Source organism: Ochotona curzoniae, unplaced genomic scaffold (genome assembly GCF_017591425.1).
Source record: "Ochotona curzoniae isolate NIBS_2020 unplaced genomic scaffold, NIBS_Ocur_1.0 contig_43, whole genome shotgun sequence".
Lineage (NCBI taxonomy): Eukaryota > Metazoa > Chordata > Mammalia > Lagomorpha > Ochotonidae > Ochotona > Ochotona curzoniae.
The window spans coordinates 25,929,268-26,505,983 of record NW_024466218.1 but is presented as its reverse complement, the minus strand read 5'-3'; the positions used below and the strand labels follow the sequence as shown (position 1 = coordinate 26,505,983).

Sequence of the window (576,716 nt, the reverse complement as noted above, 5' to 3'; positions counted from 1 at the left end):
TTGAGGGAGGCTGAACGATCCATATCAAACTCCATGCATCACCTGGGAGCACGCTGATTAAACAGATGGCTCTCACAATCTCTCTACAACTCCACCAGCCCAGCGGTTGGTGCAGGGAGCCCTGAGCTGCAGCCCCAAGTCTCAGAAGCCCTCCTTGCGGGCTGCTTCTGACTGGTCTTCCGGGATCCCTGGTGCTCTGGGCCTCCTGCAAATGACCTACCCATGCAAGGTTATTTCCTGTTCTCTCTGCTCCTTCTGTTTAAGGGGAAAAAATCAAATCAAAAGCAAAAACTAAACCCCACCGTGTAGCCCTCTCCCTGGAACCCTCTTTTCCCCCTCTGCCTATCTAGGAAATAGTGAGATAGGTGTATCTTGTGATACTACACTTGTATTTATTTGAACATATTTAAACTTGTAGTCTGATAGAAGTGTTGTGATAAAGGGCTTGGAAAGCCCAGGCATTTAAAAAAATTGTTTTTCCTTTCCCTCATCTTTCCTTTCTCCCTGTCTCCCTTTCTTCCTCCCCCCTCCTCCCTCTCTCCTCTTCCCTTTCTTATTCCTTCCCTCCTCCTTTCTTCCCCTCCTTCTCTCCCTCACTTTTCCTTTCTCCCTTCCTTTCTCTATCCCCCTCTCCCCACCCCACCCCCAAAGCAAACAGAGAGAGAGATCTCCATTTCATCTGCCGATTCATGGCCAAAGTGCCTACAACAGCCAGAGGCTAAATGAGATTGAAGCCAGGAGTAAAGAACTCAGCCCATGTCTCCCACATGGATGACAGAGGCCCAACTACTTCAACCTGTGTTTGCTGCCTCTCCAAGGAAACTGGAATTGGGAGTGGAGCCAGGATTGACCTCAGACACTCCAATACAGAATTCTTGCATCTTAACTCCTAGATAGAATGCCTGTCCTGACACTAAGGGGTCTCGAAGATGGGCTAACTGTGCACGTTGGGTCTTTCTGTTCAGACATCTTTGGCCCTCATGCTGCAGCTGCCATTAGGTAGCGAGAAATGAGGCCATCTGTGTAGCTGGCATCATCTGAGCAAAAATGCTTCGGAGTCACTACATGCTGTTTCATTCCTTTGTTTGAATATTTTCTTACCTTTGTAGTATCAGTAATATTATTTTTAAAGGTCTATTTATTTTTATTTGAAATCTAAATTTTTACAGAGAGAGAAGGAGAGTTAGAGAAAGAGGTCTTTCATCCACTGGTTCACAACCCGAATGGCCGCAGTGACCAGAGCTGAGCCGTGTGGAAGCCAGGAGCTTCTTCTGGGACTCCCACCTGGGTGCAGGGGCCCAAGGACTTGGGCCTTCCACCTCTGTCTTGCCAGGCCATAAGCAGGGAGCTGGATCAGAAGTAGAACATCTGTGATTCAAACTGGCATCCATATGAGATGTTAGCATTTCAGACAGAGGGTTAGCTTGAGGTACCAGATAATTTGCCCTAGTAATATCTCAGTAATATATTTTTTATGAAACACTGTTAGAGAATATGGATTAATAAACCAAAAGTTAATATCATAAGAATTTCCATAAGTCAAAGATAATGCACTATGAATACTTCAGTGTATAACGGTCATATTTTTTTCTAATGTCAACATGTGCTTTTATGATATGCTTCTATGTGCTGATTTATCAATTGGCTTTTACTCAACACTTTTTTATATTAAATATAGGCAGCTTCAATTTCAATGACTTCATATTTGTTTCCATTTCATAGGAATGTACCGCAGATTGGGCACTGTTTGTTTTCTATTCTAAGGTATTTAGGTGTTACTCTTTTCATGTTGCTGTGTTGTTTATAAATTCTTTGATGGACATTCTTGCATATAAATGTTAGAAATTCCATGTGTTTCTTTTCTTAGGATAAACTCAAAGTGGGATTTTCAGGTCAAAAAGAAAGTGGATTTGCGAGTTACATGGCCATCATGCCCAGAGAGGTCATGCTGATTGTCCCTCCCAACACTACAACTGGTTTTACATTCATTCATTCAAGTTGGTTTGTGTAAGTGGCTACAAATAATGGAGAAATAGGACAGGACAAAAGAATTTCAATATTTAATGTATTTTTAAATCTGTCTTAATTCAGTTTACTCTAGCTGAAAACCTGCTGTTCCTTAAAACAGACTTGTGAGTTTAGATCTGGTTTTTATCTAATGCAAGGTGGCAAAACATCTTAATTGGTACCCTAGGATGATTATAAAGGAGATGGATTTGTTTTCAACATAATTTAATTGGCAAAAGCAGAGTGTTCTGGAAAACTATTATGTGTGTTACAGTGTGCAATGGTGTGTGTGTGTGTGTGTGTGTGTGTGTGTGTGTTTCATCCTGTAGTTTATAGCCCTGAGCCAAGGTCTGGCTATTTCAATAGGAAAAGAGAAGAAGAAATCTGCTTGGAAATTCTCTGGGGGAAAGAAAGAGCAAGGTGAAGTGTGGGCTGGTAATGTTGCCAGGAAGAAAATTGGAGTGGGGAAGAGCTGCAGAGGAAAACTGCTTTTGGTGTGTGTACATGTATTAAAATTCTTTTACTTAATGCATCAAAAAATCTCTTCTCATAGTAAAAAATAGAAACTGTTAATATCTTCTCGTTCCTTTCCACACTCCATTTTCTTGTCTGCCTCCTGCCTCCCACGCTACCAGGCTTGCTGTTGAATGGCAAGGGGCTCAGTTAGCACCTGCTGTGGGCAGATGCTCTGCCACAGAGAACATCTTTGCCCTGGATACCAGACCCTTAAACCACCCCAGTTCTCAGGTCCTGGTTGAACCCTCTTTAGCCAATCTCATCTGTTCTCTAGATTCTAGATTTGAGACGATGCAGCACAGGGGAAAGGGAACTCTGGCTCTGCCCATGACCAATAGGAAGACACTGCCCAAATCTTTTAACCTTCTTGAACCTTCAAGTCCTAACATGTCCAATGATGGCCACAGGACTGCTTGGGAAGGTCTGCTAGGTACAAGCTCTGGGCCACTGACTCTGTGACCCATCTGGCCTGATTTCTCAGTAGAAATCACTTCTCCCATCATTCCCTCCATGGTACCCTTACTGCAGATTGTTCATGTGGTACTCACTCCACTGAGTGATGACCGTCACATGCTCTATGTTATTCATTATATTCTTGTTCCAGTTGGGGTAACACTAGCAGCCCAGGTTATAGAGGATCAGCTTCATGGATGTGTGTTTTCCAATCACTTAGTTGTTGAGCAAACCCCTGGATGAGTTCAGAGACCCTGATTTCTTCTGTGTTGTGGCTCTGTCATCTAGGTGTAGGGAGCACACTGCCCATGAAAGCATGTGGTCTGATCCTGCCAAGGCAACCACAGGCAGGACTGAGCATTCAGTGAACCTGTAGCAGGATAATTTTTAAGTTGATGATACAGGCCTGTGACCGATGGCATAAATATCCATGTGGCTCTTGCCAGAAAAGTGTTCTCCCATCCCTGGTAGACCTAGACCCTCAGGATCATATGTATTTAGCCAGACAGTGTGTGGAGAGGGCACACTCACTTTTTAGACATCTTGGATTACAAGAGATGCCCATTCCTTTTCCTTACTTTCACCGCTGTGGACCTTGAGTGGGCAGCTGCACCTGACACAGTTCTGTGTGAGACAAGGAGAACTATAAATCTAAAACTAGCACTAACGCAGTGCCTTTGATGTAGATGTTAGATATTGTCCTGCCTAGTCTCCCACAGTCTCGCAGGCTCCCTCCCTTAGCTTCATAGTTTCCTTGCCTTGCTTTTCCTAAAGTTCACTCACTGACTTGAGGGTGTGACACAGCCAGTTCCACAGGGCTGCTGATCATACAACCTAGGAGGCCATCGAATGTACCCTGTAGAAAACATCTTAATGGTTGGTCTTATTTCAAAGGAGATTTTTTTTTTCAAGGAACCCCAGACCTTACTAAGCGAGAAGAACTAGCAGCTATCTGACTGGAGCCCATTTTGCCATTATCAGCATCCCTCAAAGAGTATGATATCGTGGGCCAATCACAGAAGGGTTCACAAGAACCAAAGACCAGCCAGGAACTGGGACACAGGCTGAGCAGTGCCTCTCAATCCCAACTTTAATATATTAGAATCTTTACCCCTAATCCCTCCAGGACTCCAGGAATTAAGTGATCGCTGCCTATCTCCTTGCTCTTCACTTTGCAAAAAGAAATGCATACTTTGTTTTCCTACCCTAGTGATTATTTTTAGTGATTGGCTTGTGGTGTGGAGAATGAATTGACCTAGGTGTGTGTGTGTGGGGGGGGAGCTACTAAAATGTATCCAATGAGTTTTGGGGTTATTCTATAACAAATCTAGTTCGATTATTAATAAATGTACTTTTCTTCTGGGATGGTGATAGTGGCGAAGGCTGTGTGTCTGTGTGGATAGGCAGGAGATATCTCGAAATATTCTGTGCCTTTCACTTAATTTCACGTGTGAACCTGAAACTAAAAAGGTTTATTTATTTTTAAACAGTAAAATCTACTTAAAGAGTGTAACATACATACTGAAAGGTAGTGAATTATGAGTGTCTAAGTGGATGCAATCTCACAAATAGAACACGCCTGATAACCAGCTTCCAGATCAAAAAACCAAGCCACCACTTCTACCCGGAAAGATCCTGGAATACCCACTTGCATTCACTGATGATTATTACAGGTGTAGTGACTGTGCTGACTACTAATAGAATTCATTTTCCCAGCTTCTAAAATTTTTATGCAGAGAATCATATTGCATATACTTCTGAGTGAGGCTTTTGTTGCAATACAATACAATTGTGAGATGCGTGTCAAAGTTGAACAGGCTTCAAGTGGAGTTCATTCATTCTCTTTGCTTGATAGAGTGGGACAATGATAACCCTGATAGGGCAGACTTTTTCCAAGGGGAGTTATGGATATGATTTAAGCAACTGTTAACAGCTGCTTTCATAAGGTGAAGCAAAACTCTGAGAAATAGATGTCCTTCCACTTTCATTTAAAAGGCCATCTGAATTTACTCCAAGTGATATCCCATGTTCTGAGGCTCTCTGGTGAAGCTTGCAATTTATCCTGTTCCTTCCAAAAAGCCATGACTTGTTCTTGTCATGGTGAGCCACCATTCACATTTCTGACCTCTGCTCAAAACTGGAGAGAGAACCCAGCTCAAACTATTTCTTCTACAATAGTAATAACAAATCTACTAAGTGGGGATGGCTTTGAGATCTCCTGCCCCTTTTGCAGTTTATTTTTCCTCTCTTTGTCTCACTATTTCAACGTGAACATGGAGGCATCAATATTCTTTGTTTTGTAAGGAAACTAGGGAAAAAAGATGAGCTAAATGTGATGGAAGATTTTTGAGAGATTTTTAAAGAAGTTTGAAAGTGCTATTTTTGCTGCTAGAAGTTATGTAAAAACTGTAACCTAAAAAGGCAGCAAATTCTCTGGAAAGCTGCGAGCTTGGCATTGGGAATGTGTGGGACACAGCCTGTTTTACAGCCCGTTGTGCCACCCTGATCACCCATTCTTCCAGTCTCACAGATGGACACAACTGTGATCAGATTTTTTCTCAGGAAACAATAATTTTGAACCAGAAAATATGAAAGTCAAAGCATGAATGCCACAAAACACCCCGAGTATTACTTGTGTTACATTTTAAGCCTTTTCATTGAAAAAGTACCTATATTATAATTTTTATGAAGAGATTTCTAAAGACCAAAATGTCTGAATACCAAGTAACCTCGAATAGAAGGGAGTTGTGAAGAATTTCTGGAACACTTTGGCCACCTCTTCCTTGATACTGAAGCTGCGGGTCCAATGTGGGCGTTGGGTTGACCCTTGTTGGCTTTTTAAGCAGACACCATCAATGCCCACCCTGGTCTCCTAAGTGCCAGCACTTTCTACTGCAAGCAAACTGCCAAAGAATCTCTCTCAACTCAGACTGAGTCGGGGGGCACCTTCAGAGTCCTCAAGGTCCTGAACTCCAACACGCCTTGGTGGCAACCCAGCCATGAATATGTCTTATTGGCTTCCATCCCTCCTATTCTTCAATTTCCTACTCTCCTACAGATGTTTTCTGAGACCACTTCCTGGATAAATTATGTGCACAAAAATCTTTGTGTTGGCAGTAGAACCCAAACTAAGGGAGAGAATTTCTTTGAATAATTTAATTGGTTTTGTTGCTCAAATTAGCCATTGAACATAGAATAGCTCATAAAAAATAAATCCTTATTTTGCAGCAGAACCCAAACTAAGGCAGGTAATTTTTTGGAATGATTTAATTAATTTTGATGCTCAGGCTAGCCGTTGAATATGGAATAGCTCATAAAAAATAATAAGAGAGACAAGACAAGCAGTTGAAAATTTTCCAGTGACAAACATTCCCAGCTTCAAGGTTTGTGTAGGAAGAGATCTGATAAAGAACATCTAGGAAATAAAAGATTTCTAAGTTTCGGAGCACTCAGGATGCACCACTGGTTATTGCAGACAGGATAATGATAAAAATTAAGTCTCTGATGAGGCTATTGAATTTCCTGCAACAGTAAGTGAGTCAGCAAGAATTTTTAAAATCACCACACGTAATCCTGATGCAAAATCAGAATTGAGACTCGCTGCTCTAATTGTTTAAGTCCGTGACATCGAAATGACATTTTGATGGCAACTGTTTATTGTCTGTTTCTGTGAGTGAGAGCCGGGGTTGCATCTTTTGCAGTGCTATCTCCTCTAATCCTGACAGCGGCTTGTCAGGCAGGAGTTTTTGTTATCTGCGTTTTGCAGATGGTGGTCCTGCACGGAGATGGTGAGGCATCTGCGTGTCATGTCATAGTTCCTTGCTGTGTAACTGAAGCTTGGCCTCTTCTTTCACAGGTACTGGTATTTGTGTGCATTCTCCCTTCCATTCACTAGGGATAGATCTCATCAAAAGACCAGTTTGTTTGAGAAATGATCAATTTGTAGTTTTTTCCTAAACAGAGTTTTTAGATTTATTTGAAAGACAGTATAACATAGAGAGGGGAGAGAGAAAGAGAGAACATCCAGGGGTGGCCAGGCTGAAGCCAGGAACCAGGAGCTCCATGTAGATTTCCTACATGGCTGACAGGGGCTCAAGCACTTGTACCATTTTCTGCTGCCTTCCCATGTACATTAGCAAGGAGCTTGATTGGAAATGCAGCAACTACAACTCAAACAAGAACTCCAAGATGGGATGCCAGCATTGCAAGCTGAGGTTTGGCCCTCTGTTCCACAACATGGGTCCCAATTTATAATTTCTTTACAAATTCTTCTTTTAAAATTTCCCTTCCTCTATTTTCCTCCTATTAATTTGTTAATTCCATTTTTTGATTTGAAAGTTGAATTCATTCAATTCCAATCTTTTTGTGTTAAGAAATTCTGTGTGGGGCCCGGCACTGTGGCCTAGCGGCTAAAGCCCTTGTGTTGAACGCACCAGGATCCCATATGGGCACCAGTCCTAATCCCTGCAGCTCTGCTACCAGGATTAGCTCCCTACTTGTGGCTTGGGAAGGCAGTTGAGGATAGCCCAATGCCTTGGGACCCTGCACCCATGTGGGAGACCTGGAGGAGGTTCCTGGCTCCTGGCTTCAGATCAGCACAGCACTGGCCATTGTGGCCACTTTTAGAGTGAGCCATCGGATGGAAGATCTTCCTCTCTGTCTCTCTTCCTCTTTATATCTGCCTTTCCAATAAAAATGAATAAATCTTAAAAAAAAAAAAAAGAAACTCTATGTTGCTCTCTATTGGTTTCTGGAAGTCTCTTCGGAGGTTCCATAAGTTATCTCATGTAGTGCTTTTTTGGGTTATAGACACTTGTAGTTTTCTTGTATTTCTCCTCAAGCTTGCTAGTTATTTGAAATTCTTGAAGTTTCAAATGTAGATTTTTTTGTGATTATGTTTTCACTGTAGATTTTTAACTGTGTTACACTGTAGTTAGGGACTGTACTCTACATGAAAACAACTTTTGCTTTTTAGTTGATTAATAGAGTAAAAGAGACCCCTAGTTTCCATCTGGGTGTAAGGAAGTGCTGTATCGCTGTTAGCTCCAGATCTTTTAGCTCGGTTGGAAAAAGGCATGAATTATTCATGTTGAAGAGTGGAAAGGGTAACTGAGGGGAGTTTTGAGAAATGAAAACTTTCTACCACCATGCCTGCTACTAATTCATATCATTAAAAATAATCATTATAGCCATGTGTCCTCATATTCCCAGTTTGGTGATTTTGTCAAAATGAATCTTCAGTAAATATTGAATGGCATAGTTATGCCCATCATAAAGTAACTAGCTCTATGTACTGATACTAGAAGCATCAGCAATGAGAGCAGGGAGAATTAGAGATGAGGCTGGGGTGACCAGGTGCCAGCAAATGCAATGAGGGAGGATGTGAGGCTTGGAAAGGGCCCTGCAGGAAGAAAAAGATGCGGCAAAGTGGAACGACAGCGAGCTTCCAAAACAGATAGAAGCACCTGTCAATCTACCAATGATGGGTGTGGACAAATTGCATCCATTTGCATAGGGTAGAATACATTTCTGCAAGTAGGGTTTGCTAATAGCTCGTGCTATAAATAGGAACTCCAGATGATGGTGCAGCAGAGGGTCAATATGGTTAGCGGTGTTAAATTTGTAGCAGGGACTGTAGGTTCATATGGGCGATAGGAGTCACTGCTGCTGAGGTCCAGTGGGTGTGTTAAGGAGTGTATTCTGTCAGGTAGAGGCAAGTTGGGCTAGAAAGGAGAGAATAGAGTGACGATAAAGAGAAAGGTGCAAGTTAGGGGATATTTTGAAGGAAGGAGCAGTTGGAGTTGAGATGGAATGTGCAGGCTGAGAAAAGAGAGCAGTGAAGGAGACAACTACCGAGCAACTGCAACTAGCATTGTGTGTGTGGGCCGATTTGGGTGATGGACTGTGCCAGATCCTGTATTGGCATGCACACACAAGAATCAGGTCTGGGATCACCTCAGAGAAGTTTCCTTGGGAATCCCCCCAACTGAACCACTGGATTCAGAACTCCAAATTGGAGGAAATTGTAGGTTCTATGGTCTGTGACCATGAAATGCAGGTGTCAGAGCTGGGCCTCCTCAGTGGCTTAAACGAACAGTGGACAGCATATCCACATGCACATGGAGGATATGGCAGTGCTCTGGAGCCTGCAGAGGATATTTGGTAGCACAACACAAGATGGAGGACAGAACAAATCAATCAACTACCCCAGCAAAAAGTTTGCGGTCAACACCTGGGCAAACAGACTCTAAAGTGGACTATATCAGCCAGTGGAGTCCAGAGAAGTTTCATTGCGATTGGAGTGGCAAGACTGGCAGCAATACAGAACTGTTGACCTGTCAAAACCACTTGAGCAAGACCCTCGGAGCATGCTCCACTTCGGGGACCAGGGGATGGTTGGGAGGCTGGGTGTGGCTTCTCCCCTTATCTCTTCCCTCCCTGCCCAGATACAGGAAGGAAAAAAGAGAATGTCAAACCAGTGGTTTCACCCACTTTCCTCTAGTCCTTGACCATTTGCATGCTAATGAAATATGTAAAAATTGTCAAAAATAAAATGTATACAATTAAAAAAAGAAGGAAGATTGGCAGGCTTTGGAATGGCGGGATACAGCTGGGTGGGACTGATAGAAGTTCTTTCTCCCTCTCTCTGTCTTTCTGTCAAATTGATAAAGAAAAATTAAGTCAAAGATTAGGGCAAGAAAAACATCTCTTCATTCTGATAGACCCGAGAATTCAAATTCTTTCCTTTCAGGTCGAGTGCAGCACCAAAGTGAGACTGTATTAGCTGTGCCTCAGTTTTGGGAAGAAATCTCACAGGACTCAGTATTTATAGCTCAGAAAACATAGGGAACTTCCCAGAGGGAAAAATTAGGTAATGTCAAGTCCCTAGAGTGGTCTGAGGTTTCTAAGAAAAGGAGGTCTTTGCTCTTTTCTGCCAAACCACTCAGGTGTACCCAGGCCTGTTTGTTACACATCTCAACACCTGTCATAGACAAAATCATGTTGGTCTTAGATGGCAGAACTTGGATTCCAGATTTACTAGGTCCACTTAGCTAAGTTGTTAACTCTTTCTGGGCCTCAGTTTCTTCATCTGCGAATGACGGGTAAGGCAGTGATGTGGAACAGTCATCCACCAGAGCTTCTCAAGCTAAAGTTTTCTGAGTTAAGGCTGAAGTCAAGGTCATCAAGAGAGGGAGAAGGTGAGGCAGATCACCTGCTTGAAGGCGGGTCCTGGTTTGCCCCAGAAGACCTGAGGACCAGGCCAAATCCTGCCATTGTCTATGGATTGTGAGATTGAAACCTAGGTAGTGTCAGCCACTGCTTACAAATGTACAGCTTTTTTTTTTTTTTCTTGTGAGAGATTAAAAGTAGAGGGTTTGAGACCTGGTGGCTTTACCACTATGAGCTTTGTAAGCACAAGGGAACGCTTGCTGGGAGGAGGAGGGGCAGTGGGGAATTGGGTCCAACATCCTCTGTGGAAAGAGGCCTGTGACTGTCAACATGTGATTGGTCCCCAGCCACATGGAGGATGTTGATGCCAGAGCAATAGCCTTGATTTTACTTTAAAAAATTTTTTAGAAGTTTTCATCTTTTATTTTTTTTAAGATTTATTTATTTTTATTGGAAAGGCAGATTTACAAAGAGAAGGAGAGACAGAGAGAAAGATCTTTTGTCCACTGGTTCACTCCTCAAGTGGCCGCAGCACCTAGAGCTGATGATCTGATACCAGGAGTTAGGAGCTTCTTTCAGGTCTCTCACATGGGTGCAGGGTTCTCAAGGCTTTGGGCCGTCTTCTAGTGCCTTCCCAGGCCACAAGCAGGGAGCTGGATGGGAAGTAAGGTATCTGGGACATGAACCTGTGCCCATATTGGATCCCGGTACATGCAAGGTGAGGCTTTAGCTACTAGGCTATTGCACTGGGCCCGATTTTACTTTTTTAATTGAGACAATATTCCTTTTAGAAATGCCAAGTACAGACGTGCTCCTAGTCTGGTTGTGCATGTGGGGACGGGGTGATGAGGCACCCTTGTATGTGAAGAGGATACCTCCATCACTGTGACTCTAACGCGTCTATTTCCATAGGAGATCATTCCAAACTGGGAGAGAAGCCTCACTAGAGCCCACCCCTCTTTCATCTATCACCCTGTTCTTTCTTCCCATGTGGGACAAACTTCTTGGCAACCTCGTCTGCATTTGCTGCCTCTGGTTCTTTATTTTGCACCCAACCTCACCTGCTTCTGCCTTCCCCCCAACACTTCCTACTAAATTTCAACAGACTCCTTCCTGTCTACTTAGCACCGCAGCAGCAGCCAGCACAGAGTGGAGTCACACACATCAACCTATTGTGTTCTAACTTGGCCTTGGCGAGTCTCCTCTGTCCTTTCCCAGGTTCATTCTCTTCTACCTAAATGCTCAGTGATATTGTTCAGGATATACCTCAGGCTTCCATCCCTAAGCCATTTCATTATATCCTTGCTTTACTAACACAGTAACTGCCAGTGGCACCTGCATATGAACCCAAGTCAGATCCCGAATGCCCATTCCTTGCAGTTAGAATGGCCTTGTTATCTGTTTAAAAAGGAGATGTGTTTATTTATTTGAAAGAGAGAGTGCAAGAAAGAGAGATAAAGATGGAAAACTCCTTTCTCTGCTGGTTCACTCCTTAGGGGTGGTCCAGGCTTAAATCAGGAGGGGCCCAGAGCTCCTTCTGGCTTTCCCACATGGGTGGCAGGACTCAGATGGTTGGGCTATCTCTGGCTGTTTCCTTAGGCATATTAGCAAGGATCTGGATCAGAAGCAGAGAAGCCAGGACCTTTCTTAGCACATTTCAGATGGCAGCTTAGCTTGCTGTGTCCCAATACCAACCTTGTTTCCATTCCTACTGTCAGTCTCCCACAAAGGCCATGAAACAGGTAAAATTCTTTATAAAATTAAATAATCTTCTTTTTAATTCCAGCTAGCATAAATTAGATGATGTTTTTAATCACGACAATTCAGTCTGCTATGTTAGCGAAAATCAGCCCATCCTTGAAGATCACAATCTGGTTGAAAAAGAATATATGCAAGTGAAAGGAATATATCTCAAGGCAGCCTGAGAGTTTGCAAAATTGTGGCAAATCCACCTGAATCTCACCAAATGAGGCCAAATCTCACCAAATTGGGGCAATTGGGATCCTTCCCTTTGCATAAAGGTAGCTGAATCAGAAAGGGAACTCAGCAGTGTCTGGGAGTCTATCAGAAATTAACACCAGCACAGTGCTCATCCAAATAACACATGAGCAGCACATCTAAAAGCTATTTAACAGAACCACTCAATATTACATGTGAGGTTTGAAGAGGCCCACTTTGAAATTGCTCCTTTTAATCACAGGCTGGAAGCAGCAAGATGTAGGAAAAATTATTCTTGCCTCAAATTAATTAGGATCCTCTCTGGTTGAAAGCTTTTTCAATGAAAGAAAAGAAAAAATAATTAATGCCATTTATGCCACATAAAAGATGATGGCAGGAGAGGGTTACGCATGAATGCAATGACTATTTAAACCACTGAATGCTTAAGGCTTTCCTTGGGAACACTGGTCATGGGGACCTATGTGGGCAAATCATTTTTTATCCCTGAGCTGATGGATATGAGATCTTGTTAGCAAGAGAAGATGCAATATGGTGGCCACAGATTTTAATCTGCCCAAATATTAATTCTGGGAAAGTAGGCTGGCCTGGGGAAGCTTGGACCAGTAGAATTGTTCACGTATGCTTCTCTGGACTGAATTTGTGCTGTCTCCTGTTTTCAGATACCTTCCTGGTAGACCTGGAGTCCTGGTCTTAGGAAATCTTATTCAAGTCTTGCCTAAATCATGTCTTCCATTACACTTCTCCCTCCCCCATCGCATGCCTGTCCAGTATCCATCCCTTTCATTTCTTCCTTTCCCTGAGTTGTCTGTGTGTGAAATGTGTCACCTCTAGCTGTTTTTATTTGCAGGTAATATCTCAAAGAGGCAACACAAATGAATGTGCTGAGAGGTCCAAATGATGTTGAAACGCTTCCAAGTTTATGAAACACTTAGGAAGCAGAGGGGTGTGCGTGTCACGTGGGTTGTCTGAGGAGATATGAGACCCTGTTTTAATGTAGCTTTTCAGAGATTTTTGTTTAGATCTGTGTTATGTGATGATAGTTCTACTTCTTGAAGATACCTCAGTTCTTCTGAGGAAGTTTCTAGAAGCTGCCTCCTTTGGATCACTTCCTCTATGGGTACTATAGAAAGGAAGCCCCTCCCCAGATTGAGCTTCTTCTGGATTAATCCCCTTTTTATAGTGACTGGAAGTGACAGAGCTGGTTTTTAAATTGGTGCATCTCGGCCCTGGATGACAGATTCCAACTGCTGGGGTTTTTCCTGTGTAAGAATCTTGGTCATTTTTGCATTTTTTTTTCTTGGCATCAGATCTTCAGTAGAATTTTGGGACAACAGGAGAATTCGCCAGTGAGGAGGCCTGTGATCATCTTCACGTTGGTTTATGATGTATGTATCACAAAACAACCGGCTCAATGCCAGATAGCCGCCAAGGTGTGGGCAAGCTGATGGGCAGTTTTTTTTTTTGTTAGCTTTTGGTGTTTTAACCAAGTAAATGTGATCTACCTCTTTTACACACAGTTCTGTGCTGGGCAGTGAACAGGGAGTCAAGGTCTAAAGAACCATGATCCTCTACAGAAGACTAAAATCCACTGGAGAAAGCAGACATGTAACAAGAATACTTCTGGATCTAAGATGTGCAAAGCCTGTTTAACAACTCAGTGCTGTTGAAGTACAGAGAAAGAGCAATTACCTCTAATGGGCAATCAGGGGTGGATCCAGGCAGAGGAGACTTTTAGCTGGCCTTGAAAGGCAAGGCAGGTGAAAGAATCAGCAGGTAGGAAATGTTAAATATCTATGTAGGTGGGACAGTCTGATCCAGACTGACAGTATAACATGGGATGGCACAGAGACTGGTGTAGGAATGAGGTTCCTGTGGCTGGAGCTGGATGCTGAGGGGTTGGAGAGGAACATGAGACTGCAGCCATATGCAATAGGCAGGGCTCAGGAGGATGTCCTGAGTAGAAACAAGTGTCCTTTAAGAAGGACCGTATCTCTTTCCTCATAGCTGTTTTCAAGACCTAACCTGTACCTGGCATTTAGTGGGTCTTCAATAAATATTTACTCAATGTAAGAACTACTGTGGAGATGAGGTACCATGAGGTTGTATTCATGCTTTAGAATAATGAGTTTGTTGTGCAAAAGATAATGGTAAGTTCTCTGGGAGTGGTAGACATTTGCTGTGTTGCCCAGCACATGCTTGCCTGGCCACCGCATTCCTTCCTTTTGAGCAAAATCACTCTATTTCATCCAAATTCCCATCACTCCGTCCCACTGATGAGGGCAGAATTTGGAGCATGTCCTAGGCTAAGCCAACAGAAACTCTGCCCCCAGGACTGGACTGTAAGGTCCGTATCAACCCTCTCTTTGTCCCTTGGGATTGTCCAGCAAGAGGACTGTGAGTTTGGAGCCTACAGCAACTGTCGTGCACAGCACAACAGGCAGACTGCAGTCAGGCACCAAAATGCAGAACAGAGACAGAGAAATTGAGCCCTGGGAGCGTCTTTTGAGGGCCCAGACCCAACTGTGCCTGAAACCACCACAAATCTCCTTTATGCAAGTCAATAAGTCCTCCCTTTAGCTTAAGTCACTTGGAGGTAGATCTCGGTCTCATGTAACTATGGCGTCCTGACAAGTGCAATCAATTAGGAGACTTTCAAGTTCGGATGACTGCTGCAATCTGACAGCAAGGTAAGAAAGACTTTGAAATTTGCTGCAGAAGCACTCAACGGGCTATTTAACTAAGGGATTCTGTCTTAACCAAAAGCCATATAAAACTTAACAGCATTTTTATTTGCACTGTGTGTACACTTTCACTTTGCACTCTTAGGAAAACACTAGGAGCCTGGTGCATAGGTGGTGTGATGCGATGGAAAGGGTCACCATTGGGAGGAGCTACAGTTGTTTCTGCAGTCTGCCCACCTGCCCCTCACTTGTTTCCACCCCTGTTATCCTCTATACCTAAAGTTCTAGGGCTCAAGTTCACATATGAGCCCTCTGTCTCCCCAGTGGAGACCTGGACAAGGAGGCGGGAACTTCTAGATTTGATGAAGAAGAAATTTCTAGGATAGAAGACAGAGTGTTAGGTCCAGGGTAGGGAGTCTGATTATTCTTTCTTCTTGAAACTCTTTTTAAAAATGTGGAACTCTGTGAGTAAAGAGGATTCATGTGGTTTCATTGTAGGAAAAAACTCAGGGACCTCACAGGGCTTGTAGCTAAGTCTTCCAAACTATGAGGTTGGGTGGTTGTGAGGAGAAATGTGAGTTTGAGTGAAGTGTGTAGAAAGGATTATGTTAGGTCAAATTCTGGATTTCCTGTTGATCAGTATGCAAGGGATTTCCTTGAGGCCAGAAGCTGGAAGGGCAAGTGAAATCCCCTCTCCCCAACCCATGAAGGCCACAGATGGACAGAGAAGCGTACAGATCAAGAAGCGAATGGGGTTGCCCCTTCCAGCTCCACCAGGGCCTCGCCTCTGCCACACTGCACAAATTCCACCTGCTCCTTCCCTGGAGCCCAAGATCAGCTCCAGGAAGGCAAAAAGGGAGGGCAGGCAATGCTGAGTGTGTGAGAGAATTTTAAACCTGGCATGATTAAGACATCACTGAATTTGACAGCGTTTTCTCGGACTTTATACGGTTATATTCTTGGCTATAGGGTAGAAATTGAGTATTGGGAGAAAAATTAAATCCTATTAGAGGAAAAATGCTATGAGTTTGTGACTTAAGGAATGTGTTCCACTACATATACTTTGGGGTACTAATCTTTAGTGATAAGGTGAAGACTTTTAGTTAAAGGAAAGAAGGGAAGGAAGGATGCGCAACATAATCTAAAGAACCAGAATAAATACTTCTGAGAGGAATAAATATCCATGCCCAACAAATACATGGAAAAAATGTTCAGTATCACCAACTGTTAAGGAAATGCAAGAGAAAACCAAAATCAGGTATCCTCTAACTGCAACTTGAGTGGCTATTATAAAAAATACACAAATAAAATCTCAAAGAAATGCTTTAGAAAAATTTTTTGTGCCAGATGTGTCCAGGGGGCAGCCCACCACCATTTACAGTGGACATGTACTGGAGCAGTGTTCTTGTGGGATCTGGAGGTGCAGGCTTGCAAGGGTCCTGGGGGATGGTACAGGAGGGACTAATGTAAGGACCTGGGGGCTCATGTCCAGGCAGACAGAGTGAGCCTGGGGATTTCCCCACGGACTTTGTCTCAAGGTAGGTGGGGAGAGGGGATGAAGAGCCCCATATGAACATGCTGGCCTGGTGTGCTGCTGGACTGGGTTTGGGGAACTTTGAATGGCCCTGGATCTTGAGTGTGTGGAGGGGTAAGGTCTCAGGCCGGCACATATGCCAGGAGCTTGGGACCTTAGAGGACAGTAGGGGAATGGTGGGCACTTCCCTGATGGGCTGCAACTCCCATTGGTGAAAATGAAAATCAGGACTGGGGGAGGCCTGGCTAGATCTATGAGGTGGTGGCACTGCTGGCATGTGTGTGTGGCCTGGATAGTGGGGTCAGCTGGGGTGAACTAGGCTTCAATGCCCATTGATGTGTATGAGAACTAAATGGGATGTGAGACAGAGTGGACTAGTCTGCTGCACTTACTGGCAAGCTGGGAGTGGGCCTAGTGGGGTTTTGGAAGTCTCTCCTACTAGGCTGTAGTTCCTGCTGTTGTATATGAGAGCCAAGCATGTGGTGGGCAGGGTTGGGCAGGACCACAGCATCCATTAGTTTATGTAACAGACAGGGTTGGAGACATAACCAAGCCAGCAATTGCAATTACAGGTGTGTATGTAGGCTGATGTAGGTGATGACTGAGCTGGACTCCATACTGGCAAGAGTTAGGTCTGGGATCATTTCATATGAGGTTTCTTTGAGTAGTCCCCCAACTGAACCACTGAACTCAAAACTCCAACCATGAGAGAACTGCAGGATCTGTGGTCTGACCCATGCAGTGTATGTGTTAGAACTGGGCTTCCTTAGTGGCTTAGATGGAACAGTGGAGGGCATACCCAGATACACATGGAGATATGAAAGTCCACCAGGGCTTGCAGAGCACATCTGGTACCATAGCAGAGGAAGGAGGACAGAACGAACTACCCCAGCCAACCATTGATAGCAAATGTGGGTGAATGAAGACGCTAAGGTTACTGTGTCAGTCAATGGACCTTGGAAGGATATCCTCATCCTTGGATTGGTGAGATCAACAGCTTTTCAGAACTATTGAAACCACTTGAGAAGGACCCTTGGAGCATGCTTCACATCAGGGACTGTGGGATGTGGGTGGCTATTTCCCATCCCTGGGTACTGAAGTGGTTGGGAGGCTGGGTGTGGCTTCTCTCCTATCTCCCCCACTTCCCCAGATACAGGAAGAAGAAAAAGAAAATTTGGAAGCAATGGTCTCATCAACTTTTCACTAATCCTCAACACTTCCCACCCTAATCAACTATGTAGACATGATCAAAAATAAGAAGAAACAGCAGAATAAGAAATGCTGTAGAAGATGTGAAGAAAGGGAGCCCTTAGACATTTTTGGTGGGAATGCAAATTGTATAGTCTTTATGGAGAACAGTATGGAAGCTATCTGGAAAAATGAAAAGTAGACCTACCTGGGGACAATGTTTGCCACAATGGTTAAGCTGCACCTGTGTCTCATATTGGCCTGTCTAGCTGGAGTCCTGTTTAACCTACTTCCAGTCCAGCTTCCTGATTATGCATACTCTAGGAGGCAGCACATTATGGCTCAAGTGCTTGGGTCCCTCCCGTTGAGTTTAGGGCTCCTGAACTCTGGCTCAGCTCTGGCTGCTCTGGGCCTTTGGGGAGTGAATGAACAGATTAGTAGTCACTCACCATTAGTCTCGCTCTCTCTCTGCCTATCAAATTTAAAAGAAAAAGATCTACTATATAAACTATCTATCCCATGTCTGTGTACATATAAATTCAATATATGAGTGAGATGCTTATATTCCCATATTCACTGCAGCACTACTCACAGTTGCCAAGATATGAAATTGACCTAGCTGGCCACTGATGGATAAATGGATAATGGAAAATGGTATATATATACAATGAAATATTACCCTACCATAAAAAATGAAATCTTGGTATTTAGAGCACAATGGAAGGAATTGGAAATCGTATGTTAAGAAAAATAGAGGCACAGAAAGACAAATATTGCATGTTTTCTTTTACATGTGAAAGTTAAAAATTATATATATATGTATATATATATATTCAAACACACATATGTGTATATATATAAATACACATATGTGCATATATATAGAAATACAATCCAAATGTAAAATAGTGAATAGAGTGTGAGTAGGATAGGGAAAGCAGTTGGGGTAAGTTGTATAACTATTAATTGTATAACCTAGTAATTTCTGGTGCTTTGCAGTGCAATGGGTGACTGTGGTTCATGATGTTGTGTAACACTAGAACTGGTACAGAGGAGTTGGTAGGCTCAAAACACAAAGAAAAGGATGACCGGGCATGGTAGCCTGGTGGCTGTGGTCCTCACATTGCATGCGCCATGATCCCATATAGGCACCGGTTCTAATCCCGGCAGCGCCGCTTCCCATATGACTTCCTGCTTGTGGCCTAGAAAGGCAGTCAAGGACGGCCCAAGGCCTTGGGACCCTGCACCTGCGTGGGAGACCCAGAAAAAGCTCCTTGCTCTGGCTATTGTGGCCACTTGGGAAGTGAATTGGCAGATGGAGGATCTTCCTCTCTGTCTCTTCTCCTCTCTCTGTATCTGGCTTTTCCAATAAAAATAAATAAATCTTTTTTTTTTTAAAGTTAAAAAAAACACAAAGAAAAGGGAATGGAATGACTAGTTGCCTGGAAGGACTAGTTTAAGTTGTGTCTATTGTTGAAAATTTGCATTGTATCCCTTAAAAATGTGCAAATATTACATTCTAATTCAAAATATAGCAATGGACAAACAACACCAACAGCACAATCCCTCACCAAGCCTCCCTCATCCTTGCTAGTGACCTGTAGCTGGTCCCAGCAATAGTGGCCATCTTCTCAATTAAAGATTTACATCATAGACTGTAAATGGCACTACCTGTCATGGTGTAAGGTGGCCAGCGGGCATGCCAGTGTCCACAACTGTTAGTTATGGGAAGTAGGTATTTCTAAGGATAACTGAAGCCTTGGTTCAAGGAGAACCCTCTCATCTCCCTTGGTAAGATGCAGGCTTGCCCAGAACTGATTGATGCAAAGAAACCATTCAGGTTCTTCCCATCAGGGGATGCTCAACACAGAGTTGGCATCAACATTATCCAGTTGGGAGGAGGCATGATGGTCAGCATAATGCAAATCCCCAGGCTAAGTCCCTGGATTTTGATTTTGACATGAGTGACCCTTGACCTGTTCTTTGAGAAACATGGGAAGATTCTTGTATACCATTTGGAGTTCCCTACAGGCTCCAGTACGGACAGATCATCCATTTCAATTCTCCCCGCAGTTTAGTTCTAAAGATAAACCAAAGTGTTTTTTTTTTTTTTCCAAGAGGAGAAATTCACGTGAAAGGCAGTTTCTCTAGAAAGTTGACAGCAACTAGAAGAAAAAACGTGCTTGGAATAGACATGACATCTTAATCATTGGTACTAAGGAGCTGTAATGCCAGACTACAGAAAGCTTAAATAAAACTGTAGCTCTTTCTCTTTTATTAAAGAAAGAAAACCCAGGAGTACAATATCAGAACATGAACCAATTCGGAAAGCTTGCTGGCATGATATTGTCAGTCATACTAGTGACGAGGATAAAAGCTTTTAAGCACATGAATAATTTCAGTGAAAGGGTTTTATCGCTTTTTATTTGCTGGGCATTTACAGGAGAATAAACATGCTGGTATATATTATATATGGAGTATAAGTCAGCAGCCAATGAATGCAAAGACCATGGACTCAGTTACCAGAGCAGACATGGTTGCTTAGCAACAGGCAACTGGAGAATTCTCTCTCCCTTTCTTTCTTTTGTTTTTAGATTGCAGTAACCTTTGATCAATTTTGGCTCCACAACAGAAGCCTTGGATATTTTGAGAGAAGAGTACCTGCTAATTTGTAGGTGCCAGGACGTAGACCATGACACTGGTTTCTCTCTGATTTCATGTTAAACAGCAAGACAGTCTTAAGATTCCCTCTCAGAGTCTGACTGCTGTCGGGCCAGATCCCTGAGGAATCAGAAGTTACACGATAATTGCTTCACATTGTTCAAAAAGGTATTTACTGCCCGTCTAGTCCCTTGGCATCTTCTGCCCATTGGTCAGCTTTGGAAAACCCAGTTCTGGGTCTGCATCCAGTTCCAAAAAGGATGCACCTGAACCCCCCAAATCCTAAATCTGCAGGAGACTCTAAATGGCCACTGCTTTTGCAAACATCATGGAATCAGGGAATGCTAAGTGGCAAGGAGTTTTAGACATCAGTTTTTTCCTTTCTCACGGGCCCAATCTAAATTCTGAGAAGACAACTTGCTAATGCCCATAGGTCTTGCTGCCAACCCAGAAAACCTTCAGCCTGTTCTTCCTCTCAGGAAGCTTTATAGCTGCAAAGATCTAGGAAGAGTAGAGACAGTGACCCAACCTGATCTGAGTGCTAAATATAGCGGTAAAATACCCAAAAACGTGTAAGCTGTGTCTCAGTGGACATTGTTTGGGCAGCACCTCCAGGCATCGAGTTTCTAACAGTTTGGGTCACTGGGACTGAGTTATTTTAATGAACTTAACTTTCCTTAATATATCACACAAGGACTCCTAACAGGCTAATAGCACAGTTTCCTTGAAAGAGAATGTGTGGGATGATAATGTGGAGGTAGAAGGAGAGAAAGAGAAGCCAGGACAGGTGGGGACCATTGCCTTTCTGAACTCTGATTCTTCTTCAAGTTCATCTGTGAACCTAAGATGAGTGGGGATGATCGAGCAGTTCCATTCCTCCTCTTTTAAAAGGAGGATGAAGAGTAACTTTGTAGTCGGTATGCCTCTTAGCCTTAGGTCAGTTTAGATGTGTGTGTTTGCTTGAGTGAGCATAAGCTAAAATCATGGCACATGGTCTTCCATGGCTCAGCTAAAATGACAAGCATGATTCTCACCAGGCAATTCCTGTGCAGATTGGGTTCTAAGTTTAGTGTGACACTTGCAAGCTTGTGTAAATATTTGGGTACAGTATGATCCTTTGCTGTCCAAGGATTTCAGGGACAGAGTAAGGCCAATCATTTTCCAGACTAACCTGTTGGGTATTATTTAGCATCTGGGAAGAGTTGAAGGGGGGGTCTGGTCTGCACCCCATTCTCTGCTCTTCACTCCCACATCCAAGTGTGTATCACAAGCATACAACTGCTCCTTGCTCTTTACTGAAAAGAGGAGGATAATGCTATAGTCCCACAGATGGGCCAAGGCAGAACCTGACTTTGTTGGACTGCTCTCCCTGTCACTTTCCTTCCATCCTCCATTCCTGCCATTTGAGCAACTTCCTGGGTTGGGAAGCACTTTGAACTTCAACTGTGTTTGCATGTGCTTTTAAAGTTGAGCCACCACTGCGGTTCTTTACCTGCTTCTGCATTTCAGGAGAGCTTTGGGAACTCTCCTTTTAGAGCCTGGGGAATCCTAGGGAAGCCAGTCAATAACTCAGGATCTGGGGAAAAAGAAGAATCTGCTGCTCCTTCTGTGGATTTCCCTGACTCCAGAATGAGCTGATTTCTGTATTCATGAATAGATTAACAAGTAAGAGATTTTATTTTAATGATGACTTCTTTTCTCAGAGGAAGAATTTAGGACTATGAGGCTACTGTTGCTACAACCACCTTTGTTCCCTAACTGCAAAAGCAGAACATCAGAAATAAGTACGCCTGTGAAAGAGTGAGCCATTGAAAGGTTCCCAGAGCAGCCACCAAGCAACATGGCTTTGAGTCGTCAGGTATAACAGTATGCAGCTGACACTGTTGTGTTCCAAAGCCTTAGAATGTGTAGGCGAACCTAACCTCTTTACCAATGAAAACGACTCCTAATACACCCTTCATGCCCTGGTTCATGCTAGGGCTGGGCAATTCAGTGTGAAACAATTTAATTTAGCAAATAGTATCAACCAAATTGGTAATTCCATGGTGTAGTAACAAATCAAAGGACTGCCTGACTTGATTCTTTACTTTTCTCCAAGTTGAGTTAGACTCATGTAGGGGCCAGCTGGAAGCCTGTGTGTGTTTATCCCATTATTGGCTGTACGCTTGGAGAAGAAAAGGTCAGAGAATTGGCATAATGAGGGAAAATAGCAAGAGAAGAGTGTAGTGTGTGGGATTCACAGACTTAGAAATCTCTACTGAAAATCTTTGACTTGGTTGTGTCACCAGGATATACATTTGTGGTCATCTTATGCTCTTTTAGTTGTTGGAGATGATGCTTTCTTAGAGAATCTTTGAAATATTAGCCATCTTGTAGGCCAATCTTTAATGCATCTAGTATCTTGTGGTTTTGACCATTTGTGCCAATTTTCAGTTTGGGAGATAGACATTTTATCTAAAATACCTACTCCAGAAGTTTAGCTCACTATTGAAATGGAGGAAAGAAGGAGATGGCAGCACAAGGAAGTTTCCATCACCGAGTTTTCCTGCAGTGTTCAAAAAGCATGTATGATGAGAAGTCATGCAGAGAAACACCATGTCTGGGACCATACAGTCTCTAGATACCTCTGGGTTCACCTGCCCCTCTGCTCTCAGAGCTGTGCACGTGCAGGATGTGACTGCTGATTCCAGAGTGTGAAACACCAGCAGTTGGCACACAAGGTGCCATGGGAGAAAAGTGCATTTCAGAAGAGTGTAGGACAGCCTGGAGACATCTCAAGATTTGCAGATGAGAACGCCTGGTCCCTTGTGCATATTAGCCACAATAGTGTTACAATTGAATTTACCTGTTGACCTTAAGTAGTGTATGGCAGTGAGAGTGTTTCTGTGTTTTTCACATTTCTGTCCTGTCGCCTACAGAATAAAATGTGAGGTGGGATTAGGCCATGTCCAGGTCTCCAAATAAGATGTAATCAGTGTGATAAGCGGGCCTCTGCCAACCCTCAAGGGCATTGTCAGAGAACTAATGGTCTTTCCTCAGGCTAGAGGCCTTCCAGGCACCTGTCTCTGCCATGATGTGTGAGCTCAGCTGGGACCCCAGGATACCTGTGAAGACTTGAAACAAGTATCATCCCAGCTGCCTGCTGTTCCCTGACTACAAGTGTTTGCTTGTTTTCATTTCCCTACACGTCCCCCAGAAGAGATTGTCCTCACCTTTCTATAAAATGAATACTCTGGCCTTATTGGAGAGCTAACCAAAGGTTTGTCTCATATGGATTGATTTGCTTAATGTCTTAACTCAGTGCCATCCATAGAGATGGCTTGTCAACAGCAGAAATATACTTTGTACAGTTCTTCAGGCTGGAAGATGACTATGCAACATGGCTGGGCTCTGGGTTGCAGATGTCTTCTCACTGTACCTTCAAATGGTAGAAAAGGGGCAGGACAGAACTCCTAGGGCATTTTCATGACTCTCCTTCTATTCATGAGCTTTCAATCTCATGAACCAACCTCCAAGCTAACACCATTGCATCAAAGTTTATGATTTGATATATGAAGAAGTGGTGGGGGTGGCATGGATACAAACATTATATCACATAATGACTAAACATGACAGTCTCCCAGTTAATCAAATTTATAAACATTTATTGAGCACTGAATTCATTCTAGCTTCTGGAGTCAACCTGCTCAAGACTGGATCCTCTGTCACTGTCTGTAGTTGAGTTACTTTATTTCTTTAATGGCAGAATAGGGTAAGGACACATTTAAACAGATGGAGAATCATCAGCCAGGGTGAAGCAAAAAGGTCATGATCCAGGGAAATAAGAGAGGATAAGCTGATGGCAGAGAGACACCTGGAGACCCATGGACATGGGGAAGCAGCAGAGACAGTGGAGTGGGGCTGCAGTGACCAGATACCCCAGTAGTGGTCAGCGGTTGGCAATCAGATCTCCACCAGCAGCCAGGTGGGAAGGGGAGTTCACTGGAGCTCAGTAAACACAGGTGCAAAACTGCCCATCCTGCTAATTTGCTTGATTTGACCATGAACAGAAGTAGAATGGCAGAGCCCAAGCAGGCCGGTGCAGGAATAGGGTGTGTTTCATGGCTTGAACTACCACTGCTGCCATATCAGGCATCATTTTGCGTAGTGAAGAAAAGGCTATGGGGCTGGGGGAACAACAGTGAGCTGTTCATATGCTGACCCAGGAGTGAATTCATTTCTGGCTTAACACATTGTGCTGGTCCCACAAGGAAAATACTACTGACTTGGCATCCTATAAGTTCAACCCGAGATAGATCCAGGTGGCCCCCAGACCTAATGATCAGCAGGCCCCGACTCCCACCAATGCCACATCCGGCAACATTTTGTGTATCGAGGACAAGACTGAGGGGAGGGGACTGTGCTGGAGGAACAAAAGGTACTAAGCTGGGAGGGAACTCACATCTGCCTCACCACATTGCACTGGTCTCACAGGGAAAACAGTATCAACATGTCATCCAGTAAGTTCCACTCAGAATAGGTCCAGGTGGCACCAGATCTAATGGCCAGCAGGCCCAGACCTCCACCAGTGCTACATTGGGTGCCATTTTGTGTACTGAGGAAAAAACTGTAGGACTGGAGGAACAACAGCGAGCTGCACACAGATGCTGAGCTGGGAGAGAACTCATTTCCAGCTCAACTCATTGCACTGGTCTCACAGGGAAAATAGTATCAACGTGGCTTTCTCTGGGTTTCACCCAAAATACATCCAGATGGCCTTCAGACCTAATGGCCAGCAGGTTCTGGCGAGACCTGCACTGCTGACAACTCAGTAATTTAGGGCATCTGGTTTCTCCCTAATTCCAAGCACTGCACAGGCAACGATACAGCCACAGCATAGGATCACCGGTGGTGGAAAGTGGTGAGCCAGGGGCTGGGGCTGTGGAGACCACCGTAGAAACCTAGCACAAGAGCCCAGGACTAAAAGTCGCTGGAGAGAGTGGTACAAGTGACTGCAAATGAAAAACTGGGGCAAACGCAATCAGTAAAATTGACCTGTAGACAGTTGGGCAACACAGCTTAAAAACAGATCCTAAGAGAAGAATTGGTTACCCATATCAGCAATGACCAAGAGCAAAAGAAGAGGCACAATGAATATTCCTGATGCCTCCCCTGCAAAGAAAAAAAGCCTCTGTCAACCTTAAAGTTAATTGAGGAAGACATTAAGGAAATGGGGGATAAAGAATTTTTAAAAATGTTACAAAGCTTCTTAACAAGAAGAAGAAGCACATACAGGGGTCCAAAGAATTTAAGGAATATAGCACATAGAAAAGAAAAACACTGAAACAAAATCAAGCTTAATTATTATAAATTAAGGACAGAATGGAACAAATTAAAAATCCAGTGGAAAGCCCCAATAATAGAATGAATATGGCAGAAGAAAGAATCTCAGAATTGGAAGACATTTTCTTCAACAATGGTAGGGAAATGAAAGGAAATGAAAGAGCTGGAAAAAGAACTGAGTCAAGCTAAGAAAAGTATTCAAGAATTAAGGGGCACTATTAAAAGGCCAAATATAAGAGTTTTGGGAGTTTCAGAAGGCACAGAAAGAGAAGCTGAGTTTCAAAATGTATTCAATAAAGTAATGAAGCAGAAGTTCCCTCATTTGGAGAAAGAATTGGGAAACAAAATACAGGAGAGGCACAGAACTCCCAAAAGCATTGAGCAAAAGCGATCTTTGCCTTGACACATGCTAATCAAGCTCTCTTCAGTTAACACAGGGAAAAGATTCTTGAATATGTACATGAAAAAAAATCAATGAACATATAGAAGAACCCTAAACAGACTCACTGTTGACCTCGCAGAGGAAACTACAGGCCAGAAGAGAATGGAGTGACATATTCAGATTATAAAAGATAAAAAAATGTCAGCCCAGAATAACATCCAGCAAAGCTTTCCTGTGTCTTTGAAATGAAGGAAAATTCTTCCACAGTGAAGAAAAAGCCCAAAGAATTCACCTCTTCCAGACCTGCCCTACAAATGATACTTAAAGTTTAGTTACATAATCTCTCTTGCGCTATTTTATTCCTTTTGCCCAGGATTTAAGTCATCCTCTCTAGAGTATGCATGTTGTACATTGCTAATTTCTTGTTTAGTTACTAAGTAGCCATCACATTTATCAGATCAGCTGTTGCTGTACTACAGTGTGTGTGTGTGTGTGTGTGTGTGTGTGTGTGTGTGTGCGCGTTCAAGCAACCTTTACACCTCCTTACAGATACCTGTGTCATTCACCTCACTTCACCTCATGATGTAGGCACTGTGTCACCTCCCATCATCATAGGAAGTATAAGTACAATCAGGAGATACTTTGAGACAGCAGCTACTGTCACATCACTTTTATTACAGTATATTTTCCAAATTATTTTATGTTATGATTAGTTACTGTTGCACTCTTACTGTGCCTAACTAATATATAACACTTTATCATAACTGCATTTGTATGGGGAAAAACAGTACCTATGGTATTTATTGCTCTCTGTGGCTTCAGGCATCAACTGGGGCACTTACTTGGAAGTACCTCCAGTGGATAAAGCACCCTACTGTAGTGTGGCAACTGGAGCCATTCTTAATTACTTCGGAATTATGTTTTAAAGACTTACTTATTGGGCCCAGCGCGATGGCGCAGTGGTTAAAGGTCCTCGCCTTGCACGCTCTGGGATCCCATATGGGCGCCAGTTCTAATCCTGGCAGCCCTGCTTCCCATCCAGCTCCCTGCCTGTGGCCCGGGAAAGCAGTCAAGGATGGCCCAAGGCTTTGGGACCCTGCACCCGCATGGGAGACCCGGAAGAGGCTCCTGGCTTTGGATTGGCTCAGCTCCAGCCGTTGCGGCCGCCTGGGGAGTGAATCATCGTATGGAAGATCCTCTCTCTGTCTCTCCTCTGTGTATATCTGCCTTTCCAATAAAAATAAAATAACTCTTAAAAAAAGGCTTACTTATTTATCCAAAAGGCAGTATTATATAGAGAGAAAGAGAGAGCGGGGGGCGGGGGGACATATCTTTTATCAACTGGTTCACTCCAAAAATGGTTGCAGTAGCTGCAGTGATTGGAGTGGACCAAACCAAAGTCAGAAGGAGCTTCTTCCAAGTCTCCCGTGTCAGTGACAGGGACACAAGCACTTAGGTCATGCTTCATCCTCATCTGCCTTCTCAGGTGCATTGGCAGGAAGCTGGATCAGAACTGGAGCAACTGAAACTTGAACTGGTGCCCATAGTGGGTTATGGTGCTGCAGGTGGTGACTTAACCCATCCCACCACAGTACCAGCATCAGAGAATTCCTTTTAAACCATCCTGGCATCAGTGTGATGCTCACATACTTCTGAGGACTAGATCGGGAGTCGAGTGTGTTGTATGTTAAATTTTGCTTCCCAAATCTACTACTGACTGAAGCTAGGAGTGTTTCTGCTGGAAGTCAGTTTGGATGTAGGAGGTACTTTGCTTCTCGGCCTTGTGGCTAAGATCAAGTGTGGAGGTACTTGACTCTTCATATAGGTAAATCACAGGGCTAGGGAGATTGGGTAGTGAGGGTGCTCTGAATCAGATAATGAATGAAGTACACTGTTGATTTCCGGAACAACTAAAGTTTTGTCATTCATTTTGTCTTAATAGACCATGTTCTCAGATCTTTTCCCCTGCACCTCCCCTGGCTTCATGAAATACCATCATCACTAACTGAGGACATGCTGGGTTTAAAAAGCCTTGTTCTGACACCAGTGCTCATGCTCATTCCATGGTCCTGCAGACACCGTGTTTTGACCACTCTGAGCCTTTACTAAAGTTGGGACAGTCATAGAACCTGCCTCAAATAGTTACAACATAGCTTAAATGTAAATGTACTCAACACAATATCTTTTACGCTATAAGTTTGCAGATACTTGCTATTATAATTATCAGCATTTTTATTAAAGAAATGAATATTTAGTTGACCAAAGATTCTCCTTAAGTTTGATAATTAAAAAATTTTTAAATAATATTAGAAGCACAGACAATAAACACACAAAAATAGACAAATGTGATTATCTCAAACTAAGAAAACTTATGTACTGCAAAGGAAATACTCAATAAAGAGAAGTGACGATCAGCAGAATGGAAGGAAATATTTACAAATTATGCAACTGAAAAAGGACTGATATCCAAGATCTGTAAAGAGCTTAAGAAACTCAATAACAACAAAACAAACAATCCAGTTAAGAAATGGGCAAAGAGCATGAACAGGCATTTTTTAAATGATGAAGTTCAAAATGGCTAATAAATAGACACATGAAAAAAATGTTCAGGATCACTAGCCATCAGGAAAATGCAAATAAAAACCACAATGAAGTTTCATCTCACCCCAGTTCAAATGGCTATTGTCCAAAAACTGAAAAACAATAAATTCTGGTGAGGAAAAAGATGCACTAGTCCATTGTTGGTGGCAATGTAAATTAGTACAAGTATTATGGAAGATAGCGTGAAGGTTCCTTGGAAACCTAACAATAGATCTGCCATAAGACCTAGCCATCCTACTCATGGGAATTTTTTCACATGAAATGAGTTAGCATATGAAAGAGTTATTTGTAGATCTGTTATGTGCATATGTACAGCATATGTGGAGTTATCTGTTATCTGTTTATTACAGCTCTGTTTACACTAGCTGAGATAAAAAAATCCATATGTCCACCAACTTATGACAGGATAAGAAAAATGTTATATATATATATGATTTATATATATATATACACACACACATATATATATTCAGCCATAAAAAGAACAAAATGTCATCATTTGCAATAAAATGGAAGCAACTGGAAATCATGATGCTCAGTGAAATGAGTCAGTCCCCAAAAAACAAATATTATATATTTTCTTTGAAATAAGGCAGCAAATATAGAGTACAAAAATATAGGAATGAAATGGGCATCTTGTAACCTGTTTTTCTTTTCAGGCCTTCTTTATACTGCTAGAAAACTGTGATCTTCCCAACTTGTTTTTGTTGAGAGTTATGGTTTGTGATGAATTAAGTCTGAGATTATAGAGTGGATTGAGTATGTGTCCTTGCAATAACTAAAGAAAAAGTGTCAAGAAAGAAAGGAAAGAGACTGAAGGAGGGCTAGGGGATGGCAGGAAGGTATGGTTGTCTTCTCAGGATGATACCTGTGTGAAATACATGAAATCTGTTCTCTTTATATTAATAAGAACAAAAGGTAAAAAAATGATAGTGCCATTAGATCCACCAGTCTCATTGCTAAGGATAAACTAAAGGAATAAAGTTAGCATGCTAGAAATGTCCACTACCGTGCTCATTGCGGAATGATTTTCAGTAACCAAGATACAGAATTGAACTTAGTGTTTATTGACAGGTGAATGGGTAAAGATTTTGTATTATACATACACAATGGAATGCTGTTTAACTTTAAAAACAGCAAAAGCAATAAGAATGCAGCCTATCACTTGGTACAACATGGGTGAAGTCTGGCAACAGGGTGTTAAGTGAAATGAGCCAGGCACAGGATGGCAGTCACCAGCTGACCTCACTCTTGTGTGAAATCTGAAGCAGTTGAACTCATAGAGTAGGAGTGATAATGATGGGCAGGACAGAGAAGTGGGTGGGTGGAATTGGGAAGATGCTGGTCAAAGGGCACAAAACCTCAGACAAGAAGGGAATGTTCAGGTATCTGCTGCCCAGCACGGTGGGTGTAGTTAGTGACAATATGTTAAAAATGGCTAGAGGCACTGATTGTAAGAGTTTTTGCCACAAATAAGTGATAAGCATATGGAAAATTTGTTTATTCAAAGCAAGAATATCTGGTTAACTGAATATTTTTATTTAGCTAACACTATATGTCCTTTTGACATATTTATTTCTATAGGCTGTATGCTCTATAAACAGTCAAATCTTAAAACTTAAGGTTTTGTTTCTTCCTGTACCCATTCAAATATTTAACTGTTAAGAAGTAAGATTTTCAGATTTTTGGAGAATTAGATTCTATCATATGACACAGCAATATAAATCCTAGAAATATATCCAAAAAAAATGGAATCAGCATATGAGCTTTCTGTACTCTCAAGTTTGTAGCAACTGGATTAATAATAGCTAAAATATGAAATCAATCTATATGTCCAGAACTTATTAGATAGGGAAAATTATATGTGTCCATGTATAGCTCATATTTTATCACATATATAACATGATGGAATACTACTCACCCATGTAAACAGACAAAATTTTGTCTTCTATATACAAATGGATTCAGCTGCAGTCCATTATGTTTAGAGAAATAAGCCAGCCTCAAAAAGACAGATATGTTTTCTCTTATTTGTGGTAGCTAATATACAGAGTACGCATGAAGAAATCCCTAAAAGTATAAGAATGAAATTGATATGAATCTATTTTCAATTATATCCCTTAGCCATACTCTTGTGGAACAGTGACCTTTTTACTTTTTATTTTGTTGAATATTATATTTAGTGGTATTAAGCCTGTGATTATAAAGTAAATGGAATACATCTTATCACAAAAGCAAAAAGAAGAAGGAAGGAGAGGAGGGTGGTATCTTCATGTTCTTAGAATCATATCTCTTAATACATGAAGTCTGTTCTCTTTGTATTAATAAAAGTATTTTTGAAAATAAGTAAGATTTTAACTAAAAATTTGAACTTTTTTTGAAGGAACCAAAAGCAGATCAAATTCTCCAGGGAAATCCATAGACTCGCAGCTATGTTGTAGACTGCAGTGAATCATGAGATGGCAAGCTTTAGAGATACTTTCCTTCATTTTTCCTGCTGTGCGGCAAAGGAGGTCAAAGTGTATCAGTGTCCTGATGAGAACCACAGTTTCGTCTTTCAATGTGTCGCAGTAGGTGGAAGCAAGGGAATTTTAGAACACGTGTAAATAGCTATCTATTCTTTGGTGAGGACTCAGGTTACTGGTTTTCATCATTCCTTTGCTCCATTTCTCATCAAGTAGATGAAGAAGGAAATCATATAGGATAGAGAATCTTGAGTAATTAGTAAGGCATGGCCTTCTGCCCCCTCCCCCATAAACTCATTTATCAGATATGCTCCTATTTTAACCAGTTACTTTAAAAAGCAAATACTCTTTATCAGACTTATCTCTATTTTAACCAATTACTTTATTGCATTTTTATTACAAGCCAAAGGTTGGGCTAAGTCAGTGCCTGCCTTCTACAAGGCCTTAGTCACAGCAAACACTACTGATCAAGGAAGTTTGGAACCAAGCTCCTTATTGTCCAAACTGTCATTAGTGCTGAAGTAATTATTATAAATGTCTTTTATATGTCAACCATTAATGTTGAAAGTCTTCCCAAGTTCAAGCACCCGAGGGAGAAATTACCTCCACCTTGAATTCTTCTGATAATCTTGGAAAGATTATTTTCTCAACTCTAAATGGATGAGTATAAAATGGCCTTTTGTGAGTAAGCTTGGGGCTCTACCTAGTCATAAAGCGAGGTTGGTGGAGGCTTATGCATACTTTCACCACATTTAATTTGTGTTAGCATTCCAATGTCTACCTGAATTTGAATTTTGAAATTCATATAGCTGTTTAACTACTTATCTTGCGCCAGCTTCTTGTTCATGCTAGCAAACACACACACACACACACACACACACACACACACACACACACACACAACCTATTTCAGTCTCACAAGACCTCTGGAGAAAGGACAAGAGACCAAAAGAGAATGGGACAGAGAAGGCAAAGGAACAGATATTTCAAGTGTTTAAAGCACCCGTAATACTGATTCCTTGCCTCACTTATAATCTGCTTCTCACTTTGCTCCTTTTGATCAGGAAGATACTGGAAGGTAGAGGGAAGTCCCGGGCCATGGGGAAGTGGGTAGGGCCTTGTGGACCATGGACTTGCTTGTCTTGCGTTGATGGGATTGACACTTTCCGTCGAAACAATGGAATTCTCTTGGTTTTTGCCACCAGCAGCTCTGTGATCCTCACTAAGTTATTAGATCTCTCGTAGTCTTCATTTTCTTATCTCTGTTTCAGAGGATGAGTGTTTCTCCAAGAAGTATTTTCTATTTAGCACTTGTTTAAAATAGAACAAGTAGCTTCTAGTCCCTACTGTGGATTTCTGATGAATTTATATGTTTATAAGAATTTACACGAGTGCTGCTCATACACCTGAGAGCCTGAGGACTACCTGCTAGGAGAACCCCGAGGCTCCATGTGTCTTCAGAATCCAGCCTGCTGGTGAAGATAGGGAATGCATGTGGCTCATGTGGATAGATATGCTGATGGCAGAGTCTGGGCCTAGCTGGCATTAGGAAAGTTGATGGGGTATTATTTCAGGAGACAGGAATCTTCTGCATCTTGGTGGGAAGGGATAGAATTAGTAGCTGCCTACGTCTATTTCTGCTTCCATGCCTCCTGAGTCTGGGGAAGACCAGCTGTCCAGGGGTGCAGGCCTCCAGATGTGTGGTTGTTTCTGGACGAAATATTCCAAAAATTGACTTTGCCTACATGATGTTTCAGCATTCTGTGGACAAAGCCATTATCTTCAGAGCTGTGTGAAATTTGGACAGAGCTTGCTTCCTGCCTCCCTTCTCTTCAGTTGCTGTCTACACAGACATTTCTGATCTCCAGCAATACGTCATCTGGAATGACAGCTGACTTAACCCCTCACCAGGCCACTGGGCAGAATTATGAAACTCGGAATTCCTTGCGGTCTCATGAATTTAATGTGTCATTACTGCCAAAAGGGACAAGCCCAGTAAGTAAATAACCTACCTGATTCACCAAGAGACATGATTCACTAATTAAAGATTGGTCAGCATAAAACTGGGACTGAGCACTGAGCCAGGTCATGTTGCTATTTCAGGTCTGAATCATCTGAGCCCAAGTCCTCCGTGCCATCCCTGTCTCCCTGCAGCTCAGACAGTGGGGCTCTTTGCTCGCTGCCAGGCCTCTAGCACGCAACAGCCCCACGGTGTTGGTAAGCATTTCCTTCCCTCGCTAGATGATGAGTTCTCTGAGGTGGGTGTAGTGTGTTTTCTTTTCTTGTAGCCCCAATGCCTCGCACATGGCAATCTTGTATTTTGGTCAGCTGGGCTGCCATTGTGCAGTACCATTCCCTGGGGGACTTAAGCAATAGCAATGTATTCTCACACAGTTCCGGAGCTCAGAAGTGCAAGGGCCTGGAGCGTGATCAAGGGGTCGGCTTGGTTAGTTTCTTCTGCAGGATCTGTCCTTGGCTTGGAGTTGACTATTTCCTCATGTCTTCACAGTTTTCTTTCTTGATACATGTTGGTTTAAACCTCCTCTTCTTATGGGGGCATCAGTCATTTCAGATGGCCTCATTTAAGTGTAATTATCTCTGCTTGCAAATTCAGTCACTTCCTCAGGCACTAGGGTGTAGGATTTGAGTGTAGTGATTTCACAATATACAACTCAGCCCTATTACCCATTCCATTAATGTTAATTAGGGATTAAGTGGACAAAGTAATAAGATCATCATCTGTGTCCTAATTTCATCTCCTTCCTTATCCTGTCCAAACTCAGAGATTTTATTACATTATATTCAGATAGGAGAATGTATTTGTTATGAAATTGAGACTATGGGTGATCAAACTTGTGATTCTAGTCGGAGTCATCCCCAGGCCGCTGCATTCAAGGTCCTTGGGTTCCTTCTTTGCCTGTGTTCTTGTGCTCTAATCACAGTTGTTCTAATGGCAGGAAAGCCCCAGTGAGAGATAAATGTTTATTCTGTGCTACTCTTCTCATGTAAGCTTCCAGTGTCCCATTTATAAGTGTGTTTGCGTTTGACAAGGTTTTGGTTGAAAGCTTATACTCCAGGCAAGTCGGGAATTTGAAATCAAAAGACAATTCCCAACCCTCGGGTGATATTGTCTGAAATGGCAGCACCTGGAAGCTGCTCTTGGTTTTCCTAAACTCCCAGTTTATAAGGTTTCTGAGGATTTGTCTCACCTTTACCAATGTCATTGTCCCAATGGCCAGCTTATGCTCACTGGTGTTTTAGAGCCTGTTGCCTTTCCCAACTCTTATTGATGTCTGTTATTTGCTAAGGGCCTCAATCCAACTCCATGAGATAAGGAGAGAGTTATGATTCCCTTCAGCATGTGGGAGGTGAATACATAAAGTGATTTACACAACTTTCTTGGCTTGAAGTTCTCTTTCCTTATCTTCCCAACCCTAGAGAATTGGTCCAGATGTTACTCCCCGCTCCTGGATCTTACCTCATCTCACCTGTGGTTATCTGCTTCCCTGCTCAGTTCCTTAAAAGCGTGGTCTGTTTATTTAACCTCCCTATGATTTTGTGCCTGCATGCAAAAGGTGCTCAATATTTGCTTATTGAGGAGGGACTGTATAATACTCATAGGGGCATTTAATGAACAGTTGCTTGGTGCTGGCCACTGTAAGCTGCACCTTAATGTACTTGATCTCAGGTAACTCTGTCCTTCGCAGTAAGTCTAGTTTTCAGTTCTGTTTAACAGATACAAAGCTGAGGCTTAGCAAGGTTAAGCTGATTTATCCAAGGTCATGGTAAGGGTGCGGGGAGAACCAACCGTAGGCTTGACTAGTCCCTTTACTGGCCAGTTTCATCATCATTCTGCACAGACTAGAAAATGCACAAGGAACTAAAGAATGACCACACTGGAAGCCAGGTTTGCCTCCAGAGTAGTGCCAAAGGCCATGGCACAGCTGAAAAAGGTCCCTGAAAATAATTCATTATTTTCTATTTTCACAAACATCTCAGATTTCCTATTTCTGACTTTGGCATATTCCAGTTATTTTGAAAAATATATTTAAAAATCTGTCTATTTGAAAAGCAGAGAGCAAGACGGAGAGAGTGAGAGCTCTTATCTACTAATTCACTCCCCAAATGCCTACAACATCCAGAGCTGGTGCTGGGGCCAAAATCAGGAGCCAGAAATTTAAATCACGTCTGCCACATGGGCAGGGATGGACCACTTGGATCATCCCAGGGAGGCTGCTTCCCAAGGTATACGTTAGCACGAAGGTATAAATGGGGACAGAACCAAATCTCGAACCCAAGCACTCTGACATGGGATGTGAGCTTCCCAACTGAATTCTTAATCACAACTGCATACACCTGCCCCTTGTTCTAATGATTTTGATGTGTATGCCTCCTTTGGGCTACACACAGACATGTTCACACCTGTTCGGTTTGGAGAGCTTGTGGCCAATCTTAAAAATGCTTGATGTCTTGGTTTAGGTGCCTTCCCCCATGTTTCCCCCTACTCCTTCTTATCCCTTCTACTACCCCCCCACACCCCGGCGCAAGCCATCAGGGTAATAAGAATTCAGGACTTGTCTGTTGCATCCTTTTGCAAGAGCATAAAAGTATTTCCTAATGTGGCTCTGGAAGATTCCATCTGCAAAGCAGGCTATGAGAGGTACAAAGTGTCATTTTTTCCCTTGTACTTGGCACAAAAGATATTGCTGACAGTATTACCATGGAAAAATATCTATGGATAATAAGATTCTCCAAGTGTGTTTCAGATACCAGAGGTGTAAGAATAGTCCTCCCCCCCCCACCCAAATTCCCCTCTGCGACAGTGAGCTCCAATCAGCACAGGGAGTGGACTTTAGCTCCTCTCGAGTGGCCCAGTGGAATCCTGCCCTTGGGTGTGTTTCCATGGCTCTCGCTGCAGGGAGCCAGGTGTGAGCTTTTTCAGGCTGATTTTGGCTGTAAATTATGTTTTGTTTTTCTGGCAGCTGCCTGACAGCTAAAATCATATTTGCTGTCAGAGGTGACAGGGGTCACAATGGTGATGTATTGAAGTGCCTCAGAGTCTTGGGGAGTAGAACAGACCTAGCAGGGTCCTCTCGCATCCCTCCTCTGTCCTCTGTGTATAAGCTGAGCTCCTGTGCCCAGGGCTCCTGAAGCCTAAACCGGGCCAGAAAGGTCAAGGCCTGCTTTACATGACAGCACCACCAATGAGATTTAGTCTCATCCAAGTCCCTGGACCCACAGGCAACTCCCATGCAGACCTCTTAATCCGCTTAAGGCGTTGGCTCAGTCCTACCCCTTAATTGCATTGTGAGACAAAAATGCAAAATTCATCGCTGTAATTACTTCCAAATAGTGAATTCCAAAGCATTTTGACTATATCCAAAGAGATATTTCAACTCACAGCATGCTTAATCTTCCCCCAATTGCCTGATTATTTCTTGTCATCATTTCTACCCCCTGTCCCACCTGCACCCCTCTTAGGGTGTCTATTTTTTCATTTGTATAGACCAAAGTGAAGTGTCTTCACGTTTGATGAAATCTGCAGCTTTGAGACTTCACTGCTCATGAAATAGAAGCCTGATGTTCTCCTGCTCTGCCCCAGCCCTTTCTAGCTGCTCTCTGTGCAATCTTTCCTCTGTGTCTGTGTTCACTCCTCTACCTTCCTCTTCCTAGCTGCTCCTCAGATTTGTAACAGGACTTTGTGGGAGGAGCTCTGGAGCTTCTGAAACCCTGTGCTTGGAAACCTGTCCATCTACCAGTGACAGCTGCCACTAAGCCTGGACTGCGGTCCAGCTGTAATGCGCTGCCTTTAATCTCCATCCTCATGTCAGCTAGAGTGTAAGTGGGAGAAACGCACTCTGATCACTAATCTGGACCACCTCCAGAGCCCATGCCACCTGCTCTCTTCCACAACTCCAAAGCTCCTAAGAGATGCTTTTGGAACATCAATGCTTTGAAAATGAGTCTATTCAGATAGTCAGCTGCTTGTCTCATGAATCCTTTACACTGGCTTTGGGTTTGGGGATTGGGGATCATTTGCTATAGTCTAGAATTTCTTCATCCACCTAGATTTTGAGTCTGTGGGACAATGGTTACCTGCCCTGGTTAAGTTCTCAGCTGTCCTTTTCCCAGTCCCCTGTCATGCCATGTTCTGCCCAGAATCTTCCATCCACCCCCTCTCCCTGCTCTCCTCTTGACTACAGTCACCCTCTGCCTGGCTAATGACAAAGAATTCTGTGGCCTGCAGGTTCCTCTGTCAAGGCCTGATGGTGGCTCAGAGAGGGCAGAGTAGTGTCACCCCGAAGCTTCTGAGGTTGGTGGCAGCTGTGCCCATCCCAGCTGGCAGGGCCACAGCATATTTGACAAGTGATTCATCTGGGGCCTGTCATTCACCCCATCCAGATGGTGAGCACACATGCACAGAATGTGTTAGAGATTGCCTATCTATGGTGGATTAGGGGTCCAGGCCTATGGGAAACAGAAAAGAGTGATTTACCTGCCTCTGTCCAGAGCACAGCATTTTCACGTTGCCCAGAGCCCAGCTAATGGTGAAGCTGGCTTTCCTTTGGTCCTTAGATTTATGGGAACCCCAGCAATAGCAAACAGAACATGGTGATGCCTGGGGGCTCTGGGATATGGTCATCTTAAGGGAAGGGTTTCCAATGCCCCAGACTCGCCCTGCTGAATACCCTTCAGAGTGCAGTAGACTGTGCATTTCCCACTTGGAAAAAGAACAAATCAGTAGGAAAAGCAACTTTCCCCGCCTGTCTGACAAACCAGAGTTGCAAGGCAGTTGTAGATTAAAAACATGAGAGCAAGAGATACCAGGCTTCAAGATCAAGACCCAGAATTTTGTCTTTTTAAATTTATTTTCATTTCTGTACACCACACCTCAGGAGTTCAATGTTTGTTCCCCTCTACTCCAGCTCAGAATGGCCTTGAGGTAATTGTGGGGTGATGGCCCTGGTGTCCTGTTCAATTCAAGCAGACTCTTATTTTTCACTTTGCTGCTACTGCACAAACCCTGTCTCCATGGAAGCTCATATCCATAGGCTCCAGGGATCAGGACTGTGATGTAAAAGGGAATTTCAAGAAGTTTATGGGAAATGGGCACGATCCTTTGTTTCCATAAAGATCTTGAACACCCTCATATTTTTCTGTGGGACAGGAAGACACAATATAACCTGTTATCAAGGAGAGAGAGAGAGAGAGAGAGAGAGAATGAATTAGGCAGTACAGGTTATTTTATCAACATCCATTGGAGGATCACCCGCATAAGGAATGGGTGAGTCAGACAGTGAATGCAAACTTCCTTTTCTCCCTCCATTAGCTTTGATCCCCACTGTGTCCATAATGAGAGCATCTTGCTGTGTGCAGTGTGATTGTAACATTTTACAGGAGCCTGGCCCAAAGATGAAGTAGCCATCTCTTGTCTTGATGAATGCAGGAAACCCCATCTGTTGGGTGATAGGCTCTGTGGGTCTCTGTGAAAAGGGAGGCTCTTTTTACTCAACTGCCACTGATATAAGAAGCTTTCAAGAATAGCTTTGACCAATGTTGATTCTTTCCCGAGGCACTCACTTTAGAATTCAACCCCACTGAAGTTGCCAACTTCATAAATGCATAAACATCACCACCTTGTTCCTATTGTAGAGCTCTTGCCTTAAGGCAGTGGAGCCAGGACCCGAGCCACTGAGGCAGGGCCTGACTGAGTAAAAACTGTGCCTTCTCATGTTCCAGGCACAGAGTCTCTGGCCACTGGGCCAAGAGGAGATTGTGTCCTCTCAAATCACTAGGGCTCAGCCACTGGAGTCTGGAGAGAGTCTGGTTTGGGTTTGTAGGAATCTGTTCACCCTGGAAGAGAAAATATTTATTCTTTCCTCCAACTCCCTCTATTTCCATGGAATATAAAGCTTCAGATGCCTAACCTGGACTGAATCCTGTATTCCTCCTGTCAGGTAAGGAGGACCATCCTGGTCTGTAGCCTGGAGGAGCACCGTTGAGAAGCACTCTGAAGGACAGTATCTTCTTCACAGCTCAGCCCCAGAAAGAAGTCCCTGGGAACATTTCTCATCTTGGGTTAATGTTTGGATAGATACCATGCAGGCAAAGCCAACCAACCAGGAGGAGAGGAGAAGGAATGATGGTGGGACTAAACACAGGAGAATTCAGCCAGGAGGTAGAAGATTGAAAACTCTGTGATGTCAGTTAGGAGTGATTTGAATGCTGATGTCAGGGTCCACTTGACTTTCTTGGTCCCCATATAAGGTTTCCCTAAGAAATAAATGAGATTAAGAAAAAAGCATTGATTGAGCTTCTGATTTTTTCCCCTTATTCCTACTTTGTTTCATGTTCATGAAAGATGAAAGTTAGCAGGTATGGGCACTCACACATGTCTCCAAATGGACACAGATGACAAATCAACCCCTCCTGCTCAGACGGTACTCACTGTCTGAGCTCTGCCACCTACTCTGAGCCTACCGGAGTCCACTCTGCCTATTCTGCTTTCATAATTCCATGTGACACTTGTCCCGGAGCTCAAAGGAAACAGCTTGCAGCAAGTGAGGTGGAGAGGTTGAGTTCTTACTGTTTGCAAACTGGAGAAGAGACCTAGGAATGTCTGTCAGAGGGCCTAGACCCCACAGACACCAGCCACCAAGAACAGCCCCTGCTTTCAGGACTGCCCCAGTGTCCCTGTACCTGGGCTTGGGAGGGTGAAGGGGCTGAAGCTGGCACCCAGAGGGTTGCCTCACTGCCACATTCCCCTTCCTCCCATCCAAGGGTGAGGTGCCAGCCAAAAGCCTGAGGAACAGCAGAATAAGGCACTGGCTTTAACATCCGAGGGAAACAATAATACCTCCCTCTAAGGATGGTTATGAGCATGAGAAGAAATGATGCCCAGGAAGTGTTTGGTGCACAGTGAGAGCTCCGTGTATCACTTTGAATCAGTTGACTGAGGACAAGAATGGCCTCTTTGAAGCAGACATTGAGAATAGTGTTTGAAGTTGGGTTTGGTTCTGAAGCTAATCCTGGACAACAAGGCAATGGGAGTCTTCTGGGTGGTGCAGGAGACTGGGATATCTCTGTGCCCAGTCTGGCTGTCACCCATCCTTGAAGGACTTGGGGGAAGAATTGGCCATTGCACAACAGCACTTTCAACTAAAGAAGATGCAGAAGAGAGAGCCTGTGGCCAGGGTCATTTGCCAAGGTCTGTCCTGGGGATGCTGAGGATGTGGCATTGAGGCAACTAGAACACTGCATCTGTCAGAGTGGATAAAAAGGCAAATTCCTGCCAGTTGGCATCAAGACAACAGTGATCACATGGCAGCCTGTGCCTACAGACAGACTGGAGCTTGGACTCAAACATGCCCAAGGACTGTCCCTTGGAGAATCCTAGTATAGGAGGCACAGTGGTAGTTTTCTGTGGCCAGAATCAGCAGCTCAGACCCATAGGGAAGGACAAAGATTTTAAAGAAAGTTGCAAACAATGAGGTACACCCAGTAAATGGCCTGCTGAAAGATGGCCAGTGGCTCTGTCACCCTTTTCCCCATGCCAGGAGCTGGGTCTCACAATCCCTAACTCTCAGCAAAGGCATAAGTGGAGGAAAAATAACCAGGAGAGTTGAGTCATTGGCCCCCAGGAGACTCCTGTCATTTGCTCCTCCCCACAGGTGACAGCAAAGGGCTGGGGCTTTTGAGAGTCTCATAGGTCAGGAGTGTAGGGGTGGAGAACTTGCCACTCTACTGCTCCTGGCTCACTCATGTATTTCCCTAAGTAAAACCAGGAGAGTAGCAGCACAACAGTCTAAATGTCCATGGGTTGGTGGTAAAGAACCTGGGCTGCCTTGGGAGAAGTAGGCATGACCAGGCATTGCCAGGCTCAAGTTGTCTATACCTTCCAAGAGGAGGGAACTCATTGGGTGATGACCAAGCCAGGGACCCACTTCTCATACTCCAGAGCTCCATCTGTGACTCCTGGGTGTGCCTAGCCAGAGACCCTGCATTGCAAGTCTTGATGATGAGTCAGTGTCAGCAGAAACCAAGACCAAGATAGCCCAGTGTAAGGGAGAGATGCTCTCCTTGCCTCAGTGCCCACAAGGAGGAAGGACCCAGAAGGCCAGGGTCAAGAACAGGAAAAGAGCACCAAGGGCAGAAATGGGAGAAGATGAGACAGGAACCATTATACCTTCTGTCAAAATCCAAAGTATTGGGGAGGGGGAGGGAAGGATGCAAACTTGGATATGAGGTTGGAACTTTAGCACAAGTTATCTCAGAAGAGATGATTCTTTTGAAATGGTTATGCTGAGTTTGACTTCCTGTAAGGGTGTGTTGCAGAAAAGTCAAAGCCGGGCAGAAGCAGAGCATGGGGTGTGGGTCAGTGCTATTGATTTTGTGACCCTGAAATTTATTTGTTGAAGTTCTATTTCCCAAGACCATAGAATGAAGCCTTTTCTGGGAATGGGGTTGTTGCAGATGTGCAGTGTTGAGATGAGGTTGCAGGAGACTAGAGCAAGGACCATAGAGAAAGGAATATCAAGGAACCATTGGCATGGTACTGCCAAAAACTGAGAAGCAACAAGATGGTGGGATCCAGGAACCAGCAATGAGGTCTGGAGGAAACCATGCCAGAGCATCTTCACGGGGAGGACAACATCTCTGATACTTTGATTTCAGCCTTTCGGTGTCCATAGCTAGATGACAGTAGATTTCTATGGTTCTTTGTCACCAAACTGGTGGGACTGTGTTAATCCCAGGATACCAACACAGGAATCTCATGGGAATTCTGGGAAGGGCTTGATCTTGAGGCTTGTCCCACTTGAGTTTCAGGGCTAGGAATCAGTCTGGGAATCAGTAATCATCTATTGGATAAATGTGGAATGGGTGTGGATTCACACTCTAAAGGCTTAAAATGGGGTGAGGCAGCCCCTTCTGCTCTGGGGCCTTTCTGGCAGGTGCCTACCTGTGAGCCCTGAGAAGCCCATACACCTCTGCAGGGATGAGACCAGCCTGACGGTAGGCAGGTGCAACAATTCAGGGGATATTGAATCTCACCTCAGAATAATATTTGAATGTAAAATTATACAATATGGAAATTAATACAACCAACCAGAATGGGAGAGAAACACTTGTCACTTTTCAGTAAAACAGGGGAAGTAATGTTATGTCTGTTTGTCCTGGGCTGCAGGACAAACGTGCTTGCTTGTCCCCCCTCTCTGCCATCGATCCAGCCTTTTGAGTGATGTGGGGTGCCTGTCTAGCTATGTGTCCAGCTGCTTCAAAGGCAAATCTGGTTGGTTTTGTGTTGTTGGTGCTGAATCTTTGAACTTGAGGCTATGATAGGCTGGGATGTATAGATAGATGAATGGTTTCTCTCCATTGTCTATACCCTTTATCCCAAAGACAGCCTTCCCAAGGCCACCTGATAATTCACTCCTCTCCTTCCAGGCTGATTCCAGTGTCTCCCCAAATGTGCTAGCAGAGCCTAACACAGGAGACAACCTTGCTTTGTCTCACTGTTGTAAATTCCCAGCTTAGCAGGTTCCAGGCTGATTGCCTGGTCAAGTTGTCTCTGTAGATGAGAATTGTCACGCATGAGAGATGCCTCGTGCTCTGGGTGTACATCTTACCCCATGGAAGCGCTGAGAACTACTTAACAATACTGTTTCCTGGCCAACTCCTTTGGATGGCACTGTGGCTGGCCTGATAATTTGTAATCAATAAAAATTGCCAGCAGGAGCTGGTAACTCCTCCTCTCCCATGAGTGACAGGGAGTGTGCCTGGCTTTGAATCTGGAACCCCAGCCTTCTGAATAAACTTAATGTGAAAGGTGATTTTCTGTTCTCTATGTCAAGCCTGAATTTAGCAAAATTAGGGTATGGATTTTTCTTTTATTCTCTGTGATCACAGATGTAGTGTCGGAGCTTTCTCCTGCAGATTTTTCCTTCCCACCTCTCCTCCATGTCAAGGTTGTCAGAACTATAAATTTATTCATATTTTTGACCTCTAGAAAGGACAATATTGGAAGGGTCAGGGAGTGTTATTGGATGTCAGGATGAAAGTTCACTGCTCTGCCTCCCTCTAACCTCACATTTAATCAGGCCTGCACCGATGTAGCTGAGCGGCTGCTTGCTGTAATTACCCCTGAAGGGTTACCCACCCCCTTATTAGTAACTATGTAATATTTATGCATTTCACATGGTCATCAATGCACAAGTCACCTGGCTCCTGCTTGGTTTTCCCCGATTTCTGCCCCTCCACTTGGATCTCCACAGGACCTCCTGGGAGCTGCTGGGAGGTCAGGGCAGGGCAGAGGGGTCCTGAAGCCTCGTGCTGTGGGCCTGGGCTGTCTCATTTGTGTGGTCCCCTGGCTGTGCCACTCTCAGATCTAGCTTATCCTCTGAGGGCTATCGGTATAGCTCCTTTGCCATAATGTCAAGGCAACCTCCCAAAGTTTAATGATTTCCTGAGAACTGTGTGGCAGGGCCTGGGCCGGGTGGATGGAGGGAAGAGGACAGGCCAGGGAACAATTAATCAATGCTAAATAAAAACAATAGTTATGCTCTGATTCGTGGCATTGAATAAATCCCTCGTTTCTGGCCTGCAACAGAGACAGTTCAGATGTCTCAGCAGAGGCCGTGGGCTCATTAGAATTCCTGGCAAGTGGCACCTTGCAGTCATTCAAAGGGTCTTCTTTGCTCAGGCATTTTAATCAGCTTGCACAGAGCTTTCTCAAATCCTGCTGTATTTTGATTGTCTCCATCTCCATTCCCCTTTCCACAGCTTAGGGCTAAGGCCCTGATCAATCCTGGCAGTGAGCAGGTAGGAGTCAGTCTCAGGGCTTCATAAGTGGCCAGAGCTCTGTTTATGGTCCTTCTATACAAGCTTCATGGCATCACTTAACCTCCTTGAGTCTCAGTTTCCTCCTTTGCAACACCAGAGGACAGTGCCTATGCATGGGGCAGATGAGAAAGTTTGGGAGCTAGCAAATATGGATTGAGATGGAGAACACTTGATTTCTTAGGCACTGGTCCAAAAAAAGAATGATGTGCAAAGAATGGCTTGATTTTCCCAGTGTCTGGGTAGCAACAGCCTCCAGGCATTGGAGAGGGGCAGAAGTTGCCTTGCAGAGGAGAGAAGGGTGCAGGTGGGGATTTCATGGTTAGGAGTGGGAGAGGAAAAGGACAAATAAGATGGGGGAATGAGCTGCAAAACATCCTTCCCAGCAGCCATCCCTCAAATCCTCTGGCGAATGAAACATCCAGGAGATGCTTGGTGCAGCTGGATCCTTCATGGGTGCCAGTGAAGGGTTAGGGGTCTTGGACCTAAGGGGCCCAGAACCCACAGGCAGCAGGGGACAATGAAGGAAGGGGATTCAGTAGTTCCCACAGGAAGTCGTAGAAATCTTTTCAGAAGGGATTTGGGCTTCGAAAGGGCAGGGTGGGTGGTGTTCAGAGACATGTAACCTTTAGTACAAAGTCCCGTGGCAAATGTTTTAGCACAGTGAGTGCCTTCTAGTACTGCACAGTGCACAGTAAATGCTTGCACTGATGAATGTTGGAAAGATCCTCTTTGGATGAGCAGGTGCATGACAGTGGCTTCTGAAGGGAACCATGTCTGAGGCAGCAGTGTCTCCCTGTAATCCCTATGGCCTTTGGAAAATACCTCAGTAACTGAAGGCTGTTCACATGGTCTGATATGCAAGCCACTGAGAAACGATCCAACAAGGCTTTTGTAACCTTGTTTTGAGTCTGTAGGCCTCGTGTACCTTCTGTTTATCAGCACAGGTCATCTGTATCATGCATTTAATTTTGAAACCAAAAGTACCAGCTTATATCCACTGCAAAGAGGAAGAAAGAAAAACCCCACTCTCCTTCTGACCTTACAACCAGGAAACACAGCAAGGTTTCTCCCAGGTCCCTCTCTGCACAACGCCCTCCTCGGCTCCTCTTGGTAGGTCTGAACACCTGCTCACCTTCCACTTCCATCTCAGATGCTACTTTTCCACAGTGATTTTCCTGATCAGGATGGCTGTTTGACCTAGTTTTGCTCATTAGGACAACTGCATCCCTATCAGGGGTGCCTGGGTTTGATATCCAGCTTCAGCTGCTGATGTCAGATTCCTGTTAGTGCAGACCCCTTGGGTTCCTGCCATCCATCTGGAAGGCCTGGATTGAATTCCTGGCTGCTGACTCTGGCCACACCCATGCACAAACATCACTGGCATTGGTGGGTGGGAACTCTTCTGTTTATCTGTCTCATTCTCTCCCTGCTTCTGAGATGCAAAAGAACACAAATATTTTCCTGACCCTACAACGGAAAGCTGTGTCTTAGCTCTGCATTTTCACTGCAGCTGGAGAGACTCTGTTTGTGGTCCCTCATTCCTCTATAGAGCACAACAGTGACACAGTAGACCTGTGGCCATCACAAGATTTGTGCCCAGGACTCTCTCAAATGCCCACACTCCCCATCATTAATTACTATAGGCAGTTGCTTCCGTGCAACTTGGGTATTCTGCTGGAGAACTACATGGGCTTCTTTTTTTCCTTTTCAGTTCAAGCCTTCACTTTATTTGAAGAACCGTTTTGTTTTTATAAAGAAATTATACTTTTACACCCTTCACAGGAGTGACTGCATCGACTAATGGTGTCTGATAGAACTTTCTGTGGTGATGGAAATAATCTATTTCTCTGCTGCCACGTGGGGTGCTGGTATCTATAACGGAGCAACTGACAGGTGCTAGTGCAGCTGGAAAATGGAATGTATCATTTTATTTAGCTTTCATTCGTGTAGAATCAATTTAAATTACCATGTTTGGCTCATGACTACCATTTTGGACAGTGGTGTACTCACTGGCAAAAGAACTTGGTTTGCACCAATGCACCTTGAAGGGTGCATGATTCAAATAGTTCCCATGTTGAAGTTTCTACCTTTCAGGAAAAAAAGGAGAAGTTAAAAGGAATGAGAAAAGTCAACTGTTTCTTATCTCTGGCATCATTACTTCAGGTCACACATTTTAAAATATCCAGTAGCATCCATATTGTTTGTCAAACAGAATATGTCCAGTACGTACTGACAGAAGTGAATGGAGAGTAAACTGCACTACCAAGAGATTCGGCTGCCATTATGGCTTTAAAACATGTGTAGTGATGTGTCTGAGAATATCAGGAGATTTAAAGAATCACTCAATTGGCACTGATTGAAGGTATCTTGCACTACATAGTGGCCTTGGTGGAGGTGAGTTATGAAGCCTGTCTCTTTTCTCCTATAGCACAATAATTCTGAAAACTTCCTCAAGGGACTCTGATGATCTTATCCACTTGACCTGGTGTTCTGAGGTTGAACTGTAATCACTGTGTTGATGCCCTAACCCCTCACACCTTAGAACGTGACTCATTCTGTTGCTGCAGATGCAATTAGTGGAGATGAGATCCTCCCAGAGTACCATGACCTCTTCCTCCAAGGTGAATGGTGTCCTTGTAAGAAGAAGAAAATAAATCTGGACCAGAGACTGAAATGTTCAGGATGAAGGTCTCATGATGATTGAGGCAAGGCATTGGAATGACGCAGCTGAAAGCCAAGGAGTGCCAAGGATCAGTGGTCATCACAAGACATGACACAGGGACAAGGAGGTCTGTTAGGGTCTCAGATGTGCATGGCTTCGCAGACACTTTGAGTTTTGACTGCTGGTCTTTGATCTGGGAGATACTGCCTTTCTGCTATTGCAAGCCACCTGGACTGCAGCCCTTGGATATAGTAGCTCTGGGAAATAAGACATCTGGTATATGTTGAAATGGTGTGGTGACTGCCGGACTGAGCAGTGAGAATTCTTTGGGCTGCTCTAGGTCAGGGAGAGCATAGAGAAGGTGAAAGCCATAATGGAAACATTGTTGTAGCCAGAGTCCCCTGAAGAGGCCATATAGACTATGCTGTGTCAAGTGCAGCCATGGAGCTGGAAGACTGAGACCATGGCCCCACCTCAATCACTTCGCTTGTCAAGGCCTCCCGCTCTCCTCTGTAAACCAGAGGTGTGCTGCCTTGGACATAATATCTTGCAGCTGATGGAGGCCTACAGTACTTGTTTCCTCCTACCTGTCCCAGGTGCTCAGCAGGGATCAGGAATTTATCGCACAAAGCCCTATGAGGACATCAGCCTCCCCTGTCCCACTTACTACTTTGGACCAAATGTCTGGCATATCGTGGTGCTCAGTAAAGGCTTAGTGAATGAACGAGTCATCTATTAATAAACAAGACCAGGTATTGCACTGTGAGCACAGGACTGGACTGCACTGGGCTGTAGCTCTGTCCCTTACATGCACTGAGTACTCACTTTGAGGGAGTCAGAATTTGTCATAGAAGTGGTTTCAGTACCAGATCATGGTTACTGTTTATGTCTTAGGCCGAGGGCTTGGGAGCAGCTGAGTTCTGCACAGGTAAGGTACTAGTGCCATTGACCTACCAGCTCTGAGGTGCCCATTTTCCATCTGCTGATGGGAAAGGGAGTGGGGTGGGCAGAGAGAAGTCCAGGCCAGGTTCAGAGCAGGGGCTGGCTGGGTAAAGCTGTCTTAAACATAGGGTGATATTTGCTGAGAGTTAGTTTCTGTGGTTGGTACAGCCTATAGAAGATGCAACTATTGTCAATGAATTTTGAGTTGAAAATGAACAATCAAATGAAATTAACTCAGAAAATCATCAATGGAGACAAATAATTAGCAATAGGACAATCTCTTCCTTATAATATGGCTCTTCTACCTTCCCCTCTCCATTCTGGCCTTGCTGGAGCAGAATAAACTGGACAGCTTCTGGTGGCCCTGTGCACACTTAGAAATATGTTTCGATTGAAATCCAGTAGGTTTGCCTCATTATGTTTTTCTGTTCATCCTGGTCAAGATTTCCCACTTGACCACTGAGGCATTATTTTCATGGTCGGCCATCTCCAGGGACAGGGGACCGTAGTGAGAAAGGACATGTTTAACGAGGATTTGCTGCCTTGAGTTGCCATCAGCTGCTGAAGCCTGCTTGGAAACAGTGTGTTCAATTTAACGAGGACACGTCAGACTGCAAAACCCACTGATGCTTCCTCTCTCCCGCCCTGTACTTCCCTGTTCCTGAGCACTGATTCTTTGAGGGGAGTGGCTGACTGCCCTTCCTCAACTAAACCAGATGGAAAAGCAGCCCCTCATGAGCTCTGCTCTCTCTGAACAAAGCTGTTGGCTCCCTCTTCTTCCATCAGAAAATCTATGGTTCCAATTTTTACAATTTACATCTTTAATTTAATATTCCAGTCTTCTTTCCCCCAAGGCTTTCAGCACTGTTCATGTCAAAAGGGACTGCTTATTTCCCAAATGCTTTTTGCATTATTAGTTTCATTTATTATTTTTATGCTTTCTGTTGGGTCCATGTACATATCATTTTCTCTGAGCTCCCCCAAACAACAGACAACAAGCTGGTAGCCTACATCTCAGCGGTTGGAAGCTGGGATATGGTCACAGGTTCTCTGGGTGAGAGGTTTCTAGTTTGCATTTAAGATTAAGTCCAATCAACCCCTCATCCACTGGCTCCAACATGTCCACACAGGTGTTGTCAAATCATCTACTCCCCATTTTTTACTCTCCTGGACAGGGTGCAAATATGTGTGAAGGTTTAGCTCCTCAGAGAACTAAAATGTTCTCCTTCATGCCCATTTGTTTTTTGGAAATAGTTGAGGTGTGAGAGGACAAGATTATAAAAGCTCCATAGTTGTTGTATATTATAAAAGTAAACTGATTTTGCTGTAGCTTGGAAAACCATGAAATTTCCATGAAACGGATGTGTAACAGTATCAGCAGCTATAGACTGTGCAAGACTGGGTCATCACACATAAGCCTTGTTTCAAGGTCAAGCTAGGCAGCAATAATCATTAGTAGCTGCCACAGGTCATTAGCAGTTCCAGAAAAACCACTGGCAAAAGTTGCTTTTCTACACTAGTATTAAGCAGACCAACTTTGAGTTAATATAATTATAAATCAATTCTCACTCAGCTTGTAAGTGATGGCAGTGCACCTTAGAAGGGTTCATGTTTGTGCACCAAAACATTGCTGGGAGCATATGGTCTAACACCAGGAGCTAGGAAGAAGCTTCTATGTGGCCAGAAAGACCCAGAAGAATCAGAATGGGCCTGTTGATAATCACCAGATTGTAGCCTAATTGCTTGGAAGATCTAATCTCTTTGACGCTCCCCTCCTAGGCTTGGAATACAGAAAGGGGTGCATTTATATCATTACTTCATCTCACTTTTGTAAACATCAACAGAGTGTTGGCCAGGAGAGGTGCAGAAGCATGGTGGGCCTGGCTCCTTCTGAGCTGGGGATGATTTTTGAAGAGCCTACTCTATGTCTGCTCCACTACTCACCTTTGCATTGCCTGGACAGCTCACCAAGTTCCTCCTCTGACCAGGGTTGTCATATGCACAATTGGGAGGTACTGGGGAAGCCATGCATGAAAGCCCCAAATTTCAATGACAACTCCTTATGCGCTTTGTGTTGAGTCATTCCCTTCCTCATGGACTCAGCCTTACAAACCATGTAATTTAGGAGTCTACCGATTCTAAGGAATCTTGAGAGTCTGAAAATTCCAATTAGAACAAATACACTTTATAGAACTAAGTTCATATTTTTGTAATTATACTTCCTAAGTACTTATTCACTTTTCTCCAGTTTGTGCCTCTTTAACTGGTCAAAGATGACATAGAGAGAACCCTTTTTAAAGTTGAATGTTTACTTTGTTGCCCAAATGAGAAAAACAAAACAAAACTTGCGCACAACAAGGAAGTGTTCTAAAGGAAAATGTTGTATTCTTTTCTTGGCAGTAATAGTAAATTTAAAGTAACAAGACAGGTGTATTTTCATGAAATACATACCTTTCTTTGGAAACTGCATACCTTGCTTGTTTAAACTCTTTGGGAATGGGCTCTCAATCTTGTTGAGATGTGGTAACGTGGGATGCTGTCCACTACTCAGCCCCCCAAGTGAATAGTCAGTCTCTGAGCAGGAACTCAGAACCTGTTACACTATTACCTCTTGGTCCACTGGCAGGGGCCCTCAGCCAGTTTTTCAATTAAAAAAGACCGGGAGCTCTATTAACCTTTTGTCTGCTGTTCCATCCTTCACACTGCTGTTGCCCTGAGATGACGGGCCATGTATTTAAAAAAGGCATATATTATTGCAAGCCACCTCTGATTCTTGCCATTAGAAAGATGAAGTATTATTTTCTCATTAAAAATACGAGACAGTTTGTCATGTGCACAACTACTGGACTGACCTGCAATCTCTTTGTTATAAGGAGATGAGAGGTGACTTTCTCCTTTCAGCATCCTTCAGCTGGCACCCTCACCTGCGCCCTCTACATGGAAGATGTGCTAGAGAGGAATTTTGTCCTAAGGAAGCAAAGCTGTAGCCTATTCACATATTTTCCTGCAGCAACTCTTAAGTGAAACACTGGTCTTGGTTTATCAAATGCCTGAGCAAGTGAATAAACTTGCCCAGACCACGCCAACTACAGCTGCCTAGAAATCAATTGGTTTTCTTGGTCTCTTTCATATTTCTCATTTAGGAAATAGAGAGCTTCTCATGGAAACAAGAACTCAAGGCCATACATCTCTGTCCTAGATCTTTCTGGATTTCAAGTCCAACAAAGAACTGCATAGTGTGACCAAGTAATCAGTCATGTTACCAAGGTTCATGTCCACCTAGGAAATAAGCAGAGCCAGGTACCTGGCATCCAGCACCATTATTCGTTCTGAGGATCAGTGTCCTGCTTTCAATGCCAGAGTGCTTAAGAATGGCTTTTCTGTTTCATTTCCACATGAACAAAGAGGACAAGGTACCAGGACCATCAGTTCTTTGGAAATACATCATGGTAATGTTGACTTGAGAGTGGGGATGGGTTTGGTCGTCTCCATGAAGGTGCACCTGCTAGATTGACAGGTAACTCTGCTTTGTTGTTCCAGCTGAACTAGAAAAAAAAGGCGTTTCATTTGGTGGAGGGAGGTATGAGGCTCCAGCTCCCAGCTCTCTGCCCTCTGCCTTCCTGAGTCCCGGACCCTCCTAATCCCAACAGCCACTTCAATCGTAAGTGAAGATAACACCTCTTTCAGCCCCGCAAGCATTTATGATAAGCATTAGGGCTTATTTCTGACTGATCATCTCACTCATGAATACTGTGAAGCAACTATTTCATTTATCTCTAACTAAATACATTTTTCTGTGCAATTTGTTATGTCTCCCAAAGTCTGCTATCTCTCCCCATAGAAGGGACATTTGACTTTTGCCTATCAAATGTGGTGGGACACAGATTTGTACAATAGTTAATATAGTTGGCAGACTGCTGAAGTTAAAATTCAAGCTCTATTCGATACAAGTAAATATGAGCTCTATACACTTTGAACAATTGGCCGGCCTCTCTGAGGTCATCTTCTCACATTTTAAAGGAGGATTCATGGGATTATTGTGATGGTTAAATGAGACTATGGTGTAAGAATTTAGTTTAAGCTTTTTCTTCAAATGTTCAACAAATACCACCTTCAATTACTCTCAGCTGCCACGATCACATTCGTATCTCTTCAATTCTTATGAAGCTCCTTTGAAGTATTTTATCCAACTTTCATTGATGAGGAAATTAAGGCTCCGTAGGAAGTTACAGCTGGTGCTCACAGCACAGGTCTGTGGTTTCCCAAATGCAGATGCGTAACTCCTGGCTGAGGTTCTGTGTGTTTCAACACGCGTTTCCTGCCTGGACTCCGGCTGGAAAATGTGAAGAGACCTGTTGGAAATACACCCCAGCAGTTCCTCAGCGCCTCTCCACTCTACCTCTAAACTTCAGGGCTTTCAACTCGGTCTCTAGTCCAAAGCAGTCATTGTGCTTCTTATTCCAGCCCCTCAGGCTTCTTCTGAGGATTTAGTTGCAAGAATTTCCTTATCTCTTTGCTATATCTTCCATCCTCCTTCTCAGTTGACTCGGTTCCCTCAATTTTCAAATTCCCCTATTAACAAAGCAGCAGCAACAGCACTCTTCAATTATTAAAAGCTCAGGAATTTTACAATATGCTTGACATCATATTGGTATCTTTAAGTCAGCCATAGCAAAAGTATCTTTGTTGTAGACATCAGCAAATTCTGCAAATTAGGATGTTTTGTTTTTGTCTGAGAGATGAAGAAGCACACACACACACACACACACAATGTACAGAAAGAGAATTTTTTGCTGATTCAGTCCTCAAATGCTCAAATACCTATCGTGACTAAGGGCAGCCAGGTCAGTTCCTGAGGTCAGAAACTCGATCCAGGTCCCAGGTTCCCCAGGTGGGTTGCAGGAGCCCACTCGGCCCTGCTGCCTGTTGGGTCCGCATTGGCAGGATCAGGTCTGCAGACGTGTAAATTTTTATGCATGTCTTTATCACTAGACTCCACTACCTTTCTCCACTCAGGGCATCATTTTTTGTCTCTGGACAAATCATTAGCTTTTGCTAACAAACCCTGGCTCCCATCCTCACTGACTTCTGGCCTGTTATCTCCCTCTCTTAAAAACCAAAGTTCTTTTTAAAATGGCTAAAATTTCTCTACATTCTCTTCCAAAAGAAATCATCAACTTGTCTTCCAATGACATTTTCGCCTCTACTGTGGGTGACCTCGGTCCAGTTGTACTCACACCCATTGTGCTGCTGATGTCTCCTGGATGCATCTGCCTCCTCCAGCTGATGGGACCCCCTTCCTTGTCACCATGCTTCTCTGACCACTCTCTGCACTTTCCACTGGATCTTGAGGTTCTTTCCTTCTGCCTCTTCTTTTCTTTCCAGGCTCCTCATGTTACCCGCTCTGTGATGTCTAATATGATCCAAATTCTCTTGGTTCCTGTTGTGATGGCTTTCCATTCACATCTCCTCAATGCTGCTGTGCCAAGCAGCTCTGGAATGCAGAAGGACTCTCAGGATGCGCTTCCTTGTGGTTTCCGACTTTCGGTGCAGGAACAGGAAGTGTGGGAGGAGCTAACACTCCTGGATGCAGCCGTCTGTAAGCGGGAAGACTGAGGCAGTGGCAAAATTCTCCAGCTCAGCTCAGATGTGCTGTCCACATAGTTTCTCAGAGATGCCAGGGAGAATGAGCTCCAGATGTACACTGAGGCAAGAAACTGGACTATGCACTCTCTTGGATTTTCTTTTCTCTCCCTGTTTCTCCCCTCTTTATTCTGCTTCCAGACCTTACTTCCTGACAAAGCTATGTGCATCCATATCTGTGTCTCAGATGTTCCCTTTGGAAGAACCCAGCCTAGAATACCCCAACACTGAAATCTCAGCGCCACATTGCCGTGCAGTCTCCGGATCTGTTGCATCTATAGACCTATAGCATCTCAAGATCAATGTGACCCCGAATCCGTTATATCGGTTTCTGCCTCGATCGTTTTCAATCCATGTTAGCACGGCCCACTGAAGTTCCCAGACTAGAAATCCCTTGAGCAGATTTCTTTCTTTGACTTCACCCACTGCACCAAGTTATTTAAGTCTTCCAGCTTTGAAATGACTCTGCAATCTGTCTCCTTGGCTTAGGCAAAATTGATGGGAATGCTTCAACTCAACTCGCCAGAGGCCTCTTCTCCTCCAACAAAGAAATTATGCAAACCTTTGCCTTACAATTCGCTAGGGAAAAGCAATAGCACAGAAAGCTGGCAGATGCAAAATTCTGTGAAGGCATCAGAAAAATTCTCTTTCTTTGCAATGATACGTACCATTGCTAAGATGTCTTGTTTTCCTCTTAAGAAGCTACTGATCCCACCACTAAAATCACAGGAATTGTAGGTTGTTTAATAAGTCTTATTTATGACATGCCAATGAATTGAAGAAGTTATTATAAACTGATAAACTTCCCATCAGACAAGTCTTGTTTTGCTAAACTTTGGGGATCTAGAATCTTCTTGCCAGCTCTGGGGTCCTGGTTAGTGCTTGAGTGCAAGCAATAAACAGATGCCTGCCTCTGACACTTCACAGTTCAAACTGCTTGCTTGATTTTTAGGACATAAAAGTATCTCTTCTTCAAATATCATCATGGAAGCCTGGAACCACTTCACCCTAAGAACTATGCTGTTTTTGTCTCTCTCTCTCTCTTTTTTATTTTTTAAAGATCAACAGTGGACTCCAGACAATGATAGTTGTTTTCCTGGAAATTTGAGATTGGGATTCAGACAGACTAACTGAGTTATCAGTATCAGCTCTGATGTGAAGCTGTTGGTCTGTGCAGATTGTCCTGACTACTGAGGTTGCCCTGATGAGACAGTAATCAGTGACTGACATTGACAGGCATCAGAACAACTAGTGTAAAAAGAAAAAAAGAGGCAGAAGAAGGGTGCAGAGAGAAATAAAGAACGGAATAATAAAGCTCTAGAGAAATGCAAATTGTAGTTTCCTGACTTAATAAACAATGCTTTGATGAACATAGACCCATCTTTCTACATCCATGATTATTTTTTATGAATTTCTGCAAATGGAGCTTCTAAGTCAAGGTATATCCACATTTTTGCAAATAAAATGACCCAGCCATAAAGTTTCGTCAATTTTTATTCCTCCACACAGTTTGTGTCTGAGTCCTTGAGCTCTTAAGTTCTTTAGACATTATCCCTTAAAGGGAAAAAAAATCAGGGCCAATTTAAATAACACAGGCATACATTCTTGAGATAAATTGCTGTTCAATATTCAAAAAGGTGTCCAGATTCACTTATGATAGGAGAAATGCAAATTAAAACCATCTTGAGATGCGACTTTCTTATCCATGCATTTCATAAATTCTAGAAGCCGTGGACAAACAGGCACACTAAGACATTTAGAGTGAGTGTGTAAACTGATAAAACTCTTGTAGAAGGCAATTTGGCAACAGCCTTTTGAATTAAAAATGCATAGATCTTTGGTCCCAGTAATTTCACTTCTGGGAATTTATTCTACAGATACCCTGCTATAATTGAAAAATGATGTATGTTCAAGGTTATTGATTGCAGCATTGTCTATAAAGTACTGGAAACCATCTAAGTAAATTATTATACATCTATATAGTGAGGAATTATTTAGAGATAAATAAGGAAGAAATATAGTGAATGTATTTATGTAAAATACTTATATATACTTATGTGTATATATATTTACACATGAATACATACATATACACTTATGTATAGTCTTAATATACTAGTATGAGAAGTTCTTCAGTATATCTGGTTAAGAGGAAAAAGCAAGGAATAAAGTTGTGTATTACATAATGTGCCACGTTTTGTTTAAAAGGGAGGGAAATAATGAATAATAGTACATATGGTATTTTCTTGAATGAAGGGGAGACTTCAAAAAGTTTGTGGAAAATATCACTAACATAAACTATGCATGGGTTTCACAGTTTTTACACCCTACAAACCTTATTTTCCAAAATTTTCTATGTATTTGAGGTGTGAGGAGAGAAGCCAAGAGTTTGTGTAGTCCCATTGGCTGATGGAATGTCTGAAGCCTGGGCCTGGCCAAAGGCTCAATCCAGCTCTCCCGTGTGAGCAACCACAACCGCCCTGCGGAGTGTGCATTAGCAGAAAGCTAGAATGCCGAGTACAGCCGGGGCTTAAACCCAGACAGATGGACCTGGGTGAAGGTGTGACAGCTGGCATCTTTCCTGCTATGGCAACCCTCCTTCAGGCTTATCTTTTATTCCTCTATTTCTAGGAATGCTTTGAAGTATCCTCATATATATATAAAGAAACTCTTGAGAATTACATGAGGCATTTGTAAGAGTGGTAACTGTGGTCTGACGGGTCCTAGGACATGTAGGATGGGCAGGGGGAGATCACTCTGTATTATATTCTTTTTTTATTTTGACTTTGGGACTACAGGAATATATTTACCATCCCCAAATAGGATGAATATGTAAATGGAGAAAACACTCATTCTTTCCATTTAAAATTTTGATTTGCCTTTAAAATATTTAGTAAGATTGAGAACAACTTTTCCTTCTTAGGAGTTCTATCATTTGCATCTTTTACTACATTTTTTTAAATGGCCATTTCTGATTGATTGCATACATCTTGTATATTAAAAATACTAACCTCTTTCTCTTGCATCAAATTTCTGTGCTTCAAACTTCCCCCAACTTTATTGCTAGCTGCTTAAATTTTAGTACTATTTTATTTAATATATAATATTTAAAATTGTGTGGAGTTGAATCTGTCCTTCTATTGGTAAAGTTTCCTTTGCAAATGTGGTTTGACAATGATTAGCCTTTCAAATATTCACTGCATTTCCTTCTATTTCTTTTAGAATTTTTCTCTTTAAAAACCCATAAGCATTTTGAAATTTATTTTCTTGTGCTACTTGAGGTTAGATTACAGTTTTGTTTTTTTTTTTTTGGTTGTTGTTGCTGTACAGACAATAGCCAGTTGTTTCCAAGCAGTCCATGGAATCATCCTGTGTGCACTAACCTAAAATGTGTAGATTGTGTTATTACTTTTACACTTACTGCATGATGCTTACAGGTTATTCTTACACTGGGGTTTATTTATGGGCTTCATATTTTGCTCCTCTTTGGTCTTCTGCTTGGACTAGCACCAGACCAGCCTGCAAAGCGCTGTTGAAAAGCTCATGTTCCCTCGAGCTTCTGCAGAGCCTGTGTGGAGGTGCTGGGCTGGACGCGGGCCCCCCCTCTGAGTCCCTGTGATGTCCATCATAAATGGGCTGGGCTGTGAACGGAAGGCATGCTGTCTCTACCAGTTTGTGAGCTCCTCATGGAAAGGGTATGCCTTCTGTTTTTCACTGATCTGCCCAGTGGAATACGTGGTTCCAGGAATCAGCTGAGGAACAATGGACAATCTTCCCAGCTCCAGTGGGGCCAGGTGCTATCATTTTGTGTTTATCTTTGAAAGTCATATATCCACCCTTTGCCATTGAAATGAAGGTACTAGTCCTTGCCTCATAAAGTGAGTGTGAAGATTAAAATAAGCGACACCCTAGACATCTTGGCACATCTCCAGAACACAAGAGGGCATCCTTAAAGGTTCATTTACTCATCCATTCAAGACTTTGATTCATCAAATATATATTTATGCATGTCTTGATTGATTCATTCTCTCCTCTATCAGCAAGAGCTTGGCTCTGTTGAATTAACTTTCCTATAATGGCTTCTTAGGCAAGAGATGGGGCAAGCTTGTTGATGGGTTCCAGATGGCGTAAAGCCAGATATGAACCTATACCACCTTGAGATGGAATTTGATCCATTTTAGAGGTTGTAAATAGTGAGAAGGACAAGATAAAGGGATGGAGTTTGGTGGGCAAGTGTAAGTCCCTGATATGTCTATGTATGTCTACACGTGACTATGCAAGAAGATCCTTGAAAATATTCAAGGAAAGAATGAAATTAACAAGTTTATTTTGACACAAAGATCAAAATCTATGCATATTTTAATAATACCCATTTCCATGAACACTCTGAAGACTCCCTAGCAGACACATGCATCTGTGTGAATGTCTGTACATGTGTGTGTGTGTCTGTGTATACATATGTAAGAGTACTTCTACAGGTTCATGGAAAAATAGGATAAAAAGACTAGTTTCTTTTGGTCCAGTATATTTTTAAAAATTCATGCATACAAGTGATCTTCAAAAAGACCCTAGAAACACAAATGTATATTATGACTAAAATGAAGCATGAATTTCAATATTTCTTAACACCAAAATAAACCTCTATTTTAATTCAATATTTTCTACAACCTTTTAGAAGAACCCTCACATGCATATACCTTCTGTGTTTCCAGAAGTAGCCTGGGAATGTATATTCAGAGAGAAAGAGAAGACTGTAGGTCTGCCTGGGTTAGTGGCTCACTGCCTGCTGTCTCCCCCTCTGCACGGTTTCTTCCTACCTGTCTTGTCTCCCTCCCTCCCACACCTGCTAATCTCTCTTGAAGATTCAGCACTTCTATCACATCTCTGTGGCAGCTCCCAGAGCTTCTAAGCAGAGCTGTCAGTCAAATTTCCCTTCGCCTCCAAAGTGCATGGAGGCACCTGTCAGCATGATGGAAGAGGGGTGGAGAAGCAGGAATAGGCAACTGGGTGTCAAATATAAATGTGCGTGAAAAACCGCAAGGACAAAGAGAATGTAACCTGCATTTTCCCAAGAATCTTTGAAGCTTCCATCTATGTTCTGTTGGCTAACGGTGGGTTTTCCACTGCACCCCATGTTATATCATTCATGCTTTACAGTGTGGCTTGCGCATGGCTCCACTGTGCCTGCTAAATGAGCTGATTGACTTGTTTTTGGGTGCAGACGGGGTAACTGTAGTTTCCCTCTCTTCTCTGGAAGAACCACTCTGAGGCTTTGGATCTGGAATCCCAGAATCGATGAAGAAGTTTCAGGTCCTTGCAGTCGGGTCCATCCTTATCATGCCTCTAGATGAAGAATCTAGCTTGTAAATAACCAGTGGGTCTTAAGTAGGGAACTTCAGTGTAACACCAACGGTGTTTAGTAACATGGAGTTAGGCTTCTGCTGGCTACCTTGCTCTTGGCACTGCTATCTTCAGTACCTTTTCATATTGTTTAGAACCCATTTCAATGGTTTGATACAATGGCAAGTGCTAAGAGCAATGCTGAACATACATCAGCCCTTCAGTGGAGGTTCAAATTACTAAGCAAATCAAATTGTGATTGAACAGCTGTGTTGCAGTTAGATGAAAGGGAAGCGAGTAGGGACCAAGACTGGCTACGGGGCTCTGGCTTTTTGATTTTATAAAATATATTATGTTAATAGTAAGGCATCATGTTGAGTCATTTTGGACATTGCAGGAAGAGGTTACAACTGAGGCACAGGGTTCCTTTCCCAGCCTGTCATCACAGCACGCAAGAGTTCTTTGCAAAGTCAAGGATTGGAGTTGGTTTGCTCTCTTTATGATTTTCGGGCCTTAATGATGTTCTGTAGAGAGAATGGTTTTCATATTGATCACTCGGGACACATTGACCGAACACCTGCTGTTGGCCAGAGGATACAAAGATGAATGAGACACACATCCTGCTCCCTGAGGAGTTCCTAACCTACCTGCAAAAAACAGAGAATAACTCAAAAAAAGTTTTTTCTTGCTCTGTAAGTTGAGTAACACGTGATGCATCCTAACATGGAGGCAGAATATGGTGTTTATTTTCAGAGTGGTGCTGGTACGTGCCTTCCTGCAGGTGGCTGGGCAAGTGACAAAAGTCATCATGGACAAAGAGAAGCAGGAGATTCCAAGAAGAGAAATGGGAAAAGGATGTGATGTCCAGCAATAACAAGAGAAAGGCAGTGGGTTTCTCACAATACCACATGTCATTTTATTCGCTGTACATGATGTGGCCCAGGCAAGACTGAACTGTGTGTATCTTAAATGAGTTGACTGACTTGTTCCTGTGTGCTATTGCACTAAGAGAAAGCCTGGCTGGCTGCACTTGAGTCCCGTGATGCAGAGCTAGAATGCTGAACCAGGGAGATTGGAATAGCTCACACCCTGGGTCACTTTTGAAAAAAAGATTTCAACTGGTAGTAGTCACACCTCGGGTAAAGCTCATTGGCTATGGTAGTGTTACTGTGCAAGGCCAGGATCACTTTGAACCAAGGAAGGAGCACAGTGGGTGCAGCTTTTCCAGAACCGCCAGTGAAGCTCTTCCTGTGGCTGTGAGACCCATCCTCAGGAAGAAGCTGGCTGTCCCTCCTGAGTGGCCAAGGTGTCAGCTGCTGCTTACTTCACTCCCAATCAGGTTTTCTCAAGATTTGCCCTCTAAAATCTATGGCTGAGAAGTCGTGTGTGGTCCTCACAACAGCGTATTTAGAATGAGGAGTGTGAACACCTTGCTCAATTTGGACATGCAGTTAGCGATGGATCTGGGCCAGCTCTGGGCTCAGAGCATACCCACTTTCTGGATCCCAAGTGCAGAGCACGGACCCATGTGTCTCAGATGTCCCAGGCATTCCTGTTCCCGAATGAGGACACACAAAACTGAGTGGAGCCAGTCTTCGCCTACTGGGGTATTTTCTATCACCCGAATAGAGGCCGTTTTCCTGATGTTTGATTTCAAAATGGTTGATAGACATGCAGGAAATGACTCCAGTAAGACATGATACATCAAGACATCAAACAGAAAAGTTGTCTTTCATCTCTTCTTCATGCCAAATAGGCTGGTGGTTGGCCATTAACCTAGTGGGAGACTGGTGAGTGGTGGGTGGGAGCCAGTCATGCAGCTGGCCTTGTGAGCCACCAAAAGGCAAGGCCCTGTCCACAGCCTGAGGGTTGAGACAGAAATTTATTGCTGGAAGCAAATGGTTTCCATGGACACAGTTGGCTAAATCCTGGAGATCCCTGAATAAGGCCCAGGAAAAATCTCATTTCAGCTTCTTTAGTGGCCCCTTTTCAGTATGGCCTGGAGACTATCCAAGAGGCTAAATAAGAAGGAAGGCTAGGAGACAGCAACCCAATTTGGCAATCAGCCCACATCGGCCCGGCAAGATGGATTTTCAACTTCAAGGAAATTGGCACAAAGAGCAGAGGGAAGCCTTACATTTTTCTTTCTCCATTCTGGGTTGCTTTCCAGTGAGTTGAAAAATCTATTTTGCAAAATATATGGACCCGGAAAGAACCCAAACCCAAGGAGAGTTTTTGCCATTTGATGTATCGTCCCCTTTATTTAAAATGATGGAAGAGAGAAAATGTTTTTCAAAGTGACATCATTTATCTTACGATAATCAATGAAACCTTCATACACTAATACATTAAAGAAAACATTTAAGCTCAAACCAAGCAAAAATGCAAGAGAGGTTTTAGAAATAACACTGAGGCTTTGAGGATAGATACAGTTATCTACTTGCTTCTCTCATTTTGGGTTAGCTGTGTTTGGTCTTGTGAATTTTCTGGAACGTCTTTCCTGCCTGCCAAGGTAGCTGAGTGCTAATAAAACCACAAGACGACCTGCTCTTATCCAGCTTGTACTGTAATAAATATAATGAGACCCACTTGACACTTTGCTACCTGGTTTTGACCTTGATTACTGTCAAGTGGCCACAGAGCCTCTGTCCTCCTCTTTCCTGGGGAAGCTGGCCAAGCACATTTGATTTTCTGACAGATCCTTGCTCAATAGAACATGGGGCTCTGGCAAAAGTGGGATCACCTCTTCGCTTAGCTGCTACTCCTTGCTGTTTATTCTTGTTATCCCCATATATCTGGCAAAGAGGAGGTGTTTGGAACAGATTCTCCCTTCTCTCTCCCACCTGCACCCCCTCCCCTCAGTGTGTGTGGGAGGCAACCCAGGAGGCTGTCAAGGCAAGCATTACTGCTGAATACTTGCCTGTTGTCAATAGATTCTAGCTCACTTGAGCATACAGTGTCCCAAGAGCAAGGGAGATGCTGTAGCCAAGCGGATTTTCCCTGGCAGGTGGGCGATTCAGAGGGAGATCTAAACCTCCTTGAGGGTGGAACATTGCCTCATCTTCTTTTTGGAAGGCTTGGTTGGAGTAGCCTTCCTTGGAGGCAGAGAGAATCAGACCTTTATGGTTGAGGGAACTACTGGGGCTTTCTTTCCCAAGTGCCTCTGTGCCTGTGATGCCCCTGTCAGTGTGTTGTGCTCATGTGCAAAACTTTGCTTTCATTCATTCATCTGTTCCCTCTTTAAATGCATTTGCATTGGGGTCTCTACTCTTGAGCAACTTCTAGACTCACTTTGGAATATACCAGTCCCCTTGGGTGTGACCTGTTGAATCAGTGGAGTCTAAGAGACTTGGAGAGGATGCTTTCCCTACAATACCTTGGACCTCAGCACTATCTCCCTGGCTTCTTTCCTGGACCATGCACAGTGTTCATCACTGTAGGGCCACATTTGGAGTGTCTGTCAGCTTCTGTTATAACATTATCTCCCTCACATTTCAGGCCCAAATTTGTCTGTTGCCTGTTGCATTATTTGCCCTGTAGCATTTAAGCTGCATGGGTGGGAAGTACTGCTGTGTTCCTAAATCGCTATTATGAAATATATGAAACTTTTTCACTTCCTATAATTAATTTTTTACAGAAAAAGAATATTAAGTTGCATAAAAGCACGAACTTGTGATAGATTTGATCAGCTTTGGAACACAGTCCCTAGAATATCATAGGAGCTCAAAACATACTGCTAGGGTGAATGAGTGGCCGTTCCCAACAATCTCCCGATGTTGTTCTCTTTTTAAAGAGATGCCAGCTGTGCTTTGGGAATATTCTTTCAGGTCTCCAAAGCCTTTCAGCCTTTCCTTTATGGGAAGCTGAGACCCGAACTCGGATCTGTGTGATTCAGAATAGGAACTGAATAGTAGAGAATTCACGAGAATCTTAGGGCAGGTAAAGGTTGGGTGAGACCAGAGAGGTATGCCTGTTTCCTTTTCACCAGGTCCCTGTCCCAGGAATCAAGGAGTAGTAATTGATCCTTTAAAAAAAATGCCTTTTCCCTATCTCTGGGTTAAATAATGTTAGTTCTGAAAGGCCACTAAAAAGAAAGACTACATTTCCCAGATTCCCTTGCAACGAAAAGTTTCCATGTGACTAAATTATGGTCAATCGAAGTAATGGAACTCATTATGCACATTCTCAGGTTTTGCTCTTAAAATCAGGAGTCTGCCCTCACCTTCACTCCTCCCTTATTCGTTTTGGGAAGTGTAGAGTCAAGTTGGTGGCTACTTTGGAGTATACGGAGAAACAATAAATGAACAAAGAATGGCAGGTGGACACAGTAGCAGCCTTGGTCCTTTGTGTTGTGTGGAGAGGAGGGTGGGATGACACATCAGCCTAGATTTGAAATGAAACAGAAATACATTTCTGTCTTGTTTAGAATTTGTTGGTTTGTTACTCTAGAACAACCTTAAAACTGTCTGGTATACAGTCATCTTTCAGTGCCCTGGGCAGTTCCAGGACTCCCCATAAATGTTAAAATCTGCAGGTACTCAAGTTCCTTAAATGAAAGCACATCGTATTTATATATAACTCATACACATCCTCTTACATACCTTACATCATCTATAGATTACCTGTAATACCTAATATAATGTAAATGTGCTGGAAATAGTTACTACACTGTATTTTTTGGGAATTGATTTAAAGAAAAGCAACTCCATGTGTTTAGTGTAGATACAAATTGTTTTCACATATTTTCTACTACAATTGTTGAATCCAAGGATATGGAACCACATGATACAGGAGTCTGACTGTAGTCACTCATGCCACTGTTGAAATGCCCTGTGGGTCTGTCCAAATCCAGTGATACGATGACGTTGATTCTGCCCTGGCCCTCTCCCCTGGGAGAATTTTGTGGATTGGTGATTTGCAGAGAAGGATCAGTATTCACAACTTTATTTTTTAAAGAGTTTTAAATACCCAGTGCAGTAACCTAGCAGCTAAAGTCCTCACTGTGCTCGTGCTGGGATCCTATATGGGCGCTGGTTCTAATCCCGGCAGCCCTGCTTCCCATTCAGTATTCACAACTTTTAAGAATTGGCATTTTCTCAGAAGAATTTTGAAGAGAGGAGGAGAGTTGGTCTCTCTTTGATTCTGCTGCCTCGTTCTCAGAGAGATTTGGTTCGTGTGGCCAGTAGCCAAGAGACTTGACACATTGGCAATGTGTAATTGGGCTCTTCTAAATCAGCATCAGGCAATTTGGGTGACCTTTCTGCTCATAGGTCTGCTCCCCTTCTTTATCCTTTTCTCTTTTATCTCCTTTGTCCTCCTCTTTTGTTTATTTATTTTTTGAGCATCCAGATTGCCTGAAAGGGTCTACATTCTGAGCATCTGGCTGTGGGATGGGGTGGGAGACCACAGGAGCTGCAGCCTGCGGGGGCTTCCTTGGGGGAAGAGTGTGAAGAATATGCTGGCCAGAACACAAGATTCTCCTCCAGAAGCAGAGGAGGCTGACTCCTCACTCTGCTGGGCAGGAGAATCATGGAGTAGGACCAGGACAGAGCTCAGGGCAAGTAAGGCAGGAAACAGGGGCAGACCACATAGAGCGCAGGTGTCATGGCGGCTATCAGAGGCCACTGACAAGGAGTCCAGTGGAGGGGCCAGATGGAAATGGCAGAGGACATGTGCTGAGTCTCTGGAGATCTCCTGGGAATGTGGTCTATGCTTAGGAAGTATCCACGGGCATTAGATAGATCTGTCGGTCAGAAGCAGCATCCCTCCCCTTGACTATGTCCAGGCCATCATCAATTTGTGCCTTCAGTCGCTTCTAACTTACAGAGCATCCTCTGAGTTACAGGTACCAGGTAAGGCACAGAACCACTCACCTGCCTTCTTGTGCTGCTCTGGAAACTGACCTGGCAGGGCTGGGATGCATTTCTTCATTCTCTGGCTTCCAATGGGGTTGGACCAAGGCACGTATCTGCCAGGTAATCATCAGGAGAGAGGAGCATGGGGGCCAGGGTATTCACCACCACTTCCTCCTGGCAAGGTCAGGCTCTCCCAACAAGGCGAGCTTTTCTGGGGCAGCTGCAGGTGCCCCGAAGCTCTGGCACCTGCTTCCTTCTTTGGCTTTCCAGCCCCCCAGCTGGGACCACACTCTGCTGTGCTGATCCAGGCGCTTTCTCATCCTTTACTATTTCTGTCCCCACATCCACACTCTGGAAGTGTCCCTGCATCAGACCCAATGGAGCAAGCTGCTTGTCTCCCCTGGGGCCTGCCCAAGCTCTTCCTGACATCTGGATGCTGGGTGTATCTCTGAAACCTGTCTGGACACTTTTCTGTCTCCTCCTAACAATCCTCGCAAGAACTCTGCCATGAAAGCAAGAGGGAAACTGAGGACCCTGGGACCAGTGACCCTGAAGGTCCTAGCCTAGCTAGTGTTGAGGCTGACACCTTTTACTAATGCTAGGCTGTAGCTTCTCCTCTGTCCTAGAGCTCTTACTGACGTAGGAGCTTGTCAGCACAGCCTCCTGTGCCGCCCTTGCACCTGTTGCCCTCAGTCCCACACCCTATAATGCTGCAGAATGTGCAATGCTGTGCGCAGCCAGCAACAGCCCTTTGTTCCACACTAACGAAGCATGTTCTGCAGGGATCTGGGGGTTCCACTTCGATTTTCAGGACCTACAAACAACACTCTACAGCTCATTGTTTGCTAGAAATTACTCCAAGCTCAGCTCTTCCGTGCTCGTCTGCCATCCGGAAAAAAGCTGCAGTCACAATCGATGGGTTTGCCATGGTCTCTCGCTGTCCACCAGCTCCTATTCTGCTGGTTTTATTTTGCTTATGCAGTCCCAGCTGTGATTATCAATACGTGCATTCAAACTGCTCCCGGCTCTGATTGTAGCCACGATAATAAGATTGGGGATGGGGGAGGTGGTGATCTACCACTCTCTGGCAAGGTTACAATCTCTGGATTGAGGGAGAGTAAGTGAGGGAGAGAGAGAGAGAGAGAGCTTCAGGAAGAGGGAGGAGGGGAGGGGAGAAGAGAAAGAGAAAGGAGGGGTGAGCTTCACACCAGCAGTGCAGCCATTTCCTTGCTTCAAGCAAGCTTGAGCCCTAACACGTCCATTTCTGAGTGGAGATTCCACATGCACAGACCAAACACCTCTCTCTAGCTGTCCCCTGTCATCTCTTAAATCCCTTAAATTCAGTCAGATAAAACCAATGAGTTGCAGGATAAATTAACATGCTCAAGCAATTACGGAGGCTTTATGATAATTCAAGTACGAGGGGCTTAAGCACTGGGTCTGGAGGAAAAAGAATGAACTTCTGAATCCTTCACAGTGTTTTTCCAGGTCTCCAAATCAAAATGAAAATGAAATGCTGTCTGGGCTCAGTCGGGAGAGAGGTGCACATTGTACTGCTGATGAATTCACATTTGCAAGCTGATCTGAAATCCCATCTCAAATCGCATTGGGCACCTCCATGTTTAAATCTGCAAGTGTTCTTTATTGCTGTCATAACTCCCCCAACACATGTTCAGATTTACATTCTCTTGAATGTTCAAAGTTGGCCAATAGCTTGTGTGTGACACTTGGTAGGACTAAAAATACTTTAGGATGTATGACTGAGTGGAGCGTGTGTGTGTGTGTGAACATTGCTTGCAAAAGTTGCAATTCAAGTCAGACAAGTCCACAGGAGATATGCAGAGTTCAACCAGTTATTATGTAATATTCACATTAGTTGCTCAGTCCAAATAGAATGAATTAAACATCAAATGGAACAGAGTGACCAGGGATTACTGAGCCTAATCAAGAATGCAGCAACCTGAGGAGAGGCTGAAAACCTTATATGACTGTGAATTATCTAAACTCATCATTGGGATGGGGCAGCGGATCCCTCAGAACTCTGTGGGTTTTGAAAATGATGATGTGGTGTCCACGGGCCTGGCATCGTGGCAGAGTGGATTAAGATGCTGCCTGCCGTGCTGGTGTCCCATATCTGAGCACCAGTTTGATCCCTGACCCTGGTCTGCTTCCGACCCAGCTCCCTGATAACGAACCGGGAAAAGTATGGGAAATGGTCTGGGTGTTGGGCCCCTGCTACCTGCCTGGGAGACCCGACTGGAATTCTTGGCTCCTGGCATCTACCTGGCCTCGAGAGGGCTGTTGTGACCATTTGGAATAGACCATTTGGTTCATTTGAGAAATGAGCCAGTGAATGAAGAATCTCTCACACTCTCTGTCTTTCCTGTGTCTGTCTCCATTCATCTCTGTCAGTCTGTCTTTCCCTCTGTAACTCTCTATTTCAAATAATGAAATTCTCTTTTAAAAAGGCTAATATTCACATTATGATTAATATCCTCTTATCATTCAAGACACATCAACTAGTAGAGGAAACAGCACCTGAGAAATTACCTCCAAGTTTGTTTAGGATGACAGAATTATTTCCTTACATTCCTAACATCTTAGCTTCAGGAATTTTTAAATTAAAAATATAAAAGTTTAGGGGCAGGGTTGTGGTGTAGCAGCTTAAGCCAGCGTTTAGGATGCTCCCACTCTGCTTCAGAGTGCCTGGGGTCGAGTCCCACCTCTGCCTCTGATCCAACTTCCTGTGATTGTGCTTGGTAAACAGCAGTGATGGCCCAAGTACTGGGGCTCCTGTCACTCAAGTGGGAGACCAAGAAGGAGTTCTTAGCTTCTGGCTTCCAAACTGACCAGCCCCATGATTGTAAAGTTAGCATTTTTCTCTCTCTCTGTCTATACCGAATCTCCGTTGTGTGTGTGTGTGCGTGTCTTTCAAATAAATAGAAATAAAAATTAGTCCTCAATTACTCAAGCACTAATTTAGGTGCTACTGGGAAAGCATTTACAAACTCAAGTGGGTGACACCGATATTTCTGTATGAGGGGACTCTGTGCATTGTTGGTGTCTATCTCAGGTTTATGATGTGTAGCAGAACTTGCCCTATTGAGTTAATGGCTCAGTAACCTGATATTAGCTTTAGGATGTGACCTGAGTGATTCACTAGCTTGAGAGCTACGGTGGAAATCTTGCAAAATTAACATCACAATTAACATTAAGAAGAAAGTAAGCTTCACTCTATTCATTAAGTTTAACTTATTCGGTTTTTAAGATGGTAAATATTTGGGAGGATTTTGCTTATTAATCAGCCAGGAAAAAATGATCAAAAAGGGGGTTGACCTTGTCGTATTTATAACCACACTTTAAAATGTTTAAAGGAGTTTAATTAGCCAAATTTATAAATGGGACTGAACGTGAATCAAAGTCTCCCTTGAAGTAGCTGTGAAAAGTTGCCAGACTTACACATGGAATGAGCTAAATACAAAAACTTAAGGAAGAAATAGGCTTTTCAACTTGTGCCTTCAAGGATAAACTGGAACATGGTGGGTTAAGAGCTTGGTGTCCGGAGCCTTTGTGCCAGGGTTTAAAAACCTAACATTGATGTCAAATAGCTGCATGAGCGTGGTGTGCCTCAGCATCCCCACCTGTGAAATGAGAATGCTGACATTGACAGAGAATTAACAAGGATAACGGAGATGCATGGCTGCTAAGGATGCCTCCTGCCTCCTCACCTGAAGGTATGAAATGTTACCATTCATTCCTGCCAGCCCTCCAGCACTCTGAACTCTGTGTCTGTGGATTCAGCCAGTTGCAGAGAATATTTGAAAGAAAAGCGTGTGCGTACTGAACAAGCACAGATGTTCTCCTTCCGATTGTTCCCAAACAATACTGCATAACAACTGTTACATAGCATTTGCATTGCACTGGATATTATCAGTGGTCAAGAGAGGATTTAAAGTATGAGGGAAAATTATGTAGGTTTATGGAAACACTACAGCATTTACATAAGAACCTGAGTGTCCCTGGATTTTAGCAGCTAAGGGGTATCTTGGAACCAAAACTTCCATGGATATTAAAGGACAAGTGTGCAAAGAAATTGGAAATCCCATTTCTAAACCAAACCAAAATGGTCTGCATACAAAAGCCTGATCATGAGAACAAAAGCCCTCAAGTGACAAACTGGTCCAGGTAGGGTGCTTCTGCCACAGCTCAAACAGGTGCCTGAGGAGGGAGCAGCTCAGGCAGGTAAGCGTTCTGTGTTTCCTTCCTTCTAGATCCTGGCATTCCATTGCTGCTGTGGTGGAAGGCTGGAAGAGCAGGTGCAGGAAGCTCTGCCTCCTACCTGGGTTTCAACAGCCTCTCTTTCTTCTGTGAGCCTCTCCTGTCTGCAGAGGGAACTCCAGCCAGCAGCAAGACACCTGGCATCCACCTCATTGGAAAGCTCATGTCATCACCCAAAGTTGTGTGGATTGTAGTGTGCTTTCCTGTTTACATTTTTAAAAAACGTGTTTTACATGAGCATTTTAAAATATGGTGAATTGTTAAGGAAGAAAAGGAATTCTGCCCTTTGGAAGTGGGTGACTAGAAAGTCAGACTAACCGTATCTCTGAGAACTAGAAAATCTGGCTGTGACCTAACATCTGTCAGTCTGAACATGGCATTGAAGCTCTATGATGCCAAGATACAGCAGCAGGAAGCCGGCAGACACAGGCCTGACTCGAGGGTCTGGTTTCCCCAGAGGAGTACATGCTAAGCAGAAGCTAAGAAGTTAAAATCAGGGCATGCCAAGGAAGTAGAGACTCTTAAGTCCTGCCCATACCTAAACTTGGGATCAAACTCTCAAAGTAAGGGTGAACCAAGTATATACCATCCTTTGCAGCAACTGAATCAATGGAAGAAGAAAGAATGAAGTGGAAAGCATTTATTGCTAGACAATAAGACTGATGGAGTCACAGTAGCTAAGACAGTGTGACACCTGCAATAGGACAGGAAGATGCAAGCCAAAGCAATGATACATGAAGCTCAGTCAGCAGCTCACAGACCACAGGGTCTACAAAATCTGCAGGTGAGTGGAAAGGGTGCCGAGTGAAGAATATCCACATGGGGGTAAATGTGATCCTTGTCGCTCAGCCAGGAAAGCAGAGGCAGGAAAGATGTATACCTAAATGACAAACCAGAAAATTTCCCGGTGACGTGGAAAAACAGGTTCATGACTTCAGGTAGACAAAGGATACGAAGAGCACTAGAGAGAAGACAAGGCAGAAACTGGACCACACTGCGACAGGAAACTTCCATCCATAGGTAGAATGGATGTATTTATAATTCTCATAAAAGAGAAAGTTATATCGTGTTTAGATATGGATAGAGATACAGAGATGAAACATAGTTAATAGATAACTTGACAAATGTGTGTGTGCACATATACAGGTATATGTAAAGAGAGGGGCAGGAGAGTGAGAGAGATTTCCATGTAACAAGGAGAAAAAGGCAGATAGCCCAGTGAAAAAATGGACAAGATACGTGAACAGAGATCTCATGCAAGATGAATCCAAATGGCTGCTACGTGTGTAAAAAAATATGTTCAAATTCACTAGTAAACAGAGAAAACAGGGGAATGCAAATATAAAACACAGTACAATACCACTGTATACCAACTAGGAAAGCAAAAATTTAAAACTGACCATTCCAAACATTGGCAAGGATGTAGAGAAATGAGATTCCTCATAGGCTACTGCCTGGCGTATAGATTAGGGTAACCATTGTGGGAAATTTTTGACATTATTTTCTGCCTTTGAATCACAAGAATACCTAATTCGACCAAAATTATTTTCCAAGTTATTTACTCTGTTGAGGCAGAGTCCTAAAACATACCCCAAAATTTCCTGTCCTAAACCATAGGACCACGACTTTGATGAGATTTCATGATTATGTCACATTGCATGAGCAAAGGAATTTTGCAGGGGCAGCTCAGGAGACCAACCAGTTGACCTTGAGGAAGAGACTAGGCAGTCACACGAGCAGAGGGTTTTCTCTGATGGTGGTAGAGGGAGAGTCAGAGAGACACAGAGCAGGGCAGGGATTCAGTTCCTGTTACCAGCTTCAAGACAGAAAGGGTTGACGCAAGGTGGTGAGGGAGGCTCTCTGAGCTGAGAGCAGCAGCAGATCAGCAAGGAAGCCCTCCATCTGCTCACCACAAAGAATTCTGCCAACACTAAGTTGAGAAGCAAAATTCTCCCCAAACACTGCAAGGGAGAACTCATTCCAAATGACACTCGTTAACCCCGGGATACCCTAAGAGAAGAACCACATCACACCAAACCAGCCAGTCTTCTATGCCACCAGACCAGGAACCAAGAAATGGGTGCTGTTTAAGTTGCTAAGCTTTTGCTGATTTATTATATATCAATACAAAACGAATGCAACCCCAACAGATGTGAATGTGCACAGACAGCAAAATGTGAGTGCAAGAATGTTCACAGCAGCATGATTTGCAATCATTTGGAAGTCGGTAGAATAGAAGAATAAATGAAGGGAGGAGCCCATTGTCCTTCATTGCGTACTACAAAATGATGAGATGACACCTACAGGCAACCGCTGAAAGACTGTCACAGACATGGTGAAGGGGAGAAGCCAGATACAAGATACACATTGCATGATTCCATTTATGTAAAGTGCAAAGCAGGCACAATCCATCTGTGGTGATTATGCTTGGCCAAGAGTTACAAAGAGGCCTCCCAAAGGTGTTAGTAAATTTTATTTCTTGACCTGAAGTTCTGCACATGAACGGGTTCATTTTTCAATAGTTCATGCACTCAGCACTTTTGCGCTGCTTTTTCTCAGAATGTTCTATTTTAAAACTAGAGGCATTGGTACAGTGAGCTCTGTATACCCATTGTATAGATTAAGTGGTGACCAGCACCTACTTCCTCTGTTTTCCTCTTTTGTGTATCCACGTGTCAGAGCATTACACTCCTACACATATCAGCAGGAACTTCTAAGAATGACAACTGCTTACATAATCACAGTGCCATTATTGAATCTAACAAAATCTACAATGATGACTCAGTATGATATAATACTCATGACTTTTTAAATTGACTTTGTATTACTTTTTGAGAAAATCGTAACAATTTCCATAAACATTTGAGTACTAGTAATACTCACAAGAGAAGAAATAGACACACAGCCAGTGTGTCTGTCAAAATGTCGTCTTGGTCTGGTATCAAAGGCATGTAAATTAAAGAAACAATTGTATGCCATTTGCTGCCCTCAATTTTCAGACAGGAAAAAAGTGTTTTTTAAAAAAAAAACGATTGTACTTGGTGAGAGCTGTCCTGCTGTTGAGATTTATAAAATAGATCATTCCTGGAGCGTGTTTTTGCAATCCATATGGAAAATCTTAGAAAGGTGTTTACCTAGTAATCCCACGTCTCAGTTTAACCTGAGGAAAAGACTAAGTATAGTACTTGGGTGAGGATGAATATGGTGTGATTGCTATCCAGAGTGAGCATTGGAAGCAGTAGAAAAGGCGTGCAGTTTCTGCTTACAACTTTGGAATCTCTTACAGCAGCTCTTGTGGATCTCAGGCCCAAAGTTTTAGACCCAGGTAGAAACAAGCCTACCCCGGGACCGTCTCCAGGGTCTGCAGCTTCACATTTGGCAGGCATATTTGTCAGTGTTCTCCTGAGAAACAGAACCAATCAGATATTTATAGATCGACAGAAGAGGAGATTTATTATAGGAACTGGTTTGGTTATGGAGACCAAGAAGTCCCACAATCTGCCGTCTGCAAGCTGGAGCACCCAGGAAGCTGACGGCGTAATTCACTGAGTCTGAAGGCGGAGAAGCGTGAGCTCCCATTTCCCCAGAGACAGGAGAATTCCAAGGCCCTGCTCAAAAAGAGGGAGGGAATGTGCCCTGCTCTCACCTCTTTGTTCTAATCAAGTCCCCAGTGAGTTGGGTGATGTCCACTCACTTTGGTCGGAGCAGTCCCCTTTTCTCAGTATTGAGTCAATTGCCAGTCTCTTCTACAAGCAGCCTCAGACACGTCCAGAAATGTTGCCATTCCAGCTCTACGGACTTCCCTCAGCTAAGTGGACACACTGAGCCAGGCCAAGCAAGGCACTCAGTCTCAGAGGACTTCCGTGGACCCAGGACTCGTTCTATTAATTTTGAGATTATGCACATTTTATTGGGCTCTATGCAAGTTTGGCTTCTATACAGGTTTGAAGTCATTTGGAGAACAGGGGATATGTGTGTTCCATGAAGGGTGCAAGGAGAAGTTGATAAACAGAACTGGTAATTAAAGATTTGGGGGACAGGAAAAAGGGAAAGTGCTTTCAGCTTTGGGATTATGTATGAAACTACAGTTGGCCCCCCCTGTTTGTGGAATCAAGTGATTGGGAAAAATCAAGAGGATTGCTTTGGTAATGAACAGATAAATTTTTTTTTTTTACTTTTTTCCTAGCAATAAAATATATCAAATATGTACAGAGTACATTCATTGTAGTATATAGTATAAATAATCTAGAGGTTATTGACAGCACATGGGAAGATACACATAGGTTTTATGAAAATACTGCACCGTTTTATGGAAGCGACCTGACACTCAAAGATCTAGCTATTCCCAGGAGGTCTGGAACTAAGCCCTCCTACATACCAAGGGAAAGTGTATTCAGGATGCAAACACAGCTCATTGGTCAATTCTAATGCAGTTCTAGAACAAGCCCTTCTAATAACTGAATTCAGGAAGAGTCCAAGCAGGAACTAAACACTGAAATGCATAATTGAGTAACAACAAAAAGACAAAGCCAGCTAGATAATCCCCCTCACCATCACTCTCTTTCTGAACTCATTATTCTGGCTCCATCTTAACATCAGCTATCTGCCTTTCCTGTCCATTTATGCTCTGTCTCTCTCTCTGTTTCTTTCTCTCTCTCTCTCTCTCTCTCTCTCTCACACACACACACACGCACACACGCATACACACTCACTGTAATTTTTTGTACATTGTCATCAATCAATAAATCTATTCCTAATGCTAATTGTCTTCCAAAGTAGGTTAAAAAAAAACCAGCTGCTTAGAATTACAGTGTTGTCAGGTTTGAAAATACCTTGGATAACACCTTAATCAAGCTCTCTCATTTTGTGAATGATAAAACAGAGATTCAGAAATCACTGGGGACTTGCCCAGCAATCACTTGGGACCACTTGCACCTGGACCAGCAGATAGGCACTCAGGTCCACTCTGCAGGGAATCTTGTCAGCCCACAGGATTCAATCAAGGCCACAATGAGCTGCACTTTCTTTGGGGATGAGGCAATTGCTTTGGAGCTTAATGTGGTGACCGCAAATAATGTAAATATACTAAATGCCACTGACTTGTAAACTCTAAAATGGCTAATTTCATTTCAACAAAAAGCCTTTAAGAAAAGAATACACTAAGCATTAATTATGTTAAAAACTCCTCTCCTAATTGCACAACAATAAGTCCACTTGCACAATGCTGACCCCTGAGGCCAGTGCTATTAATTCAGCTCTCTTCCTCCCCCCACCCCCATAGCATGGTGGTCTGCTGTACCACGGTGAGTAAGTGGGGCTTGATGTGCCGACTTTCATCCTCTGCGTGTTAAGACCAGTACTGTAATGTCAGGGAATTATATTTAAGCCATCCTTAACTCCTCAGCCGCATTGATCGTTCCCGCCTAAAACTCCAGCACTTACAGCCTGAACCGGATGATTTAGAACTTAATTGTATTCTATCTGTGGTGTTCCTTAATTGTTTGATGTAGGATAATCTCGTTTTGCAGTAAGAATGTAAGAGCTTCGAAGTTAGAGCCTCTGTCTTAGATTCATTTATTAATTCATCCATGCACGCAAGCATTTAATAAACACTTTTCATCACCTATTATGTGACAGGTACTGGAGACATCAACATAGAGCCAGTAGCATCCCTGTGACAAGGAGTTCAGCATCTGGCCTGGCACAGGACCCCGGGACACCAGTACCCAGTCTTAACAGTTGAGACTTCATCCCACTTTTTGGATCTCCTATTTGGATCTTGAAGACATTATCAGCTGTGTCTCCCAGTTGCTTTTTTGGAGACCCTTTTTTTACCTCTCCTCACTCTTGCTCCTGGGTGCATTTCTTGCCTGGGCTCTGTGGGGATGTTCACCCAGATCTGCCCACCCTTTTACCCTCTGCAACCCTCTCTCCTGGTTGCAGCCAGAAGAGCAGCTCCCCATTGCAGATGTGAGCCCAGCACATCCCTGTTTTCTTTTTCACATTAACTTTTATCATGGCAACGTTTCTCAACAAAACTGCGGCATCCAGTTATTATTATTTTTGCTAACAGATGATTCACAGATTTCTGAACTGCAGCACAGCATTTCAATACATGTATTAAGGTGTGCAAATACAATTAGGACACTCTTTCCTTTGACATTACCTTATGGAGAGTGAAAGGTCAGTAGAACATTTAAAAATATGAGACTGCCTTGGAGGAAACATCTGCCTGGTCTTTGAGAGCAAGGCCGTCCCTCAGCCCAGTCTGGGAAGCACTTGGTGACCGGCCTCCACACCATTTCTCCCGTATTGGATTTAGCTCCAGCCACCCTGCACTTCTTACAGCTCTGCACACTGGACCCGGCTTTTTGTCTGTAATCCTCTGCCCACATTCTTCTTCCTGCAGTCCTGCTCCTTTCTTTCCCACCTGCTTGGCCTACTAACTCTAGCTCAGACTCTAGGTTTTAGCTGAAACCTCACTTCTTGCTCTGCGACCTCCATTGGAGCACCTGCTATCTTCCTGCAGCCTCTGCTTCCCGCGTGCCAATGTCCACATCACATTCTACCAGAATGATCTGTTTCCCCAGCTGTCTCTCCTTACACCGTCTTCTACACTCACTCTTCCATGAGGGTGGAGTCTATGTCAGTTCATTTATAACAATCATGCTGGAGTCTGGCATAGAATAAATGCCCTTTGAGTATCTGTGGAAATCATTGAATTGGGTTAAGCTGAAGATATGATTAGGTTGCAAAACAAAAATACCACTTGGGTGGCTACTCATCACTCAGAAACAGGAACTGTCTCCTTCCCGGGTGAATGAGCTGGAGACACCAGTATCTTGAGGTTCTTAACTCACACCAGAGAGGACTTCCTTCAGTGCATCGAGGATACTTAGCCCTGAATGGGCCAGCCTGCAGCAAACTTCGGGGTCCTGTGCACCCAGAAGCGCCAGACTCAGAGGAGAGCCCTGCATTGGAGCGGGGGCAAAAAGCTGAGTGGAAACACTTGAAGTCTAATCTACTGAACAGAGTTACATATGGGAGCTCTTGCACCTAGCACAAGTTTGGGCACCTGGAATGGGGTCTCCTGTAGTGGGGGCTGGCCCTGTTCGGAATTTGCTAATCATGTGGCACAGTGGAAACAAGGAACAGGGCCTCCGCAGGTTTCAACTCAGCAATCTCTGGCACCATGAGGACTCTAAGGCCCCCCACACAAGCGATCATCTCTGTGCTCTGTGGGTAAAACTTCCTCCCTCCACAGAACATGGGTTGTATTTAGAACATTGACATTCCCTTGGACAGATGCCTGGTGAGAGTTTCTTTGAGATCCAAGATCACATTCCAGGAAGGTGGAGGGGCAACCATGGGAAGCAGCTGGAAGCCCCCACAGGGCCAGAGAGAAGAAAAGCCGGGTAAAAGTCCTTGCCTGTGCTCTGGGTGGACCCATCACTCACAGACGCTTCAGGGAGCTCAGCGACACTTTGGCCGAGCTTTCTCTGATCTCAGGTAGTTATGAACACCCCTGAAATTCTCTGCACTTGCGTCCATTTTGCAATGCAGTTATGTGGAGGCATTTTCTACTGTGATGGAGGCAGGGCAGGAGGGGAGCATAGCTCCTGGTCAAAATGGCAATAAAATTCGAAGTGGGGAGTGGTACCTGAGACAGCACCCCAGTATCACTCACTCCTCCCAGTGCAAGGCCTGGAGCCATAGAATAAGATACAGGCCTTGCTCTGAGCTCTCTTTCTGTAGCAAGAAACCATACTTTACGGAGTGCAGAGATACAGCAAGGAAAACCTCTCCAGGGTGCCTCCCGGTGCTTGCCAGGAGGAATCTGAGTCCTTTCCCTGCTATCAGGCTGACAGGAGAGGCTGGCTGTGGAGTCTCAGCCGCCCTGCCTGCTCACAGAAGGGAAAGCTGTACAGAGAACCTGGACTTAATCCTCTTAATCGTCTTCCTTTCGGATATTTTAAAGTCTGGCTTGTTAATGCCTGCTCTTTGCTATTGCAAATTCCTTCTCCCACATCCCTTTTCTCTATTTCAGGGCCTCAGTGTGTGCATGTGTGCTGGGGGTGTCACCAAGGGACTGACAGCAGGGAGTGTGGCTTCAGCGTGTGGCAGATTGACTTAGGAATGCCCTACTCCTCTGAAGTGAGTTAAAAAGCAGCATGTCAGCGCCTCTCCCCACCGCTTGCCCCTGTTCCTGACTATTGAATTGTTCAGAGGGGAGATCAATGGGTTCCAGGGAAATTTTCTTTCTCTGCCAGCCTCCATGGGGTGCCTTTGTGGCCACATCCTCCCAGCTGTGGTTATAATTCAGAACCTGGCAGCAGTGGGTGAGGGGGTGAGAGGAGGGAGGTGCCCACGGGCCAGGCAGGGCTGGCTTTTTACCTTTGTCTGCATCACCCTGAGGGACATCACCACATGACCACACGTGGTTTGACATCCTGGCGTGTCAGAAATCAATAGACCACATGGGAGGCTGGCAGGTGGGAAACAGTGTCCCAAAGAGATGGCGTCCTGACAAGCTGGGCGATGAACACTTGGACTTGGCTTTGCCGTTGGCCAAAACCTGTGCTTTAAATCTCCCTTATCATCGCTGCACAGTACAGGGAGAAATGCTGTCTGTAACACTTGCTATCCCCATGAAGTGTCGAGATTCTGAGTGAGTGAATGAGTGAGTGGGAGAGTGGAGGAGTGAGTTGGTGAGTGAGTTAGTGGATGAGCGAGTGGGTGAATGGGTGAGTGGAGGAGTGGAAGAGTGAGTTGGTGAGTGAGTTAGTGGATGAGCGAGTGGGTGAGTGGGTGAGTGGAGGAGTGGAAGAGTGAGTTGGTGAGTGAGTTAGTGGATGAGCGAGTGGGTGAGTGGGTGAGTGGAGGAGTGGAAGAGTGAGTTGGTGAGTGAGTTAGTGGATGAGCGAGTGGGTGAGTGGGTGAGTGGAGGAGTGGAAGAGTGAGTTGGTGAGTGAGTTAGTGGATGAGCGAGTGGGTGAATGGGTGAGTGGAGGAGTGGTTGAATGGGTGAGTGGGTGAGTGAATGAGTGAGTGAGTGGAGGAGTCAATAAGTGATTGAGACAGCAGCTGGAAAAGATGCAGGTCAGAGAGATATACTCACTGCATAAAACCAGAACAGTGGGACCAGTGCAATGGTCAGTGGCTAACTCCTCGCCTTGCAGGTGCAAGGATTCCATGTGGGCACCACTCATGCCCCAGCTGCTCCACTCCCATCCAACTCCCTGCTTGGGGCCTGGGAAAGCAGTTGACGATGGCCCGAAGCCTTGAGACTCTGCACTCACTTGGGAGATCTGGAGGAAACTCCTGCCTCCTGGTTTCAGACCAGCTCAGCTCTGGCTGTTGCAGCCATTTGGTGAGTGAACCAGCAGGTGGAAGATTTTTCTATCTGTAAATCTGCCTTTCCAATAAAAATAAGGAAATCTTTAAACAAAAACCACTGAAATAGTGATATTAAATTTCAAAATGTGTAAGAAACACTCCCTCTCCACCCCTCATGGAAGACTGATGCAGAAAACATGAATGACTAGGTCCATTAATAACGTCATCTGTCTGGAGATGGTATGTCTGAGCATTGAAAAATTGGGTGATCTGCCCTAATGCCCATATGGACTGGAAGGATAGGATTGTGTGAGCTCAGTTCCACCAGTGCCTAGGAGCAGTCATAGAGGTTTGATGCTGACCCACACTGGATCACAAATATGTAAGCCCGCGAGGACGCAGTTGCTCTCTATGAGGGCATGGCACTCAGATCCCAGCTCTTCTGCTCCTTTTGCTCTCTGCTCCTAAGTTGAGTTGCTTGTTGAGCCCATGCTCAGGCCCCATCATGAGTCCTTTTCAGAAGTGGAAATACCACTTTTTTTTTCATGATGATTAAGCATTTTTCCATAGGATATTTTGATGAGTTCACAAAACTCCTTTTATCTGCTGTCTTTCTCTGTGTAGGAAATGAACACTAAAGCTGTTGTGTGGCTACTGTCACAGCTTTCATTGATTCCTTCTCTTTCTATACGAGCTAGGCCTGTAGAAGCCTGTGGAGGCCTTTGGAGAAAGAAGGGACAAGGTACTGCAAAGAAGAGGAAGGGTAGCTGCAGGTGTGCCTTCTTCCTTCCAAGAGGGCAGAGCATGCCTAGAGGTAGGCCACCCAAGCATCCTTCATATTGTCCGGAGATTGACATTGCCGGAGTCAGTCGGTTGATTTCAAGTTCAAGTGGTCATCTCTTACCAAACAGCTGAGAAGTCCCTGCCACCTGAATTGTCCCACCTCTTATCAAGTACTCTTGAGCTCACTCCAGGATGACACAGACACACCTCTGCACAGCCCCTCTTTACTTCCTCTTCCTACTCAGCTGCTTTAGCGTTTCCTCACTGAGATTTATTATTCTACAGCAATTGTGTAGGATTGCATTTGAAATCAATTAGCACAGGTACTCAAAGAAGAGCGCCGAGACTACGAAGAAAGGTGATGAAAACATACTGCTTAAATAGAAATCAATTTTCCTTTCATGTATTGCTTCCTTACCACTTCCCCAAATTAGTAGTTTTTAGATATTTGTGTGTAAAAGGGAGACTTCTTGTACACAAACCATTTCCATCACTGCCTCCTTGGTTTTCGCTGGAAGCCATAACATCCAGTTGGCAAGAGCCCGGTGTAACTGTCCCCGGGGTGATGCTTTAGGCTGTGGTCCTGTGAATGCAAGCACTGTGATCTGAGGTCTGGGGTCTGCAGGGGGAAGTGCCTTTGAATTCCCTGGTTTATCAAGTATTGGTAGATGGTTTGTGTGGGGAGGGGGGCAGGAATTCCATTCCCACCACATACAATGTCAGGCTTCAAATGATAATGCTCCCGGAACCTTCCCAGCCCCCTGTCTGCCTTGGTCTTGGCCAGAAATTTTGAGTGGAACAATCAGATTCTCCATAAAGAGACACTGCGAGAAAGGAGAGGTGAAGGTGAAAGTGCTCAGTGAGTCAGAACTTTTTAAAATGTGGGTATCTGAACTGCTGCCCAGGAAGGAAGAATGACAGGGAGTGAGGGGCACAGAATCAAGGGTAGAGAAAGAAGTGAGAGCTCATGTAACTCAGGGAGTCATTCTGTACCACCTTGCTGCTCTTTGCCTACCTCTCCTCTCCCTGGAAGCTGGAACCTGACCACGTCCTAAGCCTTCTATGAAGTATTGTGTATGGGTGGTCTCGCTATACTTCTCACCAACTAAATAAGAAATGTGCTGGAATCATACCAATCTTATGGATGAAGAACCTCAGTCACAGAGAGAAGGACTTAATTCATTTGAGATTTCAGTAGCTAACTCTTGGACTGGAGGAGACAGGATGTCTGGCTAAACCTTGTCTGGGTGTTTCTGGATGGGATTAATCTTGGATCAGATGCCCTCATCCACGGAGGCAGGCCTCATGTGAGTCCTGAACAGAAGAAAGGGCTGAGCAACAGAGAATTCATGTGCAAGACAGTTCATGTTTTAAATTTTGTAAAATTGGTGGGTAGAGTCTGGGTAAGTCTGAGCAGTGGTGTGGGTAACTGGATCCCCCAGCCATGTGGCTGTAGCTGGGGGTACCCATGCTAGCCCAGACTTCCTGCTGTGGATCCTAGCTTCCCATGCAACGCTGCTAGGCAGGGGGAGAGTCCTGGGCTTGTGGGCAGCTAGAGTGCCAACCAGTGTCGGGCTCCACCAACTGGCTGCCCAGTGGTCATCTCTGGGGTTTTGAGGGTATGGAATTACTACCTAGGGACATCCATGGATAAGACCACTGCATGTGTAGTTGAGGAATGAATCCTGAGGGACACCCAATGACAGGGCCTCTGTACTTGCAGGTGAGTGAGGGGACAGAGACCTGGTGGTTTGGAAGGGAGAGACCTGAAGATTTTCACGGGTCAGACTGATACACCAACACACACAGGAGTCCTGGGTTTGGCTTGTTAGCATGGAACATGGCTGACCACCACACGCCAGTACACTTGCAAGTTATGGCTTGGAGTCTGTCTGGCAGGGCTAGATCCCAGGACCTGACAGTGAGTGTCAGATCAGAGGATGGGTCACATTAGAACGGGCTGTGACATCAATCAGCACACAAGAGAACCAGGTCCAGGGTTGAATCCTGTGGAGGATATGTGGGCCCAATCCTATGGAACTACATGTCCCACTGGTTAGCTTGAGGGTTGGGATGGTGATGGGCTCAGCTAGGAGTGACCATGGAACTCGCAGATGCTCATCAATACTGGGGCTAGGAGCAAGCAGGGCAGGTCCAAGCTGCAGCACCTACAAGAGCACCTTAAAATAAGGTGTGGGACGGGCCAGAGCTGGAAGTGAAAAACAGGCACTCCCAAGGTCGGAGGCTGGCATCTTCATTGGCATTTTGACCTCTGAATCAAACCCCACTCCTGCCTGAGAACTTAAGTAGGGACATCAGGCTTCTGCCTGCACCGCCTGCTGGAACTCACACCATTAGCTTTTGGAGCTCTCAGGCGTTGGGCTGTAATTCCTGGATCTTGTCCATCCCTTTAATTCTCTTTTCTGTCTTTTGTGAAGGCATAGTATACTTGGAATTTCCTTAGAGGTCTTAGGGGATTTGGTGGTGACTATTTCCATGTCACTCCATGGAAGCGCTAGGAACTGGGAACAAAACAGCTCTGAGTATGCAGAGTTCTGAGGAGATTCTAAACAAGATTCTATTTGAACACAGAGATAAGGCTATGGGGGGCAGGGAGGGAGCACAGGGCAGCAACTAGAAGCACATGGACTCAGACTCATGCTGCCATGGCCCCCTACCACTTGGAAGAGTGCAAAGAAACTATTAGGCCTTGAAAGCAGAGGGCACACCTTGTCTCAAGGCATCTGGACACTCAAACGTGTCAGGCCTCCCTTGAAATGTCTATGTCACTGTTCCTCTTGGTGTTCATGTTCCAAGGCAAGAGATGTGGCTTATATCCAGCCCCAGCTGTTCGCCTTTTGTCACAGAGAAGCAGTGGCTATGGTTGGCTGAAGGAGCTGCCAATTGAAATGCTCCCATCTCTAGATTCTGGGGTGAGTTCTGACCAAGACACACCCAACTAAATCCTTCCTGCACCCAAGGCTGGGGAGGTCACGTGGACCCCACGGTCTTCCCCTATTGTCCAGAATCCATTGAGGTGGAAGTCATCGCAAAGCCAGACTGATGGCTCACACTGTCTACTTAGCTGCAGCTGATTATTATTGTTATTATTTATTTTTGGAAAGTGCAAGGGGTATAGCTAAATTTGAGCTTTCTTCAGGTGTTTCTGAATGTCTTGTCATGCCAAAGCTTTAAGCTGGGCTCCTTGATTTTGTTTTCAGGAACACCCCGCTCTCCCTCCAGCCCTTTCAAAAGCAAATTGAGCAATAGCATTTCTGTAATTTTGCAGCAGAGTGTAATCATTGTTCAGACCAATTCCACGTACATCTGGAATTCATTTTCTCTCCTCATCTTCCCTCATTAAAACATGTTAGGAAACTAAATGGATGGCATGCGTAGGAAGAAAAACACCTTAGTATCCAAAGGCAGCATCTCCCGTTAGCAATGTGTTGGCAGCCCTGGATGAGAGCCCTGGGAGGCATTGGCTGGGGCCATTGGTCTGTGAAGTCAGGCCACAGCAAAGTTAAAGCTTCCCCCAATTATAGATAGTGATGATGGAATCAAGTCTTCAGCCTCACACTGCTTCTAGCCTTTACTGAAACGGACCAGGTATTTGGACTTGGAAGAGCATGGAGAAGCCTGTCCTTTACAGAGCTGAATCAATCCTAGAGCCAAGCAGCATAATACAAGGTCAGGGGTCCTGCTAAAATTCTCAGAGTCCCTTCCACCCATGCCCAAAGGCATACTGAAGAATCTAAGGTTAAAACAGAGCATGTATGGCTAATGTTAAAAAAAAAAAAAACTGACCATAGGGAGTGTTGTTGATGGAATACAGAAAATAGATCATTCATTTATTAATGGCAGGAATGCAAAATGGTATATTCACTTTGGAATGCAGTTTGACAATTTCGTAGGAACTTAAATACTTACCATGTCACCTTACAACTTATTCCCTTCTTAGATAGTTGCCAAAGAGAAATGAAAATACATCTTCATATGCAGTGTTGTATCTGGAAAGGCCTGGTCCCCGACTGGAAGTAATCCAAAATGTCTATTGACAGATGAGTTTATAAACAAGTTGTGGTATAGCCATTCAAGGAAGCAGAGTGGAGGAAAGACATGATAAGCAAGCACAGAGAGGGACCTCAGGATGATGGAAATGTCTTCTGTCGTGATCATGGTGGTCATGGCATAAATATGTGTCAAAACTGCACAAAAAAACACATTTAGTTGTATTTTACTGTATATCAATTAGGCCTCAATAAAGATTATTTTTTAAAGGGAGTCTGTCTCATGGCTTAGAGACTCAAAAGAATCTCAGATGGAAAGGGACCCTTAAGATTTTCTTAGACCACAAGGAATGATGACTTGTCTGTCCTCGTCTGATCTCCTAACTCACCAGGAAGTCTGCTTTCCAAGAAGCCCTCTGGATTCCCAAGTAGGAACTGAAAATCAGATGCCTTCATAGCCCAGCATGGGTCTACACCACAAAGCCAGGCATGAAGACCTGACAGTGGGGCTCTCTGAAACGGATATTATCTCCAGGCCTTCTCTCCTCCCCCTGGAACTCCTCTACCTCCAAAACTTCTCTGATGCACAAGACTCACTGACACAGAGCCACAGGGAGAGCCCCAGAAACTTGTCTCCCCAAACTGATTCAGACAGTTGACATGTGGTGGCAGCAAAAGGAGTTGCTCTTTAATTTTTGTCATTATTGTAATTTTCACCTTGACATATCTTGTTTCCCCAACTACACTGCGAATTTCTGCACAGCCAGTGCTGTGTATGAGTGATTTTATATCCCTCAACCAGATACAGGTCTAATGAATACATCTAGAATAAATGAAGTGTTGGCTGAGGATGGCACCTACATCCAGTGGTACTGGTTGCTAAAGGAACTACAAGCGAAGAGGAATAGCAGGGGTACAGCTGTCTCAAAGGATTTCAAGGGGAGAGGCAGTGATGATACATTAAGGGTGGATGTGAACTGTGCCCACGTGTGGTACACAGCTTGGATCCCACCTGCAATGATACTGACTGAATCAGGAGCCTGGGCAATCAGGTGTGCATTTCCCCAGGTACCTTGAAAAATAGAAAACGTTCAGGACCATTGAAAAAGGTAGAATCTGCTTTCTAAGTCCCACTCATAGGAGTTGGTGCTGTGGTTAGACTATCACTTGAGACATAAACATTACCCATTGGAAGGCTTAGGTTCCAGTCTTGGCATTGCTCCTGATTCTGGCTTCTTACTACTGTGCACCTTCAGTGGCAGCAGATGAAGGCTTACCCATTAGGGTTCCTGCCACTCACATGGCAGTCAGCTCCCAGCTTTGGCCTGGCCCAACCCCGTCTCTTGTGGGCATTTGGCAAGTGGATACTATTTGGGAGATATGTCTGTCTCTCTGCTTTTCAGATAAGCAAATTTTAAAAATAGTGAAATAAAGCTTACAGATTAGCAAAAAATGGGACTGGGTTAGAGCTTTCTCCTGCTGAGTAGTGGTATATCAGAAAGTTTTATAAGAAAATTTGGAGAATCCACCCCCAACATGTGTCCCACCAGCTGCTCTATTAGAGCTTCCAAGAGAATTTGGAGAACTCCAGAATGTTCATTAAAGGCTTTGGCAGGCATCTGAGGACAGGATTAGAATCAGAGAAGAACTCTTTCCTTTGTCTGGCAAAAAGAAAAGCAGTGAATGTTTACCAACTAGCCAAGCTGCTCCTTTACAAGGAGTGTGGATCCCAGTACTTGTTTGAGAGTTAACTGTGCAGTTCAGCTCATGACCCTCGGGAACAGTGGCCCTGGTGATTCAAATGCTGTCCCTTGCATGGCATTCCAGGATCTGTGGTTACAGTTACCCTTGGTCAACCACTTTCCAAAACTGTCAATAGTAGCCTAGATTCTTTTAAGTGAGACATAAAAGTTTCACATAACTTTTATTAAAGTGGAGTTGTATTTCTTCTGTTACCTGGTATTGTTGTTTGTTTCTCACAATGGTTAATTTATAAATTAAACTTTATCGTGGATATGTATAGGAAAACATGTGGTATATATAGAATTATGTGCTTTACATAGTTTCTGGCATCTCCTGGGGGGTCTTGGAACATATTTCCCATGGATAAAGGAGTATGTTGTATAACACTACTCATTTAGCTCCTACAGAGTGGGGTAGAAATCAAACTAAGATTGTATTCCTCATTCCAAGGCCTGTAGGGGGAACCAAGAATTAGCGGAATTATCTCTTGGCCTTCTGGTCTTCTCAATGAAGATGTCTTTTGGGGGAAAGCTATCCCACGTAAGGCCATTTCCTGAGGTCATGGTGAACATGAAATGTAGAAGGGGGGCAAGCAGTTTGCCGAGGGATGGTATCAGGGAGACCAAGCAAAGACCTGACCACTGTCCAGTCTAATAATAGTTTACCCAACATAAGGGCCCCAGAAGACTAAGGAAATGGGGTAACAACACAGGGAGAGGGGAAACCTACAAAGGTAGACCAGAAGGCCCCGAGATAGCCTGCACAGACAACCTCCTAAGTTATATGCACTACTCTTTCATATGTATCTCCATTTTTCAAGAAAGGAAACTGAGGCATAGAGCTAAGCCATATGTCCATGCTACCAGATCACATGCTGCAAAATGAATCCAGGAAGTCTAATCCAACAGCTGTTCCCTCCTAGAAATTAGGGATTTATCCATTTGCTCTGGGGATGGCTGATCTTGCTCAACCATTTAAAATTTCTCAACAGAGAACTCATCCTTTACAAATAAAAAACAAGTTTGCTAAGGTCAAGCATGAGCCCTCCGAAAATTGAAGCAGAGGTCTCAAAGGCCTTAAGCTGGGGCATCTCAGAAGACAGGTGCCTATGGGCCAGGTTTGGACCACCCAACAGCATGGAGAAGATTCCCATTCCCATCATCTCCCCTTACTTGACCCTCATTATCACACACCAAAGGTTAAAAAGCAAAGAGAGCTGAGGGTAAGCCTGTAGTAGTTTTTTTTTTGTTTTTTTGTTTTTTTTTTTTGAGGAATAGAAATTATACACAACAAAGGAAAGGAAGAAAGACAAGAAGCAAGCACAGTAGCACAGTATTAGACTCAAGGTCTACTACTGTGCAGAGTGTAAGAAAGACATGACTGGGAAGTGGGCACCAGCCATGGGGCCTCTGATCCTTGTGCCCTTGGGAGCAATGGATGCTTGCAACTGTGCAAGTGAGAATGTGATCATGGAGGCTGCCGTGTGGGTGTATGGTGAGTGATGGCAGAACAAATCCTAAAGATCATTGATTCTCTCCCTTGGAAGGCTGACCATTAAAGGGGGAAGAAAGAGAAAAATGGAGGGGCTGGCCCAGACAAGACAGGCCGAAGATGTGTTGTGCAGGCACATCATGGGGCCACGTAGGCCTAGAGGTGATAGATATGGTGGCAGGGGATGGAGGACATTCCTAAGAATTCCTTAGGAATAGAGGTGCCCAAGGTACCCAACCAAAGGAGAAGAGAGCATTGAGCAGGCACATCCACACACTGGCATCTTTGGTAGCCCTGGGAGGAAAAAGAATATGATATGGTAGCATTCCAGCTTCCATGCAAATGTGTCATGTGCGTTGGCAGGAAATATGCCAGAATACACATGACTTTTAGAAATTATTTTCTATGTGTTCCAAATCCTCTAACACAAACATGTGCTGCTTTTATAATGATTAAAGATGGTGCAGATGGCAGGAGACTTGGACAAATTCTGAGTATTACTGTGTCTTTTATTCATATTCTGATCTCAGGGATCTGGGAGGAAAGGGCTTTCCCCTGAGCTTGTGCCCACCAGGTGATGGTACATGGGTGGACCATGCTCTGAAATTCCATACTCAGGCTGGGCAGTGAAAATGGAGAAAACACAAAGGGACTTTAAAGCTTCACAGGAAGTAGCACACACAGCCATAGTGTTGCGGCTTTTGCCCTTACAGAGAAGGGGTCAGTGGGTGAGGGTTGGGACATGGGGAAGTGGGACTTGATCTAGACCTCAGCAGGTGGAAACATTTCAGTGATCAGTTAATCTTTGGGCTGTAGCCATTGGCTGCAGATTTGAATGAGGAAGCCAGAGGGATGCTGGGCTTAAGGTGGGACAAGATGACTCCATCTGGCTAGTGTTAGGGAAGCCACTTGGAGCCATACGCCTGCTAGAATAACCACTCAGGATTGTCTGTTCCTTGGGGTTCACACACAGGCCCCCAGTGTCACGGACGATGTTCTGCCAGAGCATGGGACCTGGGAAGGTAACTGCTTCAGTCCTTGCTTTCACTTGTGCCCCTTGTCAGTTCTGGAGGAGGGACAACAGAAAAGGAAGTAATCACAGTTCACACGGTATCCAAGCTGGGCATGGGGAAAGATATTTGTGGACAGGTAGCCTGGCAGCCCTAATCAATGGTGAGATGGCAGAGGAGGTGTGTCCCAGTCATCTGTGAAGTTTGGGAGGCAAGCAGTGCTCCTTGTGTCTGACTTCCATATTCCCTGTTATTAAAACTACCCTTCTTGAAACCTTTAGGGATGCAACTAGATGAATCCTCAGCATTTTACCATCAAGACAGTTTGATTCCTCAGGGTCCTGCCATAAGAGACCACATGGCTGCAGCAGAGCGCTGGTTGGGGTGGTTGGGCAGAATGGCACAAAAGAATGGCCATAACCCACACTCTGATTTACCCTGAAACCATATCCTTGGGTCAAAAAGGCCAATGGTGTGTGGGCGCATTTGATTCCCATTGAGCCTTTTTTGGGAGCCAAGCACAACAGGACGCAGTGGAAAGAAAGCAACGAGGCAAGAGACTAAACCTGCCTGTCTTCAGCTTGCATCCCTGAGCATGGAGGACAGCAAATGAGAACCCCAGAAATGCAGCTGGAAGAGCTTGCAAAATACAACAGAGGAAACTTCGGCAGGGAAAGGGGATGGAGTCTGCAGGAGGCAGGCTGGGTCCTCAGCTCCCCAACTGTTATTGCTTGGAGGCCCACTGTCCTCCATGAGAAGCTTGCAACAGCTGCTGGCTGCTTGTGCCTGGTCTGTTCAGAGGAGGACTTCAGAGGTTATGCCACATGCGGAGGCTTTCAGATTGGAGATGACAACTTTATTGGCACCAACACACATTTCTCTTTCTTCTCTAACTCCCAGATGCTTGTTCAGCAAGTGTCACCAGCATTTTGTAAGCACTTTCTATGCACCAGGTCCTATTCTAAGTACTTAACAGATGCAACTATAAGCTCATTTTACCCCCTGGACTATCCAACGATGATGGCTACTGTGCAGATACAGAAATTGAGAGGTGAAGGGCTGAGTGTGAGAATTCGCATGCGCTAGAGCACACAGCAGTTAGTGGCAAGCTGGGGCCAGGCTCCAAGTCTCCTGGCTTCCCCATGTCAGACCTAGAAGTGATGTACTTAGAAGATCATTCACCTGCCAATGGATAGTTGGTCCCAAGTTTAAATTTAGGGTCTGCTAAGTAACCATCTTTGTAATAATGAGCACATCCATGTATGGTGCTCAGTTGCACTTATTCATCTGTAAAATGGGACATTAGCATCGAGAGGCTCCCATGAAGCTGTATCCACCAAAGTGCTGTACAACTCACTGAGTGGGACATAACCCACAGCACTCCCTTCCCCACCCCCCAGTCATAGCTTTTCTCTTCCATGCAGAAGTGTTCCTCCACACCCCTCTCATCCCACTTCCCCATACTTGGCTCCCATTGTCATTTTCCAATGCCCAGTCCATCCCAACAGATTCTGCCTATTCTGACTCCCAAATAAAACACAGCAGTAGGCAGTGTCTTAGACATGTCGCCATCCCCCAGTCCAAGGGCAGGAAGGAAATGGTGTGTGATTTATTGTCTGGTGCCCACACAGCACAAAGTGCTGGCTGGGGGCTTCTCAGAGCAAGACTGTGGCATTTTCCAGAAGCACTGAATTTACTTCCAGCCGATTCCTACCGACTCCTTTCATTGAAAACAGGGTTTATCTTTACCTCCTCCTAGCCCTGAAAACCTGTGTTCACAGCTAGCTGCTTTTTTGCACACAGTGCATGGGGCAAGCCATAAAACACGGCCTTTTGGTTTCTTTTCTCTAAGTATTGATCACCGTGGTGAATTTTCCATTCTGGCTTTTTCCTGCTATGATTTATTTTTAAAGGAGGAGGCAGGTCATTCCTCGTCAAGCTTCTCTCCCTTTGCTTTGCTGTTTCTCATTTTTACCTACCCACCTAAAAGAGAAAAATAGTCACAGGATCCCAGAGTACTAGAGAAATAACGCAGGGCTGTGCAGAAATTCCTTGGACACACACACCTGGCTATGGGGGCAGGGCCTGGGACCTCAAATTTCACTGGCTGGGAGTGTGTGGGGGGGGGGGGGGGGGGGGGGGAGTGGTAATTTTGCAATGGAAAGTAAACCTGGAATATCTTTCTGGAACATTCACTCATGCCAAGGTCCTACAAAAAATATTTCTTCCATGTAGGGACATTAAGATTTCTTAAGGAGTTGATTGCAGAATTCGCATTGATTTTTAGGTTAATTGTGGAGGCTTTTCGTTCAAGGCCTTCAGCTAGATGGAAGGGGAAGCCACGCTGCAACGGCCAAGACTGACCCTTTATCTCCCCGAGTATGGGTCTCCAGTTTCTAAACTCTGGCTATAGAGTGATTTTTTTTTTTAAGAGACCCTGGAAAGTACAGAGACAAGCCCATCTTCAATGACATCTGGAAAACTTCCTGTCAAATAACAAGGCAGGTGTCCCACCTTCTCTGTTAGTTCAGACACCCTTTTGATGAGAGAGAATGTCATCCACTGCTTCGCTCTCCAAGTACTTGTGATGACCATTACAGTAGCCGTGGCCCAGGAACTCAACCAGGTCCCCCCACAGGGATAGGAAGAGCCCAGTGACTTGAACCACCACCACTGGCTCCCAGAGTTCATGCTAGTAGGGAGCTGGAGTTAGTATCAGGGCTGGGGTATGGAAGCCAGGACCTCTTAAACACAACCACCCCACAGGCTTGGTGCTTAGCCTCACTCCTGCCTCTATACAGTCTGTCTCTCTCAGACTCGATAATCGAGAGTGCCGAAAATCCACTTCTCAGACTGCCTTGGAGTGAGGGTGTGTGAGAAGAGGAGCTGGTCTACCTGGTAAAATGCATTTGACAATTTGGTTTAGTGGAATGAGGTTAGGGTCAACTCCCTGGGCTTTGGGTAGTTTCTCTGGGAGGCAAACCAGGCAGCCAGTGTTCTCTGTGTCAGCAGCCTCCTCCAATTTCACGTCTTTGGCTCTGCCCATGACGGTGGGGACAGAAGAGAGCTGGGACAATCCTTGATGCATAGCTCTCATCCCTGGCAAGGCGCTCTTGTGGTCCACGCTCCCTGGCATCCTGATGGAGGCAAAAGAATGGTTACCTCAGCTCAGCAGATCATCCTCTGAAGTTGCTGGAAACCCAGTGTAGGATCCTAGAGCCAGATCTTTCCATTCATGCATGGGTTTTGAAAGTACCCAGAACCTGTATTACACACATCCCTTTCTTCTTTAAGGTCCCAAATGACCCCTGTTTTATGATCTGCTCCCAAGTACTAAGCATTGAGCATTGTCAAGTTAAGTGGATTGTACAAAGAGTGCTAGCTTTTTTTTTTTTTTTTACTAATATCTGTTCTATTGAATTCTGTAATTCCTGACTTTCAGCCAAAAATATGGTCACCTTGGAATAAGCATATTTTCCAATTTCCCTTGTAGCTAGTGTGACCGTGTCACTTAGACAGGCCTGGGGTGTGTGGTGTGTTCAGAAGTCATGTGTAGTACTTCCTGATCATGTTTGGAAAATAGCAGGAACGTATCTCTGTGCTCTCTTCCCTTTTCCCTGTGGATGGGACACAACTGGGATGGTGAGAGCTGGGACTCGGACATGAAAGTTGTATGTTGAAGATGGCAGAGTCAGAAAACCAGGACAAATACAATTCTAGGACAATACAGTTCTATCCTCAGGTCAGGCCTCAGGTAGACTCTGTTACAGTAGCTTATGACAAAGTTCACATTGGGAAAATAGCCAAGCAGAAAAGTAAACAGGGGAAAAGAAACCCAGAAAGTAAAATTAACATGCAGAACAGGAGAGAACTTCCAAAGAGGTCCTCTGGTTGCTGTTCTCAGGGGAAGAAAAGAGCTCTAACCATGGAGAAAGGATCATATGATTGCATTTAAAGGGTGCTATGGTTTGGATGCAGTGTGCCCCTGGGGTTCTGGGGTCAGGGGGCTGAGGTGGTATGGGACCTGTGAGGAGCAGAGCCTAATGGAAGGTTAAGAAGCCTTGCGGGGTGGGGGGACACCATGCTCTGGAGAGGTTCACACAGGTCTCAGGGAGCCTGGTCCCTCCCCCCAATCCCTCTTGCACATGCACTGCTGGGCTCTCCCTCTACCTCCCCGGGTGTTGCCATCTGCCATGATGCCCTCGCAAATGCCAGTGCCACGTCCTGGACTTGGCAGCACAAAGCTCATGAGGACAAAGTGTCTTCAGAAAATAGCAAGCTGCTCTTGAAATGAACTGCCCCCAGAAACCAAGAAAATCTTCCAGAAGGACCAAAACTCAGAGAAGAAAATGGGAATAAAATGATCAAAAAATTAGGAAATAGTTTCAGTCATTACTAAATGAAGATCCCACTAATAGGGGTTAATTCATAGATGTTAATATCAAGGATGAAAGAGGTGAAGTTATTTTTTCAACCAGCAATGTCACAAACATATAAGATATTCGATAAACAAAGTGTCACATTTGACAAAACAGCAAGCAAGCCAGCAAGATTCCAATCTGTTGATAAGCAGTTAATTATGTATGAACAAATATTCACAAATTGGAAACACCACCAAAAAATCTGTTTATCTTCATTAAACTTCTTAGAATTATGCCTATGAAATACATAAAATCTGTTCCCTTTATATTCATAAAGATGTAAAAGGAAAAGCACAAAAATTGAAAAATAAATGCAATGTCTTACTTTCAAGAGTATGATGAGAATAGCAAGAGAATAGTAGTAGCAAGGGAGCAATTAACCAGACATGGATATTTGTATAATTTGGAAATGGATGCTGGTCTTTCTCAGAAGTTATACAGCATTAAGTACCAGGAATGTTAAAAAGTGCTCATATCTCCAACCGAGTAATACTACTTTTGAGAAATCATCCATAAATTTAAAAAAAACCATCTTTATGTAAAAAAAAAATGAAAAACCTAATTACTCTACACTAGGAAAATGGCTAAATTGTGCTATAAGATGAAAAGGTATTTTTCTGTTTAAGTAAATGCTATCCAAAATCTTCCACCATATCCTTTCTCCTCTCCCAAGGACACATGGGACTCACTCACTTCTGCCTCACTTGGCACCAGCAGTGGCTGTCGGACCCTTTAGTTCTCCCCACCTTCGTGACTTCTCTGATGTCTCTGATTCCCTGGCTGTGAAATCATTTCAGTCATTTTCCCCCTGCAATCCCTTCTGCTTCTCTCTTCCAAAGAAATGCGTCTGGACACCTCATGTGGTGAGCACCCTGGGCACTCCCCTGGGCCATTCCCGGAGGCCAGGTGGCTTCCTCCGCAAGCCGGGGGTCTCATCCGAGCTGCACTGTGGATAAAGACCTATCTGGTTCCAGGGTAGTGTGGTGCAATACGTGAGTCTTATTTCTTGTGACCCCCACTGCACCTATTTCCTGTGCTGCAGTCAACTTCATCCACTGTTTTGACCTGTGAAGTCTGCATTATTAACATTCTGGTAAGTCAGTTCCTAAGAGAAATACAGGTAACATGAATTCTCTGTCTCTCTCTTCTGAGAAGATGACAAACATTGGGAGGCAGACCCCCTCCTATTTCTGTAGACACTCCGTCTTCATATCATATAAATATAAAACCTGATTCTGTCCTTTTCAATGAGTAGGGAATGAAATTGCTGGGTATGTGTCTGCAGGGGAGGGTGTTGATTGGGGTTTTGTCTCCTAGCCCTACTACTCATCAGCTTACACATACATTCATTCAACAAACATTTAGCAAGTGCCATCGGTACATGCCCCCAGGGAGCCACCCAGCAGATGGTTGGTACACAACATTGTGTGATGCTGAACATCAACTCATTGCAGTCACGGGGTGAAGAGGAGGGGCGCAGGCAGGCACAGAACCCCCTGCCAGTTTGTGTACGAGCTCTGGAGCCAGTGACCCTGGGACTGAACCATCACAAGCAGTCTTGTCACCAAGCTCGTCACGTGGGGCAGAAGCAAATGCCTTGCTGAGGCCTCAGGCCGATTGCATCTATTGCTTCCACCTTATCTCCATAGCCTGTCACTCTATCATAGAAGGAAATTAAATTGGTCCAACTTGATTGACTCCTTACGGAGCTGCAACCATAACCTCCCCAGGCTTTGCCCCCTTCTGGCTGACTGCACATTGATTGCTTGATGATTTGTTCTAGCACCTTCCCTAGCAGCTAGGTTAAGCTTACCGTGCTAGGAAGAATGTGATCATCTTTGCCTGGGCATCATGCTTGGTCTTTATGAAGCTCTTTGTGGATGCTCAGGTTAACTGCTGCTCCCTTGCCAACGGCTCCTGCTAATTTCCCATGTTTGTTCAACTGGATGTTGGGAAGTCCCTGTGGGTTTTTATTTTAGACTACTTTTTGCAAAGATACTGTTTTATTTCAGGTATTCTGGCCCTGACTGGCTGGAGCCCAGACCCCTCTTCTGGTAGAGAAACCCAAGGGTTAAACACAGGGGCAGGCCCAAAGGAGACACAGCCTGCCGAATGCATTAGCCAGGAGAGGGCACTGAGGGGTATCAGGAACCTCTGGAGTAACTGGGAAGTAGTTCCTCACCAGACAAGATGTCTGCCTGTGGTTGCTTTCTGTGAGTAACCCATAGACCTTACATTAAAACGTGGCAACTTTTGGTGCAGACAGAAGTAAAAATTTTGCATTAAAACCTCAGCTATTTTGAATGCTTCTGGTACCTGCTTGCCCTGGCGTCCACTGGGATTTGTGTTTTCCTGGCTTTTCTGTTATGTGATGTAAATGAAGAACACTTCTGATAAATTTTGTCAAAACATGTCTGGCCTTTCTGGCCTCATGTCTACACAATCAGGTACTTGGGGGCTCCCCTGAGATGGCTTTCCTTCTCCCTTCACCTCTTTCTTCCCCCCAGCCCACCTGCTCTTACCTGAACTAACTGCTGTATTTCTTGATCAATTTGATGTTTTCCCCAACATTAAGTCATAATGCATTTTTTAGAAAATCCTTTACTTTACAGAAACCTCCCTTTTAAAAGTTCTGTCTGGGTCTCTTGGTACTTCTCCATTACCAACTTCTTGTTAAGAGCATAGAGTTCCCTTCAAGGAAATGATTCAAGGTAAACAGCCTGGCACGATGGCTTAATGGCTAAGTCCTCACCTTGCAAGTGCCAGGGTCCAATATGGGTCCCAGTTTATGTTCTGGCTGCTCTACTTCTGCTCCAGTTCCTTGCTTATGGCCTGGGGAGACAATGGAGGATGATCCAAAGATTTGGGACCCTGCACCATGTGGGAGACCCAGAAGAAATTCCTGGCTCCTGGCTTTGAATCAGCTCAGCTCCGGCCTTGCAGAAAAATCTTTCTCTGTCTCTCCTCTCTCCATAAATCTTATCTTCCTTCCAAATAAAAATAAATAAATCTTTTTTAGTAAAGGAAAGATAAACTAAATAGTTCCTAACATATCATTAGAATTCAGTAATTTCAGTGGTAATTTATTCTGCAGTTGTTTTAGTATAAAAGACATGTGTGTCCTAGTCCAACACACACTCATCCTCTCCAGATCCAAAGCTCCACTTATTCAGGACTCTCATTCCCATATAGCAATGAGGAAAATCCTGGATTTGTATATTAATGGCGTGCTTTACACTGACTAAAGGAAGTGGTTGAACTCTCTTGCAGCACTAAAGAAACCAAGAAACTCCTATCACAGATTAAAATCTTATGGCTTTATTTCTTTCCATCATTTACCCCTCCCCATCCCAACCCCTGACACATCCCATGTCCTCCCATTTCTCCTTCTTCAGTTCCTTCCTGGTGAGAAAACCACTTGCGAGTTGCAGGGCAAATCAGATGCCTTGCTCCTCTCTTATTAGCCTCTACACAGTAGTGTCCCACCATCTGGCAATTGCCTGGGAAACACCTGGCTCCTGGAAGACCTCTCTAAGCCGCTGCCATACCCCAGATAATGGCAAATCATGTCAGGATTCTGATGACTTGAAACATGGGACAAGTAAATTCTGATGGCTTAATTTGAAAATTGCTACTTTCTATGCCACTTTCTAATTGGGGTTGAGTGATTTTAAGTCAGGGACACTTAAGAGTTTCTTCATTAAAAATGGTAAAGAACTACAGATGATTTCACTTACGCCATGCCCCTAATGCTTTGCAAGGGTGCCAACTGAATTTCAGGTGTCCCCAGTGTGATGGTGTTCAGTGCTGGCGTCTTTAAGAGCTAATGAGGCCTTGAAACGCCTGTGCTGGGAACAGGGCTGAGATCCTTCTGAGGCTTCCACTGAGAGGCTTCCTGCAGTGTGGGGTTAGCTGGTTCTTCTGCCAGGGATAACACAGCACTCCTCCCTCTGGAGGATGCAGCATCAAGGCACCATCTTGGAAGCAGACATCAGTTGCCCCTCCCCACAGGCCTTCTGAACTCTGAGACATAAATCTCCATTCCTGCGAATTGCCCAGCCCCCAGTCTTTTGTTACAGCAGCAACAGAGGATACAGTGGTGCACACCTTCCTGGTAAAACTTAAAGTTTAGCCTTAAATGGTTGAATGGGAGAGATGTCTGCCTATTAATGGAGAAGCTAGAGAGTGTTTCCAAAGGCACCAACAGGGGAATCTCTTCTTTCACTCAGTAGAAATCTCCTGCTTGTCCCCTGCCAACTGTCACAGTCAGTAACTGTTCCTCCCCAAAGCAGCAAGGTTCTCAGGGAGCTTCCCCAGCTGGGCAGGCTGTGAAGGGAAGCTACAGCAAGCCTGAGTTCTGTTCACCTTCCTTCCTCCCACCTATTTCACCCCAATTAAACCAATGGCTTGCAGTTGGCTCGGTGACTCTCAACCTTGGCTGCACATTATTGCTGTCTGGAGAGCTTTGAAAACTTCCACTCAAGACCAACTAGATCAAAATTCCAAGTGAAAAACAGTGGCTACTTGACTGTCATGTGCAGCTGATGTTGAGGGCTGTGGAGTTGACTGATCTTTAGACACCTCAACTCTGGTAGCCTACGTGTCATCTCCCTGCTCTGTGTCCTGCAGAGTAGCCACTTCTGCTTGTCTTCCATTCTCCTCCACAGGCTAAATCTTCCTGGTTTCTGGTAGAGAAGATCAATGAAGGCACAAAAAAATCATTGGAATGTTGACATTGGAATGGGTCTCCTAATCTCTAAGTTCCAAATTCAGAAACCCACCGAGTTTTCAAAGTTTAGAAGTTTCTCTTGAGAACATCACCCAAGATTAGAGTATTTCAGGTAGTGGCTGATCCGCAAGGCAGGTGTGCGATTGTTATTTACTTGTTAGATACTGCAGCCAATGGGATCACTGGTGTCCAGTCCATATTCCCTTGAGCTTTGCCATTTCTATGCCTGCCAGCCAGACTGCAGCGAGCACCTGTACATCTTCGCCTGTGATCTCTCTCTGGCTACCAGAGGCCATCCTGTTCACAGTCACAAGTGTCAGCACATGAACACTCTCTTCAACCAGTGGCAACTGGGAGCTGCATTATAGATGTCACAGCTCTCTCACCCTTCAGCAGCTGGGGCGACCCTGAAATCCATGTACTTGCCCCACCTCAGGCAGTGCCAAGGCCTGACATCCCTCATTGTTACGGGCTTGATAGTGAGACTTGGTTGCTTCCTTCCTTCTCCCACATTGCTTAACCCATACAGGAAGTTGCTTCCTGGGAGTTATACCCCAAATCGATCCTTTACACCAGAATTCTTATCTTTGGTTCCTCTTCTAAGAATATGCAAACTCACACAGCCTAATACTACATCTGCTTTTTTAGCAGTTGCATTATGCTATTTCATTTCCTGATTTTATGGTTAGAGAAAACACCAACTTTTTTTTTTGTCAACTATGACCAAACCATATTTTCCCAATGCTGTGCCTTGGCTATTGATTTTTTTTTTAAAACCTAAACTCAGACTTTATGTCTGTTCCTGTTATACTCTTGGCTTGTTTCCATATTCCAACCTAACAGAGTAACTTTGACTATTGATTTGTTCTTTTGTTATGTGTTCCTGCCAGACATGAGTCATATTTGGAAATCTGATAAGCCTGTCTTCTGTGCCTTCATTTGCTTCTTACAGAAAAATGGTCAACAAGGTAGAAGTAGGAATGAAGTTCTGTACTAAATTCCTTCTTTATTCAATAATCGAAGTGCTTTCAGTCAGAAGCACGGCTGATCCTGAGCCAAGCTTCCTACACAACTCTGCCCAACGTTTTACAACGTTGCCCATTGCAATAGCAGGCAGGATTAGTTGCCTTGCTAGACTCAAAGCGGCCCATGGCTATGCCATGCTGATGGTATACACACCTCTACCGCTATCAACAGATGATGTGGTTAGGTTGGGTTGTTATCAGCAACTTCAGGATTAGCTTCTAAAATCTTCCTTTTCTGAGGGCTAGCGTCGTGGCACACTGGGTTAAGCCACCACCCACAACAACGCCATCATCCAGTGTGAGAGGACGCTCCCGTCTTGGCTGCTCCACTTGTGGTTCAGCTTCCTGGAACTGCACCTGGAGACCTAGAACAAGCTGGGAGATGCGGATGGGGTTCTGGGTGCCTGGCTTTGGCTTGCTCTAGCCCTGGCCATTGCTGTCCTTCGGCAAGTGAAGCAGTAGAAGGAAGAGCTTTCCCCCATCTGTTCCCCTTTCTCTATAACTGTCTTTTAAATATGTAAGTAAGTACATAAATGATACCTTTAAAAACTTAGTATCTGTGTCTGTTTACCAGGGAGCTTTGTTGCATGTTAGCAGGGGTTCCAATGTAATGCTTCAGAACCTCTCTCTTCCTTTCATTTGAGAATGGCGACTTTCACCAACACCTATTTTCCTACCCTTGTTCCTTAATTTCTTTTTTTTTCCCCTTGGAAATTCAGATTTACAGAGAGCAGGAGGGACAGAGAGGAAGATCTTTTTACTCTCCAAGTGGCCACCATGGCCTGAACCAATCCAAAGCCAGGAGCCAAAAGCTTCTTTCTGATCTCCCACATGGGTGCAGGGTCCCAAGGCTTTGGGCTGTCCTCGGCTGCTTTCCCAGACCACAAGCAGGGAGCTGGATGGGAAGTAGAGCAGCTGGGACACAAAGCAGTGCCCATAAGGGATCCTGGTGCATGCAAGGCAAAGACAGAGCCACTAGGCTATTGTGCTAGGTCCATTCCTTAATTTCTGAACAGCAAAAAAAGGATCACTTAGGTTGCATTCCTAAGTTATTTTAGGAGCCTAGAATGTATTTTTTTCCTAAAGACATCAGTGCATTCCACGTGGTCACCTGATCCCATGTCCCTGAAAATTACCTTCTGCTAAAGAGTCTCCATCCCAGGGAACACTGGTTCTTGCTAGAAATCCCAGACAGGTTCTGTGGCGCTGTAATCCCCTGCCAGCCTTCCCAAGTCTGGACCTCTCCCTGCTTCATGTGTACTTAGCCAAAGACATGGCTTAAAGCCCTGGACACTCCGTTTAGCACTTCAGTATCCCCGGACCTCCTGCCCCCACGGCAAGCAATCCCCATCCACTCTCTGACAACTTCAACCCTGCCTCTGGCTCCCTGCGTAGCCAGCATGGTCTGGGGTCCAGTTTGATTTTACTCTGCTTATTTTCACTGGCATCGTTCACATTCCATCATCCAAGTTTTCTTTCTTTCTTTTTTTTTGTTTTGGAGATTTATTTATTTTTATTGCAAAGTCAAATACATAAAGAAGGAGAGGCAGAGATGAAGATCTTCTGTCTGATGATTCACTCCCCAAGAGACCGCAACGGCCAGAGCTGTACTGACCCGAAACCAGGAGCCAGGAGCTCTTCCAGGTCTCCCACACGGGTGCAGGTTGTCAGGGCTTTAGGCCATCCTCAATTGCTTCTTGGTCTGGGTTTCCTCTTCCCAGCAGCCCCGAGGTGGGACTCCAGCTGGTGAGGCTGTCAGCTGCCAGCAGCTCAGGAGGAGGAGGAAGCCAGCCTGCAGCTTACAGCGCATGCGCACTGCCCAGGGAGCTTCACCTGCAGCCGCCTCAGTGCGCAGGGAGCAGAACAGAGGAAGAGGGGGGCGGGGAGAAAAAGCAGAGAGGAGGGAAGCGGGAGATGGCCAAGATTTCCTGACTCAACTCCCAAATCCCTTTGCAAAGCCATTACCAAAATTGATTTTAATAAATGAGAGATTTACTTGGGTCGAACACTGTTTTTAACTGGCAGCAATTAATTAATTAACCATCACTTGCCTGGACATCACAATGGGATGATATTTTGATGCTAACACATTATTGAAAAGGACAAGTCATGGTATTTTTTCCCCCAAGTAATCAATTAATCAGCCCCAAATGAAGGTTCAGGTTGCTGCCTATGCTCATACAAACTCCGTAGCTTCCTCAGCCAGAATTCCAAACCCCTGCTTCAGGACCCTGCGCCCTATTAAGCAGTTGTTTGAGTCCAAGCAGTCAATGTTAACTCAGTATTTGTTAAAAAAAAACACATAGTTAACTTTGGAAAAATCCCTGAAACATCCTCTTCATAATTAATAAATGAAAAATGTTGCTGCAGTTAATCAATAAAGTTGTTAGAGAGAATTGATTGGATGGGGAACTCTTTTTGTGGGTACAATTTTTCACCTATTCAGAACAAAAGACTCCCCAGAGTGCTATCAACATGATAGACACTTAGGAAGCTGACCAAAAAGGGGGAAAAACAGGAAGATGATTAATTAAAATCTCTGAGAGTGACATCTACTTCCAACCTGCAGGTGCAAGCTAGGCTGGGGTGCAGGTAGTGGGCAGGAAACTTCCAGGGAAGGCAGAGAAGCTGAAGCATCCACGCCTGTCCTCACTCTGGGGTAGAGTCCTGGACAGATGGGTCATGGCCTCTTTGGAACCTGGACATAGGACAGGACCAACCCACAGGGTTCAAGTTGACTGATGGCATGGGAGTCTGGATTTGGGAGGCGGGGTGCACGAAAGGCATGGAATCTGCTGGGAGGGAAGAGTAGCTTTATATCATGTTGAGTTTTTAGAACTTCAGCTTGAATGGGAACACGGCACTCCAAGTGCTTTCCCCAGGCCACGCCTGACAGCCTTGCAGAATGATTTGCAGATCCCCCAGCTCATGCCCAGCTCCTGAATCAGAATCAAGGAGCCTGGGTCCCAGAAATCTGGGAATCTGCATTGCTAAAAAAAAATTATTTTTTTATTTTTATTTGGAAAATCAAATATACAGAGAAGGAGAGACAGAGAGGAAGATCTTCCATTCACTGATTCATTCCCAAGCAGCCACCATGGCCAGAGCTGCACTGATCCGAAGCCAGGAGCCTGGAGCTTCTTCCAGGTATTCCACACTGGTGTGGGGCTCCAAGGCTTTGGGCTGTCCTCAACTACTTTCCCAGGCCACAAGCAAGGAGTTCGATGAGAAGTGGGGCCGCCGGGATTAGGACCAGCTCCCACCACGTGCAATCCTGGAGTGTGTAAGGCGAGCACTTTAGCCACTAGGCCACTGAGTTGGACCCGGAATTTGCATTTTTAAAAATGTCCTCCAGAGATTTGATCCTGACTCCCATCACCCTGTGATCACTACTGAATTTGTCCATTTCTGCCCTTCCTCTAGTCCTAGTGTAGCAGTGATTGATTGATGTGTATCCTCTCCCTTCTGCTTTTGTTGGACAAGCCATAACCTAGAATACTGAGCCTGTAGCTAGTGCAAGGTATTATACAGAGCACCCGATGTGTCTTAGTCACGTTATCTGAAACAATCCTGCAAGATGGCTAGTGATAGTCAATTAGCTAACAGATGAGTAAATGGATTCTTGAAAACATGAGGCCTCTTGCTAAAAGTCACACGCGTTCAATGAGAGGCTCTTTAAGTTTGGAGCCCAGGTTTGTCCTCTTTGGAAGCATGTATCCTACCACTGTGGCAGACGCTCCCAGAAGTGGGAGGACACACAACCCAGCTGTGTGCTGGTAGCTGTGGACATGCAGAATTTGCATGAAGGGTCGACAAGGTAGGCAACCTCTCGCTGCCATATCTGTGGCACATTAGCTCGTATCATTGAGGGGATGAAGCACTATGTTGTCCCTCTTCATAGAAGGCTGACTGTCAGTGTTTTCCATGCCACAAAGTAATGGAGATAGGAGAGAAGGCAAGCAGAGGAGGTGCACTTTTTCCAAGACCACGGAGAGATAAGTGTTTTATTCAAGTAGCTATAATTTAGGTAACTGATGATAATACAGTGTTTTGGGGAAACCAGGTTGTTCACTAGAAATACAGCTATTAGGGCCTCTTGCCATGACTCAGCGGCTAAATCCTCTCCTTGAACGTGCCAGGATCCCATATGGGCACAGCTTCAAGTCCCAGATGCTCCACTTCCCATCCAGCTTCCTGCTTGTGGCTTGGGAAAGCAATAGAGAATGGCCTAAAGCCTTGGGACCCTGCACCCATGTGGGAGATGGGGAAGAAGCTCCTGGCTTCTGATTGGCTTTGGATTGGCTCAGCTCTGGCCGTTACAGGAACTTGGGGAGTGAACCAGTAGATGAAAAATCTTTTTTTCTGTCTTTCCTTCTCTCTGTAAATTTATCTTTCCAATAAACAAAAAAAATGGTAAAAAGAAAGGAAGGAAGGAAGGAAGGAAGAAAGAAAGAAAAAGAAAGAAAGAGAAAGAGAAAGAAAGAAAGAAAAGAAAGAAAGAAAGAAAGAAAGAAAGAAAGAGAAAGAAAGAAAGAAAGAAAGAAAGAAAGAAAGAAAGAAAGAAAGAAAGAAAGAAAGAAAGAAAGAAAGAAAGAAAGAAAGAAAGAAATACAACTTGTAGGACTTATCCCATTTCCAGTTAAATATGATTTTCGTTTTTCACAAGTTTCCCAGGTCAAGTATAAAGACCACTGACCTCATCTCCTATCCCCAAAGAGATGCTGGTTGGCAGTATAATTGAGGCTACATTAGATAGTCAATAATCATTTATTGCTAACAAGGCACCCCAAAACCTAGCAGCTTAAAATCACTAGATGTCTAAAAAAACAAACATTTTGTTAGCACAGCAACCTGCAATTTAAGCTGAGCTGAGTAGGAGCTGGGTGGAGTGGAGCTGCAACCTGCACTCCCCAGTTTGGCTCATTCAATGTGGCTGGCAAGTTGTTCCAGCTGTTGGCCAGGAACCCACTGAGACTGGAGCCAGAGACCTCGTTTCCTTTGTATCTGGGCTTCTGTACCAGCTGCTTGGGCTTCCTCACAGCGTGGTGGCCGGGCTCCAACAAACAGAAAATGACAGCTGTCAGTTTCTTAAAGACCTGGGTTGGAAAACCTCCAGGGCGTTACTTGTGCCATGTTCTACTGGGCAGTGGATTGTTGAGATCATCTTCAAAGAGAGGAGATATAGATTTCTTCTAGGGTGGGAGTACCAAAGACCAGGAGAAGGAGCATGTTCTAAAACTGCAGCAGGCAGAACACCTGACTCAGCCCCCTTCTGCAGTTCTTCATGCTGTCTTGGAGGAAGTGGCTTTACTTTGTCAGTTGTGGGTATTTCACAGACAGGATGAGCTACTTGGGTCACGCCACTGCCTAAGAATCTGATTTGGTACCCACATGTCCCTGATAGGAGAGCGAGCACATTGGAGGGCAAGGCAACTCCTCTCTGAGGGGTTTTAGTTCTTCAGCAACTGGCATTGCATTTGAAACTATTTTACATGTGCCTGCAATCCACGTCCTTATGAAGCTCAGTGGACTTGGCTGTAATTTCAGGCATTCCAAAAGGGAGCTGTGGATGTTATCTTAGCCAGAAGGATGCGGATTTAGTTACACTGGCAGCCCCTCCCTCAGGCTGCCCAGCACCACAACATAGTCAGGCAGCAGAATAAGGATCCAAAGACCATTCTTTAGATGAATGTGGAAGGAAAAGGGTGGCTGTTTCAGTGCTGTTTCAGTCTCTTCCCTGACATCTACTCAAGGGAGCACAGACTACCTCCCATGTTAATGAGGAGTTGAGAAGCACTGGAGGGATTTGGCCAGTGCCTCTCATTTCCCCTTGACAGCAAGTGAGAGAGGTGCTGCTTCTTACACCTTGCAATGCTTTGGCAATCATCTTACCTGGTCATGCTCATGGGTGGCTCTCACTGTGGCCTCAAGTAGATGTGCCATGTGAGGCCTGAAAATAAAGTACAATCACATAAGCTACAGCGCCACGAACAAGAGAATCAACTTGGAGATGCAATTCTCAAATGTACATCCTGTGTTCCTTGAATAACTGTGACATAGAGCCAAGCATGGTTATTTTCATGTTTTCCAATGGATGTTTTCAAAGTAACCATACAAAAAAGGGTATCAGCAGACAGGAAGTGCAATCGATGGAAAGGATTGACCTTAATATTGAACAATTTCTGAGTACATTGGAGGAATTACAAATCAGAGAGAAGTGAGGCACACATCTCAGGAAGGGTATTTTGATGCAAACCTGCAGGTTTGTTATATTTTTTCTTCAATTCCTATTTGAAGACATTATTGTATCATTTACAAACTTGTCTTTCTTTACACAACCAATGAGTTTCAAAGATTTACTACATGGAAATATTTTTCTAAATAGGTTTTATTTTAGATATGCAGAGAAAAGTGCTTAAAGAACACTCGAGATAAATTTCTAATGATCTAGGTCATTAATGTATATTTTTTCCTCCACATTTTTGTCTATGATAAAAAGAAATCGAGATAATCCTTGACATTATTTTCAGTTCTATCATTCTGTGATCCTAGGAACTTGATAAAGTTTTAAAAATCCCAAATTCATTCAGCCAAAGAGACCCTATTCCTGATTTGGAGAATGTCCTAATATTTATTAACAGTAAATATGATCATTTACTGTTCTTTTTAAGCCCAGAACCAAATGCCTTTTTGGAAATAATATTAAAGCTTAGTCATTCCTGAACATTTTGGGGATCACTCTCTTTATTATAATTTCAGTAAAAACTAAGGACTTCATCAGAATCCTTTTAGTTGGTTTCAAGTAACAGAATTCCAATTCATCAGGGTTTATGTAAATCAGCAATCTTCCATGCCTCCCAGAAAAGATTGACAGAGACTTAGTGGTTCTGTGGTGCGGGAAGGTTGGAGAGATGGCTCTTCATCAACAGACTCAACCAGTTTCAAATAGCAGCATCAGGATGCTCTCTTGTCCTTGCTGTCTCATCTGTGCTTTGATCTCTCCTGTTTCCTGGAATGTGTCCTCTCTGCTTCATCCTGATTAAATGTTTCTCCATCCGTTCAAACGTGTCCTTACCCTATTCCACCATCTTGATTCCCTGGATTGATCTGCATTGACTTTAAATAGTTTTCTCCGCAAGTTTTCTCCACCTAGTAGCAAAGACAACTAGCAGTACAGACCGTCTCACATACCAACATGGCTACGTTAGCTGCACTGATTCCATGAAAAGTCATCTTGAACAGTGGCTTGGGTGACTGATTTGGGCCTGATTCATGTACCTGGGGATAGAGTAACTTCCACGATTAACAACCTAAACTACACTTGAACTGAACAAACAGCAAAGAAATTTGGATTCTGTTATTTAAAAGCACTATAAAAGAATGTTGGGCAAAAAAAATTAATAATAATAACCCTTTCACCTAATAAAAACAAATGTGCCTTGTATTTACTTCTGAGTGTCATAATAAAAATTTTCCACAAATTGAATGGTTTAAAACAACAGAAGTTTACTCTTGTAAAGTTCTGGAGGAGATGCTAGCAGGGGCCTACCTTCCTGGAGGCTCTGGAGGAGAATCCATCCTTGCTTATTTCAGCTCTGCTTGGCTTCTAGCCCTCCTTAGCTCATGGTAGCCTCACTCCAACCTCAATCTGCATTTCACATGACTTGCTTTTCTGTGTATCCGTCTGTGCTCTCTTCTTAAAAGAACATTGGTCACCATATTTAGGATCACCCTCGTCTTAAGCTCTTCAGCTTAAGGGCTTAAGGGATCATCCTGAGCTCTGTGGTGATCCCTTCTACAAACATCCTATTTTCAAATCAGATAACATTCTGAGATTCTGATTGGGCATGAATTTTGGTTAAAGCCTATTCAACCTACTACATACTGAAATCAAACAAAACTCTCCATATACTCTGAGGAGGATCTTGGAATCTTTCAAGTTCCACATTAAATCATGATGACAGTAGTACATGATGGAGTAGTACATAGGTTGCCTAACCAGAGTTCCTCAACCTCATCACATTGACATCTTGGGCCAGGTGCCCATAGTGAGGACTGCCCTGTGTACTGTAGGATGCTTATCCGCATCCTATCTGCTCTCCCGCTAGAAACCATCCCAACAATGCCCATCAAAACGGCCCCAACATTCACAAATGTTCCCTGGAGGGAAAACTGCCCCCCAAAAACTGTTCACCAACGTTAGACCTGACAGACTGCGAGACAGACATAGCTATTCCAGTATTGGACCAACTCTGGGTGCAAACACCAGAGAAGTTGCCCAAGGCCACAGGGAAAAGGATGCTCATTGTACTGTTGCTTGTGGGAGCTGGCAATTTAGGTCTACTCCAGCTGCCCATCAGTCAAGAAATCAACAAGAAAACTGTGATCTTAAAGTAGTCTTTTCTCTCATATCCTTTTAAAATTTTCAACCCACAGGCCTCTCTCCCTTTGCTGTGTCACTTGGCCAAAACGTCAGAGGGCCTCAAAGCTTCAGCTTGGTATTTTGAACCACAAGTTTCAGAGTTAGCCCCGCTCAGCCCTTCCTCAAGCTTGTGTCCTTGAGGAAAGACCTATACTCAACCCATCTGTTGCCCTCCAGGACCCAGCCCAGCACTTTGAGCTCCAACATCAATCAATACATGCTAAATCTATTAAATATATAATACTGTTACTTGGAATTTATTTGTTAACTACACATAAGATATATTGAGATTATTTGAGATCAAAATAAATGCTTGATTCTGAAGAAAATAATCTATTTTTAGAAAGTAAATATGATTTAACTCAGTTGCCCTCCATAAATAGGAAATCTGATTATTCCTTGATCTTACTTTTCCTTTTTAAAATTTAATTCACAGAGAGATGACCAATTATGGATGATTCCACAGCTTAATAATATATCTGTTAATGCTGTAGAGGTGGGGGCAGGCAGGGATTCAATTAAGTACTAACGGGGTTTGAATTGATTTGAGGAACTAAAATAAATAGATAGTGCATGCTATTGTGATCTAGTTACTGTGAAGACTGACTTTGAATTTGGAAATGAAGGGAAACTCTGTCCTTGCATCTTCAGAATTCATTTCTCCTGGGTCCTATTATGGTAGTAGATATTTATTTATGTGTAATTCATAATATTTAGAGCAACCTAAGCATTAAGTATGATTGGTGCATGTGTTCTATTAAGTCATTCATCCCTTCAGCCATTCAGTAGCACCCGTGGTCACCAACTGTGTCATGCATTGTTCTAAATCCTAGGGAATTAGAGAAAAATTATAAATAGTCCTTGTCCCCAAGGAGCCGTGAAAGTGATGAAGAAAGGCAGCCAGAAGAACAAATGGAGAATCGCAATATAACTGGGGGGTGTGGTGGGCACAGGGCAATGAGGAAACAAGGGGAGCAGATCTGTCTGGGAGGGATCAGCGGGGGTTTCATAGAAATGGTAACCTTAACCCCAGAACAGACAGGCAGGAGAAGCATTCAGAAGAAAGTGTCCAGTGAGTAGGTGGATGTGGAGCTTTGAAGAGCCAAAGAGCAGTTGATGCTGGAGACACCAACCTGTTACTTGTCACCTTAGAGGCCACTCGTGATGTTGAGCAGTCGGTAAGGACAAGAGCAATCAGGCCCAGGGCACCTTGAGGCCAGGGTTGGCAGAAGGGAACCTGGGGCTCTGTCTCCTGCACTCATGCATTGCAGCACTTGGCCATGTGGGAGCACAAAGTGCACACAAAGCCAATGAGACAGTCAAGAAATGCATTCACCTTGCACATGGCATCCCTCATGATTCTCACAAGGAGAAAGTCAGTGGAAGCAGAAGTTAAGAGCTACTCTTCATCCAGCCCTGGAGTCCCTGCTCCAGAGGGTGCAAGTGGCAGCCTTGCAGGCACAAAGCAAACCCGGAATTTGTTGGGACCCAAAATATAGTCTCTTCCCTGATGCATGATTTGATAAAACCTGGCACCCCCTCCTCTGCAATGATTGTACCCTCACTTCACAATCCTAGCTGCCAGAGTCCATGGAGACACACTCACCAGTGAGCCAGCAGCAAGGTCATCCTGTCACCAAGGCTATTAAGACCTTATCATATTCCAGGTGTATTGCTAAGAGCTTGAGTCATCTAAGTGTCACCACAAATATCTTCTGAGTAGAGAACATTATGATTCTCACTTTGCAAACGGAAACAGACTAAATAGCAAATCCTGTCCACAGAGATGGCCAGCAGCTGAGCAGGAAGTGGACTCCAGGAAACCTGATCCCACAGGCTCCACAGTCTTCCTCTTGCCCAGGACACTGAACTGCCAATAGGTAGTGGCCATGTCAGACTACCCAGGGAACCTCAGAACAAGGCCAATATATCAGTAGCTACAAAAGAGAGACTAATATTGCACTCTGATCTTATATAGCAGCTGATGTAACCACAGAAACCAGAATTGCAGTTCAGTGGAAAAGATTGCAAATAGCAAGAGATAGAGGTTCCCAACTGGACAATGGCAGGCCTGAGCAAAGTTTGCTGATACTGTGAAGCTTGCTTTGTGAGGTTCTAGAATGCAGACGCCGGCACCTCCCTTTCTTTTACATGCACAAGGGTGAAGTTTTAGCCTGCGTAGCACTCTCCTTCAGCCTATGGTGGGTTGGGGGTGTGGGAGTGAGAAATCATGGCAGACAGGCAGGGCTCTGCAGTTGCCTGTTCAGCTAGTCTGCTGTGGACTCTAGAACTGACCTGCGTTGCTGGGACGCTGCATGGGGAATGGAATCTATGCGGCCATCAGCAACCACTCAAGGCACTCTTGCTCAGGTGGAGTGTCCCAGTTACTCTTGAGGGGAGGAAGTATTTGATTTGGCAGTCAAGGTCTTCCTTTTTACCACAGTCCTAAATAACAACAGTTCTATGGCAAGAGGGCAAAGGAATTGTCCAGGGTTATGCAAACTAGGGGGAGGAAGGGCTGCCTTTAAGTCCCAGAACAACTAGTCTCTGATCTGCAATATCTCTGGTACTGGTAGGGCTGATTTTCCTGGGCATGGTGACGAATGCCACGTGTTCCTCCAGGTTCAGAAGCAGCAGTGTGGAGCAGCTCAGAAGAGGAGGTAGAGGAAGAAGAAGCTTTGGCGTATCCCAAGGCTGTTAGGGAGAGTGAGCCGGCACCTCAAAGCTGCATGAGAAGAGTTGGGAGGTGGCAGCGTTCTCCCTGGCACTGAGGAGAAGAAGCCCTCAGAAGGCTGAGGATGGGCCCCACCTGCCTTCTCCTGAAGCTGCAGGCTTTTCTGGAAAAGCACAGAAGTTTTGGTCCTCCAAGCCACCAATTTCACAGTTGTCAAGTGCTCTTTCCATAAAAGAGAGAGACAACCACAATCCCCTTGTCACTCCCACTAACCCAGTTCTGATCCAATTTTCCCAATGGTCTAACAAAAATGTAGCTCCACAGCTGGTTTGTTCAAAGAAAGATGTGAACCAGACTTCTGTATTGACTACAGCTGTTTCTTTTACACCTGTTTCACTTTTTTTTTATGATACAGTTCCATGGGCTCTGGGATTTCCTATTCCCTCCCTCCGAGGACTCTGCCCCCTCATTGCTAATTTTCCCTCTAGTATTACAATGGATAATCCTTCATAAACTGTCATTAGTCCTTTAACTTCTATAAAAGAAAAGCAACCAGGAAACCCCACATCTCTGGTGAGGAGAGTCTGGCTCCGGCCCTGGTCTGAGCCCTTCAAGGGCCCTTGCCCTAAGGCCCACAGAGCTCTCTGTGCTTGCTGGAGGTCTGTGGGCCCAAAACTGCACTCGTACAAGAAGCTCATGTGGCTGGTACCTGCGTTAGAAATCTTGCTCATTTTGGTATGGGCTGCACTTAACACCATGCAGTGGATACTCATCAAACCCTTACCAGAGAACACAGTGCCGGCAAATCCTCTCCCAAGAGTGGATTTTTTTGTTTGTTTCTAAAGATTTATTTTTATTGGAAAGGTGGATATACAGAGAGAAGGACAGACAGAAAGATTTTTTATCTGTTGGTTTACTCCCTAAGCAGCCACAACAGCCAGAGCTGCGCTGATCTGAAACCAGGAGCTTGGAGCCTCTTCCAAGTCTCCCATACAGGTGCAGGGTCCCAAGGCCTTGGGCCATCTTTGACTGCTTTCCCAGGCCTCAAGCAGGGATCTAGACTGGAAGTGGAGTCACAGGTATTAGAACTGATGCCCGTATGGAAACCTGGCACATGCAAGGCAAGGACTTTAGCCACTAGGCTACCATGCTGGGCCCCCAAGAGTGGATTTTTAGGGACATGCGAGCCACCTTGGGTAGCTAGCCAGAGTGCAAAGATTTCACTAGAAAATGAGTAAGATATGAACAAAAGATTACCCTTTCGGATTCACCTAGTGCCAGGCCCTGCTTTTAGGTGACCCCATGCCTGCCATTTGACCGCTGAGGAAGGTTGGCTACAGATAAGTAAAGAGAGCTGCCAGCTGCAAGATGGCAGAGACAGGGCTGAAACTCACACAGGGCAGCTCTAAGCCCCCACACTGTCTACCTGGAATCCTGGACTCAAGTTCTGTGGGTTTAGCTGTGAGCCAAGTATCTGCTCTGAACACACACCAGGAACAAAGTGGCAAGAGTGACATCAGAAATTAATTGACTTTGAGGACCCTGACATCCCAAATGAGCACCTGTTTGAGTTTTGGCTACTATGCTTCTGATCCAACTTCCTGCTAATATGTCTGGGAAGTCAGCAAACAATTGCCCAAGTGTCTGGACTCCTGCCATCCACATGGAAGACCAAGATGAAGTTCCTGGCTCCTAGTTTTGACTGGACCTACCCTGGCCATGGTAACCATTTGGGGAGCCACTCAGAAGATGAAAGATAGTAGGGGTTAATGCAAGAAAGCGACAAAGCCAAAAGAGGCCTGAGGCTGAGCTGGGTGCCCCCTCGGCAGTCACTCTTCCTGCGGCTATGCCCTTGGCCACAACTGCCCCCTGAAAAGTTCAGGGTTCTTTAGGCATGGCTGTAGATGAGCTTTCCCCAGGCTGAGCATGTCTATAAAAACAAGGCTCTAACAGCTGGGATCAGAAAGATGCTGAAGATGGGATTTGCAATGGCAAATCCAAGACCACACTTGTCATTTCTTAGCTCCCAGCCTCGAGCAGCCCAGAGCTTCCACAGCAGAGGTGAAGGGCACCCCATGGTCTTCGAGAGTCAAGGCCCAGTCTCTGGAGAAGGCTGCCTCCTGTCAGCAGTGGGCACCATGGGTCAGAAGCATAAGCTTAATAAAGTCTTTCCGGTGGCATTTGCAGGATAGCAGGCCTTGGGCAGGCCTCGGAGCTGCTCGGAAGCGCCCAGGGGCCGGCTGACACTTCACTGCCCTTTCTTCAGTCTGCTCCTGATGGCTGCTACCTGGGAGCTGTGAGCCCAAGCAACTGTCTGTGCAAGGTGGTGACCTTCTGTGTGTGCATCAGTTAATAGACCTGGCTGGCCCCAAAGCCCCCAAGGCGTACCCTCCTCAGCGGCTTCGGCCAAATTATTGTTGTTTTGATTCCTAGCTCACTCCTCCTCCCCTTCCCATTATGTCTGACATTTCTAAGGCCAAGTTTTGCTACAAGCAATTAGCCTGTGACAGGGATCCAGGGAGGAGGGGCACTCCTGGATGCTGGGTGCAAAGGGCTCCCTGCATTGTGGCACCACATAGACCACCACTCCCTGCATTCACAGTGGGGGCAAGAAGAGCCAAGATATGAGCCAGGGCACGGGAGCCACCCCTCTCCTGGAACATGCACACATCGTACAGGCCCACTGAGCATGCTCTGTTCTTCACACTGAGCCCTCCTTCCATTTCTCATCAACAAATGCATCCTCCTGACCTGAGTTCCCTGGCCCTCAGAGGCCAGAGTCCATCACCTGCTTCTAATCTTTGAAAACAAAGGGCAGGGGAGGGGGTGGAATCATACTTTCATCTACATAAGCTAGAGAGGCTAGCCCAAAATCGTTTTTTTAAAAGAATTTCACCCTGCTGTATCTACCCATTCAGTGTGATTGTCTAAGCATTCAAGTTGTCAGCGTTTGTGAGCTGACTGATAAAAACCAGATACATAAAGCATTTCTGAATCAATGCTTGCAGACAGCATCTCCCCCACTGGGGGAGCGATCCATAGTGGGAGTCACATGGGCAGGTGCAAAGTCCTTCATTCATTCAGCATTTACTTCAGACCAGCCTCGGAGCCTCCTGACCCCCTCAGCCACCCCCAGGCCCGCTCCCTTGGGTTTGCCCAGGAGGATGTGCAGCCAGGAAAACCAAATTGTTGGTTTCAATGACTTCGGCTCTTCAGTGTTGTGATACAGCTAATTGGTGGAAGAAACCAATGCATTCCCCAAGAGCTAGGTCTGAGGACTTGGCCAGCCATCACAACAGGGGGTGTCAGTGATAGACACTGGGGACAGTCTTCATTGTCACTTCAGAGCCACAGTGAACATTTCAAGAAGAGGAAGACACTGAGGCTCAAGGCAGCCAGATGAGCCACCCACAGCCATGCTTGGGGTTGTGTGGATGGTCATGACCTCAAGGCAGCTCTTCAGGCTCCCAGCACAGGGCTCTGTCCATTTTAAGAAGGACGGGGACTCCCTGCCATTTGTATTCAGTAAATGCTCCACCTAACTCCCATAGAGGGAATACAAAAGGAGGGTCTGTGCTATAGCCACCAGACAGGAAAAACCTAGCAGTAGCCTGTTGAGGCCTGAAAGCAAACAGCGCCCTCACTCAACCATTTCAGCCCTGTGTGCTACTCACATCACCAGGCTGCTTTCCCCTGAAAGATCAAGGGCAACAGTGAAGAAGAGGGCGCTAAGGAGAGGGCAAAACAAGCAAAGCCACAAACCCATGATGTATCGTGCATATGAAATGACTGCGCCTACACAGGCCAGGGAGTTCTTTCTCCCCGATTGGACGGGGCGACTTTTCAGGGACAGGAAGCCAACTTGCATGTGCTCCCCTGAGGTAGCTGTTAGACTAGCCTGAGAGAAGGGAGCAGTAGGTAAACTGACTTTGTGCCCAGACCCCACAGGTGTGCCAATCCCTTCCAGCTCTAGCCCACAGCCCTGCTGATGCTCTGCTGGTCTTCTGGTACCACTTCGAGCAGTGTTGCTTCCCTGTCCTGTAGGCCAGGTCAGCTGTGGCCATTTTTAGTCCCAGCAGGTGCGGTTTTGAATTTTACTTTGAATGGCAAGGAAGATCCCTCCTCCGTGTTGATTGCAGAGGGAATGTGAGCTTTCCACAGTATCTCCCCTGCTTTTGACATCTGTTCAGTATTTTTGAGGTAAAATATTGACATAATGGTTTTTTATAACCATGATTCAAAAAATTAGGGGAAGCAGCAAGGTATATGCAATTAAAGCATCAGTGAGGGGCAGGTCCTTTGCCCAGCATTTACATGAAGCCTCGTAAGACACCTGCAGCCCATTGCAGTTTGATGTGTCAGCTCTGTGTGGGGTCCAGGTTCCTTCTCATGGATATCCTTGGAGACAGCAGATGAGGCCAAAGCGCTTGGGTTGCTGCCATCTATGTGGGACGTGGTTGGGTTCCTGGCTTCCTGGTTTCAACTTGGCCCAGAACTGGCATTTGGAAAATGAATCAATTGATGAACTCTCTCCTCTTTTAATCTCTTTTCAAATGAAATGAATGCTTTTTAAAAAATCAGGGAGTAGGTACACCTTCTTCAAGGAGGTTCAGTGGTCAATAACAGAAGTTCCTCCCATGCTGGATCCCACTCCTTCAGCTCTCTTGAATGACTTTTGTCTTTTTCTAAAGATTTACTTATTTTTTATTGGAAAATCAGATCTTCAGAGAGAAGGGGAGACAAAAAGATCTTCCATCTGCTGGTTGACTCACAAACTGGCTGCAACAGCTGGAGCTGAGCCTATCTGAAGCCAGGAGCCAAAAGCTTCTTCTGGGTCTCCCACGCGGGTGCAGGGTCCCAAGGCCCATGCCCTGCTTTCCCTGGTCACAGGCAGGGAGCTGAAAAGGAAGTGGAGCAGCCAGGATATGAATCAGCGCTCATATGGGATCTTGGTGCATGCAAGGAGAGGACTTTACTCACAAGGCTACCATATCTGGCCCAAATTTTGTCTTCTTGGTCCTTCAGCCTGCCCATTGTATGCACTACCACCCACAACTAATGACAACACACCACAGATGGGCAACCATTAAAACTCAAGTAATTAGGGCTGGATATCTAAAGCTCTCATCTGATTGCATTTCCATTCTTGCTCTTTCTATCTGTATTTTAGTGATTTTGAGTCCTTCCAAGAGGTGGAGAATAGGAATCCTGTGTGTGGAAGACTCAGATTTCCCTGTGAACATCGCTGGCATCGAGATGTACCACCCATCAGTGCTCACTCAGTGTGAGGAATTGAGACCTAATGAATATTCACTCTTCCCTGCAGGCTGGGGAGTGGCCTGGGAATAGCACCCAAGGAGTGATAGCTGAAGTTCCAAATAGGGAGTAGATGGAAAAAGGACATCAGAAAAGTTCTCTCTCTCTTCTTCTTGCCTTGCAAACACACACACACACACACACACACACACACACACACACACACACACACCATATTTAGGTAACTAATCTGAGTCATCTCCGATGTTTACCAATGGTCTGGAGAACAGCCAATTCTAGGAAGTGGAGAGTGAATGGAAAAGGGGAAAACAGCTCTGCTACTCCCAGAAGTGCCATCACTCAGTGGTTCCCAATGTACATCCTTTGGATCAGAAGCACCAGCCCCCCGGGAACTTGATAGAAATACTCATTCTCGGGCCCCACCTAGACCCACTGCATCAGGAACTTGAGGGGTGGACCCAGTGATGTGTATTTAACCAACACCATCTTCCAGGTGACTCTGAGAAGCTCTCACTTGCAGATGCACCCTGTCTTCTGCACTGGGGACCATGTAGATTGAAGTGAGGCCTTCTCTGCTGCCTACTCTTTGCCCTTGCTACTCTTGCCCAGGCCTAGCCCTTCCCATCATTCCTTTAGGCCTGCCTCACTGAGACATCTTCCCTGTCTGTCTTATTGCCTTCCAGCTTTCCTCCAAAGTCTTCCTCAAGTCTCCCTGGTAAGTGCTCCATGCTATGACCTCACATGGGCCAGCATTGGAGACTCTTGCTCTACGTGGGCTTATTAACTTTACATACTCATTTCTGAGAAGGTTAGAAAGGGCTGTAAATACAGTAACCCTGTCCTCATAGGCGCTGCATCACCCACAACATGATTCTTTGCACATTCCAGCATAATGCCTAGATGGTGGCTCTTCCTAACTATAAAACAAAAAGGGAAGAGAGAGAGGTATGACCCAGTGGAGACCTTCCCATTTCCTCCTGGGATTGTCCCCTTTGATACACCGACCACAGACAGGCTCTCTCTGGTAGGTCCCTTCATGCCATTCCCCATGTGAACTGGAGGCCAAGCACGAACAGAATACAAAGGACAGGGAGCCAGTGTTGCTGTCAGAGCCTATAAAAGTCTTGGGCATGACAGCTAAGCTCTCGCCTGCTGCTGCTGCCCTGAAACCCAGAAAGAATCAATTTCAGACCCACAGCCACATGGTACCCTAGGGAGAACCCAGGACCCACACAGGCATAAGAACTAAGGGGGGAGGGAAGAGGGAGTGGGGATAATGAAAGGGGAGGGAGGAAGGGGAAGAGGCATCCTGCAGTGTAAAGAGGCAATACACACACATACACACACATACACACACACACACACACACACACCCCCTTCTGTCTCTGGCTGTCTCCCTCTCTTTCTGTATTTTTCTCTGTTTCTCCCTCTCAATCTTTTCTTCTCTTTGTCTCTTTGTGTCTCTCTCATCTTTCTCTTGTCTTTATCTGTGTGTGTCTTGCTTCCTTTCTCTTTGCCTTTGTTTCTGTTCTCTATCATCTATCTATTTATCATCTATAAATCTGTCCTATATATCCATCTCATCAGCTTCTACTATTCTATCCATTCTCTGAAACCTCCTCATTCATCACTTACAGCTAAAAAAAAAATAATAATTTCTTTCTTGCTTCAGAAAAGCCAGACTGTGACCCCAGGGATAGGAACTGTGCTGTAAACGCATGTACACTGATAAGAAGGTAGAGGATTCTAGCAATTACATTCATTGAGCATTCCAGATTGCAAGAAAGGAACAATTAGGCACCATGAGTGTTGAAGCGTGTGTGTGTGTCTAAGTCCCAGCATCATCCTTGTTTATTTGTTCATTTTCAGACTATGGTTCATTTTACTGGGGTTAGAATTTTCTGTTGCCAAACTCATGTAATGGAAACAGGAAGAACCCAGGCTAGGATTTCCAGATTTAGGGGGAAAATGAAAGCAGAGGGCACCAATAAGTTCAAATTTCAAATAGACTACAAATAACTTTTAATGAAAGTATGTTCTCAGAATATCCAAGAATATACCAAGAGAATGTTTTATAGTTCTCTGAAATACACATTTATTGGATGATCTAAATTTTATCCAGCATTCCCTTCCTAGTGTCATTTAAATTGTGAAGGCCATAGGGACACTGGTAGAGGAAAAAGATAGAAAATTCTTTACATATTTATTCCACTTTTTTCAATTTTTTTTTAAAGGAAAAAGAACAAACCCAAACTAAAAATCACTTCTGCAATACATTTCTTTACAGCAGAAATTTAGCTTCTCTTTTGTTGTTGTTGTTAGGACAAAGGTAGGCGCCAATCTAGAGTCTCAGATGGAGCGATTTTCAATCTCAGAAAGAGCTTAGCTGTTTTTGCAAAAAGGAAAGTTGGCAAGTGACAAGGGCCCCTGTGGCCCAGTAGCTCTTTGGGACTTTGCAAGAAACAATTAAAATGGCTGGGACATTAAACTTTAAAGAGCTGAATTGTTCATAATCAGAAGCTAATTTTACAACGAGGCTGCTATCTGCAGGGGAAGGGACTTCTGCAGTGGGGACATGCTCTCTGGCCAGCCCTTCCCTTCAGAGCCCCAGAGGTTGGGTCACCCTGTTCCATCGCCACAAGTAACTGCTTCACAAAACTCCCCATCACAATGCTCTTTGTTCCTTGCACATGTAGATAGTTTACATTCTCTGCCCCGACCCCACCCCCTTTTTAGGTTATAAAAGCCACAATTTGAGAGAAATTAAATACAATTTGGAGTAGACAGCTTCAGAACTAGTTGCTTTTCACAAATGCCTGAGCCCCTCTATCAATCCCTGTCCTGGAGGAAACTGGCCTGGAAGCCGGGCCAGCAGATCTCTAAGCAAAGACAGCTCACTGTAACAAGGAAGTTAGCTGAAAGTATACTGAAAAGGATGGATAGTCTGCGCAGTGTCTGAGCCTTAGTTTCCACATCTATAAAATGAGAACAGAGGTAGGATTCTGGCATTAGATCTAGGGTTGACTCCAGTAAGCAAAAACAAGTATTCAGTCTTTTGCCTACTCAGCTTCCTAAGACTTAGGTAATATCGTAAGTGCAAACCTTTGAGATCTCTGGGCATCCAGAGCAAGGAGGCTGTCGTCTTGCCTGGTACTGGACATGGGGAAGGTGTGGTAGGTGGCTCACCAGGTCTAAGTCCTAAAATTTGGTCCCTTGTCTCTTCCCTCAGGGTAAGTACACCATTAGGGAAGCTTGGGGACTGGATTAAGACCCAGGCTCTGCCCTGCTGCTACCATCTTGCGGGAGGAAGAGCCAGGGCAGTGTTCAGCCATGGGGCTGGGACGAAGGGAGCCTCCTACAGCTTGCTGCTGCAGGGGGTGCCCCAGCCAGGCTGGACCCAATGCTGGGAACTCAGGCCATGGTCACGGCTGCCAATTGGTGACCAAATCCTAGGCTTTGGGCAGCCAGTACACCTATTTGGAACCAGGCTCTGCCTGCTGGCCACCCAGAGGCGAGTTCTGGGGTTTTTAGGGTACGTAACTGCTGCCTAGATACATCCTTGGATAAGCCCAGTGTGAGTGTAGGAAAGGGATGAATCCTGGGTGATTCCTAGCAACGGGGTCATGGAACTTTCTGGCAAGTGTGGGGATTGATACCTGCTGGTTTGGAGGGGAGAGTCCATAAGATCTACATGGGCCAGACTGATTCACCAGCCCACATGGGAATCCTGAGATGGGATGTTAGCGTAGCCACACACCAGTCCACACAAAAACTATGGCTGGGGACCTGTCTGGCAGGGCTAGGTACTAGTACCTGACTGAGTGGTGGAACAGGGGACGGGTCACACTTGGCAGGGTCAAGACACTAACCAGCATGTGAGAGAACCAGGTCCTGAGGTAGATTCTGTGGGGGAAGTGTGGGCCCAACCCTGTGGACATACAAGTCCTGCTGATTGGCCCTTGAGTTAGGATGGCGATGGGCTGAGCTAGGTGTGACCATGGCAGCTGCCATCACTTATTGGTAAAGGAACCAATAACAGTCTAGGCAGGTCAAGGCAACAGCACCCAAATGTGAATTCTAAAACAGGATGTAGGGTGAGCTGAGCTGCAACTGGAAGGCGGCTGACCGGGCAGGGCCAAGCAAACCTTAACTCACAAGGAAGAACAGAAATCAGGATGAAGCACAAGTAATGCCTAACTAGGTTCTTATACCGACTGGTCTGCATGAGCCAGGGATACTCGGCCACAGCATTGAAAGCAAAGGCTGACAGGTGAAGGGTTAAGCCAACTGGGTCAGAGCAACCACTGGCACATGAGCAATTTAGAGCTGGGAATAGACCCAGTTGGGCAGCTGTGAAAGTAAACCCTTGCCAGGTTTGGGTTCCACTGGTGAGTGCAGGGGGCCGGAGTGGGGAGCTGCAATCTCCCTTGGTACAAGTGTGAACTGGGGCTGGGCGCACATAACTGGGCTAGATGCCAGCACCATCTGGTGATCTAGAGAACCTGGGTTGGTGTAGGACAGACTAGGCTAGGTCTCTGCCCCTACTGAGCCATGTGTGAGCTGTGTCTGGGTATGGATGAGCCTTGGCTGGGCTGAAACATCCAACAGTAAGAACTGGAATGGTTGGAAGGCCTGTAAGGAAAGGCTACCATTCCTGCCAGGACAGGAGGTGGATCAAGCAGGGCTGGTCCATGGACCCACTGGTATACACAAGATCTGGCATAGGGAGAGGCTCATAGGACTGGTCACCCAAAAATCATGGATCCTGTGAACAGGGAAAGATGTTTGACTTTCTGGAGGTCTTGGAAAATCCTGACATAGTGTAAAGAGAAGAGGGATCTGAGTAAAGTCCTCTAAGGATGGAGAAGGAAATGAACAAGGATTAGACAACAGGAAAGGCTGAGATGCAACTGCAGCAGCCATTGCAACGGGCTTCACTGGGTAGTAGGAGGCAGGAACTGTGTGAGGCCTGGCAGGTGAAGAGGGGGATAGAGATGCACAAATCACTCAGGAGACAGGTTCACCCTAGGGCCTGGAGACCAACTGGGAGTGAGGATGCGGGGAAGAGCGGATCAAAGGTTCCTTAGGTGGTCAGCATGAGTGAAGATGACACTTACTGAAGCATCATATCAGGTTTAGAGATGAAGCAGGGGGGCAGAGCAACAGGAGAATGCATTCCTTCTCTAATTAGAGTTTAAGTTACATGTAAGGCATTCAGGAGGAGGAGATGTCTGTCTATGATACACAATGAGAGGGACATTTTCTTAGTGGGGATGGAGAATTAACTGGCAACTGCAATAAAGTGCCTTAGGGAGATGGGGGAGCACCTGGAGAGCCCGGAAAGGGTCCTGAGAACAGTAGCTGAGCGAGTAAGAGACACATCACAGTCACCTTGGATCGCAGCCTGCACCAGGGGACATTTCAGGAAGGCCACGGGGTCCACTGCCACATCCTGTTCCAGGAGAGGTCCTTGAGATTTAGTGGTCTCTGATGATGCCACTGTGCGGCAGCTAGGAACCACTAGAGGCAACCACATTCAGCTCATCCCAGAGAGAAGGGCAGGTGCTCAGAGAGAATATTTATCAGCAGTTCAAAACAGAAAAAAAAGAGCAGACCCATGATTTCATTACAATACCTTGTAGCCCAGGTTAAAATGGGTATGCCCCTGGAATGTTGGCGCCCGGACGTTTTATGAACTCTAGCATGACTGAGATAGGATATGTTGTGAAGAAAATTCACATGACCATAGACACCATCAATCACATCACCCCATAGATTCTAATACACAAGTATAGGTCCTGGGAGGAAGCAGTAATGTCACCAAGGCTTAACTGCAGCAGCCCCCACCCACCATGCCCACATCAGCACAATGGTTAGATGCCATGGTGTTTCAACAAATTGAGATTTGTTGAGGGACTAGTCCACAGGGGACTCTGTGCTGATCTTTAAAAGTGTCATATAGGCCCAGCTCAATATAATACTCAATATTTGCAGTGGGTGTTTTTAAGCTACTCAACATGGCAGGATTGGAAGAAACAATGATCTGACTAGGTATGGGAGACCGAAACAGGAAAAATGACTCAGAATGCGGTCATGTTCCCAGAGACATTAGTGTCAGGGGGCATCCAGCACAATGCCAGCACCATCCCTGTCTGCCGAATGAAGAGTCTACAAGGAGGAAGGCTGGTGTCTGTGCTGCGTGTTGGAACAGCTTGGAGGATGGATGCTGTGGCGGATGAGAAGTGCTCAGCCTGAATGGAGGAGCCCACTTTTACCCACCTGCTAGGTATGTCTCCTTCAGCTTATGGAAAAACTCTGTCATAGTTGCAAGCACCTGTATGGACCAGCAATGAGAACCATGGGAATCGGCCTCATGTCCACTTGGGTGCTGACCTAAGCTTTTCATAGTGGTGACAATAACAGTCACATTGCAACGTTCATTCTGTGCTGAAAAATGTCCGCTGTGAAACACACCTCCTCCTCTTTCTCCTCCTCTTCCTCCTCCTCCCAGGTCTTAAGCAGTGCGTTGTTGTGGTTTTTCTGAATAGCCCTCTTGTATATTACCTGTAATAATGGAAATTAAGGTTACCATAATTATCCCTTCACCTTGCGTCAGGGTTTAGGGCACAGCACAGTTCCCACTGAGGGTTCAAACCACTGTTCCCGCTGTCTGGCAGCTTAGCTGGCCGCCAGAGTAACTTCACTGACCTCTAGCTGACCTGCAGGATCAATGAACAATTAATTACTATCATCCCGCTTTGGGAGAGATAGCACACTGCCATTTCTCAATTACAACTGCAAGTGTTCCTAGGCTGACACCTGCCGATTCTCCCCGGCACCTCCCACCCCCAACTACAGGCTTGCACACAAAGCCTGACTCAGACCATGCTGGTTCCCTCGTTGGGACCACCCACAGTTACACAGCTCCTGCCACCTGCTTAGGCCCACACCTGCAATCACAGAAGTGCCTGGCCCAGATGAAACCAGCAATCTTTATTAATATCCATTTTCCTCACATATCACATGGGCACCCATACCAGTCTCGTCAAGGAATAGGGTGACCTGTGTCAAAGGCGTGACCCAGAAAGACTTGGTCTTCACAACACCTGCTATGACACCTTAGGATCCTACCCCTTTTACTTCTTACTCGCTATGCCCAGAAGAAAGCAGTATCAGAGTAAAACTGCTAGTTGTGCAGCTCACCTCCATCCCATGCTGCTCCAGCCCGAGGAAGGAGGATTCACCTGCTTGCTGAGCTCAAAGGGAAACAGGCAAATCCACCAGGCCACATTCTCCTGGATCCTAGTCTCTCAGTGTTAGCACCCTAACGTGTCTCACTGGTCATTACTTAGACCGGTTTGGCTTCCTGTGGAACTCGCTGTCCACCTTCTGATCCTGCTCCCATCTCAAAGGGCTTCTCCTTAGGGGGCACATGCCTGAATGTGTGATTTCAAAACAGGGAACCAAGGAGAGATCTTGGCGTTCAGTTTGACCAAAGAGGTTCCCTGCTACAGACTACATGGTGACTCTTTGATCCATGTAGCTCCTTCATCGATTAGAACCATGAGGGGAGAAAGTTAATGTGATTAGCATCTCCACCTCTTCGAACACTAGGAAAGCAGTTAGTATGGAATTATATGGACTCTCTCCCCAAACTCAGGAGCAGCAGGGAGCTGAGCCAGTAACGCTCACGGCCTCTCATTTTCCTTCTCTAGGAGAATCAAACAGCCTTGAATGTCCCAGTGCTGCAGACTGAACCTTGTCCTTGGCAAAGACACAAAAATAATTGGGAAGCCCTGTCTCCATCCTGCAGAAACACACTGGTCCCTTGGGTTTGGGCACTAAATCACACCCCAGGACCATGTACCTGCCCGCCAAGACAGGCTGCAATTGAAACTCAGTATTTAAAGGCGGCCTCAGATTTATCCTCCATCTAGACAGCCTACAGAATGTTGGAGAATAGTCCCTGCCTCTCTTTGGACAATAAAACAGGATCCATTGTTCAGAAATTGGTCCTGAGAAAGTCCATTGCTCTTTCTCATTCTGTTTTTCTCTGAAAACAGAAACTGTGGGCCCAAATGCTCAATGTTAACATCCTTCTACTATTTTGCCATGCAAGTATTGTTTTCCTAGGTCCTCCAGCTCATTTGTTTGTTTCTTTGTCTTTCTTTCTCTCTCTTTCTTTCTTTTTTTCTTTCTTTCTTTATTTCTTTCTTCCTTTCTTTCCTTTCTTAACTAAAATCACTTTTTAAATTTTATTTGAAGGTTAGAGAGAGGTTGATAAACATCTCCTGTCTGCTGGTTCATTCCCTAAGTGCCCACAGCAGATGGGACTGGGCCTGGCTGAAGCTCAGAATCTGGGAATCAGACAAGGTCTCCTCTACAGGTACAGAGGTCCAACTACCTGAGTCATTGCCTGCTGCCTCTTGGGGTGCACTTTTGCAGGAAATTTTAAGTGGGAACAGCTTGAAGACCTTAACCCAGGCCCTCCAATATGAGGTGCAGTCATCCCAAGAGACGTCTTAACAACCAGGCCAAATGGCTGCCCACGTGGTGTGCATTTCGATGGAGATACGTTTCACCCACCAGATTTGTTTAGCTAATGTCCCATTCTGAAAGGATCATGAAAGCCAAATATTTCGGCTTGTTTCCATTCAGAGAGCTTTCCTATCGTTTGGACATTAATGAACTAAAAATCCAAAGTCCTCTGCCAATTACCTGACTCCCTAATCTGACTTTGGAAGTTTGCTGGCTCTGCATCAAGTCGATTACTGATTACTGATGACAGGCAATCAGTCATCGTGCCTCCCCTGTGGGCAGGTGAGCCCAACCGCCCTGCAGGGCCAGACACAAGTCAACACATGATGGCGTCATCCCAGCACTCCGTCTGAAGACGTGTAGGTAGCACAGTGAGCTGATAACCCCATACCCCACCTTGCAGTAGGCGGACACATTACCATTGACCATTAACCAATTCAAGAGCCCCCACATAAATCAATCATGATGAAAAGAAAATACTGTTCTTTATCTACAGTGTTTAAGTGTGTATAGACAGGTCAGTGGTCTGCACTTACTTCTTGGCTATCTGAGGTGAGAATTTGGGGAGGAAGTTGTCAGAAAAAGATCAGGGTTGTTTCTGACAATATAATCTCCAGAGTCCAGGCTGGGCTGTCTGCCTTCCATGGGCTACTCCTGCTCTGTTGGCTGAGTAGCCGATGCCTGCCTTCACATTACTGGCCCAGCTGAATGGACCCAGCCCTTCAGACTTCTCATTCCAGTTGGGTTTGAGGCTTTAGGGCCAGTGGACAGGCTGTGCCTCTACCCGGGAGCTTCTTCCTGCTTCCTCACTTCATCAGCCCTGCACTGTCTCCGCTCAAGTGGGTGCCACCTCTTGGTTAATGTCTTGTTCTCCAGTGGAGCCTAGGTTGATTTCCTCGGGTGATTGTGACAAAGTGCTGCAGAGGGTCAGGTGATGGATGGGTCTCTTGTTGTTTTGGAGGCGAGAGTTTGAGGTCAGAATTGCAAGAGTTGGTTCCTGCTGAGGTTTGTGAAGAAGGAGGTCTTTGCTCCATGCCTGTCACCCTGAGTGGATGTTTGCCCCCTCCTTGTGTCTCTTCACATGGTGTCTTCCCTTCATGCATATGCCTACGCCCGAATTTCCTCTATTGGTCACACTGGGCCACACCCATCCTGCTGACCTCACTTGAACCTGATTAGCTCTGCAAGGGCCTGTCTCCTAGCAAGCTCCCACTCTGACACAGTGACAGTTAGGATGTCAGCAGACAGATCTGAGCAAGAGAAAAAGCAATCGTACCAGGGCCCTTTTCACACCACACCCACCTTAAGATTTTAACTGGCATATTCCCTCTGCCAAAGCCCTTCACTGACAGTAGCAGCAGTGCCCTACTCTCCATTCCAGCCCAAAGGCCTGGCGAGGGATGATTCACAGCTTTGTTCATGAATTTAGGTGCTTGTTCCTTCTCCCCCTTTTCTCTATTTGCTGATACCGCTTGTGACCGACTGGGTGGGCCCTAGTGACCACGGAGATGCCTGGACAGCCCAGAGTCAGGCTGGCATGGAACAATGGGAGCCAAACTGCTGCTGGCAGCGTAACTCACAGCCCAGTTGTGCCTGCTCCTCTGCCCCACCCCCAAGGGAGCCACCACCGCAGGGGACCTGTGTCCCTCCTTGGCAGAGCGTGCATCAAGCTAATTCTCTGGCTCCATTTCTTCATCTGCCAGTGGTTCCAGGAATCCAGCCATGTACTCTAATGGCCCCTGTCATTAGAGGCTTGGCAAACACTCACACTCCAGGGCTCCTCAAAGCCCAGGAGAGCTGGCCAAGGGCTGAGAGGCACCAAGGCCAATTTCAAAAGCAAAAGGGCAGCAGGATTGTAGTCCGACATTTTTTTAAAACCTGCATTTATTTAGTAAATAATGTATGTTAATGCAACATATGCTATATTATGCAATAATTATGGAAACAACCTGATCCCCTATCCCAGTCTTCACTTGTCTTTGGCGACTGCTCAGCAAGATTCCTGCTTCTCCTTTAGCCGGGAACTTCTGCTCAGGTTCACGGTGAAGGCTGGAGGTCAGCCCTGGCCAGCTGGCCCCTGCTAGGCTGCCTGCCTCCTCTGCACACCGCCCTTCCAACAACAAGCCACCCACATCATCTCTGCTCCCTAGACCTCTCTCTGTGCTGCAAGGCCTCCTGGATACGTAATGGCTTGCAGACATGATGACTCATTGCCATCCCTTGTCATTTTGGTGCCACACAAAGGAGGGGTATCACAGCTCATCTGACATCACCCTCTCCCCACCCTCCACGCCACAACCTCTGTGTCTCTGTAGTGGTTCACAGTTACAGAGGCCACTCACTACTCAGGACACCAAGGGGATGGGAAGGCCAAGTTAGATGGATCCAACTCACTTGGCTGAAACCGGTAGTGACATAAAAGCAATTTCTGGGGCTGCATGTCTGGGGGAGTGGTACGTGACTACCAAGACTCCTAAGAGAACATTCTGGGTTATGGACATATTCTACTTCCTGACAGCTGCTGGTTACTGGGAAATATACATTTTTCTGAACTCATCAACTACACAATTAAAACATGCATTTTGGCGTTGTGGCCCAGAGGGTGAAGCTGCCACTTGCTTTGCATCCCAGTTCCTGGCTCAGGTCTTGGTTGCTCTGAGCTTCAGATCCAGCCTCCTGTTGTCTCACTTTTAAGGCTACCGATGATGATAGCTCAAGGATTGGGGCTTCTGCCACCCCCTGTGCAGAGATCCAGGTGGAATTCCTGGCTTCTGGCTTCAGCTTGGGCCAGGTAGGTAGTCAGGAGCATTTGGGGAGTAAACTAGTTGAAAAAAAATTTATCTTTTGTTCTCTCTTCTTCTGACTCTACTTTTCAAAATAAATATTTAGAATTATAAAAGTACTCATCTTATTGTCTGTAAATTATGACTCAATGAAGTTGATTTAAGGGAGAAAAAACCGAATGTTATAATAGCATATTAGAAAGGTTCTGGAACCAGTGTTATGTAGCAAATTGTGTCACTGCCTTGATGCCAGTTCAAGTTCCAACTGCTCTACTTCTGATCCAGTTCTGTGCTAATGGACTGGGAAAAGCAGTAGAGGATGGCTCAGGTTGCTTGGCACCATGCTAGCCATGTGGAAGACATGGTGGAACCTTCTGAATCCAGCTGCTTGGCCCAGCCCTCGTAGTTCTGGGCAACTGGGGAGTGAACCAGCAGTTGCAAGCTCTCTATATTTCTCTCTCTCTCTCTCTCTCTCTCTCTCTCTCTCTCTCTCTGATTTCAAATATATAAATAAATCTTTGAAAAATGGAATAAGGTTTCCTTCTGTTAGGGCAACTTTGAGGCACTACCACATCCTCAGTAAATATCTCTATTCCTGTAGCATAAACAACCTAAGATCCTGTCAGATGATGAGTTGTTCAGGTATGATGCAGAACATCAGTTCAAGCAAAGGTTTTGGGTCCTGTGTTACCAGGAATATCTTCAGAATGTGTTTTTAAATTTGTTTGTGTGAAATGACTCAAGACCTGACACCAAGCATCTGGTTTCAGGTATGACGTTCCCTGGGATTAGGGTAGTTCCCTCTGGTTCCCTCCTCCTTTAACTAGCAAATGAGACTTCAGTCTGACTAATCCTTGATGTTTGTTTCAACTCTTCAATTCAGTAAATCAGGCTGCACCATTACTCTCTTGAGGAAATCACCCCATCAGTGGAAACCTGGGCACCTGTGACACACGTCTCACCTGTGTGTCCTTTCACTGCCCTCTTCCTGTCTCCTGAATCCTGTTTGTGTTTTTCAGTTCTCCACTGGATTCTTCTCTGATCAGGATTCTCTCTTGCCTGTTTGCCTTTTGTTCTGGCCATTCAGAGACATAATGATTTTTCTAGAATTATAGAACCACCCACTTGCCAAGCAATCCCTTGCTTCCAATGGAGCTCTTATTTATCAAAGGTTCTCCAAGTTGTTAGGCAGTGGGCTTTCCAAGCTTCCTGTCTTTGACTCTATAACTCTGCAGGTCACATTGGGGTACTGTGTTCAAGATGGAAGGTGGAATGACTCTCAGCTCTCCTTTGGATGGCCTTGCTTAAAGTATCAGGTCTAAGAGGTATTAATGTCAACACCAATCATCAGGCGGAGAAAACCAGATGACATCCAAGACAGGCTTTCCCACTCACCCCACTGGACCCCATAAACACTCCAGAACCCAAGAAACCTCCTTCAGAGTGGACCCCCAACCTTGGAGACCATTGAGCCCTAATTTGAAACAACAGAAAGACATTTCTTGAATTATGGCCTTTTGAATGTACTGCATTGGGAGACTTCACTACGTCATCCTTGATGAGAGACCAATATTAAGTGAACTTGGGGAGATACTGGCTGCAAGCTAAGCACTTCTCTCAGAGTGTACTGCAGAGCTTTGATCATGTCAAGTGCACAGTTGAGTCTCCAGATGTAGTTTATGTGGTTTCCTTTGGCTAAAGAATGCAGTTGTTGGCAGTGCTAGAGTATGTGTAGTGAAGGAGATGTGGGCAGAAGGTGAGTTTTGTTAAATACCTGTGACATCTTGAAGAGAGCCACAGAACAACATTTGGAAGAAACACTGCTACAGCGGGTAGAAAATGGGTGAAAACTCAAGATGTGTTGATACTTTACCCAGACTCCAAGATGGTCCCAGTGAGCTCACTTCTTGGTGTTCCCACCTTTGTGTAGTCTCTCCCACATACAGCTAAACTACCTGATTAATAGGAAGGTCAAGATGTAATGGAGATGGACTTTCAAGGCTAGGTCACAAAAGATATGTCAGATTCTTCCTTGGCTTTTCTGGGCTCACAAGTTCTAGGAGAAGTTGGCTGAGTGTCCCAGAGAGCTCAAACAGCCCACTGGGAGGTCCCAGTGAGAAAGAGCCGAGGTGTCTCACTAGCAGCTTGCATGGGCTTGGCAGCCATGACAGCATGTTCTGAAGGAAGCAAGTCCTCTAGCTCTTCACCGTATCTTCCAGGGACAACAACTTGCAACTGTCGTCCAACCTCATGAAAGACTATCAGTCAGAGCTTCTGGCTAAACCATGCTAAGCTGCTAACCCAGAGAAACAGTGTGAGATAGTAAATGCTCATGATTGCTTCCAGACACTGAGTTTAGGGTTTGTTTGCTATGGAGCAGCAGTCAACCAATACAGTTAAGCAAGAACTCCATGATGCTTCAGTGAAATGACCCTTTGGGAAACTTTTCACAGTTTTCAACGGAAATCTAGATGGTATGTATCAGTCTTTCCGCCCATGTCCGCCCCCTGAGTTATTGGACAATGGTCTGAAAGACCTAGAACCATCCCTTCCCCAACCTTGAAAACCTTGTCATCCAGCAAAACAAAGGCTACAGAGAACAAAATCATCCCATTTTGGACATTTGCCCAACAAGAAGACAATGGTGATTGGTACTAATAGGTGGGTCCCTAATTAAAATTTTTCTTAAGATTTATTTATTTTACTTGAAAAACAAAATGAAAGAGAGAGAAAGATCTTCCCTCTGCTGGTTTTCTCCCCAAACGGTAACAATGTCCAAAGCTGGGTCAGTCAGAAGCTGGGAGTCAGGAGCTTCCTCCAGGTCTCCCACGTGAGTGCAGGTGCCTGAGGTCGTGGACCACACCCTGATGCTTCCCAGCCATAAAAAGTGAGCTGGATGAGAAGTGGAGCAGCTGAGGCCCGAGTGGGAGCCCATCTGGGATGCTGGCACCATTGGCTCCTCTAATGTCATTCTGGATGTAGGTACATGATTTCCTTTACCAAAATGCATTCTACTGATTCAGCTCCATCAAAAGAACAACCTAAAGTCATTTGCCACAATCATTCACTGTTGGCAGCCGTGATGCCCCATGGCTATTAGGACACTTGAGCAGGAGTGTTCACTGGTTTTTGCTGCGAGAAAGGTGAGAGTGGTGCCAGAGTGTCACTGTGTGCCTTTGCCAGTGAACAACTTTAAATCCCACCAAGAAGGAAACCTTGCCATCTCAGAAAGAGATCACATTCTACTGATGTTTTAACATTTGCTTTACAACAATAGATTTTGAGCTATTGCCTGGAAGAGAAGAATATAATGAGCTGGTTAAAGTTTTAGCACTGAACGCTGCTAAGAACACTGATAAAATGCCTGGTTTGAATTTTCGTGAAAAATAATAATTAAGGAACAAGTGGGACACATAGATAAATCTATCTGTTTCACAAACTCCCGAGTTGAATAAGGGAGCTGCATTTCCTGAGCCTTGGGACAAGAATCATAAAATCTTGTTTGGGTGAAGCCTCTTCTTGGAAGGAAAGCTCGTAAAACTTTATCATACATATTTGCTCCACTAATGTAATCATTTAATCTCTCTCCTGCTGTTTATGAAGGCATCTTTACTACCATGTGGCGGGGACCCTAGGCTAATTGTATTTGCCCATAGCGTCAAGCCATCTTGTGCAAAGGCCTAATTTTCTGCGGGAACTCAACAGGGAAAACCACCACCTGATTTTTCCCTTTATCAAAAAGCATTCTTGGGGTTGAATGAGATTGTAACCAGTGTCCTGGGAGGCAATGAGCATGCTGTGCTGATTAATCTTATCTGCTGCCTCCCAGTCCCTCTCTTGGTCACACAGGCTGCCGTGGGAGAGCAAACATTTCCTCCCGGTCTTACCTTTTCACCTCTTCCTAATCTTCCTGAAGGTGGTTCCTAGCAACTTGGCCTGCCCCTAAGAACTCAGGTCAAAAACTGGAGAGGAGTGCACTCAGACACAACAAGTAGGCACAGTTAATCAAGAAAAGGGAAACTGGAGAGCTACATTCTAGAACCTTCCTGAAGGAAGTTAAGCTGAATCTGAGGGGCACTGGACACACCTGCCCTAGGCTGATACATCATCAAGGCAGAGTGTCCACCTGTCCATGCTGCTTTGTTCTTCCTGGAGATGTGGGAGGCACCCCATCTTCTTATCCAGAGTATAAGAAGCTGTGTAAGAAGAAGAGGTAGCAGAGCACACCACCACCTTACAAATGAGCAGTGCCCTGGGAATGGTCTCAGCACTTAATTCCAGAGGCCAGTTTGGAGAGTTGACTTCTGCTTTCAGCTCTTGCCCCCAAGAGCTGCCTCTCTGTCAGCACCAAGATTTTATTCTTTTAACAGTCATTGAAAAGAGAGAAAAGATACAATTACCTGCAGTGATGAGCCAAGAGCATTTCCACAGCTGGTGCTCCAGCACCGTGAGTCTTTACTCTAGTTTTTCTCTCCTGACACAGATGCTTAGAGCTCTTGTTTCGGTGGGAATCCCACATCCACACAGTCACCCTCCATTCTGAATGGAACCCCAAGGACTCAGGATAGATGACTCAAATGAATGGGTGGATGAATGTTTTTTTCTTTTTTTCTTATGGCAAGTGTCAGTCCTTCCTCTGGAAAACCTGGTGAGAAACACAAGTCATGGAGCCTTGCCCTTTTTGGAAGAGGTGAAACTGAGATGCGAAGGGCAGATGTCGTCTTTGGGCTGCATGGAAAACAAGCAGCAGGTGTTGGAATTCATAACACTCTTTCCACACTGGAAGGAAAGTCATACAGGGTGAGTGGATGGTCCACAAAGCATGACTTGACTTTGTATGTTTTTAGCTGACTCATTTAATGGGGAAATAACTTGTATTGTTCCTTGGCTGAGCATGGACCCACTTCCTTGCCCATGCTGCTCCATACAAACATTCCCAGTGGTCCCAGGCTATCCCAGCCCAGTGGAGACAATGTTTCCTTCTTGGTGCTTCCCCGAAGCCCATCCATGGGAGTCACCTATCCCCCCTTCCCTGAGTGCTTCCCCAAGGCTGCTCATCAGATTTTTATCCTGCCTCATAACTTCAGATAGCCAATCAGCTGCATGTCCAAGTCAGCTTTGTAAAATCCAAAGCTCTGGCTCAGGGTCACACTGCCAAATAACCACTCCCACTGCCCCCTGTGAAAAGCCGAGGTGCAGGATACATTTGCATGAATTATCTTGGGGGTGAAACCAAGGCTCTTCCTCTTCCTGCTAAGAAGTGGAGAAACTCAAGACTCCAGTCATGTGGGAGAATGATTGGCAGGTAAGCCACTTTGGGTCTTATTATTTCTGGAAACTGCATTGTTATTTCTTCAGCTGTCTCCTTCCATCCCTCTATTTCCTGAGGCAGAAGCTAATTTTAAGCCTTCATTTAAATGAAAAAAAAAAAAAACTCTCCCTCAAATTTCTTTCCTTTCACAATGATATCTCTATTGTTCAAAATACATTATCTCTTGGTTCACTGCTTGTAGAATATTCTTGGCTAATTTTTATGGACAATTTTCAATGGTGTCATCTTTGAGGGTGGGTTTGACTATGGCTATTTGGCCAGATAACAACATTGCAAATGTGTGGAACATATTATAGGTTCAAGGAAATAGGCTGAGTAGAAAATTCTACACGGTAATAGGAGAGAAACAGGTTTGGGAGCATGGGTTGAGAATGATCCAAAGGCAAGACTCAGAAGCAAGTGTCAGGCCAGCCTTGAGTGTCCCTGATGAACTGTCAAGGGGCTGCTTTGACAGGAAGCACATGTTTATAGGTATTTCTTCCACATGCTGCTCAGGAGCAATCATGGCAACCACAGTAGGAGCTTTCAGGAAACTTTCAAAAAAGCCCACTAAGTGTTAAAAAAAAAAAAACAAAAGCACAGATCTCTGATGCCTTAATTTGCAATCTAATGGGAGCAAAACACAATTGTGAAATGCATATAGGCCTAGGTCTACAGAGTTACATGATACAAAACTAGGAATTGTCACATTTTGGGGGGGGAAATGAAGGCAGAAAATGCTGGTGAGAAGGCATGGGACATAGGAAAGACTCCACAGGATTCACACGTATCCTAACATCTCAAAGCCAGGGTAACTATCAATATTTCCACTGTACAGATGACACCACCAAAGGTCAGAGACATTGATCAATCAAGGGGAAAAATGAGAACCAAGGAGGTTCCATCTCTGCTTGGCTCTCTGCTATACTGAAGGGGCTTAAAAAGTTCATGAGCAACAGAAGTAAAAGATGAAAATAAAAATAGAGGAGTCCAGGTAAGTCTGTCCAGAGGTGCGGGTGTCTGAATCTCCCAGCCACGGCCACGTGTCAAGTCAGGCTTCCTGCTGGGGATCCTTGCTTCCCACCCATCACTGCCATACGATGGATGAATCTTGGGCTTGTGGAACAACAATGGAGCCAGGCTTTATCCACTGGCCTTCCAGCGGCAAGCTCTGGGGTGTTGGAATTGCCACCTAGGGACATCCACAGTTAAGACCACAGTACGTGTACATCAGGAATGAATCCTGAGGGATACTCAACAAAAGGCACCATAGTTTTGATGCACATCAAATGGAGAATTTTGCTCAGCTATAATCTTTCAGTTAGAATGATATAAACTGAACAATTGAAACGTCGGTGGTGTTGGTGTTGATTTTGTTTTTAACTATAAGTCCTCTCCAATTAGGATATGAACATGTCGATGCCCCATAAGGGGATGCTGCAGAACCTAGGAATGCAAAGTGGAGCCATGTCTCACTTGTTCGCATTCAGAAATGGAATCTGATGTTTCTCAAGATATTTTTATTATCAAACTTTGTTTTATTTGAAGCTTCCTAATATTTAATATCATCAAGGAATTCAGCTTAGATCAAAGCAAAAATGAAATGGAAACAAAATGGAGTATGGATCAAAACAGACATTGCTGTGAGAGCTGGAATTTGATCTTAGTCATCCACATCTCACTTTTGAGTAGATGCAATGCCTGAGATGGGATCCTGACTTCAGCTTCCTGTCAGCGGATGCCCTGGGAAGCAGCAGATGGTGGCTCAGTTAATCAGATGTCTGCTATCCACATGGGAAATATATACTGAGTTCCTATCTCTTGACTTCAGCCCCAGCCATAATGAACAACTGAAGGGTGAGCAGTAGTGGATGGGGGTACCCATATATGAGCATTCTCTCTTCAAGAAGTAAAACAATAATAAAAAGAAATAAAAGACATGTCCATCATGAGACACACCTGACCACCAGTTCACAATAACTAAATCATATGCTCTCTTTATGTTTTAAAAGTTTTATATATTGTCATCTATTTGAAAGGAAGAGCAACAGGGAGAGAGAAAAGAGAGCTTCCATAGACTGATTCACTCCTCAAATGACCATAAGAGCCAAGAGCAGAACTGGGTCAGGCCAAAATCAAGATCCTGAAACTCCCTCTGGGCCCTCCCTTCCTGGGTGGCAGGGACCCAAATACTTTATCCAATCTCTGCTGCTCCCCCCGCCCCCACAAATGCATCAGTAAGAGACTGAACAAGAAACACAGCATCTCAATACAGAATGGAGGCCTTTGGTTCCCAAGGTCCTTCCTGCGTAGCCTTTGAAGTCCCTTCTAGCTCTGGACATTTGTCTTGGAATAGGGAGTTTTTTCCTCCTCCGTGATGTGACAGCTACAACAAGAGGGGTCAAACCCAGGTACTTGCTGTATCTGATGCAACACTGCCGGAAGATGGGACCAACAACTGGTGACTGACATGCTTAACCAGCTAGATTTTTCTCTATCTCTGGATCCAGCCTGCAGCTGAACTGCTGCTGTGTAATGTGGTTGGCCTACTTCATGCCCCATTTCACTGAAGGCTCCCCATCAGCCCATGACCTTTGTCCTACCCCAGTGCCCTCGGCTATGCAAATGAAGAGCATCCTTTCAAACCATATGGATACAATGGTTGATACTTACATGCCATAGAATGCCATGGGCATGTCACACAACAGACGTGTGCAGAGAGGAAGGTGAGGTTCTGGAAATATTTTTTGTGGGGAAAAATGTGTAAGCATGAGAAGGGTCATCAGATAATATCAGCTTTTACAGATAGGAGCAGCTCAGAAGGGAGTCTATAAAACACTCTTCAGAAAGGCTCAAAAGCAGTATTGATTTTTTAGGAGCAGAGGGGGTCAAAATTACATGCCTTTCACAACAGCAGCCACTGTTCTGCCACTCTGGACCTTTAGAACAAAGAACAACGTCAGGAAAAGGCAGTGACATGGGAGGACAAAGAAGAAGACATTGTCCGGATCCTGCCAACCTCCCCATTGCTATAGCCTTGATGCAGGCTGAATCTCTTCAGTAAAAACCAGAGTCAAGTTTTGCAAGGTGGCTGCTGTGGTTGACAGCTGTCTCTGGAGACACACACTTGGCATCTACAGGAAAGCAGTGAAAAAAAGGTCATCACAGGGCGGGTTGTGACCTGCTAGCACTGGCAGCCAGACATTTCTCAGGTCAGCTCACCTGCTCCTGTAACTGCACAAAATGCCACGGGGCCCAGCAATTGTCATCGTCCAGCAGGATCCTGATGGCAGGTGCCTTGGGACTGGCACTTGCTGGTCCCTTGTGCTCTGGAGGGACAGGCAAACAGAAAGGAAGAAGGGGTCATGCTTATGCTGCTGCAAATGACAAGCCAGCACTAGCATCTACTACATATGGACCTAGGAGAGTATAAGGCTTTCCCAGGAAGAGTGCTGAATTTATAAATCAAAAGCTCATTCCCCTTGGAAGCTGCAGTCAGAAAAACATCAGAATGAGTTAAGCAAAGAAAGCCCTGAGGTTAGCAGCACAACAGCCAAGCGAGCAATGGCATCTCAAGTTTGGCTGACAACAGGAAGTGAGCAGCTCCTGTTCTTTAACATTACCTCTTTTCCAGGTCCCACCCAATTGATTGGTAGACTCAGATTGCCTAAGAGGTTGTTTTTCCTTTACATAAAGTACAAAGCCCTTAGACATCTGGCTCAAGAGTCCTGCAGGGCAGCATGTCCACCACCTAAACTTGATTGACATTCTCAGGTGAGGAGACCCAGAGCACCAGAAGAAGCTTGATGTCGTGGAGAATGGGAAGGACTAGGAGAGAAAGCATGAAAAGGAGTCCATGACATCTGGGTTTGCACGGAGTGATCCTGACTTAGGAAATTGGCCTAACAGGGCTTGGGATGCAGTTGACCTGATGGAATAGCCATGAGAAGGTGGTACCCAGGCCAGGAGTTCACTCTAACACTGCTCCACCAAAGGGAAACATGAAGGAGATGGAGATAAAACTTGCCCCATTGTCATGACACGTGATAAAGCAGTGCTGGGCCATTGAGAGGTCAGAGATGGGTCAAGCTGAACAGCAAAGACGTCAAATTTAACAGAGTAGGTCAGCAGAGTGGGGCTACAGCTCACCCAAGATCCAAGGCAAGTGAAACTAACCAGCAGGTGACACTAACAAGCAAGGAGAGTCACAAGAAGGAAGAAGGGCAAGGCTACTAAGAACTGAAGAAGCCGCAAGGAGAGGAAGGCTACGAAGCCAGGTAGAGGATGGCTAGAGTTGTACAAAAGAACCTTCATCTTCAATAGAAGCTCCCTTCAAAAGTCAACACTTGACTGTGCATGCCAAGGACTCCATCTCCAAGCCTTGATTAGCAGGAGAAAGGTCAGAATTGGCACCACTGGAAGGCCAGCCCATGGGCCCAGGGCCAGAGTAGCTGTACACACAGCATGTCCTCAACGTGGCCTGGAGGCAGAAGGAGCCCTCACCAGGAGGAGCCAGCTGAAAGCCTTTCTCATCCTGTGAGGTTGACCTGACCTGACTATTAAGGAAAACAGAACTGGCCGTGGAAACCCGTCAGTTCAGAGATGGATTAAGATTTGGGTAAAAGGAAGGCCTTTTCCTAAGCGAAACCGACTGTTTCTTACCACCTTAAAAGCTGATCATCCACGTTTCTCCACTATGTACAATCTCAGGTTGGCAGACCCACATCCCAAGAGCCTGCCTCTTTTCCTGTGGCTGCTATGTCTTTACCCCCAGTAGTAGTCTTTTATTAACTAAGTTCTTTCCCACTAGTCATGAAGGCTAAACAAAGAAAGATGAAGAACTTCAGGCCTGGTAGGTGGGAGTAGGGGGCTCCAGGTTGCTCAGGCCTTGCTCTGATGTCTATGTGCTGTCTGTCTTCTCTGAACAGCCCAAGCCTCTCAGGAAGCCCAGGGCTTACTTTGGGAAGTACATGGTGATTTCTCCCAACAGAGCTAGAAAACAGGTCCTTCCAAACAGCTTTTCCTGTGGCCCTGTGGCAGACAGGGATTAGCCTAATTCCTCCCACTAGCAATTCTCTCTGCTCGGTCTACCTGGGGATCCCCCAGCTCACTGCCCTCCAGAGCGAACACTGGCCACAGCAGGGAGGGAAGTCAGCAGTGTTCAGCCAAGTTTGAAAATTACACTAGCAAGGTCAGGTTAATGTTGCAGAAGGTCTCCCATGCAAGTGATGGAAAATGGAGCTTGACCTGTAATAGGGTCTCCACAACCTCACTCCGGGCGTATCCACCCAAAATCAGATGTTCCACAGATGCCACGGAAGCCCAGACTGGACTACTCAACTCTTCCGGCTGCTTTATCCTGCACTGTGTGTCTTTACAAAATGCAAGCTGCCCACGGCATGTGCCAACCCCTCGGAAATGAATCAAAGTCAAGGAGAGTGGAGAACACACCAAGTGCTGAAGTCCATGAACACATCTACCCACCTGCCCCCAGCTGCCTCCACCTGCTCCCACCTGTCCCCACTGCCCTCACCTGCCCCCAGCTGCCCTCACCTGCCCTCACCTGCCCCCACCTGCCCCCACCTGCCCCCACCTGCCCCCACCTGCCTCCACCTGCCCCCACCTGCCCCCACCTGCCCCCACCTGCCCCCACCTGCCTCCCCCTGCCTCCACCTGCCCCCACCTGCTCCCACCTGCCCCACTGCCCCCAGCTGCCCCCAGCTGCCCCCACCTGCCCTCACCTGCCCCCACCTGCCCCCACCTGCCCCCACCTGCTTAGAACGGCCAAATGAGGCATTTCACGAAGGAAGAGACCATGATTCAGAGAAGTTTAAAAAGGCTTGCCCGAGGCCACCCAGCTCGTGAGATGATCAGAGCCTTCCCTGCCTCACTGTACTCTCCCACCCCACACAGTTAGTGAAGAGCGTTTATTTCTGCTCCTTGCCACCTTCACAACAGACACGTATGGACTGTTTTAAAAAGAGAAGCTCCAGTAGTTCTATTTCTAGAATGCTGTCATGCTTGCACCAGGCAGTGTGTACAAGTGGATACACACTGCAACATTATTATTTATTTTCACACTAGTTGATGGTGGGAAGCAACATAAACACCCATCAGCAGATTGCTGACTTCAATTACAGTGTATTCATGTCTTACACTACTACATCATTTATTAAGAAAAATAAATAAATAAAAGAGCCAGGGCCGGTGCTGTGGCATGGCAAACTAACGCTCAACCTGTGGTGCCAGTATCCCATATGAATGCCAGTTCATTTCCTGGGATACTTGCTTATGGCCTGGGAAATAGAAGAGGATGGTCCAAGAGTTTGGGTTCCTTTACCCACATAGGACACCTTCTGCAATAAATAAATAAGTAAGTAAGTAAATAAATAAATAATGAAACAATGTGATTTGGTGTAGTGGCATAGCATGATAATCCTCCAACTGTGGTACTGACAATCCACATGGGTGCCAGTTCAAGTCCTGGCTGCTCCACTTCTGATGCAGCCCTCTGCTAATGGCCTAGGAAAGCAACGGAGACTCCATCTGGCTCCCAGCTTTGAATCAGCTCATCTCTGGTTGTTGCAGCCATTGGTGAGTGAACCACAGATAGAAAATCTCTCTGTGTGTCTTTTACTCTCTACTTTTCTTTAACTCTGTTAAATAAATAAGTCTTATTTTTTTAAGAACATAAAAGAATGTATGTATAACTGCTAATATATAATGTGGGTATAACTGCTAATTTTGCAAAGAGTATGTGTTTGGCTACACAGAATAATTCTAGTCTAGGGGACTAGATGTAGCACTTGCCTTATGGGTCGCTGTATTTTGCACGTAGTAGGTGTTCAATTAATACCCACTATTGAAGCAACAAAATCCTCTGCAGCCAGTGCTGGTTTTCCAGCAGTGTGAAGCAGAAGTCCATGTGTCCAATTGTTCTAATTACCCAGAGTCCAGGCGAAGAGTCCCTGGCTTTATGGAGTGGAGGCCAATCTGGGGCAAGCATTTGAGCATGCATACATCCCAGGGCCACGTGACACAAGAACAGCTCTGAGGGCTCACCTAAACCCAGGGCCCTGGAAAAAGGAAGTCTCTCTCTGAGAACCATCCTGGAGACACGAAGTCCTCATATGAACCAAGCACCGTTTGGCTGAATTCTAAGATAAGGAATGCATGGAAAATCACTCCCAAGCCCAGGAGGCCCCAGCATGCAGTGACAGAGAACACCACACTTTCTGCTCTACCACATCCACCCCCAGGGGCCAGGAAAGCCAGTCTCCACTGAGGAGGAGTCCAGAGCCCATGGGAGCACTGGCCGACAGGAGCCCAGATATCTCCTCTCGCCTGTATATTTCTTCTGCTTGTCTTTCCTTTCCTTCCTTCTCTAGCATTCATGCTTGAGTGTTGGGATTCTATTTTGCCATCACTCTGCCTTCAATGCCCACTCAGCAGTCCCTCTCTATTGGGCATCCACTGGACCTTTACTGGACATATTGTTCATGTGTAAAACTGGGTAGGGAAAGAATCCAGTGTCATGAGGAGAGAGGCGGGCTCTGGGAGGAGCCAGGAGACAAAGCATCGAGTTTGGTGATGATGCCTCCGTCCACTGCCTACTGGTCACACTTTTCCACATGAATAGGGGCTGGGGGCTTCTGCCTGGGTCCTGTAATGGAGTGCTGGGACCAGTCTCAAATATGTCTTCAATTCCAACCTTTGGTTCGTGTGTTCCTTGGGAGGCCGCAGGTGACGGTCAAGTGCCGGCCTCTGCCACCAATGTGGGAGATGCAGATGGAGTTTCGGGCTCTGGATTTGGACCTGGCCCAGTTCCAACTGTGATGAGCATTTGAATGGTAAATCGATGGACAGAAGGTAAGTCCATTGGTTTGTCTTTCATTCTTTGTAGAGGTGTCTCTGCCTTTACAACAAGGAGAGGGATTTTAAAAACAGTGATGAAAACCCCTATGCAAGACAGGATGCTTTTCCCATCCGATTGGTGTCTCTGTATCCTTTTGTATGCTTGGAGTATTTTACAGTTCAAAAGAAAATTAGACAAAGGCAAATATTTGCAGAAGCAAGGGACCTGGGTTCAACACCTTGTGATCCTCCACCTGATGTCCCACCACTGTCCTGATGGAGAGCCAGTCCCAAAGGGGGTCACGGGCCACAGCGAGGCGGCCCAGTGTGAATTCAGACCTGCCTGAGGCAGTAGAAGGCTCCTGATTCTCTAGGAAGTGCTCCCGCAGGGGGCAACTGACTCAACAGGGGACTGAGCCCTAAGGTGTCCCTGGGAGCCAAAGAGGCCGTGTCAACTCTGTCTGGGAGGGTTCTTCTCTGTGCCCTCCCACCCTTCATCAGACACCTGCTAGTCATGCTGAGACGTGCCTGCTGGGGCCCGGGTCTCCGCCAGTGCCCAGGATCCGCTCACGGAGTGGATCCTCCCAAGGAGCCCGGGGAAAGCACACCCCCTACCGGCCGCCTCCTTTCCAAAGGCTCCCCCTACCCACCCGCCCGCCCGCTGGCCGCTCTGCGATAAGGCTGGTGGCAAATTGCCTGGGGCCGGAAAGGTGAGAGCAGGTTAGGGAGCTGCTCCACCTGGCCGGCTCCCTGGGCCTGGCTCGGGATTACAGCCCTGCGGGGTTACGTGAGGGTGTGGTGGGGGGCAGGGAGGCAGCAGACAACCCTTTGCCAGGCAATTGTGAAGGTCCGCCGGTCAGTCAGAGGTGGGGATGAGACTAAGCGCTCCTATCCTCGGGGAACTGCAAGCTCAAGCCTCCAGCAGCCATAGACGATTCAGATTTTCTTTTCTAGTAGCCTTAATTATAACAGTACAAGTAAACAGCTGAGATGAGTTCTTAATAGAGTTTAAACGCTTTCCTCTTTTGATTTTTCTTTTTGGTTAGCAGTTCCAGTTTTGCAGAAGAGTTTAGTGTGAAAAGTAAAGGCAGGGTCCCCCTATGCCCTTCCCCCCACCATCCTGCACCCAAGTTCCCTATTAGCATCTTGCTTTAGCGTGGGAGCTCTGTTGCCATTGATAATTTGTTGACCTAGGGTCACACATGGCCTTGGGGTTCAGGCTGTGTTGTCCCGGTGCGGTGCGTGGATCTGACACGTTTGCAAATGACTCCTGCCTCCCTCACAGTGCCACTGCCCTACAGATGTTTTGTATTCCATCTGTCCACATCTCTCCCCTCCCCCATCACCGACCTTTCCTCTGTCCCCATCATTTTTGCTTTTTCTAGATGAGATTGTAGATGAGGTCCAGTGCTGCGGGGTGCCGCCGGTTCGGACCACCTGCTTTTGCCGTGGAAGGTGCGGTTAAGGTCCAGGTCTCTTCGTGGCTGGAGAACTCATTTCTTTTTTGTGCCCAAGAACATCCTGTCGTCTGGGTGTAGCCCCCCTGCCCTTTCTCCAGTCCATTTCCTTACTGAAGGACATTCTGATTGTGAAATTAATTTCTTACCAACATATTTTCTCTAACCTTGCATGTTTAAATCATGACTTCAACTTGCACTCAGTGCTTAGCCATCACTGAGATATTTCAAAGTCTTTTTTTACAACAAGGCTTCAACACGCAGCGTGTGCAACTCAGCTAGGCCTGCTGCCTTCCCAGTGCTCGGAAGCCCCCAGGCGATTACTGTATTGGATCCCACAGACCTGAAGAAAATAAACAGCTCCAACCAACCTGGGGGAGTCTAAAATATTCTTTTCATACCCCACTGATTGGAGAGTTGCATTGCGTTCCTTTTACACAAACATAAAGGTATTCAAAATTGTGCTAGATTTCACTTTTCCATGGAAAATATTTTATTTGTGAAAATTTCTTTTGTAATCCCCACCAGGTCAACCCCAGTTGACCTGAACCGCAGTCTGACATCTAAGATGGCTACTTTCACAGGGACCATCCATAGTGTCAGGAGCTTCTCCCATGATCCTCTTGCCTTTTCTTCCATGGTAAAGTGCATTGTAGTCAACGAGTGCTAACTGAATGCCTGGGGCAGCAATTTCCAAAGTGTGATCTGTGGACCCCTGGGATCTGGTACCCGTTACTGGGTGTTCTCTTTCTCCTCTTCTCTGGAGTGCCCAGGGCCGCTCTGCAGAGTCCAGACAAAGGAAGCTGTGCAGGAAGAAACATAGAAATGGTTATGGGAATCTGGCTCATAGATACTCAGCCAGACAGGAAAGAGATTTACAAAAATGTAAATCAATGCCACTCTTCTCATTACTTTAAACCAAGTTGCTCTCTTTACTGAGTTCTTCGTAACAGAGAATATTTTCCCCTAAAATACTAGCGATGTTAACACTGAATTTGTTTTTCGTACTGTTTTACATAAACTAAAACATGCTTTTGAAACTTCTTAGTGTCCATCTCCGTTGTATAAGCAGGATAGGTATGGACACTTCAAAAAGTTCGTGAAAAATGTGAAAGTTTATTTTGATGTAATTTGTTTGGAATTCATGCATAGCTTTTTATATAATACACATTTTTTTTCATGAGTTTTAAGTGACCTCTTATGTAATCTGCATAAACAAATGCTCCCAAGAATCTTCCATTATTTAAGAAGGTAAAAATGTTCTGAGATCAGGAAGTGAGCTTAAAAACACCAAGAGAAGGGAGCTTGTCCCTCCCAAGTTCCAAGAGAGCCCTGTGAGGTCCTCTCACACCCCTCCCCCATCTCATGTGGCTCACCCCACCTCCCTGAGAGTCTGTCCGTGTTATCTAGCACGGTGGCAGGTGTCCTACCTCAAAAGCTCAATCATCAGGAGACCATAAAATTTGTATGTACACGAGGATACTTTGTGCGCAGAAACATCTGCTCTTGGAGATGCTGGGAGGACAAGCATCGACAGAGAACTTTGGGCTCTTGAAAGTGCCTGGAGACAAAGGTTGGAAACATCCTCTTTGGACAAAAGAAAGCGTTTGGTGAGGATCCTAAGTTCCACAGCAGGTGTGTGGACCCCAGGGATGGATGGCTGGGGTCTGGGTGGAGAGCTGGGAGAAACTAGAGAGGGGAGTTCCAACCAACAGGCATTAGTGGGGATAAAAAAGAAGTAGGATCCCTTCTCCTCTTGGGGCCTGCAGTCTTTGGGACCTGACGCTCCTGAAACCTAAGTTAGCCCAGCTCTATCGGTTGATTAGCCTTTACTAAGATTATTTTTACCCCTCCCCCCCCCAAAGTTTCTGGATCACAAGGTAGAGGAATATTAAATCAGAAGGGTTTCCATTCTATCAGGTTTCAAGTAGATGAGAATTCTGATTCTATGGACTAGATCCCATCATCACCCTCCAAGGGAAGAAGCTACGCCCTCCACCCCACCTGGACGAACGTTTATTTTCCTACAGGAATATAAGTTAATTTCTACATGAGTGGAGTTCGAGTAAGCTGACAAACATTTGTGTGTGTGTGTGTGTGTGTGTGTGTGTGTGTGTGTCCTTAGAATGAAGAGGAGCAAGGGACTTTGGAAGGGAAAACAAGTGCTTATTTCCAGGTTAGCTGGAGAAGTGACAAGCTTTGATGAATTACCCAGATGATGTCATGTTCCCTCATGAGCATCATCCGCTTCAGCCTCCACAGCATCTGAACGAGGCATGAAAATGAGCTCAAACGCCCCAGCTGCCTGCAGCTTCCTGAATTTATTCACCGTGTCCCCAGGGCCATGGTGTCTCAGGAGCCCATGTGGGATTAGATGTCCTGTGCTAAGCCCTGGCCAGCTCCGGGAACCACTGAGGTTCTTGCCTCTTAATGTCTGTGTTTTGTGTCGGACAATGGGAAGCAATCGGGTCTGCCTGCAATGAGATGATGACAGGTGAAGTGATCCAAGTACTCTGAAGCTCTTGGTCATATAGGGATATAGTATGCAAATTAAAACCCTCAGCAGAGATTTCTGCTGCAATGAAAGGTCTTGCCTTAATAAAATAATGAGTGGACCACAATTTAGGAAATGATCTTTTTTTTTAAACAGCTGTGTGTTATCAAAAAGAGAGAGAGAGAGAGGAGAAGAAGAAGAGAGAAAGGGTGAGTGAAGATAAAATTAGAAAGACAAGATTGGTTCCCTTAACTCGGAATCCAATCCTGTCATCTCCTTGACAACTGGCCCTGCCGAGGGACAAGGGGGCAGAGGTCAGGTCCCAGGGGTTCACCTGCCTCAGCAGAAATCCCGCCTGGGGCCTGGCTGCTCGGCAAACTGGAAAACCTGAAATGGGAGCTCCTGGCTGTCCTCCTGTGTATTCGTCTTGCCCTGGTCAGACAGGAAAAAGGACAGCCAGTACTGAGGGCTGTGCCCTGTTGGGAGGCAGGTGGGACCAGAGACAGCAGCCAGGATTTCAGGAAGTTCTGTTTTGGACTTGGAGTCTTGAGAAGCTTTTCGAACGCTACCCTTTGGAAGGCAGTGGGGTCTGGGCCCTCACCTCTCCTTTCTCCAACAGAAAGGAACAAAGCCACATGGCCCCTGCAAGTGCTGGCATGAACAGTAGCAGCTTTTGTCACCAACTCCTACTGGAGGTTGACTTGGGGACACCAGAATCAGACCAGTCGTGGTGAGCAAGGTTGAGGGCAAGGTTGGAGTGCAGGTGCCTTGCGGTGCTTGAAGCAATGTGCACCTTCAGGCTTCAGATTTCTAGGAAACCAAAGACTTGGCTCACACTAGACAACAGTGCAGGCATGTCTGAATATTTGTCCCAAATCCACGTGTTCTTGTCCTTTGTGCAAGGGCACAGTGACTCAGAGACACTGTGGGAGCTGGGGGAGCCCTCACTACCCACGGGGCCTCTCGGCACCTCTACCCAGGCTTCTGGGGCTCCGGAACTGTGAACAAGGAGTTGCTGTTGTTAATAAATGACCCAGGTTAAGGTGTTTTGCTATAGCAGCCCAGCAGGCCCAGCACAGATCATCCCAAGACAAAACACCCGGACATAGAGACCTCGCCTTCCACAGGCCCATCAGTGATCACCCAGTGCCAGCCCGTCCTCATGTGACTGAACTGGAGCCTTTCTCACCTGCCGGCTGAGTTCTCCAGGTGGTCCCTGCTCACCCTATCCCTTCCCAAGCCTCCTATTGGAGCAAAACAGAGAGGGCTCCGACATCTGTCAGCACATGCCTCTCCCTGCAGATCAGGGAGTATTTCAGTTGATGTCAAATTTGGCTTCAACTTGGAATCACTTCAGGACACTTCCTAATGCCTGAATTCTCAGGCAGGCCCAGAGCTGCAATGGTTAGAACCTCAGGGATCCTGTCAAGGTTCCCACAATGACTCTGTTGCTGTTGGTCTTAGGGGCAGTATTGGGAGCCCTTCCTCTCAACCACCTTCTTGCAGCACCAAGAATAATAATAATAATAAATGATCTCAAGTGTGCTTATGTTACAGAGTAGACTGTAGAGCTGCATGAACGTGTGAGAAAAAGATCAAAGACAGTTCGTACCTGTTGTGCTCTGTGGTCCCATCCACACACCTAACCCTATGTCCGCATTCGCACCCCACCACCGCCAGAGTACCTTTTTGGGAACTGTAAAGCAGCAGGCTTGATGCGCTGTTGCCTCAGCCATGAAGACGTGTCCTTTAAGGAGCCCTCCGGGACCAGAGCCCAAGAACCTGCTCACTGGAATTAGATGAGAGAAATGAGCAAAGTCCATGCTGGCTCTGTGGCTGTGTGGTTCAGGCAATGGCGGGGACTCAGGGCCCATAACTCATACCATGCAGGTGAACAACAGCAGTCCCCACCTCTGCCTTATCTATCATGAAACTGGCCTGCAGAGCACTGAGTGAACCCTACTCTCCCCAGTAGGTGATGTTAGCCTTCCCCTCTTCAGTCCCCCATTTCTCCTTTACCATTGAAGGGAACAGGGTCCCTCATCGGGACGTGAATGTTGACTGCAAGCAGAAGATAGCTCCGGAAAAGACAACAACAAAACCGCAGAGCCTCTGTCCTCCAAACCCCTTGGTGAGAAATGGCCTGTTGGAGCCAGAAATGGCAGGATCAGTGAGGAAGGTAAGGAACATGGACCTCAGAGGAGCTAATCCTAGCTCCAGTATGGATTAGGTGTCATACGTGGATCGTGTTAGGGTTCATTGTCTGAGGTGGGGTAAATTCCTCCCTTTCTAACAGACCCCTTGCCTTCTGAAGGCTGAACCCCCCTAGAAAGTTGGACTTGGCCCAGGGGAGGTGAAGAACGGTGGGGGTATCTCCAGCTACCTTTCAGAGTGCCTGTGGGAACCAAGGGCACAATTGGAAGAGGAGTCTGGACATTGCCCCTTCCTCACAGATACCTGAGCAAGTGGCAGGGACAATAAAGCATGGAATGTTTTACTAGGACCATCTCCCAGGGTTGGGGGGAGGGAGATCCATGAGCCAGGCTTGCCTGATATGACCAGGTCAGATGTTGGTCCCGCCCTGGGGGGCTTTGCTGGGAGCCAGTTACAGACCTTCCAATTCTCCTCCTGGCCTCATTACTATGCAGACCAATTTTTCATTCATCTAGAATCCACTGTAGCATTTTAATGTAGAAAGCCTGCTATTCCATTTTTCTCCCCTGAAGAAAAATGGCTTAATTTCTCCAGCTGATAGATTTTTTTTTTCTGATCCTTCAGACAGTAGAAAAAGACCCTGGAAAATCCGCTGTCGGACTAGCCACGGGCGTTTTATGATAGCCGTAAACAGGGTTGTGGCAGTGACACACTGGGCAGCATCTCGATCGGTCGCATTGTTATTATCAACCTCCTGAAAAAATACATCTACAGATAGGCAATTTGTAGATGATAGATAGGTAAGTGGATGGATAAATGGTTGGATGGATGGATAGATAGATAAAAAGACAGATAGATACTTGGAGAACATACCCCTCATATTCTTCCCTACAGACATGTAAGACTTTGTGATACCAAATCAGTCCAGACTCCCCTACCTACCCACTCACCACCGAATTGAGACAGATTTCATCAGCAAGGGAAAAATCTATTTAGGAAGGAAATTAGAGTCGAAATTGGGGTTAATCCTTTTAGCTGTGTTTTCTATCGTTCCATCCACAAGGCTCAGATGCAATTGCCCCATCCTGTCTGTGGCTCTTCCTCTGAGGCTGAGGGTGGCCTTTGCTGGCCTAGGGCAGGAAGGCACAGAGGGAGACTAGGCCTCCCTAGCTTTAGATGGTTCTGGGATTTCACGGGAGAGTGCGACATAGACCCTGGAACTGAACCACTTGGGGTGGGATCCTAAATCTGCCACGCACTGTCATGTGACCTCTCTGTGTGTCATTCCCAGCTATGAAGCGGGGATCAGTAGAGTGCAGATGATTGTAATTGCTGGAAGAATGAATGAGTCGATCTGTTTAAGATGCTTAGCAGAAGAGGAAGTTACCTTCTGTGCTCTATTGTGGTGGGTTAAACCTTCCTTCCAGAACCCTCACATGAGCAAGTGCAGGACACAAAGCAGGAGACTTTCAACTGGACAAGAAGATAATGAAATTCAACTCACCTTAAGTTCCAAGCCAATGGTTGTACATAATGGCAACCTCTTTCCCTTATGCTCTGTATTGATCTTTCCTGGAAACCAAAGCAATATGTGTTCACATCAATAACCAACCTGGGGGCCCAGCAGCGTGGCCTAGTGGCTAAAGTCCTCGCCTTGAACATGCCGGGGTCACATATGGACACCGGTTCTAATCCTGGCAGCTCCTCTTCCCATCCAGCTCCCTGCTTGTGGCCTGGGAAAGCAGTTGAGGACGGCCCAGAGCCTTGGGACCCTGCACCCGTGTGGGATACCGGGAAGAAGTTCCTGGCTCCTGGCTTTGGATCAGCTCAGGTCTGGCTGTTGTGGCCACTTGGGGAGTGAATCATCAGACAGAAGATCTTCCTCTCTGTCTCTCCTCCTCTCTGTATATCTGACTTTCCAATAAATAAACAAATATTTATATAAAAAAAAAATAACCAACCTGGCCTGGACTCTGGGTGAAGGGGAGACCAACAACAAGTCGGAGGCCCAGCCCACACACTGAGAGCTCACCGCCCTCAGCAGAGTCCTGCACCTTCAGCTCCTGTGGCCTTGGAGGAAGCAGCAAGGCCACTGGACAACCCTGAGAAACCACAAAGACTCACCAGTAGTGCATAATTAAATGCTTGCCTTCTTCCTGGGCATTGCTCAGAAGTCATCCAACATCTACACTAACGTTGTGGTAGCTCCTTTCTTAAATGTGCTCATTGACGTGTGACTCACGTTGTTGTCTGGGAACCTTAGAAGAGCTGACATAACAAAGAAGGCTTGGAGATGGGGAGGGGTTGACGTTGAACTTTGATATTGTCTCTATATCAGCACGTTACAGTAACCAATATAACTTGCAACACTGAAAGCAACAGTTACTGACAAACCTGATTGTCACTACGGGACTCTGTGCCTCCAGAAAGGGGAGCCAGCCAGAGCTCTCCCTGTCATCCCGCACCGATGGCAGCCCCTTTGCAGGAAGCCATACCATTCTGCCTTAGGAGAGCAAGCTGTAAAACCAAAGCCTGTCAACATGATGGAGTTCTAAATTGGCATAAAAATGATAATTGTGTGGACTGCATCAATAAATGGAAACAAGTAGTGAAATCATGCTAAATGGGAACAATCACAACACACAATAGTTTGCACACACTGATTTCAACTCCCTCCATAATGATCTCTACATTTTCATCAGCAAGAGCTATAAGCAAGTTCACAGTGGGGCAAATAGGGTATTATTCACCACATTATTTTTCTTTAAGTTTTATTTTTTTTATTGGAAAGTCAGATATACATAGAGGAGGAGAGACAGAGAGGAAGATCTTCTGTCTGATGATTCACTCCCCAAGTGAGTGCAATGGCCAGTGCTACGCTGACCCAAAGTCAGGAGCCAGGAACCTCCTCCAGGTCTCCCACGCGGGTGCAGGGTCCCAAGGCTTTGGGCCGTCCTTGACTGCTTTCCCAGGCCACAAGCAGGGAGCTGGATGGGAAGAGGAGCTGCCAGGATTAGAACCGGTGTCCATATGGGACCCCGGTGCATTCAAGGCAAGGATTTTAGCCACTGCCCCATGCCACCAGGCCCTAGGGTGTTTTATTATTATTATTATTATTATTATTATTATTATTATTATTATTATTTATGAGCACAACAGGAAATTTGGACTGAGACCGATCAAAGAAGCATTTAGCTGCTGACCCAGAAAAGGACATCTACCATGGTTGAAAATCTGGATCAGGGAAAGCTATAATCCTGAAAGCACATTTCACTTTATGAGTAATACAGGCCCTGCCACTCCCAGACCCCTGCAGCCACAGGCTGGGCGGTGACTTCAGCACCCTTCCCAAAGGGCGGAGAACCAAACACAGGGTACAGAGTGCAGAAAAGGGTTCAAGTGGACATAGGGTTTGCTCCCTACTGTGTTCACACCTCACCATGTTGTCCCAACCTCGGTTGTCCTAGAATGATACTTAATGTATCTCACAAGTGTCCCTGTGTTCGTGAGGGTTTCCCAGAGAGGCAGAGCCTGTAGGACATCCGTAGATGGAGGGGAGGATTTACTCAGGGAGTTGGCTCACACGATGATGGAGCTTCAAAATCTCAGCAGATTGTATGCAAGCTGGAGGCCCCGGAATAACAGTCTCAGAAGCCCAAAGGCTTCAGAACTGGGAAAGCCAGAGATAGAACACTCAGGCCAAGGTCAAGAGCCAGAGGGCCCTGGGGATGCCTGATGTCCTGCAGCTCTGCATCCTGAGTGTATTCAGCCCCAGAGCTGGACAGACACATCCTCTTTCCCTCTGGTTTTGTTCTCTCTAGACTCTCAATTGAGTGGGTGGTGCTGCCCACACAGGCTATGACTGGGTCCTCCTACCCCACCCGCTCCCATACTAACCTCCTCCAGAAACGCAGACATACTCCAAGTAAGGCTTTACCAAATTTATAGATGGCTCTTCATCCTAGTCGTATTGATGTCTAAAATTAATTATGACATGGCACAATAAAGTATATGAAGATACTTCAAAAAAAGTCCTGGAAGTACAATCCTTTCTTTAAAAACACACTCTATCTGCTCATGTCACTGTCTTACTACCAGTTGGGGTAGACACTCTTTCTAGGTTCCTTAAACTTTATGAATCTAAAGGGAATATTTTTAAGAATGACCTTTCTTTATCCGTGTAACTGCTAAAGTCTTAAATTTTTATATTCACCCAAAATAACCAAAAAGACAGAGCTGGTTTCCATAGAGGAATGAGCATTGGGGAGTGCGCTAAAATCACAACATGACTCAGCTTCGGTTTGTTTGCTGATTCAGTTGTCAGAGTCACCAAAAATTAGGACTTCGAGTCTGCGTGGGATGTTGGTGGATTTTTTCTCTCCCTAAATCTTATCTTAGTTTATTGTTTCAACAAAATCCAAAAAATTATATATCAATGGACCTCATCCCAATTTATTCCACAGTCAAAGGTTCCATGAACTGACTTCTACTCCAGCTTCTCTGAAGGCTTGTAAGGAATTTCTTGCCTGAGATGAAATACTCCATGGAGTCACAGAATTATTGGGAACTTAGTGAACACAGGATGATAGAGATGGAGGTGAACTGATCAAGCTCATTCGAAAGTTAGCAGTAGACACAGGGCAAGATGCACCTGCGGTTCTCTTAACCACACTGCACTCTATTCAAGATATAGACCATCTGGTTGTAATGGTCCCCTAATTTTCTAATCTCACATACTCATCCTACCACTTGCTATAATTCAGCTATTTCCTGAACATTTGTTTTATTATTTTGCCATCCACATTACCACGAAATATTGAATTGCTTTATAAAGCCAGTTTTACTTAGGTTTATGTGGTGTGGTGTCTGTTTTTACCCTGAAGGGTTAATCTGCAATGTATTGCCTCCCAATGTTCCTGGATGCTAGTAGATCTTAGTGTAAGTATTCTCTTATCCCTCACTGTCCTTTAATATGCAGCTCATTGCTAAACCCAAGTCCTTAACTTTACGATATTTTCGGTTCCTCTCCTTTCAACAACTTTATGGATTTACTGTTACTGTCCATGGTTCTGATATTAGCAACAGCAATGGTGGAACAGGAAAGCAGTTTAACGATTCTTTCTGACACTTCTGGCTGCTCTCATGGACAAACAAAATAATAATAATAATAGTTATTATTATTATTAGAAAGTATATATCTTAACATATGACTAACATTACATATAAAAATTGGTACTTCCACCTGGTGAGTAAAAGATCTGGAAATGGGAGTGGGCCCAGTAGGGAAATTTTGGGTAACTCTCTGATGGACTGCAAATCCCACTGATGGGCATGAGAACCAGAGCTGGTGACAGGCCTGGCTAAACAGGTAGTGGCGTTTGCTGGAATGAGCATGGGCTGGATAGTGAAGTCATTTGGGTGGAACTAGGTTCAAATGCCCATTGATGTGTATGAGAGCTGAACAGGATGTGGGACAGACAGGTCCAGTGTGCTGCACATACTGGCAAGCACAAGAATCAGAGCTGGGGGCGGGCCTTTCAGAGTGCTTGGGGATCGCTTCGACTAAGCTACAGTTCCTGCTGGTGTATGTGAGGGCCAGGTGTGTGGTGGACTGAGTTGGGCTGGGCAGCAGCAAAAATTGATTTGAATATGGGGCTGGAGGCACAACTGACCCAGCAATTGCAACAGATAGTGTGGGGGGGAGCTGATATGAGTGACAGACTGAGCCAGACCCCATACTGGCAAACACACACAACAGTCAGGTTCACCTCAGTCAGATCACCTCAAACGGCGTCCCTTTGGGAATCCCCCCAACTGAACCACCAGACTCAGAACTCCAACCATGGGGAGAATTGCAGGATCTATGAACTGATCATGGAGTGCATGTGTCAGAACTGGGCCTCCTCAGTGGAAAAGATGGAGCAGTGGACGGCATGCCCACACTGGGACCTGCCACAAACATCTGGTATCATAGCAGAGGAAGGAGGACAGAACAAATTGGACTCCAGACAAGTGTTGGCAGTGAATAACTAAACAAACAGAGACTCTAAGGTGGACTATGTCAGCCAATGGACCTTGGAAGGATTTCTGCATCTTTGGATTCGTGAAATCAACAGCATTTCCAAAGTATTGAAACCACTTAAGCATAATCCTTGCAGCAATGCTCCACATCATAGACCCTGGGATGATATCGAGTGGCTGTTCCCCAGCCCTGGGTTCTGAGGCAGTTGGAAGCTGGGTGTGGCTTCTCCCCGTATCTTCCTCTTCCCTCAGATATAGTATGAAGAAAAAGAAACTTTGGAAGCAATGATCTTATCCACTTTCCCCTGACCCTCAATCCTTCCCACCTTGATCAATTATGTAAACATCATCAAAACTAAGATAAACTAATAAAAAAATCTGGCACTTTTTGACATTAAGTCAACTGGGCAATAGTTTGTGATGTACTGACAAACATTTAGCAAATACAATTTATAGTATTTTCCAATTTTGAGAATATAAGCTTGACTTCTGCAATTGCTGATTTCAAGTTACTTACAAGATGTTCCTGAAGAGAACGGCGTTGTGGAGTGGGAGGACAAGCTACTGCCTGCAACGCCAAAATTCCATATACAAAATTCCATCATACAGTTTCTTGATGATGACTTGGGGAGAGCAGAAGAGGATGGCTCAAGTGTGTAGGCTCTTCCCACCCACACAGGAGACCAGAAGAAGCTCCTGGATCCTGACTTTAGCTTGTCCCAGCACTATTGTGGTCATCTGGGGAGTGAACCAGAAGTTGGAAGATCTGTGTGTGTGTGTGTGTGTGTGTGTGTGTGTGTGACTCTTTTTTTCTGTAGCTCTGACTTTCAAAACTGAGTTAAAATGCTTTTAATACAGTTAGGAACACCTATAAGCTAGTACAAGCTGGCTTCATCATATCCTTGGCCATAGCCCAATATGTCTCAGGTCACTCAAACTATGCTCTATCCAAGATGTTACACACCAGGATTGTTCAGAGTAAATACATCTGAAAGAAACTGTTTCTGAGGTAGACATAAGGGGCTACAACACATTGTGAGCCTAGCAAGACAGACACGGTTAATTCAGAATCTAGTAGGATCATAGCCTTGGAAAGACCATGTGGGACAGCTAGAAAATGCTTTTCTGTCATCCACAAGGAAAGTTCTCACCAGAAACTGGATTTACCAACATTTTGACCTTGAACTTGCAAGTTTCTGGAACTGTGTGAAATAAATTCTTGTTACTAAGACCACTAAATTTATAGTCTTTTGTTATAGCAGCTGAGTAGGCTAACACATTCTCAAATCCAAAAATCTTAAAGATGAATTAATTATCCCAGAGGAAGTAACCCTTCTCTCTTTGAACTAGTAAGCCATGTTGCATGGTGATTGGATATATGGGAATCATGTAAAGTGTGGGGATCCTCCAAGCAAGATTTGCTGTTATGCAGGAAATACAATCTCATATATGCTCTGCATCTACCTAGCCCACCCCAAGAGCCAAGGATAGCACACAGCCATCAAACTCCAGTATTTCTGCAGCAACCATGTGTCTATGCAGATGCAGTTGGGTCAACAAAGTGGTGTGCACTAAATACTGGATTCACTTCATATTTATCCATAAACTGGCTCCAGCTGAGGTCACTGGCATCGTATAATTTATTTTTTTAAAAATGCAGGGTGTTTGGTGCCACGGCTGACGCATGTTCAAGTGCCTGGGCTTCAGTATTGGCTGTACCCTTATTCAAGCTTGCTACTAACCTATGCCCTGGGAGGCAGCGCCCATGTGGAAGACCAGGATTCAGCCTCTCACGTATTGTGTGGACATTTGGCAAGTGACCCAGTAGATGAGAATTCTTTCTCTCTGCCTCTCAAATCAAATCAAGTTTTTAGAAAATTATCAGAGGTTTCATATGATCAAACTGTAAAGATTGGGGCACTTATTTTCAACTCAATGAAACTACATTGCAAAGGGATTTGGGGGCAGTTCAGTCCTCCATAGCCAAGGGAAGCTGGGCTCCTACCCATCCTCCACTGTGCCACCAGCCCGGATTCACCCATGCCTCATCATCCCCAAAACATGTCTACTCTCCTTGGCATGGTCTCCTTGCTGGGCCCTTCCATTGGAATCTGCTCAGTTCTTGTCTCTCTTTTCCTTTCACTTCCCACCCTGGCACACTGCCCTCCCGTCTCACACTAATATGACATTACAGGCACTCCCCGACCCTGGGACACCCCCTTCCCATGGTGTTTACCTGGCAAGCTCTCAGCTGCCTCTCAAAGCCCTCTGTAGGGGTTACCTCCTCGATGCAGCCTTCATCAACCCTTCCACCCCACCAGCACAAGTGCCTCCCTCTGCTTCCTCGTTTTTCTGCCTTGTTATAGCTTGAATACTTTCCTGAGAAAATGGTACTTTGTGCTAGTTTTCTTGCCTGCTGATCTGCTCTTTGAGGAACACATAGCAAAAACCCCCAAAATGCCTCCAAGATTGGTGTGAGATCTCCTTTGAGATTGAAATCATAAAGAATAAAGAGAAACAATGGATTCCTAACAATCAGAGCCATCAAAGCTACAGCCAGGCTTCCCTATAAACCACCTCAAGTCCAGGGAAGCATAGGAGCAAATATTTATTGGGCACTTACTTTGTGCCAGACATGACCTCGCTCCCACAATTGCTCCAGGAGAAACATGCCATTTTTTTTCAAACTTATTCCTTTTTATTTGAAAAGCTGTTTTACACACACACACACACACACACACACACACACACACTGAAAGAGAGAGAGAGAGAGAGAGAGAGAGAGAGAGAAAGAAAGAATCTTCCATCTGCTAGTTGATTTCCCAAATGGCCGCAGTAGTGAAAGCTTGGCTGACTGAACCCAGGAGTCAGAAGCTTCATCTAGGTCTCTCATGTGGGTGCAGGGGCCCAAGCATGTGAGTTAGTTTTCTTGCCAATGCTTTCTTGGCCACTAGCAGGGAGCTGGATTGGAAGTAAAGCAGCCAATATTTAGATTTGTGCCCAAATGGGATGCTGGTGCTACAGGCAGAGACTTAACGTAATATACCACTGTGCCAGCTCCGGAGATGTGTCATTCTTATCTGTGTATTTTAGATAGAGAAACTGAGACTTTAAAGGTCTGTAAAACTAGGGTGAGGTCTCAAGAAATGAGCAGCAGGTCACAGAACTGCAGAGGAGCCATGCTGGGGCTGAAGCCACTGCATGAGGCCACCTCCCAAAGAAGTCCCTTTGATCTCAATCAGAGGCCTGAAAACTTGAGTTTAGTCACAGTGGGTACCAGCGGGCCTTGCTCATGGGTGCGGGGAAGGTTTGCTCTGTGGTAGAGTAAAGGGCCTAGGGGAGGAAGGGCTTTCTAACCAATTGTTTTCCAATTGGTGTCAAAAACATGGCTCCAGGTGTTTTAATGCATTGGGGGGAGTAGAACACTAAGACGTTACAGTGCAAATAATTCTGCCGAACACATACACAATCATTGCGAAAGGATTATAGTCCTGGGGGGCTTAAGGAAGAAGAAAGATAGCAAAAGTCAAGACAGAGGAACTATTGCTGAATCTCAGAAGAGAGGTGACAAGCGAAGACCACTGAGTTTACAGTTGGCGTCTGAACTGCACAGATCTGCTCAGTTCCTGCAGGAACTTGTTCTGGCTCCTAGGACTAGTGGGGCACATGCTGGAAACCTCTTATTGAGAATAAAAATGCAGTGGAAAGATCTGCTCCTCCAAAATGCATTTAAAGCACGTTTAGTTCTTGCGAAGGAATTTTTCCACACTGTAGGATTTTACCACTGGGAGCCAGGGCCTTCCTCAAACACCCTGACCTCAGATCTACCCATGAGGACTTAGGCAGAGGCCAAAGCAGTGGCTGCCTTCTCCTCAGATCCGCCAGGGTCATGTTTCTGGGACTTTACAAGCCCGTGCGTCTGCTCTGGTTCCTTCTCTCATGGCAGCTCCCATGCCTTGCTCCCTCCTGCTTGCCAGCCCCTGCCTTCTGAGCCTCACCAGCTCTGCCTTCTGCTTTGCCCGCAGCAGGAGTCTCACATTCCATCTCTTCCTGAAGCCTGACGTTCTTTCAGCGCAGAGCAGAGCTTTCCAAAAGCCCTAGCCTACAGCCTCCTCCAGCACATGTGCCTGTCAGCAACCACACTGCAGGCATCCCAGGCCTGGGCAGTGCTGAAAAGCTACCCAGCGCAGCAAACATCAGCGTGGAAGTGAGGGCAAGCAGGGAGCCGCCTGCACGGGCTACACAGCTCCAGGGACACAGTTGGGAGTGTGCTGCGGGGGATGTGTTTCCATCCCAATGTGTTATCTTCATCTAGTTCGGTGGGAGGCACCATGTAGCCATGTTGCTGGGAGCCGGGAAAAACTGTGTGATCAGACACACATAAGTGTGACCCACATGGTAAACCCTGAGGTCTACAGGGGAGTCAAGAAGCTCCTGGCGCACTTGCGTAGTTTGAAGCAAATCTCCACTTTTGTAAAAGACCGTATTCAGCAAATTCTGCAGCTCCAATATGATTATAAAATGCCCACTCTGGAAGCCTAGCTGTTGGGCATAGACTTCAAAGATTGGTAGTCGAGGCAAGGCCCCAGCAGCCTAACACACATGGGTTTGCAGTTTTACAATATGGTCAATATTCCATCTTTCTAGCTCCCTCTGCTTTGTTCTCACAGCTGTCAACAGCCCTATTACAGCATTCATCACAGCCCATCTGTTGGCATCGTTACTTGGACACCTCTCTTCCGCCCCGACAGTAAGGAGCAGCAGGGACTCTGACCCGGCTGAATGGCAAATGCTGTCACTCTACCAGCTTTGTACCAGGAACAGTCCTGGGCCCTTTACACAGATCGATCTAATTCTCAAGGTACTTTTACTGTGTGACCCCTAAAGGTTTAAATAACTAGACTGAGCGTTTTTTTTTCATGGTTGGGAAGTGACAGCGAGATAATCTCAAACAGGTGATCAATGGAGTTTTTAGTTCCTTCACTTAATCACAGTGAGATTGTATCTATTTTTTTTTAAGATTTACATATTTTATTTTTAGTGGAAAGGCAGATTTACAGAAAGAGAGAAATATCTTCCATCTGCTGGTTCACTCCCCAAGTGGCCAAAAGTCTGGAGCTGAGCTGAAATGAAGCCAGGAGTTTCTTCCTCATCTTCCATACGGATGCAGGTCCCAAGGCTTTGGGCCATCCTCCACTGCTTTCCCAGGCCACATGCAGGGAGTAGGGTGGAAAGTGGAGCAGCCAGGACACAAACCGGTGCTCATATGGGATCTTGGCACTTGAAACAGGGAGAATTAGCCAATTGAGCTGTTGCACTGGGCCCAATTCTATTTATAAGCCATCAATACAGGTGTGTGGGATGAAACTGAAATGAGCAAAGGAAACCCCAACACAACTCCATGATCCCTCAAGGCCCTTTTAACTCTTCGGTCAGTTCTAAATGCCAGAAAAAGAGACAGCGCAGCATAGGACATTGGAAGATTTTCAGAAGACAGCATTTGTGTTGGACCTTTAGATTGATTGTCATGGAGGGCCACATCACTCCGAATCCATCAAGGCTACATTCCTATCCGCACTGCCCACTCTGACATCTTCAGATACCAATTTTCTCCAACATAGTTGATGGCTTTACATCATGGTGGGAGGAGGGAACTCATGACCGCTTTGACCAAAACCTCAAGATAGAAAGAAGACAATGTGACTTTGGAGACGAAGTCACCAAGGCACCCAGACTTCCCCTGGATGGCTAGGAGCACTGGTTCTTAGAGCCCCCAACTCCCATGCAAGAAGCTTGAGTATGTGAAGACCACCATGCTGCAGAGGCTGCAGATCAGCTCTCTGGTCAACAGTCCCAAGGAAGATGGTCCCACTAGGCTGCCATCTTGTAAGCAGTTTCTCCAGCCCCAGCTCCCTTGGAGCTGTCATTTCGGTCAACCCAGCTGAAGCCTGGACATCCTGGTCAAGGAGGAGCCCTCCTCACACCCTCTTGCCCCCAACAAATGCTTGTGGTTGAATGTAGTTAATTTGAAGGGGTTTGACTGTGCAATCACAGAAATGTGCGAGAAGCACCACCTTCCTCTGTTTTTTGGGAGGATTGGATTAGACCATGGGAACACAATTTATTTGGGGCCTGACTATATTGTAACATTTTAAAAAGTATTTGAAAGACAGAGAAAAAGAAACAAAACACATGGCAGGAGGGAGCCGGGGCTGGGCCTGGGGCTGATGCTCAGAGCCATGAATTCAATCCAGGTATTCTACATCAGCATTAGGAATTCAGTTACTGGAAGCATTACTACTGTCTCACAGTGTCTGTATTAATAGGAAGCTGCAATCAGAAGGCCTTGAACCCAATCAGTCTGATGTAGGACGAAGGTATGTTAACATGTCTGCTCCCTCTACTATAATTTATGAGCACTTTGCCTTCACCTCTAGACTCTGTCTGGAGGCAGGCCAGTTCTTTCTGAACAGCTGCTAGCATCTACCCTCCCAAAGCACCTTCCTCATGAAGCTGTCACACCAGAGGCCACTGTAACCCTGCTCTGATAAGTCCATGTGGGCCATCAGGGGCAGTCCTAAATGTGTTGACCCCGTCCCACCCTTTCCTTCCCCACAAGGAAGGCACTTGCCCACCATCATGCTCCCTCCACCTGGGGCACAGCCAACGCGTTACTTCCCTGCACTGCCCCAGCTTTGGAGAGGCAGAGCTTTGCTGAACTTGCTCCAGAAAGTTAGAATAACATGGCTGTACAAACTCTGGTTTCCTTCTCTTGGTCTGCACCTCCACAACTCCACAACCAACCCTTAAGATCATGCCATTGAACCTCAGCAAATAAAGTGTCATGAACCCAGGTGACCTGCTGACCTCTGCCCCTTCCTTCCATTTCCTGGTTTTGTATCATTAAGAAACAGCTGGATTTTCAGGAAGGCAAAAAATAATCAACTCAATGAAGAGAAGAACTGGGAGGAGAGTGGGGTGGTTGAGCAGGAGCTCACAGAAAATGCAGTGATGTGTTAGGCCGGGCAACAAACTCCCAGGCACATGCTCTCAGCACCCAAGGGAATGAGAGACCCCAACCTGCCAGCTGCAGTGTGGGGCAGGCTATCTGTGAAGCTGTGCCTCCTTCACCTTGCAGATGTCAGTCCTTGAGTCCTCTACCAGATAAAACAGCATCCTGGCTCTGGACACACTTGTACACACTCATGATGTATGTGTGCACACACCCAGGACATATAAACATCCTGTGGTTTGAATCTGAAGAGCTCTGTGTGTTTCTCCATCGGAAACCACAGAGCTGTCCGCAGAAGCACTGCTCAGACTCCTGAGCCCAGGCCTGGCCACTGGGCAGAGAGGCACATCCACAGTCAGCAGCCCTGGGTTGTGTCTGATCAGGGTCTGCCCTGCTCTCCAACTCCTGGGTAAGGAGATGCTGCCAGCTTGACGCATACTTGAGCAGGGGCAAGAACTTGCAAAGAACTTTCAGAGCCCTCTGCAGTGCTCTTCTGAAGCAGGATAGTCCCATCCACCACCCCCCTGCCCCCAGAACTCCTTCCTCCTCGCACAACTCCATGAACATGGACAGGATCCGAGGAAATGGGCTGGGGGAGACTTTGGCTGTTGGGCCCTTGTCCTGTGAGACCCTACATCAGCAGCCTCAGGATCGGAGTCTCCACCTGTGCCTACTCATGGCTTCCCTCCTAGTCTCTCTGCTCCTGGGACTTCTTCCTCCCCCTTTTCAGCTTTGCTTCAGCTATACTCTGTGAGGGGAAGGCCAGTCTCCTTGTGTGGCTCACTCCACCCATCATTATCATCATCCCCAGGAAGTCCAATCTCTCTCTCTGCTTCTACTGAGGTGATCTCTAGTAAGGAAGGAAGAAAGGAGAAAAAACATCTTTGCTTTTAAAACCCAAGTAAGCAACACATTAGAAACACAAAGGACTGCACATGAGGGCAGTGAGAACTCCAAATTCTCTCCTGAACAGTTCTGAATTTTTATAACTCCATTGATGATTAAGAATTCGTTACTGCTAGGCAAGTGTGAAGTGCACCTGCTGACCTGTAGGAAAGGTTATGACTGGATGCTAAGGGAAGTAGGTTTGATTGACAGCTCAGCTGGCAGGCTCATCAACAAATCAAGAGACTAGTTGCAACAAATTCTACTGGTTCAGAAAGGAGGGTGTGGCTAACGAGGGTTGCAGAAACTCTCCAAGAGAGAAGGGACCTCCAAAGAAACCCGGTTGAGTCAGCTCTGTTTCATGATGGATGAGCACTTCTTACACAATTCTCTCCTGTAGGAGGGCAATGCTTCTGGCCTCTGGATTTGACCTTGCACTTGCTTATAGTTCCTACTGTGGTTGTTCTCAAGCTTCAGTATGAGGGAGAGTGGCTCATGCTGTTGTCCATTTACTAACATTAACACTATTTGGGAACCGATTCAGATCTCCAACCACCTAAGCTTAAAGGGTCACCCGCTTATTTCCCTATTTTAATTCTCCACAAAGAACTTTAACTAGTAGATCTTTTTTCTGGCTTATGCCTTTGCCTACTTCTTTTCTCTTTTATCAGCAAACAGGCTTTCCTCCTAACTTTGTATATATTAGCTTCTTTTTTTTTTCTTTGATTTTCCATGACACAATTCACACGACCTCCTCTCTACCCCCTCAAGGTGCAGCTGGTGGGAGCATGTATTGCTTTGCCTCCACTTACTCTTGACATCCTGTGAGTTTACTTGTAGGATCATCATCAGGTTAGCACCTTACTACCTGGGTATCCTGGGTGTGGTACCAGGACAGTGGAGCCTCTGGCCAAATTCTAACTGTGCTTGGCCCAACTCTAATCGTGTGCTTAGTCCTCCTGAAGTTCTCCAGTTGGGTGAATGCAAAACAGTCTGTGGTTCAGTCTTTCCCATCTGTGCTTATGTTAGCTTGCATCATTTTTCCTGCAGTGCCTGGACTCATACTGTTGTCACTAATTTACTGATATTTTTCTTCCTTTAACCACAGTTGATCCCACATCTGAATAATGCTACCCACTCACCAAGCAGTTAGCACTGGGGAGAGGGGTGTCTCAGCGAACCAAACTCCAAAATTGCAGCAGATAAAAAGAAACAAGACGAAGAGTAAAACAGACAACAAGGCTATGCACTCTGTTCCTTTTGTCCTCAGTGAAATCTTTGGAGACAGTTGTGACAACTTGTCCTCCTAAACATGGAGTATGGGGGATAACTACAAGGATATAGATGTCTTTTTGAATGCAGCCATGGTTTTCTCTGAGGTGCCAGAACCCAGTACAGGAATGAAGGCAGAAGCTTTGGAACATAGACACTCTTCCCGTGACATTCATTCCCCTGCCCCTTTCCTTCTTCCAGTTGCCTCAGCTTCCATGCATGGCTTGGGGAGACAAGCAAGTTCACAGCTCTAACTATCACATGTGTACATGGTACAGAGTCTAGCAGAGACTTCTGAAACCCCATCAAAAATATCTAGGAACAAGAACTCCACTTCCATGGCTCCCACCAACCATATCCAAGGCCAAGTATCTCACGGAAGGCCCCGAAACACCCTGATCCATCAGTGACCATGCACCTCTTTTTCCCAGAGACTGCACAGCAGCTCCTTTTCACACATCCTTCATAGCCATCACCTCCCGGGCTTCCATTTCCTGGCTGTTGCATTCAGTCTCTTGTTTGTGTCCCTTTTCTCAGATCACAGGGCAGAAAGTTGTCCTGAAACAGTTGATCTCACATGAGACAGCCCTCACCACTTGGAGATACTCTTGGCATTCCCAAAGGGATCCTCAGCGTTAATGTTTGGCCCTTGGCCATCTGTAGGGGGACGCCTCCCCTTCCCCTTCTCCTTCTTTGCTGCTGCATGCCATGCACTAGCCCGCACAACTCATAGTGAAACCCTTTCATGAAAGCAATCACTAAGAAGTTCTTCTGGTGTAGTTAAGATGGGTTAATGATTGTTGCAATGTGAAGCCATTCTATGATGAACATGGAGCAGATGAAAATGTAAAGCAATCAATGTTTTCCATTTTCTAGTTCATTCATTCATCCCATATCTCAATCTTCCAGCTGAACAGTCAATTCACTGAAGTTCTATTTTTTCTTTTTTCTTGCTGTCTTATTCACATTGTATAATGAAGGAATGAGAGATTGGGAGAGAAAAATTAGTATAAATACCCATTGGCACATAAAGCCATAGAAAACAGCAGGGAAGAAGACAGGAGGAAACATCATGGAGGAACTAGAACATTAGATGAGAAATGCCCATGAAAATCAGAAGCCCAGGGCAGAGTGCACTAAACATTAGACTTCCTAATAAAAGCAGGCATTGCTTTGGGACTTCAAGAATGACTCTGGGAGCCTGGGCACCGCGGCATAGTAGGCTAAGCCTCTACCTATGGCTCCATTATTTCATATGGGTGCCCTTTTGAGTCCCTGCTTCTTCACTTTCAATCCCGCTCCCTGCTACTGTAACAGGCAGAGCAGTAGATGATGTCCCAACTGCTTGAACCCTTATGCCCATATGGGAGACCTGGATGAAGCTCCTGGTTTCTGGCTTTCAATTGACCCATTTTTAGCCATTGTAGCCATTTGGGGAGTAAACCAGTAGATTGAAGATCTTTCTTTCTCTGTCTCTCCTCTCTCTATAACTCTGTCTTTCAAATAAAAAGTAAAATAAATCTTTTTTTTTAAAAAAGCAATGATTTTGTGAAAGTCCTGTTTGTTGCAATCACCTATCATCTTAGGTTCCTATAAAAGATAATGCCAGGTTTCAATGGCATCCAACAACAGGCACTTGCTCCTGCCCATGTGTCTGCAGTCCACAAAAGACCAATGTGGTTCTGCTGAACTTCGACCTGCTCACAGAGCAGGAACAACCTATTGTCACATGATGCTAGCCGGGCTTATGGAGGCATTGCAGCTTAGCTTGCTTATTCAGCATCCACTGACATCTGTTAGTCTATTTTCTATTGCCATCATGAAATGCCCAAGGTTGGGTATTAACAAAGAAGAGAGGAGTGTTTAGCTATCAGTTTTGGAAACTAAAATTCCAACACCATGCAAACCTGTTGGCTCAGTCTCATGGCAGATGACATCACAATGCCAGAATCAGGTGAAGAAGGAGAATCAAGTGATAATACAAGAAGCCAGGGCACTGGGAGGGTTAGTCCTCTTTTCTATAATAATTTTCTTGAGAATTAAGCCAGGTCCCATGAGACCTACATTAACCCCTTCTGGAGGAAATTCTCTCAGTGACCTAAGCACCTCTTGAGTTGGCCTGACTTCTTTGTTTTTTTTCAAAGATTCATTTAATTTTGTTTGAAAGATTTACAGAGAAGGAGAGACAGGGAGAAAGAGCTTCTATCTGCTGGTTCACTCTCCAAGTGGCCACAACAACTGGGGCTGAGCCAACCTGAAGCCAGGAGCTTCTTCTGGGTCTCCCACATACACATAGGGGCCCAAGTTCTTTGAGCCATTGTCTACTGCTTTTTCAGGTCTTACAAGCAGAAAGCTGGATTGGAAGTGGAACAAGACAGCACCCGCCAAGGCATGTTTATAAAGCACCCTGAGTTGTGTGTCCCAGTTTCACTTCATTCATTGAAAGGTTGCAGAGAGCTGGAGACAGCATGGAGCCAAAATAAGACACCCATTCAGATGAGCTTCAATGCCCAGCTCCAGCTCCTGCTTGTGCAGAGACTGGGAGCCACAGCCTTGTCTCAATGGAGTTGGTTTCTCTCAGGCACGTGGGAGACTCAGATGATAGTCATGGCTCCCTGCTTCGGCCTGGCCTTGGCCCAGCTGTTGCAGACATTCACCAAGTGAACCAGCAGATGTCTGGTTCAGGTGTCTATCCTCTCTGCGTGTCTCTCACTCCCAAAAAGAAAACTTGAAAGAAACTCGACATTCTCATTTTTTTTTCCTTTTCCTGACTTTAGAAAACCTTGATGATTCACTTGGGTTATAGCTGTAGTTAGTGAGCTCGTTAATATGTCACATGTCAAGGGCTAAATATAGTTTTATGTAGGAGTGACCCAAGACCTGAACATTGTTTCAGAATGTGCTCTGGAATAAAAATTGGGAAAGGCAATGTCAAGAGTGAGGGGCGGGGTCACAACAGAGAAGCGTGAATGTAGGAAGGGAGTGGTAAGGTCCTAACTAGCAATTTTGGAGAATGGAAGAATGAGAGAGGGTTGAGAGCCAGAGTGGGAATGCTAGGCACTCAGGAAGACTCACTGGAGATCATGGACACAAGCCACCCCTTTAGAGGCTTCCCCCAAAGCCCGCAGCCAGTGGGATGCTAGTGGATAACTGGGCCCGAGGTCAGCATGCACACAGAACTGGATAAACCTGAGAGGTTGGCCTACTGAAAAGGATGCAACACAATAATATTTCTTCCTTAATAAAAACAAAGCCAGGTTTGACGTGTGAATGGCACTCAGCACTCTGGGGCTGGTGCCATGACTGGGTCATCAGAATTAGTTCTTTCCAGTCTGGGGACCAGAACAGGTAGATGGGACCTCTGTAGCCCCACCCCTTGCTCTGTCCTTTAAGGTACAGGTACCCTGGCCCTCGAAGCTGGGATCAGGGCTGTTTCTGAGGTTTCTACTGTTGCTGGAGGGCAAGTTCACACTTTCAGTGTAGTTGCACTGGGGCTTGCTGGTAGGTGGGGGATGCAGGGAGGAAGCCAAGTCTCCTTTGCCTAACTCGTGGACCTTGGAGGGAGGGGGAACGTGTCGGGGTTGTGCCCAGAAGTATGGGAACGGGGCAAGTCTGGGTGCCAGCGTCAAGAAGGAAACAGCAGAGCAGGAGGTTCTGGCAGGCTTGGGCCACCTAACCAGGGACTAACAGAAGGAGATGCTGTCCCTCTTGAGGGTGAAACAGAGCACTGGATGTCCGATTAATCATTTATTCACTCAACAATATTTATTACTCATCTGTTACCTGCCAAGCACTTCCCTAAGTGCTTGCAAAAGCAAAACAAAAACAAAACACAGCAAGGATCCCTGTCCTTCAAGGATGATGTGCTGGGAGGGAGAAATGAACATCAAACTGTGATGCTTTCCCAGCGTGGCCACTGCTGCGGGGACAACAGGCCAGGAATGGGGCTGTGGTTGATGGAGTTTCCAGAAAAGGACTCACTGTGAAGGTGAGTGACTTATGATTACAGCACAAGAGTAAGAGCACTTGCAAGCCCCAAGAGTGATGTGCTCGGCACATATAGAAGACAGGGACCACAAGGGCCCCAGTGGCTGAATGCCGCTTCCCACTCAACTGCAGTCAAGTGTATGGGCATAGTTGTGGAGCTGTGGCTGTGTGGTGTTGGTCCCTAATGGCCACTTGGTTGCAGTCCCAGTCAACCTATGAGGCCCTCATGCTTCCTCCAAAGCCATGGCCACCTCTTCATGCCAGCACCTTCCTAAGAGCCTGAATGCAGAGCCAGCACCTGGCTTGTTTGCCAAACTCTAGGTCAGGGGCAGCTAAAAGAATAGGCTCTGGCCAGGATCTGAAGCATGGACCACATGCCTGTTAATACTTCCAGACCCATTTTCTAGCTGTGTATTCTCAATTCATAAAGGTTTAAAAGCTTTGGATTTTCACTTTGCTTTTTGAACCTGTAGCCTCTGCAGGCATTGCCCCTATGTGCCAGATGTCAGTGGCCATATGGCACTTGAGGAGAAGGGACATTAAACACATTAGCCCCTGACAATCCACTGGGGTCTGCCTTGCCTTTCAGGGACTGTGGTTGGGTCAAGAAGGAGTCGAACATTTTGGAAAGTGCTAGAGCTTCCAAACCCTGGGTCAAACCTTCACTGCCATAGGATCAAATAAATAAAAAGACCAGTCCTTCCATTGCCCCCAGCTCAGCTCACTGTCCACTGCTGACATGCACCCCAACTCCCCCCATGTCTCCCTTATGCACCAACTACACAGAGTCAGGTGTATACATTCTGGATCCAGGAACATACCACGCTGGGCTTATTCTGCTTGGAGGGGTGGCCATGTTGGTAACAGAGGAGGCATCCTCAGCAGGTGCCCAGGAGGAGACATGGAGGAATGACCACCCCACGACTGGGCCCTGTCCCTTCCTCGTGGACATCAACATGACGTCAGCCCAGACAGGGGCAGCTGTCTGCTCCTGCAAGCACAGCCTGCCCCTCTCCTGCTGTCTCTTCCCTGCCTACCCGACCCACCAAGCACCAACACGCATGTCACTATACCAGCCAGTGAGTGATGCTGGAGGGGGTGGGGAAAAGGCGAGGGTAATGATTTATAGAATTTCAGAGAACTGGATTCCTCGTGTGTGCTTCCCAGTGGGGCGGACACACTCAAAGGCGGAGTCCAGATTGATTCTTTCAGGAGAGAAGAAAGGGAGGCCTGAGAACCTTTAAGCTTCGTTTCTCGATTTCTAGAGTGCTTGATGACCTTCTGGACCCACGCTCCCCTCCCTGGCACCTCCCTCGGCCAAGGCGTCACAGCAGAGACTGCTGGGGCCTTCCCGTGTACCTGAGCCAGGCCCTCTTGCCCCGCCACCTGCCCAAGGACAGCTGCAGCCCCACTGGATATAGCCTGCAGCTGGCCCTGCAGTCCCCCTCTGCACCATCTCTTCTGCAGGTCACAGCCTAGCCAGGCTCCACCCTCAGCAGGGTGGAGAAGCTGCCCGTGCAGGGGTCTCCCTCCTTCCCCAGAGAGGGACAGCTGTGCAGTCAGGTCTCTGGGCTTCCTGCTGTGCTCCTCAAAACCTCTATCTTCCTGTCTGTGAAATGGGAGCATCCAGCTGGGCTGTGAACACCCCTGTGAGTGGGATGCATCATACTCAGGCTCGTCTGTAAATGTCAGAGAGTGGAGGCATTGGACAGAAAGTTTGAACGACTTCAAGGAACAAGTCTCTCGCGTGTGGGCACATTGCTGGAGACCATCGATACTCCCTCCCTTCACACTAGCGTCCAAGGCTCTGGTGCTCACTCATGGAGGAGCAGGCCATGCCAGTTTAACCCCAGAGAAGCTGTGACTGAGGTTATCGCTTACTGCTCCTCAGGCAGGACAACCAATGACCAGGGAATCATTGGATCCAGCTGCCAACCTGGACTCTCCTTGCCCTGGGAGATGGAGGACTCTGGGGCACCATGAGGAGAGCCCCAGCTCAGGCTTCCCTGATGCCCAGCCCAGGGTCCTCACCCTCAGCTGGCCTGGCTGCAGCCCAGGTAGCACCCAGTGCACCTGTCCGTGAAGGAAGAAGCAGGAAGACAAGGGCCAAGGGGCTGCTGACCACAGCCATCTTGAACACTTTCGTGTTTGGGAACCAATTAATTATCTGAACCTCCCGATTTGAAAAGGAGGGTGTTTAATCTGCCAGTTTCCCCCAGGGACTCAGCCCTTTGACCCCTGCTCCTTGACCCCTGCCCTTCCCTTTGCTCAGGCCCCAGAGACCATGACTGCGCAGCAACCATTTACTTCAGGGCACAGGCTCCCAAGTTGGGGGAGGGGAGGGCTAAAGGTAGGATGCCGGCCGGCTGGCACCTACAGGTACATGCATGCTACTGGGTAGGATGTTACCAAGCACCGTCCTTCTTTGTTCTCAGCACGTTTACGCAGGGTGCAGGCCAAAAGTGTCCTTTAGCAAACACAGCTGCAAAATAACACAACCCACAGCCTCCCCAGGGAGTAGCAGGGTCACGTGCCTGCACGCACGCACTAGAGTTTCTCAAGCTGCAGGCTTCTTTAGGTGCTTAAACAACCTGTGAAGAATCAGGGGTCCAAATCCATTACAAGCTCTACTTCTAGTGGGTCTGGTGATCTTGGGAAGGTTACTTCTCTTGGCTGCGGCTTCTTCAGTTGTAGAATGGTAAGAATGAGCTCACTGGGGTGGGTTTCAGGTGGGGTTGGGTGTGCTAAGATGGTGAGGCTTAATCACCTCGCCTTGTCCTGGGGTGTCAGGAACCCTCAATGCTAGCTGCCCCAACACTGTATGCAGCAGGTCTGGTTATTCTCTGGTTATCCCATACTAACACCCACACCAACAGTTCTCAACCAGGGATGATTTTTGCCTACAGGGGACATTTGAGGGTTCCTGGAGACAGTGTTGATTGTCCAAAGTGGGTAAGGCATTGCTGTTGGCATCAACTGGGTAGAGCCTAGAGAGCTCCCATAACACAGCTCCCATAACGAGGAAGTGCTGGCTCTCCCTGGTACTGGGGAGGTGGAGAATACACACCCTCAGCAGAAGGCAGAGGACATGGAAGTGCCTCTGCCACTTGCCTCCTGCCATGCACTACCCACACCACTGAGCATGCTGCCCCAGTGCAAGTGAGGGGAGAACGCATGCTCCTGTGTGGCACGTTCGTTGTGCCTTCCCTCAAGAGTTCCCAGGAACAAAAGCCACCCCTCCACAGCACAAATCATGTGTCCTGAGAAACCAGCTACAATATGCATTCATGTAAATCAATGAACAAAAGCCAATGGCTGAGGCACCAATTGCTACACAAAGGCTCAGAACTAATGCCTGTAATTGGAAGTATTCACGGAAGTGATAAAAATCTATCCTGAGTCCCTGCTCGTCCTCCGTCTCCCGGTGACATTCCCAGCCTTTCAGCTGTCACTCAGCCAAAGCTGCCGAAGCAGGGGACAGATACTCTGCGCTCGGGGTCATTGGGGTCCCCCCTGGGTTTAACCCTGCATCCTCTCACTGGGGACAGGGACCAAGGAACATCCTATCTGCCTGGGCCTTGGTTACCTTGGTTACAGTCAGGGGCAAACCAAACAGCCTAATTAAAAAGGGCAGGGGCCAAGGCAGAGAAGAGGAGGGTGTATGAGAAATTACCCTTGAAATTTCTAGTGGTGCCATCATTCTTCTCCCCGTATGGCATCCAGATTAAAGGTTGTTTCTGAGCTCTGTTCTGCCTCCCACTTTGACTCTCTGGGCTTCTTTCGCATGCAGCCCAATGACCTGACTCCTGAAGGTGCTGGCAGCACATACAGCATCAAGCCAAGCCTTGTATGTGGTTTTTTTTTTAACCACTGATGGCCATGATTTCTCAAAGTTGACCAGCCCAGTACAGATTCCATCCCCAGAGAAGAGTTTAATGATCATCAAGAGGCTGTGTGTAAGGCAGGTGACAAAAACTTCAAAAACTGGAGAAGAACAACGCTGCCACGTCCTCTTGCCCTCATCTTTCAGGAGATGTGGGGGATGAATTCCCACAAACCGCAGAGTCCCCAGTAATTCTACATTCTGTGCAAATCTAGACCATAGTATTAATTACAGCTCCTCCCCTACATGCCCAGGATGTTGGACAAGATGCTGCCAACCTTTAATGAAAGAAGGCTTGTCACGAGATGTGTATCAGTCTAACACCCAGCCTGTGCTTTATCATGGGGACCCAGCACACACTTTGTCTGCCTTAGCTCAGAAACAGTCTGTGCTTTTAGCAGTAAACAAGCTCTAGCTGGTCCTTGGGAACCATAGAAACTAATTCAACTTACCATGCTGAATTTTTGACACTTGATCCTGGAGCTTATATACAACTGTGGGTGCTGGCATCACCATCAGAAGTGACATCACTTCCTTTGAGCCTTAGTGACCTCAAGTGCAAACCATCTTAATAATAGCATTCACTTCATAATGCTATTCTGAGAATTGGATGACTATCGAGCCCTCAGAAAAGACTCCAGGGTTCAGTTATTGCAGGATAAAGTTAGTTGTGCAGTCATCATAATTGCATCCCAGTTTACCCATCTCCTTGCTCTGTTTGAACCAGAAGAATATTCCAAGATCATGTTTTCTGGGCTTCCAAGAACCCATGAATGGTTATCCTGGCCACCCAATAGCAGAGAGAGCCATAAGGTGCATGGGTCAGCTTACACTTGAGAGCAGAGCCCATGACACTGTGGAGGAGAGGCAGAGCCATCACAGACTGTAATCCAGGAGGTTGAGGTGAGTCTGCTCAACTCCCTGATGCCCAGCCTTCCACAAGGCGGGAGGGACTACTAAGCCCTGTCCACCCCTGAAGGTCTGTAATTTCAAGCTCCACTGCCCCAGGACCTGGCAGAAAGTGGCGACTGTTCTACACATTGCCATAACTCCGGTTGGCCTGTGCCTTTAAATCCTCTGAGTGCCCAGTGCAGTGCTTTCCTGTGCTCAGTAAATATCTACTAATCGATCCATTGGTTGGATCCTAGGTCTTGTGACTTACAGCTCCTTGCTCTTTTAATTTCAAAAAGGTCAATCAATCCATCGATATATTGTCTACAGTGCCGAAGTGCCACGGTGCAGTTCCAAAGAAAACCAGTGTCAACCAAACAGCATTCCCGTACCAATTCCAGCAGAAGAGGAAGACCCTCACACACACACACACACACACACACACACACACACACACACACACACACACACACACACAGTCAGGAGGACTTGGTGGCTGAGTCCCAGAACAGAGTTCTTACTTCAAGAGGCCACCTTATGATTACAGGCTCATTAGTGAACCCATAGAGAATTTTCCTGAAGGGTTTTGCTTAGGGTCAAAGATGTGGAGACAGGTGAACATCACAGCGCAGCAGTTTGGAACGCCCATACTCCACCCCAGATGGCCTGGGGTATCCTCCACATCTACTTTCCAACCAGTTCCCGACTGACACATCCCCTGAGAAGCAGCAGGTGTTTGGGACTCCCAGCCGGAGTGCTGGGTTCCTGGCTCAGCTCCCAGAGCTGTGTCCATTAAAGGGACAATGGATGGGCGATCCCTCTCTCTTTCAAGATTGACCTTTATAAGATTTGGAGAAAATGCAGCCCTATCAGAGCTCACATTTGCACATGACTCCAAGAGCCCACAGCTCCAGGCAAGAGGCTGGAAGTACAGATGCCTCCACAGATGTGTTCCTGAGCGTGCCAGGATTGAAAGCCCAGCTGTTGAGAGCTGAAGGAGGCAGGAAGATGAACAACAAGAAATCAGCTTCCGAGTAGGTAAGAGGGTGGGTGATGGGGGCCTCCTCCTCCATCTGTCCTTCTCCCCCGCAGAGCTTAACCACCTGACCTGGAACTTTGTCCATTTTCCAAGTCAGTGCATTCGGTGAGGGTCCTTGGGACGGTCCCTGCTGTTTGGTCACACCACTGTCCTTGGTCATACCGGGGAATTGTCATCAGTTTAGAGCAGCTCAAATCCACGTCTTCGCATCCACACCCGCTCTTGTCTGAGGGGCCATGACAGCAGGGGGAGGAGCTGCCAGCTTGGGCCTTTGGCTGCCTCTCTTTCCCTCCCTCCCTCAGCTGCCCTGTCCCCTCCCCGGTGGGCCCCAAGCTGGATTCGGAGATTTGCTCCTCTCTGAAGTTAATGGCTGTAAGAAGATTTCGTTTTATTCTCTCTGCAGCAGCCCTGATATTTTAAATTTGCCTTTGACAAACTCGGAGCCCTGGAATCATCATTTAGGAAACAAAGCTTAACCGGGAGCTTTTAAGAAGGGTTTTTTCCTTTCAGTGTTAGCAGGCTAGTAAAAATCAATAATGCCGTGTTCCCATCTGTGGGCCACCTGACATCTCATGAATGGTCAATGGAGCCTGCTCCTGGCTGCTGACGCTACTGAGCCAGGCAGTGGCCAGCCCGGCTGGCGGCCTGCAGCATTCATGCCTTTTCATTTCTACTGCTTTACAGGTCAGTCTCTCTCTCTTTCTCTCTTTCCCTCCCTCTATCTCTGAGGCGTCCCTGGTGAGCAAGCTAGTGTCTTTGCAGACAGAGGCCAGGGCAGCCCAGGACAGGACAGGGAGATCGTGGGGCGGGCTGGGTAGATGCTATCTGAGCACAGAGATGATCAAACCCTTTGTCGCTCAGAGGATTCGTTAAGTCGGACAGGCCTGGGATGGGGATTTGGGAGGTATTATTCCAGGGCAATTAGCCATGAGCTCTGAGATTCAAACAGCTGTCAGTGGTACAGGCCGCTGCCGAGAGCTTTGCTACCCAAACCTCTGCCCAGAAACTGTGACGTGGGTTGAAGTAGGGGCAGTGGCTAAACAGCCCTGGGCACAGAACAAAGCAGCCTGTGGACATGGGCCTGGCCTGTGGCCCCAAGAGCATGTTGCCATACAAGAGCACTGCCATACAGCACAGGCAAAGGAAGAGCGTGGAAACACCCTCTGACCCCCAACAGGGAAGCAGGAACTCAGGAGCCTGGCACAGGATATAACAGAGATGGAGCTTGGTGAACAAGAGCCCCTCGGGGGCTGCCAGGAGACATGAACCAGCGCCCCCCTCACCCCGCCCTGAGGCCTTTTCAAAGCCACAGACGGAACCATATTGTCACTCTTCAGGCCAAGTTGAACTTCTAAAGAAACCTTTTCAAGATGTTCAAAACAGCTGAGTGTAGTTTAGCGCTAAGCGCTACCATCTGCTGCTGCAGGCAGGTCTAGGGTCACCTGCTGTGCCCACTGGAGAATGCACACTGGGCAGAGGGTGACGGCGGCTGCAGCGGTGATGGGGCTGAGAATAGCCAGGTGGGGGCCACATTTGTGTGACATACTGCACACTTGGGCCCAAGACCGACTGAGGGCACACCTGGGCCCAAGGCTGTCTGAAAAGGCTCTGTGCACTCCCAAGCTTCCACAGCCACTGGGAGCAGGAAGGGAGTTCCCAGTGCCCACCTGTGAACCTGACCGTCTTGTGACTTGTGAATTTCAGGTAGAAATAAGCAGAGGTATTTGATTCCAAATGAAACCTCATCTTAGGTCAGTTGCTATTTCTTTTCCTAAGACTTATTTTCACTTGAAAAGCAGAGTGGCAGAGGAGAGAGAGAGTGTCCACTCCAAACCCAGTTTATTTGCTAAATGGCTGCAGCAACCGGGGCCAGAGGCAGGAGCCTGGACCTTGACTTGGGTTTCCCTGGTGAGTACGAAGGGCCCAAGCACCTGAGCCATCTTCCATTGCTTCCTCAGGAGTCTTAGTAGGGAAAGAGAACAGCAGGGACATGGAGTAGCACTCTGCTATGGGACGCCGATGTCTTGGGGGAGACTTCACCCACGGCACCACAACACTGGCCCCATTGTGGGGGGTTTTCTTCTCCTTTCCTCCTGCTTGCTTTTTCCTGTTCTAGAAAATGCCATGGTGGGTTGACACGAGTGAAATACCTGCTCATTTTCGTAGGGGAACCAGTGTCCTCATTAGCGGTATGTCACCTGTCACCTCACCTGCAACTTCATGTACCTGTGACCTGGAAAGTCAAGACAGACCAGAAGGCAGAGACTCAGCACAGACAAAGGAAGGGAGCAGGGGACTGGTGCCAGGGCCTCTCTAGAGCAGGGGAAGGGCCCAAGTCTGAGCTCAGGGCTGACGAAGCTCCGGGATGCTGGGAGAGCCAGAGTACAGTGGGAGGAGCAGAGTGAGCCAGGGCCGAGGTGGGGATGGAAACCCAGAAGTACTCTCACAGCCTCTGGAATCCCCTGCGACTCAGAAGCCCATGGTGGCAAGACAACCCAGAGCTGTGGTCGCCTGCTCCCGGCCTAGGAGGTGGGAAAGGCAGCGGGGGCATCACACGTCTCCTCAGGCTGCCCACCTCTCAAGGGCGGGTGCTCACCAAGCCTGGGCAGTGGCTGCCCAATCTGGCATCCTCTGCTCAGGATGGAAATGGGAGTAGCACAAGAGAGGAACATGGGTAACAGGGAAAGAGGAGGACATGCCCTCAGGAGCCACGTACTGCACAATAGGACTGCAGGTTAATAGCTTCAAATCACTGGGTCTGAGCTTTCCAGTCTGTGGAATGGGTGTAGCTGATGACAGCTGCACATATCTGAAAGAGTTGTTGAAGAGCTAATGGACACATGTAAAGTGTCAGAACAACAGAGCAGAGGAGCCATCTTCTTACTTCCCTGCTGCTTCATCCCAGGAAAGAAAACAAATGTCTCCTCCATCTGGCCAGGTGGAGGAAGCAGAAGGTGGCACTACCCCGCAGCAAAGCTGGACCCCTGGACGTCAGAGCTTACTCAGAGGCTGCCCTTATGCCCTGTACCTGCCAGGCCTGGAAGATCCAAGCCCACCTGACTTGGGGGCACCAGATTGCCCAGTCACTGCCTGTCAGCTCCTGCAAAGCCACCATTGCCAGGCATGGCCTGGTCTGGCCTGACAGCCCATGTGCTTGGCTGTGAATGTTCAGATTGGATCCAAGTGACACTCAAGCCATCCTAGGGGGCCTGCTCACAGCCCAGCTGGCCCTGGCTAGTGAGGGCAATGGGAGAGCGGGTTGGTCTTAGACTTGAGGCTTCTCTCTCTCTCTCTCTCTTTTTTTTCTGGTGAGCAATGACCATTAAAATTCCTGAACATCTATGGCTGCAGCCAAACATCCCAATCAAGCCCACACTCTGAAGGGACAATAAGATGGCTGCTGAACACATTAGTCAGGGGCCAAGGTCAGGTTCCCCTTCCCTTTCCCCACCTGTTTCCCCTAGGAGCCAATGCACCTCACCCCACTTTGACCCTGCCAGGAGGTTAGCAAACCTGCAGCTCAAAGCAGCTGAGTGCCCAGAAGTCGTGACCGCCCACCACAGAGACAGCAAGCAGGGACCTCGGGTGCTGTGGTTTGCTTGTGGTTATCCCTCTGGCTTCATGTGCTAGAGGCTTGGTTCCAGTGTGGCAGTGTTGAGTGCAGTCTCATGGGAAGTCACCAGGTCCTGTGGTCCCTTCTGAAGGGACTAAGGGAACCTGCAGCAGAGGTGATGGGTGGGTGGGGGGGATTCCTAGGAGAGGATCCCTTCCCTGGAAAAGCAGGTTATTATATATACATATATATTTTTAATGAGATCACTCCAGCAGCATTCTCTCTCTCTCTTTCTCTCTCTCTCTCTCTCTCAGATTTACTTATTTCAAAGGCATAGTGACAGAGAAAGAGGGAGGGAGAGAGAGATCTGGTTCATTCCTCAAATGGCTACAACCATCCAGGCTGGGCCACACCTGCGGTAGGAGCCCCTGTGGGTGCTAGGGCTGAAGCACTTGGGCCATCCTTGGCTGCTTCCCCAGGTACTCCTGATACGCTGGATGATCCAGCGAGGCATATGCGTGAAGGAGCCTCAACACAGCTGGTTCCTGTTTGTCTTGCCCCTAGAGAGCCTCAAGCCCCACAGAGAGAGACCAGGGACAGTGGTGTGATCAGTAAGACTTCTGAGAACACCCAGATGGGGCCTGGCTGGGACAGGCAAAGAGAGAGAGAGGGACAGGAGCAGGGAGGCTGGGGAGAGATGGTGCAGAGCCACACGGTACATTAGATTCAGTGTGTCAACCAGATTCAGGGGCTCAGGGAGAGGGCCTGCCTGGTTCTCCCTCCGTCCTATTTCCCCAGTCTTGGAGTCTTAGAGTGAGACTCCTTCCATGCAAGCTTGTATCAGTGACCTCAGCCACTCTGTACCCTGCACACACAATGGGAATGATTTTCTATGGTAGCTGAGCTGAGCTAGTAAGACCAAGAAAGCTTAGCAGGCAACCTTGGCCATTCATGGTTAGCACTGGATCTTCTTGCCTTGCACAAAACTGTGGCAGGTGGCTAAGTGTTTGCCAATCCAGAGCCACTGAGGGCAACCTCCAGGGTGTGCTGTCGTAGGGAACCTGCCCTTCCCTCATCCTCACCCTGAGCTCTAAGTGTGGATTTGCTGAGGGCTGTGTTGGATGGGGGAGGGGAGGGGGAAGGAACGAGAGAGAGAGAGAGAGAGAGAGAGAGAGAGAGAGAGAGAGCAGAGCCACCCAGAGCAGGATCTGCCTTCCTCTGAGTTCTTACTCAAGGAAGAAATACTCACACAGGCGAAGTGAAAGCTCCAACCGAAGCCAAGATCTCATTTTCTACCCTCAGTGTTTGATGGTGTTTGGTGAAGTTCCAGAAATCCCTGGGAAGGTCAGTACTGAGTAACAAAAATGATCAGGACAAAAGGCCAACATCTCTGTAACTGGCCTGCGTTCATGCCCCAGGGTGTGTCAGTTCAGGAGGAAAACTGTTTGGGGACTTGGAAAACTGAGTCTTCAACCTGGACCTCCAGCCTTGTCCCTCCAGGGGTTTCAATCCTTCAGCAGGAGATTGCTTGCCTGGGCCCTGCCTCTCTGGGTCCAGTGGAACTTCCTGCCCATCCTTCACCTCCAGCAGGTGCAGGGAGCAGCTTTGATGTGCTCCTGGGGATGGGAAATGGGTCCTCCTGTGGCTGCTGTTCTTGAACCCGGAGTCAGTCTTAGGGCTAAGCAGTTGAAAGTGAGACTGGAGAAGGCTGAATCCCTCCACTAGGCTTTCAATAGCCCTCTCCACAACCCCACACCCTCCCCCCAAAAAATCCTCAAAACAAACAAAAAGCCCAGCAGGGGTCTGGAGCTGGCATCTTCACAGCCCCGTTCTGCTGGAGCTGGGGTTCCCACCAAAGAGGCAGAACTGAAGAAAGAGGCTGGCTTTGTTCTAGCAGAACCCCATTTGCAGGGAGCAGGCAGTGACAATGAAGCCCTCAGGGCCACCCCTTTGTCCCTCAGGATCTCAAACTCAGGAGCTTTCTTTGTGACCTCCAAGCCGCATTCCAGGTCCCCAGTTGCTGGGGCCCAGACTGTTCCAAAACAACAAATAAAGCAACTCTAAAACCCTAGGTACCAGCTAAGCCCACAACCACCATGCTTGGCCTGGATCAAAATTCAGGGCATAGGACATCAGGGCACCCTCTCTCAGGGGCTGAGAGTTCAAAGGAATAAGGCGGCTGAGTCGGAGCCTGCCAGGTTGGAGGGGGCACCCCCGCCCCGCAGCCATCATCCTTGGAGCATCCTTTCCCAGGAAGTTGCAGACACCCCTGGTCACACAGGATAGCAGAGCAGCTGAGTCAGTTCACCAGGGAGGACTCATAGCATATGCAGATTCTGTCTCCGCCCACTCAGTACCAGGAGCTGGGTTCTTGCTGAGCTCTGGAGGAGTCATGCAACCTCCAGTGTGAGCACATCTCTCGTGACAGCCTTGCTGTGGACCTCAGAGGAACACATTGTGTTGACTTTGGAGCTGAGAGAGCTCAGCAGGTGCAGTGGTCATTGCAGTGAGGGGATGTCGTTTCCCTCCATGAAGCCAGCTGCATGCCGTGGCTCAGGATAAGCCTCTGTCCTTGCAGTCCACCCCATAGCATCTTGCTGGGTCACCTCTCCAGGGGCCAGTGGTTTTTAACCAGGGTGCTTTTTATTCCCCCAAGGGACACTTGGCAATACCTGGAGACAGTTCTGACTGTTACAGTCTGGAGGTGCTGCTGGCATCTAGTGGGTACAGGCTGGCCATGCAGTTTCACTTCCTGAAAGCTACATCATAAAGAGCTCTCTGCCCAGAGCAGCAACAGTGCCCCCTGAGCACATGGCAGAGCCAGGACGGGGTTCACCCAGGGACTGCCTGCCACAGCTTAGCTGTTTCCTCCTAACATCACGGGAGACAAATAATGCTATGACTCCGCAGAAGGCCAAATCAGCAGGAACAGGTCACTGATGCCCACAGGTCCCTGCAAGCAGGAACACATGGAGCGGGGTTTGAATCACATCTATCCAACTCCCAGAGACCATATCATGTCTCTCCCCTGAGCCAGTTGGCAGTCTCAGAGCTGGTTGATGGAGGTGAGGATCACCAGGAAGGGACCTGGGTTCACTGCAGCTTGGAGAAGCTCGGCACTCTCCCCCAGCCCAATGGCGGGCGGCCCAGCCTTCCAGCTGCCAAGGTGCTTCATTTTCCACTAAGAGAGTTTACTTGCAATTTTCCCCACTTGTCTCTCATTTTTTTTTCCTCTAGCAGCAGCAGTTGATCCTTAGGAGTCTGTTTAGATCAAAAGCTGAAACTGAAAACTTCGCTCCTTGCTGTGGATGGGTGGGTGGGTGTCTCCAGAAGCACCCTGGCTGTGTCCCATAGGTCCACGGAGCCTCCCAGACACTCAAGCCACTCGGTCTCCTTAAGGAGCTTCTCTGACCATATCCACACAGGCTCACTGCACCCTGAAGGCAGGAGCAGGGGCAGGGGCATGGCCCTCCCTTTCCTCAGGGGAAGGGGGGGCTGGGACAGGAGGAAGGGAGAGAAGCGGAGAGCAGAGATTTCTTCCTTCCTGATCAGGAATAATGGGATCCTAGGGGCTACTTGCAGGGTCCCTGCAGAAGCACCAGCCGCTGGCACCCATCAGTGAGTTTGTCTGCAGGTGCATGCTGCTGAGCCTGCTGTTGCTGTGTGCTTGCCTTGCCCCTCCGCCAAGACTCCCCGGAGGATGTTTCTGGAAAGGGTGTCTCTGAACTCCCAAGACAATGCAGACCTGAACACGACGAGGCCCACAGCAGGTGACGACATTAGAGGACAGAAGGAGGAGGGCAGGAAGAGGGTCCAGCGACCTGCACACTTACCTGCTTCTCCCTAGAGGCCTCAGCTCCGCTTGCCACCCCCTTCCAGTTCTCAGACTTGCCACTGCACTTGTGCTTTGCATGAGAAAACAGAAGTCGCCTTGCCTAAGACTCACCCACCAACTCCCAAGGGAAACATTGCAGAAGGGGAGTGGACATCAAAGTGGTCCAATGGACAGAAAGGAGGTCAGAGGTGAGACCCAGCCCATTGCTCCAGTGTGTACATCAGGCCAGCTGGCCATGACCTCTGCACCTCAGCCTGAAGTCTGCAAGGTCACAGTGGCCAATGTATCTGAGGTGTGAAATGTCATGGCCGGCAGTGACTTCCTGCTTAATTCTCTCTTTGTGAGAGCTCTTGGTCAGGCCCAGTCAAACAGGCGGAACCCTAGGGGTGGGTGTAGGGTGAGCATTTAACACCACCCTGCTGTGGGAGCTGGCCAGAGTCCCACCTCTGTTCTGGGTTGTGCTTGTGATCAAAGTTGTAGGACTAGGGTTAGGATTGAGGACAGACGTGAGACCTGGGAGCGCCGACCCCGGGGGAACATGGGGGTGGCTAGGCTGGACTCTGACTTGATTTCTCTGGCCACGTCCCCAGCCTCACTTCCCAGAGGCCTTCCTGCAGGAGGAGGAGGCAGGCTCTTGCCTGGGAGCTACATCCCCTGGGAGCTACAGTTAACTGTGGTAGGAGGAAAGGCTGCTGGGGCACAGAGAAGTTGAGAGGAGGAGGGAGAAGAGGGAAAAGGGAGAGAAGGGGCAGGTGGGGAGGCTGGGGGAGGCGGGAGCAGTAGCAGGTGTTAGGGGAGCTACAGGGAAACTAAGGAGAGATGGGAGTCTCAGGAAGGTGGGAGGAGGGCTTGGAGTGGAGCGTCAGGAACGCTACGCCCCTGGGCTCCCCTCTCTTTCCCAACACGCTGGGAAGAGGTGGGTTGTTGCAGGCTCCATGTGTGTTTACAGATGTGTGTGTGTGTATGTGTGCCCTGGAAATGGACAAATTCTTGCTTTTCTCAGCTGAATTCCTTTCAGCGTACCTGAAAATTATGGCAGGAAAGTGGACATCATAGCCAGAAATTTGCTGAGGAAGAACTTGGGATGGGGTGGGAAGGCGAGATGTGTGTGTGTGGTCTGTGTATATAGTTTATATATGTGTGGTGGCATATTTGTGTGGTATGTGGTGTGTGAGTGTATGTGTGTGGCTTGTATAGTAGGTGGTATGTGTGTATGTGTGGAATATTTGGTGTGTGTATGTATGTACAGTTGTGTGATATGTGGTGTATGCCACTATGCATGATGTGTGTAGCATGTATGTGTGTGATATGTGTGTATGCTGTGTATGTTGGTATGCAGTGTGTGCATCCATGTGTGTGGTGTCTGTGGCTGGTGTGTATGCATGACGTGTGTGTGGGTATGGGATGTGTGTTCAGTGTGGGTCAGTGTGCAGTGTGCGTGTAGCACATATGTACCATGTGTAGGTAAGGTGTGTGTGTGTGGTTGTGTCAATACACACAGCATGATGTAGCATGTGTGTGCAGTGTGTATATCTGAGGTGTGCTTGTGAATGTGTGTTATGTGTGTGAGGTGTGTATGTGTGTGTCAGTATACACAGTGTGATGCAGCATGTGTGTGCAGTGTGTATGTGTGAGATATGTGCGTGGTGTGATGTGTATAATATGCATGAGGTGTGTGAGTGGTGTGTATGTGTGTGTGCAGTGTGTATATGCGTGTGTCAGTGTGCATGGTGTGTGCCTCCCTGCGTGTCTGCTTTCACACAAGCTTCTTGCTGGGGGAGGAGCTGAGGCTGCCTGGACAACAGGGAGCTGTGCGTCCTGGACACTGAGGCTGTGTCCTTTCCCCACCAACCAGATGCAGATCTCAATCAATTCAATCAATGGGAAATGTTTGCAGGCCATAAAAATGGCCCAGAGGTTGCTGGTCAGCGGCTCTAAGATGGATGACCAGTGGCCTGGGGGTCTCAGAGGTCAGAGATGACGATCACCTTAAAGTGCAATCTGCAGGGCAGCAAAAGCTCTCCGCCTCTGTCCGCCTGCAGCCCTGGCCTGGAGCTGCTGTCCTGCCTGGGGAGAAATGCAGCTGCGGCTGCCCCAGTGACATCAAACTCAGGGGTTGCAGAAGAGCAAAGCTGCTGTGGCGTGAGCAACCCAAGCCTCCATCAGTGCAAACCTGCCCTGCTCCTGCACCGGGCCATGGCTCCTTGTTGTTTGTGTGTATCAGGGAGAGAGACAATGGCTGCCACCCAGTTCTCCTGGCCAGTGAGGAGCGAGAGCTCCTGCAGCTCTCCCTTCCTCCCCTCGTGGCCACACACTCCACCCTCCTCCCCAGGGGAAATCACCTCTTCCTTCCCCATCTGCATGCTTTCTCGACTGTCCCTCTCCTTTCTGCGGTAGCCATTGGAGCAGCACCTATTGCATCTTTCCAAAGAAAAAAATGTTTTATTTATTTAATTTATTTGAGAGACACAAAGAGAAGGAGAGGCAGAAAGACAGAGATATCTCCCACATACTTGGCTCACCAGGCAACTGCCTGCAAGAGGCTGGACCAGATGGAAACCAGGAGCCTGAACTCTCACATGGGTGCTAGGGACTCAAGTCCTCGGGTTATACCTTGCTGCCTGCCAGGATATGCATGAGTAGGAAGGTGGACTCAGAGCAGAGCCAGGACCTGGGAAGCTGATCTGATGTGGACATCCCAAGCAGCAGGCTAACTTCAGCACCAATTTCTTATTAAATACAGTGGAAATAATCAAATACTCAAACTGACCGTGGGCATGTTGTGAGGCATCCACAGTGAAGCAATTCTTGGAAAGAGCCTAGCCCTAGGCCTGGCACATAGTAGGTCTTCAAGTAATGAAGCTCATGGTCCTACCCAGTGACCAATCTGGGGCTGCTAGCAGCAACCGCATGGGTCTTGCAGATGGACCCCTGTGAATCTGCCTCCATGACTGGGTCCCTGCAGAACAGGAAGCCTTTGAGAAATGGTGGATGATTTGGCTTTATCTGTTTTCCGGCTATAATTTTTTGCGTTTGGAGATTCGTTTTGAATTCATTTTGATGAATCCCAAATGCATGCACCATGAAAAACAATTAGCATTAATAGTGTAAAAGAAGGAGATCAATAAATAGATTCATTTTTAAACTGTAATAATTTATCTGCTTCCTGACTTTTGGGAAATACTGCATCTTCGGGTGACACGTGGTCCATTAAACAGCCCGACGGCGGTGATTTGTGAGAGGAGGTTGGTATCCAGGAGGCAGACCCTGCTGTGGAGGCAGCAAACCCAGCAAGCAGCTGTAGCCGTGGGCAGGATGAGACAGTGAAGCTTGCCCAAGTGTCCCAGCGGGCATTTCTTGCCTTCACGCAGTGGTCAAATGCAACACAGCCCAGCAAGGACATCTTGTTCACCCGGCAGGGGTAGCAGAACCATGCGCGCATGAGCTGCAAGGCTCTGAGATTGCACTGCATGGGGTGAGCATTTAGCCCAGCACATGAGACATAGGGCGTGTCCACATTCCATATCGGGGTGCGTGCACCTAGGTTCCGACCCTGCCCCGACTCTGCACCCTGGGCAGCAGCAGTGATGCCTCACGTGGGTCCTGCCAGTGAATTCCAAGCTCCCAGCTCAGGCTGGCCTACCACTGGCCGTCATAGACACTTGTGGAGTGAGCTGTAGATAAGAACTATCTCTGTTACTGGAAGACCCATCACTGTTAGTCTGTCTCTATATCTGTCTGCCTTTTGAATAAACAATAGTCTTTAAAAAAGATTTATTTGTTTGAAAGGCAGAATTAAAAGAGAAAGAGTTCCCATATGATGGTTCATTTCCCCACATGGCTGCAGCAACTGGAGCTGGGCTAATCTGAAGCCAGAAGCCAGGAGCTTCTTGTAGGTCTCCCACATGGCTGCAGGAGTCATCTTGGGGCAGCAGGTACACTTGGGCCACCTTTCCTTGTTTTCCCAGTCACATTAGCAGGGAGCTAGGTCAGAAGTGAAGCAACCAGTACTCGATCTGGCATCCATATAGGATGCCAGTGCCATGGGCAGAAGCTTTGCCTACTATGCCACAGCACCAGCCCTGATTTAAAAAAAAAATTAAGAGTGGAGCAGATCCAAAGAGGTTCACACATCTGTGAAGGGAAGATCCCAAATACGAGTCCAAGTTCACATGGCCCTAAGGTGCACATGCTTTCTAATTGCTTCCTATCCATGCTGAACTGCAAACCTGAGTCCCAGCACTCACCTCACACCTGGGATTGACCTGTGCCCTCTTGTCTCTTGCACAAGAAGAGGATGCTGTTGTGCTCCACTTAGTCACGTGGCTGTACCCTGCTGCAAGGAACTCTGGTAACTGTAGTCTTGAGCTGAAGCTGAATAGAGCCAAATGGAGGATATGAGTACTGGATATAGGTTTTGCCTTGAAAGGATGGCAAGCCCTTCTTTCCATCTTCTTTCCACCTACCTGCTGTCTGGAATTCAGACATGATAGTGAGAGTTGAAACAGCCACTTGCAACCAAAGGACAGAATTGCACCATGAAGAAAGAAAAAGTCTTCCAATGGAATGACTTCAATCCTGCATTGTGTGCCTGGACTTGATGCACTTGTCTATGATACTTTGCTTATATTTAAGTCACTCTAGTTTTCATGTTACAATGGCAAGTTTGTATGGTAACCAACATGGCTGCCCAGGACAGTAAGGATAAACTCCCACAGAGGCCTTCATCCCAACATCTGGAAACTGGATATGTTAGCTTTTGTGGTAAAAGGGATTGTGCAGATGCGACTGAATTTAGGGCCTTGACACATTAGAGTACCTTGGGTTGTACCAGTGGACACAATGTCATCACAAGGGCTCTTCTAAAAGGGCAACAGGTGGATCGGATCTTTGGGAGTTAGGGAGGGGTGGGAATGCATCATGGAAAAGAGAAGCAGAGAAGGTGCTGCCCCCTAGCTTTGAAGATGAGAATGGAGGTATGAGCCAAAGAACTCTGGGCAGCCTCTAGGAGCTGGGGAGGGCAAGCAAAGTGCTTTGAGGAAAGCAGCTCTGATTGCCCAGGGGGAAGGGTTTCTCAACCCCGGAACAATAATGTGAGAAATGCATGGGCCTGGGGCCAACGCTGTGGCATGGTGGGTTAAGCTAAGCCTCTGCCTACAGCACCGGCATCCCATGTGGGTGCCTGCTATAGTCCTGCTTGCTCCACTTCTGATCCAGCTCCCTACTAATGCACCTGGGAAAGCAATGGAAGATGGCCCAGGTGCTTGGGCTGTTGCACCCATGTGAGAGACCCTGAAGAAGCCCTTGTCTCCTGACTTTGGCCTGGCCCAGTCCTGTTCATTGTGGCCAGAGGAGTGAACCCTAAGATGGAAGACCCACTTCCCTCCTTCACCCTCACCTCATAATGTTGCCTTTGAAAGAAATAAAAGCTAAATCTTAAAATATGTGGCCCTAAGCCACTAGGTTGGGATAACTTGTTCGAGCAGCACTAGGAAATCACTGCAAAGAGGGATCCAGAAGGAAGAATGCAGTCCTGGGACGAAAGGGCATGCCCAAGTGCGTGCCAGCGCCCTCTGCCTGCCCGCAAGTCCCAGCAGTGACCTTCTGCCCACCCTTTGTGGGACAGCTGCAACCTCCTCTGAAAAGGACCACACCTACCTAGTTCCTGCCTCCCCTGCTGATGGGACAGGGGGATGGGGGCGGGGCCCTGGGAAGGAAGAAAGTGCAGCTACAGCCCTGCTAACCAAAAGCCTTGCATGAGTGGCTCTTTTCTGTGGAAATACCCAATTTTGCAGTTACCACATGTGCAGACCATACCCCTGCAGTGTCAGCCAGCCTTAGGAATGGAGCAGGCCCCGAGGTGGGAAGGGGGCTACTCGGGCTGCACTGGGCTGGTGTCAGCCTGGGAACCCAGCAGGCAACAGCTCTATGCCCAAAGAAAAGGAGACTGCTAAAATTGCCAGTGCTGTGCTGCTGGGTTTCTCCATGCCTCCCCGACTAGGCACTTGCACTATTCTAGCACCTTGACCTCTGCACCTGCTGGAACCTGCTATGCCTGCCCCAGACCTTAAGAATCAGAGGAGCAGGGGCTGATGCCATGACTCAACGGGTTAATCCCTCACCTGTAAGTGCCCACATCCCCCGCCCATTCTGCTCCCTGCTTATGGCCTGGGAAAGCAATGGAGGATGGCCCAAAGCCTTGGGATCTTGCACCCATGTGGGAGACTCGGAGGAAGCTCCTGAACCCTAGCTTCAGATCAGCTCTGGCCATTGTTGCCATTTAGGAAGTGAATCAACATATGGAAGATCTTTTTCTGTGTGTCTCCTTCTCTCTCTGAAATCTGCCTTTCCAAAATAAATAAATCTTAAAAAAAGAAAGAAAGAAAGAACAGTCATCAGTCATTCTAGAACCTTTACAGAAAACTACCACTTGCAAAGCAATCACTGTGATCATTACAAGCAAGAATCCTTAGCAGCTGCACTCCCAAGTATGGGCAATTACAATTTAAAACACACACACACACACACACACACACACACACACACATCTGGGCATGTACTTTTCCTGCCCAGTGCCCCAGGCATGACTGTTAATGTGCTTGACTTGTTCCTAGCAGCTTGGTATGACTCCTACTCTACTCCTCCCAAACAACCCCTGATTCCACCTCTTTCCCACCCAGCCACCTTTGCTCCCCACCATGCTGCTTTCCACTGGTTGCCATCCTTTTTCAGTCCAACCATGCTCCCTCCTGGCTCCAGGTTGGCCCAGGCTTCCCCTTGGCCCGGGACATTGCTGCACCTGCCCGCCCCTCTTTGCTGTAACCCCAGTGACGGCTGAGTCGGTGCCCACTGGGCGGTGAGCTTTGCGAGAGGCAGGAGCTGCTCCTGCCTTGGTTCACACTCACATCCCGGGTGCCTCCTGGGGGCTGAGCACTGAATCAATACAGGTGATCAATAGAGATGAGCCGACCTGGAGCATTCCTCCTGGTATATCAGAAATCCACTCCACCCACCTGCCCCCGTGATACACAGCTGGCCCCGGATCTGCTTCCTGAAGAATTTCTCTGTTGAGGTGAGGAACCACAGTGCTGCTGAGAGAATCCATGTGGAACGTGTTCTACACACAGGACAGCACCGCAGCCTGGCAGTGCTGCAGGCCCACCTCTGCCCAGAGATGCTGCCTTCCCGTCTTTGTCCTTACAACTTGGCATGTTAACAGAATCCCCCACATTGCCAGCCGCCTCTCAAAAACAAACCAACCTGCAGAACAGGCTGTGTGGCAAGGCCATGCTGGACTCACACATCAGCCTGTCTTCAAGTCTCTTAGTCTCACCCTTGGGGAATGCAGCAAGGCTGTCCCACACCCCAGTGCATCCAGACACATGAGACCCTGGCTTCCTCCTGGGGAGAGCTTTGTGGGCTGCTGCTAAATCTGGCAACACCTGTGCAATTCCACAGGGTCCCCAGCCAAGAACTTTTCCACCTGCAGGTGTACACGAATCACCCAGGCTGCTTCTCAATACTCAGATTTTGCCCTTGAAGTCTGGGTGGAGCCCTGGATTGTGCCAACCAGCTTCCCAGGCACATGGTGCAGCTGGCTCCCCAAACACAGTGAATGCAATGGTGCCAGCTCCTTGGTGTGGTGTCACCAAGGTCCGGTCCTTGTGCTCACGTATTGACATCCAGTCCAGCATAATGGCATTAGGCGGGGAGGCCAGTAGGAGATGAGCAGGTCACCAGGACAGTTTCCCCACCACAACGACTAGCGCCCTTATACAAGAGGCCCTAGACAGTTGCTGGCCTTTTCCATGTTGGTGGACACAGCTGAAAGAGGCTTTCTAGATACCGAATTAGCTGGTTCCCGAGCCTGGATCTCTCAGCCTCTAAATCCATCACAGGCAAATCTCGAGGATTTATAACCCCACCCCACCAGTCTGTGAGATCCTGTAAGGTCCCTTCATGTCTGTGCATACCCATGCCTGCTGATGCACAAATCACATACATAAAACAGCATGGTGTTATCATATACCAGACAGATCCTCCCATAAATGTCATTTTCATTGTTATTATTTCCCATGATGTAGTTTTACAGATACAAGTATTCCCCCTTTCTATTCCCTCTTCTCCTGCCCCATTTCCCCTCCCACCATCTTCCCCATATTATTACAGTTATATAGACTTTTAGTAGCAGTTACTAGGTAAATATTCTGCTATTTAAGTGGATTTCGGTGCTGAAAATATAGACAAAGGTAGACAATCTAGTATCATATCGTCAAGGTATATTATGCTTTATAAAATGTCTAAATTACTCTCAAACTCCTAATATAATCTAAATGCTATGTAAATATTTCTGATAGTACATTACTATTTTCTGGATGCATCACTTTTTAAAAAATATTTTTATTGGAAAGTTGGATATACATAGAGGAGGCGAGACAGAGAAGAAGATCTTCCATCTGATGAGTTACTCCACAAGTGGCCGCAACAGCTGGAGCTGAGTCAATTTGATGCCAGGAGCCCTGAGCCTCTTCTGAGTCTCTCACATGGGTGTAGAGTACCAAGACTTTGGGCCATCCTTGACTTCTTTCCCAGGCCACTAGCAGGGAGCTGGATGGGAATTAGACTTCCAGGATTAGAACCAGCTCCCATATGAGATTCTGGCACGTGCAAGGCAGACTTTAGCCTCTAAGTTACTGTGCCGGGCCCTGCGTCACTTTTTATTACTGTATTATAATTTCCTATTGTCTTCTTAAATAATATTTTCAAGCCATGGGTGGTTAGATCTAGGCATGTACAGCAGTTAGCTGGAGGACCACTGGTATATTAGGTGTGCTGGGTCAAGAGGCAAAATCAAGACTATCACATAGCTTCTCACTGCATGAAAGAGAAAAACCTCCTGCACATTTTTAGTGATAAATTTAATGTATAATGATAATGGATACTTTGCCATCATTGTTGAATGGCAGCTCCATAGAGAGGAGAGAGAGAGAGAGAGAAAGATCTTGCATCCACTGGTTCACTCCCCAAATGGCTGCAACAGCCAGAGCTGAGCCAATCTGAAGCCAGGAGCCAGGAACCCCTCCAGATCTCCCTCACAGGTACAGAGTCCCAAGGCTTTTGGCCATCCTCTGCTGCTTTCCCAGGACACAAACAATGACCTAGATCAGCAGTGGAGCAGTCAGGGCACAAACGGACGCCCATATGGGATAGCAGTGCTTGAAAAGTGGAGGATTAGCCTCTTGAGCCATGGCACCAGTCCTGATAATGGGCAGTTTTTTTATAATGTAGGGCTTGCAACAAAATGGTCCCAACTAGAGACAGTTATGCTCAGTGAAATAAGCCAGCCCCAAAAGGACAAATATCATATGTTCTCTCTGATACAAGACAACCTTCATGCAAAATACAAGATCAATAGATATATAGGTAAGCATGTATATACATACAGTAATCTAGAGGAACAATATGGAGAGACTATCATATTGAGATGTGAAGATACAATGCAGGATGCGTCTCTACTTCGGAGTCAAAGATGGACTCCCAATGAGACTGTTAAATGTACCTTTACACTGGAATTCTGAACTTTATACTATTCTTCTTGCCTACAGTGTCAGGATACAGCTAAATAGTGGAATGATGGACTTTTGACTGTTTTTGAAGGGCTGTACTATTATAATAATATAGGGGAAATCAGTGGAAGGAGGGAGTTTAAAGAGGGGGTAAGGGGAAATCCCAGAGCCTATGGAACTGTATCATAGAATTAATTATTTTAAAAGAAGTCCAATAGATAGACAGATAAACATGCAAGCCTGTTAATGAAAAGACTGGAATTCCTGTACCGTGGTGAGAAGAACAGCATTTACTATGGTAAGAAGGAATCCTTCTAAGCAGGTTTTCAGCAGAAGAAATGTGGATCATCCCCCTTTAAATCAACTGGCCATATCCTCTAACACCATGTTTATAAGAAACAGGAAATAAAAGCCCTGGCAAGTGACCTACCATGGAATTATCTTAAGTACATTTCTAAGCAACAAAGCTTAGCTTTTGTCATCACGAAATAGGCTCAATGTGTAACATCTGGGCCAATTTTTTCCCTTCTAATTTTAATTTTGATTTATTTGAGAGAGAGACAGAGAGCCTCCGCCTGCTAGTTCCCTTCATGAATGCCCACGACAGCCTTAGGCTGGGGTCCAAGTTGGAAACTGAGGGTTCAACCCAGGTCTCCCACACTGGCAGCAGTAACTCCAGTCCTGGAGCCATCCTGGCTGCTTCCCAGAGTCCACACTGGGAGGAAGCTGAGATCAGCTGGGGCTGGAAATCAAACACAGGTTCTCTGATGTGGAACACAGGTGTCTTAACTAAGTTAGGCACCCCACCTCCAGCTGAGTCTATAGCCAATCCATTTTAAGTAATGCAGCGTACCACTTGCCATGTGGTTTACAATCTGGGTTGGTAATCAGTATGGGTGGTTCTCCCTCTGGAGTTATATTCCCAAGCTAGGTACCGCACATCCAAATGGTGTCAACGGAATCTAATTTCCTCATCACAGCCATGCTGGGGAATCACGTGAATGGAAATTGACTGGGCAAGGATCCCACAGTGAAGGGAACAGTAGGAAGAGAATCAAGTTGTGTTTCTAAATGGAGTTCTTGGGTGGGGGGGCGGTGCTGAGAAGGCACCTAGATTTGGCTACCCAGCTCTTCCCCTCATTGCTAACATTCAAGCTCATTGACTCTTTCCAATCCCTATTAAATCTTGAAGTCCTCCCTCAGCTCTGCCTCTGGGTGGCTGTTGTACCTGCTAGTGTTTGAGTGCCCAGAATCTCTGATGAGACTCACAGCCATCTCCTATTGGTCTCCCTGCCTTCATTCACCCCATTTTCTAAATTATTCTTCCATATGCTGCCAGAATTAGTCAATATACTTCCCCCATCCTTTCCTTAACATCACTGCAGGCTCCCCAGACCTTGCAGGGAAAAACTCAACTCCTTGGCACTGACTGTGAGATTTTCCCATCGACCTACTCTTGCAAGCTTGGCTCATTTCCTGCTGGTCATTGTGCACTATCTGGTCTGTTTTCAGCACTGGCTGAATTAGAAGGGAAGTTGATTGTATCCTGTAGCAAGAAGTTAGATATGGAAACCTTCAGGGCCACTTCCTTGGATACCCAGTTGTCACCAGAGATGCTGGCTGGCTCTGGCCATGTTACTCATCTGCAGTCCCCAAGAGGCTGGCTTGGGGTTAGGTGGGATTCATCAAGAACCCCAAACAGCTGCTGGGCCCCCAGAAATTGCAGACTCCTGAGCCATGTCTGCAGGCAGAAACTCCTGAGCCATGTATGCAGAACGACATTGAAGATCTTACTTCCCCATCACTGGCAACTGAACTCCTGTTGTGGGTTTACATCATGCAAGCTTCAATCCCCAAAGCCGCTAACAGACTCCACTTTGGGTACATTGTCATGTGGTGCAAAGGAAAAAAGCAAAATTAAGGTTAATATTAGGAATTACAGGAGGAAGTGGCTCTGAGTAAGGGCAGGCTGTCATTGTTGTTCCTTGAAGATTATGTCCATTTTCACCCCCCTCCCCCAATCTTCAGTCACAGTTTCCCTTTGGGATGTTCTCTCCCAGGCAGGTCCACTCATCTTTCACCATCTAGCCACATTACCACCATCACTGGGATGTGGCCATGTTGGGAAACAGTACATAGTCATGAACTGGGAAACCATTCTAGGAGCTCCCAGTGGGCTCCAGTCAACAGCTCACAAGTGCCTCCAAGGAAAGCCAGGGACAACATGAGACCTTCAATCCTATACCCCAAAGGAACCAAATCCTGCAATGGCTGCCTGAGCTTAGAAACCTGTTCCCTGCTACAGCAGCCTTGAATGAACCCACAGCCCTAATCAGCATATCCACAGCAGCCTTCAAGACTGAGGCTCCTAGACAATCTAAACCTGGACTGTTGACCCATAGAAGCTAATTTGTGATACACCTGTATTATTTTAAACCATCAATATGATAATGTTGCTACACAAAATAGGTAATTAATGTAGCCTGATTCCAGGTTTGCTGCTTCCCAGACCTACTCCTAATGCACTGAGTGTATGTTTGAGCGCAATCATGTAACCTCTATTCCTCCTACAATTTCTGAATGGCTTCAAGGGTGTTCTTTGACCACTGCCCGTGAGTTCCTGCATGAAGCACACATTTGCTCAGAAGGCAAGGCCTGGGTAAGCTCTTGTGTGGTCCCACTTCCTCTGCCTTGGGGATCCCCCACGTACCATTGGATTATCCATAGACCCTTCCTCCTCCTAGCGCTTGATTTCTAGACACTTACCTTCCTCCAGAGACATTTGGCTGGTTTCATCTGTCCCCGTCTCTCGGTCTTTGGGTCTTGGGTCTCTGTTTGTGCATATTACAAGGTGTAGTTGGTTTATCCCCTTCCACACACATCCCAGTGTGCACCCCACAAGGGCAGCTGTCACAAGAAGTATCTCCCCCCCCCCCACTGCAATTATAGCACCTAGTTCATGGCCTGACACCTAGTAGATGTTCCTGCGTATTTAGCAAATGAGTGGATGAGTTTAATTTTCCATGGAACCTTCTAGAGTGAGCATGCTCAAAGGAAAACTTGTTTTCATGTCTCATTACTCTTCTGTCAGTGGAGGCTGGCTGTATATTCATGTCCTTTCTCTGTCCCTAACTCTCTAGTGCTCCAGTTGTATCCTTCAGGTTGTGGGCACGTATCCTAGGAATGAAGGCTTGGAGACAAAGGCTGAAAGAGTGGGGGAAAAAGAAAGAAACGAAGCCAGGGAACTATGGGGCTAGAAAGGGTGGGATTTCTGAGGCAGTTGGAAAGTAGACAGTCTACTTGGATGCCAGGGCAGGTCACCCAACACCCAGTACCTGTGAGCACAGTCACGAAGAATTGCCCTAAGTGAGACCACCCAAAGGAGGTGCTGCTTGGGTCTGTGTGTATGCACACCACATCAGATAGATGGCTTTTGAGATGTGTAAGTCATGTGAGTGGCTCAGCTGCATTAATTTAGTCCTCTCTAGAAATGCCTGGCAAATAATAGGTATTCAATAAGTCATTGTGGAATAAATAAATGAAAATTGAATTCTGAGGTCCTTGGTTTTTTATTGAGGTCAATATGAGAATAAAGCATGTCTCTTCAGCCACTATAAAACTGGCCTTGGAGACACTGCCCATCAATGGAGAGGAAAGAGAACTCTGGAATTTAATCTCTGCTCTACCACTTAACTGGCTGTGTGACCTTTGGCCAGTCACTTAACCTGTCATTGTGTCACTTTTCTAACTTGTAGCAAGTGGGCTCACACACAGAATGAGAGATGGAGATGAAGTGACATATATCAAGTGCCCAACTTGGTCTCAAAGCTCAGTTAGAGCCTCACAGAGGGGCCCTTGGCTTGTTAGAAGAGATCTGAGCATTGTCCATCATGGAGCTGCAACCTGACACCTGCTGCAGGATTAGCGGTATGGTATTGTGTTCTAGAAAATTCTGATACATTCCAGCAAAGGCCATGCAAATTCACTGTGTAACAATTGAACTTGGAGTGGCCCTGGCCATGGGAAGTAAACCCAGCTCTTCGGCTGGCCATGTGACATAAACAAGTTTTATAATACTCTATCTAGAAAGAGTTCAAGTCATCTGGTTTCTGTTTCCATTTGTAAAATCATGTCTTTCTGGAATGCACTTCATCTGAGTCAGTGACAACTTCTAAGCAGAAATACCCCCCTGGAAAGGCATATCCAGAGGAAGAGGAGGAGCCAGTGAGAATAGGCAGGTCAGAGGTCAGAATGATGTGGTGCCCCATAAAGGAAAGGCGAGAGTACAGCCCAGGGACACAGCCACAGCACCCCCTGCTCCTGACGAATCAATGAAAACGAGAGCCAATGGCTATTAATCAAATCCCATTTTCCCCGAATATATCCATTTCATAAGAGAAGATAGCTCCTTAGTTACAATAGGGTCACCCCATGAAATGTAGCACATGCTAAAACTCACATTTTAAGTCGACTATTTCATGGTGAAATAGGTCATGATTCACATCTGAGAATCAACATAATTCTAGTTCATTCACAATTGGCTGCGATCGCCATAAATCCAAAGGCCAAGAATGCATGGCTTGAAGGAAGCAGCACCCTACCCTATCATAGCACCATTCCTTCCATGGCCAAGGAACACGCAGGCGCCAGCCCCGGGATCCCACGCCCCTCTGCTGGGGTGAGGGACACAGGGAGGTTAGGGAGGGCTGGGCCATGGCCACAGTGTGGGAGACAGGCACACACTTCCTGGAATGAGCTCTGGGGTCTCGGCCCTTTTTCTCTGTGACTTCCACTGTTGCTCCACCTAGTGAGGGCTGGTCCTAACTCTGATGGCTTGTGAGATGAAGAATGAAGCAGAATAACGAAAGCATCTAGTAGAGTGGCTGGCGTAACACTCCCTGCCAGCTCTCCTTCTTGCTTTTTAAAAGAGTGTGTTTTGATCTGGTGGTTGAACTAAAAGACACAGGAACATAATGAGTGAAACAGCATTTTCCCCCTATAACACCGAAGCAGGAAAGGAAACCTGAAAATAATCTCATAATTATACTTTAGGAGTACAAGAAGTATTAGCACGATTAGCACTTACCACTGTTTACTGTATGCTAACATGTTCTAATTGCTGTTCATTTGTCAACTCCCGGTCCTTATAATAAGACCAGGAGGCAGCTATGGCAATTATGCCCAGGTAACAGATGAGCCAAGATCACAACACAAGGAGAACCATTTAGTTAATGACAGCCTGAGCCATACTTGAACTTAGGCAGGTCCACAGCCTAGGAGGAGACTGGAAAATCTGCTGGAAGTGTGCTGGGAAGTGTACCTGGGACCAAGACAGGTGTAAAGCAGCCAAGAAGAGGTAAAGGAGAGGTCAGGCTGTGACATGGTTTGCTGTGGCTGAACCCACCAGGAGTGATGAAGCCAGCTTGGTCTACTGGAGATGCCCCCAGCAAGGCAAGGCAAGGAGGGCCATGAGCAGTAACTGGATGCAGGGGCTTGCAGAAAGAGCCTTTCCAAGCTCCAAGTGACTCATGGAGAAGGACTCAGTGGAAAGATAGCTGCCACCAACCTAATCCACCTACTTGGAGCAATGCCTGGGGCAGCTACTGCAGGGTGCTGGGACGGGGGACCTAAGAGAACTGTGACCGGACAAGCCACATCTCTTGCGGGGGCAGCTGGTCCTGAACTGCCACTAACACTCATTGTCCCCCTCCTTTACAATCATTCCCATTCCCCTTCTGCTTGGCCAACGTTTCTGTTCCATCCATGGCTCACCAACACCCTAAGCAGAGTAGCTTCTGAGCGCCAGTGACAGGGTGACCTACTGGAATGGCGTCCTTCAGTCTCTGTCGGTTGCACAGATTGAATGAAACCCTTGATGCTGCCCTCCAGTCTTGTTCTTAACGATAGTGTGCTGCATGAATCCTCTCCAAAGATCTCTGCCTCTTCCACTGCCTCTTCAAACTTGGTGCTCACTGTGATCATTGCACCCACTGGGTCACTACTATTTCAATACTTCGTCATCCTCACTGTGACCAGAGGGCACAGGTCTGTAATGGCCTTTTCCACCCTCCTGGGCCAACTGGTATCCTTCCAACATGTTGTTTATTGCTTGCTGACCACATGTCCTCCAAGCCCTCTGCCAAAGCAAAGGCATCTGCTGCATTTCCAGCTGTGTACCTAACAATCTATTCCAGTAGTTCTAACTCAGTTTTCTGGCTCTTTGCTCTACCACCTGCCATCAGTGTCCTGGTAGTTCCTCTGGATGTAGCCTGATCCACCATTCTCCCAGTGGAGCAGCTTCCTAGCAGCAGGTACCTTGTGCCTGAGTGTCCAGGCTTGGGTGTCAAATTCTCTGACAGTGGATTTGCCCTTGTCTCTATCTTGACCCATGCCTCAGTTTCCATAAGGTCCTCTGGACAAGGTCCCAGGCTCCCTTGGAATATATTTCTTTTCCTCTTGGCAGGCTCAGACCACAGTGTGGCTATGGTTTATGGGTCTGAAGGCTGGCAGAGGAGGCAGGGCACTCGGGGAAGCATCATTATGAGTCACCTGCTTTTAAGAGGAGCAGCTACTCAGGCAGGGCCGGGAAGGGTTCACCAGAGTGTTCACCCAGGGGTTGCTTGAGTCACCCCAGGGAGCCTCATCATGTGCCATGACAGCCTCAGCCCTCGGGGCAGTCAACAGACTCCCAAGAGCTAAGAAGTCACCCATCTGGTGCTTGGTGGATCCCTTTCTCCTGCTCCCCAGCCTGTCTTTGATTTTAGGTGAGGCTTTCCGAAGAGGATGCCAAGAAGTCTTTCCTGTCTTACCTTTAACTCATGACGCATCAACCTCCATTTCTCATTCTTCTTTCCAGTGCTTTCAGCATCCTGAGTCTATTGTGCTGATCACTTCCATCTGCTTTGACTTCTTAGATATTTGCACACTGTGCCCGCCAGGAAGCCCGCTGCTATCCATATGTCACCCCAAGTCTCATGATGAGAGCTTGCTCGAGTACACAGCCTGCACTGTGCCATGGGCTACTCCTGAGAGTGCCACCAGTGATAGACCCTTGACGGCCAGGGTCAGTGGGTATCCCAGTTCCCAAACCCCATTTTAAATTCTGTTTTCTTGGACCAACCCTGCATCAACTATCCTGGGTTGGATTTTCTAGAATGAAAGCTGAAAAACAGGAAGGGAAAGAGATCTGCATATTGGGACTTCCTGGAGCAATTCTCTCAGATAAATAGTTCTAAGGGCAGAAAAAGCTGGGCAGTAATGCAGTTGCAGGAAGATCTAAAGGGAGTTCTAGAACAAGGATGGCCCTTCCAAGAGGTTGTGGAATGGAGCTCTGTGCCTTTGCTCTTGCCTGCCCTTGGGATGTGCCCACTCATCCTCAGAAAAGGGAGCATGACTTTGGGGAAAGCAGCTCTCTGGGCTGGGCAGCAGTCTCTAGAAGACGATTCAGGAGGGAACTTGGCTGTGCACGCCCCCAGCCTCTGGAGGAATGCATCCTTCAATCCTGGGGTGGGAAGTGAGGGACTGGAAGCGGGATGGGGCGGGGAGCAGGCAGCACAGTCTGTCCAACATCCAGCTTTTGTGCTGGCCATACGCAGTGCAAGGAGTGGGCAAGGCATGCTTTAAGGAAAAAAGTGTGCTTCTTTGTAAAAGATGGTGGAACACGGGGAAGAATTAAGAGACAGAAATCTTTACTTAGGCTTTCCGCATGGCGGATCTCAACAGTATGGTTTTCAATAGCTGCCAGTGAAGAGCTGTCAGGATTTTTGGGAGCGCCTTTCAGCATGTAGGTCTGAAGGAGTCCATGCCCTCCCTGGTCCCAGGAAGATCTCTTGTGTCCCTCCGCAGTCATCCTAATTATTCTCTATTCTTCCACACCCACCCCTGAGGCTTCCTCCCAGCCAAGGCTGAGTTGACACGCCCCCAAGCAGAGTGATCACTCCTCACCTCATTGACCTCAGCACTTACTCCTTTGTGTTAAGGTCCTTTGTTAGAGAGTGAGTGCACCAGCAAGGGGAAATGAGAACACAGAACATATGACAAATAGGAAGTTTCAGTACGCGTTCTAGGATTGGATAGCGATGTTTCATTACTGTATCTTTTTCATATATTTTCAGGACGAGTGTCATTGGATGGATCAAGTTTTAGAGAACACATTTTTGCATTTGGGCAAGTGGAAGTGTCAAGTCATTCTGACATTGGTCCAAACAAGATATTGACAACAGAACCCATATACCCAGTGTGCTTTGCTTTGGTGATGCCATGCAATCGATCCATGACACTTCAGCTTTGTGCAACCTTCATAGTTATGTATTTGGAAGACATGAAATAACTCAAAGTCATCCTTTGTGTGAAAGAGAGTCTTAAAATGGATGTGATGATCTGCTTTTGAAAAGGTTTCATTATTTACAACTACTTGAAAGTTGGGGAAGGGGAGGAGAGTGAGAGTAAAGAGAGAGATTCTCCTCCAGTCCCTGGTTCATGCCCCAAATGCCTGCAACAGCTGTGAAACTGTTCAGTGTGCTGGAAGTCATCCTGCGTCTCCCACGTGGGTGTGACAAGCCCAGGCACTGGAGCCGCCTGTCACCTCCCAGGTGTAGCTGGGTAGCTGGATCAGGAGTAGCCAGGGCTTGAGCCGACACTCTGACAGGAGAGTGTAGTTGATAAGGGAACGTGAGCTTCACAAGCAGCAGCAGAATTCTCTGCACCACAAATCACACACTTTCTTCTTCCGAAAGAAAACCAGCCTTGACTTCAGCCATCACCAGCCAGGCTACACACCGGGATGTATCTGAGATTTCTTCATGCCTACAAACTTTGCTAAGAACCAAAATGGCAACACACAGCAACATGACAAAGACGCTGAGGTTCTCCTTTGGATAGGATACTTCAAGCTATGATGGAAACCCAGAGATGAAAAACCAACACGAAACAAAAAATCTGACGATGTTCCCCCAAGAAAGGTCACCTTTCTCTCCATGCTCACGAAGGGCTCCTAGAAGTCATCCATCTATTGACTAATGACTGTGTCCTGTTTCTGCAAGCACCTTGCAGATGCAATCTCCTGAGTTTAACAAATGCTGCACATTTTCCTCCCGAGAGGAACATACTACACGTCAGGCACATACTGGTGCTAGATCCTTGGTCCTCTAAGAATCTCAGACCTCTGAAGTCTTGGCTGGCTTTGTTCACCTTTGGAAACAAAATTTAAAACAATCCAGGCCGATATTTATCCTCAGAGTGAAGTTTATTAATTAGAAAGAGAAGACTATGTTGTGGACTTGATTGTAGTTTTAATAACCATGATTAGCGTCTACTTACCCTAGGCTTAATGAGGCTTGTTCATGAGGGTTAATTTAAATATTGAGGATTCTTTTGTCCTCGTGAGCTTGTCTGAAAGTTATACGGGCACTGGTCACCTTTTTCCCACTGCCTTATCCGCAGGGGAAAAAAAAAAGAATATATCCACTTGATGGAGGTGTGTGTCCACAGAAACAATGAATCCATCGTTGCTGGGGAGAATGATTTGCTATCTCTTTCCTAGAGGTATATAAGCTCCTCCCTTAGAGGGGAACTAATTAGAATACCTTTACAAATAATTTGCTTGAAAAGACCACAAAAACCAGTAAGCACTGAAGTGCTAAAGGGAGCCGAGACTCTTTTCTGCAAATGATTGAAGCAAATGAGTTAGAGGGCCAGAGATTTACGACGCCAGCTTGGTGGGATCAACGGGGATTGCAGCCCGAGATTCTGAGACATTAGCGCAAAATGATGTAACCACTCACAAAATAATTCACGTCCCCCAAAGCGCATGGCAGCAAGACGTCTGCTCACCTCTAGGCACGCCACACTCACAGTGCTTGCTTGTCAAAATTTAAGGTTTGATTACAGAGGGGAAGATCATCCAGAAGCCCACAACTGTGAACTTGAGTATTTAAATAACTACAAGTATAAACCTCTCGGTGAGCTTTCTTCTTCTTCTCCTTTTTTATTTGTAAACAGCAGGAAGAAGTAAACATCTAATTTTTGAAATTCTTCTGGCTTTTTCTCTTTGACCTTTGGTATTTGAGAGCGTATTGACGAGCTCTAAACCATTGCACAAAAACACCTTCAAGTGTCAAGCTTTAAAAATGAGTCTTCTTTTCTCTGCCTCCTGTGCAGCTTGGATTATCTCGGCCTTGTCAAAATACATTCTCTAGTTAGAGGGTGGAAATATTTCCCTCCTGGCTCCAAAGTATTGATTTTCCCCAATACTCGGCACTGTCAGTCAGCCCCAGAGGTGAGAGGTCAAAGTTCAGCCGGCACTGCCTGGCTTTACCTTCCTATTAATGTCATGCCCTTTCCACATCTGATCAGTTTATGTGATCACCAATCATACAGGGCAGTGACTGCCCCTACTTTCCCTATAAGGATACACTGGAGTCATTGGGAAATGTTATAACAATTCCCAGACCTGACACTGGGCGTTTGATGGGTTCACTCCCGGATGTTAGCATGTCTGTCTCATTCTTACAGAGAACCAAGCTGTTACCTGATGGTCGACTCAACTCAAACCGTTCTATGTCTATCTGAAAGAATTAAAAGAAGAACAGCAACATGTGTGAATCAGGAGGACTTCTTTTGCCTATTCTTACTTTTCCTGAAAAACAATTACATCCTTTACCTTAGGGACTCCAGTGCCACTTCAAACTGAGTATCAAATGAAATGAATGTTAATGAGCTCAACCTTGTTCCCATGTGAGGCAGCCAACTCATGTCATCCCATCTGACAATTAACAGTCTGTGTAACAGCAACTTGTGCAGTTCTGCTGCCCAAGCCGCAGGGGGTGCTGCTGAGTTTCCGGTGGGGACATGCTCTCCACCTGCAGATCTCAGGCTTCTGCCACGTGAAGGGTTTCTTCCCCATGTTCTGCCGTGCCTTTCCTGGGGCTGGTTCCCACGGGAATGAGGGATAGGAAACAGAAGGGTAGGCAGAGCCTATGGATGCTCACTGAGACTGCTTGAGCGTGAACCCAGGAAAAAGTAACCACGGAGGAACACCATCTCTTCAGTACAATTCCATTTTAATGATCACATGTATGTACGTGGGGACATTCAGTACACATAGAATGTATTAAGTGGACTCCTCCAGAAATGCCTTGAGAGGCCGACATTTTAATTCGGTTGCTGTACACAGTGGGTTCAACCATTGCAACATTTTCATACAGGTGTCACGTCATGTCATCTTTTGCTTGTAAATTTACCACTGAAGCCACATGTGTCTCTGTTTACAAGGACAGGTCCAAACACAGTGCCAATGAAATCAATAAAACACTAACCATGTACGCTAGGATGACAATACCAAGTTTGCATCAGTGTTGAGAAATCTGAGCTGGGAGGAGGTCTGGGACGGCAGCCGTGAAGGAAGCCATGGAGATGCCGCTCCTAACAAGGATGCAACTGTGCGCTTTGGAGTCAGGGCTGCCTGTCTAGCCATCAGGTGCCAGCCTCTGTGCAGGCAGCATGTTCGCCCGGCCGAGCAGACAGGACCCCGGTGTGTGTCCAGCATCCAGAGTTTCACTCCCGAGGTCTTCACAGCTCTTCGTTGCCACAGGGGTTCCACCAATGCATCTCTGGTTACCTACCCACCCCACACCTTCCTCCTCCCCTGTAGGACATTTTGATTAAAAAAAAACAACTCTACAATATTCCAGGTAGTTTGTGATCTAGAATAAATTAACTTCCACAAAGTAAAGACATGCTGAGTGCAGACAGGATAGATCAAGTGCAGCTTTCGGCTCACGCCCTGTGGCTCTAACTATCCACACAGCACAGCAGGGTCACGGAGCACACACGGTCCATGCTGGAGAGTTGTTTGTGTCTTCCTTGGAAACTACACACTTCACCATTACAAACACAACAGACATGCATGTGGCATACATTCACTTTGAGGGAATACCCAATGTCTAAAACCAAGGGCTTAGTACAGATTTGCCGTCACAGGAAAGAACACATTTCATGTTCAAATGGGAGGGACAACCTATTGATACTAACTTCTTAAATATGTTCCTTAAAAATCTATTTCTGTAAAATAACTGAATGTATTTGCTCCTGGACTCTGATATTACTTTTCTGCTTATTACATACATTTTGACAAGCTATGCTTTTCAGATTAAATGCTTCCATTATCGTTTTGCTTCCTCTATAAACTTTGTAATTTTTCCTCTCAATTTCATATCACTCTTTCCAACTACTGAAACAACCAACAGCCACCCAATCTACAAAACCCACAACCATGTACAGCTCAAGGTCTGATAGGAGTACTTCATGCAAAATATTAGCTTGTGCATTTTTTCCCATCGCTACATTCGTGGATTTTTCCCCATCGCTATAAGCAGGAATCAGCATAATTTGATATAACAAGAAGAAAGTGATCTAGCTGAAGAACACATTCATTGCAACGACTGTACAAACGAATCGAGAACCGCGCGTTTTTATATACACTCCTGTATTTAAATAAACTGTGCATACAAGATGCTGTGCCAGAGTTGCTAAACTTCTAGGTTACTTGTTTTTGGAGATATGCCTTCTTTGCTTCACTTTAATTCATCAGTAGGGCTTTGAAAGCTGAGCTGTCTATCACACGATCATGGACATGGGTCATACACTCAGGAGGCACGGCTTTGTCAGGCTTCTGTAGGGAAGGGAAAAGCTGTCCGAACGAAAACTATCTCAGCAAAGAATTACAAGGTCTTCATTTTAGAGCTCGGCCATGCTTCCATCAGAGCAGCTCTAAGAGATTAGTGATAGCGCCTCGATAATTATATCAATTGATTGGAGGTGATGATGAGCCTTATTTTAAGCCTACTAAATAAACTGTCATTTAATCAGGATACGAATACTTTAAAAGGCTAAGAGACTAGAAAATCGTATTTTCTACGAGGGAAAAAAATTGTTAGCGTGCATTTTCTCATTAACTTAAATTGGCTGGGTATTAACCGAGAAGGTAGTGGCTAAACCCTAGCAAACTAGATCGAGGGATTTCCCAGCAATCACCAGAAGGAAACAGCCCGTAAACACACAATCTTTTTGGTAAACAATGGTATGCTTCAGGAAAATCAGAGGGGAATAATCGCAATAACGAGGGCCGCCACATCACCTCGACGCCCATGTCAGATCCGGATACGAGCAGTGCCTCAGAGCAGCGGCTTCGTGGCTGCAACACTGACTGGGGCTGGGAGTGCGATCACAGTGGTTATTGATTTTTGGGCTTCTGTTGCGCCAAGCGACAAGAGCGTTCCCAGGAACCGCCGACTCTCCCTCCCCTCGCTGGCAGGGAAAACCTACCGAGTGACAGAGCGGCCGCATCCTCTAGAACAGTGTGCGCGCCTCGGAATCGATAGGTGGCCTGTGTGAGGGTCTGCCCCTGAGGGGCATGCGCAAGTGACACACACCTGGCCGCACCCTCGCACAACACCAGGGTCAGAAGGCCCAGTGCAGGGACAGGGTGATGGCAGCCTAGAGAATGTAGAGAACTAAAACGCAGTTAGGGCGCCAGATGCCGGCTCTACACCATGAAGCGGTGCTCCTTGCCGTCGTGCGCCATGAGGATGACGTTGCGGTTGGAAGTCCAGATGAGCCGTGCCAGTCTGAGGGCGTTGTGGGAGCCAGGTGAGGCCGGCTGCACGGGGGGCACCTGGTAGGTTTTAATGCAGCGCAGCTGAGGTGCCGAGTTCAGCATGCCAATGCTTCCCAGCAGTGATGTGTTCATCTGGAGGAACGGGGGACAAGAGAGCACGCACGTCACTAAACAGAACCCTTTAGCTGCACATTTGCTCACTTCCTCCCCCTTAAGGGCTCTTCGTGGTCACCTGAGGGTTCCACTGGACCTCAGAAGCATTTCTTTCAGCATATTTGGAATTGTTCTGATGTTAACGGTCGTGCATAGGTCTAGAGAAATTTTACTCTATAGGCGCACTCGGCAGTTAGGAAGAATCCATCAACTTTTAGCAAAGGAGCTAAACTGCAGCTATTAATACATGATTCGATTACATGGCATTTGGAAATCAGAGCTATTTAAACCATAGACTTTTTTCATTCACTGACGGCAACGCCAACTGCATCATTGCAAGGATGAAGACTAAGCCCAGAGTTCATGATGAGTTTGAAAATTTGAAACGGAATTCAGACTACTGAGTCAAAGCGCCGACCCCCTCATATACTGGCACTTTCACTCTCCGCTTGCTTGGCACAAACGCCATCTCTTGAAAGCTCTGGCTTATTTTGAAAGAAAAAAAAAAGCAAGCAATGACATCATCTCAACACTATCTCTGGGACTCACTCTTTGGTTACCAGGTCAAAGACAGTATATTCTTAATACCTCACTGACTTTTACTAGTTGGTGATTTCTGGGTTTTGGCAGTTTCTCTGGAGTCGACTCAAATTTTAATTTCTCTTAGTCTGCTCACATGAATGAAAACTACCATGGAAATTATGACTCATGAACAATCAGGTTCAAACGTCAAAGAGGTTAATAGTGAATGGCAACCACCTCAATGAACTATTTTCTGAGTGACTGTGACTGAAGGCGCCTTTTAAGTTCTCAGGGTTGCTTCAAATGTTCTTAAGACATGTCATTTGTGCCATTACAGATCACAGCACGGGCAAAGTAGAAAGAAGAAAAGTGGCTTCTGAAGTCCTACTTATTTCCTTTGCACTAACTGTCCACTTTCAGTTCTCTCCAGAAAGGCTGCCCGTCTACCTGCCTGTGATGCTGGGCTCTGGCAGGGAGCATACAGAAGATGATCCAGCATAGACAGGTGGTGGCTACGCGAACCTCCAGCAAATCCTAGGACACTGAAGAAGTGTTGCCGCTGATATCACGCCTTGCATGTGGATCAGCACAAACTACAAGCCATTCCATTTTCAACTCTTCTCGGCAGCAGGATGGTGTCAGAGGGTGTAAATCATGGCATCTCTAGCCGAGTGTGTGCAGGCTCCACTGACATTTTCACAATTTAAATCATCTTGAGTAATAACCCTTTTAAGATGACTAATGTTACTGATTTTCCTGCATTAATAATAGTGCCGAACACAACACAGAGGTGAAAAAAAATCACTAGTGTGCGAGGTCACATCTTAAAGCCAAATGCAGGATTATCGTTAACTCCTTCTGCTCATGCTCGGTCCGCAGCGCGAGCCAACGAGGTCCTTACTGTCACCTCAACTGTCATTTCTTGTTTCCTTCCTTCATCTTCCCACAAATTTCACAAAAGGTAAAAATCAATGCCCTATTGTTTTCTGGAGGTTCCCTAGTGGCTTGCCAGGCCTGACTTGATAGTCCGCACATCTACAAAAAGTAACAGTAAATAATAATGTAGTTCTCTTGCAGAACACACTCAGTTGGCCCAGAAAATTGCTGCTTCATATTAACTGGTGTCAACAGGCAAGCCAGGAGTGATTTTTAAAAGATCTAGTTTCTAAGTTGAAAAATGACATAAAATGTTTTTATTCTTCATGTACTTTTCACAAAAATATAAAAGCTGCTGGGGTACAACAATCAATCATTTTTTTTTCTTCAATATTAGTGTTTCCTTGATTTCATGCAAATTATGCCAAAGAAAGAGCAACTTAAGTCTTGCATGAATGGAAACCACACAGAATTATAAGACTCGACCATATTGTTTTTCTTCTTGATCCAAAAGACAATAATCATGCATGGGGGGTGGGGAGAGAATTAAAAAAATAAAGAGAAACATAAAAATGAAAAAGCAGAAAACTCTTAGCATCTTATTTCCCAGAGACAATCTGTGATGTTGGTTAAAAAAACCAAACATTCATGGAGCCTGGCACCATAGCATAGTGAGTTAAAGGCTCTGCCTGTGATGCCAGCATCCTATATGGGCACTGGTTTGAGTCCTGGTGGCTCCACTTCCTGCTGCACTCCCTGCTAATGCTCCTGGGAGAGCAGCAGAGGGTAGCCCAAGTCCTTGGACCCCTGCACTTCTTCTGTGAGACACAGAGGAAGTTCCAGGTCCTTGGCTTATGGATGGTCTATATCGGGCCATTCTGGCCGTTTGAGGAGTGAACCAGTGGGTGAAGATTACTCTGTGTCTCCTCCTCTCTCTGAACTGCCTTTCAAATAATAAACATACATACATATAAATAAATAAATATTTTTGAAAAGCCACAAACATCCAGACCTGTGTATACATCTGTATGAAGAGAAGTAGTTTTAAGGTTCTTTTTTTTTTCTCACATAAATAGGTCTATTATTAAATGATATCATAACAATCTGAGTTTTCATTGAAGAAAATGTTGGGGGCAATATTTTCACATTAATAATTTCAGATCTATATAATTCTTTTAAAAAGACTAAGTAATATTCCATTGAGTAGATGTACCACAGTTTCTTTAATCACTCTTCTTTGATGCACATCTGGATCGTTCCCATGTCTTTGCTCTTGTGGATCGTGCTGCTGTAAATATGGGATTGCAGATCCCCTTCTCATATGCAGATTTCATTTCTTTTGGGTATATTCCTAGGAGTGGGATAGCTGGGTCATATGGCAGGTTTACTTGCAATTCTCCAGGCACTCTCCATACTGATTTCCACAGTGGTTGTACTAGCCTACACTCCCACCAACAGTGAAGGAGGGTGCCTTTCTCCCCACATCCACGCCAGCAGGTGTTGTTAGTTGAGTTCTGAATGTAGGTCAGTCTCACTGGAGTTAGGTGGTACCTCAAAGTGGTTTTCATTTGTCTCTCTGATGGCTAGGGAGCCTGAGCATCTTTTCATATGTCTGTTAGCCATTTGAATCTGTTCTTTTGAAAAATGCCTGTTCATTTGCTTTGCCCATTTTTCACAGTTTTTTTTGTTGTTGTTGCTTTTACTGTCCCAGGGTTTCTGAAGCTCTTTATATATCCTGGATATTAGTCCCCTATCACTTGTGTAGTGTGCAATGCAAGAATTTTCTCCCATTCTGTTGGTTGCCTCTTCACTTTGTTAACTGTTCCCTTTGCTGTACAGAAGCTTTTGAGTTTAATATAATCCCATTTGTTCCCTTGGGCTTTGACGGCCTGTGCTTTTGGTATTTTCTAGTAAGTCTTTCCCTGTTCCTATATCTTGGAGAGTGCTTCCCATGTTTTCCTTTAGGGGTTTGATGATTTCTGGGTGTAGATTTAGGGCCTTGATCTACTCCATGGAATATTACTCAGCTATTAAGAAGAATGAAATTATACCATTTGCAATTAGATGGTCCTAACTAGAGACCATTTTGCTCAGTGAAATAAGTCAATTCCAAAAGAACAAACACCATATGTTCTCTCTAATATAAGGAGACCATCATGCAAAGTGTAACTTCAATAACCCGTACCATACTGTTTTTTTGTGGCTGCATCCCATGTGTTTTGATGTTTTTGATTTCAGTTTCATTTCTTCCAAATATTTTCTTTTCTCTTGTCGAATTCATCGCTGGCTCATAGATTACACAGTTGCATCATTTTACCCAAGAGACTTTTGTGTTTTCTTTTGGTCATCCATGCATTGGTTACTCAATGGCACTTTTTTTTCATGGTGTTATAACTTTGCTGTTGTTCTGATTCATATCAGTTGTTGACCTTAGTTCATGACTTCTCATTTATGGGAATTTATAGTGATGGAGTAATAGAGACTACCATATCCAGATGTGGGGATACAGTGCAATCTGCATCCCTGCTTCCAAATCAAACATGGAGTCCCAATGGAACTGTGGGACATGTGTAGACAATGGGATGCTGGACTGTCTGACATTGTACCAGCAATGACAGGGTACACTTCAATAACAGACTGATGGAATCATGACTCCTTATGAAGGACTATACTACTGTAGCAACGTGGGAAATTCTGTCGGGGGGTAGGGATTAGGAGGAGAATCCCAGTCTCTACAAAATTGTGCCATAAATTCAAAAATTCAAAATAAAAATTTAACAACAAAAAAGACTGAGTAGTATTCTCTCATACGCCAAAATAAATAAAACTACAATGTATCTAACTTATCAATAGCATTTCTGAGAGAGGATACTTATTTATTTCACAGATGGTGGCGATAAATTTCATAGGAGACAATCATGAATGTCTTTCACAACCAAGCTTTCACCTTGCCCAAATAACAATGGGTGCACCAAAGTGAAAGCCTTTAACAGTAAGAGTCTGAGAGCACCACAGGACTAGACAGATTGCCAAATTATATGATCCAATACTGGGCATGCAAATGAACTAAAATGCAGTTTGATTTTTCTCTTCTCTTCAAAGATACAGATTCACAAAACCAGTTTTGTTGGAGACCGGGTTTTGAACCTATAGAAACCCATGCTGATATAATACGTCAAAGGAGGAAATTCTTCATGCTATCCTCAACGTAACTGATGCTGCAGTACTTTTACTCTTACTTGAATAATTATCCACCCAACAGCTCTCATTAGCGCTCATTTCTCAGCAAAGATTTTAATAGCTGATAGCTTTAGCCAGACTCTGTATTAATAAGACTTCATTAAGTTTTCAAGATATATTACAGCACACTTACCGGAATAATATAAAAGTATTCTCATACATCATTAGAACTAAATAACATGTATCTAAATAAATCAGCAAAGCCCATTGGGGAAAACAGCAGTAGACCCAATACTGCTTTCTGCACACTCTTTGAACAGATAAAACACTTCTGGAAGTGGTTTCATTGTATCTTCTTGATAATCTGAAATGACCTGTTTCTGTGCCTTCTTTCTAAATTTCAAGACTGAACTGGGTATAATTTGAGCAGCCAAGAAATGGGTGCGTTGTAAATTCTAACAGTGGTTTTATGGTCAAGTGAGACAGGCTGCTGTCTGAGCTGCTCTGGTCTGCTGGCACCAGAAGATACAAGGCAGTCCTTGGGGTGGATGAGCTAAAGACGAAGGTACTGTGCCGGGATCTCATCATGCACAGCTAGAAAGACACCATCTGATGGTGGCCGTGACCTCTAAGTACAACGCCATCCGTGAGCAGAGACAGCAGTATCCCATGGAGGGATGCCTGACAGCAGGATTCCACGGAGGGATGCTTGTCTCCATAGAGAGCCACACAGAGCCAGGCAAGGGGAGAGGAAATAAATGCACTATTTAGAAAATTTCATGTAAAAAAATCCAGAAAAATTCTGGGCAAATTTTCAGCTCTGAGTTCTTTTATACCAAAAAAAAAAAAAAAAAAAAAAAAGACTCAGTGACAGAGAGAGGGAGAGAAAAAGAGAGGCAGAGAGTTCAATTCTTCCATGGAAGAGAAGGAGGCAGGGAGAAGGGGCAAGCCGCTCCGAGGCACTGACGCCCATGTGTCCCCTAGCTGCAGATCCCCAAGGCACAGCGACTGGGTCCTCTATGGGTCCACGAGAAGAGGGAACAAGCTTGTGTCCGAGTGCAGTTGGCACTGCAGGGATTGCTGTGTGAGATACGAGTGGCAGCAGGTGGTAAGGACCCACGGTCTCCCACAGTGTGCGGAGGGGTACCCCATTAGACTCACAGTTCAATTTCCCTAGAAAAGACTAGTCATGAAGTTACACACTGGGAGGGAGTTTAAGATGAGCTCATTAAGATGCTGGGGATTCATTCTGGAAGAAAGGATAATGAGAAAAGAAACTGGAAAACCGAGATTAAATGAAAGCAGAAAAAGTCTGACAGATTTGGAAGTTGTCATGCTTTAATAGCATGTTGTTAATTAAGCAATTTATGGTATCCGTTTTACATTTTATTAGCTATTGATTTTTTTAAAGCTATCATCAAGTTGTGCTGAAGCTCTGCTTAAACTTTTATTTTTACTTTTCAAAGTAATAAACTGAACCTCATAAAACACATTTGCAGCACAGGAAAATAAAGGTAATAACAAAATTTACAATTTTGAACTTTGTTGGGAGGATTGGCAATACTTGGTTTTCTATGCTTATCAGGACTAAAAGATCCAGCAACTGAAGAGAATAATGAATGGAAACAAAGTGTTGAAGATAAAATAAATTCTATGGCAGATATTGGTTGTTCGAAAGTAATATTTGTTTTAATCAGAATTAAACAGACATCGACATAGACTGACAGCCAAAGATAATGCAGGCGTTTAAAAGTGAAAGGTTTGAGAATTCAGAACATTATGTGGGAAAATCAGAGTGGAGAGAGAAAGAGAGAGAGAGAGAGAGATGATGATGATGTGAAAGGAATATAGCAAGAATATCTAATTGTCATTTTCCTCTGCATGCCACCGCGACAGACCCAGGGACCTGGCTGGAAAGCCTTGTAGACACTGCAGGCCTGAACAAGGCTTCTCATATCCAGTTCATCTTGGGCAGATGCTGCCCCTGCTGATGGCTGGATCACTGCACCTGTGCTCTGAACCCCCGTCCGTCCGCGGGGTCAGGTCTATCTCAGCTTAGACGTCACTTCCATTGGAAGGCCTTCCCCAAACTTCATTATTGGGTTCCCCTCTGCACTGACTGCTAATTTCTTGGTGTCTGCATTAGACTGAAAGCTCCGTGACAGCAGAGGGCCCTCTGACCAGGTAGCTAGCTGTGTTTTCAGCACCTTGCATGCTGGCGCCTGGCACACTATCAGCAGGAATTGGTGCTTGTCGGAAGCAGGCAGGACGGCAGGTTGGAAGGCAGGTTCAACTAGCAGCCTTTCCACCTAAAGCACATCATTATGCAATATCCACATCAAGATCCTATCGCATCTACTCTTACCTGCCAGAAGGAGATGTGGCTGTCAGTGTTGGAGTAGGTGGCAAGGTAGCGTCCATCAGGAGCAAAGGCCACTGCCGTGATGGGTCCTTTGTGTCCATGGATGGTCTAAAAAACATTTCAGACATGATTAAGGGATCGCATTTCACAGAACTATTAGAAGTATGCATGCAAATGTGTCCAATGATGAGCAAGTGATGGTATGAATATTAGATGCAAAAATTCTTTGTATAAAGATCAGGTTCAAAACATCTGGAAACAAAGTTTTCTCACAGACATTCTCAGGGCTTCAATCTCTCAGGCAGGAGCTGACCTGTACACTAGTTGGGAGGTCAGTATGACCTCAAAGAAAAAGCGTGCCACTGGGCCAGTGAGTGCAGTGGTGTGGCAGGCTAGTCCTCCAGCTATGGCACCAACATCTCACAGGAGTGCCAGTTTGGGTCCTTGCTCCTCCACTCTGGTCTAGTTCCCTGCCTTTTGGCCTGGGAAAGCAGCAGAGGATGGCTAAAGGAAAGCGGCTACGCCCATGTAGGAGACCTGGAAGTCGTTCCTGGCTCCTGGCTTTGGCCGGGTAAGCTCTGACCATCATGACCAATTGAGGATGGAGCATTTCTCTTGTGTGTGTCTCCTATAGCTTCTCTCTGCAATTCTGGCAAGTAAAATAAATAAATGTTACCCCCAAAAGAGAGAAAAAAACATGTAGCTGTAAAAAAAAACTGCCATGGATTGATGCAAGTATGCCCATAGAGGAAGAATTGGACAATAATTAGAATGGTAAGGAACTGATAATCATAATTGTCCAGAAAACTTGCTCAGCTGAAATGAAAACCATCAGAGACTCATGGTAACAGCTCTGGAAAGAGTTAAATACGGCAACTTCAACTCCTTAATAAGTACACATTTTTCATGTTTTATGCTTCATTTCCTACCAATAACAAAATGTCTCAATGCATACGGCTGCAATTAGTAAGCATACATACATGCGGGCACTGGACGTTTGGGTGCACTTATAAATCAAGTATTACTAACACCAAGTTACAGAGAGTTTTGAACCCTTGCCAAATAGCTCTCATTGATTTAACCATGAATAATAAAAAGGAAGTTATATTTTAGACTAGGTCTTTGCCAAAAGGTCTTTACTAATAAAAAATATACACACAAGTCTGATGATAGTAATAATTACAGAAAACACTGGATATTAAGTGTATTAGCCTAATATTTCTCTCTCTACGTTCAACTACAAACAAGCACACTCTTAGTATACTAGTCAATTTCCACTCTCCTCCATTTGAAAGGAATGGGGAAATGGTGCCTTTGAACTGAGACAATGCCAACAGGGTTTGCTCCCATTTGCTATTGTGAACCATGGGTCTCAGTGGAAGAAATAACAGTTTTTCTGTGTGATTTGGCCCACACATTCTATAAATTTCAGCAAGACTTTTTCATGCCTTGTATTTGAGTGACTGTAACAGGGAAGAGAAGGGAGATGGCGTGGATGAGACCCAAAGCACAATCCTTAGTGCCTCTGGCAATCCATTCTTTTCTGCCATTAGCTCTTCAAGACACTGTGGGACTCAAAACAAGGCCTGCTCTTCAACACTCACAGAAAAACAGGAGATTGGCAACATGTACAGCGTTGGGCAGAAGGCGCTGACTTGATTCAAATGTGTGGGTTTGCATCTGAGATCCATACTTTACTGTTGGAACCCAAGGTCAAGTGAGTCAATGTACTTAGCTTACTTAGCTCAGAGTTCCCATGCATATATAATGTAGGGAAGATGATGATGATAATAATTATATGGACTTCCAAGAGCTTTGTGAAAGTTAAATGAGACAATACATTCACGGCATTCTGGAAAATGCTTGGTGTACAATCTGGATTCAACAGACACCCTTAATATGTTTGTTACTCCTGCTTGTCCAGAGCTGCCCAGGCAAAAGGAAGCTATCACATAACCCAATTACCTTAGTACGCTGCTTAGTGACCGTCTACCCCCAGAAAGGCCTGAACCATGCAGTCCAAAACCAGCATCCCCAAGCCAAACAGGTTACCCAGAAACATAAACTTCAGACTGTGATATTTTTGTTAAATTTGTAAGGCAACTATCCGTAGTTCTGGCTCACAAATATGCTGAAATTAAACACTATAGCTGCTTATTGTGAGAAACCAGCAGAACATTCAGGCATACCAGAAGGAAAATGGTTCCAGTCAGGAGAAACAAAATCCCAAGCAATGCAGTGACCAGCACTGGCCATTTCTACTTCCTACATTAGTTGAATGAATTCATTGGGAAAATGTTTTAGTTAAAATCAATATCCAGTTTGGCTAAAAAACTGAAATTCTGTGGGGTCATCCTGAGGCTATGTTACAGCTATGACAATTGGAAGCTCACTGTCCGGAACGGTTTGGAATACTTGGGGAGCTCCTGACCATCCCAGGCTCAGAGGTGTGTCTGCCTGTGCTGCACTGGAAACACTGCCGCTGTCTCTTGTTCAGATTCCCTGAATTTCCCGGGATCTGTGTAGGTGCCATGTGAACTGAGCTTAACCCTCACTCTGGCATTAGCGATGTAGCTGTGGGAGGCTCTTGGCGAACCTGTGAGTGCTCTGTGCTGGGGTAGTCCCAGGGGCGTAGGTCTCACACGACAGACTCTGAAGGACATTTTCCAAAACTGCAGTCTTCAAGATAAAAAAGGAATTTGGCCCCACTTCACATGCACCTGATTATCACGTCTTGTTATAATTTTAGTCAAAGAAATTGCTGTCTTGAAAAGACAAATGAAACTGAAAGAAATGAATCTAGTTCAGGAAGTGCTATGAACAATAATAGAAATCAAGCAATTATTCCTAGCAGGAGAGAGAGCAGTGAACTGTGAAACACCCTCCCCCGCCTTTCCTTAGGAAAGACAAAGAACTGATGGGGCAGGATGAAGACACAGGCCATGTTCAAGGAAATATAACTAGCCCAGTTCTAAAGAGAAGAAGAAGCAAGAGTTTCCAAGATGGTCTGGTCGGTGTTAACAGGAGCCTCATGCTCTTAAAAGGGCTCTCTGATTGGCCTGCATCTTTCTGGAGTCTTGGGAATATGCTTCTAAAGACAAAGTTTGAAACTGGAACCCCAAAAGCAAGACACCCACATTAGAGGCTGGCCAAGATTAAAGAGAATGTTTTATCTCATTTTTACATTTATTTGCAGGTTTCATCACTACGTTTTATTGGGAAAAAAAAGAAACAAAAAACCCTAACAAAATGAAATATTTTCTTAATTTTGTTTTCATTTTTATTGGAAAGTCAGATTTACAGAGAGAAGAGGCAGAGAGAAAGATCTTCCATCCACTGGTTCACTCCCCAAATGGCTGAAATGGCCTGAGCTTGAGCCAATCTGAAGCCAGGGGCCAGGAGCTTCTTCTAGGTCTCCTGTGCAGGCACAGGTTCCCAAGGCTTTGGGCCATTGTCGACTGCTTTCCCAAACCACAAGAAGGGAGCTGGATGGGAAGTGGAGCAGCTGGATACGAATCCCTGTGCATGCAAGGAGTGGACTCTAACTACGAGGCTACCACACCAGGCCTCTATTTTGTTAATTTTAACAGAGGTTAAAAAGAAAAGATTCCTCCAAGTGGGTAAAATTCTGCCATCATCAATGTCCTCACAAGGAACAGATGTGCAAAGTGCCCATCCACGTGCTCTGGACAACACACACTCCAAGCAACCAAGAAAAGCAAGGAGCACAGACTGAAGCCCTTACAGGTGCATGGTCCGCAGGGCCAAGCAGGAACAGACACCTGGGCTGTGGGGCTTCCAGCGGGAACGACACGGGTGACTCCAGCCGAGCAGCTGCAACTGGAGCAGTGCCTGAGAGACTCGGCCGTGCCTTCAGTGAAGGCCTCGCCCTGGACTGTGCTTTTGCAGACAGCAAGGAGGGCGAACACGGTGGGCACCCTTACATCAGTGTCGGTTTGTATGTGGGAGGTGGGCCAACTACAGGAAGTGAGGATGGGATCCTGAGAAGGAGGTGACAGCACAGACCTACAGTCACCTACATTCTTGTGCTTATCCCATCAAATAGTCACCAACAGCACCAAGGGAGGGGCAGCACTGAGCCACACCTGGCACCTGTGGCCTAGGAACAGCTTCCAAGAGCAGACAGGGCAGTGAAGGAAGGTGGGCTAGGCTTAGCTCTTCATGGTCTTTTGACATTCACACTTACAGGGCCACGCATTTTATGGCTGCTTGGCAGGCTGGCAAAGAGAAGATAAAGACATCCCTCTGACTGGCAGCTTCATTTGGCAGGCAAGGGAAAGGCTTGTCAGAAAAAAGCGTATTCTAAAGAATGCAATAAGTTACGAATTAATTACCTTCAAGGGGGAAATTAAAAAAAAAAAAACTCTGAGCAACCAATAGGGGAAATTTTTAGCAGACATTTAGGGCTTATCTGTTTAAGGAAACCAAATGTAAGATTCAAGAAATAATTTAGGCAGATATTACCACCACTGGAAAAAATAGATAATCCCACCTGTGGCCAATGAGAAGGCTCGAGTGACGTTTAATTATCATGAACTAAGCCTCCTCAAGCTCTTCAGAGCGCACGATGCTGCCAAGGACACTGAGGCCAGTGTCCATTCCGGTTCCTGGACAGAACTGCTTCGAGCAGGTCAGATGGATGGAAGCCCATTCTGCTTTCCAGCATCTCTAGAGAAGACTTCAACACTGCCCAAGTCCTCTGATCAGTGTGGAACACTGTGTGCTGTCAGGAAGTTGTTCCTTCTATCCAATCTACATCTCAAAGGGCACAGTGGCAGTTGCTTCCGAATGTCCGAATGTCCGTGCAGAGATGCGGGAACTCCTGGTGGCCACGCTCAGGGTGACAACCTTCTATGGACCTGGGCACCACAAGTCCCCCCCCCTTTTTTTTTACTTCTTATGTTAATCATCAAGATTTGTATTTTTTTTTTTTTAATCTGGTGACCTTTCATTTCAGGTCTAACGTTCCATGTTTTTACTAGGCTAGGTGGCTGTTCCCTAAAATCCAAGTTTTCCAATCACACATTTTAGAATGGGATGGGATCTGAGAAGTCACCTTCTTCAAGCACTTCTCACAAGGTGGGATTTCTAGAAGGACTGAGCACTGGATTAGGTGGGACACAGGTGTTTTGACAGTTTCTTATTACACCCTCCTGGCAGAGCAACACTATGCTTATTTTATCAGACAAAGGCAAACGAGGCTATTGTATGCCGCTAGAAGAGAACTTACTGGAAAGGAAGAACTCTTGAAGTGGCTGACATTCCAGGTGCTTCTAGTTACCTCTAGGAGAGCTGGAGGTGACAGCTGAGTTTAACAGACACAGCTAGGACAGACTACCAGCCCCAGCACCCTTCCAGTAAGTACACCTCCCGAAAGACACCAGGACACGATTTACAATATGTTGCTTCTTCTCATTCGGCACGCCCTCCCCTGCACCTCTGGCTTGCAAAGCCTCTTCCATCGCTCTGTCAACTTCTCCAATTTACCAATTCTCTACACTTCCACCTAACACTTGGGTGATGAAAGAAAGGAGTTTCTGCTTTCACACTGTGGACCCTGATAAAAAAAACACACCAAATAACTCGATACTGTTGAGCAAAAATGGATTTGGCAAAGGTCAACTACGAAGCAGCTTTTTTCCCCACTCTTCAAATACATCTTGAAATTGTAATGGCGGAGAGCAGACCCAAGTGCATGTGTGCACTGGGCACTGTAGCGAATCGGTCAGGTGCTGTTCCAAGGTCTTCTCCCACCAATCTCCTAAAGCTTCACGGTATAGCTCATGAACAAAGAAGGCTATTAGCCTTCACCTGGCAGATGACAACACTGAGGTGCGGGAAGACAGAGTGACTGGTTTTTGAAAGAATCTGAGTAGTGCTGCCACATGGGAATATGAGGTGAAAATGAAAAGCAAGTTGCTAGTGCTTAGCTTCCCGAACTTGACTATGGTGGGATCAGCACTCAGGCCCAGTACACACCCACACCGGAGAGCCCCTTCTCTCCTGCTGATAAAGATCCGACTGGCCGTCTTCGCACAGTGGGCACAGTCTTAGCCATGGCCACTGTAGCAGGGCTGTCTGAGAGCAAGGGTTTGCAGGAACAGGATGGGGGTGTCTGCCTTAATGTCCCAGACACGGTCAGTTGGTCTTTCTCTGTAATCCCAATGCATGCCCAGGAAATGTCACAGGCGCTGGTGGTGGCTCCCACATCCAGGGATGGTCCCCAGATTGGCTCAGCCTCCTGTCACAGTCTGGCAGTGTCCTGGTCCACTGTAACTTCCTTGCTCTGCCTTTGCTGTTAGGACGGGAAGAGTGGCAGTCAGCAATGCCCAGGTAAGAAAGCACAGTCTCCTAGCAGAGAGAGAACCTGCCTGGCACCAGCTTTCTCTAGCCTGGCCTCCTGTGCCAGAGGGCTGCTATCCTCCCATCAGCTTGCCTGGGCACCAAAGAGGCACCACTGAGTATGCAGCGGTACCATAGAAAAGCTCTTCTTAGGATAAGGATAATTATTAAATCAGGACCCTGGCTCTTTTGAGACACCAAACAGAGGAACTGAGAATACCAAGTAAGATGAAAGCGTACGGCAGATGCACCTCTACAACTCCCTGGCACAGAAGAGCTGGTTTGTGCCCTGCTTGTACTGCCTCCAGTAGGCTCGGCACATACCCCTGGGGCCAGCAGCTGTCCTGGCGGCTCAGCAGGGCTGCTGCGTGGACACCGAGCTGTTTATCTCCTCATTTCTTTCCCTGATAGAAGGTTGAGATGAGGCTTTTTATTCACATTCTGTCAATGCTAGGCTTCAAAGTCAACACCTTAGAACACTTTCCAATCTGAGACACAATAAAACTACTCAATGAATTGAGTTGTTTTCTGTCACCTCTTAATTGAAAAGAATATACATTCAGAGGAAAAACAAGTAGATTTTGTATCACTTTAACATCTTAATGGAAAATAGATTTAAGGATAAATAACATAAAGTAAGATATCATAGGCTTCATTTCAAGATTTAACACCTCAAGTAAACAAACTCCATTCCTTTAACATAGCTACAGTGTTTATTGCTCATTTTCTGTTACTAAAGGGTCCTTATATGATATTTGGGGAATGAACTCATTGACACTGAAGAATTAAAAGAGCTTCCAACATCTACATATTGATAATTATTACGACATAGGAAACGTTAACACTTTTCTTCTGGGCCAGCACAGTGATACATCAGGTTAAGATGCTAATGTGGTATCAGTACCCCACATGAACGCCTGCTGCACCTGCTCCACCTGCAGCTATCTCCTAACGCAGCCTGGGAAAGGAGCCAAACTGCAGATTTGAAATCTGTTCCTAGTTGATTATTATTATTATTTTTAAAAGTTTTTTGCTAAAATGTGAATTTATTTGTTCTCATTTCATTTAAAAAGGAGAAAGAGAGCAAGATGGATCTCTAATCCATTAGCTCCTTCCTCAAATGTCCATTAAGCCAGGGCTGGACCAAGTGACCCCTGAACTGGGCACTCAGTCCAGATCACCTTTGTGGATAACAGGGACGCAAGCTCTTTAAACACTTGGTGCCCCCAGGGTGGGTATTAGCAGGAAGCTGGAATGGGAAGTCAAGCAAGGACCCGGACCCAGGCACTCACGTTGACACGTGATGCTCCAGCCCAAAGCCAGGAGCCTAGAGCTTCTGGGTCTCCCACAGTCAGGGTCCTAAACACTCTGGCCACCTTCCACTGCTTTCCCAGGAGCATCAGCAGGGAGCTGGATCTGAATGGAATGCTGGTGCTGTAGGTGGCAGCTTAACCTGTTAATGCCACAAAAGCTGGCCCCATGCAAATTACTTTTTGGGTACAGGATTTTATGATGCTATGTAAATATGTACATATGTATTTTGTTACTAAGTACAGTAACAAGGTCACTTTAAAGTTTGATAATATTGTAACTTATAAATACACATCCACATAAGTTCTTTCTATGCTATGCAGATCTTTCTCCAAAATAAAAAATATTTAATAGCATTAACGATTTATAAAAAAAAACCCACACTCACAGTCATAGTCCCCAAAGAAGCAATGGTACAAATTTCAGTGGTTCACCGGGCTCATGAACCAGAATCAAAGCGAAATACACTGACACTTTACTACGAATTACAGCTATACTACTCATCCTGAACCAAGCATTCCTCATGGCTTGAGTCAAAGAGTATTCACTGGAATTCACCTTCCAGTGCATTAAATATCTTATCACTGAGATTAAGCTCAGTGGGAGATACACTGGCTTAAGTCTTTATATCTTTAATGCAATCATATTGCTTAATGATAAGCAAATCTAAAATGCCAATGCATTATAAAATTCAATATTTGGAACATCAAACTCTTTAGCACTTAATAAGCAATTAATATTTGTCAATGAAAAGTGTTTTGGTAACCCAAGGTGAAATCAATAAGATACTAGACTCACTTGTTGCCCTCTCTTCTGCTAACCAGCTGTCCAAATGATTACAATATTTCAGAGAACAGACTGCTCTGTCATTGGACTTTGGTTCTTTGCAAGCTGCCATAAATGTCCTGGGAGTTTTGGATATGAAACGGAATGCACATTGTTAGTAATCTTTACATTCACCATCATATGTTTGTAAGCCACACATTGGATGGGTCTCAATAGAACATTCCGTGCTTTTCTGTAAGAGACTGTTGGAGGCATACTTCAATTCTATGCAGATTAATTTGATTTTCTTTTGAGATAACTCAGTCAAAAGCTTTCATTTTAATATGTTTTCCCTTTATGAATCAGTATATAAAGGTGGCAGATTGCACATATTGAAGGCTTTAATACACTGTATATGTGAAGATGATGTGAGCAAAAACCAAGGGTGATTTTTATTTTGAATCTTTCTTTGAAAACTACAGGGAAAAACACATGTGAGAACAGAAATTGACATTTTCCAAAAATCCCAACATTTTTTAAGGTACTCATGCTAATGCATCTCCCAGCAATTCTGCTTCATTGTATCCCATCCTTTGAATAAGCACCACGAGTCACTGATACATATCCTTCCAGATTTCCCATTATCTTGTCTCAGAAAAGGAAATGGTGATGTATTTACTTTGATTACTTCAAAAAGTAAAAAAAAAAAATCTTACTATTGGCAGCTTGGTGTATTCAAGTTTCATTTTATGTCATTCAACATGCAACTTTAAAACCATCCTTAGCAGCAATGCTGCACATGCAGTCTGCTGCAGTTTCTACATAGACAGGCGTCATAGAGTCAGTTTGCAATTCATTTGTTTGCAACTCTGAACACATTTATTCATAGGAACAATGCCATAAATAGTAGATTTCTAGGCCAGTTTCCAAAATCCTATACAATTTGAGAATTTATAGAGCCAGTTCAATCTCCTAAGCACTATTTGTAATAGTTTCTTTGGGGAAAAAGCATGTCCAAGGTCCATGTCAGACACCAGGAACCTGATTATCTACTGCACAAACCAGATAAACGAGGGCACCTTTCTGGGTACTGGGAGTCTGTGGAGGCATGTCAGAGAAGCATGAGATCACCTGTCTTGAACCCCAAGACACCCTACATTCTCCTGAAGTCCTGACCTAACATCAGGGAGACACCAAACTTCCTTAGAAAAAACAATCTGTGGGTCAGAAGGGCCATGTGAGGTGGGTTGGGGTGACCTGTCTGTGCACTGGGGTAAGACGGGGGAGGGCAAGGCTGAAAAAGCATTTTAGGCAGAGGGTTCGTATATGCAAAGGAAAACAGAGTATTTCATATCTGAGAAGCTAAAACACCTCCAGAATGGTGCGGAGCCGTGGTGTGAGGGATGGAGTGCAGAGAAGTAACTGTAGATGGCAAGTTAAGCCGAGACAGCCCACGAGGGGCTCGGGGTTCCCAGTGAGTCTGTACTGTGAGCGTACAAAATGAGAAGCAGCCTTAAACTTCACAATGGGAACATCATAAAAAAAAAAAAAGATAGAAATTATTTGGGTCTGGCGTGGTGGCCTAGTGGCTAAAGCCGGGATCCCATGGGGCCGCCGGAATGGCGGCCCCACTTCCCATCCAGCTCCCTGCTTGTGGCCTGGGAAAGCAGTCGAGGACGGCCCAAAGCTTTGGGACCCTGCACCCACGTGGGAGACCCAGAAGAGCTCCTGGCTCCTGGCTTTGGATCAGCGTTGTACCGGCCACTGTGCTCACTTGGGGAGTGAATCATCGGATGGAAGATCTTTCTCTCTGTCTCTTCTTCTCTCTGTATATCTGACTTTGCAATTAAAATAAATAAATCTTTATAACAAAGGGAGAAATAATTAGTGTGATCCAAACCATCCCATTTTATATCTAATTTACTTTTTTCTTTTACTTTTCATTTCAATTCTGGAATTTTTATTTTAATTTTTAAACTAGTTTTTAACAGATTGTCATTTGAAATACAATTCTAAGGACCTAATCATATTCCTTCCCCTCCTTCCTCCTACTCTCCTTCCTTTTCCTTTTTTCTCTTTTTTTTTAAGTTTTTGAGCTATTATATTTAAAATTTGCATTTCAGAAAAAGGTTTAATATTTCACTGAATGAGAAGTTTAGCAAGTAAAAAGCAAAAAGACCTTAATCTAGTGGACCCATAGACAGGGAGTAGGAGCAATTACTGAAGGAAAAATGACCATTTAACCCATACACATACAGTACATCTTACAGTAATCACACATAATTTAAACTGTCACAGCATAACATTCTTAATCATTGGTTATTTAAGTTGTATGGAACTACATTTACATCAATACTGATACAGATGGACATCTTCCCTTTAATCCCGATGCCTACAAAATTGTATCATGAAAAATAATAATAATTATAAGCAAATGCAGAGGAAATACTCCAAGATATTGGTGTTGGGAATGACTTTGTAGATAAGACCTCTAAAGAACAAGCAAGAAAACAAAACCAAATAAATGGGATTTATCAAACTCAGGAGCTTTTGTACGGCAAAGGAAATGATCAACACAGTGAAGAGACAGCTGAGAGACTGGAGAAAACATACTTGCAGATCATCTAACAAAGGGTCACATACCCCAGAGAAAGCAGCAAAGCTCTACAACAGCAACAGCAAAACAACAAATCCAGTATGAAATGGGTGAAGGACACCAACAGAGAGCTCTCAAAAATTTTTAAAAAAGAAATAGTAACAGCTCTCAAATTTATATAAATGATGCTGAACTTCTCTAGCCATCAGGAAAATGTACATCAAAAAGCAAAATGAGATATTACCTCCCCGCTGTCAGGATGGCTAAAACCCAAACCCATAGAAAGTAGCCAATGTTGGCAAGGATGTGCAGAGGGGATGCTTCCGTACCGTTGCTAGTAATGCGAATCAGTGCAGCCCATGTGGGAAAGCTCGGGATTTCTCTAGAAACCAGAAATAAACCTGCCATATGACCCAGCAATGCCGTTTTATACCTAATTCCATTTAAAAAATACAATTTCTTAATATTAGAGAACACTTAAACATTTTGTTACTTATGGAGACTGGAAACAACAGAATTTTGGTTATTTAATACAGAAGTGTATTTCAGCCTTGAACTAAAAATGGTAACTAAATTGAACACATGCTCTCAAAAAATTATTAATACTTGTTAACTAATGTATTAATAATGTTAATGAAAACATTATCTGCCAGCTCCACTTTCAGACCAGGATGGTCTCCCAATGACACTATTGGATTTATTTGGATAATAAGATGCTGGACTCTCCGCATGGTCCATGCCTGCAATGAAGGAATCATGACTGCTTATGAACTATACTACAATAGAGAGGAATTCAATCAGGGGGGAGGGTTTGGGGAGGGACTGGGGGATCCCAGAGGCTAAGAAACTGTGTCATAAAATGATATAAAATAAATAAATAAGTAAATTTTTAAAAATAAAAAAAATCACACTAAAAAGAAAAAGAAAGCATTATCTTTGTATTTGGGCAACACTAAAAATAAACATCCTTGTCAATTTTTTTCAGTATAAACTCCACTCTAAACCTATAGTACAAATCTTAAAATGAAATAGAAATTTTTAGGTTACAAAGGTCCTTTACAATTTTTAAACACCTAAGAACCACTGGTCACAGTAACTGAAGTTTGTCCATGTCCAAGTTCAGCTCCTGTGGACCTTAGAGCAAATCTGCACCAATGTCTCCTCAATTTTCTTTCTGAGATGTCTCATCAGGTTTCAATAATAGCAAGAGAAAAGGCTCAGAAATAAAACAACTGACATAAATAATACATACATAAAACGTGTGGCCGACTTGTTTCGGAAGGCATCTCTGTGCTGATTGCATTAGAAGGGCGTGACTCTCAAGGGCAGCACTCAATGACCTTGACTAGCAGTCTATGAAAACACCTGAAGCACTGAGCCTGAGCCAGCCAACCGAGGCCTCTCATTGGTCAGGAGGCTCTCCTGCTGTGACCCACTCATCACAATCCTGGGCAAATGACAACTAGAAAATAAGGCAGTTTCTTTTTTGACCAAACTTAATCCAGTAAAAAAAAAAAAAAGAGAGATGGCAGCTGCAGCCATTCAAGTGCTACAGAAGCATTTCACAGGTGTTTGTAAAAGGCAGGATTACATATTCTAATTAGTGTGTGACAATGCAATAGTCAGCCAGTTGTCACACCTTAGTGTACCTAACTGGCTCCTTCAGAAACATTTGGCTTATGATGTAAACACTGCCCAACATCTCCAGCCATCAGGGAAACGCAAGTGAAGAAGCACAATGAGGGAAAAGCCTGGCTGGCTATTTACATCTTACTGAATCTCGTGGGATGCGCATAAGCCATCCATTCAGAGCCTGTGCAGGAGGCTTTCTCGGGTGCTTTAACCAACAAGAACTTGGTCCAGTCCTGCTCTTTGTATGACAATCTCAGTGCACAGCTGACATTTTTCTAGGATGCAATGACAGGTACACCCACCTGGATAATTTAATTCCAGTACAGGAATGTTTTTCTCTAGAAGGAAAACGACAATGCACACTGATACAGGTTTCAGTTACACCTAATTTTTTCATATAAGAACTTCCTAACCCGGTAATTACTGGTTTCAGACACTTCAGGGAACAGTACACTACTACAAGAACTGGAAATCATCCCAAAATGTTGAAAACAAAAAAAAAATTTTTTTTTTTTACTTTTTATTTTAAAAGTATAGACACTAAAAAGCATCTTAGGAGGGGAAAGAGGAAGGGAGTGAGAACCTCAAAGAACAGTAATGGGGTACAGAAACAAGCACCCGACATAACGTGAGTGTGGGTGCTACTTTGGCTTTTGCTCTTTTCCCCTTTATTTAACAGGGCTGAAGACTTTGTATTACAGTGCATCATTTCCTAGTTAGGGTTCACATCTGGATTCATGCTAGTTACTAGTTACAAACTGAACTGAAGTACAAGGGGTGGGGAACAACTGGTCCACAGGCCACAGAAAGCTGGAGACATCATGTGATTTGGCCTGGCCAGGCACGACTCGAAATTTAATAAATCGACAGCAAGCTAAATTTTAAGTTGAAAATTTCGCATGGTCTGTGATTGATGTTATAAACATCCAAAGGCCTCTTAGCAGAAAAAAAGGTTCCCCGCCCCCTGGTTAGCAGGATGAACATAAATATGATGTTAAGTGAAATAAGCCAGGCACCAAAACCCCATCCTGTGTGATGGCACATAAAACCCCAAGTAAGGGAAGAGCACTGCGCCGTAAGATGAGTGATGGTCAGCGGGAGACGGCTGGCTGCAAAGGGGCAGAGGGACATCTCTGGGATGGGCAGTGGCGACATGCCTACATACTTGCTGTTGCAGCCAATTGTGTGTTTACTGCCACTGAGCTGACTACACGTACTGAGTACCTCAGACGTACAACTGTTCATGTACAAAGCAGACCTGTTCGAAAGGGCACGTTACCAGATGTTCTTGCCGCTGTGGACTGGAGGTGCAGAGAAACCGATGTGCGAAGGCTCGTGATTCAGAGCACGGGGTGGAGGTGGTCCCCCCCCAGCCTCTTCCAGCTTTCCCCCAGGTCTCAGTGCAGAGTGCTCCCACGGCATCCCCCGGGGAGCTGTAACCACAGTCTGCTGATTCTCAGCAAGGGTACCTTTCCCGGAATCAGCACAAAGTGTGCTTTTCCTTGAAGTCCTCTTCATCACTCTTTAATAGATTTGCATATGCCAGCAGTGACATGTCTTCCTTTTGAATATGGGCTCAATATCTTCTGCCCAGTTTATGAGTACTGGCTAATAATTCATGATGGTTTGTCTAAACCATGATCACCTTTTAAAAAGTTTTGAGTCTTAAACCTAAATGTGTGTCTTTCATTTTCTGCTACCAATTTATATTCAATCCAAGGGGATTAGAATATTAGAAAAGTGTTTTTGAAATTTCAGAATCTCCAAAGATAGACTTCAACATAACATTATAAAATCTATATTTAGTAAACAGCACAGGGCAGGAACAGACAAGCATTTACATGAAGAAAATTCTGGAACATTTTTCAGACGATCTGTCAAGCTGCAAGCAAATAATAAAATCACACGCAGCCCACGTGTGTCACTGAATGGTTCTTTCAGGGCTTTTCGTTCATCGCTGACTTGTGAACAGACTGTGAGAAACTCAGGCAAGTGCTGTCTGAGCTCACCTACTTCTGAACACTATTCCTCTTCCAAAAGGTAAGATTACAAAACTACTGAAACACAAAGTGGTTAGGGCCCAGAAGAAAAGAATCAATCTGTTTATACATCACGGTATCCTCCATTAAAACAGCATCCAGCAAAGTGGCATGGAAACCAAAACATTCCATGCAGAAAGAAAAAATTTCATCCTTAATTGCCACCTCCTTCATTAAGAAAAATAGGAAATTAAATGACACAGGATCAGTGAAGTCAGATTTGAAAAATGGCTGAAGTACTATTCATTAAGCTTTCTCCTAACCTTAGCCACTGGAATTAATTCTGGCTTATGACAGGCTTCTAAATATATAAATATAATTCTAGTTAATGAAATGCAAATACTAATAAATCTCTCTTAAACTAGTTTATAAAGGGAAGAATGATATTGTCAGAATCTGAGCGCACTGCCATTACCAAATCTCCTAATACAGGACTTTGTAAATATTTCGCCAATCCCATCTCTCCACGTCCAGACTTCTCCCTGGCACGGGAAATGTCGACAGAATTGCTGTTTTCAGCCATCCGTGGCACTATTCCAAGTCCAAAGCAGAAGAGTCTGCTGAGGGATTTCTGCCCCAAATGTAACTTAAGGGACAATGCTGTCAGGGGGACAGAGAGAGGCTTGTGGCCGGAGGATGGAGTAGTCCCTTCCGTTGGAACGGTTTCTGGTGGTCTTCCTCGGACCCCGACAGGGCTTGACATGGCTCCTGCAGGCCTGCTGATGTCCAACTTGTCGTGTGAGACCACAGTGCAAGGCACGCAGTCGCCTCGTTCATCTGGGTTATCTGTTCTTGGCTGTTTTCTCTACCATCATGTAGCTATCTCTTCTCAGCTGTCAGCATGCGGAAAATCTGGCTGTGATGTTTTTCTTTCTCTGGTCCACAGCATTTTTCTGAGTGCTATTTCTTTTTCTGAAACCTTTTTTGTTAGACATCTTTCAAGGACGTAGCTGGCCCTAACTAATACAGGTGCTGACCCCAGGAAGAACTTCAGAACAAGTGGCTTAAAAGAGTTCTATGGATTTTTCTTTCTGAACAACTGCATATAACACAGCCTGCTATCGTCACTTTATATATATAACTTCCTAATATCTACTTATTCTTTTTTAGAAAAGATTTATTTATTTTATTGGAAAGGCAGATGTTCAGAGAGGAGGAGAGACAGAGAGGAAGATCTTCCGTCCGATGATTCACTCCCCAAGTGAGCACAACGGCGGGTACTGCGCTGATCCCAAGCCAGGAGCCAGGAGCTCTTCTGGGTTTCCCACGCGGGTGCAGTATCCCAAGGCTTTGGGCCATCCTCGACTGCCTTCCCAGGTCACAAACAGGGAGCTAGATGGGAAGTGGAGCTGCCGGGATTAGAACCGGCGCCCATATGGGATCCTGGTGCGTTCAAGGTGAGGACCTTAACCATTACGTTATTGCGCCAGGCCCCTAATACCTAATTATTCTTAAGATATTTGCCTCCACTACTTGTATCTCTACCCATCCAATAATTTCAACTTTTCTCTATTTCTGTACCTTCACCAAGTTTCTTCCAAAATACAATACAGAGAAAGAGTTGCATTACATAGAATATGGAAGGACACACTGTTGCAATTGGCTGTGAAACGTTATGCCAAAGGAAAGCATTATTATTATCAGGATTTTGTTCCACTAACATTTTACGTAAGCATCTTCAAATCATATTTTAGAATACAAGACCCTATAGAGTCGATGTGATGGCTCAACTGACTAATTCTCTACCTGCAAGCTCCAGCATCCCATATGGGTGCCTGCTCATATCTCAGCTGCTTCCTTTCCCATCCAGCTCTCTGCCTGTGGCCTGAGAAAGCAGAAAAGTCAGCCCGAAGCCTTGGGATCCTATACCTGCACAGGAGACCCACAAGAAGCTCCTAGCTTTTGGCTCCAGGCTCCTGGCTTCAGATTGGCTCAGCTCTCGCCTTTGTGGCCATTTGGGGAGTGAATCGGCAATTATAAGATCCCTCTGTCTCTCCTCTATGTAAATCTGACTTTATAATACAATAAATGTTAAATATAAGACCATACGTATAGCCTCATAACTCTGAGGTACCTCATTCAAGAACATCCTTCGACAATGGAAGCCATGTGATAAATTACACTTTTTGTATGACATAGTATTCACGTTCAACTGTTGCTAAAAAGTTTATTTTTCTCAGTTATTCTTATTAAGACTTTGGAATAAAGTCTACAGTTTCTCAAATTTTGAGTATTTCCAAACTTGTAAAAAATTTCTTTCTTTTTTTAACACAATACTCTCATTTATGCCTTTTATGTAAATGGTTATTTGAAATCACATTAAACCCATCAAAAGTACTATTTCTTAGAAAAGAAAGATGATTTTCCAAATGTACAGTTTGGTATATTTTGTTTTCTAGTGACTGGCCTTTGTATAATCAACATTTACAAAAATTTTCAATGACTGCCTGATTTGAGGATAAAGTCTCTAAATAAACCAGATCGTTTCAATTCATCATTCCTCAACAGACTTCTAGCCACAAAGCACACACAGTCAAGAAATACTGCAGTTGGATGAGTTCATTAAAAAAAATTTCAAATCTGTTGATAGAATTCTACTCTTAACCCACAGACCCTTTTTATCCCACAGGTTACTCCAGCCCAATTTCATTAACCAGAAGCAACCTAAACCTCTCCATGATGTCCACGACGGCTGCCATAAGCAGATGCGGACAGATGACAACAGGGGGTCACTGTTGTCCCAATGTCCAGCGGAGTCCCGAGGAACAAGCACGGTTCCCAAGAGACCTGCATTTTAAACTCCTTTTCTGACAGGTGCATGAGACTGGGAGCCACACACACACACACACACACACACAATCCAAGAAGATTCAGTCTTCACTGCTAACACTTGGAAGCTTTTTGATTCCATTCTCCTTTAAGGAATGACCCGGCCACTTTGCTCCCAGACTTACAAAGATTCCTAATGTTCCGATGTACACCCGCTTGCCTTCTCTCCTCTGTCTTCCACAGAAGGCAGGGACAGCATTCCATGAAAGCAGAAAGGGAGGTGTGGATGAGTAGGGGAGAACCTCTTTCCCGCTCTCTTTCCTTCCTGTAAAGCTTATCAGGAAAAACAGCTTCTCTAACACTGGAATTGGGAGGAAGGTAAGTTTTAAAACACAGACAAACATACATTTATTATTTAATTAGGGGCTCCATGATCAAATAAAAGAACAAAGAAATTGAAGATGAGGAAGGCCGATTGGCTTAACATTTCACCTGCTAGCAGCTGGGTGTTCCTCCGCTTAGAATCTGAGTAATGTACTCATTTTTCTTCTGAATCTGGAGATAAATCCAAGTGCCAATTTTTCTTGAGATAAAGTAAGAAATGTTTTTAGAAGGAATAGGATGAGTTTTGAAGGCATGGTTAAGTTATTATTTATTATTCTTAGGAAATTCCAGGGGTCAGTGTTTTGGTATAGCAGGTAAAGCTGCTCCCTTGGCGTTGGTATCCCATATGGGTGCCCGTTGGAATCCTGCCTCCTGCACTGCTCATCCAGCTCCCTATTGATTCACCTTAGAAAACAGCAGAAGATGGCCCAAGTCTTTGGGCCCCTGAACCCACACGAGAAACCTGGAGGGAGCTCCTGGCTTTGGCCTGGCTCAACCTGTACTGTTACAGTCATTTAGCATGAAACAGTGATGGAAGATCTCTCTCTGTCCCCCAATCCTTTCCTTTCTGTAACTCTAACCTTTTACATAAATTTTTAAAAAATTATTTAGAAAAAAACAAAAACCAGCTCCAAAAGCAATCTTTCGCTACCTCCCCTTGGCTGTCAAGATCTGTGTCCTATCCACCTGCTTAACAAATGCATTTTGGACATGTCAGCATAATTCCTTATTTTACTTTACCCAGAAATAACACACATATTCATAATACAAATGTACTATATCAGCTTCCAGTTTGGGCCATTAATACCCATTATTACAAATCTTACTGTAAGTGCCCCCCAGATCTGACTCACGAGGGAAATTCAAGAACGGATGTTTTCTTTTCAGCAAACACTTCGGCTTTGCCTCAGATGTTTACAAGTGTGATAAACATTTATTCTTTTCCTATATCTGCTGCTACTGTGAGGTTATTGATCAAATCATACTTGAAAACACTCTGCCAGGGACCACGGAGAAGGAGCTATGCTGTTTCTGAAAAGTAACTGCTTCCTTTCCGCTCAACAATTCATTGTTTATCTAGGTTTGTTTCAAATCTCATTTTTTTAAAGGTTTCTGATGCCATGTTCACAGCATCTTACAAAAAGCCCAGGAAATTAAGGATTCAAAGTCTGTAAGTTTAATTAACAGTAAGCTCACATGACCGACCCCGTTTCTGCTCAAGAGAGGGTATTCTTTCTGCATTAAGTTTGGAAAAGTGCCTTTTTTCCTTTTAGAATATTTGCAGGATAATTTCACAGAATGTCAGATGCGCTTCTCTAGCTTTCTGGTGGAACATTACAGGGAATTTTACATTACAATGTTTACCTGACCATGACAGGCTAAAAAGGAAAAGGAATATCCACAGTCAGCAAGCTCGAGAAGGCCTTGCTGCTGGCTGAAATCGGACTGCGAGACACATAGAACACTGGGGAGAAGATACGGGCAGTGTCCGCTCCTTGCTAACAGTTCCGGGCATTTCCAACTCCAGCACGGTTCTCTCCACCAGCGCACTGAGAGTCTCAAAACGTGGGGGAAGATATGATTCTGACCACAGCATTATCTAATGTTATGTGATTTCTGAATCTGCCGAGAAGCCTGATTTTATTTGTCTCCTGCTTTATACCTTCTTGTTGCATTTAATTACCGAAACAACTACAAATTAAGGAATTTGTGGTCAAATTAAGGAATTTAATGAATATGGTTTATCCGATCATGATAGTTTTTTTCACTTTCTCCCTGAACATTTCATTCATTTTTCAATATTTTGAAATTTGTGATCTACCAAAAACATAATAATAATAAAAATAAATTCTTGGAAGGATCCAGAATCTGAAGATAAGCCCTTCTTTCTCATCTCTATAACTACATATGTAAATCAGCGGATAATACATAAGCTGGCTTTTATTTGCATTCAACTGAAAAAGAAAAATCAGAACTTATCCTTGGAAACCTTTGTGCAAAGATGACTGGATGACTGGTTACCAGCTACTTAAGGATGGAGACAGAATTTCAATGAATTTGTGCTACAGGAAGTATTTCTCCACAGGTGATGAATGTCAGTGTGGAAGGCTCATAGCCAGCATCTTAATACAGACTTCTAACTTTAAAAAGTGGGCCATGTTGATGTGCCAGTTCCTTTGGCAGTGCTCTCACACTGTTGCTTTATTCTTTAATTTGAAATTATTGTCTCAAAAGCAGCAAGTGGTCCAGCTACCAAACGTGCAGTAAATCCACCTGCCCACTCTGTGCAGCTGTGTCTCCAAATGTATGGCGCAGGAACAAAGCATCCTTTCTCCCGTGGACTCAGCTCTATTTCCATGACAATGCTTTGGGGAGAGCAGTATGTTGGACCTACAGCAAGCTCAAGGAGCCGGCAGCACAACTCAGTTTAGGAAGTGGTAAGACAGCAAGTAGGGGTAGGTGGGGGGGGATCAGAAACTGGGAGCTTAGAGTTGGGTTCTAGTAGTTGTGATGAAGGATCAAGTAAAAGGAGTTATGTGACACTTTCTAACATAAACATACCTGTATTTTAAGAGTTTGGGTTGAAAGAGGAAGAGGATGAGAAAAGCACAGCTCTGCAAATTAAGGAATGGTTCAGACACAAATAGGTATCACCATGACTTACAAACAAGCTGTGATGTCAGATCCCAGTGCTGTTAGCTGTGGACAGAGCACACTATGCATGGAATACACTTTTTAGTACACAGGAAATCTAGTTCCAGTAGTACACACCTTTCTGGCTTAGAGCCAGATGTTTCTCCTTAAAGAATAGATGCTACACATTTTGTAATCATTTGCAACATGCTTCAAACATGCAGATTTTATATCCTTAAACATTTTCAGCAGTGAACTACTTGGAGCAGGAACCTATATTCAGGGTCTAGGTAAAACGATTTTTTTAAAGAATAGTTTTCTCTAGGACCATGTCTGTCTGCATCTATCTTGTAATGGCAGTAGGTAATAAACGCACTGATATGCCTGCATCCAATACCAGTGTCGGTGTTTGATTCTGGACTCTGGCATCTGTCTCCAGGTTCTTGTTAAGGTGAACTCGAGGAGGTAGCAGGCTCAAGTACTCAGGTCACTGCCAAGCATGTGGGAGACTAAAACCAAGTTCATGGCAAACAGCTGCCCCAGTCCTGGCTGTTGTGGGCACTCGAGGAGGATAAGTCATGGGATGGAGCTTTCTGTCTCTCAAAGTAAACAAAGAAATGAATACATAAGCAAAAATTTTAAAATAACAAGGCAGTTGATAAACAAGATGCTCGGACATGCTCTGAGCGACAACGATGTGAAACAAGTGAGAATGTGATGGCAAGGCAAAGTTGGTCTCAACAAGCACCTGCCTTGCTACACTTGACTGACAGTAGTTTATATGCCTGATTCCTGCCAAATATGTATCCAGTTATCCGAAGATTACCCCAGGAGATGACTGATCACTTTACAGGAAAATAACATTCCTGTGAAAGGGTTTCCAATAAATTAGGGTGAACAGGAAAAACACACAGCCCCCACACCCTGTCTTCTCCAGACATCAGCGCCTCTGACAGCTGAACAAAAGTGCTTTGCTAACACACTTAAAATGGAGCATTCACAGAGTTAAAAGCTGAAAAGGCCTACCCAGGGAGACAGAGGTGAATTAGATACATTTCTGCATTTCTTTTGATACAAATTCAATTTTTTAAGAGCCTTTACCCTAGACACGACGTCACGCTTTTTACGATAATAAAAATTTAAAATCACAGCACTGGATGATGTGGCTTCAGAGTGGTCAGCAACTTTACTGTTTTTCCAGGCACTCATTATAGCAAATGGCTTTATTCCAAAAGAAAACAAAAGAAAAAAAATTAAATTGATTGCTTTGTCAATCTCGGGACCCATATGCCAAATTGTTTTGTGGTAAGACCTAAGTATTGGGTAGAAACTTGAGAAAAACTTCTATCTCTTGAGTTCCAAATTATTCTTGCTATCAGGTATAATTTCTTAAGGTATTGGGTAGCTATTAATAGGATTTTCAACATACTTCCCCTTATTGAGAGTCAGTTTATTAGTCCAGTGCTTCTTTTTTGTCCTCTGAGTGACAGTACTGCATTCAATCATTTGTCACACATGTAAAAAAAAAGTTATATAATCATCAACTGACAACATAACTACAGATATAGATTTGGAGTTATATAATTTCAGAAAATAATAGACTTACAGTAGTGATTTAGCAGTTTTAAAAGTATTTGAAAAGCAGAGTGATATAGAGACAGGGAGACACACACACACACACACACACACACACACACACACACAGCCCATTTCCCAGTTCATTTCAGTGGCTGCAGCAGCCAAGTCTGGGCCAGGCCAGGCCAGTAGACAAGAACTCCAGCCTGGTCTTGACCTGATTGACAGAGGTCCAATTACAGGGGGGTGGGATGGAAACAGAATAGCCAAGACTCAAACTGGCACTCTGATGGGGAATGCCGATGTTACCAAAACAGCAGTTTACCCTGTATGCCATGTCAGACTCCAGCTTACACTTTGAGCCTGTAGTCTGAAGTGTAGAAAGAGGATCACAGCTGCCATCACACTAAACTATGGCTTACCTACTTCAAAATGTCAAAAGAGCTGACAACCATCCAGAGCTAGGACATGTCTCTTGATGACAATGTTACCAAGGGTACATGACACCTTCTCTTCACCATTCAATCCAGAATCACCACTGAATCCACTAGGCTTACAACAATGGCTGCATCATATGAGATGGTTCTTGCAAGTAACTGCTACCTGTTTCTTGGAAGAGTTCTCCATTATCATCATGTCTGGGTCCAAATAAATGAATCTAACCTGTAATTTGTTATTGTTGTTGAAGACTTATTTATGGGGCAAAGAGTTGTAGCAAAGAGAGTAAGCTGCCACCTACAGTGTCAGCATTCTATATGGGTGCCGGTTCCAGTCCTGGTTGTTCTACTTCTGATCCAGCTACCTGCTAATGCCCCTGCAAAAGCAGCAGAGAATGGCTCAAAAGCTTGGGTTCCTTCACCCACACTAGAAAAGTGGAAGAAGGTCCTGGTTTCAGCTTGGCCCAGTCCCAGCTATTATTGCATTTGGGGTGTGAACCAGTATATTAAAGACACCGTTCTTTCTGTATCTCAATCTGCCTTTCAAACAAATAAAAGTCTTTCCAAAAAAGATTCACTTATTATTTGAAGGCAAGAGCTACAGATCGAGAAGGAAAGAGAGAGAAAGCTTTCATCTGCTGAATCACTCGCCAGATGACCATAATGGCCAGTGGTAGGCCAGACCAAAGCCATGATCTTCCAGGTTGCCCACTTGGGTGCCAGGGGTCCAAACTCTCAGACCATTGTCCGCCGCCTTTCCCAGGCCATTAGCAGGAAGCTGAGTCAAAAGGGGAGCTGTTGGGCAGGAACCAGTGCTCATGTGGGACGCTGGTGTTCCAGGCAGCAGCTTTACCTGCCATGTCAAAACATGAGCCCCTAACCTAAAACTTCTAATTTATACTCCTGATTAACACCCAAGGGATCCTTAGGGTCAACTACAAGTGTGCTTGGGGCCAGCTTTGTGGTGTAGCCGGTTAAGCTACAGCCTGTACTTCTGGCGTCCCATATAGCACAGGCTCATTATTGATGCCACCTGAGGAGTGAAACATAGCTAGATCCCGCTCCCTCTTTTTCTGTCTTCCCCTACCTCATTACTCTTTCAAAATAAACAAATCCTTGAAAAAAAGTATGCACAACCAGAGCAGTAGCCTAGTGGCTAAATTCCTTGCCTTGCTTGCACTGGGATCCCATATGGCTGCTGGTTCTAATCCCAGCTGCCTCACTTCCCATCCAGCTCTCTACCTGTGGCCTGGGAAAGCAGTGGTGGACGGCCCAAAGCCTTGGGACCCTGCACCTGCGTGGCAGACCTGGAATAGGCTCTGGCCTCCTGGCTTCGGATCAACTCAGCTCCAGCCGTTGCGGCCACTTGGGGAGTGAACCAACGGATAGAAGATCTTTCTCTGTGTCTCCTTCTCTTTGTATATCTGAATTTCCAATAAAAATAAATAAATCTTTAAAAAAAGTATGCACAACATTTTTGAAATGTATTATCGTCTATTTCTAGATAAAATTTAAGTTTAACTTCAATTTTAGCATTGCATAAGAAAATTAACTCTTTGGGACTAGTCTCTGGGTAAAGACCTTAAACAATTCATACTTGATTAAAGCCAGTTTTATTGTTTTCAAAACACTTATGTTTGTTAAGAAATATTCTACATAGACAGCTAAATCATTTTAAAGATACTTTAACATTCCTTTCCATGAGCAGATTTTAATTCTCAAAATCTGTGTAGCTGAGTACTGCTGCTTGTTCCAAAAGTGGCAGGCACCTACCCTTTCCTGGTTCTAAACCATTCACATGGATCCATTTGGCTTCTGACACACGTAACCTAGAATGGATTCTTAGGCTAAAGGAGCAATTACAAAACACCAGCTGTCTTAATCAACATAGGTAAGGAAAAAGGAAGTTGTTATTTCATTAGCTGAATTATTCTTTTTCATTATGAGTGCTTTATCAAATTAAACAGCATGGACTTGAGGTTACTTTACACTGAGCAGGCCTCACATTTTCAGTTTTAATTGATAAATGTGATTAATTAAGAGAAGGATGGGAAAATATTAAAAATGGAGAAAATATGCTTACAATAAAAACATGAATATATCTGGAGAGGCATGAAGCACCTGAACATTTTATTAGATTATACATGAGTTCATGATGAGAAAGTTGAGGCAAAGAACTGGTTCCTATCTCTCTGCTAATAGCTTGTGTCTTTCACAGCTTGCTGGAATAACATTTTAAAGCAGAGTACTGTATTCACACTTTAAATAACATCCTAGCCTGCCAGAAAGCCACATGTCAAACAAGGGTCCTGGATACTGAGATTACGGAAGACAGCTGCTTCCTCCTTTCCTGCCCGGTCATCACACTCGTGTTTCTCAACACATCCAGAGTGCTTTGCAAGCCAAAGGTATTTCACCAAGCTGTTGTTTCCCCCAACCTCAGTGGGGTAGGCACTCTTTGGTTTACAAAGGTCTTTCACCTCCCTCAAAGTGAATTCAAATCTCATTTAACCAGTTTCTCTTCCATGGTGTGAAAAATGAAGGAGGGCTAAGACAGCAAGGGAGAGGTGGTGTGATTGTCTTCTGTGTTGCCCACAGCTGAGAACAGTTCTCCTGATTTTAATCTCCGGAGAACAGGAGCTGAGCAGCCAGGTCTGAATGAGTAGCGAACAGGATGGGGATCTGTCTAGCAGCAAATGTAGCAGACTAGTGACCGTTGGGTTTAGGAATGAGTGAGGACAGCATGGAGTGTTGAAGCTCATACAGAGTGCAGAATGTTGAATGTAGAGAGAGAAAGCGGAAGAAATAGGTGCGGAGTAAATGTAGAGTAATTAGGTCATAAGTAAATTTCCTTCCTCAGAATAATTAACAGTGATAATAACATATCCATTAATGTGACATCTATACCAATATTTTAATATCATTAGGGAAACATTGAAAAAGCATAAAAGACAGAAGAGTAAAATGAAGCTCTATCCCCTTCATCCAACCTTAACAATGACTGAGCTACAACTAATTTTGCTATATCCAGACCCACTGTCTCCTCACACCACCCACTGCCCATACTATGTTGAAGAAAACCTTACAAAACACATTTATCTAATTAAATGTCAAGGTGGTGGAGTGGGGCAGTTTTTGAGAGGGATCTAGCAAAGCATCAAGGCTTCTCAATGGGCTTTCTTCCGCAGGTCAGCCTGTCCAGCTCTTTTGCTGCCAGACAATGGGAGGAAAGGACTGTTCCCTTCTAGGACACTGGTGGAAGCTTCTACTCTACTCAACCAAGAACTGTTTCAACTACAGGTTTGCTCGCCATGAACAGGGTTGTAGTTCGCACAACAGAAGGGCAAGGCCTGTGCCTTCAGTTCATGTACCCTTGGCTTCCAGCAGTTTAACACAAGTGGATGCTGTTATGAAGAGTACTTTAAAAAGTACTGCCTTTCAAACATATAAATATTTCTAAAAAGAGATTTATGCATTATTTGAAGGTGAGAGCTACAGAGCAAGAAAGAGAGAAAGAGCTTTCATCTGCTGGTTCACTCCCCAGAAGGCCATCATGGCCAGTGCTGGGCCAGGCCAAAGCCATGAACTTCTTCCATGAGTAGTCCGTCCTTCCTTCCTTGCTTCTTCCTTCTTTTTTCCTTCCTTCCTTGCTTCCTTCCTTCTTTCCTTCCTTCCTTTCTTCTCTTTCTTTCCTTTCTTTCTCTTTCTTCTTCATTTTTTTTTACAATATATGATTTTTATGAAGTTGTTTCTTTTCCTTTAAAAAAAAGATTTATTGACTTATTTGAAAATCAGAGTTACAGAGAAAAGGAGAGACACTGATCAGATGAGTGCAATGGCCAGGAGGCTGAGCTAAAAGCAGGGAGCAGGGCCACCTTCTGATGCTCTGTGCAGGCTACTAGCAGGGAAGTAGAGCAACCAGGACATAAACAAGTGCTCATATGGGATGCCATTGTCACAAGAAGCAACATAACCAGCTATGCCACAATGCTGGCTCCCATGAATTTCTTGAAGATATCTTTCATACATGGATTTCACTACTTTTTTGCCACAAAAAGAAATTCATGTTTTAATTCCATTTTCTTTTTTTTTTTCTTTAAAGATTTATTTATTTTTATTGGAAAGTCAGATCTACAGAGAGAAGGACATACAGGGAGAAAGATCTTCCATCCACTGGTTCACTCTCCAAGTGCCGCAATGGCCACAGCTGAGCCGATCGAAAGCCAGAAGCTAGGAGTTTCTTCTGGGTCTCCAATGTAGGTACAGGGTCCCACGGCTTTGGGTCATGCTCTACTGCTTTCCCAGGCCAGAATCAGGGTGCTGGATGGGAAGTGGAGCAGTTGAGACACGAACTGATGCTCATACGGGATTCCAGGACATGCAAGGTGAGGATTTAGCCACTCAGCCATTGTAGCAGCCCCCTTAATCCTGTTTTCTAAGGACATTTTGTAATAACATCAGATTTTGGTAATTTTGTTTAGCTTTCTGCCCAAGGTCATCTTGTCTTGTTAAAAAAGCAAGACTGATATAAATGCAAGATAGCCACAAAATAATAATGGGGCAGCCTATGCTTGAAGAAATATTTGCCTTCACTCAAATAAATGCATTTGTTTTCTATATAGTGTGCTTGGTAAATACTTTAGCTTGAAATTAAAAAAAAAAAAAACTAGACCATACACAATGATGATTGTGTGTATCAACATATTTTCAAAGTTTAAAATAATATTCTAGGACACAGCGCAATGGCCCAGCGGCTGAAGTCCTTCCCTTGAACATGCTGGGATCCCATATGGGTACCGGTTTTAACCCCAGCAGCCCTGGTTCTCATCCAGCTCCCTGCTTGTGGCCTGGAAAAGCAGTCAAGGAAGGCTCAAAGTCTTGGGACCCTGCACCCACATGGAAAACTTGGAACAGGCTCTGGGCTCCTGGCTTCATATCAGCTCAGCTCCTGCCTTTGCAGACACTTGGGGAGTGAATCAGTAGATAGAAGATTTTCCACTCTGTCTTTCCTCCTCTTTATGTACCTGAATTTGCAGTAAAAATCTTTAAAATAATAATAATATTCTAGGCCTTTTCAAAGCAGGCAACTGTACCTATAAGAATAAAGGTCAGGTCTGGTGCTATAATTTTCATTAAGAAATATTTTTGGGCATAGCATGGTAACCTAGTAGCTAAAGTCCTTGCTTTGCATGCTCCAGGATCCCATACAGGCACCAGTTCATGTCCAGGCTGCTCCATTTTCCATCCAGATCTTTGCTTCTGGCTTGGGAAAGTAATAGGGGTCAGCCCAAAACCTTGGGCACCTGTGTGGGAGACGAAGTGGAAGCTCCTGGCCCCTCGCCTTGGATCAGCTCAGCTGCAGCCACTGTGGCACTTGAGGAGTGACCCAGGGGATGGGATAGCTTTCTCCCTGTATGTCCTCCTCTCTGTAGATCTGACTTTCCAAAAAAAACAAATTACCTTAAAAAATATATATTTTCTCACTGAGACAAATCAAGCTACTCATTATGATCAAGTAATAATTGATTTAATAGCCACCAAAATGATTCCTTAAATGTGTCTAATTTTGCCAGAAAATTATTTTAATTTCATAACTAGATTAATGTCTTAACATAGCTCAAACTCTTAACTGCTTGACAGAAACTTCTGAAAGAATGAATATGAATTAGAGACAGAGTAGGGGTCCTGCTGGGGATAACTTGAAATTTCTATCACAGTAACAGGCATTTTCCATTCTAGCTTGAATAACAAGTTTAAAAAATAGGCTAATTCCTTGGGAAATGCCACTGTTATCTGTAAAATCACTAATTTCTCAGTAATCTTGCAGAAGAGTCTGAGACCAGCTAACCTGCAAGGATTTCTTTTTTGACTAGATCGATGCTGCCCAATAAGTTAGCTATTAGTACTGGATAGCTGCTAAATTTCAACTCATTAAAATGAAATAAAAGAAAAACTTCAGTTCTTCTGGTTCACTATGTGGCCAGTGGCCACTTCATTGGATATTAAAAGTTACAAAACATTTTCAAGTGTTGCTTTAGAAGATGGCTGACTTAAATTTATGCTGGGAACATCTGAGAGCTAGTCATGTTGTTCTCGCTTCATTCATGACGAAGCATCACCTAAAAGTTGACTCCTTTTTCCCCATAATAGGCTGAAATGACTGCAGCCAACTCAATTTTAATTTTAAACATCAAGCCAGAATCCATATAAAAAAATGCCAATCATTTCTCTCGGAAATACTGATTCACAAGAAATTTGATTTAAAAAAAAGTCAGAAAGGTTAGTAATTTCTCTTCTCCTCCTACCATCATTGATGTATTTTACAATTGTGATAGGTCTAAACGATAAGATAAAAAGGACTTTGCAGACCAAACATATAATTCCTATTACCAAAAGGACTTTAACATCTTCATTTGCATGAAAGCACACGGATGTTTCTTCGCTTGAACAAGCACCTAATTCGGTATTATTCATTGGGAAGGAGCTATCAACTGTTGCAAAATTGTGTCAACAAAATACACATTTGACTTCTGTAAGACCTTTCCTCCTACAACAGATAACTTTTTTTTTTTAAGTAAATATCTATATGTTTCCAAGTTTCTCTGCTGCTGTGTAAACAAACAAACACATAAATAAAATCTTGTGAGCTCAGACTTCTGAGATCTGAGCCAATAAGTTTATGAAACCACCAATTTGGATTGGGTGAGAAGGAGGGTAAGAAAATGTGAATTTCAGCTCAACTGGAGCCGTGCGTGCATGCAGCAATGGTAACACTGAGCAGCCACGTGGCATGTTTATCACGAGATAATCACACCCCCAGAGGTTTGGAAGCACTGAGCTGAACCTTGTGCCTCACAACACACTTGGGGTGTCATTATCTCATGATAACCATACTCCCTGTCAAGCCTTATTGCTTAATTAGGGGTTACGGAGGTGATAAGACTAAAAGAAATCGGATGAACAGTACCAAAGATGAATGATACCTTAATCAACTTAAATGTGGTGGCCGACGGAAGCAAGAACGAACAAGCAAATGCAGTGAAGTTACATGCTATTCTGGAGAAATTTGTTCATAACAAATGAGGAGAAACCCAATCTGCATTCACAGATTACTTGAATTGCTTCTACCAGGAGACACAGTGTTTATAATCAATCATTTAAATCTTATTTTCACATAGTATGTAAAATGTGCAAGACGGTAAGGACAAGATGAAGTTTAACTTGGACCTAAGACACCTGACTTGTGCGTGGCAGTGATTCATCATAATCCAAACACAGGATTTAGGTACTAAATCTGCAAGGGGCTGATCAATAACGCCCACGCCCTGTAAGTCTCTGACAAAGCAACCAGAAACCGACTCTGAAAAATAATGTGATAGACCTCTCTCTGTTTTTGTCCTGTAGATCACCAAATAATCACACAGGACAAAGAAGAAAAATCATAGCACCAAATGCTCTAAATATTTGACTTTTGTCCTTTTGTTTCATTTTTACAAAACAACTGCCATAATTGTAGACAGACTGTAGCTCCAGATGCACTGCACTTGAAGCTGCTTTCCAATTCACTGTGAAACATCAATTATCTTTATCAAATAACAGTATCTCATCTCAGTCCATTATCAAGATGGAGTCTTATTTTAGCTGGACTCCAGCCCTATCTGTATATCAGGGCTGGCCACAGTGGCAGAGCGTGAGTGAAAGGCTGTGAAATAATCAATAATCATCATCAAATTGTGGTCGAAAGGTTGTGAGGATGGAAGTTTTTGATGAAACCTCACCTTTTTACTTTTTTATTTTTTTGGTGCAGATGATGAGGCTTAACCTTTGCAACACCTGATAACTAGAAGGTTAGAAGAAGGCTTGGGAACACTTCCAAGTGGTTCTGAATGTGCAAGATACATCGAAATAGCCAGGCTTCGGTGAAACACAAGCCCTGCACTATCAAAAGCCATCAGGTGGGAGGGCTCAACACAGTAGTGAACATTGGTTGTTGTAAACTTGACACTTGACTCAGACCCAGAATTCAAACTCCATTCCCAGAGGTTACCAAACTGTTCCCCAGCCAGCGCACGCAGATTTGAAAAGGGGTCTGAGCTTGAGAGTTAGTGGGGTGGAATGGCACCTGCCCTCGACACGCTTGTCTCAACACTTCCTGGGCATGGTGTGACGACTGATGGGAGATTTCATTTTCATATTAAAAGAACCCTAGTAATTTGGAGGGATGAGAGAACTGGAATGCCTTTCCTCTCATTTTTCTGTCCCTGGGCTCTTTGTACAGCAGTGAGTGAACACACACAGAAGGAAACTGGCTGAGAAAAAAACTATATTCAAACTAGAGACAGCTGTAGCACTTGAGGGTTGGTATCAATCTGTCACATGGCACCAGCCCTTCAGGAGTAAAAGCTCTATTAATTTAAATCTTTTATAACAGTTTGACACTTGACAATGTTTGGAATTAGAAAATTATGTACCCCTTAAATGTAAAACTACTTAGTAAAACTTGGTGATATAAGAAAATATAAAAACTAAACCTACAAACCCACATGTTATTACTTCAAAAGGTTAAAAATATTGGTAGCTTAATAATAATATGAGACAGTTTAAAACCAAGGTCCTGTTTTCCTGTATTTCGTTTTTCTGTGGCAAAGCTTGCTGAGACAAATTGTCAGGTGTTAAACAATTTCCAAGTAGTGAGCCACTGAACAGTTGAACACACTGCGATCAGCTTTGCAGCAGACACCTTGGAAGTAGTCCCTAGCTCGGGGAACCTGTGAGTCTGAAACACACATCCACAGACAGAAATTAGCTCTGTTATAAACCCCAAAGCTGAGTGCAGGGAGAACAGGTATGTTCGATTCTTGTTTGTTCTGAGTAATGAGAATACTACATTAAACAACTTCGATAAAAGAAACCCAATAAAACTAACTTTCCAACGCTCGCTCTGACCCGTGTGCTCCGAAACAGCCGCGGATTGTTCTCTTCCATCTACATTCTCCTTAGTACACACGTGGTAGGTACAGCGTATTGAAGCATTTAAAGGACCTTGAAGAAACCTGAACACTTTAGTCTCTCCGTAGCAACCGAATAAAGCCTGTTTTTCTGGATTTCTGAGCTGCTTCTGAAATACTACAATACCAGCCAGTTCTCATGGTACACAGGAATTATTAATGTTAGTTATTGAGTAGTAAATAAAAGTTGAAATAATCCGACACTGGTAAATGAAATCTCCATATAAAGCAAAAACATATGTGTTCACGAAATCCATTTTCTATTATTTTAGTTTGAGCAGGAATAAAAAACAAAGTAACTACAAAAGGTTTTACATTTCATGTAATATGATGCAGAAATAAAATGTATCTTGGTGGACATCTTAACTATGTCAAACCAGCAGCATGTTAGATAATCAGAAACTGCAGTAATAATCATTATTTACCATAACAAACATATAACGCTGTGACAAATCATTGCTAGTGCTTGTGACATATTTTAAAATTTAGTTTTGCAAGGGATCATGTTAACAACATGTCAAGCCTAACGGGGACACAGAATATTTCTCTTCACTAGCCTGGCATCTGGAAATTGATTTTCCACTAACATGCAAAATTTCATGTTGACAATATGTGCAATAGTAACACTGGCCTTTCAAAGACAGCAAGAATGTGATCGTATTTAAGTATGCATGGAAGGTAGCTATTAAAATGGCGTAAGGCAGAATCCTCAAATTGCTACAGCACTTCACCCCAAATACAACAATGCTCTCCAGGAGCATCACAGTGTTCTACGGCTGTATCCGTTGGCTCCCAGAGCTGAGGAGCAATAAGATAGTATGTTTTATTATGAGTGTCATGGAGACGCTGTGAAAAATCAAGAGCCACAGGCAGTCAGCAGCAATGGGTCAATAATGCTCCCAGAGCCGTTGTGCAGATAATCAACACCGAGGCCGCGGTGCTCTCGGCACTGCACACAGCTGAAGGGCAAATCAATACAGCCCGGGGGAGGACACGGCCCTGCTCCGCTTCCCACAATCCACCATGGTGGCTCCAGGAAAAACACCCCCAAAACGAAAATAAAGCGAACTTGCTGGGCAACTGACAATCAATGTAATCTCCAATTCACCCTCAAACAGGTTTTACCCAAAATACAAACAGAATGTGATATAAAGCCAGCTTGAAAATGAAACCAGAGTAGGGGAAAGGATGGTATATAAACAGGAACTGAGACAGAATGACTTAAATATATAAAAAGGGCAAAAGTGGGTCTCTTGCAATATGTCACTTTAGAATCCCCAAATTAAACTTTAACCAACATTGTGGTGAGTGCATTTTACTAATTTGGGAACCCTTACTCCAACTTTGGGTTTTCATGTTTGCTCATTCTCCTGGTATGCATATCATTAAAAGAACAAATAAGAAGTAAGACTATAATACATTTTGGAAAATTCAAATTACATTTGTGCTACTTCTATTTTTTCCAGAAAAGGAGCAATAACATTTTAAGGTAGTCTACTGGTTCTGGGGGTAACATTTTGCCAGCAGTCTTTGTTTCTGACACCTTGTTAAATATATGATGGTAATATTTCAAAATTTTCAGTAAAAATGTATGGGCAGGAATATGTTGATTTATTATTTCTGCAGAAGTGGGTTATTCATCACATCCATCATTCTGTTAATCAGTAGGTGTTATGTCTAAGTTTCCATGCAAGGCCCTCTCTCTCGAACGTGGGAAAAACGTTTTGCAAGAAAACACTTTAAGGTTCATTTTTTTATTTTTATAACTGAAGTCTTATTTTCAAACAGGAAAAAATCATTAAGTAATAAAATATTCCGTAACTCAAGTTTAAAATAACTGTAAATGCCTGTTCAACTAGCATTATAGAAGGACTGCAATATGTTTCCATCAGAAAAATATTTAAAAGGAAAAAATTGCAGCTGCAAATGGCACGTGGGTGGATTCGGGAAACAGAGTATTCATCCCTTAAGTATCTGCTAAAGAATTTTATTTGCTTGTTTGGCACTGGAATAAAAGTCTGTCCTGTTTCTATTTTCTTGTATGGACTGACAATTACTCATAGCTACTGAGGAAGGCAGCCATTTATTATTTAGTATGGTGCTATATAAAAATGTTTCAAAAGTATAATTTCACCCAGAAAAACATGTAAGTTTAAAAATCACCTTTGTTGAGTTTTATTATTATTTTACTATTAGAAAACTGACAGTTTACCCTCTGTGTGTGTGTTTAATAATTAAAATCCCATGTCTATAAGATAAACTTATTAGGCCAGGGAGAAACGGAGTATAAACTGCCCACTCTAAAATCTACCTTTATGACTGGTAGCTTGGCAGGTTGGTGTAAGCTACTTAAACACAAGATTCTGTTTCTGACAAGTTACATTATCTAGTCACCATGACAACAAAGAAAAATCACTGTATTAAAAACGTAGTCAGCTTCCTAAAGTAGTTGGTAACTTCATAAATATTTACTTCAATAAAGCACCACCTGCATAGGAATAATTCAAAGACATAATGGAAAACCCAAACTGTTTTCTTATCAAATAAAAGGGTTAGACTTAGACTCTACTCATAACAGAAAAGCCTAAAATGCAAAGTGATCACACGCACGGCTTTAACAAGTGGTTTTTCCATGGACTCCCTTCTTGTCCCTTCACATCCACCTACTATTACAGAATCCTTGTCGACTTCTTTAATTTTAATCTTTCCAGGTCTTTGTCAAATCTGGTTGAGATCAGTTCTGTTGCTGGCCTGCAACAGAGGAGTGTGTGCCGGGGCCGTTGGCTGATTTGCATATTCTCCTCTTATTGGCTGAGGACTCTGCCTGGGCAGTGGAACACCAGCAGGCAGACACAGATCTTAGACGATTCCTCATTTTGAAAACCAGGAACACTACCACCCGTTTAGAGAGCATCTGCAGATGCTCTCTGGACACGATATATTAGCCAGGTGATTTTTTATCACTTAAAAGAAGCAGAAGTTAAGGATAATTTAGAATGCACTCCTATAGACATAATGTTAGCAGATTAAAACCCCCTCAATTCTAATTGTGCGTAGAGGCTTTGGTGTTGGTGGGATTTTTTAAGGTCCCATAACCACACGATCAATCCAGGTGATTTAAAATCAATGCCAAAGCCAGACAAAGGCGGTTGTAAACAGCTCTCTATTTGCTTCGCAGAAAAGGTGAAAAATCATACTGAGGCTCTTCTTTTGGTGAGATGCCTAACCATATGAAAACAGATTAAGCCCAAGAATCCACCTGCAATTCCTTGTTTGGAAGTTGCAAATGCAAACTGCACACAGGTCTCTTGGGCACAAGCCTCTAAAACGTGGGCTCATCCATACCAACGCTCATTTTGCTAATAGAAAAATAATGCCTGTGTGATGAAGGAACTGATGCTGCGTTTGGTTAAAGAAAAAAAAAATTCCTTCTTTAATCCTGTAAGCACAGGACCACTGAGTAATTTTCTTTAAGAATACGCAGAAGTGAAATGCTTTTGAAATTCACCACCTTTTAAAGTAATGTGTGTCTTTAAAAACCCTGGCTGAACAGGGTTTCGTAGAGCCCTGTGTGGGCTTCTGACAAGCTGGAGATATTTCTCTTTGTCTTCTCTTTATAATTTCAGAAGTCTGTGGCTGTGGCCCCCGTTCCTTGGTCTCGCTTGCACAGACCATTACGCCTCTTGGTTTGAGTTCACATTAACTTGAAATCTGAATGGCTCAGCATCATACTGCTAGGGCATGGCGATACACAGACCACACAGAGAAGCAATCTTCCCACGGCAATTTCACAACAGTGTCCTTCATGTCTCTTCCAACGCCCTTCCTGATCCTGCTGGCCGTAGTGGGTGCTCCCCAGCAACACGCACTCTAGAGCACATCTGAAAATCCACATCCTTGGCAGCACAGCAAGTCTCCTCTCAAGCCCTGATCTCCCTTGGGCTCCACTGCTGCTGGGCTCCCCAATTCTCCCACTCCCCACTGCTGAACTGAGACGGCTTTTAGAGTCACCCATGACCATCTGACGGACTTCCCTCTCTCTTTCATGAAGGGCAGGTGTGTCTCACTCTATTTCTTTCCCACCTTCATCTGGTGCCACGGCTCCAGGTACATCCACAGCAGGCCCATGAGAGCTACGTTTCTCTGACAGCACAACTGTGTCACCTGTGCTCCAGGGATCTCACAGCTAATGTCACACACTGAGCTTTCTACTACTCCTTAGTTCACAGATCTGCTCCTCACCCAGTGTTTCCCACCCGATCAGGTGCTCCTGTTAGAACCTGGGGATTAACCTTGACACCATGCTCTTCACTACCAGACTAAATTCATCCCAGGTTCACTCAGTTTCATCCAGTTGGGCTTTGTCTCCAACTGGTCCACCTCTCTCTGCTTTCACTGTCTCATGCCTGTCTGTACTTTACCCTTTCTAGCCTAAGTGCTGAGCGCTGTTCTTCCCATTCCACTTGTGTCCTCCTCCAACTCATTCATCACACAGCAGCAAGGCTGTTTTTAAAACTGACCACGGTAAAAAGGCCATTGCCTGGAATGCTTATTGGCATGCCACTATACTGAGGAGAATGTCACAACTCCCCGTCCTGACTAGCAAAGCCTCTGCCAGCTGGCTCGGGCCAATTCTCCTGTCCTCTTCTCCCCACTTACTCCCCACTCAGTTCCTCAGATATCTTTCTTACCCCTATGCTCTTTTGCTGAGACACATCTTGCCACATTAACTTATACTGACTACACTCAATTTTGAGTTAAAATTTCAGTTCCTCAGAAAGAGCTGAAGTGATCCTTTTCATTCTCTTGGTTTTATATTCTTTGACCATATTCTTTAGCTTTCTTCATGACCTTAATCACAAAATGCAGTAATACAATCATGTGGGCCATTGTTTGCCTGACTTCCTGTGAGAGCTTCTAGCACACTACAGCAGTCTGGGGTGCTAGCTTCTACTTGTAGATGGAGAGGATGAATCTGGAAGGGCATCTGAGGACAGGCTCAGATGGGAGTGCCAGGTAACACAGCCTCATCTCCTTGTGCCTCATCATGACTTGAAGCCACAAGCCAGTGTGGCTTGTGTTTGTTCTGGAACCCAAACAGGGGACAGCGGAAAGAACAGAAGGCCACACAGACTCAGCAGCAATGGCTTCAGCCTGTGGCTCGGTGGGTTGTGGACATCCACGGAAACCACGGGGTGCTTTGGGACTTCTGCAGAGAAAGCTCTGGCTGCCGGCAAGGAAAGTCTTCTTTTGCCTTATCATCAAGGACACAGTAACAGTCTACAGGCTTGATCATTTACCAAAATATGGCAGTGGCTCAGATTCTGAGAAATGCATGGGATTAGCAACTAACTTGGCAAAGCAATGTGGCTAAAAAACATTCTTTCAGTTTTGTTCTCAGGGGAATCATGAGTTTCCACACAATGAAACAAAGGAGCATTTGGCACAGTGGTGAGGATGCTGACTCCTGCATCCCCTGTCAGAGTGCCAGCTGTGAATTGTGGCTCCTCCACTTCCAGTCCCAGCTCTTGCCGAGATGCACCCTGGGAGGTAGGAAATGCTGGCTGACGTATGCAGATCCCTGACATCCGCACAGGAGAGAAGCTTGGAATGAATTGTGGGCTCATGAATAAACAGAAGGAATAAATACCTCCATGTTGCTCTCTATCTGCCTTTTAAATAAAATGAAAAACAATCTTTATGATATGATTTATTTATTTTTCTTTGAAAGGCAGACTTACAGAGAAAAAAAGAAAAGAAACACAGAGAGATACTCTCCATTGGATGGTTCACTCCCCAAATGACCACATCAGCTGGAGCCAGGCCAGTCTGAAGCCAGGAGCCCGGAACTTCTTCTAGGTCTCCCACTAGCGATGCAGAGTCCCAAGGCTTTGGACCATCCTTGACTGCTTTCCCAGGCCACAAGCAGGGAGCTAGATGGGAAAAGAGCTGCTGGGATCAGAACCGGCCCCCATATGGGATCCTAGCATATACAAGGCGATGACTTTAGCTGTTAGGCAACTGCAGCAGGCTCCCAAAATAATTAAAAAAACAAAACAAAACAAAACAAAAAAACAAATGGAAGCACATCTGAAAAATAGTGTGTAGCTCTAGCAAGTTGCTAGTACACAGTATTTATCAGAGTAATATTTTATTTGAATGGATGCTACAGCCATAGAAAAGATCCTACCAAAAGGCGAGAGACTGCTAGTAGAAATTCTTAATTCTCACTGTATCTGAGCAGTTGCAGAGAATGTTTCAGTTAGGGACAAAGCTTACAAGGAGTTAACAAGATACTAGTGCCTTCCGTAAACACATGTTCTGTTCATAGTTTTTCTCTGACAGAGGATCCCTCATGTTGCACTTTGAAAGAATAGAAAAGGAACCAAAAAGGGGATTGTGGCGCAGAAGAGAAGGCTGAATATACGTAGCAGTATTGGTTGGATGGGTTAGCATTTCCTAACAGGGATAGTCCCAGACACAATAAAAAGCCTGCACTGTAGACTCCAGTCAGCTGGGGGCAGCGGAAATAATGTCAAGACAGAAAGATCTCCGTTTTAGGTAATATTTCAAAGGGCTAGCTAAGACCATGACCGGACAGGTGGGTGTTTGGCACAGTGGTTAAAATGCTATTTGCGACACCTGCACCCCGCATCAGCACGCCTGGGTTTGAGTGGCAGCTCCACTGCTGATCCTGCTTCCTGATTATGTGTGCTCCAGGTGGTGGTGGATGATGGCTCAGTCGCTTGACCCCCTACGAGCCAAATGTAAGACTTGGAAACAATACTGGAGCCCGCTCAGTCTGGCCCAGCCTTGGCTGTGGTAAGCATCCTGGGGAGTGTACCGATGGATAGAAGAGGCATCCCTCCCCCTGCCCCCTTTCCTTTTTTGCTGTTTCTCTTTAAAAAAGGGTAGTTAATAGCATGTTTTAGTAGTTAATGCAATTTTTTAAAGGTTTGACTGCAAATATCTATAAATATCTAGGTGAATATGTATAAACAGCAAATTATGGAATCATGAAGATTTTTTTCACCTCAAGCTTACATTTACATCATTGTCACATTGTATTTTCAGTAAGAATATTTTAAAAGCATCAAATTCCACTAATCTTGAGGCTCCATTTTAGTCTTTATAATTCTAGATCTAATGCAAGTTATTCTTCCTTACTTTTCAGTTATTTGATTCTGTAGGCCCTGCGGGCTTTGATATTACTGCATGATAATTCATGAGTTATTTGTGCCTCATGCAGTCTGTTATTTGATTCAGGAAACTCAGAGTTTCTGAACTTACAGTTACCAAGGGGTGCTCCATAAAAATGCAGGTGCTTGGGTCTGTGGCCCAGACAGTCAAATGCAGAATTTATTTTGAAATTTCCTATGTCATTTTGGCATTTCACCTAGTTTAGAGAGAACAATGTTAAGCCAAAAATGCTCAGTGAATTTATGTAAAAGAACCTTGAAAACTGAAAGAAGCATTCATGGGCAATGAATACACACATCACCACCCTTTATAGGAGGTGCTGGTTTGGGACCACAACCAGGCATTGTGCCTGTCGAGTGGACTTTGCAATTTTCAAAAAATGATTTCATATTTTTTGGTAAAGCACCTTATCATCCTCACTTTATTTACCTTTCTGTAAAATAAGGGTGTTGCAAAAATTATCTCTTCCAATGTTAAAACATAATTTTGTGTCTGATGCACAGTGGGTATCCCATAAATGTTAAATACCTACACCGCCAAAAAATCTATGGAGAGTGTATTGAGGTAAGATGAACAGGTGTCTAAAAAACTGTCTTAGACCTGATTAACAGGCTCAAGGAGGGGCAAAGGTTAAATTGTTTGCCTCCCCATTTGCTGCTCTTTCTTTAAGAATACTGCAGGGCATTCTTGTTTAAATGTACAGATTAGACCATCGGGTGAGTGTCATTCCATCTGCTTGTTTTTTGTATTCATACTACTACCAATGAATGACAAACTGCTGGATATGTATAATGGCCTGTAAGTTGTTACCTTTAACCTCTGTCAACACTGGAAGCAGTAATTCCAGGGGCTTGATATACATGTCTCCCAGTAATAAATCCCTATGAGTTACAGATGTGTCCTTGTAGATTTACAACTATAAGTTTTAATTCATCTGTGACAACACATTTACATAAATTACAGCCAACATAGAAACAATGTCATTTGCTGGGACATTCACCCAGTGAATCTCCAGAGGCTTGGAGGAACTGCTTTAGCATGGCTACAAAGGGCCACTGTCAGCATATACAGGGCAGAAGTTTTGAATTGGATCTGGTAGCTGCTCACAACAGATGTCTTCTTGAGCCTGTCATTCCAATGAAAGTAAACTCAGCTTTCAATATGTTTCTCTACTTTACTGAATATTCTAGATTAAAGAGTCAAAGAATTGCTTAAATAAACATTCAGGGGAATGAATACAAACTTTGTCTAAGCAGGTACTTGGTTGGCAAGCGTGGGTGCTTACTAGCTGACTGCGGAGCCAAAACCCAGATGAGCTGGGTGGGAGGGTCGTGGGCCATGGAAGGTTTGCAAAAGCAACCTTCGGCTCTGAGTGCGTTGATGTGCTGGAGTGGGAGCTGGCCTTTGAGAGCGACCAGGCATGGACCACAGCTCCTGAACCTGTAGACTTCTGCCCTTGCCCTTCCTGGCTCACTGTTTCAGAAAGAATAAGTGAAATGCTGAGACTGTGAATAATTTTCCTATGGGTGTCTGCTTAGTTAGAAAATGCTTCCTGTTGACAAAGAACTTTGCTTGTAGACCAAATATTCTCTTTCATAATCAGAAACTCCCCTTTAAAGAAGACTATTAATCAACCCACCACCACATAGCAAGCACTTAAAGTCTAACAGCCATGAACTTAAACATCTTATATTTATTAACTCAATCTTCAAGAAGACCTCAAATTATTGCTACCCTGCAGAGAAGAAGCTGGCTTAAAGAGGGGTATCAACTTGTCCTTGGTTGTCAAAGACAGTGAGAGCAAAGGCAAGTCCCCAAGCCCAGATCTCCTCGAAAGCCTCTGCATCAAGCCCATTATCCCTTTCACCTGTTTGGAAACCAAAATGAGCAACCTTTTTTTGATGCCCCTTATGCCCAACCAGGGAGCTTGATTGCACTCCCCTATCTCAGGAGTGAATCTCAATTAGTTACCAGTGGTCCCTTCTCTCTTCCAGCAATAGATTCAAAAATGCCTAGGAGAGCCAATTTTGGTCACTGGTGCCAGGGAACAGGTTTCTGCAAATTTCATCTTTGTTGTTGATCCTTTGCCTTTCGGCCTGAGGGCAGTGATCTCTGCACAGGCTCAGCCACCTTCTCTTCCGAGGCAATCCAGTCTCAGAGGACTCCGGGGCACCCCAGGAAGACTGGGGTCACTGAGAACACTGGCTGCTTGTTTCCCTAGCTGCTGGATGTTTTGTTATAGGAACTAATGTTAATTTAAAGTCTTTTTTGTGACTTCTATTGCAGATGAAATAGCCTATAATTATCAAATCTTTTCAAATAATTTTATAATTTTTAATTTGAGAAATTCCTTCTTAAACTATATCTTTTTGTGTATGCCTGTTTTTCCTACGAGAGAATAGGGAAAAGTGTGTGTGTATGTGTGTGTCCCAAACACTCTATATCCAGTAATGCTTACAATTTCCTGCTGTAAGTCATGCTTCTCACATCTCTTCCTTAACCAGCCACCACGGATGCCAATCACGCACTCCAAGATCGAACCTTCTTTAGTTTAGCCCCAATAATTCTGGTGGTGACTTTCAAAACTAAGTGTCTGATCATGTGCCTCCTCTGCTCAAACTTCTTCCAGTGGCTTCTCTGATTTTAGTGCTACACAGCCAGCACAGTACTGATATGCCCTAAAAACTCGTGCAATTTGTCACTAGCAGTTCAAAATTGAGAGATATTTAAATAAAAAATCCAGATTTTAAACTTATCCTCGGGGGAGAGGGGAAGAAGTTGAGGCAACACTACGTCATGACTTCACATGGCAGAAGCATGGCGCAGAAGCATGGCTCACCTGCATAGCACGCGTGATCTTCAATGTCTTGCACTCTCCTCCTCTCCCAATTCTCTCTCTAATGCTAGGGAAGAGTTGGCCTTGCATTACAGGTTTCAACTACTGTTTCACGGACAAAATTGGAAAGAGAAGTGCTTCTTGGATGGTGCTATCAAAAATAGCAAAAATGAACCAAGAGGGCTTATTGCTTATTAATTTATATCACCTACTTGGGCTCTGTGGGCATGCTGGCTCATGAAGCATGTGTCCAGGGCAGCCAACTCTGATTTCAAACTATCCCTGAGCCTTCTGCACCTCACCTCTTCATGAATCTTGTCCTTCTCCTGTCCCTTCCCTCCATAGAACAGGAGCCACCACACCTCAACAAGACCCTTTAAGTCACCATCAGCATCTCTTGACAATCTTTCATAAACTAGACATTCATGTCCTCATTATATGTGTTTTCAGACTGCTTACAAGTCAGATTTGTTAAATAACTGCTGTTAGGCCAGGCCTTGATCTAAGTACCTTACATACTGACAATGGGGAAAAAAATAGATCGCAGTGGAATCCAGAATAAATCCAATGTTCCATGACTCTCCTACCTAATATTTGTTAAATATGGGGTACTACAAAAATGTATAACAAATATACATTTGAACTACAAATGGCCTTTTATACTCTTTAACTCCATCTACGTCTCTCATGGAGGTGGCGAGAATCCAAGCACTTGTGTCATCACCCTCTTCTTAGGCCACACCTTACGGGAACCTGGAATTGGAAACAGGGCCTATACTATAAGGCACTTCAATAAGTTTTAACCACTGTGTTTAACACCCATTGTATTCTTTTCTTCTCCCTTTTATTCATTTGCTGGAGGGAAAAAGAGGACAGTCAGGTGGAAAAGAAAATGGCATTTGGAAAAGCAGACGAAGTAAGTTTTGAAAATCAAAATAAATCTTAGCCTAGTTAAAGATATCGAAAACTTGTAATAACCGCTGGGTTGCTAAACAACTCCCTGCTCTATGTATTTCAAATGACAGATGATTAGTAAGGATTTAATTCATCATAGATTATTACTAAGGATTTAGTTTTCTTTTGTGGTGCAGATTTCTTGAATCCTGCCACCAACTCTTAATGCAGACATCAGGTGTGCCCAAGGAGCAAAGGGACACATGCACAGTGGCAAAGCACTCTTCCATATGACTAGCTACCAATATTTTAAAATATTTTAAATGTTCAGGATGAGGGTGGTCTAATTTCTATCACTGTTCCAGATATCTGCTTCCCAGTTTCTTCTCTAAACACCGCTTCACTTTTAAAACAGGAAGCATGTTAGGTAATTCTTCAACCCAGTGGCAGGAAGCCATTGTCTTCTCCAACCATTCATCTTATTATCACCCCTGATGCCATATTTCTGGCTGTTGCTCCAGAATGTCATGGGAAGTGCCTGCCATAAAGCCAGCTGCTGCAGAGAGCAGGAAGAAAATACCTAAAATGTCACTGTCTGACTAAGCACTGTAGTCAATTCTCACCGCAATTTTTGCAATCACCACATAAGTGCCCTTGATGTATAAGCGTTATAGACTTCTGCTTGGTGAAAACTGCGCCTGAGGCTCAAAACTCGGCCTTAAAGAAACATCAATCTTCCTGTCCATAAAATCCCCAAGGCCCGTTGCTCCTCCTAACGAGAAGCAAGATCTTTGTTCTTTTTAGAGAACACACTGCTTTCCAAACTTTTGATAATATAAATGTGTGTGCTTATATTTCTGTTGAATCTTGAACTTGAGCTTGCTTTGGATATTTTTAAGTACTGTAAGAATGTCTGTGAGAGTTAAATGTATCACAGAAATTTCAGAAGATGCTTTAAATCCCATACTGAAAATATGTTCATATCTTTGCCAAGTCATTCCATTTCCTAAAAGTACTATTTTAGCTAACTAAAGCCTTACTGTTGGCTGAAACTTGTCTTATGTGTATTTATTCTTTTTAATTTTTATAAAAATGCTATAAGCATTGCAATATCTCTTCTACAGATGAAGACATTCAAGTATAGAGAATTTCACGTGTATTTCTTGAAGCCACAAAGCTAATGTATGAAGCTGAGCAAGAATGAATCCCAGCAGTAAGAGGAAATAAATAACTTGTAATTAAATTTGGACATAATATTAAATTTGGCCTATTATAAACACCAGCATAGAAACAGTTATGCTTTTTCAGAGGAAGGAAATGGATATCAACTATCATTAAACACATCATTAAAAGTCATGGAACTGGAGGTTAGGCCCTGGCTACAGTTTTGACTTGCTTTACCAGCTTTCAGGGAATGATCAGAATCCACTGTGTGGAATCATAGCAGGCAGGACAAAGTACAGATGAAAGAAATGTGTCCAGATAGCTGGAATGATAAGAATCAACAATAAAATGCTCTGAGAAATTAAGAAATCCAGCTAAGAGGTAATAGCAAAATGGAAACCAAGACGGATGACAGTGGTATGTAAAGTCAAGTCTCATGAAACAAGGCACAAGGAATAAAGTAGAAATAGACAAACGCTACAAGTCGGTACCAACCATCCTCAAAAAGCCTTTGCATTTGGGAAAAAAAGCAGACAGAAGGCAGAAGAGCCAAACAGAACAAGGGGGTGATCTTCTTTAGCTTCCATATATGAGGGACTATAGAAAGTTCATGGAAAGTGGAATTAAAAGATAATCTTATCTTGTATAAAAACTTTAAAACCCATGGGTAGTATTTTTGTAATATACATTTCCCACAAACTTTTCACAGTGCCTTAACATGCGCTAAGGTGGATATGACTATTCTAGTCTTCTCCTGAGTGTAGGCAGATGCTCAGCACAAGCTTCTATAACAATATTGTTGGACTGGTTGGTGAGTTCCTGCAGCCTGAGGAACACAGGGAAGCACCGTAAGGGAATAAGTCAGGGTTTAAAGATTGGCAAAAACAGATTTGGACAGAGTTCAAGGATGCTTTCTCATCCTACAAGATTTCCACAGGCTGTTTGGGAGAAAAGGGAGAAAGAACGGATGCACGGTTCTGCTGCTTGCCTCTTCTCACAAAGGCACAACTGAAGCTTAGAGGTCAATGTACCCACCCCACATGGAGTTAGTTATCTGTAAGGCCAGAGGAGCTGACACTGCAGGCTCAAGCTGTGTGAAGAGGCAGAGGCCAGCAGTACAGAATTTACTCCCTGCTCTGCAAGGGACTGTAGCTAGACCATGGTTGCCATGCATGCAAATCCATCTTAGCATGTCCTTTCTTCCCTTCATCATCTGACCAGTAGCGGGCCTGATCCTGGTTCACTACAGAAACATGTCTTTCTTAACTCATAAGTTTTCTATGCTGTTCCTAAAATGATACCCTATTTTTCCTTGAGAGAGACAAGATTTAGATGATGTGATTCTGACATAATAAAATTCAACTATGCCCAAATTAAAAATTTGATAACTTAAGACAGCTGTTTTCATTTATTAGGCCATCATGTTTCTTAGTGCACTTTGCACTTCAAGGACTCAGCACCCCGCTTACGAATCTACTACGTGCCACATACTACACACTATGGGACACGAGAGTGGGGCCTAAGGAACTTAAACTATTGGTTAATAAGGTTTTTACCAAACATCATTTTTTGTTGCTGCTGTTGTTGTCTTAGCCTTTTGCCACAGCACAGTAAGGAAGTAAATGCCTTGATCGTGTCTAAGTGACACAGTGCAAACTTCATAAGGAAAACGAGCCCACCTGAGCGCAGCAGAATCTGGCAAAGAACGCAGCAGTTACGACAAATAGTGCAGTCAAAGCAACTCAGGGACAAGTGCTGCCTGCCTAACCAAAAGCAAACATTGCCAGAGAGAGCACCTTCCTCCCTGCTTCAGCCAAACACACACTCGTTGCTCTGGAACATTGCGAACACCAGCTCACCTGCTTAGTAGGAGCACTGCCTAGCAACGAGAGATAAGCAATTCATGGGGAGTTCGTTACTTTTCCACTTTTTTTGGTTAAGGCCAATTCGATCAGGTATATTCTTAAGTCACTAGTGGCTGCCAAACAGAAGCAAAGTCAAGAGCCCTGACCTTAACACCGGGACCTTAACTATTGTCCTACAAGTGCGTTTGTGATCTCCACACTCGGTCAAGCAGAGTGGACATTAGGAAGGAAGGCAGCAATACTTCTGTTTTTCCACCAAGGTGCTCCCAACTGCGCAGTGCGAACCCCCGGCCTCAGGTCTACAAGCACTCCCAGCTCCTCAGTTTTTTCTTTGATAATTCCCCAACATGAGTGTAAGCTCGCTGGCATGTAGTACATTTCCATGCTTATTTTAATATAGTAATCGGCTATATTTACTGAGCACCAACTGTTAGACAGATGTGATGCCGTCAAAATTTCCCGCCCTTAACATCTGGCCATTCTGCTTGGCCTTCAGCAATAGACCTATCTAATCAGATTAACTAGAGATTTCTTAGTCCTGATGTTTCCTTTCAGTAATTTTCCATCTACTGACCCTACCCTGTTCCTAGACTGCCACTTTCCACCTGTCCTTATGAAGTGGAAAGTGAGCCAGTCTCACCCATGGCCAATGTCAACACAGAGACTCCTGTGCTTAATGCATGGCCTCCTGGAAGAGTCTGCCTCAGTATCAACAGGCATTTGAATAAATTCTACGTGAATACATCTCATTGAAATAACAGGCACTGTTTCTGTTATCCCTTTACAACGAAGAAACTTCAGCTCAGAGAAGGTCCCAAGACATAAAGCTAATTGGTGGAGACGGGATTCAAAACTGTACAACTTCGTGCTCATTCTTACCCACCACATCCCACTTCAATGTTTTTGATCCTTTTTAATTAAATTAGCTAACTCTTCTCAATTATCTCAGTCAGGGGCAAGCAAACCTTTTCTTTAATGGGATTGCTAAGTAAATACCTCAGTCTTGCAGACCGCAAATGGCCTTTGCCAACCCTAACTGTTCAATGGTACCATAGCAAGTGAGTGTGACTGTTCCAATACAACTTAGCATGAGACAGGCCTGATTTGGGCTGCAGTGTGCTGATCTTTAATGTAAGGAAAATGCATATTCCAGACAGGTATGCCACCTTTACTCGTGGTTTTGTTCAGGATGGGAAGGACAGTTCTAAAGAAAACTGAGTTTTTACAGAAGAAGTCAATGCCAAAAGGTAAGGGAAAGGAAGTCGAGTTCACTCTTTCAGTCTTCACCAGCAAGCCTAATAATGACAACAGGAAACAGTCATTGTTCATCGAGTTGGTTCTCTGCCTCTAATGAGGCTCCGGGCCTTCTTGGGGTTCCTTTCTATTTCTTGCATTTTTCTTCCCTTCAGTTGTGATTCCTCTGCTTAGCTGCTTATGCCTCATCTTTCTACATAATTGTGATCCTCTTATTGCCAAATGAACTTATGATTAGATATATACTGTTTACATTGTTTTATAGATTATATAATTGTGACGTAGTACATTCTACTATTATTTAATATAGACCATATATATGTATATATATATTATTATTTTTTTTCATTTGAAAAAGAGGAAGACAGAAAACTGAGGAGGAGGGAGAATTCCAAATGCCTGCAGTGGCTGCTGGGTGCTGGGAACTCAGTCCAGAAGTGGCGAACACCCTGTGACCTGAGTGATCACCACTGTCTCCCACAGTCTGCAGCAGCAGGGAGCCGGACTCAGGTGCCAGAACCAGTCATCACTACCACCACTTTGATGTGAGACACGCACACATCTTAACCACTGTCCTAACTACAAGGTTAAACACCCAGCCCACCGACTTTAATGGTTTTTTTTTTTCTGTCATATCTCTGTCGTTTCTCATTAATAAAAATGTCTCTATAAGTTGATTCTAATAGATTCTTCAAGAAGTATTTACTGTATTCCTAATTCAAAATAATCTTTTAATTCATTCTCTAAAACATCATTTTGAAAGATGCTACCAATAATTGTGTAAATTGTTGATTCACTTATTTCAAACACTACAGCACTAAGGAAAGAATTTAGAACATCTCTCAAGAGTTCAATGTCATTGGATACCAACAGTGACTGGCAGAAGCAGTTAAACAATGCTGTCAGTCATTCAGTGTTGTTTTCTTGTTCTCATTGGTGAAAAGAAAGCATAACTTTGCTTGCCATAGAGAACTGGAAAGTCAATTTGGGAAACTAAAATCAAGTCTCTCTCTCTCTCTCTTTCTTTCCCTCTCTCCTTCTCTCTGCAAATCTGCTTTTCAAATAAAAATAAATAAATCTTGACACTTCCTAATAGAAAGAAGGAAATGAACATGTAAGTTCAGTGTGGTGTTTTCTCACTAGCCAGTGATCTCACTATTTTCCCAGCCCCCTTCATGTGTGGCAGCACATGCTGGTGGCAGCAGTGTGGTATGCAGCAACAGCGCTCCTTCTCATTTCCTCATTTCTGTTTTTAAGAGAAGCTTGACATGTTCCTTCGCTTTGTGTACCTTCGTCTTTACCTTGTCATAGTTGCAGTGATTTTTGTCTCAAGTTTGCTAGTAGCACTCTCCTCCAATTTTTTTGAACAATTTCATAACACAGAGATTCTGAAACTGCCATTTGCAGAATCTGGCAATTTCAGGAAAGCATATTAAAAGCGAGGCATGACTTAATTTTTAAACAAGCATTCAGAGTGGCTTCATTACTTTCTCTTATCCCAGAACAAAAGAAAATGGTCACCAGGAGGGGGTTAATGACTTGAGAAATATCATTCACACAAACAAAATTTGATAGTTAAATCAATGTGGCAAGTGGTGCATAATCGATGCACTCTTAGGAAACGCACAGTCACACTCACACACTCGAGCTGCTAGGAAGGCCTGCATAAAGACACGTGTTTAACTTTTAAACCATATCCCCTAAACTTGTCCGATCTCTTGAGACTTTTAATACCTGTTACCAGCTCTTGGAATTATTTCAGGAGAGGCTGCCTGGGAAGCTCTACAGAAATAATTAATAGTCCTTTAAATTCAAGAAACAGTCTAAATTTTCACCCACATCCTTATGAATTTCTTCATCGTACCTTTCAATTCCTGATATGATAGTGAGGTTGGCTATATAAATATATATCAGTATTAGAAGAAGCCAGTATTGAAACATGAGAAGGAAGGACTTGGAAATCCCCATCACAAACCTGATAACTTTACCATACTCGCCATGGACCTCAGTTTTATCATTAACAGTGTGACTCTGGGATAAAGGGATCTAAAATGGTGAGCATCGATACCTTTATTTCTAAATTGGAGCTAGACTTGCCCTATCTACCCAACTGGTATAATTTTTAAATTCAAGTGATCAATATCCATGAAAATCAAGAGGAATTTTTTAAAAGCTGTAAAGCATTATGAAAGTATAAAAAATGTTAAAAGTATAATAATGTTACTTTTTGCAATTCATTATTTCAAATATAGCATTAACTTTGCTTTTATAGTATGATATTAAATGCTACTGTGATTTCTTTTTATGAATTCTGTCTGGGATACTGTCTTATAATTATCAAGTATCTCATTTGCTCTACACAGAAAAATAATTTTTTTGTCATTTGTGTCACCAAAAAGCCATCATCAAACTTTTTTTCATGAGACACACAGCAGAGAATGATAAATTGAGAAAACTTGGTGTAAGAAGGAAAAGCCTTTTTGAAAAAATAGCTCCTGAGTGGTGGCACTTTAGCCTGGGCCCTGTTCTGAAGCAGCTGGGGCAGCCCTTCAGCCCCAGTGAATAGAGACAGTAGGGCTCTATATTCTTTGAGTCCTTCATTAAACTATTGATCCCCTTAGCATTATCCATAATGTTCCAGCAGCTCAGCACGTCAACTGGTGAAGTGCCAGGCTCTCTCGCCTTTCAATAACTTCCACACTTTATGGAGAGGAAGTCACAATGATTTATTTACCTGACATTTTCCAGTCCGGATGTCGTACAGGGCCACTGAACCATGCCGCGCCCCCACCGCTATTCTGTGATTCCGCTCGTAATAGCTGACCATGTAGAACCTGAATTGAACATTTCAAGAACAACAAAAACAAAAACCAGGTGAGATGACCTGCACATGGAAGCAGACAGCAAGCAGCAGACCTCAGAGACTGAAGCCGGCTCCGACAGCATGCTAGACGAACATTATGAAGGGTTTCCAAAAATGTTTGATTGTTAATGTCTTATTTTCAATAATTCTTAAAAATCAATGGAAAGCAAAATGTCGCTTGGCATTGCAAGAATCTGTTAATTTTTATTTTCAGCAGAAACAACTTTAATAACCACAAACACCCTTAAATTTTTGAAGCCAAACACAAAAATGATTACATGCAAACATTCAGTTCAGCAGTGGTGGCTATCACATGTATGCTTCTGTTTGAAGAAAAATGGAAAGATAAAAAGGCTTATGTGTTCAGTTTAATTATCTTTTCATAATTTACTATATTATTAAGGAATAAAATATTTTGTTCTGCCAGAAAAATCAGAAAGACTACATGGATTTTATGCTTAAATTCATATCAGTGAATTTAGAATAAATTAGGAAGCCATTCACCAGGAAAAAAAAAAGTTATCCTGCAACTCTCCAAGATTTTCCATATTTACCAGTTTATCTACATGACAGCTATGGCTGAAGCCAATCGGATTAAGTGTGTTTGACAGGTATTTTGAACTGCATAAAGATAGGACTTAGAGAGGATGGTTTGAAGGTCAGTTGATTTATTATTCACATTTTTCTAGATCTGTTTTCATAACTGGATTAAGAATTTGAATTCCTAATTTATACTTTGCCAAGCTGATTTCTTGTCTACGAGACTAAGCTCTGAAAATAAGAATACAAAGCTGCTGAAGTTAAGAGACACACCAAGGTATGGTTTTGTATATTTCACATACTTTTCCCATTCTCTAGTGCTACAGCTGCAGTGTGAGCAGTGCAGACGAATGCGCAGTCTATCAAGAATAGAGAGGAGGGTTTTACATCTCCCACTCATTTCTTGCCTCTTTCCCTTTGATTCCATATGATCAATTTTTCTTACTATTTTTGAAAAGGGAAGATGGAGAGGTGCAACATGACAGAAAAAAGGTACCATTCTTTTAATACTTTCTTGGGGGTACTCAGAATAAAAAACCACCGGGGCATGGGAGAGCATTTGTGGCACTGCATGAAGAGAGGCTGAGTGACAGAAGATGCGTCAATGTGTGAGCAATTTGCAACCAGGGAAGTCGTGAGCAAGCCACGTCAGCATGAACAGAAATCAGGACACTGATACACCCACCACACATCTGGAAAACCGATCTTCTGGTTCCAAACTTCCATTTTTTACTTATTGCCAAGTAATGGGGTAAGCAATACTTCATCCTTAAGCTTCGATCATTAAACTTCCCCTTTGTCAAACGATTCATGCTTTACATAGGAGACACTATTTTATGGGGCCCTACTAGGTTTTGATGTGCTCGGGAAGGGCATAGTACTCTTTGCATACTAGTTTGAGGAATGAAGAAAGTACAAAGCTGCTGAAGTTATTGGCTGGTTAGTAAACAGTTAGTTGTTCAAGCTTTTTTTCTAAGCAAAGCAGCAGGACTCATCTCAGTGCAGAAGAACACAGTGGAGTCAGCCATCAAATTCTAATGTTCTAGATGAAAATGAAAACGGCTTAGTAGAACTTTAAAATGCTTATTGTCTTAATATTCAGTTCAAAGACTGGCATAAGTATTTGTAACACTGTATCTGTATCTATGCCTACATCTATTTCTACACACAAAGTCAGGTAACAGCATCATCCTAGCAGAGCAACACAGAATGTAATTTTTAGCAAATGCCTTATATATTTATTCTGTACAAGTTAATGAACACAGAAAAACAAAATCTGCAGTGGCATTTTATCTTTTATTTACAAAAATATAACAGCTGTATCACTAAGATCCTTCCGTAAAACTAAATATGATTACCCCCAAAATAATCCTTTTCAAAACACAGCATTGGTAAAATATGTTTGTTTTGACAAAATTGTAGTTAAAATATAATCTAAAGGCTTTTTGTTATGCTGCCCGTTTTCCACCCTCTAGACAAGCCCCTCATCTTTCTATATCTCCAAACACCATTATTTATGGGAGGGAAAAAAAGATGAAAGCTATTCTTGGTATCGAATCTTTATTCTGCCTGAGAGGACTATATATTACAGACTGCATTTTTCATTCTTTGCAATTTACTACTAGAGTAGTGATTCTAAAAACTACCTTAAAGAATCTTAGAGAGTGAATGTCTTACGGCACGCTTGCATCTAGGTTTTCTTGCTAAGCTTCTTGTTCCTCTGACAGTGGTCCTTTGAACAGAAGGTATCTGGGGTGTACCTAAAGTCATTTGGCAGGGCTCCACTGTGGGGGCTGCAGGCAGCACATCTATACTTCTGCTTGAACAAGTTCTCCATCTGGGGTTGTTTATATTAAGGGTGATGACACAGCATTACCTGCCCCAGCTCTAGAAGGAATCAGTGGAGGGCTCATTATCACTTTTAACATTGTTCTTGTCTAGACTTGCTTCCACATGGAAGCCTTGAATTATTTCTAAAACGTGAGAGTCACATAAGATGATGTGTGCTGAGCCTTCTGGAAAGGCATCTTGGTCTTTACCATGTAGGTGCATTCTTGGTCAATAACCCAGAGAGACTTTTTCAGTTACATTCAACTTGAACAATAGTTCTCCTTTATTAGGAGGACTCAGGAAACTCTTTTCTGCCAGAGAGAACATTACCCCTTCAGCAGATGAAAGAACAAGGTGGAGTGGTGTCAGTGTGTAAAGCACACTTCTTTCCAAGGTGGCCAGTCCCTGAGCTCCGCGCATGCACTGCTGCCAGTGTGCAATCACAGGGCCTCACTCTTGGATCCACAGCTGTCCTCCAAGGTCCTGCTCTGGCATCCCCCCTCCCTTTCCTTGCTCTACTCACATCAGTGCTTCTCTGTTCCTCAATGGAAAAGTCTCACAGGGATGCCCCGTGGAGGTCTGGACACCTGCTGATCCCTCCACTTGAGAGAGGACACTCCCATTCGCTGCTTCATTGGCTGGAGATTGGGACAGACTGAAACTAAGTCTCAAATTGGGCATCAAGCCACGTGAGCATCAAGGACCCAATCAGTTGAGCCATCACTGCAGCCTCCCAGGGTTTGTACTAGCAGGAAGATGTACTCAAACATTATGGCTGAGAATTGTACCTTAGGTACACTGCTGTGGGACGTGGCGTCTTAACCAGAGCCTTAAGTGGGCCAAGCACCTCCTTCTCAATGAATATTTAACAGAGTCTAAAATCACAACTGAGAGCACCAACAAAGGAACAAAACCTGCCCAAGAAGTGAGGCAGACATGAATGACTAGAATGCTGCTGCAGGATCCTTCAAAAACCATATTTTCAAGTGAGACAAACCATTGTAAATTTATAAGAAGTTACCTATAAGGGCTCCTGGAGCCTGGCTACATGAGTGTTGAGGCTGACAATGACAAAATATAAAAATTTATTTATAACTTAGGAACTAGAAAAGATGATATGAGTTAATGTTCAAGAGGTAACTATGTGATTAAAAAATTGGTACAAATGTCCCGGAAGTCAAAATAATTCTTAGAATTTGCCCAATATTTGTATCATTGCACATAACTCAATAAATATGGCATTATCACATAAAACACAGTTAAAGAAATAATCATTTCTTAATCATTGCTAATTATGAAGTCAGAGTGACTTAAAGGAGTGACACACTTCATTTTTCCAAAGCTACATTTGTGACTTCACTGACAAAGGAGTGACTAACGGTGGCTTCTGATTTGAAACTTAATGTGAACTGGGTCCATTCTGCCCCAGAAAATTACTTGGGAGCAAATCACTTTGCTTGGGAGTTTGCCAAGCCCCCAGGACTCGAGTCTCTAAATAACTCTGGCATTCTCCATTTGCGGTTCCTCTTGAGCTGACAAATTTTTCCTCTTTACTAAAAATGGCCCTCAAATGAGAGAAAATGTGTGAAATTTAAAAGTCAACTTGAAAAGACAGTAAAAAAGGAAAACTTGCAACCCTCAGCAGAAGTATGATTTGGAACAGCCAGAAACCTGTACCATTATCCAATGACTCTGGTGACATTGCAAAGGTCTCAACAGGTTAAAGGGCTCCTGTAAACTGTACCTGGAACATTAAAATGAGGCGAGAAACACGTGTCCACTCATGTCAAATTAACTTCCAGCTTAATATGAAAGCACTTCAAATCTAAGGTATGTAGGAAATATAACCAAAATAACACAGTTCTCTACAATTACTACTGCTTGTAGCTAACATTTACTGAGCATTGCATGCAATCACACAATATTTGTATATGATTTTTTTGTATTTGTGTATGAATTTTCAAAAGTAACTGAGCTATTATGCCTAATTCATACCAAGGTATTTTTAGAAATTCTTTAAATACTAACTTAAAAAATTCTAAACACAAATGACTCACTCTCTTTGAACAGTATCAGGGCAGGTGCTCATGTTGTGGTGCAGTGGGTTAACGCTGCTTCCTGGATGTCTATTGGAGTGCTGGTTCAAGCCCTGACCATTCCACTGTTGATCCAGTCCCCTGTTAATGTGCCTTGGAACGTAGCAGAAAATGGTCTGTGGACTTCAGTCCCTGATTCCACATGGCAGACCCAGATGGTGCTCCTGGCTCCTAGTCTATCTGTCTCTGTTGCTCTGCCTCTCAAATACTTTTCTTTAAATATTAAAGCAATATACACTTGTGAAATACGGAAAACTTCAATTGCCCCTCCTTTGCCTGCTGTTAGCAATTTAGGGAACCTTCTGAGAATTTTTTCTCACTTTTAATGCAAAAAATAGTTATCAGATTGTGCATATTATCCTGTAATTTAGTTTTTCCTCCTAGTTGACACCCCATCATGTGTGTACACATGGATGGCATCTTTCTCATACTTGCAGTGCTCCCATTATTTAAGCTGAAGGATATTCAAATTACATGGACCATTCTATCCGTGAGTGTCTTTACAGGACAGATTTATAAGAGTTGATCCAAGCACACATATTTTTTATATTTTAGTAAGCAATGCCAAACTGCTTTCAACTCTCATTAGAAGGATGCTCCTATTTTATATTATCAAACTTCCTGCTTTTTTGACAAAAAAAAAAAATGGTAGCACATTTTTGCTTCATTTATTTGAGAGGAAGATAGAGTGAGAGGGGGAGATAATGAAAGGGATGGAAGGAGGGGAGGGGAAAGGAGGGAAGGGAGAGGAGGAGAGAAGAGTCCTATCTGTTGTTGTACTCCCCAAATGGATTGCAATAACCAAGCTGGATCGGGTCAAAGCCTGGAGCCAGGAACTCCATCCAGGTGTTCCACATGGTGCCAGAAAACAAAGAAACTGAACCATCACACCTGCCACCTGGGGTGCATGTTAGCAGGAAGGCACAATGGAGAGTGGACCCAGGACCCAAACCTGGGTGCCGCAACCGGTGATGCAGATGTCCTAAGGGGCATCTTGGCCACTATTACAAATGTCAGCTCACATTGCTTGTTTGTCTGTTTTCATTTGCATGAAATGACTTTAATGAGTCAATTCCCTTGATAGCACTTCACAGATACATATGCCGATTATTGCTAATAAAAAGAAAAACTTCAAATCAAATCAACAACACATGGCATCCCTTTATTCATCCTGCATATTGGATAGGGAGGCAAGTATCCATGATGGGCTCCTAAGAACTGAGCCCCAGACACAGGTGCATTGGGTTGCTAGGAATCCTTCTGCAGCTGGCAGGTCACCCTGATCCCCCAGAATACGTCGGTGACAGTCACCTATTGCCATGGCCTAGGTTAATCTCTGAGGGATGCCAAACAGTTTGGAGGGCCACTTCGTGAGGAGTTAGCCTAAAAGATTTAGGAGCAGGTCAACAGCCCACTGAGGCACCACAGCTACAGCAAAGGGGGAGAAATTTGCAAAGGAGGAATCATTTTCTGCAACATGTTTCCAAACACACCCCAGAATTCCATGCCTCCACGCTGCTAATAAATCGGAAAGATTTACAGACATGAAAGTGGCACTGGCAGAGGTCTCAGCGCAGAGGGTCTGGGTTACTCATTGTATGGGTGGAGGAGGTGATGGAGAATTGTTTCCAGGAAGTGCTCTGTTCCAACAGAGGGCACCCTTTGGGTGAGATGCTGATGGACGCCTGGAAGAGTCCATATATTTTTCTGGATGCTAGGAAAGTTAGGAAATACTTTTTGCTTCCAGAAAACACTTTCCAAAAGCATCTTGTTGCTCAGGTGGTAAAAGCAGCATTGGAAATGCTTCCTGAGCTGTCTGAGCATGAGCATTTCTGCAGACGGAGCACACACGTCTAGGCTGTACTGAGAAGCAAGCCTCCTGTCACCTGGTCTTGCACCTTTTAACTGTGCAGCCATGGCTAAGTTACTTGTCTGTGTTCCTGGGGTCCCCATTTGTCATATGGAAACAATAACAGTTGTTGGGAAGTCAGGGAGAAACTGAGGGAGGTAAGCTTTTAGAACACTGCCAGAGGCACATAAGCAATTAATATAGTAAACATATGCCAACCTTATTGGCTATCATCATCATCACCTTTGAACGTCTACTAGAGAACAAATAAATGGGATGCAGTTAATTTGCTGTTTTCCTATGGCAAATTGGTACTAATAACATTCTAATAAATAGAAGTAAACACTCCAAGGAATTTACTTGCATATTTTAAGATAACTTATAATTTGCAAGTATAAGCTAAAATAATTGCAGATTATTTTCTTCTAGTCAAAACTTCCAAAGACAAGGTAAACAATGTGGATTTAGGCTTTCTCTGCCAATTTGAATATGCAGATTTTCAGTAATAAAGAGAATTAGGGAGTTATTAGAAGTAGGAAAATAAATGCACTAGAATGATTTTAGGGAGATTTCTACTTGTGAGGACAGAGTGACATCTCTAATTGTTTATTATCTAAAGGATACTGTTAATGGTTATTATCTTAAGACTTTCACTGGAAGTTAGGATAAGAAGCTGTTTTACATCCCATTACTGGGATCACCATACCGGACAGGAACAAACCACAGTTTTCGAGGCATTTCTTTAAAAATGAGCTCATGCAATGTTCTAAAGTAGACAGTGTTCATTTCCTTATTGGATTTTAAATGCCCCTTTAGGGTGAACACAGCTGATTCAGCTTTTCACTCAAAAAGCAAAATCAATCAGTCTGTCTACATCACAACAAACTTTAAGAAAAGGTAAAAAAAAAAAAAAGAAATAAAGTAAACCATCTCTGAAAATGCAGACTGTTAACTCTCCCATCTAGTGCAGATATTCCAACTTACTTTGAATTATTTTGTGTTTCATCTGAATCATCGCTCCAAGGGTTTCTCAATGATTATTTATTATTTTTTCCAGTTATTTTCATATCCAAATTTAAGGGAATTCACAAATGTTAGAGAAATGTTAGTTTACCAGTGAAAGTGAACCTTTTGCCATAGTTCCCTCCTGCTCTTCTTGGGAACACCGGAAATGGCCTGGAGTGTGTCTTTCCGGTTTGGTTTTCTCTTCTTATGTACATTTGTACATGCATCAATATCAGTGCTCACATTGACTTTACTCTTTCAAATGATTTCATTTTGTACACTGCCCTGAAGCTTTTATGGTTTCCCCATTGTCTCTTCTGCTAACATCTTCCCATGACAAGAGCAATGGGTCAACCTGGATCTTCATAATACCTACATGACATTCCACTAGTCTAGCATATTTTAAGGAGAAGACTGTTAGTAAACAGTGTTTCATTTACAAATACATACAAATGGAAGTAATTCAATACAGAGCACATTTGGGAAAACATGTTATGAAGAAAACATATTAAGATGTCTTCCAATACAGGTCAACTAGCAGATCCCTAGTCAAATGAAGCAAAATAGTATTAAACACTGTTTCCATGTCAAAATTCTTAAGACTCGGGGGATACAGACATTAAACAAATAAAACATTTTTACCCAGAGTTCTTCAAACTTAGTTCTGTCCTTGTCATCACTGTCTTTGCTACCTACTTGCAAGTCAGAGTAGTCGAGTCAGTAAACAAATTACCCAGATGCATGTCCAGATTGCTTGAGACTGGCTTCATTCTTGGCAATGAGTTATGCAATACCAAAGCATACGCTGTAACGCCTTTTGCAAAGTGATCAATGACTCATGGGTCAGAAATTCACAATAGTCCTGAAATCTGTATCTCATTCAACGAGAGCCAATTTTACAGTTGGGAATAGGCATAGGTCTTGGAGTCAGAAGGATTTGTTTGCCTGATACACACCTATGGTACTTTAGATCTCAGCTGAGACCTCACTGATTCTCTCCCCTCTATGCACCCACACCAGCTCCCTCCTGTCATAACTGCTGGACTCTTTCGTGTGTCCTGGACACACTTGAGGACAGTGCCTGCAGCAAATCAGTAATCACCCCCTGTCTCTGCCAAGAAGACAATAAGACCTCCAATGGCAGGTACTGACTGGCCAGCCAGGTATAACAGGGTAGCCTGCCCTGGACCAGAAACATAGGTATGTACTGAATAAAAGAATGGCTTCTGAAACATTTTCAGGAATTTTCACACATATTTAATTTAATTGTGAGGTAGAGTAGTCAAACAGCGACAGAGACAGGTTTTTATCCAATGGTTCACTCCCCTTGTGCCACCAAGAGCCATGACAGGGCCAAGTTAAAGCCAGCAGCCTAAAGTCCATCTGGGTCTTCCTTATAGGTAGTAGGAACCCAGTTCTTGGTGTGCATCAGGGGTTTGAACCAGGATGGATGCACGGGTCCCACATGGTACCTTACACACTGAGTCAAGTACCTTCCTCCCTCTTTCTAGAATTCTTAACAGAAGTTACGCAAGTACTCAAAAATTACTCTGTTAATCATTTGAGCTTCATTAAAAATTCCCATTTCTCTGGGGCCAGCATTGTGGCATAGTGGATAAAGCCTAAGGTGCTAGGATCTCATATGGGTGCTGGTTTGTGTTCTAAACACTCTACCTCCAATCCAACTCCCTCAAAAAAAAAAAAAAAAAAAGGTAGCAGAAGATGGCCCACCTGTTTGGGGCCCTGCCACTCACACAGGAAACCTGGATCCTAGTTTCTGTCTTGGGCTGGTCCAGGACCAGCTGCTGTAGCCATCTGGGAAGTGAAACAGCAGGCGCAAGGTTCTCTGTCTCTCCCTCTCTGGCCTAATTTTGACTTTTAAAAATAAATAAATCTTTAAAAATATTTCTAATTTTGGGAGCTGATGTGGTGGTATAATGAACTAATCCTGTGCCTATACTTGAATCCCATGTGCTGTTCACTTCCAATCCAGCTCCTTGCTTATGGCCTGGGAGAACAGTTAGAGGATGGCCCAGGTCCTTGGGCTCTTGCACCCATGTGTGAGCTAGGGACTGGCTCCCAGCTTTGGACTGACCCAGTTCTGGTTGCAGCAGCCATCTGAGTGAACCAGTGGATGGAAGATCTCTCTCTGTCTCTCTCCTCATTCTCCTCTGCAATTCTGACCTTCAACTAACAACAAATAAAAAATATTTTCCCAAAGTTCCTGTTTCTCATATGGCTTATTTTCCCCTCAGTTTGGAAGTAGATTCTGAGATTGGCCATCTATCCATTAAACTAAGTGAATGAATTAAAATATTGTTACATTAATTTTCTATTCAAAATAAACACCGTTAAATGTTATATTTCAAATAAGTGGATGGTATCCATAATTGCTGATTAAGTAACATTTCTTATCAATTAGTGACTGAGAATGATACGCCAATTCATCAAAAGTAAACGCCTAATGATGATCCACATGAATGATCACTGAAGCTCATACTGTTTCTTTGACTTTTTAGGGGGTACACTGAGTAGATGACATGCTTTCAGAAAACACACTTTATTTCTTAGGGCAGGTCTGTGTTATCAGCACAACTGAGCAGGAAGTGTAGAGTTTCAGTATTAGCACACCGCCGCAATGGACAGTCTACATGGAGCAATACAGGTTACAGTGACATCGTTGCCCCCACCATCCACAGATGACAGACATCAGGCTGGATTCTTGGTGTTGCCCATTCCAAGTATTCTGAGTAAAAACCATACAGAATAGGTTCACTGCCCCAGAAGCTCTCTCCCCTTTGCTTCTAGCAACTGTCACTTTCCTGCCAACTTTGTAGTTTTGCCTTTTGGCAGAGAGCTTTTCCAGATTGGCTTTCTTCACTTGGTAACAGGATTTTAAAGTTTTTAAATGTTTTTTCATGACTTGATAGCTAATTAATTTGTCAAGGATCTGGATGTAACATAGGTGACATATTTCTACAACACAATCTTGCTTTTGGTTTCCACTTACAAACTACAAATTATAAAAATATTTTGCAATAAACTAAAAAATATAGTCAGCTTTAAGTAGAAAGCTGTCTGTGAAGAGTCAAGCCTGGATTTTTGTGTCTATGAAGAAGCAGGGAAAGAAATATAAGAAGGTAACATGTAAGACTGAATTCTTGCAGATGCTTTGCAATCTCCTTGGCCTTTACCTTCAGCTTTAGCCATTATCTTCATTCTAGATCTCTCTTCTGAGTGATCTAAGTCATTGCTGCTAATGACAGATAGAAGATTCTGAGTAATTTACACATAGTTGCCGGGTATATAAATAATACACCATCATCAATTAAAGCTGCCCTAGTCACTAAGAAAACAGAATTCACTTCTTTCCAGGCTTGGGAGGAGAAGCCTCACTGAACTGTCTCCAGAATTTGATTTTAAAATTTGGGGTTACAAGCTGCTATCTTACTGAACTTGAATCCCCTTATGAAATCCCACTCCCAGCAAACCAACCCACACTGACTATGCTATACGGCACTCAGTTTGATTTTTTCAATTCTTCATCCAGTCATCCTATCAACACTGACACTATGTCCCTCTGCTTGATGCCCAAGCATAAAATAGGACAGTGCAGAGCCCTTTGGGGATATCATGTTCATATATTTACTGAACTATATAGCAAGTGGTAGATAAAAATATTCATTAGTGATACATATATGTTCCAAAAGGAAGCAATGGCTGTTTGCTTTGTAAAAATGATTGTTACTGATATCAGAGATATTTAAGCTCCTATAAACTACAGTCCACTCAGTCCATTTGGGGAGTAAATCAACAGGTGGAAGATCTCTATGTGTCTCTGTCTTTCAAATGAAAAATAAACAGCTCTTTTAAAAAACCGATAAGCCCAAACTGATGAATGCTCAAAGAAAGATAAAGTACTTCTTAAAATATAGTAATTAGAATATTTAAGGCTAAAACTACTATGTTCTTAAAAACTGGCAATAGCATAATACACAACAAATAAAGAGTGAAATATATTTTAAATTAATTGAATTTGATGAGAAAATATGATATTTGAAGAGTCAGAAGATTTTAGTATTTTCAAAATTTATTTATTTTTATTTGCAAGGCATTTTTACAGAGACAGATATATATATATCTGTGCTGCACCTGGAGAATGAGCGCTGCCTCCAGATTGCAGTGTTTTTAACAGCACAGATACAGAGGCTGCTGGGTATGACTTCGGGCTTCTGGAAAGTACACAGTCATATATTATGCTTAGCCAGAATGAGGGGGATTCTTTTCTTCTTTTCTTTCAAATATCCTCTATCAAGAAATAGCCCCAATTGGCCAAAAATCACATGCTCCTGGCTTCTTAAGATTCTTCAGCATGTGCTAGTTTAATTTAAACTGAGGTAATTTATTTGATATATAACTAAGAGTGACTTAATTTTTATGTTTTTTTAAGACCTGTCAAGTACATGCACAGATTCCAAAGAAATCCTTTGTTGGACTTCCCATTTTTAGCTTAAAAAATATGAACACTCAGTGTGGGCACTCAATAACTGTGGTTGAGTAATGATACCAGCTGTGCCGTTTCATGTGTTTAGTCCTTAATTTCAACATAATAAATGGCACCAGCTATTTCACATAGCCATGACCTTGCTGTATTGTTCTTGTAGAATTACAGACTGTGGAATTCTAAATCTGAAAGGGACCTTCTGTTAGGAATCCCCACTCCAGTCCTTCGCTTCACAGAGGGGCAACCCAAAGAGCCCTTTCTTCATCTCTTGCAGCTGAGTGCCCTGCTCCCTGAGGTGGGCAGCACTGCGCAGGCTGGTGTCCTTGGGACATACAGACAGAGGGGATGGTCACTCAGGCTCTCTAGGCCTCTTGCTCTTGATGCTGATCTGATATCAGCAAATGAGGTTCGGTCAGTGACAATCAAAGGAATATAGACTGAACTGCACTGGCATGTGTTCCACTCCACTTCTATGCACAACAAAAGGTATCACAGGAAGTTTCAACAAGTGCGAGAAAAAACGTATTACGGGAATAAAAATCTTTAAAAGTAAGTTTTTGTATCAATGTTGTTCAATGATTTTATAATGTACATCCCACATTTTTAATATGCTTTGAATAAAATTATAACAGAACCAAGAAATTCAGATAACAATATGTACAGCATCTTCAAAATAGTGCACAGAAAAGTACACATCGCATTTGAATCCCAATTTCCACCAACTGTTTAGAACTACCCTCCTGCCTTGGTGAATAAACCATTAATCAGATAATATATTACGCCATTATATAATTCTTGATAAACCAAAGATGTTTAAAAACATGTACTTATTTATATATTTGAGAGACAGAGTTATAGGAAGACAGAGAGAGAATATTTTTTTTCTACTGGCTCACTTCCCAGACAGCAACAAGCCAACAGTGAGCAGGCAAGAATTAGGTGCCAGACCAAAGCTAGGGGCCAGAGCCTCATGTGGGACTCCCACACAGGGAGCAGGGGCTCAGGCACTAGGCATTGCCTTTCCCAGGCCATTAGCATGGAGCAGAATCCAGAGTGGAGCTGCCAGGACACAAACCGTTGCCTATATGGGGTGCCTATAAAGTGGCTATAGTTACTATGTCACAATGCAGATTTCCAATAAATCAATGATTTTCATGATGATAAAATGGAAGTTTTATTTTAATCTGTAATCGAAAAGACAACTGTCAAAACAAAGAAAACTAGAGAAATCACTACATTCACATTTTAAAATCCTGAACTTCAAATGAAAGCCCTGAAGCCAGGTTCCTCCTATGAAACATTTTATAGATATTACTTTTATTCATCTGCCTTCCCTCACTTTTTTTTTTTAAGATTCATTTTCTTTTTATTGGAAAGTCAGATATACAGACAGGAGGAGAGACAGGGAAGATCCTCTGTCTGGTGATTCACTCCTCAAGTGGCCGCAAAGCCTGGAGCTGGGCCAATCTGAAGCCAGGACCCTCTTCCAGGTCTCCCAGAGCAGGTGCAGGCTCCCAAGGCTTTGGGACATCCTCTCCTGTTTCCCCAAGCCACAAACGAATGGGAAGTGGGCTGCAGGGATTGGTGCTGGTACCCATATGGGATCCTGGCACATGCAAGGCGAGGACTTTAGCCACCAGGCTATCATGCCAGGCCCCTGCCTTCCCCTTTGTGAAGCTTTCTCAGACCCCCATATGGCAAGTGTGCCCTCCTTTCATTGCCCCACTTGGTCCCTGGTATGTAACCCACCCCAGCATATAACAGGACCAAGTCTAGGCCTGCACAATTACTTCCCCTCTTAGACTCAGGGATCTTTGAGATTATCGCCTTGGGCCGACCTGAGGCAGAGAAAGGATGCAGAGAATGTTAGCTGCAGAGAATGTTAGCAATTTAGTAAAAAAAACAACAACAACAACAAAAAACATTGCTTTCTGCCAAATCAGAAAGCATGCATACTGAGGATTCACCCAGGTAAAACAAAGACCTCCTTAACATTCACTGGAACGCTGGTCCTCAGTGATCAAACAGGAGCGGATGGCAGCGACTTATTCTGGGCATCCGCCTGTGGGGAAGGCAGGTTTCCAGCAAAGCGGGCAAGTGGGCCTTTCAACACTGAGCAATTTACACACATTAACTCCAGGCAGCTTATTTGCACAGCAGTGCCTGGTGCTATAAAGGACACTGTTAGCACTCAGGATGGTAAGCTCCAGTAAAAGTACTCGCTCACCACCTCCACCTGCCAGACACTGTGTGTTTAAACATTTCCTTAGAGAAAGCTCAATGGGAAAGTAATCGCTACCTGTGTTCTGAAAATCAGTTAATTGCATCAGCGATTGAATATGTATTCTTTTCATTAAGGATATACAGCAGAATGGATGTGCCACAATACTAAAACCTACAGTATTATGATCCATCTAATATATATTACAAGAAAGAATGCATCTGTAAACATGTGATGCAACACATATTTTTCCATAGTCTATGTTCACATTTTTTGATAGTGTAAATTAGACACTGCAAAAGAGAGAGGCTAGATTAAAAAAGCCTATTGTAAGTGCAGAGATGGGAAGGCTCCACTGGGGACACTCCACTTAGCTAACACTCGCCAAAACAACAGCAAACACAGAAGACAGAAAAATGCACAATGTAACATCACGGAGTTCAAGAAAGTTATGGTCATCAACCAAGCTTTACACTACAACAGACTCATGAAAGGGAGCGGAACTAAGTAAGGATATCACTGAACTTGTCCTAAACAGGAAAAATGTTACATACCCTTGCGTCATTGGTTGTTCTGGCTTCTACCAATTAAAAAAAAAAAATCTTGACATTATTACTTCATATCATTCTACACGAAAAATATTCCAGAAATGCAAATACTAAAATATAAAGGCATAGGAAGCTAATTTCAGGAACTTGATACTGGCTTCAAATCTTCAAATTGGAAAGCCAATAGTAGCACTTTTTTGGGGGTGTTGAAATCATAAGGGTAAGAAATACATGATGACATACATAAGTAAAATCAAAAACATAGTGTTAGTTGTTACTCTAGAAGGGCAACAGCAGCTAAGAATAGAGATTGCTTCAGCCTTTCATGAGCCACCGAGAGGTGGATTAGAACACTGGAGATCTGTTTTCTCACAGCGGACTTGGGATCCCGAAGCCTGGCATTCCCATATGTGCAGAGCTAGATTTCTGGTGAAAATTTCAGCGACAGATCTGCTGAGGCCTCTCATGGAGCCTCCTCGATTTCTGATTTATGACAGATAAACTCCAGCCTTCCTGCGCTCTGGCCAGCAGAGCCAGTAACGTAGACAGGGAGAGGGTCTGGAGATGAAGCCCCCACAGGAGACCAGCTTTCCCGGAAGTCGAGTAGCCCTCCACCTTGCCTTATATATTTCTCCCACAAAGTCCTTTAGCCAAGCAATTGCATACAGGTGAGCCCAATTGCACACGACTGAGCCTAGTTCTGCTTAGTCCATACAGCTGAATCCAATTCTTCTTACTCCGGGTATTTTACAGGGTGGAAAGTTCAGCCTGTGCTTCTGCTGTAACCGCAAGCCCAGTTCCTGTTACTGCTCTGCTTAACAAGCGCTATTAGCTCCTTAGCCCCCAACATTCCTGTGATACTCTTGTGTGCACATGCCTTTTCTGTTTTTCATAAAGACATCTGTAATATTTTTTAAAAAATCTTCAACAAACTTTGATATTTCTACTTACAACATGGAGGTTACACATTTTTAAACAAAATGTGGATAAGCGATAAACATTCTGAGAATCAAATTTAAAAAACAAACATAACGTTCTTGTACTTTGACACTTAACGTACACGCAGAAGACTTTGGTGATCAGGCTTACAACATGGGCCTTTAGGAAGACATTCAAACTACTCTCTAAACCGTGGTAACTATGTCACGTCTAACTAGAAGAATAGTACATGTTTTGGATAGATTTTTTTTTTTGTAAATATTCATTTACTTGAAAGAGTTACAAACAGGGATGGAGAAAAGGATTAAGGGAGAGAGGGAGAAGAGTGAGAGAGTGAGAGATCCTCCATCTGCTAGTTCACTCCCACATGGCCCCCTAGTCCGGGGTGAGCCTCACTGAAGCCAGGGGCCAGGGTGTTGGGAGCCCAAGCACCTGAGCCACCATGCACTACTTTCCCAGGCACGTTAGCAGGGAGGTAGATCAGAACTGGAATAGCTGGGACTCAAACTGGCTCCCACATGGGGTGCTGGCATTGCAGGCTGTGACTTAATGTGCTGCTTTACAACATCAACTCCTGCGATATGAGTCTTCTGCCAGAGGCTCTAACAAGGCAGATGCTTAAGCTAATTACGGTTAGGGGAAGGGCTTTGGGAAGCGACGAGACTGGATTAAGGGTAGTGATCTGGAAGGAGACCCTACATCCAGTTACCATAGTTTGACAAGGACAGACAGAGGCATACGTGCCCCCTCTTACCACAGAATGTTCTCCATGGCCTGGGGATCAACCAGTAACAACAATAACAACAGAAGCCAAACCAGTCTGGGACTGTGATCCTCCACAAATGTACCTCTTTGCTTAATGAGTAACCTTTGTCAAGTAGTTAGCTACAGTGACTAAAAAGAAATTAATATAATTCTTTCTGAGATGCAATTCTTTTTGGCTCTTTTTTCTGCCTTCTTATATGGAAAACATATATACTTACTACAAAAAAACCCTTTATGTTAAATATAAAATGTATTAGTGAAAATGTGGTATAAAAATTTCTATTGACCGTAAAGCATATGTTTTTCCTTTAGTCAGAAGTTTCCCAATGGTATTTTATGATGTAAATAATAATTTGACTAACAGAGAAAAAACATACAGATACATTCAATGAATACTATCTAAAATGCTTCTTTAAGTCTTGAGCAAAATGTCTTTATGACTCAATTTCAGATGGCTGGTTTCATTATACTCTAAAAATAATTAGACACTAACTGATTAATAACTAGATTTCTGAAAGAGATTTCCAACCACACCTCCCCAAGTTTTTAAAAATAAAAGTGACTGGCAATTATTCCGCATGCTGCTGAAGGCTGTTTACCTGCAGATGGCTGGAAAACACTCCTGAAGTCCTTTCTTCTTCACCAAAGACCCTTCAAGGCAGTACATAATGATGTCCATTACCTTTGACAAAAAGACACAAAGTTAAAATTAATCTCAAGCAGTTAATTTTTCCAAAATTTTCAAAATGTAGCGTTCACATTGACCCAGGAAAAGTCCAAATAGTTTGACATTAGTCATTAAAACAAGACAAAAGAGAAAGGCTACTGCAGGGTGTCCTTTGTCTTATCTATGAGAAAAAATAATAAAAGGCAATGTAATACAATAAAGAGCAAAGACTTGTTTACTGTGAGGTAAATGCAGACTTATATGTGGTGTAACTAGCTTTTATTTAAGAACAGTATATATTGTGTTTAATTTATAATGAAAGATCTTTATGATCTTTAAAAATGACTCTAATACAGAGCAGTTCTATGTGAACGGTGCATGGACACAGCAATGATTTTTATTTTTGAGGAAATTTAATTAAGGTCTCCAGAAATGGCACAAAAGTTAATTTATTTTAGCGCGCTCTCTCTCTCTCACACACACACACTCCACTTTGTATTGCTACATATCTTTTAGGGATACCACAAAAAAATATACTGATTAGTATTATTGCAATAGCATATTTAGCTCAGTGTCGCTGCATCATTTGCAGCAGGTGCCCTTACCTCCACAAGGAGATCCACAACATCCGTGGGCATCTTTTCAATGAGAATTTCAATGACTCTAAGAATCTCCCCTTTAGCTCGAGCAAGAGTCGTGGTGTGTATATTCTGCTGCGATTGGGTGTTTGCTGCAAGAGCTGTATGTCTGTGCACCTATAAAAACATTTCCATGTTGTAAGTATGACTGACTCTTGACACTGTTTAAAACAGCTAGCCACTGATTTATTTTTCACTAGCTAAAACAACTGGAAAAATCAAGAGTTAACAAAGACAAACCGATTTAGGTAGGGAAAGAAAAAAAAATCTGATTGCAAACAGAGCAACTAGGAAAACCAAAACTCAGTAAAATACTGCCTAACAAAAATTTCTAAGTTCTTGGGCACTTTGAGAAACATTACGATTACTGTGACATTTTAGAAGAAGCAAGCTGAAGATCTGTGAGTTGGGGCATCTGGGGCCTGAGGTGTGCAGTAATTAGGAGAGGCTGAGGGGTTTAAGATACAATCCCTGCCCCCAAGTAGTAACAGTAAACGACACCAACGTGAGGATTCCTCAGAAAGTTCATGGAAAGTGGAATTAAAAATAAATTTACTTTGGTGAGAAACAAATTTTCTGAAAGCCATACATATGACTATAGCACTTGCTGTCACTATTATTCTAAGCAATTTACAACCAAATTTAGAAAATCAAATGAAATTAGATTTTTTCCCCATAAAACATGTAAGCTTTATAGTTCAGAGAAAGAGCTAGCCGTGACTGATCACGGAATAGTGGACAGATGGGTTTCATACAGGATAACTCAGACAGACACAAATATCTTAGTATTTTACTTGAAGGCTGTACAATTAAAAAGTGGAAAACTTGTTTTTAAAAGGTAATAAATATGGACTTTGTTATATTAAAATATTTTGAAATTGTTTCAGCCAGCAGCTGGCACAGAATTACTCCAAAACACAAATATTTTGAGAGTTCATTTAAAGATACATGTATATACACATATGCCCACAAATACAAAACATACATACCTATGTATATTTTTAACATAGTGGAACCTCAGTGTAACGTTGGGCACTATTAGGGAAACACATACCCTCAGCTTATAGATTTACATTAGATAGGAACCTGAAGTTTCGGGGTCTCACAGAAGCTACACAAACCACCATCAGGACCCTCCATTCACCCTCCCAGTAACCTCTGCATCACAAGTGTTATTACAGCATGCCCGCTAGGGATGGCCCAGGGGCACATCCAAGCACTAAACACAGAGGTACTTGCTTGGTATTTAATAACTTCATCACACTTACAGGAAAAACAACTGAGTCCAATCAATGTGGACATGGAGCCACATATTATTCATGTGAAAACGGAATATACGTTTTAAAAAATAGGAGCTTATCATCCTTCTCTTTTTCTCCCCTAGTGAGTTCTAAGGCAAAGACCCTGTAATTGGTCCATTGTTCTTTACTAGCTTTTCAGTTAGATGTGGGCAATTAGTTAGAACACTAAGACTGTGGGAATCAATTGACATTCAAGCCTTTATCTGTGACATGTAATAGGAAAAACAATTAGCAAGTTTATGACTTACATTTTTTGTTTACAGTTGGAGAGCCAGTTTGGTTTTGATTACAACTAGGTACTTACCCTTGAGAAAAAAAGTAAATGGCTTTAATGTAATATCTTAATTGACATAAGCCTGCTAGGATTCAGATGGAAAACCTATTGTCAAATATGTACAAGTGAAATATAAATGGATACAAAAGTAAGTCGTGAATGTACTGGTGTGGATGCAGGTAAACTTATAAATGTTCATATTAGTACTGAGTTATTAACCAGCGATGTTCTAACCGAGAGTAAACTTAGCAGGATTATTTGTGGATAATGGACCTTAGGTTCAGGCATCGGACAATGTCTCTGGATGGGAAGATAGAGTGCACCGGGAAACCCCACTCACCTCCTTGGCTATGGTGGTGATGAAGGCCGGTGGTCTGGCAGTGGCAATGAGTGAGAGGGCATGCCTTGCAGAGCGGGCGGAGTCAGCTGCCGGGCTCAGGGGCAGCCCCATTGTGATGCTAAACAGGGATCAGAAAAAAAAAGGAAAAGAAAAAAGAAGCATTGGAAATATAGACTGAAAAGATTAGACACAGCTTATAATGTCGGTTCAAGGTCAATGGGAGCACTCCAACAGTTAGAATATAATGGACTTGCAACAATGAGCAGTGATTAGGAGTCAGCGTGTTTTGGCATCAAATACAAAATCGAATAATTAACCGTGAAGATTGAAAACAGTATGTGCATCTGTCCAAAGTGTTAAAAACACCTTGTTAACAAATTATCAAGAACTAGCACTGAATACATATCGCAAAGCTCAGAGAAAGACAAGATTGAACACCATGCAGGATATCTTCAAAATTCTCCTGAAACAAAGAGTTAGAGGTTTTAATTTGTTTAAAGATCATGCTTATTTTCAGTAGTAAAGCTCATTTAGTTTTAGAACTGATCCACCAATCAGCCAACAGCTACTTAATATTGATGTGAAAATTATATTAACTGATATCATCCTCTTTATATAAAGGAGAAGCAACATGACATTGTCCAGCCTGTTTATAAGACTACGCACACAGCGGAATAAATCTTTCCACCCTGTGAAGCTCTGGAAAGTGATGCTACAGTTACTCCTGCCTCGAATGCAGAAAGATATAGGTTTGCTTCCCAGAGTCCTTTTTATTATATTTATACAAGGCACTATTAAAGTATTAATATGTTCAATTAAAATGTGCCATGTGATCTGTATATTAGCTAAGTACAAGGAATACTCTATTACTTAGAATGGGATCTGATTAAGCTTCTCTAGCTAGATAACATATTAAAACATAAAACACACTCATATTTATCCTAGTCCAATCAAATAAATCTATGCACTGCATGTTAAAGTGGATTGCATTTAGTAAAATTTTTCAAAAGTTTATAGGTATCTCAGTAGTGGAGAGAATCACTACTTTAAATTTTAGTTGAAAACAAAGATGTATAACACGGGTGCTCATCGTTACCTCCTGGTTCTAGAAAATTCTGCTTACAATTGCTGTAACTGTTTAACTGCTTCAGTCATTGACTGATACTATGACTTTTCTTTTTTCACATCGAGGGTAGAGGCCAAACCGGATGTCAGAATAAAGGAGTACAGAGACTCTTTCTTTGATGCTTACTACTGAAAGGGAAGATGTGAGCTGAGAGAACACGCACACATATTGAACCATCAACACACAGAATGCCCTGGTGAGCACTTCTCCCAGGGAAGGCTTCTGGCCCTGGAGTCCCACCAGATGCAAGCAGGAAGGGCAGTGGGCAGTTAACCAGCTGCTTTTCTGGATTACACTTCACCTTGCAAACTCAGCAAAAGAAATGTTTATCATGTGAGCCGTGCTGTGGCTGCAATGCTTAATAATTACAGCAAAAACTCAAATGCTCAGGAAACTTTTTAGATGCCCTGCGCTGTTTCCTTTCTTTTATTGATGTGGAGGTACAGGGGTTGATGATATTGAGAGACTGAAACAAACCAAGATGGTACGTTAATTGAATAATTCTGCACGCACCTGAATCAAATTTCACAAGATCAATAAAATCACAGAATGTTGGATTGGAAGATTCCCAATGTGTCTGACAAGCAATCAGCCGGGGAAAGGGTGTGTCTATCTACTGGGCAGCCCATCGGACATCTTGAAGGTGTGTGTCACAGGAACGAGAGCTGGACAGAGAGTCCAAGGCTTCAGGTTGAAGCCAGACTCCCCCAGGCTGGTTCCTGTCCTCTAGGACATGCCTATGAATCAGCTGATAGCTACACTTCCCAAATGAGAAATGAGGCCCAAGGGGTTTGGAGGAGCTAAGAGAGTACTGTACTGCACAAATACCCCAACACACAAACATACAGAGTACTGCACTGCAGACACACCCTTACACACACACGCACCATTACACACACACACAGTACTGTATTGCAGAAACACCCCCAAACACACAGAGTACTGCACTGCAGGAACACCCATACACACAGAGTACTGCACTGCAGACACACCCTTACACACACACACACACACACATACAGAGTATTGTATTGCAGAAACCCCTTATGCAAACACAGAGTACTGCACTGCAGACACATCCTTACACACACACATACATACAAAGACAGTACTGTACTGCAGAAACACCCCTACACACATACACACACACGCTAACATAGTATTGTACTGCAGAAACACTCGTATACACACACACAAAGACAGTACTGTATTCAGAAACACCCCTACACACATACACACACACGCTAACATAGTATTGTATTGCAGAAACACTCGCATACACACACACAGACAGTACTGTATTCAGAAACACCCCTACACACACACAAAGACAGTACTGTATTCAGAAACACCCCTACACACACACAAAGACAGTACTGTATTCAGAAACACCCCTACACACACACAAAGACAGTACTGTATTCAGAAACACCCCTACACACATACACACACACACACACTCTTTTGCTTTCTGGAATTGGTTCCGTGGTCAACTGTGGTCCAAAATCACTTACTCTAAAGTTTCGGGAATCAACAGAGCTTCTTCCTCACTTCGCAGGCCTTCCTGAAGAGCACGGTGGAAATCTCACACCCCCGGCTCCATCCCACACACCACTGATTATCTCTTTGTCCAGCCTTGGCTATCAGTTGAATATCAGATTGAATGTCACAGCTTCACAGTGCTTACATTCAAGCAAACTTAAGCAACAGCCGAACGCTACACCACAAGGCCTGCATCACTCACTCCACTTCATCTCATCTGACAGGCCGCCAGATAACCTCACAGTGCAGGAGGAGTACAGGAGGAAGAGATGTTTGAAAAGACAGCATACCTATGCAGGTTTTACTATGTTTGTTATCTACTATTGTTGTTAATCTCTTCACTGTGCCTCATTTAAAATTAAACTTTATCATCAGAAAAAACATAGCACATCACCGTATAGAGTTTGGTACTAGCCAGGATTTCAGGCATTCCCTGGGCATTTCGGAACACATCCCTTACAGAGGATGAGAATGGTACGATAATATCCTTCATGATAGCTACCCTGTAGGGAAAATAAGACGGAAACTGCATAATCATATTGCAATTAACAGGTCCGGCATGATGACTCAATTGGCTAATCCTCCCCTTGCAAGTGCCATAATTTCATGTGGGTCCTGGTTCATGTCTCAGCAGCTCCACTCCCAGCTCCCTGCTTGTGGCCTGAGAAAGCAGTCAAGGATGGTCCAAGGCCTTGGGACCCTACACCTATGTGAGAGACCCACAAGAAGCTCCTGGCTTCTGGCTTTGGATCAGCTCAGTTCTGGGCTTTGCAGCCACTTGGGGAGTGAACCAGCAGCCAGAAAATCTTTCTCTCTGCATGTCCATCTCTTTGTAAAACTGCCTTTCCAATAAAAATAAATAAATCTTTAAAACAATATATAAATATTGCAGCTAACTGCATTAATGAATTAATATCATGTGGAACCCAGTGGCTCCAGATAAACAGCTAGAGGCATCCATGAGAGAGATGCCTACTGACGTGTTGCAGTACTTGGACTTGAACTGTTCTATTCAGTATTATTTTTGATATGAAGGAAGACGGAGGATGCTTATCTGAGGAACTGACAGAACCGTATCAGTTGGTGTGAGTATGATGTTGTAAAATCAATTAAATTAAGTCAGAATTAGCTAAGTATGAAGCTTTACACGTGGGTACACAAATGGCCACCTTTACAAGGCAGAAGTGGGTGTGAGACTGTAGAAGCAAGCTTGTGATCTGCTGAAAGCTGTCTCTCAGACACCAGAAAGGAGGGTGGGGATGCAGCCTGGACCCAGAGAGCGGGGCTGGATGCAAGAGAACACAGTGACAAGGAAGGTGCCAATCTGCTGTCCTCCGTGGCTGGGGTGCCTGCCCAACCTCCTCGAGGAGGCGCTGCTCCCCTGGTGTTGAGACAGCACCTGGCTCCTGCAGAACAAGACTCCCAGCACCCTGCAGGAGTCCTGAGAAGTCCAGATCACCACCAGCTGTGTGCTGCTGGGGCCTCCAGCAAATGGCAACCCAAGATCTATTCACACAAACAGTATGCACACAGACCCGCACCACCAAACCCCTGTTTTGTCCCTGTCTCTTCTTTCTCCAAAGAACTTTGGCGAATGCTAGGGGTGGGAGTAATAATGAGATGGACATGAACGAGTGTGTGTGTGCACCTGAGGGTGCAGTGGGGGCTGACACACTTTCAAGGCTCAGTCCCTGGGGATAAGTGGATACCTCTCCTTACCCTTACCCTAGACTGAAAAAGCACAATGTCTTTGAAATGGCGTACTAAAATACCTACTCCATTGTGGTGATGGGAAGAGTAAATGCAGTCATAGTTGCAAAGTTATCTAATCCTGGCCCTGGCTTATACAACCTGTATAACGGATGCTTCTCCTGGTCAGAGATGTCTTTCACAAACAGAAACAAAGTGAAAGGAAAACGAGATCAATAAACAGCAGGTCACTGGCTTCAACTTAGAGACCATAGACCACTTCCTCCCATCTCAGCACATAGCCTTCTCAATTTGGGGGAAATCAGCAAACTTTGAACAGCAAAAAAAGAAAAAGAAGGAAGGCTGCAGGTAGAGGAGTCTGGAAGAGAAGCTGTGGGTCAAGGGAGAAGGCAGTAAACCAAAAATGTGTAGACATACTGTACCTTGCATGCAGTGGAAGCTGGAAAAACCCGGCAGCTGGCAGGGGCATCCCTGTGGACCCCCCGAGAGCTCCCTCCATCAGTAGCTGGCAGTCTGGTAGGACATGGACAGACGGGCTCCCTGTGTCATGGCTCCCCAGTGACCTGGAGGCACCCACATTGCCAAACTGGGAGGGAAAACGTGAGTAAGGGCAGAAAGCCTGCCAAGGCCTGGGGCAAGCAGAAGAACCCATGTCTCCTTGAGTCTACTTAAGGTAACACCATCTGAATAATTTTCCAAAATCTTCAACTTTATTTCATTGTTACTCTGCTAGGAAACTTCTCTCCATTGGCTCCCTAACACTTTGTTCTTTTCCCCTCCCACAAAGGTAGTGCAATATATTATTAACAGTTCTCTTCCCCCTTCCCCACTGCCATGCTTCCCCAGCTGCTGTAGCATCCATTTGTCTCCTATCAAAACAAAAACCTCCAGCACCCAAACCCATTTATTTGGAGCCCTTAGTGCTGGATCACATTCCGTGAAGCTTTAGGAATAGCTTTATATTGTGAATTCAAGACAGATTGGGGACATGCCTTCCGGTCCCACGAATTCCATCTAAGTGCCTAGCACAGCTACTGGACATGGTGGTAGCTCAATCATTATAATATGGACTGAAGTTGGGCTGGCAAATTCAGCAGGAAATTTTAAAAAATTACTTAAGCCAGTTGACTACACTGAACTGATCAGACAGTGAAGTCAAAGCAATTGATCTGGTAGTCCTAAACAACAGAGTATAATTGTATGTGCAGTTATCTTTAAAGTCAAGAATGCATAGTGTGTATAAAATATATTTTTGTGTAGTAATCCACCTGAATAAAGCAGGACCAGACTACCTAAGGTTTGAAAGTCAAGAGTGTCTCTCTGATTCTGAAGCCATATGTGACCAGGGAACACACACGTTGCTTCTGAACCTGCTCCCCTGGGTGTTGCCAGGATGGGCTTCTGGTTTCCATCTTACTGAAGAAACATGGGACATGACAGGTTCAGCAGCTTACCTGGTATTTCAGTACACACTTTTAGTGTGAAATGCTAGAAACATAAACAACGAGCATAAATAGAAAAATGGCACACTTCTGCTGAGCTCGTTTTCTAGGTGGCTGCTCTCCTCAGTCCTACTCCGTGGTGACTCTATCGTGGTAAAATTACTTTTAAAATTATATGTATGAGCACTCCCATTAAATGCGGCCATCTGAAATAGTCAGATGTCACCATTTATCACATTGAGGATCCTGTAAAGACATGTTTGGGAGCAAGGTGCTTAAACTGACATCAAAGAGCCTGCAAATCTTGGCCAGTGGTCACATGGTCCTGAAAGCAGTCCCTCTCAAAAATAAAGATGACCAGAATTTTCTTGAAAAGGAACACTTAATTTTATGGCATTTGGGATTTCCATGTTACTCCTTCCTGGGGAACCAAGTGTGATAGTATTTGTTTTCACCTTAATAAGTATTTTCAATTTCTCTCCATTATACTAGACCTTAATTTTGTTTTCTCAAAGGGACATTCATTATTTCTCAAGTCCAGATTTATTTCCTATACAGGAATATATGTTGTATATATTCACATTGAATAAAACTATTCTAACACAATTTACACATATGGTTTTCTCAGGCCATAAATTTTCTATTAAAAGTAAATTTCACGGGAATAGAAAACAGTTTACAATAAGGGATCTTAAAATATCTCAGTATTAGTATGATACGCTCCTTTTTCCACTCCAAAAGATGTGATTGAGATTTGAGATCTGATGGTCGAACAGGGAAGGCATTGTGGTAGAGTGAATGAAGCCACAACATGGGACTCCTGCTGGCTCCAGTTCCATTTTCAGTGCAGTTTCTATTTTTCACACACTGAGGTGGGGATGGCTCAATCTACCCTGAATTCATGTACAAAAGACATAAGATTCTGCTCCAGGGTCCCTGCCACAGGAAGGGTGGGATAGCCATTTGATCTGAGAGCTGTCTAGGAGCTGGGAAACCTGGGTGAGGTCTCAGTGTGACCTCAGAACAGATGCTTAATCTCTCTAAATGTTATTTTTACATAATAGCATTTTAGGGTTTTGGACAAATGCTATGGAAAGACATTTTCATTTCAAAATTCTATCAATGCATTCAACATTCATCCATGTAAATGACTTACCTTGTGCTATGAATAACTAAGAATAAGCACATGGTACATGGCCCAAATACTCAAGACATATGCTGGTGTTTAAATAAGGCTTTTAATTTCTAGAAATTGCTAAATTCTTGATTAAGATGATATCACTAAATACATCAAATTGTCCGAAAGCAAACTGAAAATTCTGAGTTAGCCAAGTTCATGGACTTTCAATAAGATGGTTTAATTGTGTGGGTATTATTAAGATGTGAATGCCAGATGGCATAAATGTTAGGAGGTTGGTTTTGGGAGTTGGCTATATCTGGGTTTAGATGCTATTTTATTCTCCGATTACAATGGTACTGTAGATGGAGGACAGCATCTCTTTTAGATTTTTTTCCCATTAATTCAAAATGGAGGTGATCAGACCTAGTTGTTAAGATTCTGTTACTAAATGAGCTCGTTTGTGGGGTGTACAGCACAAAGGATCACGCATAGCCAACCTTCATCAGGAAGGCCACAAGGATCCTACACCTCTGGATCTCTGAGCTCTGCCAGGTGGGTGGCAAGCGCTAAAAGTAAAACCAAACGGGGAGCTTCCTGAGACCTCAGACCAAGCCATTTTCTTCAATCCTAATTCTATTCTCCAGAAATAACTGGAAGAAGATGATGTTAGTTTTAAATGGAGGCATGCTAGTTTGAGTTCTACAAGGAATTCAAGTTATGAAAGGGCAACATGCACTTTCATTCGTTCTTGTTGTTAGGGCACCATTCAACACCTTCCGGGCAAGCTTCCCTGCTTTGTTCCTTGAATGTCTGTCTTCCCTTTCCACCCCTGGTAATCACACAAAGGAAAGATTGAAATGAGACCCCTTCCCACCCATCTCCCAGGTACCCAACTGGCTCACTAGCTGTTTTCCCACCAGGTCCTGGTCCCCCAGCCCCATCACTCTCCCCAGCACTTTGGGTAGTGTTTACTTTTGGGTAAATCTCCTTTCTGTTAAGCTGTAAATGTCTGGCAGACATAGTGTTTGTTTGATTCAACTTCAGAACCACAGATAATTATTTCAGATTGTCCCATCTCATATTAATTACTCAATGAATGCTTACTTAATTAACAAACACAGCTTAAAATTTGGCAAAATATCGGAAAACAATAGAAAACAACAGTGGAATTTTGATTGCAAAGATATAAAAATTATAAATCCTTTCTCTGAAATAAAGCTGTAATCAATTTGGGAAAAATGCTCTATTGATCTTCAGGCACCTGCACGTTTCTCGGAGCTCTCTTAGGAGTCAGCCAAGAGAGGAGATGCTGTAACAAAGAGAGGCGAAGTGATCTATGCCATGATGCCTGTTTCCCACCGGTACTGGGTACCAGGCTTGAGCCAGCTGCTCCTCCCCCAGATCCCCACTTCAAGAGCTCACAAGGATGGGAATGAAGGAGGAAACACTGCTCTTTTTCAATGAATGTGTCCTGAAATGTTAAAAAGCACAAGCGTGACATGGAAGCTTCTTCACAGAGCAAGGTTAGCCTCACGCACAGAATCAGGTGGGTGAGCGCAGTTCTTGTGAACACAGTCATTCAGGCACAAGAAGGGGCAGATCAGCAGGCACCACGAGGCTGAGATGCCCATTTAGCCCCCACATGCACTGGGGTTTGGCTTCCCCTCCTCTCAGTCCTCTTCACCAGGTACCAAGTCTGCCAGGGATGGAACGGGCCATTTTCAATCTAAACCTTATTACAGATTAATAAGCAAACTCTTTTTTGCTTATTATGTGATTTATCATAATAGAAATGCCATCGGACTCCTCCAGGCTCCATGTTGATACATTCATTTATTCATAGCCATGTACAGAAAGTCTGACAAATCTTCACAAAAGATGTTAACAGCAAGATATAAAGTGTCCACTGAAAAGTACATGTCCATGTCTGTGGACACAGTAGATGAAGATAAAGTAGTAAGTGGATCTTTATGTCTGCTGATATAAGTTTAACGTAAATTTATTTTCAAACAAAATATTAAATACTAAACCTAAAATAAAAACCCATTACACTTCCATCAGGTAGCCCAACAGAGGACAAACTGTTGAAATTGTGCTTAGATCCTATCAGTAAACAAGCCACAAGGTTAAGTCAAAGTCAAAGTTTAGACAAACAACATCAGAAGCTTCTCAAAAGCATCTGGGAAAGCCAGGCTAGCAGCAGACAGCACTGCAGACTGCGTGGAGGCCGGACACAGCAGCTGCAGCGACAGGGAGGACAAAAGATACGAAATGCTTTTGCAGCTTTGCGCTGTGGCACTGGGCTCACATTCCCTCCTAATCCTCCAAGTCCATCAAGAACTTCTAGTCTCCTGTATTCACAAGCTATGCCAAACTGACCACTCCCTAAATAAGCCATTCTTGATCTGTCACACACTAGCACCATAACAATGGCATCGCCACCCATTCTACCACATAATTACAAACATTTACCTCTTTAGTATGTGCTAAGAACCACGCACTTACAAACTCACTTAATCTCAACCTCACAAGGCAGGTACTTCAGCCCCAACTTGTAAGTGCAGAGAGATGAGGTTGTTTGCTGAAGGGCATGTGGCTAGGGGAGATGGAGATGAAGTTTATGAAACATGGCTGTATGACAGGAGGGATGTGCAAGGGCAGCACCCTGGGTTTGAAAAGAACACCCCTAAACCCCACTACCAGTCAGCCTTGGGACTTTGGCCTAGAGATGCTGAACTGTGGATAAAGCCACAGCATTCCACTTCAGTCTGCACTGTTTTCTCTGGTCTTCACTCACTCAGCACTCAGCAGAAAGACCAGGAGGACCAAAGCATGCTGGAACCTGTGGGGATTGTGGGGTAGGGGATAGGCAATCACGATGCAACGGGCAGAGAACTCTAGCTTTTGAAAAGGTTAACAATGACAATAATTAAATGTTTTTTATTGAGAAAAATCAAAGAGATGATAATGTTTTCATCAAGGGAGGTATTACGGGGCCCTTCAAAAATTCCTATTACTTTAGACTCACTAAGATAACTATAATTTAAAAAGTCACTGGTGGGGATGCAGACAGAACAGGATTCTCTGATAATACCTGGGATAAGAAATGGTACAGCTACTGTTAAAAAGAGTTGCTGGTACCTTAAGAACTTCAACATGGAATTCTTAAGAGAGCTACACTAATGAAAATATGTTCAAAGGAATATTTACATTAGTGTTTATAACTGTTTCTATTCACAACAGCCAAAAGGTAGAAACACAATACAGTAATGGATAACCAACTTGTTGCACAATTATAGGATGGAATGTTATTCAGCTATAAAAACGGATGAAGCAACGATACATGCTCCAGCACGGATAAACCTTAAAGAGATTATACTACTGAAAGAAGTCAGTCCCAAAAAACCACAGACTATGTGATTCCACAGATAACGAACATCCAGAATCGCTGGGCTCAGAGACAGAAACAGAAGAGCGGCTGTTAGAGTCTGATGAGAGAGGAAATACCTAATGGATTGGGATCTCTTCGAGGTGACCACTATTGGGAACCAGATGGTGGCAATGCTTGCAAAACACTGCGACCGTACTTAATACCAGTGAATTCGACATTGTAAAATGATCACAATGACAAATGTTCATACTACTACATGTAGCACACACACACACACACACTCAAACAAAAACTCATTCCTGAACCAGCACGCTGCGACACAAAACCAACACTAATGTTTACCACCGCAACCACTACCATCACCCTGTTACTCCGTACAGGTTGGTGAGCACGTATGTTTATCGCACTTTCTCCATCTCAGTTGGCCTCATCATTTTTATTCTTTGATCACCCCTTTCCTGGGTGATTGCCACCTCCTCCCCACTGTGTGCCAGATGCCCCAGGGAGCTGATCAACAATTCACACGAATGTGCAGGACTAAACCTCTACACTACCGGCCATGTAGCCCAACAAGAAGACAGCTCTGAGTGTCAAGCATATGTATCATTTTCCAAATAAATGATATGTTTATGTTATTAGTAATATTTCACAGTACAATAAACAATGTGAAAAACAATTTCATGGATCATTCACTGGTTCAGTGCTATATCAAAAGCATGTTAATACCAGAAAAACAGGCCTTTTTCACTCAAAATTTCACATGCTCAGATGTTTGCCTTTTTTCTATTACACATACACGATTTATAAATGATAACGTATAGTATCAATCTGAAAAACAACAAAAAAATTCAAACAATATCCAATTCCCTGGGATTGAGTACGTACTTGGCCAGCTGCTTTTCAGCATCAGCACAGAGTTCGAGAAGACCCATCAAAACAGCCGACACGTCCATGTACGGCTCCCACACCGTGAAGCCTCGTCCGATCAGGTCGATGGCTGTCCTCCGGATGGTGCTGTGTGCGGGCAGCTTGGGGCTTGGGGGCTGCAGCAGGAGAAACGTCAGCGCCTTGCCTAAAATGACAAAATGAAGTGTAGAAGAGCCACTTGATTTTTAAAAATTTTTTTCTAAAAAGCATACTTACCAATTAGCAATCATAATTTGGAGTTTTCACTGAAAGGAATTTTCACAAACAAAACTATGAAATATCTCAAATTTATGACTGGCTTGGCCATAGATTTTCAAGAGAAATAATTACAGTATTTTATATCATATTCTAAAGTAGCTTAAGTATATAAGAATTATAAATAAATAAGTAGTATAGTATTTCTTCTTATAAGAGTTTTACAAAGCAGAAATGGTTTGAAAACATGTGCTCTTGTACTTTTTGAACTCCCTCACCCTTACCATGGGTACCAGTGAAATACCCCCTGCAGCATCACCTCTCATCACACACAATGTTGGGGTGGCCGGCGGAGAAAGCAGAACGTACAGTTCAGAAAACCCCCCTTCTGAAGGCTCTATTTTCCTGTAGGATGTGTGATAGAACACACTTATATTAACTATGTGACAACTTCATACATGTTTCTTAAATATATTGAAAATAACACAATATGGCATCTAAACTCAATGAAGTAACCTAGATTTTAATGAAAATGTATTCCTGTTTGTGGAAAAAGAAATGGATTGCATAACTAAGGTGCAGGGGTCCATTTATTTCAAAAGACTTTTGGACATTCTAAAGAGAAATCTCCAGAGACTGTGGCTGGAAGAAGTGGGGTATGTGTGTTTCTTTTTTTTTTTTTAATTTAAGATTTATCTCCTTTTATTGGAAAGGCAGATATACAAAGAGGGGGAAAGACAGAGAGGAAGGTCTTCTGTACAATGATTTACTCCCCAAGTGGCTGCAACAGCTGAGTCAATCTGAAGCCAGGAGCCAGGTGTTTCTTCCGGGTCTCCTACACAGGTACAGGCTCCCAATGGGCCAAACTCAATGCTTTCCCAGGCCACAAGCAGGGAGCTGGATGGGAAGTGGGTCACTGGGATTAGAACCAGCACCCATATGGGATCCCGGCACATGAAAGGTGAGAATTTCAGCCACTAGGCTACCGTACCAGGCCCGTGTGTCTGTGTTTTTAAGAGGCAGATACAGCATAGCTATAGAACAAACAGTACAGTGCAGGCTACTAAGAAGAGTCCAGGCTTCAGGTGTGAGGCAGGGAACCAACCACAGCCCAGCTCAGGAAGGAATTCAGGGAGCCCCAGTGTCCTTATCTGTGAAATAGCTTTCACTCCCAGAGACTCCGAGTGTAAATTGATTCATGTCTATCAAGTGCAACTTTGCCAAGTGTCCAAAAAGTGTTCAAAAAGCTGTAGGCAGGGCTGGTGATGAATAATATATTGAACTTGTAGGTTTCCCAAATGAAGGCACACGATGAACTCTATGAAAGCATTCAGTCCATCTTACAGTAGAGCCCTGTTACTAAACAAGGATGCACAGAAATGGCAGTGAGGACGAGACAAGAAGGCCCCGTCAAGCCCAGATCAGGGTTTGTGGTGTCCTCTGGAAATGAGCATTCTGAGTTCCAGCACAGAACGTTCAAGAACCTGCCGAAAGCCCTCAGTCCCTGCCCCAGGAGACCACGTACAAATTTTGCCAGAGAACTCAAAGGCCCAGGCCTTGTGTTAACAAGTCCTTCGGTAAACTGGAAGGGTACATATAAAGAAAGGCTTCTCAAGCAAGCACCCCCAAATCCACACTCCACTTACTTCCATACTTAACTAAGTAAACACAGTAAGTCAGGTTTATTTATCTTGCTTTTGAACCAGAAAACTTAATTTAAAAAATTGATCAGCTGTTTCCTACATTCTGCCGGCACTTACGTGTCCCTTGTCACATGATATTTAAAAACAAGAGCATTTCTATCTATGTCGCCCTTTTCGTCGGCAACTTGGCCAGCGCTCTGGGAGTAGAAGATAGGTTTCGTGTAACTGCACCTTCCAAGCCAGCAAGCACTGCCTTGCACACAACCTAAGAGGCAAAACAGACATGCCTTTACTGCAAGCACAGTTCCGACACAGCTCCCTGCCCACTTTGCTGCACTGATGACACTGCAGCATGTGAGAAATGGACCACGCTGCTGCTGGGTCTTTACCTTGAGGGAGTAGTAGAAGCTGAAGAGAAATTCGCATTGCTTCTCTCTGCAGACATCCTGAGCCAGCAGCAATGAAGGCCACCAGTCTAAATGGTGGGGCTTCTGGACAAGTGTTCATTTTAGTAAGTAATACAGCAAAAGGAAAACAGTACTTACCAAGTACAATGCTTCGTAGCATTCCCAGTATCACCTTTCCCCACTAGCATTTCTCTGCTTAGCATGGGTTGGGGCAGTGCCAGGGCCTCAGTGGCCTCTCGGGGTCTGTGTGGTAGGCATGCCAGAGGCACTTTGCCTAGCACTCTCAAAACCATGCCCGAACATGAAGATACGCAGGGCTGACTTCTCAGTACTTCCCCCACTGTTTAGATGAAGGACGAAGGCGAGCACAGGGATGTGATCCCTTACCCTTTGATGAAATGACAACAAATCAGGACGGTGTGTCCAGAAGCCCTGTCCCACTGGCCTGCTCGGGGTCTGCTGCTGCTCCCAGCACCATGCCTCGCCGGGAAGAGGTCCAGCTTGGCAGGAAGTGCAGGGTCCCTGCAGCACCACCGCACTCTCCTTACACCACCTTCTACTTCATTCAACGATCTCATAAGTACAATTCTCCTGCAGCACCTCCACTTGTTTAGTTGGAATTACAGTCTCCAGGCAACATAAAGCAAGGATTCCTGCCGTCCTGGCAGGGCAGACGTTACTGCTCTCACAGTCCGTGTAGAGGGGATCAGAAGGAGAAGAAAGAAAAACTGCCAGCTCCCCACACAGGTTTCAATGTCCTAGTACTTTAAAATGCACTAGTAAGGGTATTGTCCCTCCCACATTCATCTCTGACAACCTCTTGTAACCAAACAGGCAAATTACAGAAGTTTAAAAAGATTCTTGATGTATGCTTTTGGACTCCCAGCCCTATTGATGAATAGGATGTTTATAATTTAACTGCTAACAACTCCAATGACACTGATGTTCTGAAAGAATAATCTAGACCACCCAACCTTCTACACTTCTTCAGCATACATTCCTTTGGGGTAAGAGGGAAGCCAGTGTTTAACAAGCAGCTGTGTGAAAATACAGGAGTGGGAATTTTGGCCTAGACTGGTTAAAAGGCCACACAGACATCAAAGACTTATCTAGGTTCAATTTTCAGTTCTGACTCCAGCTTCCTGCAAGTGGAGACCTTGGAAAGAACCAGTGATGCCTTAAGTAACTGCATCCCTGACACCCATGGAAAACATCTGGATTCAAATCCTGGCTCCTGGCCCCACTCAGGCCAGTCCCAGCCACCGAAGGCTTTTAAGGAATGAACCATCAATCAGGAATAATCCTTCTCTCTCTCTCTCAAAATAAAACAAAATAGATAGATACCCCTTCTAATTTCATATTCTCTTACTTAGAATTTTTCTAACACATAATTCCATATAATATATGTCACTTCCAGGACCGACCCAATTAATGAAAAAGCCAAAATATACCAGTGATAGTTCTCCTATTAGTACATTCTCATGACAAATTTGACAAATTTTGTAACTTTTAAAATATCTCTAATAATTTTTTTAAGTCTTTTCCATCCAGCAAAAATTATATTTTTAAAATAATAATTTATTTGTTTATTTGAAAGTCAGAGTCACAAAGACAGAGAGGGAAGAGATTATCAATTCCCAAATGACACAGTGGCTGGGGGCGGGCTAGGCTGAAGCCAGGCGCCAGGAGCCAGGAACTCTGTCCTTGGACGATGGGAAGATATCGTGGGACATCTTCCACTGCATTTCTACACAGATCGGAGTGGACCAGCGGGCACTCACACTGGCACCCCTGCAGATGAAAGGTGGCTTAATCGGCTATGCTAAAATGCCAGCCTCAAGATCGTATTTTAAATCTGTATCGGGCCCATTGCGATAGTGTAGTGGTTAAAATCCTCGCCTTACATGCACCGGGATCCCATATGAGCGCTGGTTCTTATCCTGGCAGCCCCGCTTCCCATCCACCTCCCTGCTTGTGGCCTGGGAAAGCAGTTGAGGATGGCTCAAAGCCTTGGGACCCTACAACTGTGTGGCCGGAAGAGCTCCTGGCTTCAGATTGGCTCAGCTCCAGCCATTGCAGCCGCTTGGGGAGGGAACCATCAGATGGAAGATCTTCCTCTCTGTCTCTCCTCTCTGTGTATCTGCCTTTCCAATAAAAATAAACAAATCTTTAAAAAAAATCTGTATGAGAGGGACTCTAATTTCATACAAAAATACATCTTTATTCCATGTAAGTGAACCCGTATTCTGTAGTACCTCATGAAGCAAGGACAAAGACTGCTGCTGTCATCTGCCATTATGATTGACGCCTCCATCAAAATCTCTCCAGAATGAGCTCAACTGGCCTGACATGCATCCACAGCCCTCCATAATCACGTTCCAATGTATTCATGCAAAGATTCATGGAACAGCTATTCACTGAGTATTGCTCTCCCTATCGCAAGTGCTGATGAAGCCAGAGAAGAACCAATTCTGCCCTTTAAGAAAATTCATTTGAATTCCAGAGTTGACCAAGAAAAATATTTCATTTTACTAAGCTATGAAGTGTATTGTAGTATAAGAACCAAGTATAAGGACAGAATTTAGTAGAGACATTTAACTTCACCCTGTTGATACAAGACAGCTTGAAAGCATAATTCTCTGTAGGAATTAACCATTAAACCAGGAGGAAAATGGAAAGAAAATAATTGAAGCAGAGAGAACAGCAGGAAATGAGACAAGACGGCATGATCAAGGAGCCACATCAAGTTCAATAAGGCTGCAAGTCTGGAGTGGAAGTGGTAGTAATGGAAAGGAAGAGGGCCAGGGCATGACGTACAACAGTGAGGCCTGAGGTAGGACAAGATATTAGCACCGGATCATGGTGCTGATCAAGGGCCTGAGGCTTAGCGGTTTATTTTGAAAACAGAGAAAATTTTAGGTAAAGACATGATCAAATTTTTACAAAGGGGCAAGACCTCATGCCTTTTAATCCTAATCCACCCCCACACGGTCAGATGGATTCAACAGCATCCTAGAATTTCTGAAGTTAGAGGACTTCGGACAGCTTTTGTTGGTGTCTATATTTGGGGGAAGATGGATGGGAAGCAACAGGTTACCTGCAGCCCTTGGAAAGCAGTCCAGATCTCAATGGCCTGTCCATGTGTTAACAACCAGTGCCAATCTTGGACACAACTTGCACATCTGCCACCATGCTGTATTCCTGGCTTGTCACCCAACTCCAGATTCAAAACTAGACCCTCCATGAGCCATCTTAAGCCCACATCCTCCTTCTCTGTATTAATTCCAGCTGCAGGTGCCAATCTCTCCCCCGAACAAAATGAAATAAATTATAAACTTCACGGACAAGACTCTTGTCACTGACGCAACAGCTAAAGACGACCATCATGGGGTAACTGAGTGGATCTAACTTAGCCCCATCGAGTGCAGCAGGCACACTGCGCGCAAGGCAGAGGGGGAGGGGTGAAAGACAAAAAGCGTGTGACTGTTAGGTCTCACTGCATCTCACTGGCCAGGAATGTATCAGACAATTTTTTCCTCTAGTTTCAAGAAAAGATTGGAAATGGGCATATTTTCCCATTTTCAATAAAACTGAGGTTTTGTTTACATGGAAGGGAAAAATGTTATGGGGTAAAGAAGTAGAAATAGCTGCACATCTTTCAAGTTTAAGTTCATCCCTTCTTTTAACACAACAGTCATTGTCTACACACTTCATAAAAATGATATATTAGTGGGCCTGGCATGATAGCTCAATGGTTAAATCCTCACTTTGCAAGCGCTTAGATTCCATAGGGAAGCTGGTTTATATCCCAGCTGCTCTACTTTCCACCAGCTCCCTGCCTGTCGCCTGGGAAAGCAGTCGAGGATGGCTGAAAGCCTTGGGACCCTGCATCCACATGTGAGACTCAGAAGAAGCTCCTGGCTTCTGGCTTAAGATCAGCTCAACTCTGGTTGTTGCAGCATTTGGAGAGTGAACCAGCATTTGGAAGATCTTTCTGTCTCTTTTTCTCTCCATAATATTGATCTGCCTTTCCAACAAAAATAAATCTGAAAAAAAAGATACATTAGTCTGCTGTATTTATTGTTGTGTTCAAATTCAATTTTTACTTACTTAATTATCTTTTCAATTTGTTGAAGTTTCCTGGATCATATAAATTTTAAAAAATGGATTTGTTTATCATAGGGCTTAGCACAGTACCTGAATTTCTATAAGTACCAGATACATAATTGCTGCTTTGACAAATACTTAAACTTCACCATATAAGCCCAGAACAATCATCAAAATTATGCACAGATCAGAATTTTCTATCACCATGCAACAAACCCATGTTGCCATATAGCAAATTATCCACAGTAAAATAGGGAAAATATAAATAATGGAGTAAGTCTTTTGCATAAAGCTAAATGTATTCCATCTGGAGGAATGCTTATTTTGGGTTAGGGTCTTATTACCTTTTTGGTGAGGTTATGTTTCACTACTATGGTAGTGAGTTAATTTTTTGAAGACAAAATTATATATTTTAACATACTGAATATATTTGGTATATAGTGGTATCTTACAATGTTTATATGAAGCAAAACAAACGATTTTAAAATCTACTAAGTGCCTCTAACTTTATTTTTAGGTGTTTTACTGATGTATGATAGCATCACCACAGGTAAGAAACGTCTTGTCCCAGGATTCCACAACCTTCCGTCTCTCTCTAAAAATCATGACCAGTAACCCCCTTAGTAGCTCCTGGCCTAACAGTGGCAAAAGGCTCTGAACTCCAACATTACGGGGTGGACTTTGGCACCACTTAACCTAGGGCCATCCTCAAAGCTAAATTTGCAAATCAGCATCCTAACATCCTCAAAGGCGAGCATACAGACACCATGGCAGCTCTAATTTATAGCGAAGATTTGGTGTATAGTACCTGTCCCCCTGCAACGTCCCCCGCACCTGAGTGTGTCCAGCCAAATGAACAAACAAGTGACCAAAACATACACCAATGCAGAAACTGGAAAACCAATCCAAACAGAGCAAAACCCTTTTAAAAAATAGAAAGCACTAAAATCCAGCACTAGATAAATCACAATTAACTTGAACCCTCTGGCTGTTGGAAAACTAATTCTGTTGTCATGCAGTCAAGAGTAATAACCATAGCTCATATTTTAGTGCTATTTTATCTCAAGCTTTTTTTTTTTAAATCTCAATTCCTCTATTTTTGTTATCAACCCTCATCTTATGTTTTTTAAAAGGTGTTACAAAAAAAGAAGCAAGAAAAAAATTTATACGTTGCTGTAGCAGCAAAATCCTAAAAATGAGAAAAGGATTAAAACAAAGATAGCCTCCATAGGCTGCAGTTATTACACTGACAGGATTATACTTAGCTAATGTGTTGCTTTGGAAAGATGAAACTGCGTCCCAATCATGAACTGACTAATAAAAAGCCAACGTTTAAAATTTTTAGTCATGATGGCTAGGCCACACACACACACACACACACACACACACACACACACACACACACACACACCTTTCTTTACTAATGCCATCACTTAGTATCACAAACAAAGTTGTTCTGATTTTCACAAATCACTGAGTCAATTTACTAACGCAGTCTACATTAACTGAAGGCCAGCTAGAGGAGGACTCTCGACTACGAAGAAATTTTGTTACACACTTATAAACATCACTTGTTTGGTAATGAAAAATAATTTATACTGCTATTTCACTGTTCCTCCTTCTCATATTTTCTAGTACTAATATTGGGATTTAACCTAATGTTGATGCCTTCAGTTCCCCCCACAGCACATTGAGGACACAATAGACACACAACAATACACCACTTTTCTTACACACACACAGACACACACACACACACACACACACACACACACACACACACACACACACAGAGTCAATTACGGCCAGGTACAGCCACCAACAGATCATTAGCTGCTCGTACTTTTATTTTCTGACTAGCACAATTTTTTTATTTAAAATTCAGATAAACAGAGATGAGGAGAGATGGAAGGAAGATCTTCTGTCCACTGCTTCATTCCCTAAGCGGCTGAAATGGCCGGAGCTGAGCCAATCTGAAGCCAGGAGTCAGGAGCCAGGAGCCTCCTCCAGGTCTGTCACACGTGTGCAGGGATGCAAGGTTTAGGGCCGTCCTCGACTGCTTTCCCAGGGCATAGGCAGGGAGCTGGATGGGAAGCAGGACTGCTGGGATTAGAATCAGTGCCCATATGGGATCCCAGCGCATTCAAGGTGAGGAGTTTAACTGGTAGGCTGTCACACTGGCCCTGACTAGCACAACTGTAAGGCATGAACATTAATTAGTTATATACTATGTTTTTATCCAGTTTCTATTTATGCAGAAATGGCACATAATCAGAAAGGCTCATGTTAAAAGGTTTAAAGTCAGGTACATTTTACCCAGACGTCCACTACTTAATTTTTACTTCCTTGATTAATTTTTTCCTATGTTTTCCTACCATGCTTCACTGAAAGCCTAAAGACCTCTCAGGAACCCAGCACTGGCTGTGTGTCTGGAGCCAGAACACCTTGCCCACTTTCTCAGAAGTCCACAACAAGCAGTGGCATCTGACAGTCACCAGTGAAGCACGGAACACCTGCTGGGGAAGGCCAGGTCACCTCCCTGGTAAAGTGCCAACACGGCCCAGTGCAAGCTAACAGCTTCTATGGCATCAATCCTGATGAGAAGCTAGTGATTCAAGGGAAGAGTTTTAAGAATTAGACATTAGGGCAAGGTGAGCATGACTTAACAGGCCAATCCTCAACCTGTGACCTCAGTACTTCATTTGGGTGCTAGTTCATGTCCCAGCTGCTCCACTTCTGATTCAGCTCCCTGTTTATGACCTGGGAAGCCAGCAGAGGATGGCTCAAGCCTTAGGACCCTGCACACACATGGGAGACCTGGCTCCTAGCTTCAGCTCAGCTCAGCTCAGCTCTGCCCCTTGCAGCCATTTGGGAAGGGAACCAGCAGACAGAGAGCTTTCTGTCTCTCTTTTCTCTGCAAATGTCCCTTTCAAATGAAAATAAGTGAATGAATCTTTACACACACAAAACGAGAGAGAGGAAGGAAGGAAGGAAGGAAGGAAGGAAGGAAGGAAGGAAGGAAGGAAGGAAGGAAGGAAGGAAGGAAGGAAGGAAGGAAAGAAAACAAAATAGGCCAGACTGACCCTCTCTCCTCTAACAGCCTAGGAAAAGCACCCGCGTGGCGTAAGTGCTTGAGCCCCTGCCAGCCACGGGTGAGACCCGAAGGCAGCTTCAGGCTTCCACTCGGCACAATCCTGGCCATGTTACGGTCGCCATCTGGAAAGTTAACCAAGGGACAGAAGACCTCTAACTCCCTTTGTAACCCTTACTCCCCAAAATAAAAATAATGATAACAATGATTCTTTTTTATTAAAAAAACAGAAGCTGGAGTCAACCATGTTTATCAAGGGAGAATAGAGTTTTCTTACTGAAATTATTTTATAAAATTTCAGAGAATTTCTCTAACATTCTTGAGGTGTATGACTACTCTTACTCTCGAGTGGGTAGAAAATGTATGTAACCATTTTCTTGGCTTTTGGTCACTCCTAGGCCAGACCTGCTTAACGCAAATTCTTTCCTCATGCCTGAAAGAAAATCACAAATGGAGAAACAGCCACTAATCACTGTTGGCTCTGAAAAGTAGGGAAGGGAAAAAAGGTCATATTAGAAAAAATACTTTAATTAATAGCTCAATTACAAGAAAATTCCTGTGGGAGAACATATTATATGCACTTTAAGCCAAATGAATTTATGATGATTTATGCCATTACAATGAGTGCAAAATGAATTAATAATGATTGGCCACTTATTTCGAAGTGTAACCAAGTGAATGAAGCTTTTTTCCACTTGCTAATGTCCATCAAAGAACAAGGATGGCAGAGTGCCATCTAGAATTCTATTCCTTTGCTTTATACACTTGATTTGATTAAAAACAACTCCAATGTAGTCTGCGTTATTCAGGGATGTGGAATAATTAAGAAGCATCTCTATAACTAATGTCTTGTAGTAACACAATTATTAAAGACTGCTTTGTAACATTTTACATCTGTACTGCATGAAAACTAAGTCATCACTTATTCTGACAAAAAGCATACAGAACTTTGTTAAATCATGCAATTTATTTTTTTTAAAGATTTTAAAAGATATGAAAGGTAGAGAAAGAGGAAAAGGGAGGGCTGAAGGAAGGGAGGGAGGCAGGGTATCTTAAATTCACTGGTTAATTCCCCAAACGGCCACCATGGCCAGGACTGGAAAAGACAGAATCCAGGAGCCTAGAACTCCATCCAGGTCCAGACTACACGGGCGGCAGGAGTCTAAGCACCTGAGCCATCTCTGTGCCTTTACCAGGAGCAATATCAGGGAATTGGATTGGAAGGAGAACAGTTGGGATTTGAACCAGCACTCTTAAAGATGCTAGTGTTATAGGTGGCAGCCTAACCAGCTGCATAACACTGGTCCCAGGAAACTGATTTACCAAAGATAATGAAAAGCTCATTAATGTAGTGTCAGTTTAATCAAGATAGTCCTAATTCAAAGAATAGGTGATATGCTGTTTCCTGTCCTATAATGAGAAGTGAGGTCAGAACTGTGTTCTAGTGCTGGACAGTTCCAGTCCTGGCTTCTCGGCTACTGATCCAGCTCCCATTACTGTGCCTGGGGAGGCGGCAGAGGATGGTCTAACTCTCGGGTCTGTACTGATGTAGGAGATCCAGATGAAGCTCCTGGCTCCTGGCTTCTGCCTGACCCAGTACCAGCTGTTGTGGCCATCTGGGGAGTGAACAAGTGGATGGAAGATCTCCCTAATTCTGCCTTTCAAATAAACAAGTAAATCTCTTTTTAAAAGAATATAAAATCCAAATTACTTTGGATTCAAAATACATTGTTTTTTGTGTTTTATTGAATTTCAAACTAAGTATGCCATGCCATCCATATATAGGGAAATTTTCTTGCTTTTGGTATAATGTATAATGTACTTTGGATGGTGGACTAAATACAAGAAAATCTTTCCTTCCTATAAATAAAGAGTATTACTTAATGTAACAGCCTTGTTGTTCCTCGGGGAAGTTAAAGAACGCTGTTTGTTAGTCTAGGGATCAAGAATAAATAAATAACAAAAGCAGATGTTAATAAGGTCAAACAGACATTTAAAATAAAGATCTCTAATGTGTCTAGTATTGAATAATCCAAATATGTCTGTCCTCCACCCTAAAGGCAGAAGACAGCTGAACCACATGGCTCAAAGCGAATGAGGACGGGAGACAGACAACAGCAGAGCAGGGTTCGTGTTCTAGCTGACAGATCCTTTCATTCACTCAGCATTCAGATCGCCTGCTTGGTGCTAGGCACCATTTTCAGCCCAGGTCAAAAAGGTCTGTGCTCCAAGGAAGCCTATGTTCCAGCTGGGACATAACCCCGAAATGAAGAAGCAGGTACATGAGGCAGGGCAAAGCAGAGGACGGCTCTGGAGAGCAAGCACAGGACAAGGAACCTATAGAAGGTGACACCTGAACAGCAGAGACAAAGGAAACCAGAGAAGGGCCTGTGGGTGTCTTCCGGAGGAAGCGTAGAACACTCCTGAACAGGACATCTTGGGGACAGCAGGAAGTTCAGCGTGGCTGTGGGTAGGGAACAAGGGGCAGAAATGGGACACGAAGTCACAGAGGTGGCTGCAGGGTGGATGGGGCAGGATCCTTTAGAAGTGGGGATTTATTCTAAGCTGTGGAAGGTTATTTAGAGGACAGTGTTGTGGTCTGATTTCTGTGCAGCGGGTGCTCTGCACAGAACAGCCTGTGGAGGGGACAGGGTCAGTTGGGGTGGTTTTTTTGATGGTTCAGGCTTGGACCATGGAAGATGGGAAGTAGGAAGTGTCTGAATTAAGGATTTAACACAATTTTTTAAAGATGAAGCAGATAGGATTTGTCTAGGGAGCGGATATGATCAACACAGAAAGAGAAACATGAGAATTTCACTTCAACAACAAGGAGAACTGTACCGGTGTTTACTGAAATGAGAGAGACAACTGAAGAGACAGACTTTTTTCTTTTAGAGGAAGAGATAAGTTCAAAGTTTAGTTTGGATATTTCAAATGTTAAGTGTTTTACCCCAGCATGTCTCGTCATCAGAACATCTAGGTTCAAGTGCCAGCCAGATGCCAGTTCCTGCTAACGTGCACCTGCAGGGCAGCAAGTGATGGCTCGGGTAATGGGGTTCCTGACACATGGAGAAACCTTGATTAAGTCCACATGAATTTTCATAAGGTGGAAAAAATAAGTATCAAGGCTCAATGCAAGTGGCTGGTGAGGTAGAATAAAAGTAGGAGAGAACATCGCCACAGAGACAAAACGAAGGAGACTTCCAGCATCAGCACTGCTAGACTGAACACACACGATTCTGTGACCCAGACAAGACCTGAGAACTGCGCTATTACACTCAGTAATGCGTAATTCATGACACCCTGACTGAAGAGGTTCCAGTAGACAACAGCTGGAAACACCTGATGACTGTAGCTTCAGGAATGCAGGTGCCTAAGAGACAGGGGCGGTAACAAAGAATATTTAGCTTGGAATGTATGCCATCATACAAGTTATTTTTGTTTACTGTGATTACTGGTAATGATTTGGTGTCTGTGTAAATGGAATGATGAAAAAAGCAGATATGAGCACCTCTAGTTCACATGACAAGTATTTCACAATTAAAGCATAGTAACATCTCCTGTTCTATTCACAGCCCCCATTAATCTTCTCGGAACCTGATCACCCCTTGGAACCAACCAAGCAGAAGCCCGCAGAGGCTAGCCTTTCCGTGGACCAAACACCCTTTAACACAGCAGCTTCATTCCTATCTGATTTCTACAAGTCTGTACTTTACTCCCTTTATTCATCCACACATCATCATACATCCTGTTGGAGAGGAATTGCCAGGTGGGTCCCAGGGCTCTAAGACACTGACGGGTCTCCCCCAATCAATCACCTTATTAATTCAACTGCAGGTGCATCTCAGTTATTTTTATCCATTTGCATCACTACAGAGTGCTAGGAACAAAAGGGGCAATAATATTTTCCAAGTAACACCATCAATGTTAACCAAAAAAACTGATTAGAAATAATGCATTTTCTGTAACTTCACATTTTTTTTTTAAACAGACAGACTTATTTTTATTTGAAAGGCAGAATTAACAGAGAGAATCTTCCATCTGCTAGTTTCACTCCTCAAATGGCCACAATGGCTGTAGCTGGAGATGTAGGAGTTCCTTCTGGGTCTTTCGTGAAGCTTCAGGAGCCCAAGGTCGAGGGCCAATCTCTGCTGCTTTCCCAGGCCATGAGCTAGTCAGAAGTAGAGCAGCTGGCACTCAAGCCAACACCCACCTAGAATGCCGGACACTGCAGACAGATGCTTAACATGCTATAATGCCATGGAAAGGCTTGCATAATTGCTTATTAAGAAAGAATTCACACAAGCTAATTAAGAAAGCTATTGTTGATAAATCTCAAAGTAATTTTATGGGTAGTCAAGAGGAGATTAAAATCATATGAAAAATTACTTGCTGCTCTAATAATTATAGTAAAGCATTAACTAGAACCAAGAATTGCTGGAGGTTGTTAACCCTTTGCAAATATAAAATATCAGAAATGGTATGTCCCTCACAGACAGTAAAGATCAAGTAAGCTGTGATAGGGCAAATGAAGTAAGTCTAGGAGCAATGAACTCAGAATTGCCTTACATGCTGTAAATGGACAAATAACCAACATTCTCAGTGCAAGCACTTTAAATGTTTCAGTTCTACACATTTATTTTATTGAAGTTGAGTAAGGGAGGGAAAAAGATGAGCAAACAAAAGTCACTCTGCTGCCCGTTTCTCAGTCTGGACATCTTTGTTTAAGCTTTGACTTGGCTTAAATGAACGAATTAATATTGACAAAAACATCAACTAAGCTAATGAGTTGTTAGTTAAGGCAATAAACATGTCACATTAGAGTCAGCGCAGTAAAGAGGTAATTAGCCCTGGAAAAGCCCTGCTGATTGGAGCTGCTGAGATCCTCTGCTCTTAACCTGGGAGTCCATTATCTAACCCAGAGGTGGTGGCTATGTTAATGGGCGCTCGCCAGTCAACAGTAGCCTTGCTCCAGCAGCAAGCCTGCACATGGAATTCGGGAACTAGAGGGATACTGCTGTGTTCACAGGACAGCCATCAGCAAAATGCCATGAAGATATGAAGCTGGGCTCCTTCAGGAATAGAAGCTCGTGTTAAACAAAGAGAGTGAGCAAATCTTTGACCAGGGAAACAGCACGGGTATAGTGTATTCTTTAAACAAAAGGATTTGCAGCAATACATTAAGAGACATAGAATATGACAAAGAAAAAGTGATTTACATCACAAGATGCTTTTGCCCTTGCAAGACAGGATGCTGTGATGCCTTCATGATCAAGCTATAACACGACAAATTCTCAACTTCCAAAGATCAGATCACTAAAAGTGTTATACAGGAAACGTATTTGGTTAAAACAGAAAAGAAACAGACATGTGTTACTGTACTTCTAAAGCCTGTATATTTATATGAGATTACCCCTCATAGCAGATTGCTCTATAAAATCTGTGTCTTTTGGAATCTCTTGCTAATTTTACTGATTTGGCTTCAGGACAACTACATTTAGCATCTTGAGGTATATATGCTTAGAAACAAAACCACAGATGGCTGTAGGAAAATCACAAAGAACAGGGTAAAATTCTATACAGCAGTTGAGTTGAAATATGTATGAATAAAACTCTCATAAGCTATTATATTACTGAAATCAAACAAAAGAGCAAATAGGAAACTACAACTTCAATTTGCATAATCTTCATGTTAACTTCCAAAAAAGCATCAAATATATGCTAAGTTGGTTTTGCTTCTAATGTCATAATATGCACATCTCTTAAAAAGATGCAGATATTAAATATGCATAAAACAGACTGGAACATCACAAGAAAATATTTCTCTTTCCCTTGGAAACTTGTTTTTTTCTTTGGAGCTGAAAATGGCATGCATACAAGAACTGCTAATTCATTTTGTGTGTTAAGATAATTTTATGCAAGTTGCTTTTATAAAAGAAGAAAACATTCCATCTTAACCAAGTCACTGCACATGTTTGATAAAAGAAATGGCTAGCTATGGAGCTTTCTGTCATCCTTACGCCCATGAAGGGTGGGACGTGTTCGTCTGGGTGTGCAGGAGGAGAGACAATGGGACATTCACCATACAGTAAGTCAATACAGGCTATCTTTTTTCAGGCTGAGTAATTTCAAAAAGGACAGGAAGCAATTAGCTACCTCATACCTTTTGGCTAGTGTATGGTTTAATATATATATTTTTAGCTTTAAATACTTACTTTACCTCCTTTTTACTGAATTTGTAAAATGGCTGCATATGTCTTAATTTTTATGTTAATTTTATATAATAAAATTCTGATAGAAAAGCTCTATAAGAGTCTTCATTTTTCAAGAGATGTAAAAATTAACGCAAGAAAGCAAAATAAGAAATTTATTTTTCTGTGAATCTGCCAATGACAGCTAAGCAAGCTTGAAATATTACAGTATTTACTTTTTGTAGTATATGTAAGCTCTATAAATACGTGTGGATGCTTAAAAACTCTCCAGAAGCAAATAAATAAGGTTGCCATAATATTTTTATGACCCTGAACTCATGTATAGATTTGATTTGTAGAATTATTTGTATAGAAATTTAATGTTTAGACAGTATATAACAGAACAGGCCCAACCTTTCTACCCATTTAAACATATTTGCAGAAGCTGACATTTATCAAATCATGATTCACAATAAGAGGGAATATCATGATTATAAGGGAGCATGAAGCCTTAACTGCAACTTTTTAAAAACCAGTTAGACTCTTTTACTTTTATTATTAAGTTAGCTTACAAATTCTTGGGGTACGGTGTGATCATTCAACACACATATATAATGAGTGATGATATATCCGCTTAGCTAGCATCTCCATGTTCTACACTGCTGGGATCCGTGCAGTGGCGTGGATGACACGAAGGTGTGAAGGGAACAGCTCCCCTGTTGGCAATGCCACAAGGAGCTTCCAGCTGTTCGGCAAGGTCTAGCAGATGTCTCTCCAACCACCTCAATGCAGTTTTCACCACCTATTGGATGGACACTCAATCACCCCACTAAGAATTCTGTAATCTACTAAGGCACTGTTATTTGCCCCTGTGAGATGGTTTTTGCAACCGATGAGAGCTTGGGAGTTAATGTTGCTGATATTGTCATGGCAAGTGTGCTTTTAACTGCACACAGGAGTGCAATTAAGCCCATGCTGTTTCTGGACACCTTATTGTGCGCCTACCCATTGCCATGAAATCTGGCCGAGACATTTAAGCATGCCTTCTGGGAAACAGCTTGATAAGAATTTTACAAACTAATGGAAGTGATGGGAGCATGAGTTGGAACTGCTACGGCAAAAAACATAGTTACTATGACCCTAAAGGTTAGCTGTCCGTGCAATTCTTTGGAGCATAGAAAATGTAGCTGCTTTAACCGACTTTATAATTTTTTGGCTAGAGGAATTATATGGTGCTTTTATTAATATTATAGAGATATGCTTTTGATTATTGACTGTTTATGGGGTTGTAGAGCCTGCAGCTGTAGGGGGATTTAGTGTTTGAAACTTTTTGTTTTGGATCTTTATGTTTTTTCCCTTTTGATGTATTTCTCCCATTAACTGATAGATAAGTTGTAGAAACAGAAATGTGGGAACATATTACGAATTAGTAGGTAATCGCATCTACCTTGGCTTTGGAGTCCTGGCTGCTACTGCTGAAGAATGACTAATGGCTTGCTTTGAAGAAACTGATCATAGTAACTTACAGAAGTATCTTTAAGAGCACCTGGTTGACCATGAAGTAAAAAATTAATTAATCGAACATTTGTGCATGCTCATCTAGTTCTGAAGTTAAAGATAGTAAAATCAAACGTTTGTGTGGAGATGTGTGATGTGTCTAAGTAAATAAAAAGGACAGCTTCTTCTTGAGCTGTAGCAAGAAAGCACCAAGTGACAAGTGTCTGTGCCTTTCCTTTTTGCTGACTCCACACACCCTTCTTGAGCTCCAGACTCGGCTGGAGCTGGCCTCTGGCACTACAGCACTCAAACTTTCAGACTGATAATAATTACATGGTATCTGCAATACAGTGGGATATTTCACATTGTGTAACAGGTATGGGACAGAAATCTGGCAAAGCAATGAAGCCTCTCTTGAGATACCCATACTCCGCGTTGGAGTGCCCAATAGTGGGTCAGCTTGTGGTCCTGATTCTACCTAAATGCTAATGTATACCCTGGAAGGCTCAAGTATTTGGGCCCACGTGAGAGACCTAGATACAGTTCCCAGTTCACACTTGGCTATCTTGGGCATTTAGGGAGTAAACCAGTGGATGAAAAATCTCTGTTTCTCTGCCTTTCAAATGAAAAAAAAAATAATAAGTGAAAATGTCCCAAGGGATTGTTTGCTTGGGGGTTCTTGTCTTCACATAAGAAAAGGTTTCAGATGCAGGAAAGAAAGTAGTGAGATAGCAAAATTAAACAACAACAACAAAAACAAAACAAAAAGCACATTTGGCATGTGAAGCGGCTGCCTGTGACACCAGCATCCCAGAAGGGCACTGGTTCAAATCCAGGATGCTCCTCTTCTGATGCAGCCACCTGTTAATTGGGCTGGAAAAGCAGCAGAGACAGCCCAAGTGCTTGAGCTCATGCCCCATGTGGAGAGCCAGGAAGAAGCTCCTGACTCCTAGCTTGGCCTTCCAAGCCCTGCCATTAGGGCTACTAGGGGAGTGAACCAGTAGATAGAAGATATCCCTCTCTGTTTCTCCCTCCTTCTCTGTAATTCTGGTTTTCAAGTAAATAAAATAAATCTTAGAAAAAAAAAGATGCCACCTCTGACACCAGATCTTCCTCTCTGTCTCTCCTCCTTTCTGCATATCTGCTTTTCCAATAAAAATAAATCTTTAAAAAAATAAGTATAAATAAAATCTCAAGTAGAAACCATTACCAGTAAATATGAGACAGATTGTATTTCTTCAATTGTAACTTGTAAAGACACTAATCTCCAAATCCAATATAATAAAATCAGTAGGAAACTAAACAGAAACCTTAAATTTATCTTAGAATTGTCATAATTAAAAAGAGAACTGGCATAAGGTACAAGTCGTTCCACTCATCCGGGTAACACAGTCCTTAGAGCTTGGGTTTAATTTTTACTTTCAGTCTTTTTTTCACCAGTTATGCCTTCTACATCTGTCCAAACCTTTTTTATCTTGTGTTACTATTAAGTTTAGAAGTAATTAGATTAGGAGCAAAGCTTTTCTAATTAATAGCTATTAAAAAAAGCTACAACTTGGGCCCTGTAGCATGGCCTAGCAGCTGAAGTCCTCGCCTTGAACGCACCAGGATCCCATATGGGCGCTGGTTCTAATCCCGGCAGCTCCACTTCCCATCCAGCTCCCTGCTTGTGGCCTGGGAAAGCAGTCGAGGACGGCCCAGAGCCTTGGGACCCTGCACCCATGTAGGATACCCGGAAGAAGTTCCTGGATCCTGGCTTCGGATTGGCATAGCATCGGCCGTTGCGCTTACTTGGGGAGTGAATCATCGGACGGAAGATCTTCCTCTCTGTCTCTCCTCCTCTCTGTATATCTGACTTTGCAATAAAATAAATAAATCCTTTTTTAAAAAGCTACAACTCTGAAAAATACATGACACTAAAATTAGGTTCTCCATCTTCACATTCAAGATAAACACATTGGGGTCAGCACTGTGGCCGTACTGGTTAATCTTCCACCTGTAAGCACTGGCATTCTAACTGGGCACCAGTTCATGTCCCGGCTGCTGCACTTCAGGTCCAGATCTCTGCTTATGGCCTGGGAAGGCAGAAGAGGACGGTTCAAGACCAGCGAACTCTGTGCCCCTGGGGAAGGCCTGGAAGGGGCTTCTGGCTCCTGGCTTTAGAATGGCTCAGCTCCAGCCATTTGGGAAGTGAACCAGCGGATGGATGATTTTTCTGTCTCTCCTTCTTTCTGTAAATATGCCTTTCAATAAATAAATAAATAAATAAATAAATGAATAAACCTCTTTAAAAAGAAGATAAACATTTGTAAATTTACCAAGTCATTAGCTATAATGTATTGACTAAACTTTACATGTAAAGGTAGGAATCAGTAAATAAAGAATTCTCATGATGATATATTATAAATTAGATGCATTGTCTACCACAATAAAGTGGAATCAGACTAATCCCAAACAAAATTCTTAAATAATTTAATTTCTCCCTAATAGAACAAAATGTATGCTCTTGGCTAGTGTGAAGTCTTTGGGAACTACGTGCTATCTATAGAACTTGAAGTTGACCAAACAGCTCCAAATTCAACAGCAGAGTATGCAAAGTTCAACTCTTCAAAGAACAACAACAACAACATTCACCACAAAAATGAAAATAATTAAAAATATCAAACTTATTACAGTTTTAGTGACAGAAAGACCTCAGCGGCCTATCAGTTCTAGAAAATATCAAAACATAAAGCCAATTATGAGAGTTACTACCTTAATGATGGATGAAGTACTTTAAACAGCCTTATAGACAAAGACGTCATTAAGCACAAAACAAAGGCAACTAACTAGCACCAAACCACCAGCACACATGGGCATTACTGTACGTGTCAAGACACCTGCCTTGTTAGTTAAAAGCAAGACAGGCAGCAGAATTCGAACTAAGAATCTGCTGTGCGGGGTGCCATGAAGGCAGCCACATACACAAATGTGAAAGAACCAAGTTGCAAGGATTGATATTATCCTAGACACAAAAACACACTGTTCGGTGAGGGAATCATCTGTTGACCAAAACATGTTGTCAGCGCAGAGACAAGAATCATGCCTCCGCCCCAGCACTGAAGGCTTGTGTCATGCATCACTCACTGCCCTTCACTTTCCTTAACGGCATCCCCATCTGCTTCTCGTCCAGTTGTTGTCCATTGGAGCTCTGCCTTATATGATTTGCTTTAATGACCTGGTGCATTTCCAAATCTTAGCACAGCTGACATGTTACTATCAGGTTGAATTACGTGAAAGTGTCAATATTTGGCCATCTTTTTCTCTTTTTTTTTTTCCTCCATTTCTGTCTTTCAGAAATGACTCATGTGGCACAAGTTAATAATGGATACTGCATAGTAATTATAACCCCTACACCTGCAACCTATAATCCCAGGGAGTATGCAACTGTCTGCACTACAGATATACAACTTAAGGAACAAAGCGCTAATATTCCCATCCTTGTGGGGCATTTAAAAACTATTATATTTGCTTGAATAAGCTGTGTGCGTGTGTGTGTGTATCTCCATAAGGCAAATTCAACTTTGTAGTGACACGAATTCAACATGATTGACAACCAATAGCTTCAGCATGATGATTTCTGGGCAATGGAAAGTGCTTGAATGACATACTACATACCGCTGCTGTGCTTTGGGAGTGGCCACATCAATATTTTACGACTTGTGCTACTGCCCAGAACTCTTTTCTTCCCAGAAGCGCCAGGGCCTGCTCCACTCAAACCAGCTGCTGGGTGAAGCCCTGAGAGGTCCTAAGGGCTGACTCCAGAGACATTCCCAGCTGACTGCTCTGAGAAGTGATGGCCAGTCAAAGTAGAATTCTAAATGAGCCCGGCCTTAATACATTACCTCCTTTTAGCACGAAACTCCCTTCTCATGTTTAGAAGTACAAAGAACTCTTCACCTGCCAATAGTATTTCTCCTTTAAACCATTCAACACAAGAACACTGGTAAATCCCCTGCTTACAGTTTTTATTCTTTCTCAACTCTCAGAAAGCTGTCCCAGCAAACTGACAACCACAGCTAAAATGGATGGCACTGCAGCATTTTACAACACATAATGGAATGGACTGCATTTTCTATTTTGGAAAAAAACACATTGTAATGTCCACTGGGACTGAGGATAAGAGATGATAGGAACCATTTCTTCAGTCTGATAAAGTACCTAGTAGAAGGGCCAGAAATCCATAGCAATTAAAAGACAAATAAAGTTAAATATAGAATTTGTATATCTATTGTACATTATAATCAAAGATCTGATCTTACTAACAAACCATTAATTATTCTTTATCAGCAGCATCCCTACAAAGTCCTTTGTAAGTGATGGGACATTATGAGGCTGCTGGAATGCAAATTCATGGGCAACAGTTGGCAACAACCATTTATATATCTGAAAATGCAAAATGGGATTAGCTGGACTTACTACACAAAGGACAGGCAAAACATATTTTTTGAAGCCCAGCCCTCTTTTTCAAACCTACCCTTTCCAGTAGCTACAAATCTTATTGTCTAGAAACCTGCACAGCCACCAAAAGGGTACTTCCCAGAAAGAAAATAGAGAACAGTTTCTTGGTTGACATCCCAAAACATAACAACATTACAATAACTCAACTAAAAAAAACTACTTATGAAGAAATTATTAGCATTGTAAAGAACCAAACGGAAAATCAAATTTGAGTCTTCTAAAAGTTCTGGCTCATGACACTGTATTTGAGAATTATCATGATAAATTACTCCTTCAGGCCATTTAACAATTTGCAATGTGCCGGCTCCAAATCCACTCTCTCTGGCTCTCTGTTCCCCTCTTGTAATACTGGACTGGACTCTGTAGTTCCTGCCAGCTGGCAGAAAGCTCCACTTTGTCAACAGAGGTCAATGCAGGGATCTTGCAAGGACAAAGATGCTTCTCTCCCAGGCAGCTCTGGCTGCCACAGGCCCTGGAACATGGAAGACTGCTTCTACACAGGAGCTGGGACCAGTCCACTCCTTCCAACACAAGTAGACTGGCTGTCGTGAGCAACTCTGACTGCCACCCCGCTAGGAACCTCTGGACCAGCCAAGTGGCCTTCCTTCGAAACAGTGAGTTACGCCCACCCCCATCCTCTAGCAAGTTCCTTCTTCAAACACAGGCCGAGTACCTCCCTGCCAGGCCCCACTTCTGAAGACGTAGTCAGAGCCTTGGGGCAGAGCCTCTCCTCTCCTCCGCCCCACCTTGGACCAGGCAGGAGCTGTCATTTTGCATCTATTTCTAGACAAGTAGGCGTTTCTTACTTCTTTCAGTAGTTAACAACTTACTGCTAGGATGAAAATTTTTACCTTAAAATGGCTCTACTTTGGTAGCAGAGGTGTTTTCTGTCTCCTGACTGGGTACCCTTTCCTTCCTCCAAATTTCCCTTCAAGAATTATTAGGCACCAATCATACATTATCCTAAAGAAACTGTTCTTACTGTATGGCTTTACAGTGTTCTACAAGACTGTACTTCCTTTTTTCATTAAATCATGAAAGAATTCATTTCAAGCCCTGTGAGAGATCAAAATGCCTAGTCCAATTAAACACACCCATGTAAATAACATTTTGAAGCACGCAGTAAGCTCCCAGAGTTATTTCTAAAATTATATGTTTAACAGTATGCCAACACTTTAAAAAAAGAAATGAAAAAAACTCGCTTATTCTTGAGATTTACATGAAATTGCTAACAGCAAAAGCATCTATTTCTTAGACCATTAGAGATGGTCAAGGTCGGTTTCAGGCTTGTACAATTCTCAAGTGATTTTACCAGTAAAATATGAAAGGAAAGCCAACAAATGAAAACTATGTTGTATTGGAAACTAATTTCCATGCGTGGGTCCCTTTAGCTTAAGGAATATAACAGCAATAGCATAGCAATAAGCACATGCAGAAGTAGCACAAAAATGCCTTAAAAATTTCAAAAATGTACAGCGGTTCCTTAGAAGCACAGTATTATAATTGAAATAAGAGTTTTTAAAACTTTACTGAAGATGAAATGAAAGCTTATTTTTCCCCCAATAATGAGCAAAAATATCTGTGTATGAAAATATTTATTCTTTCATTTTGTTTCAATCTATTCCATGAAATTACCCCAGAGAAAAACAAACCTATTTAAAAATTGGATTACAGGTAAGAAGCACTGTGGCTTAACAGACATACACTAAAGCTGACAAACGACTTTCTGTTTGAAAAGGTACCCAACAATTCAATGATATATGTTAATAGTTACGCATCTATTTTAAAATATGTAAACAGGACTATTAAATTTTCTACCCACAGGTTATATAGCATGCTTGGATATTGAGATAGCCAGTGGGGAAGAAAAGCAGAGAAAAATCAAATTGTTATTTCCAAAAATCAAATTGTTATTACTTAAAAATGTATTATAATAACATAAAACATTAATCTGTCTTTATCTCTAAGAAGAATGCTTGTCTCTATCTAGGTCTCCTACACTCTTCCTATTTTTGTGTAAGTTTTATAGACACTTGGTTAGATTGCTGTCTTGATATTTTATGTACTGATACTAGAGCACAGGTTGACTTTCTTATTATTACTTAGCTCTATGGACTATAATGAGAATTAAATTAGCTACTATTGTAAAGTGTCTAAAGTCTATGTATGGTTCACTGTTACAGCTACATTTTCCATTAAACAAAACTTAGCATGTATTTGATTTATCTGTGAATTTAATCAGTCTAATTTTAGAATAATTTCTGCCTAGTTATTAAAAGAAGGCTGCTGAGATTTTGATTATGCTTGTGTCTGATTTACATATGAATTGAGAACTGAAATCACCTTATTATCCAAGCACTTTTTAGACACAGACTGAGAGAGGGAAAGATCTTCTATCACAGGTTACTCTTCAGTGGCCACAATGACCAAGGCGAATTCTGAGGGAAGTAAGGAGCCTGGGACTCCATCGGGTCTCCCACACAAGTGACAAGCACTTGAGCCATCATGTGCTGCTTCCCAGGCAAGTTAGAAGGGAATGGGAAGTAAACAGAGCAAAGAGGATTTGAACCAGAGCTCCAATATGGGATGCCAGTCCTGCAGGCAGTGGTTTAACCCCACTGTGGACAATGCCAGTCCCTGCATCTCTATTCCTAGTTAGGGGATTTTATTTGGTAACTATATTTACTGAGATCTTTTTAATTATTTTATTTTTAAATTTAAGCATTTATCATTTTGCTTTATTTCAATTACACAAAGTGTACATTTAATACCTAATATAAATAAAAATATTTACATAACAGTATTTATATATTACATATTATAATATACAGAGTAATAAAATTTTCTTAGAAAATATACAAGTGTAGCTAGTAAACATTTCTTACTCCCTAATTCTTTTGATTATTGGGTAAGCTGAAAATGTTTTGTCACATTGCCTGTATTTTTCATCTTGGATTTTAGGATATTTAATTAAATTGAAAGGCAGCTCCACTTCCCATCCAGCTCCCTGCTTGTGGCCTGGGAAAGCAGTCGAGGACGGCCCAAAGACTTGGGACCCTGCCACCACATGGGAAACCTGGAAGAAACTCCTGGCTCCTGGCTTCAGATTGGCACAGCACCGGCTGTTGCTCTCACTTGGGGAATGAATCATCAGACGGAAGATCTTCCTGTCTGTCTCTCCTCCTCTCTTTATAACTAACTTTGCAATAAAAATAAATACATCTTAAAAAAAAGAAATGGATTGCTTATAAACACTTGAGATTGTAAATGTCCATTTCAACATTGTTTTGCTACATATCATGAATAATGAAGTTCTAGTTTTTAATTGTAATTCCTCCAGCGCCACAAGAGTCATGCACTAGCGTCTATTCATACAAGAATGATTTTGATTCCTGTTTTCATCACTCTTGTGATGCACTTTTATTTTTGTAGCATGTTTGGTAACTTCATGTTGATGAAAAATTATTTTCACCCTGTTGAGGACTGTGCTCACTGGTTCTGTCTTTTAGGAGATATGTAATGGAAGTGTAGCAAGGACTGATATGTTCAGATATGGAGACAAAGTACTCTATGTCTCTAGGCATACAGACCAAAGATGGACTTCCAGTGAAAGAACTGAATACATCTTAATTGTAGTAAGATGATGGACTCTCTGACAACGTCCATGCCCACGTTGTCAGGAAATATCTCAATAAAAGCATGATGGACTTGTGACTGTTCGTGAAGGACATTCATTGTAAAACTAGAGGGGACATCAATGGGGGAGGGAAGGGACCTCGGGGAAGGGCACGGGCAACCCTAGAGCTTATGGAACTATATCATAAAACAAAACAAAATGTTTTAAAAAATTAAAAGGTGTTTCCAAAAGCATCACTTTTTGTACATTTTAATTTTGTTAATTAAAAGAGAGAAAAGCAATTATTTTCAAACATGTCTCTTACTGACTGGGTACCATACATCTTCGAGTTTTATATGAGATCTAAATCTATGCGTCCATTTGCTAAGGCACCAGCATCCCATACGGGTGCTGGTTTGAGTCCCAGTAACTCCACTTCTGCCCCAGCTCTCTGCTAATGCATGTGGGAAAGCAGCAAGTAAGTGCCCTTGCACTCATGTGGAAATCTCCGAAGTTGTTCCTGGCTCCTAGCTTCAGACGGGCTCAGCTCCAGCTGTTCCCGCCATTTGGGGCATGAAGCAACAGAAAGAAGATCTCTTTGTCTCTGCAATTCTGACTTTCAAACAGATTTATAAGTCTCTCATTTTGCCACATTGACTAAAAAGTTTATGCTCAATATTAGTAGTAAGAATTTCTATATCAGAAAGTGTTTAATGGGGCATGATGAAAGATGATATGGCTTTTAGTTTTGGATGTAATATGCTACATTATGCTAAGGAAGTTTTTTTCTACTCGCTGTTTATTAAACCTTTATCAGGAAAATATTCTGAATTTTACAAATATCATTCTGATTTTATGTTGAAATAACCATAATCTTTTTCTTTGACCACTTTTATACTCTTCATATTGGATAGTGTATCATATCATAAACATCGGGCCAACAGACACTGCACCTTCACAAAGATTAGCAGAGTTATTTCAAAAGCTAGACAAAAAAGAAAAACATCCATTATGATATAAAATATCAGCCTGGCTAGTACTTGTTCATTATTGCAATTATTCCTTAGTCATTACTCATTACTTCAGTCAATGACATAAACTTCTAAGTGGGTAGAGTATAAGTTTTAAAAATAAATTGTTCAGAACACTGGGAGGGAACAGTTTTTCTGGAGAACAACATCAAAGGAATTGGGTGTTGGAGAGGAAGGGAATGGGGGGCAGGATTATAAGGAGTGGGCTGGACAGTCCTCCTGGAGAAGCTGATCATTTGAGCAAAGTGTTGAGGGAAGTGAAGCAGACAGACCAGGGAGTACCTGGGGGGGAAGACTTCTCAGCACCACCTGCTGGATCTCTGTGACAAACAGCCAACACAGATGAGTCAGCGAGGTGGAAAGCTGGAGGAGCTAGCTCACCACAAGCCTGACACAGCATGGCAAGTACACAGGAGCCAAGGAGTACTAAGATCGAGCATGGCTCGATTGTTAGAAACACTCCAAATGGACTAAGTGTTGAGCAAGAAGGCTTGGTGGTAACCAATTAGAAAGGAATCGGGCAGTTACAACAGTGGAAGTGGTTAAGGAATAGTTCGATTTAGGATATATTTTCAAGATAAATTGAGGAAGATTCCTCATGGGCTCGATGTGAGAAGTCAAAGACAGAAATTAGAAACAAAGCTAAGGAATTGGAAAGACTGAGTGATCACCAATGGCTATCATTCACAAGTAGAAAGCAAGTTTTGATGGGACAATCAAGAATCTCATTTTTGCTGAATTTTGGAAGTGTGCATAATTTCTAATTTTCCAAATTCTTAAGAATCTTGCTAGCCTTTTCTTTTTGAAGATGCAATATGATGTCAAATTCTAACTTCAACACACACACACACACACACACACACACACACACACACACACACACAATCACTTCTGCCATGCTTAACATAGTGACAAAGGCCCAGGTAGGCACCAAGTTATCTCCACAGAACCACAGGGCTCTGTCAAATACAATTTTTAAACTAAAGGGATAAGGAAAGAACTCCACTTTCATTGATTTCATTTAGAATTCCACTCTCTGGGTAGAGTTGGGTCCCAGCAGTGTCCAGTCAAACCGGGGAGAACCAAGAAGTCCACCAGCACTCACTTTTTTGATGCAAGCCAAAGTGTTGAGAAATGAAATAGACTTGGTCCCCCACCTGTCACTCACCTGAGTCCTAGAAATTGAGTTTTCTAGGGACATGGCAGGGAATCTACCAACAAGTTCACAAAGTGCTTCTGTTTATTTCTTACTAAAATGCTTTCTAAGAGAACCATCAGCATTTCTACAGCTCTTGAAGGGGTCACAAGAGTTATTCTCCAATGTTCTAGCCCCTTCCTTATATGAAGTTGTCAGGACTTGAAATAACTGAAATACATTAATAACAGAGATCTTATAGCACCTACAGATGTGAAGGAATTGTTTTGTGGAGCTTTTAGAAAGCTTCTCATCAAGGTTATTTAAAAACCAGAAGCACAGGACGGTATTTGCCCTAGTGGTTCCCATGCCGGTTGGCAAGGCCTGGCTTCCATATGTGCCTCCAGCTTCCTGCCTCCGGCTTCCTGCTAATGCATACCTTTGATGGCACCAATGATGGCTTAGGTAATTGAGTTCCTGCCACCTACACGGGAAACCTGGATTGAGTTTCTTCCTCCAAGGTTCCAGTCATTGTGGGCAGTTGATAGTGGTATGAGAGCTCTTTGTCCCTGACTCTCTTTTTGCCACTCAGATAAAATGACCAAATTTGCATCCTTTTTCAAAAAGTGACGGAAATAGGAATGTTCTGTGTGGTTAAAAAACTGTCACTGGCACTAATAGTGCTGAAGGCTGTCATTAAATCCGCTACTCATGCAGTTTAGAGTGACACAGAACCAAAGAAACTGGAAATTAAACTAAAACTCAAAATAAAATAAGTGGACAGTCCATAAGCCAGAAGGTTGACCAAGAGGGTCTTATGCCAGCATGTCAGATTTTAGACCGAAAAATTATTAAGCCTTTGTAGTACTCAGATTTATAGAAGGATATGGTTTTCAAAACTACCAAAGATAATATATTTAGATACTAAAATATTTTCATCAAAGTCACTTGAAAGCCCTTCTGCAATTGAAACAGCAAGAAAGGACAACTAACAAAAATGCCAAATGATACACAGTAGGGGTCAGTAGTTTTTTTCTGTAAATACTCAGATAGTAAATATTTTTGGCTTTTTTAAGCAACTAACTCTTTCCGTCAGTGTGAAACAGCCACTGACAATTTGTAATCATGTTAGCATGGCTATGTTCCAATAAAACTTTATTTGCCAAAATAGGCAGGAATGGAGACCAGATAGCCCACAGGACAATTAATTCAAAATAATACATTTCATGAAGCTGAAAATGTGTGGAGAATAAGTAATGTAGAAATAGCTCTTAAAGAAAAAAAAAAACCTTTTATAGGCAGCACCCATAAGAAGAGGCAGTCAAAGACCATTTTAAAGATACTCAGCTTCAAAGACACAGCACAACATTTGTAGCAGAACCTACAAATATACAGCACTTGGAACAAAGAGCAATCCAACCAGACAGGTGGGTCAGGGAAGAACTATTGTGGGAATGATAACCATCACATTCTTCATTTCCTAGAACTTGGCAATTTCGGATGGAAGTGGCCTTAGGCATAACCTTGTCGAACTTTCTTGTTTAATGGAAGAGAAACTCAAAGCCCAAAGTGCAGTGAATTAACCAAAATTAAAGTTATTTTTGGAGAAGGGTGGGATCACATCAGAAGACTGAGTTTATATGCTGGTGTCAGAATGCAGTTAAAAATGATAAATGAGTTCTACAATATAAATTATAAGTAAAAACAAAATGAATTTAAAAAATCCATTTGAGCTTACTATGGTTAATGTGGTTCAAATTTGACACCATGCAATAAACATACAGAAATTCACCACAATACAAATAAACACATATACTTAGTGTTTTATTGAAATGTAAGTGTAATAACAGAATCATCAAAAAGTGCATTTTCACATAAACTCTCTGAAAACTAATATACTTTACTACAAACAGTGGAAATTAGGTTGTTGGAGAAAAAAGCCTAGGCTTCGGAGGAAAAAAATGCATCTGGAATTAAAACCCTCGTCAAACAAAAAACCTTAAGGAAGTTAGTTCTTGTCTAATAATGGCAGATAAAATGTTGCTAATAATTCCTCCCTCATGTGGTCCTTAGTAAGACTGCACAGGAGGCATGGACACATTGTGCAGGAGCCACTCCCCGTCCTATTCTACTGTACACGCGTGTACATGCAGGCTTCCCACACCTTAGCCCTCCCACTAACTCCAAAAGGTGGGTGCTCTTATTATTCTTATTTACTTATCAGGGAAACTGAACCACAGTTTAATCAAAGCCACAAGGTAGCCACATGGTGTTCTAAAGCCATGCAGCCCAGTTCCAGAAAAGTGAAAAGGCAGTAAAAAGCTGAATTATCTAAACTGTTGTGAGAGTATGAGTGTCATATAGTCTGTCTGAAGAGTTGGCATTAGCTCTTCCATCTGAAACTACAACAGAAATGTGCAATTTGTAGAGTAAGATAGCTTAATGATCATGTGATAAAATAATTTTAAAATAACTATAAACATTTCCATATTATCTTGATTTTCTCTATTCTGCCTGCAGATCAAAACCACAAATGAGTAGCTACTGTTCCGGCATAGTAGAGGCGTAGCAGATAAAGCCCGTGACAACGCCAAGACACACAGAAGTCAGTTCAAGTCCCAGCTGTTACACTTCCCACCCTGCCCCCTGGAAAAGCATCACAGGATACCCAAGGGCTTGGGCCCTGCACTCACAGGGACAGCCAGGTGACCCAGATGAAGCTCCTGACTTGGATCAGCCAGGGCCATTGTGCCGATCTGAAGACAGAACCACCGGTGGATGAAAGGTTTCTCTTTCTCTCTCTCCCTCCTCCCACACTTCCTCTGTAATTTTGACTTTTGAAATAAATAAACTTTAAGAGATAAAAATAAAAGACTTAGAAAAAGCACACAAATAAAACTTTAAACACCAAAAGGTGAAGGAGAGTGGATTAAGGTCGGATGACTTCTGAACACCAGGAAGGTCAAGCGTAAGTACAATGAAAAAAAAAAAAAGTGACGTGGGGCTAGCACAGTGGCTCAACGGGCTGAGCCTCAAGCTGCCAGGGCTGACATCCCATAGGCGTGCCAGCCTGTGTCCCAGCTGCTCCATTTCTGATCCAGCTCCCTGCTTGTGGCCTAGGAAAGCAAGGGAGGATGGCCCATGCCCTTAGGACCTGCACTAACCTGGGAGACCCAGAAGAGGCTCTAGGCTCTTGGCTTTAGCTCTGGCCAGTGCAGCCATTTGGAAAGTGAACCAGTAGAAGGAAGATCTTTCTCTCCACTAAGTCTGTCTTTACAATAGAAATTAATAATTCTTTGAGAAGAAGAAAAAAAAGCTATCTGGCCCCATCTCTCAATACAGTCTGACTATTGGTGAAGGGTGAAAATATTTTACATTTTCTTTTACTTATCTCTGCAAAGGGAGCAGGGCTGTGCTGTCACTACTGTTTCTTTCCCCATAAGTTACAACAACCATCAGTTTTATTAACTGCAATTTGGCAGCTTCTGCTGATAAAATATAGGGGGATCTGGACTAACTTTCTCATAATTAAAATTTCTATAAAATTTAGAAAACAAATTCATAAGAATATATAAGTATGCATGATTAGTAAGTACAAGGATGTGTTCAGGGGGCTCATTTTCACAAACTAGGCTACAACAAAATAAACCAAACATAGCACCAGAAGAATATGAAAAACAAAAACAGCTCCTTAGAAATAAAATAGTCTTCAGACAGCACCCAGTTGCCATTTACATTTGGTGACAACGTAGCTGAACTAATCAAGAACAATTTAATTCCACATTGCTTTAAAAATCATAATAGGAAATAAGCTTTTATGCCAAAAAACTTGCAACAGTTCTTCATTTTTATGTTAATGACTTTCGTTGGAGAACTTAACGAAATCTGTGGATCCTTCCCTCAAACAAAAACAGAAGAGCAAAGAAATGCAGCATTTCCCACGCATTATCAGTGAGACCACGTTCCGTAGGCAGCTGGAGAATTCTAGAATCACATTATTTCTAAAGACCTACTGTGGGGAAAAATTCATATTCTGTGATCTAAGCATTTCATGCCATCAATGACAGCTGTTTGCCACACATAGAGATGTGGGCTTTCTAAACATTTATTTTCCCTCTTTAGCAGGGCCACAAAAGAAAGACTCAGCAAGTGTCCCTGTGTTGCAACACAAGTTAAGGAACACAAGTTAACAAACTGTGACCAATGGGCTCTGGAGTGAGGGACACGTGTTGAAGCCCATGCTTGCTACTTTTTAGCAGTATGATCTTAAAATATATTTATATTCAACATAACCCACAATGTATTGTCTGCTTAAACAAAGGGTTATAATACAATTTCATAAATCTTTAGCAAGTATGTTTGATAGCACTGGGGAGAGCTTTAGTTCCCTCATCTGACTGACTGAAATGATATGATTAGAAGATTATGTAATACATGCAAGGCTCACAGCAAAAGGCCTGGTAAAGGCTAAATGCTCAAGGCCTGAACCATGGCATAGGCGGTAAAGCCACCACTTGTGATGGAAGAATATGGAACACCTCCCCTCTATTTCTCCCTTTATCTGGGTAGTTCTTGCACATAAACAAATCTTTAAAAAAGAGTAAATGCTCAGCAATCAGTTATAATTAATATAATTGTTGTGCTGGGTGTTGGATAGACGCCTCTAACATCTGGGGGCCAGTGAAGAGGTGTAGTGGGTAGCCAGCATCCCAAATGGGCATCTGTTCAAGTCCCTGATGCTCTACTTATTCACTTCCCTGCTAACATTCCAGGGAAAATAGTGGCCTACGAGCTAAGTGTTTAGCCTCAACTATTCACGCAGGAAACCCAAAAGAAGCTCTGGCTCCAGGCTTCCAAGCAGCCCAGCTCTAGCCAATGTGGCAAGTAGGGAAGTGATCCAGCAGACAGTAAATGTCTCTATCTAACTCTTTCAAATTAATAAAGAAATCTTTTTTAAAAAAATCTATCTGTAAGGGTAACAATATATGTGCTTGGGACGGGAGTATAAAGGTATTGAATGAGTGAGTGTCTCTCCTTGTCTCCATCTCTGTAGTGCTGGGAGGAAGAGGTGGCATAGTATGGGACAATCTTGGCGGCTGTCCCCTCCTTGAATACAGTATTCAACCCCCTGAATTCTTGGGGGTTGCTACCAAGTGTCAGCGGAGGCCCCCCTTGGGTTGTACCCTGGGATAAAAGCTGCCTCGTCTATAGTCACTTACTGTCCCTTCCCAACACGCCTGGCCCAGTGACTGACGGTTCTGGGGATACCAGGGCTGAGCCCCAAGCTTCGGTTCAGGACAAGTCTGACAGGTCATGCCAGCCCCAGACGTCCCGGAGCAGCTGAGGCCTCCTGTGTCAGTGAGACACAATTCAACTTGGCCCTCACCAGTCCCACTTCTCCCACTCCTCAAGCTACTGATCCTTGGAGCGCTCTTGCACACACATCTCTGAGTCTGCTGCCTGGGGAACTGACTAGCAACCCTTGGCCAGAAGTCCACAAGCTAACAGGAGATCAAAACGGAATTTACTACAGGGAAGTCAGCATAATTCCTCAATTATAAAATGAGAAGAGAACAACTGGAAGAATAAATGAAAATACCTGTAAGGCAATAGAAACTGTACCCAACAATATGCCAGTAATGCTTTCACTATAGATCAGAATAAAAGTGAAGGAGGAGGTACTGAGGCGAGATGCTATGAAGCCAGACAGAGTCCAGCCACACACACGCAGAGATGCAGGTGCAGCAGAAGCTGAACTCCCAGAGAGGCTTCCTCTATTCAGGAGCAGACTAATTGCACCAAAAAAAGGTTTTTACAGTAAGACTAGGCCCCCCTCTCTTCTTTCATATGAGAGGGAGACTTAGTTAATCCTGGGATCCAGATTGGCCTAGGTTACTAGTGTAGACCCACTATTATCAATTGCCTTCAATATGTGATATCACATACGTAAAGGGCAAGCCCTACAAAATGTTTATCCACATACACACAGAAGTACAAGATGTAGTATATAAAAGTGACTTTAATGTTGGAGTTCTGCATCAGGATAATTCTTCCTTCCATCGATGTGAACCGCTGGGTTTTGAACACACTGGGATTTTTCACAGAATGGTTTTCCAAGGAAGGTTAGAACTCATTATCCACATCTCTAACTACCATTGGCAATTAAAGTTCATCAAATATTGTATCTTAATTGCCTTATCTCAAAATGAGCATGATAATTACTATCTCATTCAGCAGGATCCCATAGAGAATAAATATTTAATAGTAACAATACAGTCTAAATACCACATAAATAAAGAAAATCATACAGATAATGGATGAAATACGCCTTAAGCATCTCATAGGTAGACAAATCTACAACCTCTGAATAAACTTTGAGGGAAAAAACAGTAATGAGATGTAAGTTAAACACAATAGGATAAGTATAAGAATGAGGGAAAAGGGCCCAGTGCGATAGCCTAATAGCCAAAATCCTCGCCTAGCATGCGTCGGGATCATATACGGGTGCTGGTTCATGTCCTTCCTGCTCCACTGCACATTCAGCTCATGCTTGTGGCTTGGGAAACAGTCAAGGACGGCCCCAAAAGCCCAGGCACCCTACACCTGCATGGGAGACCCAGAAGACTTCTCTGTCTCTCTTCCTCCCTTTGCAATAAAAATAAATAAATCTTTACCCAAAAAAAGTATCCCAAGACATTGTAACCATTTAACAATGTGCCAACATTACTGTACTGCCTCCCAACTGGGTTGTATTCAACATTCTGAGACTTCCCTAACGAACTGGAAAGGAACAGATTAGTATCTGTAATGAAAGAGCCACTCACAAGTGTGTCTGGCCAGAGAGTAGTTGGATCCACCGCTGGTCAAACCAAAACCTTCAGGAATCTGACTCGAGCTTCGAGGTCTCGTCAACAGTTTCGGCGGCTCAATTTCAGCACCAAACTCGGCTCCTATGACTCCCAGCAAAACGATAGCAGTGGCTTGCTTGCGTCTTTCTTCGTAAGACGTGGAAATTTTTTTCATTTGCGGGACACTTGATAAGCAACCTACCAATCAAAACATAGGAATACAAGTTAAAAAAGATCAATACAAAAATTAGAAAAGCATTCCACACTATGTATTCAACAGAGAACAGTCATTTCAATGTGCTGCACTGGACAGCCAGCCATTCTCATGTAAAACAATGAGTGTGCATCACTCTGCTACCATTCTGAAGGTCAGCCCAAAACGGATTACAGCTGTGATGGTTTTCTGGCCGTCAACTTGACTGGGCTGAGGGATATGCAGAGAATGAGCACATCATCTACAAGGCTGGCTGCAGAGACCGGAATTTGTATCAGCCACTTGAGTGCAGAAGACCCCCCCTTGATATGGGTTGTTGTAAACCTAGATACAACAGGAAAATAGAGAAAACATTGTTCTCTTGTTCTCTGTCTCTTCACGATCCCTCTCTATCTCCATCCCTCCTAAGGTGGGTCCATTTTCCATTATAACTGCTCGGACAGCAGATTTGAAGTGCTAAGGGCTCTGCCACCTGGGGGCTCTGCTCCCGGGGCAGTGTCACTGGCCTCTTTCATCTTGGGGCTTCCGGTTCTTTGACAGAGTCTCTACTGCAGCTCTCCAGGCTGCAGACAGCCGTCATGGATCGTCGAAGCCTCTGTGATCATGTGAGTCGATCAAATCAATCACACTATACATACGAATATACTCTCTCTAGCTCTCCCTCTCTCTTTCACACACGCGCACACGCACACATACACACTTATACATTGTCAGAGTGTTCTCAAAGAATGTTTAGGTTTTGATCTTACTGTTTCATAGCGTTCTATTTCATTCACCTCTACTCTTAGTTTTTTTGTTATTCTTCCACTTTTTTTCCTCCTCTCTTCTGTTTTATTTCTAGGCTGTTAGGTAGAACAAATTTACTTTCCATTTAGACAGTACAAAACCAGTATTCACTAAAATCAAGCCCTTTCCAGACCGGACATGCATCCATTGCCCAGGTCTAAACCAATCAGGACAAGGAGCATGCAAGCCCTAACTGGAAAAGACACCTGACTGCTACCCAGGGACTTCTCTAACCTGCACAGATTCCCAAAATAGTCCAACATGACAAGTCTGTGACCTTCTTGGAGTGACAGTAGTGAGCAACACTGCCATTTTGAACATACCAAGAGCTAAAAGAAGAAACCATGCTTGTACAGAACATGGGAGCTGGATTCATGCCCAGTGCTAGTACCAAGGTACAGGACAGAATTTCCAAGTTAGGTGCACAAACGCTAAAAACCTCAACCAGCTTCCTTCATTGCACCAGCAGGCTGACCCTCTTCCCACTGTGCTGCCTCCCTTATGCTTGAGCATAAGCCCCCAGCAGAACTCATCTCAACTGCATATTGGCCTCTTGTCAATTGCTACTAGCAAGTGATCGAAAAACAAAATTCAGGAGTTGGTGACACAATTATGGTATACTTCCAGTCAACATGAGGGTACTTCAAAAAGCTCATAAAATCGAAATTACAAGACAAGGTTAGGGGCAGATACTGTGGTACAGCATGATAACCTGTCACCAGGGGCTCCTGGGTATTCCGCTTCTAACCCAGCTTCCTGTCAATGCACCTTGAGGGCAGCAGATGAAGGCTCTTCCTCCCATCCATGAGCAAGACCAAAACAGAGTTCCAGGTTCCTGGACTTTAGCCTGGCCAGCCATCTGGGGAGTGAACCAGCAGATGCAAGATACTTACCTTTCTCTGTCACAATGTCTTTTAAGTAAATAAATGTCTATTAGGGTGCAATAAATTTTGAAATTCATGCATATGAGAGATCTTCAAAACGTTAGTGAAAAATATATATTATGAGAAAACTATATGGATTTCAAATTTTTTGCACCAAAAAAATAACCTTTCTAACTATTTTTTGGTGTTAATGTTTCAAAGTATCCTTGTATTTAATATCTATTTTCCTCTACTACTTTAATAACACACTTAGTTTTATTTGGAATAGCAAGGTACTAGGATCCTTTTAAAGTACTTTAAAGGAACTGAAAATGTCAGAGCCTAATTCTTGATTTAAACCATTATTCATGTTGTAACTTTTTAGCTCACAGGACAGCTAATGTGGCTAATGGTTTCCTCCCATATCACTGCGTTTCTGCTTTACTGCAGTCTACAGATGTAACCTTCTTTAGCCCAGTTGTGTCTCTGGTTTTCTATTCTACCCGTCATACCTAAACCCTGGCACCGAGTTCACAACAGTGCACTCCTGGAGCTGTCTGGACTGGCGCTGCCAGCTTTCTGCTCTTCTCACCTGTGCTGGTTGCTTTCAATCCTTTACTCCTTACACTGACTAATACAACAAACTGCATTAGGAGCTAAGTGTGCCAACAAAGAAATTAACAATAGGATCTCTGAATAATTTCTGCTTTTTTTTTAATTTGATCTCTCTGGCATTCTAAATTGCTGAAGGTGAGTCAAGCTAACGAAATTAGCAAGGCATGAGAGGCCTTATATGGCCAGTTGCATTTTAAACTGCTGGTTAATGGGAAGTATTTGAATGATTCTGTATAAAGAAAGTGTGACAGTAGTGTCCAGTGGCAGAATGGGTGATGGACTGGGATGTGGAACAAGAATAATGGCAAGCAGAAGCAAAACACAGGTTCACACAATGACCAGGTGGAGAACACCAAGTACCAGTGGCAGGGGGATTGCTTTAACACGCCAGTTATCCAGCATATAAGTACTGGACATCTAGTGGATACGCGACCCTACAGTGAGATACGTTGTAGAAATGACAACAGTAAAGTCCTGCTGACAGTAAGCTTAATAGCTGTTAAATTGGCAGATGGAAATGTGTACAATACAGAATTAATGAGAACCTTCAGGGCTGAGAAGTTGAAGGAGGATTTAAAGCATAAAGAACTTGTTGGTTTCTAGCTCAAGGATAGGGAGGTTGGCTAGTACTGATGGATCCAGGAGGAGAATGGTGATAAATGAAACAAATCAGAAAGCTAAGGCCAGATCATTAAACTCTGTACAGGTCGGACTCCCACTTTAATTTTTGTCCCATTAACAATAGGAAGATAATAGGGTTTTAAGGTACAGAACCATCTAATTCAATGTAGGTTTTCAGAAAATTACTCTGAGCAGTTAAGTTGCCTAGTTCTAGTCCTTTCTCTGCTTTCCAATGCCTGCTGACCATCCAGCTCACGGCAGGCAGCAGAGAACTCCTGAACCACCTGGGTCCCCCGCACCGACATGGAAACCCTGAAGGAAGCCAGACTCCAGGAGGCTTCAGCCTGGACTGCGCTTGGATGATGGCAACAACCAGGTAGAGCCAGTTAACACATCATCTTTCTCCCTCGGTCCCTCATCCGTAATGCTGCTGCCCCCTCTTTCTTTATGATGAAACAGAAAATACATAATTAATTTTTTAAATTTTAAAGAAATAACTAAGAAGTGTCAGTACTAAAAGAAATATGGGATTATTTTAAAAAATAAAAAGGGTGATATCAGAGCAGTCGCTGCTTACTTGGACTCCAAGAAAAGTTTAGACCAACTGTAAACACGAAAAGCTCTATTGTCAATGCTGTTATGGTTTCTTCAGAATATATTTTACCATGCTTTTGTTTTTTAATTAGCTCTGAAACTCTGTAATTAGTCTTTAAGTAGGGCATAAAAAAACACAATCTAAAATGAGTCCTCAAAGAAGAGAGCCTTTCTAAAAACATTCTATTTTTGTAACATTTTACCTATTCTCCATTTTTCTGATTTGTCTAATTTTATAGAGTATATTTCAAATTACATGCAGATTGCTTTATAACAATGCTACTCCAATGTTAGGAAAGTATCTTGTAATTTACACTGACAAAATAAATCATATTTTGTAAATTATATTTTATATAAAGGCATTTGGTTTAAAGGTTGAAAAATATTTAACATTAAAGAAGATCTAATCTAATGCCGTAGTACATATTTCTCCCTCTTTGCAGAAATTGACTAGGTTTTTAAACAGAGAGGAAATGTTGGCCAGAACGCATTAGCAAGTACACACTATCCCAGATTCAAACTGTGGCACTGATCTGTGGTAGTTATGGTGATGAAAGTGGGAGAAACAACTTGTGCACGGTTAACTGTACCAAGGGCAGGGAACACCAAGCATCACTGCATCCTGATTCTAAACAAAATGATCGTGGAGATTGCCGTTCACGCATTTAAAACCAACTTTGTTTATGCACAACAACTGGCACGAGGACTGAGAGCGCTGTGCCATTGCAAGCTGGGTTCGCCCACCAGATATTTCCCCCCTTACGCAGGAAGCCAGCCCAGCCCCTCCCCCACGGCTCAGCACGAGCGCGCTCCATAACAATAGTTCAAAGGAAAGCTCTCTTCTGCAGTCGCACTGATTGTTCTGTCAGCTGACCTCTGCAGAAGGGAATTGCTAACCGCTGCCTTGCTCCTTAGCTGACAAATGAATGATCGCAGCTCCATCTATTTTCACTATGGCTGCCTCTAGCCCAGGTGCTCAGACGGAGAGCCCGGTGTGACATCTTAGATCAAGATGAATTGGCACAAACTCCTGATCCAAGATTGTTTTATACCATTTAATTTAGTTTCTTCCCCTGCTTGGATGAGCACAGCTCTGGTTATGGATTTCTATTCTAATGTACTGAAGCAGGCCCTGAAAGGAGCCAATGAAGCAGCTGCTGGAGCAAGGGACTGCGGGGATACTGATCAATAGGCAAGGCATTGACCCCAGCCGTTCAGCCTCTGCAACGGCTGCCGCTCCCAGGGGGCGGGGGCGCACGAGCACACATGTGCAGCTTCCAGTAGGAAATTAAACAACAGGGGCATCTGGAGAACTCCGCCTCCATCCTCGGCCCCCCTCGGCCCCCGCCCTTCTCTGTGCTCCTTTTGTTTAATTACCTCAATCTTCTATGAACTCCCACTCCTCAGGAAGAAATTAAGACTCGAGGGAAGTTTTAATTATGTCTTTGCAAATCGCCATTTGTAAATTCTACCCCTAAGCCAACAGAAAGAATTGTAACAGGTGCCCTCTGCTAACTGGCCAAAATATGAAATCTTAATTAGCTGTCAAGTACATCACTCGATGTAATTTAAAGTTTGGCACGTGCATGGGGTTCTAAGGACAGTATCCGACTGGCAATGAACACACCCGGGGCCGAGGGTCTGCAGTAGGTAATTTTTATCAGCACTCCGATCTGAGAAGATGATAGCTCTTTGTTAACAAGGGACCAGGTTAAAAAGCACAAGAGGAAAAGCCCCTAAAAGAGGCACTGATTGATCAAAGATTGTGTCATCTAAAGGCGCTCATCCTTACTGTTTCCCAAAAATAACGCAGCAATTTTGCAGATTTGGAAACATCTTAGTTACCGGTTCTGCCCTGCGTTTTCTGTCAAATAATAAAAGAAAGGTGCGATTAGCTGCAAGGCTTTCCTGCGCGGAAGCTGACAATCAAATGAGATTCTGTGATGCTAACAATAATTCGGTAAAAGTAAACCTTGCTACAGTTTCATCTGTCTCGTGAAAATTTGGTATTTTTTTTTTTTCTCAGAGACATGCCTCCATTTAATCATGCGAAAGGGTGACACGGAGATCCATTTTCTTGACACGACGCTTGATCACCCTATCACAGAAAGAAAATTAATACCTTCAACTAGCCCTGCGTGGAGAACAGCGGCTGAGAGTAGGGCGAAAGGACGGAAATGAGCGACATTCTAAGTTACAAACAGAATCAGAATAGATTTTCGGTGTGAAAACGAGAGGTTTCTTCCTTACTGCGTTACTCTCAGCAAAATAAGCTGCTTGGATTTTTGTTTTTCTAAACAGCGATTTCATTCATACGGTGTTCCTCCAAAGCACATAATTGTCTTTAGATCTAGCATAATTGACTCTAGATTTACAGGAACAGGAGTAAACATTTTACTTACAGTTTAACTAGAACACAGGTAAAATATTTGAGAAGTTTAAGCTATTTAAAGGGCTACGAGATATTGATTACTTCATTTAAAAAGCAGTCAGAGAGTGCAACCAAGAGGTCAAGATAAATTTAGCAGTTTGAAGCACTTTACTAAATAACTCTAAAGATCATGTTAATTGGCTTTGTGCAGTTCTAGGGTAAAATTAATTTTATCCTAGCTTACAATAAAAGGATTAAAAGACATATTAAGTTCTTCAGTTTAACTGGAATAAGAATCAATGGATTTGAATTAAGGCTAAACGCAGTTTTATGAGAGATGGACAGACGATCAGCAGATACTTTAATATCTGCTATTAGCCACATATTGATGTAGCTCTGAAATTGTATTAGTTATTAAAACCGTAGGTAAGTATATTCCAACAATTTGCTACTCTAAAAATACACTTTAAAAACTATGTGGTTTGACCTGGAAAAGCTGTTTTTTTTATAAAATGTACTTCTTTGCTTATGGCTGAATATCAGAATGCTTTTTATACTTGAATTATATATGTGATGATTAAACTTCTACTAAAAATTGAAATCTGTAATGTGTTGAAATCAATCTGAATTCCCTCCAAGATTATAATTATATTAAGCAGATATCCCAAATTCTAACATAGTAAGCTTTGTTCCCCTTATATTAAAAGTTGGTATTAGCACAATTTCATGCTAGAAATTTGTAGTACATGAGTAAATCCCACTGATGGTTATGGTGGTATATTTTTTCAAACTATTATAATTTTCAGTATACCCTAAAACTTTGGAAACTTTGAAATGCTTAGTTGCTCTTATGTGAAACCAAATTGTTAAATATTCTTTGAACTTTTAACATGCAATAATGTTAAAAATCATATCTAGTGACAAACTGTTTTTGATTTCTTACCTAGCAAAATAAAATACTCAATTTATAATTAATATGATATACATATATTTCATGAATTGTTAAATTACCAAGACATCGTAAGTCTTCGAAAAGTGGAAAAAATGAGTAGTAAAGATCTTAAATAAAACCAAAGGGCGGTATGTAGGAACCACTTAATCTGAATTAAGCTTGAAATTACTTCCTTATTTTGATTGAAGTGTATCTGCTAGCATTAAGGTTTTGATAAACTGCTGAGAACAGGAGTAGATGCAGCAAAGTGAACGTCATGATGAGTGGCAGTCCTGAAGACAAGCAAACTTACAACACAGAGATGGCCTGACCGTTTACAACACCTGCGTACAATCAGCAGAGCTTCAGTTTATGGTCCAAAGCTCTACAAATGTTAGTCAACAAAGCTATAAGAAATTTCTATTTTAAGACTACCAAAATATTCTCATAAAATTTTCACGTTTTTCTATTTCTTTTTTTTCAACCCTATAGATATTTTAAATGTGATACACCATTGTCATTAGTTACTGATTAGGAAAAGCATATATAAAATTGTATGCCAAGTAAAGATGAGTTTAAAACCATATATGGTAGTGAAATGCATCTTAAACTAGATCTCTATAAACAAGTTGAATCCAAAAAGTATTTTAGATGCTGATGTAATTTAATCAAAATAAACTTCCTTCTGACTACTATCTAAATTCATGCACCTGGCTGGTAAATGGCTACTCACATATTTATTTTTGGGATATGCCTGTGAAATAATAGTATGCAACTAATCAAATATATATTAGTTTTATATATACATATGCTTACATGTATTACATTCATGCGATTACACACTATTAGCATATAACATTTTTAGTAAAGGCACCACAACATTATATCTAAGTAAGCTACAACACATTTTTGAAATTCTAAAATGTGCTGCCTTTGTGTTAGAATCATAATGAAAAAAGTATTGGTACACAGTGCAGTTTTCACAGTGTAAACAGTTTCCACATCTGTCTGGCCTAGGATTTTCTATAGGATGGCTTATGGTGCATAAAGAACAACGTCAAACAAATGTCAATTTTTCCCAGAGGTACAACAGGAGACATTCGAGTAACTTGTTAGTAGGGTGGGAGGATATGTGTGGGAGGAGGGAGACTTCAAAACAACCTCACTGACTGTCAATTCTTTTGCTTTTAAATTATTTTTAAAGAGTTTGAAATGCACAGTGTTATTAAACTGTAGACATCCATTTTGCTTCAATTCATAGAGATGAATTTGTGAAATGGGAACATGGAAAGCATAGGTAGACGACAATCTAGGAAGGACTGGAAGACCTCAAGTGTCCCATGTGGGGGAGACTCTGAGTTTCACAGGCTCAGATGCCAACTGTACGGATTTCACCTTATTTCTAACTGTAGGTAACGAGAGTCCCTTCTGTAAACAAGTGCTGTCACATGACTGCAACACCTCATTTTCACTCATTGGCCTATTTAATTTAGAACACAGCAATTTTTATAAATAAAGCAAATAAATTTTAATGACATGAGATAATAAAATACAATTACAAATGGTTACATGGCCAGCATGTAAATTTCTATCTATACATTTAAAGTGAAGCTAAAATAGAGTATATTTCTTGAATCTTTCTCTTTACTTCCTAAAGCAAAAAGGTGAGGTGACTCAAAGTGAGTGTCATGTGGAACTTAACACACTTCTTTTCCAACTTCTACATCATTGCCAAGCGGGGGAGAGGCAGAATGTTAGTGGCATGTGAGTTTCTCTCACTGTATTGGACACATCTGGATTGCTAGGTCACACATCTGCCAGCAGCTTCCTCACACCTACTGTCTGGGATGTGAAAAGTACTAGACATTATGCTTTTTTACATGTTTTCTTGTTGGTGGTGTTGTTTTTCCCCTGCACTATGCCCGCCCTCCTGAAAACTCCAGCAAATAACCCTGTTATTAATTTGTATGTATGCACAATAGCCCCCTGCTGGCATGCAACAGGCCCTGCAAATGCCTACGGGTCTCTGCCAGTGGGGCTGCTGATAAAGCTGTTTTGAAATAATGCCTCCCCATGTGACAGTGTATGGTAGCTGCTATAGATGTGACAAAATATGCACAAGCATTTCCTGCTCAAGCAACACTAAAACAAAAATTTAAGAATGCTGAATGCCATCACGATCCTATGTCGATAATCAGAAACTTCCAGGAAACTTCCATATTTTTCCAGCATTTCATGTATACATCTCTTCTCAGAAGCACTATTCAATAGTTGTTTTTTCACAGCCCAAATTATTTTATTTTTCTCTTTGTTCTCCACCTAAACATCAGAAGGTCTAAAAAAATTTTTTTTCTTTTACCTTTACTTTCAGTGCAAATATTCTAAGCTTGGGAAAAAATTACAATTTTTAAAGAACCAAAAACCTAAGACAGCAACATAATCAGAAGTCTTTTAGGTAATAATTCTCTCAGAAAACATCTAATTTTTGGTTCAATGTGCCTTTCAAAGGTGGTTTTGAGACATATGGCAAATTTTTAAAGCTGTACAGACGCTAACATTTACAAGACCACTGTTAGATTGCAAGGAAAAGATTATTTCAGAAATTCAGGGGTTAGCAACTTGTAAAATTACACGAATCTGAAAACACAGACAAGCATTGTCACAGGCAGTTTCTCCTCCTGCAGTTTTTGTTCATAGGACAAAAGATCTGCAATCAGGTTTCCTTATGAAAATACTGAAGCAGATGAAACCGCACCCGTCACGCCGCGCTGGGCTGTCAGAACGCCCCCGATGAAGGTGGGGTAACTGTCCATTAGAGTTAGATCTGCAGTCATTTCTATTCATAATTTGACAAATCATTTATTGTGTTTGCTTAAAAATATTCTCACCTAAATAAACTATCTCTATGAACTCAGTGATGGACCTAGTGCCGCGTCCCAAGGGGCTAGCTGGCACACCCACTCGTGCAGAAGGCCGGTGTGAATCTGAGTTGCCAACCTTGCATACAGCAGGCCTTGGATTTTTTTGGACAACTTTCAACATGTACTTAGTACACAAGCCTAAAAATACTGGAGATTCAACTCAGTGATTTCTTACAATTATGGGTTTAAAAAAATTACTACTCCTGAAATGAAGGCTACCATAGAGTGTTAATGTTTAATCTACACATGCATGAAGTCAGACACCCAGGTTTGTAAGATGCCGTGCTGTTTAATAAGAGTAGCTTAAAAACAACTCGTTGTTGCTCCATGGTAGAAGAATGATTTCCTTAACATTATGTTTCAGTGGCTCAAATCATGAAACTATTTCAGAGTTGTGAGTAGAAAGCTATTTTATTTTGCGTTTAATTCATCCGATAGTCAACAGTCTCCCACGCACCAAGCTGCACGTTTCACATGTACTGACGCTGGATAAAGACACATGCCCGACAAGGCTTACTTCACCACTATGGGAAGAATGTTATCAAGAGAAAATGCAATTTATTGAGAGTTTTTACCACCACCACTGCACAAAACCGCTGGTGTCAGAACCCTAAACTGCCATGTCAGAACTGACACAGGCAGAGGAAAAGAACCCACAGCAACACGTGCTTAGCATTTGCTAACTTGTAACTTGTTTCTCCTACCAGCAAAAGAAACTTAAATAATCTCTGTAACACCTAGTGTTTCTGAGCCCTACAAAATGTCCAAACCCACAGCATTTGTTATGAGCAGGAGGGAAGAGAAACCTTCCAACATGGTGAAGTTAAAAACTTCACCATTTAAAACAACAGCAACAGAAAGCCCTTTCAAATAATTAGAAAAACATTAGGCCCATATAAATACAATCTACTTACCGAGGGTGCCTCACACAATTGAAGGGCCCTTACTATAATGATGTAATTACATGCTTAATACAGTCACTTTCCAAATTACAAAAGCAATTAATATTTTAAAAGAATTATTGGCAGGGGGAAGTCTAGGGTTCAGAAGTATTGCGAGGAGGAACTGAAGATCACAGGGTGATCTAACAAAACAAACAGCCATGTTTCACAGACAAGGAAGGGTAAATGTTTGAATCCAATGGTGAAGGAGAGGAGTGAGTGGTCACTATGGGTATATGCCATTGCAGAACAATCTCTACTCTTCCCTGGCCGATACGTCAGTGGTTATTGGGTTGGAGCCAGCTAATACTTGACACCTGCATGTAACATTACAAAACCTTAATTCTTCATGTAATATTTGTATATAGCAGTAACACGTATATAAGTGTAAGTGAACACAATTTGACATCTGCTCCAAAATGTATCTCTAATAAACTAATTTGAGCTACCTTCAAATCCTCTATAATTTAAAATGCTTCTTAAAAATGAGCAAAAAAATTATAAATAAGGATAATACAGAATTAGTTGACAGTGTCTAATGATGTTATATATTTTTTTTCTATTGGGATACAAAAATACAGAACACTTGGGGGTAGTGTTCTATCAAGAGATAGAAAGTAACTATTAAATAAATTGGTTTTACATGGAGCATACACATGGGATACCAAAATATATAGCTACAATCCAAAGCACTGCACATACATATCATTATCATGTGGAGACCAAACAGTTAACTACTTCAGCAGGAAGACAAAATCTGCATGTCATCCACAGACACATTAATAACTTTCCACACAAGTTCCTTCAAATACATAAATATGGTATAAAAAAGCACTCATTAATTCAAGAGATAAATTCAAGTTTTTAGCCACTTCTGCTTAAACCTTCTCCAAAATTAATTTTGACCATGAGTGTCAGCATACAGACACAATATTTTCCAATCTCACATGCTGAACTCAAAATATTGCAATGAAATTCATGATCATGTCCGAAGTTCACATGATGCTATGGGAGCATAGCTGAGAGTCACCATAAGGGTTAAGACAATCATTTTCTACTGCATACTGGTGCTATTCTAAGCCAATAGTGTGTTTAAATCCACACCAATGAAATCAATACAGCACTGTTCTATTCAAGGTGAGACCAAATAAACCTGTCTGAAGCTTTGAGGAATAGGCTTTGCAGTATACTTTGAGTGCTAAATGCCTTTCAGTCCAGAGATCTGTCATGAAATAATCATTAGACATCATTCACTCTTCCTAAAAAGCTTAACATCTAAACTTGTTCAGCATCCACTAGAGCATCAGTATAGACTACCAAGTGAGTACTCATTAGCACTTAGAGATGTTTCAGTCCCTCTGTTTAATCATGGGTTCTTTTAGCAGCAGTGCTCCAAGATATTAATGTATATTTACCATTTGATTAGCACAATGATACAAATGATCAGACAATAAGACATCAATATTTGGGTCAATCTTGTTTGGACAACATGGCATAACCTCACCAAGTCAACTCCATAAGGGTTATTATTCCAAAATAAAACCCAATGTTTTCCTGCCACTCAGCATCATATATCATTCTGTGTCACATATAAGGAAAATAAAATTAAGTAAACTGCTGCTTAGAATTAATCAAGAGTTGGTCTTGGTGCTAATTCCAAACGCATTTTAAAAGAAAGCTTGCTTTATTAATGCTGTTCATATCTCAAATTCAGTCACATGATCAGCTGAACTGCTGCGTATCTATTATCAAGGACCTTGTACGTGGATACCATGTTGAGAAAGCAAATCAAAGCATTTATCTCCTTTCTATTAGCTGAAAGATTAAATAATAGAGAATGTTCTTTGGTAATGTTACTAGATCAGATGCATAATTTGATAGCTGAGGTAATCTCTGTACTTACAAGAAGTTAACCCTTTTACGCCATTATATTAATCTTCTCAATTTCAACCTAATATTAATGAAAATTTCATTTCTGCAAGATAATAAATTGTCCTTCATCTTAAGACTCAAATGAAAATATATGGCCAGGTATTTATGACCTCATTTATGGTTTTACAACCTATTTTCAATCTATTTAATACATATTGAATTCAACCTAAATTAGAGTCATGGTATTATATGAACATTTTACTTAACTGGATGACACAGAATATTTTCCCAGAACTACTTGTATAACTAATTTTAAATAAAAATATTATTTTTACTATCAATATTTTAATTTTCCAAATATACATTAAGCTATAATATTTTAAAACTTCCTAGTATTCTAACTGCCAGCCAATTTGATACATGATGTTTTCATTTCTTTTTTAGAAATTCCAACATGAAGATTCATGAAAGATGAATTTCACTGATCAAGTGGCCACTTTTACGAAGCATTACATTTTTTTCTTTAAGATTTATTTTTATTATTTTTTTATTGGAAAGGCGGATATACAGAGAGGAGAGACAGAGAGGAAGATCTTCCATCCGATGATTCACTCCCCAAGTGAGCGCAACGGCCGATGCTATGCCAATCTGAAGCCAGGAGCCTCTTCCGGGTCTCCCACGCGGGTGCACGGTCCCAAAGCTTTGGGCTGTCCTTGACTGCTTTCCCAGGCCACAGGCAGGGAGCTGGAAGGGAAGTGGGGCTGCCGGGATTAGAACCGGCGCCCATATGGGATCCCGGGCGTGCAAGGCGAGGACCTTTAACCACTTGCACCACCGCGCCGGGCCCAAAGCATTACATTTTTAAATGACCATTTCTTCTCCCTGGTTAAGGCATATCAATAGGTTCTCTGAAATAGTCAAATAGCTAACAAAAAAAAAAAAATCAGTCTAGTAATTATGAAAAGAAATTTCATTGGGAAAAATTCAAGAAAAAAAGGAAGACTTCTACTTATGTAAAAAAACATAATATACAAATAACACTGGGGAACTATGTACAGCATGACTTTTGTGAATCTAAATCAGTCACCTTTTCCCCATAGTTGTAGATCTCAAAAGTTTACAACAAATAAAAATACAAACTTTTCCAGTTATAACCATTGCCATAAAATGCACTTTTCAAAAACATACAATCTATAAAATTAGCATCACAGACACGGGCTCTGGTCTTAACTGCTCCCTGAGAGGAGTCTCAGTATATTCTCATTTTTTAATCCAGAGTTTGATCAAAGTCAACCAAGCCAAAGCAAGTGCCACGATCCCTTTCAACTTCTACTCCAAGAAGAGCTTACTGCTTCTCCCTACTGTCTGTGCAACCAATATCTATACCACTTTCCCTAAATTGTCACATGGTCTGTTTCTTTATCATGGTGATTGTTTAATTAATTAGGTACTAAGTATATTTATTATATCTACAATTAAATTTAACCTCCTTTGTAAAAATAAAAATAACAGATTGATTTGCTCTAACAATACAACTGTTTTGGATATACTAAGCAAGCACATTATGAAAAAGAAGCAAAATGTTGTTTTCAAATAATTTGTGCCTTTAAAGATATGTTAGATTAACTGTTAATACAAAAACATGATCAATAAAAGCAATTCATTCTTGACTCTCAAATCTCACTTGGTATAGGTGAAACTTCAATAAAACTGGTGCTCCTCTGGATTTTACATTTTGAAGCATGATTACAATTTTATTGAAAAGTATGTAAGAATAACACACTATTTTAAATTACAGTCATTTTGAAACTAAGTTGCAACTTATCCTGATTTTTTATAAATAGAGTAGGTTTCTATTGGAAATCAATGGGAAGACAGGTAAAATTAGATAGCCATGGTTACCAGAATATCAATAAGAGATATAACCATATTCAATTCCAAGTCTTAAGCTGAAAAAAGAAGAAAATAAAAATGCTTTTTTGCGCATACAAATGGTTAGGACATAGACCATCCTTTTACTGCCATTATGAATATGAAATAAATAAATAATTTTCATAATTGTTTCATCTTAAAAATCACTTTTTATACTTTTAATCTGCATATTCTAAAACTAAAACAATAATATTACAAAGTACAAAATAAGCAGCTTAAGTTTCATCAAATTTCATATTTATTTAACAGAAAGCATGAGAAAACTTCAAAAATGAATCAGTCTTCTATGCTGAATACTAGTTCACTATATAAAATTAAGAAAAATAAAATGGAGAGTTCACCATAAATATATTCAAATATCATTCACCGACAGTTATTCCAAAAAGTAGAAATTACAACATAAACATTACTTATGAAATATCTTCCAGATGCATTAAATAATGAATTTACATTTTTTGTTACTAAATACCAAATAAAAAGCTTGACACTAAAAAAAAATGTATTCAGACTTCTGAAACACATAATTACCAGCTGGCAATAGCAGAGTACTTCTGAGTGTTATTTTAGCTTTACTTATAAATTTCTTTTCTTGATTCATGTACATTTATATACAAATCTTTAACTTTCTATTCAGCTGTGTATATTTAAACTTGTAAAAAGGGTATGGCTAGGAAATTTTGTAGAATCTATTCACATATATTAATAATTCATCTCATTTCACAGCTATGCCTCAATTTAAAAAAAGAAATGTGCATCTGTATAAGACACAATAGTCACTGGCATATTTTGTGTGTGAAAAAAGTATTGAAACAGACCAATAATTTAATTGCTATTGGAAAATAATAGTTACATTACTCTCAAGGCTATTAAGCATGCATTCCTTAACATAATTAAGTACTCAAAATGGCTAGATTTACAAATCAATTTATTTATTTTTCTTGAAATATTTTTTTCAAAACCTCTAAACCTAAAATCCCTGCTTGCTCCCAAAGTGAAAAATACAGAAAATCAGTAAGCTCTTGAAATACGCTACCAACCATCCTGTTCAGAAATGAAAGACCGATACTATATTAAAGGAAAAAAATGAAACCACAAATAAGTAACAGAATTGTAGCAGGCCCCACAGTGTTGTAGAAACTCAATACTTGACTGCTCTGCTGCTGGAGCAACTCCAGAGAGAGTTAACCCGGTGTGATAAAAGACTTGACAAAGCAATTCTGACTGTGCAGCAATGCTAAGTTGTGGACTAATACAAGAACAGGAGGCCCAATCGCTGTCTTTCACCACGCACAATTTACACATGGCTTTATCAATAGCCTTAGTGCTGAATACAGAACACACTCTATTTGGCTTTCAGTCAATTAAGCTTTAAGCTGTCAGCAAACAAGACTTTTAAGTTAATTTTGAATCACCACGAATCAAGTTGAAGGTTGTGAAAGGGCGGCTCACATGCAGGCATGAAAAAAGGCAGTTTAATTGCCTCTGAATAGCTATTATATGCTGCAATTGGCCTATTGAATCTTAGATGATCTATTTATTTATTAAAGTGCAGCCATCAAAGATCAGTAAGAGAGTGAATAATGGGAATGGTACTTCCACCATTTGGCATAAGAATTTGATATATTTGCAAAATGCAAGAAATTTTGCATTTCATTTTTAATGTAAAAATTTGTGCAATACACAGTCTATGGCCATAGCACCCTGAGCGCACCGGATCATGGCTGATCTAGGCAGCTAAGCAGGGCCGGGTCAGGTTAGTACTTGGGTGGGAGAAAATTACCAAAACAGAGTAGACTACCCAGAAATTAGAGAACTGTGTTTTTTAAGGGAGTAGAGTTGTTTGTTTGTTTTAATGATACACTTTTTGGCATACAGTATTATCTGATAGGAAATCTATTTAGAATGCATATGCTCTGTTATAAGTGTTTTATTAAATACAGTCAGAAAAATAGTAACATTGAATTACATCAAAGACTTAAAGATACCTTAATTTAGAATCCCTTAGACTGACCACACTATTACTTGTTTGACGGGAAGGACTATCCAGCACATTGTTTCAACAGACTTCAAATATGACTAAAGATGACTCAAGAAAAAGGTATCAGAAAATTTTTAAAAAACAGCCACATAACATCTAGTTTGAAGAAAGACTGTGGTTGGCCAGAGTCCTAATTGTTTTTTTTTTTCTGAAAAAAAATTTTTTTCAATTGCATGTAGTCCGGTTTATTATGATAGAGCTAGTTGTGAGTGCTGCATGCGTAGATTGATTTTATTAGGAGAGAGCACCGAAGCGTTAGGTTGGTGGTAGCGAGGGAATGCTCGGATTTTGTAAACAGATGTAAACATAGATCAAATTTAGGGATGGTAACACAGAACCATTTGGCTTTGGCCAGGATGAGTTACGCGCCTTCAGACATTTTCACACACGTTCACATGTTAGTCCTTGAGCAATAAGTGCATTGAATGAGCCACTTCCGGTTACATGGTGAAAACATATGCAGATGAATAACTGTAAAGGATGCATGATTATAGGAACTTGGAGAGAATGCAGATTAATTTTAGTGTTCCCTCAAGAACAGTCACTTATTCTGGGAAGCTGGGAGCCGTCACTCTGCACTTGCACAACGGAATGGCAAGCTGAGAAGTGGGATTGACCATCTGCCATTCCAGGAACTCCCACATATTCAAGGGCAGAAATCCACTGAAAGGGCATGGAGAACTTCCATCTCCTCCTGTCCATTACTATAAAAATAGTTCTCTGCTTTACACTGACAAAGTACCTTACAATTGTTTATTAATTTTTCCTTACCAAACAATAAATAAATGCTTTTAAATTCACAAATGTAGAGATACTAGAGTAGAAAATTTCTGCTGGATTTCATAGGGAAACAAGGGAAGGCGCAGACTAAGGATAAGAATCAGACTACACAGGATAAAACAAAGTACTGACTATGTCAAGAAGGAATAGTCTGTGTGGCTGGGGACATTACTAGAAACACTAGCAGAAAATGATTCAGTGGTTACAAATACCCATTTCACATCTCCTCCTATGTTGGTACAGTTTATATATTCAGTTAAGACACAAAACACCTTTAATTTACAGATAAGCATCCACTCATCCAAATGGGAGGGAGGACACAATAGGGAATAATGGCCTTGCCTCCTTCCACCTCATACTCAAAGAGGGAAGAAAATACACAAATACAAATGATCAAGGATGGCACAGTAAGAAACAAGCAAAAAATAACATAGAAAATAAGGCAAAAAATCAAGTTTAAAAGAACCAAAGGGACTGGCATTATGGCAAAACAGGGGTTCTGTATGAGCCCCAGTAGAAGAAGTCAAGTTCTGGCTACTCTGCTTCAGATCCAGCTCCCTGAACTGAGGATGGATGGGGTTCCACGCAAGCAGCTTTCAGGCTCCTGGCTTTGGCTTGGCCCAGTCCTAGCTCCTGCAGATATTTCAGAAGTGAATGAGTGGATGTAGTTCTCTCTCTGTGTCTGTAATTTCTCTGTTTGAAAGTGCCTTTCAAATAATTAATATTTTAAAAAATATATCAAAAGAAAGCAAAGATTTTTAAAACACACACATACACCCACACACCTGAGGCACGGCAATGAAATTACCCAAGGCTCACTCATAGCCAGGAGAAAAAACTGAAGCACACTAACTGTAAATACAGTGTCGTTAACTATTATCTTAAAGTAAAAATAAAAATCAGGTATAATAAGCCTTCTCTTCAAGGCCCTCAAAGCTTAATAGGAAAACAAAGACACAATGAACAAACAATTGAAACTGAAGGAAGAACACAATACTTTCTGTCAAGTGCAGGCAATGAGAAAGAGATGGATAGTTAGAGGAAGTTCAGCTCAGCATGTTACAAGAGAGGCATCATGTCAGACAGGTCCCCAGTCCATTCACATGGGACAAGATGGGGTGAGAGTATAACTAAACAACAAGAACCAACAGCAGGGGTAGACCTCACCCAACCAACAGCATCCCATTTTTTTCTAGCTCCCCATTTGTCTCCCCTTTTACTTTCTTTTATTTTTTCCCCATGGCAATACCACCTTCTAACATACTATTAAAATTTATACATTTATAATGCTAATTCCTCCTCCATAACTGTTCCCATCTGCTAGAATGGAACTCCCTGAAGACCTAGATTGAGATTTCTACCACTCTATTCAGTCATTGTTCAAGAGCACATAGATGTTCACCCAACATTTGTTGCAGATATTATTTGTAGTAAATAAGGCAGAGGCAGAGCAGCTCCCATTGCCCATGGGGAGCAGGATCCACTTCACTTTGACACAACAGAGAAAAGATAGAAGCAGTCAGAGGGCACGAAAGCTGGAATGTGTAGTTGTAGAAAATATAGGTCTCAAATGTCAGGTGATATTAAGTTACATCTTAAAGGCAGTAAAAGCCAGACACCAATTTTGAATCATATGGTGACTATTGGGAAGATCAATCTGATATCTGCATTGAAGAGATTTCAGAAATGAGAGACAATAGGTACTAAAAGCCTCAAACGTGGGGAGCAGCAGTGAGAAATAAAGAGGGGATGCCACACAGCAACAAAATTTTTGTGCAGTGTCCTCATGTTTAATTTTTAGAGCTAAGAGGCGCAAAAAGAGTGAAGAATGAAGATATAATTTTAAGGTTTCCAATCTGGGTGAATGGTGCCATTAAGAAAAACAAGTTCAGTTAAGGTGGGTGTCCAAGTTGGTATGTTAAGATTTTGTGCTGCCACCATGTGAATACATATTTGCATGTGTCTGAGTGCCTAGGGTGTCAAGCAGCCAAGGCTCACGGTCCACTAAGAGGTTCATGCCCAGGCGAAACTGGCTAGAGATCTTTGTTCGTATTTGGGACATTCCTTCCACTCTAGTATTAAAAGCAAAGCAAAACGAGAAGTCCTATATCCTGCCTCAAAGGAAGGTAATTCCTCTGGAACATTATATAGTCTTTGGTATGATGAGGCTATTTTCCACTGCAGAATCTATGTCTCATTCCCAGTGAGGAACTGTCATATTCTCACAGGACACTCAGGTGAAGCGCAAGCTCACAGAGAACGATTGGAAGGAATAAAGCAGATCTCTCTCTCTTATTACACAACTTACTCCTTCTGGGTTACAAAAATCACACAAAGGGGAAAGCTGGCCATCAGCGAAACTTGTTGAATAGCTGTGGTCTCAGCTAATAATCACAGATGTTCAAGTGTGTTGCCAGTTCGAGGCAAGGCAGAACAACAAAAGACCATCAAACTCTTGCTTCAAGGATTGCTATTTTCTTAAAACAATTTTAGAAAGTAAAGAAAGCTATTCATATTTTTTATACAAGGCATCACTAAGCAGAAGCTTTAATAATTCTAGGAAAACACCTAAAATATGGATAAATATCTGAGCCAAGTACAATGGGCATTGTTCTGAATTTAAAAGGTTAGAAGCTATATGATCTTCAAAATAAAGGCAGTTGACTTCTGTGTAAATATACGTAAAACACCACCTGCTTCTAGTCTAGAAAGTCCCAGAAGCACAGGCTGCTCTGCAGAGTCAATCTTAGAAATTCTAGAAAATTGCCGGAAGTCAAGGAGGTCTTATTCACTATCCCTCCATTTTCCTTGATTTATTTTTTCTCTGAGCTCTCCTGTCCCACCGCTCAGTGCTTCCCAGAAATACTCCGGTGGCTGTTCTGATGGATGAGCCTTCCCCACTCTTGGGAATACATTTACTTGCAAAGAGCAGATATCCTACTCTCCCTCTTAAAGTCACGAGTTTCACAGAAGCAGGTGCACAAAGGGAAAGGCAGTAGTGTTTCAGCACAGTCTGTGATGAATAATTAATTCAACTGTAAAATGTATTATGGAAGAACAAAGAGACAAGAATAACCATAGACACTTCAGGAGAAGAAATAAAGGAAAAAGTAGGCTCTAATGGATAGAAAGACTAATTATAAAACTATAGCAATTAAAACAGCATGGCATTGTATAGTGACAAATTCCCAAATAGAATATGGGAGAAAAACAGTCAGATAGGCAGATATTAGAGATTATAAGAATGGTTATGAGTACAGAAGAAATAGGATGAATCCATTAACATGTTGTAATGTCGTAATGTTATTGGATTCATCCTATTTGTTCTGTACTCATAACCATTCTTCCAGGTCTCCCACATGGGTGCAGGGTCCCAAGGCTGTGGGCCATCCTCCATTGCTTTCCCATGTCAGAAGCAGGGAGCTGGATGGGAAGCAGGGCTGCCGGGATTAGAATCAGCAACCATATTAGATCCTAGCACTTGCAAGGCGAGGACTTCAGTGAAAAGGCTACCTTGCTGTGCCCACAAAACCTTTTTAAAAGATTTGTGAGGGCTGAGAGTGTGCTGGGCAGAATCAGGCTAGACTGCAACACCCATTGGTTCCAGTGGAAGACAGGGTTGGAAACAGAACCAACCCTGCAATTGCAACCACCAGCTGATTGGGGCAATGCCTGTATTAGGCAAGTACACAAAAGAATCTCGTCTGGGATCACCTCAGGCAAAGTTTTTTTGGGGATCTCCTCAATCGAACTGCCGGACTCAGAACCCCAACCATGAAGAGAAGTGTAGGTTCCATGGTCAGAGCTGAGCCTTCTCAGAGGCTTAGACGGAGCAGTAGACAGCATAACCAGCTGCATGTGGAGGATTTGGCAGTAGAGTGGAGCCTGCAGAGGACATCTGGTACCACAACAGAGGAACAACAAATCAACCAACTACGCCAGCCATATGTTGGCAGTGAAAAACTAGGCAAATGGAGACTCTAAGGTGGACTATGTCAACCAGTGGATTCTGCAGCAACTTCATTGTGTTTAGAACAGTGAGACTGGCAGCAATTCATATCTATTGAATTATCAAAACCACTTGACAGGACCCTGAGGGCATGCCCCACATTGGGGACCTGGGATGGGTGGGAGGATGGGTGGAGCTTATCCCTTTATCTCCCACTTTACCCCATATACACGGGAAAAAATTGGAGATGATAGTCTTACCCACTTTCCTGTATCCCTTGACCTTTTGTGTCCTAATTAACTATGTAAAGATTGCCAAAAATAAAGAAAAAAATGTGAAATTAGGCAATGTTTCATAAGCATACAACACAGAGAGAAATGTTCCAGAAAACATATATCAAATTTCATTAACATTAGTGTAAACAGCCGCAGATACATGGCATATTCTTATTCATACACACACATACCCATCTTGAAGCCTCAAGTTCAGAACCTTAAGACAAACATGCATGTCAAATAATGTAACAAATAACTGTTGAGTAGCTACAAGCCAGGAGTCTCCCTAAGTGGTCAAAATGTAAGGAAATTGAACCATAGAAAGGGTAATAAACAAAAGACAGATAATTCAATATGGCTATGTAAGAGCAAGGATACAGGTAGGACATAACATAGTGAGAGCCTGCCCTAGAGTGTGTTATGGGGGTCAGACAGGAACAGTCTTTTCAGAAAAGATGTAAGAACCAAGTGTTGAAAGAAGAGGTGGAAATAATTGGACAACAGAGGGTGTGAATGGAGAACAATGGTTCAAAGAGAAAGCCAGGTGAACAAGCATGGGAGAATGAAAGATGAACACATATGGCCAGTGAACAGCAGAGATGAGCAGAGGTTGAGAAATGAAATCAGGCAGCTGGGCAGAGTGGCACATAAGAAACTCTAAGAAATATCTAATTTTATCCCACGGCATGAAGAACACATCAAAGGAATACTTCTAAAGATTGATTGGTTGATTGACATTTGACTTGTGTTTGTTTGTCTGAAGGAGCAGCTGAGAGAGGGGGGATGGAAAAAGAGAGAGAATTGATATCTTGGTGGCTTAATCCCCGAAGGTCCACAGTAGCTGTGGGTTTGGCCTGGTCAGAGTTCCATCTAGAGCCTGGAACTCTGTCCAGTTCTTCCGCATGGCTAGACAGGGCTCAAGCACTCAATTCATCCTCCGCTGCTTTCCCAGGTACATTAAGAGGGAGGTGGATTGAAGTGCAGCAGCCTAGATTCAAATGTGATGTCAGCAGTGGAGGTAGTGACTTAACCTGTGTGCCACAATGTTCGCCCACACTGAAGAACAGGAGACAGGAGAGTAACAGTGATAAAATTTATTTTAACGGCAGTGACAATTTGGCTGTGCCATAAGCAATAAGCAAGTGAGAAAAGGGAAGGGGGGGAGGGTGCAGGAACAGAGAACAGAAATACAGAAAAGAATAGGACACATGGCCAACCTGATTTGGGAACAATGAAACCAAGTCAGCTAGGGAATTATTTCCAACATTTTTGCGTGAGCAAATGGTGAATTATGATGGCACTGACCAATATAAAATAAAAGTTAAGAAAGCTGTTTATTCAGTTGTAAAAATACACTACGCACTACACACTAATCTATGTATAGCTGGCCAAAATATATTGGGAATATTAATTTATTCAATCATCAACAAATTGTTATTGAACACCTTTGCTTTTTCAAACACTGCTATATGCAATGACATTACAGTTACGATCAAGACTGCACCTGAGTCCTGCTCCAGTAACTTCCACACTCAGAAGACAATCAAACAAGTAAACAGCAGAATGAGGGAAGACTTTGTAACTTCAAAAAGCACAAAAGATATGTACATCTGATTTAGAAAGAAGGAGCTATAAGGTTTGGATTACATTAGCATTGATAATATTGATGATATTGAAGAGGGGACATTAATTTTTTAATAACTGAGAAGTCATCAACATAATCTCTGAAATTGTTGAAAATCCAATGTTTTTGAAAGCTTAAATACAACACTTTTTAAAAAGATTTATTATTTTTTTGTTGGAGGGGGGAAGTAAGATACACTTAGAGGAAGAGAGGAAGATCTTCCAATGATTCGCTCCCCAACCAGCCACAATGGACAGAGCTGAGTCGATCCGAAACCAGGAGCCAGGAATCTATTCCGGATCTCCCATGTAGTTGCAGGTTCCCAAGCGTTTAGGGCGTCTTTGCTTGCAAGCCTTGGGATCCAATATGGGTGCTGGTTCTAATCCCAGCGGCCCTACTTCCCATCCGGCTCCCTGCTTGTGGCCTGCGAAAGCAGTGAAGGACGGCCCAAAGCCTTGGGACCCTGCGCCCACGTGGGAGACCCGGAAGAGGCTCTGGGATCCTGGCATTGGATCACCTCAGCTCCAGCTGTTGCGGCCACTTAGGGAGTGAATCAATGCAGGGAAGATCTTCCTCTCTGCCTTTCTTCTTCTCTGTATATCTGACTTTCCAATAAAAAAAGTTTTTTAAAATCTTTAAAAAAAGTCAAAGACTAACTTGATTCCACATATATGAGGTACCCACAGTAGTGAAATAAAGTACACAACCAGAAAGTAACAGGTGCTTTTCATTCCAACTCGAAATCATAAGAATCTGTACCTATATATATATGACCTTAAAATCTAATGGAATAACTATTTTACAGGTTTAGAGTACATGTACCCAAATTAAAATTAGCACCAAATAATTTAGTCAAGAAGCATCCTTTGGGGTAGTGGGAGGGCATTGATTGATTTGAAAGGAAAGTTACAGAAAGTGAAAGAGAAGGAGGCTTCTTCCATTGTTGACTCCTGTGGTGGATACAAGGGCCAGGGCTGTGCCAAGCTGATGCCAGGAGCCTGGACCTTCATCTGGGTCTGTAGCTCGAGGAGTTGGGCCATCTTCTACTGCTTTCCTAGTTGTGTTAGCAGATAGCTGGGTCTGCAGTGGAGCAGCTAGGATTCAAACTAGTGTCCATGTGGGATGCCAGCATCACAGACCACAAAGGGACCAGCTGCGTCACAACGCCAGCCTTTTGAAAGCCTTCTGGTCTGGGGACCATAACGCTCCCTTGCTGGGTGTGAAGGATCAACGTTAAACAAATATAAAATACACAAACTTGGAAGCAGGTATAAACTAAGTATTTCAGCTTTATTCTATTCCTTTGGACAGCAGCTGTCTAAACAATGTGAAGAAAGCTATGCTTAACTCTCCTTCCCCCAGTCCTACATCAATTAAATGTCTGAAAGTGACTGTCAAGTTTGATAAGTCTACACTGTTCAACAGATACTACAGAATCTAGAATTCACTCTGTTCTGTATACCTCTGTTGCAGTAAAAAAAAAAAAAAGAAAGAAAGAAAAACGCTAATGTAATTTTTAAAAGCTCAAAAAACATGCTTTCAAGTATGAACAAACATGTGGCTGAAGAAGCTCTTGGCTCCCAGCTTTGGGCCAGCCCAGTTCTGAATGCCGCAGCCATTTAGAGAACAAACCAGCAGATGATGGAAGCTATCCCTTTGTCTCTGCCTCCCTTCTCTATATCTCTGATTTTTAAGTGAAATAAATAAACTTTTTAAAAGTTCATTTTCTTTTTCTTGGAAAGGTAGAATTATAAAAAGAGAGATAGAGAGAAATATGTTTCAGCCACTGTTTTACTCCCCAAATGTTCACAACGGTTGAGGCTGAGCCAATAGAAAGCCAGGAGCTTGTTCCAGGTCTTCATGTGGATGTAGGGTCCATCAACTCGGGCTCTCTCCTGCTGCTTTCCCAGAACAAGCAAAATTAAAACTATCATGATATAGAAAGTTTAGCCTATGCTAAATGCTTGTTGAGTTCCATGCACACATGGAATTTTTCTGTATTTTTTGTTGCTAAAGCAGACTAAAATGCTTAAGTGTACACGATTTTTGTTTGAAGAGAAATGTACTGGTTTTTTTAAAATTTTTCATTTCATACTAACATAAAAACTAACCTGTAAGAGAACAGCAGTATGTCAGCTCCTAATGTTCTTCTATTTTAAAACAAATCATCATTTAGAAATGGCTACCTGAGTCTCATCTCAATAAAAATATCAAAAGTCTTCAATATCTGAACTGATTTTCAAGCTGTTTTTCTTTGCTTTTCTCCTGTTTTTTTTTTTTCTTTAAAGTCCACTCGCAATGATTTCAATAAAGTGGCATTTTAAATATACTAATCAAAATTGGAGGGTAAAAAACTTGTTTAAAATTTCACAACAGCAAAGTGTTAAACAGCTTCAGCATGTGACATTTCTCCTGAAATTTGTTGGTGATTACAGCTGATGAGAAACATTAATAAACCCGATAACATTTTTCTGCATGGCCATTCTGAAATGTCAGCCATTACTGATCGATAGTCGTCTTTTCTCACTGGTCACAATGGCTCATAAAATGGTCACAATGACTAATTTTGAGATCTCTGCACAGGTCACACCACGGAGAGCCAGAACTGAATGGTTGTGCACGTTCACGCTCCTGCCACAAGGAACGAGTCAATTGTATTAATGGCAAAAGCCATATTTGTTTTTCAAATTCACTTGATTAAAACCTGAGCCTCTTTGAAGCTAACATTCCCAAATTAAGTTGCATCTCAACTGCACCAACATCTGTCATTCGAGCAGATGTGGACACACACACCCCACAAGGGACAAGCTGCTTCTACGAGTTCACCGTGTGACATATGGCTATCAGTCACAGCTCTGGAAAGTCACCTTCGGGTATAGGATACTTAGCGAGTACTTTGTTAGTGGCATAAAAGTAAACAAAAGAATACACTCACAAAAACTATAATCCTATTAAAATTCCAACAAGATGCAGTATCGCTGAAAATGCTATTAACATAATTTAAAAAACATAATTTAACATAACATAAAAAAATTCCCATTGACAAATAGGCTCAAACTTCTTAGAAATTTTTAGCTGAAAGGTTTCTTCTAAAACAATGAAAATCATCAGTACAAAGAATCACTAGTCCTTCTATTAATATTTATCTTCCAATACTGATAATTTATGGAAATAGAAAAGAACAAAAATGCGAGAAAGGATGAGTATTTTTATAATCAGCAATTGAAGAGGCTATGGTGGTTTTGCATTTCTAAAAAGGATATATGTATGCTGGATTTTTAAAGAAAGATTGATTTTTATTTTTATTGGAAAGGTGGATATACAGAGAGGAGAGAGAGAGGAATATCTTCCGTCTGATGATTCACTCCCCAAGTAAGCGCAATGCCCGATGCTATGCCGATTCGAAGCCAGGAGCCTCTTCTGGGTCTCCCACACGGAGGCAGGGTCCTAAAGCCCTCGGCCGTCCTCAACTGCTTTCCCAGGCCACAGGCAGGGAGCTGGATGGGAAGCAGGGCTGCCGGGATTAGAACCAGAGTCCATATGGGATCCTGGGCATGCAAGGCGAGGACCTTAACCACTGCGCCATCGCGCCAGGCCCGATTTTTTTTTTAAGATTTATTTTTACTGCAAAGATATACAGAGAGGAGGAAAGACAGAGAGGAAGATCTTCCATCTTTTGATTCACTTCCCAAGTGACTGCAACAGCCAGAGCTGCACCAATCCAAAGCCAGAGGCCAGGAGCCTCTTCTGGGTAACACATTGGAAGGTGTAGGGTCCCAAGGCTTTGGGCCGCACTCCACTGCTTTCCCAGGCCACAGTTAGGGAGCTGGATGGGAAGCGGGGCTGCTGGGATTAGAACTGATCCCCATACGGGATCTTGGTACATGTAAGGCGAGGACCTTATCAACTAGGCCACCACACTGGGCCCATGTTGGTGTGTTTTTCAGAACGACTATTGGAGGATATGATGGCTAGTTTCCCTGAGAGTAACTTAATACAAATGAAAAGCTTCTTTAATCTCCCAGAGGTTAGCTGATGAGAGAGTCACATCCCAGAGTCTGGGCTTCCAGGATCTTGCCCAAACACTGTGAAATGAGGCGCAGCAGCAGCCCTAACCAGAGTCTGATTCCTGGCCACCCTTCTACCATCCCAAATGGTTCCCAAAGGTGGGATTGGTACTAGTTGGATGGCAATGGCAGATGGTGTCATTTGTTGTATATTTTCACTTGTCACCAAAATTTAGGTGCATCCTGGCCAGAAATAAGAGGAAGGTACTATTCGTGCACCTGCCACTTACTTGAAGAAGAAACAGCTCTAATGCGAAGAGAATAAGAAACAGCCGTTTAGCTTTAGCCACTCAGTATGGTCTATAAATTAACAATATAACTGGTCAATACACAAAGGCTTCAATTACTACTACTATCAGTTTACAATTCAATTTACAAATATTAGTTACAAATTAAACTCATACACCTTTAAAGAAAGAATGGTATAAGTAAAAGGAATGAACAGAAACGTCAGTAATTATAAATATGTACGGTCCTTCCATTACAAATCATATTCAAATTGCAAAAGTCTAAATATGAAGAATCAAATTGGTTCCAACTTTTCAATTAGAAATCAGATTTTTCTTACAGTGATATTTAAAGATAATACAGTACATGAGTCATTTTATATCAGCCTGTATAGCTCTACCTTTTTATCAACTTTAAAAACCCTGGTGACACAAGTCAAAAATTCACGTATTCTTATAAATACTGCATCAGTAAGGATTTACCCTAAAAATCACCATAGAAACCAAGTCACCTGCTGAAATACACCTAGCTTCTTGATTCCTATGGACAGACATTGTTCGTTCGTGCTCTGGCACATAACAATACATCCTCAGGTGAGCCTGAAAATGCCGATGATGACTGCTGCTGTTGGTATGCCAATTTAAATACTACATATCTTCAATATTCCTGCAACTCAAGGCACTCCAAAAATTATCTTTAAAAACCCTTTCACACGAATAAATCAAATATAGAGTCCACTATATTAAACCTGTCGTCCTCAAATACAATCGACTCTGATTCCAGCAAGATCCAAGAATAAATCCCTTGGAGCATTATTATGAACAATATGGAGAAGACCATTTTGGGATATGGCAAAGATATTGTATTGTTTTGAGCTGGGCAAGTGCATCTCCAGAGCGAAGGCAGGAGCCAGTGCCAGCCCAGGTGCTACCAAATCTTCCTGAGGCCTGGTCTGTAATTAATCAACCAAATAGATACAAAGGAAGACTAGTTCCCCACATTCACAAAAGGCATGAAGCTGGGAGGAATAACCACAACACTGGGTATAGGAGAAAGGATTTCCCATCTAGGGAATGGGCTGAAGCCAATAAGATGCAAATCAGGGAAGACTAAGTCCTGTTTCTGAGTTGAGAAGGCAAATTAACAACACCTCTTATAAACCTAGCAGCTGAAGTGTTATCAGATTTAGTAGTGGTCAGAAATAAGGGACGCCCTCTAGAGGAAAGCAATTCAGTTTTAGAATTACAGCATTCAAATCAAAGAAAGCTATACTTTGCTGACGCTTGGTGTGATCTGCTTGGGTGTGTATACCAAGTCCAATGGAGCATCGCTGACAAACCACATGGGACGGATCTATAAACTAGATCATATCAGATAATGTTGAAGGACATAGGGAAGATATGGGTGGAGGGGGTTACAGTATGCCCACCTGCCCTCTAAGCTGTTAGCTCCTAATACAGATAATACTTTATGAGAGAGAATTTTCTGTCCATATGGCTCCCTTCCAAAATGTCTCTCCATATCTCCATAAATCTATCTTTTCAACTAAAAAAAAAAAGCAAAAAGATAAAAATGAAGAAAATAGTTTAAGTCCTTAGGCCCCTGATATCCATGTGGGAGACTCAGAAGCAGCTCCTGGATCTGGACTGGCACAGTCATTTTAGGATGAAAACATTCTCTCCCTCTCTTCCTCTCTTTTCTGTTAACTCCACCTTTCAAATAAATAAAATAATTTTTTTTAAATTTTTAACTTGAAAACTGACCTAATAAGAGAGTGACAAGGGCCCGGCACAGTAACTAGTGGCTAAAGTTCTCGTCTTGAACACACCAGGATCCCATATGGGCGCTGATTCGTATTCCAAGAGCCCCACTTCCCATCCAGCTCCCTGCTTGTGGCCAGGGAAAGCAGTTGAGGATGGCCCAAAGCCCTGGGACCCTGAACATGTGTGGGAGACCTAGAATTGGCTCCTGGCTTTGGATTGGTGCAGCTCTGGCCATTGTGGCCACTTGGGGAGTGAATCAGCAGACAGAAGATCTTCCTCTCTGCCTTCCCACCTCTCTGTATATCTGACTTTCCAATTAAAAAAAAAAAAGCCACCACTTGGCACATCTTCATTCCATAGCAGAGTACCATTTTTTAAAACCCTATATACTCAGCATCGGACACAGCTACCTAATACATGGTCCTGGGAAGCAGCCATGACACAGGTGTGTGCTGGGCACGCGTGCCTGTGCACAGCACACGTGAATAGACTGCTTCTGATACTAGATGGGCAGCTTTTCGACCTGAGGCTTGTTTTATCAAATCCTCCACAGAATGTGTTCATGGACAATAAAAGGAGTTTATAATGATTTTTTAAAAATACAAGTGGATATTCTTTATAGTTCTTTGAACTGATACTAATCAGGCCAGGAAAAATATGTAAATATATACACACACATACACCAAAGGGGCAAGCAAGCAGAGAGGAAGTAGCTGAGTGGATTCAGGGACCCGGGATCCACCCGAGCCTGGCTGGCTGGACTGGCTCTGTCCATCTCGAAGACGGCCGTTCTGAAATGACGCAAGCAGTGCTGTCACTGGATTCCCACGGCATTTGTGAATGAGGGATCCCCTTTGGAGTACCTCACGGGAGGTGAAAACAAAATCTACACCCAAGATTACTTTCATTTAAAATATTTAACACATTTCATTTGTGATTAACAATTTCAACTAAAGACTTAAGACCTTTGAGCTTGACCGTGTAATTTTAACCCAAGAAAGCATGAAGCAATTCAAGATTGCTAGTCTACTTAACAACCGCTGTATGTATGGAACCGACTGCACGGCAGGAGGACTGACTCTTCAGAACCCGACGTCCGTTGTAAATCCCCTTTTCCCCTTTAACATGGTTTGTGCGGTAAAAGTAATCAATCACAGTTGTGACACAAAGTCTGTGAATTATGAGACACTGTTGTCATTACTCCCGTGAATTACAACTTTTGGTCATATGGGTTTGATATCAATTATAAGAGCAATTCATGTAATATACAGATATATAATAGTATGCCACAATCTATGCAATTCATTCTTCTCTGTGAGGTATTATCACACACCTCGCAAAGACTAAATTTTAAGTTCATCCTGAAGGTTATTCACTCACAGAAAAAGCATCTTTCCCTCTCCTCAAATGCAACTCCCTTGTCCTTTGTCACCTTAAAATCTATGCTTTTTTTCTATCTGATCTATATTTAGCAAAAGGAATATGTAATAAAATGTATTAAATTTTAATATTATTAAGTATGCAAATCAAACTAAGCCTGATTTAATATTATTTAGATGTTGGTGTAATTGTTTTACATGATCAAAAATAGAAATTCTAACTTATCTACAAAACTATGAAATTATCTTCATGTACTGAACTTCTTGTTTTCCTTTTAAAAAGCAGGAAGTCATTTCTTCACATTTTCATTATTTCCTGGTACTACTACATAAAAGGTTAAAATACATTACAAGGGCCCGGCGTGGTGGCGCAAGTGGTTAAGGTCCTCGCGTGCACACCTGGGATCCCATATGGGCGCCGGTTCTAATCCCGACAGCCCCACTTCCCTTCCAGCTCCCTGCCTGTGGCCCGGGAAAGCAGTCAAGGACAGCCCAAAGCTTTGGGAACCTGCACCCATGTGGGAGACCCAGAAGAGGCTCCTGGCTTCGGATTGGCATAGCATCGGCCGTTGCGCTCACTTGGGGAGTGAATCATCGGACGGAAGATCTTCCTCTCTGTCTCTCCTCTCTGTATATCCGCCTTTCCAATGAAAAAATAATAAAAATAAATCTTTAAAATACATTACAAATGGAAAGTTTCCACATCACACACAATGAATCTCTTTCCTTCTTTATTCTATTGTTTTCACATTTTTTACTGATTTCTTGGAGAGGTAGAGAACTAGAGACAGACAGTTCCCACCTGCTACTTCACTCCCCACCTGCCCACATTAGGACTATGTCCGGCTGAAATCAGGAAGTGGAAACCTTTCACTGGGCAGAGCCATGCTTGAAACCAGCACTACAACACGGCACTGGGGGCTCTCAAGCGGTGCTTTCATTGTTAGATCATCCCCATCCCATTTAGGGTTTTTCAAGCGACCTGGTTTCAAACAAACTGCTCCCACTGAAAAGTGCAAATGTTGAAGCAAACAGATCCGACTCAGACCCCGATGTTGTCATTTCCTGTTTGCAGACTTTACTTGCAAAGGCAGTAAATATCCCGTGCCTCGTTTTTTATTCTGTCTTGCAAAATGGACAGTCATAAGGAAGACTTACTGTAAGTTCCTGTAAAGATGGAAAACAGTGGAGAGCACACACAGGCCCACACAGTCCAGGGCTTGTCGGGATAGTTACCGAGTTCCTGATGTTTAAAAAACGTGTTCTTTTACATGAGTTTGCGATAACGGTTTCAGTTATTTACTTGGCAAATTCCTTCCATATGCACATTAAAAAATAAATAAATAAAAGATCTCCATAAAAATGTTATGGTGGGTTGGTGTTGTGCCACAGCTGGCTAAGCTATCACCTGGAATGCCAGCCTCCCATAAGGCTCTCAGCTTGAGTCCCAGCTGCTGCACTGTTCATCCAGCTCCCTGTGAATGTGCCTGGGAAAGCAGCGGAAGATGATCCAAGTGCCTTAACCCCAGAACTCACATGAGAGACTGGGATGAAGCTCTGGCTCCTGGCTTTAGCATGGGCCTTGTGGCCATTTGGGCAGTGAATCAGCAGAGGGAAAACGTCTCTCTCTCTCTCTCTCTCTCTCTCTCTCTCTCTGCATCTCCACCTGCACAAGCCCACGCAGAACAGAAAAGGGGCTCTCTCAGAGTTCTGACTCTGGCTCCCAGCTTGTGCAACCCACAGAAGCACATCTCACCTTCTATCTGCTCCTTAGAGGCAAGCTGCCAAGCCCTCTGGCTCTAGGTATCTTTTCCCTCTATTTTTTCATTTAAAGTGTATGTTTCACATTCTTTCCCCCCATTTCCTAATAGAAAAAGCGAAACATTTGTATTTGCCAACAGTGAATAGTGCAATAGAGCTAGTTCTGTTCTTGGAATAGCAAATCTCTTGTTAACAACGTGGAGAGACAGTCTGACTGGAAACAAGCCAGTGTTGCCTCACTAATTGTTGCACACATTTTCTGAGCCATTAAATATTCACTAAGAAGAAGGACAGTTAAGAGGACAAATGCCATGTAAGGATAGGAAGTGTATGGTAAATCTCTAAACATAAATACACAAGATATAGAGAACACAATTTGAAACACATATAATCTCATGGATTTATTCACTCATTCATTCAGTCACTAACATTTTCTGAGGAGAAGTAATGTCTACCAAGTCTCAAGAAATATAAAGAAGTCAAAATCACATGACAAGTAGCAGGTGTTAATAAGCCTGGTCAATAAGATGCCCACACTTTACACTGGAGTACCCAGGTTCAACCTCTGACTTCAGCTTCCTGTCATTGCAGACCCTGGGACGTCCTACTGCTGGCTCAAGGAATTGAAAATCCCTGCCACTCACGTGAGACATCTGCATTATGTCACTAGTTCTCAACACCAGCCTCAGTTCAGACCTGGTTCATCTGAGGAGTGAACCAGCAGATGCGAGCGTTACTTGTTCACACTCTTTCTCCTGTCTTTCTTCCTTTTCAAATAAAGAAGTCATGGAGTGAAAGCAAAGATGGCAGTCAGCCCTTGATGGATCCTTGGCACCTTGTTGCAGTTACACTGTTGTGATATTGGCAATGGAAAGTGGTTATGCAACAGAAACAGGGGTGGGCACTATAGTGCAGCAGGCAGAGCTACCACCTGCGACACCACCATCCCAGACGGGTGCTGGTTCACACCCTGGTTGCTGCCCTTCTGATTCCAGCTCCCTGCTAGCAGTCAGGGGAAAGCAGCAGAGGATGGCCCAAGTGTGTGGACTTCTGCTACTCACGTGGGAGACCTGGTCTCCAGCCCCGGCTGTTGCAGCCACCTTGGTAGTAAGCCAGAAAATAGAAGGTTTTTCTCTCTTTCTAGAACTCAAACGTTCAAATTAATAAATAAATCTTTAAAAACAAAGAAATACGTAGCAGGTAGTGAGATACTTGAAACTCAGGGTGAAGAGGAGGAGGGGCAAGGGAACAGAGACAAGAAGATGACTATAGAACATGAGCGATGACAATATGCACAGGATGTCACAGTGATCCAAGGCAGCAAAAACCAAAGACTGAGCCTCAATATTCTCCCTGGAAATGGAGAGGAGGAAAATCAGTGGAATAGACCTCAGAGCCACACTGTGCAATGACTTGTACCAACTCCACGCAGACATTCTGGGATGCAGCAAAGCCAGGATTGCTCAGGATTTCTCGTTTGGGATCCAGAGTGACTACTGTCATCACTACTACCAGCAGGTGCCAGGTAGAACGACACATGAATCGCATACTTGGAAGAGAAGCCTTGGCTGGGGCCATGGGTATTAGCAGCTAGTTCAAAGAACAGTAAAGCACTCCGAGAGAAAAAGGAGAAAATAAAATGGCCAGTTTCACACAGCGTCAGTATATGCACTCCGGGTATAAATGAATAAATCATATATTTTACATATGTTTGAGAGTGTCACTCTCGAACTCCAGATTTAGAACCATTCAAATCAAATGCCACGCATCCCCACATGCTGACGTAGTTTGACAGCCGGGAGCAGACCACCCTCTTCCCCGTGAACACAGGAGAAACAAAACTTGAAGCATTTGTCCCACCCACCTGCCTCCATCCTGTCCCTCTCCACCCTAATCAGAGGACCAAATGAGTATGCATCCTTTATGTAAACAATATTAAAAACCAAAAAGTTTTTAAAAAGCATTCTATGTATACTAAAAACATAGTATAGAAGCTAAGCTTTAAAACATATTTAAAATCACATTTTCTTCCCTCAGATTAAAAAAAAAGTATAAAAGATAAATTACTTTAAATGGCATGCTTCACTCAGTAAACTGTAAATCTCATTTTTAAAATATCTTTGTGCATGAAAACTGCACAGTAAGTAAATGACGGTTAGTAATGGTTAATGAACCAAGAGCCTAATAAATCCATATTATTTTGTAGTAGCTAGCATTTTGAAGACAAAATGCAAGGGCAGTGATAATTTGGAACAGATGATTTAAAATTCACACTATTGCTAGTTCAAATCCTTAGACTGTTGCACCCATCCAGTAAAGGACAAAGGCAAAGGGAAGGACAGAGCCACATTCAGGTTGGCTAATCATGGAGGTCTCGGCTCAGCAGGAAGACACTTCGGTTTTTGAGTACAAAACCTCTAGTAGTTTGCTCTTTACAGCTGCGTGTTTATCTGCCTTTTAGACAGAGTAAATGTCTGAGCATCCTTTGAACTGGGCCTTCAGGAAGAAGGAAAATGCACAAGTCATTGCATTCAGTCTCAGACTAGATGCCCTTTTCAGCACAATCTTAATATACTCAAGATATTGGCTTTAGTGTATGAATCTTTGCTAAGGTACCAGTTTATATGGCCGTCTTTAAAAAGTTGGAACAAAGCAACATTTTGTTTTGTAAGTGTGCAATAAAATGCCTGGTTAGTAATGGAAAGACTCCTACTTACAGTCTTAAAACAATCTCAAGTAATATACACAATTTTGAAGAGGAAATATATGATTTTAAAACAACAACAGATCATCTCTAGGATAAATTTAGAATATGGTGTTTGCATTTTAAATAACACAGGCTGACACCGCAGCACAGTGGTTTAAGCCACTGCCTGTGATGCCAGCTTACCGTATGAGCACTGGATCCAGCCTTGGTGCTCCACTTCAGATCCAGCCCCCTGCTAAATATACCTGGGAAAGCAACAGAAGGTAGCCCAAGTGTTTGGGTCCTTGCACCCACATGGGAAATCTGCCTGGAATTCCAGACCCCTGGCTTGCAGCTGGTCAGGCCTGGTTACTATGGCCTTTTAGGGAGTGAACCAGCAGATGGAAAGTCTTTTGGTCTTTCCTTCTCTCTATAACTCTACTTTTCAAACAAATGAATAAAACTTTCAATTTTTTTAAAAATGAGATGTGATGTCCAGCAAATTACCTGACATTATGAGCGATATAGGTACAGTATAACAATATCTCTTATTTCAAATGAAAAACTTCTAGGTTTAATAAGTTTGACTGCAAATGAGAAGCAGATGGGGCCTGGGACAAGCATTGTGGTAACAGGCTAAACAACCATCTGCAATGCCAGCATCACACACAGGCATCAGTTCAAAGTCCTGGCTGCTTCCCTTCCAATCCAGCTGCCTCTACTGCACCTGGGACAGCAGTGGAGGTGGCGAGACTCCTTGGGTCCCTGAACCCACATGGGAGACCCAGATGAAGCTCTCACTCCTGGCATTAGCCTGGCCCAGCCCCACCTGTTGTGGTCATTTGAGGAGTGAACCAGCGGATGGAGGATCTCTCTATCTCTGCTCTCTCTCTGTGACTCAGTCCTTCAAATATAAGTAAAATATATTAAAAACATATGCACGCACACACATAAGCTCTAGAATTGGGTGGGACTACTGCTGTTCAGTGTCTATGACTTGATATGTGTATTTCCCTGTGAAACTTACACTCTGAGCTTGTCCCCACATCTACGTATCTGGAAAAAATACTAGTATCTACTGTAAAGTAATTTTGTATATAATATTGATATAAAGAAAGTTGACAGTTGATATTATTGTCCATTTTTCTTACCCATTTCTATTTTCTTTTCTTCCCACTGTATTTCTCATTCTTTAGCATGGTATATATTTGATTATATATTATTATCGTATTCTTTCTTTCACTGAAACATAACTCCAGGACTGCAAATATTGCTTTTCTTTTGTTTAGTCACTTATAATAAACAGTGTCTGGCACTAAAATTCTCTAAAATTATTTACAGAGTGATGAAGGGCCAAGAAGGTTGCTACATACTATTAATGAAAAAAACATACAATATTACTTTTAATCATCACAAGATCTTTTCATGTTAAGTAATATTATATTGATTCTTCCACCTGAGTAGTCAAATAATGTTTCACAATTGGTTATCAATCATGTAAGTTGCTGGAGAAAAAATATTAATTTTATTTGATTCTAAAATGAGAGCGTAAGAAAAATGTTCTCTAAGGTCTTGTATATAATAAGAAAAGGCCTTTGTTTCTATACAATCCTTAAATAAAGATACAATGATAGAAAACTGAGTATGAACTGCTACAAAATAGGATACCCTTTCATAGCCTTGAAATTTCAAATGACTAAAAGTCACAACTACAAAGAATGAGCTCTAGAATACGTATGTGAAGAACAGACCCAAGGGGTGGGGGAGCAGCCAGGCACGCAGGGGCTCTGTCAGCACCAACACACAGCAAGAGCAAAACGCACTCATTCTGAGCATCTACGAATCATGAAAAGGGAGAGTCTGATTTGTCCCTGAAGCAGTCATTAAACTGTTTCCAAATAAAATTTTATGAAAGCATATCAGGAAGTCAAACAAATCCAGTCAACACAACACATTCAGACCCATATATCACTGTAATCTTTGTTGTAAGTACTTGAATCTGTCCACTCTGTTGTTGATGTAGTCCCAAGCTGTCCTTCCTGACAATTTCAGTGACTCCCAACCCTTCAGCAGTGTTATGTGGTCAGTGTTTGTCCTTGCTGTATTGTTCGAGGGGCAAGACACTGAAGCACAACTCTCAGAACAACTCCTGACTGTGTCAGACAAACACATACAGCTCTGTGAATGTGGCCCTTCCAAAATTTGCTTTCTCCTACAACTAGGGAAACCCTGTTAGAAAAAGCAAGACTGAGAGCACATGCTGCTTCATCTACAAACAGCATGTCAGGATTTACCACGGAGAATGTTACATCAGGGAAAATGAACCAAGTCACATAAACGGTCTACTTGGAAAAAATGAGATCATAAAATCATCAACACATTTTTTAGTGATATTTGTCACATTGATTACTTAAGATCATCTGACATCATAATAAAAATAAGAATAGATGATTTACAAGTACTGCTTATAAATTATGTCTATATAACCCTGAATTTCTAATACTAAAAAATAAAAACACACATAAAAGCAATGATACAGGTAGACAGCAATATCCTTGTGACTCCAAAATTATAATCTAGAAGCGATCATAATGTCCCGTTCTTACTTTATATCTTTTTAAAATAGTTTTGACTTTAAATAAAAATATCACTGTTGTTAAAGCAGACTTTAAATATACAGAATGTCAGAAAACCTGAAGCAATTTCGTCAAAAAAGAGCACACATTTTCAATGCTTATGGCACAATATTTTTTAAGACTCGGAAAATGTTTCAATATTTTCTACCTAAAATAATATTAATTCATCAAAATGGCTAATATTCATACGCCTATGATATGCAATTTAAAGCATTTACTTAAAGGAAAGAATTTGCTAAACCTTGAAGTAGAAAGCTAAGTGAAACCGAATGTGCATGTTGACCAAGGCTCACTGGTATTGCTCTGTAGCACCGATCAATAGATATTAGCTTGAAAAAGAAAGATAAAGCAAGAAGCTGCAGCATATTTTTTAAATGACAGACTGAAGGTTTAAATTGTCCCAATCAAGACCCAATTTTTTCCTCCCAGTTTTTCCAGCTGTTCTCTTCCAGTGAGGACTCTCCGTTTCAAACAAATTTAATTAGTTCCAATTGATCAGAACTCACACTCGCACAGCTTTATCCACGCTTCTTTACTTTCATAAGGCACGCGCTAACAAAGACTGCGAGGTGCAGATTCAGACGTCAAGACCACATTCCTAATGCCTCGTTCATCCTCACTCTAATGAAACGAACTGTAGATGACTGCTTCACCTTCCACACAATCATCAAATGACACCTGACATTTTCATTGTTGTCTGGTGGGCCTGTTTCTTAGAATGAAGTCCTCGGTTATGCCAAGCATAAACTAACACAACTACGTACATAGGTGCCTATTTGTATGTCCCAAACCGGAAATCCTTCAAAACAAAGGCAAGCACCTGACACGACACAATTCAGTTATTTCATTAAGGGATATTACCACCATGATTTCTTTTAAATACATGAACAATTTAAAGCAGATTGTTTCAAAGGGAGTGGCTAAGCTGGCAAGCTTTCCTTCTGTAGAACTGCAGCTCTACAACACTGGTTTCCTCAACATAAGATTGTCATGCTTGAAACTGGTTGCTAGCAAAACATCTCCCATGGTTTTCAGAATGCAATTTATATAGGATCCTAGTCAATAGCAAGAAGTATGGTTTTCTTCTCAACTTTCACAAAAATCTATACCACAGCTTCATCAACTCACACCATCTATAGGCAGGCTGTAAGAGCTGCACACTACAGCATGCCAGTTGCTTTGACAACATGTAAAGGAAGCCTTTTTTAGTTATTCAAATTCTTTGGATAGTGAACATTCTTGCCTCTAGTACATTCGTGCCATGAAAGGAACAAAGCAATTAATGAAACCATTCATCACCTATGTTTAACCAAACTATTATAGATTAAAATATAGTACACACAGCATTAATTGACTCTATAACCTAGACTTGCAAGCTTAAGCTTCTTGATTCTTGTTATCGATAAAACATAATGTCAGTTGTGGGTTCTAATGCCATCTCATGAGTGTGATATTTCATAATTCGACTTTCATGAGTTCCAGGATTCTTGCTTTGACTTGGCCTGGATGCTGGCTGTGGCAGCCATGAATGAATCCGTGGATGGAAGCTATCTCCATCTCTCTCATTCCCTCTCTGTCCATGTCTCCCCCTTTCATTTTCTGCCTTTCAAAGGAAATAAAAATTAATAATTTTTTACATCGATGAACTAATAAGAAGACATAATAGTCACCATCATCACAACACCTTTACTCAAAACAAAATGCTCCCCAAGTTAGTCAGTGCTTGCTTTAATGGACAACGTCAGAGGTGTGCTGTTTTTGGCTTTGTTTTTTTCTATTTTTAAAATTTATTTTAGAAGACAAAACAATAGAAAGGGATGGACAGATTTTCCTACTTGCTGAATCATTCCCCAAATGTCGACAACAGCCAGGGCTGGGTTAGACCAGAACTTCATCTGGAATTCCCACAGGAGAGGCAGGGATTCAAGCGCTTGAAGGTCAGCTGGTGTCCCGCTGGGTGTGCCCAGCAGGAAGCCGGAACAGAAGCAGAACAGCCTGGACTCAGTGGCAGCTTGTTTTCACAGTGGCACAAGGCTCGCCCACTTAGGTTTCTTAAAGTTTTATTTACTTGGAGTCATAGAGATAGAGTGAGAGGGAGGAGAAAAAAAGAGGAGAGAGGTTCAGAGAGAACTCCCACCATCTGGTTCATGTCCCGAAAGCCTGCCATGGGCGGCTGCGTCAGAAAATGGAAGGCCAGGAACTGAATGTAAGCCCTAGTTAGCAGGAACCCAATGAGTTGAGTTTTCACCACTACTTCCCAGGGGTTGCATTAGGAAGAAGCTGGAATCAGGCACCAAAGCCAGGTATCATAAAGAAATGGACACTGCAATGTTTGAGAAACATCCACCCCTAAAAATTATTGAAAAACAAACTGACAAAAGCAGGTTTTATAAATGAGCAAGGACTTGGGTGGAGGGAGTGGAGGGGGCGGGCTTCCAGGTTGGCTTCTTTAATAAAGCATTGTTACTAAAATTAGTACTATTGCCTTATGATAATAACAGATTCTACAGACAGATTTAAAATTTCTAACTCTTTCTCAAAAGTAAACTTTTAACATATTTAATAGCACTATAAATATTAAAACTAAGTTTTTTCTCTCTCTGTACACTCAAGGAAATTAAGCTAAATGCATCTGAATGTTCTGTAACTAAAACTTGCTTAAATCAAAAATGAAATGCTAAATATTTATCATATTCTCTAAGATTATTTTATGCCTATGTGATAGAAAATGCAGATAATTATAAAGTAAGAGAAAGCATATCATTACAAAAATTAAAAGAAAAAAAAGCAAAGGAAGACAAGAGGGAAGTAAGAAGTGTGGGAAGTACCAACTCCTAAAATTGCATAAGTGAAATACAGGAGATCTGTTTAATACATACATAAAAAAAGAAACCCAAAAAAATTTTTCTCATTTCCGTAAAACAACTATGAAGAGTACCCGTAAGGTTGCTTATGCAGTCTGCACTGTACATACTACTATTACAGCTTTAGTATTCTTTAGCGTACATGTAACAACAACAAAAATCTTTCATAACCTAGTGGACACGCTCTGAGGCATTAGCAATGATCCCACCTTCTGAATTACAAAGTCCCCAGAAAGTCAAGCAACACAGTTAGCAGGTTCATTATTACTGTGAGCAAACATGAACCAAGTAAACACGTCATCTTTTCTCCCCAAGATCAAAAAGAACATGAATGATTCCCATAAAACAGAATCCACCATCAATGCAAGCTTCCATCCTTTCTTAGTCCCTTTATAAACAACTCAAACCCATTTTTGCAGTGCTGAACAACATCCCATTGAGATCATGTGAAAGATGGTTGCGCTTACCCGTGGTGATGTCATCGTCCACAAGGTCATGCTCTTCCTCTTGGACCTTGGCTTCAGGGCCTGAGGTGTCAGGGGCAGCAGGGAGTGTCTGCATGGCTTCTGCTGTGACCCCAGCTGTGACAAACAGAAATCATAAAGCTGTGATGAGAACCATGCAACCAGAGGTGCACCAAGACACTTGGGGATTTTTAGTTTATTTATAGGGTGCAAATACATCACACACAAAAACACAGTAAGTCCAAGCAGTGAAAAAGATATGAAGTGCTTCATATGTTCACATGTGTTACTACACATGAGTATAGTCTATATTTGCTTTTACCCTACCTCTTGGAAAAACAAATGCTTAAATTAACAGCATTTTTACTTGATCCCTTTTGATGTAGTCACTAATTGCTTTAGTTCAACTGGACATAAAGGGCTACAAAGTGGGGAGTCCTAGCAAGCGAATGACTATTTTAAAAACTTTTTAAAAACTTTAACCCTGGGCTGTTTACAAACTGAGGAATGAAAGGATGATGACAAAAGGTGGATTTTAGCCCTGGCTCTAAGGTTGAAATCTGAAACACATTGCTCAGAGAATACATGTCCTTGCACAAAAGAATTAGGCAGGAGATGAGAAAATTATCACAGTGAAAGGAACTGACAGGAGCAAGCAGGCAAATGGATCAGGGCAAGAGGGACAGGCAAAAGCTTCCATGCTAAAGCACCTGCGAACCTGTTAATTCATACAAATGTCTTTTCCTTGCTCATCCGTCTTTCTACTTTTGATCTATTTTGTTGTCAATTTGCATCTACCACATTATTTCTAATTTAGTTTTGGAGAACAGAGTATATCAATAATTTTGATATGATTATCAACAGGATTGCTCTCTCACAGTAGACAAAATTCTCACCACTAGAAATTTGTTTTAAAGTTGCATGTCTAAACAAATATAAATACATTAGAAACTGCCTATATTGGATCTATTCAAATATTTTAAAATATAAAAACTTGAATTATTCAAAGACTTATTTTCTTCCAATATACATTGACCTACTTCAATCTTACTATTTTGGGTTCACCAAAGCCATCAATAGAAGAACATATTTAGCCATTGTGAATGACCCATTCCCATGCTAAGTCTACCTTACTACCAGTAAACAGTTCCAAGCTCTAATGATTTGAATTTAGAGAATACAACATAATAATTTATTCAGAATTGCTTGGCTCAGCTCCGGCTCTTGCAGTCACTTGGGGAGAAAACCAATGCACTGGAAGATCTTTTTGTCTCTCCTAAAATCATCATAAAAAGGAAGATACAAGCTAAATCCCAATCCCTAAATCGATACTAATCAAATATATACTCAAAGGTCATTATTAATTTGTTGTTTGTTTTTAAAGACTTTTTTGATTCATTTATTTCTTTGTTTATTTTGAAAGGCGGTAACAGAGAGAGAAGAGGCACCGGACAGACATCCACTAGGTCACTACCCAAATGCACACAACACCCAGTGCCGAGCCACGTGGAAGACTAGGAGCTGGGAACTCCATCCAGGTACCCAGCCTGGGTGGCAGAGGCCTTATCATTTGGGCCCCTTAGGCTTCTTTCTCACCTCACATTAGCAGGCAACTGGATAAGAAGTGGAGCAGCCAGAAATTACAAAGGCTTCCTGAAGGGATGCTGGTGCTGCAGGCAGTAGCTTGACCTGCGGCACCACAAACATCAACACCGAGTATCATCATTTCTTAGCAGCAAATCAAAATATGAACCTTTGAAATCTCTCACCCCTGGCTTTACATTTGATAATACTGGAACTGAACAGAAGAGACAGGTGTTTGTTGAGTCAAGAAAGTTACCACTCGGGATGTGCCATCCTCTGTCAGTCACTGAGCTCAAGTCATGCAATTCCACTACCAGTTCCAGCTTTCTCTTAAGGTACACTGTTGGGGGGCAGTGGGAGGTGGCTGTCAAATACGGAGACCTGTGCTGATTTCCCAGAGCCTGTCTTCAGCCTGGTTCAGTTCAAGCTATTGGAGGCATTTGGAGGTGGGAGATCTGTCCATCTCTCCTACTTTTTAGGTAAAAAAAAATGAATGAAGTAAGTTTTTAAAAGACCAGAGAAACAAAGATAGAAAAAAAGTTTGATAGTAATAATATTATTACTATTTTCTTTTCTGTAAAATTAAGAGATTCAATGAATATAAAGCTGTGGCTCACACTGGGACAAGTTCACACATCCACATGCATTAATTAACTTAATAAGAAAGGCTACAGTAACTGTTCAACTAGCAGATAACAGATTCAGGAACCAGGATGAAGATGCATATCTTGGGTGTTCAAACTCCCACTATCTTCTGCCTCTTTTCAAGGCACTGAGTTCCTGGGGGCAGATGGGAGTTATCAGAGAACATCACAGAAAACTGGGAATTTCTGGAGTCAGCACTGTGAAGCCCTCCCTGAAGCACCTCTGTTGTGCTGAGAGATGTTTTGACTCAGTGCACAAAGTGGCTCAGGACTGAGCTTAAGCAACACGTACATATATTTCAAAGCATCTAAGGTTAGAACAAGATATGCTGAAACTGGTTTTTTCATGACATCCTCTAAAATAAAGGTTATGAAATCCTGGGCAGAAAAAAGAAAACTTAGAAAACTTCAGATCAATATGTCTCCTACGTATAATGTCAAAAATCCTTAACAAAACATAAACAACTAGAATACAACAATATATACATATATATATATATATGAAAATTGTATATATGTGATCATACCAAGCATTTGAAAAATTAAATGTCCATTCATGATTCATACTTCCACTCTTATAATAAATAGCACTGCAAGTTTTAACCTATTCAACAAAGCAGCAATAACAAAAAAAAAGGAGGATAGTACATATAGTTTGGAAAGAATAATGTGATTTGTTCCTATATGACTGGCTAATTTTAGGTGTGTGAGAGAGACAGATTGATTTCCATAGGAAACTCGAATGGGAGGCCGTGGAAGATCTACCAGAAAATAAGGATACCGACCATCAGCGGGGAGTCCAGGTAGAACAAAAAGTCAAAGAAAAGATGAATTTGTCTTTTCTCTCTCTCCCTCTCTCTTTCTCTCTCTTCCTCTCTAGGAATCCTTTTGTTCTCTGCCCTCGGATACCAGTGTTTTGGGTTCTTAAGGCTTCGGACTTTGGACGTGCCCTGCAGCCCTGTGTGTTCCCAGGCCTTCTACCTGTGCAATTAGGCCATCAGCATCTCTTTTTCTGAGACTTTGAGACATGGACTGAGTCTTGCTCCTCGCATCCCTAGCTCTCTACCTCACAGATGGTATGGCAGTGAACTTCTCAGCCCCCATGATGGGGTGAGCCGGTTCTGCCAAAACATTCCCTCTCACCTCTGCCCTAAGTGAAATATTTAGATGTAAAAGCAAAAGTCCACAAGACTTGTATTCCAAAAACTAAGGTCACTAACGAAAGTAACCAAAAAAGGCAGAAACAAATGAGATGAAGAGAAATATCACCATCAACATGGTAAAGAAGTCCATTTCCCGTGAAATGATACACAGGTTAAAGGCAATTTGTTCTGTAAATACATTCGAAGTTATCCTAAAATCATATGCAAAGACAGAAACTGTCATAAAACAATTTTGAAAAAGAATGAAGATTTTTAAAAAAGGATCAGCTTACCCCATTTTAAAGCAAAGTCAGTAAATCACATGGGATTGGCAGAGACTAACGTAACAAAAGAGAAAAACCCAAAAATGGACTTATAGGTGCAAAAAATGCTTCATGAGGAAACTTAGCAAAGGCTGGTCACCGTTAGGATACTAAAGAACCTTGATCTAATGTTCCACATTACATAAAAAATCCACTCAAAATGGATCATGGACTAAGCTGTAAAACATAAAATCATAAAACTTACAGAAAATAAGGTTAGAAGAAAATCTTTGAAATCAAGTTTAGACTGATGCCAAGACACAGTTTCATAAAAGGAAAAATCTGTGCAGTGAACATCATTAAAACACCTTATGAAGGGGAGGGAGAGACATACAACACACTGGGAGGAAACGTTCACAAACCACATGCCTGGCAATGGAGCAGAAGGCCAGCTCTACATGGAGCTCTCACAACTCAACAGTAAACAACTGGGTAGTTAAACACACTAAACAGTTATGTAGTCATCCTAGGTAGTTACCAGTTACCACAAACTGCACAAGAGTGTTCACAGCAGAAACAGTCATAAAAGCTCAGGAATGACATGATTTGACTGTGTCACCTGAGGAATAGATAAACTATAACATACTGATACAACATCCTACGTCAATACAACGAAATAAAATTCTAATATATGCTGCAAGATTGAAGATGTTATGCTATACAAAAGAAGCCAGTGACAAAAGACAATATAGCATTGTATGCTTCCATTTGTATGAAATTTCAACAACAGACAAATCTGTCTGGACAGAAAGCAGAGGGGCAGGTTTGCTGAGGGCTAAGAGGAATGGGAAGCGTGGAATGGGATGATGCTAATGAGTATCAAGAAATGACTGTGGGAAATGAAATGTTCCAGCATTGATTGTGGAGATGGTTGTAAAACTTTGTGAATATGCTTTAAGGCAAAGAACAGTATCCTTTCAAGAGTGAATAAACTGGTAAGATAATCACTTTTCAATAAAGCTACTTCAAAGAAGTACTGGTTTCCTAATATTTCAGATCAACTGCCGCATCCTTGTAACCTCTGTGTACCCTTTTGGTACCGCTTCAGTCACATACCCAGAAACAAAACAGGTGAAGGAGGCACAGGGAACATGCGTGCAGAAAGCAACAGAATTCCCAATGGGAATGTCTTGTATTAGGAAGGCAGGATGTTCTATTTTTAATTTTTAAAAAGTTAAACTACACTCTTAATTTCAATCTACAATCATAACTACTCAGAAATCTGAGTGAATATATATTCATAACTAATATTTTGAGACATGAGCAAATATCCTGACTCCCATTAAGAACGATGTTGTGATGGTAACAAACTACCTCAGAATCTTTTTTCAGGAAAATGATAAAAAGGGAGAAATATTGAAAATGAGAGAGATCAAATTGGCATGTCCTAGTTCAAGTGCTCTAGTTCATTTACAACAATCTTATCAATTTGTTTTGTGGAAATGTTGAGTGCTTATCTTTTTAAATTTTGTACCATACAATCATACAAAAGAGCCTTAGAAACCATCCTTTAATACTTGCAAACACAGTAGCTATTATTTCCAAAAGAAAGCATAAATTTTTTTTAATTTCCAGCCATAACTTGGCTGTTTATAATCTTCACAGTATTTAGTTAAATATTCTTTTATTACATGTGATGAAAGGAAGTAAGCACAACAAACATAAAAGACAGACTGGAGGGAAAAAGTAAACTCAGCAGTTGCCAGCTAAGGACTGATAAAGTAAAATTTTTTGAATGACTGAAATAACTGGCACTTTGATTATGGATGTGGGTACGATTATCTACATTTATTCAAAAACCACAAAACTACATATCAGAAAAGATTAATTCTATGAATTATAAACCACACCTATGTAAGCCTAACCATCAAAAAAGAGACAACAGAACACACCGCATCTCTGTCATAAAAGAAAATTGAAGATCATGAAAAAATACAATTTCCTTTTCATTAAAATAGAGACAAGAAAAAAAAAATATACTTTTTTCTGATATAAAATGTCTGAGCTTTGCAAAGCATGAAAACCAAGTCCTAACTATCTAGAAAAAAAAAATTTTAAAGAGGCTACTTTTTAAAACTTTTAGGTAGAAACCTGACTTTAATGAATACTGACAATCAAAATTATAAATGTCAATAATGAGGGGACACTTTAGCATTTCTTATGCATCTGATATAAGTGAGTTTATCTGGCAAATTACACCAATAAATCTTAGAAGATATATTATTTACTTTCAAAGTAGCCCCAAATACGTAACAGTACTGAACATCTCACAAAGGTTCAATAAATATAGTCTGAAGAGAACTGAATACCTTCAAACTCATGACACATCCACAGTATATAAATGTACTAGAAAATAATAGTATACTTAACAGCAACACCAATAGGGCATTCTGGAGAAAGAGATACAGTAAAAAGATATAAAGAGAGTAAAAAGATAAAACAAAGATGAAACATAACAGAAACATGTGAGACACTTTAGCATCATAGTAAGTCCCAAAATTCAGATTTCATAAAGTTTTAAAACATGAACCTACATTATGTCAAATAGAAAAGCTCTATAAATAGGTGCTACACACTTAAACAACAGATTGACAGAATTATAATTCCTTATGAAGGACTATACTATTGCAACAATACGGGAAAAATCAGTCAAGGGGTGGGAACTGGCGGGGAGGGATTGTGGCAGAATTCCCACAGATGCCACAGAATTGTGGCATAAATTCAAAATTCAAAATGAAAATCAAAAAAACTACGAGCTACACTGCTAATTGGGGGGAAATGAAGACAGAACGGAGCAGAAAACTGGTTTAAACGTAGACACAACAGCAAAATGGGGGGGGAGGGGAACTGTGCACAGCAGCAAAAGAAAGAAATGGAGGTCAAGAAAAAGGATGACAATTCACCACCAAAATTTGCAAATTTTTAGAGCACTTTTCATTGTGAGATTTCTATATACACACCCGTCCCCAATCATATGCAATTTTTGGCAATCACTTAAAAAATCATTTTAATGTGTAAATAACGAGAAGAAGTTTTCAAAATCAACAAAATAAGTTTCTACTCAACGATCCCTACCCATAAAATCGGCTTGATTATTCTACAAGTGATGTTTCCTAAGCTGATAAATTGCAAACCCTTTTTGCCAACTGGCTAACAAAATCCGAGCAACAATACATAGTGCGAGTTCAGAAGACTACAGTGTCACATGATTAACCTGAAAATCAGGAATACTAAATTCAAATACACCAACATTTAAAATAAGAGTACAGCATGCTAATCCTTTTTAAAATATGCAACCACTTCAGGTCATTATTATCTTATTACTTCATTGAAGATTAGATGGAACTGATACACAATATTATGAGGATTAAGAATGTACATGCTAGATTACTTATAAATATTAATAAAATAATATTTTCCCTTCTTAGCGTAATCTACATTTCCACTGACATTGGAAAAATGAATCTGAAAGAACAGCAGGTACTGTTGTTTCATCAGGTTTTTACAACTGTGCTTTTTCAGTGGGCCAATTAAAGTAGACTGGAGGCAGTCATTTGAATGGAACATTTACTTTGAATGAAGTCAAATTTAGCAATAAGGAAGGGAGTGTGCGGGTATCTGTAGTCGCTTTTCAGGCAGGAGCCTTGAATTTATTGGAAGCAGACCTCCGCAGTGACTGACCAACCCTGCCCCACACTCCCCACAATCCTTATGACAGACAGACGGCCTGCCTCACATTAATTCACTTCACACCACTTGTATCGATCCGCAGCCGGTTCCCTAGTCTCTCTGCACACATTGCCTGTCTGGCTGCCTCCATCCACATCAGCACATACACACAAAGGCCACAGAAAGATAACCTTTTGCTTTCCATTAAAGACACAGTATCCACTTTTCCTTCTGCAGTAACATCAAAACTACAAAATATAACTGTATAGATGTTGTCATGCAGAAAAATCTTCCTTTAAGAAATGTTGAGGGTATTTATCTCTTACGCTGAATAAAGATCATTTCAATGAATCAAAAATCAATTACTTACTAAAGGCCATAACTGGAGAAATAACACACAATTAAAAAGAAGCATAACATTTTCAAGTTTGAGTAAGAAAATAATAATTATGTGGTGACATGAGAGCTTTGCTCTTTAATTTTTAAAGAAATGAAATATACTTTTCCTAACAAATATTTGATATTTTAGTTTTAGTTACAAAACAGCTGTCACATAAGATGTAATTTTAAATAATTCTGAAAGCAAAAGAACGATATGTTTATTAAAGAAAGACACTAGGGCTAGAAAACCAAGCAAGGGGTCACACCAATAGACATCATGGTGAGAGTATAAAGCGTTAGCATTCCTCTTCTTCAAAAAGGAACCGAAAATGATTCATGGTAAAATCACACTAAACACTTCTAATTCATTGCACACACTTTTCAGAAGATTTCTGTTTGATTTGCAGGCTATGAAATGACTTAACACCAATTATGTTTTCAGGAGACAAGTGAAATAAAGACTTCAGTTGTTCATCCTACAGAAAATTATAACTTCCGGATGCTTTAGGAACCAAAATTGTAAGCATGCTTTTTTCTCTTTTCCACTTTTCACGGCATATTCTCCCAGGCCCACACATTCAAGAATTATTCAGGCAGCTATGTCACCAAGAGGTAACAAAAACCAGTGCACTAAATGCACGCAGTGAATGAAGTAGGCTGTCATTTACACAAACACTAAGATGCTTGGAAACCGAAGACAAGGAAGCTGATGAAGGCTTTAAAGCTGATGGATTTAAAATAAGGAAGTGAAGATATGAGTTGGAACTGAAGGACAGAACAAATATGAATGAGAGAGGCAGGCATTGACAATATGCATAAAGTACCGGAACACAGGACGGGTAGCAATGAAAAGTCCCTTCATATCTGTAACATTCCTGAGGTGCCCAGGATACCAGGGAGTGAGGCCATAAAGATCAAAAGACATTGCCTCAGCTTCCAAAAGGCTCACACATCAGCTGAGATCATGGAGGATTAATTTGAGCCTGAGAAATAATTTGCCCTGTGTTTTAGAAAGATGGCTGCTACAGCAATGTCAAGAGTGACTTGAGAGTGCCAGGGATAGGTGTTTGGCCTGGGGGTTAAGAGGACTCACAGGACACCTATATCATAGGTCAAAGTGCCTGAGTCAAGTCCTGCCATAGTCCTGATGTCACCTGCCCTGTAAGACGCACCCCAGAGCAGCCCAGATGGCGGGAGGAGTCCCTGCCATCCACACAGGACACCTGGATGGAGTTCCTGGCTTCCCAGCTTCAGCCTGGGCCATCCTTGTCTGCAGTGGGCTTCCAGGGAGCAAGCCAACTGTCTCTCGAATAAATTAAATTAAATTGTAAACACTGTCAAAAGAACAACACGGGGAGCCTCAGGAATACAGGTAACAGCCAGGCAATCGTTTTCCAATCACACTGCTAGAAGCCATAGGAGTCTCCTATCAGAAAAGTGACCTCCAGGCTACCTCGCTATCTTCTTCTATGTGGTAAACACACACACATACATGTATTTTACTGCTTTCATTTGACTAAAGGTTGTCATGTAAAAATATTTGAAAACCATTGATCTAGTTCTTTAATTAAAAAAAAAGATTACTATAAATGGGGAGAAAAATCAAGGACCATTTTCAGACACCACAAGTATAAAGAAGGCACATCATGTTACACTTACACAGCAGAAAGTTCATTTTTAACCATTACTAAGTTAAGGACTATTCTACTGTAATCACTGGGGGAGTATTGAGGACAGGATGGGGTGTGAGGAGGGCAAGGGGGAATGAAAAACCTCCTATACCCACTAACCTGTATTGTGGTCATTTGTTTTTTTAATTCTTTAACAAAAAAAAAAAAAAAAAAAAAAAAGCTCCCTGGAAATGGTGAATGGCAAATGAGAAGATTCATTTACTTAATACCTTGGAATGATGATTACTGGGAAAAAAATCCTGGGCAGAGGATAAAAATGAAGCAGTTGGCAAACAAATACTATGTTGGAGAAGCCAACAGCAGTATAAAGATTCATAAATCCCATTGAAAACACATTTTTTCAGAAGTTTTCAGAAGAACAACAGAGCAAGAAAAAGATACTTGAGTTGCATCTTAAAAATATGCATAAGAATTTATGATGGGAATGGCATTAAGTGAGGAACATTCCAGGGAGGAAAGACAAAACTGTGAAGCAACCCTGATGTATCTACAGAAGGAGGTTGCATGAGGTACCACTGCAGAGAGAGGTGGGAAAGAAGACTGATATGACCTTGAGGTCAGAGTGCCAACGGTGACGGAAAATTGGGTGCTAACAGAAAACGTGAAGCAGGACAGAAATACATTTCTGTTCTTTAATGCCTGAAGCTACACCTTGTGACATCGGGTAGATAGCATAGAAAGTCAGTAGACAGAATCACAAAGCTGCTAGGATTGGTGACTGTGCAGTGACAATAACACAGTAACTTTAAAATAACTGCTATTTGAGGTTAAGGAAGGATAATCCGATCATTTCACTTTCTGGCCATCAGAATGGTTCAAGAATTAGTTTGGGTAGAGCTAGAAACAGCAGTTTGAAGACAATTATAAAAGCAAAGATTTTGATCTATACTAGCAGTCAGAGAAGCAGATAGTTAAAAGCAGTAGCTTTTGGCTATCTAACTAGGCTACCTTGTGTCTATGCATACAACCCAACATGCACAAGACAGAAGACAGGGATATGCTGCATATTAAATCGGATGGTGGATATAAGGAGCTGAGCATACCGCCTAGGATACAGTAAGTACTCAGTAAAAGGCATCGCCATTGCCTTCACTGTCATTTGTTTTTCCTTATTAGTACTTATTTTTTGTTTTCCCAGGAAGTACTTTACTACCTACCAGAAACTATACACTATTTAGCTTTTTTCATGAAACTATGTAGTCTTTTTAAAGACTCTTACGCGATCCATTCATACACAAACCACATAAAGTAAAACATTCTAGAATATTTTCATTGGAGAGAACCCTATTATCTTATCTGTCATTGACCAACAGGACATTTTCAAATTATCAACACACAGAGAGACAAGAAGGCTTTGACTCTTATCCTGTTCACACTAAGTGAATAACTATTGTGAAAATAAATACACAAGAATTTGACCTTAGCACTATCCTAGTAGATAAAACAATGGGCAGCAAGCAGAACATACAATCACACTTCAAAGTGTCAGTTATTGTCCAAAAATTTCTTATAAAAACTCAGATAAACATTATGATTTGCTCTGATTTTATTATGTGAAAATATTTAGTTCCTCCACGGAAAACAAGAAAAGCAGTAAGATGGATGGAAAGTTATTAAAAATGCTATGCATAGAGATGTTTAACACTAAAATGCTGCTTGGGATACAGCCCATCTTCAAGTTCCTTTTATTAGAGCCCTGGCTTCACCTCTAGGCCCAGCTCCCTCCTAATGGGTACCCTGGGAGGTAGGAGGTGTGGATTAAGTCATGGGTCCCCGCCACCCACATATAATGTCAGACAGTCCAGCATCCCATTATCTAATATGTACAACAGTTTCACTGGGAGTCAATCTTTGATTTCAAAGTAGGGATACATATTACAACCTGTCTTCACATTTGGATATGGTAGTTGCCATTGAGTGTTTAGATATAACCAACATCAATGCCGTGAGTCAAACTGGTTACTGAACTTTATAAAAACTAAAACCTATTGCTCTGTAAAAGATATTGTTAAGTTCATGAAAAACAAGCCAGGGACTCGGGGATAAATCCAAAAATTAATATATCTGCTAAAGGGTTTGTACCCACTTGTATATAAAACAAACAAACAAAAAATGTAAAACTCAACAGAAAGAAAACAAGTATTCTAATAAAGAAAATAGGGCAAAAGATCTAAACAGGTATTTCACTAAAAAGGATATATGGTTTGCAAACAATCATGAAAATGTGCTCAGCATTATTATTCATTAGGAAAATTCAAATTAAAATCTCAGTGAGGTGTCATTTCATTTCATATCTAAAACAAACTGCCAATATCACAAGCTAACAAACATTCAGAGTAACATGATATATGACTCATTCCTGGTAGGAATGTAAAATGGTGCGAAAACTTTGGCCTATAGTTTGGTAGATTTTTAACAGTTAGATTTACCATATGATCCAGCAGTTCAATTATTTTAAATATTTCCTCAAGAGAACTGAGAAGATTCACACAAGATCTTACCATGATTAAAGTATTGTTCATAAGCAGCAAGGTCTGCATACAACCCAGATGTCCCTAAACAGGTGAATGAATGAATGCAATTGGTAGGACCACATAAAGGAATGCTAGCAACAGAAAAGGAATGAACCAAGTGATCCATGAAACAGTATAGATGAGCCTTGATGATATGTGGCTAAGGAAAAGAAGCTGAAACACAATGGCTGCATGTTAGATGATTCCATTTGTCTGGAGTTTGGGGAAACCACAAGCTATCTGGACAGAAACCAAATGAATCATTGTCAATGACTGGGGTAAGAAGTCTGATTTCAAAGGGACTACTTTCTTGAGATGGTGAAAATCTGATGCTACAGCTGTGGTGGATACAGGGCTCTAAATGAATAATTTGTCAAATCCAAAAGACCTATCTATAGCTTACAAAAACAGTAACCTTGGCTGTAAGCATTTTTTTTTTCCTTAAGATCTGTCTATTTTTATTTGAATGGCAGATTTACAGAGTAGAGACAGTCTGCAGTTCACTCCCTCATGGCTACAATGGCTGGAACTGAACAGATCCACACCCAGGAGCCAGGAGCTTCTGCCAGGTCTCTCATGTGAGTACAGAGGCCAAAGGCATTGGACCATCCTCTGCTGCTTTCCCAGGCCATAAACAGAAAGCTAGGTAGCAAGTGGAGCAGCTCAGAACACACACAGGTACCTGTATGGGATGCCGGCACTACAGGGTGGAGGATTAACCTGTAGAACAATGGCACCAGCCCATGGAGGCATATTTTTAAAGTAACTAACCAGAATGCAAGGGAAGCCCAGAATAAACTGCCTACTCAATGACTCAACTGCAGGACAAATGCAGAAAAAAACTTACTAAAGGGTGGAAAGGAAGAAGGAGCTGGTCTAATAACTTCAGAAAACAACAGAACAATGGGCTAGCGAAAAGCTAAGGACAAAACTGTAAACAGTAGGCTCCAGTTGGTAAATTGTTTTAGCAAAAGGTGTGGCTTATAATTCTAAAATACTGTTTATGTCTACTAGGGTTGAAAGAAAAGAAAAAGCAAGTGAATCTGTTGTAGATAAAGAGAATCCCATTTGTCAAACTCAGAGAATGAAATTAGCACGAAGAGCAGACTGAATCTTGCGGAGTTGGACAGAAATGGGAGATGTCAGAATAAAACCATGTTTGTTTCAATAAACACACACCCGGAAACAAAGACGCAGAGACAGTCACACATAGCTGGGTGCACAGCAGTAAAGCCGATCTCAGAGGTATTTCCTTCTAATACCTCCACTTAGAGAAACCAGGCCTCCAGGGACAAAAACGACCAATTCCAGGACTGCCATAGGGTAACTGCAACATGGTCCAGAAGCAAGTGCCAGAAAACAGATATTTTTATAAAAGTATTTTTATCACTTTCTAGTCACATTTTATCCAAGTGATTTTTATCACTTTTTAGTCCCTTTTTATCCAAGTGACTTAGAGCTGAAAAGAGCATCTGTGGCTCAGCAGGGGCAATTTGAGCAACTAATTAGCAATATTCCTTCAATAGTCACTAACAAGAGCCTGCTGAAGAACTGGTTCTAGAACTTGGTGCTGAGAACAGCTCTCAGTCCAGCACCTGCTGCATAAGTGTACTTGTGTGAAGAGGACTGTGTGGCTCAATGTCACGTTGACCTATAACTATTATATTTAAGAATATAACTATATAATCAAACATGGAACATGAAAAAAGTAGCAAAATGACAATCCTCAGGAAAACTAAGCAAGTAGCTGAATGAAATATACATGCTTCAACATGGAAACATGACAAACTGGCACACAACTGCTGGAGCTATAAATGCCCATACTCTGTAATGAGCATAATGCATCTATAGAAGCACATCATTATTCCACTACATTACACTGATTAAATCTCACAACTCATTTTAAAGACTATCCATATCTAGCCAATGATTTAGATGACAATGAAAAGTTGATTGAACTATGGGAACACCAATCATTGCCTCTGGCATAGCATTTAAAGAATTAACTTTCAAACAAAGTTATAAAAAGAATGAAAAATGATTCAGACAAGAATTACAGAAATGCTACAATGTATAAAGAGAATATAAACTTTCATTTTTTGCCCAATCCTTCTACACTCCTCTGCGAAGAAATGGGCAAAGGAAATGAACAGGTATTTTTCAAAAGAACAAATTGAAATGGCTAATTGACATATGAAAAAATGCTCAGGCTCCCTAGGTATTAGGGAATACAAATTAAAACCACACTGAGGCTCCATCTAATTCCAGTGAGATGGGCCTACCATAAGAAATCTACTAACAACACTTGTTGGCATGAATATAGAGAGGAAGGCACCTTAACTCTACTGTTGGTGGGGATATAGGCTAGTGCAGCCACTATGGAAGTCAACATGGAGAGTGCTAAGACAAGTGAAAATTGGTCTGCTGTATGACCCAGCTATCCCACTTCTGGGAATATATCCAAAGGAAGCAAAATCTGCACGTGAGAAAGTCACCTGCAACCCTATATTTATAGCACCACAATCAACAATAGTGAAGACATGGAAACCGCTAAAATGCCCATGAAGAAACTGATACATCTACTCCATGGAATACCACCTCAGCCATGAAAAAGAATGGAATTCTACCTTTTGCAACTAAATGGAACCAACTAAAGACCACAATGCTCACTGAAATAAACCAAACCCCAAAGGACACAAATCACATGTTGTTTCTAACATAAGGCAGCCTTCATGCAAAATACAAGATAAATAGACACATGGGTAAATATGCATGTACATATATTCACCCACAGGAACTGCATAATGGAGACTAGCACACCAAGAAGTGAAGATACAGTGTAGTATACCTCTTTACTCCTGAATAAAAGATGAACTCCCCACAAAACTGGCAACATATCCTGACAATAGGATGCTGGACCCTCTCATTGTCTATACCTTCAATGTCATGATACGCTTATGTAGTAGAATGATGCACTGTGACCGTTGCTGTAGAACTATACCATTCTAATAACCTGGGGGAAAACAGGGGGTCAGGGATGGGAGGGGGGATCCCTATGCCTGTGAAACTGTATCACGAAAAAGAACAATATAAAAAAACCTTTTAGTAAACTACACATATTTTTTCTTGTTGCAGAATAAGAGTTCCAACCATTTATAAAAAAGATGTGATTTATATGCAATTAACACTTCAGTAAATGTTATCTAAAACAAATGTGTGTTTAGCTCTTTTAGGATCTTCCCAGCACATAAAATACTGTTATCCATGTTGTTATGTCAGTAACCATATGTTTATACTGTCAGTAACAAGTATTCAAATATCATAGCTTGAATAAATTTTAAAAAGAGTAAAACTAAAGCATGTTATATTTAAGAACACAAATAGGGAGAAAGTTTTTAGCCTAGAGGCTAAGATACCACTTCCCATAATGAAATACATGGGATCAAGGACCAGCTCCTGCTTCCCACTTCCAGGGATGATGGCTCATATAACTGTGTCCCTGCTGCCCAAGCGAGAAACCTAGACTGACCTCATTCTTCCCAGGTTTGGTCCAGCCCAGTCCTGGCCACTGCTGGCATACAGATAGGCGCTCTCTTATTCTCTGCCTTTCCCTCTCTGTGTCTCAAATAAAAGACATGCAAATATGTGATCTCAATATTTAAGGTATTATCATCTTAATTCATTTATCCTTTTTATTACTTTGTAAAAATAATTGCTAATTTATATTGAAGGCTGAATGGGCTTTTAACATTTTTTATTCTCTTTCCAATATTACTTACACAGTTGAGACAGGACACGCCCATGTGGGCCCCTGACTAGGAATGGGGAAGGTCAAGCACAGAGAAAGGTGGGTAGGACAAACATTTCAGCTTTTTTGTTTTTTCCTTCTCCTGTCTGCAGTGGAGGAGATGGGGAAGGGGCCACTCCTTGCTGTATCAGCACCCAGGGATGGAGGATGGTCATCTGATAAAACCTTAGAGACCCTCATGTGGGGAAGTGTTTTCCAAGAGTGTTACTTGAGTGGTTTTGATAATTCTGAGAAGTTGTTGGTTTTATTGCTCCAAAGTTGAAAAAAATCTTTCCATGATCTATTGGTGGACAAATTCCATCTTAGTACATCCACAAACGTAGGAAAACGTTGCAAAGCTTGCCAGGAAAACTGTCCAACCTGTTCTGAATTCCATCCTCCAACAGGCAGTTCATGTCCCTGCTGGCCTAGAGGCGTTGGCTGTCATGTCCCCTCTGGGCATCTGGGTATGCTGTCCCCTACACACAGGCATCAGCAACTGAAACAGCCTGGTCCCAATACATGCTCATGGACCATACATCCGGTGTTCTATCCTCTGGCTGGAGTCTGAGTCCAGTGGTCTTGTTTACACAAGGCAAACTGCTCCAAACTCCCAAAAGAGTTTATTTACTACCTTCTGAATACATTTCTTTTATATTCATTCACTGGCATTACCAGCTACAGTTTTTCAGACATTTACCATCCAAATAAGCTGTGCACTCCCAAGATTCTGCAGGTTCGCTTTCTGCCTCCAAAGTAAGCTCTATACAGAAGTGACATCTATTGCTTCTTTCACTTCAGCAATAATAAAATCTGCCTGATGGTAGAAAAATAGCTACATACACGATGGTATACGCATGTAGTGGAATACAAACAGCTTTAAAAATGAAGCTTTAAAGGAATATTTAATCATACATAATGTCAAAGAGCAGGAAGCACGTTGGATATACAAACAGTACCCCATACCACGTACATTGGGGCCCTGTGCACCTGCAAATGTAATAGAGAAAGCAGCAGTTTAGCAAGGGGCTGCCATTGCGGCAGAGCAGGTAAACCTGCCACCTGTGACAACGGCATCCCTTAGGCTGGGTCTGGCCCAGACCTAGCTGCCGTGGATATCTGGATGGACGATTTCTCTTTTTGTGTGTTTCTCTCTCTTTGTAACCCTCTGTTTCAAATAAGACAACTACCCCTCCAAAACGACAACAACAAATAAAAATAATTTCCCAAGTGCTACATAGAATTGTAAGAATGATAGAAAAACTGAAAATTGCCCTGCATGATAACAGACTTCAGCCACTGTCCTAACAATAAGGGAACATTTATATTGCCTCCATCACTATTTATGTGTGAAATACAAAAATTACTTGTTGGAACAAAAAGGAACTTAGAGATCTGATAAAGCTTTTGGCTTTTTGTTGTTGTTTTGCTTGTTTGTTTCCTTTGAGAACAAGCAACAGCTGTGAAACAGACAAGGCTAGGGAAAAGCCACGTGATCTCATGGGGGTTACAACTACTGCAAGGGAGGGAGGACAAGGCCCAGCTCTGATGTTTTCTTTCTACTGCACTTCCTAACCAATCAACTGACTCAGAAAAATTAGTACCTTGCATACATATCCTTTCTTTAAAAATTCTTGGGAAATACACTTATTATTTCCCCTAAACATTGTCACCTCTTTAAGAAACTTTAAAAATATATATATAAAACCTGGATAGGAGGAGTAAGGCCAAAGAGAGCTGCCTGTTGGACTCATCTCTCCTGCTCACAGAGTGGTATATTACTGTGGTGTCAGCATCCCATATGCACCCGGACCGTGTCCTGGTTTCTCCATTCATGATCCAGATCCCTGCCTAAGGCCTGGGAAAGCAGCAGAGGTTGGCTCAGGTCCATAGGTCTTTGCATCCACATGGGAGACCTGGAGGAAGATCTCAGCTCCTGGTTTCAGCTTTAGCCTTTGCGGCCATTCAGGCAGTGAACCAACAGATGGAAGATCTCTGTGTCTCTCCTCCTCTCCCTGTATCTCTGTCTTTCAACTATAAATAAAATGATTAAGAGAAGAAAAATGAGCAGTGATGACCTGAATGAGGAAAGCTTCTTGCCCCAAGTACACATTTGTTCTCTATAAATAAAGATTATGGGATGGTCCCATAATCCCAACCACACCTTTAAAATAGCTGGTATCTGAGATTATACAGTTCACTTCAAATCATATACAAATATTTTATGAAAAGTATCGTTATTTTTCAGATTAAAACTACAAATGCCCAATGTTCTACTTCTCACCTGGAAATCAGAGCCTCTCTTTTAGTTTAGTTTCTTGAATATTTTCTCTCAAGTGGCTCTTCTCTTATCAGAAAACAAAAACACCCAAAACCTAACCCGGCCATGACCTCCTGGCCATGCCCCCGCACAGCTAAGAGCAACACCTGGGTCACTTCCGGGATAAGACACGAAGTTTCCCTCAGAAATCAGCTGGTTGTCTCAGAATGTTTAGCTCTTAAAATAATGTGCTTTAGTGATCTGTTTTAAAATCAGCAAGAACATCCACAGGTTAAATACTAAACCTTTCACTCCCAGTCCCCAAAGCTTTATATTCCTTGCTACAAGCACATATTTTAAATGAAAGCCTCATCACGTTTTCCCAGAAAAATGTGAAGTCCTCTCATAATGCTTACAAAAAATGGGCCGTGTGGATGGCCCTGACCCTGACAATGAGAGCGATTCTAAAAACAACAAAGTAGGCGACTGCGATTGTTTTCGTCTCTGAATCAAGGGAAAAGCTTTTCTAGTGATGAATAAATTCTTATAGAACACAGAATATATGTACAGAAAAATTTTAAAAATACTAAGTACTGTTACAGATGACTGGATTGGCATTTACCAGGCTGAAAGAAACCAGATCAATCTCAATCTGACAGGGGTCAGTCCAGGTAATCAAACAAACAAAATAATTTTTCTTTCCTTTACGTCTGTGGACCAGAGGTGCTAAAATATTAACCAAGTCGGCAAATGTCATGCACAATGAAGCAATTTGTAAAGATTATGCCATATGTGCCATATTTAAAATATATTTTTCCAGCAAAATCTGCTAAATAAAAACTTGTAAATTTAATAAATCATAATTATAAAGATCACAGGGAAATATATAGAACACATACTGGTGAAGAAAGAGGAAGAGGTGAGAGAAGGGTTTAAGCAAAAATATTTTAGAATAATTTGATTGTGTTTTCCCAGAATTTACATACAATGTTTGAACAAAGTATAGCATCGCCATTACATCAAAAAATTATAGGTAGATAGGCTCACAACAGCTGCTTACGATAACTTTAAGTTCTTGCCAAAGTTTAAGACGTTTCCTGTTAAATACCTACAACAAAGCTATTTAAACAATGCAAATATTTATAATATCTAATCAACACACAGAGGCAGCAATATGGTAGATCACTATACATGTCTCACAGTCCAATCGAAACTGGATTTGTGCATGCATATTCAATGTGTTAAGAGTTAAAACATCGCAAGATTTTCAACTCAGTCTTTTGCTCTGTGAATAAAAGATTGAATAGGACTCCGAGTAATTGTGCTGGAAACATCTGTACCAGAATAAAGAAAGCATATATTTTAAAAGCCTACTAGATGTTCTGCAACAAAGACTTGTTCTGGTATGCATGTGCAGTGTTTTGTAAAGCACTTTATTTCCATTAGCATTATAAATTTTTGTTCTTCAGCAAATCAGCAAGAGAATAATGGCACAAATCAATATAACAGTCTTCAGAGCAACTCATACTAGGTCATTTGTTAAAGCATAGGGCACTGGAGCCTCAGCTAAAGGTACATCAGGCATTTCCATTTGAACACCATTTTTAAAGGAATGTGTCACAGACTGAATGATTATTTCTCTTTTATGAAACAGTCTTTATAGGCTTAAGGACCTCCAACTTCTTAACCAGAGAGTAAGTAGACAAACATCTCAAAGAAAGTCAGTTATGCCTCCTAGGGGCCTTGCCACCAACTACAAGTGGAGGAGAGGCAACAACCTTTGTGTCAAACGGACAGATAGGAGGAGACTTGTGGAAGGAGGAAGTTGGGGCACAAGAAAACAGCTGAAATGATCCCAAGCCCTCCAGGCCCCAGCAGTCCTGGAAGAGCAGCCAGTGTGCACTAAGCAGAGTTGGCAGGAAAGCAGCAAGGCAGGAATTCCACACCTGCTGGAGTCCCCATTTCCTTACTGCACGCCAGGAACAAGTGAATGTGATTTCCTTATGCATCCCTCCTTGCTTTGTCCTACAAAGTGGCAACCTGTCAGGGGCCTTGTATTGATGACCTGCTAGCAGATGGCTGCTCTATTGTTACAGCACCTCTTAGACAGAGGGGCGCCCCAGCAGCATGAAGCGACTTAATCCTGGGAAGTCCCCAACCTAGGACATGCATTGGTAACACTAGGAGTGTTCCGTTGATTGCTTGAAGTTGTCTCAATAGCATATCCATCCAGAAATGCTTTCAGTTTTGATTTGCTACTTTACCACTCTAGTTTCTAAGATTTGTTAAGAAGACATAAAGGGTAGTGGGAGGGGTAAATCATGACAACTTTAAGTATTATCTAAAAGCACTCAGGCCACACAGAACAGATTTCCTTTTTAGATTTTCCTTTTAGATAGTGGCTGATAAAGAAGAAATTTTATCAGGTTAGTGGCCAAAAGAGGGAAGAATAGTTTAATGCTGTTAAATGCACGATCAGTCTCAAGCACCAAAAATTAGGTGCAATAGCTCAGATATTCTGGAAGGAAAAAGAGGAACCAAAAGCTCAGGTCCTAAAGAAACCCTGCAAAGAGACGCAACGTGGACAGCGTGCTCGGCAACCTGCAGTCTAAATTCACACAGCAGAAGTAGTTTTTACCTACACAAAGCACGATCATGACCAATGACGGTGAATGTGCCAGATCCCTCTTGCGGGCATTTCTGAGGAAACTTCACCCTTGTAGATCAGCTGAATCGCAATTAGATATGACAAGAAGGATACTTCAGGATTATCTGCTTGTGAGCAATGAAATGATTTTCTTACCCCAATTTAAATGAGACTATTCTTGCCAAAAGAGAGAGAGAGAAAAAGAGAGAGAGAGAGAAGTAGGGAAACCCAGGGTAGTGTGTGTAAGAGAGAGAAGTAAGCAGTGAGGAGCAACAAGGCTGCCCCAAAGTGCTGACACTGGTCTTTAGGTATTCCCTCATCAGAGAGCTCTTATTCATAGTCAATTCATTCTCATTGCATATTTAACTCAAGGGAACTCAGTTCCCTGGCACCTACTCTCACACAGCACTGGCAACAGCAAATTGGAATTCAAGGTGGAAATTACAAGAGGTGAGATGAAAAACCCAACAGGAATCAACTCATTAGAGGGGGAAAAAAAAAAGGAGGAAGGAAAAATTATTTTTCAAAATGATACGAAATGTAAGAGGAAACTCTTCCATTCAGATGAAGGCATGCACTGGCTTCAGTCAGCACAATGCAATTTTACAGTATGGCCAAAACAACTCTGATGCATCAATGTGTAAACAGCTGGTGAGGGTTTGAAATATTTCAGCAACAACAAAAAATACATCACTTTCAAACCATCTAGGCATATTGTGAATCCAAACTCCTCACTGATCCAGACACATCCTCCCTAAAGACAGCTACGCCCCAAAGTTCAAATTAACTGGAACATACAAAAGACAAGAAAAAAAAAAAATCAGGAGTGCTGTGTGTTTACAGCCTTTGGGGGGCAAGGGGCTCTTACGTCATATTATAACCATCCCTTATCCTTCTTCCCATCATCAAACCCGGAAAACAGCTGCCTGCCAAGGCAGGAACTAATGCTCATGCTCGCCTTCCCCACCATCCGTGACACACGGTTGGTTCCACCTTACCTGCTTGCACATTGTCGGTCCCTCCACGTTTGTGCTCAGAACGACCACCTACTTTACAATCATCAGAAAAGTGACTTCAATTCCAGGTTAAACTAGGTACTGTCAGGGCTTCTAGAGGGCCAAACCCCAAACATTTACTAGGAGTGTCTTTCATTGAATAAAGAAGTCCTATTCTGTTTTCAAGGGGGACAAAAAGACGAGCCTAACCCTGGTAACCTTAATACAAAAGGAAGCTAAAAAGGCAGGGACTCGGTAAGAACAAAGGATTGTGCCTTCTGATGACATCAATACGCATTAACCACGATGTGTTACACATGCTTCCATCAATATCCCAGATGATGAATTTGCAAATTAATACTACGTTGATCATAACTGCATACGATTGTGACGACACCCTCTTTGAGAAGAGATTTTGATTTATATAACGCTGCTGACATCTATGTATTAATATCTCTGAAACTAAAAGAGGAGATGAGCCGCCATAAGCAAGCAGGATACAATGTACGAGAAATAATTACACTGCTGACCTCAGGCCCCGGAAGGTCACTCTGCATCGCAGGGCAAAGGAGATAGGAACAGGCAGCATTAGAGAAGTCACTGAGTGTAGTGAAGGGCAATTGTGGGTGTATTTCATAAACTAGCAGGCGCTTGACCTCATAAAAAAGTCAATTATCCAAATGCTACAGGTAGCATCTCGCAAATAATATATCCAACAGGGCTCTGCAAAACATTTTCAATTCGAAATAAACTCTGAGGATTTATCTTCATTGCATTGCAACACAACAGATTCACAAATAACATGAATCCTTATACAGTGAGAATCCTGCACAGAATTTTTCAGATTTTTTCAAACCCAAGTGTGGCTACATATAAAAGGTACAGACTGAAGATTCAGAAAAGATTTACAATATTCATATGTCAGTATTCCAAAGCACACAGTATGTGTTTCTTCAAATTTTCTCATCAGCAATTTGGTATCAAATCCTGGCATACTCACAAAATGAATGAAGGATAAAATATTGTTTCCTAAATGCTTTAGTAGTAGTCCTCCATTACCTAACACACAATTCTCTTACAGCTCAGTCAGGATTGGGCTCTAGGAAAAGCTGTCAGCTGGTTTTTCAGTTAAGGCTACGGCTTCTATTCCTTCCCCAGTGACCTTAGTCTACTGTCAGAATTTCTGGGCAATACAAATTAAAGTAAATTGTGAGGTGACAGCAATAAGGAGAACAGAACTATAGAAACCAGGTTAGGAAAGAAAAGGCAATTGCCAGCCCACACTCACTATGTCTATTAGGCACTGGGCTGGATACTTTATAAGAAGTTTCTCATTTACTGTCCTCAATAGTCCACAGAGGAACAACTGGATCAGGTCCACTGCTCTCTTTTATATTTTCAAACTTGCAAAAGGCTGTTTTTTATACAACACACTTAAATAAAACACCCCAGTCAATCAGACCAGCTGACTTGTTGTCAGCTTTAACCCAACCCAATCATCTCCTGTGAACTCAGAGAAAGCTAGTATCCACTTTAAAACTTTGCATCCTCATCTCTAAGCTGAAGGGCTCCCGTAGTCTGCCAGCTCAGGGGCTTTCTGACAAAAGAATAGCCCATGTTGTTTAGGAATATCCCTAAGTGCTTAGAATGAGTAAAGTCCAATGACTGGTGTATTTACCAGACACACTTTAATATTTTGCCTACTTTCGTGTTTAAGCCCATTCCTATACTATGGAAATAGACTTAAGTTTCTATGAACATTTCCTGATGTAACTTTTACATCGTCAAGCATTCATGACAAAGGGAGAGGCGATTTCACTACAGCTACGTGGAAGGGCAGGTGTGGGCTGTCCACCAGCTGGCTCCATAACCTTTTGATCCTTTCGGACAGCAAATCTGTTCAAGAGCCCTATGTGGTCATTCCTCATTTGTTGTATGCTTTCTTCTCCTTTCATACGTTCAGAATCCCCACTCCTTTAGCTTGACATCCTTTTATTAAAATAGAAAGCTCCCAGGAAAGCAAACTAAAACTAATTTTACACTCAGTCAATATAAGACTTCCAGAATACATTAGCGCGGTATACCAAGAGCTGTTAGTGTGTAAATTTTTAGTTATGTGAAGAATGAATGCCAGTTTTTTTTTTGTTTGTGAAAATAAAGTATGATAAATGACGAGATTAAAAATTTTAAGCAGGGCAATCGTCAATTTATAAAGCACTGCAGAGTCCTGTAAATACAAAAGACTTAATTACATAACTGGACAGATTTAAATTTGACCTAAGAATATCTAGTTTATACTTATTGAAATTATGGAAATCATAAGAAAACAGTTGTCTAACTTCAGCAGTAATATTTCTGCTCCATTTTCTGGCTGTTATTAGACATATGGTTGGTAGGGACACTGTCTGAAAGTGAAAGTTAAACCCAATATCTTTCCTCATTCTTCCAACTCCACTCTCATTAAGGAACTAAGCCTGCTGGCAGCAAACTGGAAAGAATAAATAGTGGTTAAAAGCCTGAGCTTCAGACTCCAACCGTCACTAAGTGACTCAGGCACCCTCAGGAAGTTCTTTAATCTCTCCTAGTTTCAGTTAAGTCATTAAAGAAAAAAAAAGGTGTTGGGGAAGAGACATGGGGATGGGAACAAGAGTCTCTATTTTACAGGATCACTGTTCAATTGTTACATGAAACAATACAGATCAAACAGGAAGCAATGGTCTGCGGTAAGAGAAGGTGTCCAATTAATGAGGAAGCAATGGTCTGCGGTAAGAGAAGGTGTCCAATTAATGAGAGGGTATTATCATTATATTATTTCACTTATCTTTAATCCTTTCTGGACCCAACTAACAGACACCCTGCCTAACTACATATGCACTTCCACTGCTTCGGAGAGATATTTGTGGCAACAGTAAGCTTTCCCCTGTGGCTGAGTCATTGTACGCTTTCCAGAATACAAATGGCAACCACACAATGGTACCTCCCTTCTGGACTGTCAAGAATGCAACACCACATTCAATGTTGATCTTTTTCTTAGACCTTTATATGCCAGCAGTCACCCAAACTTAGAAATTCTTTTTATTCTGCCTTGTTTACATTTAAATCTGGGTCCTATCTTTGTTTCTATAACAGCCTTCTGACTACGTATTCTACTTAAGTTGATTCCCCCATTTTACCACACTAGTTCATTCTAATTAAATGTTTCTCAACATTTTCACGATAGTTTTCTCCTGTTAAGAGAATCTCTATCAATTTACTATTATCTGGTTTCACCTTCAAACTATTCTATAATACTATCATGACAGTCCCCCAAAAACTTTGGGAATCTTTATTTACTAAGGTTTGTTAGTACCTGAATATTTTTTGTAATATCATAAAGTCAGTGCTCACTAGTTATGCACAAATAATATTGTTTCAGACTGCTCACGAGCACACTCAAAAGCAGAGCTTCTTTCAACCCAATATTACTTGCTCACATTTTTTTTAAATGATAGAAACTTTTTTTAATACTATACATATTTATTTTCTTTTTTTCCTATACATATTTTAAAGATCCTAATACCTTACATGGAATTTGCAATAAGCAAATGAAAACCAATATGAACTCATTAAATACGCTATAATTCCAACAAATAAGGATTTTAATTTTAATGTGTGATGATCCGGCTACAAGTAAATTACACATTTATACTTTTATAATTATAACAGAAAAACAGAGAGATCTTCCAATGACTGACTCAATCCCCAAATGCCTACAACAGCTAGGCCTGGGCCCGGCCAGGTCAGGAGCCAGGAACTCCACCAAGCTCTCCAGCAGGACAAGGCCCTCGGTACTTGGGCCTACACCCTCTGCCTTCCAGACCCGTTCTCAGGAAGCTGAATGAGAAGCAGTAACAGGATTTGAACCAGACAGTCCCACATGGGATGACACAGGTGTCCCAAACAGTGGCCTAACCATCTGTGCCACCTGACCCACCCCTATTTATTTAACATACAAATGGAGCTTATTCTGGGTTAGGTATTATTTCATGAACTCAACAAATATAAATTTATTCCATATTCATTTTAACTCTATAAAGTCCAACTATCATCTTCATTTTTTATGTGATAAAACTAAAAAAGTTAATAAGTGCTTAAAGTCATATGCTAATTAAACATCCACTTCAGCCATCATTGGTAACCTTCTGGGTGAGCTGGGCCAGGGGTAACAGCCACAATCAATTCTGGATTTTGGTTCCATTTTCCTTCTTGCATGATCTTACACTTCTACCTTGATATGTATTATGAGTATTTTATCACCAAGAATACCTCAAATAGGCAAATAGGATTTTTAAAATCAATCTATCTAAAACCTAGACCATATTTGCATATTAAATAGTTCTTTGTAAGTCGTATTGAAACTGCACCTTTAAAAAGCTGAAAAAATGGGTCCCACATGGTAGCCTAGTGGCTAATGTCCTCACCCCTGCATGCACCCGATATCCCATTTGGGTGCTGATTCCCAGCCGCTCCAGTTCCCACCCAGCTCTCTGCTTGTGGCCTGGGAAAGCAGCTGATGATGGCCCACAGCCTTGGGATCCTGTACCCATGTGGGAGACCCAGAGGAAGCTCCTGGTTCCTGGCTTTGGATCAGCTCGGCTCTAGCCGTTGTGACCACTTGGGGAGTGAACGAGCTAACAGAAGATCTTTCTCTCTGTCTCTCCTTCTTTCTGTAAATCTCACTTTCCAATGAAAAAAAAAGGTGGAAACAAATTTATCTTATAATTAATACAATTTAATCTAAAATTTTAATTCTAAATTTGTTAGAGGAACAAAGAATTGAAGAAACTATAAAGCTTACTTTTTTCAAAGGACCAAAAACATGACAGCATTATATAACTTTTCCTCAAGGCATCAAATCTGCAGCATGATTGCAATGGTTTTACTTTGCAAAAAAAATACAAATAATAAATAAATACAACAAAAACCAGATATTTCAACAAATTTTCCCAAACCAGTGAAGTTGTAGTCTTTAGAGAAACCAAACATCAAAATCCTTAATAATTTTATTTTCAAAAGTACACTGTTTAACTCTCCAGATGTTTGTTTTGTAAGGATTCTCCCTTGCATTTTTGCTAGAATAGTATCACATCTGCATCCAGCAAGCTGGCAGCCCCTACCTCAATGTGATGGGCAGACAGAGGCTACTACCCAACAGGACAGGATTCTTTTTGATCGGAAATTAATTTTACAAGAGATCCGTTCACTAGTGAATAAGTTAATACTAAACAACTTCAATTTTTTTTTAAACCAAACTTTAGAGGACAGAATTTGGAGAAAAAATGGAAGAGCAGAAGTTGAGAACTGTCTGGATAAAGATTCACTTCTGCTGACAGGCAAGAGCATACAGCTCTCGAGAACACACACCTTTGTCACATACCTACAAAGCATCATGGAAAAACACCAGAACTCTTACGTGATATGACGTGGTCCATGTACTGAGGCAAATAAGGGGCCCAGGCATCGATAGCTTCCTTCCTGCCTGCCTGCTCAATTCTTCTCAGTTCTGCTAGAAGAAGGGCTTGGGCAGCTTCTCTTACCTAGGACAATCACAGATCCAAAGGGGGAAAAAATAAATAAATAAGGTAAACGGAACAGCTATAAATTAGAATGTCCATAAGGAAAGAAAAGCAGACACCATAAAAACCATATTTATTTACAACAACAAAAATCACTAACCATCTAATGAATTAAACGCTTAGAAACGGAATAAACTGGATGCTGGCACATTTTAATCATCTCATTAAAAATATTTTAACAATAACAAACAAGATTATGTTAGAACATTTAATAAGCACTGGGTTCACTGCTTTATTTGTCAAAGCACTCTTGCACAATTATACATTGTTTCCTTTTTTAAAAATTCATTTAATTTTATTTTGGAAGAGATGTTCAGTCTGTTGGACAGGGTGCCCATGGACCACACTGGATTGCCTGGGTTCAACTATCAGCTCTAGCTACCAGCTATCTCTGTAACTGGGTTTTGGGTAAGCCATTTGAGAAACAGAGATCATATCCCTAGCTGCTGGCCCCAGACTCTGCCAAGCTCTAGCCACTGTTGACATTTGAGGAATAAGCTGGCAGAAGACAGCCTTCTCTCTTCTCTTTCTGATTCTCAGATTAACAACAAATACATAGTAAGAACTTTTGTGAAAAGTCACTGTCAGAACAATGAAATTTTCCTTTTAGCCTGACAAAGTGTAGTTGTATCTAATGAGTTTCTTTACAGTATATATGCTAGACAGTATTATTTATACAAACCAATAAATCGACATGATTCTTGCATTTTTTAGATATACTTTAATAAGTTCTGACAAATAACGAGGTCCATTATACTATGTAATGGCACAACTTTTAAAATCATTTTTTTGAAATTTTACAATTCTTCCAATGTTGCATGCACCTTTTTCTTCTCTGCTCCAAGTTTAGTTTTATTTTGGCAAAAGTATCACAGACATGAAGTTAGGCAAGCTAGTTCCCTATGGGTATACCACTTCATGTCCTGGCTGCTCCACTTCTGTTACAGCCCTCTGTTTATGGCCTGGAAAAGCAGTGAAAGATGGCTCAAGGCATTGGGGCCCTCAACCAACATGACAAAACTGCAGGAAGCTGGCTCCTGGCCCCTGATTAGCTCAGCAATGGCTGTTAGGGCCACTTGGGGAGTGAACCAGCAGATGGAAAAATCTCTTTTTGTTTCTCTCCTTCTCTCTGCAAAATCTACCTTTTAAATAAAAATGAATAAATCCTTTTAAAAAGAAGAAATCTAGTTAATTATTAAGTGCTGTACCAATCAATTTATTAATTATTTATCACTGGGGATATAACCTCAGTGTTGGAATTTGAATAAGACAATTGTGTTTCTGTATGACTGGCTTTTAAAGTAAATTCAACTACTACTCAATGGAAACTCAGAATTGTAGTATGCTGCAATTTCACTTGGAGTGAAAGGAAGAGATCAAGAAACAAATATGTTATTTGGATTCTGGATAATTAACAATCTTGAATGATAAAAACTACTACTTGGGTACAAGTGCACAGATCAAATGACAGAACATGGAAAATACGTAACATTCCCAAGTTGCTAGTGATACTAAATTCTAAAATAATAACTCAGGCAGCAAAGTTCATTAACACAAAATCCTAGCAACCATTTACTGGGGTTTCTACCATGTGTCAGGCAGCTCTAGCCTTACTGTTTTACTTGCATTATCTTATTTGATCCTGACAGCAATCCCAGGAGGACTATATCATTACCCTTCCTTTACAAATGAGAATGCAATAGGTTAAGTAAATTGCCCAGGGTCACAAAGTTAATAATTGGTGGGACTGATATTTAAACCCAGCTCTCTTCTAATTCCAAAGCCTTTTACCATAACACAGTAGCATCCACTGCAAGATGGCCACTGGCTTGGAATCTGATTGATTCGATTATTCTGGGCGTGTGATTTTGGGTGAGGTAGACGTATGTGTGCATGTGTATGTGTGTGCATGATTGGTATAGAAATTGATATTAAAGAAACAGTTTCAGAATGTATACAAAAAAAGTAAATTAAGAGAAAAACAGGGGTATCACAATTCCTCATTTTCTATTTCTGTTTTGCATTTTCTATTACATAATAAATAAACATTAACCCTTTTTGCTTTAAATTCGTTTATGACCAATGCTTTTTCAACATTGCTGTTTTTCCATCCCTATCACCTCTACTTTACCTCCAAGCATCGATCTTGCCATCTTCGAGCCAGCATTTCTAGAAGTGGAGGCCGGAATTTATCTAGTCCCAGCAGGTCAGGCAGCATGACACAATGCATAGCAGCCAACTGACTCCATCCTGTTCAAACGCAACATGCCACAAATATTTTAAACATTTTAGCATTCCCTAAGTCAAAAGTTCTTCTTCACCAAAGTACATAAAAAACAACAAGAGGCAGGCTGACCGTTGTTATAAATGATTATAGTGTTATATATGTTTTAAATGATTTCACCATACTATCATATTTTGTAAAAAGAATTATACAAAAGGTGTTTCTTCCTAAAGTATGTATTTGGTACCTGTAAGAAATTCTCATCATCTTAAACAAAACTCCTTGTCAGACAGATTATATTTGAATTAAAAAGGAAACCACATTTCCAAACAGTACCTCCTGGTTTAAGCATGCATGAAGGGATGAGAAAATCTGGAAATAAACATGTCCTGGTGACTGAACATACTGTCAGTCATTCATGCAGCTCTCCAAAGCTAGCTGCGTGTCACTGAGGACAGGCCATCTGGGTGTGCCATTGTGCTGGCCAAAAGAGATGTCACCCCTTCTCTGTCAGAGGGTCTTTGATTAAGGGAGTTATTGATCCCTTTTCTTACAAAATGAATCAGATGTTTAATCACAATCATAACTGAAATAAATAACATAATGCCAATTTTTAGAAGAAACTGCATTCAGATATTCCACAAAGTAAAAACCTGACATTTCAAAATGTATCAAATCTTAAACCCCACTCACTATAATATATGAGAATGAGTTGCTTGTCTCAAAATCCTTATCTACAAAATGGAACTTGATTATATGAAAAGCACTTGTACACCACTGCAATATTTTTAAAAATTTAGGACACATTTTCAGATAATCATTTCAACTCTATTTTAAAGGCGTCTGAAAAAACCCATTTAAAATAAATGCCTCATTCTTCCCAAATTATGTATGAGGCCACAACTCACATAATTATCACTGCCTCCTGGGGATAACATTTAAAAACCAATAATTAAGAATGGATACAAAAAGAAAAAAGGGTCTCCTGCCATACTACAAGGTGAATTATCTGTGAACACAGAATTCTCTCTGATCATAGAAAATCAGTGTCCTGAAAGACTCTAAAATAAAAACAAAACCCTAACATAAAACTCAATGACCACTGAGATTGTTAAAAGGGAGTGAATGCACTTAAAGAGAGAGACAGTTAAATGAGCCAGCTATTTAAAGATGTATCCTCTCAGTGAGAAAATTGTCACCAACTGACAGTATGTGTTTACAATCATTAACATGATAGGCACACACAGTTAAAACTGTAATTCATTTACAGCACAGAGATGTAGGTACGCCCGTGTGTATACATTAGTGCCCAGTAATTCTGAGAAGTCTTTTAAAGTGTCACAGAAATACAAAGTATATTTCTGAACTGTTATGAAGATGATTCTCACCAAGGCCTAAAATCTGACAGCTTATTTTCAAATCACCAAATGACTACAGTCACAACATCTTAACAAATATATACCTAAGTTTTTTTTTTGCTAAAATCCAGTCTCGGTTTTAGTAGAGTCTTAGGATAAATAAAATAAACAATGGAATTACACTTCTAGGTTCCTAGGATTTCTCACCAAAGGAGGGAGGGGTTCCTACAACATACGCCATACAACATCACTCAACGTTAGTGAAGAGGCACAACCATCCTCTGTTACACTCTACAGTTTTGGTAAATGTTCTCCTTTATGTATTAGACAAAGATCGAGACCACAGAGAAGACAGTGGCTGTAACTCAGAGCTCAGAGGTTCTTTTAAGCTTCCAGGAAGTAAAAATAATCTTAGGGAACAAGGTTTTGTAGACCCCACTGACATTTTCAAAGTTCCAAAAATACTTTCTGCTTGTGAAATACTACAAGAATAAAATGGTAGCCTAACTAGATCTCAAACACTGAAATGATGAACCTTTGCCTTCATCTAAAACACAAATCGTATGAAGGATAAATATGTGAATTCCTGCCAGTCTATAATCATCGTTGCCAATCACCAAACTGAATGCACTTCAAAAGAAAATGTAAATTGAGACTCCCTCATAAAGCCCCTCTAGCCAGGGCAAATAAGTGGGTAAAGACAGCAAAGTGTACCTGTCACAGAGCAATGATACACACAAAATAAATTCATTAGTACTAACAGTAGAGACCACATGACAACATCCTTAGGAAAACCAATTCACCTTCTAATATCGACCTGCTTCTTTACCAGCATTTTACAGGAATCGCTGTCACTGATTTTAGCAAAGTCACAAAATGGGACCATTAGCATCCAATATATAACAAAGGAGATGAATGTGTAAGTCAGACAAAAGAACACGTCAATTAAAATAAAGCATAGATCAAAAGAAGTTGTTAGAAAGTTGAGAGAGAATACCTTCATTTACTAAGAAACAGGTATGTAAAGCAGCAGTGGAAGCAGGGTCAGAGCCGGCATGGTCAGCATCAGACCGAGCGGAAACGACAGGTGCAGCAGCTTTGCAGGGGAAGACAGAAGAAAGAAAGAGGAGAGAATTGAGGTACAGCAGTTTCTGAAAAAAAGCTCAGTATTAGTGAAGAATGAAATAACAGAATTGGCAAAATATAGTGAAAGTAAAACAGAAAAAAAAATGATGCTTCAATCAGACGACTACTATCACCAAAGATGCTGGCAAGGAAATGAGGTATTTTACGAAATAATCACAATTCATCTTAAAGTCTATCTAGCATTATAAACAAATGATACAGGCTATGTAAGACATAACTCTCCAACAATTAAAAACCAGTAACACATTATATATGAACAAAACCAAAAAGTTTACTCCGGTCTTCATATTGCTAATTATGTTTTATCCTAATAATATATTGACTACCACTAAATGTAAACTATTTTAAACACCTCAAGCTGCTACTTGTTCTGTTTTTTTAATCTTCCAGACTCACTGTACAAAAACAATTTAAAATACACCAACTTTTATAACATAATGTCATTTGTTGTTACAAATGTTTTATAGTATAAATGCCACATATACAAAATTTGATTATTGCAAATTTTTATAATTCTTATTCAGTGCACATGCCAGCCTCCGTCTCCCCTCTCCGCCCAAAAAAGTTATGTTGCCAGGAAAATGTTTCAGCTTAAATTATCATATGAAAAAACAGAAGGACCGTATGGCACACACATTCTACAACTAGAGGTCAAGGCTAAGATTTAGAGGTCACCATTTGACACTTCCTTCCTATGGAGAAATTACCATATGTCATGCACAAGCATCTTCAAATTAATCCCTCTCCTTTCTTCTGTCATTGAACAGCAATAGGTTTGGGCTCCTGAACAGATTAGCCATTGTCTGCTGAATGATATGTTTGCTTTTCATGCAGTGAAGTTCTTTTGTAACCACAGGACAGCTGCATGAAAACAACTTTTTCATAATTTCCACACGAATGCATCATAATGTCAATCAGGCACGTGTGAGGTAAGCAGGAGAACTAAAAATATACTATGAACAGTAACCCCTCCCCCAAAAATGACATATAACTGCATAAACCCTAAGTAGCCCATCTTACACTTATGAAACCTGTATTTGGAAAATAAGTCATTACTGCTTTGACTTTTTTTATTTCTTATGAGATTACAATGATGCTATAATATTACAATTATTAAATAGAGCTGTATTTAGACATACATTCTATAAGATCTAAGAACTCCAACATTTCTATATAATAACACTAAATAATGTATTTTCCATTTCCTATCATTTTAATTTACAAAATCCATTATGACCTATAAGATATCCACTCCCCATACAGAGGGAGTGGCAAAGAGATTTTCAAATTTTCGCTACTGATTCACCAAAATGCTCACAAAGTGCCTTTGGTGGCATCTAAAACTGGGACCTGCACGTCATTTCACTTTTCTAAACAAACAAAATGGGAAAATTATCAGCCCTCAAAAGACTATGATAATTTTATGCGACTTTACCTTTAATTCTTACAGACACTAGGAAGAGAGAATCAGGAAATGCAGAGAAAGCACAGCCCTGAGTCCAGGCATAGGGATGTAAGCGGAAACAGGAGATGCCACTAGCAGAAGTGCTACACCAGACAAATACCGGTCACTACACAGCTCTTTTTCAGAGGAAGAATGTAACACGATCTTTTTGCTTAACTAATTGAATAGGAAATCCAGTCTATAATTTCTACACATGTTATTGGAGCTATTGTGTTCATGAATGCTAATCTCCTGTGTGCATAATCAACAAATTAAGCAATTCCACTAAAACTCAAATTAAAATGCCCTTTAAAACATGCCAGCCTTTTTAACTTACTATAACTCTACGAGAATGGTTACAAGTGACTGGATTACTGAAAGGTGACTATTTCTTTTAACTAGTACAGGACACAATAATAATTTTACAGCATGCTGTTATTCTACTAGCTAAAAATTTCAGGTTGCTCCTTTTAAAACAGCCTCAACTGAGGCCTCTTACAAGGCCCACAGCTATTTTTAATAAGAGGAAAATAACCCATTGCAGCTACTAAAATTTTAGAGTCTTGTTTAAGTGATACTTCATATAGAAAGAAGGCGTTTACCCTTGTTATTTACTAATGTTTCTGAGTATTCCAAATTAAGAACACTGTCACAGCCATCAAGCAAACTTAGTGTACATTCAAAATTTCTACATCACCAGTAAAAGAAAAAAAAAACTTCGCACATTCTAACCCTCAACTGAACCGCATAATTCAGAACTTCTTCCACAAATGAGAAATTAAACTCTGCCACAGTTTTCATAACAGTTCATGCACAGAATATTCAGCAACGGAAACTAGGAAAAACAAAGAAACAAAAAAACCTGCACAATGCTGCCAAAATAAAAAGTCCAATGTTAGTGATGATGAAGCTAAGGCATTACAACTGACACTGAATATCCAAGATTCACAACATGAAACATAACTGAACATCTGCTTTTTTACAGGCAAAAAGTTGCCATGGCACTCACTAATCTGTTTCTTTTATTAAAGAATAGCAAAATTTATAAGAAAAGAATTCAAGCATAGCTTCAAAATGGTTGCAGAACTGCCACAAATTCTATTATTTCACCTGGCAGTGTCCTTTATGCAACTAAGGGAGCCTCATCAACTACTTGTTTTCACATAAAATAAAGAAATGAACTCCAGTGACAACATACATATGCACATCTGCCACGGATTCCCTAGACAGCATATACATATGTATGTGTATAACAACACCCACAGTTTCTGCTCTGAAAGGTGCATTTCAGACCTCATTTGATATCTAATTCCAACTCTTCTCAGCTCCTAGAGTGATATTAAAGACATGTACAACGCAAAGCTAACGTATCTTGGGTGATAAATGTTGTCTACCAATCGGTTTCGATCTCACTAGTTACACACTCAGAACAAATATGTCAATGGCCATTTCAATATAATTTCATATGAAAAAACAAAATCCCAAAATGTACAGAAAAACAAATGCAATACTTAAAAGATTTTACAAAGAATAAAATTAAAGATGAATCATTTTCAGTACACTGTTAAATGGTGAAAAGTGTACACTGGTGGATGTTTGGGGGAAGCAAGAGGAAAGAGGGAGGTAGACAAGAAAGAGAAGAAAAAGTTAACATGAAAAAAATTAAAAATCAGTAATCTTGGTAGAGCCAAACACAATGCACTTTACACATAGACCATGAATGCCGGACAATGAAATTATCTTGCGTTTTTATTTGATAATTTATATGAAGAAATGTGAACTGAAAAGAATAACCTTTGTTTCCTATTTTTAAGGAGTCCATCCTCTATCCTCTCTTGGTTTGGGTTGCTATTAGGAAGTTCAATTATATTTTTACTCCTGAAACACAACTAACAAAGCTGTTAAATTAAGTAGAAAAGTTGTAAGAAATGACAGAGGAAAACATGTATAATAGATCATAAAAGAAAAGTTGAATTTGGATATATGACTAAAAAAATTTAACTCAGCAACTATGATAACCTTGAATGAACTACTTACTCAAAGTTGGAGTTTCTGTGAAATCTTACAGTGTTATTTCTGGACACTCTTCATATTGTAAAGAAATCCCTAACAGTTCCTTGCAATGTTGTTGGTAAACATGACCACAGTGGTTATGGTCAGTTGTTACAAAGAACAAATGAAACACAGAGGAAAGTTCATGGTATGTGCTACAAAAATCATTTGTTTATATTGTAACTTCATTCACACAATTCATCATAGTGCTGATAGAGAAAATATGTGTAAGAGCCATTATTTAAATGATGGATTCATTAATAATCTGGACCCTTTCAAGCAGATATGGAACCACTAACCAAATACCCCATTCAGAATCAATATTGCAATGTTCTAATATTGTCAGAAAGAATGGATATCCTTAAAACACAGCGAGAAGACAGCACAAAGAAGGGCGGGCAGAAGGACCACACAAAGCACGAGGGGGCGGCAGGACAAGGACCTAACATACAGAATGAACTAAGTTAAATCAAGCATTCTGAGAAAAATATGTACACAGCAAAGTAACCCACCAAAGTCTGATGTTTGAAAGCCACAATGTTATTTAATGACGTCTGCATTTCCCCTGAATCGTGTCAGCGAACCAGACCTGCAACAGCTTCAGCTGCAATGATAATTTTCCCTTGGCTCTTTTATTTCTGCAGTGACGATTTTATCTTGGCTTGAAATTCCAGGCAAATGAATTAAAGAAAATTTATTCTTCTGTAAAAGGTCTCCCTCATTACTGATATCTAAAATTAGTAACTGAGTTCTCCATGATTAAGAATCAAAAGGACAGGCCAAGTCTTCTTCTGCAGCATACACACTGCCGGCATCTGGTATGGGTCCTGGTTCATGGCCCAGCCGCTCCACTTCCAGCCCTGCTCCCTGCCACAACCTAGGACACCAGCGGAGGCTGGTTCAGGTATTTGGGCCCCTTGCACCACTCGGGAGACCTGAAAGAAGCTTCTGGCCCTGGCTTAGGATGGGCCCAGTTCTGGTCATAATGGCCTTTTGGGTGTGAACCAGTGGATGAAAGATCTCTCTCTAATTCTACCTTTCAAATAACAATGATATAAATGTTTAAAAAAAATAAACTATTCGACAAATAAACATCAGACTAATCTCTAACCTTGCAAAAAGTTGTCAAATGACAGAAAATGTACAAATATTTGGTGAAGACATCATTCCACCGTAATCTCAGCTCACTGTTTAAATAGAACTTGAGTTTCATAGTAGCAGCTTCAGGTATTTTACTATGTAAAGTTTTCTCTCAGGACACACCCTGATCTCCACTACTTTAAGAGACAAACATAGGCGCTTTCCAGATACACATCCCTAAACCTGTGCCTTAAATAGATGCCTTAGAAAAAGACTCCATTCTCAGTTTCTCTTCACTATCCTGAAAATACAAATGTTTTACTGAGAGGAGCAATATTAAAGCATCTCAACTTTAAAGTTCTCAGACTTGGCCAGTTGAGCAAATCCAACCTGACTATGTCACACACTGTACTGAGATGCTTCTATCCACCAGGAGTACCAGGTGAAGGGTGGAAAACACGTGTAGTTCAGGAAGAAACATCAGCTGCCAGGCAAGACAACACAGGTGACGGTGGTAAATAACACCTCCACAGGAGTCAACCTTAAGTGAAGTCTGAAATGAGCTAAATGAAGGGAAACACATCTCCCATGGATCTGCCCTGTATATTCTGGAAGATATTTTTTAAAAAATGTAGAAAAATAAACACAGGCTGTTGTGGAAAAGGTGCAGGTTCGGGAATCCAGAGCTTCTGACTGTGTCCACAGGACGCCATCACTAACCAAAGTCAAACAGGTCACAGACCGACGTGAGCGAGTTTCCACTGCACCCTATGATAACGCTGTGGGCTAAAATTCCATATCATAAGAAGAATCTCCGCATGGTAGTAGTACGCTTTTGACATTTTAAAATAAAAGGAAAAGAATTTTCTCTTCAGACCAAGATGGAGTAATAAGTAATAGAATTATAATCCTGTCTAAAACAACCAATAACAAAAAGACAAAATACACCAAACCAAAGTTTTCAAGCTACTGGGGATCCAGCAGCGAAGTGAAAGACACAGGAGATTAACACGGTGCCCCCGTGGATGCCTGCTCTTACTGTCTACAGAGCATTCCTAGGCCAAGATTAAGGCAAAAGGAACCAAGCAGGCGTACAGCATTTTCCCTAAGTTGAGGGGACAAAGCTGAGCATCTCAGAACAGAACAGACACCTGGAAGCTGCACAGACAGTGGCTTCAATGGGTCACCGTCCAGTACTCAGCCAAGTACTAGTCAGCGCATGCATGTGAGGAAGGTCCCCTTCAACCACCTCCTGGAAACCTCCTGATTCATGGGCATGGGCTCTAGTGTATCTAAGAAACCTCAAAGCCCCACTCTTTGATTGTTTCAACCTAACAACAAAAGAAAACAACAGCGTCCAGGGAAAAAGGAAAAACTCTAGGACATCACCATCCATCAGCAGAACCATCACCAGTTCCTCTTCTTGCCTCCTCACTTCTACCACTCTGAGAGTTCTCATCAACTCTGAGCCTTAAGGACTGTTGCCCAGGCAAAAGTGACTCCCCAACTCTTGTAGCTAGCTCACTTGTACTGAGTAGAATACAGGAGATAGATTCAGAAATAATTCACATTATTTATTAAAAATTATACTCAGAAATAGATAGTGGTAAATAATGAAGGAAGAAGACTTCAATGCTTTTCCCTTCTCTCAGTGAAAAACAAAGCTATAAATCGAAGCTAAAGTATCTAATGATTTAAATAAAGAAGAGAAGAAAAGTCTAACAAGGGTTAGCACTGGTTAAGCACGATGCAAAAGCTACATGGAAATGGTAGATTAGCTTCAACAAGAATTGAAACAGTCCTTTAAAACAGATATAACTTTGAAACCTAAGATACACACAATTAAAACACCAGTGTTGTCAAGTTAAGGTGCTCCTAATGCATAAAAATTAGGCCAAGGACAGTAAAATAAAATTACATGAAATATGCTCATTTATCAATTTCTAAATAAATCCGATTTATTTTTAACTGACATCTTAATTATCCATATTTACATCTGGAATATAACAACTTTTCTCTATTTTAACAATCTGAGACAAACAAAATGTTATGATTATACATTAGCTAAAGCCTCCTCAGTTTCTAGAGATGAAATGTCATGTTAATTACTTAATAAGATTTAATTTTACCTTGTTTAATCTGTCCTTGCACAATGTTACTGGAAGTTGGGGGGGAACCCCGTGCCTTAGAAAGGTCAGGGGTGCTTGGTCTAGGCGGCCTTAAAAAAAAAAAGATAAAAAATACATGTATGTATTTTTACATTTTCCTATTTCCAGAACTGTTGAAAATATTAAGTTTTCTGGTTTCAAATGAATCATGAAACACCTATAAAACATTTTCAAGTTACTCTTCCAAAAACAGTATTTTCTTTGGCTGTCTACCTACATATATCTTTTTCTATTTCAAACATTAATATATTAAAACAAAGGATAAGCACAGAATATATAAAAAGTTTACTTCTATAATTTGTTTATATTCATTTAAGAAATATTTATGAATATTTCAATACACCACCACTAACGGATTAATATTTTACTTAGTCCTTTATTCTTCAATGTTAGCATGCTGATATTTTCAAATACCCAGTACCACTGGTCCAAATTCATGGAACAATACATGAGTTTAAAACGATTCAGTCTTAAAATCTCAAAATCTATCATGGCATTAAACAGTCTTGTACCCAGAGGTATACCATGAATCCCAGTTCTTCCATTGACTAGGTGTATGGCTTTGGGCAACTTACTTCCCCCCTCTGTGTCTCTCTTTTCTTATCTGAGACAAACAAACAAAAAAAGTACCTAGCTTCCGGAGCTAAGAACACCAATGCGTTAACCTACCACAGAGCCCAGCATAAGCAAGGGCTAAAGAAGTACTTGTTATACAAACACACAAAAGTTGCTCTTGTCATAAACACTCAGAGTACAATTAAAAGCTATCTTCTTAAGTTTGGTAATGTGACACAGCAATTCAGTTTATATATTCTAAAAATATCAAAATAGTACCCTTAGATTTAAACAGAGTTCTTTCCTCTTTTCCTACTAAAACATCTTGTGTATTTCAGAAAACTCTGAACTCAATCACTGAAGATGTATGATTTATCATATAAAATTTACAGTGAGAAGAGGCATTTCAACCAAAAACATACATTTTAATTATACCCAAGAGCTGGCCTACAGGCCCAACTCATCCCTCAATGCTTTGTTTCTTTCTCTTTTTCAATAGCTACTAAGTAGTCTGCATGCATACAAAACTTTTCAACCCAGGCAACTGGAGACCCATCTGTGTTCTATAATTTAAACTGGAAACTCTAAAATGGTACTTAAATGCTGAAATGCAAAGAACAGACAATAAATAAACAAGGACACACACACACACAAACCAGGTTCGCCTTCTTAAAGCTTAAGGATAAAATTATCTTGGTCACACCTGGTAGGACCCTTCTTCATGTGATCACCAATGAAGGTTGCATTGGTCATGCTCATTAAAGTATTGGCCAACGATATGATGGACAGCAGGTGCTGTGTGGTGACGGCTCTTGACACTCCGTAAGTGCCCTTTCCTATGCCCTCTGTTGGCAGCAGCTTGCTTCCTGCTTCTGCTTTCCCGTGGGGTGGCTTACAAGCTGACTGATTATAACCAGGCAGCATCAATGACATGTGGCCTCCTCTTGATAAGAGGCCAAAGGATACTGTGCAGTGGGGTTTCAGCATTCCAAGGCGATCGAGGCAGACTTCATCCAGAACTTCATTCAAACCCCAGGCGTGAAGGCAGGACATGAACAGCTTGGCAGTGTCCATAGTTAAATTATATTCTAAGAGGGTCAATGGCTTGGATTTGCTGGCCCGGTACTCGGGATCACTTTCTTCTCTTCTCTGCCTCATTACCTCCTCATCCTCCTCTTCATCGTCCAGGAGGTGCTCCTTTATGTTCTCTTTGATAGTCTCTTTCACTTGTTGGAAGAGAACTGCTGCTCGTTTTCCAGTTAGGAAAGAGCCCCCTTTGTCTGAACTGCCAGATGCTTTTTGCAAATTCTCAGGGGAAATAAGCGCAGTATTCGGCCTAGAGGCTTCTTCAGTCAGCAGTTGAATAATCAACGCTTCCACATCAAAGAAAAGCACGTGGATGTCTGGGTCTGTCAGGTTTGTCTTTATTGCTTGAACCATCAGGGAGTTATGAGAATATTTAGGTAAATTCCCCTGCAATAAACATTTTTAAGAAGATGGTTATCACCAAAGGTGTTTCATTTCCTATATTTATTCATGAACAATAAATACAAGAGTCAAAATGCTTGTACAGCTGCCTTTTGAGGAACATGTAGCATTAAAAGTAGCAAAGTAACTTTGCTAGTCAACAGCATGAAAAAGGTAGGCGCTTACACAATCACGAGAACTCTCCCCCAAAACCAGTGTCAAATTGTCAGGAAACAAAAGTGTAGTTTTGAAGCCAAGAGTCGTTTTACTCAGAGAACAGATTAAAATTTAATTCAATGATTTCCAAGCAAACTCTGTCTATGGGGAAGAGCTACTGTTCCACCTGGAAGAATAGCAGGTCTATGGCAGTCACAGCTCCTTGTAAGTTACTGCCCCATCCGAGCCTCCTTTCTCTGCTTTGCCTTCATTTACCTGTCACTAGATCCCCGTCCTTCAATGCAGAACTTGCTCAAGTCTGCTAGATCCTAAAAGTGTTCTCTTCTGGCCATGCCCCCTTCTCCTCTTACCCCCACTCCCACCCTGTTAGCTAGATTTACTGATTGTCACAGACTCCTCCAGTGGGAACCGCAGCCCCTCTGTGCAGCGTCTGCCAGTGCTGTTTTTGCTGAGAGAGTACATAAGTCAAAGAATAAAGAAGCCCCTCTCTCTGGCAGATTAAGGAACATCCTGCTGCTCTGGCCCAGACTCCGACGTGGTCGGCGGCCCTCGCTCATTATCTTCCATCCCAGAAATGTCCCCTCTGTGCAGGTCTCTTCCTGCCGTCATCAGCAGGGCCAGCCTCCCACCGGCTTTAACACCGTCTCTACCTGCCTGTAACCGCGTGTCCTGTGGAACCGAGTGTGTGCGGTTAGCGCCTCCACCCTCCTGTGAGGTGTGCTGTGCCTCCTGGGTCTCACTCGCATGAACCAGGGGATCCCTGGCAATCATTCCTCTTTCTTCTGATCGCAGAAATGTGGGATCCCCATCCTTGCTACAAAAGGCACATTTCACTGCCCCCAGCTGTGCCTCAGTCCAAGGCTATTTCTGAAAGCCAGGGACATAGGAAGCACAAATCAAATCATTACATTCCGTCAAAAATTTTTCATTGGGCCCCATGCGATAGCCTAACAGCTAAACCAGCTCGTTGTATGCCTGGGATCCCATATGGGCATGGGTTTGTATCCTGGAAGCTCCACTTTCCATCCAGCTCCCTGCCCGTGGCCTGGGAAAACAGTTGAGGTTAGCCCAAACCCTTGGAACCCTGCACCCACGTGGAGACCCAGAAGAATATGGCTTCAGACAGGCTCCATTCTGGCAATTTTGTGACTACTTAGGGAGTGAAGCAGCAGAAGGAAGATCTTTCTCTCTGATTCTCCCTCTCTCTGTAAATCTGCCTATCCAATAAAAGTAAATAAATCTTTAAAAATAAACTTCCAAAAAAAAAAAAAAACCAGTTGAAGCAAAAAAAAAAAAGAAAAAAAAACTTCCATCATAATGAACTGTCAAAAGAAATGGAAAATGTAAAATTCCTGAAAAACAAAACTATAAATGAACATTTGATCTTCAGATGAAAATGGACATTTTAAGTATCCTTCAAGGTAAAGATCACTATAAAAAAAAAAAAAAACCTGTTAAACAACAAGTAAGAAGTAGAGTAGAAATAAAATGAGCCATAACTAATACTGACAAAGAACTGTACTCTATATGAATATTTCTTAAAACAGGTAAGACAGATACTAATGCCCAAATAAAAAGAAAGGGAAGAAAAAATTTAAAAAGGTCAAGGGCTGGCCCGACACGATAGCATAGTAGTTAAAATCCTCGCCTTTAACGCGCTGGGATCCCATATGGGCGCCGGTTCTAATCTCGTCAGCCCTACTTCCCATCCACCTCCCTGCTTGTGGCCTAGGAAAGCAGTCTAGGGTGGCCCAAAGCCTTGGGACCCTGCATCCGCGTGGGAGACCTGGAAGAGGCTCCTGGCTTCAGATTGGCTCAGCTCCAGCCATTGCAGCTGCTTGGGGAATGAACCATCGGACAGAAGATCTTCCTCTCTGTCTCTCCTCTTTATACACCTGCCTTTTCAATAAAATAAATAAATCTTAAAAAAAAATGTCAAGGGCAATTCAAAGTACAAGGAACCAGCAGTCAACAAATAGGAGGAAAATCTGCTCCACCAGCAGCCAAAAACGAGCACAAGACTCCGTTACAAAGCTGGCAAATACTAAACGCTAACAATAGCTGAGTGAAAATAAAACCACTTACACAGGCGTGGACTTAAAAACCAGCCATGCAGAGGACTGGCCTGGCAAGACAACCCTGAAACCTGCACATCAGCGTGCTTTGATGTAGTACAGCTATTTCCAGAATCCTGTCCTCTACAGAAACACAGACAACAGGACCCACCAAAGGCAGCCAACAGTTGACCGTCTAAGAAACAGGTGGGAGTCAAACACGGTCATCTAGGAACAAGAAACAGGAAGGTGAGCATGGCCATGGGACACTGAGACCATCACAAAGCATGGCTTTTCGGTACAAATTACCTCCAGGACAAAGGGTTATTTCAAATTTTGAGAAAAAAAATAATGCTTGGGCACACACATCCACATGTACCGTCCATTTCAAATTTCATTTGCTTAACGTTTAAATACACATATGAGCACAGCAAGGAGAACTTGAAAGAAAAGATAAACATGTTAATAGCATTTGGTTACTGTGTGATAGAACATTTTGTGTTTCTTTCTTATATATAACCAAACGCTATTTCATAAGAAAATGAAGCTAGGGAGAATAAATGTAAACTTCTTTGGCACAATGCCATGGCCTACTACAGGCTGATATCAAATACTGTACCACGTTGCACAGTATATGCCTATCAAATTACATTACACAACATGAATATACACAATATTTGTCAACTGAATCTCAGTAAGTAGCGATGAAAAAGATGTGAATTTTTCCTAAGAAGTTTCGTCTAAAAGGAATGCAGTTTCCATTTTACACCTACTGTGTGTAACATATTTTTATGCCTTTGTCATATTTGTGTAATCAGTTGTTTCAAGTATCTACATTTTATACTATGGGGCCATTTCAAAATCTGGGAGTAATTATATCTTACTTAAACAACCTTAAGTCTATCAGAGTACCTAGAAAAATGAACAAAGAATTTTATGAAACTTTTTAAGGAACCAGCTTTGTGCTGTAGCAAGTTAAGTCATCACCCGTGACACTGACAACTCCTGAGAGTGCCAATCGGAGGCTGGGATCCCTGGAGCCCTGCTCAAACACCTGGGAAAGCAGAGGATGGCTTGTGCATTGAAACCCACTCACTACAGGAGCAACCTGGACAGAGTTCAGAGGTCCTGGATTCAAGCTCGCTCACCAGAAGTGCTGTGCTCACTGGCGAGTGAACCAGCAGATGGAAGATAATGTGATCTCTCTCTCTCTCCATGCCTTTCATATAAATTAGATTTAAAAATATAATTATTTATTTATCCTTATTTATTTGTAAGGCAGAGAAACAGAAATCTTCTTTCCAAATGCCTACAACTGCTGGAATGGGGCCAGGCTAAAGCCAGAAGCCCAGGACTCAGTCCAGGTCCCCAAAGAGATGTACTTGAGCCATTCGCTACTGCCTCCCAGGGTGCCAATTAGCAGGAAGCAGGAATCATGAACAGAACAGGACTTAAAAACACTGGCACCACAAATGTGAGGTATGGCACCCCAAACAGCACGTCAAGCCATCTCATCAAATGTCCATTGTATTACAAAAATATTGTAAAATTATTTTAAATTACTAATCAACTCTTTTGTCATCATATTATAAATCCCCTTAGCTGACCCCTCTTCTATCTCAATTCTCCTCCCATCTGATCATGTTTCTTTCTAGCTTAGGCAGCATTTCATCACACAACAAGGAAACCCAAATTTATTTGCAAAGTACAAAACATTATTCAGCACATACTGCTGCCCAACTCTCCAATTTCACCTGTAACCGCTTCAATCTCCCTAATGTTAGTCCAATCATACCTACTTCTCTCTATCCTTCAAGAAATATCCCAAAGGCAGTTCTTCCACATCTTATTTGTATGGAATTCTTTAAGCATTGATCTTACCAATCTCTTTTGTATAAACTTCTGCTCTGAATTGAATGAATGATACTACAAGGAAGGTAGGAAATGAGGTATTTCTATTCTACAGGTAAGCAAGCTAAGGTGCATAAGAAATGTGATAATATACTACACAAATATAAAGTTGAAAAATATCAAGACTTTCTGAATCTCACACTTATAATATGACTTCACTTACTTCAATTAAATCCTGTGCTTGTGCAAAGCACTGAAAATACAAAGGTGAATAAGAAATGATATCTCTAATCATGGAGCTCAAAACCAATGAACAATGAATGATACGTAGACAAATGATTGCAATGTGCTATATGAATCATGTTGTAAGTCGAAGGTGTAAACAGAGTCTGAAGGGGTAACCTGAGCCACGCAAGGACACTCCAGGAGGAAAGACAACTGGATGTGAAAAAGAATAAGGACAGGAATCATCACAGCAGGTGCATTGAAGCCACAGGTGATGAAGATGAAGAAGGCAAAGGACTGGGCACTGGGTGTGCCAAGGACCACAGGAAGGCTTCTGAACTTCAAGCTAGAGTTTGGGGAGTCACTGAAGGGATACATTTCTCAGAATCATGAGGGTGCCTGTTATAGTTTCCCCAGCCTGGGATCAAACGCAAATTGAGATCAAAGGGAATATGTCCAAATCTGCCTGATGCGTGCCTCGGATGACTCTATCCAGTAAAGTTTAAGAAGCTATTGTAGGGCCCAACGCCGTGGCCTAGCAGCTGAAGTCCTCGCCTTGAACATGCTGGGATCCCATATGGGCGCTAGTTCTAATCCCAGCAGCTCCACTTCCCATCCACCTCCCTACTTGTGGCCTGGGAAAGCAATTGAGGACGGCCCAAAGCTTTGGGACCCTGCACCCATGTGGGAGATCTGGAAGAGGTTCCCGGTTCCCGGCTTCGGATTGGCGCAGCACCGGCTGTTGCACTCACTTGGGGAGTGAATCATCAGACAGAAGATCTTCCTCTCTGTCTCTCCTCCTCTCTGTATATCTGACTTTGTAATAAAAATAAATAAATCTGGGCCCGGTGTGGTGGCGCAAGTGGTTAAGTCCTCACCTTGCACGCCCGGGATCCCATATGGGCGCCGGGGGGGTTCTAATCCCGGCAGCCCCGCTTCCCTTCCAGCTCCCTGCCTGTGGCCCGGGAAAGCAGTCGAGGACAGCCCAATGCTTTGGGACCCTGCACCCGCGTGGGAGACCCGGAAGAGGCTCCTGGCTTCGGATCGGCATAGTATCGGCCATTGCGGCTCACCTGGGGAGTGAATCATCGGACGGAAGATCTTCCTCTCTGTCTCTCCTCTCTGTATATCCACCTTTCCAATTTAAAAGAAAATAATAAAAATAAATCTTTAAAAAAAAATAATAAATAAATAAATCTTAAAAAAAGAGAAGCTATTGTGTAAAGGCTGTAACAAAGTAACAAGATCAAATTTAATTACCTCAATGTTTGCCCACTAACAAGGTTGGCAAGATGGATGGGTACTACGCAGCCAAAGCTGACACATCATCTTACATTTATATATCAATATTAGGCAGACAGACCTGACACTGGTGTGAGGGCATAAGTAAGAACATCAGATAACACACAGCAAGCAGTTGTCTTTTCAGTGAAGATCTGCACAGTTCTTTTAGGAGAAAAACAGAGACCATAAACACCAAAGAACATAAAATCGATCCTGCTTGGTGAAGGCATTATGGAAGCAGTGCTTTTTTGGCAAAGGTAGGGACCTACGGTAGACGTCGAGGCTGTCTCGTCTGATGCTAGCCCACACTTGCTTATGCTCCCGTCTCCAGGTACTCGGACAAACAAAAGGTTATCCGGGATGTGTACCAGGCTATCTGGATGTGACTGCATGACTCATCTTATCACAAGCACTCAGTGCTACTGATTGTGTCACCATGGCAAAAACTATGCAATCCACACAGAGAGAGAAGGTTAAAAAGCCTAACAAAAGAACAGAGGGAAACCTGGATGTTGGAATTAGAAAAACCATCTCATCCCCAGGTCTGATAGCTGAGCCAGAATTACTGACATCACCAAGTCCTGCATAACTTCTGATGTCTGACAATGGATTGTCCAGCAAAACAGAAAGATTCAGAATAGTTGAGAAAATAATGATTTTGGCTAAATGCACGAAGATGGCAGAGTTAATCAATGACATGTCTGATCACTGTAATACTTCATGCCAAGATTAGCCATAGGGAAATTAACAAACACCTATCAAACCCGGCAGTTTCCTGGCTCCTCAGAAGATACCTATGTTGACAGAAAACTCACTCACTCAAATCGTCTTACCTTCTTAACCATTTCAAATACAGATTATATGTCCAGGAAAGACTTTGCCAGAAATATTGCTCTGCTCACATTGCTGCTTTCATTCAGAACAATACAAATCTGTGCTCACAAAGTCATCTTCACGCTATTATAGAGGAAGATTAAATGGCACTCAACAAATATTTGTGGAGTACTTGTTACGTGCAAAATGCCAAGAAAAAAACTAAAGCCTTATAGTTCAAAAGCTTAATTGAAAGGGACTAGAACAGAAGCCAAACCGGAATGCAAATACTAACAGGTTCACAATGAGAGAGTTATTTGACATTTTTATTATAAAGTGCAAAGGCCATTTGATTTGCTATATTCTGTACAGGCAGAAGTACATATTTAGCCAGTTCAGATTTTAAATAAGGAATTTGACTTAAAAAAATTCTAGAAATGCAACCAAAGGAGAAATGAATAGCGAAGGTGAAGTTGGGGAAACCACATTAAGAAGAGCAGGAAAAACTGTCTCCCAAGTGAGAACACGGGAAAGCCACAGAACCACGGCCATGAGCGCCATCTCCGCAAGCACGGGTGCTTTTAGCATGCACGCGCACACACTCACACACTCACACACTCACTCACACACACACACCATATATACAGTAGCCTCCAGCAATAGAAAGGCAATAACAGAATCTGCAGAGAAAAAAAAGATTGGTGTGCACTTACTGTAGTGTTCACCAGTGCTATGGATTTGAAGTTATTCCAGGTTAAAATATGTCTGCTAAGATTATCTAACATCACTGTCCTCTAAAATCAGCATGATAAGAATATTTTAACTATATTTCGTCTTGTCATAAGTAAGAGGAATTTAAAACACTGCAAAAAGTCTTCATCTTTAACCATGTACTTTAAAGGACCTGATTTAAAGGTCAAATGATTTCTGAAGCATTTCTAACACCAAATTTTTCAAGCCTATTAAATGCCCTTGAAAAATTATTTTAAGTAATTTACTGCTTTTCCTGAATGAGCACTAAGTCCAATATATAAAGATACCACAAGGTTCATATTTCTACTTAAGAGTGCAAAGCATTCCAGACATCAGCAATTTTTATGCTAATGTGCACTGTAAAGCAAAAAAAAATTGTTTAACTATAAAAAATAAAAAGCAGAATCTGTTTTGAACCCAGAGATTAAAATACTAAAAATAATGCTCAGAAATATCTCTCTCTTCCTTTCTTTCACACACCTACTTGTCTATAAAAATCAATACTGAGTCCTAAGAAACACTGCAAGAAAAAAATTGTATGACATCTTAATATCCTATTTTAGAAAATAATTATTTAGGTATCATTTTTTAAAAGATTTATTTTTTATTGCAAAGGCAGATATACAGAGAGTCACAGACAAAGAGAGAAAGATCTGTCCATTAGTTCACTCCTCAAGCAGCTGCAAAGGCTGGATCAGAAGCGATCCAAAGCCAGGAGCCAGGAACTTCTTCCGGGTCTCCCAAGTGGGTGCAAGGTGCCAAGACTTTGGGCCGTCCTTCACTGCTTTCCCAGGAGGCCACAAGCAGGGAGTTGGATGGGAAGCAGGGCCACTAGGATTAGAACCGGCACCCATAGGGGATACTGGTATGTGCAAGGCAAGGACTTTAGCTGCTAAACTACTGCACCAGGCCCTGTAGATATCATTTTTAAAATGTACCTCCTAAATAATTAATTTCCTAGGAATGGTTTTAAAAGCTAGTTTATTACCTTACACCATTTAGCTAGAAGATATCAAACAACTTTACTCACAATTTTACATAGAATATGTTAATACATAAAAGTCCTTAACAGAATTTCTAAAGCTCTGATACATAATGTTAAATGTGAAAGATTCATGGAATAAAAACAAATTGATATCATAATTGTACTTACAAAATATTCTAAAATTAGCTAAAAGCAAAACACATCACCTATTAAAATTATTCATAATATGGTTTCACTATTAACTGTATTAAGCATTTAAGAAAAAAGGAAAAAAAAGGAGGTGATGGGGGAGGGACACGAAACTAGAGAAGGGCCAAAATGGATATTTGGTGCCCTCTGCTGTTCTGCTGCTGCTACTTAACAGTAACAGAACAACACAGAGTAGGAGGAACTTACTCAGAGAATCCATTTTCACCGGAATCAAACACTTCACTATGCTTTTATCTTGAATATTTGAACTTAAAATGAGATTTCATGATTAGGTATGAATGACAATACTTGGGTAATCACAGACTTCATGTAATTTCCTGCCTTTTCATATGTTTTCATTAATTGGCATGTTTATTAAAATGTATAAACTAAGGAGCCAAGCACAGTGGCAGCCTAGTGGCTAAATCCTCACTTTACACCCACCGGGATCCCATACGGGAGCTGCTTCATGACCCAGCTGCTCCACTTCCCATGCAGCTCCCTGCCTGTGGCCTGAGACAGCAGTAAAGGACGACCCAAAGCCTTGGGACCCTGCACCTGCACAGGAGACCCACAAGAAGCTCCTGGCTCCTGACTTTGGATCGGCTCAGCTGCAGACGTTGTAGCCACTGGTGGAGGAGTCAGTGGATGGAAGATCTTCCTCTCTGTCTTTCCTTCTCTTTGTATATCTGCTTTGTAAAATAAATAAATCTTCTTTTAAAGGAATAAGTTCAACAGAGAGTTAATCTAATAAAAGGTTTCTTTTTACATTGTACTATAGTTTACCTGACAAACAAAATGTAAGTCACTCCAAGAAAACTAAGTTATAAGCGCTAAATAAAACATCTGGATCATGCCTTTTATAAGGAAAATTACTTCAAAAGATATTTCTTAAGGTCACGTGTTACTGTACGCAGTGCTTAAATAATAATGTCCAAATAATAATAATGATATTTTAAAAGATTAGAAGACTGATAATATCAAGTTTTCATGACAGAAGCACAAAAGAAATGGTTAACTCCTCCCACAGAGCCAAGTTACAAAGGGACAAGCACAGATCGTGTCCTGCTTCCCACAGACCTATCCAGCAATCAGTTCATACAACGAGCACCAGCTGTCTGTCTTCCGAATAAAGACCGTCTCTCAGAGAAGCGCTGCAGAGAGCTAACAGCACAAGCCCTATTCCCACCCCTGGCAAGAGATACTAACACCTACCTAGTTCACTGCATCCCGAATAAAGGTTACACATCCAGGCAGTTGAAATCAACTGAACGAAACAAACTGTGAAATCTCCAAACACAATTAGAAAACACCCCCCTGGGTCTGCAGAATGCGAAACACAATTACAAACCAACACAAACAAGGTGAAACTCTGGGAAGCCGAGTTGGTGAGGAAAAAAAAAAAAAGATTAAATACTGACAAACTAAAAGGGAGAAACGCAAGGAGCTGCTTCAGTCCACCTGGGCTCAGTGCAGCGAGGTGTACTGCGTCTCAGAATCCTCCACATCCACAAAGGGTCGAATCGCCCCAGCACCGCCAGACCCGCACGCCTCTGCACCACGCTGCGCACACCCGCTGGTGCTGCCTGCTTTGGCCCGGGATGTTCTTCCTCACCATTCCTCATGACGGCAAGCCTGTCTCTCTCCACAAGAGCCTTCCCAAAGACTCTGCAGGACATCTCTCTCCTTGAGACTTGCTCCCACGTGGTCCATCCCATAACAAAGTGCTCCCTGGCTTCTCCCATCAGTGCAGGAAGTTCTCCACGCCAGGTCCGACTGCACAGATCTGTGCTCAATGCACTCTCCAACTGCTGCTAGCAGGCCTAGCTTGCGATATGCACTCAATATACGCTGAACCAATGTACGAATCAATTGCTAAGCTGGTACGTGCTGAACACTTATTGTGATAAACGTTTGCAAACACGTTATCCCATTTAACTTCATTACAACCCAAGTATCCCCATTTCATATCTAAAAGCAAACTGAAGCTAAGCAGTCAGCCAGTCAGCCAGGGTCACACAGCAAATCCCAGTGATAGCAGAGGCGGAGAGCCAGAGTCCACCCACGCCAGCCGGGCACCCTCCACAGGTTCTCGCTAACTTTTCATATTTGTGCTGCAAGGATTCCAGACACGGAAGAGATGCCGAAAGCAAGGGTGAAGCTATTCCACCAGCATCAACCCTCACACACTGGCTATGTATAGGATTTAAGAAACACTTCTCACTGGGCACAGAAAATAGAAAGAAGAGCATTATCAGTCCTTTAAGAACCTTTCATCTGATACACAGCAGTGGTTTTCAGTTGGGGGTGGGGGGGAGGTGGATTTTCTCTGTAGGCCCCAAAGAACATCTGGCAGTAACCAAAGACATCTTTATTAGCCACAACTTAGGGAGAGAGTGGGATGCAAGTGCCACAGACGCTGGCTGTCTCTGCTTATTCACCCTCCCAGCACACAACGCAACCGCCTCCATGCATGGCCTGGCTGGATTCTCCTCATCTCCCTGTGCCCTCCTCCAATGAGCGCCTTGATCACGGCCGGCCGGCAGCAGGCTCTGCAGTGCGCTGTCATTCACGCTGTGGGCTGTCGTGTGTTCGCCTGTTTGTATTTCCTGGGGATAAATACGTCTGATTCGCTTGCCTCTCCAGGGCCTAACTCAGTACCTGGGAGTCTATAAATATTTACTCAGCTACACTGACTGAATTATTTTCTAACAGAGGCTGTAAAAGTGAAAAAGTCTGAAATTCTTTTACGGAGTTTTATAAAAACACATTAAAAGAGAAAAAATTATATCTTCCTCAAGTACCATAATGTTACCATTGGGTCAAAAATCTTTATACTTTCTGGCAAATAAATTCATAATACCTTCAAGTTCCTGAGTAAGAGCTAAAAAACAGAGTATTTCAGAGAAGAGCCAGAATGATGCAGCTTCCGAAATGGCCGCAGGATTTAAGCTATCTTGTGCTCCTCTTCTCTCAGCAGGCTGTTATTGAAGAAAGTTCTTCTTTGCTGCGTCTCAGATACATTCCACAGCAACCTAAATGTCATCTCGGTACCACGCGTCCTTGTTAATACATTTCCAAGAAAAAACAAACTGCTCTCTAGTTGTAAGCCAAGGGCTGCCTCTCCTTACTCATCAGAATAATGAGTAATCATTAATATGAACAATGAATACCATTCATAAATCCATTGGATATCTAATATTTCCAAGGTGCAGGGCCAATAAGCTCTAGAATCGTCAGGTTTAATAAATTTCATGCAGAATGTTTTATTGTATATGTAACTATTTGATGGTCCTATGGAATCTCTGTGATAAATCCAGTTGCATCTAATTTAAGGATCTTTTCAAGAAAAAAGAGAACCAAAAACCCTGGAATCACCAAAAATATTAATAAACATGAATGGAGTAAATGTGAGAGCTTAGTTTTATAAATTAACAAACTACTTGCTGCTGAATTCATAGTAACTTAAAACTCATTTCCTTTTAACTAGAGGAAAAGTTAATTGAAATCTAACACGAGTTGTAAATTCTCAGTTTTCATTTCAAACTTTATAAAATATACACAACACACACGCACTTACACACATCAAGGAGCACATCCCCACCTAGGATATTTTCCTGTGTGAGGACCCAATGTAAGTAGACTTTTGATGAAGGATTTGGAGTAAGAGGCAAATACATGGGGATAGGAAGGTTAAATGGATGCAGAAAAATCAAGTTTATTGTCTGAGAGAGAAGAAAAAGATATTGAACTATAGAGATGGCAGAGACAAAGGGAAGACTGCTTTGGAGAACAAAAATAGTAAGAGTTCATTTTAGTTGCATTTTCAAGAGAAAAGTATCAAACAACATCTATGATTTTTAAGATCTAAAACAGGACAGCAATTGCAATTAAATGGAAAAGACACAACATATTGGCCAACTATCTGTATGCTGTCACACAGAAAATATTTTTAATATTAATTTATTAAGTAAGCTTAGATTTGTTTCTTTTTAAAGACAAAGTGACAGAGACTTTAAAGAGAGAGAGAGAGAGAGATTGTCCATCTACTACTTCTCCAAGTGGTCACAGCAGCCGGGGCTAGGCCAGTCAAGGCATGACAGCTGATACACACAGAACCAAAAAAATGTAATCTCTATAAACACACCATTGTAAAAATTAAGGGAAAAGGGAGGGATATAGAAAAGGAGAAGGAGATGGCAGGAACCCATTTGGTTTTAAATCAGTATTGTGAAACGCATGAAATCTATTCACTTTATGTAAATAAATGAAATAGACCAAAAAAAAAAAAGAAAAAGAAAGAAAGAATGCTAGCATTCAAAAAACAGTCAAGTCAGTGTATGATTGTCATGAGAACAAAAAGCATTACTCTCTTGGGATATGACTATCTGTTATTATGCCAGAGATTACGGTAATTTTAAAATACTGCTATATTATAGAATGCCAAAGCTAATAACAAGTATCCTGGAGCTTGGAAGATCATGATTATTTTGCTCGTGGAATAGTTCTTCTTCTCTCAATACCTCTCACAAAATGAGGACATTTCCTTCATTTAACCAGAGAAATGTACTTCTCCTAGAGTCACAGACATTCACTCTTTCTTAACACTGAACAACTGAGCAAAGGATCTGTAACTGTGTTCATGAAAGACGACGATCAGTATAACACACAACTCTGCCCTGGAAACCATTGGGATCAAACCAATCTGAATTTATATCTACTTACAAATATATAATAAATATACAATCTACATTTTCTATTTTCTATTCAACTATTTGTTAGAGATAGGGGATAGAATGTTAAGCAAGTTTAATTGATTCTTAAAAGGTCATACATATCATAACAATCCTCTTAAGGACCGACAGAGTTCAGTAGACAAGGTCCAGAAGCCTTTACACATCGCTTGGCTTGTCCCTGTCTGTACCATGCAATGCCCTTTTCACAGAGAATCATAAAGTCAATTCAATCAGAACCAATTTTTTTTAACAGAGTCAAATTTGCAAGCAAAAAACACGGAGCATGTTCTTAGTGGGTCACAACTGGCTTCTACATCCCATTCTCTCACCTAGTTACTCAGAATACAAAGCTACTGACCTTTGCAAACACTGCCCATTCGGTTATACAGGCTGCTGACTAATTAGACAACAGAGAAGAAAATGTAAGGTAAAAGATAAATCATCCTGCTCACTTTTCAAGTTCTTCAACCTTGTCACTCTTTTCCATAAAAATATAGTGGTTCTGATTGGTATGACAATGCCCAAGATGTGAAGCGCTGGACAGAAAATTATACACGTTACTGCTAAGAAATGAATCTCGTGTAGTAAGGGTTTTCCAGCTTAACTAATAAGATCACTTTAGCCCAAGACAATCACCGGCAGGATGTCCCCACCGAGAACCAGAATCAGGGTGCAAGTGCTTGAAGAGAAAACTCCTCAAAAAGCATGACCGGATATGCCGAGACTACTGTCTGAACGTACCCACTGGTGCATTCACCAAACAACTGCCCTCTGTGACTGGCTACTTATTAATACTTTACAAATCTGATACCTTCTAGTGCAGCACAGTGCTCCCTCTGGATGCTGTAGGATTTAGAAAGAATAATAAACACACAGCATTACTTACAAGAGATTATAACCACTTCCTCACTTTCAGCAGACAGCATGGTCTACGATTCGCCTGAAAAGTAACAGGATATTCACCTCCACCTCTATCCCATCACCAGTTACAAGGGAATCATGTGTAATAGCAATGAACTCTTCAGCTTTGTTCTCAACAACATGCCTGCCTGTATTGCTTACCAACTACTCTGACCAAATGTTCATTAATCCCCTATATAAAACCCAAAGCCCTCTTTCAAATCCGCAGCCTTGGAGGCCAACACCCTCTCTTTTTACATCAAAAACAAATGTCTTCCACAATCTCTATCTCCATGTCATCTCATATACCCTCCAAACCCAATGACCAATTTCTGACCCAACTAACCCAATGTAACAAAACAGATATTTTAGTGATCAACAATGACTTAAAAAAATTATTTTTATCGGAAAGTCAGATCTACAGAAAGGAGGAGAAAGAGCAAAATCTTGCAGCTGCCAGAGCTGAACCAATTTGAAGCCAGGAGCCCGAAGCCTCTTCTGGGTCTCCAATGCAGGTTCAGGGTCCCAAGGGCCATCCTTGACTGCCTTCCCAGGCCACAAGCAGAGAGCTGGGCAGGAAGTGGGGCTGCCAGAATTAGAACCGGCACCTCCTGAGCACTTTAGCCACTAGGCTACTGCACTGGGCCCAGAGATACGATTTTAAACCACAGGTCATTCAGCCTCATAGGAGCAATTCATGCCTAAGGATACCGGACCGCTTCAACTTGACGGCAGATATGCAAGTAGTACCATGTGAATGGAGGAAAAAAGTGTAGCTAATATCCTGCAATATTTAGTGCCATACTCTGGCAACAGAAAATCGCCCATGCCAAAATGTGCATGATGCCATGAGTGAGCAGCTACAGAACCAAAAGAATGGAGTAAGAGACTTCTAAAATTGAGAGAATTCCAGATGTGTTGGAACCCTGACAAATACAGAGGACAAGGAAGACAAACGAGTTAGGTCTGGACAGTGCTGCTCATTAAAACCAAAAGGAAGAAGGCAAAAGAGAAAAGTACAGGGCAAGGTGATTAGTGAATCTCTATACCATACAGGAAAGGGGAGGGGATTGAGACTGCAAAGCAGGTGTCTCACGAAAATCAGCTGCGAGGAAGTGGAGAAGCCATGGGTAAAGAAACTGAAGGGTACCAGCACTTCCTGTTACCCATCACCTGAAGCAAAATGCACTGAACTTCGGTTCCCAGGTGTCATGGGGAAACCAAAGAGATGAGCAAGTCGTGACCCCTGACCTCAAAAAAAAAAAAAAACACTGAGTTTCAACAGGAAGAATGAAATAACTACATAAGTTATTGCAATAACAGGGAAAATAAGATACACATTATAACAGAAATACACAGTAGTTCAAATATACCATCTTTCAAAATTCAAAGCAGTTATAATAAAGGATAATTTTATTTATTTATTTGTTTTTGCTCTGGAGAGAAAACATCAGAGAAGAGTAAACTGTCTATTCTAGTTTGCAATATTTTCTATGCCTGATATAATTCATGTAATTAGCAAAACAAAAAAGCTACTTCCAATTTGCCCTAACTGCCAACACTTTAGGCTAACCAGGCAAAAGCTGTATTACGTAAAGTTTTAAAGAATTAAAAAGCAGTAAAGCAGTAACCCAGTAGAGAGTTGACTTTCCATGAAAGACCTACATCAGAAATTAGATCTAATAACATCCCGAAGATCCTGCGGCACTGAGCATCTCTTAATTGTGTTTTCTGGGGTGTGTGTGTGTGTATTTAACTTTGGAGGGGTTTATTTCTCTGGAGATTAAAAAGCCATCCAGAAGGTGGCTCTTTGCGTATTTCCCTCAGAAGGAGTCTCTGACTTGAACGTGAGAAGATAGTTGGGAAATGCCTCAATGGACAGCCAGCGTGCATTTTTCATAAAGCGAGTGTCCCCACGCAGCCTGGGCTTCCTAGCTCTTTTTTCCCCACTTCCATAATTGTTTTTCTTGTAGGCCAAACCACAATTACCACGGCCACAAGCCTGATACATTTTACAATATATTTTATAATACATAAGTGTGGTGATATTTGGTGCTGTTATCAATAATTACACTATAAAATGTGCTATTAAAACAGGGACAAACAAGATTATAAAAATCACAATGAACCATAACCACTCTCAAAAGTCCTTCATAAATATTACTGTACCACTCATTTTTTCTAGAGTTTTCTAGCTATGTAATTATTTTTCCAAATTTTTACTCGTAGAAGATGCTAAGGAAAATAATATATTTGAGGATTTTGTAACATATACATATGCTTTTCATTTTAGCTTCATAAATTTGCTGACAATTAACATTATATAACGTGTTAAACAATGTGCTGTGAACATGGAATTTCCAAGGACATCTATGTGGTTCCTTGAAAGAAATTATGGATGTGACAAATGTATTTTACCCATATGATTTCTTCTCAGACTTTGGAATATGGTGGGAAAAATGCAGAAAAAGCAGCAGAATGGTGTCACAATTCCAACTTATGAAATACACAACACAGCCAATAAAACATTTATAACCCGGAAAAAGAAAGAATGGTCACAAGGTGACATTACTGCCAATTATTGGATGTGGGTTAGGAGAAGTACCTATAACATATTTCCTGAGCATTTGCTAACTGACAGCTAATTTCAAGTTGGAAAATGAGCCTTTGGATCCCCTTTCTAGTCATTCACACGACGAACCATGAAAAACAAGTCAGGGATAAGAGGAATGAAAATACAAGTACAGTAGCTAAACTCCGCACCTTGCACTTACAAGGATCCCATATGGGCACCAGTTCTAATCCCAGCAGCCCCACTTCCCATGCAGCTCCCTGCCTGTGGCCTGGGTAAGCAGTCGAGGACGGCCCAAAGCCTTGGGACCCTGCACCTGCGTGGGGGACCTGGAAGAAGCTCCTGGCTCCTGGCTTCAGACTGACTCAGCTCTGGCCATTAAAGCAGCTTGGGGAGTGAATCAGTAGACAAAAAGATCTTCCTCTTTGTCTCTCCTCCTCTCTTTATATCAGAGTTTCCAATAAATAAATCTTTTTTAAAGAAAGAAAATGTAAGAATGTGTGCTATCCATTAGTAACAGTAATATGCATTTAAACAGAACCAGAATTTCAAGTGGCACTTCAGTGAAGCACTGGAACTATCTTCGGGCTTTCATTCACCCATTACTACAATCTAGGTTGCAGAATATCATGGAGAACGAACACCACGAAGCAAACACTGGCTAACTGAGCTGAGATTGTCTGCCGTTTCTTAACAGAACAGTCTTAACCAGCAGTAATCCATACACTGATTGTAGGTGCCAGTTGCGAAAGGATGCTTGATTTTGAGTCTTCCAAAAACATTACAGGTTCTTGTACAATTCTGTCATACTTATTTTCATAAATTATTAGAATGTCTCAACTTCACTAAATCAGAAAACACTGTTTAAATAAGCAATGTCACAATTACAGATGTCTTAATTGTACCTACATTATTTTGTTTTCCTCACAGAGACAATAACCAGTAGTCAAATCTTTCTATAGAAAGAATATTGGAGAGACAAACTGACAAACAATATAATCAACATTTGCTTTATTTTCAGAACCTGAAATCCCTGAGCTCGGCAGAAGCAAATTTTCAGCACCTGAATGGCAAAAATATTTTCCTTATTCCAAATCCAAATCCATTACATACTCTAAAATATTGTTGGAGAAACCAACACAAAATCAGAAGCTTATTTTCAACAGTGCCATCTCTCAAAAAAAAAAATCTCGAAGACACACCGAAGTTGTGCTAATGCATGAAGTTAAGTGGGCCCTACACCCTTCAAGAGCCCCCATACAAAACATACCTTGTCAGATGCCTCAGAAGCCAAGAGGTTAGTTGCAAGGGTTTGCAGCTTCTGATGGGCCATATTTTTGAGAGCAGCGAGACTACGTCTTGTCATGGCTTGTTTGAGGTTCACTGCTGGATGGCTGAGTGAATCCATGGCAGCGGGAACAACTTCATCACAAGCATTGAGGATCTCCACCGCCGTGATTCCCATCACACAGCGATCCAGTGCACCTGCGGGAGGATACACTCACAAGGATTATACAACATCCGAAACTGCTACGCCATCATCCCAAGTTTAAAAACAGCATGACAACGGTTCGTGTGCTAAACATGTTCTCAAGGCCTCCCAAAAGCATCTTCTTGGACCTCTTCTCTCTTCCCTCTGATGATCTTCCATGGAGCCGGACGTCAATCATTTCCTTTTTCTTAAGGAGCCAATTTTTAAAAGCTCCCCAGGTTTCTTTCCTTTCTTCCTACTTTCCAGATGATTCCCACTACTTTCATACCATTATGCTATAACAAATACCAAGCGCCATGCGCTGGCTTTCCTGCAAGTCATGAATCAATCATAAACAAAATGTCTTACCAAAAGATGCTCCTGATTTCCTTGAGTAATCGAGGAAATCTTCATACAAAGAAAATACTATAACTTTGTCCTCCTGCCAGAAAATTGCTTTATTCTGACTTTTGCCACCCAGTCAAATGTTTCCTCACATGAATGCAAAGAACAACCATTATTTCAAACTGCGTCACTCAGCCAGCCACCCGTTATCCGCCGTCGAGGCAGGGCCTGCTGTCTGAGAACACAATCTTCTTGGTGCTGGGATGACGTCAGCTCGAGCAGCGCCTTTGGGCCTGGCGGCTGATGTTTTACAAGAGCTGCTCCCTGCTCAGCCTGGCAAATTGTCCCCTTATGCATTTCACAACACTGACCACCAGCTAACATACTATTTATTTAAAAGTTCTTATTTCTTGGTTTTCCGCTGCTTCTCCCCATGTCAAATGTGAAGAACCAAAGAGCTAGAATAATCATAATCATAATCATAATCATAATCATAATGCAGACATGTCGGTCTTAGGGCTCTGAGTTGTGCACGATGGGTGAAGCCATGTGAGTATCCTATGGGAGTGCCAGTTTGAACCTTAACTGGTCCACTTACAGACAGTTCCCTGCTTATGCACCTGGGAAATAGTCAAGGACAACCCAAAGCCTTGGGACCCTGCACCTGCATCGGAGATCTGGAAGAAGGTCTTGGCCCTGGCTTCAGATCAGCTTAGCTCCAACCGTTGTGGTCACTTGGGGAGTGAATCATCAGACAGAAAATCTTCCTCTCTGTCTCTCCTGCTCTTTATATATCTGACTTTGCAATAAAAATAAAACAAATCTTTAAAAAAAAAATTTTTTTTTAAAGGCCCTTGTCCTATTTGGAGTGCCTGAATTTGATTCCTAGATTTAATACTGGTTTCAGGGCTGACAGTGTTGTAGTGTAGCAAGTTAAGCCAGCACCTGCAGCACCAGCATCCCATGTGGGTGTGCTGGTTTGAGTCCTTGCTTCTCTACTTCTTACTCAGCTCCTGTGACTGGGAAAGCAGCAGAAGATAGCCCAAGTGCTTGAGCCTCTGTGCCTACATGGGAGACTTGAAGAAGCTCCTGGCTCCTGGTTCCTGGCTTTCGGTGGCTATTGCAGCCATTTGGGGAGTAAAACAGCAGCTAGAAGACCTCTCTCTCTCTCTCTGTCACTTTCTCTGTTGCTTCTCCTCTCTTCTTCCCTGCCAATAACTTTACCTTTCAAATGAATAAAATTAATCTTTAAAAGAGAAAATATCTACCTCCCAATCCTGATGCCAGTTTTCTGCTAACACAGACCCTGGCCAGCAGCAACTCCAGAGTAAGGGACTGAACACACCCACAGCTTCCGCCTGGCCCAGACCTGGTTCCCGTCAGCATCCGGGCAGGTAAGCCAGCGACGGGAGCTCCCCTGCACTTCCCTCTGTCTCTCTGCCCTTCACGAGCAAATCAACCAGTTCATTAATTTCAGTGGGAGAGAAGAAAAATATTGTTTAGGCTTGGTAGTGCATTAACAGAGTTTTTGTTTGTTTGTTTTTTAAGTCATTGTTTAAGCAAGTTATTGTTTTGCAGACAGGACTGTGACCTTGTCAAAGGCATGTGGAAATGACAGGGCATGCTTGCTGGAAATACCAAATATGAAAGATGAGAGAGTTGACCCTGAAACCCATAAACAACTCCACACAGAAGCAGCCACCATCCAGGTCACAGCACACCAAGTACCAGTCAAGAGGCTCATCTGGTCAAATCTCACTGCAATTGTCTCATTAATTTTCTTCTTTTTCTTAAAGCTAAGCCAGTTTAAAAAAAAAAAAAAAGATTTATTTATTTCTATTGGAAAGGCAGATATACAGAGAGGAGAGACAAAGAGAAAGATCTTCCGTCCGATGATTCACTCGCCAAGTGGCCACAAAGGCTAGAGTTGAGCCCATCCAAAGCCTGGAGCCAGGAGCTTCTTCTGGGTCTCCACACGGATGCAGGGTCCCAAGGCTTTGGGCCGTCCTCGACTGCTTTCCCAGGCCACAAGCAGGGAGCTGGATGGGAAATGGAGCAGCCAGACATAGTGGCCAGTGAGATTCTGGTGGATGCAAGGTGAGGATTTAGCAAACTAGGCTATCACTAATTTTCTAAAAAGAGCTGTGAAAGAATAATCTCCACAACCTCAATATGCTATGGCACATGACAGAGGTGGCAAGGGCTGCTGGCTCTCTAATTACATTTTATATTAGGAGCTTCAGACTTCATTTCATTAGGACAATACAAGTAAACACTGCAAACAAAAATCACCTGCTTGAAGGGGGAAATAAAAGAATAACAGAAGGTGCCGCCTGAGTGTATCAAAGACATTTTAAGTTTTTTAAACTAGAAACATTCGAGCATAAAGCAAAAGAGTGAAGAGAAAATGGCCCCAGATACGGGAGCAGGTGTAACGCACTACGGCTTCACATTCCCAGAACAGCAAGAGGGATCAAGTACCTCAGAGTTTAAACACATTTCATACATCAAACCCTAGCTGAATCTGATTTATCCGGCTTCATTTTTTATTTATCTAATAAATAAATAAGTTTAATAAATAAATAATGTCAATACCTTCAGGATGTACCTGACTGACTCCCCGGGGACCCTGATATCACTAGCAACAGCCTGCACAACAAGGAAAAAAAATGTACACCTTCTGAAGCCCCAAATACATCTTCTTCCTCTATTTTGCATCTCAATCTAAGAATGTCAAATTGACTGACCATGCAAATTCTGAATGTCAGAAGATAACTGCCAAATTTCAAGATTACATAATTGTGTTTAATCTAAATTAGGAATAACTGCACTAAACAGATTTTAAAGTGAACATCTTTCAGGATCCTTATGGTTGGGAGTAATTTCTCATTTCCTTCCAGTAAAGTAACTTTGCCTTTCAGTAAAGTATCAATTTTTAGGAATTTCCTATTTCATCCTATATTCCATGCAAATATATTTAAATTGCCTGAAATATTAAAGTATCATATAAAAAGTAACTAAATTTCAAAAAAATATATTCTACTGCTAAACTCTATTTAATTTAAACAAGTTCTACGCAAGATTTATCCATCTTTTCCTTTTAGTATATATATCCTAGTATTAGTAAAATTTTATTAATCTTAATGTAACATTTATAGTCATTTAATACAATGTTCTACAAATGTCATTATTACTATAAAACTTTATTACTGAATCCCAAAGAAAATATTTTCCACACTAGTAAAGTTATCAAGCAGCATGTTTCCTTAATACAATATAAAATACAAACACATGCGTGTATATTCCCATAAACCTACAAAGATATCCACTGTGCATACACACATACACACCCCTATATTCTACTCGCCACACATGTGGGAAATATTAACTCATTTTATTCCTCCAACAAAACTATAAAATAGGAAGTACTATCATCCTAATTTTATGGATGAGAGAAATGAGGAACAAAAATCTGGTGACTTTTGATAGGTCACAGGTTAGCAATTGGTTGATACAACACTCACTTCATTGCTGTTTGATCCCAGAGCCCAAGACTGTATTTAGCTGGTAAGGCAGACCAAACCAGTAAGTATAGGACTCTGCTATTCCAGAGATACCATATAACAGAAAGATACACAAGACACTAAAATTTAAATATGATATGAGAGCATCAAAAATGTCCACTTACAGACTGGAAAGAAATATGCCAAAATGTTAACAATGGGCAGTGAGGGATGGTGGACCCCTGGCAGCAAGCACCGCACCACCTGGAAGACCAGTCCCAGGGCTCTCCACCAACTCAGGCGTGGGCATGGTGGCTGTGAATTGTCCATCAGGGGTATTTGGGGTGTGTGAGAAGAGGGATCACTAAGGAATGACTTATGGGTGACTTCCACAGACTAGGCCACTGCAATTACAGCTAAACAAGGAGGCTGAGACCAGGTGATTTGGAAAGGAAAAGCTGAAGGACTTGTCTGGGTCAGACCAGGACACCTGGCCACATTGGAGACCTGGACTGAACCAACTGGCATCAATCACAGCCCACTGGTACACATGAAAGTTAGGGCGAGGGTGCTCACTTGGCAGGACTAGGCCACAGTTCCCATGAGTGAGTGTCAGGGGAGGGGGTTGGCAATGACATAAAAAGGCACTCAAGAGAAGTGGGTCTGGGGAATTGGCGGGCTCATCCCCATAGGACTGCAATACTTGTAAGAGCTGGCGCTGGTGATGACCAAATCAGGCATGACCACAGAACACACCAAAACTCACAGGTGGCTCAGAATAGGCCACGTTGACCCAAGCTACAACACCTACAAGCACAGCCAAAAACTGGGACAGGTCTCACAAAGGCAGACTGGGGGTGGACTGTGCTGGGCAGGGCCCTGGCACTCACTAATACGGATGAGATCCAAGTCTGGGAGCAGGTCTAGTAGGGGAACTCGGGAACTCCCCTACTAGACTGTAGTTCCAGGTCATGAGTACAAGAGTTGTGCTGCGTGTGAGCCAGACCAGCAGGGCTGCTTTATTTGTCAGTAAGTGTGTAGGAAAGCCAGTGAGGTGGAGTGGGCAAGGCCAGGACAAGTCTTAGTACACACTGGCAGGTGTGGGAGCCAGGATGGAGTACAGGACATGCCGGGCTAAGGTTCTATACCCACCTATTTGCTTGAGAGCCAGGAATGGGAGTAGGCTAGGATAGGAAGACCGAGCTATAGAACCCACCTATTAGAGCCAGAATGGGTGTGGACCAGTCAGACAAGGCTGCTGTACCTACCTGTGAATGCCAGACCAGGAGGTAGACCAAGTTAAGCTAGGCCACACACACACACACACTGGTGTGTGCAAGACCTATGACTGGGAGATAGCCTGATAGAGGAGCTTGGCGAACTCCTCTGTCAGGACGCAGTTCCTCCTGGTGAGTGTCAAGAGCCGAGGCTGGAAGCAGCCCAGACCAGGCCAGGTTGCAATACCCACTGGCACATGGTATCCATGTGGGTCAGGTTTGGGAATGGACTGGACTAGGCCAATTCACTGCACCCAGTGGCAGATGTGAGAACCAGGCAGGGTATGGGACAGGCCAGATTGGGCCACAACACCAGCCAATTCACATTAGGGCAGGGACCGGGGTTTGGCTGGGCTGGGCTGGGCTAGGCTGCAGCATGAGCTGGAACTGGAGGCAGGCGGAGACAGGGTGTAGCACCCATCAATGAAAGCCAAGGTGAGGTGGGACAAGCCAAATAGGACCACAGTATCCACCAGCACATGCAAGACCCAGGTAGAACTGGGCCTCTTCAGTTGCTGAAGATTGTGCAGTAGACAGCATGCCCAGATGCACATGGGGGACATGACAGCTCAATGAGGCCTGCAGAAGACATCTAATAGCATTGCAGAGGATAACGGACAGCACAAATTAGACAACTCTTCTGGTTCAATTTGACAGCAAGTATCTGGGTGAGTGGAAATTCTCAGGTGGACTATGTCAGCCAATGGACCTTGGAACGATTACCTCAACCTTGGCACAACAAAATTATCAGCATTTCAGAACTATCGAAACCACTTAGGCAGTATTCTCTGAACATGCTCCAGATTGGAGACCCTGGGATGACACAGGGAGGTCATCCTCCATTCCCAGGTACTAATGCAGTTATGCCGTTGGGAGCGACCCTCTACCCTTGTTTTCCCCCTACCTCCCCAAGATACAGGAAGAAAAATAAAAAGATTGTAAGCAATTGTCTCATCCACTTTCCTCAGTACCTCGACCCTTCCTACCCTAATCAATGGTCCACAAGGGCATACATCCTTCTCAGTTATGTAAGCGTTATCAAAAATAAAATAAATTTATATTAAAAATGGGCAATGAGATTTGGGTTCATTTTTCTTCTCTTCCAAACTTTCGTGCTTTTAAAAATTGACAGAACAAATGAATGTAAGAGAAAGGATGTGCCGGGCTAAGCCTCTGCGCCCACCTGTGTGATCTTTTTATAACCAAGAACTTTAAATTTAAAAAGAAATTTGATGACCTCACAAATTGTCATCTTCAGATAAATTATGTCTTAGCAGTTAACATAAGGACAATATATAGAAGAATGTTGGAGATCATTATTTATTCTAAGAAATGCTTAAGGGAACCCTTTAGTAAACAACAGTGCAAGCATAAGTATGTCTACACTCTGATTTTTTTTTAAGCTTCATTTTATATAAATAAGTTTCTCTTATGATTGTTATCTAGGAACTACATTGAATCTATTCTCTTTGTATCAGTATCCTATTAACATGAGAACTGTGCTGTACTAATTACTATACACTTACTACAACCCTGAGAATCTATTGTATTAAGGAAGTAATGTCATAAGGAATAATAATGTAATGTAGTAAAGAAATAATGCAATAGAATAAGAAATGAATGTACACAAGGAATTAATAAATTCCTGAAATTTTACAGAAAAAGCTTTATAGAATTATTATAAAGTAAATTGCAATCTAGAGAAAGGTGTTAATCACGGATACACAATTACTTAAGATCATAAGAAAAGAAAAATGTGTTGCAAAGCCTATAACTAATAAATATTCAATTACATACTTACAGATTTCCCAGCAAAAAACATGGCCATGTGGGCACACCACTACATGAGGGTACTTCAAATTGTGGCACAAAAATGGAATTAAAGAGTAAGTTCATCTTGATACATTAACTTTGCAATCCATGCATCCTCATCAACCATGGCCTATATGTTACACTCACTATGTATAAAATTTATTAAACCTGAAGTTTTATATGTTCTCTAGAACTCACAATTTTAATATCAATTACTTCCTACAATTATCTGACTAACATTGCTCTTCTGCTGTCCTAAATGAAAACAGCTTTTACTTTTCTCCACCATTTCTGAAACAGAAACTAAAATGGTCCCTTCCCTTTGCTCCCAATTTACTTCACGAATTAAACAGAAATCACCTATCCTTTCTTTTCTGTCTGTTGATCCCACCTGCTTATCCCATTCAATGGCAGCCCCTAAAAGACTGGAGAATTACTCTGCAAGTATTTGCCACAGTACAATAAACAAGGGGATATGTGTGTATTTCTCTGTTGAGAATGAAAACATTGAGAGAAAACAGTAATTGGAAATCAAAAGCAGCAACTGTTCTACATTACAGGACTTTCATGTCATCTAAGAGAAAGTCATTTGTAGGATGTCATTTAGTTTTCTGTAACTCTTTACTCTTGCTCTTACCAGTATCCATTTGCCAGACATAGACAGAGCCATCCGAGCATCCCACCACCAGGTAATCGTCAGAAGGCCTCCACTTGATGACCTGAACAGGGAACAGGTGACGTGATGCCAGCATGATGCACTTTTTTTCGCGCAAGCTGAGAAGTCCCACTGAGTGGTCACTGGCCACGGAGCAGATGCAATGCTGCACTCGCGCCTGGAAAGAAGAATAAACCTTAGCCATATTGTGATGACATCCAGAGGGATCTGTGTCCTGTCCCTAGGCACTTAAACCAAAGGTGACCACACATCACCGCCACTGAAAACCAACTACAATATCAGATCATGTTACCAGATGTATTCATGTTACACATAAAGCACTCGATTCACTCATCAAGACCCTCCTAAAACTTCCAAAAGAATTGTAAATTAAAAATTTGGAAAAGATTCCTTGGAAGAGACTGTTCAGATCGGAGGATGACCTTACTAAAATCACTGCTCTGTCTGAGCAGGCAAAGCTGGGGGAAAATTGATTGGTTATTAAGTGTTCTCTCTGCACAGCGTGAACTTTCCTTTGTTTGCTGCGTCTGCAGTGCTTCTGCTTGTGATTGTCATTTAGACCCACGCTCTTCCTTGCACCTTTGCTCAAAAACAATACCCTCCCAGTTATCTCGGGGCAGCCTCAGTTATTGCACATCATCTGCGGATAGGCATCCCGGATCCCTCGTTTTCTTCACAGCTTCCGTCCATAACGGCGGCAGGTGCATCACCCCAACTACCCGCACAACAGCCAATTAAGCATTCTGCTCTGCTTCCTGCTCAGCTCTAGTCCTTTCCCACCGCACCCTGCCAACTCCAACACATACACATTTCCTTTTTTCAGAAGAGGGTGGAATATAGATAATCAAAGACTAAAGATTTTTCACTAGCAACAGAGAACTAAACCCACACGGTAGAAAATTCAACACTGATGTCACTATATTTGTCTAAGGCAATTTATAAACAATGGCAAACTTCGTGGTGACAGATTGTCAAATGATGAGGAAAGAGTCTGTGAAAAGAAGCCATCTACAAGTCCTGACTGTACACTGTGGTTGTTTATTCAGGATGAGGCCCCCTGTGCCTTGTGCATACTCTCCCTCCTGGGGGATCTGCAGGAGAAACTGAAATCTCACCCTGCTGGGCTGCTTCTAAGCAAACATACTGCTTTCAGCTGAAGATCAGTAACTCATTCTCCAAATGGGAAATACTGATAGGTTTAGGTGAGAAAAAGGAGGAGGGACTAAGAATTCCCATGAACCTTTAGAATGCTGATGTGAACATGTTTAACTCTAGAAGGGGTTAGGACATCATTCCGTGCAACACTGGCCTGGTAATCACAGTAGAAATAGCTTTATAGGAATGCACTTTAGTGAAACCTGCCCAGTAAGGTTCATTTTATGTTTTGGGCTGCTAGGATAATCAGGAGTGAATTTTCTGTCTCTAGCCTGCAGGATCTGGGGCTTACGCTCGTGGGCTCGCACTTTCTCTTCATAATGATTTAGCTTTATTGCTAATGAAAAATGTTTGCTCCTGTATACAACCTAAAATCAATTTCTGAACAAAAAACAGCATTGATCAAACAAAAATAGTAAGGTTTAACTATTTGTTCTGAAATTCAAATGTTTCACACTTCTGTGTTAGCTTTATTTGTATGCTTCTCTTCATAATAAAGATAATAGTATAACAGGGTTTGCTAAATTTAAAAGTCAAAAACCTGAATTTGGGGGGCCAGCATTATGCCACAGCGAGTAAAGCTGCCACCTGTGATGCTGCCATGCCACATGGATGCTGATTCACATCCTGGCTGCGTCATTTCTGATCCAGGGTCCAGGGAGAAGCAGCTGAAGACGCTCAGGTGCCTGGGCCTCTGCATCCAGGGTAAGCTCCTGGCTCCGAGCTTTAGTCTGGCCTGACTCCAGCCCTTGTAACAATTTCTCCGTTATTCTGACTTTCAACTAATTAAACAATCAAATCTTACATGAAAAAAAAAAAAAAGAAAAAAAAGAAAAGAAACTTAACCTTGACCTAGCACGATAGACTAGTGGCTAAGTCCTTGCCTTGCACCCACCAGGATCCCATATGGGCAAGAGTTCATATCCCAGCAGTTTCACTTCCCTTCCAGCTCCCTGCTTGTGGCCTGGGAAAGTAGTCGAGGAACTCTGCACCCATGTGGGAGACCTGGAAGAAGCTCCTGGCTCCTGGTTTTGGGTCGGCTTAGTCCCAACCACTGTGGCCACTGGGGAGTGAACCAGCAGATGGAGAATCTTCTTCTCTGTATATTTGGCTTTCCAATGAAAAAACTAACATAAGCATTTTTTTAAAAAAACAAGCTCAGAAAGATGACATTATATACCCTTATTACAACATAATGTAGAATATTCTCAAACAGTGGTTAAGTTACTTATTTTCCATGATAAGCATTCTAATGAAGAATGAGATTCTTAAAAAATTGTTTTAAAAAATTATATTTGAAGCGCATTTGACTTCTAGCACACAAAAAGTAGTTTTACAATCAACATATAAATCTAAATAAAATGGCAAACTACAAGAGTCTCATTTAAATTTAGGCACGTTGGAATAAAACTGGGTAAGTAACATATCCAGCATCTTTAATTATTTCTCAAAACATAAAATATTTTGACTTACTTCAGGAATACACTGCAAACGTGAGACACGACCATTTATTCCAATACATGCTCTGCATTTCCACAGACACCCTTATTCTAAGGTTCTACTGACTTTGTATTTGTCCAATATATATACTATTTGTTTTATAAAAGGACTGACTGCTATATTCATGGCCAACAAGTATTGTCTATTTTGCAACATCAATATGCCAAAAGGTGATCATTTCATTTCTCTCATGAGAAAAACAGAGATCATTTTCCTTCAGTAGGAAACTCAAGAGCAGGATCCTTGAAGAAGACTCCTTCCTGTCTGTTCCCATCTGTTCATTAGGCATTCGCAGTACTCACATGTCCAGTACTTCCTTTGACGCCGCTACACAGGCTAACAATCTCTGCAAAAATCTTAGATTTGAAATTGATGCAATTAATAGTTTTTTTGAAGTTTTTAAGAAAAGAAAAGAGAGTAGCCATTTGGTGGTTAGGACACTCACATCCCATTCTGCAGTACCTGGGTTCAAGTCCCTGCTCTTACTCCATCTTGGAAGGTAGCAATGATGACTCAGTAGCCTGACTTTCTCTCCCCTACATGGGAGACCTGCACTGCATCCCCATCTCCCAGCTTCTACCCAGCTACTACAACCATACTCAGCTGTGAACTATCAAACAGGAATTCTTTAAGTTTCAATTATTCTCTCTCAAATCAACGAATTTTTAAACTTTTTAGTAAAACAAAAAGATCTAGTCCTTAATGCCTCACACCTAACTGGCCTACTCACTAGCGCCCCTCCTCCCCCTCCAAAAAAAATCTTCGGCGTCATGTTCACAATCAAGTCATTTCCTTTGGAAAAGGACAGAAAATGAAGCTTGAGTCAACATGAAGTTTTGCCTACTGTTTGCATGGTAAGTGTCCTGACAATTGTATTTACTGTAGACCTCAACATCTGAGGTAATACAAAGCTCCTGACAATCAACTTTAACTGTGCACACTAGCCTCTCTGCCAAATATCTCCTTCCTGTACATAATTTACACTCTAACAGCAGAGGACAAGAGCCAACAAACTAAGTAAACAAAAGGAACTCAACCGGTGCTGCCCAATAAGCCTGTCTAGGGAAGCACCACTGTGGCAACCCTCACCCTCCTTACAGATATGCAGACGGAGATTTCCAAAGATTCAAGGAAATGCAATCTGTTTTCGTAAGAAGACCTAAAGCTATACATCATATTACTTACATATTTAAAATTAAAAACATATAACACAAATAATAACAGCCTAGGGCCTCCTTCAAAAGGCAGAATCCAGGGGCCGATGCTACGGCTCATCGGCTGATTTAGCTGCAAGATGCAGCATCCCCTACGGGTGCCAGTTTGAGTTCCAGCTGCCCCAATTCTGATTCAGCTCTCTTAACGCCTAGAAAATCAGCAGAGGGTGGTCCAAAGCCTTGGGATGCTGCACCTGTGTGGGAGACCACAAGGAGGCTCCCGGCTTCAGATGGGCTCAGCTCCAGAATGGTGGCTGGCCATCTCCACAGTGCAACAGTGGATGGGAAATCTTTCTCTCTCCATCTCTCCTCTCTGTAAAATCTGATTTTCCATTAAAATAAATAAATCTTAAAAAAAAAAATAGAATATAACCTGTAATTTTTTGAAGGTAAAACAAGACTCATAACTCCAGATGTCTTAGCTTTTCATTTCCATATGATATTATCATTTCTAACATTCAGCAAAATACTTAAATTTTTCAAAAAAAATCTTTATTAATCTTACCCTTGGTACAATAACAATAAAAAATGACCAATGATATGTTCTGCCCATAAAAAAAAAATGTTTGGTTCAAAATGTGAATTATGTATTCACACTGGTTATTGACCTTAGTTCATGGCTTCTCATTTATGGGAATATATATGATAGAGTAACAGAGACTACCATATCCAGATGTGGGGGTACAATGCAATCTGCATCGCTGCTTCCAAACCAAAGATGGAGTCCCAATAAAACTGCTGGAAATGTGTAGACAATGGGATGCTGGACTAACACTGTGTACCAGTGTCGGGGCGCACTTAAATAACAGACTCATAGAGTTATGACTCCTTATGAAGAATTATACTATTGTAGCAATGTGGGGGAAATCTGTCAGGAGGTAGGAGTTAGGAGGGAACCCTAGTGTCTCTGAAATTGGACCATAAAATTCAAAAATTCAAAATAAAAAAAATTTTTTAAAAGTGCCATCACCGTAAATGGTAAGAAGTATCCAAAGAGTTAACATTAGCTTTGTTGTAATAAGAAACTCTCCCAAAAAAGGTCAAAATAATCAAGAATGAAAACAAACAAAAATCAATATTACAAAGCCCACAAAAGCTATAGTTATTAAAGGTATTTAACTCACATACGAAAAAGATAGCTCTCTTCTTTTAAAATATGGATTAAAAGAAATCTAATTTTTCTTCTTTCAAGGAAATGCTAGTCCAACTTGTAATAAAATAACTGGCCTAGAGTGGAAATGATCCAGTGCCGTAAACCTCATTAATTTTTATTCCACTAATTGATTCTGAGCTGATGGTTACCTTTACAGACAATGTGGAAACAAATCAATGGTGTAAACAAAGCCAGTGTCTTTGGCTTATTTACGTGTAAAGGGAAAAAAGATCACTGAAGCACCACTTTGATATTAATTTTAATTAAGAAATGAACACAGTAATGATAAATAATTCTCAGCTGCATGTTAAAGGAAAGCATTTAAAAGATTTTCTAAAATACAATTAAATTTCTCTCCTCCAAATTATTTAAAATTTTAAAACATATTTTATAATCACATTTTTCTTAAACCCATGTTCCCCATAAGTAAGTCTGACTGCAAAATTCTTTTCTTCCTAAATTTAGAGATTGTAATTACTATTTTATCTACAATGACTGTTTTTAAGATTTAATTAATTCCCTCTACTTCATTTTGTTTTCCTCCTTTACCTAGAGAAGCACCTAAACAAGACAGGCAATATAACAAAATAAGGTTTAAAACATTCTAACTATATAGTTAATAAAACAACTAAAGCGTATGAACCTCACAATCTTTAAACTTCCTTGGGAATCATCACTGGCCCAACTTTTGGGCCACATACTTATTCATTTAAAAATTGTGGAATGCATATTTGTAAATTATATAAATTTACTTCTATGTCAACATTTCAAGTATATTGCAAATCATACACAAGCACACAAAATAGTATGACTTAGAGTTCATTGAAACACATTGAAGATTGAATGAAATATTTCTTAAGTGTCTTGCTAATATATATAACTTCATGTTAAATTAGCCAGCATCTGCATGTACAATATAAATCTTAGAAAAATTTCATTGTTAATGATGGTGGATGTTAATACACATTTTATATAATTGTGAAATTATTGGCTATCTTTTTGCCAGACTAACCAAATGATCATGTTGGAAATTCTATTTCAACAACCACTGTTCAATAACTGACCTAATGAAGAAAAATATAAATTTCCATTCTAAAAAATTTTATTGGTATGGAGAACTTGAGCAATACGGAAAAAGTTTTCTATTAATTGGGTTGAGCATATATAGGTGTAAATTATTCAAATTTGTGTTCCAAAAACTATATTATTTTGCCCTAAAAGCACAGACGACAACAAATGCTAATTAAAATAAAATCTAACAATAACCAACAGAATATTTTTTTAAGTAAAAATTCAGTTTCACTTGAAAAATAGAAGAAGAAAGATATTGGAACAAACAAGCACCAAGGCTAATTTTTTTTGTCAATTATTAATTTTAAAAGAATTCTAATTCTAAATCAAATAGAGCACTAACTGATTTTGCCAGTAAACAACCCTCAGAGTGCATTAACACTGGACAGCAAGATGCCACAAGCTATCACAGATCTGATAGAGTCGGAATAGACCACCCAGGTCACCCAGTCTGACCCTGTGCATTTGACAAGACTTCATTTCAAACCATTCCCAGAAACCTCCATGTAACCTGCTCCTAAGCATCCTCCATGAATTACAGAAATCACACACAGCCAGTGCATCCCATCCACCCACTCTCTGGGGAGATGATTCCACTTCTCAACAGTTCCCATCACAAAATATATATATAAATCTGCTTTTGCTAAGTTGTCTACTAAAATAATTACTTAGTTTCTTTATACCATCTTAGGAGCAAGGTCTTCTATGCCCAGCACAATTTTTAATCTTTGTCTGGCTGTGAATACGCTAACTATCATCTCTGCTTTAACACGTGCCCACCATTAGACAGGCCATAAATGAAGAGCTTCTTTTGCCCATAAATCAATCCCACTGCTCTGTTAGCCATTACTTCTGGTACTTCCCAGAACTCTTCCCATGGAACATAAACGTGATGTGAAGATGCAACATCCATCACTTTTAAATATTCAATATAAAGGAGAAGAAAAGCCTATCAAATCAAATGTTTCATTTCTGGACCTTCACAAAACTAAAATAAAAATAAGTTTCTGAAATCTATCCTTCTTAAAAAGGAAACAAAGTAGAGGGTGCTATCATAAACACGTATTTAGAAATAAGATCATGTTATCTAAACAAAACACTATTAACCCACCAACTGGATAATTATATCAGCATGAACAGTAAAACTTTTTAGGAATTATTTTTCATATCTTCCTATATCCACAGGAAAATCTACATGAAACTAAAGAAAAAGCTTTTAAAACCATGGGAAATGCTTTCTTTCCTTTCTGACTACTGCCCCTGTTGTTACACTTGAAGATGCATAAGGGATCTGCTTATTTCTAAAAGTGGTTAACAGAATACACATGCTGAAAGTACCTCTTTGTTTAAAAGGATGTTGGCTTCCTTTTTAATTTGAGATCCATGAGCATAGAGAAACACAACCTCAGTGTTCACATTAGGAAAGAATTATTAATGCAAATTCATAGTTAATACTCTACAAAAAGCACTAAATGGGACAAAACTTCCTTCTTGAACAAATAAAACCATGCTTACAAAAGCAGGGCAAGAGTAACAGTTCATGATCTACCCACAATGTCCAGAAGAAATGACCCACTTTGGGCCTCTCCGACAGCTGCTATTTCCAAGTAGCAAGCAGAAAGACATAATACTTGGGACTGCAACTCCCAAGGAAACCCGTTTCCATAGGTGCTCTCCCTTGGTATCCAGAAATGTCTCGTAGCTAATGCCATAAAAATTCAAAATCAAGTGGGTGGAAAATGGGAGCTCTTCTCTAATTTGGACTGGAAACCACCTGGCCATTGTGCAAAACTCAGGAAATGAAAAATAATTTCAAGTATAGAAAAAGAGTATGTCTGTCGGTAGTTGTGCCATTCTCACTGGGGTTAAGTGGAACCTCAGTGTGGTTTTTATTTGTAGCCCCCTTATTGCTAGGGAGCTTGAACACTTTTCCATATTTGTAAGCCATTTGAATTTTTTCCTTTGGAAATGTCTGCTCATTTCCTTTACCCATTTCTTAACTGGCTTGCTGACTTTGTCGCTATTGTGTTCCTGGAGTTCTTTGTATACTCTGGATATTAGCTTCCCCATCTGCTGTGCAGGATGCACAGATTGTCTCCCACTCTGTTGGTCACCTCTTTGTTGACTGTTTCCTTTGCTGTGCAGAAGCTTCTTAGTTTGATGCAGTCCCATTTGTTTATTTTGGTCTTGACTGCCTGTGCTTTTGATAATTTTTCTAGGAAGTCTCTGCCTACGTCAGTATCTGGTCATTTCCTACATTTTCTTCTAACAGTATGATGCTTTCTGGGTTAGGTTAAATCCTTTATCTATTTATATTTGAACTTTCTGTTTCGTGAAAGGTGAGGGCCTTATCTCTCACTCCTACAAGCTGCTATGCAATTGTCTCAACAACATTTGTTGAAGAGGCCAACTTTTTCCCTGGGTTGTTTTCTGTTCTCCTGCCAAAGATTAGTTGGCTGTACATGTGTGGGTTCTCTTCTGGTGTTTCTATTCTGCTCCTTTGAGCTTCCTCTCTGTTTCTGTACCAGTACCAGGCTGTTCTGATTATGACCACCAATTAATGTGTCTGAAGGTCTGGAATTGCGTTCCCTCAACACCTGCTGGTGAGTTTGTGAGGTAAAAAGTACCCTACTCCACTGCTGGTGGGACTGTAGTCTGGTTCAGCCACTATGAAAGTCAGTATGGAGAAAACTCAGGCAACTGAAAATTCATCTACCGCATAACCCAGTAATCCCACTCTAGAGAAAATATCCAAAAGAATGGATATAGACTCAAGAAAAAGCCACCTGCACCCCTGTGTTCATTGCAGCAAAATCAACAATTGCAAAAGCATGGAAACAACCTAGATGTCTACTGAAGGAGGATTGGAGAAAGAAAGCGTGGTGTATCTACTCTATGGAATACTACTCAGTTATTGAAAAGAATGAGAATTTACCACTTGTTACCAAATGGTCCCAAATGGAGATCGTTAAGTTCAGTGAAATGTGCCAATTCTAAAAGAACAAATATTGTCTACAAGACAACCTCCATCCAAAATACAAAATAAAAAGATACAAAGCTAAACAAATATATGCTTGTAATCACACAAATGTAGGATGTAATTGAGACCAGACTATCAGGAATCAAACAAAATGGACAGAATGCATCTCTATTACTGAATAAAAGTGGGCTCCCAATGAAACTTATAAATATACTTAGACAACAAAATATTAAACTTTCTACCATTGCCTATACCAAGAGTGTCATGACCCACATAAAGAGCAGAATGCTAAAGTCAAAACTACACCTAATAAGCTGATTTACTACAAAACACAGGGACAAAGAAGGGGAGTGAAGGGGAGGAGAAGATGGAGGGGGATGAAGCCTTATGTCTGTAAGATTGAAAAATGGAAAAGAAGAAAAACTAAACAAAATAAAAAGAAGGAAATTACGACATATATACACTATGGAATACTATTCAGACATAATAATAAAAAAAGGAATGAAATCCTGAATTTGATCTTGACAATGTTAACTGTATCACAATTCCAATTTTAAAATGATAAAAAAAATACAAATATTTCAGCTAAAAATAAAAAAATAATATAGCTATAATGAAGGCAGTCAGCACTGGAAATGACCGCACATACTGCTCAGATTCAGGGCTTTATCATCCAGACGAGGACGTGGGTAACTAAACACAGAATCAACAACAGCAAGGATTTGATGAGCTGCTTCGGAAAGTCCGGTCCTGCCTCTTCACTGAGATCCCACAGAGAGGAGTGGCTACCAGAGGAAGACAGAGGCCAGGTCAGCTTGGGGCTCAAGGTTCAGTTCCAACCACCCTGGCTAACCAGGCCCCATTATTTCAGACTCCATTTACCTAGTGCACAGTGTTGTGTCCCACCACTTGTTAAAGTCTTTGCCAAGGGCTGAAGAACACTAGCGATAATGAGTTCAATACAAAGAATTCTGCAGCAACTAACCTGGCCTTATAGTGTGCACAGGCTTCTTGTCTAACCTTATACATCCCATGCTCATCGCCCCTTTCCAGCCTGTTCAGTCTTTCTTACAAATACCTCGATTTTTACCATGCTATACTTTCATATTATCTTCTCTTTTTTTCTTCCAGACATCCTCATTACACAGGACAAAATAAAAGGCCCTGATGCTCACATAGTTACCTCTCAGCACACAGCAAACAATGATCATGGTAGTTCCGTCATTTTTTTTTAATTTTTATTTTTCATGATACAGTTCCATAGGCTCAGGGATTTCACCTTCCCCCTCCACCTGTTATCACCTTTGTAATACGCCCACAGCATTTGCCCAAATCCTCTCTAGGCTGCGACAGACAGGCCTGGACCTGCAGTACAAAATGTAATACAAAATGCACCTGCACACAGAGGTTGTTCATGTACCATGAATCATTTAATAAACACCTACAAAACTAATACAGCCAAGTACCATAGATACTGATTACCTTTCTTGACAATTTTCCAAAACTGCCCAAAGTAGCCGTCCTCAGTGCTCCTTCCAAGTGGTCCATAAGGCCTTGAAAAAAGTTCCTTCTTAATACTTCTCATACTGCACTGTAGACACCTGCTTGCTAAGTCTGCTTAAATTCTATCACAGACTCAACATTATCCAACCTAACTCTGGTCCCAGAAGAGACCTAGCCTATAATAGGCACTCAGTGACTTGCTAAACCATTTTCTATTCAACAACCATGCTGAATCTGAGGAATAATCTTAAAAGGTCCATTGTTTTCTGACAATTTCTGCCACTTTGAAATAAATTTTAACTAGTTTTTATATTGCCTTTTAGTCAAGTAACTAAAAAAAATTAGCCTTTGCTTTGCATCAGATTTTCTTTCTAATCCAAAATAAACTATCAGTTCAGTTACTTCATTTGCCAGGTTTGGTGTCAGATCACTTCTGATATTACTGCAAGCAAGTTTCAGACCCAACGTAACTGACTATTAAGGATATGGCTTAAGATCAAGAGGAACCTGCCCAAAATAGAGGTAGTTCTAAACTGTTGAGTTATTTTGTCATTACAGCTGTACCAGGAACACCTTCTTGCTCAATACGGGTAAAAGGCCCTCTCCGAGTCAGTTCCCTGCTTGGTAATGTTCTCTGCTGCCTACTCAACAGCAGGTTATACTCCTCTGATAAAGATAATAATTACATTTTTATTCTCTCGAATATAATACATGACAGTAGTAAGCATGTGAAAAATACAACTTTGTATAAAGATCATAAACCAGTCAAAAAGCACAACCAATATTTTACTTGTATATTAAACATATCTGTGTTTCCTAAATGAGAATGGCAGCTATGTTCACGTAGGCTTTACATCCTGCCAGGCATAAGCCTAAATAATTAGCAAGGCTTAGAAGATTATAGCAGGATGATGGGAAACTGTGGGGCTAAATGGTAGCTACACAAACCTAATCCTAATGTTCTGAAGAGCAATACCTATTTAAAAGACTTAAAAACTAATATGCAACATTCTAAATGCACCATACTTTAAATACAGAATGTAATTAAAATGATGTCATTCAGAATATATTTAGAGAGCTCTTTCTAACAACTTGGAGCCTGTGGAGGCTTGCTGAGAACAGGACTTCGAGAAGGCAACAATGTCTGGAAGACTGTGGTGCAAGGCCATTTTTGCTTGCTACAAATTATGTCTACAGAACCAAAGGGAGCACACAGGTGTTGCTTAAAATTGAAGGTGTTTATGCCCAGGATGAAACTGAATTCTAGTTGAACAAGATGTGTGCCTGCGTGTACAGAGCAAAGAACACCACAGTGACTCCTGGTGGAAACCTAACAAAACCAGTCATCTGGGGAGAAGTAACTCATGCTCATGCAGACAGTGGCATGGTTCATGCCAAGCTCTGAAGCAACCTGACTGCAAAGGCCACTGGACACAGATTCTGTGTGATGCTGTACCCCTCAAGAATTTAAACAATTGAAAGTAAATACACAAAAATAGATTCATTTTTAAAAAGAATATACTTGGAGAGGGAGAAAGAGATGAGATGATCCTTAGAAAATTTCTGGGGGCTGATGCAAACGGTGTAGCTAGTTAAGCCTCCACACGCAGCACCAGCATCCCATATGGGCGTCATTTCGCATCCTGGGTACTCTACTTCCAATCCAGTTCCCTGCTAACATCCTGGGACAACAATGGAGAAAAGCTCAAATGGCTGGGCCCCTGCACCCACACGTAGACGAGAAAGAATCTCCTGGCTTCGGGTTGGCTCAGCTCTGGCCGCTGCAGCCATCTGGGGAGCGAATCAGAGGACGGAAGAACTCTCTCTGTCTGCCAATCCTTTTCTCTCTGTAACTCGGCCTTTCACATTTAAAAAAAATCTTTAAAAAGAAAATTTCTGTATTTTCTATTATTCTGTATTAATTCCTTAGAATTCTTCTAAAAAGTAGTAAATAGGTAAAAATAGACTCAAATTATAAGAGAACTGTGATGAGAAAAATATTATAGAACAGTAAGTAGTCATATTTTGGAAAATGTAAGATCTGATTCTTGCTTTTGATTAATTTGCACTAACAAAGTTTACTCTGTCTTCAGAATCATGACATAATTATTGACATTCTTTGCTAAATGCAACATTGAAATTAAATTTTTTAAAAACCTAGATTCAGAACTGAGATGGCAGCTAACTTAGGTAAACACTCAGAACAATTTTTTAGAACAAAGTGCAATCTTTTTTAACCTTAGTTGTTAATTGCTCTTACTTGCTGTGAATACTAGCCACAGTAGCATACACGCAGTCACATATACTATTCATATTATCCTGTCTGTCTCTAGGGGCTAGGACTGTAACACTGTCAGATGAATGCATAAATGCTAAGGTTCAGGTTAGACGCCTGATATGTTTTCACAAATCCATGCTGCCCCCTTCTGGATGTTTCTGGAGATTAAATGACCACAGATGTTTAATAAGATGTAATAAATGAAAAGTAAAACCTTTTCTGGTAATTTATTAAAGAAGTCAGCCTTCTAATGCATATGCAGAAACATACTGTTGCCTTTCATCTTTTAAAAAGTGTCCAAAGAGTCTATCCCAAATGGCTTTGGCAATAACTAAATTAATAACTAAATCAACGTGACTGAGAAGGAAATAAATACAAAGTACATACTTACTAAACAAAAGTCAAAAGCCAGTCAAGCGACTCTTTCTGCTGGCTTCCAAACTTTCAGTGTCAACAAAGAATCAGGAACTGCATTGGGCCTGCCCAATTCAATTTCAACCAGTGTACTACCTCTGCAAATACCCACCCATGGGCCTGAGTGCTTTCAGATGTAAGTAAAAGTACCATACTGCATTATACATGCAAATAAACTCTCTGTGTCGGAGACTCCACTCGGAGCCCACCACCACTGAAAATCAACGAAGATAGGAAGTTAGTGCAAATGAGAAAAAAGTGAACTGGTCCATGCTATGGTATTATCACAACTTCATAAGTAAGAAATATCCTACTTTTGTTTTCAATATGTTATGCTTTAATTTTTGGATTTTCACACCAATCCTATTAAACAAGTTCATTAAGGGAGATGATTTTGAAAGTGCTAGCTATTGTTAGTGTCTTTTTTCCTAAGCCTGTCCTCTAAGAATAAGCTACGCAGAAATAAAAAGCTCTGAATCTCAGAGAACAGACTCCTTCGTACTAGGATTTACAGTAAAAACAGTAAATAATAGGGCAGTAAAAATAAGCCAGGCGAGGAGGTTTCAGGTCATTGTCTCTGCCATGTGTCACTGCAAAGTTCTAATGACAGTCACAGACATGGTCCTGAGAGGGGCACCAACACCCACCTGCCCCTTTGCCCACCCTCTTCCTCAGATTCATGAGGCAAATGGCTCTTCTGGACTCACCCATCCACAGTTCAGAGTTGGGTAATTCACCCAAATCTACTTCTGCTATGTACCAAATCTGGAAAGAGTGCTATCTCTATCCATCTGTACTACCTACCTAAACATCTTAGTTACTAGGGTCAGGTTAATACGAGTCTCCATTTCTACATGTTAAAAAAAATAGCATGGAAGATCTGAGAAGGAGGAATAAGGAGGAATAAGATCCACATCCAATGGCAAGGATCGAACTGGATTCCAACATTCATTGTCTTGTGTAGAAGACTGGGCTGGAAACAGAACTGATCCAGCAACTGCAAACACCAGCATGTGTGACAGATTGTACCAGACCTATATTGACAAGCACACATAAGAATCAGGTTTGGAAACACCGCAGATGAAGTTTCCTTGGGGATCCCCCGCAACCGAATTTCTGGGCTCAGAACCCCAACCATGGAGAGAACTGCAGGTTCCATGGTCTGACCACAGAGTGTATATGTTTTTTTTTTTTTAAAGATTTATTTTTATTATTTTTTTTATTGGAAAGGCGGATATACAGAGAGGAGAGACAGAGAGGAAGATCTTCCGTCTGATGATTCACTCCCCAAGTGAGCGCAACGGGCCGATACTATGCCGATCCAAAGCCAGGAGCCTCTTCTGGGTCTCCCACGCGGGTGCAGGTTCCCAAAGCTTTGGGCCGTCCTCGACTGCTTTCCCGGGCCACGGGCAGGGAGCTGGAAGGGAAGCAGGGCTGCCGGGATTAGAACTGGCGCCCATATGGGATCCCGGGCATGCAAGGCGAGGACCTTTAACCACTTGTGCCACCGTGCCGGGCCCCACAGAGTGTATATGTTACAGCTAGCTGGGCCTCCTCAGTGGCTTAGATGGAACAATGAAGAGCATATCCAAGTGCACATGGAGGATATAGCAGTATAGTAGAGTCTGCAGAGGACACCTTGTACCATAACAGAGGACGGAGTACAGAACAAATGGAACAACTACCCCAGTCAAGTGTTGACAGTGAATATCTGGGCAAACAGAGACTCTAAGATAGATTGTGTCAACTGGTGGATTCTGGAAAGATTTCATCATGCTTGGAGTGGCAAGATTGGCAGTAATTCAGAACTGTTGAGCTATCAAAAACTCCTAAGCAGGATCCTTGGAGCTTGCGCCACATCAGGGACCCTGGGATGACATCGGGTGGCTGTCCTTCATCCCAGGATATGGAGGCAGTTGGAAAGCTGGGTGTGGCTTTTCCCCTTATCTCCCATTTCTCCCAGATGCAGCAAGATAAAAAAAAGAGAGGATGTAGAAATGGTGGTCTCAACCACATGTCTTTAGCCCTTGAACATTATCACCCTAATCAACTATGTAAAAAATCACGAAAAATAAAAATTTTTAAAATAATATAAAAGAAACGATAATTTTTTTTTTAAAAAGCAATCTACTTTCACAAGGATATTTTTTACAAAATCAAGATCAGGACCAGTGGCTATGAAGCGTGCTCGCCCTTGTCACATACCTGAGTGGTGTAAATGAACTCTAGCTAAACACTGTGCCTCCATCCAAGTTCATATTCACTGTGCTTTTGCCCAGATGAACCTGATAATGAGACTGTACAATGTCTTCATGGATATTTAAATTATTTCAAAAGACTAAAATCTCATTCAATAAACATATTCTAAGCGGCCACTGTGTTTCAGAGACAAGTCACGTCATTTAGGAACTAACAATAGAAAAAGGACCAATTCAAACATCTACTTCCTCATACCCAGTAGTAAATGATCAGGACTTTATATAAATACTATGTTACTATTATTCTAGCTCTAAGACTGAAGCAGTTTTGTTCATTCTCGTGTCCCATTTTCCTCCTTAAAGTACTACCGATCCATTACGACCCGGACAGCACGATGCAGCTCTAGCACACCGCAATCATCTTTTACAGCCATGCATCAACTTACACTGCAGTTTTCAGGTGGAACTAGAAGTTGAGTGATCTCGCCACCATGAACACAGAAGATGTGTTTCATCTCTCCAGAAAATATGTCCCAAATGATGACGGAGAAGTCCACACCTCCAGATATCAGGTAGCGCTGGTCATAGCGAGCCGAGACCTGATGTGGATAGAGCAAACAGGTGACTTTGTTCCGATGGCCCCGGAGTGTCCTGTGAGGTGGCCAACCTGTGAAGGAGGTTCAGGATTTAAAACAGGAAAATCAAAGTCTTACAAAGTTTTAACAGGTAAAAGTAAACATGAGTTACCAGGGTGGCTACAAATGTTTTCACTGGCAAAAAGTTTCCAATTTTATCTTTCAAAATTTCAGTGTCCAGTGTACCAGCTACCATGCACAGAGGAATACTGAGCACATGAAACAAGCTAAGCATGATTCAAACATGCTGCAAACAGAAAGTACTCGAAGGATTTTGGAAGATAGTACAAATACCTGCAAATAAAAAACCATTTTCGCCTTATTAGGTTATATAAAATAATTTTCCTTTTTGAGTTACAATTTTAATATAGCTACTATAAAACTGCATATATGATTCATGTTATATTTCCATTGGACAACACTGTCTTAGCAGATTATCCACATTGCTGGCCAAAGAGTTTAGTAATTCAATGAAATAACAATGGATGGAATCATTAATATACATCTAAGAGATAAAATTGGATACTTCTTTATTTAGTCATTGCAATAATTCAGATAGTCAATATTTTCATTAGCTACACACTCTACTCCAGCAATTATATAGCACATGAACAACTACACTGATTTGCTGTATTTGTTAGCAACAGAGTACACTTTTCATCAAGACACTGGAGACATCTGTAACTGGTATACCTCTTCTGAGCATGTGTTCCCCTTGCAACAGCTGTACTATGGCTGTCTGCGTGGCAGGCACAATGACTATGCTTCCATCTTCACGGCCACACACGAGCCGTCCATGGGCTGGAATGTACACACTCGCAGTCACTTTCAGGGGCTCGTTGCTATTGGGAATCACACTCAGCTGATCTATTATTCCAGCAGGACAAGGACTCAGCTTATCAAACGCCTCTTGCAAACTAATAGAAGTTGTCATCTCCAGCTCTGTAGAAGCAAAACATTTCTGGGTGTTAAAAAACCATTTTTTAAATATTAGAATAATGTTGCTTAATTCAAGGGGGCAGTAAAATAAAACTGCCATCAAATATAATTCCCCAGTGACATACATGTGTCACAAATTTGTTATCCAGCAGCTACTATTTGAAATGTGAAATTTGAAAAACCATAAAGTCACTGCAAATAATTGACTATTACCATCCTCACCTTGCTTATCATCTGTGTCTGAGATGTTCCAGATATTTAATCTTCCAGAAGAATCACCCTGAATTAACAGTTTATGGAAATATTCCCTGCGTCCATAGAAGAACCGAGTAACAGGAGGGCATATCAGCAACTGCCAAAAAAATTGTTTTAAACTTTATTTAACTGTGCTTATAATCAAAAATATTTCAAACATTAACATTTCTTTAAACAAAGATGCTAGGCACTGACATCCCAGCTTTTGCGCTTAAAAAGTTCTTATGGTATGATGATTTTACAACGCTTAATCTAATTTTGCGGCATTAAAAAAACATGTAAACTAATATTCAAACCTGGTTTAATATAAATATTTAAAACACTTAAAATTGTATGTATAGTCTTTCTGTATGATTAGTATTTATTCTCTGCTTTATAAAACCTATTTATAGCAATAAAATTGCAATTTATTCAAGTGCCTATTATTAAGTACAGAGCTAAGTCATTTTTTTTTTTTACCAAAAAGGCACTGTGTGTGTGTGCATGTGTGTGTGTGTGGCAGGAAGGGGGTCCCTCCAATTATGAAGGGCAAAATAAGTAAACCATGACAGCTAATGTGCGCACTTCTGGTAAGGTATCTGGAAGCAGGGGCAGGTTAAGAAAGTAGCTGGGACACCAGCAGCCAACACTGCAGCGCATGGGTTTCACCTGTTTCCAATTCCTGATTCCACTCTCCTGTTAAGGCAGACCCTGGATGGCTCAAGGAACTGGGATTCCGACACCCAGAGGAGAGGCCCGGTCCAGCTCTAGGCTTCCTTCCTGGCTGACCTCCAGACACTGTGGTTATCTAGCGAGTCAATCAGTAGATGACAACTTATTCTTCTTCTACCTCTCTTGTTCTTTCCACTTCCTCAAATAATTAAAGAAAAACTGAGGTTTAATGCTGGCCTTGTGGAGCCCCGGATGACAGCATTTCATATGGGTGCTGGTTCAAGTCGCACTGTTCCACTTAATCAGGCTCCCTGCTAAAGTGTTTTGGAAAGCTGCGAAGGACAGCCCACATATTGCTGGACACAAGGAACCACGTGGACAACCAGGACAAAGCTCTCGCCTCCTGCTGCTAGGGCCAATTGGATCTCCTGCCATTGGGGCCGTTTGGAGAATGAACCAGTAGATGGAAGATATCTCTCTCTCTCCAAAATGCCTTTAAAATAGATAATTTTTTAAAGATTTATTTATTTTTATTGGAAAAGCAAACTTACAGCGGATCTTCCATCCGCTTGTTCACTCCCCAAATGGAAGCAATGGAGATGAACCAAATCCAAAGCCAGAAGCCAGGAACCAGGAGCTTTTTCCTGGTCTTCCACAAGGGTGCAGGGTCCTATGGCTTTGGGCCATCCTCTGCTGCCTTCCCAGTCCATAACAGGGAGATGGATCAGAAGTGGAGCAGCCAGGAATGGAGCTGCCACCCATATGGAATGGTAGTAATGCAGGCAGAGTCACTGTTGAGTAACCACTATTTCTTTTTTTTTCTTTCTTTCTTTTTTTTTTTTAATTGTAAAATTAGATATATAGAGAGAGGAGAAGAGAGAGAGAGGAAGATCTTCCATCCGATGATTCATTCCCCATATGACCACAATGGCTGGTGCTGCACAGATCCAAAGCCAGGAGCCAGGAGCTTTTCTGAGTCTCCCACACAGGTGCAGGGTCCCAAAGTCATGGGGCATCCTCAAATGCTTTCCCAGGACACAAGCAGGGAGCTGGATGGGAAATGGAGCTGCTAGGATTAGAACCGGTGCCCATACGGGAATCCTGGCATGTCCAAGGCAAGGACTTTAGCCGCTACACTAAAGTGCCACCACAGCAGGCCCACCACTGATGTTTATTTTTATACAGGCCATTATACCTTTATTTAAATGCAAGCAAGCACCTAGTTTGGAGAAGAGTAGGTAGGATTTAAGCTAAAAGATGAAACAACAAATAGGTTATCAAGAATCTTAGTTGTGCATAGATCCATAAATTCTACATATTCAAAATATTGGCTCTTTGTATTTCTCCCTCTTGATCCACCACTCTGCCTTTTAAATAAATCCATAAAGATTTTTAAAAATTAAAAAAAAAAAAAAGGAAGGAAGGAAGGAAGGAAACAAACTTGATTTCTGGGAAGTACAGCAATGACTTGTTCCAGTAGTGACATATTATCAGCATTAGTGTAGAATTATCTATGCCATTCTAAAATCACCTGTTATGTTTAAAATAAATTTACTGCATGAATATGAATTTTATCAAAAAGTCACTTCTAACATATTTGTAATAATACAGAATGGTAATGTTATTGTATAGGCCATACCATCTATTTTTTTTTCTTTCACTCCTTTCATTCTTTTTTTTTTTTTTTGAATTTTTGAAATAGGTGTTACAATTTCATATAGATGGGATTTCCCCCCAAACTGCCATCCCCCCTCAACAGATTTTCCCCATTTTGCTACAGTGGTATAATCCTTCACAAGGAATTATAATTCCATCAGTCTCTTATTTAAGTGTACCCAAACCACATTATCTAATCCTAAACATTTTTGTAATTATCTACATTAAATGTTTTTAAGAAAACATAGTGCTTTGGGTGGTAGAAATCTTTCAAAAGTCTTGCTAAGAAAGGATATCAATACATACAGTTCAGAAACTTTCCCATGTAAGATTTTCAATTATCAAGTGTGGCTGGAGAATTTTACCTCTTTATCTTTTCGGTCCAAGAGGCTGCACTGTACAGGAGGGACCAGATGTTCCACTGCTTTGCCCACGTCACTGCGGAATGAATCACTGGCTGGAAGGCAACTGAAAATGGGAAAGTACAACATTCAATGCAAACACTAACATGACATATCATTCTATATGATGAACGTTGTTTTTTTTTGACAAATGGACAAAAGGAAGATTTTTAAGAATACAGTTAATCTAACTACAGACATGAAGTGAAAACATTTTTACTACCAGAAAAATCATTCAAATAGAGATCCATCGATTTTCTGTACTGAGAAGTTCAATCAGGGGGCAGCACTGTAGCACAGCAAGTCAAGCCACTGCTTGCAATTGCCAGTCCCTCCTATCAATGCGAGTTCAATCCTGCTTGCTCCACTTGTAATCCAGCTGCCTGCTAGTGTTCCTGAGAAAGCAATAGAAGATGACCCAAGCACTGGGATCCCGATACCCACATGGGAGTCCTAGATAAAGTTCCAGGCTTCTGACTCTGTCATTTCGCCCTCAATCCAGCCACCGGGGTCATATGGGAAGTGAAACAGCAGAAAGAAGATCTCTTTCTCCGTCTCTCTCTTCCTCATCCCCATAATTCTGCCTTCCAAATACATTACATAAAATATCTTTCAAATAAAGTTAAATTAGATTTCTAAGTGTATTCAGAAGTTCTAAAGTCTTCTATATAAATTACTTACATAATCTAGATTTTCATACTTTCAGATTACGTATTAAATTTTTTATTTGTTTATTTTTATTGGAAAGGCAGATTTACAGAGAGAAATACAGAAAAGATATTTCATCCACTGGTTCACTCTCCAAATGGCCGCAATAGCTGGAGCTGAGTTAATCCAAAGCCAGGAGCCAGCAGCTTCTTCTGGGTCTTCCACATGGGTGCAGGGTCCCAAGGCTTTTTTTCTTCACTGCGTTTCCAGGCTACAAGCAGGGACTAGACAGGAAGTGGAGCAGCCAGGATTAAAACCTATACCCATACGGGATTCTGGCATCGACAAGGTTAGATTTAGCCAATTGAGCCATTGTGCTGGGCCCTACATACCAAATTTTGAATATTTCACTTACGACTGAAGTCCTAATGTTTTATTTATTGCATACCTGGCAGGTAGTTTGTAAATATAACTCAGCCCATTTTCAGTCCAGATAATGACTTTATCTGCTGACACAAAATCCCCTCCGGTCAACGTCTGCCCATTTTCACTGGGGCCTGAACACAACAGGGAATAGTCCCCAGCATCAAACACCTGCAGGGAATAAAAAAGTCACAATCTACACCATGCTGAGGTCATTTACACAAGAGACAGACATCGCCATGTGAATAAAGCTTTGGAAATAAAAAGCACACTTAGGAACTCGTTGACGGTGCTTAAGGGTAAATTCCTCATGTGTAGGCATTTCGTCAGTGAACCCGAGTAGTAGGTCAGGTTCAAAAGCAAAAAGCACCCGCTGTGTGACGCGCCCCCCCCCCCCCCCCCCCCCCCCGCCAGCTGTGTGACGCCCCCCTGGCCAGTAAGCAGCCAGCTGAGTGACGCCCCCCTGGCCAGTGAGCAGCCAGCTGCATGACGCACCCCGGCCAGTGAGCAGGCTGTGACTATCAGAGCAGGGGTGTCCCCCATCCCAGGAACAGGGATCCTCTGTCTTTCTTTCGTGGAATGAAAAAGGAGCGGCCAGGGCTGCGACATGGTGGGTTGGTGACGGTCCCAGACACTCCACTTCCAATACAGCTGCCTGCTCATGCACAAGCAAAGGCAGCAGAAAAAGGCCCAAGTGCTGTGGCGCCTGTGAGCCACACAGAAGACTCAGATGAAGTTCCTAACCCTGATTTCAGTCTGGCCTGCTCCCACTTAGCACAGCCACTTAGGGAGCGAACCAGTAGATGGGAGAGCTAACAGACACTCTCTCTATCCCTCTCTCTCCCTATTATTCTGCCTTTTAAACAAACAAACAAATCGTTCCAAAATAAAGAAGCACTCTGTTGACAATGGGAAGTAACAAAGAATCAACCTATGGAAGTCAGGCTTGGAACTCCTGTTTGATTTTTGTATCCAATAGTAATTCTAGCAGTAAACTGATATTGGAATATATACTGATTAAAGAAAACGTATCTTGCTTTACCCTAGTTCATTAACATCCTAATAGACCATAAATACGAAGTCAAAAGAGTCCGTTTCAGTACTTAGTAATTCTCACAAATACTTGTCAATGTTAAATCTTCATCATGTCATACAGCCCTTAGCATCACCACAAGAAGAAAACAGGCAAGCATTGCTACTCCCTGTACCAGACAGGAAACTAGCCTAAGGTATACAGCTTAGAGTAAACGTCTTATCATTCCTAACAGAATTGTCTAACACTTTCAATATAGACATTCTATAATTCTTAGAAATGTTTCCCAAGAGGAATAGGGAATTCCACAATAGCCTAATGTTTTTGTTTTGCTCTCCTCTAAAGAAAATAATGCTGCTTGGGCAGAGCCTGGGAGTAAGAACAAATCCTACCTGAATCTACCACAATTTTCCATAATATTTCCTACATCCTAACTCTACCATCACAATAACAGGCAAGAAAACCCACAAAAGAATCATGGAGACCAATTCTACCAAATACTAAAACAAACCATAAAGCTACAGAAGTTAAAATAACGAGGTATTAATACATGAATAGATAGAAAGTCTGGATACAGAATCCAATAAAATAGGATTACAGCATATTGCCAAGGCCCAAGAACAAACAGGTGAATTATTCAATGAATGGTATCTCTCCCATAAAAACACATGTTACAATTTATGTAAAACAAATTCCTGATTAAAGATTCCCAGGTATGAAAAAAATCACGAAGCAGGGAAAAATGGCTACTCATTTTTATTGTCTGAAATGTCAGCATGTGGTAGGATGTTTTAGAAATCACAAAATAATATCAAATACTTGGACTTTATTAAACTTGAAAAAGTCACACACGACAGTAAATGTTTGCAGAGTGCATTCTGATGAGCTGCAGGACTGTCTCGATGTTATTCTGCCTGAGCTGTGACCCTGTCATTCCACCACTATTTGTACTGCCTGAGTCAAGCCTCATATCCCTCAGTGCCTCTGCTGCCCCACCTGCAAATGGGACATTCCTGCCACGGCAGGAAGTTACCAGGATGGCTCGACTTTCTCCAGGGTTGGCCACTTGCATCCACAGGCAATGTGGAGGGCAGGCTGGGCTATGTGACAGTTTCTAGATGATGTAACAGAGCACAGGTGATGAGAACTCAGTTCCCAGGATCAGGTGGGTCTTGAAGACAGCTTGTCTAGTGAGCTTACTCTGAAGGATAGTTCCTGCGTCATGATCTACTCCATGGACCCACCCGCAGGACAAGAAACTAATGTCTGCAGCCGACAGTCAGGAAGCGGCCTCAGAGCTGTGGATGGCCAAAGAGGGGAATTTGGAACTGGACCTTCCCAGAGTTAAGCCTGGAGTCAAGAGCAAGGTCCCTACAGTCACTTTTTCCCTGGGAAAGACCTTGACCCAGAGGTACTCAGATGAGCTATGTCAAAGAAACTTAGTGATAAAGCAAGTTTGCTTATTGTAAACTGCTTGATTTTGGGATAATTTATTCTAGTGGATTAAAAAACATACCTCCTCTTGGAGTGTTGGGAGGATTAAAAGCAATAACAGGTAAAAAGCTTTACAAAACAACTGCTAGTTGCTTTTAAAATAAAGCAAGTACTCAAAACACACTGGCTCATTTTCTATTGTATGCATATGAAAACTGAGCAAGGAAGGATCGTATCTTCCTTAAATAATCATCTTTGAAGTGATAGTGGAAGATTTTTTCAACTCTAAGAAGCCAGAAAACAAGTTAACTGGATTTAGTAACAGCCTGCCAAAATGCCCAACCTGCAGAATACGACAGTGTTTGTATTGTGCTAAGATGATGGCTAAAACAGCAACAAGAAGCTGAAAGTAAGAACAATAAAATACAGTCGGTAACTAAACCGTTCCAAGAACCCAAACAAACACAATGCTGAGCCAACTCTCCAATGTTCAGAAAATGGGATCCAAACCAGATATTAAAATTACTAAAATAATGTTGTATCCATGGCTGCCTTAGAATTCTTTTTTAAAGACCTTCACTGCTGTCGTGAAGGACACACTCATGACTTGTGCAGCTAACTTACCCTCCAGTATTTGGAACACACAACCAACAATGAGCTTTGTGTGAACGCGCAGAAGGAGATGCTTTGGCAGTTCTGACAATAAATAGGTTTAGATTCCTCCTCAAATATTGGCTCAGTATCCTGAAAGGAGAAAGATTTGTGAAATTCAAGCAACAGCTTAGCTACCACTTAAAATTGTTACACAAAATGAAATCAAGGCATCCCTGGATGTCTGCATCATTGTAGCCCCTCAGGTAAGATTCAGGGTAGGAAGGAGTTCAAACACACCCTAAGGACAGCTGAATATGAGTGTCACAGCTACACAGCTCTCCCAAATTTAAGCCTGATTCATTCTGGCAATATGAGCTGAAAAAGCATTGTGTTAATCCTAAGGTTGGTAGTGATATGTGTTTTTGTTAAAAAGAAAAAAAAAAGGAAACAGAAAAAACTGATTAGTTCATCCAGTTTCTCCCAAATTAGATGTGTAACCTAGTTTTCCTAGTAGGAAACAATGGCATTATCTGAAAATTTCTGTGCCATTCTTGCTAACTGACATGGAACAAGAGGGCACAGTGCAGTGGCTTAATGGGTAACTCCTCCCCTTGCAAGTACCGGGATCCCATTTGGGTGCCGGTTTATGCCCCACTTCCCATTCAGATCCCTGCTTGTGACCTGGGAAAGCCGTAGAGAATGGCCCCTAAGCCTTGGGACCCTGCACCTGTGTGGGAGACCTAGAGGAATCTCCTGACTTCAGATTGGCTCAGAGCTTGCCATTGCTGCCATTTGGGGAGTGAACCAGCAGATAGAAGATCTTTCTGTCTCTCCTTCTTTCCATAAATCTGATTTGCCTTTCCAATAAAAACAAACAATTTTTTTTAACAAACAAGTCTTAAAAAGAAAGGAAAGGAACAAGAAAATTAAGCCCTCCCATCTGTGTTGGTGAACTAAAGACAGCTATACATACTTGCGGTGCTGGCTTGCTTTACTTCCTTTTCACTAAGACCAATTACCTTCTAACCTTTCATATAGACAGAAACAGGTATGTAAACTATCTCTTTATGTTTCTCTACTTCATTTCCTATGCAGTATTTTTCCCTAGATCAGATCCTTGAGAGAGCAATTGTTTCCATTGCTCATGAGCAAACAATGTGCTCTCACAGACCACCTATAGGGAATTTCTGTTACTACTCTATGAGATCCCAAAACAATTTTGCTTTTCTCTTCCTAGGACTAAAAAAAGCAAAGGAAAAAGAAAAGTGAAGGAGCAAATCATGACTAAAACGTTAAACTGTTAAAATAAAACTGTCCCGCCTCACCTGCATGCCACCAGCATCAGAAGTCACGATCCACACCTTCAGGATGCCTGTCACCGAGAGTGCCACTACAGTGTCCTCTAGGCCAAGAAGACACAAGAAGCCCGAGTTACAAACAGAACAGGCTTGCTTGCTGAATATATTAAGATGGTTTGCTTTAATGAGATGAAATAACAGCATGTTGCACATATGTAAATCTCTACTTCTCAATTCAGAAATCAGATTTTTAAGCCACCTCCATCTATAGCTTTTGTGATAACCTTTGTATCACACCAGTACAGATGTGTGTCACACTGGGTTCTGTAAGCCATTTGACCAAATTCTTTGAATCCAAAGGGGCAGGAACAAATCAGTCAGAAGCCAAGTGGTCAACAGCACAGGTAACATGAGCTGGGATATCGTGTGGACAACTACACAAGGGTGAAAGAGACAGTCTTGGCCAGTGAGCCCCCAACCCCATCTCCAGGTGGACACTAACAGAAATGAATTGAATCAGAGGAAACTAAGCTGGTATCTGCCGCAAATTTAAGATCCTGCTTTCGTGGGACAGAAATACCCACACCTTTCAGGGTCATAGAAGTCTTCCGTTTGGATTGTTGTGTGAGAGACGGTAGGAGAAAAAATTAGGCTTTCCAACACAACATGATAAAAAACCTACACTCATACGCTTGGGTCAAGGGAGCAGTCTCAACACCACACTTATGAGAACAAGAGCATGCACTCGAGAACACGAACATTACAGAGCTCCGGAGTGAAGAGAACACACGTTAAAATCAAAGAATCATCTTCTTCACTGATTGACCAACGAGCTGTGGACAACTAAACTAACTTATCTTAAATCCAATATGCTTATCATAGAAATGAATAACAGCAGTGTTATGAAAGTTAAGGCATTCCACTGGGACATCTCTCAGCACATGTTAAATCCTCAATAAAGTTTAGTTACCACAGCTGTTAAATGAACCTGCAGAAGGCTGGCGTAGTGGTGTAGCCAGCTAAGTCAACGTTTCTGACCCCACAAGTCACAGCTACTCTGATTCTCAGCCAGCTTGCTGCTGATGCCCTTGGGAAGGCAATGGGCCTCAGCTAGCCATGAGGAAACCTGGGATGGAATTCCCAGCTCCCGGCCTTGGTCTGGGCCAGCCTTTGACTGCAGCAGCAATTTGGGAAGTGAACCAGTGGATGCAAGATCTCTGCCTCGGAGCAGAGGATGACATGCCCAAATGCACATGGAGGAGGGGCAGTCCACTGGGACTTGTAGAGGGCGTCTGGTACCACAGAATAGGAAAGAGAATAACACATATCGGACAACTAACCCAGCCAAGCATGGACAGCAAATATCTGGGCAAATGGAGACTCTAAGCTGTACTACGTCAGCCAATGGACCTTGGAAGGATTTTCTCATCCTTGGATTGGTGAGACTGACAGCATTTCAGAACTACTGAAACCACTTGAGCAGAACTCTCCGAACATGCTCCCCATCAAGGACCCTGGCATGATATTGGGTAGCCATTCCCCATCCCAGTGTACTGAGGTGGCTGAAGGCTGGATGCAGCTTCTCCTCTTATCTGCTCCCTTCCCCTAAAGATAAGAGGAAGAAAAAGAAAATTGGGAATCAATGGTCTCACCTCCTTTCCCCTAGCCCTCGACCCTTCCAATCCTTATCAACTATGTAAACATCATCAAAAATTAAAATTATAAAAAAGATCTCTGTCTCTCCTTCTCTCTGCTACTTGGTCTTTCCAATAAACAAGTTTTTAAAAACAAACAAATGGAACAAGTATCCCACAAGTCAACCCCTTAGGAAGCATGGAGAATCCTTCCTGTCATTGCTTTAGTTAGTTTTGAGCTGTACTCCTCTCACCTAGGCTACTATTCTAACCTTCTAACTCATTGTTCCCATTTAAACCATTTCCAATAACGCCACCAAGGTAATGTCTAAAAATGTAAGCCCTTTCAAGCATTCTCACCAGGACTGCCCAGTATCTACAAAGGGATGCAACATACACCTAAGCTTACTGGCTGTTGGAATAAATAAAATTTGATCAGAACATAGGTTCATTCAATTTCGCATTGCTCATGAATGCTTTTGTGCTATAACAGCGGATACATGTAGTTGAAACACAGACCATAGGGCCTGCAGAACCTAACCTATTTACTATCTAGCTCTTTAGAGTACAAGTCTACCATATGAGACTACAGGGGAAATCCAATTCCCATAGTGAACACGGAAGAGCTTCATGAGCTGCCCCGACAACTCTGCTGGTCTCACATCCTGCCACTACTCCCCTCAAACTTTACATGCCAGAGAAAGAAAATGTTGTTTCTTATATATAAGTAGATTTGTTTTTATGGTTTATACGTTCATACAGACCTTTCCTCTACCAGAAACAACTTGATCCCAAGGTGTGGCTGACAAACTCCTCCACACCTGACACATGCCGAAACAGCTACGTCTGAGCCGGAAACCTTCCTATCGCACTTAGACCTCTGTGCTGCCACCTTCTCAGAATCCTCACTCCACACTGCCTGCTTTGCACCTCAAATGATTTACCTACCATTCTCCCTTGCCAGAATTCATTTCTCTTCATTTCTAACTCTAGCAGGTTACAAAACAAAGCTCCCATAGAATTGAAGGCAGCAGCCTGACACAGCGGTTTGAGTCACAGCCCCATAATCCGTGGGGTCGCCAGAGTCCGTGTGGCAAGCAGGCACAGCTACCACGTGACCTCAGGCAAAGGCTCTCCCACACTCAACCTCACCAGTCTCCTCTCTTTATATGACAGCAGGTACTGCCAACAGAACCTCCCCCACATGTCTGATAGTGGTGATGGAGAGGGGTGGTTGTCAATGGTAAGGCTTTATCGAAAAACCAAATCATGACATCACTTAGCAGAAAAAAAAAAAAGAATGCTTCTAAAAAAGCTTACACTCTTTTCATACATTCAATGTTGGGCATTATTCTCAAAAAATTTACTTAGGCTCTCGTACTTGTTATATAAAGATTTTAAGAGAAATGAAGAAAAGATTAGCAACGTTATTATCATCTATCAAATACTTACCAACAATTCCAATAAATTTAAGTAAGTATAATCTCCTTGCTTTTCATTATTTCCACAGGAAATGAAATCAAGTCCTGTGTCTCCTGAGCAAGTGACACATTCAAGCTCCAGAGACACTCAATTGAGACTGCAGTTCAACCTCAGCACACCTCGTAGTGATAATACCCTTCGCTTTCCCAGGAAATCACCCCACACTCTCAGACTACCCAAAGCTGCCGAACTGTACCACAGAAGACAGACAGTCCAATTTACTAATCTTAACTCAAAGTCTCTTCAGAACAGGCGGAGATAGACCATAGATTATTGGTGTGCCTACCACTTTAACCAGAAGAGAATAACTAGAGTTATTAAAGTAAGATAAAGTATAGAACTTTGCAGAAAATCAACATTAAGTCATGGTGCTGAAGTGCCTAACGGGTTTTATACACTGACCTTGTGTTCGGTGGGACCGAATAATACTCATGGAGCTAATCCAATCAGGTGAGATCTTTGACACCAAGGAGTAGAGCACCTCAAGGCTGGTCGCATCTATAACAAGGATTTCAGGGTAATGTCCGTGGCATAAAAGCCTTCCTTCACGCTGGTTTCCAACAGAGAATTGGTAGAACTGAATTTACACCCAAAGGAAAAAGATTGGTAAGTGTTCTCCATCAGTTTGGAAATTTGATTTCTATGTATCCATCAAGTCCACAATGATATTCTCCTAAAATTCAATTTCTACAGTAAACTCTGTAGTACATATTGCACATATGTATATGCAAGCATTAAACATGTGTGCTGCAGTCACTAAGAACTCCCCTACAGCAGGATGTTCTATTAGAACCACCCGCCCTCGGGCCTGCCACCTTTCAATTCAAAGTTATACTTCCAAGCAACCTCTGGCCATTAACTGGCTTCTAAGAAAATTGGACACTGGAAAAAGAAGGTGCCCTGAATGGAGAATCAAGTTTTCCAAACATTAATTTAACAAATTGGCTTTTCCTTGGGATTTCAGGATGTGTCCGCATCACCAAGGTTTAGCATCTGTGAATATAAAAAACACCCTATTTTTGGAGCTAATAGAATGAAGATGACATAGCAAACCACCACCATGCCAGCAAAATCTGCCAACAAACATCTTCTCTTTAGAGATGTCTGCTACCTGAAATTCAGAAGGCCTTCTACCGGACCTAACTAACAAATCTAGAATTTTTTTCTAATATGGAAGATAAACATTTTAATATAAAAAGAAAATTCATAGTCAAAATATTTAAATCCAGCGATTTAAGATACTTCATAATTATTTGATGAAAATCAATAAAATCAATGAATCTACATTGGTTTATTTTCTCTCCACAAACTTTGGTGATTCTTTATATGCAAAAAATAAATAATACATGCCTTTTAACAAGTCCTAACAGCATTGAAGAAGTGAATTTCACAAGGCCCTTAAGAACAAGGAATCAGCAAATGACCCACATCACACTAACCACCATCTCCCCACACACACGTTTCTTTGATTTTTTAATTTGCTACCATAGAGGCTTTCTTTCTTAATGAGTAATTCTGTGTGTTTTAAAGTAAGCAGCATGATTGAAGAGAAAATACAGTCTGTGGAGTCCAGCAAACCTGCTTTGGGACAAGCATGCCAGGCCTGATTCACAATGAGACTGAGCAGCTCATATAACTCTCTCAGCCTCAATTTCCTTCTGTGTAAAAAGACACACTGACACCTAATTCATAAGTATGTGGGGAGACTAAATGAAACACAATACAAGAAATAACCTATATAATACTTGATAAACGTGAGTTCTCTTTCCTTTCCCCTTCCATTAAGAACATAACTCGTGGTCCAGCTTTCTATGTCTCATAAATTTGTTAACACAGGAAACAATAAAGATACTGAAGCATTGAGAAGGTGACAGGACAAAGTAAGAAGAATCACCAGGAACAAAACTCAGGAACTGCAAATTCTATGCAACAGTCCACATATGAAGTCAGGCATAATAAGTGATCATTTCTTCTAAAAGGTTGGAGGGTCTTAAAGGGAAAACCACACTAACAACAACAACAAAATACAGAGCAAAATACAGGTGAATTTACGTCAGCCAGGAATGGAATCATAATGTCTTTAATCAGAGAGAACTCCATTATTCAGGGTCAATATCACTTAACCAAACAGTGAAGAGGCCTGAGGTGGGCAGCCAGGCTAGCCCGCACTAGCAGAAGCAGCAGAGGTCCCTGGTCCCTGGTTCCTTCTCAATCTTTTCTGATTAGACATCCCTACTTTATTAACCTTCCTCACTGCACTATCTTACAGGGAATCCTGTTCTTACTCCAACGCTAATCATCATGTCCTACTACCCCTCCCCATCATTTTCCAAATCTATACAGGCTCAATGTTTTTAAAAGTTTTAAAACATATATCTGTAATGATTATGCTTAGCCTCAGAAATAGGACACCAACCTGTATGCCAGTATGTGTGCAGGCTAACTTTGTAAACTCAATACATCTGCCATCATTCACATCCCAGAGGCACATCTCTCTATAAAAGAAAAATACAATAAACTTAGTCTCTGATTTTCAAATGCACTGTTCAATTTTTTCACAGTTGCTGAAAGTTAATATTCCATTATTTTTCCATGGTCATTACTGCTGCTTGTCAAGACAGCCAATCTTCGCACCCACAATCGTAAGCCACCCTCCCACCAATAAACGCCCTTCCTGGGTCCATAAACAGCAGCGTACTGCCTCTTATTTTATTTATTTTATTTTATTTATTTTCGGTTGGTGTAATTCAGTAACCAGCTGACATAGGGCCTGGTAGGGATTACTGCGGGTCGCCCCAACTAGGCTGCAGCTCCCACTGGTTTGCATGAGGGCCAAGAATGTGGTGGGCAGGATGATCAGGCTTGGTCCCAGTATTCATTGGTTTGGGTAGAAGACTGTGTTTGAGACAGAACTGACCCAGCAATTGCAATCACCAGCATATGCATAAGCTGATTTGGGGGACGAATGTGCCAGACCTCGTATTAGCAAGCACATGCAAGAATCAGGTCTGGGAACGTCTCAGATGATGTTTCTTTGGGGATCCCCCCAACTGAACCACTGGACTCAGAACTCCAGTCATGGAGAGAATTGTAGGTTCCATGGTTTGACCACAGAGTATATATGTCAGAGCTGGCTGGGCCTCCTCAGTGGCTCAGATGGAGCAGTAGACAGCATATCCAGGTGCACATGGAGAATACGGCAGTACAGTGGAGTCTGCAAAGGACACCTTGTACCATAACAGAGGACGGAGTTCAGAACAAATGGATCAACAACCCCACACAAGTATTGATAGTGAATATCTGGGCAAACAGAGACTCTAAAGTGGACTGTGTCAACTGGTGGATTCAGGAGAGATTTCATCATGCTTGGAGTGGTAAAAGTGGCAGTAATTCAGAACTGCTTAACTATCAAAACCTCTTGAGCATGACCCTTGGAGCTCGCCCCACATCAGGGACCCTGGGTTGCTGTCAGGTGGCTGTCCTCCATCCCAGCATACAGAGGTGTTTGGGAGGCTGGATGTGGCTTCTTTCCTATCTCCCTGTTTCTCCCACTTACAGGAAGGAAAGAAAAGAGAGTGAGACAAGAAAGAGAATATAGAAATAATGGTCTCACCCACCTTTCTGTAGCCCTTGATCCTTATTACCCTAATTAACTATGTAAAATTTTTTTAAAAAAGAAGAAATCCATTCTGGATCCCTTAACTAGTGTTCAATAAGTTACTGACATCTAAAGCAAGCTACCACCTGAGACTTAGAAACATGCAGAGTTCTGCTAGTAAAGTTGACAAACATCACTGTCACTGCGTGAACTTTTGCATGGCTAGCCTGGTATCATTTTTTTCTTTTAAATCTCAAGGTGTGGTCAATGCTTTGACACGCAGGCTAAGCCTCTGATGCACAGAGCCAGCATCCCAGATGGACACTGGTGTAAGTCCTGGTTACTCAGTTTCTGATCCAGCTCCCTTCTTATGGCCTGGAAAAGCAGAGAAGGACCACTCAAGTCCTTGGGCTCCTGCGCCTGTGTGGGGCCTGGGAGAGGCTCTTAGTACCTGGTTTCAGAATGGCTCAGTTCTGGCTGTTGGGGATATTTGCAGAGTGACTCTTTCTCTCTCCTTCTCTCTGCCTTTCAAATAATAATTAAAACTTAAAAAAAAAACTCAAAGCAGTCTGCTGACTATAATAAAGCACCATGGGGATTAAAAACCCACTTTAACTTTTTTGCAATTCGAGTTTCTCAAAAGAAAAACAAAGGACATAATCACAAATGACAATGCAAGTACTATAAAATCATTAATAGTGATAAAACTCACACCCTTAAAATGACTGCAAGCATCTTTCTAGTTTTAGACAATGGGAAATATTTTTTAGAAAATACCCAAAAGTTAAAAAATAAATAAATAAATCAACCTCCCTAGTTACTAAAACACTGATACTATTTACAGAAAAGTCCCAGGAAGACACTTACCCACTCTCAGATGCACTCACAATATACTGCTTTTCACTGGAAGCACAGGCTTTGGACAAGCAAGTGATTGAAGCTGTATGACCAAATAACAGAGCTCGAGGATTAACCTAGAAATGCAAAAACATCCTGCTGTAAGTTTTAAAAAAAAAAAAGTTTTAACATTTATTTATTTATCTGAAAGAGAGTTACAGATTCCAGCTGAACTATCTCATCTGTCTGGTCAATTCTTTACTCCTATTCTCTCAGAGTTTCATTGCAAAGCTACTCTGAAACCAGGAGCTTCTTCTGGGTCTCCCACGCAGCTGTGGAATCCCAAAGCTTTGGGCCATACTCTGCTGCTTTCCTAGGCGATAAGCAGTGAGCTGGATGGGAAGTGGAGAAGCTAGGACACAAACCAGTGCCCATATGGGATCCTGGACATGCAAGGTGAGGATTTAACCATTGAACCATCATGCCAGGCCTTTCTCTCTCTCTCTTTTTCTCTCTCTCTCTCTCTCTTTCTCTTTCCCTTTCTCTCTCTCTCTGTTTCCAGAGATCTTCCACTGGTTGGTTCACTCTGCAAATGTCCACAATACCCAGAAGCCTGGGTCAACCATGGACTGCCACATTGTTGGTGGGGACCAGGCTACTGAAACCATCTATCTTCTGCTGCCTTTCCAGGTGCACATTAGCAGGAAGCTGCAGGAAAAACAGAGCGAAGACTGGAACAAGGCCTCAGAGCATCATTTTAACTACTGTACGAACTTATACCTGTAGGCTTTGACATCACATTTGAAATTCGACAAAGACAGCAGAAGTCAACTCTGATGAACATGAAAGCTAATTAGCCTGCATATCACCCATTTTTGTCAAAACATATTCTATAGAAAAATATTTTTTGCCCAAGCATTATTATGAGACTACATTCTTTTTTAATAAATAGCTTCTTACATTCAAAATGTCCAACAGGCATCTGAAATACTTACTTCCAACTCTCCTGAAAGGTCCCAGAGACATATCTGCCCATCATGGCATCCTGTTACAATTGTGGACCCATCTTCTGTTAAGAGTATCGCTGAGATACAATGTGTTGGTGCTTTGCGGCCCCACAGAACAATGGGTAAAACGAGACTGTTTCCTGCCATTGTGTTTTCAAACCTGAAAATGTTAAAAGTATAATGTCAGATGTTACACTATTTCTCTCTAAAACATGTATACAATTTTATTTTGGAGACAACCTATATAGTTTGAAAATTAGTTCATATTCCTAGTAGTACATTTTAGCCACTTAAGCATCTTTTCAAATGTTTTTTTCAAATCTTTTTACTTTCTAATAAAGTCAAATCATTGATTCATCATAACCTCTCAGGTTTAGGAGCTTAAAAATACAACACAGGAGTTCACTGTAGGCTTTTGCATTTATATTCATACAACTTATAAAACACTATTATGCCTATTGCTTCACTTAAAATCCATTCACCAAATTCACGAAACTGTCTTTGGAGGCTGCTGGATAGGAATCGAGGCTCAAACGTATCACTGTTTTAGGGGACACAGAACTAGCAAGTCAGAGAACCCAAATGCAAATCCTGACCTCCAATGCCAAGTTCTGTGCCTAATCAAAAAAACGTCAAACATGAACACTCATCGCAGAAAATCCCAGGACACAGAGGCTGCACCATGGCCAGCAGAGGCTTGATTCTGAAGCACTTCCCGAGAGCCAGGCTGCTTCTGAACACACAACGTTTAGAATTTACTAACACACACCCTGTCGGGTCCTCCTTGCCACAAAGCCTCACTAGTCCATACTTCCCCTTCACTAAGTGGCGACTGACAACACGCAAACCAGAAGCCAGGCTGCCTAGTGCCAGAGCCAGTGGCTTCTCACACTCTGCTAATGCCACAAGGGAGGTCTCCAAGCTGGAAACAAACAGCAATGACCCAGAGAAATTTAGTACTGTTTTTACAGTATACTGAACATTAATTCAAAAAGATAGTATGCTCATTGAGAAACCCGTTAAACCATACTCACTCCCAAAACACTAGGACTGCAGATCACAAATGTCTTAAACTCTGAAATTTCAGGGAAAGGGAACTTCCTAGGAAATTAATTTCTGACATAGTCAAAGAGGACTCCAGAAAATATTTACAGGCTAGAAGGTCAGAGATGGTCTGATAATAGTATCAAGAAGAGTTCTAGGGGCTGGTGCCAAGGTGAGGTGGGTAAAGCCTCATGGGAAATAGGGGTGGGACTCCTGGGTCCTAGCTTCTTGCCTGGGCCAATCCTGGCCATTGTAGCATTTACACAATGAGCCCAGAGTTCAATGTAACATACCTCTCCCTCTCTCTAATGCAGCCTTTCAAATAAATAAATTCTGAAAGCACAAAAATTGCTTCAAATTAAATTCTGATATCTTAGTAACAACAATCAATATACACTTTAGACCAGTATTTCCCAAGCTTCTATTTTGTCCGTATACAACTATAGGTATAGGATATTTCACCTGAGAATAAAACAGACACAATTCCACAGTGCAGTGGGATCGCTTACATGCAATCAACTACCACCTATCATACAGAAGTCACAAAAACATGGAAACACAAAAGACGGATTCTCCCTTATTAGATTACCCTGAGTCCAGAAAGAATTTCTATAAGAAATTCTTACATAAATAACATGTTCAAAGTCCCAGAGATAACATCTCATTTATTTCTGGACAGTGACAATAAGCAGAGGCAATTATAGAGTAAAAATGCAGAATGGCGAGACAAGAACCATTAGGACAACATACAGGAGCAGGTAAACTACCATCTTCATGAGTTCATACTTCACCCTGACAGCCTGAGAAGCAGGCCGAAGTGCTTACACTGGAATTCGCTTTTCCAGAAAGATCACCCTTACTGGAGCATAACAGGGAGTGAGCAAAGCAGGCTGAGGACCAGAGGAGCTACTGCGGCATGGCCAGCGGCAGATAACAATTCTCCAACTTATCTCACTCTCTCTTACTTACTTCTGGGCTTCTCTTTTTAGCAGCTATCTTCCCTACTTTAAGCTCCCTGAAAACAAGAACCACATTTTAGGTATTCATCATTAGTACAGTACTAAGCACAGTGTCTGCCACATAGGATTTAGTCAACAAAATGGATCGTAACAAGACATTAGTGTTGAAAAAATAATAACAATATGAATATGATGGCAATTAGGACTTAGGGTTCAACAAGCTGATAATACAACATGCCTTTTGAACAGGGTTTACACAGAGGTCTTCTGACAAAAATAAAATGAAGAAATATTGTTAAAGATAGTTTTCTAACTGAAGGATGGACATGTCCCATGGAAGAATCAGTTCAAGACGCAGCTGCTCCACTTTCAATTCAGACCCGTGCTAATGTGCCTGGGGAAGCAGCACAGGAAGGCCCATGTGCTCAGACCCTTGCACTCATGCAGGAGATTGGAAGAAGCTTCAGACTCCTGGCTTCAACCTGCCCAACTCAGGCCACTGAAACCATTTGGGAAGCGAACTATTGAATGGAAGATTCTCTCTCTCGTCCCCACCTCTGCCATCCCTCTGTCTCTTCCCCTCTGTGTGTAACTCTCACTTACAAATAAATAATAAATCCTAACCAAAAAAAAAAAAAAGTGAATGATACTGTAAGGGTAGGGGCCTAAGAGGCCACAGTAAGAAAGCTGTGATCTGCAAGCCAGTGAGCCGGCACCCAGAACAAACCCTCTGCACCTTCAGCTGGGAATTCTAGCCGCCTCAAGAGCAGGAAAGAATAATCCTTTGTCCAAGCCATGGAGTGTGTGATATCTACTAAGCTAGCTAGGCAGATTAAAACAGCTGTCACGGATCCTCAGCTTCTTCGGTTCTAGAACAATCTACCTCCTTTTATCCATAGTAAATCGAAGAAACAAAAAAAAATGTAGATGCTCCACCTGTTGCTTTTTATGATCTTTATGTCATTTGTTTTATTCCTCCATCACTCGTTTTTCTTATAAGCTAGAAGTTGGATCTATAGGCATCATTAAGTTCCAGTCAACACTTTTGGCAGTAATATTCCATAGGTGATATTTGTACACTTCATGCTGTATCACCAAAGGAAGTGTCTGATGTCACACTGTCCTGTTATCAGTGAAGTCACCTCTGGCAAGCTGAATAACCAGACTGAATAACCAGCTGGTATTAACCAGACCACCAGATCGTTCCACTGCAACTGTATGTTTTTCCCTTTGAAGTTATCAATAAACAATGGAGCAACACTCATAGAAGACCTGATGGCTACCCAGGGCACTGGAGGTGAGAGGCTGGATCTGCTCCAGACCCATCATGTCTCCTAGGCTTCAGTCCAGAACGGGAGGGACTACAGGAGCCAGTTAAGTCACCTTACATAATTGGGACATAAACAGCCCTTTTGCCAGCCCACATGTCTAGAGGAGTATAAAACTCCTGGACACATATCTCAGCTGCCCTTTTCACCTCCATCTTCCTTCCACTGTGCACAAAGGAGGCCCAGGAGCGGATTTTCCAATAAAGCTTCTGTTAAAACTATGGATAACCTGCTGATATTATTCCACCAGTGGGCGGGCGGGCGGTGGCCATCATCTAACATTTGGTAACAAAACCTGGGAAGGGGTACAAGGGCTCCCTGAACTGGTTGAGCTCCTCCTTCCTTTTCCCACCTCTGAGCCACCAGCCCCAAGGCTTTTGACCACTGCAAATCAACAGATGTGAGGTAAACCCCTCTGCTCTGCTCCTCCTGTCCCGAAAAGTTCTTACCAACCTCCCGCAGACCTTCCAAATCGTGTACACGAGGTCTGCTTGTCCTGAGCCCTCAGCGAGACAGGGGATGCCCTGGTCATTGACTGGCTCCCACTGATCTAGGGCCCTCAGTGGGGCGTGAGAGGTTCCCCCTACTGACTGGCCCTCCTTAACAGCGATCCAGGTTCCCCACTAGTCTTAATTTCAAAGTGGGGATCCCTTCTTTGTGTTTAGATTAGCAGCGAGATACTTTACCAGGACTGATGGGTAATAAAATGCCCTGAGTCCACGACTCTTAAACCTCCTTAGAGTGTTTACTGGCCAATTTTAAAGCTCTGGGTCTAGGCCAGGACTTACGCTGAAAATGGCCTTCTCCATTTTTCAACCATGGCCTGGCCACAGTATGTATTGGACAACAGCTCCAAATGGCCTGTGGAAGGCACATTTGACTTTCAGATCCTCACAGAGTTGGTAATTTCTGTTGTCATGAGGGTAGATGGTCTGAGGTTCCATATGTGGAAGCTTTTTGCAACCTCCGTTCCTGCCGTTCCCCATGCTCCCCCTATGCCAACAACTCAGCCAACTCCTAGCCAAGGCTAAGCCCTCCCATCTCCCAAGGATCTCTTGGACTTATCACCTACCCACACCTTTTCCGAGCTACTGGAACCTTAGGACTCACCCCAACTGCCTCTTCTCCTCCACTACCCTCCTCTGCCAGCTTCCCTACATGTCTTTTTCTGAGCCTTCGGCCCATCTGCCTCTGTACGTTACCCCTCCAGTCCCTCCGCCATGTTCCACGGTCACCTCTGCGGTTACTTCTTCTCCAATCCTCGTCCTTCTGTTATGTTTCCAGACTCTCTCTTCACTTCCTTGGTTGCTGCTGGATTCCAATGTCACCTTTGCTTCACCTTCTATTTCTCCACCATGTTCCCAAGCTCCTCCTACCACCCCTCCCTTATTCTATCTACTTCCATCCCTTGCCCCACCTTATTCCACCTAATCCCATCCTTCTCTTTGTTTCTCCTTTTCCCCACTGTGCAGAAAATTCTTGCTGCTGCACAAAGGAGGCCCAGGAGCGGATTTTCCAATAAAGCTTCTGTTAAAACTTTGGATAACTTGCTGATATTATTCCACCAATGGGCGGGTGGTCGGTGGTAATCATCTAACAGACCACCCTGTTCCATAACCTCTCACAAGGCATACTGACATCACAGTCTTACTTTTAGCTTTAAGACTGTGGTGATTATATATGACAAGTCAAGCGTCAGGCCGACAGTGATCTCACCAATTTTGTTTTCTAGTTCTCAAATAAAAAACAAGATGCATTTTTATCCTAGGAACTCAGACGTTTGAGAATACAAGTTATACAGTCTTCGTACTTCCTTGTTCCCAGGCAGCTCTCCTGTGACTTGCATATAAAAACAAACTCTCGGGCCCGGCGCGGTGGCGCAAGTGGTTAAAGGTCCTCGCCTTGCATGCCCGGGATCCCATATGGGCACCGGTTCTAATCCCGGCGACCCCTCTTCCCATCCAGCTCCCTGCTTGTGGCCTTGGAAAGCAGTCGAGGACAGCCCAAAGCTTTGGGACCCTGCACCCGCGTGGGAGACCCAGAAGAGGCTCCTGGCTTTGGATCGGCATAGCACCGGCCGTTGCGGCTCACTTGGGGAGTGAATCATCAAACGGAAGATCTTCCTCTCTGTCTCTCCTCTCTGTATATCCACCTTTCCAAAAAAAATAAAAATAAATATTTAAAAAAAAAAAAACTCTCATGAGAATCAACACACATGAACTAAGGTTGGCCTGAGCAACGCACCTACCAGTGGGAATATGAGAAGCAGGCCAGTGAAGCTGTCCTACAACAGGTAAAGCTGCTGCCTTCAGCACCAGAATCCTTTAGGGCTGTCAGTTTATATCCCAGCTGCTCCACTTCTGACCCGATATCCCAGCTGATGCCCAGCGAAAAGCAGCTCAAGATGGCCCAAGTGTTTGGGTCCATACCACCCATGTGGGATGCCTAAAGAGCCTACTGGCTTCAAAATGGCCCAGCCATGGCTGTGGTGGCTACTGAGGAGTAAAGCACAGGATTGAATATTGAATATCTCTCTCCTCCTCCTCTCTGTAATGAGTTCAGATAAACAAATATTTTTTTTTTTACATTCTTTACATAGTTAATTAGGGTAAGAAGGTTCAAGGGCTACAGGAAAGTGGATAATACTAGTATGTTTTCCATATTGTTACCTTCATGTTTAAAGGGGGGTATTAAGGGAGAAGGCCCACCCAATTTCCCACCCTCCCCACGTCCCGGATGTAGGGCATGCTCTGAGGTTCTTGCTCAAGTGGTTTTGATATTGCCACAGTTATAAATCGCTGTCAATCTTGCCACTCCAAGCACTATGAGGTCTTTGAAAAATCCACTGATTGACATAGTCCATCATAGCTGAGATGGTTGGTTGCCCTGTTCTGTCTTCTCTCTTTTCTTCGTTAGGGTTCTGAGTCCAGCATTTAGATTAGGAAGATCTCCAAAGAAACTTCTTGTATGTGCTAACAAGTACAGGGCCTGGCACCGTCCATCGCCCCAATCAGCTGGTGGGTGCAATTGCTGGGTTGGTTCTGTTTTCACTCCCGACTTCCACTGGAACCAATGGGTGTTGCAGTCCAGCCTGGTTCTGCCCAGCACATACTTGGCCCTCACATAAACCAGTGGGAGCTGCAGCCTAGTTGGAGCGACCCACAATAACCCCCACCAGGCCCGCCCCCTACCCTGGTTTGCCAGTAAGTGTAGCAGTAATCCAGTCTGTCCCACACCCCATTCCACCCCAGCCGCTGTCTTAGTTTTATGTCCTCCCGAGGAAGTGGCAGCCCAAGAGGGATGAGCCCACTATTTCCCTCCCAGGCCTCTCCCACTCCCAGATTCCAGTTGATGCTATGGCTAAGCCCAAACAACCCTCGCCCACTTTAATTTTGTTTGCACCAGTAGGAATAAGCAGCTCAGCCCGGCTTTTCCCTGATCTAGTCCACATGGGGCGCACAGGTGTGGTAGCTCTGCCTAGTCTGGTCTGCCCCCATCCCAGCCTATGCTCTCCTGCGGAAGTAGCTGTCCAGCAAAGGAACCCTCCCTTATCCCTCCCCCCCACTTATTCCCCTGCCGGCTCTGCCCACTTCCTTTCTTGTTCTCAGGCTGGTTGGGCACTGTGGTCCCTTCTGGTACAGGCAACCTCACCTTGGCATTCCTTATTGGGCACTAGTCTTTGTTGCGACCGAACCTGGCTTGAACCACACTGGTGCCTGGATTTGCCAGTGGATGACGTGGACAGATTCAGCCTGGTCTTGCCCCCACGTCTGCCAACTGTATGCCAGTGGGTAGCTTTCCATGGCCTTTTCTGGGCTGTTTCCTATCATGTTTCTTGCGTTTACCTGCCGGGTCTGTGTCCTGCCAGAGGAGTTGCCCAGGCTCCTCCATCAGAACCTCTCCCAATGCCAGGTTTCACGCTTACCAGTGGGTCCATGAGCCAACCCTACTCAGTCCACCTCCTGTCATAGCAGGAACTATGGCTTTTCCTGACTGGCCTTCCACCCAATCTGGTTCTTGCTGTTGGATGTTCCAGCCCAGCCATGGTTTGTCCATACCCACATGTGGCTCACACATGGCTCAGTAGGGGTTTGAGACCTTGCCTAGTCCATCCCTCATCTGCCCTGGTCCTCTAGGACACCAGGGGGTGTTGGGGTCCGGCCTGGTTCGGTGCATCCAATCCCAGTCCACACTTGTGCCAAGGGAGACTACAACTGTTTCCAGATCAGAACACAGCCGCCCTTCCAGGCCAAGCACCTCTTGGTGGGAACTTCAGCCCAGCTAGGGTTGTCCCCTTAGCTCCCCAACCGGGCCTGTTCCCAGCCATAGATCACTTGCCTGCCAGTGGATGCTCTGACTCAGCTTGGCACAGCTCCTCCCCTGTCCCGAACTCTGCCTTAGACACTGTGGCTTAGCGTCCCTGGCTCCCACAGACCAGTAGGTACAAGAGCCTAGCTCGGCATGACCTCTGCTCCCTCCTGGTTTCTAGTTTTACTTGTGGGCTAAGGTTTGCTCTCTTCCATTACCAGTTGACACATTAGCCAGCTGTTGGAGCTGCTTTTGCAGGACAAGGCCCAAGCCATAGCTTCTGCCTGGACTGGTATTTGGTGGTCAGCATTGTTAGTGATTACAAGTTTTACAAAGGAAGAGTTACTGCCTATTTCAGGTCCAAGAAGCACAATGGATTCAACCTGGAGCTAACTAAATAGCGACTCAAAGAACCAAAACTCCAGAGTTCCCCGGCCTTGCGGCCAGCAGGCAGAGCCTGGCACCAAATGGCACATCCACCTGGGAACAGCTCACCATGTGCACATGGCAGTTGTCTGGGATCCAGGCATGAGACGCCCTGTCTTGAGACCGACCAGCTGCCAGGAAAGCAGTCGAGGATGGCCAAAAGCCTTGGGACCCTGAACCCATGTGGGAGACCTAGAGGAAGTTTCTGGCTCCTGGCTTCAGATCTGCGCTGCACCAGCCCTTGCAGTCACTTGGGGAGTGAATCATTGGACAGAAGATGTTCCTCTCTGTCTCTCCTCCTCTCTGTACTCTGATTTTGCAATAAAAATAAATAAATCTTTTTAAAAAATCACAATTCATGATCTTGAGACATAAAAATCCTTTTTTTAATTTTTGCTGTCAACATAAAGATGTCTCGGTTCTTTTTTTTTTAAGAATTTTTAAAGATTTATTTTTTTCTTTGAAAGAAAGATTAAATTAACAGAGAGAAGGAAAGACAGAAAGATCTTCTATCCACTGGTTTAATCCCCATTTGGCCACAGTGCTAAGCTAATCCAAAGCCAGAAGCCAGGAGCCTCTTTTGGGTCTCCCAAGCAGTGCAGGGTCCCAGGGCTTCAGGCCATCTTCCACTATTTTCCCTGGCCATAAGCAGGGCACTGGATGGGAAGTGGAATAGCTGGGACATGAACCATTATGGAATCCTGGCACCTACAGGGTGAGGTTTTAGCCATTAAGCCATCATGCCAGGTCCTGAGTGGGCTCTTCAATGTATGCTCTACCCATCACGCATCTACATTAACTTCAAAAATTACCTTTTTAACTAAAAGTAAACCATGCCCTTTGGGGAAATAGCTTCCATTCCATGGAACCAATGTCAACCCTCATCTGTCATCGCCTTCAAACCACACTTTCATCTTCAGTCACTCCTGCTTCTCTCTCTCATACTGTCATCAAACCTCTAAAGTGAGCAGTGTGTTTGGGACAGCAGTTGAGTTGCTATCTGGAATACCACCGTGTCACATCAGAGTCCCTGGGTTCAAGTCCATGTGCTACTTCTGGACCAGCTTCTTGCTAATATGCACCCATGCACTCGATGGCCCATGGGAGATCTGGGACGAGCTTCAGGTTCCCAGCTTCGGTCTGGCCCAAATACCTGGCAACTGAAGGTATTTGCAGAGTGAACCAGAGGATGTGAGTAATCTCTTTCTCATTTTCCTTGCCTTTCAAATAAATAAATAATCTTAAAACTTGAAGTTGAAGAGCTGATGTGAAGGCTCAATAGCTAACCCTCTGCCTGTAAGCACCAGCATCCCATATGGGCACCGGTTCATGTCTTGGCTGCTCCACTTCCCATCCAGCTCTTTGCTAATGGCCTGAGAAAGTAACAGAGGATGGCTCAAAGCCTTTGAAGCCTCCACCCACATGAGAGACCCAGAAGAAGCTCCTGGCTTCAGAATGGCTCAATTCTTGCGGCCACTTGCTGAGTGAAGCAGTGGATGAAAGGTCTTTCTCTCTGTCTTTCCTTTTCTCCATAAATCTGATCTGTCTTTCCAATAAAAGTAAACCTCTTAACAACAACAAAAAGTCATACTCTCTGGTAGAAAAGCCCAGGTCCCAAACTTCCATCAGTAAGCTGTGAGAACACAGGTAACCTCTCCAAGTCACAGTATTCTCATTTGTAACATCATCTTCAATATCAGAGAAAAGCACTCTGCCTAACAGAAACAAATGCCTGACAACGTCACCAGTGACCTCCCTGTGCCAAATGCAAAGCCATGCGCTCATCCTAAACACACAGGACCTACCAGCAGCATCTGACATACCACATGCTCCACCTTGAAACATTCTGCACTCAGCTTCCAAGAATTCATACTGTCCTGACTTTACTTCTGCTTCTCCAGCTTCAGTTTCCCCACCGCCCCACCCTTTACATTTTGACCTTTAACTGTTGGCACACACAGAGCTTCATCCTTGCACTTCTCTTCTCTTTGGCAAAAATCCCTAAAATGATCTCATCAGGTCTCTCAACTTTAAATACCATCTATGCATCAACAATTCCACAATGTATAACTTGTGGCTCTCTTTCAAACTCCAAACTCACCATACATGCTTCTGGACATCGCTTCGGTACAGCTAATAAGCTTCCCAAACTTGTCCAAGATAGGTCTCTGGTCTTCTCCCTCGAACATGCCTTCCCTATCTCAGATAACAACTTCATTTTGAGAACCCTACACGTCAAAATACCAGAAGCCCCTTTAACTTCTCTTGCACACATGCAATCTACATCCCAATCTATCAGCAAATGCCACCATTATGCCTTCAAAATACCCTCAGATTCAAGTGACTCCTCCATGCCCTCAATCACTAGCGTCTCCAGCAGGAGTAACAACAGTATCCTTCTCACTTCTCCCATTCCCAGTCTTGCCCCACTTACAGTCTCAACACCATACATGAGTAATGACATTAAAAATAAATAATACCATGACCAGAGCTGTGGTATAGTAAGTTCAGCTGTCACCTGTGATGCCAGCATCCTATGTGGGCACTGGAATGGGTCCTCACTGCTCCACTTCTGATAGAGCTCCCTGCTAATGTGCCTTGGAAAGTGGCAGAAGATGCCCAGGTTCAGGGCCACGCTGCACAAGGCCGCAGCCTGTCAGCATGCATGTGGACTGGGTCATTGGAACGGGTAGGCTAAGATAAGCTGCAACATTCAGAGATGCAGAGGATCAAACTGGTCTGTTGTTAGGCTAGTTGATGGCATGGGCAGGAACTGGGGGTTATTAGCAGCCTCTCTAACTGAGCTGTAGTTCCCATGGATGTACACAAGGGATAGATCTGAGGCAAACTGGGCTGGGCTGGGAGCAATGCCTATAAGCTAACATTGGACGTGGGGTTGGGGACAGAACTGACCAGGGAACTACAATCAGCAGTCAGTGCACATGCAGGCTGATATAGGTGACAGACTAAACCAGATCCTGTACTGCTAGTACATGCAAGAGTCAGGTCTGGGGTCATGCAGGTGAGATTTCCAGGGGGACTTGCCAACTGGACCACTGGACTCAAAACTCTGGCCATAGAGAGAATCACAGGATTTGTGATCCAATCTTTTTTAAAAGATTTATTTATTGCAAAGTCAGATATACAGAAAGGAGGAGAGACAGAAAGGAAGATCCTCCATCTGATGATTCACTTCCCACGCGAGTGCAATGGCTGGTGCTGCACTGATCCGAAGCCAGGAGCCAGGAGCCTGGAGCCTCTTCCAGGTCGCCCACATCGGTGCAGGTTCCCAAGGCCTTGGGCCGTCTTCAACTGCTCTCCCAGGCCAAAAGCAGGGAGCTGGATGGGAAGAGGGGGTTGCCGGGATCAGAACCAGTGCCCATATGGGATCCTGGTGCATTCAAAGTGAGGACATGAGTCACTAGGCCACTGCGCCAGGCCCTGTAATCCAACCTTGGAATGCATATATTGGGCCTGGGCCTCCTTGACCGCTGATGCCTATGTAGTGGACAGCACGTGCAGGTGCATAAGGAGGACATGATGGCCTGCTGAGGATGTCGGTCTCATGTAAGAACACATAGAGCAGAACAAGTTGGATAACTCACCTGGCCACGCTTGGGCAGCACGTGTCTGGGTGAGTGGATGCACTAAGGGACCTCTACTAGCCAATGGACCTTGGGAAGATTTTCTCAACATTGCATCAGTGAAACCAACAGTGTCTCGGAACCATCATAACCATTCAAACAATATCCTCAGAACGTTCTTCTCCTCATCAAGGTTCCTAAGAACCAATCAAGTAGACAAGCCCATCCCCAGGGGGTTGACATGGTTTGGCAGCTGGGAGTAGTCCTCTTCCCCTCCCTAACCCCCTGCCACTCCAGATAGGAGAAAAGGGAAGAAAAGAAAAATTAGAAGCATTTTTTAAAAGATTTTTTTTTTTATTGGAAAGTCAGATATACAGAGAGGAGAGAAAGAAAGATCTTCTGTCCGATGATTCGCTCCCCAAGTGAGCGCAATTGGTAGAGCTGAGCCGATCTGAAGCCAGGAGCCAGGAACTTCTTCCAGGTCTCCCACATGGGTGCAGGGTCCCAAGGCAGGCCACAAGCAGGGAGCTAGATAGGAAGTGGAGCTGCCGGGATTAGAACTGGCGCCCATATGGGATCCCGGCACATTCAAGGCAAGGACTTTAGCCGCTAGGCCACAGTGTTGGGCTCTATACATTATTTTTAAACTATAAAATTTTTCTTTTATTCAGAAGCACAAATCCAAGATCATTCTACACTCTTCAATAAAATCTCTGGAATTATAAAAATGTCAGTTTCCTCCATAATTAATCTATAAATAAAATGCATCTTCCCCGAAAATCATAGTGGAGTAATAATGGTATTGTTCTTAAAAACCCAAACTAGAAGGCCAAGATTGTGGCACAGCAAGCTTAGCCGCTGCCTGCAATGCCAGTACCCAACACACACGTCAGTTAGAGTCTCAGATGGTCCACTTCCCAGCTCCCAGGCACCCACATGGGTCGTCCATACGGGCTTCCTCTATATTCATTTTGACCTGCTCCAATCCAAGCTATTTTGGCCAATTAAAAAGAAACAGAACATGAATAAGATTCTCTGTCTCTCTTTTCTCTCTCTCTCTCTCTCTTCTGTCTTTCAAACAAATAAATTAATCTTTAACAAAAAAAAAAAAAAACATCATGGGCTCGGTGAGATAGCCTAGTGGCTAAAATCCTCACCTTGCATGTGCTGGGATCCCATATGGATGCCAGACCATGTTCTGGCTGCTCTATTTCTCATCCAGCTCCCGCTTGTGCCCCTGAGAAAAGTGGAGGCTGGCCTGAGGCCTTGGACACCTGCACCAGCATGGAGACCAGGAAGGGGCTCCTGGCTCCTGGCTTCAGGTCGGCTCAGTTCCGGCCATTGTGGCCACTTTGGGTGGGGAGGAGTGAACCAATGGGTGAAAGATCTTTCTGGCTTTGTCTCCTCTCTGTAAATCTGACTTTCCATTAAAATAAGTAAATCTTAAAAAAAAAAAAAAAAGCGGGCCCAACACCGTGGCCTAGTGACTAAAGTCCTCAACTTGAATGCCCCGGGATCCCATATGGGAGCCAGTTCTAATCCCGGCAGCTCCACTTCCCTTCCAGCTCCCTGCTTGTGGCCTGGGAAAGCAGCAGAGGACGGCCCAAAGCTTTGGGACCCTGCACCCGTGTGGGAGACCCAGAAGAGGCTCCTGGCTTTGGATCAGCATAGCACCGGCCGTAGCGCTCACTTGGGGAGTGAATCATCAGACGGAAAATCTTCCTGTCTCTCCTCCTCTCTGTATATATGACTTTCCAATAAATAAATAAATCTTAAAAAAAAAAAAGCATGCAACATCATGATACTATAGCAAGAAGAGACAAATAAACAAGGGGGACAGGACCCAGAACTCAGTACGGAGAAAGGAGAACATGATACAGGAAAACTGTCACATCTTGGAAAAACAGAATGGAGTCCAAGATTGTGACAGAGGAAAGGCAGACTCTGTATTAAAGACTTACAAATTTGAAAGAAAACTATGAAGGTGCTAGTATTTTGTGTCACAACATTTGAGAAAAAACTACTGAAACAGAACCTCAAAAATGCAAGCCATAAGGCACATTTTTAAAATTGGATTATACTAAATAGAAGATTTCCAGCTGATGACAGACATCTGGAAAAAGGTTACTTGCAAGCAGAATAATAACAGATATTCCATAATACTTAAGGGACCACTATCTAGAAAACACAAAAAACTTCTGCAAATCAACAAGAAAAAAAATTGAAACCCCAAAATGAGTAAAGGGGTAAACTAGAAGTTTACAAAGAGAAGCTAAGGCCCCGACACAACGGTTCAAGGGACTAATCCTCCCCCGGGAAGTGCTGGGGTTCCATGTCGGCATTAGTTCATGTCCCAGCTGCTCCAGGCCCCGACACAATGGTTCAATGGACTAATCCTCCCCCGGGAAGTGCTGGGATTCCATGTCGGCATTAGTTCATGTCCCAGCTGCTCCATTTCCCATTCAGCTTCCTGCTTGTGGTCTGGGAAAGCGGCAGAGGATAGCTCAAAGCCTCGGGACCTCACACTCACATGGAAACCCAGAAGAAACTCCTGGCTCCTGGCTTCATATTGACTCAGCTCCGGCTGTTGCAGCCACTTGGAGAGTGAATTCATCGACAGAAGATCTTCCTGTCTCTCCTTCTGTAAGATCTGCCTTTCCAATAAAAATAAATTTTACAAAGCACCCAAAAATGTGAAATGCACCCAAATGCCCAAATGTATTAGTCCTACCCGAATGTAATTTAAAATGAGTTACTATTGTGCATGTATTGAGCTGGAAAAAACGGGGCTCTGAACAACACAAACACTGATGGGGCTAAACAGATGTAAGAACCCCCACAAACAACCTCACAGCAGCGAGGCACTGCTGCCTGTGCTGGAACACAGACTGGCAGTACTTCAATAAAGACTACGCTACAACCACAAACTACAGACCTAGATATAAACCCCCCCCCCCCAAAATACAGAAGTATCTCAAATAATGTATTTAGAGACCTAGAAGTTAGGTTTATCAAGGAATTGCCATGGGTATCCACAAGTGGTAAATTGTACCAGATGGACATTCTGAAATATATGCTTTGATCTTAAAAAAATTAGTGGAAAAAGAAAAAAACCTTTTACGTGCTATCTGGTGTTAGGAGCTACAGACTTGTTGGCCTAGCTGACAGCCTGCTGCATTGTAAAGCCTGCCTTGTGCAAAGAGGACCACAGCAAGTAGGATATTATGGCTAGAACATCCCGTGTAAAGCAAGCGCAACAGAACCTCCACCCTCGTTCCTGTTCAAATAATTCGTTCCTTCCTTATTTCAATATAGATGATTACTTCCTCCCGTTTCAATATATATGATTAGTTCCAGGAAACCCCTCCCCTTCTCCTCCTCCCCTAGAGAAGAAGGTACCTATATGAGGAGTAAAATAAAGGCCATGGGCACTCTTTCCCACCAAGCACATGTGTCCGTGTGTTTCTTGGGCCAGCAGCCGCGGACGCCCGGCATTCCCAGTCCACCCCCAGGGTCTGAACGTCATGTCCTGCAGGTCGGAACAATATGGCATCATATCATTTTATAAGTTAAAAAATGTTGACTCTCCAACCAATGCTCACAATGACTACAATCAGAAGGATAAATAACACATGGTTAGAATGGTTGCTGCTGGGTTAAGAAAGAAAATGGAATGTGAAATGGAAATGATAAGCAAAGAAGGAAAAGCAAGAGGGACTCATCGAAGAGCCAGTGACTGGCACTGCACGGAGGCAGACGCACTCGATCACGGGCTTGTCGGGGACAGACACGAGGCTCTCAGAGCGCACGTGGACACCTCCAACGCCAACCACCACTTCACCCTCCTCACGCCGAAGGCGCAAACCCAAAAAGCTCCTGGTGACGTTCTCAGGGCTCCATGAAGAAACCACCCAACTTCTTTTAACTTCCAGTTACAAGTTATATTCACAACCAAACAAAATCAAGGCAGAACACCTCAGGATAGGGGAAAAGGTAACAATTTTTGATACGCACCCAAAATCAGACAATAAAAGCAGGGAATTCTATCAAACTATGAAGCTTCTGCAAACAAGGGAATTACAAGACAGAAGGCTCATTACCTCCCAATTTACATTCCACCAGTGAGAAACAGCCAAAGTCCAGTCCCTCGGGTTCACCCAGCCCCTCAGACCTTTTGAAAATTCAGCTTCAGCCCACAAGAAAAAAGGAAAAAGAAATAACCAACATATATATGGCAGCATCTAGTAAATAAATAAAGAGCATTGACATAAGCCTTTATCTCTACCACAATCCCTCCGTGATGTAAACAAGACGGTATTTTCTATGCAAACCGCCTCTACTGTTCTGTGGTTTACAGGAACTAGGAGTGGCCATTTCGGATGCAATCAAGACAAGCTTTGGTTCTTCGGAATAACAAGGCCATTGTCCCTACTCATTATTTACACTTTCCAATGGCCCTGCACCTCCACACTATCAAGCTTGCTAGTGAAACAAGAAACAGATCCGATGGGAATTTCCGTGCAACAAAATGTCCAAACTGCAAGTTAGCGCTTCATAAAACAAGAGATCCTTGTCACCGTGTCCAGAAAATCCTAAGAAATACACATAGAAGCTTTAATTTGTCCTCTTTGGTCTTGTGGCAAACGCCACTGGGACACGAATGTGTGGCTGTCGACGGCTGAACCGCAGCTAGCGGCATCGACAACCATCCCACCGCATGCAGTCAGACCACAGGAGCCCAGCAAATTCTGCAGAGGACCTGCCAGACTGACACGGTCAGAAGCGTACATCATCATTTTGGGATGGTGTTTTCCTGCAAAACACAGCTCCAGGCCGCCGGGACCTCTTCTTAAAGTAAGTGGGAACCGCAGGAATCTTCTCAGACCAAGTCCTATGGCAAAGGGGTGAGACTGCCAGGTGACAGCTCAGAGACGAGCCATTCACAGATGTCTCAGTACCTAACGCAAGGGCCAAAGAAACAGCAGTACCAGCAGGTAAGGAGGCATCGTGCGTACTGCAAAAGCAAGCACAACACCCAGAAGCACCAGTAACGACCGCGACTATCTCCCACTGCCTCAACCAGTTGAAACTGTCCAGGGGTGCGGGAGCTGGGAGATCACAGAATGGTCTCCACGCCCCCAGAGAGCAGCCCGGCAGCGAGCCTGAAGCCACCACAGGCGAAGCTGCAAAACGCGACTGGCAGCAGCAGCAGACGTCTGACAGACAGCTGGTGCCGCCCCGGCCAGGAGCAGGTGCGCGCTCCTTGACCCCCGACCCCTGACCTCTGCGGTACGGACACAGCCCGCGCTGGGGTTTCCACAGTGGGAGCCGGAAAGCCCCTTTACCTGTCACAGCTTCACCTCATGCCGCGACGCGACAGTGAAACCACTCGTGGGCACTCCCAGCAAAGGAGGGCGATGCGCGGGTGTCGCCGAGCGCAAATCGTGACGGGAAGACCTTCGGGACCGCCGGCCCTGCCCAGCCACCGTCGGCCACCCAGGATGCCCGGTGCCGGTACCGTTGCCGCCGCAGTAAATCAGCTGACACCAGCCCCGATTGCCGTGACGTGCGCGGCGACTGTCGTAAAAATGAGGGGAAGGGACGCTGAAGGAACCGGCCGCGTCACCATGGAGACCTAATGACAGCCACGGGATCCATTATGGGCAGACAGTGCGCGGCCGCCATTTTGCTTATGGGAAGAGCGCTCTAGGCTCTCCTCTCGCCTTTGAAACGCCCGTATAAGGAAGGACCAAGATGGAGGGAAGGTTGAAGGTGGCAGGCCTAGGTCTTCCCGGGGATGTTGCAAATTCACACTTCTGCCTCGGTGACTCTGCCCAGGCGCCTGGAAAATGTTAGTTACTGTTTCCTTGTGGTTGCGAAGCTCAGCTGTTAGCCAGTGCGCCAGGCCGACCAGGAACTCCGCTGCTCAACTGGACGAAGCCTGACCTTGTGCGGCGTTCTGTGTTGGAGAGGGAATGAAAACTCATTTTGTGTGGGCGGCGAAGCGTGGCGGTGGGTGAGCGCGAAGTCCAGGGAGTGGTGGGTTCGTGTTTCCATCTTCCACAAGCTCGCTGTTAGTTTTCCCCATTTACAGAATTGGAGTGATTACGTCCTGGTTGTCTAGGAAATTAAACTAGCTCAGTAAGTCTTTAATGACTCACCTAGAAGCTTGTTAGAAATGAAGACTCTCAAAGCTCATTCCGGATCTACTGAATGACAAGCTTTTTGAGGAAGATCCTTCCATGGTTTGACTCCATATGAACTATTGAGGCTTGCAATAGTTCTTAATTAACCCTTAAATCCACCAATGAGTGTTAAAAAAAAAAAAGGTGAAGTCAGCATATTTTGTGTCTTTTTATTGGGCCTGACCATTGGCCATCAGCATGGCACGTCTCCTTGGCTGACATTCATTCATTTATATATTCACTCAGCCAAGCCTTAATAGTTCATGTGGAGTCAAACCGTCGAAGGATCTTACTCAAAAAGCTTGTCATACTAATACTACTACTAATAGTAATAATAATATTGAAAAACAGGAAAATGTCAGAAATTAAACATCTTGAATGTCCATTTAAGATTTTTGAACTTCATTTTCTTAAATGAAAAAACATTTGAAGATTGATGAATAAATGCTCAGAGTGGCAGTTTCCTCACAATATTATATTCTCTTTTATTGTCTTATAACAAGGTACTGCAATGTCAGAGGGTTGAAACAACTCGCATCGATTGTCTGTTTCCGTGGGTAGAGCTCATGCAGAAGCTCCTGCTAGGCGGTACCCAAGGGTCAGCAACAGCATTCTCACCTGGAGCTTCAGTTAGGGAAGAACCTCCAGCTCTTCAGCTGCCCGCAGCCCTGGGGCTGAGGGTCGGGTTCTTCCTGACTGTCAGCAAAAAGCAACCCTCAGACTCTAGGGGTCCCCCACAGTTCCTGACCCCATGGGCCTCAGCAAAGGCCATCTCATAGCATGGGAGCTTTCTCTGCAAAGCCTGTAGAGAGATCTTTCTACTGAGTACAAGATACTCGGATCAGATGTATGGAAGTGAATAGACATACATACAGGTAATTCTTTTTTTTTTTAAGATTTATTTTTATTATTATTTTTTTATTGGAAAGGCAGATATACAGAGAGGAAAGACAGAGAGGAAGATCTTCCGTCTGATGATTCACTCCCCAAGTGAGCGCAACGGCCGATGCTATGCCGATCCGAAGCCAGGAGCCTCTTCTGGGTCTCCCACGTGGGTGCAGGGTCCCAAAGCTTTGGGACGTCCTCTGCTGCTTTCCCAGGCCACAGGCAGGGAGCTGGATGGGAAGCGGGGCTGCAGGGATTAGAACCGGCGCCCATATGGGATCCTGGGCGTGCAAGGCGAGGACCTTAACCACTTGCACCACGCAGGGCCCGCCATAGACTTTTATACTTGTTATCTGAAAAAAACAGAGATAGAGACAGAAAACATGTTTCCGTTTTTCAGTTTTACTTCCAAATGCCCCAACCTGGATAGCTAGGCTAAAATTGAGGCAGAAATCCAATCAGGGTCTGCCACAAGGTTGTCAGGGCCCCAACACCCTGAGTTATCACTCCCTCCCTCCCAAGGTATGCATTAGCAAGCAGCTAAAATTGGGGCCAGAGCCAAGACTCAGACCTGAGCATTCTTGTACAGGATGTGGGTGTTCCAAGTGGTGTCACGACCATTATGCCATAGGTCTGCTTGCTTTTGCTATGCAGATATGGCTAAATGTAAGTCACAGTCAGTGAAAGGAGATTGTACAAGGATGAGATTCACTAGTGGAGGTCACCTTAAAATATGCCACCCAGTATATATTAATTTGGAAGCCATGCACAAAACAAAATAGGTGGGGAACACATGACACACTGTTGTCAAGGTGTTCGTCATTGTGTGTGCCAAAACTGTGCAGTTGTCACCAGAGCAGAATGCTAAGGATCATAATCATGGATTTCATCGTACCACAGGTATTTTAGAAATTGTAAAATTTAAGTACTACTCTGAAATGAACTCTGGGATTTGACAACAAATTACTCCACAACAATAACAAAGATTCTGGACTTTTGAAGTCCCAAGTAATCTAAGGAACAAGAAATGCGTGTTTGCATTTCACAGATGTTAAGAAAGGGATATGATTAGGGTTGGCATTGTGGCATAGCTGATAAAGCCACTGCCTGTGACATGGCTGCTTCACGTCCAATCCAGCTTTCTGATAATGGGAAAAATAGTAGAAGATGGCTTGAGTACCTGGGCCCCTGCCGCCCATGTGGGAAACCTGAGAGAAACTCTTTGCTTCTGGCTCCAGTCTGGCTCAGTGCTCGCCATTGCAACCTGTGGGGACTAAAACAACTCTCTCTCTTTTCCACTCTAACTTTGAAAAATAAGGAAGGAAGGGAGGGAGGGAAGAAAAAGCAAGAAAGAAAGAGAAAGGAAGGAAGGAACAAAGGTAGGTAGGAAGGAAAAGAAGGAGGGATAAGGAGCGAGGGAGGTGAGCAAGTGGCTCTGTGCTCCATGAGCTCCTTGTCCTCACTTCCTGACTGCTGCATGTGTGCTGCTGTTTTCCCTCACCCAGATGGTACGTGTTGTGCCCCTCAATGCCTGCCGCAGACACAGTGCTCAGAACGTCCTTTCCACTAACAGTCACGTCACGGTTGGACGCTTGTGTTGGCATGGGAGTCTGTCATGTTGCAGTAGAACAGTTTAAATTTTTTTTTTCTTATGACTATTTTATAAACCACCTTGTGTAAGTAAAGCTTCCCTTTGCACTTACTCAACGGCAGGAAAATCAACTGCTTAGACTTCCTTTTTTTTTTTTCCTATCTCGTGACTTCCACTAAACCAAACATTTCTTTCCAAGCAATAGAATTGTCTTTTTTCTAGACATTTCTCTAGTTGCTATCCATTGAACCCTTCTAAGGAGTGAGGGTGACAAAGCTGGGGTGCTCATACACTCCATCAATGAGGATTTGGGAGCACTTCACTTAACTCACCTGATCAAGATTAGCTGGAGGAAATCAACAAATTTAGCAAGTACAAATTGTAGCCATCATTGTCAGCTGCAGCAACAGGAGTCGAAAACTGTCCTATTTGCTTCCCTTTTCTCAGTTTCCCATATGGAAAAAGGGACCATCATACCCTGGACCAACCTGTGTGGAGAAAGAAATCCATGTGGTATGAATAGAATGTGAGAGCTGAGGTTGCATGATTCTCAGAGGAACTTCTGGAAAATGATCAAGCATGATGGGGCAGCCAAAAGAAGACTATTGGAGGGCCCCCCAAGCAATGACTACCTAACGGAGGTATCAAGGCTTAACTATCTCTGCCTCCTTATAAAAGTATTTTTATTTATTTGAAAGGTAGACGGACACAAGCATGGGCAGATAGAGATCCTCCATCAAGTCATACTCCCTACATAGATCTCCCATTTGGGTAGCAGGGATGCTGTTAGTGTGGGCTTCACCCATTGCCTCCGAGTGTGTGCATTAGCAGGAAGCCAGAATTGAGAGCTGAGCTCGAGCTCACACCCAGATGCTCCGTGCAGGATGTGGACATGCTATGCAGCATCTTTACCATGCAGTGAGCACCTGCCCAGAAAACTCTTCAAGAGACCAGTCTTGCTCCCGGTGCTCTTTTGGACTGGTAGCAACTTCATTTGATCTGCTTTTCTTCTCCACACGCACAATCCTGCTCATTTTTCCATTGTAGATGTCATTCCCATAAAGGCCTTCAGACCTATTATCCCATCCTAGAATCAGCATCCCACAGAACCTAACTAGCAGCATGGCACAACCTCTTTTTTTTTTTCTTAAAATTTATTTATTTTTATTGGACAGTCAGATTTTTTTTAAAGAGAGCTACATTTAAAAAAATATTTATTTTTATTGTAAAGTCAGATATACAGAGAGAGGAGGAGATAGAGATCTTTCATCTAATGATTCACTCCCCAAGTGACCAAGATGGCTATTGCTGTGCTGATCAGGAGCCAGGAGCCAGTAACTCTTCCGGTTCTCCCACATGGGTGCAGGGTCCCAAGGCTTTGGGCCATCCTCAACTGCTTTCCCAGGCCACAAGCAGGGAGCTGGATGGGAAGTGGAACCACCGGGATTAGAACCGGCGACCACATTGGATCCTGGCACATTCAAGGTGAGGACTTAAGCCAGTAGGCCACTGTGCAGGGCTCAGAAAGTCAGATTTACGAAGAGAAGGAGAGACAAAGATCCTCCATTCACTGGTTCATTTTCCTGTGGCTAAAATGGCCAGAGCTGAGCTGATTCGGAGCCAGGAGCCAGGCAGCTCCTCTAGATCTCCCATAGAGATGCAGAGTCCTGAGGCTTTGGATCATCCGCTAAGGCTTTCCCAGGCTACAAGCAGGGGACTACATGGGAAGTGGAGCAACCGAGACACAAACCAGCACCCATATTTGATCCCAACCCTTGAAGGTTGAGGATTAACCAATTGGGCTACTACACTAGCCCCTCCTGGCTCAGCTTCAATGGATGGTAAATCTAAAGCTTTCATTTTCTTTCTTTTAGTGATTGTTCCGTTTCCATTGTTTTGCAAGCGAAAAATTAAGAAAATATAGAATGAATTCAAGATGCTGATTGGGATAACTAATGCCCCATATCAGAATGCCTGAATTCGTGCAGTATGCATGGTTTTAGTCACCATGGTGAGCTGGTAATGCAGCAGATGCAAAGATGGGGCTCTTGGGATCAAGGTGCTCAGACCTGGCAAAGGAAGTGGCATTTCCACCATGACGACAAGGGATGTCCTGATGACTGCAGTTTTTCATCCGTTGCGGTGCTCGATCCTCTTACTTCCTGCCATGACCGTCCTTTGTATTGGGCTACTTCAGTTCCTGGCCCACAGAGTACTCAGATACTTACTGCTCCAGAACGGACTGTATGATGGGAGTGTAAGTATGGTATTGTGTGGGGGCGGGTGGGAATACCTCTGTGAAGGTATGCCTAAGAGGATTTGAATACAGTGAGGCCCTTTATTAGGAGTTTTCTCACTTCTCTGACTGGCTGTCCTTCCTAGCTAGACAATGCTACACTAACAAATGCTACCACAATACACTACAATGCTACACTAACAGAAAGAGCTCTTTTACATTAAGCGACTGAATGAAAACACGGACTGTTAAGTTACATCTAGCTTTCCCATCCTTTAATATCTCAGGAAAGAAGATACCTGAAGAGACAGATCATTCTATGACTTCCTACGAAATCATTTTCACCAAGATGCTGCCCATTGTCAAAAAAAAAAATTGAGTGGGACAAATGACCCCTGCGGTGATTCTACAGAATTGTCTAAGGCAGCACTGTTGTCTGAGAGAAAATTTCACTTTTGACTTAAAAAGATTTTGTGCCACCTGGAGACAACTTGGGAGATTTGCCTTCAGGATAGAGTAAGAAGAGCAAGAATTTGAACTAGAGAAGTAGAATATTGATGCCTCCCCTAGCCAGCGATATGCAGGTGCAGTGCTAGGAAGCCCTTCTAGGCAGAAGCCGGGCTGTGTACATTGTAGTACAGGATAGACCAAACAGCAACACATCCGTGAGACATAAAAAGACGATTATACAGGACACACCTGTGACCAAAAATCACCAGGCACATAAGAAGAGCAATACCATAGAATGAAAATGAGGTGAATAAAAAGTAATTGCATAGCTGAGAAATTTAAAAATACAACCACTGGAATAAAGCCAGCCCCCTCCCAAGTGTTAAAGAATAGGCCTAGCTACAAAGCAACAGTCTTAACAGATATATTAGGGAATGTAATATGTAATATGCTCTAGATTAGTGACAAAATTCTGGGGATGAAACTGTGAACTAAATGAATCAAAAGTGCCAATTTTTAATATTTGCAGTTGAAGAAACTATGGCATATATAAAGTGTCTAGATACTATGAAAGAAGAGTAGTAAAAAAAAAAAAATGGGGTCTCTTGGAAATTCAAATGATTACAAAGCAAAGTTGAAAAAGTCTACCAGAAAATGAGAGTGATGGGGCAGAGTGGAATGGAAACATGAGTGAAAGTGTGAGACATAGAAGATCATAATTCCATGAAATTCCATAATTGAATGGCAAGAAACAAAACCAGAAAATGTGCCAAAGCTCAAAGCCACAGCCATTACAAGGAAGTGTCTACTGAATATCCCAAATTATGCTATCATTGGCTACATCTACAATGTGTGATACATGTAAACAGCAGAATGTTGGGCTTGTGACCACTGCTTAAGGACTTTACTATCATAATAACGTGGAGACTGGGGGGCCGGGGGGTTTGGACAATGACTCAATTGGCTAATCCTCCAATTTCAAGTGCCGGGGATCACATTTGGCCACCGTTTTGTGTCCCCGCTGCTCTGCTTCCCTTCCAGTTCCCTGCCTATGGCCTGGGAAAACTTAGAGGATGGCCCAAAGCCTTGGAACCCTGCATCCATGTGGGAAACCTGGAAGAAGCTCCTGGCTCCTGGCTATGGATGGACTCAGCTCTGACCATTGCAGCTACTTTGGAAGTGAAGCAGCAGATGAAAGTTTTTCCTTTCTGTTTCACCTTCTCTCTAAATCTGCCTTTCAAATAACAAGCAAATAAATAAGCAAGCCTCAGAACTCACATCTGGGTTTCACAGACCAAAAAAATGCTGAAGGCTTTGAAAAAAAAAATACGAAGGGAAATGGTGAGTGGATGATTGGAATGAAAGGAAGGGGAGAAAGACAAGAGAATTCCTGTACTTCCAAAACTCTGCCATGAAAAATATTTTTTTAAGATTGTTATATGTTGTTCTTGAAAGTCAGATTTGGGCCTGATGCGGTGGCCTAGTGGCTAAAGTCCTCACCTTGAATGCGGGGATCCCATACGGTCACTGGTTCTAATCCTGGCAACTCCCCTTCCCATCCAGCTCCCTGCTTGTGGCCTCGGAAAGTAGTCGAGGACGGCCCAAAGCCTTGGGACTCTGAACCTGTGTGGGAGACCCAAAAGAAGTTCCTGGCTCCTGGCTTCGGATCTACTCAGCTCTAGCCATTGCAGTCACTTGGGGAATGAATGAATGCACAGAAGATCTTCCTCTCTGTCTTTCTTCCTCTCTGTATATCTGACTTTCCAATAATAAAATAAAATGAATCTTAAAAAAATGAATATATCAAAGGAAAGTCATCCCTTAAGAAGTATTAGCTTAAAAATTATTCTTCTGCAAGGAGCATAATAGTAAACACGAAAAAAAAAAATCAAGCAATGCCTTTAAGGTTCTGTGCATACATAGCTTTCTGTAGAAAAATATATACTTGTCCAAGTTGTCATTCAAATGTGAGAATGAAATAGTCATTCCCAGCAAGGAAAGACTCAGCAAACTTTTTGCTACTTTTCTCATTTTACTTATTAGTAGTTGGCCTTATTTATTTATTTAACATTTTATCTTCATCAAAAAGGCAGATCCACAGAGAGGAGAAACAGAAAGAAAGATCTTCCATCCACTGGTGTACCTCCTCCACCCCCATGTGGCTGCAATAACCAGAACTGAGCCCATCTGAAGCTAGGATCCAGGAGCCCCCTCTGTGTCTCCCACACTGGTACATGATCCCAAGGCCTCGGGCCATCCTCTACTGCCCTTCCAGGCCACAGGAAGGGAACTGGATGAGAAGTAGAGCAGCAAGGACATGAACCTGTGCCCGTTTAGGACCCTGGCACATGTTTAAGGTTGATTTTGCCATTGAGCCATGACACCAGACCCTGATCATAAATTTCTAGTGTAACACTTTGATTTCCTTTTGTATATTTCCTGAGGAGTTAATCTACTTTAGCAGAACCAAAAAAAATTGCTTTATCTAGCCTACTCCAATACATCTGTAGTTTGCTATATTGACCTTCCAATCCTAAATTTCCATGGTGTTTAAAGCTTTTATCAAGCAGAGTCACAAACTAAAATGATCATCCGTTCAGCACAAGTAATGTAGGATAAGTTGTAAGTGGAATATTAAAAATATGTAGACTGGTTTGTTTTTAAAGATTTGTTTACTTTTATTTGGAAGGAAGAGTTACAGAGAGGAGAAACGGAGAGAGAGAGAGAGAGAAAGACCTTTCATTTGCTGGTTCATCCCCAGATGGCTGCAAGTATCAAAGCAGAGCTGATCCCAAGTCATGAGCCAGGGGCTCCTCCAGGTCTCCCACGTGGGTGCAGGCTCCCAAGGCTTTGGGCCGTCCTGAACTGCTTTCCCATACCACCAGTAGGGTCTGGATTGGAGGGAACGCAGCCAGGACACCACAACCCATATGAAATAGTGGCACCACGAGCTGAAGCTCAAAGTGCTACACTCAGTGCCAGTTCCTAGAACAGTATACGCAGATTTTCGAAGACTATAAAAATAGTGGTATTATTAAGGAGACCCAGAGGCATCAAGGACTGATGAGTGAATAAAGAAATTTTACAAGGCTCTAGGGAGTGAGCATGGAGAAGAATGCTATCTTCATTTTGCTAGTGAAGTTTCTTTTTTCAAAGGTTGATTTATCTGAAAAGTAGAATCAGAGAGGAAGAAGCAAAGGAAGAATGACAGAGAAAGAACTAGAGTTAGTCCTACGGGGAGAGAGGTAGGGAGGGAGAGAGAGAGAGAGAGAGAGAGAGAGAGAGAGAGAGAGAGAGAGAGAATCTGCCACCCCAGTTGGTTAAGTCTTAAAGGGCCATGTTGAAGCCAGGAGCCAAGAACTTCATCCAGGTTTCTTAACTGGGTGCAGGGGCCTAAGAACTTGCACTATCCTGTGCTTCATTCTTGGGCTACTAGCAGGGAGCTGGATTGGAAGTGGAGCAATCAGTACTTAAACTAGTGCCATCTGCGATGCTAGCCATGCAGACCATGGCTTAACTCCTCTACCACAGCACCAGCTGCTGAGTGTTGAGGAATGCCTGATAGTTTCTGGGTTTACGATTTAGGTTAGTGCCAATTGGCTGGAAGTGGTTCACTCATTCTGCTAGCGTGGGAAATTCATCTAGGAAAGTCTAGCTTCCAGGAATCTCTGCTTTCCCTGAGTATCTAATTTGTTGATGAGGGCGTCCAGTATCTGTGCTGCTTTTGTAAAGTGTTCAACTCAAGATTCTCTTTTCTAGTCAATTCTGGGCTCACAGCAGCAAGCTGAGGTTCCTCTGTTAGCACTCTGGTGCTTCCCACAACCAGGACTGGTTTCTACCCCCAGACCTGAAGAGTCAGGAGGAGATACTGACTCAGAGAGTATAATGGTGCCATCGCTTTCCAGAGAGCTCCAGTCAACTGAGGGCAACATAGTAACAAGGAAGCTGGAAGGATTACTAATTGGATTTTTCTTCCAAGTTTCAAGTGGCCAAAAAGATGCTCCTCCAGGGCATCCAACAGGTGCAGCACATAGAAGTCAGTTTCTGGGACTGACATCAAGGTGGAGAAGGACTGAGGGTATTTCTTGACGGTCAAGTGGAAAACACACATCAGAATGCAGCTATTAGGGCAAATTTCCAAGGATTCACTTTCCAAACTGCTGTTTCTCCCCTCAAGCTGCTATAGCTCGGTGCTTATTTTTAGGCAATACTGGAAAGACAGTGGGAATAATTTTAATTCCGCTTTTGTAAGCCTGTTTATTCCTAAAATGTCGTAGCTTGAAGTCCTAATGCTCAATATTCTTACACCGTTGGGGATAAGGCCTTAAAGCTGGTAGCTAAGGGTTCAGGTCACAAGGTCGGGGCCCTGATCAGTGCTGAACAGGACTGGTGTCCCTGTTAGGAGACCAATGCTGTGCGTTATCTGTTGTTCCCTAGAGGATATGCCAGGTGAAGGTGTAGTGGAGGTGAGAACGCAACTACCCCAGAACCTGGCTCCCTGGCTCTCAGTGTCCAGACGTGAAACCTTCTCTTACGTAAGCCACGCACATTCTATTTTGTCAAGCAACCTCGTTTATGATTTTTTTGAGCCTTGTATTTATTTATTTATTTATTTATTTTTACATACTCTTTAGCCTTTGGCGTGATGGTAATTCGCACAGACATGAAACAGAGAAGTTAGCGGCCTGCTCATGGTCATTACACAAAAGGTCAAGATGGACTGTGGTGGGATGCAATCTAGACCGTCAGCCGCTATGGTGATAAATGAAGGTCGTCCACCTGAAAGAAAACCCCTTAAAGTTCCTAAAGTTACTTCGTTAGCAGTTACACAGAGAGAAAAACGAAATTCCCTCTTGCTGTCTCGCCACACGTAACCTGATAATAGGACAGCGCGGAGGAACACAACGAATGCTGAGCTTCTGCCCGCGCCTGCGCGCGCGTTCGCTCCACCCGTGCGCCTGCGCCGCCCCGGACGCGCGCGCCACCCTCGGTCGAGAGGCGGGGAGCGCCGGGCCTGGCGCTTCAGGATTGGACGGCGAGGCGACCCAAACGGACGGCGCGGAAATGACGTGGCGGCGCGCAGGCGCCCGGGGCCCTGCCGCGCGGCGGCCGCCGGGTGCCGCCGCTCCCCGCCCCTCGCCGCTCCCTCCCCGGCCCGGCCCGCCCCCTCGGCCGCTCGGCTCCCTGGCGTGACTCGGCAGAGAGAGCCCCGGGCCCAGCCGCCGCCGCTCGCCAGGCCTCGCTCGCGTGCTCTCCGCCTTCAGCTTCGAAGCCGGTGGCGTCGCGGGCCGCCCTCCCGGGCTCTGTGACGATGGTGGGAGTGAAGCCGGTCGGGAGCGACCCCGATTTCCAGCCGGAGCTGAGCGGCGCGGGCTCCAGACTGGCGGTGGTCAAGTTCACCATGCGAGGGTGAGGCGGGCTCCTGGGGCCCCGGGCCGGCCGCGCTCTGTGCTTTGGCTCCGTCTTTCCTGGTCCCTTGGGCTCCCGGAAGGTCTGGGATGGTGCGGGCCGCAGCGTCGGGCCCCTGGCCGGTGTAGGCCTCAGCTCCCGGGCGACACCCCGCGTTTGTGCAACCGGGATCTCCAGGCGGGCTAAGGCGTCTTCCCCAGCTCGGGAGGTCCTCCTGGGCTCGTGGGGGCGGCCCGCGACCAGACCAGAGCCCCCTTGTTGGGGTCAGCCCCCTGCTTCTGGGGACCAGCTGGCAGTTGCATCTTAGGAATTCTGGCTCTCGTGACTATTGCATTTCTGTCTTTGCAAGAGTCAGGTGGGGTTTGTGCAACTCGGCCTGCGTGGTGCCAAGTCCTCAGGCCCACGGGTGACGTTTTGAATTACGTGAATGTTGGGTCCAGAAGCGTGCTCATTTCCTTAACGTTCTTGTTCCTTCTTGGTTAGTAACTTTGAGACTGACGCTCTGCTAGGGAGGCGATGGCAGCTCCTCTCCCAGGTGACAGTGCGGTGTGGCTGGTGCAGGTGCACAGGTGGCCTAGTTGGTTTCAGAGAACAGGAACTTTGCTAAACTCAGCGGAGTGTACAGGTTACAGAGCTGGTGGGCTTCCGGTCGTGCAGGTGTGATGTGGACGGCTCGGAACCTGAGGTGGAGAACCGGGGTCCCCTCCCCGCCCCCGGAGCGCTTTTACAGCTCTCTCCTCGGGTCTGTGCCAGATTTGCCAGGTGCAGAGGTCTGCTTTACCTTGACCTGGCATTGTTTACCGCTGTTTGTACTTGAGGTAGTCCACCTTGGGGGGTCAACACTGCTGTAACACTGCTGCTGTCACTGTAACCAGCAGGCCGTAGTTTCCATTTCAAAGCAAAAGAAAAAAAGTAACTCCTAGTGGTTGAAGCAACGTTGTATCCTTCCTGTCTGCTAGGATGGGATGGTGGCAGGAATGGCTGGGTGGAGGGAGGAGTGCTCAGGGAACCTGGAACGTTCTTCGCTCTTACGGCGAGGAAGAGCTAGGTGTGTGTACTGAGACGCCTACAGAGTGTGTCACGGCCATGAACTCATCTCTTCAGTGCCAGCCAACTGTTTTTTGCTTGGGGATGTGTGTGCTGCTGTGGAGTGTCACAGAGGTGGGGTCAACAAGGAACTTGAGTTCACTTCCACTGCTGGTCCTTGGTAGTTCTTATTCTTTTGTGCTTCAATAATATATTATTGTTTGGTCCCCTACCATAACGGAGGGAGAGGGCAGAGTGTGATGAACAATTTATGGGTCGAGAGTGGTGCCATTTTAACATAGTATAACTGCAGACATTGACTGATACAAAATTCTGTTAGTGTTTCAAACAGGATTTTCATGGAGTAAAAGGTTTTTTGTTTTGTTTTTGGTAGAAGCTGAGGGTAAATAAGCATTTGAATCTAGAGGACATTTATAATTGAAAAACAACCTTAGATTACACTTATAAGCCAGTAAGATTTTATTTGCCTTTAAAATTTTTTTTTATTTTGACAATTTTGACATAATTGATTAGGGTGCAAAGGGTCAAGGGCTACAGGAAAGTGGGTAAGACCATTGTTTCCACATATATTCTCTCTCTCTCTCTTTTTCCTGTATCTGGGGTGAGGGGGCAGATAAAGGGAGAAGCCTCACTGAGCCTCCCTCCCATCCCAGGTCCCCGACAGTGGGGCATGCTCCCAGGGCACTGCTCAAGTGTTTGTGATAGTTCAACAGTTCTGAATTGCTGCCAGTCTCGCCATTCTATTTGCCCTTAAAGCTCATTTATTTAAGTTGAGGTATTTGCCCTAATGCAGTTCTGCTTGAACTAGTTGTCAGCATGAACCCAGACTTACCAGTTAGGGGAGCTGCTGTTAGAGCCTTGAGCAACCCAATCAAAATCCTACAGGAAACCTTTCGGCCCTATTTTAGGCCAATGGCCTGGCTCTCTGACTGCTATTTTTTAATTTTCTTTTCAGCTCTGTAGTCAAGGCGTTTTCACTACCTTCCCCTTTCTTAGTTTATATAAGTTTGTGTTTGCTTTACAGCACTCGGACATGCGCAAACACACTGTCTCTGGTGGTTCGTGCTGAGGAACAGTCGCCGCTTCTTTCTCTTGGTGGTCGAGGCGGCCTGCTGGTCAGGAAACCCCCGGGAGTTTTAGCTTTTCTAAGCTTAAATTAATTTTATAAAAACAGTTTAATAATTGTTGTAATTTAATTCAAAGCTTGTTAGTGGCTCTCCAGAATTTTTTTCAGTTTCCTTGTTTGAGAAGCATAGTGACAGCTCCCATTTGCTGCTTCCTTTTCCAACTGCTTCGAGCAAGTGGGGCTTGGACAGCCAAAGGCAGGAGCCAGGAGTTTAATCCAGATCAAGGATGCAGCTTTCTGAGCAATCCCTGCCTCTTTCCCAGGGTGCACCTCGGCAGGAAGCCGGGATCAAGAACACTGACATTTGATGGAGGTGTACGTGTCCTAAGTGGTATCTGTCTGTTGTAGATGTTGAGATTTATTTATTAGGAAGGCAGATTTGCAAAGAGGAGAGACAGGAAGATCTTCCATCCTCCGGTTTACTCTTCAAATGGCTGCAGTGGCTGGAGCTGAAGCAATCCAAAGCCTGGAGCTTCTTCTGGGTCTCCCCTGCAGGTCCAGGGTCCCAAGGCTTTGGGCTGTTATCCTGTGCTTTCCCAGACCTGAAGTAGTGAGCTGAATTGGAAACAGCAGCTGGGACAGAAACAAGCACCCATGCTGATGCTGGTGCTTGCAGGTGCAGGATTAGCCAGTCGGTTCCTCATGAAAACTATATCCATTGAAACATCATTTCTCAGCCTCACTATAGAGAAGAAGCAACCCTCTCACCAGCCTGTATTTTACTTTGTTTTCTAGTGAATTTGCCTATTTTTGGCATTTCATGTTTCTCCTTTGTTTCTGGCTTATTTAACTTAGCATGTTTTCTTTGTATGGTTACATTAAATATTCACTGTATATGTATACAATATGCTTATCCATTCAACTATTGACATACACGTTGGTTGGGCTGACTTGCCTATTGTGCATAATCCTGTGGTACAGAATTCTGATTCTGCTCCTACTTCTTTTGGGCATATAACCAGGAGTGGAATTGCAAGATCATACTCAAAATTATGTTAAGCATTGTTTAGGAACTACTAAACTGATTTTCTACAGTGACTGCTTTTTTTATTCCCACCAGCAACATATGAAAATCTGAATTTCCCCAGCACAAATAAGTTTCCCTTGTTTGAATAATACGCATTTTAAAAAAAGATTTATTTATTGGAAAGTCAGACATTCAGAAAGGAGGAGAGACAGAGAGGAAGATCTTGGGCCCAGCACAGTGGCCTAGTGACTAAAGTCCTCGCTTTGAATGTGCTGGGATCCCATATGGGTGCTAGTTCTAATCTTGGCAGCCCTGCTTCCCATCCAGCTCCCTGCTTGTGGCCTGGGAAAGCAGTCAAGAAGGGCCCAAAGCCTTGGGACCCTGTACCCGTGTGGGATACCCGGAAGAAGTTCCTGGTTCCTGGCTCTGGATCAGCGTAGCACCAGCAGTCACTTGAGTCATCGGACGGAAGATCTTCCGCTCTGTCTCTTCTCTTTATATCTGATTTTGCAAAAAAAAAGAAAAGAAAAGAAAAGAAAAGAGGAAGATCTTCCTTCCTAACCTGTGTGGAGACCCAGAGGAGGCTCCTGGCTTTGAATAATACACATCTTAATGAATATGAAGTGGTATCTTAGTGTATTTTGATTTGTATTTGGAAAAGTGTATTTGATTTTCTAGTGAAAAACATGGATGTCTTTTAAATGTGCCCATTAGCCATTTGTATATTTTCCTGGGTGAAATGTCTGTTTATGTACTTTACTAATTTTTGAGTTGAGTTGTTTTCTGTGTTAAGTTGTAGAGGTTCTTTAGAGATTATGGATATTAGATGTTTGATTTCTGACTTGTCATTTCACCTTTTTCATGGTGGCCTTTAAATTGTGAAAGTTGATTTCCTTTGATGAAGTCTGGTTTACCTGTGCATGCCTCTTATTTGAGAAGGTAATATTGTTATCATTCAACACATTCGCGTATGTTGAATGTGGATGGTTGTGGTTTCATGTCCCAAGAAAATTATGAATTATACAAATAGTATTCTAATAATGTAAAAATTATAACAGACACAAAATGGCTTTACTGAATTACGGAATTAACAGGTACAATAATTTGGCAGCAGTCAGATAATGTTGATAAAAATAGTAGTTACAAACAGCATATTGGAGTCTTTAAGCAAACTTTTTTATGGAAAGTATATTTTTGTTGCAAAAAAGTAAACTTTTATTGCATAAATGTATAAAAAATGTGCCCAGATATGTTTAAAAATCTGATGATCATACTTTTTAAAAAACTATTTATTTTTATTGGAAAGTCAGATATACAGAGAGGAGGAGAGACAGAGGATCTTCAGTCCAATGATTTACTTCCCGAGCGGCCTCAGTGGGCAGAGCTGAGCCAATTTGAAGCCAGGAGTCAGGAGCTTCTTGTGGGTCTCCCGTGAAGGTGCAGGGTCCCTAGGCCCTGGGCCGTCCCTGTCTGCTTTCCCAGGCCTCAGGGAGCTGGATGGGAAGCAGGGCCGCCGGAACTAGGACCAGTGCCCATATGCGATCCTGCTGCGTGCAAGGCGAGGACTTCAGCCGGCAGGCCACCGCACCGGGCCCTGATGATCATATACTACTTTAACCAACATCTAGATAGAGAAATGAATCAGTACAGGAAGATCCCCTAGCTTCCACATTCCTCCCCATAACTCTTTAATTGTGATTAGTTTTGCCTGATTTGAACTTTATGATAGTAGAGTTTTACAAAATTATAGTCTGTCTGGCTTCCTTTTATGAGTATGCTAATTCTAATAGATAATTCAGAAATAACAATAATGAAACTCACTAAGTAATTAGAAGTTTGGGAATAGCAGTTAAGAGATGGATTCTAAGATCAATTCTATTTTAGTACTAAATTGTTCTTGGGAGCTGTAAAATTAAATGAAGTATAAGGGTTATGCGAATGGCATAATGTGTTTGTAAGTGTCCAGTGAATGCTAGCTGTTTTATGTAATTTAGAATTTTTGAATTTTAAATTATATCCTACAGGAAAAAAAAAAAACCCTTTAAAACACGGCCTTGGAAAGCACGTATAGAATCCCAGTGAGCGGTCCTAGTCCCTGTGTTTCTGCCCTCCGTCTGGCTCCGTGTTGCTCCTGGGAAAGCAGTGGAAGATGACTCGGGCTGCCGCTCCCTGCGGGGGAGGCATGGGTGGTGTTCCTGTCTCCTGGCTTTGGCAGGGCCCAGACCTGGATGTGGTCACCTTCCTGAGAGTCAGGCAGTAGATGGGCTCTTCCACTGCCCTCGCAGATGCCCTGACAGGGAGCCGGATCTGAAGTTTTTAAAATCCGAGTTTTGCTTGACACAGTGAGGTTTACAAGCACGGTGCCGTCTTGGCATGTGCCCTTGTGTCTCCTGGATGAAGACCCTCCTGGGAAGGTGGGTTTGAGTCCCAGCTCTCCTGAACTTTCTATCCTGTATCACCACACCCTGACCTGGGATGTGGGTTGTGCTTAACATGCTAAATCCCATCTTCAACCTCTAATCAAGCTGTTTACAAGAGAAAAAATTATTATTCTGCATGGTAAGTAGGGGAACTGGGAAAGGTGCTTGGAGAATCTAGTATTTCCAGTTTTATTCTGAGAATTCAAGAGATATATCTTGACTTCAGCTAATGATACACAATTGTTTATTCTTAAATGCTGGTGTTAAGGAAGCCATAAATATTTAAAATAAATTATTTGTTTGAATGTAGCATAAAGATATGTTTCTGTATATGTATATATATTAAAAGATTTAATTTTTATTTTATTTTAATTGAAAAGTCATATACGGTGGGTCTCAGGACGGGGCATCTCATGCCTGGATCCCAGACAGCCGCCATGTGCACAGGGTGAGCCATTCCCCGGGCCTGCTGGGTTCCAGGGGTTGCTTCCTTGGGGGTGAGTAGACCCAGGGGGAGTCCTCCGGGACCCACCCGCCGCCTTCATGGGGCGGTGAATGGGATTTGGGAGGGGCACGACCTTGGGCCTGGGTTATTTAAACCTCCAGCAGCCTCCCGGCAGCTGGTGGGTCTCAGGACAGGGCATCTCATGCCTGGATCCCGGACGGCCGCCATGTGCACAGGGTGAACCGTTCCCCGGGCCAGTGCGCCATTTGGTCCCAGGCTCTGCCTGCTGGCCACCTGGCCGGGGAGCTGTGGGGATTTGGTTCTTTGATTCGCTGCTTAATTTGCTCCAGGTTGAACCGATTGTGCTTCTTGGACCTGAAACAGGCAGTAACTCTTCCTTTGTAAAACTTGTAATCACTAATAATGCTGAGCACCAAATACCAGTCCAGGCAGAAGCTATGGCTTGGGCCTTGTCCTGCAAAGGTAGCTCCAACAGCTGGCTAATGTGTCAACTGGTAATGGAACAGAGTAGATCAGGCACGACTGAGCAAACCTTAGCTCACAAGTAAAACTAGAAACCAGGAGGGAGCAGAGGTCATGCCGAGCTAGGCTCTTGTACCTACTGGTCTGTGGGAGCCAGGGACGCTAAGCCACAGTGTCTAAGGCAGAGTTCAGGACAGGGGAGGAGCTGTGCCAAGCTGAGTCAGAGCATCTACTGGCAGGCAAGTGATCTATAGCTGGGAACAGGCCCGGTTGGGGAGCTAAGGGGACAACCCTAGCTGGGCTGAAGTTCCCACCATGAGGCACGTGGCCTGGAAGAGGGGCTGCGTTCTGATCTGGAAACAGTTGTAGTCTCCCTTGGCACAAGTGTGGACTGGGATTGGATGCACCGAACCAGGCCGGACCCCAACACCCCCTGGTGTCCTAGAGGACCAGGGCAGATGAGGGATGGACTAGGCAAGGTCTCAAACCCCTACTGAGCTATGTGTGAGCCATACGTGGGTATGGACAAACCATGGCTGGGCTGGAACATCCAACAGCAAGAACCAGATTGGGTGGAAGGCCAGTCAGGAAAAGCCATAGTTCCTGCTATGACAGGAGGTGGACTGAGTAGGGTTGGCTCACGGACCCACTGGTAAGCGTGAAACCTGGCATTGGGAGAGGTTCTGATGGAGGAGCCTGGGCAACTCCTCTGGCAGGACACAGACCCGGCAGGTAAGCGCAAGAAACATGATAGGAAACAGCCCAGAAAAGGCCATGGAAAGCTACCCACTGGCATACAATTGGCAGACGTGAAGGCAAGACCAGGCTGAATCTGTCCACGTCATCCACTGGCAAATCCAGACACCAGTGTGGTTCGAGCCAGGTTCGGTCGCAACAAAGATTAGTGCCCAATAAGGAATGCCAAGGTGAGGTTGCCTGTACCGGAAGGGACTGCAGCGCCCAACCAGCCTGAGGACAAGAAAGGAAGTGGGCAGAGCCGGCAGGGGAATAAGGGGGGGCGGGAATAAGGGAGGGTTCCTTTGCTGGACAGCTACTTCCGCAGGAGAGCATAGGCTGGGATGGGGGCAGACCAGACTAGGCAGAGCTACCACACCTGTGCGCCTCATGTGGACTAGATCAGGGAAAAGCCGGGCTGGGCAGATTATTTCTACTGGTGCAAACAAAATTAAAGTGGGCGAGGGTTGTTTGGGTTTAGATGCAGCATCAGCTGGAATCTGGGAGTGGGAGAGGCCTGGGAGGGAAATAGTGGGCTCATCCCTCTTGGGTTACCACTTCCACGGGAGGACATAAAACTAAGATAGTGGCTGGGGTGAAATGGGGTGTGGGACAGACTGGATTACTGCTACACTTACTGGCAAACCAGGGTAGGGGGCGGGCCTGGTGGGGGTTATTGCGGGTCGCCCCGATTAGGCTGCAGCTCCCACTGGTTTATGTGAGGGCCAAATATGTGCTGGGCAGAACCAGGCTGGACTGCAACACCCATTGGTTCCAGTGGAAGTCGGGACTGAAAACAGAACCAACCCAGCAATTGCACCCACCAGCTGATTGGGGCAATGGATGGTGCCAGGCCCTGTACTTGTTAGCACATACAAGAAGTTTCTTTGGAGATCTTCCTAATCTAAATGCTGGACTCAGAACCCTAACGAAGAAAAGAGAGAAGACAGAACAGGGCAACCAACCATCTCAGCTATGATGGACTATGTCAATCAGTGGATTTTTCAAAGACCTCATAGTGCTTGGAGTGGCAAGATTGACAGCGATTTATAACTGTGGCAATATCAAAACCACTTGAGCAAAACCTCAGAGCATGCCCTACATCCGGGACGTGGGGAGGGTGGGAAATTGGGTGGGCCTTCTCCCTTAATACCCCCCTTTAAACATGAAGGTAACAATATGGAAAACATACTAGTATTATCCACTTTCCTGTAGCCCTTGAACCTTCTTACCCTAATTAACCATGTAAAGAAAGTCAAAATAAATTTTATTTAAAAAAAAAAAGTCAGATATACAAAGAGGAGGAGAGACAGAAAGGAAGATCTCCTATCCAGTGATTCACTTCCCAAGTGGACGAAACAGCCGGTGCTGTGCTGATCCAAAGCCAGGAGCGTGGAGTCTCCTTCATGTCTCCCACACAGGTGCAGGGCCCCAAGGTTTTTTGTTGTCCTTGACTGCTTTCCCAGGCCACAATCAGAAAGATGAATGGGAGGTGGGGCCGTCCACATGGGATCCTGGTGCTTGCGAGACAAGGACTTTAGCCACTAGGCTACTGCACTAGGCCCCCTGCTCCTTATTTTTCCTTTTAAGTTTCAACTCTTCATTACCAACTAAAAAAGAGTTAAATCCTAAAATGAGTTATTTTCAGGCAAACCATTATCAAAGCTGAGTAGCCAGCTGGAGGAAGTCTTTAACACAGACTGAGTCATACATAAATGATGAATTCAGAAGTGATATTTGTATAACGTGGAATTTGTGTTGGTGATTTTTTTTCCCTAGAGAGTCAGAAGTTGAACTGGAAATGGAATCTTCTGCTGGAAGGAGAAAAGCTCTCAGAAACATGAGCAATTTCCCTTTTACGTTTATTTAAAGAAAATTAAAATACCATTTTCAGGGTTCCTTTTCCTCCTGTCCTGACCTTGATAGCTGCCCCATTGGCTCAGGGCTCGGCTTCCTTCTCTGTTGTCAGGGTAGTAAGCATCTTTCACTTGATTGCGCTCATTTCAGATATCCACCCAGGTAGCCTGCAGCTCAGAGCCGCCTGCTAGATCTCATTATGTTCTGAGTTCTAGTTACAGCTTTTCTCAGCTTGTTTCATAGCTGTATGAGCTTCAGGTGGTTTGCCTCAAGCCTGGTTTTTCCCATAAATCTTCCTTGTTGAGTACATGCTTTTACAGAAGTGTGTTTTCAGGAATAGATATGTGGTGACGAAGCGTGGATACCTGGTACTTGGGGTACTTGGTTATTAATGTTGTGCACCTGCAAGGCAGAGGGGAGGGATCGCCCAGCTAGGCTCCCTCCCTGGTTGGCTGCAGACGCCAGGAGCTGGATTACAGGAATTTACCTGCTTGAGCTATCAGCTGTCCCCTCCCGGAGCGTGCATCAGCAGGAAGCTGCGAGGAAAGCTGAGGCTTGAAGCCTGCGTTCCTATCTAGTGTGCTGGCATTTTAAATGACAAATTTTAAAGACTTAACTTTATTTGAAAGTTTCGTGGTAGGGTGGGGGAGATAGATCTTCCTTCTCAGATGGCTGTGGTGGTCAGGGCTGTGCCAGGAGCTTCTGGGTCTCCCATGTTGGGCCCGAGCACTTGAAGCCCTCCTCTGCCGCTTTCCCAGGGCACTGAGCAGAGAGCTGGAGCGGAAGTGGAGCAGCTGGCGCTCAAACCATCAGCCATACGGAATGCTGGTGCCTCAGGCAGAGGCTTAGTTTGCTGTGCTATGGGACTAACCCCACAACATCAGTTTGAAAAGAACTATGAGGGCGGCAGCAATTCTGCCAGACTGGTTCAAGCCAAGCAGTCCCTTCATGTTGAAACTCAAGCGGACAGGCGATGAGATCATTGCTTAAAACGTGAATAAATCCACAATTTGCAGGTGAATAACTAATTTTAAGAAGAGACTGTACTACATTTAAGATAAATCCTTTACTGGTAGATCGGTGGCAAGGGGAGAATTCATCTTGTTTGTGCTCCAGTTGAGGACTGTTGATGCACAGCACAAAAATAGCCAACACAGTAACCGTCAGTTCATTTAAAGTGTAAAACCACAACCCGGTCTGTGATCTTTAAAAAGTGATGTAACAATTTATATTTCCATTCATAGAGGTTAAATCTTACTGGATGACCTATAAGCTGAGCAAAGCAGTCTGCATTCCTGGGCATCCATTGTGTTCGGCTTTGGTGCCATCAGCGGACAGGTCCCTCTGCAGAGGTCCTCAGGGGCCCCTCCTTGGTTTTGGGTGCTGCTTCCTTCCCCAGAGCCGCCCACCACCTTCCATATCCTCTTCTCACCTCTTCAGGCGCCACCCGCACTCCTGCTGTCCCCCTGGCCTGCCAGCCCAGCCGGGCGCGCGGAGGTCCTGCCTGCTCCCCTGGGCAGGTGACCCCTCCTCCCCTCCGAACTCTGTTGTCTTAACATCAGTTTGTCCTTGGAAAGTTTGAGGATCTGTTATTCAAAATGAACGGGACCAGAAAGTTTTAGGTTTTGGATTTTAGAATATTTGCATAGACTGTACTAGTTGCTAATCCGTAATCAGAAAATTCGAAATCCAAAGTACTTTGAAATGAAGTCAGCACTTAAAGTGTTTTTGGATTTTCTGATTAGTTACTCAGTCTGTTCTGGCACTGGGAATGCTGTTAATTAAGAAAGTTCTGTCAGAATTCATATTGGTTAATTGTGTAATTTCTTCCTATTTGAATCTCAGACATGGATTGTCCTTGGTATTTCCCTACCAATTTTAGAATATGCATTTGTTAATTTCGTCAAGAAAATTTGCTGGGAATTTATACGAGCTGTCAGGATCAATCTGAAGAGATTGACTCTCTTGGAAATATTGGATTTTGTGACTGAACGTTTATAGTGTATCTCCCCATTTGCTTAGATTTTCTTTAATTTCTCTTCATGAGAAAAAAAAACCCACTAGAAGCCCCAATGCTGTGAGGCAGGGAGACAGCATGGGAACTGTAAAAGGCAGTATGTGTTGATACTAGTGTATATAGATACTCCTGTGGAAGACTGGAGAGCCTGTGCAGGGAACGGCAGGGTTTTACGCTTAGCTTGGCAGTTCACTTCGGCGTGTGGTTTTCATCCTAATTCCCCTCGCTCTCTGACAGGTGCGGCCCGTGTTTGAGGATCGCCCCCGCGTTCAGCTCTATGAGTAATAAATACCCCCAGGCTGTTTTCTTGGAAGTAGATGTGCATCAGTGCCAGGTAAGGGAAATGAGTCCTTTTTGTCTTTTACTTTACTTTCAGATCAGCTTGAAATCCAGCATAAATGTCACCCTTGACTAGTCTCTTAATGCGTGTTAATGTTCTTCTGAAGGTAGGAAAATGTAGATTTGCAGGATATTGGAAATTCATTTTGGCTACATTGTCTAAGAAGGATAGTGCTTGAATGCTTCTGGTTTGGACTCATTCTTTCTTTCTTTTTTTTTTTAAAGATTTATTCATTTTTATTACAAAGTCAGATACACAGAGAGGAGGAGAGACAGAGAGGATGATCTTCTGTCCAATGATTCACTCCCCAAGTGAGCGCAACGGCCGGTGCCGCGCCGATCCGAAGCTGGGAACCAGGAACCTCTTCCGGGTCTCCCACACAGGTGCAGGGTCCCAAAGCTTTGGGCCGTCCTCAACTGCTTTCCCAGGCCACAAGCAGGGAGCTGGATGGGAAGTGGGGCTGCCAGGATTAGAACCGGCGCCCATATGGGATCCCAGCGCGTTCAAGGCGAGGACTTTAGCCACTAGGCCATGGTGTTGGGCCCTGGACTCATTCTTTGCTACATACAGCTAATATGATAAGAAGCAAGTAGAACTTTTGGGAGTTCTGGTTTTACATTTCTTTGTTTATATTGTACCAAACTAGAGTTAGATTTTCTCTTGGTGACTATAATGCCTTGGGAAGGAATTCTTTGGTGTAGTTTGAATTGATCAGTTCGGAATCCCACTTTAAACGTGTGTACTCAGCAGAAACTTTAGAATGTTGATTGATGATGAGTGAATTAGCATGCTCATGGCTTACGTCAGGATGGCTATGTGGTAGTGCTCTATTTGCATACGTAGAAACTGTTAAGAATAGAATTTTGGAAGATGTCTTCCTATACTAAACGTACAGTTATTCCTGCTAACTGAGGAACCACTGGGCAACTCTGGCTCCTGGCTACTTGGATGAGGCTTTATCTGGTAAACGTTTGAAGTGCAGAAAAATTTGTAGAATGCTTGGTAGTTTGTAGTTGGGGTTTCTGCGTAAATCCCGTGGAGCCTGTTTTAAACCTTTCTGTCCTGTGTCATTCGATTGCTTCCTAAGCCTTTGCATTGAGGACAGTAGCCACTGTTTCTGATCTTTCCCGGGCTGCAGTCTCTCGGGCAGACACCAGCTCGGTGTGATTATTGATCACTTGAAACGTGGCAGATCCAGCTTGAGATGAGCGCAGGTGTGAAGCATCGCGTTTGAAAGACGTCGTATAAAAGAACGAGTGTGAGAAACTTCATATTGTTTTGCTGATTGTACTGAGAATTAATTCATTGAGTTCACTAAAATATATTAAAATTCACTTTCTTTTTTATTAGGGATACTATAGAACAGGTAAAATTTCTCTTACATTGTATTTCTTTTGGACCACTTTGTTTCAAAAGTTACGTTACTGATTTTTCTCATACGTTCCTGCAGTATTAATAGTCTATGAAATTTTGAAGCTATGGCAGAATTTAGAAAGAGTTGCTTGCAGGGTGTTTGGTAGGAGACGAGCAGTCGTTTTTATGAAGTATAAATTAGTGGGGAGATGAGCTCCTGTTTGTCAGGTGTTTTTGGTGTGAAACTTCATTTTTGTACTGTGCTTTCCACTCCAGAATGAAGCAGCGATGAAAATGTAGGGTCATTCTTCATGGACGGTATGGAGGGAGTAATTTTAGTATGCCTTTAAGGATCTTAAGAATGGATCTGATTTTTCTTAAACCGCGATTATGAAGACTTAGTTTACATGCTTAATTTATATTTTTGATACTTAATTTAGGTGACAGAATCAACGTTCGAAGTGACTCAAATGTTTTCATTAATAACCCTGTTTAACTTGCCCATTCTAGGGAACAGCTGCTACCAACAATATATCAGCCACACCTACGTTTTTGTTTTTTCGAAACAAAGTGAGAATTGATCAGTACCAAGGAGCAGATGCTGTGGGACTGGAGGAGAAGATCAAGCAGCATTTAGAAAATGACCCTGGAAACAGCGAGGACACCGACATCCCGAAAGGCTACGTACGTACAGAGCGGGCCGCGCCGGGCGGCGTGCCTGCCGCTGCTCGGGGCGCAAGGGACTGCGGTTCCTCGCTTTCTCCTTATCTTTGTTTTCATCATTTTAAAATCTTTTTTTTTTTTAACCTTTATTTACAATGTTTTTAACCTTGAAACTTTTTTGTCTGTATTACTACCTTAAATCCTGTCATAAACCAAATTCCTGAATTTCTCTTTCTTTTACTGCATGTTTTTAAATATGCTTTGTAAGCTATGTAATAGCAATTTTAAAAAACATTTATTTTATACTTTTTTCCCTCCCAAACTGAGGAAATGTGCTTTGAGAAAGTTCTATTTGAAGGTTATGTAAATGCTGCATTCATTACCTTTCCTGACCCTCCCCATATCTTACAGTTTTCTCTATTGTAAGTATGTCTTCTCTTTCCTGGAATTCTGTTTTTGTTATTGTTGTTGGTTTTTTTTTTTTAAAAAAATTATTATTTCATTTTTACTGGGAAGTCAGATATACATACAGAGAGGAGGAGAGACAGAGAGGAAGGTCTTCTGTTTGCGGATTCACTCTCAAGTGGCCATAATGGCTGGAGCTGAGCCGATGCGAAGCTAGGAGCCTGGAGCTTCTCCCAGGTCTCCCATGCTGGTGCAGGGTCCAAGGCTTTGGGCTGTCCTTGACTGTTCTCCCAGGCCACAGACAGGAAAGAGGATGGGAAGTGGGCTGCCGGTGGCATGAACAGGTGTCCATATGGGATTCCTGCATGTATAATGTGAGGACTTTAGCTGCTAGGCCACTGTGCCAGAGCCCCTGGATTCTGATTTTTTTCAAAAACCTAGTCACTGATGTTTTTTTAGAGGCAACTGGTTAAGCTGTGGTTTGGGGTGCCCACATCCCATATCAGAGGCCACGTGTGCGCCTCAGCTTTCTGCTTCTGATCCAGCTTCCTGCTAACGCACCTGGGAAGGCGGTAGATGCTGACCTCAAGTGCTTGGGTCCCTGCTGTTCCTGTGCGGGACCCGGATGCAGTTCCAGACTGCTGACTTCAGCCCAGCCTCAGCTGCAGTCATCATTGGGAGAGCGAAGCGACCTCTCTCTCTTCTGCCTTTTTTTGTTTGTTTGTTTTTTTAATGGAAAATCAGATTTACAGAGAGAAGGCTTGACAGAAAGATATTCTGTCCTCTGGGACCAAAGGATTTGGGCCATCTTCTGCTGTTTTCTAGAAACATTAGGGAGCTGGGGCCCAGCGCGGTGGCGCAAGTGGTTAAAGGTCCTCGCCTGGAACGCCCGGGATCCCATATGGGTGCCGGTTCTAATCCCGGCAGCCCCGCTTCCCTTCCCTTCCAGCTCCCTGCCTGTGGCCTGGGAAAGCAGTCGAGGACGGCCCAAAGCATTGGGAACCTGCACCCACGTGGGAGACCCGGAAGAGGCTCCTGGCTTCGGACTGGCATAGTATCGGCCCGTTGCGCTCACTTGGGGAGTGAATCATCGGACGGAAGATCTTCCTCTCTGTCTCTCCTCTCTGTATATCCGCCTTTCCAATGAAAAATAATAAAAATAAATCTTTAAAAAAAAAAAAAAGAAAGAAACATTAGGGAGCTGGATTGAAAGTAGAGTAGCCACGACTTGAAGTGGCACGTTTATGGGATGCTGGCACTACGGACAGAGACTTAAACTTACACCGTCGCACTGCCCCAGAACTGAGCTGTTCATAAACCAAGTGGAAAGATGTCTGAGATGTGCTTCAAAATCATCAGGAGGTGTTTAGGTTGAGGTGGGGCGAGGAGGAGCCAATAGACTGGTGATTATCGTGGCTGGAGTGGCAGATGCGGAGGTCGCTGTGTTCGCACCTCCAGCCGAGCCTTCGTGGGGCAGGGCCACTGGAAGAGCGACTCAGTTTTCTTTGGCTCTTTTGATTTGCATTTTTTTTAATTGTAAAACACTCTAAAAGTCTAATCATTTTGTTTTTGTACTGTTAAAGATTTAGTTTTTGATACCTTGTTGAATGGATTAAGCCTAAATTTAGCTTTGGTAATTAGTGATGTGTTTCAGAAATTCAAATCAAAGGAATACTACAAGTTTTAGTAATTATTTTAAAAAATAGTTTTTCTTTTAAATTGCCTAATTGAGAGAGAATAAAAGATTCAAATTTTTATTAGCATTTTAATTCCAAATACAGATGCTTTGCCTAAAGTTTTGTTTGAATTTCTTTCAGATGGATTTAATGCCTTTTATTAACAAAGCTGGCTGTGAATGTCTCAATGAAAGTGATGAGCATGGTTTTGACAATTGTTTACGAAAAGATCCGACCTTTTTGGAATCTGACTGTGATGAACAGGTAATGGGGTGCGTAGGTCAGAGCCTGTGGGGTGATCACCGTTTGCTTCTTACTTCTGTCTCATGTCCCCGTTTCTGGTTCATCACTGCTGTCCCAGTTCCTGACTCCTGCCTGTGAGCATGCAGCCCCATCCCCTGGCTTCAGCACGAGCTGCCGAATGTTCTAAGGAACATGCGTTGGCCTGCACTGCTAGGTTGAACTGTCACTGCGCTGTGGGTGTCCTGTGTTCCTTCGTAACCTGCCTTCCTTTCATTTTTCCAACCCATGTGAGTTTGTGTCCAAGCAGTAGGTGAGTTAGGTCAGGACTTTGGCTGGCTGCTTTGTGCAAACCAGTGTGATCTCTGCTCCCCAGAATTGCCCTCGTCACGGGGAGAATGCTGCCACCTTCATCTCCATCCGGGTTGTTCATTTCCTTATTGTCCATTTCATTGTTTCTGATATGTCCTTGTTCAAGTTCATCTTGTGTGTGGCAACAAGAGTTTTCCTTTTTTTAAAAAATATAAATCTGTAAGTTTCTTTATCTTTAAGGAGTTTTAATGATGCTTCACTGGCTGCAGGAAGAGTGTGTTTTGCTGATTTGATGTCATCTGCTTTTCACTTGCAGTTCAGTTCCCTAAGCTGTCGTGTGTGTGTGTTTGTATAAACAGTACTGGTTAACAAAAGGAAATAGTCCAGTCTAGAACGACAGTGTGATTCTACAGATCATAAATTGAAAGCTCGTTTGTGTTTGCTGTAACCAGACTGGCCTGTTTATATATCTTTGAGAGTGTATAATTCTTGTTGCTTTCCTGGTAAATGATGCCCTGTCAAGAATGTGATGGTGCGGGACAGCAGAACTGTCCGCAACCCTCTTAGAAATCTTCCTGTCAGAATCCTTCCTTCTGGCAGAGGCCTGGATCCTTACTCAGACACAGTCTGGTGGGAGGAAGATCAAGGCGGTGACTCAGGCTTCTGGGAAAGGCCTTCTGTGCCTGTGTGCTTCTCCTTGTCAGGTTCAGCTAATCATACGTTCAGGATGGAGAGTTCAAGGTCACTGCAGAGCTCTAAGGGTCTGAGTCCGATAGAGGACTAGTCTTTCTGCCTCATCTCTGTGGTGTCTTCAGCTTGGCAGGTGACATGGGTTGCTGTTTGCCATCACCATTCTAGAAAAGTGTATATGCTTAAATACATGGTGTAAATTGTATCTTCACTTGGGAATTTTGTTTGCTTTGTTGAAAAGTGGGTTGCGCGCGTGGGAGACCCGGAAGAGGCTCCTGGCTTCGGATCGGCATAGTATCGGCCCGTTGCGCTCACTTGGGGAGTGAATCATCGGACGGAAGATCTTCCTCTCTGTCTCTCCTCTCTGTATATCTGCCTTTCCAATGAAAAAATAATAAAAATAAATCTAAAAAAAAAAAAAAAAAAAAAAGAAAAGTGGGTTGCGTTCCCATTTACAGATCACAAGTCCTTAGCTTTTTATGTATAATTTTAGTAAATTTTATCCATTAAGATTGTTTTGTCATTCTCTTGTATAAATAGCTGATAGTGATATTTCTCATGTCAATCTAATCAAATTTATTTGGTTTACTTATTTTTCATATTACATTTTTGTTAGATGAATTAGATTTTTTTGTTGTTTTAATTTTGCTTGAGGATTTTATATATTCAAGATGAATAAGAGCCCTTTTATAATGAAACTTATTTTCTCCATAGTTACTTATTACTGTGGCATTCAACCAACCTGTTAAGCTTTATTCCATGAAATTTCAAGGGCCAGATAATGGTGAGTGAAGAACACCTTTCTTTGAGCTAACTCCTTGTTTGTATACTTGTAAAACATATACTTAAAAACTTTTAATTAAATATGTATTTATGTATTTGAAAGGCAGGATTGCAAAGAGATCTTTCAGATGCTGGCTTACTCGCCAGTGGGCACAATGGCTTGAGCTGGGTCAGTCCAAAGCAAGGAGCCAGCAGTGCCTTCCAGGTGTCTGACATGAGTGCAGGATGAAGAACATGGGCCATTCTCTGCTACTTTCCCAGGCCATTAGCAGGATGCTGCTAATGGAATAGCCGGCCTGGCGCAATAGTGTAGTGGTTAAGGTCCTCACCTTGCACGACTGGGATCCCATATGGTTGCCGCGATAGTGTAGTGGTTAAGGTCCTCACCTTGCACGACTGGGATCCCATATGGTTGCCGGTTCTAATCCCGGCAGCCCTGCTTCTCATCCAGCTCGCTGCTTGTTGCCTGGGAAGGCAGTCGAGGACGGCCCAAAGCCTTGGGACTCTGAACCTGTGTGGGAGACTCCAGAAGTTCCTGGCTCCTGGCTTTAGATTGACTCAGCTCTAGCCATTGCAGTCATTTGGGGAATGAATCAATACACAGAAGATCTTCCTCTCTGTTTCTCCTCCTTTATGTATATCTGCCTTTCTGATAAAAATAAGTAAATCTTAAAAAAAAAAAATGGAACAGCTAAGACTTGGCAGCGGCATTCATAGGAGGAGCTGGTGCTGCAGGCGGCAGTCTTACCCACTGCGCAGTCTCACCCCTAGTTTGAAGGTGTTAGACTCTCTTTTTGAGGTGCTATTTCTTTATGATTTGTTCTAATTTTTTGTGTTAATAAGTTCTTAATAAAGCTGTGCTTGTATTTTGAAAATTGAAAGCAAATAAAAACTGGAAGAAGTGTAAACTGAAGAAAATGTGGAAAGAAGTCAGTATTCCTTAATCAACTGCAAAATAAGAGTCAAATTTTCTCCTCTATTAATAAATTAAGTATACATCTGATGTACAATACTGAAACAAAAGCTTATTAATTCCGTTTTGGCCAACTTTTGGCACTGTTGATGGTTTTCTCTGAAGTGACAGCATGTAACAGTTGTTGGCAAGTACAGCAGTTAGAATTGAGAAGGATTGTGTGTGCCTGTGTGTACATACCTGTGTACATCTGTGTCGGGTCATCTTCCAGTATTTGGTGTAGGACTGGCTAGCCAAGCAAGGTACTAACAGATGTGTGCGAGAGGAGGGCGGAAATGAGCTGTCAAAATCTCACACATTTTGCAAATCCTAATGGTAGAAATCTGTTAAGCTGTATGTAGGTATGAGCATATCTCTGTATAAGGTGGTGTAAGTATACTTGGCTTTTAACATTTCTCTTTTATAGGTCAGGGTCCTAAATATGTGAAAATTTTTATCAACCTCCCCCGATCTATGGATTTTGAAGAGGCAGAAAGAAGTGAACCAACTCAAGCTCTGGAACTGACAGAGGATGATATTAAAGAAGATGGCATTGTTCCACTTCGTTATGTGAAGTTTCAGAATGTGAACAGTGTAACTGTGAGTAGCCACTCTTGTGTATTTATTTATTGTAAGATTTGTTTATTTACATGAAAAGTGGATGGGGAGAGAGAGAGGTCCGCCGGTTTATTGTCCTAATGGCTACAACACCCAGAGCTGGGCCAGGCTGAAACCGGAAGCCAAGAGCTTTTTTCAGTTCTCCCTCGTGGTTGGTGAGGACCCAAGCTGCTTTTCTAAATGGATTAGCAGGAGCTGGATCTGAAGTGGAACAGTCAGGGCACGAGGTGGTGCCTGTGTGGGATGCTGACCTTGCAGGCAGTGGCTTAACTCATATCACAGTCTTGTCCCATTTAGTAGTTTGGTGAGTAACAGGATTTTCTTAAGTAATTCTTTCTTTTGGTTCACTTTACAAATATCTGCAAAGCCAGGGCTTGACCATCCTAGTGCCCTGAGCCTAGGAGTGGGTCCGTCTCTCAAATGGGTGTTAGGGGCCCCACCTACTCAAGCCATTGCCTGCTGTCTTCTGGGATATGATTAACAGGAAGCAGGAATGAGGAGCAGAGCTGAAACATGAACTTGGGCACTGTGATGTGGGATGCAGGTGTCTTCTGTAGGGTAACTGCTGAGCTGAACACATGCTTTCACACTATGCTTGATCTGATAAGCTTGGTCGGTCTTCCATTTGACCAGAACTGCCATCTTCCACTAATTGCCAAGATAAGGAACACATAAGGAAGAGGAGAGACAGCTGTTTCATGTTCTTCAGGCCTTTTAGCAAACATGGAGTAGTTCCTCTGGCCACATACCTGCACATTTACGAAAGAGATGACAGTGTAGACCTTAAGGGAATGGGTGCTGTTCAAAAAGGAATGTGACCATGACGAAGCTGGAAGAGTCCACAGTGTTACCCAGCATGCTGTTGGTATCATTGTAAATGACAAAAGCAAGATTCTTGCCAAGAGAATAAGTGTGTGACAGCTTCCTGACACAGGTGAAGGAAAATGATCAGAGAAAGAAGGAAGCCAAAGAGAAAGGCACCATAAGTGCCAGCCTGCTCCCCCAGGACAGCCACCCTGCCAGAACCCACAGAAAGGAGCCTGAGGCTGTCGGGACCCAGTCCAAACAAGTTCATGGCATAGGAAGTGTAAACGAAAAATGAAAGACGTCTAAACACTACATTACAGAAAAAGAAAAAAAAGATAGAAACTTAAATGAAGACCCAGAAAGCACACTTATTTTAGTGATAAAACTGGAATCAGAATGACAGTTTGATCATAGTTGGATCAAAGCAAGTAGATAAACTTTTTTTTTTTTTTTTTTTTTTTTTTTTTATTATTTTTTCATTGGAAAGGCGGATATACAGAGAGGAGAGACAGAGAGGAAGATCCTCCGTCCGACGATTCACTCCCCAAGTGAGCGCAACGGGCCGATACTATGCCGATCCGAAGCCAGGAGCCTCTTCCGGGTCTCCCGCGCGGGTGCAGGGTCCCAAAGCCCTGGGCCGTCCTCGACCGCCCTCCCAGGCCACAGGCAGGGAGCTGGAAGGGAAGCGGGGCTGCCGGGACTAGAACCGGCGCCCATATGGGATCCCGGGCGTGCGAGGCGAGGACCTTTAACCACTTGCGCCACCGCGCCGGGCCCAAGTAGATAAACTTAAAAAACAATAGTTGTGCTTGGATTCAGAGAACAAATACATTCCCAAAAAGCTGAGAAGTGATTTAAAAGTCTTACTAAATAGATGATAAGCTCAAATTAAAATCAATCTGTTTGCTTATGAAAGCAGCAAAACTGAGTGTCATCTCAGAATAAAAGAAATGTGCTGTTAATATTAGGATAATTATTTATATTAAAGCAGTATTGTGTTCTAAAATGGAACTTGGGCCAGCGCTATGGCATGGCAAGTTAAGCTGCCAGCTGTGATATTGACCTCCCCTTGCACACTGGTTTAAGTCTGGGCTACTCTGCTAACAGTGCACCTCCCTTCTGCATGCTGGGAAGGCAACTGAAGATGGCTCAGGTCCTTGGGCCCCTGCCACCCCAGTAGGAGACCCGAGTTCCAGGCTCTTAGTTTGGCCTGGCCTAGTCCTGGCCTGTGGGACCGTTTGGGAGTGACCCATCCAATGGCTGATTGATCTCTTTCTCTGTCTCCCTCTCTCTGTAACTTATCTCAAATAAATGAAGAAAGTGCTTGCCTTGGCAGCACATATACTAAAATTGGAACAATACAGAGAAGATTAGCATGGCCCCTGTGCAAGGATGACACACAAATTTGTGAAGTGTTTCGTAATTTTAAAAATGATTTTTAAAAAATAATAATAGAAAAAGGAACAAATAAAGTGAATATGCTGAAATGTATCTGTGAATAAAGTTTTTATCTTAATATACTGAGGGATATTTTTAAATCTGGAGTATGAGTTTGGCTTGCAAAGCACAAAGGGTGGGGCTGATGCTATAGCTTAATTGGCCAGTCCTCCTTGTAACCAGTCATCTCAGATGAACACCTGTTTGTATCCTGTATCTGAGGGGCAGCGGGTCATAAGGGTAGGAGCCATACACAGCCACTCAATGGCCTCAGTACCCAGGGATGGGGAATAGCCACTCTGTGTCATACCAGGGTTCCTGATGTGGAACATGTACTGAGGGTTCTGCTCAAGTGGTTTCGATAATTCTGAGATGCTGTTGTATCGCCACTCCAAGGATGATGAAATCCTTCCAGGGTCAAGTGCCTCACATAGTCCATCTCAGAGTCTCCATTCACACGGGAATTTGCTGTCAAGCTTCGCTGGGGTAGTTGATCAATTTGTTCTATCCTTCTTCCTCTGCAAATCAATTGCCTGGGCTAGAGCCCAGGCCAGCTCTGCCCACCACACACTCAACCCTCACATACACCAGGGGGACCTGCAGCCTAGTCAGAGTGACCCCCTCAAATGCCCCCACTGGACTGGCTCCCCGCCCTGGTTCCTGTGCCTGACAGCATGTGCAGTGGACTGGTCTGGTCTGTTCCGCATCTCATTCAGATCTCGTGTACATCACTGAGCATTGAAGCTTAACTCAACCCAGGCACCTTCCCCCTCCAGCCCACGCTTAAGCCAGCAGATGCCACAACCTGTCTGGCCAGTCTCACCCCCAGTCCACCAGAGGGAGTAGTTACAGGAATTTTGATCAGTGAAAAACCATGACTTTAATAATAAAACTTCAGCAATATTCTTTTCCATTGTAGTCATGTGTGTCATATTCTGTCAACATTCCTCTGTACCTTCAGTGAATTGTCATGGGTGTGATTATGTGACTATCTTGCTGTGACATCTGTGGAGAAAGTGAGACCTGTAGCACAGACAGCGGCGTTAATGGTCCTGTAACAGAACTGATTACTGCTTCCAGAGAATGGAGGACGTTTTTATTAGTAATACAAGAAAATTGATTGTACTTTAAACTTTATTAGGAACCTAAAAAAATTGAAGTGATTATGATTACAAATGTAAAAACCTTTTTGCTTTTTGATAGATATTTGTTCAGTCCAATCAAGGTGAAGAAGAAACAACAAGAATTTCGTATTTTACTTTTATTGGTACCCCGGTCCAGGCGACGAATATGAATGACTTCAAAAGAGTAAGTCTTCTCGAATTATTATTTGTTAAAGTCATATTTAGGGCAGTAAAAAATATAAGTTTAAGGGAGTCATTTCATCATTTCAGTAGTCACACTTTTTTAAACCATAAAGATCCAAAATCATTTCATATCATTAAATTTTATAAAGTAGTATAGTAGTTTTTAGATACTGTGACTAAAAGGAGTTTACTGAAGATGGTAAGTCTTAAATGATACAATGTCTAAATGCCATCCAAGTAAGAAAGTGGTTAAGAATAATGGGAAAATAAGCTAAATCTTTTTGAAATGACTAATGAGACTTGAGGAACTTATTCTGAAATTTCTGTTTCTGATAAAAATGTTTTTAAATGAGTGGAATAATTTGCTTAATAAAGAGAATCATTCTGCTTTAATATGCTAATTTTCCAAATGATGTCTGTTTTAAAGGAGTATATTCAAACAAATTTAAAATGAATGGATGAGTTTCCTCCTGTTTTTATGTATCTGTTCATATAAATAGACTTCAAAAAGTTTTGGGAAATATGCAATATTTTAAAGTTTGTTTTCCCACACTTTGAAGTCCCCCTTGTATATTTTTTCCTTTTTTTCTTTTTCCCTTAAATAAGGCCTGATCCTAAGGTTTGCAGAGAATCTGTGGTGTGCAGGGCGTGTTTAGAATGAGGAGTGATCGGCTTTGTCCATTACTTAGAGCCCCTTCGGACTGGTTCCGTAGAGTCATTCCAGCATCTGAAAGCACAGGCTGCTGGAGACCTGGTGAGGTGCTGTTTGCAGTTTAGGGAGCAGCAAAGCGAGCCTTGTAGGGACCACAGTGTCTCTGATGGCTCTGTGTGGCAGGTGGAATAGGATTTAAGGTATTTGCACAAGGGGAGGTTTTTCCCAGAGTGCTCAGTTCCTGGGAGAAGACTCCAAGCAGATTCCTGTTTAGTGAATTAGAGCTGTAGAACAGTATGCCATGCTATAAAATTATACAGTTTATCAGATTGAAAAGTTTAACATAAATATTTGAACTGGTCTGTCTGATAATATGATTAATTTTTGGGAGCTGGGAAAATACTTACATATCTAGGTTGGTTGTGTCTACTTGTTTGACGTACATATAATGACAGGTCCATGAAGCAGAGATTGAACATCTACTTTTTCTTTTTGTGACTTGAATGTGTTTTACTGGAATTGTGTGACCAGCGAAGATGCTCTGGCTGCCTTTTTTTCTGCTTTGCCCATTTGAGCTAATGCCTTTGGAATTGGCTTTAATCAGCCTGGTCGAGTTTGTTACTAACTTAGTTCTCCTGTAAAATCTCCTGTAAAATCTTTTTATTTCCTAATACTAGTAAGTTTCTTGTTTCTCAACTCAGCTTGTGCTATTTGATTTTCCTTTTTTCTGTAAGTAACCATGATTTTGTCTTGTTCATTGTCTTAAAACCTGTTATTTTACTTTGCATTAGTAAATTTGCTTTTGAAGATCTGACTCCATCTCATAGTTAACATTTCCTTCCCACCCCTTCTGGCCTGTTCTTCATTGCCTTGCTACTCTTCCTGGTGGAGGGTGTTCTGTTAACATACATAACAAGCAAGCTTTTCCTGCTGGAAAATGCATGTGTGTTATAACAGCTGTGTGTTCATTTAATGGTTTTCACTTTGCTGAAACTACTATGGAGCAGCCATTCTCAGGTACCCCTTATTATTATCATGTATGATTGAGGACCTAAAAAGCTTGTTTATGTGTGTTCTTTTGTCTAATATTTGCCATACTAAAAATTAAAACTGGGAAATTTTGAAAATATTTGCTTACAGATAATCCCATTACATGTGAAATAACCCCTTTAAGTTAAAAAAAATACACATATGGTGGGTACACATTTAGTGTAGCAGTTAAGATGTCACTTGATATGTCCATGTTGGCATGCCTGGTTTCAAGTCCTGTGCTGTCCTGATGTGGGCCTCCTGTCATGTGCACCCTTGGAGGCTGTTGGGAGACTGGTGTGGGAAAGCATACCGAGTTCCCAGCTCCTGGGGCAGCCTGACTCACCCACACAGGTTTTTAGTCTTAGAGAATGAACCAGCAAATAGGATATACTGGTCTCTTGTCTCTGCCTAGGACTAGGACTCTGACTAGGAAGGTGCAGGATTTGTTCAGTGACAAGTTGAATATGGCACTTATTACTTGTTCAGTATGAATTTAAAGTGGATTGTGTATAATGAAGCTTAAATGTAAAATTTGCATTTACACTTGGCATATATTTTAAAGGTATAGGGAAGGAAAATTTTCTAATTGTAGTTATATGAAGAGAGCTATTAACCTTCAGTTTATATTTTTATGTTGTATAGGAAGATTTTTTTTTTAATATCACTAACCTTAAGATAAATGCTGATACCTCTTGAATGTGTGTGTGTGTGTGTGTGTGTGTAACATATATGGTTGTACTTCTAAGATTTATTAGACTAGATTATATTTTTTACTTGTCTTTGGTCTTCAAAAGCATTATGCACACGTGACAGTCGATACTTTGGCATTTTGTTTTTATAGGTGTATTCTTTTGCAGCATGACAAGCTTGCTGTGTTAACTTGGAAGTAGATGTTTTCTTTGCTAAAATAGATTGTTTACATGGATTGCTTTATTTTAATACAGAATATTAAAACATCTATACAAGATTGAGAAAATTACAGGGGCTTCGGCTTCTCGGGCAATGAGGTGCATGTAAAAAGCAGGGCAGTTTTTATCATTGTAATAAAAACAGACTTTTCTAAACTGGCCATTCACCATATCAGCTATTTTTGTAACATTTCTGTCTGTTTATTTTTCAGCTTTTTTAATCCAACTCAAATGAACTAAACCAGAAGATTTTTTTAAATGAAGTAATATAAAGATTGACCTTGTCTCACTCTGCTCCCCTCCTTGCTTCTCTGCTCATCTAGCAGCTGTCTGCTCTCACCCTCCCCATGTTGTCGCCATTATTGGTGCGAGATTTCTACAGCTTCTGTCATCTGGATCCGCCTTCTTAGGGCTAGATTTCTTCAACCATCTCTTTCTTCAGATCTCACTCTGCTTAGGTTTCTCATTTGGCCTTCTGTTTTGGTTTGGGCTGGCGACTAGGTGCTTTTTATGTCTATACTGTGCTGAGCATTAGATTTTTCATTTTTTAAAAACTATCTACTGTTTGCATATTTAATTTTGTATTGCTTTTTGAAAAGGAATACCACAGTAAAACTTGTTATAAATGCTTTCAGATTAAATTACTTGGATCATGTTTCGATTAATTCTAAACTTTAAGGTTTGTGTTTTAGAAACTATAAAATCCTTATGGAAATCAAATACAATTTCAACATGGTCTTTTATACAAGAGCTAATATATATATATTCATCAGGGTTTGGTTCAGGAGTGTGACTTTTCTCAGAGGAATGATAGTCCAAAAGTGTTTTTGGTGATGAATTGTGGATATATACATATATATATGTAATATATGTATATATATATTTTATGTGTATATATATATTTTTTGCCTACCCAAGTGATCTCAAGGTCAATTCAAGGACTTAATGGACTGAATATTAGGCTGGGTTAAAATATTAACAATGGATTCTACTGAATAAGTATCTTCAGCATCTAATTTTGATGTTCCTAGACTTTGGGGTGTAAAACAAAAAGCTAAGCATGAATAAAACAACTAAGTTTGGGATAAGAATCTATATTGGAATGTACAATTTCTTCTTTTTTGCAGAGAATACATATTGGCAAGTTGAGAGTTATCAGCCTGTGACACAGTATGCAGATATGTGTCTTCCGTTGTATCACATCTGCTAAAAATTTTTAATTTTAATATTAGTTTCCTTTTGCTTAATCTAATAGCACCATGTTTTGTGTTTCTCAAGTAATACCATGATCAGTAATGCTTTCAGTGTTTATTGGCTGAAGTTCATTTGTGATGGAAATATTGCCACCCTCTCCTTTCTGTTTAGGGCTCTTTAAACCTTCATTCTCTACTCATGTCCACATCTTCTTTTATAGGATTTTTTTGGTCATTCTTACGATATTCTAACTTACATTTTTATTTTTTTAACCAGAGATGAGTTCCTGTAAAGTAGTAACAGTGGCTTTCCTTTGACTAAGGGAGAAAACGTTTCTAGCTGTGTATTATTGTGCATTCAGTGGAAAGAATTACAAAACTTTCCCTTGATTACCATCAACCCATCTGTATTCTGTTTCATACCGGCCATGTACTGATGGCCTTTATGAGTTTTTCTTGGTTTACACACTGCTGTTTCGAACAGAATCCATTTCAAATGTGACAATTGCATTGATAAATGTACAGATAACTATTGCTATATAAGCATATAAAGTCTTGTTAGTTTCTCTTAGACACCTCTCTTTTATTTTTTAAAGATTTATTTGTTTTTATTAGAAAGGTAGATTTACAGAGATATGGAGAGACAGAAAGTTCTTTTGTCCACTGGTTCACTCCCCAGGTGGCCGCAATGGCCAGAGCTGAGCCGATCTGAAGCCAGGAACCAGGAGCTTGTTGTGGCTCTGGGCTGTCCTCACCTGCTTTCCCAGGCCACAAGCAGGGAGCTGGATGGGAAGCGGGGCCTCTGGGCACAAACTGGTGCCCAAATGAGATCTTGGTGTGTACAAGGCGAGGATTTAGCCACTAAGCCATCGTGCTGCACTTTTTGTTTTTGTTTTTGTTTTTGTTTTTTTTGTTTAGACGTCTTTCTACTATGAGATTACATTATCTGGTAATAAACTCGAGGGTTGAAGCACTTGATTAGAACAGATTTATTGCCTATATAAGTTGTAGAAATTAAGCGTATTTTTTCTTTTTCTTTCTTTTTTTCCCCCCCAGAGTATTTATTTGTTTGAAAAAGGCAGTTAGAGAGAAATGCAGTGAGGGGATGGAGGCAGAGATCTTGTCTCTTCTGGTGCACTCCCCGAGTAACTTGCACCATCCGGGGCTGAGTCCTGCTGCATCATGGGAACCAGAGGGCCTTCATGTGTGTTTCGTGCGGTGGATGCCCGGCCCAAGCACTGGAGCAATGTCTGCTGCTTTCCTCAGCTCATTAACAGGGAGCAGGATCTGAAGTGCAGCAGCTGGGATTTGAACTGGTGCCCATGGAATACCAGAGTTGCAGGCAGTATATTAACTTACTGTGCCATAATGCTGGCCCATTTGATTTTGTTCTTTACATTTTTGCCATATTGATAGCAACCAGGGTATTTTTTAATCCTCCAGTAGAAGATTGTTAACCATTGACAGAAACAGAATTTAACCTTTATGATTTATCATACATTTATAGCAACCAAGTTTTTTTTTTTTTTGTAATGGGAAGTGTCTATCATTTTAATCTGTTTTCAGTGCATGTCTAGAGAAAAAAGTTTGGAAACTCGTGACATGAATTTAGCATACTTTTTAATTCCAGATTATTTTGTGATTGATATTTGATTCCTAATTGCTTAAAAATAGAATGCTAAATATATTTAAAAAAGAGCAGCTTTTTTATTAATGCTTCTAAACTCTCAACCTTTTACTTAAAGCAGTGTAGGAGACCAAGGATAGGCTGCATGTGCTTTAATTCCTCGTGGGTGTGGGTTGAGGGTTGTGGTTTGTTTCAACAGTGAAAGTATACTGCATGCCAAAAAGAGATATAAGAATAAAAGTTAGTGGGCTTAAACATGATTACCTTGTTGGTATTTGTTTAAAATAACTTAGTCCATGTCTTTTCAATCAATAAGGTGTACATATCAAGTTATTTTTGTTTTTCTAGGTGGTTGGCAAAAAAGGAGAAAGTCACTAAGGTGCAGAAGACACTGGACGACCATATTGCAATCAGATCTCCAGCTCCTGGATAATTGCTTGATTCTCACCAGAGACTGTCAATGTTTCATTCATTGCCATTACCAATAAATCATTGCTTTGGTTTAGATGGTATCACTAGTGTTTCTATTGTAATCTTGATACATGCAATTGTAAATAAAGTCACTACTTTTGCCAAGCTTAATATTTTGTCATTTTACGTAAGTGTTTTCTTTTTTCATTTATTTGAAAATATTCCACCTTCTGATTTTAGAAGAGACTTAAGTGCTTGGTAGCATATTGGTTGGAAGCCAGTTTCTCTCTCGAGGAGCCAAGCTATCTTAGGTAGTTAAGGAGTGTGTACGCGCACACAGAACCATGATTCTGGTAAATGACTTGGAGCAGCCAAGTTCAAATGGGTACTGACTTGTGTTCTTTTTAGTAAAGGGTAATTGAGTATTTGGGTACAGTAATTTCCTCAAATTATGAACAACAAATACACAAGATGATGAGATTAACTAGTCTTAGCTACAACTAGTTAGTATGTCTATGAATTTTGTTTCTTACACCAAGATTTGAATCCCTTCTAGATAAACTTTGAATCAACTTTTTTCTTTTTTAATTAACAAAAATATTGAAATCACATAGTCAAGAAAGTGCAGTGTGAAGCATTCATTAATAGTAGAAATTTTGTTTTTAATCAAGTCTTATCTGAACTACCCTGCCATGCAGTGTTAAATACATGCAAAATGTGATTAAGTTTGAGAATTTGTTGGCAAAATGTCTGTTTAAAAATTCTTTCACAAAAGACGGATGAAATTAAACTTGTTTTCTTTTTTTATGCTAAAATTGCAATTTAAAAAGCATTCATATATTTAATTTTTACATCACTGAGTAATTTTTAAGTACATTAGACTGTGTAACTTGTGATTCAGTTAATACATCAAAGAGTACTCTGTCTTAGGAGTATTGCTTTTAGGAGTCTATTCATCATACATGTTAATGAAAAGTTACGTGGAAATGTTGCTGTTGAACTAGTCGCCTTCTGAAGGCAGGTGTCATGAGGTGATGTCGAGTTCACTGTAATGTGAGCACATGACTGGTCTGTACAGATGTTTGTCTTGTGTGTACTCTGAAGTTTTGTTGCCTTGGGTCAAGTGGAGGTAGAAGGGAAAGAAATAAAAGTTGATACCACTCCTTATTGAAGACCATCTCCGATTAATCACGCCTGAAATTAAAGTTAAGATTAATATGGAGGGTTCTGTTTAATAATTTTGTACACTTAACCTGTTTGGGTAATTGTTGAAGTGCCTCATCCTAAGCATCGCTGACCTCATCCTATTTATACTTGATACTTTGGAAACCCAATAGAAGTGATTTCATATTTGTAAAGGATTAGGCTTGTGATTTATATTGTTTGTGTGGCTTTTCTATAACTCGTTGCAATATACAAACATTCCATAGTTATTCAATTTGTAAATAGTGAAAAATGAATGTTTATAGGTGACTGTAACATGTTTCACTTATGGGAAGTTTAATATTACAAATAAACTCGCATAATTGATACTATTTAAAACATCAAGCCGAAATACTGTTTTCTGCTCAGTTTAAAATGACACTGAATTTCCCAAATGAATTAGAAAAGCAGTTAAAAAGTGTAAGGCTAGTTATTTTAATCCAAACCATCCAATACATACTGCTTTCTCAGGTTGATTGTTTGCTTTGTCATAGCAGAAGAGTGACTTGCATGTTTTGTTACATATTTCTCATCAGGGTCTGTATACATGGGAAACAGCAAGGTCCCACAACAGAAGCAGAGATACTGTGGAAAAGATTCTTAGGCTGACAAAATCCCCTTGTTTTGAATCCTACATCAACTTAAGGAACATTGTCTCCAGCACAATTCCCAACACACTGGCTTGGAGACAGCGGTCCGTTGAGTTGAAGTTATTCAAGACCCTGTCTTTCTTGCTTCTGTTTGAGAATGCACTTGATGTTGTCCACAGTGTTTATAAGGGGGCTGTTGGGTGCAGTTGGCCTCAGCCCTTGCTTAGGACTGCTGTCAATACATTTGACAGATGGGAAGATAGGAGTTTTTACCCAGAACGCTGAAGATCTTCCCAGGTTTCTCTTCATGTGTAAACTTTTTAATACTGTAAATAAGTATAAGGTGTTCAGTAGACTGAAAGTATCCTCTCTGTTAACTTTAAAAAACTAAATTTAGGGTTTACCTATGTATTTGTAGTCGTATATAGTTTGATTTGACCGGTTAACTTATTTAGGTTGATCTGCTTTCATGAATCGATTATTTCTGATCGACAACTTTTTTAACAAAGTAACTTGGAATAAGGAGTCTGTTCACTTGCTGCTAAGGGAAACTGAAGAATTTCATGGATTTATCAAATATGATAATTTAGTACATGTGTATAATGTGTAGTGAGCAAATCAGGGTAATTAGCACTTCTGTCATTAAATGCCATTTTTTTTGTCTTAAAAACCTTCAGACTTCTAGATCTTTCTAACATGCACGATAAACTGCTGAGCTCCATGTGGTAGACCAGAACTAGCTCCTCCAATGTAAGTGTATCTTGGTAACGGTTCTCTAACTTCCTCTGTTTCATCTCCAACCTCTATTGGTCATTGTTCTACTCTCAATTTCTTACTGTAACAGCAGCATCCTGTATTGCTGGTTTGAGTCCTGGCTGCCCCGCTTCCAATCTAGCTGTGTGCTGATGGTTTAAGAAAAGCATTGGGTTTTGGCCCAAATGTTAAGGATGCTGCCACACTCATGGTAGACCTGGGTGTCACATGACTTCTGACATGAGCCTGACAGCTCTGGGCGCTATAGCCACCTGGGAAGTGAAGCAGTGATGGAAGATCTCTTAACCTCTCTCTGACTCAGTTTTTGTTTACTTTTAAGGTTACTTATGTAACAGAGAGAGAGATCTTCTGTCTGTGGATTCACTCCCCACATTTCCTTGTCAGTTCAGTCTGGGCCAGATGGAAGGCAGGTGCCAAGAAACTTAAGAAGTATGTTCTACAGGAAATAACAGCAATGAATCAAATGATAGCTGATAGAAATTAAGAACAGGCTGGCTGCTGCCACTGTGCCAATTGTGGGTGCGGACTGCTGCCATTGTGTTTATGGGGGCCTGGGGGATAGCACTGGCAGGGGCTTGCAGAGACCTGGGAGCTCATGCTGAGACAGCTGGAGCCTGGGCATTTCCCCATGTGCTTGGTCCTGAAAGCGATGGGCGAGAGGAGGGGGAGAGCCCTAAGTTAACATGCTGGTGCTGTGTGCTGGTGGATTGGGCTGGGGGAACTTGGAATGGACTAGGAACTTGGGTGGGTCCAGGTGAACATATGTGCCAGGAGATTGGGACTCTAGTGGTCAGACAGAGCTCCAGGTCAGCATACCACCACACCTGAAAACTGGACTTTATAAAAATTGGGCTGTGGCACAGGGACTGTGAGTTGCTCAGGGAAAGGGGCAAGGGAATGTGTTGGAGGGAGGACCACTGAGGGAGTATGTTGCAGTGAGGAGTGACTTCTGGGGGTCTTCCATCAACAAGGGCACTGTGCTTGCAGGTAAGTGAGGGGACTGAGACTGAGCAGTTTGGGGGTGGGACTGGAGGACTTTTAAGGGTCACACTGATGCATCAACCCACATGGGAGACCTGAGCTGGGCTAGTTAGCATTGACCACTACTCATTGGTCCACATTAAAGCTAGGGCTGGGGCCTACCTGGCAGGACTAGATCCCAAGTACCTGCCAGTGAGAGTTGGAACAGGGGTTGGGTGATGTTAGGTTGGACCATGCCACTAGCCAGCACATGAGTGAATCAAATCTAGGGGTAGCTTCTGTGGTGGATATGTGGGCCAACCTTTGTGGAACTGCAATTTCTGCTGGTTTGCTTAAGAGCTGGGAGTAGTGATGGGCTGAGCTAGACATGACCATGGAGCCCTCCAACACTCATGGGAGTTGGAAACAGGCCAGGCTGGTCCAGTCTGCAGCACCCACAGGCACCCAAAATTAGGGTGTGGAATGGGCTGGGTGGCAACACCCACCAGCTCATACAAAGGCTGGGGCAGAGTATGTGGGATAAGGGCCTAGTACCTGCTGGCATATGTGAGACCTGGGTCTGCCCTGAACCTGGTGGGGGAACTTGGGAAACTCCCCTGGTGGGCTGTAACTCCTGATGAGCGTGAGGTTCAGGCTTAGGTCAGTCTGGGCAAGGTAGCTCCACTTGTTGGTAAGTTTGTGGGTTGGTTCTGGAAGGGGGTAGACCAGGTCAACCTTGGCTCACTGGCATGTGCAGGTGCCTGGCTGAAGTACAGGTCATTGTTGGGCTAGGCTATCACACCTATTAGTTTGCATGACCAGAGATGGAAGTAGACTGGGCAGGAATAGGCTGGAGCACATGCCAGCGAGTTGAGACTGGAGTCAGGCTGGGACAGCCCTGGCTGATGCATCTGATGGTAAAGGTCAAGACAGGGAATGGGCTTTGATGAGCTGAGCCAGAGCAACCACTGGCACATACAAGATCTTTGGGAACAGATCTGGTTGGGGAGCTAAGGGGACACCCTGAATGGGTTGTGGTCCACCCAGTGAGCATGAGAGATAGGGGGCAGCCATTTGAACAGGACATGGCTGCAGTCATTCAGTAACATGTTGTTTAAGTTCATGTTGTTAATTTTTAAACTTTATTCCTGTTGTTGATTTTGTTTAATGGCTTTTCATTTAAGAGGATGTAGAGTAACTGTATCATATCCAGATATGAAGATACAATGTTGTATTCATTGCTACTTCCAAATCAAAGATGGACTCGTAATAAAACTGTTAAATATATCTTTACAATAGGATGCTGGATTCTTTGCCATTGTCCATACCTACAATGTCAGGATAGCACTTAATATAGCAGAATGCTGGACTGTACTACTGCAATGATATAGTGGAAATCAGTAGGGATGAGGTTTTAGGGGGTAAGGGAAATCCCAGCACCTATGGAGCTGTATCATAAGATAATAAATCTATAAATTAAAAAATTATATTTGTAGAATTCCATTTGCTATTTTGATAGATGTGTACATTGTGTACTATCTGTGTAATATATCATCTGTAGGAGCCATTTAAATGATAAAAATTGAAGCATGTATATGAATGAGAAGTGTAAAGAAAGTAGAGTGAAATAAGGAACAAGATGCTAAGCAGGGGAGGTTCCTGGAAAACCAAAAGCAGCCAGTAAGACTGTAGGAAGAAAAACAAGGTTGTGATAAATGAGAGAAAAATGAAGTAGCAAATGCATGTGGAAATAGTCGCTTTGAGATCTAATACCAATATTAAAAGCTGGAAGGTTATTCAGGATATTCAGTTGTCCATTACATTTTGGAGACAATCGAGTGCCTCATTATAAGAATAATTGATTGAGGGTTAGTCTTGCTTGAAAGCATCAGCAAACCAAGAGATCTGAATCTCTTTCTGGAAAGAAATTGAGAAAGCTTTGTAGTCTACACGTAAACATAGTCATCACGTGGCGATTAATAAGGCTTGAGAATCAGTGGCAACATTCCCTACGGAGTTTGTGAAACTCAGCTTGCAAGGTGCCACTGTAGCTTTAGTTTTGTATTCAGGTATTGTCTCTCCCTTGTTTTACATGTTATCGGAAGCTTTGTCATTCTAGAATTGTGTTTGTTTTCTTGCTGCTTTTATTGACACAGTTCCTATTGACACAGTTCTTGTGTCATGAGTTCTGGATGAGATGTTTAGGTTCCTTAGAAATAAGGTTTTGATTCTACAGTACAGTATCAAATGCCTAAATTGTTGAAAGCCACTCTTCCGGGTTCTCCAGTAACAAGGAGCAGCTCCTTCATTAGATTAGACGCCTTCCCTGTCATTTTTCTGTGGTCGAGGACAGTTTCATTTCCCTGGCCTTGTAATTCTTAGAGGAGTTAGGACACTGTCAGCATTAGAGATGCTGCTGCACGGATTGGAATTTGGCTGCAGGTGACCTTTGTGGTTAAAATTGAGTGCCTAGGTGCAAACCAACCATGGCTGAAAGGGCACTGGTAATGGATACATGGCATGTTAGGAATTGGTTGTTTTGATGCACATACAACCTTATTGTAAAGAAATACGGTTTCTCTCTGAAGGGATGGGAGATCCTCTAGGATGGTTTGTGACCCAATTTTTAATGATAGTGGTTATCACCCAGAATTGTGTCTCAGGTTTGATTCAGTGAAAACACAGTTGAATTGCATTAATCTGAAACCCATAAGTAAGGATGTCTGCTTTGAACACTTCCATTAAAAATTGTACTAGGTTCGGGCCCGGCGCAGTGGTGCAAGTGGTTAAAGGTCCTTGCCTTGCACGCCCGGGATCCCATATGGGCGCTGGTTCTAATCCCGGCAGCCCCACTTCCCTTCCAGCTCCCTGCCTGTGGCCTGGGAAGGCAGTCGAGGACGGCCCAAAGCTTTGGGACCCTGCACCCGCGTGGGAGACCCAGAAGAGGCTCCTGGCTTCGGATCGGCGTAGTATCGGCCCGTTGCGCTCACTTGGGGAGTGAATCATCGGATGGAAGATCTTCCTCTCTGTCTCTCCTCTCTGTACATCCGCCTTTCCAATAACAAAATAATAAAAATAAATCTTTAAAAAAAAATTGTACTAGGTTCTAGTCAGGTTGGTATGGCAAGAAAAACGAAATACATCCAGATTGGGTGGGAAGGAGTAAAACTTTCTTTGCAGAAGACATGCTCTTCTCTCTGTAGTGCTGTGGGTGGAGGATTAGTGTGCTGGCGCCAAAGCATGCTCTTCAATGTAGAAAAACTTAAAGGAACCTTTTGGAAAAACTCTTAGAACTAATAAATTATAAAGTTATAAGATCAGGAGATAAAATACCAATATACAAAAGTCAGTTAAACAAAAATCATCCTCACCTTATAGAAAGATCATCCCTAAATGGATCAAGGACCTAAATCTGCACTCAGAAACCATCAATCTATTAGACTAAACATAGGAAGCACTATGTAAGATATAGGCATAGGCATAAACTTTTCAGAAAGTTACCAAAAGCACAGGTAGTCAAAGCCAAAATAATCAAGTGAGACTACATCAAACGAGAAGCTTCTGTACAGCAAAGGAGATGACCAACAACGCAAAGAGGCAACTGGAAGCATGGGAGAAAATGTTTGCACACTACACAACAGCTAGGGGCCTGTTTCTGAAGAGCTTCAGAAACTCAACAACAACAAAACAGACAATCCTGTAAAGAAATGGGTGGAGGAACTGAGCAGGTATTTTTTAAAAGAACAAATTCAAATAGCTAATAGACATGTGAAAAAAAAATGCTGTAATGCAAAGGGCCCAGAATGCCTAAAATAAACCTGAAATGGAACAAAGGAAAAGTCCTCACACTTCCCAACTTCTACTTACTAAAAAGCAATAGTAATCAAGGGAGCAGGTTTTAGAGGTAGCAGACTCATACAAAAACCTCAGGGAAGACCACTCCCTTGGACTTGATAAAGGGTTATTATAAACAGCATTGAAAGCATGCGCAAACAAAAGGCAAGTTGAAGTTACATAAAATTAAAAAGTTAGCCCTAGAAAATAAAAATTACAATGGATGAGAACACTAAAAATACTACACCATAAAAATTCATTAAATAACAGTCTGCGACTTTCAGATTACAGAATTCACAAAAGCTATCTTAACACAAAAACTAATCTCAAGAACACTACCCAAGGAATCACGTTCGAGCAGAGAAAGCCGCAGTTGAAGATTATTCGAAACCTGTACAAATGTGAAGCAGTTCGTAGAGCAGCTCCTCTATACAAAGAAAACTGCTCGAACTGTACTGATGTTATTACCTGCTAACAAGTGACAAACACATCAGTTATCTATGAATATTTCTACAAAGATCTAGATCATATAAGCAAGAGGCACAAAGGCACTGATATTGCGGATCTTCTGAAGCATATTATTATTTTTACAATGATTGGGATCATTGACTAGAGTGATATAGAAGCATGTTAAATTATGGATACAGAGAAGAATTGTAAAGAGAATTTAGCCAATATCCCAAAAGTTATTTGGTAAACAAAGATCCAATCTGAAGCAAGGGCGAGATGTTCTTTTCTCATTCTCCCTTATTGGTCTAACATTCAGTCATCCAGTATTAGAAATCCACCTGCTAACTTGGCAGCGAACGATAAAAAAACAGTACCCATTATCTGGAAACCTTAGTGTTCAAAACAGTATACTCTAAGGAGTTGAAGCAGTAAAGAAAGGCAAAACAACAAAAGTGAGGGTGTTTATATGAAATATGAAAAAATACTTTTTTTCTTAGAAAAATAAGTGTGACTTAATATATTTGCAATAAAACTGGCTCAAAATGCCTTGAGTCAGGCCAAATGTGAGAAAAGTGGCTTACTATCCCGGAGGTGAGACCTTTACGTCTGTGTGCTTGCATTTCTGTGCTAATATGGCTCAAACATCTGTTGGTTGCTGTCTATTATTTGGGACACCGAAGTGTACAAAATGCTTTCAAGGTAAGGTACTGATTCAAGCATCAGAGTTTAACTAAGGTTTGCTCAAAGTGGAAGAAAAAATGAGTGGCAGAGCTTGACCTGGCCTAATGGTCTAACACAGTTTCAAGGCCATTTCTGAAGAGGAAGATTCTGCAAGAAATGAGTAATAACATTTTAAAAAATTACAAATCAAATTATCTGCAAGTTGCAAATCACTATCAATCTTTCTTTGGAACACAAGTTCACATTTATTTCCTTTTTAATTTCTTAAAAAGGGTAGTTTTATCTTTATTGGAAGATCAGATTTACAGAGAGAAGGAGATACAGAAAGATCTGTCCACTGTTGCATTCCCCAAATGGCCACAATGGCTGAGGCTGAGCTGAATTGAAGTCAGGAACCAGAGCTGCTTCTAGGTCTCTCACACAGCTGCAGGGTCCCAAGGCTTTGGGCCATGCTCTACTGTTTTTCCAGACTACAAGCAGGGAGCTGGATGGGAAGTGGAGTTGCCAGGATACAAACCAGTGCCCATATGGGTGGGATCTTGGTGCAGGCAAGGTGAGAGCTTTAGCCATTAGGCTACCATGCCAGTCCTGTATTTATTTACATTTAAAAAAAATTTATTTATTTTTATTGGAAAGTCAATAAAGGAGCAAGAGGGGATCTAGTCACTCCTATCGACGTGACGAGATCGAAGCGACAGTCTTGACTCAGTTCAGTAAGCTGACCGTTTCCGCAACAGGTGGGGAGGCAGAATAAACTTTTACAGGATCAGGTGCAGCAGACTCATTAGCCGCGTCGCCCATTCAGTTTTTTGATTCTAAATGCATAGTACATTCCTTGTCCATTGTACATAGCTATATCTTCATTGGCAGTCTTGATATTGCTAAACTATTAACGTAGAAAATGGATGTTAAGAAAACACCCATGTTTGCCAGGACTTCATCACCCATTGGATGGTTTCTCCGTGATGTAATGATGGCGACGCTCGTTGCCACTGGCTTTCTTTGGCACCGGCCACTGACCTATTATAGATGAACCGCAGGCATCGGGCTTCAAGAGCATCTGTGACAACGACATCCAAGGATGCCCCTTCTGCAGAGGATTGCCCATTTTGGAGTCAGAGGCTGAGCTCTGGGGGTGGGATGGTGGGGAGGGTATCCGTGCTGTGACTGGGCTCCCCTGAGCTGTTCTCTCTGACTTGCCCACACCATACCTCCAGCAATTTGCTGATTCCAGTTTAGGTGTTCTTACTCTGGCGCTGCTTCTGTGTAGGTTTCTGCTTGGGGAAGTTGCATTTCCAAGTTTGGGGCAGTGATTTGCCCCATGCCTTCACTTCTCTAAGCTTTGTTGCTATTGCAGGTGGTTTTGTTTTTGCACTAGTTTGTGGAATAGACAGGAACCTAGAAGCCACCAGCTTTCTTTATAAAATCACATCTATCTAGACTGATGTCACACAGGGCAAGATACGGACTTATATTTCCAACTTCTTTTGGACAAAATGATAGATATTATTTTCAAATTGAAATACACGTCTTCCTGGGTCACGTGGCTAATCCTGTATGTCTGCATGTGCAGAGAAAAGTCATCTCCTCGTTTCCATTTCCCTGCCCCACGCCCGAGTCTCGTCCTTCCTACAGGGAGCCACCATTCCTGGTCCTTGTGTCCCCTTTTGGTGACACTGGCTACCAACCCGGTTATGTCTCTGTTCTGCTTCTTTTCTATAGCAGTAGACCTATGTGTATGTGCACGTACAGGTGGGTGTATATAAACCCATTCATGTTGGGCTTTGTTGGATTTAAATATATGCATACCAGGGACTGGCATCTTGATGCAGCTCACAAAGCTGCCAGCTGTGGTGCCAGCATCCCGTTTGGGTTCTGGCTCACACCCTGGCTGCTCTACTTTTGATGCAGCTTGATGATAACGGCCAGAGAAAAGCAGCAGAAGATGGCCCAAGTGCTTGCGTCCCTGCCACCCGCATGGGAGACTCGGAGAAAGCTTCAGGTCCCTGGCTTTAGCCTGGCCCAGCACTGGCCATTGTGACCATCTGAGGAATCAACCAGCAGATGGAAGACACTCTCAGTCTTCCCCTTTCATAACTCTGACTTTAAAATAAATGAATGAACAAATCAATAAATCTGTAAAATATGTATACTGATTTAGCTGTCACATATCCGTATTAAATTCAACAGAATAGTACATAGTTATGCCACTTATATACATTTACTTAACATCCATATTTTGATCCAACTATAACCCAAATAGATCAATACAGCCTCTGATTTGGAGACAATGGCCAGCTGCATCTTTTCATGGCCTCTTTCTCCTTTCCCAGAAGCAAGATGGGAACAGGCGCAGTGGGGATTTTGCCTTTGTGTCAGGAGTGAGGATGTCTCACAGGGGCACTGGAGGCGGAGAGCCACCACGCTGCCAGCTCGCGCCCGGGGCTGGCGTCAGCGCCCCTGGCTGCCAGGGCTTGGGAAGCTCGTGCTGAGTGAGGATTAAGATGCCAGTAACTGACGCCCAGGGTTGCTTCCCGCGCCCCCTTGGAGTCCTGACAAGAAGTGACCTTGTTCAACCCTGCTGAGCTTCCTAGATTTACCCAGCTTAGAGCAACACATGGGAGGGAGATTATGTTTATTTTTAAAACATGAAAAAAAAAAAACCGCCCTGCAACCTTCCCAGGGCCTTTGTGGTGTCTGTGTGCAGCCACACACACACACACACACACACACACACACACACACACGTGCACGTGATGTGTGTATAATCACTTTAATTAACTTCAGCTCTTCCTGCAAAACTAAGTGTGAAGTCTTAAAGACTTGTCAGCTTCTCTGCCTGTGGAATTTATCTACTTCTAATTGTGAATAAAAATACGTTCAAGGTTAGCTATAAATGACTCAGATTTCACAGGAATCAAAAATCTTAAATCCACATTTGAACAGCCATGCATTTGTACACAACGTTTTGCACCATACGACCTGATCAAAATGTAGCGCTTTACATGGGTCCAAAATGCCTTTTCTTCTAAACAAATGACGATCCTTGGCATCTGTGGAAAGAGCACATGTGATGAATTTCGAAGTCAGTCCAACGGGAAAGGTAGAAAGTCACACCAATGCCTCCACAGAAAGAAGCATTCATTTCCTGATCTCATGAAATAAAACATTCAAGATCACAGGGGATTGAAGCGTCTGCCTTTTCCAGGTTTCACCACTAGATGGCAGCAGGAGCCCAGCTAAAGGCGGTAGGAACGCTTGAGGACAGAGCATCAGGCAAACTTTAAAAGTATTTCCTGATTTTAAATTTTTTTAAAAGCTAATTTAGATAGGAAGCTATTTCCTTTGGGGTTTGTGCCAAATACTCAATATTAATTTTAAGTAAAGCATTAGGACTGGTAGAAAGTATGAGTGGTTATCAAATGCTGGGGGTTATCTCCAGGGCAGCTGTTGCCTGCTCAGGTCTGTGCGGGTCTGCCTTCCTTACTGATGGGAATGGGCGAGGTGACCTGTCAGCAAGACTTCCTGAAACCAGACATTGGGAGAAATAGTGAAGTGGGAGACCTTGATGGGGAGGCGAGGACATCTCTATTTAGACTTTATATTTTCATTTGAGAGTCAATAACAAGAAAGAAAGTGCTTCTTTCTGCTGGGTTGCTTCCCAAGGCCCACAGTAGTCAGGACCGGGCTGGGCCAAAGCTGGGAACTAGCAACTCGTGAAGGTCCCTTGCGCAGGCAGCAGGGACCCAACCACTTTCTGCATTGCCTGCTGCTCCCAGCGTGTGCACCAGCAGGAAGTCGTTTTTGAGACCAGAGCTGGGACTTGAACCCGGTCACTCTGACTTGAAGTAGGGGCGTCACAGCAGGTCTTAAGCATGAGACCGAAGGCCTGACCCTGTGTTTAGACGTGGAGAGCCTCTCATCAAAGTGACTGTAGAAGTTAGAATGGAGGCGTGTAGAGAGAATTTTACTCAGCAAGAAGAAGCGCTTTCTTCAAAGCAGAACAACCCATGGTTACTCGCAGTGCCTTACAAAGTCATGGAGTCCTAACCGGGACAGCTCTGGCACCACCGAGGATGGCTGTCGGTGGGGACACGTCCTCCAGAGATGTGGGATGGCCATTTGGACTGCATGACAGTGACGATCCTCAGATCTGTCCTTCAGTCCTCTGCGGTGACGATGACCCAGTACCCAAGCAGGTTGTAGGTAGCTGAGGATGTGTGCTTGCGTAACGAACAAGGGCATGTTTGAGTTTCCTTAACCCAGGAAAAACAGAGTTTCAAAGAATCTGTGCAGGTGCCCTGAGATCTGTGCCTGGAGTTCGTCCCTGGGGAGCAGGGCCCAGTGGCTCTGTCTCCAGGGCTCTCCATGCCAGGGTCCCGAATCGTCTTTCTGAGAGCTGCCTTCTATTTGTCTCTCATCTTCTAAACAGACGTCGATGCTGACTCAATCTTCGTGCAGTAACTGCGGGTCTTAAGTGACAGTCCTTCCAGTGTCTTGCTTTCATTAGGGGACGAAGCCTTAAGACTGAACCAAAGGGACAGAGCTCAGCCCAGGAATGGAAGGTCCCTGTTGGCCTGGAAGAGATGAACTAGGCCCTTGTTGGACTTCCTAGCAGTCCTCTCTCCTGCCAAGATAAGCCCCAGAGTACGGCTGGCTTTGAAACACATCACATGGAGTGGGGCGGGAGGAGAGAGCGATAAAAGCAAAATGAAATATTTTCATTTATTTTGTGCTCTTGCAAAGAGGACTGCCACTGAGATATGGTTTAAGCCCATCCAAGACCTTGAGGCATACTGTCTGACCCTAACTTATACATCAGCTAGCGCGGCTTAAGACACTCTACCCAGCTATATTCAGTAAATGCCAGGTTTTATGCATGTATACAAATATTCAAAGCAGTGTAAAATACCACATGGTTAGCCTTCAAGACGGGTTTCTAACTTTCTCCTAATGCCAAGAGCAAAAGGATTACACATGTCCTTCTCTAGATGCCTCACTTACGCGCTAGACTATTTACCAGCAGCGGATATCACATGACGTCACTGGTCTCCACTTCCGCTGGACAGTGACTGCCCGCAGTCTCAGGAATGCTTAAGGCTGGGCTGACCCCTGCTGGGTCTCAGGGAGCACTTAGACCAAAGTCAGCCAGCTGAAGCTCAGAGCATTTCCTGCTTCGCAGCTTGCTCTCCTTCCATCACAGCGTCTTCTTCTGAGGGGGCGTGACTTGAAGCACCGAATGAGGTCTGCACGGACAGCTGGAAGCATCCTCACCTGCCCTCCAGGGAACCAGAGCCAGGGAGGCCAGGGTGAGAGCTAAATATGCTTTAGTGGTCCTCTGTTTTACCACTGAGGGCTGAGTGTAGGGACTGCTTCCAAGTTTTGAAAGAGGAGGCCTACAAAACAAACCTTGTCACGTATCTATTTCCTTACTGAAAAACAGCCCCCACCATCCCAGACAGACGTGTGGTTGTTGTTGATCTCACTCTGCTGCTCAGTGTAGAAAGCGAGCTTTGGCCTCAGCCTAGAGGGGATGTGAGGATGCTGAGGGGGTTAGCTTAGGCAGCCTCCCAGGTGATTCGCTTTACGAAATGTGGGAAACAGCTGAGGCTCATTGGAGGGCAGGGAGCTCAGGCTGGCTTCCACACTGGCCCTAAGAATTACTGGCAAGGTTTTACTGGCTTGCCTTCATCAGCCCCCTGCTCGCAGTGAACTCCGCTCTGTGGCTCACCGAGAAGTAGGTGTGAGGTAAGGGTATGATCCACCCTCCTGACCTACCCGGGTTATTGCAGGGGCCTCTCACTACCTCCCTGCCCCAGCACCTGTTTACGCCATGCAATCGAGACTGCTCCAAATCCTGCAGGGGCTCTGAGCGTCTCTCTGAGCAAACGCCAAGTCCTTGCAGGGGCACGCAAGGCTGACCCTGCTCTGGTCCTCCACCTGCTTGCTGCCCTCACCCGGGCTGAGTCACACGGGCTGAGCTGCCGCGGCTGTCAGCCCAGCAGCTCTCTCATCTCTGGGCTTCCACATTGGCTGTGGACGCTTCCCAAAATGCTCCTCTGCCAGAATTCCCAGAGCCTCCTTCAGTCTTTCCTCAAATGTCACCTTCTCATGCCATCTCCCAGGCTGCCCCATTTATAACTGCAGCTCCTGTCTCCCCCACGGCAGGCTCCCTGGCAGGGCCTGCCGCCCCCACTCTGACACTCGGCACCTTCTTCCCGGCTGTGTTTTTCTCTGTTTATTGGGCTCCCCCCAAGCGGAGTGCTCTCTGCTTGAGGTTGGAAATTACTGTCCCTCTTGTTTACTGCTGTGTTCAGAGCCTGGAAGAGGGTGGGATGGGCATGTGGCTAGCTTTCCGTAGATATTTAACTTTTAAATAAATGTTTATTTTTACGTATTTGAAAGGGATGCATTTGAAAGACATAGGTATCGAGGGAGAGAGAAATTGTTAACTGCTTCGTTGCTCTCAATGCCTGTCAGAGTCAGGAGGCCAGGGCTGGATCTGAGCCTCCCATGAGGGTGGCAGGGGCACAGTCACTTGAGCCATCCACCTGTTGTCTCCGTGGATGCGTTAGCAGGAAGCTGCATCAGAAGCTATCAGGCCCTCTGATGTACGCCGTCATGCGTGAGCCCAGGTTTACACAGGGTCTGGACGAGTGGGCATCAGCTGTCTCAGTATGTTCCATACGTGATGAAGCAAGGATCTTAGGGCTTTCCAGGCAGAGGGGAGCAGCAGTGCCACGAGCTCTCAGTGCTTCCTTGTGATGGAAATCACACAACCCTGTGTAGGGGCAGACCTGGCTGTGCAAGAGGCTCTGCTGAGCCCCACACTGTGACCCTGGGCCAGTTGTGTGCCCTCCCCGCACTTGTGTGCTTCCACATGTAGGTGTTATCTGACTCACCTGGCTTTGTAAAAGTGTAAAAATGTTGTTGGGATTTACAACATTTTGCTCAGGTGCGCATCCCATGCACGTGTTATCAAAGAGCAAGACTAAAGAGATTCGGAGTCGTGTTGAGAGAGGAATGGGTAAAGAAGTGAGAAAACAGTGATATAAAACCCCATCAGAAGGAGTTTAGAAGAGGATATTGAAAGCTGATGTCTTCTGACCCCCTCTGCGTACCCACGGCAGAGGCTAAGACGGAGAGAATGAGTCCCTGGTCAAATCAAGTAATGAGATGGATTCGATCACATTACAATTGAGACAATAACTATCTTAATTTTTTTTCTTTCTTTATTAGAGAGAGAGAGAGATAAAAAGAAGGTAGGGAAAGACTGACAAATACAGATAGAGGAGGAGGAAAAGGAGATTAAGGAGGGGCAGTGAAAGAGACAGACAGCCAGACGGGGAGAGCGGAGAGGCAAACCGGAAGAGACAGAGGGGGAGAGAAAGAGCACACTGCTGAAGGCGAGGTCACTTGCTGAATGCTTGAGATGAGCAAGGCTTGACCAAAGAAGAAGTTAGCAAACTAGAAACTCCATCCAGGCTTCCCACATTGCTGATAGGAGCCCAGCTGCCTGAGCCATCCTCACTGCTTCCCAAAGTCTACCATGAGCAGGAAGCTGAAGACAGGAGCTGCAGTTGTGAACCCAACCCAGGCACACTGACCTGTGAAGTGCGTATCCTAAGTTGAGGCTCACCTGCCAGGCCAAATACCCACCCCTGTTAGCTTTGATGAGCTTCATTTCATGGATTGTTTAATCTGCACTATACCCATGAGGTAGGTATTTTGATCTTTATGTTACGGGTCTGAGGCTTAAAGAAGCTGAGGACTTTGGCCAAGTTCACACCTCTTAGTGCCTGTGGTGTCAGACCTGCCTGTCCGTCCCCACCTGGCAGAGCTGCTTTCCATTCCTTCTCAGCTGGGCATGAGAGAATTGTGAGTCAGGACTCTAGATGCAGAATCTAGAAATTTCTCAATGTGAAAGGCTCATTTTCTCCCTTATAATCAGCATCTTGCAATGCAGTACATAATCAGATAGCTCTAATCAGTCTCCAGTGTTTGCACTTGTGTCAACCTTCTGAACAGCTCTGAGTTTCCCAAAGCATCGAACACAGCTCTGGGCATGCAAGGCATCCCCAGTTAGTTATGTGGTTAACTGGATTCAGCTTCTTGCATGCTGATAAACGATGATGTAATTATTGCTAGGAGACTGGATTTTAATTCACATCAACTTGTTGTCCCCTATACTCCTCCAAATTGCAAGAGAAAGGAATATTGGATAAGCGAGGTTGGTGAGGGAAAGAAGTTTCACTCAAGTATCTTTACAGGATGAATTGGCGGGTGGTTATTTTGGCTCTTATTAATACATATAAGAGGAACTCAGGGGTTCGGCGCAATGACTCAGTGGCTAAATTCTCGCCTTGCATGCACCAAGATCCCGTGTGAGTGCCAGTTTGTGTCCTGGCTGCTCTGCGTCCTGTCCAGTTCCCTGCTTGTGGCCTGGGAAAGCAACAGAAGACAGACCAAAGCCTTGGGAACCTAAACCACCGTAGGAGACCTGGAAGAAGCTCCTGGCTTTGGATCAGCTCAGCTTTAGCTGTTGTGGCCACTTGGGGAGTGAATCAATGGACAGAAGATCTTTCTCTGTGTCTCTCCTTCTCTCTGTAAATCTGCCTTTCCAATAAAAGTAAATAAATCTTTAAAAAGGAGGGACTTGGGAAACAAAAATTTAAACCCCAAACCTACCAATGTATTGATCAATTTTTCATACTTTTCAGTGTAAGAAAGGGAAATCATTCATTTTCCAGATTTGACCCAATTTTCCACCCAATCATGTGGTTCTGGAATATTTATGATTTAAGGTAACTGACATGCACAGCAACAGTGTGAACAGAGGGCAACATTTTATTTATTTATTCATCTTTTAAGATTTATTCATTGCTATTTGAAAGGCAGCTTTACAGAGAGAGGGAGAAAGAAAGAGACAGGCGTCCTCTATCCTACGGTTCACTCACCGAATGGCCACAGTGACTGAGAGCTGGGCTGGTCCGAAGCTTCTTCTGGGTCTCCCACGCGGGTGCAGGGGCCCAAGGACTTGGACCATCCGTCTCTGTCTGCCCAGGCACTTTACCAGGCTGCTGGATCAGAAGTGGACTAGTCAGAACTTGAACCAGTGCTCATATGGGATGCTGGCACCGCAGGCAGAGGCTCAACCTAGTACTCCACGGTGCTGGCCCCAGAGGGCGACATTTTAGAGGAATGAGGTGCTGTATTCCCTCTTTTACAATTGTACTGCAGCCCATCCTTGTCCAAAGGACTGCTTAATGCGGAGGCTTACTCTTCACTCATGTAGAAAATATACAGAATTTAGCATTGAGAATTTGAAACCACAGTGGAAGTAGCTGGAACAAGGAAGGAAAACAGAATGTAATGAAGATGTTTACATTCATTCATCAAGTTACATGTGCATTTAAACAGAAGTTTAGCTGAGCCTCACTTTGAGTGACTTAGTAAGTTTTCTGTGTGAGGGAGGAACTGTGCTCTTTTAAATCTGAACACTGACACGTGTCCTCTGCTTAGACCTGATACTGAAGAACACACTGTAAGTGTTCAAAGCTGATCTGTTTTTCGCACTGTGCACAAGGGAAATGGTGTGTTATTATCAGTGAATACGTTTAGAGGGGCAGAGAGGGAGAGATGAGAGGAAAGAGAGAGCGTGTCCATCGTTTGGTTCACTACCCATAGTCCAGTAATGGCTCAGCCTTTGGTCTGCCTGCAAGCCGGGAACTCAATCCAAGTCTCTCACACGGAGGCGGGGACTACCTACGTCACAACCTGTTATCTCTACAGTCTACGTGTGCAGACAGCTGGAACTGAGGGCGGGAGCTGGGCCCAACCCAGACACTTCGCTATGGATGCAGGTGGCTTAGCTGGCGTCTTAAGCACTAGGCCAAATGCCCTCCTTTTTATTTTGTAAACATTGAGACAGAGGAAAGCAGTCTTTCTATATATAGTTTTCCTCTTATACAGCCTTACAAATGATGTTGATCATGCTGAAGACCTGTTATGTTTTTAAAAATTATTATTTTAAAATTTTATTATTATTTTTTAAATTTTATAATGCAATTGCATAGAATCTAGGATTTCCCTACCCCCTCTCCGAATTCCCAACAGCCAACTGATTTTTCCTCATACTGTAGCCCTTCATAAGCAGTCATATGTCCATCAGTCTGTTATTTAGGTGTGTCCTGACACTGATGGTACAGGCAATGCCAGACAGTCCAGCTTCCTATTGCACCTGTTGGATTTTAGAAACTGGTTTTCTTATTTAGGCCTTGTGGGTACCAACCCTCACATACTTTCTAGGTGGTAATCAATTACAATTAATGCACATTTGCCTAAGTTCAGGCTTTTAGAAAGTCAGTGTTGTACCATCCTCTTGAACAACATCTGTGATGTCTGAAAGAGAAATAAAATCACTAGCATTGTAGGTAGAATTAAAAAAAACACAAACAAACAACAGACATTTCCTATTGACTTTAATTAAAGAGTTTTTGCAAATCATTGTGTGCAACCTGGCTTGTACACTCTGCAGTCTGTACTAGCTTCTAATTTGCTTTCAAGTGCAGTTCAAGGTGTGGATATTGATCTACAAGCCCTGGATGGTTGGTCCCTGGGTGTGAACGACAGCTCTTTGTGTACCGTTGTGACAGCTGAGGGCAATGAGAGTGCTGCTAACAAGCCACGAGTCTAACATTCTGGAAAGGTGTCCTTGATCATGACCTGGCTTGGCTCAGATAGAGTCACAAAGCAAGACCACTTAGCTGAAATCTCCATTTGACCAATCCAGCTTTGCTTAGATCATCTTGCCTGCTTGGGTTGGGAAACCAAAGGTTTCTTTCACAGGTTAGTTAATATGATTCTGGGTGTCCTTCACAGTTGTTGCCGGGACTGTCTTCCTGTGCCAGAGATTGTGCGGTTCTGAAGTCAACATGGAGGTTGTTAAATATGCAAATTCCTGGGCTCTTCCCCACACCTGTGGAATCAGGCACTCCCAGAGGGCCAGCCACCTGTGTTGCCACAAACCTTTTAGATTATGCTTGAAGTTGCTAATGTTCAGGAACCAGCGACTCAGCATAATCTTGGGGGCCATGAGGATGCTCCTTGCTTTGCACCTTCCTCCACGCCATTCAGACCGCCCCCACCTGTTACACACCAGTACTATCTGCAGAGGAACATGTCTTCTCTGCAGTTTAAAGCTTCAAATCTTACAAGATACACATGCCTCGGAGCACTTCAAGCTGTCATCAGTTATTTATAATTTAATATGAACAGTTTCATATTTTTCTGTTTTACTAGAAAAACGGACTCCAGACAAGGCAACCAGGAGGGAGCAGAAAAGTGATTGCAATTTCTTTCCAGTTCCAATTTGTCTTGGATTAAGCTTTATGTCTTGGTCATCTGAGACAATGGACAGATTCATGTCACGAAGCTAAACAAACTCCTAGACAGATTGCAAAAATACCAAAGGATCTAACACATTGAAGAAAGATGAAGGGGTCTAACGTGGCACAGTGAATTAAATTGTCCCGCCTGGGATATCAGCATCCCACATGGGCATTAACTAGTTCACGTCCTGGCTGCTGAACTGCCAATCCAGCTCTCTGCAAATGTACCTGGGAAAGCAGCAGATGTCCCAAGTCCTTGGGCCCCTGACACCCACATAAGAGAACTTCCTGGAGGATGGAGCTCTGGCTCCTGGCTTCAGCCTGGTCCAGTCCTGGCTGTTGTAGTGGGAGGTAAACCAGACGATGGAAGCTAGCTCTCTCTCCCTCTTTGGCTCTTTCCCTCTCTCTGGAACTCTGCCTTTAAAATAAAGAAATACATCTTAAAACAAAAGCAAGGAAGAGTCTCGGCTTAGACTTGAAAATAACGGCCTATTAGTAAGCAAATCCCCAAAATGTGACCTTGAGTATGACACATGTAATAGAGATTTTGGTTTGTCTAAAAGTTTCCCAAGGTTCTTTCAACTAATATCATGATAGCTTCCACTTGGCATGCTTCTGTGGGTGTCACTGTAGAGATGAGTGATGGTCTGAGGCCCTCTTGGAGGAGGTGGCTCTCCTGGTGAGCTGAGTGTGGACGCAGAGTTAGGGAACCTGGCACTTCTCATCCCAACCCTCCTGTCGGTTCTTCCAAGCTCTGGACAAGCCTCTTACCTTCTCTGTGGCTGTTCCCTCCCTGTCAACCAGGGATAAACACGTTCACCTGCACCTCAGGGGGTCTCTAAGGGCCTGGACTAACTGGTGACAGCACTACCCTTTATGTTTCCAATGTGCCACATCAAGGCTGCTTGGCTTGTTGGGGGCTCTTTGGTTTCTCACAGAGCAACCTTTAGTGGTTCTTTACAAAATCAGTTCCATTTGTAAACTCTATCAAGTAATCATGTGGAACTTGAAGTCTGTAACTTCTGAAACCAAAGTTGCACAATAGGAAATTGCCCAACGTGGATATTATAGGAATTTTAACATGCTGAACGCAGCCTTGCATTGGATAATAATGGTATTGAGGAATGTGCAGCTGTTTGTACTGGAGTGAGTAGCTCCAGTCCTTGGGGAGCGGGGAATGGCAGCAACTGCCTCTAACTATTGTAATCTACAAGATTATCCCATTAATCATATTTGTCTCTGGGAGTACCTTCGTTCTAAGTCTAAGTGTTGTTTTTCCCTTGATGCGTCACATGCAAGAAACTTCTAATTGAAAACATTGCAGGGACAAATTTCAAAATGTTCTCAAATCCAAGATGAGTTTTAGATGCCAATAAAAGAAAAAGAAGTGGCACACATTAAAACCTGTTCTCATTAGATTTTTGCTTTTTCTGTCTCTTTGTGTGTTATGCTTTCTCCTCTATGAAGCATTACCATTTGTTACGGTCTGGAACACCCTGAGCTTTTCCTGAAGGTTTGACCAGACTAGATGGCCACCAGTTCCAAACCTACAAGGACAATGACCTGTCTGTTCTCTCCTTTCCATTTCCGATTAAATAAGGCGAAGAAGATGCAGGTGAGTCAGAGGACAAAAATGAAAAGCATATTTTGAGGAGGAGATTCAGGTGTGTCAGCCCGGAACCACAGACGGTTGTGACCTCATGCCAGTGGCAGCGAGTTTAGCGGCCCACACAGCCTCCGCTGCAGCAGCTGCTCTGGCTTTTCCTGCTGCTTCTGGAGTTTGCCCCCGCTGAGAAGCTGTGCAAATGTTAGGGTGTGTGTGTGTGTACTTCATCTCAATAGCCGTAGAAGGGTTTGGTGTTATCCACATCCCAGGAATCTACATTTAAAAAAATGTACTCTGGGCAGTTGCACGTGTCTCCTTAATGAATATGTGAGCTGTTTATGTGCACACACACATGCATACACGCACACATACATCACACATAGGTTGTATTATACATCAGCACTAAGGACCAAATGCTGAGATTGGAGGAGAATAATAAACTTGTTTATTAGTCTACAGTTAAACACCAAGCGAAGGAAATATCTTTCTGTTTATACAACAAGTTGGACATTGCTTATGGACCGAAAGTGACTGTTAAAATGTACAAAAACACGTTTGTAATTAGGAAGACTATTTGGGTGTTTTGGGTTGTCTGTTTCAACTGGGTGGTCTACTGCAGCTGGTACTCTCCAATCTGAACTGCATTTGATGAAAGTATAGAATGAAATATAATTACACTATTTTTGGAACTAAGCTATAAAACCAGAAGCAGAGAATTGCCTCATGAGTTTGTGGACTGTCTTTTCCTTTTGTCATTGATTATCTTATAGTTGAGCCTCGGCCAAGATATCTTGTTCTTCCACTTCATGTGGCACGTGATTAATGAACTTATTCACTTTGCAAATATTTATTGAGTGCCAATGATGTGTCAAGCACGAGGGTGGCAGGATGGGTAGAACTCCCATGAAGTATCAAACAAATGTTAAAATTTTCTCTTCCCATCATTTTAATAATATATTTTTAACAGTTCTATACTAGTTTATCTCTAGCCTCAAACTTCTTATAATTTGAAAAAATATAATTGCTTTTATTATTGAATGTGTGTATATAATACTGATCTGCTATTTAAGAAATCATGGCTTTGACATTTTATTCATTTCCAATGGACCACAAATGCATGTGCCTTCCAGATCGTCCCAGCAGAGGACCAGGGTGAGAGAGTCCCGGGTTCAAGTTGGCCTCGTCTCTTCCCATCTGTGGGATCTTGGGTCGTTATCTCCATGCTCTCAAAGCGTTCGGCTCTTCAGTCTGCAAGGGAGCAGAGGCAGCTGACCCATCCAGAGCATCTGTGCAGTGCTGTACAGAGCTGGGACCCAGTGGCTGAGATGAGAGCCAAGGCAATCAAGGCCCCGTTGCTGTCCTGCGAGGTGGGAGGCCCATTTGGCCTCCTCCATGGCTTTGCTCTTTCGTCTAAAATAGCACAGCAACATCTGTGGCTCTTTGTGGGGGATCTGGGTCTGTCTGGTGAGGGGCCACAGGGGGCTCCCAGAAGCACAGGTAACCACATGCAGCCAAATGGGGAACTGAGCTCTCTCACTCTGGTTCTGAGTGAGGTCAAGTTATTCTGCTTCTCGACTCCATGTGCAGGGGACTTCCTTGGATGAGAAACAAGCAGATTCTATGGGTCTGTAACATCCTAATACTTGGCTCGTAGGAGGCTGCAGAAAAGCTTGATTGGATAGTGAAGGGACAGGGAAGAGCCCTGGTCCTCCCCTTCCTCCTAGGGAAATTCCCTCTGAATTCTGTCCCCGGCCAAGTTTTTCTGCTCAAATAACAGGAAGTGCATGGAGGTATCTGTGAGGTCAGGAACAGAGAGTCAGGCAGTGGTGGGCTAATTGACTCCAGTCATTTGCCAATCTCAGCTTGGCAGCCACTCTGTTTGGAAACCTTTCCTGAGTCCCTATGACTCCTCCTGCCCAGTGGGAGCTGAGCACCTGCTTATGCGTCTACACTCACACCGGCCTGTGAAATCTAGGTGGGCAGGGGCTGCACCTGCCTCCTGGATCCCAGGGTTTCATAGCTAATGTGGATGGGTGATCCCAGGTGCTGGGACTCTTGTTCTCCTGGACCTTTTAGGGGAGGGAAATCACTAGATGTCTCCACTGAGCCTGCTCTAGGTGTCTCAGGACCTGGCACTCCTTTTGGTCCCTGCAGCCTTGGTGATTGCACGAGGCCACACCTATGATTTTGCTCAGGGTATTGTGTGGAGTGGATTTCTATGTTCTCCAAAACCTGGTAATCACCAATCTCACAAAACCTGACGCCTCCTCCTCCCCTCCAGGATGCTCTTCCTCTGGCTAGGGGGAATTGAGAGGCTTAGTAAGAATGAGAGTCCAGTGCTGTAGCATAGGAAGTCAAGCTGCCCTCTGCAACACCAGAAGCCCAAACAGGTGCTGGTTCAAGTCCCAGCTACTTCACTTCCCATCCAGCTTCCTGTTAATGCACCTCAGAAATCATCAGCGTTTTCTTTCTTTCCTTTTTTTTTTTTTTTTTCAAATAACCTGTGTTTCCTGACGTGGTTGTAGGAATAGCTACGGTTGTAGGTATGTGGCAGTTGTGTGACACTGCAAGCACAGTGTGCAAGTGCCAGCATTTCCGGATGCTTGAATTGAAAGTTTTGTGAAAGGTCTCATCTGAGCACAAACATTTCTCTTCTTTATTAGCAAAAGTTTCCTATAAACTCATTTTCTGCCTGAGTAATTTTTTTGAGGACTTGATGAGTTAAAACTTTTCTTTAGCCACCTGTATGATATATGTGGCTGTACTCGTAGCTTGGGGATTCCTCTCCCTTCTCTTTCACACCTGCCGCTCTCTCATCTACGTAGGGCCATCTCTCTACTTGTCTACCTTCCCTTCTGTCTGTAATCATCTCCCTTTCTCTCTTGAACTGAAAGGTCACTGTCTCTTGGTCAACATTCCTGCCTCAGCAGTGAGTGGTCACATGGCCACCGACCCTCTGAACGCATTGTGCTTTTGTTTCAGATCGGGTGGAAGAAGCCCAAGCTTGGGACTTGTCTCTGAATTCTGGACCTTCCCTCTGCCCAGTACTACACTGAATTATTTATTTTCTGATCCCCTATTTCTTTTTTGATTATGTGAGAGAATGGAACTGTTTAGTAATTTAAATTCATGACTCTAAACAGATTCTAAGAGAATGTGGGGCAGTGTTGAACTGCCTCGCACTCTTGGTGAGGAGCAGTGAGATGACTTGAGAGTGTTTCCACGTGCACGGAAAGGACATGTTATGGAAACACTAGGAAGGGATTTCAATCTTTTTTTTTGATATGTAAATAAATTCATCTGTTAATTTTAATTCAATCTTTTTTCCATGAGCATTAGAAATGATCTTGTATTTTTCTTTCCATTGCTAACCTCTAAAGTGTGGTCTTTTCCCCTTGATCCGTGTTCAGGTCCTTGCTTGGGGATGTTGTGAGTCTGATCCCAGGTTATCACTATAAAGCAAGTATTACAACAACATGAGTCATACTGTTGTTTTGGTTTCCCAGTATATGTAAAAGTTAGGGTTAGGAGCAAGCATTGTGGAAGAGTGGGCTAAGCTGCCACTGGAAATGCCTGCATCCATGTTCCTGGGATTGGGTACTGCTTCTGCTTGCAGCCCAGCTTCCTGCTGGGTGCTTTGAGAGGCAGCAGAGTACAGCTGAATTAGTTGAGTCCTTGCTACCTCATTTGGAGACCTGGTGAAGTTCCAGGCACCTGGATTTGGTCTTGCTTGGCCAGGTTGCTATTGTGGGCATTTGGTAAGATGTTCTCTCATTCTGATTTTCCAATATATTAAAATAAATTAATAAGCTTAACATAGCTATGCTTTTATTTTATTATAGTCTATTAACTGTGCAAAAGCATTTATGTCTAAAAAGTTTATGTTAATTGAAATCCTTTATTTATTAAAAAAAGGCTAATGATAGTTTGAACTGCTGAAAAAAATCGTCCGTAGACTTGTTCAAGACAAGGTTGCTGCAAACCTTCACTGTGACAAAAAATTGCAGTATCTGCAACCCTCAGTAGAGAAAGACACAACGGGAAAGATGTGCCTATATCTGAAATGAGAACTAAGTTATTAAGTCCTTTGTGGTCCTTTGCCAGTCAAACTCCCCAGGTTTTCTAGTGATTCCCAGCTCTGATAATATGTTTTCCCCTGCCAGACTGTCTGATACCGAGACGCCTAGTCTGTTCTGGAAACATGAACAAGTCAAAGGATTTAAACACTAATATTAGTGACTTTGTATATTTTCCTGATTGCTTTCACATTTTCTAGATTATCAGCCACCAACAGTTAACCATGTGCTCTTACTAGATTGAGTAAGGATGAAAGAAGGAAAAGGAATGCTTTGATTTTACAGCTTAATAACATAAGGTGGAAAAGTGACAGAACTCTGAAGACGTGCATCTCGTGGTGCAGATAACTGTTGAGTCTCTGCTGCTGGAAGCTGCTGTATTTTCTTAGTTCCAGATTTGAGGCAGAGTCTTAGCTGCTTTCCTTGCATTCAGAGGAAGACCCCAGTTTCTAGGCTCTGCTGTTTAGGTCCATTCCTGGGTGGTGGCAGCTTAGCTCCTTTCACAATGTAACTGCTTGATAAAAACGACATGGTTCTGTGATTGATCTGTAAATCCAGAGGCCTGGAGTTGGATCTGGTCACCAGGTAGGAAAACAGGTGGTGTTTTTAGATTAAAAACATTTTCTCATCTGTGCTTCACAAATATTCCTGACTGTCAATGTGTGTTCATATACCTGCCAGTGTGTGGCATGAAAATGACTCCCATTTAGCACCTACCACTCATGTCTGATGTCATAGATCCTGACGTATCTATTGTCACTTTGCAATCCAGAGTCGGGGCTGACAGCAGCTAAATCCCTCAATCATTTGTGGATCCCTCTATGTTTACTACTCCCAACTTCGTTTTTCCTCTCCTGTTTTCTCAAAACTGCTAACATGAAGCAGCACTGATCGATGTGGTTTTCGATTTCTTTCTTTTCCTTCTTCCTGCCATGCAGAGGAGTTCAATAGTCAAAGACGGGGGCTGCAGGTGCAAAGGGGGTGCAGTCACTCACAGACCAGCCTTGCCGCTGTAGCCTGACTGGTGTGGGTCTGTCCCTCTCCTGGCTACTTCTTACCTGCCTCTATTAGCAGTGCCCTCCCAGAGGATCCAGAAGCGATTTTTGAGCATTTTCTATGTTTGTCCAAATTTCCCAGGCATGAAATATGAAATAGATGAAGCTGCAAAATTTTGCCTACAGCTGAGCATGGAAAGTATTATATATAATATTAAACTTGTGTGTATCATATATACTGACTGGTGGGAAAAGGTACAGGCAGGATCTAAGCACTTGTTTTAAAGGTTCCTCTCTTTCCTTTTAGTGGCTCTCACAACGTGCCATGCTTTGCATATGAGTCACCATAAGAAGCATCCTAGCCATCAGCAACGTCCTGTTCCAGGAAAACTCAATTACACCTGCATATATTTCGTGCAGGTGAGCTGAAGCCATGGAAACTGTGATGCCCTCTGGTGTGCTCCGCAGAGGACCATGGTTCCTGTGATAGGGCCACAGGAGATGCACATGAGAAAGGAAGCATAAGGCTTTTGACAAACAACCCTGCACCTTTTAATTTATCCCAGCTCCACAGATGGGTAACCCAAGCTTCCTGGATATGCCCAAGGTCATAGTGTTAGCTCTGTCAGGAGCAGAAAGGGCCATTGGATGTTGATTTCCAATTCCTTGTCTAAAAATGAAATACATTAAGAACACCTTGATGTTTTCTTTCTGGCTTGATTGATGCTACTTATGGGTTTCCCATCATGGAGAAATAAAACACACGTACATTTTTCAGCCACACCCATCCCACCTGAATTCTTGTAAGTGTTGAGATTTGCACATTTTTCTACACTAGTGTTTGTTCCCATACCTGTAACACTTGCATTAGGTAGTGAGTGTGTTACCAAAGGATTGTGGGCAATCAGTTTTTTTAAAGTTTACTGTCTTTTCCATGAGTTATATTTTCTGCCATTTTTCTTACACATTAGCAATGTCTTCAGACTCGATTAAAATTGATCACCTTTGGGGCTAGCATTGTGGCTCAGTGAGTTAAGTTCCTGCCTGTGACACTGGCACCGTTGTGGATAAATGTTTGAGTTCCTGCTACTTCAGTTCCAATCCAACTCCCAGTTAATGTGTCTGGGAAGGCAGTGAGTGATAACCCATGCATTTGGGTTCCTGCATCCGTGTGGGAGACCTGGACGAAGTCCCTGGCTCCTGGCTTTGGCCTGGCCCAGCCCCGGCCAATGTAGCTGTTTTGGAGAGTGAACCAGTGGATGAAGCTTCTTGCTCTTTCTCTTCTTCCTTATCTCCTCCTGCTCTCTCTAATTCTGCTTTCTAAATAAATAAATAAATAATATTAAGAAAAAAATCAACCATGTTTGTTATTCATTTCCCCAGTCGAGTTTCCACTCCCAGCTTCTCTGGTAGGGAATTAGGAATTGGTAGGTGCTCATTTAATCAAATTCTTCATAATGGAGCTGCAGATGAGGCCTGTGGTCACAGGAACGGAGTTCGTAGGTTCTATCAGATCTGTCTTTGAATGCTGCCTTTTACCAGGTCATGCGGGTTCCTTTATTCAAGTCAAATTCTCTGTAAAATTTGGCTAAGATCTAATCCTTCTAGGGTAGTTGAAGTTGTATTCATGAGATTAAGAACCTAAAATAGCTCTTACAGAGGCAGAAACGTGAAGTAGTCAGTGAGCTTTAGGTAGCACCTCTGTGGTAGGACTATGTTAAGTTCTTGGGGACTAAAAGGAAAAATTGATCCTTGTTTTACATCACATGAAGGAGGGCTTGTAGATCAACTTATTTTTTTTAAAAAAAGATTTATTTATGTTTATTGGAATGCAGATTCACAGAGAGAAGGTGATATAGAGAGAAAGGTCATCCATACACTGATTCACTCCCCATATGGCTGCAATGGCCGGAGCTGAGCTGATTTGGAGTCAGAAGCCAAGAGCCTCTCCCAGGTCTTCCATGCGGGTTCAAAGTCCCAAGGCTTTGGGCCATCTTCTACTGTTTTCCCAGGCCACAAGCAGGAAGTTGGGTAGAGCATCTGGGACAAAATATGGGATCCTGGTGCATACAAGGTGAGGATTCAGCCACTGGGCCATTGTGCAGGATCCCTGCCAGTATAACATGGTGTGATGAGGCCAAAATGGAGACAGCACAAGGTGCAGTAACGGAACTGGGATTCCAAATGGAGTTGTGCTTAATTCTCACAAGTCAAACCAGGCATGGGCTGCTTTTTCTCTTTTAAACATATAACAGCTATATTGGCTCAGTAATGGGATAGATCCTCTTAAACATATGACAACTGTATTTGCACCATATGCTGTAGGGTGTATATATTATGCATATATATATATTTGTAGTATAATATTAGGTTTTATTTATAAAAATGTGTGCACTAAAGTTCATGGAAAACTTCGGGGATTTAAAGGACATTTAAAGCATTTTACCTTTGTGAATCCAAGTTGCTTACCTGCCAATATCCTTTTCCTGTCCCTAAGGCTGGATTTGGATAGCTGGGAAAGATCCGCCGGATTGATTCATGAAGTTAGTTCATTCATTTAACTAACAGGCACTGAGCTGGTTCAGTGGTTGTACTCTATAGTGGGAGGATAGAAAGTGACTTGATCCAAGTGGCCAGACCTGGCCTCCACGGGCTTAGACTAAAGGGAATACAAAGAGGCATGCATTGCTTTGTCACTAGAGTTTTGGAGTAAATGCAGAAGAATGATGTGTTCTTCGGGGCTGTGGGCAGTAGCAGAGGGGAGGGAAGTTTGCAGCGAAAAGTATGAGTGAGCAATCACTACCAATTAAAGCCGCAAAACATTTTTCTTCTTCAGAGAAACGTATTGCAGGTAACCACCTACGGGCGGAAGACATGAAGTAATTAAGTCAGACAAATGCATTACCAAATTGCATTTTAAGGGACTCAAAGAGAAGGTGTTGCTCTCAGTAACAGGGTTTATTGTATACTCCTTGACAGAATGGGGCTTCCAGAGGCCTTCTGTGTGGCAGGCACAACTTGTGCAGCTAAACTGACATTCTAAAGACATGGATACCTTGTATAGTTGAACACTGCTAAAAGAATAGGTTTTTAAATCTTCTGATTACACAAAAATAAAAGTTGTGGTGATGGCTAGTTTCATCAACTTGACTCAATCATCCACAATGTGTGTGTCCAGTTAGATTGTATACCAGACTTGCTTATGATTTTCCATTTGTGAATGAAAGTAAGATTAAGGAAAAAGAAGTAGTGTGAAGCATACTTCGAGAAATATTCTCTTTGTTTGAAGGTTAAAATAAGTATAATATGTTATGTAATCACTTGAGCAGTATCTATGAATTTGTTAGCAAAAAAGAAATAAAAAACCCCTGTAACATCTGTGGACAGTCTGCTAATTAACCTCTTTCAGATTTAAAATATATAAAGTGAATAAATATGTGATCAAACCACACAGATTATCTTACAAACTCTTTTCACTCAGCATTCTTTTGCGAATATTTTCCTCTGTCAGAAAATTCACATAGCTAGTTTTAAAATACTTTAACGTATATGTTTAAAAGGCAAAATTATTGTTGTAAATTTAAGAATGAAAAAGCAGCAATTATAGAAAAAAGTACAATAACCAGTAAGTATAATTTTGGAGTATCTGCTAGATCCTGTATTTAAACAACAACAAGAACAACAGAAGAAGAGAATTAGAATAAAAGGGTAGCACCTTACTCTATAATTACTGTCCTACGAAAGTAATGAAAAGCTTCATAAAATGCTGGTTTCCTGGGTATAACCACTGGAAGACACAAATGTCGGGGAGCATTTATTCAACCACAGCCACCACCACTGCCCCTGCCACCAGCTTTACAGCAGTTCTCATGTTTTGATCTCTTGTTAAGAGACGTACACTTTACAGTGGTTTACAAAGACTCTATGGAGCTGATGTTATAACTCAATGATAAAAAAGCAGAGAGCTGGAAATGCTGGAACATAATAGAACTATCTACAGAACTGATAGAAATAGGAGGTTTATAAAAGAACCCATCGTCTATTCAAGATTATTCTACTCATTAATGTATACCCTGTTTCTCAAGTGGATTTGAAGTAGTTTAGATTTGGTTGCTCATTTTATTTAAAAACATTTTGTGGCTGAAGACTATCACTAATTTTTACAGCCTAACACATTCACAAATTGCATCCCAATATGCAAGGCCTTTTTTTTTTTTTTAATGCGGCTATTTTTAAGGCTAATTGTTTAAGGAACTATTTCATTACTTGGCCATTATTTGGCCATACGCTGAAGAGTGTTTATAGCTCCTGAATATATTTCAACTTCACAAATTTTGTATTTGTGCTGAAGCCTCTGAGGTAGAGTCTTAATTAAGCAAATGATTAGTAATGAGAACAGAAGTAAACAGCAGTCTGGTTAAGAATAATTAGAAAATATATCATCTGTTGGGACATTGATGGGCTCCAGCATTAAAATATATGAACCAAAAAGATGGCTTTGTCTTAAGCATTGAAGGACCTGCAGCTTTAATTTTCATAACTAGTTACACTGGGAGCGTATATTTCTGAACTTTATTTTTATGCTCTTTCATCAAATGATTGCCCATTGGTTTGAGCCTATAATTGCTTAATTGTAAATTTAAATCATCAGCAAGGGGCTTCGCGAATGTTTCCTAAGTTCGTGTCCTTTGTCCTTAGGCCAATCTTATGATACAGAGAAGAAAATGTGGAATTGCAGTTAGAAAGCTGAGCAAAGGAAAGCTAAAGGCAGCTGGCATTCAGCCAACCCCATTGCACCACAGTTGAATTGGGTCTCTTAACTCCTGAGCCAATGTTCTTTCCAGAACATGAGTTTCCTGAAAAGGTCAAATTGGAGGCCTCTTGTGGAAGACAGTTATTCGAATGGCTGGAGCTCAAAGCCCAAGGCAGGTTCTCTGGAAAGGTGGTCAATTTTGTACTGGGGTGGTAGGACCACAGAGCGTGTCCACTGTGAGTCTCTGCTTGACCATTCCCATGCTGGGTGAGTGCAGGCAGTTAGCATTTCAGGATTACAAGAGGAGCTAGCTTTCAGATTGTTATAAAAGCATTTTTTTTGTCAGTATAAGGTTCTCTGTGAGTCTGAGCTGGTGTGATCATTTAAAACAAACAAACAAACAATAACAGACAAAGTTTCTCCCCTCTGAGCTAAGTCTGCCTCTTCTTGGAGGAACGTTGGAGCTTGCCAGTGACTTCTTCCTAGGCCTTGGTGTGTCTACGTTCTTCCTTGGGTTAATCATGGACTCAGTTCAGCCAGGTCACCTGTCCTGAAATTAATTTTTCAAACTGGAGACTCAGCAAGTTCCCCAAGCCAGTGTCAAAATACCATCATTCCCTCTTGGCTCCTGTGACACCATCTCTTTCACTCTGAAAGGGCTGAGGACAGAAGGGAGAGGAATTGCTGTCAGGGTGAATAGTGTGAGCAATGCTTGTACGAGGACGTCTGACAGGTAAAGTGAGGCAGGTTGGAGAATCTTACTTGTTTAGCCTCTTGTCATTGCTAATTAGAGATGAGAGCAGGGCGGCTGGGATTTTCAAAAGGATTTCTGATATTTTTCAGGAAGGTAAATGGGAAATAAATTTGATGAAGCCATTCTTAATTCTAGATCTTTTCCATTTTGTTTTTATTTCAAGATTTAAGGGAAAAAGCAAACCTGAACTACAGTTTTACTGTGGTGTACCCAACCGTGAGGGGCGTGTGTTGGTTTCATGCTCTCTTCCTTGAAAAACTATGTCTTCAAATGACGGGATTTTGATGCAAGTTTTGGTGCACATGGTTAAAAGCTAGCATTTGCAATGAGTAATAGGGAACGAAGGCATTTTGTCTTGTAATTTTTATTCCTTTTAAGAAAAAAGAATTGCTCAACATAACATAAGCTGGGCCCACTCAAATGGAGGGCATGCATATGTTGCCCATTCTGCCAGGCTCACAACCAATTGGAGTGTTAGCTATTTATAAATTTAAGATTGACTGAAACCATCTCACCATTATACAAAACTCCTTCCTTAATAAGCGAAGATCCACTGGTAGGTGTTGGGAGCAAATGCTGAACAAGTGTTTTCCAGCCCTGAAATATAGAGAAAAGAGAAATGAATGGCAGTACCAGTATGACAAGACTGTAGGGAAAGGAGAGACTGGCATGAGTTGTCCGTCTGGTTACCAACTAATCAGGAAGGGAGTCACTGAAGAGCCACGAGGAGCCAGCGTGGCAAAGTGAAGAGCAGGTGGTTCTTTCTGACTGCAGGTGGACTTGTTCCTGGTAGGATGTGGAAGCGCTCACTTGAGAAGGCAAGGTAGAGTGATTTGACAAGCTGTCCTGAGAACTTATTGTTGGGAAGAGGGAAGACAAAGACTCCTTTTCTTTTCCCATGGTGTTGCTGCAGTAGAAGGTAGGAAAAAAGGGTGCTCCTTGAGTCTAAAGTGCTGTGAAAACCCAAACTCAATTGGCTTTAAAAGGAATGTATGATTCTCTGTTAGAAAAGACTAGAGGAACCATTCTGGCTTCAGGAATGGCTGTATCCAGTGCCTCTAAGGTCTTTCCTCCTTTGCATTCTGTTCTAGTTTGTAATTATTTCCTTCTTGAACTCAACAGGTTGGTTCAATGGCTGTGTGTTCCTTCAGGCAAATCCCATTCAAGATCCCTTACTGCTGGAAAAATAGCATTGTCACCCAACAATGTGAACAACAACAACAACAAAAAATTATGAAGCCCAGTTTTCCTTGGTTCGAATAGCTTGTCTTGGAGTAAGGAGAACAGCGTGCGCTGACTGGCTTAAGTGTGGGTCACAGGGCTGCCTCGGAACCAAGACCCTGACAAGCCTCAGCACAGTATGTGGTTGGGGGTCAGGTGGAAGGCAGGATGCTAGGCCCACTCAGCCACAGGCCAGATGGAAAGGACGGTGTATCCATAGGAGGAGTTTTGCTCATCTCTTGTCATGCAGCCTCCTCCCCTTTTCTCCCTGAGGAAGTCACTATTCCCACCATTTTATAAATGGGTGAACTACAACTCAGGGAGGTAAAGTAACGGTCCCTGTGAAACTGGCTAGTTAGTGGTGGATCTGGGGTTGGAACCTGTGCTGCCACAGCTCGGTAGTTCTTGAATCCCCCCTCTTCCTTCATTTAAAAAATTTGTTTATGTTGATTTTATTTGGAAAGCAGACACACGGACCGGTAGGGCGGGGCTTAAGAGATGGAGATCTTCCATCACGTGATTCACTCCCCAGATGCCCACAAAAGCCAGACTCGGCTAGATTGAAACTAGGAGCCCAGCACTCTGTCTTGGCATCTCATGTGGGTGGCAAGGACCAAAATATTTGTTCTATTGTATGCTGCCTCCAGGATGTGCGTTCACACTTCCTTCAGAAAGGTTGTTTTCTGCATTATAATGCATTTTCTGTTTTCTTTAAATAATTCTATTGTTCCTTTTTTATGTTTGAATATTTTATGTATGTGGAATTCGTTTTATTCTAAGCTGTGAGACTTATGTTTTTCTAGATTCCATGCATTGTCTCAACAATCTCCCAATTAGCTTTTCCCTGATGTGTGGGATTTTGTAACTTGCATTTTGTAAAGGTGTTTTTCTTAAATAGTATTAGCAAATAGGCTTTAATAATTTTCTTTCTCCTCATCTGCTTCAGACCACAGAACAATAAATGTTTAAAAGTAACCTGATCGTTGATAAGAATGATTACTTTTAAGAAAAGATTTCTTTGTTTTATTGGAAAGGCAGATCAGATTGATAGAGAGGAGAGACAGAGAGAAAGGTCTTCCATCTGTTGGTTTACTCCCCAACTGGCTGCAGTGGCTGAAGCTGATCTGATCTGAATCCAGGAACCAAGAGCCTCTTTGGGTTGCCCATGTGGGCCATCCTCTACTGCTTTCCTAGACTACAAACAGGGAGCTGGATGGGAAGTGGAGCAGTTGGACAATGGTCCAGTGCTTTTATGGAATTCCAGGAGTTGCAAGTTGAAGATTTTGGCGTTGAGCTATTGCACCTGGCCAAAGCATGATTGTATCTATACTCAGGTAGGGCTTTGTAAGGAAGAGGACTATATGAGCGAAAAAAGTTTCTTGAAAATGAGAATAAATGTATTTTGGTGCAAAAGTTTTTGAAATTAATGACTAGCTTTTTTTTTTTTTTAAATAATATGCCCTTTTCCATGAGCTTTTTTGAAGTATTCCTATAAATAAGGAGAGAATGGTGACAACAGGATCAAAATGAGATAATCTATAAAGAAAGAAAATTTGGGAATCGGCTATTGTGTTCACTTGTTCAGCTTTTATTAATGTAGGAATCTGGTAACATTAGGCCTCATATTGCTAAGTACAGTCACGTTGTTAATTACATACTTAATATTCTGACACTTTTTTTGATGTATTCCAAATTCCAACAGAGCAGAGAGCATGCCCTTGTCATTTGTTTAAGTTTAGCAACCAGAAGAATACCTGCCTCAAGAAGTATGTGATGATTGATTAAATTCCTGAAGCCTCTAGAATTCTTTTACCTCCAGCAATTTGTTTGCTTTTTATAAAGAAACTACCTCTTTTTAGCAAAAATTTATTTATTTTTATTGGGAAGGCAGATTTTTTTAAAGATTTATTTTTTATTATTTTTATTGGAAAGGCGAATATACAGAGAGGAGAGATAGAGAGGAAGATCTTCCGTCCGATGATTCACTCCCCAAGTGAGCGCAACGGCCGGTGCCATGCCGATCCGAAGCCAGGAGCCTCTTCCGGGTCTCCCATGCGGGTGCAGGGTCCCAAAGCTATGGGCTGTCCTCGACTGGGGAAAGCAGATTTTATAGAGTAAAGGAGAGAGAGTGAGAAAGATATTCCATTCACTGGTTCACTCCCACATGGCTGAAATGGCTGGAGCTGAGCCTATCTGAAGGTAGGAGCCAAGAACTTCTGGGTCTTTCACATGAGTGCATGGGTCCAAGCACTTGGAGCCATCTTCCACTGCCTCCCCAGGCCATAAGCAGGGAGCTGGACTGGAATTGGAGTAGCCAGGACATGAACCAATGTCCATATAGGATCCTGGCGTTTAAAGACGGAGGGCTAGTCAATCGAGCCATTGTGCTAGACCCCCCTAGAAAAACTACCCTTTGATAGTCACTTTGTTGTCATTTGATTGTCATACATATTGCATATGGTAGTTGAATGAAGCAATTCCTGTCATTAGCAGTGATGACAGAATACCAAGATTCAATAGATCTTGTTCAAGGACTTGTGACATAGATGCTTAATTTACCCAGTGTTACTAAGCTCATGGCAACTCAAAAAATAGAGCAGCCTCAAGGTCTCAACCGTAAACCCTGGGCATATGATTCATCCTGAAACATATATTTCTTAAGGAATATATACTCTCAGGCTTGGTGCGAAGGCCCAGAGATTAATCCTCACCTTGCATGCGCCGGGATCCCCTGTAGGAGCCAGTTCTTGTCCTGGATGCTCCAGTTCCCATTCAGCTCCCTGTTTGTGGCCTGGGAAAGCAGTCAAGTATGGCCTAAAGCCTTGGGACCCTGTGCATGCAAGGGAGACGCAGAGGAGGCTCCTTGCTTCTGGATTCAGATTGGCTCAGCATCAATCACTGCAGCCACTTGTGGGCATAAACCAGCAGATGGAAGATCTTTCTGTCTTTTTTTCTCTATGTGTATCTATTTTTCCAATAAAGATAAATAATGTTTTTAAAGAATATGTGTTCTCATGGGCAGAGCAAAGATTGAGGAAACGTGACATTCCTACTGTATCTCTTTTGGAGCGATATTGACAAAGATCAGTTTGGAAACCTATTTCCCATCATTGTCAGTCTTTTGGCTGAGATCAAGTATGTGGAAACCTATTTCCCAACTTGACTGAGGTTTATAAATCCACTCAAATAACCCTTTGATCTTAAAATGAAGAACAGTATCCCAGTTTACTTTTGAAAGGTTAATTAATGAGAGTTTGTTGGAAAACATTTATTTTCCCACCAATGAAACAATTTTAAGAGTGTGGGTGTTTGACTTCATGGCTGAGATTCCAGTATACACCTGCACCCCACTTACATTGAGGTCAGGGGCTGAGTCTCAGCTCTTATGATTCTAGCTTCCTGCTCATGCAGCCCCAGGGGGCGGGGTAGCAGTGATGGCTTCAGTTCTGGACTGACTTCCTATATTCTGGCTTCAGGTTGGTCCAGTCCTGGTTTGTTGGGAATCTGGGAAGTGAACCAGTGGAAGGCAGCTCTCTATCTTCCTAAATTACAAGTAAATTGTGCAAAGATTTTTATGTGTGACTAGACTAATTTGTGTGTGTGTGTGTGTGTGTGTGTGTGTGTGTGTGTGTGAAGAAGGCAGATTTTTATTTCCTTTCCTTTGAAGACAAAAGAGAAATGAAGTAGTTTTCTAGCTTAAAACACTTGTTCCAAATTAAATGTGCCTGCCACTTCACCATGGTGAATTGACAAAAATGTGCAGTTTATAAGGAAGTAACTTCGGTGGCTGACAGGTCAGCAAAAGTATTTCCAAGGTTGTTTAATGATCTGATGTCACTAAAGAGAGAAGGAGAACTGCCAAGGAGAAGATAAACAACAACTGTAGGACTGAATCCTTCCGGACCACAGTCAGGAGACCACCCAAAGAGACCAACTGTGGAACGCAGAGTGAATGACTTCACAAAAGCACTGACGAGTCCACGTCCCATGTCTGGCAAATCGACCTTATCAAAAATGGCCAAGTTACATAGCCCACTAGAAATAAACTTGAATTTCTATTGTATAATGCAGAAAATTCCATAAATGTGCCTGCAATTTACATTACTTTGTGTATAGTTGCATTTAATACTATTTTATATTCTGCTCTTTTCACTGGACATGATTTTGTGGTCATATTTACTTAGAGCTCTATGGTCCAGTACTCATATTCCACTAGTAGATACATAGTTTATACAATTTTTATTTATGGAAAGAAGTTTTATGACTTTCAAATTCATTTGATAACTGCTGACAGGACAAGGGGAAGTGGAAAAGTGGAAGTGCCTATGCATTTAAGAGAATCCTGTAAGTACCTAACAAATAGATAAGATGTGCTTCGGATGAGCTCATCCATGGATTGAATAAGAACTGCCGGGAAGGTGGTGCTTAAGCAGTTTGTGGTCTTTGATGCAAATAAGGTTGACATTCCTTTTGCTTATCATATTGTTCATGCTTCCTTTCAAAGCTGTAGTACCCAAACCTGGGCTCAGTATGTTCAAATCCGGATGTTGGCATGAGCACACAGCTTCTGGTCCTCAGCTTAGGCTACACATTCAAATTTCCTGAGTGAACTTCCGGAATTCCAGGTACCATGGCTTTACTCAGTTATACTTCATCCAAGAAGGAACTGCTTGTTGGGGCTGCACTCTATGGGTTGTAATTAGGTTAACTATTCCATCATTTGGAGTCCCCGGTATCTAGAATCAGATTGGCAAGGGTCACCAAAAACCAACAATGTTTTTACATACTTCCTTTTAGGAAACTTGTCAACATGCACCAACCACTTGAGTGAAAATGAAACAGACTGAAGCACCGGTGGGTCAAGACGTAAATATTTAACTCATTTAGTCAACATTTATTAAGCATCTAATAAATGCTCTGTTTTAGGCAACATAACTTAAAAATGAGCAAGACATTGTCTCCCTTCTTTTCACAGTGTAACTGGAAGAAAAGTAAAATGAATATCCATTAACACAAAAATGTAAAGTAAAGGTCAACAATATAAAAGCCAATTTATTTCAGTTCCTGAGGGGTGTGAGGGAGAAACGTAACTGGAGCTTGGTAACGCACTCACTGGGGCTGACCTTGGCCTTGATTGTTTTTGATTGTTGGGGAGATTTAGACATCCTGTGATATGGAGAGACTGGAGGAAGAGATGGAGGAAGGGTATCCCTGCCTGTGGGAAAACAGGACATGGCAGCGGGAGGGGAGCAGGGAGCATGTGCAAGATGATAGTGACTTAGTGTGGTCCATTGCACGGGCTGAACGGAGCAAGGACCAAAGGTCAGACAACGCAGGCCTTGAATTTCTTTTCTTTCTTCCTTTTTTTTTTTTTTTTAAAAAAAAGATTTGTTTGTTTTTATTGGAAAGTCAGATATATAGAGAGGAGAGCTAGAGAGGAAGATCTTCTGTCCGATGATACATTCCCCAAGTGCGCAACGGCCGATGCTATGCCGATCTGAAGCCAGGAGCCAGGAACCTCCTCCTGGTCTCTCACGCAGGTGCAGGGTCCCAAAGCATTGGGCCATCCTCGACTGCTTTCCCAGGCCACAAGCAGGGAGCTGGATGGGAAGTGGAGCTGCTGGGATTAGAACCGGCACCCATATGGGATCTCGGTGCGTTCAAGGTGAGGACCTTAGCCACTAGGCCATGCTGCTTGGCCTAGCCTTGAATACAAGGAATCAAGGGAGCTATTTTTCGTGTTATGCAAAAGGGATATTGTTAGAGACACATTCGCTGTGGCACACTTGGGGAATGTGTTAATGTGAAAAATCTAAAACTGAAAATTATTTATCTTGATAGAAGACATTCTTAGTTTGGGCTAGCATAGAGTATCATAGGCTAGAGATGTTTAACTTGTCTTGCTTCTGGAAATTGAAGGTCAGAAGTCAGGGTCCTTGCCTGGCTGGATTCTGGTGGCAATCTTCCTTGCAGTTGCAAACTGCTGACTTTGCCCCGTGTTCTCACACCTTGCAGTGAGAGCTCACAGGCTCCTTGGGGTTACCCATTTTGTTGCAAATGGTAGAATTTAATTCTTTTTAATGGTTAAGTAATATTCTACAGAGTAGATATACCACAGTTTCTTTATCCAATTCTTTTTTGATGGGCATCTGGGTTGTTTCTATTTCTTTGCTATTGTAGATTGTGCTCCTGTAAATTCAGGTCACTTTCTCATATGCAGATTTCATTTCCTTGGATATATTCCCAGAAGAGGGATTGCCAAGGAGATCTTTATGGGATGACCCATATGCTCCTAAATCAAAATATCAGTGATGGTTGTGCCGTGCTGTAAATGTACTAAGATAATTGAATTATACACTTGGAGCAGTTGAGTTTTAGCGTTGTATTTCTGTGGAGATGTTCTTAAAAAAAAAAAGATTTAGTTCTTGGATCAAATTTTGGTTCTAACACTACTTGATGCCTCTGTCTCCCAGTTTCCCAGGATATCCTGTTATGAAGAAGTAGAGAGACTTTAACTTTGTGCCTGTCCCTCACTGAGCTCAGCAATGATGAGCTCACTTTTATCTGCCTAGGACTCAGTGCCCTTGCTTCACTTGGATGGTCCACCCGCCCCGCCCTCTGTTGCCTGTGCATGTTCAGGCTTCCTCACTTACCGTGTGTTCTGCTGTCTCCTACCCACCTTTGCTTTTCTTTCACCCAAATGGACTTTGTTCTCAATCTGTTTCCCACTGGGAAGCTTTAGTCAGATCGATGTATAGAAAGTTATTCGTGACTGACAATGGTTTATTTGCATCTTAAGCAGATTCTCGGAAAAATAACTCTAGTTGTATTGTGTGTGAAGACACTGTTTTTGTCTTTAAGGGCAAAATACCAGAGATGAAGTAGCTCAATCACCAATAGTATTGTTTTCTCACAAGTCTGGTGGGTGGTTGAGATTCAAGATTAAATTGTCAGGAATGTTAGCTTCTGGCGAGGGGCCTCTCCCCAGCCTGAAGGTGAGCACCTGCTTGTGCTCTGAAATGGCTTTTTTTTTTTTTTCAACTACACTCCTGGTATCTCTTTGTTTTCTGATAAAGAGACCCATTCCATTGGGTTAGGGCCCCGTGCTATGGATTCTTGTAACTGTAATTGCCTCCTTAGAAACCCTATTTCCAAATACCATCACACAGGGATTTGATACAAATGTTAGGGGAACAGGATTCAATGGAGGTCATGGGATATTGAAGTATGAGGGCCACTAGTCTCCAGACAGGATGGCTCCATGTGGCTATTGAATACAATTGCCATGAGTCAAGTCTGTGCTGTGGTCACATCTGAAGATTCAGTGCTTGATTTTATCAGTGTGGTCAGGGCTGATCTGATTCTCAAGCACTTACAATAGCTAAATTAACTGGAGATTGATACATATACCTGACTCTAGAAGGCAACAACTGCTCCCCTCCCACTTTATGCTGCCAACTCTTGATTTCTTGATTTTCTCTTCCTATCAGCCACTCTCTGAGTTCATGGGAAGCAGCATTAGTTATTGCATGTTGCATGGTGAGTGTGGAATCAGAACCTAAATGTTAGAGTGGAAGCTTATTTTTCTGGCTGTAGAAAACCTAGGACATTCTCTCTGCCTCATAACTTGAGAACACCTTTTTGATGAGCACATCCAATGTATTTGATAGAACTGGAGCATACTCAATGCTGTCTTAGCATACAGCTTAAATCTTTTTTAAAAAAGATTTATTTATTTTTATTAGATAGTCGGATACACAGAGAGGAGGAGAGACAGAGAAAGATCCTCCATCTGATGGTTCGCTCCCCAGGTGATCGCAACAGCTAGAGCTGAGCCCATCCGAAGCCAGGAGCCAGGAACTCTTCCAGGTGCAGAGTTCCAAGGAGTTAGGCCGTCCTCAACTGTTGTCCCAGGCCACAAGCAGGGAGCTGGATGGGAGGCAGGGCTGCCGGGATTAGAACCGGCGACCATATGGGATCCCGGTGTGTTCAAGGTGAGGATTTTAGCCACTACGCTATCGTTCTGGCCCTACAGCTTAAATCTTAACCAGGGTTTTTAGACCTTCATCTTCTCTGTTTTGTGCAGCTTTCCTTTAATCTTATGTTCTCTTCTTTGTTAAGGCAAAGTACATTTTTTGGACGATTTTACTCAAGATCTTGGTGGTCACAAACTCTTCATAATATGTGATAAAGAACAGCTTGACATTTTAAGCAACTCTATGACCCCTTCCAAAGGACTTCATTGGATGTGATGCACAACAGAGAGAGTGGGGTAGATGGAAGTTGGGGCTGTTGACCAGGCTTTTCCTCTGGCTGAGGACTCACATCTGTGGCTAGTCTCACTGCATGTTTACCTCAGATTCAAATGGGCCACTATAATAGATTAATAACAGTCCTAGACCATGGAGGCTGCTGGTAAACAGCATGTAAAGTTTGAGAATGCCAATCACCACTATGGAATTAATTGAACAGTCTCAGTTTTCATAGATAAAACCTTAGTTCCCTTCTGCTCTGTTTGTAATGACCTTCGGTGACTTATTTGGAATCAGGTGCTCTCATATGTTGTCAGGCACATATTCATAGACACGTTTTTAGGACACTGCACACTCTAGGAAACATTATTTGAACAAATGGCTACTTCCATGAAATGCATCGACTTATGTTTCTTTACTGGTTGTTCCTCCTAGAGGTCATCTTTCCAGCTTCTGAAGTACTTCATTTGATTGCTAATAACTGCCTGTAATATTCATCAAATTCTGACTATCTCCATTTAAAAAGAATCTTAGGTTGTTAATAGCTACTTCTAAGCCTGAATTGTTATGCTTTAATCTTCTGTTTCATGTTGGTGAAGTTATACGTGCATGCTCTTACAGTCCTGCCTCATAGATGTGTGATTGTTACTCCACAGAAAAGACACAATGTATTTTCATTTCCGCAGGAAGGACTCATCACTCTACTCAGGGCTGAGGCCGGAGGCGGAGAGGGAAGACGCATGATGTGGAGGGAAGCCTAAGGAAAGAGTCAGTAGGCAAATGCTGCCCCTCCAACAGTCATGAAAATGGCACCAGAATACTGGATACTCAAGCCATGTGTTTTGGTGACTTCACTAGATCCTAGGTCTGAGAATCAAAATATCTTTAGGAAGTTTTGTGTCTCAGCTTGAGCTAAAGTCCTTCTAAGAGCATAAAGAGAAGAGTCTCATGTCACTAATCAGACATAAAGAGAAGTTGACAAGTGGAAGTTAGGACTCTTACAAAGTGATGAGACCATGATTGTGGCAGAAGCCTGGAGAAGAACAGGTAGAAATAGGCAAGGATGAATGAGCACAGGCTGACTTGGGAGGTGCCTGACGGGATGGGAGGATGGAACTGCTCATTTGGTTAGCTCACGACACGGTATGGACTTCTTTATACACCCAACATTCAGGAAGTACAAGAAATCCAAAGGCATTTTGTCATTTGCAGATGGCGATGGTGCCAAGTGGAAAAGCTATAGCCAAGCCAAGAGGAAATAATCTGTTTACTCATTTGGACTAATTTTTGGAAGAAGCAAAGTTGAATTAGCATCAGAAAGACTTATTCAGAATATTTTCATTCTGATTATTTATTGCTGTGTAATCTTTTGCTGCTAAGCTTTATGGTTTAGAACAGCAACAGTCATTTTATTATGCTCATTGGTTCTGTGGGTCAACAATTTGGGAGACACTTGGCCGTGTTCTTTTGGCTCTAGATCTTACACCTTGTTGCAATTAGATGTGGTTGGAGCTGAAGCAGTAGGGGCCACTGGGATAGCTCTTCTTGTAGTTCAGAACCACTCTACACGTGTTTTTTCCATGGACATTGGCCTCAGGGAAGTCACACTACTAAATAAGGGTTCACCTTTCCAAAATCTTGTGTCCTACATGAATCAGGTGGGAGCCAAATGATCTTGTATGGCTTGATGTCAGATCCCAAAATACCGTTTCTTCCATAATCTCAAGCCCACCAAGATTCGGGGAGAGGGAATATGGGCTCCACCTTTCAGTGGAAGAAGTACCATAATCACATTGGAAGAGCAACATATTGTAAGGGTAGTATCTCTGAGGTCATCCTTGGAAAACAAAACTGGCTGTAATTTTAGAAAGATATATTTTATTATTATTATTATTATCAAAATTTTGAATTTTATGGTACAATTGCATAGGGTATGGGATTTCCCTACCCTTTCCCCAAACTCCCACCCTTGGCTAATTTCCTCCATATTATAATAGCATAGTCCTTCATAAGCAAAAGAAAGACACTTTTTTTTTTAAAAGAAAAAAGATTTATTTGTTTTCATAGGAAAGGCAGGTATGCAGAGAGAAGGAGGTGCAGAGAGAAGGTGATACAGAGAGAAAGATCTTCCGTCCACTGCTTCACTCCCCAAATGTTTGCAATGGCCAGAGCTGAGCTGATCCGAAGTCAGGAACCAGGAGCCAGGAGCTTCTTCCAGATCTCCCATGCAGGTGCAGGGTCCCAAGGTTTTGGGCTATCTATTGTTTTTCCCCAGGCCACAAGCAGAGAGCTGGATGGGAAGTGGAGCAGCTGGGATTAGAACCAGTGCCCATATGGGATCCTGGCACATGCAAGGTGAGGACTTTAGCCATTAGGCTACTGTGTTGAGCCTCAAATATATACGTTTATAATATTTTCCAAGTGTGTAAAGAATATGCACTTGTTGAAGAAAACCAAATACATTATCAGGGAGCTGGATCAGAGGTGGAGCAGCTGGGATATGAACTGGTGTCCATACAGAATGCTGGTGTCCTAGGTGGCAGATTTACGTTATGTCACAACTCTGGTATTTGGCTCTTTAATTTTTATAACAGGTTGTTAGGTCCAGGCTCAGGTCTCTATTTTAGGTCATCATATTTTCCTTAAGTGGCCCCGAAGAATACCTCTTTTTGAAATAGTAGTTGGTGATTTTAAACACCCACTGAAGGGTACTCAAATTTATGTTCTTTCTGCACAGATTTGTAAGCTGAAGTCCTAACCCTGGAGGATACGTGCATTTGGACATAGACCTTTTAAAGGGATAAATACACTAAAGCAAAACTTTCAGTACAGGACCTTCGTTTGCTGTGACTGGTACTCTTAAAGGAAGAGGAGAGTATGGGACGAGCATTGTGGTGCAGTTGGAGTAAGCTATTGCCTTTGACACCAGAATCCATGAGTGCCAGAATGGGGTGCTCCATTTCTGATCTAGCTCCTTGCTCTGCACCTGAGAAACCCCCAAATGTGAGTCCAGTCTTGGGGCCTCTGTCCCCATGTGGGAGACCTGGATGGGTGTTCCTCAGTCCTGGCTTTGGCCTGGCCCAGTCCTGGCTACTGCAACTATTGAGCAGTGAATCAGTGAATAGAAACATCTCTCTCTTCTTCATTCTCTTTCCCTATAAAGCTCTGCTAAATTAACAAATAAATGCTTAAAAAGGATATGAAATTGGAACACAGACTCACAGCGAAAGCACCCCGTGCAACACAGAGAAACACTGGCCTTCTATAAGTCAAGGGAAATACAGCATGTTGAAGCCTTCCTTGAGACATCTACCCTCCGGACTGAGAAAATGTCTGTGTTATTTGTCATGAAAGCCTTCTAAAATGACATACTAATTAGAGATTTGAACATGGGAAACATATTTTGAGAGGTGATTGGAGAGGTCTCTCTCTTTTAAGCTGGTTTCACTTCGATGAAAGAATTTGGCATGTTATGGGATACAGAAGAGTTCATGCCATCCCCCAAGTGCTGAAGCCAGAATCTGACCAAGTAATTTTTATCCTAAGCCTTCCTTAATTTTTCTTCCTAAGTATGCAATGCACTTCTGGGCTACTTTCTGAACATAATTTTCCCATTTCTTCTTCTTCTTCTTTTTTTTTTTTTGTTTGTTTCTTAGATAGTTAGTCCTCAGCTAGCTCCCATCTTTGACACATGGTGTGTGGATAGGCCTGAGCTGGTGGGATAAACATTTGCTACCCGTTCCTTTGCCTGACAGCTCCCATTTAGGAATTCATCTATGACTCTTGGCAGATTTTTCATTCTCTAGCTCTCTTTTGCCATGAACATTTCCCTGGGAACTGTTCAGCTAACCCAGCAATCTTTTAGCCAGCTGCTAACCTAGTAGTGAGTCTGCCACAGAGAATAAAGGCCTTGAGGAGACCAGGGCAGAATGGGTTTTCTTTAGGGAAAAGGTTAATGATGTAGAGGTAAAAAGATTCCAAAAATCTCTACTTCACAGTGTTCTTTCCCAGGATTGTACGTTGAATCCCAGGGGAGGATTGACTTAATGGCTTGTTTTCAGAGTATAGGAGAGATCACATCGGATGAAATTGTCTCAGTGTGTGGGTATAGGAGAGAAGGGAGAAGGGCATATTTGTGTACTTCTGTGTAGATTTCAGTATGTGTGTGTGTGTGCTTGCATGTGTGTGTCCTGCAAGTAAGTGATGGAAACTGACGCTGAGGATTGAGGGAGGTGCTGCTGAATCACTTCCGCAGCCTGTCATCTGATGATTTGTCTGGAGGGCAGGAAGGGAGGAGTTTGCCATGACGTGCCAGGATATTCAAGAGCAGAAGTCATGATATTGGGGATACTGCTATGGGAAGACTTGGTGCATGGAAGATGGAGACCTCGGGCAGTGCAGACATGAGATGAGCATATAGAGAGGGACAGGAAGGGCCCAGAGCCCCTGAAGCAGGTGGTGTGACTTCCCATGCGGCTCAGGTCTCTGGTTAAAGCCCCTGGGTCAGCTGTGATTTTGGGAGACAGGACAGCAACTTGGCTGAATGAAAAGGGGAGATGGGTTTGTCATCTGTGGCAGGAAGGATTCTGATAGTTCACAGAATCAGGAAGCTGATCACTCTGGGAGAGCTCTGCTCTGCTCTGTCCCCCTGGGACAGGAATCCATACCAATCTAAACAGGAACCCCTGAGGGTCATGACAACCCAGACTCTCAAGAGTAGTGTCAGGCTGCTGCTTCTGCTTATAAAAAGAATGTCATTATTTTCTGATTATTTTCTGCTTTCATTTCTTAAAATAACTTCAAAGTTAACAGGACTAGTACTAGAAGCTTTGAGAATCCCAGGCCCTTTGAGGGTAAGTTACTGGCATGGGGATCATCAGCCCTATTACAGATGCTCTTTGACCCACTGTGGGGTGCAGGCACCGTAAACCTGGCCTAATGTGAAACTACTGTAAGGTGAACATGCATTCAACACCTCTCACCTGGTGATGCTCCTAGTTCAGCAGCACACTGCACTGAGCAGTGAGGGTGCTTCCCCTGGTGCCTGCAGGGCTGACTGGCAGCTGTGCTTATCGCCGTGCAGCTCTGTGCTCAGAGCAGAGCATCGGAAAGTGTGATACTAACTCAGGAAAACAGCCACTTTCATCTCAAGTCCTGCTTCTGTTGCTGAGTGCCTATTGCTTTTGCATGGTGGTGAAGTCGTACAGCTGTTGAGTCAAGTATGTCTGTCATTGAGTGTGTAATCCCCACCATCAGGGCTGTCTCCCACGTGACTCCGGATACCCATCAAAAACCAGGAAGGAACCCTGATCCCTCACAGCATCTGACCCTTATGCCTCATTCACCTGCTGGCTATTGTCTCAATAGCTATCGTCCAGATCATACTGTGTGTGGCACCTGCCTCTTTAGTAAGCGAGAAAGGAAAGAGGGAGGGAAGATACATGAAGAAAGGAAACTTCCCTCAGATTTCTGGAATCATCAACAGGATGCAGCAGACAACGTGCAAGATAATGTCTTCATGTTCCTAGCACAACTTGGTGCTGCTTCAATGATTTGCCCGGGCAGGATCCAAGGGAAGTGTGCGGGTGGACATTTATCTGTCCTTGTGGTTATGATGCTGTGCCCCATATTGGAGCACGTGGATTTGAGTTCTCACGTGGGCGCTTGCATCTAGCTTCCTGCTAACGTGCCCCCCTGCGAGACAGGGGTCATGGTTCAATTGGTTGGGTCTCCACCACCCACATGGGAAATTTAAATAGAGTTTTGGTTCCTGGTTTCACCTTGGCCCAGCCCTGGTAGTTTTGGACATTTGAAAGTGAGCCAGCAGAAGGAAGATCTTTACCTATCTCTGCTTTTCAAATAAAAGAAATTTAAAAAATGAATTTTTAATAGTCTTGTTTTATATAACTTCATAGGGACATATAAAGGGCCTTCAAAATGTTCTCAGAAAAATGGAATTAAAAGATAAGTTTATTTTGTTGCCAAGCAATTTAAACCTGTTTACAGTATTTTCATAACATACACTTCTTAGGCTCTTTTTGAAAGACCCCTTTTGTGCAGGTCAGACATGTTGGTCAGACAGAATGCTGGCTTTTGTCATTAGGGAATGCTCTACCAAACAGAAACCTGACATTATTTTAAATTGCAGTTATTAAATTGGATCAGTGGGACCTGAGCCTTGTCCCTGTGACAGTGCACACACTGAGCCAGGTGGTTGTAGCCGCATCTCAGATCCTGAGCCACTGCCTGTTTTCACACAGCATTTGACTCTCATTTACAAAATGATTCACGTGGCATCTAATAGGCATCTCAGAATGATTACCTGCATTTTTTTTCCTCTGGTAAGATTGTTTATGTTCTGCACAAAAATGAGAATTTTCAGATAAGGCAGAGAAACAAAATTTTGTCTTTTGGTTTGACCTCACTGATACCACTCATTCGATCATCCATCTATTTCTTCTCTTGGCTGCTGTATTTAAAGAAGACCAAAAGTACATCCTCAGATTTGAAAAGTGTGAGCTCTGCTACCTTGGGGTGATGGTGGTGGGGAAGCCTTTGGACCACTGGACAGGACCAGTCACAGAAGCGGGGAGCCTGGAGCAAGATCAGGGACAGGAGCACAAACAGTTCGTCTGCTCTTCCCTCTTCTGGGCTCTGGATGTGGTGGTCACTTTTGCAAGACATCGCTGCTGAGGACAGCTTCTTTGTTACGTCCTCACCCAGTCCCCGACCAGGCAGAAATGGCCTACCTATTGCAAGTAGAGGCTGGGTCAGAAGTTCTTCTCCCAGAAACACAAACCATACCACTGTGCTCATTCTTTCCCCTCTTAGCTCACAATTCAGTTTGCTTTCCACTCCTGGACCACTTTTCACTCTATTTGAATTTTCACTCCATTTCTGAAGCCTGCCTCTGACTTTCCTTGTGTCAATACTGTTTAAACTTTGCAGGCCTCTGGATCCCACCATGCTTATCTTCTTAGGGTCTTCCTGCAATCAGAAAATGATCTTCCATCTTTGTTGACTGAGTCTATCCTGATTATTCCAATCCCTGGGAAGTGTTCTGAGAATTCCCACTGCTTATTATGTATACGATCTCTGGATACTGAGCAGCACACTACTGGATATTGCTAGTCATCTTGTTGTTGGATTCTCAACATAACCTTGGTCTGGATTTTCCTCTCTGCTAATACTGCTGGGAACAACTTACTAGTCTTTGCGTACTTGTGTTACATACTCAGGAGTCTCTGGGCTGGCATTCAGGAGGGACTTGTAGGGTTCCAGGGCCTTGTGTACCATGGGAAGAAGAAAGAGTTCCTGGATCCTTTCGCTTGAAGGGTAGAGGTGAGGTTTCCTTAAGGAGAGCATCCAGAATCACCAGAGGAAGGTACTCCTGAATGAGAGGGATGCTGGGTTGCTAGGGAGCCAAAAAGGACAAGTGCTAACCAAATGAGCATCATCCTTCAAGGGACATTTAAGTTCACCAAATCCCAATTTTCTTATCTATGAACTGAGAATAACAATATTGATCAAACAAGGCTGTTTTCAGGATTAAATAAGATGATATGTGTCGTCACAGACTGTCTAGAATAAATTAGCACTTAACACATGTGAGCTTGTCTCTCCTACTATCAGCTCCTGAATTATTTACTAGGAAAATTATTCTCCATAAATCTCTAGAACTACTCAGCTGCTCAGAGTAACTTCAAAGGAAATTTCTAATAATAATTTTGTACGCTCTTTCTGTGTCTATGTGAATGCTTCCGAGTCTTCTTGCAGCAAATGAGTGTGACAGCTTGCTTTTATTTTATAATATAGCTTCCTTAAACAAAAATCATCATTTAGGAGTTTTGCTGATTTTTATTTTTATCTCACTTCTTTCTGATTTTGAAACTCTGATGGATTTGTATAAACTTAGTGTTAAGGTTTGGGACCACTCTTGTCTCACTGCCTGTCATAATTGGCAGTACTGGGGGATAAGGAAAACCAGCGCTGGGGACACTGTTGACTTGGCTGAAGATGTGGGAGCATCATTACAACAGGCTAAGTCATGGGTAGATAAGAACTTGTGTCCTCAACCGAGTAACCCGCAGTAAACCAAGCGTTGATTGAGTTGGAAGGTCAACTTTTTTCAAAGGGCAGATGGAAGTGTTCAATTGACTGCAGCTTAGGTTGCAGGCACTGCACTTCTCCAGCTGCTCCTTTGGTGGCCCCTTATTATCTTGACTCATTTTTGACAAATACTCGCTCCGGAGTTGGGGGCTCTGCTGCTCCTGCTGTTGTTGTGCGTAACCTTTACAGAAAGGCATGCTGAAAAGATGAGTCATTTAATCACAGTCTGTGTAGATCCCACCATCCAGTCCCCAGCCTGTGGGGCTGAGGTTGAGGGGGCTGCAGTGTAGATGTCAAGGACCTGGGGAGCAACTTCTCTCACTCATCAAGGAAGTTACTTCTGGGCTGCCAGCTGGTAGCAGAGATTGCTTCTCCAAGATTACTAGTATAAGTTAACAGGGCCTAGAGTATAAATGACTGGCACAGCAGCCACAACATGGACCAACTGGCTCCTCCCTATCATTCCCAGAGATGTGACTACTGGATATGGGGTGGGAATGTATTTCCCCATTTTCCTTTCATTTTCTCATTGGGCAAGTACATAAGAGATGCATTCACTGTATGCTATCACATGACTTTCATGCCCAATTCTTTGTGTATGATTCCGTGAAGCGGGTAGGCAGTGCTGCCATATTCCAAAAGGGGCCACTGAGAGTCGGAGAAGCTCAGAAACATCCTGTCTTTATCGGGGTTTCTGGGAAAGTGCATCTCCCTCTGGGCTTACCACTCTTGTTTTGTTCATTTATTTTCTTCCTTTGCTCTCTTCTCAATTAGACCACATGCCTCAGCTGTTGTTGCATCAATAAATAGTAGCTGAATGAATGAATGAGAAATTCTGTTGCCAATGTGTGCCCCTGGGAGGTGCAAGGGTGACCGCAGTAAAAAGGGGACAGGATGACCCATACTGAGTGATGACCCAATGTGGGAGGACTTTGCTCATAGCTTTGACAGGGCCAAAAGGAGTTCTGGAAAAGAAAAGAGAAATGATGAAGATACTTGGTTTTATGCCATTTGGAATAATGGGCTTTCTTTTTAAAGGAAGAATTCATGGAGTGCAAAGATATGCTAGTAGGCATGCAAGGGTGGAGGGGAAACGTGTTTTAGTGCCAAACGTAGTCCCCTGGCTTAGGATGGTGATAAATAAAGGCGTGATGTAGATGGATGAGATGCAGTGAAATATGGGATGATTCAGAGCTGGGAGCCAGCCACCTGAAATCCTGGGGGGTTCTCGAGATAGCTTGCTGTTCTAGAGACTTAATTACCACTGTAACTCATGACACACAGTTGTGTGTCAGAGAGGCTCATCTTCATGCTGAACTGCAGCCTTCGGAAACAACTGATGCTTGCTTCTTTTTCCCTAGAAGCTGACCCACCAGATTTGTAATACACATCTATTTGTTCCTCTTTCTTCCCCCAGTTTTTCAACAGGAATAGCAGTAGTGACATGATTTCATGTAGAACTCATATAATATGTGTCAAAGCACAGGGTCTTGCCTGTTTAAAGTGTATTTGAGATCTAATTGCAATTGCAGAAATCCTTTGATGTTGCTAAGAGAGAAAATCAGATCTAATTTTAGGGAAGTTCAGTACTAACCTGCATTCAGTCTAATTCTAATTCAGAAACCTTGTCATTGTGCTTTAAACAGAAAGAGGTTCTTTGTGCTTCTCCCCCATGGGACTGTATCTGATCCAAATCCTACCACATTGCAGGGACTTGTGACCTGAAAGTGGCTGGTGTTTAGAAAATGTAAGATGGAACCCAAAGCCATGTAGAAAAGTCTGGATGCATTTCATTGACTGATCATATCACTGTTTTACTGAGTGGAGTAAGAGTAGCCTTTCAATGTTATGTATCTGCTTTCCCCAAGAGTTAGGCTTCATTATTCTGTAGTCATTAATTTAAATTTAACGCCAGAAAAACTCATGATTATTGAGCTCCTGCATGGGAGCCAGATGTTTAGAAAGTTATTTCCAATGTAGCAGCTTCTCTACCTTTCCTTAAAGTTATCTCTTTAAGTCTCGCATTAACCTAAGAGCATCTAAGAGGACCAAAGCAAAGGAGAAGTCTGTTGTTGAAGATTTATATTTATAGTCCTTGATGAACTGAATACATTTACAGGCTGCATTTTGAAATCATAATAATCTCATGTGAAGCAATCAAAATTCCAAAATCATCTAATCAAGAATGACATCAGAGGCAAACAATCTAGACGGAGTAGGTATAATTCCCTCGTAAATCTTCCATTTAGAGCAGATGTTCCAATTCCACAGATTAAGTCAAGAAGTGTTGAACTGAGGTGTCCAGAGGATACTTATCAAGAAAAGATGAGCCAATGTGAACTTCAGTGTTTTAAATAGAAAGAAGGGTCGTTTCTGTCCCTTGGCTCTGTATCCTAGACCCTAACCGTTTCCCCCCAGTTAGTTGAGGAGAACTGAGCTGGCAGATAAAGCAGAGGTCACTGCCAGAGGGAAAGCTGTGTCTTCCAGAAGTACAGTTTTGAATGATCTTCCCTGGGAGATTCTCCTCCTGTTCTTCCCATTCCAGTTCTTTCCTATAGGATTGAGAACAAAAAAGAACAGCAGCAACTTCTTGCAGCTTTTCAATTCCAAAGAGTAGCTATTTTCGTTCTTTGATCAAGCATGACATATGGATTCAGAAATATGGGATCTGTATGTTTTTGCTTCTGCCTCATGTCTTGGCATTCAGCATCTTGATTAGGTGGACCCCCCCCTACAGCAGCAGGGTGGGTCTGGGATACATGGGTAGGGGCTTACTTTTCACAACCCTTGGGTCCTGGCCCCTCAAGCAAAGTTAGAGCTTTCAGCTGCAAAGGTCTGTTTTTAACAGTTGATGCCGTGTTGTCAGAAGCTGAATTCCTTCTTTACTGTTTTCTTATTGCTTTTATAATAAATATTTACAGATTTATTGCATACTTATTTTCCAAATGGATAGACGTTTTTAGAAATGACATTTGTGAAAGTGCAGAAGCTCTCTGGCACATATACAGTGTATCGTACCATGTGTTTTCTGACAAGAGCATCATCGAAACTGTCTCTGTAGTTTATCTGATAAAAACTCGATTGCAATACGTTGTATCAAGTTTATGGCCCCATTCTTCTCTGCTATGTTTCTTATTTTTACATCTGACACAGGGAAAATGGCAAGATTTTCTTTATTCCCTAGCAAACAAACCTTTAAAAGCCATGGGAACATCTCTATTCTCCGTAAATATAGAGGGATACCATGAATTTGATAGCCTGTTCCCTCCACTAAAAAATGTATTTCAGCCACCTTGTCAGTATATCGAGTCTTTCCTCTAAAGGAAAGACTGTGTGGAACTAGGAGATAACTTAATGTTCATACTATGAAAAGCTTTCAAAATGTCTTGGTGCTAGGTAAAGCGTGCTACAGCACAAGAATTTCCCCAATCATTTGTGCATCATGGCATAATAGAAAGCAGTAGGTTGGGTATTTATCTAACAGTTATGGAAAAGTTCCAACACTTGAAGAAAAAGAGATTCTCTGATGTTGAAATCACAGGTTATTAGACCAGAACAGGAACAGGACATCATCTTGTTTTATTGTTATTGTACTTCTTTGATTTTGAAAGAGGAAAGTGCTTAAGCTGCAGAGTACTTTTTTAATATACAGAATTAGAAGCTAGCATTGTAGCAAGTTGGAGTCTCTGTTGCTCCACTTCTTTGTGGCTCCCAGTTAATGTGCCTAAGCAAGCAGAAGAAGATGACTCAAATGTTTGAACCTCTGTCCCCACACGGGATCTCTGAAGCTAGGTTCCTGGTTTGCTTAGTAGCTAAAGTCCATACCTTGTGTGTACCAGGATTGCATATGCACACTGGTTCTAATCCTGGTAGCACCACTCCCCATCAAGCTCCCTGCTTGTGACCTGGAAAAGCAGTCAAAGATGACCCAAAGCCTTGGAACCCTGCATCTGATGGGAAACCCAGAAAAGGGTCCTGGCTTTGGATCAGCTCAGCTCTGGCTGTTGCAGCCACTTGGGGGAATGAATTGGCAGATGGAAGATTTTGCTCTTTCTCTTCCTCTCTGTAGATTTGACTTTCCAATAAAAATAAAATAAATCTTAAAATAATAACCATTGGAACTGAGAAGTAATGCCATGGTCTCTATGTGACCTGGATTCTGTTTGAGAGATTGACTTAGATGTTTACAACTGCAACTAAGATTGCTGTGTTTATGACAGTTAATCCTTGACTTTATTTTACATAGGAGGCCCAGCTTTTAGTAATTCTTTTTGACCTATTTTTTTCCTCAAAAAGTCTTCAAGTAACCAGTAAGCCACACCATTAGAAGAGAAAGAAGATAAACGACAGGTCTTCTGTGTCTGTATTCGAAAGTGAACTAGGACCAATGGGTGATTATTTCAATGAAGGAGATTTTGATTAATTATAAGGAATACTTTAAAATCACAGAAGCTTTTTAGTAATAAAAGGTCCTTCATGGAAAGATAATGAGTCCCCTGTTAATAGATGTGTTCACACAGGGGCTGACTGATCAAGCCCAATTTTGAAGAGATATCTGTATTGAATTAACTGGTGTCTAATTCTAAGAATCAGTGCTGCCTCAATTTCATTAGAAGGGTTTCACTAATTTGTAATTTGAAATAATAGGGCTGCAATTTTTCATTACATGGCATATCCTTGCTCTTTTTAAGAAGACTAAAAGAAGATTAGAGTAAGTTTTAAAAATGTTTAAAATATCCTGTAGTGTTTAGTTGCTTTAGAAGCACTAATTTGTTTTGCAAAATGATGTGCTCATTACAGATAAATTATTCAAGTATTGATCTCCATTAGATAATACACCTTAGTATAAAGTTGAAAGTTAAAATCATATTTCCTTGATTATATTCAAACGGCGACACAGTTTCCCTTCTAAATTATTTGTTAGGTGCCAGTCCTGTGGTGCAGTGTGTTAAGTTGCTGCCCGCATGCGGGAACGGCATCGAATGTGGGCACCAGCTCACTTTCGATCCAGGCCCCTGCTAATGCACCTTGGAAAGCAACAGAAAATGGTCCATGCGCTTGGGCCTCTGCTGCCCACGTGGGAGGCCCTGAGGAAGCTGTGTGATCCTGGCTGTGGCAGCCATCGTGGAATTGAACCCGTAGCGGAAAAGACATGCCTCTGCCTCTCCCTCTCTCTGTAACTCGGCCTTTTAAATAGTAAAATAATGATTTTGACAAAGTGTCTGTTAATAGCACTTAATATACATGTATCTATATCTGCTAAAGGCTGTATATTTTTGCAAAGTAAAGTTATGGCACTGAAAGAAGTATATGCATAAAATACACTCATTCCAAGGATTTTATTTATTAATGAATGAGAGAACCTGGAGATTGATATACCTGATTCTAAGTAGAATCCAGAAACCACATACTTCTCTGGATTGGTTAGGAATGCAAAAGTGAAGTTGTTCCCCCGCCCTGGCAGAGTCAGTTTTGTATTTCTGTGGACAAGAATCACATTCAGCACTACTAGGTTTCCAGAGCCACTGAACAGCTTCATCGATGAAACGTCTTTATGAAATCCTTGTCTTGGAGAATCCTTCCCTTTGTATGGGATAGTCTTTATGAGAGAGCGTTTCCCTCATTACCATAACCTGAATCAAATCATCATTTGAACCATCCAATACATGTAGTAGAAGTTGGAATTATGCTTTTGATTGTGTGACAAAAAATTCCATTTCTGGAAATGACAAACACTATATTGAGGCAAAAAGGGTGAATGAATAAGTAGTGCAGCTGGACAATGCTATTTTGGGTGAAAAACTGGTCTTAAATGTAGACATCGTGATTGCCTTGTGTGACATATAGGCAAGCCATGAAAAGCAAAAACAGCTTAAAAGAATAATTTCAGGAACTGGAGCAGGTACTCAGATTTGAAGCCCGTCAGTAATCCTACCGAGAGGGTGCTTTTAATACAATCTCTGGTACATTAGAGGAGCCAATGCCCCTGTTCTCTCTGTGCCTCAGTTTTTGGTAAAACTGGGGTTCAGCTACACGATTGCTGATATTCTGGAGTTCTATAATTCTTTAAGTTGGTTGATCATTTTTGGGTTCAGATTTTTCAGTATAATTGAATTAATTGGTTTCAATGTGTCTCTGTAGCTTGGCAGTGAAAAAAAAATTAAGACTTGGTTTTTCTTCTCTGTAATTTATGCCAAGCTGAACTCTTGAATGAGATATCTTTTATCATGCAGTGTAGTTGCCAGAGCTTTGTAAGGGGAAATTGGTTTATATGCATTTTACAAATTCATTTTGGTCCATGAAGATCCCTAAAGACTTAGAACAGGAGGAGCAGTGAAATCTTCCACTGTCTTTAAAAATGAAGGGATTTACCTACAGTGCTCCCTAGCATGGTAGGATAGCAATAGCTGACAGAAATTTATGACGTATTTTAAAATAACTGGAATAGTCTGAAGTTTTCCAATATTTGGAAGTGAAAAGTATTTAAGGAGATATAAGTGCTAATTACCCTGATTTGATCATTTACCCACTGTATGAATGATCCTATTATGCCCATAAATATGTAGAAAATTTCTATTTTAATGAAGAATAAAAATGAATAGAAGAGAAATAGCTAAGATACATCTTAGGCTGTTGCATACGACAAATAAAGGCTGTTTGATAGCAGTTTGTATATGCTTGACAGTATCTATCATTAATCGGATCCTTAATCCCTATGCAGTATTATTTGCTCTTATCACAGTTTCACTATTGGAGACACTGAGACACAGGCCGTGAAAAGAGCTTGCACAGAAATATCAGGGAGAAAAGAGAAAACCAGGTGTGGAACCATCTTGTCTGACACAGGAAACTGACTGCCTTAAAATGCTGTGAAAGCAAAAAGGACCTCCCATCCCACTGTGCCGAATTCTCATCCACCAAGAGAACAAACAGGAAAACCTAGTGCGGAGACATTGAGTGACCAAAAGCGCTTGAGCTAAGCTCATAAAATGGCATGATCTAGCTACCAGGGGAGGAATGGTCTCCGAGTTCCCAACTCCCAAACTCCAGTTCATTGCTGGTTTCTTCCTGAAGCTGACACCATGGAGATAAATGAGTCTCTTTTAAGACTTCCCTTCTCAGAGCTTGTCATACTGCAGAATTCTTTAATGTTTCCAGCTCGTGATAATATGTGGTCTTTGCTAGAACTCCTGTGGTTTGACACCAGCCTATGCTAGAGATTATGGCAGCTTTTGTTTTCTTGAAAAGCTGGCCGCTCTTGGAATTTAGGCTTGAGAGAACAGAAGTGAGATTGGGTTGGCTCCAATAAAGCAGTCAAGTGTAACTAATACTGTGTTA

At 43.0% G+C, this 576,716-nt stretch overlaps 2 protein-coding genes, 1 non-coding gene and 1 pseudogene across 4 annotated transcripts; 3 read left to right on the top strand and 1 right to left on the bottom strand.

Moving 5' to 3' along the window:
- Positions 1-196,998: 196,998 nt before the first annotated feature.
- WDR7 (WD repeat domain 7) lies at positions 196,999-463,101 on the bottom strand. 2 transcript variants are annotated; one of them, XM_040985029.1, is made up of 27 exons: positions 462,811-463,101; positions 461,846-461,952; positions 459,797-459,875; positions 457,783-457,957; positions 454,292-454,368; positions 452,997-453,116; positions 449,931-450,076; positions 448,799-448,901; positions 446,085-446,223; positions 445,626-445,874; positions 444,744-444,964; positions 428,793-428,988; positions 421,018-421,232; positions 402,445-403,214; positions 401,148-401,236; positions 394,294-394,392; positions 391,846-391,964; positions 389,552-389,675; positions 362,467-362,580; positions 321,265-321,486; positions 286,986-287,172; positions 275,770-275,887; positions 273,822-273,971; positions 273,149-273,231; positions 256,124-256,223; positions 206,667-206,771; positions 196,999-199,702 (listed from the first exon to the last, which is right to left on the bottom strand). In XM_040985029.1, the coding sequence occupies exons 1-27, from the start codon at positions 462,967-462,969 to the stop codon at positions 199,499-199,501; spliced, it is 4,470 nt and encodes a 1,489-aa protein (XP_040840963.1). In that variant the 5' UTR covers positions 462,970-463,101; the 3' UTR covers positions 196,999-199,498. The 2 variants fall into 2 exon arrangements, with proteins under 2 accessions (XP_040840963.1, XP_040840964.1); XM_040985030.1 differs by lacking the exon at positions 394,294-394,392 and having other exon boundaries at positions 462,811-463,100.
- On the top strand, positions 440,504-440,878 carry LOC121159695 (annotated as a pseudogene).
- Positions 463,102-490,971: 27,870 nt separating the features above from the next.
- TXNL1 (thioredoxin like 1) lies at positions 490,972-520,897 on the top strand. The gene is made up of 8 exons (XM_040985028.1): positions 490,972-491,227; positions 502,562-502,658; positions 504,528-504,701; positions 506,903-507,025; positions 508,718-508,787; positions 510,166-510,338; positions 513,804-513,908; positions 519,668-520,897. The coding sequence occupies exons 1-8, from the start codon at positions 491,130-491,132 to the stop codon at positions 519,695-519,697; spliced, it is 870 nt and encodes a 289-aa protein (XP_040840962.1). The 5' UTR covers positions 490,972-491,129; the 3' UTR covers positions 519,698-520,897.
- Positions 512,484-512,590, top strand: LOC121159775. The gene has a single exon (XR_005884428.1). It is a non-coding gene; the product is annotated as a U6 spliceosomal RNA (small nuclear RNA).
- Positions 520,898-576,716: the final 55,819 nt, after the last annotated feature.

What these genes read in the sequence shown, in the direction of transcription:
- WDR7 (XM_040985029.1), bottom strand. Translation starts at nt 462,969, where the DNA reads ATGGCAGGAAACAGTCTCGTTTTACCCATTGTTCTGTGGGGCCGCAAA. An exon ending in ACCTTTCAGGAGAGTTGGAA is followed by an intron (nt 461,953 to 462,810) that starts GTAAGTATTTCA and finishes TTGCATTTCTAG; the next exon opens with GTTAATCCTCGAGCTCTGTT. An exon ending in TTGTGGATCTCCTTGTGGAG is followed by an intron (nt 273,232 to 273,821) that starts GTAAGGGCACCT and finishes TTTTTGTCAAAG; the next exon opens with GTAATGGACATCATTATGTA.
- TXNL1 (XM_040985028.1), top strand. Translation starts at nt 491,130, where the DNA reads ATGGTGGGAGTGAAGCCGGTCGGGAGCGACCCCGATTTCCAGCCGGAG. An exon ending in ATTTCAAGGGCCAGATAATG is followed by an intron (nt 508,788 to 510,165) that starts GTGAGTGAAGAA and finishes TCTCTTTTATAG; the next exon opens with GTCAGGGTCCTAAATATGTG. An exon ending in AGAATGTGAACAGTGTAACT is followed by an intron (nt 510,339 to 513,803) that starts GTGAGTAGCCAC and finishes GCTTTTTGATAG; the next exon opens with ATATTTGTTCAGTCCAATCA.